Genomic DNA, 434583 nt, shown 5'->3' with positions numbered 1-434583 from the left:
TCACGCGCTATTTTAACTCTATGGGTTATGTGGTTAACTGTCATGTCAAAAGCACGGTACCTACACTTTTAAAATAAGCACTAAAATCGTATTTTTGATATGGACACAAAGTTAAAATGGTGTGTGAGGAGATGGCGAGGAGTTAAATTCGTGTTATACAACAATGACGCTATCAATACTAATTAGAAAGCGAAAAGCGTAGGTAGGTATATATATTATCTAACAAGCTTATGCTCGCGACTTCGTCCGCGTAGACAACACGAATTTCAACCCCCTATTTCACCCCGTTAGGGGTTGAATTTTCAATAATCCTTTCTTAGTGGATGCCTACGTCATAATAGCTATCTGCATGCCAAATTTCAGCCCGATCCGTCCAGTAGTTTGAACTGTGCGTTGATAGATCAGTCAGTCAGTCAGCCAATCAGTCAGTCAGTCACCTTTTCATTTTATAGGTTTTAGATTGGATAATTTTCTAAATTTTGAAAACAACAGTTCAATGACTACAGGACCTACACTTGTAGGTACTTGAAAAGATTCAACTGGATGTCCATTACCAGACTAGGTTGGTCTCAGACTAGTTTATACCTACTTGCCTAATACCTATTATTATGTAAATACCTACCTACTTCCTTTATACCATCCTGTAACCTGCAATACAGTCCGCAAATATGTACTTTGAATATAGGTTGCATACAAGGGCAAGGGGAAACCTTAAATAATATAAAAAATAAACTTCCTCCCTCCGCGCCATATCGCGGCCCGCTAGACGACCTGTAAGCAAATTTGTGAATATTATTCGCGTTTATGGGGGCGCAAGCCATTGATATCGAATGAGTAAAGATACTTAACATCATTATCATTCAGTCAAAACACAATAACGTCAAAATAAAATGGACCTAAAGAGCCCTAGATTGAAGTCAAAAATTCAATGCCACTGATTTTAATTTCGCAACGTTTCCGCTTGGAGCGCTGGCTGTACATGTGAAGACAAACTTGAGCTTTAAAACAAGGCAGTTAAGATCCAGTTTACTATAACGCGGAAGTGTGTGTTATAAGTGGAAGTGTTTTGACACTCGAATACTATCAACGTTGGTGAGACATAAAATCTCGTACCAAGCGTACAGAGCACAAAATCTCCTCCCAAAATGAGAAGGGTCTACGACGCTGCTAGACTAGTACCTATATAGTGATCTGTGACGCTGATCAAGTGCGGGTTGGCAGATTTCACACACCTTTGAGAACATTATGGAGAATGCTCAGGCTTCCTTAAAATGTTTTTCTTAATCGTTAAAGCAAAGTTATATTTAATTGCTTGAAATGCACATAACTACGAAAAGTTTATTAAAAAAAGTTTAAAAAATAGTAAAAGCTTCCAAATATGCCCAGAAATCTCGGTGAAATCCGTGTAGGAACATCATCATCATCATCATCATCATGATCAACCCATAGCCACTACAGAGCACAGGTCTCAGAGTGAGAAGGATTTTGGCCATAGTCTACCAGGCTGGCCATGTGCGGATTGGTAGACTTCACACACCTTTGAGAACATTATGGAGAACTCACAGGCATGCAGGTTTCCTCATGATAAGTGGTAGGTACATAGCTACAGCGAATCGAGAACTTCCAGTTTGGAAGTCGGTTAAAAAATTAACGGACTACGAAGCACCGCGCGCCGCATCTAATGAAACATTTATATGTATATCGCTGCCTATTTCATTGTCAAGCGTATCGTGTAACTATCTCGGTTGGTATAGATCAATGGTGCCCGTCGCCATGAATACGCAAAGGGGTGAAGCATTAAGGAACCTCAAGATTTCCATTCATGGGGTTAAGACGCTCAATGCATGGGGGCGGGGGGTTGTAATTGCCGTGAAAGCCTTGCCAAGACGGTGGACTAAAGTGGCATTGATTTTTAGAACGAGTCATGAATATAATGAAAGACTAAACGTTGTTATAACCCCTCGCACGTCACCCGCGCTCGCTCGCATCGGGTTGTCCTCCCCGATTGTCATCTTGACCTGTCGCGTTCTGTAGTTAAGTAGTATATCAACTAAAGCTGTTATACCTTATATAAAATTTATAAAAGGAAAGGGTGACTGACTGACTGATCTATCAACGCACAGCTCAAACTACTGGACGGATTGGGTTGAAATTATGAATACAGATAGGTAGCTATAATACTTATAATATGACGTAGGAATCCGCAAAGAAAGCATTTTTGAAAGTTCAACCCCTAAGAGGGTGAAATAGGGGTTAGAAGTTTGTACAGTCCACGCGGACGAAGTCGCGAGCATAAGCTAGTCTATACTTACTTAAGTATATAAAAGGAAAAGGTGACTGACTGACTAATCTGAGGTAGGTGTTACCACCTACCTCAAATTTTCCCGAAAAGCTAAAGGTGGGAAATGCATTTACCCTTCATTACATGCTTTGCGGTGAATAAGAACTTCTTCAAATCTGAACTCCTTACAGAAAATTCTGAATGCGAACCTAGGTAGGTACCTATTCCTTCTGATTGAGGTAGTAGGTATAAGAAAAAGCTTTTCCTGAACCTAAAACCTGATTTTCTTGAAAGACATTCATATAGCTCTAACTTTTAGTAGGTGCCACTGACCTCTACTAATAGGCACAAGTATGGACGCTAGACTTGTGATTGCCGATCTGTTTTGAAGCAACCTGCGAGTAGCGTCATGTCACATATTAGGACTCACCTTTACTCATGTGGTTATGTGAGCTTACTAAATGATAGGAGTGATGAAATATTAGTCAACATAGTGTCAACACAAAGACCATTTAGACGTAAAGTGACAATTTTAATCCCTAATACGTTCAGTGGGGTGCTTCGAATCACCACAAAAAGTAACTCATTTTAAATAGTTTAAATATAGGTACATATCAAAAATTGCGAACCGGCAAGATTCGAACCTACGTCTTCTGGGTTCGCACCCGACGCCTTGACCGCTAGGCCACGATTCACAGCAATGCCATTGACGAAACTTGTGATATATATATGTTCACTCAGTACCGAAACAACTGTAGTGTAGGTAAAAACATTATAAAAATATAAAACTGTCACTTTGTATGGCACACCGTACCGGTCAATCTTCTTTGTGCCTCCTTCGAGTTACTTGAGTTTAGCATGCATTGTGGTAATTTGGCATTGGTAAAAGCACGTATTTTGTTTTATTTTTTACTAGAGGATGCCCGCGACTTCATCCGCGTGGATTTATATACGCGTGTTTTTAAAATCTCGTGGGAACTCTCTCTTTTCCGGGATAAAAAGTAGCCTATGTCCTTCTCCGGGATGCAAGCTATTTCTGTACCAAATTTCATCAAAATCGGTTGACAGACAGATAGACAGACATATACACTTTCGCATTTATAATATTAGTAAGGATTCCAATATAAATTATCCCTTGACCCCATTCTCACCTAGTGGTACCTATTTAAGTGATGATGCAGTCTAAGATGGAAGAACTTGGAAAGGTACGGAAGTTTCGCTAAACCCGTATCCCTGATTGATTTCTATACGCGGCATAGTACCGGAATAATTAGTATACCTAATCGCGCTCCATCTTAGGCTGCATCACCACTTGCCATCCACGTCTGATTGCAGTCAAGCGCTAATCTATAAAAAAAAACAAGTAAACAAGAGGAATGGCACGGAACACCTTTTCCAGTGTACCTAGGTACTTGTACTTATTATGTCCATCTCAGTGGTAGGCAGTGATTTCAGCTAAAAAGGTGACGAAGCATATCTTCTAGTGTAGGTACTTGACAAATCCCGTTTAGTGCGAGTATTTAGTAGAGTTCACTTGCCCTTATGTTTATTGGAAAACTGGCGTTGTACTTCACATGGCAATGGAGGAAATGGAATAATCGAGAAGCGTCGAAGCGGCTTAGTTTTATGCATCAAAGCTCAATGGGAAAAACGGTTGATGAAAGTCATACCTACATGGTACATGCACTGGTAAATACATACCTACCAAGATGGATAGGTATTGAATAGGTTTTTATTACTTACTAGCTGGATTTAAGTTTTTAAAAATCCCGTGGGAATTTTTGATTTTCCAGGACAAAAAGTACCTATAGGCTATCCATAGTAGCCCGTCCCTGAGAAGCAATATATTTCAGTACCACATTTAAACGCATGATTCTTAAAGATCCCGTCCTCGAGTGGGTCCTCGAGTTCAAAAAGTCTTTACATGGTAGGTAGGTACCTCCGGTATAAAATTTATAACCGACAGTTTCTAAATCAATTTTTGTGATGGCCCGTACAGCATCAGTTGGGATCCAAATCTTCTATGCCACAAAGTGGCAAACTGTTAGAACTTTATAATAAGTAAGTATAACACCTAATGTACCTACACAGTTAATGCAATAAAATTTATTCTATTCTATTCTATTCTATGGAACAATGTCGCAAAGTTTCTCTACCGATTAAAAATTATTACTTATCACAGCTTATACTCAAATCGGTTCAGAAATCTCAGAGATTTCGGTGTATCAAGGTAGAAAAACACAACAGTTAAAAAGTAGCCTATGTTACTCCTTGCTTAATCTTCTACTTGTCTAAGAGTCTGAACAGAGCACAGACCTAAGTAGTTTGTGGATCAGAGTCGCAGACGGACGGACAGACGGACATGGCGAAACAAGGAACCTTCAAGTACCTATACCTAATGGTCCCTTGTATACTACGGAACCCTAAAAACACACAGTGTGTTCATTCACCCTAATACAAAAATTACATAATAAATTATCACCTCTTTTAGCGCACATGTTCGGCACATTGGGCACACGCAATGCGGCACGTTGGCACATAGGCACCTAAGCCCACAATAGAGTACATCAGGAGGTTATACAGGGTGTTCACTGTTCACTCCACTCGAGTGGAGGGCCAGGGGAGATTACGAAACAATGGATTTTTCCAAAATACATAATAATGCGTCGCGTCAAATGGCAGTTTTGTGAGCTTAGAGGTCCCCGGTCAAATGCTTTTTTAAGTTTCTTTTTTTTCGTGTTTTGTTAACCGACTTTATCAAAGGAGGTTTTCTACCTAATACCTGCCTAAATATCGACCCACCCGCGCTCGCCCTAGCGGTTAGCGCGGGGGCTGTTCGGATGTGCGGGGAGTTCCTTCCCCGATTGCCATTTCGAACTGTTGCGCAGATACCAACAGCTATATAATATATATAAGCTTTACGCTAGGAGAAGGTAGGTACGACAATTATGCTACGGGTGGAGTTTAAACCGGCGACCTTTCGGATTTCAGTCCGTTGAGCTAGAGTCATCCATAAAGTTTCGCCTGTTTCGTTACCTAGGCCTAGGATACCTGACATACTTTGAAAATTACTTTAGGTACCTATGTCCTATGTCATGCATACCTAGCTGTGTCCATATTCCAGCCTTTCTAAAACACTTTCCTACACACGAGACGCCGAGTGTCCGGCAAGATCAACAAAAAGCCCTAATTATAATCGGAGGCCAGACTGCGGAACCCTTCTGAATTTGCCTCAGTAATTGCGCCACACGGGTGGGTTTTCGAGATTTTTTTGGGTCCGCGTTCAAGTGGATTTCGCCGGTATGCCGCGCGAATTATTAAAAGTATAAAATAGAAATGTATTTTATACGTAGCTAGTAGATATGTACCTACTTGTAGGGTAGGTATAGATTGTGGTATAAATCTCTCCTGGAGGCGATCTTCCGTAAATTGAACATGCTGGCTTGGCTTTAGATATGGATACCTACGGGTTATGTCACTGTGCCTAAGTAGGTAGGTAGAGACTTTCAACTTGCCTGTACATAAGACTAAGTATTATAAGTATTACCTTGACGACGCAACTTGCGTTGACACATTGGCCCCGTGTCATATCAGGAAGACAGCATCAAGACCGGGAGCCGCAGCAGAAACAGCTGAAAACGGCAAGCGGCGCAAGTATGCCTCTCTTATAGAGAGTTACATTTTTGTGCCGTTTGCCGTGGAGACCCTGGGGCCATGGAGTCTTTAGTGCTAATTAATAACCTCAACTGGTGACAGAAGGGCTGGCTCATTTTTTGCGCAACGGATCAACCTGGCTGTCCAGCGCGGAAATGCAGCCAGTATTCTTGGCACCATTCCACGCGGTCATGATTTATATAGTAATTAGATAAGTCACATAGATATAAACTGTAAATATTTTAAATAAGTATGTTTGTAAATAAAAATTATCATATTAGTGTCATATCACATGGATTAAAAAAAAAAGAAATTTAGGTACTTATAGTAAAATTACCTATATTTTATCAAATATATGTGTACACAAAATAATAAAAACATTGTTTTGTAAGCAAAAGTACAGTGCGACAAGGTTCTCTTAGAATTGAATGACATCTAATCACAATCCAGGCACAAATTCAGCCAATCACAACAGTTGAGAGTGTAATAATGACTGATGCAGGTTTTATCTATCAATCTACAGAATCGCCTTCAAGATGCTACAAAAAGTCTCTAAGTCTAAGTCAAAGTCAAATGATTTATTCAAAATAGGTAATAAATTACTCTTTTTGATGGTCAGTTGTTAAATTTGTAAAATATAGTGGTGATAATTATTACGCAAACTTAAAACTAAAGCTACGAGGGTTCCAAACGCGCCCAGGTCTGACTCCACTAGCTCACAAAAACGGAATCGAACATTAGGTAGATAGTACCTACTACAATTACTGTTATAGATACCTCATGGTATGAGGACACCTAAAAGATAGGTAGGTAGGTACCTATTGTACTTAAATTGAGTCTTTGAAAAGAGCAACCGTTAAGTTTCTTGCTGACTCTTCTCTTCTCTGTAGGAAAGGCTCTTCTCTTCTCTTCTCTGTAATTTATTGAAATGTACTTCTACTTAGTTATATGGATATAAGAAGAAGTACATTTTAATAATTTACTTATTTAATCATCATCATCAACCGATAGACGACCACTGCTGGACAGTCTCTTGTAGGGACTTCCACGGTCTTGCGCCGCCTGAATCCAGCGGCTCCTTGCGACTCGTCTGATGTCGTCCGTCCACCTACTGGGGGGTCTTCCAACATTGCGTCTTCCGGTGCGAGGTCGCCATTATAACACCTTGGGACCTCAACGTCTGTCGGTTTTACGAACTATGTGCTCTACCCATTGCCACTTCAGCTTTGCAACCTGTTGAGCTATGTTGGTTACTCTAGTCTGATCAAGTAGAGAAACTCCGCACATAGCTCTCTCCATCGCCCGCTGAGTGACTCTGAGCTTTCTTATGAGGCCCATAGTTAGCGACCATGTCTCGGATCCATATGTCGAAACTAATTTTTTATTCATATTGTACCAAAACATAAAACTAAGATATAAGTACTTAGGTACTTAGGTACACTTTGAAAGGACAACTTTACTTACTCTTTCTATTTCTACCTACTTACAAAGAAGGGCCCAGTGGGCCCGTCTATGTCCTAGATGTATGACGACCTCCCTGGCGCAGTCGTGAGCGCTGTGGTCTTATTAGTGGGAGGTCCCGGGTTCGATTCCTGGCAGGGGTTTGGAATTTTATAATTTCTAAATTTCTGGTCTGGTCTGGTGGGAGGCTTCGGCCGTGGCTAGTTACCACCCTACCGGCAAAGCCGTGCCGCCAAGCGATTTAGCGTTCCGGTACGATGCCGTGTAGAAACCAAAGGGGTACGGGTTTAATAAAAACTGCCATATCGCTTCCAGGTTAGCCCGCTATCATCTTAGACTGCATCATCACTTACCATCAGGTGAGATTGCAGTCAAGGGCTAACTTGTATCTGAATAAAAAAAAAAAAAAAAAGATTCGAATCCGTCTCTACCCTACCCCATTGGTTGGTTATACCTATTTAGGTATAGGTAGAAGCACGTGTACGCACCTCTTACCATGTTATTACAGCTCAAGATGCTATATAATTGCCTCTTAAATATACTTACAACAACATTGCATTAACAAAACGCTACAAAAATATATCATTATCTAATCATAATCACGGTATCGCAACAAAAATCAACATCGCGCAAAAACTATTTAAAAACCGGTAGCGGTACAAAAACGCATCCAATGAATTACCTCACCCTCCACGATAAAATCTAACCAACCGCACGACAATGGCATTAGTCAACATAATACAAAAAAATAAAAGTTGCACAATAGCTTTCCAACGCTGTGGGCAAAATTGTTACTAAAGTGTAGCAACATCTGGCCAGAGGGGTGACTACTCAAAACCAAACGATACAAAACTAAACCTTTACAACACAAATATAAACTATACGCACAATAGTTACAAAGTTAAAAATTGAATGCAGTGAAAGTGTAGTAACGACATTTGTAAATCGGAAGGGCCGTGTTAACGCCATTACTGTCAAATTGTGAGCCAATCAGTGAGAAGCGATGCGGACCAATCAGTGCGCGCACTGTGCGTGCCCCGAATGCCAAATTTGGGCGGAAACTGTAACAATTTGTAAGTTTTTTACGGTTTTGAAGTGGCATGGGGCAACTAACAATTTTCGGAAGCGATTATTTGCAGGCAAATGAAGTTTCGTTATCTCTGGCGTATGTTATAATGAAAAGGGATACCGGAAGGTTCTATAAAAACTATGAAAGAGGTATTTCCCTTCATCAGTTGCTTGATGCTGATAAAAACTTTAATAAAGTTGGATAAAAGCTTATTTATAGCAGTACCTAAGCCCTTTAGTAACACCATTTTAGATCTAGGTATACCTAGCCCAGAGGTGAAATAGGTGCCTCCCTATAGGTACCTATTCAGACAATACCTAAGCATCTAACTATGGTACGCGACAGGTTGAAATGGCAATCGGGGAGGGAACGCTGAATGCCATCTCGACCTGTCGCGGACTATAGTTAGGTAGGTATCTTTCAAAATTCACATCATCATGATGATGAACCCATCGAACGGCTCGCTACTGAACACGGGTCTCCTCTCAGAGTGAGAATGATTTGGCCATAGTCCACCACGCTGGTCAAGTGCGAATTAGCAGTCTTCAGTCTTCACTCAGCTTTGGGAACATTATGGAGAACTCTCAGGCGTGCAGATTTCCTCACATGTTCTTCGCATGCATGTTTCCTTTTCCGTCCTTGTATGTTCTTCTCTTCCTTGCATGTTTTCCGTCACCCAGTTAGGTAACCTACAGTGCGACAAGGTCATAACAAGGTAGGTAAGTATAAGTACCTAGTTACCTACGTAAGTCATTAAATCTCAAAGTGTCAATGGAGCATTCAAGAAAAGTATAAGCTTAAATAAATTGACAGCCGATTAACCACGTCAAAAGCGCACCTCGAAGTTCTCAAGCACGCCACTACTCTCCACTCCATCAAAATCATTTTCCCATCGAACCGGGAATTGCTCATTCACACTCCGTCGAGTCCACTCTCTAAGCATTCAAGTCTCTGGGTCCTTGCCATCGGACACTCAAGATTACAATGAAGAAGTCAAATTCGTCTGTCAAACGGAATTTGAATTTGGAACACACACCGCGATGGCGCCGCGTGACGTCCATTATGAGTCTGTGGTGACGCTATTCTACGTCACGCGGACGCAGCATGGCGGCCGCCTCACGCTGACTTATCGCCCGCTTCCCGCCTTTTAATGCTCATTAGGACAAACGATCTACGTCACAATACAGATTTGTCTTTGATATTAGCACGGTGAAGTGCACATTCTAGATCGCGTTTATGGGAAGTGAGCTCGCTAGTGGTTCGCGAGTTTTCACGCGCCGAATGTATCGTGTGGGAATTCGCGGATATCGAGATTTGGGGAATGACTTGTTTCTAAACGAATAGCTTTGAATAGTGGGCCTACTTGATTATAGGTGCAACGCAGTTTTAAGATTAAGTAGGTATACATACACAGGCGTTCAGGAAGTCGGGGGTTCTATTCCGGGCACGCACTTCTAACTTTTCGGAGTTTAAGCTACTTATTAAGATCATTTGCTTTAACGGTGACGAAAAACGAGGAAACCTGAATGCCTGAGAGTTCTCCATCTCATCAAAGGTGTGTGAACTCTGCCATCTGCACTTCGCCAGCGTGACAGACTATGTCCTATTGGGTTTAGGCCACAGTCTGCCACGCTGGCCAAGTGCAGTTCAAGTTCAACGGACGGCTAGGTCTAAGTGCGGGAAAAGTAACCAAAGAAGAAAGAAGAAAATAACCCTTCTCATTCTAGGAGCTGAACCGTTCTCAGTAGTGGGCCGCCAACGCGTTGATCATGATGATGATGATACCCAATTAATTTCTACAAAAAATTATGCAAAAGAAAGTTTAATAAATGCATCAAAAAAACACTGTACTCGACCCACAAAACAAAATCAGTAGCAAACTTCCGTGGAGAAATTAATAACGGCCCATTTAATCGCCTACCTGGACAAAAAAATCTTAAAAATTCCCCGTTAAGTTCGTACCTCATTCATTTCTCGAGTGGCCTCCAGCCAGTACGCAGGGCCCCTAATTTCCTTTCATCTCCACAATTTAGAACCTTCGATTGTGGCGCAAAAAAAAGAAATTAAAAAACTATTGATTGAGCACAAAAAGCGCGCCACTTCAGAAGCTCTTTGTCCGCCATATTGGAAATCTGTTTGACGTTGACGGCCGTTACGCTACATGTGTAAAATTAATCTGTACTTGCGGTACATATCTATATTCTGAAATTATATAAAACAAAATCACGGTGCCATTTCCATGGTCCTGAAATGTAACTAATTGTGGATTATAACAATCCACAATTAGTTACATTTCAGGACCACAATCTTTAAACTATAACTAAACTAGCTGATGCCCGCGATTTCGTACGCGTGGATTTAGGTTTTTAAAAATCCCGCGGGAACTCATTGATTTTCCGGGATAAAATGTAGCCAATGTCACTCTCCAGGTCTTTAACTATAGGTACCCATGCAAAAAATCACGGCGATCCGTTGCTCCGTTGCGACGTGATTAAAGAACAAACCAATAAACCAACAAAACAGCAAACAAACACAAGGCATAGCAAAAAATTTTAGACCTGTCATTTTAATTTAGATAGATCTGGGTAAGATGGAAGTCAATGCCATGTCGCAATCAATATTTTAAAGAGGAATGATTTGTTTAAGTAATCAATAAACTAGAAATTACTGAACCGATTTTAATAATTCTTTCACTTTTAGAAAGCTACTTTATCCAGATTTCAGAAGTAACATAAGGCGGATCAGCTAGTGTTAAATAAGAAGGAATTATTAAAGACTATAAATAAAAGAAAAAGTAGGGTTTTATGTGGTTTAATTATTTTTTACGTTTGAATAAAAACTGGTAATTATATCAGCGTAGGAATACAATTTAATATATCAAAAAATGATACAGTGTTACACAATTTAAGTAGGTAGGTACTTATAGTATGATTTTTGATTTGTGGAATTCTGACAAATGTCAAATTAAAGAAATTGAATTGAATGTCATTTTATACATTGAATGGGTTATTAGTATCAAAAACAGGGTTACCAGCTGAAGTTTGATTTTTAACTCAAATTACCTGTTGTTTTTTTTTTTCAACATTGATATTTTAATAGTATTTTAAAGTGCTCAACTCAACAATTTAAAACAAACTTATGTTTTTCATAAATTTAATCCTTAGAATTCATAGAAATTATATTTTATTTGAATTTGTCACCTTTTTTTGTGTTAACTGTTTTATCCTGGCAACATTCAGAAACGTCAGAATCCCACGAAATGAAATATAATACGAAGTCAAATCAACTTTAGAAAAACGGCAAAGATTAAAAAGGTTATTTTATGATTAAGATCAAAATTATTAGAGTAACTTTTATTTCCATAATTTATTTCATTTTTTAAAAGTTTTTTTAACTCAAATTTTATAGGTACCTACCGTTGTTCATAGGACATCTGAAACATTGTGGTAAGCCAGTACAGTACATAAATAGGGCTCTAAACTACTGTCGTCTGTGTTAGTTTGAACTATACACAAGTGTTTAAAAAATATTAGGTATTTTACATTTTAATGTTTTTTATTAAATCTGTGTTTATTTAGGTACTTATAGTAAAATTACCTATATTTTATCAAATATATATGTACACAAAATAATAAAAACATTGTTTTGTAAGCAAAAGTACAGTGCGACAAGGTTCTCTTAGAATTGAATGACATCTAATCACAATCCAGGCACAAATTCAGCCAATCACAACAGTTGAGAGTTTAATAATGACTGATGCAGGTTTTATCTATCAATCTACAGAATCGCCTTCAAGATGCTACAAAAAGTCTTTAAGTCTAAGTCAAAGTCAAATGATTTATTCAAAATAGGTAATAAATTACTCTTTTTGATGGGCAGATGTTGGATTTGTAAGATATAGTGGTGATAATTATTACGCAAACTTAAAACTAAAGCTACGAGGGTTCCAAACGCGCCCAGGTCTGACTCCACTAGCTCACAAAAACGGAATCATCTTTTCACAATAAGGGCGTTTGTGCACGCATCCGTATTCGGTTCGTATCCGTGATTCTTCGTAGTGGCCGTCATATAAACACGTACTCATTCGATTAGTTTTTACGGAATCTGTGATTTCACAGATGAGTGCACAAACGATCTAACCCGTAACAGATGATCATTTAGTGCGAAACTAACATGTCATTTCTTAAAACTAACAATCTTTTTAAATCTTTATAACCTTTCCCTACAATTTTCCGTTTTCAATCTCACATTAATTTACGTCAATCATTTTTTTACGCGTAGAATTTTTTATATATTTTTTCTTACTTTAAAATCAACGTCAAATCAACTATATATTTGAAGTTTCCCAAGCGCGCTCTGCATACGAACATAGTTTGATTCTCATTTGAATATCATGTAGCCATGTTCCAGTATACCTATAATATGTGATGTTTCATATAATATGTGATATGAAAACGAATTTGAACGTGTCTACAAAATTACATTGAATTGAATTGAATGTGTCACTAGTATTTAAATTTGAATCAAACTACGAATATGGAGCGCGCAACGAATAAACTTCTTTATTTAAGTATCTAATTCAACGCCACGTCGAGTTACCTTGATACCTATTACTAGACCCTGAGTTAGGTCGTTGATTACCTTGACTTTGGTCCCTACCCTGGTCATTCCGTGGGTACTTGTTTTGCGAGTAACCTTGGTTGGACCCTTGATCTTGGTTGTACGATCTGAAGTTCTGACCCTGGTAGCCCTGGTTCTGATATCTGTCTTGGTTCGAACCGTATCTGCCTTGGTTGGAACCGTACCTGTCGTTAGAACCGTGCCGATCTTGGTTTGAACCGTACCTGTCGTTGTTGGAGCCGTACCTATCTTGGTTTGAGCCGTACCTGTCGGAGGATTGGTAGTTTCGGTTGTACCCTTGATTGCCCTGGCCCTGGTGGGGTACGTAGCCGCTGCGTTGCGGTCCGAAGGACTGTGATCGATCTGAAACAATATTTAAGAATATAAAACCAGAATAGATCATAGGTATACCCAGTGAATGTGATATGCAGGGTCCATTAGGGTAGGTACCTCCCCTATACAGGTAAAGTGAAGTTGATTTTTTTCTCTCGTCTATCTCATGGTATCATCATCATCAACCGATAGACGTCCACAGCTGGACATACGTCTCTTGCAGGGACTTCCACATGCATTGATTAATTTAGAACATCAGCTGCTCGATTGCCTTAGAATGACAAGCTATAATGTCGCGATCGCAATCACCTCTGATTGTTTGTATTGGCTACAATGCATTGTTGCAATAAGAACTGCACAAATTCAGCCAATCAAAACAATTGAGATTGTAATAATGTTTGATGCTGGTTTTACGAAATCGACCTATACAGGTGATTTCATAGTCAAGGGCTAGGTTGTCATACAATAGAAAACCTAATCCGTAAACATGCTCAGGAAGTAAATAAATTATTAGATAACTAGCTGATGCCCGCGACTTCGTCCGCGTGGATTCACATTGTTCAAAATCCCGCGGGAGCTCTTTGATTTTCCGGGATAAAAGTTGCCATGTGTCAATTCACAGAACGCAAGCTAGGTACCTCTGCCTTTCATGTAAATCGGTGGAACTGATAGGCCTCTAAGAATCCCGTGGGAACTGTTAGATTTTCAGGGATAAAAAGCCTATGTCCAACCCCAGGGTGTAAGCTAACTCTGTACCAAATTTCATCAAAATCGGTTAAACTGTTGGGCCGTGAAAAGCTAGCAGACAGACAGGCAGACAGACACACTTTCGCATTTATAATACTAGAGGATGCCCGCGACTTCGTCTGCGTGGATTTAGGTTTTTAAAAATCCCGTGGGAACTCTTTCATTTTCCGGGATCAAAAGTAGCCTATGTCCTTCCCCGGGAAGCAAGCTATATCTGTACCAAATTTCGTCAAAATCGGTTGAACGGATGGGCCGTGAAAGGCTAGGAGACAGACAGACAGACAGACAGACAGACAGACAGACAGACAGACAGACAGACAGACAGAAAGACAGACAGACAGACACACTTTCGCATTTATAATACTAGTATAGATTAGTACCTATGGATTTAATTGATCAAACCTCTGATCTCTCGAATTAGAGGTGGACAACTTAACCACTAGAGGCTAGACTACCGCCTCAAGTGACATAATAATTAGGTATGTGCCTATATCAGAACTATTATTTTCTCTAGTTCCTGCTCCTTTTAGCGAGTCATATGCCAATGACAGGATCGGCTTATGCCAAAACAGGGGAGAACTGAGGACTGAGGTACGCACTAAGTTTTGGCTGTAAAAGGATTAGCTCGAAACTGCGAGTGAGTCAATAGCTGGGCTATAAGCTCAGCGACGCAAACAAAGCGTGCAAACACTCGCGTCTTAGCGACACCGCGCGTCGAGTGTCTCTCGTCTCTACTTAGCTGCGGAAAATATAAATAAAGGGCACGATTTTTAAGCTGCTTCTTAAAATCTATGTAGATGTAGATATACCTAAGTCATTTATCCATACTAATTCCATACGAGTATAATAAATGTGAAAGTGTGTCCGTCTGCTAGCCTTTCACGGCCCATCCGTTCAACCCATTTTGACGAAATTTGGTACAGAGATAGCTTGAATACCGCTTGTAGGATTTTTAGAAACATAAATCCTCGCAGACGAAGTTGCGGGCAACATCTAGTAACTTTTACTTTAACGGTGAAGGAAAACATCTTGAGGAAATCTGCATGTCTGTGAGTTCTCCACAATGTCTTCAAAGATGTGTGAACTGTGAAGTCTGCCAATCCGCACTTGGCCAGCATGGTGCACTAGGTATGGCCAAACCATTTTCTTGGCGAATGGGTCGGTGATGGGTTTTTTTTTAATTTATAGACTAGCGCGCTTGGCTCCAATCAGACCTAGATAGTCTAACGAGTAGGTAGGTACGATGTTTATAGACAAACTTTTGCAATTCTGAGCTTAAAAAAGCTTTGGTGAAAAGTGTTATTTCCGCCTCCACCCTCCAGTGCAGCTCATCGGCTTAGCCACTTGAGCACGCGCACGGCAGCTTCTAATTATTGCTGTCGAATCCAGCTTGTACCAGCTCGAGTGCGGTGGCGCGTTTATTACTGCTTTTTTCATCGATATAGGTACCTAAATGTTTTTTTTTTAAATTCAGATACATGTTAGCCCTTGACTGCAATCTCACCTGGTGGTAAGTGATGATGCAGTCTACGATGATAGCGGGCTAACGTGGAAGGGGTATGGCAGTTTTTATTAAACCCATACCCCTTTGGTTTCTACACGGCATCGTACCGGAACGCTAAATCGCTTGGCGGCACGGCTTTGCCGGTAGGGTGGTAACTAGCCACGGCCGAAGCCTCCCACCAGACCAGACCAGAAATTTAAAAATTATAAAATTACAAACCCCTGCCAGGAATCGAACCCGGGACATCCCACTATTAGGACCACAGCGCTCACCACTGCGCCAGGGAGGTCGTCGAATTCGTCGTTTGTGGTAACTATGTTTCAACAAATATCGATGTCGATTTCCATCTCGACCTGTCACCAGTGGCGTGCAGGTCATAAAAGCATAAATGCACTGCTTACCCCAGTTGTTATAGCTCAATGCATATTTTTCATTATGACCTGCATGTAAACAGCCAACCTAACTAATGCCTACCCTGGCTTCGAACACTGTGCACGCCACTGCCTGTCACGTACTTATACCTACGTTCTAAATTTTACTACGAATTTGAGACTGCTATAATACCTAATTTTAATGCTCGTACCAATCTGAAATCTCTGCTTTCATCGCAGCGACGTTCACAGCAGCAAAAAAAACCACAAAGCGCAGTCTCGGCTCACATAATAGCCACCTAATGGACGCCGAGCGACACATTCACGGCGTCAAAGCGGCGCAAATAAGAGCTATGGCGGCTCGCGAGTTCGCGCCTAAATTATACTGTGTTAGGTGTACCAAGGAACGATGTAGCGCTGGTTAGGGTACCTAGGTCTTAGGCGTTTAAGTCTATCTACTCATCATCATCAACCCATCGCTGGCTGAATACAAAGCACGGGTCTCCTCTCAGAATGAGGGGCTGTGGCCATTGTCTACAGTACAAGGCAGAAAGTAATGTTCTTTTTAGGGTTCCGTACCTCAAAAGGAAAAACGGAACCCTTATAGGATCACTTTGTTGTCTGTCTGTCTGTTAGGAAACCTACAGGGTAGGTACTTCCCGTTGACCTAGAATCATGAAATTTGGCAAGTAGGTAGATCTTATAGCTGACATTTGGGGAAAAATCTGAAAACCGTGAATTTAGGGTTAGATCACACAAAAAAAAATTGTGGCCATGAACTAATAATTAGTATTTTCAACTTTCGAAGTGAGTGACTATATCAAGTGGGGTATCATATGAAAGGTCTTCACCTGTACATTCTAAAACATATTTTTATTCATTTTTATGCATCATAGTTTTTGAATTATCGTGCAAAATGTCGAAAAAATACGACTGTAGTACGGAACCCTCATTGCGCGAGCCTGACTCGCACTTGGCCGGTTTTTACTTATTTTCTTTACCTACTGTCAATTAGTACATAATCGCAAAGTTGCGATAATGCTTAGTAAAGCATTCGTCTACCAAGCGGGCTCCGGCTTGCCCCCCCTAGATCCGGGGCTGGCGGCAGGTCGAGATGCCAATCGGGGTATGAGGTGGGGGACGCCCCGCACACCCGCACAGCATCCGCGCCGCACGGTTAAACGTGGGGGCTGTGCGGGTGTGCGGGGCACCCCGATTGCCATCTCGACATATCACGCACGATACTTGCTAGAATGTATTATGTCTTTTTTTTTTCTTTTTTATTTATTCAGATACAAGTTAGCCCATGACTGCAATCTCACCTGGTGGTAAGTGATGATGCAGTCTAAGATGATAGCGGGCTAACCTGGAAGGGGTATGGCAGTTTTTATTAAACCCATACCCCTTTGGTTTCTACACGGCATCGTACCGGAACGCTAAATCGCTTGGCGGCACGGCTTTGCCGGTAGGGTGGTAACTAGCCACGGCCGAAGCCTCCCACCAGACCAGACCAGACATTTAGAAATTATAAAATTCCAAACCCCTGCCAGGAATCGAACCCGGGACCTTCCAATATTAAGACCACAGCGCTCACCACTGCGCCAGGGAGGTCGTCGTATCAATGAGCTGAAGCTATAAAAATTACTTTTAAAAAATTAAAGAGGTTCTTGTACTATCGAGGGAACATAACTTAAATAGCTAGTAAAACGCTTACTAAAAGAAACCTTGTAAACGCCTAGGTAGGTACTTAAAGAAAGCGTAATTTGAGGTTGAATATTCCATAAAATCAAACTTCAAAAAACCGGCTAAGTGCGAGTCAGACTCGCGCACTGAGGGTTCCGTACTACAGTCGTATTTTAGAATGTAGAGGTAAAGCCCTTTCATATGATACCCTACTTGGTATAGTAATCTTACTTAAAAAGTTGAAAATATTAATTATTTGTTCGAAACACTTTTTTTGGGATGTGACCAAAAATTCACGGTTTTCAGATTTTTCCCCTAATGTCTGCTATGAGACCTACCTACCTGCCGAATTTCATGATTCTAGGTTAACGGAGAGTACCTTGTAGGTTTCTTGACAGACAGACAGAGAACAAATAGTGATCCTATAAGGGTTCCGTTTTTCCTTTTGAGGTACGGAACCCTAAAACCTACTCGTAGCTACAGAAAAAAGTAGCGACAACTCTCTCTCAATTTTCTATTCAACGGAGTCCGGAGTAGTTTTGCACAAAACTGGCACGGCATAGTTCATTACTCCTTAACACGTCAACTCTATTCGCACTAGACATGCGCTAGATGTGTCTCGGAACTGAACAGAGATATGTATCTTTTTGATCCAAACTCAAAGAAATGTCACTCATTTGTATCAATAGTTGATTAGAGTGATTACCGCCGCCCATGAACATTTACAGTACCAGAGGAACCACCAACGCGTTGCCGGCCTTTCAGGAACTTGTTGGTCCGCCCCTTGAATAACCCCATGTTGTAATCTAATGGGAACACCGCCGAAGGGAGTTGATTCCACAGTTTGCATGTGCGTGGAAAGAAGGATCTGGCACAACGGACGGTCGAAATGCACCAGACACCCAGATGGTGAGAGTGGAATTGTTTGCGGTGACGTGCGATGCGGTTGTAGAAAAAGGAGGGTGGAATGAGATCAAACAACTCTTCGGAACACTCTCCATTATAGAGGTGATAGAACACGCAAAGAGAGCTTACGTCTCTGTGGTGCGCTCAAGCTTTTGAGAGTGGGTGAACATAGATTCGTAGCAAGTGAACTAGTTCGATCTTATCCTTCCTTCCCGAACTACCATGTCTAATTCGCAGCGCCTAGTTAATCTTTAAAAGGCACGTGATAATCCTGATGGTCCCCGAGTCCTCGCCATTTATAATTATGCTCTCAGCGCGAGTGCGTAACGAGGCGTCGCCATTAGGCGCCATTGTGAGTTGGCGCCCGACGTGGGGCGCAACGCGGATCTGTGTTCTCGTACTACCTTCATTAAACTTTTATGTGGCTGCTACATGAAACGTGCCGTTCTTGTACGGAAATACATAATGATCTACTTTTATATAAATACTTAAAACTAGCCGACCGCCGCGACTTTCTAGACTTCAAGACAAAATTTTGTAAAAAATTCCATTTCGTTTAAAAAAACCGGCCAAGTGCGAGTCAGCTACCCCACTTGATAAAGGTAGTTATCTTACATCGAAAATTGAAAATACCTACTAATCATTGACCACAAATTTTTTTTGTGTGATGGTTCAAAGTTCCTAAATTCATGGTTTTCAGATTTTTCCCCTTATGTCTGCTATAAGACCTACCTACCTGCCAAATTTAAAAAAAAAATTACCTACCTGCAAAACACAAAAAGTCAACGGGAAGTACCCTGTAGGTTTCTTGACAGACCGACAGACAGACAGACAACAAAGTGATCCTATAAGGGTTCCGTTTTTCCTTTTGAGGTACGGAACCTTAAAAAAATTTACTTTTTAAAATAAAACAATTTTTTCACGATTATATTTTACTGTTAAATTGAGAGGTAAAATTTCATTAACAAAAGGCAAAGGCAAAAAATCCCTCCACGAAATCAATTCCTAGCTACTGGCCTTGTCTGGAATTGAATCTTTCTCGTATGCAATTCAACCTACCAGTTTGCCACCGTCACTATCGAGAAAATGTCGGTAAAAACCATGGAAAAGCTGTAATTTCGCATACACTTTGTCCGCGCCGGCTTGGGCCCTCGAGCACGCGCCGCCGGCAAAGTCTAATTATTGCCGCCGAATCGCAGGTTTTGCGCCTCCGCCTGCTCAAGTACCGGGGATCTCTTTTATATCCCTTTTTTGGAGGAGGCCATGATACTTAAAGTTTATCACATAATGTTACAAATCTTCTTAAATATATAAAACGAAAAGGTGACTGACTGACTGATCTATCAACGCACCAAACTACTGGACGGATCGGGCTGAAATTTGGCATGCAGATAGCTATTATGACGTATACATCCGCTAAGAAAGGATTTTTGAAAGTTCAACCCCTAAGAGGGTGAAATAGGGGTTTACAATTTGTGTAGTCCACGCGGACGAAGTCGCGAGCATAAGCTAGTCAATATTATAAATGCGAAAATCACTTTTTAAGTCGGAAATTCAAATTAGGACGAGATTTTCAAAAAAAAAACTAAAACCACGGAAGAATCCGCGTGCATCATCTATTTGGTACAGATAGGTATAGCTGATGTAGGTTACTATTATCCCGGAAAATCAAAGAGTTCCCACGGGATTTATGAAACCTAAATCCACGCGGACGAAGTCGCGGGCATCAACTAGTGACAAAAACAGTCACAATATATAGGTAGAAACAGCTTAACAATACCGATAACTAGCTACCTTCGTTTTTTTAAAGAATATTAGCCATGCTAATCATGAATAATATTCCCGTTTCCCCTCCAACTAAGCATCAAGCTTGTGCTAGGAGTAGGTACGATAATAGTGCAACGGGCGGGGTTTGAACCGTCGACCTTTCGGTTTTCAGTCCACTCCTTTACCCGTTGAGCTATTGAGGCTCATTTCATTGAAACAAACCCTAACCTGAGGAACAAAGAACAATGACTTTTGAACAAGGATATACCTACCCTCGAGGTCCCCAGTTGTCACTAGGCCCTTGACAATTTCTTGGCAAGAGAAAAAATATGAAAAACAGGAGAAACAAACGAGAAACGAGCCGCCACAGCACTCGAGCGTGCTGACCAGGGCTTCTCAAACTGGGAGCTTGGAGAATAAAAACATTAAAAATTCAAATAACTTAACAAGGTTAACAGTAATAAAGGTTCTTCTACTTCTACTAAAAAAACCTTCAACCTTAATTTAAGGGATTAGTGGAATAACCCGGAGAACTACTCCTCTGTTAGTCATTGAACTACTTACTGACTGACAGGTTTTACTTTTTTTATGAATAATTTTAAACTTAAAGACTACACATACACAGATCCTAGCCGTTAAGTGGGGACCTATATACGTCATTTTGATTATGTAGCCCACCACTGCACTGGGTTGAAGGCGGAAACAAACTATCGGACGTGTTCGTAAGCCGCAGCTAACAGCCGCGACAGATAGAAGTGCACAGTCGTTTGGGACGTAACTTGCGAGATATCGGACGTCCGAGCGCTCAAGGTTACGTCCGATAGTTTGCACAGTTCAGTGTAGTATATTTTATTACCCGAATAAGTCGCGTTCGTACGCCGCGTGCGATAATTTGTTTCCGCCTTGACCCTCGTAATTTGGAAAGCCCTGAACAGGCAACAGCGGAACCTGCGATTCGCCAGAAAGAATTAGACGCTGCCACCACGCGTGCTCAAGTGTCTAAGCTCGCGTGGAGTCAAAAAATAACAGTTTTTACCTTTTCAAAAATAATTTTAAACTCAAAGACTCAAAGACAGAGATCCTAGCGGTCAAGTGTAAGATGTTAAGAACATAATATATGGCCCAAAATTTCGTTTTGGTGGCCCAGAGCTGGGTTGTGCCTCGCAATTTGGAAAGCACTGGGCAGACTTCAGACGGCAGCGAAACCCACGATTCGCCAGCAAATAATTAGACGCTGTCGCCGCTTATGTGTCTAAGGTCGCGCGGAGTGTATAGCCATCAAATAACAGTTTTTACTTTTTAAGAATAAGTTGAAAACTCAAAGACTAAAACAGAGATACTAGTTAGAGGTTACGTAGGGAACGATATGTCCCGGCATTTTGTTTACACAGGAGCCCACAGTTGGGTTAAGCCTCGCAGGTCTCCATAGTGTTCTCAAAGATTAGAGCCTCAATAGCTCAACTGGTAAAGGAGTGGACTGAAACCGAAAGGTCGACGGTTCAAACCCCGCCCGTTGCACTATTGTCGTACCTACGCCTAGCACAAGCTTCACGCTTAGTTGGAGAGGAAAGGGGAATATTAGTCATTTAACATGGCTAATATTCTTTAAAAAAAAAATTTTTTGAGAAGCACTGGGCAGACTTGAGGCGGCAGCGGAACCTGCGATTCGCCAGCAATAATTAGACGCTGTCGCCGCGCGTGCTCAAGTGTCTAAGCTCGCGCGGAGTGTATACTGTATAGTCGCCAAATAACAGTTTTCAGCTTTTTAGGAATCATTTTTTGCTCAAAAACCATACTCTCGGTATCACAGAGGTTTTCTATACAAGCCAGTCTGGATTGTAATCCTTTTTGGATCTTTTTGAAAAAAATTCTACAACTTAGCGCTATCTATAGGCACCACTTTGAAAGGTCTGCTTTACGAATTTAGCGCTATCTATAGGTACCACTTTGGAGGGTCTGCTTTACGATTTTTCGCGAGAGTTGGCCGACCTTTACTTGATTGAAAGGTGACGTCAAACGAGTCGTAGGAAAACGATGATGGCGGCGCAGCGGCGCGAGACCGTTGCGTGTGATGCCCCTACAAGAGATCTATTATGTCCAGCAGTGGACATTTATCAGTTGACTAGCTTTAAGCTCGCGACGTCGTCCGCGTGGACTACATAAAGTTCAAACCCCTATTTTATCCCCTACGGGGTTGAATTTTCAGAAATCCTTTCTTAGCGGATGCCTACGCCATAATAGCTATCTGCATGCCAAATTTAAGCTCGATCCGTCCAGTAGTTTGACCTGTGCGTTGATAGATCAGTCAGTCAGTTAGTCAGTCAGTCAGTCAGCTTTTCCGTTTATATATATAGACTTGTGATATAAGAACTACCTACCTACAAAATTTCATAATTATACATAGGTCAACGGGAAGTACTCTATAGGTTTTCTTGACAGACACGACGGACAGACAGACAGACGGACAACAAAGTAATCCTATAAGGGCTCCTTTTTTCCTTTTGAGGTACGGAATCCTAAAAAGACAAAATCATCTAAACATTACATCCAACTAAAGTTCCTGATCTGAAAAAAGTAATTAAAAATGTATAAACACAAACAAAACGTCATTCGTTTTCAATCGCAAATCCACTATTTATTTAAGTGATGTCAATCAAAAAATCAAATAAGCGTATTCAATTAAAGGAAAACCCGTAGTTTGGGGGTGTACACATAATTAGGGCACGTGCCGCCCCCTACTGGCGCAAAACACATCTTTTCACCCACAAAAATAAACTTTATTGCCATAGACATAAGACGCACGATGTTTTCCGTTTGTTCAACATTTAATTGATTCGAAGACTAAAGAGAGATTAATTGGGACTTTGGGAGTCAAGTAAGATATTTTTTTTCTTTTTCGAAATGTAAAAAGCTATGAGTCAAGGATGAGTGGTAATAAACGCATTCAAAAACTATGATACATAAAAATAAATAAAAAACTGTTTTAGAATGCACAGGTATTACTCATACTTAGAAAATTGAAAATACTAATTATTAGTTCATGACCACAATTTAATTTTTTTGTGTGTGATCTAACCCTAAATTCACGGTTTTAAATTTTTCCCCAAATATCAGCTATAACGTCTACCTACCTGCCGAATTTCATGATTCTAGGTCAACGAGAAGTACCCTGTAGGTTTCTTGACAGACAGACAGACAACAAAGTGATCCTATAAGGGTTCCGTTTTTCCTATTGAGGTACGGAACCCTAAAAATAACACTTCTGATCCACGAGTACATCAACCAAAGAGGTTAAAAGATATCTTTAGCGGATTATTTAAAAAAAAGTAAAGAGTAACTAAAATACGCATTAGCACACCTCGCCCAGCTGGATAAAAGGGCGCGATAAAAAAGAAAAATTAAAAAAAAAAAAAAAAAAAAGCTCGATACTGTAGCGTAATCCTCTCCAACCGGATAATAGGAAGCACTTGAGCCGATCGACCCGTTATTGTGAAAAAAATCGGCCCTATAGACACCGATATACTAAACCTACGATAGGTATACGAGTATAAATCAATAATAAATAATAATAAATAAATAAAATCATTTATTTCCACCAAATACAAATCATATTTTTGTTAGTATTGAGACCTTAAACTTATACGCGATAGATTTTCGCGAATCAAATATTTATCTTACAAATTCAACAAATGACAATCATGGAGTGTACAGTCACGGTAATGTTATCTATACAGTATTCCAACTTCATACAAACGGACGAAACGCGAGCTATACCTACGCGCCTCGATCTCGCGGTGCGCTCGCGGTGCAGCCAGTCGCGACTGCGCCGCAGTGACGAACGGACGGTGTTTGTTTTTTAACAATAACCGCGCGAAAGTATTTTATTTGTTTATTTATTTATTAGTATAGATATATAAAAAAAAGTATATATTTACATTCACAAAACTAAATGGAAACACAAAGTAGGCAAATGTAATTAAAATGCTGGAGGCGGGCAGCCCTATCGCATGTTAACGTACCGCGCTGCTGTTGGTATTTATTTCAAAGATACGGCCGAGTTACAATACTGTATGATAATATTACTGTGGTACAGTGGTATCTGTAATATGTGGTTTAACGTTGATACTGAATTTTAAAATTTAAATCAAGGCCTTTTAGATCTATTTTACTCTAACACTAGCTTATGCTCGCGACTTCGTCCGCGTGGACTACACAAATTTCAAACCCCTATTTTAAATTTTCAAAGATCCTTTCTTAGCGGATGCGTACGTCATAATAGCTATCTGCATGCCAAATTTCAGCCCGATCCGTCCATCAGTTTGAGCCGTGCGTTGATAGATCAGTCAGTCACCTTTTCCTTTAATATAATATTTAGACTAGCAAGAAAGGATTTTTGAAAATTCAACCTCTAAGGGGGTGAAATAGGGGTTTGAAATTTGTGTAGTCCACGCGGACGAAGTCGCGAGCATAAGCTAGTCTCTTATAACATCAGTAGGTCGATTTCGTAAAACCTGCACCATGTTGTGATTGGCTGAATTTTTGCGATTCTTGTTGCAAAAATGCATTGTAGCCAATAGTGAGCGAGCGTCGACCAATCAGAGGTGATAGCAATCGTGACATTGTATCTGTCATTCTACCCGGTAGGAAGGAACTGTAGGAACGGCGTTCCGAACCAGTGGTAAATTAAAACTACCTGACTATTCATAAGTACTTGTAAAAAGTTTACATAAATAAAAAAACATTCTATTTTATTCTACCGCAACCGAGCAGCAGAGGTGCGTGCATGTCTATGGAAATGTAGGAACATATACCTATGGTGTTCTTATATCGACGCCCATTGTGCTCGCAACCCCCGATAATTATTATTTTCGTAGTTGGCGACACTGCATCGGACAATGGCGTCCCTTCACACTTCCTGTTTGCTCTCGCGCGCTATTACACGTCAATGCCCGGAGGGACGATAGGCCAATTTGAATTTGGAATTTCGTATAATAGGTTCCATTCAGCCGGTACATTGTGTTTGTAATTTTGTTTTCTCTGTTGGCGGCAAAGGAATTTCACTATTATGCCTATGTTTGGATGTGGAATTGCATGTTCCGTCGTAACTCTGTAATTGATCTTAAAAGCAGTTTAAGCCGATGATTGCATGCTATGCGATCTTATTGATGGATCAATGAGATTACAGGAAACAAAATTTCCTTTTAAATTGATTAGTACCTGTGATAACAAACACTATCAGGAAAAAACTTTTTAAAACAATATTTTTAAAGAAATAGGAAAAGTTTGGGAAATTATAATTTTGATTGCAATTTTTAAAAGTTTTTTATTAGTTTGACACTCGTTCGTATGTCGTCGTTACATGATTCTAAGGCCGTACTTTGACTTTGCTCTGCCTTAAGTTTCAGTTAAAACGAGACAGATTTATGTCAGTGATATAACGCTGTCTCGTTTTAACAGTGTCTTAGGTCTAAGCACAGTCTAAGTGCGCTCTATAGATTCCAGCCTATGTCCTTCTTAGTAACTTTTCTAAGTAACTTCCCGTTGACTTAGAATCATGAAATTTGGCAGGTAGGTAGGTCTTATAGCAGACATAAGAGGAAAAATCTGAAAACCGTGAATTTAGGATTACATCACACAAAAAAAATTAAATTGTGGTCATGAAATAATAATTAGTATTTTTAATTTTCGAAGTAAGATAACTATATCAAGTGGGGTATCATATGAAAGACCTGTGCATTCTAAAACAGATTTTTATTTATTTTTATGCATCATAGTTTTTGAATTATATTTGATATTTAATTATATTTTATATTAGTACGGAACCCTCGGTGCGCGAGCCTGACTCGCATTTTGGCCGGTTTTTTTTACGCTGTGGCACAATGTCGTCCCGCTAATTAAAGCCAGCTTGTTTCGCGCTCAGTCAGAACAAAGGTCCGATCATCTAGACAAGGCACAGGCTCGCCCGTTAATTGGTAGCCAATGTTATAGGTCCCATTTTGAATCTTATTTTATGTGGAATAGAGTTCCAAATCGCGAGTTTGGAATACTGTTAATTTGTTTTTTAATGATGAAAGATATTAATACATTGTAAGATTTATTATCAAACGACTTATTACTCTACTTTTTCATACAATTACTTTTACAGTGCGACAAGGCTATCTTGGCGCGTGGCGAAAAATCGGAACTAACGTTGCTGTCAAGTGTCCCCTTTGTTCTTGTTTGAATATTCTAAGCCTTTGTTCTCCAACAGCGCCCCCCTGTCAATGTCATTCAAGTGACAAGAGAGTCTTGTCGCACTGTACCTCTTGAGGGACGTATGGCCACGCATATCAATCGATTGCGATTGTTAAGCAACGTTGACCCAAGTAGGTAACTGGATGGGTGACCGTATTTGGAGGTCCGAATTTGGCCTTATAGTTTCCTCCGTGCCTCAGAGAACACGTCAAGCTGTCGGTGCCGGTTATTATCACTAAAATCTGATAATAACTGTACAACCTAAGAAACGAAATCTCGTTCTCTTAGTGACTTGTATGCGGAAGGATCTGGGAACCCAACCCACTGCATTACAAACCCAAGAGACCTCCGACCATTATGTCATTAATGGAAAAGAGTCACGACCCTCAGAAATGAGGAATACGACTATAAAAACTTTTATAATGACTTTTTTTTGTATACTTTTATAATTTGATAATGAGGCCGATTCTTTGGTACACCATTTCTAAACTAAACTAAATTAACAGGTCTAAATATATTGCTCTCCTTTTCCGCAAGCAACATTATGAAAGGGATAGCAATAGATTTAGTTTAGAGATTGTGTACAACAGAATTAGCCACATTGTTTAATAACTTAATTTTGATCCTATATCTCTTAAAATATTTGCACACAATTAATTTAGTCGAATGTTAAGGGCTCTTTATATTGTATACATCCATCTTGTTTGTACCAACTTTCTTGCAAATAAATGATTACTTATTTGTTTAATTTATTTATGTCAGCTCTTAAAAAGAAATAAAGCAGTTAATAAGTGCATCCAATTTCCAATTAATTAAAAATGAGTTTGTACTCTCAAACGAATGCGCCGCGGAGCCCGAGCCGGAGTGTAGGAGAATAAATAACGTCACTAATTACAGCATCAATCGAGCGGAGGGGAGGTCGCGTGACACAATTGTACGGATGTGACGTCACACGCGCCGCAGGTTATATTTTGCCAATAAACACAATAATAAGCTGTGATATTGATATTGATATGATATTAGGTTAGTTTTTAGGAAACTTGTAACTGCCTTTCTGCAACACAGGTTTTTTCCTAGTGCAGAGGGTAGGAAACTCGTTCTCTTACCTATAATCTATATATATAAAAGGGAAAGGTGACTGACTGACTAACTGACTGACTGACTGACTGACTGATCTATCAACGCACAGCTCAAACTACTGGACGGATCGGGCTGAAATTTGGCATGCAGATAGCTATTATGACGTAGGCATCCGCTAAGAAAGGATTTTTGAAAATTCAACTCCTAAGGGGGTGAAATAGGGTTTTGAAATTTTGTAGTCCACGCGGACGAAGTCGCGAGCATAAGCTAGTTTTAGTATAATATTAGATATAATATATTAAGTCCTTAGTTTTTAAAAAACTTGTAACTGCCTTCTGCAATACAGGGTTTTCCTAGTGCAGAGGGCGGGAAACTTGTTTCTTGTGTCTAAATTCTAAATTCAAAATAAATTATTCTTATCTTCTTATCTTCTATATAAGTCCCGCAAATTGCTAATGCGCGTGGCCACCATTTTAGTGACGTCACTAGACTGAAGTTTCGAAATGATGGTATATTTTTATTTCGGCTGACGTCAAAATGATGTCATTTCGATGTTAATGAGACATGGTTCCAGCGCAATAGCAATTTGCGGGACTTAGAACCTAGTGGTTGGAACGTCCGCCTCCTGATCTAAGGTCGGGGGTTCGATCCCGAGCACGCACCTCTAATTTTTCGGAGTCATGCGCGTTTTTAAGTAATTAAAATATATCACTTGCTTTAACGCGCGCATCGACTGCTTCTATACTACTGTACGCAGGCGGTGCGCGTCGTTGGTGCGCAGAGTGCGGGACAGCCCCACCACCATTCTGCAGATGATTGCAGCCCGACTCGACTGTCCTTATCTTCGGCATTGCTGTGAAAGACATGTTCCAGTACCAATGCCGGAGAGAAGGTACTAGATATTTAATTTTATTTTTATTTATTAATTATTTTATGTATTGGTATTTTACTTTTATTAATTTTAAAGTTGTTATTATGGGTATGTTAACCTGAAATAAATCAATTTTATTTTATTATTTATTTTTTTAACGGCAAAGGAAAACTTGCCAAAAGAGCCTTGTCGCATTGTACGTACATTTCTGACTCTCGCTAAACTGGTGAGCCAGTTTGTTGGCGAGCTATCTGTACCTGGAAGCTGCCATAAGCGTTGTGTAGTACTTTATAATAACTAACCGATTTAAAAAGGAGGAGGTTCTCAATTCGTCGGAATCTTTTTTTTTTAAATATATTAGTAGGTATAATATGTGTGAATTTGTATATATTATTAACAGATAGATTAGATAATTAAAAATAATTCCGTGGCGCCACCCGAATCAGGGTTCATACTGAAAACCAGCGCTGTATGTTTTTGTACTTGTGCAAGACATATGACATTTACGCTGAGTAGGGACCTTTTTTATTTCGGGCTGTGCCACACATGACATACTTTTTTTTTTTTTTTTTTTTTATTTATCACCGACAACTTCCATACATAAAAGACCGCACATTTAAATACATACAATAAACAGTATGGTCGTCAATTACAGGTGAAACTTTGCTTATAAACTAACATGCACTAACTTACAGACTAACAGATTAAAGTATTGATTAACTTAATAACAGACAGACTTAATAACGTACAGAGTAACTTGACAGATTAACAGTAGGTAAAAATAAAATAGTTAAATATGTAAAGGAATTTAAATTTAAAGAAAAATATAGATATACCTACTTAACAAAATATAACTAACAAAATATCTACGATTAATGGTCTCCAATTTGATCACAAATAATTTTTTTTTAATCAGGCGCTTCTTCTACTTGAGGTCTTTTGACTTTACTACTCAAGTATTAGAGGCGCCGGGATAACCTAACTGGTAATGAGTGGTACAACTTTAAAAAATAAACGTTTTTCTTTCTTTACTTAGACGACCTCCCTGGCGCAGTGGTGAGCGCTGTGGTCTTTATAGTGGGAGGTCCCGGGTTCGATTCCCGGCAGGGGTTTGGAATTTTATAATTTCTAAATTTCTGGTCTGGTCTGGTGGGAGGTTTCGGCCGTGGCTAGTTACCACCCTACCGGCAAAGCCGTGCCGCCAAGCGATTTAGCGTTCCGGTACGATGCCGTGTAGAAACCAAAGGGGTATGGGTTTAATAAAAAAAACTGCCATACCCCTTCCAGGTTAGCCCGCTATCATCTTAGACTGCATCATCACTTACCACCAGGTGAGATTGCAGTCAAGGGCTAACTTGTATCTGAATTTAAAAAAAAAAAAAAAAAAAAAAAAAAAACTTACTGTGTTGCTGCTGTGGTGGCGGCACGTTGGAGTAGGAGCCCGACCGGGAGAGCTGGTGGCCCAGCATGCGGTGCCCGGCTGTCTCCAGCGACGCCACTGTGTTCGAGCGGACCATGCCTGCGTACAAGCACCAAACGATATTATTATTATTTATTTATTATTTAATTAGAACGGCCATAAAGCCAATTACACTAATTATACTACGAGTACAAACTAACATAAACATACTTACAAAAATTGTTAAAATTATAAATTTTCACAAAAGTGCCCAAGATCTGACCCATGAGGTCAGCCCATTTGTCAGCAAATATGTCACAGCGAGGGGACTCCTTCAGCAGCGCGTTGAGCGCAGCCAAAGTGCGCGGTATGGGTGACCTGGAGCGCGCTAACGTGCGACTAAACGGACTTACGAAAAATTTGGTTCGGTGGCGGAAATAGCTGTAATTAGAGGGTGCATAAACGCAGCAGAACTTGTTGTGTAGTTCAGAGCAGTCGATCACACCCCTAAGAATCTTGCAAATTGTACCAATTTGGTCGCAGTCTCTTCGGGTTTTTAACGAGTGGAAACCCAAGTGCCCTTGGAGAAATTTTGTGGGATACATAAATGGGTAATACCCATGCAATTTGAACTAGATGACGGATGAGAATAGACGGAATGGACACACTTCATCTAAACCTTCGTGGTTTTTTTTTTGCTGTGTCTAAAGTGGACTTGTTAATAATTAAAAAAAAAAAAGATGATGCTTGCGACTTCGTCCGCTTCGATTTAGATTTTTTAAAATCCCGTGGGAACTCTTTGATTTTCTGGGATCAAAAGTAACCTATGTCCTTCCCCGGGATGCAAGCTATTTCTGTACCAAATTTTATCGAAATCGGTTAAACGGTTGGGCCGTAAAAAGCTAGCAGACAGACGGACACACAGATAGACAGGCAGACACACTTTCGCATTTATAATTTTAGTATGGATATCGATTAAGATATCACCTCGATAAAAGATGGCGGCCTCAAAACAGCCGTCTGGTTTGACGGCCGCTATGGCAGAAGTGACGTTTGAGCGTTGCTTTATTAAATGAATGAAATGAAATGAATGAATGAAATGAAATGAAAATCTTTTTTATTCGTATAAACTTTTACAAGTGCTTACGAATAGTCGGATGCATCTACCACTGGTTCGGAATGCCTTTCCTGCCGAGAAGAACCAGCAAGAAACTCGGCGGTTGCTCTTTTCAAATATTTGATATAGGTACAAAATTATGCCATGTATAAAATAGTATTTGCAGTCTTGTGCGTTGCTGGAACGAGCTGCAGGTCAAATCCACGCTCTTTTATAAGTATTGATATAAGTAGCTATCAACTTAAGGCAATCCTCACCAATCTGCGGTCTCCAGTTCCTGTTCTCCTGGTGTGACAGGTTGCCGGGCTTCAGCACGCGAGCTGGCTCCGTGGCGCCGTGCAGCCTCCGCGCGGGGAAGATGAAGTCGTCCGGATACTGAGGGTCCTGGAATCGGACGCACACCACGTGGTTGCCCAGCACTGGGGCCAGGCCCACTACTGGGGATGCTAGTTGTCTGGAAATTATAGACCAGGTTAGTTTCACGGCATAGTTAGGTTGCTTTTGGGACCAAGATATTGTTGGTAAAATGGCTGAGATCTATAGAGCGCACTTTGACTTTGCTCAGACTTAAGATTGAGTTTAAACGAGACAGACTTATGTGAGAGATCCACGTCTATCTCATTTTAACTCTGTCTTAAGTCTAAGCAAAGTCAGAGTATGCTCTATAGATTTCACCCTACAGCCACCGGCCTGTCGCGCGACACGTCCTTTGATACCGTTCAAACGAAGATAGTCGGGGACCGCCACTAGTGATCTGTGGTCACTACAATTTATCTAACCATAAAGGTTATAGTGGATTTTGTATAATAAATCGAATTGTTTTTTTTGTTCTTGAGCAATCGGAGCGAATTCACAGGAAATTCACAAAAATTTATTGCGATACATATACAGCTTAGAAACATCGACATAATAAACTAGATGGCGCTGCGCAGATTTCAATCATGCTAGAAAAAATTTCCTCTACAATTTCTCGTCTCCTGGTCGTTAATAGGGTTCCGTACCGAAGGGACCCTAAAAACGATTAGGATAAGAATTTTTTTATTTAACTCACCCGCCAATGCACACGTTGTCAGCACTCAGCATCACGTCTCCCCTGACGCCCTCGGAACGGAAGGGGTATCTCTGCTCGTCCTCGATCAGTTTGCGCAGTTCCTGCCCCGCCTCCTGGTACAGCGCCAGGAGAAACTCGTAGCTCTTGTTTGAAGGAGCTACATATAGTCGGTCGTGGCCTTTGATGTTGCGGTATACTAGAGACAAAGGGCACCCGTGATTGTAAGCAGATGTTCAATTAAGGTAAAATGACAGCTACAACGTCACGATCGCAATCACCTCTGGTTGGTTGACGCTCGCTCAGGATTGGCTACAATGCATTGTTGCAACAAGGATACCATAAATTCAGCATATCACAACAATTGCTGATTGATTAATGCAAATTTTCCGGAATCGACCTAATAATGTTTGAACATTCCGTGTTGGGGACAATGTAAATAGAAACTTTCGGCTTTTATAAAATAACGATGGTATGCGCCTCACGGGCTCTACGTCTATAATGTTGAAAATATACTTACTCTCAGCTTGAGTCAATTCTTTGTAGTAAGGTTCGAGAGCTTTGAACAGTCGCGTTTCGTCCACGAAGGGCAGCAGGGCGACGCCTTGCCACGCAAACTTCTTGCCGTTTAAGTCTATTTTAAAGTCAATTGGATAGAAGTCGATTATGGGCGAAAACTGAAAAAAAGAGAAACTGCAGTTTAGAAAAGTTGCGTCATCTTTTAATTATTCTTAACCAGAAGTTTTTTTTAATAGCGATAAATCTAGCAGGCGGGGGTCACCCGATGTTGAACGGCCAACGTGTTGCCGTGGAATTTGTTGGTCCGCCCCTTGAATAACCCCATGTTGTAATCTAATGGGAACACCACCGAAGGGAGTTGATTCCATAGTTTGCATGTGCGTGGAAAAAAGGATCTGGCACATCGGGTGGTCGAAGTTGCACCAGATACCCAGGTGGTGCATACGATTTTGTCAGCGTGGATTTAGGTTTCTAATAATCCCATGCGGCGATGGGTTGATCATGGTGTAATTATTATTATTATTATTTATTTATTATTTGGGCCGTGACACTCACCGGGTCGCTCATGAGTTTGGCCCAGGGCTGTGGTACGTGCTGCGAGCTGGCGGCCGGGAACACTCCCATCAACTGTTCTAGCGGCCGGAACTGCAACAATACAAGTCCAAGTCAAAATAGGTAATAAAGTGTCCCCTTCTCGAACTTAGTGGACAGGCCCCGGATGTTGAATAAGTCGGAGACGAAGGACGCGTAGTGACAGGGGACGTACTTCTTCCAACTCGCGCAACCCTGGTAGTATTAGCGCAGCACAACGCACTTGTATTTTGTATTTATTTATTTTATTAAAGAAGAATATTTACAGTTTACAATAAATTTGGTGCATTCATAAACTTTAAATAAGTTTTTCCGTGCACCAGTGCCGTCGACAGTTGATAGGTACCTACACGTAACACATTAATTTATTAACAGATAACTAACAATTACTTAATAATATAAACTAACAACATTGAGCTAAATGTGGGTTATTTTAAACTTAATATACATTAAAAAATTATTTTAAACTTAATATACATTAAAAAATTATTTTAAACTTAATATACATTAAAAAAAAAAAAAAAAACACAATCATTTACATCTCATACACTTATCTCGTCATAATCAATAGTACCACTACTGCATACTAAATGGCGCTAACTAACAACAATCGCGAATTTCACGTAGCCAACTAGATGTCGCTGTATACAGTTTAATCTCACTAGAAAAAAAAAAGTTCCCATACTCACAGGCAACGTCCCTTTTTCGAACTTAGTCGACAGGCCCTGGATGTTGACGAAGTCGGAGGCGAAGGGCGCATAGTGGTCGGGGAAGTACCATTTCCAGCTAGCGCAGCCCTGGTAGTAGTAGCGCAGCACCCAGCACAGACCACGCACGTATCTCGTCATAACCAATAGTACCACTTCTATACACTAGATGGCACTGAACTGACACCCATATCTACTTTCACGTTGCTAACTAGATGGCGCTGTATAAAGTTTAATCTCGTTAGGAAAGTTTCCATACTCACAGGCAGTGTCCCCTTCTCGAACTTCGTGGACAGGCCCTGGATGTTGACGAAGTCGGAGGCGAAGGGCGCGTAGTGGTAGGGGAAGTACCACTTCCAGCTCGCGCAGCCCTGATAGTAGTAGCGCAGCACCCAGCACAGACCACGCACGTATTGTAGGGCTACGCGATACCTGAACAACATAAAATCATTTTTCAAAGCTACCATGTAATTTCAATTCTAGGTCAAATTCCATGATTCTAGGTCAACGGGAAGTACCCTGTAGGTTTCTTGACAGACCGACAGACAGACGGACAGACAGACAACAAAGTCACAAACAACAGTACAGACAGTAACAAATTTCTACTTACATAATTAATTATTAGGCTATTATTTATTTTTATTGTTATTTATAATTTTCGTGCTTTTTTAAACTGGTTATGCTGTGCAACCATTTAGGATTACAATAAGGACGAAACTTTGTATTATGGAATTAGGTTATAATTATTATTGTAATCTGTTTTGGATGCCAATAAATAAATTAAATTAAAGTGATCCTATAAGGGTTCCGTTTTTCCTTTTGAGGTACGGAACCCTAAAAAAAGATTTTCCTTAATTATGTGCTGTACCTGAACTCCAGATTGTCGCTGGCCACCTCGAACTTGCTCTCGTAGTAGCGCTCCTTGAACCCCTCCTCCCACAGCCGGACCTCGTCGTGTTTCTCCTCCTCGTCCTCGTCCAAGCCCGCCTCGGTCGCGGACCGCTTGCGGCCGCGGTTATCTGCTTGCTCTTGCTGTGAGCGAACCAACACTTTTCAATGATTTAAAAAAAATTGGGTATTTTCCTACTTTCGAATTTGATAAATTATATTGCTTTATTGTAAACTAGCTTATGCTCGCGACTTCATCCGCGTGGACTACAAAATTTCAAACCCCTTTTTCACCCCCTTAGGGGTTGAATTTTCAAAAATCCTTTCTTAGCGGATGCCTACGTTATAATAGCTACCTGCATGCCAAATTTCAGCCCGATCCGTCCAGTAGTTTGAGCTGTGCGTTGATAGATCAGTCAGTCAGTCAGTCAGTCAGTCAGTCACCTTTTCCTTTTATATATTTAGACTAGGATAAAAATAATGATGTACGCTTAAAACAATATTAAAATCCAACAAAGATTTACAAAGTTACAGGCATTTTAATTTTGGAGTTGGAGACCCTCCCGTCTTCTATCCCTTCTGCGCAAAACGAAAATTTGTATGAAACCCTAGGAAGCTAATATGGCATTAATAAGGTGTGACGTCAAAATGCTATATCGCTATCTCTGTCTGATTAGAAATATTTAAATGCTTATAACTTTTTTGTTATTTGATCGATTTAATTAGTTTTTTCAGTTTACGTCATTATTTTTATCCTAGTTTATAATAAAGTAATAAAAAAATTTGAGTCAAATACCCAATTAAGCAAAAAACAAAAATGTCTGTTCTAAGGAACTATGTATTATAGTACGGTTAAAATGGCAATCGGGTCTATTCAAAGATTAAACCGAGAGCTCCCTCACTCCAGTTCACTCTGCTGTGCTTACCGCAGCCACGGCTTGCATCCCAGCGAGGCGTATGTTGGCGGCTTCTTGCCGAGGATTCTCTACCGCTCGCGAGCCCGCGCCGAGACGCTGAAACAAAAATAATAGTACATTACCAGTACTGAAATAACCAACTTACGGCCGAACAATATTGGAAGGACGAGGCGAGGCGAAGTGTTTTTAAAACTAAACAAGGCGTTAATTGCTATTTTGGCCAAGACTTGTACAGTCATTATCGCGCCGGCTCACTGCAGAGCACGGGTCTCCTCTCAGAGTGAGAAGGGCTTTGGCCATAGTCTACCACGCTGGCCAAGTGCAGAATGGCAGACTTCATACACCCTTGAGAACATTATGGAGAACTCTCAGGCATGCAGGTTTCCTCACGATGTTTTCCTTCACCGTTAAAGCAAGTGATATTTAATTACTTAAAACGCACATAACTCCGCAAAAGTTAGAGGTGCGTGCCCGAGATCGAACCCCCGACCTTCGGTTAGAAGGCGGACGTTCTAACCACTAGGCTATCACAGCTTGTAGAGTACTTTTCTCTTATAAAATAAATAAATAAATAAATAATAAAATAGCCTTTATTCACTGATACACTAGTTTTACATCTTATATTACTAACTAAACGTATTACTAATTTCTTATTTCCTATTATTTAATTATCCTATCCTACATAGTTTATTCTAAAAAAAATTAGTAACACCAGCAGTTTACAGTTCAGGTTGTCCTCTTTGGACATAGGCCTCCTCTAGACTTCTCCTTTTTTTCCTATCTAATGCTAGTCCGCGCCAACCCTTTGGCAGGTCATCCTCCCATCTCCTCTGTGGCCGTCCTCTCGCTCTCTTCCCATCTCTGGGGTACCAGTAAGTGACCTCTTTGGTCCATTTATCCTTTGGGGATCTGATCATATGGCCAGCCCAACGCCATTTAAGTTTCTTGATTCTTCTTGAGACATCTGTCACACCTGTGATCTTTCTAATTTTGGTCAGTCTCCATTTGTCTTTCAGTTTGATGTGCAGCATGCTTCTCTCTATCCCTTGTTGGCATACCTTTATTTTTTGATTGTCAGACCCCACGTTTGACAGCCGTAAGTAAGTATTGGTAGGATGCACATGTTAAATACTTTACGTTTAGTTGGCATTGGGATATCTTTGTTTTTTAGTATTTCTTTCAGCGACCAGTAGCGAGCACTTTTCTCTTACTTTACTTTTATTAAAAAATCAACAATTACCTGTGGCGCAAACTGCGTCTTCTCCAGCAGCCCGAAGTTGACCTTCTGTTGCTTCTTGGCCTTCTCGCGCGCCTTGAAGCTCACTTCGTTCTGGTGCCGTCGCCGGAATATCTCGTCCTCGACTCTGCCCAGCTCGTCCATTATAACTTGAACCCGGTCTAGGTTCACGTCGCCCGAGTCTGTGATCCAGCCCTGATGGGTAAAATATTTTTTCAAAATAAGGTAGGTAAGTGCACAGTATAGTTTTAAAGAATGTTTTATCGAAATTATGGCATTAAAAAGGGAAATTCAAAATAAATTTTAAAAAGGATAAAACATCGGTCAAGTGCGAATCCGTATCATCGTACAAAAAAATGTATTTTTTAATTTTTTAAATTTGCGTTGCGACCATTTTGAAATTTGCCATCTTTTTATAACTTGTTATAGCGGCAATAGAAATACACACCCTGTGAAAATTTCAACTATCTACCTATTACAGTTCATGAGATACTGCCTGCTGACAGACAGACAGACGGATGGACAGATGGACGGACAGTGGGGGCTTAGTAATAGGGTCCTGGAAAAGGAATTGTTCAGTTTTTTTTTCAAAAATATAGGATTAAAAAGTAAATATTGGTTTTTTTTAATGTATTGTAAATAGAATACCTTTGAAGGGGAGGTTGGGCATTTGTAGCTCCTGTATTATGACGTACCTTTGTCTTGTACACACACTTCTTGTACAAGTTAACGAGGCGGTCCACAGCGCCCTCCCTGATCTCCAAGCTCGGTAGGTGAGGCAGGAAGTCGTTGCCCACGAAGAAGCACATGAACACCCAGTCGTCTAGAGCGCGCTCGAAGTCGTAGTCGAAGGGGAGGTTGGGCATTTGTAGCTCCTGTAAAATATCTCTTCTAAGTTGATCCACTTAAATCATTTTAGGGATTTAAAGCTAAAGTCAATCTCTACGATACCTAATGATATAAGTCCTGCAAATTGCTCGGACATCTAGTGAATAAATAGTAAATGTATCCACACACAAATATCACATTTACAAAAATTAAAACTAAAACTCGTCGAGCCAGTTACCTTATCCTACCCAAAACTAGAACAAATTATGGTAGAAAAACCCTTACCTATGAAGGAGCTATAGAGATATATATAGAGATAACCAAATACCTGCACACATAAAAAATGTACACTCATTCAATGCATTTAAAACTGAATTAGCTGCTCACATAATGAGTAATGCGAATCACTTCGACAAATGCATAGAATGAGTACCTAAATGGCGAATATTTGTAAATTTTATTTTTAGAATTAAGTTCTCATGTAAGTGACTTTGTCTTTATGAGAATAAACGTCTTTAAACCTAAACCTAATTGTTTAAATTTTTACCTTTTCGAGATATTCCCTCAAGACAGTCAACCGCACGAAGATGAAACTGTCCTGGTTTCCGAACGCAGGGTCGGACCGCACCAGCGACACGTCGGGCGTCGTGCCCGTGCACTCCTTCATCTCGTGACCTACCAAGGCAATGAAATATAGCCATTAGCCACTAGAATAGCTTATCGCTGGACCTGCAGCTTGTTCCAGCAACGCGCAGGACTGCAAATACTTTTTTATATATTTTATATATTTAAAGAGCAACCGCCGAGTTTCTTGCTGGTTCTTCTCGGTAGGAACGTCATTCCGAACCAGTGGTAAATTAAAACTACCTGACTATTCATAAGTACTTGTAAAAAGTTTAACAAATAAAAAACATTCTATTATACTATATATAGCTCAATTACCACTCACTCACTGATTGACATAATTGTTCTCCTAGAAAGAGATAGAAAATGATATAATAATGTATGGGAGATATGTTCAGAAGTGGGATTCGACTAGGGAAAAATTATGACATTTCAGAAAAACAAGATGGCGGCCGACCTGACTTTTGTAACTTTTTTGTTTTCCAACCGATTTTGTTACAACTTGCAACAATTGAAGATATTAGTAAACGGTTTTTAGAAAAAGTGAAAAAAATTTGAAAAACAAGATGGCGGCCGAGATTTTCAAAAAATTCCCTCCTGTAAAATTTTGTATGAAACTTTTTTTTTTCAATCACGGTTTCATATAGAAGACAAAGATTCCTTTAGGGCAACATATGGAGGGAGCTGATGATTGAGGATTTCGGAGACGGGTGAAGGGCACGCTCGAGGTATCGAAGATAGGTGGGAGGTGCTCGACCAAATGTCATTCGAAACCTCATCCAATTGCCAAAAATTTAAAAAAAAATTCAAAATTCCGAAAAAAAGATGGCCGCCATACAAATTTCATCCGCGTCCATCTCGGAGGGTATGAAAGATGGAAGAGTGGTTTCTTGGCAAGAGATTATCAGGATCCGAAGGTCTACTCGATGGATTAAAAAAAAATTCAAAATGGCGGAATTTTTTTTTTCATACAAAATTTTTTATTATTCAAAATGACGATTATAGACCTCGAGAGCTGCTTTAGCAGCTCGAGCAGCGAGCAAAATACTAGTTATACTATATATAGCTCAATTACCACTCACTCACTGATTGACATAATTGTTCTCCTAGAAAGAGACAGAAAATGATATAATAATGTATGGGAGATATGTACAGAAGTGGGATTCGAGTAGGGAAAAATTATGACATTTCAGAAAAACAAGATGGCGGCCGACCTGACTTTTGTAACTTTTTTGTTTTTCAACCGATTTTGTTTAAACTTGCAGTTATTTTAGATGTTAGCAAACGATTTTTAGAAAAAGTGAAAAAAATTGGAAAAACAAGATGGCGGCCGAGATTTTCAAAAAATTTCCTCCTGTAAAATTTTGTATGAAACTTTTTTTTTTCACTTACGGTTTCATATAGAAGACAAAGATTCCTTTGGGGCAACATATGAAGGGAGCTGATGATTGAGGATTTCGGAGGCGGGTGAAGGGCACGCTTAAGGTATTGAAGATAGGTGGGAGGTGCTCGAGCAAATGTCATTCGAAACCTCATCCAATTGCCAAAAATTTAAAAAAAAATTTAAAATTCCGAAAAAAAGATGGCCGCCATACAAATTTCATCGGCGTCCATCTCGGAGGGTATGAAAGATGGAAGAGTGGTTTCGTGGCAAGAGATGATCAGGGTCCAAAGGTCTACTCGATGGATGGAAAAAAAATTCAAAATGGCGGAATTTATTTTTTCATACAAAAATTTTTATTATTCAAAATGGCCATTATAGACCTCGAGAGCTGCTTTAGCAGCTCGAGCAGCGAGCAAAATACTAGTTATACTATATATAGCTCAATTACCACTCACTCACTGACTGACTCATTGACATAATTGTTCTCCTAGAAAGAGACAGAAAATGATATAATAATGTATGGGAGATATGTTCAGAAGTGGGATTCGAGTAGAGAAAAATTATGACATTTCAGAAAAACAAGATGGCGGCCGACCTGACTTTTGTAACTTTTTTGTTTTCCAACCGATTTTGTTTAAACTTGCAGTTATTTTAGATATTAGCAAACGATTTTTAGAAAAAGTGAAAAAAATTGGAAAAACAAGATGGCGGCCGAGATTTTCAAAAAATTCCCTCCTGTAAAATTTTGTATGAAACTTTTTTTTTTCACTTATGGTTTCATATAGAAGACAAAGATTGCTTTAGGGCAACATATGGAGGGAGCTGATGATTGAGGATTTCGGAGACGGGTGAAGGGCACGCTCGAGGTATTGAAGATAGGTGGGAGGTGCTCGACCAAATGTCATTCGAAACCTCATCCAATTGCCAAAAATTTAAAAAAAAATTCAAAATTCCGAAAAAAAGATGGCCGCCATACAAATTTCATCGGCGTCCATCTCGGAGGGTACGAAAGATGGAAGAGTGGTTTCTTGGCAAGAGATGATCAGGATCCGAAGGTCTACTCGATGGATTGAAAAAAAATTCAAAATGGCGGAATTTTTTTTTTTCATACAAAATTTTTTATTATTCAAAATGACGATTATAGACCTCGAGAGCTGCTTTAGCAGCTCGAGCAGCGAGCAAAATACTAGTTATACTATATATAGCTCAATTACCACTCACTCACTCACTCACTGACTCATTGACATAATTGTTCTCCTAGAAAGAGATAGAAAATGATATAATAATGTATGGGAGATATGTTCAGAAGTGGGATTCGAGTAGGGAAAAATTATGACATTTCAGAAAAACAAGATGGCGGCCGACCTGACTTTTGTAACTTTTTTGTTTTCCAACCGATTTTGTTACAACTTGCAACTATTGAAGATATTAGTAAACATGTTTTAGAAAAAGTGTAAAAAATTGGAAAAACAAGATGGCGGCCGAGATTTTCAAAAAATTTCCTCCTGTAAAATTTTGTATGAAACTTTTTTTTTTCAATCACGGTTTCATATAGAAGACAAAGATTCCTTTAGGGCAACATATGGAGGGAGCTGATGATTGAGGATTTCGGAGACGGGTGAAGGGCACGCTCAAGGTATTGAAGATAGGTGGGAGGTGCTCGACCAAATGTCATTCGAAACCTCATCCAATTGCCAAAAATTTGAAAAAAAATTTAAAATTCCGAAAAAAAGATGGCCGCCATACAAATTTCATCGGCGTCCATCTCGGAGGGTATCAAAGATGGAAGAGTGGTTTCTTTGCAAAAGATGATCAGGATCCAAAGGTCTACTCGATGGATTGAAAAAAAATTCAAAATGGCGGAATTTTTTTTTCATACAAAATTTTTTATTATTCAAAATGAAGATTATAGACCTCGAGAGCTGCTTTAGCAGCTCGAGCAGCGAGCAAAATACTAGTTATTATACTATATATAGCTCAATTACCACTCACTCACTGATTGACATAATTGTTCTCCTAGAAAGAGATAGAAAATGATATAATAATGTATGGGAGATATGTTCAGAAGTGGGATTCGAGTAGGGAAAAATTATGACATTTCAGAAAAACAAGATGGCGGCCGACCTGACTTTTGTAACTTTTTTGTTTTCCAACCGATTTCGTTTAAACTTGCAACAATTGAAGATATTAGTAAACGATTTTTAGAAAAAGTAAAAAAAATTGGAAAAACAAGATGGCGGCCGAGATTTTCAAAAAATTTCCTCCTGTAAAATTTTGTATGAAACTTATTTTTTTCACTTATGGTTTCATATAGAAGATAAAGATTCCTTTAGGGCAACAGATGGAGGTAGCTGATGATTGAGGATTTCGGAGACGGGTGAAGGGCACGCTCGAGGTATTGAAGATAGGTGGGAGGTGCTCGACCAAATGTCATTCGAAACCTCGTCCAATTGCCAAAAATTTGAAATTTTTTTTAAAATTCCGAAAAAAGATGGCCGCCATACAAATTTCATCGGCGTCCAGCTCGGAGGGCATGAAAGATGGAAGAGTGGTTTCTTGGCAAAAGATGATCAGGATCCGAAGGTCTATTTGATGACTTGAAAAAAAATTCAAAATGGCGGAATTTATTTTTTCCGCGGACTCACTCATTGACATAATTGTTCTCCTAGAAAGAGACAGAAAATGATATAATAATGTATGGGAGATATGTTCAGGAGTGGGATTCGAGTAGGGAAAAATTATGACATTTCAGAAAAACAAGATGGCGGCCGACCTGACTTTTGTAACTTTTTTGTTTTCCAACCGATTTTGTTTAAACTTGCAGCTCTTGCAGATATTAGCAAACGATTTTTAGAAAAAGTGAAAAAAATTGGAAAAACAAGATGGCGGCCGAGATTTTCAAAAAAATTTCTCCTGTAAAATTTTGTATGAAACTTTTTTTTTTCACTTATGGATTCATATAGAAGACAAAGATTCCTTTTGGGCAACATATGGAGAGAGCTGATGATTGAGGATTTCGGAGACGGGTGAAGGGCACGCTCGAGGTATTGAAGATAGGTGGGAGGTGCTCGACCAAATGTCATTCGAAACCTCATCCAATTGCCAAAAATTTGAAAAAAAATTCAAAATTCCGAAAAAAAGATGGCCGCCATACAAATTTCATCGGCGTCCATCTCGGAGGGTATGAAAGATGGAAGAGTGGTTTCTTGGCAAGAGATGATCAGGATCCGAAGGTCTATTCGATGACTTGAAAAAAAATTCAAAATGGCGGAATTTATTTTTTCATAGAAAATGTATGACTTTTTTAAAATTGTTCAAAGGGCCATTATAGACCTCGAGAGCTGCTTTAGCAGCTCGAGCAGCGAGCAAAATACTAGTTATTATACTATATATAGCTCAATTACCACTCACTCACTGATTGACATAATTGTTCTCCTAGAAAGAGATAGAAAATGATATAATAATGTATGGGAGATATGTTCAGAAGTGGGATTCGAGTAGGGAAAAATTATGACATTTCAGAAAAACAAGATGGCGGCCGACCTGACTTTTGTAACTTTTTTGTTTTCCAACCGATTTTGTTACAACTTGCAACTATTGAAGATATTAGTAAACAATTTTAAGAAAAAGTGTAAAAAATTGGAAAAACAAGATGGCGGCCGAGATTTTCAAAAAATTTCCTCCTGTAAAATTTTGTATGAAACTTTTTTTTTTCACTAATACTTTCGTACAGAAGACAAAGATTCCTTTAGGGCAACATATGGAGGGAGCTGATGATTGAGGATTTCGGAGACGGGTGAAGGGCACGCTCGAGGTATCGAAGATAGGTGAGAGGTGCTCGACCAAATGTCATTCGAAACCTCATCCAATTGCCAAAAATTTGATTTTTTTTTTTTAAATTCCGAAAAAAAGATGGCCGCCATACAAATTTCATCGGCGTCCATCTCGGAGGGTATGACAGATGGAAGAGTGGTTTCTTGGCAAGAGATGATCATGGTCCGAAGGTCTACTCGATGGATGGAAAAAAAAATTCAAAATGGCGGAATTTTTTTTTTCATACAAAAATTTTTATTATTCAAAATGGCGATTATAGACCTCGAGAGCTGCTTTAGCAGCTCGAGCAGCGAGCAAAATACTAGTTATACTATATATAGCTCAATTACCACTCACTCACTGATTGACATAATTGTTCTCCTAGAAAGAGATAGAAAATGATATAATAATGTATGGGAGATATGTTCAGAAGTGGGATTCGACTAGGGAAAAATTATGACATTTCAGAAAAACAAGATGGCGGCCGACCTGACTTTTGTAACTTTTTTGTTTTCCAACCGATTTTGTTACAACTTGCAACAATTGAAGATATTAGTAAACGGTTTTTAGAAAAAGTGAAAAAAATTTGAAAAACAAGATGGCGGCCGAGATTTTCAAAAAATTCCCTCCTGTAAAATTTTGTATGAAACTTTTTTTTTTCAATCACGGTTTCATATAGAAGACAAAGATTCCTTTAGGGCAACATATGGAGGGAGCTGATGATTGAGGATTTCGGAGACGGGTGAAGGGCACGCTTAGGGTATTGAAGATAGGTGGGAGGTGCTCGAGCAAATGTCATTCGAAACCTCATCCAATTGCCAAAAATTTGAAATTTTTTTTAAAATTCCGAAAAAAAGATGGCCGCCATACAAATTTCATCCGCGTCCATCTCGGAGGGTATGAAAGATGGAAGAGTGGTTTCTTGGCAAGAGATGATCAGGATCCGAAGGTCTACTCGATGGATTGAAAAAAAATTCAAAATGGCGGAATTTTTTTTTTCATACAAAATTTTTTATTATTCAAAATGACGATTATAGACCTCGAGAGCTGCTTTAGCAGCTCGAGCAGCGAGCAAAATACTAGTTATACTATATATAGCTCAATTACCACTCACTCACTGATTGACATAATTGTTCTCCTAGAAAGAGATAGAAAATGATATAATAATGTATGGGAGATATGTTCAGAAGTGGGATTCGACTAGGGAAAAATTATGACATTTCAGAAAAACAAGATGGCGGCCGACCTGACTTTTGTAACTTTTTTGTTTTCCAACCGATTTTGTTACAACTTGCAACAATTGAAGATATTAGTAAACGGTTTTTAGAAAAAGTGAAAAAAATTTGAAAAACAAGATGGCGGCCGAGATTTTCAAAAAATTCCCTCCTGTAAAATTTTGTATGAAACTTTTTTTTTTCACTTGTGGTTTCATATAGAAGACAAAGATTCCTTTAGGGCAACATATGGAGGGAGCTGATGATTGAGGATTTCGGAGACGGGTGAAGGGCACGCTTGAGGTATCGAAGATAGGTGGGAGGTGCTCGACCAAATGTCATTCGAAACCTCATCCAATTGCCAAAAATTTGGAAAAAAATTCAAAATTCCGAAAAAAAGATGGCCGCCATACAAATTTCATCCGCGTCAATCTCGGAGGGTATGAAAGATGGAAGAGTGGTTTCTTGGCAAGAGATGATCAGGATCCGAAGGTTTACTCGATGGATTGAAAAAAAATTCAAAATGGCGGAATTTTTTTTTTTCATACAAAATTTATGACTTTTTTAAAATTTTTCAAAATGGCGATTATAGACCTCGAGAGCTGCTTTAGCAGCTCGAGCAGCGAGCAAAATACTAGTTATACTATATATAGCTCAATTACCACTCACTCACTGATTGACATAATTGTTCTCCTAGAAAGAGATAGAAAATGATATAATAATGTATGGGAGATATGTTCAGAAGTGGGATTCGACTAGGGAAAAATTATGACATTTCAGAAAAACAAGATGGCGGCCGACCTGACTTTTGTAACTTTTTTGTTTTCCAACCGATTTTGTTACAACTTGCAACAATTGAAGATATTAGTAAACGGTTTTTAGAAAAAGTGAAAAAAATTTGAAAAACAAGATGGCGGCCGAGATTTTCAAAAAATTCCCTCCTGTAAAATTTTGTATGAAACTTTTTTTTTTCAATCACGGTTTCATATAGAAGACAAAGATTCCTTTAGGGCAACATATGGAGGGAGCTGATGATTGAGGATTTCGGAGACGGGTGAAGGGCACGCTTAGGGTATTGAAGATAGGTGGGAGGTGCTCGAGCAAATGTCATTCGAAACCTCATCCAATTGCCAAAAATTTGAAATTTTTTTTAAAATTCCGAAAAAAAGATGGCCGCCATACAAATTTCATCCGCGTCCATCTCGGAGGGTATGAAAGATGGAAGAGTGGTTTCTTGGCAAGAGATGATCAGGATCCGAAGGTCTACTCGATGGATTGAAAAAAAATTCAAAATGGCGGAATTTTTTTTTTCATACAAAATTTTTTATTATTCAAAATGACGATTATAGACCTCGAGAGCTGCTTTAGCAGCTCGAGCAGCGAGCAAAATACTAGTTATACTATATATAGCTCAATTACCACTCACTCACTGACTGACTCATTGACATAATTGTTCTCCTAGAAAGAGACAGAAAATGATATTATAATGTATGGGAGATATGTTCAGAAGTGGGATTCGAGTAGGGAAAAATTATGACATTTCAGAAAAACAAGATGGCGGCCGACCTGACTTTTGTAACTTTTTTGGTTTTCCAACCGATTTTGTTACAACTTGCAGCTCTTGTAGATGTTAGTAAACGATTTTTAGAAAATGTAAAAAAAATTGGAAAAACAAGATGGCGGCCGAGATTTTCAAAAAATTCCCTCCTGTAAAATTTTGTATGAAACTTTTTTTTTTCACTTATGGATTCATATAGAAGACAAAGATTCCTTTAGGGCAACATATGGAGGGAGCTGATGATTGAGGATTTCGGAGACGGGTGAAGGGCACGCTCGAGGTATCGAAGATAGGTGAGAGGTGCTCGACCAAATGTCATTCGAAACCTCATCCAATTGCCAAAAATTTGGAAAAAAAATCAAAATTCCGAAAAAAAGATGGCCGCCATACAAATTTTATCGGCGTCCATCTCGGAGGGTATGACAGATGGAAGAGTGGTTTCTTGGCAAGAGATGATCAGGGTCCGAAGGTCTACTCGTTGGATGGAAAAAAAATTCAAAATGGCGGAATTTATTTTTTCATACAAAATTTTTTATTATTCAAAATGGCCATTATAGACCTCGAGAGCTGCTTTAGCAGCTCGAGCAGCGAGCAAAATACTAGTTATACTATATATAGCTCAATTACCACTCACTCACTGATTGACATAATTGTTCTCCTAGAAAGAGACAGAAAATGATATAATAATGTATGGGAGATATGTTCAGAAGTGGGATTCGAGTAGGGAAAAATTATGACATTTCAGAAAAACAAGATGGCGGCCGACCTGACTTTTGTAACTTTTTTGTTTTCCAACCGATTTTGTTACAACTTGCAACAATTGAAGATATTAGTAAACAATTTTTAGAAAATGTGAAAAAAATTGGAAAAACAAGATGGCGGCCGAGATTTTCAAAAAATTTCCTCCTGTAAAATTTTGTATGAAACTTTTTTTTTTCACTTGTGGTTTCATATAGAAGACAATGATTCCTTAAGGGCAACATATGGAGGGAGCTGATGATTGAGGATTTCGGAGGCGGGTGAAGGGCACGCTCAAGGTATTGAAGATAGGTGGGAGGTGCTCGACCAAATGTCATTCGAAACGTCATCCAATTGCCAAAAATTTGAAAAAAAATTCAAAATTCCGAAAAAAAGATGGCCGCCATACAAATTTCATCGGCGTCCATCTCGGAGGGAATGACAGATGGAAGAGTGGTTTCTTGGCAAGAGATGATCAGGATCCGAAGGTCTACTCGATGGATGGAAAAAAAATTCAAAATGGCGGAATTTTTTTTTTCATACAAATTTTTTTTTTATTCAAAATGGCGATTATAGACCTCGAGAGCTGCTTTAGCAGCTCGAGCAGCGAGCAAAATACTAGTTCTATTCTATATAACTAGCTGACCCAGCGAACTTCGTACAGACTAACAGTCGATTCTTAATTATTTTTTTTAAATAGAGATAGCGAGCAAACGAGCAGGCGGGTCACCTGATGTTAAGAGAACCAAACATGCGTTGCCGGCCTTTTAGGAATTTGTTGGTTCGCCCCTTGAATAACCCCATGTTGTAATCTAATGGGAACACCGCCGAAGGGAGTTGATTCCACAGTTTGCATGTACATGGAAAAAGGATCTGGCACACGATAGTTGACGCCACTTGATGCTTAGCGTGACAAGACATGTTTCGACTTGCATTGTGCGGGTCTTTCTTTTGTTTTGTTTATAGTTTTGTGTGACACTGGGTAGCAATAACGTTTGTGTTTGCTGTATGAGGAGAAAAAATGTCTACAAAGAAGTTTAGATAGTAGTGCAATTTGGAATTATTTAATAGTATTTAATTGCTCCACAATCACCTAAAAATAGAATTAAATTTATGTATTAAAAATTAATAAGGTAAAAGATCCGTAAAATATCCGCCAAAAAGTAACGGATACGGACCTATTTTCTCCAGCGGATATCCACAGATACGGATATCCGGAACATCACTAATTAAAACTCACCCAACTGTCCACAAACGTCGCAAGGGCGTGGCTTGTTGGGCTTGAACTCTTCCCTGATAATGGTGAAGTTGGGCTCGTGCGTGGCCAGACCCAACATGATCAGATCGGCGTCCGCGCCGCACAGCACATGCTGCGTGTTTGGGTCGTGGTCTGGTTGCGCTGAAACAAAATAATACGGTATTTCACACCAATAAATCTAAAAATATGTATAAGCAAGATATATAAGCAATCGAAAAATGTTAATTTCAGTTCATAAAATTATATAATGAATTTAAATCAAGACAATAGAATAGAAATATTTTTATTTTATTCAAAATAAATAAACTTTTACAAATATTCAAATTGAGTGTTCTAAAATATCCATATAAAATTGGTGCAGTGTTGCCATGCTGGTATGCTGTTTCATTATTATATTTATCTAAATATATAAAAGGCTAACTGACTGACTGACTGATCTATCAACGCACAGCTCAAACAACTGGACGGATCGGGCTGAAATTCGGCATGCAGATAGCTATTATGACATAAGCATCCACTAAGAAAGGATTTTTGTAAAATCAACCCTTAAAGCGGTGAATTAGTGGGTAAATTTGTGTAGTCCATGGGGATGAAGTCGCAAGCATAAGCTAGTTTATTCAAATTTTCAAAACAAATTAAACTTAATTTTTTGGTTCCTTAAGTTTTGATATGTATTTATAACATGCATCCAATCCAATCCATCAGCCTGTTTGCGTCCACTGCTGGACATAGGCCTTTCCAAGAGCGCACCACCAAACACGGTCCTCCGCCTTCCTCATTCAACCGCTCCCCTAACATGCATGCACGCATGATTTTCTAAAAAACATTGCTAAATTACCTCTCTGCCTCCTAATATAGTCCATGATCTTATGTTCCCCCTCACCGGGTACATTAGCATCTGAGAGGATCACCTTGATTCCCTTCCACCCTGGGTCACTGTTCAACCTGCATGAAAATTAAAAGTCACAGCAGATTCACAAGATGTGTCAAATTTCAAGTCATGCAAAATTTTGTGACTTTTGGAAGCTTTTTTTGAATACTATAAATCTTCTATATATATATAAAAGGAAAAGGTGACTGACTGACTGACTGACTGACTGAATGACTGACTGACTGACTGATCTATCAACGCACAGCTCAGACTACTGGACGGATCGGGCTGAAATTTGGCATGCAGATAGGTATTATGACGTAGGCATCCGCTAAGAAAGGATTTTTGAAAATTCAACTCCTAAGGGGGTGAAATAGGGTATTGAAATTTTGTAGTACACGCGGACGAAGTGGCGAGCATAAGCTAGTAAAAACTAAAATGTTTCAATATGTGCTTTTTAAGGATTCCTCATGACTCGATAGAAAAATCTGAAAATATTTAGATTTTTCAGTTTTAATAAGAATTGGTACAGTATGCGGCTGAAGGTAATGTACATCAGCCTTTAGAATGAGATGTCTCTGTCGTTAAGACCAACAAAACGTAAAATAGATATGAGTGACAGAGACAACACTCTACAAAGCCGAAATGTCATTCTAAAGGTGATGTACATTACTTTCGGCCGCATACTGTAATTTCCTTTTTTATTATCAATGGCAATTGCTCTTTTTGCATTTTGCCATCTCTTTCTTAGTATACTGCAGTAAATAAATCTATCCTTTTCAAATTTTTGACTTGTTTCCGGCCACTTAATATTAAACAGTGCGAAAAAAATCCAGTGAGTAAAAATACCTGTCATGAATGTAGTAATGTAAGCATTTGCTCAGCCGATCCATAAAGGGTGTACCAGGTGTGATACAATTGGAGTCAAAGTGGGCTTCCTTGGGCCTCTCAGGGGGCAAATAGGCCCCTTTGGCCTGCAGCTCGGATCTGATGCGAGCCACCTCCTCAATCTTCTCCTGGGTTTCCTTAGATGCTCTGAATCTACGGGACCTTTGCTGGTTCATTTTTGCTCTGGGAGCCTGCAAAAGTATGTCAATTTTTGTAATTTAGATATGATTTATTCTAACAAGATTCTTGATCTTTTTGGAATAATACACATAATTTTTTTTAAAATATCAATAATTTATTCTTTAAATCAAAAAAATTATATCTATTGATGATCTATTTTTCTCCGAGAAAATTGGTAAATAACATTATATAAGAAAACATATACTCACTACTCCATCAATGGCCATGTACAATAGCTTCCTAGGTCTCACAATACGGAACAGCCTGTCAATGCACTCGAAGATAGCCACCATCATCTCATCCTCGTCCTTAGGCGGCGGTTTATCCTCAGGATGCGTACAGGGATGAATTATACCATTCATGTCCAAATATAGGTTGTCAAATTCTATCCCATTTGGATTCGGAAGAGACGAATCTACGTGTATAAGCTGGCCATCTACGTCGGTTGGCTAAAAAAGCATAAGAAACATGATTTTTCACTGAAACTGCAGATCCAAACACAAACATTTTTAGGTTAGGGTTAAGGTCTTTACCCTCTGTTCAATGCATTCGACAATAACACTCGGATATTTGCGGCTGAGCCAGCGAAAGAATGCTGGTACACCCATTTTAGCGAGTGTTTTATGTTAATTAATTTGTTTTAATTCAAATAAAAATATTATTTTGTCACGTATTCAACACAAACAAATCAACACAGGTGCCATTGTTGAAAGAGTGAAAGAGAAAGCGAAGTCTCAACTTCAGACTTCAGTTCAGTCCTCTTTGTCAATGGTCTATGTATTGGTAAACTTAGGCCAAGTTGAGATGAAAATCGAGAATGTGATGCGGCATTACCTGGCTTTACTGTTGACCAACATTGTAATATTATAAGATCTCTATGATGTTACATCTGTGTCCAGAGGTTGTTTGTCTGTGTGTGTCTATGGTGTTTGTTTTGAAAATTTGAACTTTTGTTGACATTTGAATTTGTGATGAAGAGCTTTTGTATCGTAAATTATTACAGAAAATTCTTGAAAAATGTGCAGATACGCAATTACTGCAGCGTGGAAAGAGGAAAAGAAAAAAATGACATCAATAAAATTCGAAATATCGGCATTTTAGCGCATATAGATGCAGGTTAGGTTAAGTTGTAATTTTTATGTAATATTTCCATTTTTCGTAATCCTAGAAATTAAATCTAGTTCAATATGTGTGGACGCCTAAATTTCTTTAAAAAGTTTAAAATCCACGTCAAGTTTTAAGTGATTTATGTTGTTTTACGACGAAATAGCAGACCGAACAAAGTGCTGTGACTTTTTAGGTAAAACTACAACGACAGAGCGTATGCTGTTTTACTCCGGCACTATTCGGTCCATGGGCGAGGTCCACCATGGCAACACAGTCACTGATTACATGGAGCAAGAGAGACAAAGGGGAATCACTATTACATGTATGTTAACTTTATAATAGCTGATGGCCCCGACTCGAACGCGTGGTTTTAGGATTTAAAAATCCCGTGGGAAATCTTCTATTTTCCGGGATAAAAAGTAGTCTATGTCACTCTTCAGGTCTTAAACGGTCCGGTCCATGCAAAAAATCATGTCGGACCATTGCGACGTGATTGATTGAAAAAAATTCTTTCACAAATTCTATTTCATTTCATTTATTTATTTGCATAGATTGGTGTACAATAGATGTTATACTTATGGGTACAGTAGCTACTAAATAAATTACTTCTTTCTTACAGCTGCAGCAGTATCATTCCCATGGCAAGGGTACCAGATCAATCTGATTGATACTCCAGGTCATATAGACTTCACTATGGAGGTGGAACAAAGTCTTGCAGTTCTGGATGGAGCTGTGGTTGTGTTAGATGGCTCTGCTGGTAAGTTGTATTAGGGATGGTGTGACAGTCGCCTTACATCCTTTTATCATCCAACCAGGTGTAGAAGCACTAACGTTTATTCATAAGTTTATGAATCCTCACATCCTTTTATCATCCAACGAAGTGTGGAAGCCCTATCATTTATTCATAAGTTTATGGATCCTTACATTTTTTTACCATTCAACCAGGTGTAGCCCAAAAGTTTATTCATAAGTTTATGAATCCTTACATTCTTTTATCATCCAACCAGGTGTAGAAGCCCAAATGTCTATTCATAAGGCTATGAATCCTTATATTCTTTTATCATCTAACCAGGTGTAGAAGTCCTAACGTTTATTCATAAGTTTATGAATCCTTTTATCATCCAACCAGGTGTAGAAGCGCAAATGTTTATTCTTAAGTTTATGAATCCTTACATTTTTTTATCATCCAACCAGGTGTAGAAGCCCTAACGTTTGTTCATAAGTTTATGAATCCTCACATCCTTTTATCATCCAACCAGGTGTAGAAGCCCTAACGTTTGTTCATAAGTTTATGAATCCTTACATTCTTTTATCATCCAACCAGGTGTAGAAGCCCAAACGTTAACAGTATGGCGTCAAGCGAATGGGTACAAAGTGCCTCGTATCTTGTACCTCAACAAAATGGATCGTAGTGACTCGGACGCCAGAGCATGCGCGCGCTCGGTGGAGGACAAACTACGCGTCACTCCATTGCTGCTGCATGAGCCTATATATCACGAGGGGAAGCTGATTGGTAAGACATTTGAAGCGAAGCTTCTTAATGAATGTTGAGATGGCCTAACGAAAATTGACTAACAAACAGAAAGCACGGTGGGATCTGACAGACACTCCCGCACTTGTGTCCCACTTTGTACCACCAAATAGATTCATAAATCGCTAGTTCCGGATGTTATTTGTATGCCACTGGACAATAAGTCACAATTAGCTACTCAATTATATTACGATCTAGCCTAATGTATGACTAATAAGTAATTTTATTTTAACCTAAACTTATAAATTATCTTATATACTAAGAAATTCACAGTGATGTGTAAACTTTATATGGGTCTACCGTCTAAACTATTATTACACATTTGTTTTGTTATAAGTTTCCATTCTGTCATTTAAAAAAGAGTGCCAACAAGCTAGTCATTATATCCTCTGTAACGTGAATGTCTGGCGGAGATAGTTTCAAAGCGATAAGGCCGCCAAATTGTACTACTATTTGTTTTTGTGTAATCTTTTACTTTTGTGTTTCTTTTTATGATGCTCTACAATCCATACTAATATTATAAATGCGAAAGTGTGTCTGTCTGTCTGTCTGCTAGCTTTTCACGGCCCAACCGTTCAAACGATTTTGATGAAATTTGGTTCAGAGATAGCTTGCATCCCGGGGAAGGACATAAGCTACTTTTTATCCCGTAAAATTAAAGAGTTCCCGTGGGATTTTAAAAAACCTAAATCCTCACAGACAAAGTCGCGGGCAACATCTACTAAAGCATATTTTTCAATTATCAATTTCAAGCTATAGCTAATCGAGATGTTACAAATTCTGTATATCTGAAACTTTAATACATGCCTGATTGTTTAGGTATTTAGCAAGTTTATTGACTAAGTTAATGGCATGGTTAAAGACTTAAAAGTTTAACTAGAACCATCCATAAACCAAAAACAGAGATTGCAGTCATGCTATTTCTAATATTATTACAGGTCTTACAGACCTGATAACATTAGAAGACATTATCTGGACGAAAGGCAGAGGACAGCATTATATAAAACGGAAACTCTCTGAAAAAACCGACGGAAAAAAAATGGGAGTCAACCTTAAACGAGCATCGAAAAATCATAGACACACTCTCCTCTCTAGACGACAAACTCGCAGACAGAATTATACAGCAGGAGTCACTGGATAATTTGGATTATACAGACATTATACAAGCTGTACGGAGATGTACAGTAAATATGAGTTTATTTCCCATTTTGTGTGGGAGTTCGTATAAGAATATTGGGGTGCAAACGTTGATAGATGGGGTTATTTCGTATTTACCCTCTCCCGTGGAAAGGAGTGGGGTTTTTAGGGGTTTTGGGTCAGATTTGTCCGCGAGGGCGTTTAAGGTGCAACACGACGACCAGAGAGGGGTGCTGACGTTTTTGAGGGTGTATAGTGGAGAGATAACTAAGGGACAGAAGATCTATAACTTGGTGAGGGACAAGAGTGAGCAGGTCAGTGTGTTTTTGTCTCTCTCACTCTACAAATCTGCCAATACATACTAATAATATAAATGCGAAAGTGTGTCTGTCTGCTAGCTTTTCACAGCTCAATAAATAAATAAATAAAATAGCCTTTATTCTCTAATACAATAGTTATACATCTTAATTCTTATATTATTAACTAACCGTATTACTAATTTCTTATTTCCTATTATTTAATTATCCTATCCTACATAATTTATTCTAAAAAATTGGTAACACCAATTTACAGATCAGGTTTGTCCTCTTTGGACATAGGCCTCCTCTAGACTTCTCCATTTTTTCCTATCTAACACCAATAGTTTATCCGATTTTAATAAAAAGCTATAATAAAAATAAAAAAAAACAAAAAAAAAAAAAGATTCCGACGAATTGAGAACCTCCTCCTTTTTTTGAAGTCGGTTAAAAAAGAAATATGTTTAGACAGGGTTACTGTACGTGGCGCTAGCGGACGAGTACCGGCCCGTGGAGAGAGTCGCCGGCGGGAACATTGCCGTCGTCAGCGCGCTCAAGGTAACCCATCTCTTTTTTTTTTTTTTTGTTCTTCTGGCTTTACACAGATTAGCCAATGTCAGGTTTGTTAAACCCATCTCTACATAGTAGTGATGTAACAAATGTCATATTTTGGACAATGCTAATATCTGCTGCCAACATTCGCGAATGCGAATGCGAATATTCAGTTTTTTTTCAAATTTGGCGCCATTTGTCTATGACTTGGCGGCAGTCCCGTTAGAACCATAGAGATATAAAGAGTTTTTTTTTTTTGTTTTTTTTAAAGGATATTAGCCATGTTAAATGACTAATATTCCCCTTTCCTCTCCAACTAAGCGTCAGGCTTGTGCTAGGAGTAGGTACGACAATAGTGCAACGGGCGGGGTTTGAACCGTCGACCTTTCGGTTTTCAGTCCACTCCTTTACCGGTTGAGCTATTGAGGCTCTAAAGTTGCCCTAATGTTCTATAGAAAATAGCGGATCGGAAACTAGCTCAAGCTTTTCGAAATTTTCATAAGTGTGTAAGAGACAACACTACATTTCAACATAACTATAAAAACAGTGTTTGGGCACAATCCGCCATTTGCTGTGCCAGCGTAAGTACTTGTTTTTCTTTTAAATAAATAACCTAATCTTTTGTTATGACAGCTGATTAGCTGATACTATGAACAAGCGCCGCCATTTTCTGTGCCAAAAAATACACGGTAAAACCGTAGGTTTTTTTTTTTTTCGTTGTCTTTTTTTTTTTTTTAATGAAAATATTACAATAAAACTTAAAGCTAGCGTTATCTAATTACTATATAAATCATGACCGCGTGGAATGGTGCCAAGAATACTGGCTGCATTTCCGCGCTGGACAGCCAGGCTGATCCGTTGCGCAAAAAATTAGGTATTTTCTCTCTATTAGTTTAAATACTCTAAGCTCTGTACGCTTAAATCTTTTAAACTATGCAACAGATTTAAATGCGTTTTCATTTCGAAAGCTTCTATACGTTTTCTGAGGTCTTCTTTGATGGCTATCATTGTTCTTCCTCGCTTATTATCCTTTCTCCAGGCAACCATGTCTGGTGACCTGATAACAACAAACCAAGCAGCAGCGAACCGCGCGAAAGAGAAACTAACTTCCTTGCTCAAAGACCCCTCCGTGTGTGAGGGGTTAGTTCACCCCAGCGCCAAGCACCGGCTGCAGACCATGGACACCGACCCCACTGCTGAGGACATTGCCGATGTGCTGCTGGGGATTGGTGAGATTTTTTTATCCAGATACAAGTTAGCCCTTGACTGTGTCTATATCAATACTTATAATAAAACTGTAACAGGTCAAATTCTGTACATTGAAGATATTTTGAAAAAATTTTTTCGAGGGCACTCTATAATCGATACTGAACCCAAAACTGTAATTTTTTTCATTTTTGTCTGTCTGTCTGTCTGTCTGTCTGTCTGTCTGTCTGTCTGTCTGTCTGTATCACGGCCGCGCATCACGCTGAAACTACTGAATGGATTCCAATGAAACTTGGTACGATTTGAGGTCATACTATGAGGAAGAATATAGGATACTTTTTATCCCGAAATTCAGCATGGTTCCCGTAGGAGAGGGGATGAAAGTTAAAATGTATACTGAGTTGTAATTCATTAACGCGTAGTCCGATTTCATTCATTCTTTTTTTGTTAGAAAGGGATATTTTAAAGATTGTTCCGTAAATATTTCAAGGTCATCGGTTTTTAACCGACTGTCAAAAAGGAGGTGGTTCTTTTTTCTACATCGATTTTTTAGAGGTTTCTGGACCGATTTGCAAAATTATTTTTTAAATCAACAAAAAAAGTTTACGTCGTGGTCACATAAAAAATTCTGGATTCAACTCCTTAATCCTGATGCTGCAGGGTTACTGCCCGCCTAGGTTATCAAGATTCAGGAAGTGTTCATAGTGAATTCATATTGTAGGTACCAAGCAACGACAACAATCCCGAAAAATCAAAGAGTTCCCGCGGGATTTTAAAAAACTTAAATCCACGCGGACGAAGTCGCAGGAATCAGCTAGTCTATGATCTATATTTCACCTGGTGGTAAGTGATGATGCAGTCGAAGATGGATGGCTAACCTGGAAGGGGTATGGCAGTTTTTATTAAATACATGCCCCTTTGGTTTCTACACGGCCTCACACTAGACCAGAGCAGAAATCTAAATATTATAAAATTCCAAACCGCTGCCAGGAAATATGGGGACGTGGCGCAGACTGGGAGCGCGCCTTTAGACTTCAAAAGCGGGCTGTCCGAATACTAGCCCACGTACCGCAAGATACCCCAACTCGGCCATATTTTAAGAAATTAGGCATATTAACCCTACCCAGCTTGCTCATTTTGCATGTGGCTATTTATGTGGCGCAACATAAAGATCAGTTTGTGAATAGGGGCAGTAAAAATCTTTTTAACCTACGGCATCCTAATCGCCTAGTAGCAACACACCACGAGCTTGAGAAAGCCTCGCGGACAGTAGTTGGAATGGGCCCCCGGTTTATAATCGGATTCCCCACGACATAAAAAATGCGCAAAACATTAAGATTTTTAAAAGAAAAGTGAAAAGCTGGCTTGTCGAGGAGTCTTTCTATAGTTATAATGAATTTCTACTTGGGAAGATCCAAGACTAAATTGTTTACTTAACATTTATTTTATTTTATGTTATATATATTTTTTTAAATCTATTCTTGAAACAAGAATATGTTATTAAATATTAAGAAAAAGAATTGAAATTATTGTAATTGACGTATAATGTGTATTTATGAATAAATGACTATGACTATGACTAGGAATCGAATCCGGGACCTCCCACTAACCACAGTGCTTAGCACTGCGCCAGAAAGGAAGGATTTCCGCTAAGAAGGGATTTTTGAAAATTCAACCCCTAAGGTGATAAAATAGGGGTTTGAAATTTGTGTAGACTATAACTAATGTAACTTACTTCTATCTTTGTTATTAACACAGGCAACACAATCCCAGAGCCCGTGTTCCTCTGCTCCATCGAGCCCCCCAGTGCGACGTACCAGAACGCGCTGGAGACAGCGCTGGAGGAGTTGCAGAGGGAGGACCCCAGTCTCAGGGTCACCACTGATGAGGACACGGGACAGATGGTGCTCGCTGGTGAGTCAGTAATTAACTGTGAAAGTACATTAATTGTATAGCCTACGGGCATAAGGTAGTCTAAATATTTTTTTAAGAATATTAGCCAAGTTAGTGGCTGACCAATATTCCCCTTTCCCCTCCAATTAAGCGTAAAGCTTGTGGTAACGGTAGGTACGACAATAGTGCAACGGGTGGGATTTGAACCGGCAACCTTTCGGTTTTCAGTCCTCTCCTTTAACCGTTGAGCTATCGAGGCTATTATCTAAATATATAAAAGGAAAAGGTGACTGACTGACTGACTGACTGACTGATCTATCAACACACAGCTCAAACTACTGGACGGATCGGGCTGAAATTTGGCATGCAGATAGCTATTATGACGTAGGCATCCGCTAAGAAAGGATTTTTGAAAATTCAACCCCTAAAGGGGTGAAACAAGGGTTTGAAATTTGTGTAGTCCACGCGGACGAAGTCGCGAGCATTAGCTAGTATATGAATAAAAGGAAAAGGTGGCTGACTGACTGATCTATCAACGCACAGCTAAACTAATGGACGGATCGGGCTGCAGATAGCTATTATGACGTAGGCATCCGCTAAGATAAGGTTATTGAAAATTCAACCCCTCAGGGAACAAAAGGGGACACTTTAGTTCCGATTTTCGCCACGCGCCAAGATAGCCTTGTCGCACTGTAGTTTAGAATAGAATAGAATAGAATAGAGAATAGAATGTTTTTTTATTCATGTAAACTTTTTAAAAGTGCTTATGAATAGTCAGGTAGTTTTAATTTACCACTGGTTCGGAATGACGTTCCTACCGAGAAGAACCAGCAAGAAACTCGGCGGTTGCTCTTTTTAATTTTTCAATTTACAATGTTATTATACCGTACTATACAAGCCATTGCAGCCCCGTGCATTGCTGGAGCGAGTCAAATCCAAGCTTTTTTATCGTTTACATAGTCTGCGACTGTATAATATGCTTTTTTTAGGAGCATACTTTTAACACATTTTAGAGATTGTAACTGTTTCCAGGTATGGGCGAGCTTCACTTAGAAATCATAAAGGAGCGAATAATCCGCGAGTACAAGATCGACGTAGAACTGGGTCCGCCTCAGATCTCCTACAAGGAGACATTAATAGGGACGGCCAAGCAAACCATGACCATCGACAGGAAGATCGGCAGCGCCAAGCAAATGGCCAAGGTGGTGATGTCCGCCAAGACTGTCAAGGGGATCGCGCAAGATAAAGTGCTAAGGTAACTTTATATTTTTGAATTATTATTTTTATTCATTATTTTGTTCAATTGTTCGGGTAGAATTTGAAGCACTTATTTAGTATTTTTTTTTTTTTTTTTTTTAATATTTATTATGGAACACAAACAGCTTTTACATTTTTACTTAGCTACTTATTTCTGGTTTGTACTTATGCCTATTAAGTGTTCACTCATTAACATTATATCTATTTAATTTTGTGCGGGAGTTAGTTAGGTTAGTAATTACATTAAATTAAATTATAATAAGTTAGATTGTTATGAAGTGGTTACAAATAAAGTATATAATTCTAATCGTGCTAAACCTACATATAATTATTTAAACTTTTTTATTTCAGCTAAAAATTTACCAAATTTGTGTTGAAAATGATCTAATTGTACATATTTCTTATTGTATATATCGCATGTCCTCACTAAAAATCTATTATGGCCATAGTTCGTCTCTTCTTCTTCTTCTCTTCGTCATCTTGTGCAGATACCGCTGTCTATCTCGTGTTGTTATATGATTTATCAAAACACGCTATGTAAATGAGTTTGTTTATTCAGGTTGGACAAAACAGCGGACAGTGCTGCCAACCTGGCGCACGTGCACCCGCGGTACATGCAGGCCATTCGACGCGGAGTGGACGCTGCGCTACTGCACGGACCCAAACTAGGGTGCCCTGTGAGTACTCCCTCTATCGTGCTGCCTCTCCCTCTCTCTCTCTCTTTTGCTCTCCCTCTCTCTCTCTTTTATATTGTCCTTCTTTACTAAGCGCGCAGTGAACGCATTTTAGAACGGAATGAGTGCTATTATTAATTATTATTATTGGCAAAGCGGCAACCTTTACACAATTTTAGCGATTGGTGTTTTTTTTATTTATTCAGGTACAAGTTAGCCCTTGACTGCAATCTCACCTGATGGTAAGTGATGATGCAGTCTAAGATGATAGCGGGCTAACCTGAAAGGGGTATGGCAGTTTTTATTAAACCCATACTCCTTTGGTTTCTACACGGCATCGTACCGGAACGCTTAATCGCTTGGCGGCACGGCTTTGCCGGTAGGGTGGTAATTAGCCACGGCCGAGGCCTCCCACCAGCCAAAGTCAAAGTAAAAATTTAGGTAGTTTAAAAAAAAATGTAACAATTGTTGACAAACAAAAAAAAGTGGCCACGGTGATAAGGACAAAGCATAATCACCGTGTCCACTGTCCGTGTGTCACCTATACCCCGTTCATTAGCATCATTCAACGCGCTTTTGGACAATAATGCTCAATGGGACCCATTTAATGATGGGTCTATAATACTGGTTCGGGAGTTACTGAAGTACGCTGAGAGCATTGCATGAATATGTCATTCAATGTTCTCAGCGTACATATTCAAAATGCTTTGATCTTTTATCGTTTTGTATTTTATGTCTTTTTTCTTGTACCTTTATTTGTATTTAAATTTATTATTAATCATCTAGTTAGTGTAAGTGGCACTGCCGTTCTAATTAGATATAAAATAAATAAAATAATAATAAATAATAATAATCATTTTGTCACGTTCCAACAAGAGCTTAAATGCATTTAGCTATGTCGCTCTAACAGTAAGTGTCACAATAGGGCTACTTTTGACAATATTGCGGTCACTGAAAATCAGCGTTAGGGCATCTGGTACCTCAGATATTTGCTCTAGAGGTTTGTGTCTGAGGGGCCCGACGTCTCAACACAAGCTGAGTGGCCTACCTGTTCGAGGTGTTGCACTGCTGTACAGGACGATATTGCCTACACCATGTACCACCTATATACCTCGAATAAACATTATTCTATTCTATTCTATTCTATTCTACTTTTAACAGTCCTCGTTCTGAGGTTTAGAACATCGGTATCATTTATTGACGTTTGTCAGTTGGTGGACGCGCAAGTGACGCTGCACTGGTTCGAAGTGGGTCGCGGCACTTCGGACTCCGTGGTCGCCGCCACCGTCACCCAGTGTCTTCGGAAGGTAGGTATGAGCCTCACACTCCCATCAATTCAAATTCAAATTCAAATTCAAATTTCTTCATTGCGAATATGGGTAAACAGTGCAGATATTACAAAACAAAAAGGTACAGCCAAATTCTGCCTCTGCCTCACCTATGGTGCTGAAACGTGGACACTAACAAACGGCCTTGTCCACAAATTCAAAGTAGCTCAGCGAGCTATGGAGAGGGCTATGTTAGGAGTTTCCTTGAGGGACAAGATCAGAAATGAGGAGATCCGCGGGAGAACCAAGGTCACTGACATAGCCCAAACTATTAGCAAGCTGAAGTGGCAGTGGACAGGTCATGCCTGTCGTAGAGGCGATGGCCGTTGGAGCCGGAAAGTCCTTGAGTGGAGACCGCGTTTAAGCAAGCGTAGTGTGGGACGCCCTCCAGCACGATGGACCGACGATATCAAGAGGCTGGCGGGAAGTGGCTGGATGAGGAAGGCTGAGGACCGGGTGTGGTGGCGCTCTTTAGGGAAGGCCTATGTCCAACAGTGGACGTCCACAGGCTGATGATGATGATGATGATGATGATGAAATTCTGCCTATTAGCATGCAATATGTTATGACTTATGATATACCGAACACCGTGTACATAGTTTTGATAAAATTGGTCAAATTAAATACTTAGTCACAAAAAAATACAAATTTAAATGATAATGTTACAAATGTCAAAAATTAAAATAAAACTAAAATTTCTCTACAAGGTAATCATTAATCGAGTAATATGTCTTTTCTAACAATAGTTTTTTCAATTTTATCTTAAAAACTAGCTTATGCTCGCGACTTCGTCCGCGTGGACTACAAAATTTCAAACCCCTATTTCACCCCCTTAGGGGTTGAATTTTCAAAAATCCTTTCTTAGCGGATGCCTACGTCATAATAGCTATCTGCATGCCAAATTTCAGCCCGATCCGTCCAGTAGTTTGAGCTGTGCGTTGATAAATCAGTCAGTCAGTCAGTCAGTCAGTCACCTTTTCCTTTTATATATATAGATAAAGGAAGTTCTCGGGTCTCAATTATATATTTGGGCAAGTGATTATACAAGAGTGGCAAAAAAACTTTTGGAGAAATGAGCGGTCAATCAACTCGATGTATTCATCTCGATAGATCACTAATCTCGATAGATCTATTAATCACTAACTCAAGTGAAATAGCTAATCTGCATTCTACAAGCACAGTAATTCATGACAGGTAGGAAACTTGTAACAAAACGTCGAAATTCCCCTACATTCATCATCAACATTATCATCATGATCAACCGATCGCCAGATGCCACTACAGAGCGCGTGTCTTAGAGTGAGAAGAGTCTTGGCCATCGTCTACCACGCTGGCCATGTGCGGATTGGTAGACTTCACACACTTTTGAGAACATTATGAAGAACTCTCAGGCATGCAGGTTTCCTCACGATGTTTTCCTTCACTGTTAGAAAAATATATAGCCTATGTCACTCAGGAATAATGGAACTTTCTACTGGTGAAAGAATTTTCAAAATCGGTTCAGTAGTTCCAGAGATTACCCCCCACAAACAAACTTACAATCTTTACCTCTTTATAATATTAGTATAGATTGAAAACTGATTTTATTTCAGGTATTTGAAGAAGCAGAATCAGTTCTTCTGGAGCCCGTGATGTTCTTAGAGCTGGTGTGTCCGGAGTCGCACTCCTCGCGGCTGCTGGCCGACCTGGCGAGGAGACGGGCCGACATACAGCATATACACTTGAGACAGAAGAATAAGGTATGTATCTTCGTTTTAGGGTTCCGTATCTCTAAAAGAAAAACGGAACCCTTATAGGATCACTTTGTTGTCTGTCCGTCTGTCGGTCTGTCAAGAAACATGCAGGGTACTTCCCGTTGACCTAGAATCATGAAATTTCTCAGGTAGGTAGGTCTTATAGCTGACATTCGGGGAAAAATCTGAAAACCGTGAATTTGTGGTTAAATCACACAAAAAAAATTAAATTGTGGTCATGAACTAATAATTAGTATTTTCAATTTTCGAAGTAAGATAACTATCATATGAAAGGTCTTCACCTGTACATTCTAAAACAGATTTTTATTTATTTTTATGCATTATAATTTTTTAATTATCGTGCAAAATGTCGAAAAAATACGACTTTATTACGGAACCCTCGTTGCGCGAGCCTGACTCGCACTTGGCCGGTTTTTTTTCATATGATATCTCCTTTCATATGATACCTCACTTGGTATGTTCTTGCAGTGGCGTGCCGGTCATAGAAGCATAAATGCACTGCTTACCCCAGTTGTAGTAGCTCAATGCAAATTTTACATTATGACCTGCCAGTAAACAGGTTCCTACCTAACTAATGCCTACCCTGGCTTCAAACCCTGTGCACGCCACTGTGTTCTTGGTATATTACTCTGAAAGTGTAAATATTAAAAATATTAAGTTCTCACGCACCATTTTAACTCTATGGGTCAACTGTTATGTCAAAAGTACGGTTCACTGTTGGTTCACCTTTAAAATAAGGGCGAAAATTTTTTTTTTTTTAAAGAATATTAGCCATGTTAAATGACTAATATTCCCCTTTCCCCTCCAACTAAGCGTAAAGCTTGTGCTAGGAGTAGGTACGACAATAGTGCAACGGGCGGGGATTGAACCGTCGACTTTTCAGTTTTCAGTCCACTCCTTTACCTGTTGAGCTATTGAGGCTCAATTTCAAAATCAAAATTGTACTTTTGATGTGAAATTTGACACATTAGTTAGATAGACATTTATGAAAGTTGGTCTAATGGATTATTACTTGGGAATTTAGGAGTTTGAAAGTTGATTAAGCGTATCCCATGTAAAATGGAAGAACGCTCTCTAAAAAATTAACAACAAATAATAAAAATTTCAGGACCGAAGTCCGTCTGTCTGATTAGTACATGTTATGTACTGATATACATATCAGCTCATACACACCTATATTTTCGCGTGATAACGACGTCTAGCGCCATCTAGTACTTGAGCGAGAATTTGAACTTTCAATTCAATTTTGTTTTTAGGGTTCCGTACCTCAAAGGAAAAAGAAACCCTTATAGGATAACTTTGTTGTCTGTCTGTCGGTCCGTCGTGTTTGTCAAGAAAACCCGTACTTCCCGTTGACCTAGAATTATCCCGGAAAATCAATGAGTTTCCACAGGATTTTTTAAAACCTGTGTGTGTTTGTCCGCTAGCTTTTTCCGGCTCACGGGTTCCGTCCACTTTGATAACCAATTTTTCGTAACCAGCTACGATATAAGATTAATTTTTCAGGCAAATTTTAATTTTTTCTCTCCGTAAGAACCATCCTCGTACTTACAAGAAATATTATTTTTTTTAAAAATTGCCAAATCGGTTCAGCTGTTCTCGAGATTTGCGATCAGCAACACATTCAGCGATTCATTTTTATGTATAGAGAAGAAGATAGATGGATCCTACAGCCTAATTTCCCACCCAAATTTTTATTTTGAACTATCCAGGTAGTCGAATGTCTAGCGCCACTGTCAGAACTGCTGGGCTACTCCTCCAGCCTGCGCTCCCTCAGCTCCGGGCTGGCCAGCTTCACGATGGAGTTCCACTCCAACAGGCAAATGTCGCCACACGACGAGGAAAAGGCCATTCGCAGTGTCACCGGGTTTTAGATTACAGATACCGCGAATAGTTAGCGATTATTCGGCATTCGAATTTGAATTGTTGAATTATTCGGCATTCGAATTCGAATAGTTGAACTAGTCGTCAAAATTATTCGACTCCGAAAAGGATACTGTATATAGTACGCGACGGGTTGAGTTGGCGATCGGGGTATGAGGCGGAGGCGACGCCCCGCATACCCGCATGTCACCCGCGCTATCTCGACGAGTCACCTGGTTTTAGATTTAACATACCGCGAATATTTTGCGATTATACGGCATTCGAATAGTTGAATTATTCGTCAAAATTAATCGACCCCAAAAAGGATACTATCTAGGTAGGTAATAGATTAGTAACAAATAACAATAACATGTCTCTAGTGATCTCAAAACTTACAAATTTTCGAATTTTTTACCAAAAAATGAATCGAATTGAATTTATTCTAAAATAGGTAGTTACCATTTTTATCAATTAATGTTGATTTGTAGGATACTATTGATACTACGATAAATTCTAAATAAATGATAATAATTTGTAATACTCAAATAAAAATATTATTTGAGTATTACTAATAATGTCTGATTGGTTTATTCTTTCTAAATCTAGTTTTTCGTTTCAAAATTTATATTTATTATAGTTATTTCGCCATTAGACGAATAATGAATGACGAATAGGTAATGAATATCGATAATAGCCGCTAACCACGGCATCTCTATTTGATACATTCCCCTGCGAAAGAGTTGTTCCATCACCAAACCTAGCAACTAATAATATACTCTTGTATATGAACTTTATTGTAAATAAATAAAATAAGTATAAAATTGTAAATGTATTTATTTGTAAATGTTAAGTTGTTGAATAATAAATATGTAATAATTACAAACTCTTTGTTTTCATTGATTTCTCTTTTACGGCATTTGTCCTGATATCGTTTTCTGAAATTATAAAAAATGTTTTATCGTTTTGTAATTTGTGTTGTGTATTTAAATCGTTAGTGTAAGTGGCACTGCCGTTCCAATCTTTAAATATATAAAAGGAAAAGGTGACTGACTGACTGACTGATCTATCAACGCACAGCTCAAACTACTGGACAGATCGGGCTAAAATTTGGCATGCAGATAGCTATTATGACGTAGGCATCCGCAAAGAAGGGATCTTTGAAAATTCAACTACTAAGGGCGTGAAATGAGGGTTTGGTGTAGTCCACGCGGATGAAGTCGCGGGAATAAGCTAGTTAGATGTAAAATAAATAATAATAATATGGTGAGAATCTCAGTCCTGAAATTATGCCAAATATTAGGCTATGGCGGTGACGTGAAATCAAAGTAAAATTAGCGAGGCCTGCCAGTGACGTCGAAGCGAAACATCGAGGATGTTTTGTTATAAGCTACTAACTGTCGTGAAGTGTGGTATTCAGTGTCGATCACCTGGAACAGGTAGTCGAGCTCGTCGAGGAGGGTCTCGTGGCGGTACTCGAGGCGCACGTCGGGCACGTTGGTGCGCGTGATGTCGTTGCCCGCCACGCCCGCGCGCGAGTACTGCGCGCCCACCCAGCGCTGCTTCATCTGAAACCCAAACATATACCTAAACCTCCAGATACGCAAAATTCTTTGGGCAAATTTCGAGGAAGCGGTACCATACCATACCACTCTGAGCTTTCTTATGAGGCCAATAGTTAGCGAACATGTCTCGCATCCAGTGGCGGATTTGTAGTCTTGGCCGCCCTAGGTCCCACTCTGCCCCAGGCCATAACCAGCTGCCCCTTTCTCAGCAGTCATCATAATCAGACTATATTATAATGAATTAACTATATTTTATTGCCAACTTTTGTCACATTACTTTTATCATAACATCAGTGAATTTTTTGCCACGATTGACAGCCCCTACCTATCCGCCCTAGGCCCGGGCCTACTGGGCCTTAGGCACATCCATATGTCACTGGCAACACGCACTGTTCAAAGACTTTGGTCTTCTAGCATTGGGCAAAGGGCAGAGAGCAGAGTGACCGACAATTACCGCCGCCCATGAACATTTGCAGCACCAGAGGTACTGCTGATGCGTTGCCGGCCTTTTAGGAATTTGTTGGTCCGCCCCTTGAATAACCCCATGTTGTAATCCAAAGGGAACACCGCCGAAGGGAGTTGGTTCCACAGTTTGTATGTACGTGGAAAAAAGGATCTGGCACAACGGGTGGTCGAAAAAGACTCTGATCAATTTGTTAGAGAAGCTGGAGGAAATATAGTCATTTTCACCTCGTGCGGGAACCCTGACATGATGACGGAGTTCCTGGCCAGCTCGCACATGTCGCACGCGCTGAGCTTCCACGCCTGCGCGGCCACGCTGTACTCCTCCATCAGAGGCTCCTGGAACCAAGGGAAATTCCTATTTGAAGATTTTGTTAGATGTTTCTTGAAAATATTTCTCCATTACTAAGTACCTACCATTACCATAACTAAGTATATTCATATTACTTAAATCCTGCTGATAAGTTCTGAATAAAAAAATGCCAACTTAATTAATAACTTCATCAAATGAATCACATGGAGCTGCTGGATTCAGGAGGCGCATGATATGAAGTTATGAATTATAGCAAAAACCTTAGTGTAATGGAACTGCAGAGGATCATCCGTGCTGAGAGTGACGCGGAGCCCCCGAGCGTGGTAGTCGGGCAGCGGGTTGCGGTGGTAGCGCAGGAACAGCGAGTTGTTGCTGAGGGGAGACATGGCGATGAAGATCTGCGTCAGGTAGTAGATGTACTGCAGTGCTGGAACCTGAAGGACGAATGAAAAGGTTAACGCTCAACTTAAGCTCAGCAGTCAGCAGAGATTAGAGTTATTTATTTTATTGAGCCGGTCAGTTCGTGTCACTTGTCATATAAGAAATTTGAGAAGATTTTTGTCATTTATTTAACTGCTTCTGCTTTTGTTGCTCAAAAAAAGTTTATTCAATAAAGTTGCTTAAAATTCAGCTTTTCATCCATGTTTTCGTCATAAAAATTTCTAAATTAGTTTATAGAATTAGACCGCTACCAGATACCTACCTTCAAGTCAAAGGCATCTCCTAGGCATGCGCAATCGATCTTAGGCTGCATCTCTGATTGCTGTCAGCCACGCATTAGTCTATAAATATAGTTTTTTTTTTTTTTAATTTATTTTACGGCCCTGGATAACAGTCCTTTAAGGCCTTTTAATATAGAAAAAGATACCTTCCGCAGCACCAGTCCGTGGGAGATGTTCTCTGCGAGCAGGAAGCCGGCGCACAGGTGCACGGGGGGGCCCGCCTCGCCGCAGTGCGGGCGCAGCACGAACGTGTTCAGGCCTTGCTCCCTACGACAGCAAAATAAGATTCCATCATGACATGCCATCCACACGCACGAAACCATTTGCGTCACCATTCCTCATACGCATGCCCTGACAGGCTGAGATGGCAATCCCGTGCCGGAGAGCGCAGGTGACGTGCGGGTGTGCGGGGCCTCTCTCCACCTCTCCACGTCTCAGCCTGTCGCAAACTATAGGCATCATTATCATCATCGTAATGACCCTTCCGATAAAAGAAGCCCTAAATCACTCTCTAATATAATAATAATAATAATAATATAATAATAATATTTAATAATAATAATAATATTTCTTTTGGCTGTTATATATATTTATCTTGTACACGGGCGTGAGAGTAGATAATATATCGAGATAATAATAATAAAAACCTTTTATTTAGCCAAATTTACAAATAGGTACAAACAGGTAGGGTGCCGTAGTCCCTGGGGAACCAAGGAGCCGACCAGTGTCCATGCTCCTTGGTTCCCCAAGACCCAGGCACCCACTTCTTACAACTAGCTTACTGTCTATCTTGGCCGAACGGGGCGCTGCCTCAGCTTATTGCTACAGTCGGTCGACTGCAGCGCTGATTTTCGGGCATGGCCCCCAGTGATATCACGGGCCGATCGGGAGCGCGAACATCCCGTGCCTATTTTATATTGACACATGCCGAGTTACTTGCTGGTGTTCTTTTGTTAGTAGGTAATGCAATTCCAACCCAATACATATATCTAGGCTTTAACGAATCAGATCTGTATCTATTTAATCTTTTCTATTGAATCTTTACATTAATATCTAATATGTCTTTCTATCATATCAGCTATCTTTCTAATATATCAGCTATCTACCAGTGAAAGTTCAGTTAAAATCTTTCCAGCCGTTTGGGAAAACATTTAAAAATTGTTTTTTTTTGTTATTAGTAAAGTACCGTATCAATATACATAGGTCGACTTTCATAATCTATGCATTTACTTAGTAAACAGCTGTTAGGTATTTATGATTACATTACAAACACACACTTACATCTTATAGGTAGGTATATTTGTATCTATTTTATTTTTATTTTTATTTATTGGACACACAAAACAGATTATGACAATAATTGATAAAGTAATACAAGCCATGAATAAAACTAGTCACTCTCCAAAAAAAAAGTGTGTACAAATGCAGTTATTAGTAATGGACGTGTACGTAGTTAGTAACGGACTCACTATTAAACAATACCTATACCTACTATAATAAAAGAACATAGAACTAAAAATTTGTTAAAAATCGAACACTAAATAAAGTACTTACGTGTTATTGTGTTAGTTATTATACAAAACAAAAACGCATTTATATAAATTATATGTAAATTATAAGAACCTAGAAAACAAAAATATATCTATTAAAAAGAAAGAAAGAAAATACATTTATTTTATTATGTATACTTCGATGTATATTTTTCTTTGTTTTTGGTGTAGGTAGGTAGGTATGATAATAATATTATTATGACTGTGTATTATATTTTAAGCTACCTGCTATTGTTGCTGATCAAGTGAAATAAAGCAATTTCATTGGCAAGCAACATTATTAGACCCGTGTAATCGGCACACGGCACATTTATATTTTATTTAGTCCACGTTTTACACTCTTCTAGCTACAAGCTAAGTGCAAAAACATTGTTTTATTTGCTAACGCGACGGTATTCTTTTCGTGACCTAACCTCGTCTCCAAAGAAAGTTTTAACCTACCTATACGACGTAACGCAGTGCCGTACCATGTCAGACGAGGAATCAGACATTAATATCTTCCAGACGATTCAATCCATGGAACTGGGCGACCAAAGGCCGAGCCATCTACTCCGGCGTATGAAGAATCTAGCACGCGACAACATACCTGATGTACTCTTACGTCACATATGGATGTACCGTTTGCCTCCAAGCGTGCGCCCCTACATCGCATTCGCCGAGTTTTATAGCAAGACCCTTGAAGAACAAGGTTTGATCGCTGACAGGATAATGGAGGTCCAAATACCAGTCAAAAAACCACAAGAGGAAACATCCACGTACGAGTATTTGCTTAAAGAACTCAAGAAGCTTTCACTAGACGTAGAAGAATTGAAGGCCAGAGAATCCTACCAGTCGTATCACCACAGAGACCGCCAACGGAGCTCTCGTTCTCGTTACCGTACGCCATCGAGATCTAATTCTCGTATCCGTTTCGTTTCACCACCGCCAGTCTGTTATTACCACCTACGTTTTGGAGAACATGCGAAGAAATGCACTCGTCCTTGCGGCTACAAGAACTAAACGGCGGAAAACTAAAACAAACTTTGAACAAGTAAGTTATGGTCATCATTGTTAACCCAATCAGTCAACCTTTAAACCATTTTCACTTCTACTCGTCTTATCACTAAACGAGATTATATTGTTATTATTATCTGCGTAAACTTTATAGAACCAGGGTATAATAGAACCTACAATGTATCTAACTTACTGTCAGTGTCAGTATAACTTGAGTGCTCAATTCAAAGCGTGTTTCTGATCAAAATCACGACGAAAACGAACACGAAACACAGTTTAAAAACTCAAGGTAAAAAATATAACATGACGGTATCACCATAAACGCCCGTAGCAGGCCAGGCAGACCAGAAGACGCCAGAAAATAAATCTTACCATACCGTTGGACAAAACAATGTACCTGGGGTACCTACATATATATACCTCAAACAATAGGAGAACTACCTAAAACTGTTAACTTTTTCATTGTCTTTGACCTGACCATAGGTTACCCATTTTGTATTTAGGTAAGTTGCACAAATATAAATTTATTTTAACTGCATTTGGGTGGTTTTTTTTTTTCGATGACTGAACCTCTTTCTCCGCCCTTAAAAACCTATCAAGACTTACTTCCTCAACTGGTTGAGTGTGACCATGTTTGCGTACATGTAGTACAGATAGTAGGCGTAAGGCGGGTTCTCTTCGTCGTCCCACTCCTCCGGCGACCTCATGTGCTCCGACAGGTTGGGGTTCTCGGGCTTGGACTCGTCGTCCACGCTGTCGAAGCCTATCACGTGCTGGAAATATCATCATCATCATCAAGTTATCGCCGGCACACTACTGGACGCCGGGTGTTCCCCCGCCTCAAACCCTCAACCTGTCACGAACTACACTTACAGTCAGAAACTTGTGCAGTTCAGGATTAGTGTGCGGATCTACAGACACCTTGAACAGCGGGTCGAACAAGTTGTTCAGGAACTCTTGGAAGTTCTTCAGGAGTTTGTTGATGCGGTAGATGTCGCTGTGAACAATGGTATTTTTACAGTATTTTTATCTGTGGTACTTTCTGTAAAATCAATCCTAAGGTATATGTCCCGCAAATTGCTATTGCGCTGGATTCATGTCTCATTAACATCGAAATGACGTCATTTTGACGTCACTAAAATGGCGGCCACGCGCATTAGCAATTTGCGGGACTTATATCTGTCACCCTGTTGGGATATGGCACACTTTAAACACCCAGTCGAAAAATTTGGATCTGGGAATCTAAAATTTTACACTGAGGTTCCCATTAAAAATTCAAAAAATCAAAGACATTTATTTCGGTAGCACAATTTTACATCAGTACCCTTATTATAAATGCGAAAGTGTGTTTGTTTGTTGATTTGTTGGTTTGTCCTTCAATCACGTCGCAACGGTGTAACGGATTGACGTGATTTTTTGCATGGATGTAGATAAAGACCTGGAGAGTGACATAGGCTACTTTTTATCCCGGAAAATTAAAGAGTTCCCACGGGATTTTTAAAAACCTAACTCCATGCGGACGAAGTCGCGGCCTCAGCTAGTAGTACCTACATAAAAATCCCTACAGATTAGTCCCTTTATTATATAGACAAGGAATAAGGTAAGATTTTTCGAAATTCCCACGAGCGCGAAGCCATGGCAGTGGCGTGCAGCTCAAAGAGGCACAAGAGCGCTGCTTACCCAAGAAATAACCCTAGTTGAAATATCTCAATGCTTATTATCCTTTATGACTTGCCAGTAAGTGGATACCTTGGATGTTTGTTCCCCAAAACGGCTGAACGGATTTGTATGAAATTTGGAATGTAGATAGATAGATTATACCCTGAATTAACACATACGCTACTTTTTATCCCGGAAAATCAAAGAGTGCCCGCGAGATTTTGAAAAATGAAAATCCACGCGGACAAAGTCGCGGGCATCAGCTAGTAAGAGATAAAGGTGAAGACTTACTACAGGCGAGGAACCTGCACAAGCCAGCGAACATGTGAGGAATGCACTTGATGGCGTATGGCCCACGACGCCAGCTTGCCCCACTCGCTCGCGTTCTTACAGTAAATGGAAATGCGCGGCTCCGCAAACGTGTACTTGTTCTCTTCGTAATCACTCATCACTTCCTGTAAGGAAGGGTTTACAAGAGAAGAAGAAGAAGAAGAAGGGTTACCGACTTACGTAAACCTATTTGAATATTTAAAAAGTTTTATTTGATTTTTTTGCTGACACCATCATCAAAGGCTTTAACTTTTCTATTTCATTTACATACGTATGGGAAAAGTGAGTGAGTAACAGGAAAACGTCGTATTGGATATCTCCACACAATTCTGACGTACACCACACCGTGAGGAAACCTGCATGCCTGAGAGCTCTCCATAATGATCTCAAAGGTGTGTGAAATCTGCCAATCGGCACGTTGGCAGCGTGGAGGACTATGGCGACTCTGAGACTACCGCTGCCATAAACATTTGCAGCACCAGAGGAACCGCCAATGCGTTGCGGACATTTCAGGAATTTGTTGCTGAAGATGGGAAGGATGTTATCATTGAAGTTCCTCTGACTAGAGAGACACTACACCTTGATAATGCAAGCGAAGTAAGTGCCGTTCATGTAGTTGTCGGTCTTCAAGAACACCTCCCTCAGTCTGCTCTCGCCGACGGGGTTGTATTTCGCGTTGAACTTGTCGAAACGATGAAACGTGTTCCGGTCCTATAAAATACGACAAGTTTTTTGCAAGATAAAATCTTACCGATGTGTCTCACTTACTTAATACTTTTAGAAAGAAAGACAAACGTTTACTTAAGTATTTCTCAAATTGTGCCACACATAACTAAGAGTTAGTTATCCCCATGTGTCCCCCACTTGAGCATTAAATTTATAAAGACAACATGCCTCAAGCAGAAGAAGAGCTCGCTTCGCTTGCTGTCGCGGCAGCAATGTAGCGGAACATTGCTGCCTAGCTCGGAATGTAATAATGTCATATAAGCTTATAGAGATTGTATGGGGACCAGTAGTGCCGCGACAGGACTGTGACAGCTGGTGACAGCACTGTTGCGGCAGCGTTGCTGCAGGCAGCGTGGTTCGGAATCATACCTTTTAGGCTGCATCATTACTTACCAGCAGGTCTAATTGCAGCCAAGCGTTAGTCTATAAATTAAAAAAACGTACGCGAATAAAGTGGTTTAAAGCACTAACGGCATGCACGTCCAGTATATCGACGTTGAGATCGTAAGCGTCGAGGTGCATCTCCTCGAACACGGACTTGAGCGTCATGGGCGCGCCGCCGCTCAGCGCGACCACGGCCTCGGGCTGCGCGCGCAGTGTGCGCTTGATGAAGCGCAGCAGGTGCTTCTGGTTCATGCTGGACGCGGCGTGGATGTGGGTGTCCACTTTCCTATGTATTTAAACTAATCTTTACAACGGCACCATACTCCGAAACACACCCTCACCACCACGCATGACATATATATATATATATATATATATATATATTATATGGTGTAACCAGAACTCTGGTGAAAACGAAGACCGGTACTGATGAATACTGATTTGATACCACAAAAAAACGCGAAAAAAATAATAATCCTATAATTTTGTAAACGTTTACGATTTATATTGCAAATAAAACATCTGACTGACGCTAGAGGTCAACGCCAAATTAATCTTTCCGAGTAGGTACATGTAAATTGTGGAACCAACTGCCTTCGTCAGTGTTTCCATTTTTTGATAAGAAGCGATTCAAGAGGCGAATTTATCGCACTTATAATTTATTATCTCTGACAGAAGTCACGTGATCCGTTGCGTCAACATCTAGTGTTGATTGTATAAATACGGGTGGTTGATGGTTTGAAAGACAGTCTGCGTTCAGACGCAGACTTATTCGACTACTAAATGCTTTGCGTTTAGGTCGCTATTTTAATTTTTTTTTTTTTTTTTTTTTTTTTTTTTTTTAATAGATATAGCGAGCAAGCGAGCAGGCGGGTCGCCTGATGTTAAGTGATTACCGCCGCCCATGAACATTTGCAGCACCAGAGGAGCCGCCGATGCGTTGCCGGCCTTTTAGGAATTTGTTGGTCCGCCCCTTGAATAACCCCATGTTATAATCTAGTGGGAACACCGCCGATGGGAGTTGGTTCCACAGTTTGCACGTGCGTGGAAAGAAGGATCTGGCGCAGCGGACGGTCGAAGTGCACCAGACACCCAGATGGTGAGGGTGAAATTCCTTACGGTGGCGCGCGGTGCGGTTGTAGAAAAAAGAGGGTGGAATGAGGTCAAAAAGCTCTTCAGAGCACTCCCCATTATACAGGCGATAGAACACGCATAGAGAGCTAACGTCTCTGCGGTGCTCCAGGCTTTCCAACGAGGCGGTTAGTTTGGGATCGTCCACAAGTCGAACAGCCCGCCTTTGGATCCGATCAAATGGAAGGAGTTGGTACTGGGGTGCTCCAGCCCAAAGGTGGGAGCAGTACTCCATGTGAGGGCGGACTTGCGCCTTATAGAGTAGGAGCCTATGCTCGGGCGCGAAGTACCGCTTTGCTCTGTTGAGCACCCCAAGCTTTTTGGAGGCTAATTTGGCCTTGCTTTCCAAATGATCGCGGAATTGAACCTCGCTCGAAATGTGGACTCCAAGGATCCCAATGCTGTTGGAAGGTGTGAGGGGAGTGCTCTGAAAGAGAAGAGGCAGTGTAAAAGGGGACTTCTTGGCGGAAAACGCGCAAACTTGTGTTTTAGTTGGGTTAAATTGCACTAGGTTTTGTGCGCCCCATTCTGACACTTTACCTAGGCAGGTTTCTATGTCAGACACAAGTTTGGCTCTACACTCCTCCAGCACTGCGCGAGAAAGCTGTGTATGTCCTTTGTACAGGGCATCACCCGTACTGTCATCCGCATAGCAATGGATGTTGTTGTGATGCAACATGTCATTGATATGCAGGATGAACAGTGTGGGCGATAGCACCGAGCCCTGAGGGACGCCAGCATTGATGGGTTTGAGTTCCGAGCAAAAACCGTCGACAGCGACCTTGATGCTGCGACCGTCAAGGAAACTGGCGACCCAATTACACAGCTTCACTGGTAGTCCGTAAGATGGTAGTTTCGATAGAAGTGCCTCATGCCAAACTCTATCAAAGGCTTTTGCAATATCAAGACTGACCGCCAGAGCCTCTCCCTTGCTGTCAATGGCTTCCGCCCAGCGGTGCGTGAGATAAATAAGAAGATCACCAGCTGATCGGCCGTGGCGAAAACCGTATTGACGATCACTGATCAGCTGGTGCTCCTCAAGATATCCCAGCAGCTGGGCGTTTATGATTTGCTCCATGACTTTGGACAGGAGGGAGGTAATCGCGATAGGTCGATAATTTGAGGGGTCCGAATGATTGCCTTTCTTCGGAATAGGGTGAACTAAGGCAGTCTTCCACGAAGATGGAACTGTGCCGGAGGAGTAAGACAGACGGAACAGACGAGTCAGGACGGGTGTCAGCTCAGGAGCACATATTTTGAGCACAACCGCAGGAATACCGTCCGGCCCACTCGCTTTATTGACGTCGAGAGAGAGGAGTGCCTTACGCACAGCTGTTTGGGTAAAGCGTATGTCACGCAGCGAGCTTTGACACCGCGGGATGGTAGGCGGTGTTCTCCCCCCGTCATCAAGCGTTGAATTGGCAGCAAATAGTGTGCCTAGAATTTCGGCTTTCTCTTTGGCGGTGTGGGCCAGTGTATCATCCGGTTTGCGCAAAGGTGGAAACGAGGAACGACAGAAGTTGCCTTGAATGGCTTTTGCCAGCGACCAGAACGCGCGGGAACCAGATGGCATTGCGACTAGTCTCTGTCCAATTCTGTCGACATGCTTGAATTTTGCCCTGGCAATGGCATTTTTGTAGGATCTAGAGGCAGCATTAAATTGTTTTTTCAGGATGGCGGTATTTGGTTCATTGTTGCGTTGTGCTGATAACCAGGATCGGTAAGAGGATTGCTTAAGGTTTGCAGCCCTCTTACAGGTCCCGTTAAACCATTTCTGTGCTCGCTCACCGGTGGGTATTAAAGAGTTGGGGATGAAGCAATCCATACCTTGGAGTATAGCGTCAGCAACGGCCACAGCACAGATGTTGGGGTCATTTACGGAAAAACAAAGCTGCCCCCATGGATATGAGGCGTAGAATTCGCGGAGACCATCCCAGTCAGCTGATTTGTAATGCCAAACTCTACGGCTACCGGTAGCACGCGTGCAAACGGATGATGGAAGTTGCACGGTGGTCTGTACCAAGCAGTGATCAGACGTCCCTAGCGGAGCATCGACACTAACTTGGTAGCCGGTAGGGTGAGTGGTGAGAAAAAGATCGAGAATAGAGGGGGTATGATCAGCGATATCGGGGATCCTAGTAGGTAGCGTAACCAGTTGGTTGAAGTCGTATGCCAGGACAAAATTATGGGCGCACCTCCCGGCGTGATCAGTGGTACGTGATCCTAGCCATTCCACATGGTGGGCATTGAAGTCCCCTAGGATCACCACCTCGGCGGAAGGAATATGCTCCTGTATATAGTCCACTGATCTTTGGACGTGGTCGAAGAGTCGGTCCGTCTCAGCGTTTCCGCTATGGGATCTGTACAGGCACGCATAGACTCGGGTTTGACCCCCGAAGTCCACGCGCAACCAAAGTAGAGATAGGCCCCCAACCTCTAGGGTGTACAGGCGTTGACCGCAAATATCCCCTCTAATATACACACACACGCCAGCGCGTGGCGAGAAGACATGTTCCAGTTTGTAGCCGGGGTAGTTTAGATACGAAGTATCGTCGGGGGGTGAGATTTGAGTTTCAGTTAGGAATAGTATAGCTGGCTTCGCCGTTTCAAGGTGATGATGAACGGCGTTTAGGTTGGAGTGCAACCCTCTAATGTTGCAAAAGTTCACACGGAATGTGGAACGAGGCGCCGCTGTATAACGATTCTTTCTGTTAATTTTTGGCATCATGTGTGTATATTAGGGGTTGATCGAAGAGGGGACCGGGTTGACGAATGTTGTAACAACGGTGGTCTCCAGGTCAAAGATGTGGAGTCAGCCGCTCCCGATCACGCAGGTAGAGTGAGTTACTGGCACGGGGGACGGAAGGGCCCCCAATCCGATCCGTTGAATGACCGGCGGGTTCCACTCCGGTCTCCCACTCCGGCACTCCGGTCATTCACCGGGCTTTTTTCGTCGGCGGCGGGGCAGCCTCCTAGGTCGGGAATCCTAGGTTCGGGCCCCCTACGGACCAACGGGCGGCCAGCGGACAACCGTTTCATCGGGTCTCCCTGGACCCCGCGCCAATATATCACGCCTACGGATACGAGAGGGCCTAATTCTCCACGACGGACCCAATGGCCACAGGAATTACACTATTCGGGGGGATGGGAGGGGGAACTGGCTCTCCAGCTCGCAGCCGGAACGCACAGGGTGCTTTGCGGCTGGTTACGACTGGAGTGTGGTCGCTAGCCAGGCGGATTCGGGATAGAATCCTACCACGAAGCAGACATACCATAGTGATTACGCTGTGCGGTATAAATACAGCGACCCATGAATGGGACTGGGAGCGTCAGAGCCTCGTTAGCTGATTGGCAGGGTGCACCACGGGCAGGTGAGGTTGACTTTGGCCACTAGGATGGAATTCGGGCCACTTACACCCCAAATTGATTGGTTGTAATAGTAATTTTGTGCCCTGGTCAGGTTGTTGCAGTTAGGTTAGTATAAAGAGTAAACCTTTCGGTAAGCCTCTAGGCGTGTGATCAACGTCTGCGCGCAAGTTTAACAAGAGAGGATATTCAAATAACCAATCAAAAAATAGCTTATAATGCCCTACCTTTCTGTCTGACTTTTAAACTCACTTCTGGTACCCTTTTACTAGGTCTGATGACTTACCTAACGTTATAAAAATCTCTGTGAGGCACAGCCTTCTGTAGCGCGAGCTCGTGGAGCTCGTTCAGCAGGACGTGCATCTTGAACTTGGACGAGAGGTAGCTCAGACGACGGTAGCAGAAGGATTTCCTACAAAACAAACCAACAGAACCGCGTTTCTTTTTCCCAAATCACACAATTTAATCAAATTGGGTAGGTGCCATTGTACACTTTTTGATTGTCAATTGTGGAATTTGTAAGATAATGATATAATGCTAGTACAACTAATTATGTACGTTAGGTGTGTGCATTTTAAGAAATTAAATATCACTTGCTTTAACGGTGAAGGAAAACATCGTGAGCAAAACTGCATGTCATAGTGCCGGGCCGGGGGGAACAGACATGCCCAGGGATTCTGTATTGCTGCATACTCTATATAGAATAACGCCACTCTACCTGAACCCAGTGGCTTCCTGCGATATGTTTTATGTCGTCTATCCATTATATGGGAGAAGGGGGAGGGGGAAGCGGCAGGGGGAAGGGGGAGAGGGGGCTGCTAACGATGCGCTTTCAGGTGTGAGTTCGCCAATCCAGCACGTTGGGAGGTTTTATTAAAGTATTCTGTGCTCTTACAAAGGTCCATCGCTGATCATGGTGGTGAGGTGAGCCATGTCCTCGACGTACTTCTCGAAGGGCAGGTGTCGGTAGGGCAGCGGCTTGTGGTCGGCGGCATCGGCCTCGCTGCGGTACACGCGCACCACGCCGCGCCGCCAGCGACACACGTATTGCCGGGCCGGGGGGAACGGACATGCCCAGGGATCCTGGATTGCTGCATGCTCTGTATAGATTATAGAATACAGGTAAAGATATAGAATTGCTATCTTAAATTTCTATAAAATTAATAATTAACATAGGTAAATCTAGTGGTTAAAGATTAAAAACATTTGCTTCCTAGTGGGAATCCGGGGTCTCATTCCAGACACGCACCTCAGCTTTTTGGAGCTATGTGTGTTTTAAGTAGGTAATTAAATATCACTTGCTTCAACAGTGTAGGAAAACATCGTGAGGAAACCTAGGTTGCTGCAGAGACATACCTGGGAGTTTTCAACTTTCTCAAGCTACACCTTTGAGTCTCAAAGGTGTGCGAAGTCTGCCAATCCGCGTAGTATATAGGTAGAATATATTATAGCCAAACCCTTCTCATTCTGAGAGGAAAACCGTGCTCCGTAGTGAACCGGATGCATGATGATGATGATGGTATAGTTATAAAGTTTATGTGAATTTATCACTGAACTTATATTTTTTATCACAATAATATGGTTAGTTTACCATTCGCACTTAAATCCTCTTGACTGTCACAGAAGCCTCTATGACCTGGGAAGATTGTTGACAGGGTTCCAGGCAGAGCAACTGTATCAAAGAGTTTTAAAAATTAATCACTGGGTTCAAATGACAGAATTTAAATCTCTCATTGAATTTAGAATGAATTCTCTCATTGAAGTAGAATCTGTAATTGTCCGACAGATAGTTGCCACAATGAGTCTGTTAAGGGTTAAATACTGAATAAAAATTATACGTATATTCGTACCAATTTTTAGGAAAAATAGGTACGAATCTACTAAAATCTACTATTTTAGACCGTAGTGTGAAATAAGCTTTACTACTAAATAAAAAATATTTATTAAGTACATTGTGTTTCTGAATTCTGCCAGCTGCTTCTGTCGACACCTCGCTGGATCTGCATATCATCTGACGAGCATGTTCTTAAGCGGATGCTCTGCTCTACGGCTGCTTCTACAAAAGGAGCAACTGTACCTTTATTTAGATGTAAGCTTTTGTCTTTTAAATCAAACTAGAAGTTTGTGACTGTATGTGACCACCTTTCGTCCGCAATTTCGTTTGTAGTAGCTACTACTTAGTTCAAATACTACCCTTTGTTGAAGCGCCTACAATTTTCTATATATTTTTTGTATCAATTGACGTTTTCATAAATTCCTTTGTTCTCTTCTTGTTAAAAAACTAACCAACGGTCTGCGCTCAATAAATCATTTACAACTGCAAGAAAAATCCTTTAAATTGTCATCCACGCATCTACACCCTTTGTACTACCTACATATTTCCTACCTACTGCAAGAACAAGCTTTACCTTTGATGGACGAGGAAATATGAGTCGTTGAAAAAAAATTGTTAACGATACCATCAAATTTCAGCACAGCACTGCTTAAGTCGATGGTGTTATCGTGCGGCCGTGCCTCCTTAGGGGGAGACTGGCGGTGCGTGATGTAGTAGGCCAGGGTTTCCGGGAACGACTGCTCTGACATCTCCATGTAGTCGCGACGGAGTGTCAGCGCGTCGATGAGATATGATGCTGAGCGCTCCAGGTCATCTAACGGCACCTACATTAAATATTTCGATCTTAGGCCAGCCGTAATAACAGAAATTTTTGTGTTAGGAAAATGCTGATGTGCGCCAGAAGGCACATACATTTTGTACCCCCCACAGAATTTTGCCGAACCGGGCGTACGCTTTTGATACTCGCAGAGTAAATGCGACAGAAAGTTTTACTGAAAGCCATTTTCTAGTAATATGCGACTCTTGTAAGTGAGGAATTCCAGGATCGTACATTTTTGACATCGTCCCATCGCTGCATGAATTATTTACTCATGCCTGATACCCTCTTTTTTAATTGTAGACTATTAACCTGAAACTTTGCATACTTAAGTAACTCTGATGACAATATAATTAGATTTACCTAATAGATATTATGGTACCACCAAGCATACATGTACATCATCAATGTACCTAGGGGAGAGGAGACCGTAGGAACTCCTCAGCCGTGAACATCAAGTCCATACAGCTTCGGCTCTTTTAACTTGTCGGGTAAGTCCTTTAGTAGGTACCTACTTAGGCAAAGTTACCTATTGCGATTGTAATTAGGGACGGAGGAGGAAAGTGGAGATAGAAAACGCGTGAATTTATAGTTTGTAAAACAAGCTAAGTATTTTGTTTCATTTAAACTTGTTTTTGGAGTATAATGACCAGATTCCTCACCCCGGTGACATGAATCCCGGCAACGGACAGGCGTTGGAAATTGACGGCGTTGTTGCCCGCATTCTCTTGCCGCCCGTACGCATCGCCCGGGCCGCGGATATGCGTGCGCGTCGCTCCGGATATGTTCTGGCGCGTCTCGCTATAAACAGAACTTAATTAAGAGGACAGAACCTGCTGACTATCTTGTAAACTGCCAACTAACCTAACATTTGACAGGTGATCCATAAGTTTCCATTTGAAGTCGCTAGCATAAGCTAGTATTAAAATAATAAACTTGGAAGTTACGCCTAACTATACCAACTGGAGGCGAACGTTAGGAGTTTCATGGACCGAATTTCGTACAGTACGAACGTCTCTGCACTCCAAGAACTCGCCATTAAAATAACGTCTTTCGGCGTTCGTACAGAGGACACATAATCATGCTGACTAATATTCCCCTTTCCCCTCAAATTAAGCGTAAAGCTTGTGCTAGGAGTAGGTACGACAATAGTGCAACGGGTGGGGTTTGAAACGGCAACCTTTCGGTTTTCAGTCCGCTCCTTTAACCGTTGAGCTATCGAGGCTCTAATACTTACTTAGTACAGCTTCAGACACGTCTCCCGGCTTAAGGCTGCCTATCCACCGGTGCGGAGTGGAGCGGAGATGTGTATAGTTCACCAATCAGAGTTTTGTCAGATGACGGAATAAAATTATCACGTTATTACCCACAATCTGGTTGGTTTGCTCAACACATCTCCACTCCGCTCCGAACCAGTGGACAGGCAGTCTAATACTCCAAGAACTCGACATTAAATAACGTCTTTCGGCGTTCGTACAGAGTCACATATTTAGTAAAGATCTTCAGACACGTCTCACGACGTAAGAGCTTGACTAAATCGAGCACTTTGCCATGCAAAACAAGGTGAAGGGCACCATACCGACCGAATTAGGTCTGCTGTGGCCCTGTGAGTGATCCAGCACGTGTACCAGGCTGTCAGCCAGCTGGAGGAAGTGGCGAATGCTCGGATGTCACTACCACTCTGCCAAGTGTAACGAACATGAAGAAGAAGGAAAACCATGAGAACTGAGTTCGAATACTTACTACCGAGACTTGGCCCATTGTTTGAGGTCTTTCTTAGAGCCGAACATTTTGTTACTTAGTTATCCATTTTTTTTGTGGTGGGAACTAAAAATTGGTCATGTCCTACCTACCTATTCATTCTTCTCAGTATTTATTTACATTTACCACAAAAACATTATGATGATCACACAGATAAGTTGTCAAATTGAAATGCAAGCTTGTCAAATACTTGCAGGCGCGCTGCCATTTTAATTGTAAACACTTTGCTCATTGAACATTACGTAGTCGCCCCACCGTCATTTTGAGACAATAAAAGTGAATGCGGCGGTACGAGGAGATTATTATTCGTGTGGCTCTTGCCGAGGGCACTTCTCAGTGGATACTATGTGTATCGTACTGTAGGTTTTATTATTATCATTGTTGTTGTGACCTAATGTGGTTTCAGTTGTTAAAGGTTCAGTACTAGGTTGTGGAAAGTGACGTGATTGTGTGAATGATGGTATAATGTGTGTTGAATAGCTGTTTATCTGGTAAGTCCTTCTTGTATCGTTCCAATTTGTATTAGACAAACGTGATTGTTGTAGTTGAAGTTAATTGAACTAAGTGTGGTGTGCTAGGTTAGCTGGTTGGTCTGGGGCCGGTATGGGGATGGTTGGAGCCGGTCGCTAGGTAGGGACTTAGCTAGTGTTAGTTAGCGATGTCTAGTCTCATAAGAGACATTTTATCATGACTCATTATTGACGGTAGGTTAATAGTTAAGGGTAGTCTGTGATATCTCTCGTAGTGTGCAAGAATAATGTTAGTATGCCCACGAAGGCTCGGTTAATCTAAAGGTTGTAATCCTGACGTATCCGGTTAACCATTACCTAAGGTTACTTTTGGTGGTTTAGTCTTCAATCTCGATCATAATAACATACTTCTGGTGGTGACGAGCCTATATACTTAAATGCCTTTATTGATGTAATATTTTTGTTGTTATGGAAAGAGGTTCCATCCAACTAATAGATATGCAAATTCTAGTCAATGAATTACGTGAATCGGCTTAGAATTAGCCTACCCCAAAAATACAGAATTTAGGCCGAGATCTATGCACTTCGACTTTGCTCAAACTTAAGATTGAGTTATAAAACGAGACAGATGTTTTTGTGAGAGATCTGAGAAATAAGTTTGTATACTCGTTTTATTAACTCGACTTAAGTCTAAGCAAAGTCAGAGTGCGCTCTATAGAGTAAGTACTTAGAACTATCATCATCATTATCGCCATCAACCCATTGCCATCAGCCCACTATTGAGCACGGGCCTCTTCCCAGAATGAGAAGGGTTTAAGCCGTAGTCCACCACGCTGGCCAAGAGCGGATTGGCAGACTTAACACACCTTTGAGAACGTTATGGAGAACTCTCAGGCATGAAGGTTTGCTCACGATGTTTTCCTTCACCATTAAAGCAAATGCCTAGGTTATAAATATTTAATTGCTTAAAATTTTAAAAGGATTAGGTAACTCTGAATAGCTAGAGGTGCATGCCCGGGATCGAACCCCGACCTCCCGAATAGAAGGCGGACGTCTTAAACCACTTAGATGTCTAGGCTGTCGCGGCTTTTTAACCAACCTCCAAAAAGGAGGATTGAGGAGTTGGATCCAGAAATTTTTATAGGACCACCACGGAAACATCCTCTGTTAATTTAAAAAAAAATTGCAAATCGGTCCAGCAACCTCGAAAAAATCGATGTAAGTACTTACATACATTTAAAAAAACCGGGCCGAATTGAGAACCACCTCCATTTTGGAAGTTGGTTAAAAATACTAATCATTTGTTCGAAACACTTTTTAATTTTTTTTTGTGATGTGACCACAAATTCACGGTTTTCAGATTTTTCCCCTAATGTCTGCTATAAGACCTGCCAAATTTCATGATTCTAGGTCAACGGGAAGTACCTTTCTTTCAACGGGAAGTTTCTTGACAGACAGACAACAAAGTGGTCCTATAACGGTTTCGTTTTTCCTTTTGAGGTACGGAACCCTAAAAATAATTGTCAAATGAGCTCGGTGGCTGTCAGAGGCAAGAGTAGATATTCCTTGCCACTTGACCCCATGGGGTGATTTCGTGATGGGACCATGCATGGTCCCATCACGAAAGGTAAATTAAATAAAAGATTTGTTAATTTCCATAATTAATTTATTTTTCAAGTCATAAGTACAAATAAATTTTGTATTGAAGACACATTAAAAACATATCTAAGAATAGTAGGTACATATAAAAGAGTCGCACTGTAAATTACAGATTGTAACGGTCGCTGTGGACCGAGTTGCCGGACGATTAGTCACTAGTCGACCGTACGTAATTGGTCTGCCTCCAATTTGTAGAACTAGGTAATACTATACAAGTGAAGGTCGCTTCAGGCTGACGATGGGCGCGTTGAAGTTGGGCGGAGGGGGAGTGACCGGGGGGGCGGGGGGTGCGGGGCAGGTCTGCAGCAGGGAGAATCCGTGGCGAGCCTGGAATGTTCACACTTGTCAGAACCCCTAGCCGCAGAATGAGGTACAGCACTCACTCTGTTAAATAATCTAAATATATAAAAGAAAAAAGGTGACTGACTGACTGACTGACTGATCTATCAACGCACAGCTCAAACTACTGGACGGAGCGAAAATGTGGCATGCAGATAGCCATCAAGACGTAGGCAACCGATAAGAAAGGATTTTTGAAAATTCAACCCCAAAGGGGGTGAAATAGGGATTTGAAATTTGTGTAGTCCACGCGGACGAAGTCGCGAGCATAAGCTAGTCCCATACAAACGGTAGAACCAAAAATCTCAGTGCAGGGCATCAACCATTTTGAGTTACCAACCAATAACGAACATGTTTTCAAAAACATTCGAAATTCAATTAGAAAACATACAGTCCGTGACAGGTGGAGATGGCAATCGGGGGGAGGCTTCGCACACCCGCGCTCGCCCGCACCGTTAGCGAAGGCGCCGTGCGGGACGTTCCCTTCCCGATTGTCATCTCGACCTGTCGCGTACAATATGCGTAGGTATTGTGGTTGGTGCCTCAAAATGGTTAGCGCCCACTCAGATTTTTGTCTCTATCACAGTATTTTGTATGGGATTACGTATAACAGAGAGGGCGCTACTTATACCAATTTCATTCCGCGGATAGGGTATACCTTACCTATCTACGTACTTATGAGAGAAGAGAGAACTGGGGCAGATTCTCTTGTAAACATTTTCTAAACTAAACTAAATTAACAGGTCTAAATCTAAGGCTATCCTTTTCCGCAAGCAACATTATGAAAGGGATTGCAATAGATATAGCCGTGCCAGTTTTAGTTTAGTTAAGAGATTGTGCACAACGGAATTAGCCACATTTGTCCATCCATAACTAACTAGCCTGCAACATCGACAATGGTACTGATTCGGTCGGACAAACATCTCTATACTAAATTGACAGCTCCAAAAGCATTGCGTTATATTAAATCTCTAAAAGTAAAGTCAGAAAGTATTTTTGAGGTGAAAAATTCTACGCGTGTTTTTCGATTTTGGGATTGCTGTTCGACCTTAGAGTTATCGTCGAAAAATTGGGATTTTATAAAAACTGGTGTTTCAAAAAGCTACGAAAGTAGGACCAAGTCCAAACTAAAAAGCTTGGTACGTCGTACCTACCTACAGTTTAGCATTATTGTTTCACTTTTATTTATTTCTTTTTAAAATGGTGTATAATCTAAATATATAAAAGGAAACGGTAACTGACTGACTGACTGACTGACTGGCTGATCTATCAACGCACAGCTTAAACTACTGGACGGATCGGGCAGAAATTTGGCATGCAGATAGCTTTTATGACGTAGGCATCCGCTAAGAAAGGATTTCTGAAAATTCAACCCCCAAGGGGGTGAAACATGGGTTTGAAATTTGTGTAGTCCACGCGGACGAAGTTGCGAGCATAAGCTAGTTCAGCATAATATGGTACCTATTTCATTTCATTTCATTATTTTTAGAAACATTCATCTTCATCATCATCATTAACCCATCGCCGCGCCGGCTTGCTATACTGAGTACGGTCTCCTCTCAGAACGAGAAGTCCACCACGCTGAGCAAGTGCGGATTGTCATACTTCACACACCATTAAGAACATTATGGAGAACTCTCAGGTATGCCGGTTTCCACTTTCCTCGCGATGTTTTCCTTTACCATTAAAGCAAGGTGATATAACGCTATAAAGTTAAAGACATTAGTTTTTTTGGCGATAACTCAAACACTATTTTTCTAGATATTACGTACCTACTTACTTACCTAGGACGGGAAAGATAAAGCAGACGGCAGACTACCGAGTATAGGTACAAACTAAGTTAAGTATAGGTACAAATTAAGTTTGTATGTACCTATTACAAACTTAAATTATTTTCAAATGTATGGAATTTTACTAACATACATTTTTTTTTAAATTGTATACTAAGGACTCTCATCTGGTAGTGGTGTGAGAACAAGACCGTTGGGGACTTGGGGTGTAGAGCCGGATGACACATGTAAGTTATTTATGTACAGCGCCATCTAGGTTAAAGTACCTAAGTAACTTAAGTGTGACTAAAATTGAAATAACTGAATTTTTCTCAAATAAGTAGGTAAGTAGGAATTTTTTGTTAGCACCTGTAATTTAGTGTAGAGAATGTGACTAATTCTGTTGTACAAAATCTGTAAACAAAATTTACCTTATTAGTTTTCCAGTACCTATACTTTTGCAACCGAATCACAATCATTACTTGAGTAGGTAGGTACCTACCTGATAGTTAAGCTAGGTAAAATAAAATAAAAATTGTTTACAAAAAGTGTAAGGTTATTTTTCTATCAAAATTGTTCAAAATTAATTTTAGTAAATGTATGTACCTACTAACTTATTAAGTATACAAGTTTTATTATAAGTAGGTAATGTGGCTAATTCCTTTGTACACAATCTCTAAACTAAACTAAAATATCACGTCTAAATCTATTGCTATCCCTTTCATAATGTTGCTTGCGGAAAAGGAAAGCACTAGATTTAGACCTGTTAATTTAGTTTAGTTTAGAGATTGTGTACTAGAGAATCGGCCCCATTGATTATTTTGTAACTTACCTAAATCCATTCCCAAAAGCACACCAAAAAGCAGGCAAAATGTTTAGAAAATTCGAAAAACACTGTAAAATTAGCTGACAAAGAGACAAATTAGACACACAAACACGTGTTTTACTGATGAAATTAGTGAAGTAGGTATAATTATTAATGATTCCACTTAATCTTTAAAATTTTATATTTTTCTTTCAACAGAATATGGTGTTCACGGAATAACTCAACATTTATTGTAAAGCATTTCGTCATAGATGAATGCTTCGCATTTTTACACTAACCATTTGAACCATTAAAATTCTGCATCCATTTTCATGCATTGAAACAACTACATACCTATACCTACGTATTACGCATTAGATTGGTCATCAAAATGAACATGTCATTTTGGCTAGGTAGGTAATTCTGTTGTACACACTCTAAACTAATCTATACCTATTATGCACCGCGGAAAAGGACGACTCTAAATTTAGCATAAGATTTAGAGATTTAGAGATAATTTATCTAGGTACAGTGGAAACGCGATTAACCGGACTAATAATTGTTGTCGTTAGGGATTCGGATAATCGAAAATCCGAATAATCGAATTTATGAAGAAAAGCGGGGGTTGTGTATATTACCTATGTAGTTCAATATGATAGTATTTTCAATTTTCAAAGTAAGATAACTAATAACTACCAAGTGGGATATCGTATGAAAGGGCATTGCCTGTACATTCTAAAACAGATTTTTATTTATTTTTATGCATAATAGCTTTTGATTTATTGTACAAAATGGCGGAAAAAAATACCCGAGTATGGAACCCTCGGTGCGCGAGTTTGACTTGCACTTGGCCGAACAATTTTCGGTCCGGATAATCACGAATCCGTATAATTGAGGGCCGGATTTCTACTGTACTAGTTTAGTTTAGAGACTGTTTACAACAGTATTAGTTAGCCACACTGGTCACCAAGTTAGGTATAAGCGAAGGCAACGCACAATTTTATGTTCAGAATGTATGAACCTTTTAATGCATAGTAGGTAGGTATCTAGGTATTTATGGTCATTTTACTGTAACATCATTGTAATACTTTTGTCAAAATTGTAGGTGGCGATAGTATTAGGATTCTTTTATTTTAAATCTGATTCGTATAATTAAATAGATACATATAAACATTTCAATCTTTTTAGCGCTTACTGATAAAGTTGCTGATATTCAAATCCAACAATTTAGGGGCATGCGAATAATGATCTATAGAGTCTAGATATGAAGTCTTAGGTACCTACCACATCAAAAACATAAGTTGATTGTTTTCCATGAGTAGACAAAAGTATTATCCATGTATACCTTATGGAGGCATGGGCGAGCCACTCCGCTTTATCTATTACCATAAAAATATATCATTCATTAGGAATACTTCGTAGAACTTAAATTAGGTAAACTCTCTATAATAAATTTCAAGGCACCGACCACTTTCTTTCGTTAGTTTGCGTTAAAATGGAATAGAGAGAGTACCCATAGAGAGAATATGCTGTATAAAAACATAATATGTATCAACAAACAGTAGAAATTGTAACATTTTTAGTACAAGTCCTGCAAATTGCTATTGCGCTTGAACCATGTCTCATTAACATCAAAATGACGTCATTTTGACGTCAGCTGAAATAAAAATATATCATCAGCTCGAAACTTCAGTCCAGTGCTGACGTCACTATAATGGCGGCCACGCGCGTTAGTAATTTGCGGGACTTATAGGATGCTACAATTTTCTAAATAAAAATTTGCTTAATTTATTTATTTATCAGTAGTGCTAATTCAGTTGTCTAAAATCTCTAAACTAAATTTACTTAGTATTGACAGCTCTAAAATTAATACCATCGTTTTCACGATGTTCAATGCGTAAAAGGATGGCACTGCGTAGGTACCTATAGTACGTACCTACCTACTTATTTTCAAATTAGTATAGAAATTGAGTTCAAGAGAATTAGCCTTGTATGCTTGTATGTTTAGCTTTACCAAGATAAACCAATCTAAATAAATATTTACGATATAGGTTCTTCATTTTAGAGAAGTTAGTTATTCATTCTTCATTTTAGAGGAGTTACTGTAGTTCAGTATTTAGAATATAGAAGTAGAATTCCAAAGACCTTGAATTTGAAATGTTGCTAAGTTCAATCGTCATAGCGGTTTTTCATGTTCCCTCATTCTTTCTTTTTAATAGAATACCTCCTATTAGAAAATTCTTTCTTTCCTTAGGAGTGTAATTTTGTGAGCATTTCAAATAGTTTGACCATCAAGCTATGTGTTTTGTCGGGAAACAACAAAATGTTACAAGTTATGTCTATTGTATATTTTATTTATAGCTAATAAGATTAAAATGAGAAAAACAGACGTATTCAGATGAGAAAATTTATTTCCAACAACATGATAATATTCACTCTTCTATTACGTAATCATTTAATATATTATACATAGTGTAAAAGTGTATAATTGATACATCGACAATATCTTATACTTACTTTGTTTAGTGTCAATTTGAAATAGGTAGGTACAATAATCTCGCAATATTTATAACATATATTAGGTACATGGTTATTTTTGTCTGTTTTTTAGTCAGTTTTGGTAAAAAATTTACAGGCAAGTACCTAAAAACAAAATTATTAGTAATATCACCTACTTATGTATTTAAATTGAAGTAAACATAAACAGCAATAGAAATTATTGTAGATTAAAAAAATAAGGTTATCGTGTATTTGAGTAGAATTCAGTAAATAAGTACGTAGGTATATCACAAAAATGGAATATAAAATAAGTATAAATAGGTATGCAACAATAAATGAAAACATTAATAAATTTCAAATATTATCAAAATTATATTATTTACATAATATGCTCAATGTTTGAGAATGATCGTCATTTACTTAGATAATTAATTGGTACATTATTAGTTAAATAAAATGACGGTGAGTATCACCTAAATGCTAAAAAATAACTTACCTAACTTACCTTATGGAGGTGTTAATCATAAACGTACAAAAAATAAAAATATTATTATAGATTCGTAAGCAAAGATTCATTAGATTTTCACATAACATGGTATAAAATAATTCGAAGCTATGAAAAGTTAAAAATACGTGAACTACAATGAACATTTAACGTGAATCTCTATAGAAATATGAAAATAGCAGCGTATACTTATTTGAAACAATTTTAAGGTGCAAACACATTACTCTGTTTAGATGTGTTGCAACTTTTTTTGCAACACATCTTGCAACACAATCTTGCAAGACGTTAAACAGATACACCAATTGGAAAGCGCCTACCTACTTTTCTTCTCTTTAGTTCCCTGTAGGCTGTAGGTCTATTTCGTATCTTATTTATATGTGATTTAGTTGAACTTGTACCCTAAGAAAAGCTATAACTGAGCTTTAGCTCTAACTGAACTACATCGGTGTTTATCACTTCAGTGATCTTAATTGCATAACATCTCGTTTGATTATAGAAGTTCGATTGTTATTTTTATGTACAAAATTAATGTCCGTAGTGTACAGCTAAAGTAACCATTGCGACACGGAAAAGGCTTGCACAGTACCACGATCAACTACTTAGTGCTAGGTAATGTGTTTGCACCTTCATATACTTATGACATGATATTTAACTACACACATCTTGAGGGGTGCTAGAAATAGCAAGATGGAACTTATATAACTTCTTTTCATTATAAGAACTTCTTAAGTAAGTTAAATGCTTGTGTCTGCAAACTTCTTGACTACACGAGCATAGACGAGTGATATTGCATAATATCATAAGAAATTCTTAAAATAAATGTTAAGGAGCTCTATTAGAGAAAAAACTACATGTTTTAAAGGCAGATCTTGGTGAGAAAATATTGTCAGTCATCTATACCTAAGTCCTACTTAGGTAACCTAGGCGCGATCACAGGGAACACTTACTACCGCAAAATGGCACTTACAATCTTACAGTCCGGATTATCACATTGAGGGAAATCTTAATAATATGAAGCCCCTTTCTTAATATTGCTGTGGTGTTTTACAACAAGCCCATTTGCACAAGGACACTAGTTAAATTTTGTAATGCGGTCACATTTTGGTATTTACGCTCTTACCAAAAAATTACAGCTTTACAAAAATCTAAATTAATTTGACTGTGCTTGTGCCTAAAACAGTAAAGTTAAAAATAAAGCATTATTACTGATGTGATTACCGATCACTTAAATTCGATATAACAATTAATTCAAAAAACTAAATTTAATTTCTTTAATATAATATAATTCGGTCGGTATAAAATCTCTAAACTTCAGTTTAGAGATTTGTGTATAACTAAATTAACATCAATTACCTAATGTTTTTCGATCCATCTACAAATTGTATCAATAATTGTATTAGTAGTACTACTATAGTATTTACTCTAGTACTTTTTTTTAAAGCTATCACGATTTAGGTGTTTGCCTTTATGTCAATTTTAGATTAAGTATATTCTTCATACCTACTTGTTGTAAAATAAAATAAGATTAAAGTGGGGAAAAGGTGAAGTTTATTTCTCCCAATACGAATTTTGGACACCTAGGCTAGGTATTCAAACAATGTCAAAAAATATTGCTTCACCTTCAATCAGTTCTAAAAAAACTATAAATGTTAACGCTCTAAGATATTTACAGCATATTTTTTTAAGAACGGGGCTCCATCCTTAACATACCTAATTGGGGCAACCTTACAAGGTGCTTTGAAAACAACAAATATGTTAAATATAAATATTAGTTATAGGATTACATTTTAGTTCACAACGTTAACATCGACTTGTTCGCATCCTTTGCCCTCGTGTTGATGCGTCTATCGCGGTGTCGACATTCCTTCCTGGAAACGGTTATTTTGATGAGAGAATGGGACAAAACATATCAACGCTTTTAATATAATATCATTTCATTTATAATATCTTTATTAAAAGTGTCGATACAACACAACTTTATTATGAGAATGTTATTGAATTGAACACACACAATATTGAATGCCACACACACACAAAGATGCCCCACAAGCTATTTTTACGTACCTAACAGACACAAAAAATGTGTTACCAAAGCAAAAAATACACAGGAACATACCCAAGATGTAATTTTTATTCGACTAACTTTATTAAACTGGAATATATTAGAACTAAACTAAATTTAGTGTATTTTTTATTGTTACAAGTGCACATATTTAGTTACAATAAACTGAAAACTTTTAGATTAATAGCCATCCGAATCGGCACCAAATTATACGATCGACAGTGAAAAATTATGTGACGTAATGTGTACCTAATAATATGACGTAATTAACCGTTGGATACTGGATAGATACACGATTTCTAACAACTTTAGGCACCAAACTTGTCAATCCCATGCAATGATGGATGAATATGTAACATAAATAGGTAGGTATAAACCGCGCCTAAGTTTTTGTAACTAAGACCCTGGTTTTTTTTTAATAGAATTTTAGTTTTCCTGTTAAGTAATTCATTGTGGGCTGTGGTCAATTCTGTTGTCATCTCTAAACTAAACTGAAATAGTTTCATTTCAGTTTAGATTAGAGATTGTGTAAGTTCTGTGTTTCCCTACCTTGAATAGGGTCTTGGACTGTAGTAATAAAATGATGGGATTTTTTGTACAGTGGTAAAACTACCGCTGTACAAAAAATCCCATCATTTTATTACTACAGTCCAAGACCCTATTGAATATATTTAGTAAAGATGGGCGTTATTGGCTATTTCTGGCAACGGTTATCCAACAGTTATTTAGTTTCAATATCGATATTGATAACCGTTGCCGAATATCGGTATCAGAGTTGTGTTTCAACTAATTTAATATGCGCAACGCGCAGCGGTTTCCGTAGTAGTAACTAAGCTAGCTGCCGTATCGATACCGTCTGTATAACTAAAATAAAATCAATTTTACTTTCATGAATATCGTGAAGTAATCACAACCTTAAGTTCATAGCAGCAAAGTTTAATTATAATGATCATTGACATAGGTCAAACTATAGTGGACGCCTGCACGAATAGTTTGCCACAGTCCAGTTAACCAAAAACATTTCACGAAGATTGATAAACTAAAGAGGACCTTATTTATATTACTCTAAGGCTAACTGTATTAAGATTGATAGATCAAAGTGTAATGGACAAGTACTTGTACAGTTAAGCCTTAGCGTAATAGAGATAAGGTCGGCTTTGGTTTATCAAGTTCTTAGTTACTAAGCCGGTAGCCAATAACCGCTCCTTCTCAGCTTTCAGTGAAAGAAAGAAAGAGAAGGCATAATTATTGCGTTTCTAGTTACCAAAAAACAAACAATGCATTGTCAGTTGCCAGTTGGCAGCGTTGCGTTGTCAGGTGGTTCCATGGTGGTTCGTCATAGCGATAACCGTTGCTAGCTACGACAATAACGCTACGGTACGCTATAGGCACGGCAGCGGTTTTCAGTTAAGTTAAGCTATAGCGGACACATGTCTAATATTTAGTGTAGAGCAGTAGTGTAATGTTGGCGTTTACCTTGAATATGTTGGTGAGCTCGTCGAGCAGCGTCTCGTAGCGGAAAGAGATGCGGATGTCGGGCACGTTGGTGCGCGTGATGTCGTTGCCCGCCACGCCCTCCTTCTGGTAGTACGGCCCCAGCCAGTACTGCTTCATCTATGAGGTTTTTTTTATATGTATGTTTCGCTGGCAATCCTCGGACATGGTTATCGGAGACTTTGTCTTAACACGGCATTTTTTTACCTTTTTCTTTTTAGATTGTCATGAAACAGGTTCTTTTCTTTTCTTTTGTACTGTGATCATGAATTTTAAGCTTATAGCCTTACGTTTTTTAACTTATTCTATCATCTATAAGGTTAAATCGTTTGATTTGAGCACATACGATTGTCTCTTTCTTGTCAGTTACTATAAAGTGTGATAGCAAACAATGGCTTACTTGTCATAGGATAAAAATATGGGTATAGTTTAAGACCTGGAGAGTGACATTATCCCGGAAAATCAAAGAGTTCCCACGGGACGCACAACAGACGGAAACGTTTAAGTGCGGAAACCAGAACAGAGCGAAGAAAGAAAGGATGAAGAGTTCCCACGGGATTTTTAAAACCTAAATCCACGCGTACGAAGGCACGGGCATCAGCTTGTAGGTAACAATAGTATGTGGTTTACCTCGTGGGGGAAGCCGGACATAAGCACGGAGTTGCGCGCCAGCTCGCACATGTCGCATGAGCTCAGCTTCCACACCTGCGCAGCGATGCTGTACTCCTCCATCAGAGGTTCCTGGCACAGAGAGAAAGCTGCAGGACATGTGACTATGGAGCCCCGACAGAACTCAGAAGCGAGGCTGTGCTCTGTCTCGCTCACTCATATAACCAAATGCCGAGTTTGTTTCACTTTTTATCATTTAGGTCCATATTCCAAACGTCCGTCCGACAAAAAACTTCATGTAAGACCGACATGTCCGACAATAAACTTTTACGAATTACGACAAAAATCAGAACCTAGGTAAATATCAGTGATTTAATAGAACAAAGAAGAAAGTTTTTTGGATTGGCAACATCGAAAAGTGAAAATAAAGTTGAAAGTGAAAATTCAAATGAAAGGGAAGTCAAAGAGGGAGTAAAAGTGGAGTGGAAAGGAACAACAAAGCAATACCTTGGTGAAGTGGAACTGCAGCGGGTCGTCGGTACTGAGAGTGATGCAGAGGCCGCGCGCGAGGAACTCTGGCAGAGGGTTGCGGTGGTAGTTGAGGAACAGCGAGTTGTTGCTGAGAGGCGACATCGCGATGGAGATCTGGGCCAGGTAGTATAAATACTGCAGAACTGGCACCTGGAAAAAGTGACAAATAATGTCACAAATCACAAATACATTAACCTGTGATACATTAATGTAATACATTAACCTGTGATACATTAACCTGTGATAGCCAAGTCGTTAGGACATCCGCCTTCTGATCGGAGGTCGAGTCAAGTCGAGGTCGAGCTATGTGCGTTTTAAGTAATTTAATATCACTTGCTTTAACGTTAAAGGAAAAGGAGGCCGGCATGCCTGAGAGTTCTCCATAATGTTCTCAAAGGTGTGTGAAGTCTACTAATCCGCACATGGCCAGCGTGGTAGACTATGGCCAAAACCCTTCTCACTCTGAGAGGAGACCCGTGCTCTGTAGTGAGCCGGCGATGGGTTGATAATGATGATGATGATTCTCTTCTGAGTTTCCTGAATTCTCTTTCTGTCTGTATTTAAAATGGTGGCAAACAGGCTGTTTTGAGGCCGCCAACTTTCATCAAGCTATTAGTACCATAGATAAAATATTGTATTTTATACTTAACTACAAAAATATGACAATAGTAAGATACCTATAATACGATTTAGCTATCATAATCTTTTAAGGTTGGCTCACAATAATCGATTTTATGATTTTCAAATGTGATCTGAAATTCTTTCTGCCTTACTATCGAAGGTGTTTTCTATGACATACTATATTTATTATACCTTTCTCAGCAGCAGTCCGTGGGAAATGTTTTCAGCGAGCATGAACCCACACACGAGATGCTGCACGGGCCCCGCCTCCCCGCAGTGAGGGCGCAGCACAAACGTGTTCAGACCTTGCTCTCTGTGGAAATTACACAAAGCAAAAATTTTGACATAGTTACGAATGATAGGGTGAGTCGAAAGCTTTTCATAAATCCATTAATGAATACCATGGTACATTTTTTTTAATCAGTAGGTACCCTTATTATGTACAAATGCAAAACTGTGTTTGTTTGTTGGTTTTGTTATTTTGTCCTTCAATCACGTTGCAAGGGAGCAACGAATTGACGTAGTTTTTTGGATGGGTATAGTGTAGAGTGACATAGGCGTTTGGTTCCAGAAAATCAAAAAGCTCCCATGGCATTTCTAAAAACCGAAATCCAAGCGGGCAAAGTTGCGGTTATCAACTAGTACATAAAATTTGCTTTTTAAAAGCAAATGTTATTGTAAAAATTAAAGTGGTAACAAAATATGTGAGTCAGTGATCTCGCATTTTTATGGTGCGCCCCAAGGTTCTCATTTTGGACCAAAATTCTTTGAAAAGCTTACTTTTAATTGAAACTAGACTACTTATCTACAAGTTTCCCATATATACATAGTCAAATGTTTGAAATTTAACAATCCACAAAAAATTCTTAACGTATGGTGACGCAGGACGCTCGACCGAAATTGGCAGCGCACGTGAGTAACATGTTTGCTTTTCACTTGACATTGTATGAGAAAGTTGAGAGGCACGATGATTTTCACTGAAATCAAGCGCGCGAAAAGGGTTTAGGAAAAGTATTTTTGAGAAAAAACTGCTGAATTTATGTTTGCAAAGTAAAGTTATTTCAACTAATGAATAAATAAACTACGTCTAATGATAAATTGTTTTAGAATTTTCATATCCCTAATCTTATTTATTTACGCCCAAAGTTGTCATTAATTTAGTGTTTAAATAGGAATCTTTTGAGCCTCGTAACTTTTAAATCAATATTTTTTTTCAATATTTTATATATCAATAAACCTAGATAATGACGAGATAAATCGATATAATTCTTAGTTTTGTGCGTACAATATTGAATATTGTTGTATTTTCCCTCCTACGTTTGTATGGAGAAAGCACCGAACTGAGCTACCTTTAATAATTGAAGTAAATTCAAAAGTCACATACTTGCGGAAGTGATTGAGTACGGTGATGTTGGCAAACATGTAGTAGAGGTAGTAGGCGTAGGGAGGATTCTCTTCATCATCCCAATCTGCTGGGATGCGGACATCCGCGTCTAACATCGGGTTCTCGGGCTTAGATTCGTCATCTACACTATCGAAGCCGATAACGTGCTGTAAATAGAGTTAAGTTTCCCTTCTCTTTCCTTTTACTGTTCAAAGGGGGTCTGCTTGGTTAATTGAAGATGCTTAGAAATTATATCTACAACTGTAACTACTAGATAAACACATCATCATCCTTGACAACTTTATCACTTTCCGTCATGTAATTGCGAATATATTAATCTATTAAAATCTATTAGAATCGCATTATCTAAATATGCTTTAGCTTTTAAGTACTAAAGCATATTTAGATTTTAGAATCGCAACACACAAACCTGCCAGTCTTGATCTTATTAGTAACTTGATTAATTTGCAGTCTACATTTATGGCATTGAAGTAAACAGGAGGATTCTTACCGTTAAGAATTTGTGAAGCTCAAGATTACTATTTGGATCGTTGGTGACTTCGAACAGCGGCTGGAAGATGTTGCTGAGGAACTCTTGGAAGTTGTTCATGATCTTGTTAGACTTGAAAATATCGCTGAAAGTGAAGATAACATTAGATAGAACAAACAAAACAATAGCCTGAGAGACTTTGAGATGAGATGAATTGATTCAACTTATTGATAAATTTTGCAAGTTTTAGGATCATACCCCTGATACGGAATAAAAAGCATAATTTTTATTTAAGGTAATAAGTAAGAAATAAATGACGTAATTAAAAAAACTAAAAACTTGCTGTCTTATATAAATATTAAGGCAATTATGCAAAGTAAAATATGGAATACTATGGAAATAATAGTAAGTATTAAAACATGACAATACTGAAATACTCACTATAGACGCGGGATCTGCAGTAACCAGCGTACGTTGTTGGAGTGCACATCGTACTGTATTGCCCATTTAGCCAACTTCGCCCACTCTCCCGGACTCTTGCCATAAATCGACAGCCTTAGTTCTGCGTTCTGATATTTGCTCTCTTCTAAATCTGATGCCACTTCCTAAAAACGTTTAAAAGGTACAGTTTACCAGTATCACATAATTCGATGATACACATCATCATTATCATCAGCTCAAATCTCATCACAACGCCGGTCGGTATTACTGGTCACGGGTTTCCTTTCAGAATAAGAAGGTCATAATCCACCACGCTGGCCAAAAGCGGATTGGCAGTCTTCACATACCTTAGCTATTATTACATGGAACTTTCAAGCATGCAAGTTTCCTCAAATGTTTTCCTTCACCGGGATCTAACTCCGGACCTCACAAAAAATTTTCACGCCACAACATAAAAAAGTTTTTTTAAATTTAAATGTTGCGATTTTAAAAAAGTAAAAGTTCTTCTCATTAAATTTCATATGGCATCCTACAAGGTGGTCTGAGTTCTCCGTTGCTATTCAATGTATATATCAATGAAGGTTACCTTAATGATCCTGGCGAAGTATTTCCCGTTCATGTAGTTGTCAGTCTTGAGGAACACCTCGCGCAAACGACTCTCTCCGATGGGGTTGTATTTTGCATTGAACTTGTCAAAGCGATGGAACGTGTTACGATCCTGGAAATAGGTAATTAAGTATAAAACTAAAGATAAATGTATTAATCATATCATATGCATGATGCATTTGAAAATATAAATAGGGCAGCTTTATTCCGTTTTTTAAAGAAGATAACACTATTATTAACCCTGTCCATTCAGGTTTTTGTAGAAAGATCTAAAATTTTTGAAATTTTGTAATATTTTAATAATAATAATAATAATAATAATAATGTTCTTTATTTCAGGCAAAATGTACCCATATTATTACAAAAGTCAATAAAATTATAAATAAAATAAAAATAATTAAAATCTACAATAAAAGTAATAACAAAAATAAGTACAATAATGTATTATTGTATAGTATTTCTATCATTATTTTAGATAATTTCTCAATCTTGTAGATAATATTGGAATAATACAAGTGAGGAAGTAAGGATTATACAAAATAATATGATTTATTTACCGCATGCACGTCTAGCATATCCACTGTAAGGTCATAAGTACTGAGGTTCATGGATTGGAACACAGCTTTCAACGTCATTGGAGTGCCTTTGTGAAGTGTCACCACCTGAAAACATTTCACAATTAAATCCAGAAAGCTTCTATTTACTAGAATGAAAGAAAGAAGAAGGGACTTACTTCATCTGCATGATTCTTTAAAGTCTTCTTGATGAAACGAAGCAAATGCTTTTGATTCATACACGAAGCTGCGTGAATGTGTGTGTCCACTTTTCTGTAAAATTTGTGAAAATAGTAGGGTATTGTTTTAAAAAACTGTGTAACACTAGCAGATTGTATTTATTGTTTTATAGAGATGCCGAGTAAGGATATAAGAATTGTAATTCTTGTAAAAAGCCTGTACGCAGAAAGCGTTTTGTTCGCGCCATAGACTTTAAACGTTGACAATTAGTTTCGATCGACATTTGACATTGACAACCAACAAGTGACATTGAAGTTTGTGTGAATGAAAAATTCGTTATTTCATGAGTCATTGTAAGACATTCGTATCAGTAAAATCATCGTGAAAAACAGACAAATTTCGTGCAAATTAAGTAGTGTGTGATTCAAACCAGTGTTTCAAAAAACGAACATTTAAACCTAAATTCAGCACGGGTAATTATAGTGTGAACACGGTCCTTCGAGCCGGATATTACAAAATTATGGATGACATCAACCAGTTGTTGGCGGTTCAAGAGGATAGGGCGTCAAAAATTAATAAAGCATGCTCGAATTTTAGGAAAACTCCGAAACAAAGATTGACTTTAGCATATTTAAACACTCGTTTAGAGTCGTTAGAAAAGACGTGGGAATTATTTACAGCCAATCACGATCGCATAGTTGCAATTGCGAGCAACGAGTTTAAGTCAGTTTCAAATTACTTTACAAAAGATATATATGAGGACATTGAAGAATCATATATAACCTATAAAAGTGAGCTACAAAGTAAGATCTCGGAGTCAACACCACAAGAGCAAGCCAACAACTCCTCGCACAACTCAGGTCAGACCAGCACAAACACAGGCAATGAGGTAAAGTTGCCCACTATTAATTTACCTACTTTTTCTGGAAAATACACAGAGTGGCCATCATTTCATGATTTGTTTACATCCTTGGTAGATAACAATAAAAATTTAGATAATGTAAAGAAACTTCACTATTTGAAATCTAGTTTATCAGGAGAGGCGGAACAACTTCTGCGCTCAGTTACTATAACTAGTGATAATTATAGTCAGGCATGGTCAACGCTTAAGAAAAGGTACAGCAACAAAAGATACATCTCTAATTCTGTATTTAAGCGACTTTTTTCTTTGAAACCCTTGACGTCAGAGTCGGCTCAGAATATTAAGTTACTTTTAGATACAACTGTTGAATGCTTGAATCTGCTTAATAACATAGGTATTCGTACAGACCACTGGGATCCTATCATGGTTTACCTCACAGTTTCAAAGTTAGACATAGAGAGTCACAAGTTGTGGGAGCTAAACAGTTCTTCGGAAAGCGAAGCCCTACCTACTTTTGACACATTAAAGCAGTTTATGGAAAGTAGATTCAGATCCTTAGAGATGATAGAGCCATCTAAGCCATCACGGCCAGAGCCTCTGAGAGTAACCAAACCTAAGAGTTTTCATACAACAGCCTCAGCTGATTCTCCCAAGTGCGCACTCTGCAATCAATCTCATCATTTATACAACTGCAAAGAGTTCTCAAAGAAGAGCATTAAGGATAGATATGAATTTGTTCGTAATGCGAATCTTTGTTTCAATTGTTTCATTCCAAACCACATGGTGGCTCGGTGCGGGAAACCAACTTCCTGCAGGATATGCTTTAAGAAGCATCATTCACTTTTACATCCAGAAAAAGAAGATTCTAGCACTCAAGAAGCTGATACAGAAGAACACACTACGCAATCAACCAGTATTTCAACAATTTCAACTCACTTTATCAATCAACCTGGTCAAGTTTTATTGGCAACAGCTTTGGTGGACATTATAGGAAGGAACAAACACACAAATGTCTACCGTGCTCTCATTGACCAAGGCTCACAGGCGTCATTTGTGACAGAGAGTCTCGTACAAGCATGCGGCTTGAAACGAGAAAGAATCAGTGGCGTCGTTTCAGGATTAAGTGAGGGCAAGCAACTCAGAACAAAATACATGGTTCAACTAGAAATACAATCAAGATACAAACCACATTTAGTTTTCCCTATCAATGCATACGTTCTCAAGACACTCACAAGCTATTTACCTTCGCAAGAAACCACAGTCTGTGACTGGCCAGACTTGGAAAATATTACACTAGCAGACCCAGGTTACAACACCCCGAACAGAATCGACCTCCTGCTAGGCGCTGAAGTTTATAGCAAGATCATAGACAACGGCTTGAAGAAGAGTCCCAATGGAGTAATTGCTCAATACACTCATCTTGGCTGGATATTGTCTGGAGACACCCATAGTGAACAACCTACAAAGAACAAACATGTGATCAGTATGCATATATGTACATGTGAGAATGACCTCTTAAGGAAATTTTGGGAAATAGAAAATGAAACACTCACCTCTAAGAGAAAACTTAGTGTTGAGGAATCTTATATAAGATGGAGCAGAGTATCAGCAGTGGATTACGAGTACATCAGTGCATTCTCTATTATTAAATACAAGAAACCAATTTTATAAATTAATTACGACTTTTTAATTTCGTGACAACCTAATAACATTAGTCAGTAGTCATAGTAACCAAAAGTCTAAATCTACTCATAAATCTATGACCTCTATGACACTCCCCCTCACGATGACCTTGGGGTCTGAGTGACTCCTATCATCTTGAGAAGCTTTAACAACTTTGGTTGTGGTAATGCCTTTGTAAAAAGGTCTGCCTCCATATTTTCTGTGTCCTTGTAACGGATGGTTACTAATTTCTTTTGAACACAATCCCGTATAAAATGTTCCTTTATACTGATATGTTTCGATCTCTTACCAGTCATTAGATTGTTGGCTAACATCTGTGCAGCCAAATTATCATTGTAGATCGGAACAGTTTGTTGAAAAACTCCAATATCTTCCAATAGATATTTCAAGTGTAAAGCTTCCTTAGTTGCTTCTGTCATCGCCATATATTCGGCTTCTGCTGTTGACAAAGCCACTACTCTTTGTTTCTTTGTTGCATAACTGATTAGGCCACCGCCATACTTAAAAATATAACCAGTATATGAACGACGGTCAACGGTACATGCCGCCCAGTCAGCGTCAGCCATGCCTGTTAATGCCATTCCTGATTTTTTATATTTGATACTTACACTCTTCGTTCCTTTTAAATAACGAATCACCCTTTTAGCAGCTTGCCAATGTGTATTATCAAAACATGTATTGTATTGGCTCAAATAACTAACAGCAAACATTATATCTGGTCTTGTGGCTACAGCGAGGTACATTAGAGATCCAATTAACATTTGGTATGGTATATTCTCCATCTCTGTTTCTCCTTTACCCTTCTCCAATTTCAGACCAGCCTCCATGGGCGTTGACACTGGCTTACATTCAGCCATGTTAAATTTATTTATTAAATTATCAATATAATTCTCCTGTGACAATGTCATTTCTCCCCCTACATGGGTGAATTGTATGCCCAGGCAATGATGGAGTGAACCCATATCTCTTAACTCAAAAACTTTTTGCAGTTTTGTTTTGACTTCTCGTAACAACATTTCTGATTTATATGCTAGTATTAAGTCATCCACATAAATGTTTGCAAATAGCTTTTCTCCTCCTTTTTCTAATATATACAAGCAAGGATCCGCTGAAGAATTCTTAAATCCGATTTCCAACAATTTCTCATGTAACTTTAAGAACCATTGTCTTCCTGCCTGTTTCAAACCATATATGGCTTTGTTTAGTTGACATATCCCATTATTTTTATATCTATCTATATCTAGCAGCATTTCTTTTGCTTTTCTAATCAACTCTTTGTCTTTTCCGTGTGTAACTATATTTTTTAAATATTTATCCAGATTTTTCGGCTTCTTCATATAAATTTGTTCATCTATATCGCCGTTTAAAAATGCAGTGCACACGTCTAGTTGGGATAATTTCATTTTATCTTCAATTGCATGTGCAATAAGTAGTCTAACAGTACTCATTTTCGCAACAGGTGCAAATGTTTCAGTGTAATCAATTCCTTCTTTCTGATTAAACCCACGCGCCACAAGTCGTGCTTTTCGTCTATCTATTTCTCCCATTGCATTGTACTTATATTTTAAAATCATTTTACTATCTATTAAGTTCTTGCTTTCGTTCCTGTGTACAACTTTCCAAGTATTATTTTTAAGATGAGATTCAATCTCGCTTATTATTGCATCTTCCCATTCATCATTGTTCTCATCTATTTCACAGAGGAATGATTGTTCAGCATCCATGTCACAATCTTGATGCCATGCTGGTGCGTTTCTCTGTCTTTTATCAGTAGAACTAGTCGGTTCGACTTCATTATCTGTACACATTTCATGATCTATTTCATCTACTTCTGTAGTTGCATCAACAAATATTTCATTATTATTCAATTCCGGTTCTGATTCATCAATTTCATGTTCTTTCAAACCTTCATTGTTTTGTACATTTTCTTTTTCAGGAAAAAATATAATTTCTATTTCATTTTTATCAACTACATCTTGTTTTCGTTCTTCTTTGTTCTCGTTTTCATAATACATTTTTTCTAGTACTTTGACATCTCTGCTAATCATTACATTGTCTGTTTTTGGGTTGAAAATCCGGTATGCCTTGTGATTTTCCGAATATCCTACAAAAATTCCAGGTGTCGCTCTGGCTTCAAATTTTCCGTTTTTCTTTCCTTTTTTAAGTACAAACGCCTTAGTTCCGAATATGTGAAAATGTCTCACAGACGGAACTCTCTTCACCCATTTTTCAAATGGAGTCGCGTTATCAATACTTGTGCAAGGACTACGGTTTGCCAAGTAGTTAGCTGTATTAATAGCTTCAGCCCAAAAAACTTCATTCATATTAGCGTCTATCAACATACATCTAGCTTTATCAAGCAATGTCCTATTTTTTCTTTCTGCTAAGCCATTCTGTTCTGGCGTGTATGGTGCGGAAAGTCTCCTTTTGATGCCATTATCTTTTAAATATTTGTCAAAATTATTGTTAATGTATTCCGTCCCATTGTCACTTTGTAAACATACTATCTTATTTTTTGTAAATCTTTCAGCCTCATTTTTGAATTCCTTAAATTTTGTTAGAGTTTCATCCTTAGTTTTCATTGTATATACTCTTGTATACCTTGAATAATCATCTGTAAATGTGATGAAGTATTTGGAACCCCCCTTCGATGGCTGTCTCATGGGACCACATACATCAGTATGCACAATTTGTAATCTTTCATTTGTTCGTTGCTCATTTTTAGATACATTAAACGGCAGTTTTGTTGCTTTGCCTTTAGCACAGACTTCACAGTCTTTAACTGTGTCACTTATATTGAATTTTAAGCCTTCCATAATTTTCTTATCAAGTGCTATTCGCATTTGTCCTTCACTAAGATGTGCTAACTTTCTATGCCATTGCTGCATATTACTTGCTTCACAGTAATTAGCTTTCTCTTCTAAGTTTTCTTTAACGTAGTATAAACCGTCTGTGTGCCTCTCTGCTTTTAACAGAATTTTATTATTTCGCATCACAGTAGCATTTTTTTGTTTAAATAAGACTGTTCCACCTTTATCAGTTATCTTTCCAACTGACATTAGGTTTGTGGTCAGCGACGGTACGTACAAGGCTTCAGTTAGTTTTAGATCTGGTATTTTATTAATGTAAAGTTTTGCTGGACCACGTCCTTCGATTTTTGCAAGACAGTTTTCTGATGCTAACCTTAACGTTTTGTTATCAGCTTTATCCATATTAATGAATCTTTCTGATTCATGACTCATATGTGACGTACAGCCGCTGTCAAGACACCACTTCTTCATTTTTTCTTTATTATCATACGTATTTAGGCATGTTTCTTCTGAGCAACATAGATTTGCATTATTTTTATTACCTTGGTCCACTTTTGACCAGCATTCATTAGCTTTATGCCCTTTCTTTTTGCATTTGAAACATTTAACAATATGTTTCTTATTTTTGCCACGTTGTCTACTATATAGCGCCTCTTGTTCAGAGTTTTGTTCACTCGTTCTAGCTATATTTTTTCTTGCTTCAGCTTCTTCTATTATCTTTATTTTCAAGTTGTCTGGATCTGGTAGATCATCCCTAGATTCTATTGCAATTCTAAAATTTTCAAAAGATTGAGGTAAGCTGTACAGCATCATTATGCTAAGTAGATCTTTGTTAATTGGTATGTCCATATCTGCTAGCTTATCGACGATATCCATAAATTTATTCAAGTGATCGACAATATTATCATCATCTTTCATCTTCCTCAATATTAACTCTTTTAATAGACTTGCTTTTCTTGCAGGACCTTTGCTATAATATATGCTTTCAAGCGTATTCCAAACATCTTTGCTTGTTTGACAATTTTTTACTTGCTTTAATTCGCTAGGTGATATTATTAGTAATAGCTCGGCTAAAGCTAATCCTTCTTTTTCTAAATATTTAGTTAACTCATCACCGTCTTGGGATGGTTTTACTATTTTATTGGAAACATATCTCCAAAGGCCAAGTTTCGACAATAGCGCTTTTGCATGGATCCTCCATGTATCGTAATTTTCACGTTTCAATGGCTCTATGTGCACGTGATGACTCATTTTTTCTCTTTTTAATCACGTTTATGGGTCCATAACCTCTTATATAAGATGGAGCAGAGTATCAGCAGTGGATTACGAGTACATCAGTGCATTCTCTATTATTAAATACAAGAAACCAATTTTATAAATTAATTACGACTTTTTAATTTCGTGACAACCTAATAACATTAGTCAGTAGTCATAGTAACCAAAAGTCTAAATCTACTCATAAATCTATGACCTCTATGACAAGGAACAAAGGTGTGAAGATATTTACCAACAAACAGTAACAAGAACTAATGATGGTAGATACAAGGTTAACCTACCTTTTAAAGAAGATATTCAGGATCCTGTTGCTGCCTGTGGAGAAACTAAACAAATGGCGATAAATAGATTCATGTCTTTGGAAAGAAAGTTATGCAAGGATTCTATTCTTAAAGAAGAATATACAAAAGTCATAAACGAATATTTGGAGCTTGGACATATGACCCTAGCCGATGGAAACAAAGAAAGGGCTATTTACTTACCTCATCGTGCAGTAGTCAGACAAGACAAGGAGACCTCTAAGGTCCGGGTCGTATTTGATGCTTCGGCTAAGGGGTCAAAGGGTTGTGCCCTTAACGATACCTTGTTGATCGGACCTACTATACAAAAAGATCTGCTGACTTTGCTTATGAAGTGGAGAAAATACAAGATTGCAATTGTTAGTGACATTGTTAAGATGTATAGACAAGTCCTGGTATCTGATGAAGATTCTGACCTACAATGTATCATATGGAGAAACCACCCCGATGAATCACTTCAGTTTTACAAATTATTAACAGTCACATTTGGTACAGCCTCGGCTCCATATTTAGCAATCCGCACATTGTTTCAAGTCGCAGAAGATGAAGGTAAAAAATACCCCCTTGCAGCTGAAATTGTTAAGAATTCATTCTACGTTGATGATCTCACAACTGGGTGTTATACTATTGAAGAAGGAAGAGAAATTTATGAACAAACAACTCAGTTGCTACGTTGCGGTGGATTCGAATTACAAAAGTGGTCTAGCAATTCAGCAGAATTTTTAGAAGCCATTAGTCAGAGCTCATACAACAATCAACAGCCATTGGCAATAAAACTAGATGACAACATGAAGATATTGGGTCTGAAATGGGACAAACAAAATGATGATTTCAAGTTTACTGTGAACCTAGGAGAACCCACAACGCCAGTGACAAAGCGTAATATTCTATCAGATGTTGCAAAGCTCTTCGATCCGTTTGGATGGCTGTCACCAACAATTGTAATTGCAAAGATGCTTATGCAAAAATTATGGTTATGTAGCTCTGACTGGGATGAAGAGGTTCCAGCTCAGATTCTTCAAGAATGGATTAATTTCAGACAACAATTAAATCATTTACAAGATGTAAAAATAAACAGATGGATTCATATTCAACGGGAAAACACACACATTGAACTCCATGGCTTCGCAGACGCTTCAATTTCAGCATATGCTGCTGTGATATATGTCAAAGTTATACACAATGGACAAGTTCGAATCTCCATGCTTGAGAGTAAGACAAAGGTTGCTCCACTCAAACAAATCTCAATTGCCAGACTGGAACTTTGTGCAGCGGTGTTACTGGCTAGACTTCTATCACGAGCAACTGAAGTTTTAGATGTGCCAAAGGAACAAGTATATGCTTATACAGATTCAATGATAGTCTTGGCCTGGATTCAATCGTTACCTATGAGATGGCAAACCTTCGTAGGTAACAGAGTTGCAGAAATTCAGACCCTTTTAGCAAATGACAGATGGAGCCATGTTACATCAGAACACAATCCAGCTGATTTGGCTTCTAGAGGAGTGTATCCAGCTGAATTGGTGGATAAAGAAATGTGGTGGAACGGACCCTCATGGTTGGCCACAGAGAAATCATCAGCCCAAAAGGTTCAAGTACCTGAAACAAAGGAAGAAGAACGGAAACAAAAGATGAAAACCTTTAATATCAGTATTGAGGAAGATCCAATTTACACAAGATTCTCTTCGCTTACCAAGATGGTTCGGGTACTTAGCTATTGCCGAAGAATGCTCCAACTGAAAGACAAAAAGGAAGTTAGAAACCAGAATACAAAATATTTGAATAATAAAGAATTACAAGCTACACTGAATAGTTTAATAAAAATAGATCAAGAGATAGATTTTGAAGAAGAAATTAAAGATTTAAAAGAAAAGCATAAAATCAAATTGCGAAGTAAATTAATAACATTATCTCCTTACCTGGATGATACTGGATTGCTACGGGTTGGAGGTCGATTGCAAGGTGCTAAAGTAGCTACAGAATTTAAGCATCCAATCATCTTATCTCAAACATCTCACATCAGTTGGTTATTAGTGATTGATACACATGCCAAGTTATTACATGGAGGATATGCGATGCTGATGAACTACTTGAGATCTCGTTATTGGATTATTGGTTTGAAACAATTGGTGAAAAAATGCGCTCGCCAATGTGTAACTTGCATTCGACACAAAGCACTAACACCACAACCCCCTATGGGAAACTTACCTGAAGTACGAGTCAACCCTGGACGACCCTTTAAATATGCTGGAGTTGATTATGCGGGTCCAATCCAGATCCGAGCAACAAAGGGTAGAGGACATAGATCATACAAAGGCTATATCTGTCTCTTCATTTGCATGAAAACAAGAGCAGTTCACCTGGAAGCAGTAACTGACCTCACCACTGCAGGGTTCCTCGCTGCTTATAGAAGATTTACATCCAGGCGAGGAAATTGCGCAGAAATCTGGAGTGACAACGGATTAAACTTTGTGGGAACGTCTAGAGAGCTCACTCTTATGTTGAATCAAGCCAAAAGTAGTTTCAGTCAGGAAGTTGCAGAGTTGTTAGCCAATGGAGGCACCACGTGGCACTTTATTCCCCCTAGGGCACCTAATTTTGGGGCAATTTGGGAGGCTGGGGTTAAATCAGTTAAAACACATTTGGCCAGAGTAGTAGGAAACTCAACTCTAACATTTGCGGAAATCACGACGTTGCTGTACCAAATAGAAGCCTGCCTGAATTCTCGCCCTCTGTGTCAAATGAGCGATCATCCCGAAGATTTGACGCCTCTTACGCCTGCTCATTTCCTGGTAGGAGAGCCGTTGTTGTTAGTACCAGAACAAAACCACAAAGAGACACACCTATCTATTCTCGATAGATGGCGCTTAGTTCAAAGAATGACTCAGCACTTCTGGAAACGCTGGTCTGCAGAGTTTTTACACACCCTTCAGCAGCGTTATAAGTGGCGTACAAAAATCGAGCCGCCGCAAATAGGAGACCTGGTGATTATAAAAGATGAGGACACACCACCAGCTACATGGCTGATGGCAAAGATTACCAAACTCAACCCTGGTCCTGACAATGTTGTGCGAGTTGCCACTGTGAAGACCAAGTCATCGACACTAACGAGGCCGCTGTCCAAGCTGGTCTTGTTACCCACGGAGAAGAATTAATAAAGAACGGAGTTCTTGGGGGCCGGCATGTTCGCGCCATAGACTTTAAACGTTGACAATTAGTTTCGATCGACATTTGACATTGACAACCAACAAGTGACATTGAAGTTTGTGTGAATGAAAAATTCGTTATTTCATGAGTCATTGTAAGACATTCGTATCAGTAAAATCATCGTGAAAAACAGACAAATTTCGTGCAAATTAAGTAGTGTGTGATTCAAACCAGTGTTTCAAAAAACGAACATTTAAACCTAAATTCAGCACGGGTAATTATAGTGTGAACACGTTTTGTGGTCCCGCGTAACGTTTGCTGCAAAAACAAAATAAGTGTGGCAGGCGTGTCATACCTCGCCCCCACCACATGCGTGTGACAGCGTATGGCACGCAATAGCCGAAACAAAAACGAACATATTTCTGAAACATCCCTTATAACATATTGTAATAGACCCTGATTGAATATCAGAATCACGCAAGGACGAGGAAGCAGTGTAGGTATATTTACCGTATATTGTAGAAGTCACGATGAGGCACGGCCTTCTGCGAGGCGAGCTCGCGGAGCTCGTTGAGAAGCACGTGCAGCTGGAACTTGGATGACAGGTACGACAGTCTTCGGTAACAGAACGATTTGCTGCAACAACAAAACCAATGTTGTCAAATTTTTCAAGGGCAAATTATAATAATACTAAAATCCCCACTAGATTTTAAAAACCTAAATCCACGCGGACGAAGTTGCGGGCATCTGCTAGTGGCAAATACATCTTAATATGTTGATGCGAAGCCAGGGCGGGTCGCTAGTTTATAATAATATGAAAAGATGAAAAGATTAGGCACAAAAACATGATCGATTATATCAAACGCTTTAGTGAAGTCAAGAGGGAATCTTTAATGCCAGGCAGGTTTCAAAACTATTATATTTTTAACTAGGTAGCTTATGCTCGCGACTTCGTCCGCGTGGACCACACAAACTTTAAACCGCCATTTTACCCCATTAGGGATTAAATTTTCAAAAATCCTTTCTTAGCGGATGCCTACGTCATAATAGCTATCTGCGTGCCAAGTTTCAGCCCCATCCGTCCAGTAGTTTGAGCTGTGTGTTGATACATCAGTCAGTCATGTTAGTCAGTCTCCTTTTCCTTTTATATATTTAGATAATTTTGTGTGATGTGTCCTACTAATTATACAATAAGTTCTAACACATGAAATTCACTCACAGTGGCCCATCCGCAATCATGTTGCACATGATGTTCATGTCCTGGATGTACTGCGTAAGGTCTACATATTCGTATGGCACCCTTTCCTCGCCCTTCTCCGTGTTGCGGTACAGGTTGAACACGCCTCGGTCCGACTTGATGGTGTAGCCCTTCGGTTCGGGCATCGGGCACTCCCATGGGTCCTTGTCTTTGAATGGAGGATGAACTATGTGATCTGAAAATGTTGGACGCTTTATTATTAAGTTGTTATGCCGGTGTATAAAAAGAGAGTTCTGGAGAGACACTGAGAGGCTTTTTCTTTTTTTAATAAAAATAGCGAGCAAATGAGCAGGCGGATCACATCACCTAATGTTAAATGATTACCGCCGCCTATGAACATTTGCAGCACTACAGGAACCGCCAATAAGGTCACACTCATGACGTATCTGACTGGTCGTGATGGGGAAGTTAATCCTTTGACCTTTAGGGAACAAATCCATAGTAAGATAGATTTCTGGAGGGACTCTGGTTATAGCTGGTTGCAATAACGATGAGACCAGCCAGATTGTCAACAGGCACAGTTGTGAACAGGCGGATTCTTTGGCCTGCAAGGACCAAGTCCACAAAAAGAGAAAGATTCTGGAGGGGCTTTGACTGTAGCTGGCCGTAACGATCAGCTCGTTATATCGTATCTGAGGATCTCACCAGCAATATGACTCTTGGGCACTTTGATGCCAGGCGTGTGGTTGGGCGGTGCGTCTGCGTCCATGCTGCGCAGGAAGCGCGTGGTGATGGTCACGAAGCTCTGCTGCGACATGTCCATGTAGCGCTTGCGGATCTCCAGCGCCTGCACCAGGTACGACGATGCCTGTTGCAGGTCTTCCAGTGGCACCTGGTGAGGTATTGGAAGTTTATAAATAAGAGCAGTCATTGAGCTGCAAAATTGTTTATTGATAAGTAGGTAATTTTTTTAGCAAAAAGGGTTGGGCCGTAAAATTTTTGATTAAGCTTTAACCCTCACCACAGATGTTCCTTGAATAATTCTAAGCATATCTAGTCCGGGAAGCTTGAAGAAATATGCGTCTGGTAAGGGAGGAGGCAGAGAAGGATGGCCGCCGCCTAACTGGCCTTTGTACTGTAGGTAGAGATACACACCCCAGAGGTGTCCTCTCCGCTGATGGCCACGCGCTGGAAGTGCGGCAGGATGACGTCCAAGTCGTCATCGTCGATGCGCAGTCTGGATGTCTCGTCGAACACCCCCGCAACTCCGCCCGCATCGCTCCCTGCGAAGGAGCGTGTGGACTGCCCACATTCTGCTGCTCTGTAAAAAGATATTTCACATGAATACTGACCACATTTTTTAATGAATATTAACCATGTTAATCATGACTAAGAAAGGGGGAATCCCCTTTTTCCTCCAGCTAAACGTAAAGCTTGTGCTAGAATTAGGTACGACAATAGACGGGTTTGAACCGCCGACCTTTTGTTTGGAATTCAGTCCGCTCCTTAACCGTTGAGCTATTGAGGCTCCAAACATTCATTCTTACCTAACTACTTTAAGACCATAAATACTTACATATTTATGGTCTTAAAATAGTAAGGTCCAAGACTGATTCTCGGCTAGGGTACTTTGGAGCAATTCCAATTGTCTCTGGTCTGGTCTGTAATCCATTGCTTATGCTGACTGCTGAGACGTCCAAAGACGCAATGTTTTCTGTTCGTTTAAAATATTTCCACAAGGTCATTATACTCATTACTGTTAGAAACAACTGATTAGTGATTGCCATAGTTTACATTTCCGTACCTAGGGAGTACGGTGATTACGAATTTCCAACATGTGCAGACAAGACCTTTTTGCCTATGCGAAGAACCTTATTGTTTAAAATGATTACATAATAACTGACGATGAAGTAAGTATGAATCAACAAAGCGATCTGCCGAGTCCTACCTTATAGAAGTAAATTTCTTGAATTCAATTTTACTCCCAAACATACCTAATCACGTACAAATACTCAAAACTTTCAAAAATACCCACCAAATCACGAAAATTACTTAAGTACCTAATTTAAAAAAACACGTAGTAAAATGTTTCAGGCGTCCAGGCTTTGAACTGAATTTAAAATGCACAAACACTCGACAGCCGACACGGTACAGCGTAGACATAAGACAGTCACAACTCAATGTAACATGGACTACGCAATCCGTATAACTGTAGACTTAAACAGGATTAGAATTAAAACATGGCTAATACGGAAAGAATGTTTGAACCCTAAGCTTAGCACATTTTTATACAGCATTGTAACACATTCAAACACATAATAGTGTTTATTTCAGATTCCCGAAAGGCTGAACGGCTTTTTGTCAATGTTACGTAGTATGCAATGATTTTGGTGCATTTTTTACAATCTGAATATTGTCAAACTATCAAAATGTCAAGAACAGGATGAGCAGGACATGTGCAACGCATGGACGACACAAGAACCCCGAAAAAGTTATTGGGTGGTAGATGCCGAGGAAGACCTAAAGAGCGGATTGACGAAGTGTAGCAAGGGTTTTAGCAGATCAGAGATGTAAAGAAGCTGCATTTGATGGAGGAATTTACTTAACCATGCCAAGGTTCACCCAGGACTGTAGTAGTAACGCTTATGATAAGTGTCTTCAAACCTGCAAATACAGGATACGCACATTATAGATTTGGTCTAATGATTGAATATCGGTCGGCCGATCGATACTCGGGATTTACGTATAAAGATATTCTAAAATGTAAGCTATTGTACTTTCTGCCATGTAACGTTCTAGCCATCTAGTGCTTGTAACAAAGGCTGTATGGGGTGGCATACTGCCAAAGACTCTGCAGACAATATTTCTAATTTATTTTCGTAGCCCGTCCGTTGGTGAAACACCGCTTTTATAAATCGAGGGGGACCATTTGTATGCCTTAATAGCTTGTCATGTTGTTAAATACAAGTTAAAATTGGCATTTGGCAGTTGTTCTAACCAGAACTGTTGATCAAGAATATGCTAACACAAAGATTATCAGAGGTCTGTGGCCGATCATTCATAGTTATTCACTTCATTCATTGTTTCTATTAAACGTCATCATAACGTCAACCGTAGTGGACACGCCAGACTTGCAACCTCAGCAGCACGATATGTCGGATAGCAATACCATATGGTCGTCATAAAATCTCACAATGCATAGCATATAAAACGTCTCACTGACGCTAGACGATAACGAATGTTGCGTAGTTAGGTGCCGCGGGGTCAATGCCATGTTGTAGGTGGGGCATTGACCCCGCGTTTTAACTAATCATTGCGGGTATTGAAAAATACTAAATCACTAAAACTACAAGTATAAGGCAAATGGTTATTGGTTTGTAACGCTATACCTAAACACAATGTTTCTAATTATTACACCCTGTACTTATACAAAACTAGCTGATGCCCGCTAATTCGTTCGTGTGGATTTAGGTTTTTAAAATCCCGGGGGAACTCTTTGATTTTCCGGGATAAAAGTAGCCTATGTCACTCTCCAGGTCTATATCCATGCAAAAAATCACGTCGATCCGTTACACCGTTGCGACGTGATTGAAGGACAAACCAACAAACAAACACACTTTCGCATTTATAATAAGGGTACTGATGTACATAAGCAAGGACAAAAGGAGCCTCATTCGTTTCTTCGTTCATATTCATTCGATGGACGATACAGCAAGCGCAAGCCGCATTGCTAGGTCATGTGGAGCACGAGCACCCCCCGTGGTACCTAAGGGTTGCGGTGTGAACTGCGAAGGTTGATCCAATTACAATGGTGACTCGTAATGCCGGCTATCTACCGAGTATGTTTCAGGATCATTTCATAATATTTACGCTGTGTTACTGTGTGAAACTAACGGAAAGGAGATGGACAGACAGGCAGAAAGACAGACAACAAATTCAAATTCAAATTCAAATTCAAATTCAAATTTCTTTATTGCGAATATGGTTAAACAGTGCAGATATTACAAAACAAAAAGGTACAGCCAAATTCTGCCTATTAGCATGCAATATATTATTGTGATGACTTATGATATACCTAACTACGTGTACATAGTTTTGATAAAATTAGTCAAATTAAATACTTAGTCACAAAAAAATACAAATTTAAATGATAATGTTACAAATGTCAAAAATTAAAATAAAACTAAAATTTCTCTACAAGGTAATCATTAATCGAGTAATATGTCTTTTCTAACAATAGTTTTTTCAATTTTATCTTAAATAAAGGAAGTTCTCGCGTCTCAATTATATATCATAACAAAGTGATCCTATAAGGGTTCCGTTTTTCTTTTTGAGGTCCGGAACCCTAAAAAGTCTCATATTGTTTTGCAGTCGTGGCATTAAGTTTGTGATAGGCATATTTCAGGCAAATTTTGTCCATCTCGTTTAAAGAGTTTATTCAAAGGAAAATTATTGAGGACTAGCTGATGATGCCCTGCTAGATTAAGCTGTGGATAGCCTAGTGGCTAGGACGTCCGCCTTATAATCGGAGGTCGGGGGTTCGATCCCGGGCACGCACCTCTAACTTTTCGGAGTTATGTGCGTTTTAATTAATTAAATATCACTCGCTTTAACTTGAAATATTTGTCTTTTTAAGTACTTACTAGGTACAGAGAACCTGCAAAATTTTGGTTTTCAACAGGACTTCTATATTTATTAAATTCATATTTAACTTTTGAAACAAAGAATTTGAACGTTGCCAAGCGGTTTTATAACAAGCCTCCGGTGACTCGCTAGCTCGTCCAATAGTAGATACTTACTTGACATTGAGCTGTCTCTGAATGAGCAGCTTCTTCTCGATCTGCTCTATGGGGAACTGGGGAACCTCGTAGGGCGCCGACAGCTCGTTGGGGAGCTCCCGTGGCGCCTCCGCCCCCACTGCACTTGTCGGAGACTCGCTACCTGTAGCCAGAAGATAAACTCTCTTAGAACTCAGGAACAGAGTTGAACAGGAATAGGAACTGTTAAAAACTAAAGGTTGGAACAGTTAAAAGTGACGACCTCCCTGGCGCAGTGGTAAGCGCTGTGGTCTTATAGGTGGGAGGTCCCGGGTTCGATTCCTGGCAGGGATTTAGAATTTTATAATTTCTAAATTTCTGGTCTGGTCTGGTGGGAGGCTTCGGCCGTGGCTAGTTACCACCCTACCGGCAAGGCCGTGCCGCCAAGCGAGTGTTTTCCTTCATCAAAATAATCTTTCATCGCATTTTTGTTAAAACCCTCAGTATAAATTTATCTCAACGAGTTATTTATTGCATGTTGTTGACCAAGTTCTCGGGCAAGGCCAATGTCAAAATAGATAATAATATAAAAACGATTATAAAATTATTATTACTGTTCACTGACGCAATTTTAAAATTATTACACGTAAAGGCGACCTAAAGAGCCGCCATTGAAACATAAATATTACGCACGTCACGTATTGAGTTATTGATCTATGTAAGTAGAGTGACCACATTCTATTATTATTAAGGAATATTAGGTAGGTAATAAAATTATTTATGAATTGACTGTTTGTTTAAATTTACTAGAGCAAGCACATTCTAAGATTATTATTAAGGAATATTAGGTAGGTATTATTTATTTTTTAATTAGCTGTTTGTTTAAATTTACTACAGTAAGAGAGAGAGATTCAGAAATATTGATGGATCGATGCACATGGATGAGCCGCTTTTTATTATTTTTCAACAAAGTTTATTTTGTGGTTGTGAAAAAGGGCCTTAATCGCTTAAAGCACCTTCATCATCATCATGATCAACCCATTGCCGGCTCACTACAGAGCACGGGTCTCCTCTCGGAGTGAGAAGGGTTTTCGGCCATAGTCTACCACGCATGTGCGGATTGGTAGACTTCACACACCTTTGAGAACATTATGGAGAACTCTCAGGCATGCAGGTTTCCTCACGATGTTTTCCTTCACCGTTAAAGCAAGTGATATTTAATTACTTAAAACGCATATAACTCCGAAAAGTTTGAGGGGCGTGCCCGGGATTGAACCCCCGAACTTCGACTAGAAGGTGGACGTCCTAACCACTAGGCTATCACGGCTTTTAAAGCACCTTAGGTGTAATCATATTAGTGCGTTGTAATAGTAATAATTTCATTGGTTTATCATACCACCAGTCTGCGCCAATGTGACGACAAAGTCGGTCTCAATGACGAAGACAACGCTCTACGAAACCGCCATCTCTTCGTAAAGGTCGATGTACCTACAAGATTTCATGCCGTAGGTACAGTAGTAATTGTGTCAAAAAACTAGACACGCGACTCAGGAACTCAAAGCATAAAGAGAGCGATAAGTAGATATTATTATTACGTCTTGGGTATAATATTTATCGTGATCCGCAATAAGCAATCCTATCAAATTGATAGCCGCGATATTATCATTCGCAGACCATTGTGACATCACATTAGGTATTTTATCAGTACCCGTAGTACAAGATTTTACGTCTCACCAAACCAAACCAAATTCGAGAGTCGAAATACTTCCGCGTTACAGTAAACTGGATCTTTTTAAAGCTCAAGTTTGTCTACACTTCTACAGCCAGCGCTCCAAGCGGAAACATTGCGAAATTAAAATCAGTGGCATTGAATATTGACTTCAATTCAAGGCTGTTTAGGTCCATTTTACTGTAACGCGGAAGTATTTCGACTCTCGAATTTGGTTTCGTTTAGTGAGACGTAAAATCTTGTACTACGGGTACTGTACCGATATCTGCAGATTCTTTAGTTTATCTAGCAAACTATGGATTGAACATTGCTCCGTTTTATATGCTATGATTAGAAATTATATAGGTACCTATGTTTAATACCTGTCTCGTACCTATTTAATAGGATAATAAAATGAATATCATGATTCAGAATCGGTGAAAAATCAGCCATAGTAGCACAATATACTTATAATATCGACTAGCTTATGCTCGCGACTTCGTCCGCGTGGACTACACAAATTTCAAACCCCTATTTTACCCCCTTAAGAGTTGAATTTTCAAAAATCCTTTCTTAGCGGACGCCTACGTCATAATAGCTATCTGCATGCCAAATTTCAGCCCGATCCGTCCAGTAGTTTGAGCTGTGCGTTGATAGATCAGTCAGTCTGTCAGTCAGTCAGTCACCTTTTCCTTTTATATATTTAGATTTCTGTTATCAAATCATCAATTTATAGACATTTATCGAAGAGTCAATCCAAAAAAAGATATTAGATCTTAAAAAAAATACTTACTTAATTCAATTTAGGAACGTAAACAGTTTACTAACTTGCACTGATAGATGTTTCACGGATATTATCTCTGAGTACTGTAGCTATACATTATATCACGCGAACGAAGTCGCAAGCAAAATATAGTACTATTTAAAATCATTGAAAGTTGATAAAAGACGAAGTAGGCCAGCGGACCCCAGCGCTAGCTTTTGTTACATCTCTGTAAAGGCCAGGTTTTTGTTGATTCCCCCATCCGTTACATTGGCAGACTCATTCCCACGATAAATTTTTATAAGTACACATAAATGTAAGTATAATATATAGGTCCCTAGACGTCCACTCCACCATAATATAATATTCCTTCTAATTTGATGGAAAAAATTAACTACATATGTAAGCTAACTTGTTTTTAGTTTATTATAAGATCCCTAATAATATTTTTTTTCTATAACATAGATTCATTCGGGCAAAGCTAGTGACAGTTAAACTAATTGATCAGAAACCGACTTCCGTTTTAGACTAATAAAAAAGGTATTTCTTAGTAAGTTTTTACGCAGTGCGTTACATTTTTTCATAGGAACGCAATGCGTCACGAATAGGGTAACCACTTCACTTTTGGGCTAAAGCCAATTCGCGCCCATTATTATAAGTTGTTAGCAATTATCCAAACATTAAATTACCATTAAACACAACGTTGAATGATAATGTGATTGTGACACTATTCGTTTACAGAGTATAAAAACATTACTATATATTTTTTCAAAGAATATTAGCCATGTCATCGCATAATAATTATATTCCCCTTTCCCTTCTAACTAAACGTAAAGTTTGTGCGAAGAGTAGGTAGGTACGACAATAGTGCAAAGGGTGGGGTTTGAAACGGCAACCTTTTGAAATTCAACTTCCGCTTCTTAACTATTAAGCTATTGAGCTTCCACTTCAACCAGCAAGAAACTCGGCGGTTGCTTCTTATAAGAAGCTTACAGTGTTTGGAGTTTCGGATGAATCGATAGACATTATGGATATAATTATAATTCACCCAAAATTATTTACGTTTTTCTTCCTGTTCTTTGTCATCATACTGCGTGTTGGAGGTAGTTCGACTCCTCACATGCCACAGGTCCTTGTCGAAACTGTACATCACTAGCTATTTTCTTAATACACAACACTCAATAACACAATTGTCATCACTAAAAAGTCTTAGTAATTTAATATACACTTATCATTCATTCTTTATAGTCTATTATTTAATTTTAATATATAATTTGTTTTAAATATACGAAATGTACCTATATTGAAAAATTAAAGTATTATATTAATAGTCAAAACACTACTATGTTCTCAATAACTTAAAGCTCTCAATTTTATCTGTGGTCCACTAAACAACTGTTTAAATCGTGTTTAATTTAATATTATTAGAATACGTTTGCATTATCTACGTAAAAGCTACACAGTTACAAAAACTGTTGTCAAAAGGGTTATCAAATGAATTCGGTGAAAATAGTAATAGTGTTCACAAACTTCGTGATAGCTAGGTGTAAATTGGCTTGTATTAAATTATTTAGGGTTGTCAGTTTGTCGCAAAATAAATTGTTTTTAGTAAAACAACGGTGTATTTTGTAGGGTGAATATGATTTGTGTAACTAAAGGACATGATGATTTATTAAATACAAAATTATTTCCGTATTCCTAGAATTTTAATTGGAATACTTGCTCGGTATACAATAATTATTAATAAATCAACGTAAATAATAATAAATCTAATAGCTACTTACCTACCTAATTCTTTTTCTCTACTACAACTTTGTTATAATACATAAGTAGGTACCTACTAAGTTTGTCCGATTGTTTGTGTGGCTTTGCAAAAATACTGTATTTTTAGATGAAACTATGACAGTACTAGAGCATAACCAACTAATCTGACTGCTACTACTAAAACTGCTCTATCTTTCATCAGAATCTAGCCAATAGAATTACTTAAGATACTGCTTGACTGAAATCGCGCTAACAAAGCCGAGAACTTACTGTTAAACTACATTGTAGTAAACACGAGTTTTCGTAAGTGTGTCGCCGTGGATACGTCACTGTCCTTAATTACAGGGCGTAGGTAGCTGTCTATTTGTCTATCGAATTTACGATCTCATTTGTCCACCTTACTGAACTGTATTGACTTTCCAATCGGATGATTATTTCGAGCTTGTGTACTCAGTGTCACGAATAGGTATAAGCCCTAGCTAATAAACCAACACAGGACCCTTAATTGCGCGGCTTTCAAATCATAATTCACTCAAATATCTACAAGCTCAGAATACAAAAAATTTTGAGTAGGTATACAAATATCTGAACAACTCTGATTTCGGTCAAATAGGTATATTTCTTAAAAATCAGTAAAGAGTGCAATTTTTAAATATCTTGAAACTCATATTTTTTCATTTTTAACCGAAAGCCTATAAATTGATTTTCATGAATAGCTATAACTTGTAACTTGGTTCAATTTTATTCCCAAATTATCCTAAATCCCTGTCAACAAAAACAGCCTAAGCCGTACCTACCTCATATTAGTTATTTCGTCCCAAAATAGGGCGAAATTTGTGCCACGTTTCATGTGAAGATACGATAGTAATATCATAGAGAATCAACGCCTTGTATTGGTTTTCGAAGCTCATCATTATTCTGAGCTTGTATGTTCACGAATGCAACAAAACTAGCTAATATAAACATGGACTGGAAATATAGTTTTGCTAACAATAATTGACAAAACTGAGTGGTTAATTTAATGCTTAAGTACTTAATAAATTTTAGGAATTTAATTTTAATATAAACAGTTCATATTTTCAAAATAATCATGATATTGTTATGAGATAAATGATATAATATCAAAATATATATTTAAATACTACAAAATAATTTGTTGTTGTTATCGTAAAAGCTAAGATTAATTATTATTAGAGTAAAATAGTTAATTTCACATTAATTGTGGGAATATGTGAGAATAATAGACTTCCAAGTTCTAACTAGTTAGAAAGGTGAAAAATATTAATTAGTCATATTAAAATCATAGGCAGCTTCTACAAATATTGGATCATAGCCTACATATTATTTGGTTGGAAGTTGTTATATTATCTTTAGATGTTATAAAATTATCATTCCTCGTGCAAAATTCAGAATCATTAAAAGAGCAGTAAGTACGAGAAGAAAAGTCCATTCATGGTTTAGAATTTATGATGAAAATCTCGGGTCATTCTATTTTAAGCTTGTTCCTCAGCCGGGTGACGCAATGTTTTATCATTCCACTGCCACCCTAGCTCGGTGCAAGGTTACATGATAAGAGAACCACTATGAAAGCTTAAAGTGATATATAACTAATTATTTATTAATAACTAGCTGATGACCTGCGACTTCGTCCACGTGGACTTAGTTTTTAACACCGACATCTATTGTAGGTAGGTACCTACGGTAAATGTCGGTGGGTTTTAATGATCCCGTCAGAATTTCTTAATTTCTGCGTCATATCACATTCCCTAAAAATTAAAAGTGACATAAGAATAAAGATTTATGCTAAGCTATCAATGCGATGTCATCTACCTACTTAGGTATATTAAGTATATTAGTAGAAATCACGTTTATCATAATCAATTTGTAGATGAGCGTAGAGTCTCATTTAGAATTACCTATCCTGGTTTTATTATTATTTTTAAGGAATTTCTAATTGGAGATCAGATTTTAAAAATAAATAACTCATTTTTATAAACATAAATGATAGATAAGTATGTACCTACTAGTATATATTTTTTTAAGAAATATGCCTATTTTATTAATTATCTGGGTTTTGAAGCTTTACATACATTTCAATTCATTTACCTACTTTCGTGTGAATATAGATTTACTTATGTGATATTATTATAAAGTTATATTAAAAAAGTTCTGTTTTCAATTTAGATTATTTTCATCAAAGGGAAACTTAATACAAATTAATCCTTAGGTATATTTAAAAAATAAATATATCAAGATATCACCACCTTTTAAGTATACCTATGTACCTCATCATATATTATATTATGTAATATGTGTGTTATATTAAATCGTTGCATAATGTAATGGAAAAATATAAGAAACGTTTTAAAATAAACATATATTTTGTGAGCACTTTACAAGCACCTTTACTAAAATAGCAAAAACCGCATCCTGCTAATGCCGTGCCTAATTACTTTGCGTGATTTCATGTGTGCCTGCAACATTAAAATATGTGCTAAACAAACACAAACACTCATTTCGTATTCAAACAGCTGTTTAGGCGCTCACAAACTATGCTTCATATACAAAATATTGGCATATGTAACACCAAAACGTGGTATATATAACATTACGTGTATACGTGGAATTATATATCGTATATAATTAAAAAATATATACAAGTCAAAATGCCACGCGACCGACGTTTTAAGGCAGGTAATTGAGGCGCAGTTATGTGCGCCTTCACGGAGGTTCGCGTAGTGACTGGAGGACTGAGGATAGACTGTACCTCAAAGCCTGTATAACCGCCCGATACCAAGTGCCCCACACGACTTGGCCCACGATAAAAATTGACCCGATGTTCGTCACGTCAACAATAGATGCAAATATCATTAGTACGCCTTCTATGCATAGCTTTCTATAGTTGGCTAGAGTTAATCGCTGTTTAATCATGCCATTTGGTTTATTACTTCAAGGTTAAAAGATAGGTATGCGCTTAGAACAATAACACCCACGATAAAAATGGCACATGATAAAAATATAAAGTTATAATTGGACTGCGTATGGCTCTACTATCTACTAAGTATCACCAAAGGAATGGTGCTCACTTACATTTTTTATATTCAAACCAGTTTATATATTACCGAGATCTGTTGGAATTTATCTATTTTCCTACTATCTATCTCTGTAGGTAGTTACCAAATTTTCTTCCGTAGCGTGTGTAAGTCCATACAATAGGCCTAATGTCCAGTAAGCGGACGTCTATACCTACTCTATAAATTGACGATGAAGATGATGATAATGATGACGTAAAAAAAAGAAGGAAAAAATTCCGTAACACAAGACAAAGATAGTGATTCAGTGTGTAACATTTTGTTTACACAATAAACAATTAGTCTACTTACAGAAGACTGCACGTGGAAATGTACTCCCATACCTACGATTGAATTATATGGGTGCGCTGATACAAATATTGATTTCTGGCTGAATGGCGATTCCTGTTATAGCTATATCAAATTTCTGAGAAGAATTGATAAAGGCTTTGCTTGCTATTAAAATATAACCATAGGTACTAGTTACTACATAGCATAGGTTATACTACATAATGTTATGTAGCTACTTATTGCAGTTTATACATAACTAGATGATGCCCAGGACTTCGTCCACGTGGATTTAGGTTTTTAACAATCCTGTGGGGACTACAATTATTGTCCGGGATAAAAAAGTAGCCTACGTTTTTCCCTGAGATGCAAGCTATCTCTGTACTAAATTTCGTCAAAATCGGTTAAACAGATGGGCCGTGAAAAGCTAACAGACAGACAGACAGGCAGACATACTTTCGCATTTATAATATAAGTATAGATAGAAGTTAATTCTCCATTAACAATTAGATTTTCATTAGAAAATGTTTAAGTAGATACAATTAAATATACCGTACTATTTATTAAGTAGGTCTATTCTTCTAATCCAAAATTTAAAATAGCTTATTAAAATAAATTTAATTAATAGATAAAAACACACTAGGAATATTCGATTATCTTTATTATTATTTCCTATTATTAATAATCCTTATTTTAATTTTAAACAAGATCGTCACCCTATCTACACGAAGAGTACCTATTGCAAAACATTGTGTAGTCTGAGTCATAATTTCGCCGACCCACACATACCTTCGATAGCTCAGTTGGTAGAGCGGTGGACTGTAGAGGTTTACCACATTGTCATCCATAGGTCGCTGGTTCAAATCCGGCTCGAAGGATATTTTTGTTTTTTTCACATTGATTTTGGAAATATCGTTGATTTCAATTAAAACAAATATACATATAGGTATAATAAACGATACAAGCAATATTTTTAGGTAGTTAGATACTAACTTCATGATCAACCTATCGCCACCGGCTTACTACAAAGCACGGGTCTCCTCTCAGAGTGAGAAGGGTTTAGCCATAGTCTACTATGCTGGCCACGTGCGGATTGATAGACTTCACACATCTTTGAGAACATTATGGAGAACTCTCAGGCATGCAGGTTTCCTCACGATGTTTTCCTTCACCGTTAGCAAATGATATTTAATTACTTAAAACGCGCATAACTCCTAAAAGTTAGAGGTGCGTGTCCGGGATCGAACCCCGACCTCCGATTAGAAGGCGGACGTCCTAACCACTAGGCTATCAGTTATCACAGCTGCCCGTAAATTGCTATTGCGCTGAAGGCATGTCTCATTAACATCGAAATGACGTCATTTTGACGTCAGCCGAAATAAAATTATAGGTAGGTACCATCAGCTCGAAACTTCAGTCTAGTACTGACGTCACTAAAATGGCGGCCACGCGCATTAGCAATTTGCGGGAATTATACTAACTTACTAATCTATTAATTTATTTAAAAAAAATTTAATCATCAACTTACGGGCATCATCAAAAAACGAGTCAGTGATGATGAGTGGTGAACGAGACCCATCCTGAACGCCTCTCGACGACATTGTACTTTATCACTTTTTAGTTTTTTTAAGTGTAGTAAACAGCTGATCTTCAAGAACTACCTACTCGTAACAATTACTTATTATAACACAACATTTAACACACTTTAACTCTTTAGGTACGTAATAATTATAGAGATTTTTCCGACTTGTTCATTAATCATGTCTACAAATGAACTAAATATTAAATGAAGTCCATTTGTAGACATGAATAATGAACAATTATTAAAGAGTAGGTATGATTAGATTTATTGTTATTATCAACTGAATTTAGTTTTTGCAACACAGTCCGCACCTCTAGAATGATTGTTCATAATTATATCCTTACATAAAAATTCACAAAATAAACCTCTACATTATAATGAACAAAAAATCAATGCAAGTTCCCGTTACAAAATTATTTATATTATTTATTTTTGTGACTAAGTATTTAATGTGATTAATTTTATCAAACTATGTACACGTTGTTAGGTATATCATAACATATTGCATGCTGATAGGCAGAATTTGGCTGCACCTTTTTGATTTAGGCACATTTCCACTGTTTACACAGATTCGCAATAAACAAATTCGTATTTGCACAATGCAAAGTCCTACCAAACAACAAACTGCTCAACTTGCAGTGAGCTGGTGTTATGAAGACTTTGATGATAAAAGCGACAGAAAGTGATTGATGGAGTTACGTCGTCTTATGGACGGATTTAAGTTTTTTTTTAAATAAAAAACTAGCTGATGCCCGCGACTTCGTCCGCGTGGAATTAGGTTTTAAAAATCCCGTGGGAAACTCTTTGATTTTCCGGGATAAAAGTAGCCTATGTCACACACTGTCCAGGTCTTTATTTATACCCATGCAATCCGTTGCACCGTTGCGACGTGACTGAAGGACAAACCAACAAACCAACAAACAAACAGACTTTAGCATTTATAATAAGGTTACTGATGGCGAGCACACGACCAGGCGGGTCATCTGATGTTAAGTGATTACCGCCGCCCATTGAACATTTGCAATACCAGAGGAACCACCAATGCGTTACCGGCTTTTCAGGAATTGGTTTAATCTGTATACATAATGGAGTAGGTCAAACTGTTGGTAAGTAGGTTTCATATCACGACGGGTTCTTGACCTGCATCTACTGGCCTATCACCTAGTAAGGGTCGGATTAGGCCTATTAGAAATAGGCGCCCTAGGCAACGCAAAGCTTGGGGCTCCTTACTCCTAGCCCCTCTTCATTTTTCAATCCAATAAAGTTAATATTTAAGAAGTTTTCCGAGATTTTGAGGTGTAATTCCCGGCAGTTTAATAGTCGCGTCTGACCTACGGTGCAAGTGACCTATTATTCCACGCTATGTACGAATGTAGCACTCACACTAATACAGATGGCGAACGCGGAGTGTGACGCGGCGCGGCGCTGGTGTGTCGCGCGCGGCCCACTGACGCCCAAAAAATGATATTGCGACGCGTCCTGCTGTTAACTTCAAGAACGACTATTTAATTGGCGCGGACTATATAAGGCGGCTTTAGCGATAAGGCCGCCTTTGCATGCTACATCTATTAGAATAAGATCCTGTATTGTGTTTTTTCAATGTTTACTTTGTGTTGTGTTTGTGTGCAAAAAAGTGTCAATAAATAAATAAAATAAAAATAAATATTAATTGAAGTTCGAAGCGTGTTATGTACCTACTTATTTCTGCAATTTTCGTTCGTTTCACGCTTATCGAAGAACTTCCTACAGACTGACTCTATCGCGATACGGCTGGAGCTGTAATGTAATCAGATGAAAGTTTCGTATCCGGCCCCAACGCCTTGCGCCTCTCAGTTTATTTCCGCTAATAAATAAAGCCGCGCACGGCTGTGATTGCCTATCGGATGTCTACGTCATAATAACTATCTGCATGCCAAAGGAGATCGCCCGTGAACGGGCCCCTCTTTTGTGGCGTCGTGTCAAAACTTAAATTAATTTTTTTTTTTAATGTGTTATTTTTTTACGATTATGTTTTTTACGATTTTTTTTCACTCTATTATTGAAAATATCCACAATTACAGTTAAAATCGTAAACATGCATTTATTTTGAAGAAGTATTAATTAAATATAACCTCAATATCAGCAATATAAAAAATAAGATATCTTTATAACCAGGGTGAATAAATAGAAATCGTTTGCAGAATATAAAGAGTTAATTATTTGTTTACAAAATAAAATTAGAACCATGGTGACATAACAATTATATTAGGGGGGGCCCAAAGCTCCTAAGAAAATGGGCAATCTCTTTTCATCCTAATCCGTCCAGTAGGTAGCTTAAGCTTTGCGTTGATGGATCAGTCATGCCCGGTGTCTGAGGTACTTTTGACGACGGTTTATCTGTTTAGTCAGCCAGTCAGCTTTTCCTTTTATATATTTAGAAGAATGCATCCTTGCATTTTATTTGCGTACTATAATTAATTTAGAGGACGTCCGTTCACAGACCGTCAACATCAAAGTCGTAATTTTTTTTTAATTTAAACGCGCAGAGTTTTGTGTAAGATTTATGCTTATGCTACAGATGCTGCGCGCTCGGGAGTCGGGATTGCAGAGAGCTATATTTAGAGGAAGGTCACGCGAATTAAGAGCAACACTTCTGTTTATTTCATCCACATCTTTTGTAGCAGCGCGCCACGTGGCCGCTCAGATATAGAATTTTGTTTGTGTATAGAAATGAAATTCACTATGCACTATGCACTAAATATAAATATTTTTAACTAGGTATCTATAATTTTAAGTCTGCTTTTTTTCTTTTTTTTTTAAACTTGAATATTATTAATTTAATATTGGGCTAGCGCATTATTACGAGACATTTATATTATTCAACTTGATAAGTAATGTTTCAATGGACACTTAATTTAGTGATGCGATAATTAGAATGATTGTAACTCAAATAGCATTGTTGCTTGGAAATAGCTGCAACGATTTGGATGAAATTTAGTCTTTAGATAATGTTTTACTTTCCAGCTTTATGATAGCTTTCATCAGTTATTACAAAATTAACTTCGAAAGATACCAAGCGAATTTCGGTTACTACAATAGGTAGGACTTTATATTGTACAAAATAATAATTATTAAGTAATCAATACCCATATTATAATTAATACGAAGGTATCTATAGTACGCGATATGTCGAGATGGCATTCGGGGTATGAAGCGGGGGGGAGACCCCGCACACCCGCACGTCACCCGTGCTGTTCCGCACCGAGCTGGCGCGGGGCTGTGCAGTGTGCAGGTTTGAAATTTGGCAGGTAGGTAGGTCTTATAGCAGACATAAGGGGAAAAATCTGAAAACCGTGAATTTGTGGTTACATCACACAAAAAAAATTAAATTGTGGTCATGAACTAATAATTAATATTTTAAATTTTCGAAGTAAGATAACTATATCAAGTTGGGTATCCATATGAAAAACAGATTTTTATTTATTTTTATGCATCGTACTTTTTAAGCTATCGTGCAAAATGTCGAAAAAATACGACTGTAGTACGGAACCCTCGGTGCGCGAGCCTGACTCGCACTTAGCCGCTTTTTTTTAGTAAGTATGCCGTTGTGTTCAATGGCTTATACCGGATGAAACGCTATAGATCGTAGTTATTCATGATTAATCTCGATCTGTTGATGTCTAGCACTCGAAGCCGAAACGTTGCCAACTGCCACCCGGGTTGATTATGAAGCATCGGAAAACTATTAATTTGTCTCTGACAGAGAGATTATGATAAATATCTAATGGTATTTTAAACTTAAGTAAAATTTCTTATTTCTTCTCTATATTTTAGGGTCATCACTACCCCTATTATAAATGCGAAAGTGAGTTTGTTGGTTTGTCTTTCAATCACGTCGCAACGGAGCAACGGATCGACGTGATTTTTCGCATGGGTATAGTCAAAGAAATGGAGAGTGACATAGGCTACTTTTTATCCTGGTAAGTCAAAGAGTTCCCACGGGATTTTTAAAAACCTAAAACCAAGCGTACGAAGTCGGTGGCATCAGCTAGTCTTTGAAAAAATTACATTTTGAACATGTCTATTTTTAACAGCCACATAGAATAGAGATCAATAGTAATAAATATGCTCGGAGTTTCTCTACAGAGGCATCAAATCAGAAATTAGGGGATCCGTAGAAGAACCAGAGTGAATGACATAAGGCCAATGTGTGGCGAAGTTGAAGTGGTAATGCGCAGGGCACATAGCTCTCTAACTTCTAAGAACCGATAGAACATGGTTGTCTTCCCAAGGCGCTAGAACGCTGTGCTTCCCTCGCACTGGAAACCGCAGCGTTTGAAGACCTCTACGAGGTGGGTGGCATAAAACGCTCAGCAGAACGGACGGTCACGGACGTCAGGGAGTCGGTCGCTTTGATTCAGGCGGTCAGCCCGTAACTTACCTAACCAACAGTGGACTCTATCGGTTGACGACAACGACAACCCACCCATCAAAACCCAGCAGTGCAAAATTATTTACCTACTTCGATGTTGTTTTACTGTTTCTTCAGATGTGAACAGGCACAAGGTAAGACGTAAGTAGGTATGCGCTGACATAAATCACCTATGTACATGTGGAAGTATTTTCAGCGATAGTGGCTGCCAACACATACGCACGCCTGCACTACGCAGCTCAAGAGTCAAAGACCTATCCATACTAATATTATAAATGCCAAAGTGTGTCTGTCTGTCTGCTAGTTTTTCATGGCTCAACCGTTCAACCGATTTTGACGAAATTTGGTACAGAGATAGTTAGCATCCTGTTAGGCTAACATGCGCACCACGATAAAATTTTGTCTACGCATTTACTCGTCTTATTTGTATGAAGAAACACGAGATAATGCGTAGACAAATTTTTTTCGCGGGGCGCATGTTAGGCCCTCTGGGGTATGCTAACTATAATATGTATGTCTATGGTAGTATTAGACATAGGCTACTTTTCATACCGGAAAAATGAGGAGATCCCACATGATTTTTAAAAACCTAAATCCTTTTTTTTTTTTTATTCATTATAGGCAAACGCTTGACCGCAATCACACCTGATGGAAAGTGATGATGCGGCCTAAGATGTGACGCGTTTACCTAGAAGATGCCTATTCACTCTTGTTTTAAAGATACCCGGGTTGTAATTGGTAGGAAACACATATCGTGGAAGAGTATTCCAAACCTTAGCCATGCGTATGAGGAATGATGACGCAAAACGTTTCGTGCGTGTAGATGGGATGTCGACGACATAAGGATGGAAACTCGCCCGACGTCTTGCGGTTCGGTGGTAAAATGGTGAAGGGGGGACAAGATCGAAAAGTTCCTGAGCACACTCTCCGAAATATATCCTATAAAACACTGATAAGCCGGTAACCTTGCGGCGGTGATCAAGACTTTGAGGTTTCGCCAGTAACGGAGAGTCTTCTCCAATGAGTGATGAGTCTCCTAGCTCGACGATCAACGGCGTCCAGAGCCGCTAGTTGGTACTTAGCGGAGCCATCATAAAGGTGACTGCAGTACTCCATGCAGGACCTTACTTGTGCTTGATACAAAGTAATCAGTTGGCGCGACGTGAAGTACTTGACCTTGTTAAGGATGCCGAGTTTTTTTGCGGCGGTCTTGGCTTTTGCTTCGATGGATTCGATGAATCCACGCGGACGAAGTCGCAGGTATCATCTAGTAGGTAATAGAGAGCTTATGCCCACGACTTCGTCCGCGTGTACTGTTCAAAGAAACCCCTATTTTAACCCCTAAAGAGTTGAATTTTCAAAAATCCTGTCTTCGCGATGTCTATGTACCCAATAATAGCTATCTGTATGCGAATATTGCATACCTATTTAGAAATTATAAAATTTCAAACCCGTGCCGGGAATCGAACCTGGGACCTCCCACTAACAAGACCACAGCGCTTACCACTGCACCAGGCAGGACAACTCTTAACTTTTCGGAGTTAAGCAGGTATGTGCGTTTTATGCAATTAAAAACATCGTGAGGAAAACCTGCATGTCTAAGAGTTCTCCGTAATGCTCTCAAAGGTGTGCGAAGTTTGCCGATGACGATGATGATGATGATGATGATGATGATGTGTAGCACTATAAACATATTTTTTATAATCTTTTAGTGTTTTACCTACACTTCAAGGCCGAGTTGGTCAAGGCATCGGGCGCGAACCCAGAAGATGCAGGTTCGATTCCTGCCGGTTACGCAATTTTTGATATGTATTTAAAACTATAAACATAACTTTCAACTATTTCTGTCATCGGCACGCAATATACACAACTATTACAGGATTTATAGTTTATAGGCGTAATTAGTAACTCCGCGCAACATCTGATAACGACGTGAGATGACGTAATACGAGTACCTATCTACCGTAGCTCACTGCAACTGAATGTATGACATAGCGGGAATTATTTCAGTCAACAAATAATTATGATGAACCGCTAACAACTGTGCAGGTTACATTAGTACATACACGCTACCAAATTAAACGGCCACATTATGAGAAATAACAAATACGACCTCCTTCAGGTCATTATTCAGGCGAAAATAGCCGGCAGAAGACCACCAGGCCGTAGAAGAACATCGTGGCTAAAGAATTTACGCCAATGGTACGGGAAGAGTACCCGATCTCTTTTCCGAGCAGCAGTATCCAAGGTGCAGATAGCTCTAATGATTGCCATTTGCCATCCTCCGATAGGAGACGGCATTTCAATAAGAATTTAATCGCGAGAACTTGCATTGAAAACTCACAAATCACGGTCATAAACTGTATATGTAGGTGATTTTTCAGCACTTTCACAGATAACACAATGATTGTTTCTTGTTCTGAAGATTATAAGACGTTGTTTCAGTAGTGTTTAGAGGCGAACTGCGCGCGGGCAGCGGTCGTCGTAAATATAAACACTGTTTCAGACTTGTGTTCAGAACAATGAAAGTTCTACGTCCTATTGGCTATTTTGTCATGTCACGACGGCACGGTGGAATCATGCCGTGAGAATTTGAGTTTGTTTACGCTCGATTATAGCGTCTTTGTAGGTACCTATAATAGGCAACGTTTTAGAGTTCCGAATCTCCAGAGAAAAAGAGAAACCCTACAGGATCATCCCACCCCATGGCTAATAATTTTTAAGTAAACGCATTTCTCAGCGGTACAAAAAGTTATCTAAGTAAGTAACTATTAAAACAATTTTTATCAGACAGGTGTAAATTATAATATTTTATCAGCTTATCAGATATTAATAGAAATGATAACGTTAGTAAGTAGGATCTAGGTAGGTACCTTCACTAGGTATTTTTTTATAATATAGAAGAAACAAGATTTATGTTTTACTAGCTGATTCCTGCGACTTCGTCCGCGTGGATTTACGTTTTTTAAAATCCCGTGGGAACTCTTTGATTTTTCGGGATTGTTGTCGTTGCTTGGTACCTACAATCTTTAAAATATCCCCTTTCTAACAAAAAAGAATGAATGAAATCGGACTACGCGTTAATGAATTACAACTCAGTATACATTTTAACGTCCGTCACCTCTCCTACGGGAACCATGCTGAATTTCGGGATAAAAAGTATCCTATATTCTTCCTCATAGTATGACCTCAAATCGTACCAAGTTTCATTGGAATCCATTCAGTAGTTTCAGCGTGATGCGCGGCCTTGATACAGACAGACAGACAGACAGACAGACAGATAGACAGACAGACAGACAAAAATGAAAAAAATTACAGTTTTGGGTTCAGTATCGATTATAGTGCCCTCGAAAAAAAATTTTCAAAATATCTTCAATGTACAGAATTTGACCTGTTACAGTTTTATTATAAGTATTGATGATGATTGATTGATTGATTTGTCCTGCATTCATCATCTATCCTGTTTGTTTCGTATCAATCAATCAATCAATCAATCAATCAGCCTGTTTGCGTCTACTGCTGGACATAGGCCTTCCCAAGAGCGCGCCACCACACACGATCCTCTGCCTTCCCGCTACCTTCTTAAGGTCGTCAGTTTTAAAAATCAGTTTTGTTTCGTATACCTAGCTATAATCTAGGTATTTTTTTTGTATAGTTTCGTATGTATTATTTATGGTCAGCTGTTCTCACAGGCCGGGATATCGATCTCTATTACCCGATTGAGAGGAAACGCTATTTCTGACCCCCCTTTCAGTTCGCGGACGTAACCTTTCATAGATAGTCGGCTTATACAAAACTAGCTGACCCGCTCCGGCTTCACTCAGGTGGAATTTAGATAATCGAGGTGGAGGTTGAATTTCCAAAAATCCTGAAACACGTTTTTCTTCATATGTGAAAGAAACCCCAAATACTAATTTTCATGCAAATAACTTGAAAAATGACGGACTTTCATACAAACTTCCATCCCTCATTTAACTCACTTAGGGGTGGAATTTCGAAAAATCCTTTCAACTACTCTTTACAAATAACATACCTACCCTCTAAATTTCATGTCTCTAGGACCAACAGTTTAGGCTGTGCGTTGATATTATATAAGTCCGTCAGTCAGTCAGTCAGGACTTTGAATTTTATATATAAAAGAAGATAACATGAGGGGACTGATACTGTAAATAAATAATGTAAGAGACTAACAAAATGTAATACCCAAAAAAGAACTGACACAAATCGGAGGATTTCCGATGATTTTAATTTAAAAAAAACATGAGGGGGACTGGGGAGGAAAGTGAGCCCTACTACGGCTTACTTCAGGAATATTCCAATAGGTCTAATACCTACCTACGTTTCAAAGGTAAAAGACCGAAAATTATCGGCACTGATTGGGATACCTAGGACAGTTAAATCAAGATACTTGGTAAGATACCTAGGTCCATATAGTACGCGACAGGTCGGCAATCGCCCCGCACACCCCTCGCGCTAACACGGAGCGGCATAGCGCGGCTGACGTGCGGATGTGCGGGGCATCCTCCCGCCTCACACCCCGATTGCCATCTCGACCTGCCGCGTACTCTAACAACAATTTTTTCGTTTGGTTTAGTTACTTACCTATACTTTAATTTGTGAGGAAACAGCACGAAAAAATGAAAGAAAATAGAAAGATTTTAAAAATTATACTTCAGCTACCGAGTACCTAACTTGAAACTAGTCCTAGATGTAATTTATTCCGATATGTTTACTAGACTGCATCCTGTATTTTTTTTTTAAAACAGCCTAGTCAAAGAATTAGGACACAAACTAACTAACTAACTACTAAGTATAACTTACTTATGGCTATCTAACATAAATAGTTAGGTACCTACCTAACTACAATGTTATGATGATAACCATTAACTACCCAACTCAAACACAAGAAAGCAAATACAATACTAACCTATTCTCTTGTTGAGATGTGGAGTGTCCCTTTCCGGCTCCTCCTCCTCAACATCCATGTCGAAGGAAAACGGGAAACTCTTGGTTGATCCTACAAAACCGGCGGCCATAACAAATCTTTTTGACACGAAAACAACCGTCCGCAATGCGATAGAAGCCGATACTAGCGCGATACAATATAGTTACCTATAGGTATGTGTTGAGTACCTACACTGGAGGGAAACGCGGCGCGGCGGCGCACGCCGGTGCCTGGGAAGGATTTTATTTACGTGAACCTTGAACGATAAAGTATGAACACATGAGTAAAGATCGTATAAACATAATAATTTACAGAGCACCGACGAACATCGACCTTTAGAAGAAGATAGCAAATTTGTAGAGCACTGTCACTGTCATTGAGACCGACAAAACGTCATATGGGTCTGGTATGAGTGAAAGAGCCGATGTACATTACTTTCGGGCGCGTACTGTAATGCGTATGAATCGTTTTATAAAGCAGCTTGTAAGTAGATACCTAGTGTTTTTTAGTTTAGTAAACAAAATAGTTAAAAATTGTAATATTTAAAAAATATTGTAACTAGTATTGCACGCCACAAAGTGGCAAACTGTTAGAACTTTATAACAAGTATAACACCTAATGTACCTACACAGTTAATGCAATAAAATTTATTCTTTTCTATTCTATTCTTGGTTCCGTGTCACACAGAGAATTCAACCTCGTAATCATCAGCATCTTCATCAGCAACAACCCAACTTATTACATTTTATACTTTGACGTAAGACTTTTTTACACCTGTATTACCTGTTATCTCCCAAAGCCACCATGATTCAAACAGACGTTCCTCACAGTGTTGGGGACAATACGCAGACAAACTTTCAGTTTTTATAAAATAACGAAGGTTTGGCACGCGCTGGCTCTTAGTCCATAATATGTCAAAAATTAATTATTTCTTTGGAACCATTAGGCCAGGTCTCTAAACACTATACAAAACACCGTATATACCTACACATTTACGATGTTTTTAGGGTTCCGTACCTCAAAGGGGACCCTTTGTTGTCTTGTCTGTATGTCCGTCTGTCCGTCATGTCTTCTGTCAAGAAAACCTAGAATCAAGTAAAGACTAAAGACCTTTCTTAATTATGATGTTGTCATGTCGATAGCTTTAGATGTCGATAGTTACTGAAATAATCGAATGTAACAGACAGACGGACAGATCGGACAGTGAAAGTTGCACCATAAAAGTTCCATTTTACCATTTTAGTACGGAACCCTGAAGATTAGTTAGAAAGTCTCATTTCTATGAATAAAACACTTTGTTAGGTGAAAAATACATGACATGTAGTCCCGCAAATTGCTAATGCGCGTGGCTGCTAATTTAGTGACGTCAGCACTAGACTGCAGTTTCGAGCTAATGGTATATATATTTATTTCGACTGACGTCAAAATGACGTCATTTCGATGTTAATGAGACATGGTTCCAGTGCAATAGCAATTTGCGGGACTTATACTGAAAAGATTTAATTAAAATAATCTTATTTTACGTCCTAATATCGTTTGTAAATTTAACTTTCGATAGTTACTAAAATAATCGAATGTGACAGACAGACAGACGGGCAGATCGGACGGTGAAAGTTGCACCATAAAAGTTCCATTTCCCTATTTTAGCATGAAGATTAATTAGGAAGTCTAATTTCTATGCATAAAACACTTTGTTAGGTGAAAAATACATGACAGATTCTGAAAAGATTAAATTAAAATGAACTAATTATACCTCCTAATATCTTTTGTAACATTTCAGTATCACTGAAAAGAGTTTGTTCTTTACTTAGTTCTTGATAATCATTGTACAACTTGCATCCAAGCTGTTTACACTTGTCGAGGCGACTTCCTTTGCCAACCCAGGCTGACTGCCATACTCCTGAGTTATTCGTCAATTTCTCAACAAATACTGCAATCACCACGGCCAGCTCGTAATTATTGCTGCAGGACAACTGTTTTACCGACTCACTCTCTATCACACCCGCCCAATGGATCGTATATTGCTTAGCTTCCTTATTCAAATATTTTTTAAAGAAATCATTAACTCTGTTCCAAGAAGCGGCCGTCTCCTCTGAATATAATGATTTAAATAAAATTTTGAATTCAGAATCAGTAAAAATAGCGAGTTGTTGCAACATATTTATGATGCCCATTCCAAAATAAGCTATGTGGGATAGTACAGCATATTTTATTATATTCTGTTTTTCAAAGTTACTTAATCTTGTAGGATGCATCAGTGAAGTTATCACCAATTTCGCAAACATTACCTGATTCCTGGTATCAGTCTCCCGGAAGGCTTTCCAACTTTTCTTCAAAAATCCTCTATGAGGAGGAGTGTAGTGATTTAGTTCTCTGAGAAAGTAGTTGTTAAAAATTCTTTTAGAGAAATACTTTGTTAGGTTATGAAAGGTTTTCGCTTTGGCTCTCATTACAAATAAAGCTGCCATCGCAAAGAAATATTTTAAAGAAATTCTGGCTGTCACATTGTGGTCCCATGCCTCAAGGAGTCTGTTACATGCAGTACAGAAGTTAGCATTTTCGACTGGACCATAAGTAGTTTCCTCTGAGGGTGTGACGTTGATTGGAGGACGTTTCGGCCTGTACCACTGTAGAGCTGTTATACTCGGTACAGGTTTAGAACTAGACGGTCTGCTAGTTGATGTGCCATTTCTCTGGTCATGGGTTTCATGTGTAGTTTCCTTATTAGAGCTAGTTTCCTCTTCATTTTCTGAGTCATGATCAGTATCAGAATTATTGTTGGTAATATCCTCTTTGTTCATATAAGCATCTACATCTGTATCTGCTTGATTATCAACCTCTTCACCGTTCGAGTTGTCATCTTCTGGATCCTTTTCAACGGCCCTCTTCTCAAACACTTTACTTAGATCATACTTTAATTTGTCATGTGGTGTTAAAAAAAATAAGTTACCGTTCTCACCATATTCTGATTCAGGCCATATAAATTCTTCGGAGCTCGAGGAGATCGGCATAATGGCTACCACAGCTAGTGTAAGGTCCCTAGCATTTAACCCTTTTTGAATCTTTCCACCCAAATAGAAATTAAGGTAACGGCTGATGATGTTCCTCTGCACCTTCAGGTCTTTGACAGCTGCCGGGAATTGGTCTTGTGAAGCTATCTTGAGACATCTGATGTCACTCCATTCTTTGATTTCCGGTGGGTGTGGATTTTTGGAATCCATCACACTTGGATAAATCTGAAATAGGTATAAAATATTTAGTTTAAACTTGCACTAAGTACCTACTTTACTTCCTTACAGTTTTCTCAGAAACCAATACAAATAGATTAAATATAAGTAGGTAAGTACATTATTAAGGATGATTTATTATCCATCGCCGGGATGTACGCTATCCCTGTACTAACTACTACTGTCCTTGCATCAAAATCGGTTAAGCAGTGGGCTGTGAAAAGTTAGTATGATAAAAGTGCACTTACATACCTGCTTATTTCAGTACCTATGTTATCACTACGTTTTATTACTTATTTATTTTAGTTCTACTGTAAATAACCATCATAATAATTCATAACAAACGGATCAAAACACTTGCAAGTTTCATGTCATTGTTTTTTAAGCTGATTTTCCGTGATTCTCTGCCTTATAAAAATTATTTTAAATCACCGACCAGCGTACGTTAGTCCATAATTTTTTTTTTTTTTTTTTTTTTTTAATTTATTTTACGGCCCTGGATAACACTCCTTTAAGGCCTTTCAAAAATTTACAAATTCTAAAATACAAAATTGCTTATAACTAAATATTATTCTAAAAATACAAAATTGCTTATAACTAATTAGTCTAACGTTTTTACACTTTATTTATAGTATTACTTATATAATTAAAAATAGACTTAAAATATGACGTTTTACACAACAAGTCCTTTACATGGCGGGGAAAATCAATTTTTTGTTTTTGTTCCATATTTATAGTGTTTAGATCACTGGCTAATATAAGTCTTTGTATGCCAAAAGCTGGACATTTGAGTATCATATGATTAACATCAGCCTCCTCATATTCACAATAGTTACATTTTTTACTGTTTAGTATTTTTATTTTATTCAGGTGTGTTGGCACCAGACAGTGACCAAATCTCAGTCTATTCATTAATGATGTAAATTTTCTAGATTCACACTTTGTTTTGAAATACCATGGTTGTATTGGTATTTCCTTTTGAATTTCCGCATACCATTTTCCTTTATTTTTATTAGTCACATCCCACACTTCACTCCACAATTTCTTTTGTCTTATTTTAATTGTATTGCATAAATCCGTAAATGGCACTTTGATGCTACTTGAACAGTCTTCATAAAAATTACTTCTTCTTGTAGCAGAATCAACCACTTCATTTCCTGTTATGCCTCTGTGGGAGGGTACCCAAACAAATTCTATATTAATTCCCCTTTGTTTTAAATTAAGTAGTACATTTTTAATTTGGAAAATAATATAAACTAATTTATAATTACTAAAATTAAAATTATTTATAGCTAAAAGAACACTTTTCGAGTCTGTTATTAAAACATAGTTATTCATTTTAAACATTAATTCTTCTTTGATATATTCCAATGCCTTGAACAGGGCAACGCATTCAGCAGTAAACACACTGCAGTCAGAGTTTAATTTATATGATCTACATTTTTTTAACTGTGAATCATAAAAAGCAGAACTTACAAAGTTCTCATTTTTAGAACCATCCGAATATATCCTATAATGATTTTTACAATTTTCTTCAATGAACAATAGGAAGTCTAAATTGGATTTAATATCAGTGATGTGTATTCTATTTTCGAGGTTTATTACATCATAGTGGCAATCATACATAGGCCAAACGTCATTCACATTTATCTTACTAGCAATACTATGCATATAAGTCATAATCATTGACATAGTAGGTCCTTTACCGGAAAGAAGTGCTTCCGCTGTAGGTTGTAGAGTTTCAATTGATGCTTCAGTAACTTTTAATAAATCCTGTGGAAGTAATAATTTGTTTACCAAGTTAGAGTTAGCGAATAGTTGCTTCAAACAAAACTTTTCAGCCAAATAAACACGTCTCACCGGCAAAGGAGGGATACATGTTTCTACTTCCATTGAATTAATAGGTGTAGACCGCATTGCTCCACTTATTATTCTCAAACCTATATTTTGAATGACATCCAATTTTTTCAACAACGATGGATTAGTTTGCATATACGCAAGACAACTATAATCAAAATGACTTCTAACCATACTATTGTACAACAAAGTCAAAACTTTGGGATCTGAACCCCAAAATGTACCAGCTAAACATCTAATAAGATTAATGCTTTTTAATGCATTTTTACAAATGTAGTTAATGTGAGTAATGTGTGTGTGTGTAGTTTTGTATCAAAAATTACTCCTAAGAACTTCTTATTTCTTACAATTGGAACATCTAAGTTATTATATTTAATGTTTACATCTACTGGTCCACCAAATACCATGCATGAACTTTTAGAGGTATTAATACTTAATTTTAAAGTGTTTTGGTAATAATTTTGCACCTGAGTCAATGCTGAATTAACATTATTTACAGCTATTTCTACATTTTTATTTACACTATATAATAACAAGTCATCTGCAAATTGTAAAATTTTTACATCCTTTGTTGTTACATATTTCTCAATTTGAGAGGTATATAAATTGTATAAAATTGGAGATAATGATGCACCTTGCATAAGGCCTTTACTTGTTGAGTTAGGTCCATGAAGTATATTATTATACTTAACATAAAACTTTCTGTTATTTAAAAAATTTGATAGCCATTTTAACATTTTTCCAGGAATGCCAATTTCATGAAGAGAAGTAATAATCTGTTTTAAATCAACATTGTCATAAGCACCTTCTATATCCAAAAATACACATACTGCAGCATCTTTTGATAACTTACAGCTTCTTAAATCCGATACAAATGATGTCAAACTCTCATTAGCACTTCTTCCTTTTCGGAAACCGTATTGGAATGTTGGTAATAATTTATTTTTTTCTGTAAAATAATCTAATCTCAGTTTCAGCATTTGTTCAAATAATTTTCCTATGCATGATGTTAGTGATATTGGTCTGTATGAATTACAATCAGATGAAGATTTATCAGGTTTTAAAATCGGTACTATACATTGGATCTTCCAACTCTCTGGAACACATTGATTATCCCATAGCCTATTAAATATATCAAGTAAAGCTAATTGACCTAATTTATGCAATTTTTTAATCATTATATATGGAATGTTATCTAAGCCGGGTGTAGAGTTTTTTCTTGATTTAAGTGCTATATTAAATTCTGCAAAAGTGAAAGGCTTTAAAAGTAACATATGCTTGTCAGAATCATTATTAAATTCGAAAACAGAGGTATTTAACGTTGTGTTATTGTTATCATGTTTAAATTTTGAAATAAAATCGGGAATCCATACATCATTTTTATGCTGTGGTGGGTTTTTAATACGTTTAAACATTTTCATATAATTCCATACTCGAGTAATAGGAGTATATCTATTGAATGTTGAACATAACTTGTACCAACTATTTTTCTTAGCATCCTTAATTATTAATTTTTTTTGTGCATCCAATTGTTTATAATTAATGTAATTTTCCATCAACCCATTTCTTTTATATAACTGTAAAGCTTCTCTCGAATTTTTAACAGCAACTTCACAGTTTTCATCCCACCAAGGAGCAGGAGTTTTAAAAAGTCTAGGACCTTCAATTTTTACATAAGGAACGAATTCTTTTCTAAGAGTATTTAAAACTTCACAGAACTTATCATACGACTGTGAAGGATCTATTTCATCAAAAGATATACCTTTAAAGTACTCCTCTGATTTTGCATAATATTTGGTCCAATCTGCTTTATGAAATAGAAATTTCTCTACTTTGTCATTGACAGAATATTTAGATGGAACTAGGCTTAATTTTGTAAAAGTTGGATAGTGGTAACTACCCAAAGGATCGTCACCTACTGACCATTCACATAGAGGTGCTAATACGGGACTCACCCCTGTCACATCAATAGCAGAGCTATTTGCATTAGGTCTTTGTACTGTAGTAGATACACCTGTGTTTAACAGGCATAGGTCATGTTCATCAAAAATTTCAAACAATGTTTTGCCTCTTGAATTTGTACAATTGCACCCAAAAGCAATATGATGCGCGTTAAAATCTCCTGAGACTATACAAGGTTTTGGTAAGCTAGCAATAATATTTTTAAGTTTATTAATTCTACAATAATTGTTATTTTTATTTTTAGGTGGACAATAAACACATAGAATCGACACGGAACCTATATTAGTTTCTAGAGAAATTGCTATGGACTGGACATCTTGATAAATTGTGTTGGCAATATTTTATATTTTAATGTATTTTTTAATAAAATGCCTACTCCACCATGTTCATTATTTGCATTTTTTTCCTACAAAATTATATCCTGAAAATCTAATAGGATTACTTGTATTTTTTTGCCAGGTCTCATTTAATAGCAAAATATCAATATTATGTTGTTCCAAAAATGTTTTAACCAAGGGTTTCTTATTGTTAATACTTTGGATATTATGCTGCACAATAGTTAGGTGAGAATCCATTATATTTTACTTAAATGTTCTAAAAATGTTTCTTTGATTTGATTAGTAGTCTTAATATTATTAGAGTTCCCTATTGTAACCAAAGTGTTTACTATGGCTCCTAAAAGCTTAGAGTTATTTACAATATCATTGTGTGAAATTTCTGTCTTTGTCTGTGTAGTTTGCTTAGGCTGTGAGTATGTAGTTTGGTTTTTTTTCATATGTCTGAGGGCTCTGAGGCTTTGGGAGTGGAGGGAAACTCGCACTACTTATTTGAACTACTTTTGAGTAGGTTTCTTTTTTGTTCCTCTCCATTCTCGCTGCCTTTACAGGACACGTTTTTGATATTGCAAGATGCGCACCCCCACAATTGCTGCACTTCAGTGTATCCGTCGTGCAGTCCTTGTAATGGTGCTCACCAGCGCACCGTGAGCATATTTGCTGATTTTTACAAATTTTCCCATAATGGTTAAATTTCATACATTTAAAACATTGCATCAAAGGAGGAACATAAGTGAAAACTTTGTATCTCCAGTTGTCCAAATAAATATACTGCGGTAGACTAGTACCGCTGAAAATTACACTGATAGTGGAGAGAGGAATTAGCTCCTCTCCCACTTTTTTCAAAAATCTCTTTACACCTATTACTTCACTTTCCGAGGAGAGTTTATTGAATAGTTCCTGATTGCTAGATTCTTTTGGAATAAACCTAACCACCCCTACCCTTTCCACAGAGGACGCCGGGATGAACGCTCGAAGTTTATAAACTGAAAGGCACTCGTGCTTCAAAAAGTCATTAGCCGCTGTCGCTTGTTTGAAGACAAGCATAATTTTAGTAGCGTTTATGCGCCTACTTTCACTTACACCTTTTACTTGTTTAAAATATTTGGATACCACTAGGGGGTTTTTGTTTCCTAGTTTGATATCTTCTGTGCTTTCTACGTATACAGGGAATTCTGAATTGGTACTAGTATCGCCGTACGCCCGGCGATACCCTGGTTTTATAAATGGTTTGTATTTTGCACCATCACTTTCAGAGGGTTTCTCCTTTTGCATTTTCTTCCTCTTTTTGCCCGCTGCTGGTTCCAAATCACAGCCGTCACTATCTGACGGCATTGTACCACAGTTTAACGAAAACTATTTACAAAATAATGTACTATTTACACTCAAAAACTATATTTTTAACAATTTTCAATTAAAAAGCGCACTTCGCGTTTCCCGCCAAAAACGCAAGTCTAGTCCATAATAATTCAATAGAAACAAAGAAACATTTTATTTCTGTCGGTGATAGAAACCTGCAACAGGAAATTAAAAGTCAAACAAATATCAAATAGGTAGGTACCTACTAAAATTCCGGGAAACCCCTGCCCAGATTTTTTTTTAAATTTATTTTACGGCCTTGGATGTCAGCGCCTGCCCCCTCCCCCAAAGAGAATATAATCACTACCTACCATAGATTATCTACTATATACTAGCTACCTACGTTTCCCTGCCCAGAAAGTACCTACCAGATACAAAGAGTATATAATCACTGGTAATCACAGACCAGAAATAAAGACGAATCCAAGACTACATTACTATGACTGCGAGTCATGTACCTTGTAATTTTGCGCACACCTTTTCCAGCGTACTTGTATAAGTTATGTCCGTTTCAATGATAGATTCAATTCCATTCGTCCAGCCAGGCGCGGAGTTTGAAATTTTGAATCTTATAGATGGTGGTCAAGTAATAGGGAACTCTTTGATTTTCCCTGATTAAAAGTAGCCTATGTGAAAGGATGTAGGTTGCAAGCTTTCGCATTTATAATTATTAGTATGGATATGCTGCAAATAAGAAATATCAATAAAATACAGTGAATTTACAGTTTTTATTTACCACATTTTAACAAGTTTATATTATGACTATGCTTATGATTATGTCTAGGTTTACTTCTTGGCCGGAGCAGCTTGTTCATCGATGGGATCTAGTTTAGGCTCCTCAAACTTGAAGGATGGGAATGAGGTCATGTCCACACCGGAGCCTCCTCCAAACTGCCGCTCCAGCTTTTCCTGCTCTGCCTTCAATTCTTTTTCAATAGCTGGGCTTGGGTCCACTAGTTTGCCGCCTCTGCAAAATATTTCTAATTATTTACTGCAATATTTTTTTACTATTTACTGCAATAATCACACTAATTATAAAGGCGAAAGTTTTTGTGAGTGTGTGTGTGTGTGAGAGAGAGAGAGTGGGAGAGAAAGTGTGTGTGTGTGTCTTTTAGATGTTGGGTCCCAAGATGCTAAAATGGCGACCTCGCACCAGAAAGCGTAACATTGGAAGATGTTCACTAGCTGGACAGACATTAGACGAATCACTGGGAGCCGCTACATTTAGGTGATGCAAGATTGTGCATATACAAGTCCCTACATGAGACTTATACCTAGTAGTGGATATAGTACTACAGCTATGAACATGTCTAGACTCTATAGTCTATAGATGAGTTCTTGCAGTAAACAGTAGGGCGATTGTCTAAAACCTGCATCAATCATTATTACAATCTCAATTGTTCTGATTGGCTGAATTTATGCTATTCTTGTTGCAACAATGCATTGTGGCCAATAGTGAGCGAGCATTAACCAATCAGAGATGATTGCTTTCGTGACATTGTAGCTGTCAAACAACCGCGGTAGGGCCGCAGATATCATAAATTAATTAATTGTTGTTTATTTATTTATTTATTTATTTATTTATTCATTTGCTTTCATGGTTACATGAAGCCCCACAACATGTTTCCACAACGTCCATCCGATTGAGTTGAAACTTTGTATAATTGTTTATGGCACTTACATGAAGTTTTCAGACATAAAACCACCAACATTCAATCTGAATGACTGACTAGTTTATCCCTTCAAATATAAAGATTTTGTTCACACACATTAATTATTACGCACAGCTAATTGAGTATTGGTACCTATATTAATAACTTACGGTTCTCTCGCATCCTTGATAGTAGACACGGTGGGAATCGAAATTTAAATCGTACTTACACACTCTTTTGTTTGTATTCCCTGATTTTGTCGAGAAACAACTGCTGGATAGGGTCAGCTACCTTCTGTGCCGCTGCCAGGTTCCTCGTGACCACGACCGATGCGCGGGCCGCTCGGAGGCCACCGAGAAGTGATGAAGTCAGCATCTGAAATTGAATTTTCTAACCTTAACCATGGCATCAGTTACATAACTCGTACAATTTAGTTCAACTGCTCCATAACATGATACATGATTCTTTTCGAAGAATGTCAGCATTGTAACGAAATGATATTTTAACTAGATCCTTCCTTACTTTTCTTTTTATTCAGAATTTACAGCTTTATCAAGATTCCCAATTTGTTCCCAAACCCAAAAACACAGATCAATAACATTAAAAAATTCTGCCACAGTGAACAAACGTAGTGATTATATACTCTTTGGACACGAATCATAGGCCAATAATATAAACATTGTTTATAATATAAACAGGTTTTTTTTAAACTGGTTTACGGCTCTGAACTCTAGCCCTTTTGAGCCTCATTGTTTACAATATTTTATCACAGATAGTTACAGATATGCAACTAGCATGGCCCCCTCAGTTCCTCTCGCTCAAGCAGAGGTAGGTACTTACTTGTGAAATGTTATTCCATGTCGATGATTATTCCTTCTATTTTACGTTCGCTTCAGCTATTGTAGCTTAGAATACTGCAACCCACCATTGTAAAATAACTTCAAAAACAAAAAACTACAAAACAAATCAATTATTTCTTTAAAATACTTGAGTCAACATAAGCTCACTTCACGTTGTTTGTCAAGATGTCACGTACATATTGAAAAACAAAAAGGAGTGGCCACGGTGATAAGGACAAAAAATAATCTTTTTGTCACGTTTTAATAAGACTACGTTACTTATTCTGAGTAAGCATACGAAAACACTCGTCCCACGCTTTGATTGTTGTTTGCTGTTTGTCGCAAGCATGTATAGCACCCATTAGGTTTGACCATTGACCTCATAGATAAGAATCTCATGAAATTCTATTCTCAATTACTCTCTATTGTAAACACCTTGTCGTCCCATATTCACACAAATAAATTATTTCATTTATTTCATGATATTCCATAAGCAACACTACAACACTCCACCCATGCTCCACCCCATGGTACCATAGTGCATTATGTACCCCTATATTCAATGTACTCTGTGTTATGTATATAGGATACTCACACAGTACCTATAGCGCTGCTAACTCCAGAATCCCACTTCAATATTTTTCATGACATTTTGGTACACATAAATAAATATTGAGTCTCAAAAAAATCGATGTACATACATAAAAAAGTTTTTTTCCATCTCCACCACCACCTCTTTTTGGAAGTCGGTTAAAAAGAGCTAGAATGTAGAGCTGGATAGCCTGTTGAACAAACAAAAACCTCTAAGTTGTCAAATGAAAAAGTCGTTAGAAAAACGTCAAATTGTGGTTAAACTAGAATTCGTAACGGAAATCACAATTTATACATCTAAATATTCTTGATTTTTACAAAAGGATTTAGTTCAGCAGAACCATTTAAATGTGTGTTAAAAAATACTAAGCATATGAGAATGTTATGTTAAAAATGTCGACGAGATCTGGGAAACGTAAGTCATGCATAGCTCTCAGATATTTTGAATTCTGTAGGTATTGTTTGTGAAAATAATTTATTTTTATTTAAACTTTAAGGAATTCACGGCTCCATCCATGAAAACGCCGTGGACAGTGTCGCGGAGGTTAAAAGTGAGAGGAAAACTCGCGGCAAGCATCAGAAGGAAAACTATAATGACGTTTCTTTAAAGAAGAAACGTAAGAACTACGTGCGTTACCCTTGCGAAGAGGATGTAGCGGCCGCGAGTAATGCGGAGAAGCTGCTTCAACGTACGCCAAGAAACACGCTCAAAGAGCAAAACGTCATAGCCACTGAATCAGAGACGTTAAATGATGATAGAACTGCTCGCCTCCTTCGTAGGACAAGGAAATCCGAACCTGCAAACAATACAGAAACTATTGACTCAAACAAAGAGATTAAAACTAAATCAAGTAAAACAAACAAAAAAATTAAGATAGTCACCAGTGAGAACACACTCGAACCAATATTACAACCAATTAAGAAAAAATCTAATAAGAAAAAGAACAAACTGAGTTCAGGATCTCTTATTGTTGAAGATATTCCTCAGACCAATAACGGTAAAACCAATTTGAGTGATATGTCTCTCGAGACATTCTACAGTGCTGCAGGCAGCCCAGTCAAAGACAATGAAATCATAGAAAATAGTAAAAAAAAACTTGATGCCCTATCAAAATCTACAAGAACTACTAGAAGTCATGGTCAAGAAAATGTAGTAGTTAACCATGAGTTTGAAGATATGCTATCAAAAGCTACTAGAAGTAAAATGCACGTAAGTTTTGTTTGATGTTGTTATGTCATTAGTCAAACTAAATTTCTAGTCCAGCTCATTAATTTTATCTTTAACTAGATGATGCCCGCAACTTTGTCTGCATGAATTTACCTTAAAATTGTATAGACACTTTAATTTTCAGGGATAAAAAGTAGTCTCCACCTTGAGGATGCAAACTATCTCTACCAAATAGAAAGTGTCTGCAACATCGTCCATGTGGATTTAGGTTTTTAATAATCCTGTGGGAACTCTTTAATTTTTAGGATAAAAATTGGCCTATGTTGTTCCATGGGGTGCAAACTAATTCTGTATGTTTCATCAAAATTGGTTGAACACGAACACGGTTGGCTATGAAACACGGTTAGACACTTTGGCATATTTTGCAATATTAGTATGGACTGTAATATAGAAAGAAGAAGAAAGAAAGAAAAACGTTTATTTTTTAAGGCTGTACCACACATTACCATTATTAGGTTAGGTTATCCCGGCGCCTCTTATACTTGAGTAGTAAAGTCATATAAGTACTTATCCATAAATTATGCAGTCATGTGTTTATGTAAAAGGATAAAATATCTTTGTGTGTATGTTGAAAGATTTAGACAAATTTATTGGTGGAAGAATCATTCAAATGGGTCTGTGCGTTCAGTATCTACTGCACCACAAAGGAATACAATTAAATAAACAAAACTTTGAAACCCTGAAGATTCTTAATGAGGTGAAAAAGTGATTCAGAGAACCCGACTATGATTTCAAAAGACCTATTCATTTGCCATACTCATGTCTGTTACCAACTTATTCGAACTACTGTAGCCATTTTAATGTGATTCACATTAAGTAAATAGGTTTAGTAAGTCCTTTGGCTGACACTACTTTTGTGAGTTGTGTGATTTTTTTTACTTGTTATTCTTTACTGCCGTAGCTCTAGAGTCGCTAATTGTTACTTAAGATTGAGTTAAAACAAGACAGATTTATGTGAGAGATATAGCTTTGTCTTGTTTTAACTAAACTTAAGTAATGATTAAGCGACTCTGAATACAGCAGTTAGTATCAAACAGTTAATGTTACTTTATATTTAAAGGCTTAGTGACCAAGCAAGATTTAATTTTTTTTTATAGAGTGTGGAAAATACAAATTTAGAAAATGCTGAGTTAAAAACAATAAAAAAGAAGAATATAAAACGTAAAAAGAAGTTGACCAATGAAAATGCAATCAACAACTCCTTGGGTAAAGCTACTAATGCTGAAGATGTCAATAATTCACCAGTAATGGGTGTTGATAACATTATCCAAGACAAACAACTTACAGACTCATTCTACAATTCACTCAGCTTTAACAACTCTTTGAAGAATTCTAGTAAGAAGAGAAGATCAAAAATAAACTCCTCAAATGATAAAATTGAAAATTTATCAACATTTGAAACTGTTTATAATGTTAACACACCTGATAAATTAATAATACTTGATACAACTAAAGAAAACAATTCAAAGAAAAACTCAACATATGATAAAATAAATGTCTCTGAGACAAACTTAAATGCTTCTTTTAACAAAGAAGTTTTTAATAGTATCTCTGTGAATCATAATGACGAAACACAAGATGTTTTTCTTAAAAGGACTAAAAAGAGTCTCAAGAAGAAGAAAACATCAACTTATGATAAAATTAATGTATCAGAAACCAATTCAAATGCTACTTTTGAGAAAGACATTTCTAATGAATGTGTGAATCAATCTGAACATTCAGAAAATGACTCAACCAATTTAAATATTACTGATAAAAACAGCATTAAAAAGGGAAGAAATTTAACTTATGATAAAATAAATGATACAGCTACTAATTTTAATGCTACTTTTGAAACAGAGATTACCAATGGCTCAGACAATCGTTCTAAAAATCTACAAGATAAATCAATTCTGAATAGTACTAACAGTAATAGAAAGACAAGAAATTCTACTTATGATAAAATAAATTTCTCAGAAACCAGTTTAAATGCTACGCTTGATGAAGAAATGTGTGAAAACCCAATGATAAATGTATCTGAAGAATCACAGAATGTTTTGACAAATGGCATGAAGAGCAGTGATAAGAAGAAAAGAAAGTCTAGTAAAAGAAAATCAACTTTTGATGAGATTGACACTTCTATCATTAATTTAGATGCTACTTACGAAAAGGATAATTCTAATCCAAAAATTCAAACAGTACACAATGAAACACAAGATAAAGAATTAAGGAAGTTGAGACAATTTTCAAAAATTTCACTAGACCAAGATGAATCATCAAACTTAAACACAACATATGACAAAAACTCCATAACTAACAGCCAACCTAACTCACGTAATAACTCTACATTTGACAAATCAGCTAAAATCAGTACAACTTTTGAAATGGTTATAAATGCCAAACTTGATGCAACTTTTGATAAGTCTGAGAACAATGGCATGAGACGCGGATCGTCCCTCATAAGCTCTGACACCACAGATAATGTGTCCTCAGATATGTCTAAAGATATTTCTCGGATTAGTGTTACCAGTGACGAGTCTATGGTGGACAATGTTGTTAATACTACACCATTTTTAATTGAAAGCAGCATGGATGACTCACGAGTCAATATTAGCTCTCATGAAGCTAAAAAAAGTACTAAACAAAATACAGAAATTGAAAATGCGGTATCACCTCCAAAACTTCAAAAAGCAAATAAAGATAATAAAGATGCTACACTTGAAGGTACAAATATAGAAATGAAATCAAAAACTCCACCAAATTGTGAAGAGAAAGGCACAGAAATGACATCTAAGACACCATTATTAAAAAGGGATGGAACTTATACAGAAATTAAGTACTCTACACCAACCAAATCTGAAGGGAGGTTTATAGAAACCAAGAAAGTGACTACGCCAAAAAGCAAAGGCACTTTTACAGAAACTAAAGTTCCTAATACACCTATACGCGAAGGCACTTATACGGAATTAAAGACTGCGATAACACCGTTAAAACGCGAAGGAACATACACAGAATTAAACCCGACAACTCCCCCACCCAAGAACAATAAAATCAACACACGAAATACAGCTAAAACACCCATAAAGTTCAATAATACTGTCGAGAATAATAACGCAACATCACCTTTAAAAAGAGAGGGTACTTTCACAAAATATTTAAATGTACCCGAGTCTCCAAAAGTAATCAATGTCAATAAAACTCCAACAAGACGTAAATCTTTACCTTCGCCTGGACGCACTCCCTTCCCTGCATTTAAAAACTCTTCAAAAGAACTAGAAAAGAGTGAAAAAAGTATTTTAAATGTGACTAGATCTGTTGAGAAGCCAAAAAGACGGTCGTCGTTAGTAGAGTATCTTCCAAGAGCGACCAAAGTAATGTTTTGCAGCCCGGTGGCTACACCCATAGTTGTGGGGCAGATGAAGGGAAAGATTATCAAGTCTAATTTGAAAGGGTCAGATAAGAGCTTCGTCTTTGATGAGAGTGGTGAGTTTACCTTTTATTTTTCTAACTACTTATTTTTAGGGCACCTCAAAAAGAAAAACGGAACCCTAATAGTGATCCTATAAGGGTTCCGTTTTTCCTGTCCGGTTTTCCTGTCTTGTTGTCTGTCTGTCTGTCGGTCTGTCAAGAGACCTACAGGGTACTTCCTGTTGACCTAGAATCATGAAATTTGGCGGGTAGGTAGATCTTCTAAATAATATCTGTCCCGGCTTTACTCACGTGTGTAGTCGACGTTAGCCCGCGTAGTCAAAACCGCGGCGCGTGCGCGAACGGACTCCCTTGAAAAAGGACCCCGTATGGGTTCGAAACTAGTCGGGCTAACGTCGACTACACACGTGAGTAAAGCCGGGACAGATAGTATTTAGAATGGAAATCACTCACGGTAGTTTAAATGCTAAAATAGGTAGATCTTGTAGCAGACATTCAGGAAAATATCTGAAAACCGTGAATTTGTGGTTACATTACACAAAAAAATTAAATTGTGGTCATGAACTAATAATTAGTATTTTTAATTTTCGAAGTAAGATAACTATATCAAGTGGGGTATCATATGAAAGGTCTTCATCTGTGCATTCTAAAAGAGGTTTTTATTTGTGCATCATAGTTTTTGAATTATCGTGCAAAATGTTGAAAAAATACGACTATAGTTCGGAAATCTCGTTGCGCGAGCCTGACTCGCGCCTGTTTATAGTAAAGTAACTTGTTTCAGCGTCGCGTAGTGCTCGGCCGCCTCGCAAGCGCTCGCACACGCAGAGCGAAGCGGAGGGCGTCGGCTCGAAGCGGAAACGCCTCACAGAGGACCAGGAGCAATCCGCCGCGCGCCTCTCGCGACCTCGCACCGCCAGCGCCTCAGGTACTATTAAAAAAACGATTTTCATCTCGTCATTAACCGAGACGTCCACTGCTGGACATAAGTCTGTAGGGACTTCCGCACGCCACGGTCTTGCGCCGCCTAAATCCAGCGGCTCCCTGCGACTCGCCTGACGTAGTCCGTCCATCTAGTGAGAGGTCTTCCAACGCTGCGCTTTCCGGTGCAAGGTCGCCATTCCAGCAACTTGGGACCCCATCGACTATCAGTTTTTCGAACCACGTGCGTACGAATTATGAGAAAATCTGCATAGCTATTTTATTATATTCCAGGAAAACTGCAAGATCCGGGCACACCATCCAAAAAAGCGTCGACATCAAACAAATCCAAGACAGGAGTCACCCCGACCAAGTCGAAGTCCGAGGGCCGGGTGCTGCGCACCAAGCTGCCCAACTTTGCGGCTCTGCACCAGAAGCGCTTTGCCAAGATGGAGTCTCTGGACGAGTGCCAGGAGAGGAAGGCCAAGCGAGCGAGGCAGCTGCTCACTCCCACTGGCTCTGTCAATCTGCTGGAGAGGATCAGCCCTAAAGGTAAGAGTTTTTTTAAACATATTCCTTAAAGGCCGGCAACGCATTGGTGATTCCTCTGATACTGCAGTCTGCAACTGTTCATGGGCGGCGGTAATCACTTAACATTAAGTGACTTGCCTGCTCGTTTGCTCGCTATGCGTATTTAAAAAAAAAAGGCTTTTCAGTGCTCTGTACCTAAAGGGTGCCAACGGAACCGTAATACTAAGTCTCTGCTGTCTGTACGTCTGTCTGTCAGCAGGTTATATCTCATGAACCATAATAGGTAAGAGTTGAAATTTTCGCATCATGTATTTCTATTGCTGCTATAACAATCCATACTAATATTAAAAATGTATCTGCCTGTCTGTCTGTTTGTCTGCTAGCTTTTCACGGCCCAACAGTATAACCAATTTTGATGAAATTTGGTATAGAGTTAGCTTACATCCTGGGGAACGACATAGGCTATTTTTTATCCCGGAAAAGAAAAGAGTTCCCACGGGATTTTTATAAACCTAAATCCACGCGGACGAAGTGGCGGGCGTGTTTAGTAAATAATAAAAAAATCAAAATGGCTGCCATGGAAATTTAAAAAAAAAATTATTTTTAAATATTTCAAAGCTATCTGCAATCAGTCATTGGATGGACTTTTATCAGATTGTTATGAGTGCATTCAGGGTTGGGAGAAAGTCACTCCGTCGAGAAACTCTTCTCATAATTCCTTCGGAAAGGGGAATATTAGTCAGCAATTAACTTGGCTAATATTTTTTTTTATCGATTGTTCTTTTTTTTACAGAAATGCAGCCTTCTACCGAAGCCCAGCCTAATCCCAAGAAAGCCGAAACACCAAAAAAATCTATCATACCCTCAGAATACAAAGGGTATACCAGATTCGGCTTCAAGCTCAACACAGAAGTCAACCCCTTCAGTGTTTCCGCCAAAACTGAAACCAAACCAAAGGAAAACCAAGAAAGTACGATAAAACCGCTCAAGCGACAAGAGACGCGACTACCTCTACCGTCGCTCGCCGGCGCGACTAAACAACGCAAAGAGGCCGCTAAGCTAACTGTCATGAGAGAAAAGTCGTTTACAGAAAGAAGAGATGTAAAGAGACAAGAGAACAGAACCATCATTAAGGGAGTACGTACAAACAGACGGTTCGACTTACAAATGAAAATGAGGAATGTTAATAATTAAGAATTTTACTAACCGCCGTACTCAGTCGCTAATCGTTTCTTAAGATTCAGTTAGAACGAGACAGATTTATGTGAGAGATATAGCTCTGTCTCGTTTTAACTAAAGTTAAGTAACGATTAAGCGACTCTGAGTACGGCTGTAAGACTTTTATTTCTTGTTTTTTGTAGAATTATTATTTTAACTAGCTGATGACGATTTCTTTGAATTTCCAGGATAAAAAGTAGCCTATGTCACTCTCCAGGTCTTAAACTATATACATGCAAAAAAATCACGTCGATCCGTAGCTCTGTTGTGACGTGATTGAAGGACAAACTAATAAACCAACAAACAAACACACTTTCGCATTTATAATATGGGTAGTGATTTTTTGTAGATTTATTATTATAATGGCTATGATACAGAGATCAAACAAAACAAGTACAGTCCATACAAAATGACTTCTCACGCGACATTTTAACTCATGGGCAACTGTCGTGTCAAAAGTACGGCTCACATTTCTCCTTCTTTTCTTCTTTATGGCGGTTTTGTAGTCTATAATATAAAAGGAATAACTGACTGACTGACTGATCTATCAAACACACAGCTCAAACTACTGGATGGATCGGACTGAAATTTAGCATGCAGATAGCTATTATGTCGCAGACATCCGCTAAGAAAGGATTTTTAAAAATTCAAGCCCTAAAGGGGTAAAATAGGGGTATGAAATTTGTAAAGTCCACACGGACGAAGTCGGGGGAACAAGCTAGTCGGCAATAATTCCGCCAATGTCAATTCAGTGGAGAAATCAACATTGTAATTTGGTTCTTTAATTCCTTTCACGAAAGACTTTCCTTTCAATCCTTTGTTAGAACCTTTAAATTATGGACTAAAATCGTAGGTACTTGACGAGACGAGGGAAAGAATATAAACAAACTGTTAATAAACTGTATACGAGAGATAAGGACAGAGATAACAATGGGGATTATGCTTACGTTAAAAATAAGATATTTCTTACTGATTATAAAATTATGGGGTTTTTCAAAATTCGTAAAATCCACATTTGCTGCTAACCCGTTTTAGGGTAGTTTGCTATAGTCCGTACAAAATGAGAACTCACGCGCCATTTTGACTTTGTCTTAACTTTATTATCTCCAATAATTGGGAATTGAATTGAACTTTATTATCTACGACATGTTATTGTCATAAGCTCCCTTACAAAACAAAAAGATTTTAGATAGCTTATAGTTATGACCATGTAATTTGTAGACAATTATGTTATTTTAGGTATGTGCCATTTCTCGATAGATAACGTATTTTTTGTATTGAAATAAAGTGATTTATTGAAATAGCTTTTTATTTTAGGACTTAGTACGTTTTGATCGTAGAGAAGTACCCATCATCATCATCAACCGATAGACGTCCACTGCTGGACATAGGTATCTTGTAGGGACTTCCACAGTCCACACGCCACGGTCTTGCGCCGCCTGAATCCAGCGGCTCCGTGCGACTCGTCTGATGTCGTCCGTCCACCTAGGTGAGGGAGTCTTCCAACACTGCGTCTTCCGGTGCGAGGTCGACATTCTTACACATTGGGACCCTAACGTGTCTATCGGTATACGAACTATGTTCGCCGTCCCATTGCCACTTCAGCTTCGCAACCCGTTGAGCTATGTCGGTCACTCTAGTTCTCCTACGGATCTGCTCATTTCTGATTTGATCACGTAGAGAAACTCCAAGCATAGCTCTCTCCATCGCCCGCTGAGTGACTCAGAGCTTTCTGAGGCCCGTAGCGACCATGTCTCTGATCCATATGTCATCACTGGCGACACAGTGCGTGTTCCAAGACTGGTCTTTTTGATGAAGAGGTTTTATGTTATAGGCATCGATGTATTATAGGATAAAAAGAAACACAAAATTGGACTACAATCAGATTTATTTATCAACATAGAAGCATGGATAAGTGAACCCTATCGTAGATTTAAATCGTTAGCCCTTACGTTAATATGTACAAAATACACTTTAAATTAACATTCGTCCTGCAAAAAATACGGTACCATATACCTATCTTACAATACTTAGTAGTTACAAAGAAAATTACTTATATTAAAAAAAAACACGCAAACGATAAAAAAATTACGCATAAGGTGGAAACATACTTGTACTGATACACGCTACTCAAACTAATGTATGACCCAACTAAAAGGTCTTCACAGAAACGCCTATCCGACTCGCTCGGCACTATTTACGGCGCATTGGACGTTATTACCTTGAATTAACAATGAAACCATAAGGTATTTGGTATTTACAACCTTTAAAGACGCATAGTGAGAAGCATTCACAAGTAATGTAACAATTTAGTAATAAACTCACTACAACTGTGTTCGAAGATGTGTCATTCATCGCTCGAATGAGCTGTTACATTACAAATTACAAGTGAATGTTTAGTCAGTACCTACGAACCTTTACAACGTCGTGTGTAAGCGCGTCGCTTACACGTTTTTCAGACGATTTTTTTACCTGTATACCTAAGAAAAATTGACATTGATCATCATTATCATCTACTTTTAGGTACTACCGTACAATACGCGACAAAAATGTACATCAATCTTTAGAAGGAGATAGCGGATTTGTAGAGCATTGTCTCGTGTCGTTGAGACCGACAAAACGTCATATACCTAGGTATGAGTGATAGAGACAACACTCTACAAAGCCAAAATGTCAGACCTTACAATGCACTGTGCATTGTAAGGTCTACATCTCCTGAGGATGCTCCGGTGTCGGGGCGAAACGTGCGTCGAGTGTGTTTTGGGATTTGTGTGGTGCTGCGTGGTGGTGGTGCGTATTGTTTGCCGAGTGGCTGATTTTCCTGCATGGTTAGCAGTGGGAGGGCGGGCGGTGCATTTCGCATGCTGCATTTTGCATCATACAGATTCGACCTGTTTCAGCGGATTACAGCAATTTAAGCTTTTGGTTCATTGTAGACCGATGTACATTAGTTTCTGCTGCGTACTGTACAAGTGTACAGTCGTCGTGCCGTATCATTGCCAGCTAATGTGAAAATGCTCATTGTCTTCGTAGAAATTACGATTTGATAAAGGTATTATGAGTAGGAACCATCCAAAAGCGTCGCGTAGCGTTTTACAAGTATGTTTCGCCCTTATTGCTCTAACGGTTTAAATCTTCGATTTCCACGAACTTTCCCCTTTTCCAACTACAATCACAGAACTTTCTATAACTTTTTTCACTAAAAGAGGACTGAGAAGTAAATAATAATGTGAAAGGGCCCTTGAAATAGAAAATATGTAAATCAGAAAAATAATAATAATTGAATTTAGCAATAATAATAAAAAAACTAATTAGGCTGTAGTTTGCCTCTCCAAAAGGATGAATAAGAATAAATTAAAAACACAAAATAACGGTATAATACCACAGACGAATGACCTGTAATAATAGGTTCATTGCCTTCAGTTTTTTCACATTTCTGCACTGACCTCTACTAATTTCAGTGCATTTTGTAAGGAATAATTTAGGAGTTCTTTTTTAATTTAGTGGCATACCAAATTTGAATTTAGGTATGTATTCTTTGAAATATTTAGGGTATATAGTGGATGAATTTGGTTTGCCGCACAGATCCTGGAAAAGTTGCCGCAGTTTTGAACTTTCCGACCCCAAAAACTGCACAGGAGGTAAAGATTTTCCTAGGCACTTGTTCTTGGTACAGGCGCTTTATTAGGAATTTTTCAACCATCGCTGCAACCACTCAATAGACTAACGAGTAAAGGAAAGAACGCACCTAAATTTGAGTGGAGCGAACAGGCAGAGGTAGCATTTAATACATTGAAGAATGCGTTGGTAACCGCACCTGTTCTTGCGGTACCGAATTTTGAAAAACCATTCAAAATACATTGTGATGCTTCTGCATATGGTGTTGGCGGTATGCTAACGCAAGAAACCGATGGTTGCGATCATCCCATTGCGTATGTCAGTAGGAGCCTAAATAAAAACGAAAGGAATTACAGCGCGACGGAACGCGAGGCTCTAGCTGTGATTTTTGCAGTGGAGAAATTTCAGGCTTATTTTGGTTCCAAGCCAGTCACAATTATCACAGACCATGCATCCCTAAAGTGGTTCTTAAATTTAGAAAATCCCTCAGGACGACTCGCCAGATGGGGTTGTAGATTATCACAGTATAATTTTGTTATCGAACATAGGAAGGGTTGTGATAATGTAGTTCCAGATACCTTGTCGAGACTCATACACGTAGATGTAGTTGGTGATCGTAATGATAACTCTAGTCAACAAGTTTTGGTAGATGACTGGTATGACAAAACATTTAATGGCTGTAAAATCAATCCAGCAAATTTTCCGAATTTTTGTATTTTGAACGATAAACTATATCGTTACAGTAAATGTAAATACCAGCTTCTCAGTGAGTTCGACTGGAAAGAGGTAGTCCACAAGAACGACATCCTTAGAATTATGCAACAAAACCATGCAGATGCAACTGCAGGTCATTTTGGTGTGTTCAAAACTCATCGCAGATTATCCCTCAGATATTTTTGGCGTGGTATGTATAAGGACGTGGTTGAGTACGTTAAGAATTGTGATACTTGCTCTGCGTATAAACACACGACATCAGCCACTCCAGGTCTGCTAGGGAAGCCTAAAGTCTGCGAGAGACCTTTTCAGGTCATTTCGGCTGATTTAGTCGGACCTTTGCCTAGGTCTAAATCAGGATTTACATTTCTTTTTGTGGTGACGTGTTGTTTTTCGAAATATACAATGTTGTTTCCGTTACGGCGTGCCACAGGTGCCGCTGTTGTTAAAGCGCTAGAGAATTTTGTATTTTTGAACCATAGTGTTCCAGAGACTGTGATTGTGGACAATGGGTCCCAATTTACAGGATCTGAATTCCGTAATCTCATTAAGCGTTATAATATTCCGAAATTACACTACACACCACTGTACACTCCGCAAGTTAACCTTGTTGAGAGGTACAATAAGGTTGTTATGACTGCTGTAGCCGCTTTTGTGAAAGATAACCACAGGTCCTGGGACGAAAACCTGTACAAGGTCCAGTTCGCCATAAACAGTGCGGTTAATGAATCCACTGGATTCTCCCCGTTCTTCCTTGTCCACGCTAGAGAACCGGTTTTAAATGGTTCCTTCTATAAGGACACGGATAAGGAGTACGAGGCCGGAATTCCAAGGGAGGAATACGCAGGAAAGTTTGGAACTTTGGAGGACATATTTGGTCAGGTTAGGAGAAATTTGTTTCAGGCTCATGCAGAGTATGCAACGCATTACAACTTAAGGCGTAGGTCTGCAAGCTATTCTGTTGGGGACATAGTGTGGAAAAAGACCTATCCACAAAGCGACGCTACAAATTTTTTCGCAGCTAAGCTGGCACCTAAGTATGAAAAGTGCAGGGTTGTCAAGGTTTTGTCACCTTTGGTTTACGAACTAGTTAGAGTAGCTGACAACCACCCAATAGGCACTTGGCATATTAAGGATATTAAGAAGTAGATATTTGCCATTACTTAGTTTGGTCTAAACTGTTTGAATATTTAAGTTATCAATATTCAATTAGGAATTTGTATGAGTGTAGTGATGTTCTGAATTAACAGTTACATTACCATGGTTCAGTTGAGGATGAATGTAGTGGATGTATGTAGGGATGAATATGTGATGATTGGAATGCTTGTGGTAGACCAACCGGTAGAGAAAGTAAAAATGCAAATATCGTACTTTGGGGATAACGAAAAGGGGGGGTTTTGTGTTTTGTTTTCGTTTTCCTTCTAGATAATGGATCATTTCTGTTATTTTTCCGATTCTGTTCCGAGATCTATTTTCTAGGAGAGTTATTTCGTTTTTTTTTCTCATATTCCGATTTTGATTCGGTTTTATTTTTCCGAATGGGATAGAGAACGGTTGCCATATCAGATGGACCCGTTCACAACCAGATTTTCCGTATTTGTTGAGTAACAAATATTACGATGGTAGTTTAAAAGAGTGAACCACCGTAGGCCTAGACGCATTCTATCAGTCAGCTGAAGAATGATGCCAAGATGTTTCCACTCAAGTGTCTTAGACACCATGAAGTTTTTTTGTATATATTCTTTTTAGAAGTTAGGGTTGTGTAGTTAAGTATAATGTATAAAACCTTACACTGTTTTCAGTATATTTATTTTGTTAGACAATTTTCCTTGTTAGTAGTAGATGTGCGTTCACGCGTAACTTCTGTGTTTTTTTTGTTTGTTTCAGGCAAATTGTTAGTAGTTGTTGGATGACGCTGAGGGCAGCGTGGTTCAACCTGTTGAACCTTTTCGTAGGAGGGGAAGTATTGTGACGTTGTAAATTTTGAACTACTAACTAGCGTTTCGCTTTTAATAAAAATCTATTTTGTTCAAAGTATGTTGGTGCCACCTAGCATCAAGGTGCAGAACTACGCGTGGGTCGATGTTCAGAGTTCATTCGAGCCACAATAGATGGCGTTTGCTTCGTTGTCAATTGTCGTAAAAATAAAACAAAATAATTAAATAAAACCATAATATCATTTGTTTATTGTTAAGTCATTAACAAAACGGTTCTTATAATATATCCTTAGGTTCCGCAAAGATTCAAAAATGAATTGGCTTCATGATCAAACTAAATGAGAGCGGCCACACTCGGGTTGCGTCTGGCAACACCGATTGGTGAGATTTAGAATTTTTCTGGAGTCAACATGTGAAGACGAATTTTTTCGTTCCAGGAAAATCTCACTCTTTTTCGCCCATGGCTTCGCCTGGGAAAATACAATTGTTATAAATTTAGTCATCCTAACGTATTTCAACGTTTCATCAATTATGGTGAGTGAAAAATCAAGTAATGTGGATTCGACAAAATGGCGGTTTGGTTAGAGAAAATCCTAATTTCATGATTTCCCTTTCAGTTCCAGTTATTTTACCTTCCCAAATAAATGAGGATAATGGGTTGTGGGTGGACTCCTGAAAACCATTGGTGGCCAGGAGTTCAATAGGTGAGTTGTGTTTGATCGGGAAAATTCCACGTGTCGAAATTTTCACACAGCACAAATTATAATCTTGTTTTTCTTTGTTGCAGGGTTTTCCGTTTTTAGTTTCCGTTTTTAGTTTTCGGTTTTCCGTTTTTTTTTTTGCTTTCGTTTTCCGTATTTATTTCTTTTGCACATACACGTTGGCAACTTAATTTCTATGGATAAGACTTGGTGAAAATCTTTGTAAGGAAACATTTCGGTTGTGAAGAATCAAGTTAAATTGAGTTTTGGATCTTGGCCGATGCCGTCCAGCTACATTGCAGTCTTCGCACCTACAAGTAAGCAAATGTTTGTATCCTGGAACAGTTTAGTGAACCTTCTTAGTGTATGTGTACAGTAAGAACCCTGTCTTTACTACTGAGCTTTTATTTTGAAACAATTTTATGAATTTTACTGTGTCATTGTCTATTCCATGCCAATGGCATCTTAAATTTAAAACATAGATTTTATGTTCTATCTACCTAAGGCATTCTAATGTATCTAAATTAAGTCTTGGCATTAAGCTAGAATAACTAAGCATTATTAGCCATCACTATGTATTAAGCGACCCCGGTAAAAGTTACATTAAAAACAATTTTGCCTAACATCTAGCAAATTTCATTTATAACACCTCATATACATTACAAGGGAGTCGACGGCTAGCTTCTATTCTTTACTAGGTAGATAGATCAAGTAAGTAAAATTATTTTTTTTTTCCTCTAATCTTTGTAAGGTGGTAGATTATTCCGTATCCGGGTATATTTCTATTCCGCCCAATTTACCACCCTTACAATCTACATAAATACTTTTAAAGGCAAGAATCATTGATGTAAAATCGCTGGCAAGAATACCTTACATAGGTTGTTAGGTATTCTTGTTTATTGAAAACATAACAACTAATTATATTACGTGCAGGTTCTAATTAAGTTAATTCGGAATCAACTTCAATGTAATCGTAGTAATATAACTCGACCTTCACTTGAATATTCGCTAAATTGGCTTACATTATTGTCTGTCGAATTTATATAGGATTATTCTTCCAAATCCTACATGTGTATTTTTATTTTCAGGCAAAGCTTCAAACAATGTTTGTAAGTATTATAAAATGTACACGTCTACGCGCGCATTCAGTGTGACTTCATTCTGTGCAGTTGGTCTCCTTCCCGCATTGTGTTTCAGTGACAATCGCAATCAATTCGCTGATCGATTGCGAAAAGTATCAATCATAGTGATAAGTAATCATAACTTACGCAATCGACCAGTGCAGCGTTTTTTTATATTTATTCACGGCCCTGGAAATCAGCCCTTTAAGGACTTTCTATTATTCTGTGGTTAAACCAATAGTAAATAATCTATGGGTTAAACTGCACCGAGACTATGACCATCAGAGGAAACTATTTTTTTTTGTCAAAAACGGTCATTAAATTCGGAATATAAGCAAGACAAGTCAGTTTGATAGATAACTGGCTCATGGTCACATTATTATTCAGCCCTCAGCCGCACATCGTCGTATCACATAAAAATAACTTGTACTATATTAAATACACCATCCAATCCTGAAGCTCTAGTGTAAGTTTCCAAGGTAACGTTTACTGTAAACGAAGTGTAAATTTTATTTAAGAGAAGTTTCTAGCGCGCTCCTCAGTGATTTTCATACAAACGTAGTTTGGTTCTCATTTGAATATGAAGCAAAGCAACTAATATCTGTATGTGGTTTGTCAGATTTCCCTTAAGATATTTAATTTCAAAGTTAGGTACACGGGTTCAAGGATTTACTATTTAATTTCAAAGTTGCACGGGTTCAAGGATCTACATACGATCTACTCTTTAATACAAGCATTTAAACCCGTGTAACTTGTAAGAGCCAAACTGCGTTTGTCTGGAGCACGCTACGAATAAACTCCTCTTAAGTATACCTACGAGCAGTCTCAGTCAAGCGGTACAAAACGTCATTTGACATTCCATTTTGACAGATTTACGTTAGTTACTCCGTTGTCACGTTTGCGTGAAAACTTATACTGCGGCCTGCGCAGACGAGGGACTTTCCGCGGAGGACATAAACGGATTACTAAGAACTGCATCGCATAACGCTAACGCACACGATGGACTTTAATAGACTAATACCTAGTACAGCGAACCACCGTCGTAATAGATGAGGGACTTGTATCCTCCTCGGAAATCTGACCCACGTCCGCGCAGGCCCTTAGGCCTCTGTTACATAATACAATACTATAAATAAAATAAATTATCTCACTCGTGTGGAAAATCCTGGTACAAGCTGGCGTGTGTAAACGGCGTCTATATAAAATATTATCTGCCTAATTAGGGTTACCGTCCATTATGCAGCATCGCGTATGTAACTAGTTCATCTGTAAACCCATATTATGCCTGTGTGACGAATCACTAGAGTCTGGCTAAATGAGACTGGAAAAGCGCATTAAATAAAAAAAAAACAGTTTGGCAGCTTTGAAATTAATGTCAGACCTGGAATAACCTGATTTGATAGAACAGAAATAAAAATAAGTAATTCTAAAATATCAAATTAGGTTATTCCAGGTCTGACATACTAATTTTGGGGCTGCCTTACTGATATTTTTTAATTTTCCGCGCTTTTTTTAGTCTCATCTTTCTTTAGCCAGACTCTCCCCATAATATCATAAAGGCGAAAGTGTGTTTGTCTAAATGTATGTCTGGCTTCATTGAGATTGATTGGTCAGTATTCAAATGAGAACCAAACTACGTTTGTTTGCAGCGCGCTACGAGTAAACCCCTCGCGTTGATTGTTTCAACCTATTGAAGACTCCGGCAGTAATTCCCCGGCCTCTATACATATAGCATCCGCCATTGTTTGGAGGGAAAGCTATATCAGTGGCCTGCAAGCCTAGACAAATCAACCTACACTGCCTTATGAGTAGACAGATAATATGCACAACCCCCGTATTACGAAACTTGTGTTTGATACATTATGATTATCGCTATCGATGTGAATGATGGCAGAGTGGAAAGTTAAACCTTCGTTAAATAAACTGTCAATTCGGCCAGTATTGGAAATGGGAAGGATTGCAATCGTCGCAATGATTGCATCTAACGAAAGTTTCGTAATATTGGGATTCTGTTTTGATTACCGAGTATACTCTGATGCTGAACAATGGACTTTTTACTTATGGGTATAGTCAACTGTTTTTATTAAACCTCGTGAAATTACAAACCCTAAAGAAAGGACAGGACAAGGCTCTATTTTCTAAAAAGTATCTTGATGTTTAAAATGCTTCTCACATAAGAACAGGCCTTTCTATAATGTGATTTTTCAAATAAATATTAAATATTTTATTCCGAAACTAACGGATTAATTCGTGCCTTCTTGGAAAAAGATTAGGTCATTTGTCTACAGACACAAGATTGCGTGGATCGTTTAATTGAGCGATCGCGACATTAAATAAAACACAAAGAACACCTACATTCATCGATATACCTAAATGACAAGATATGCCCAAGCGAACAAAATTTTTCACGGTTTTGGAAGCAAATAAATCAGCGCCACCTCTTAGATACTAATGAACGACCCGTTTGAAATCCAGACGTCAACGAGGTTGCATTGGTGCTAAAGCACCACTGAGTTGGTGCCATTTTGTTTGTTCACTGACCCTGTCCATACGAAGTAATATATAAGTCAATGCCTACAGTACAAAGCATAAACATACAATATTTTTTGTCCTTGAATAAAGATTCACAGTTCATATTGCGTTTATCGTGTTCGAAACAATAGACATTACGACATCGTTTTATATCTGGGTCCCATATTACCATAGACATTAGAATAGATATTGGAATTAGGTTAACATCGCATCTCCTATATTTGCGCGTGTTTACAGATTTTGTTCGTCCGTGGATACTGATATTATTAGATTCAAGAGTGCTCAGATTCATCATTCATCCAAGGCTCACATTCCATTAAATTGATCAAACTCTAATCAAGCCCAATTTTTGTTCAGACTTCAGGAGTACATAGATTGTAGAATTAAAATGATTGGACTATTAGTAAAATATTGGGCGCCAAGTTGGCGTCAAGTCTATGAACTTTTTTTTAAACAACGGATATTGTTAGCGCACCAAATATTTTTTACCTATATTTTTGTAATCAAAAAGGCAACGATCTCAAAAATAAATCCGTCTGAATAATTTATTATTTTTCGTCCGGAAATGTATCCAATTATGTTTACAAACATACACAGTTGACTACCCATGCTAATTCCACGTGTTTTGTGCTTCAATGTTAGTTAATTGACCACTCACTGTCGCAATTACTGACGAAGACCGCTACAATTAGTAATACTCGCTATTTATCTATTCAATTTACGCTAGGCTAGGTACTACATTTTTTGGCGATTTTACATTAGAAAACAAAACCAAGCTGTTAACAGGCTTTCTTTTTTTTAATTAAAAAAAAAAGTTAAACAATCTCAGTGCACAAAAATTCAAAAACTATGCATAGATATGTTTTTTATTTCAATAACAAAAATATCGCTTTTTTTCATTAGTGCTTAATTTTTGTTGTAGGTAGGTAGGTAGGTAGGTGTTTTCTAAATAGGTAGGATAATAGACGTAGCTAGGTTAATTCCCCATATCATATTAGGTAACTATCGAAAAAAGTGCAAGTTTTTGACTTAAAACTCATCAAGTCACAACTTGAAACATTATGTAGGGAGAAACTGAGCTTTTTAAATGCAATATTGAAATTAAACCCGAACTCTTAGTGAGTTTCCATTCAAGAAGTTCACTTGAGGACAAATTTTGGCAGTCTCCCAGCTACGCCCTCAGGACATTTCACTATACTATATTATAGTATAGGATCCCGCTATAGAACGACCTTCACCGAGCTGGTTAATGGATGAAACATATTTTATATTCAATTTATTATGTCAATAAATTTATTGCATATGGGTTGCCTAAAAAATTTCAGTCCATGATGATTCATCATCATCATCATGATCAACCCATCACCGGCTCACTACAGAGTACGGGTCTCCTCTCAGAGTGAGAAGGGTTTTGGCCATACTCTACCACGCTGGCCATGTGCGGATTGGTAGACTTCACACACCTTTGAGAACATTATGGAAAACTCTCAGGCATGCAGGTTTCCTCACGATGTTTTCCTTCATCGTTAAAGCAAGTGATATTTAATTAATTAAAACGCACATAGCTCCGAAAAGTTAGAGGTGCGTGCCCGGGATCGAACCCCCGACTTACGATTAGAAGGCGGACGTCCTAACCACTAGGCCATCACAGAATGATTAATTAATAAAAATATTTTTTTGTAATCATTTCATAAATTCCATACCAACTAACTTTTATTCATTAACGCGGTGCAAGTTACTAGTATCGATTTACCTGTTTATACCTGCCTACCCCCCTAATTAAATTATTAATTAATCATATCCTGGACTGAAATTTTTTAGGCAACCCATATATACAATATATTTATTGACATATTAAATTGAATATAAAATAAGTTTCATCCATTAACCAGCTCGGTGAAGCTCGTCTTTTATCGGGATCTTTAGACTACTTATTACAAATTCTCTTATTAATAACATCAGCAGAGGCACCTATTGAGATCAGTGGCGTGCACAGGGTTCAACGCTAGGGCAGCCATTAGCTAGGTTGCCTATTTACTACCAAGTCATACATAATATTATTATAATGCGTTCTAACTAAGAATAGAAAAAATCCACCATGTTGTCATTTGTGACGTCTTAGCTAGAAATATATTTTGAACATTGGATTTTGTAGGTCTAAGATATACATAGAGCGCACTTTGGCTTTCTCAGACTTAAGACACTTTTAAAACGAGACAACACAGTATTGTGCTATGTATTTCCCGTAAAAACTACGTGAACATCGAAATTCCAGTAATTTTCAAGTGACAGTTGACAAATAAGAGGACAATAAATGGCTTTCTTATTCTTATTTCGGACGCACTAAATAAGCATGGAGTTATTAATTATTAGAGTATGTAAGTAGATAATGGGGCCGATTCTCTTGTACGCAATCTCTAAACTAAACTAAATTAATAGGTCTAAATCTAGTGCTATCCTTTTCCGTAGACAACATTATGAAAGGGATAGCAATAGATTTAGACGTACCATTTTAGTTTAGTTTAGAGATTGTGTACAAGAAAATTAGCCACATTGTTTGACAAACTACAGTAGCCAGCAGAAAATATTGTACATCGACCTTTAGAAAGAAGTGTCGGCTTCGTAGAGTAAACATCTGACGTTTCGGCGCTCTCAATGACAGAGACAACGCTCTACGAAACCACTGTATCTTTCTAAAGGTCGATGTGTACAATATTTTCTGCAGGGTATTGTACGTCTATGAATTGCACGCCACTGATTGAGATACATATTACAATTATATATTAATTTAACCTTAATTATAGCAATACGAGAGAATTAGTACGAGCTAGTATTACATGCTAGAATCACTCCGTCATAGTTCCCAACACAAATAGAATGTGAACATCTCAACACTTACCCACTAACAACTATCTTACATATTTATTTACAAAAATTAACGTTAAACACACGTTTTCTTGACAAATAACCTTATATATAAAATATTAAAGAAATATTTAAGGGACATTTTAGCGAGAACTGGATTCTTTACTTTTGTACACTAACTTTTACATGATTGAATACAGAGAAAATAGGCACCTACATGATTTGGAGTGAGCAGTGCGCAGTGCTACATTGGCACAGGTATGTAATGTCACACACTCAAGCATAGGTACCTATTTGTCTTCACTTTTTAAAATTAGAATTTATGAGCTTTCCTTATCTGTATTACAATATCTTTGTTGAACTCATAATTCAATGCGAGCTGTAAAAGAAACATAGTCATTACGAATTTGTCTTCCAGAGAAGTAAGTATCTCTAGAAGAGAAAGATCTAAACGTTTCTACTTTCTACTGGACAAAAAATCTGCTGAAAAACCAAGATATCGTGTTCAGAATATATAAGGTAAAGCTGAAGTGGCAGTGGGTGGGCCATGAGCTGCTGAACATATAGGTATCTTGCCTGGTAGATTACACATAAGAAAATGTAGACTAAGATAGAAGACTGAAAAGTTTGTTTTTCTTTTTCTTGAAAATAATAATTACTTAAGTATATTAACTCGTACATAGTTCTCGCCAAAATAAGAGTACTTTATAATTAAGTTCAAAATAATACTCAATAAGTAGAAAAGTTTTGGCGCTTTGAGCTCACATCACACATAAAAAGTTCAAAATAGGTAATTCATAAAATATTGATTAAGAATGTGGTCATTAAAATTAAGTAATTAACACAGTGAGTCCATATCGAGTCGATAAAAAGGTTAATTGTTTGGTAATAAAATACCTAGGTACCTACCTAATTGAGTAATCATTATAAAATGACGAAAGTAAATTATTTATAATCGCTTGTAAAATTGATATCCCAAGACGATCTTAATTAAGTACATTAATATTATGTTTCCAAAATTTCATACAATATATTTCCGTCTCAAATGAAAAGACAAAGTTGCTGTGGCTTTTATCTGTAGAGCGATTTCGTACAACCTGCATCAATCATTATTATAATCTCAATTGTTGTGATTGGCTGAATTTGTGCGATTCTTGTTGCAACAATGCATTGTAGATTGTAGACAATAGTGAGCGAGCGTCAACCAATCAGAGGTGATTGCGATCGTGACATTGTAGCTGTCATTCTACCGCAATCGCGCAGCTGGGATACACAATACAAATAAATCAATACTCTTATCATTAGAATTTATGTTTATCAGTAGTTACCTACCTAGTAGATTTTCAATTCTGAGATAATAAATAGATTATATCAATTATCATATCTACTGCAATAGACTTTCATATGATAATTAATTATAACAGTACGCGGCAGAAAATAATGTAATTAAACAAGTTTACTTTGAGAGGTTTAATTTGAACAGATAAGGGTCATTGATCTTGGGTTATTGAAAAGGCTAGAACCAAAAGTCGTAAATTCAGTTAAGAGCAAAAAAAATTCTGTGAAACAAGTTTTTTGAGATCACTTTAAGATAGGTAGGTACATATTACATATACGTATTTTTAAGGCAATTTGTTGTTGAAATTAAGCCTAAATGATAAAAGCGCTTACGAGCACGAAGAAACCAATATTGTGTTTTTTCTGTTTGTGTGGAAAAAAAAAAAAAAAAAAAAAATAATAATAAAAAAAAAAAAACTTTGGTTCAAAGCCTTGGTTCAAATCAAATAAATGGGAATGCAATATGCAGTGAAGACTGCGAAGTTTGATTAGCGTATATAAGTGAAGAGTAATTTGCGTCCACCGAGTAGGTAGGTACCACCCGACAAAATGGCGGCAAGTTCAAGAACACAGCAGTTGGCAACATCACTCATTACCGGCTAAAATTACCGACTATTTCTGTTGACATGTCTGTCAACGTGTTACTTATTAATTTTATAATGAAGGGAAATTTTTAGGCGAGTGCTACATTTTTCCGAAATATTACCATTATTACATTATAAGTACATGAAGATATAGACTTGATAGCTTTATAGGTACAGATTGTTTAATTAGGAATATGCTATGATAACAGAACCAATAATTAATCTATGGATAACAGTTTCCTATGTCAGTGGGAGTATGTTTGCGATAAGTCTTGGTCTATGAAAAAAAAATTCATGTATGGGCATGGTCCCGTACTACGCGTCCAAACTAACAAAAGGAAATCGTTTTTACCGTTTTTACGATTGAAAGTTGACGCCTGGCTAGAATTTGAATCATTGATTCTTTTTTAAATATCCCAGAGAATTTGAGCAGAGAATAGAGATGAACGATTAACGTATGATAGGTAACTAGGTAGGTACTTGATGCAGTTAAATATTTTAAATTACCTACATAAGACAAAAAAACATTATTGTAAAAACGAGTAGGTAAGTACCCTAGTTACCTACATACTTGTTTCGCTAAACGAAAAAGTTACTTAACCAACACAAAGCCGATTTACGTGTTGTCGATTTCAATGTCAAGGTTATTCGAATGGAGAGCAAAATAAAGTATTCCGTGTATTCCATGCATTTCATAGCAATCCATTTCTATATACCTACCAACCAATTCATGAAAATTTATATTGCATTCACGTCATTTGCTTTTACTAAATTTTATGGCATACTGCCTTGGAAACCAATCACGAACATCTGTACAAATATTAGGATGACTCTTCAAACATGAATCAACTCTGTACTAGACTCTATAGTCTAAGCTACGAGGGTTCCAAGCGAGCTACCCTGGTTTGAGAAGAGCCCATAATAAATATTATCATGAAGTATCAAGTAAGTAGGCCAACTAGCGAAATTCCCACGGAATGCAAGAGAGGCGAGTCTAAATCCGTACAATATGGGTTACTCGTGCAGTCGTGCTCCGCGAGGGCGACCGTCCTTGCTCTCTCAATTGCATACAGTTTCATATGGGGAGAACTAAATAAGACATTGCATACTACTAGTGGCAAAGAGTCGTGCTAGCTTAGTGGTTAAGACGTCCGCCTTCCATCCGAGAGGTCGGGGGTTCCATTACTCTAAATTTTTTGAGTTATGTCCGTTTTAAGCAATCAAATAACACTTCATCATGATCAACCCATTTACCGGCCCACTATTGAGCCAGATCTCCTCTCAGAGTGAGAAGGGTTTAGGCCTTTTTCTGCCACGCTGGCCCAATGCGAATTGGCAGATTTCAACACATTTGAGAACACGGAGAACTCTCAGGCATGTAGGTTTCCTCACGATGTTTTCCTTCACCGTTAAACTAAGTGATATTTAAAAAACACTTGCTCTAACGTAAATACCACTTGCTTTAACGGTAAAGGAAAACGTCGCGAGGAAACCTGCTTGCCTGAGAGTTTTTCATAATGGTCTCAAAATAATGTGTGTGAAGTCTGCCAATGCCAATGGAACTTGGCCAGCGTGGCGCACTATGCCCTAAAGATCTAAACCTAATCTAGAGACTGCCCCTTTCTCAGTAGTGGACAGGCAATTGGTTGATCATGAATCATGATGATACTGAGCTAGTTAAAAAACGTTCGACAAAACTGCAGTTGTAGGTATCGAAATTTCTGTTTTTCTTTTAAAGTTAGTTTATCGCAGTGCATCGGCTTTAATTCTTGAACTGGGCGATCGATTGCAGTGTAACATGCAAATCTCTTTCAAACTTTCTTGGGGTACAATAAAAACGTCTAAATATATAAATATGTCAATAGAAACTTGCATTTTATTTTATTATTGGCTGACCCGCCTCGGCATCGCCAGAGCGGATTTTTTGAAAATCGGTAAGAGTGGGAATTTCCAAAAATCGTTAACATGTATGCTTCTTCATTTTTGTCCGAAAGCCTAAATCTCGTACCAATTTTATCATTGATACGCTTAACTTGACTTTCATTCCCCATTTAACAACATTGGGAGTGGGATTTCTAAAAACCATTAAATACCTACTTATTTCTTCATTTCTAACCAGCCAAAATATCAATTTAGCTTGAAAAAAATTACCGACTTTCATACAAACTTTCGTCCCCTACCCCCCCTTAAAGATGCAATTTCCGAAAATACTTTTTTCTGGTGCCTATGTCATAAAAGGAATCTACTGACAAAATTTTAAGTTTCTTATTCGAGTGGTTTAGGCTATGTGCTGATAGATCAGTCAATCAGTCAGGTCGAGTCTTTTATGTGTATAAGAATAGCTATAATTTAAAACAAAATTACTGCTAGTGGCATAACTTACGCCATTGCAGGAAAATGTTTAAAATCGATCAATCTATCTACGTTCTAAGAACCATTCAACCCGCAGTTGGCTGAAATCTTTTTTGACACAAATAATATTTAAATTCTACTCGCTCTAAAGAATTTCAAAAGGTTTTTATCTTGACTTTTTTATATTTAAGTACTCATCTTTAATTTGCTTTGTATTAATTAGCACACATAAAGTAAACCTTAAGAGGGGATCATTGGTAGTGCGCTCCATACAAACGTGGCTCTAATTTGAATAGCAACCAATGTCCAATCAACCTTAATTAAAAGGGTTGGCACATTTTTGTACGGAACTTGGCATAAGTACTTACAAGTCTGCTAGTTTAAAAAACCACGTTTCGGCGGCCAATGATAAAACACGAGTCAATTGACGGAGTAAGTGATTGCAATCAAAAAGTGATGAAATGCCGTACCGTGATAGGCTTTCTAAGATTTTGAGTTTTAAACGTAGAAAAATGAAGCATCAATAATTTGTCGTACTGTACATTAAGTTTAATTGGTAAGTATTCAATAAATGAAAAACATACTACGTTTGTATGGTGCGAGTGACGGAGAGACTGCTTTTAACATCGGGGTATGACGGTTAGATAAAATAACAGATAGGCGCCCGCTGTGACGCCTTATCGGGGCTGAAATGATGAAAACAAAACACTCTTTGTTTGTTCTTGTATTATGAGAACTCCTATAAAGCCTATACCGTCGCGTACGGATACTTTGTCCTTTCATTAGACGTCAGAAGGAATGGAAAACTTCAAACAAGGGTTGCTACATTGTCGAGGTTTAGTTATTTCGATATATTGTGGTAATGGTACTACATAATTTTTAACTACCAGCGGAGTGATTCGCTAACTCAGTGATTAATAAATATAAGCCATCAAACTCATTTGACATTGGCTGGTTCTAAATTGCTGCTTCATTAAACGATATAAAAATAATATTTCGTAGTAGTCACTCAGCGGGCGATGTCGAAGAGAGCTATGCTTGGAATTTTTCTAAGTCATCAAATCAGCAATGAGGAGATCAATAGGAGAAACGGCATAGTTCAACGGCTTGCGAACTGCGAAGGTATAGTGGCACATAGTTCGAAAAACCATCTAAGACGATGGGATCCCGAGGTGGTAGATTACAGACCTCGCACCGGAAAGCACAGCGTTGGAAATAGGTTGGAAAAGCTCCAACTAGGTGGGCAGAGACGTCAAGCGAGTTGCAGGGAGCCGATGAATTCAGGCAGCAAAAGACCATGGCGTGTTTAAGTCCCTAGAAGAGACCTATGTTTAGGAGTGTACGTCTATCGGTTGATGATGATGAATGATGATATTTTCCAATTATTGAGGCATCACACGGGTTTAAACGACTCTGGGTATACGAACTTGGCATAATTAATAATCATATTGTCCTTTGCCGCTGGGACTATTGTGAAAAGGATATCGCTTTTAGTTCTTTCATTTTAGTTTTACTAGCGACCCGCCCCGGCTTCGCATGGGTGCAGTGTAAATACTAATGTGGAGTCAGTGAGATTTCAATTTTCCTAGGGATCTCTAATTTTTTGAGACTTAAGCTATACCTATAAACTTTCCTCTTGAATCACTCTATCTATTGGTGAAAACCACATTCAAATCCGTTGCGTAGTTTAAAAGATCTACGCGTTCATACATACATACATACATACAGACAGACAGCGGGAAGCGACTTTATTTTATCTATGTAGAGATGTAAGTACAAGCGCAATTTAATTTCAATGTTTCCCATAGTACAGACTTAGAGCTAGAGCGCACCACGATGTGGTGAGTTGTGATGCGTTTTAAAATCCGTAAATTTGAATTTGAATGTATCAAAATTCCGTGCGGAATTAATTCCGCAGTGCGCGCGCTTCCATATAGTTCTATAGTTCACAGATTTTGCGGAATAAAAACTTACGGAAATTTACCGTGGTGCGCTCTAGCTCTTACAGAGTTAGTATGATATCCAATTTATAGGGTATGTATTTTTTGGCACTCGACCAATCTAATCTGATGCGAGAGTGAATCTATGAGTAGTTTGGTATTTTTACTGCGGTTTAGTTGGCAACAAAACGGACAAAATCTAAAAAAAGGAAAATTATTTTTAAGAGTTCTTTTACTAAATTTTTTCGCAACTTGGCCCGCGTGGATTTAGGTTTTTTGAACAACCCGTTGGATTTTCTTACATGCTTTAAAACCTATGTACAAGATCTGCTTCTAAACCCAGCAGTTTGAGCTGTACGTTGACATGTCAGTTAATTATTTCCTTTATATATCTATACATGTTTCTGAATCTAATTTGTTCAGAGAAGTTTATTTTTTCCCGCTTTGTGCTTCAACCACTTGTATCCAGTGTATACTAGCTTCAGAAGCTAGAGTTGCCTTTAAAAGATCACTATAGTGATAAACCCGCCTTTGCAACCTAGCACCAATTGTCTTTCTTCTTGTTTATATTCTGTGTAAGTCTGTCCTTGATTTTGTTGGAATAAAGCTTTATACTACTACTAGCTTATGTTCGCGACTTCATCCGCGTGCACTACACGAATTCCAAATCCCTATTTCACGCCCTTACCTACCTGCCAAATTTCATGATTCTAGGTCAACGGGAAGTTCTTGACAGACCGACAGACAGACAGACAGACAGTTTTTCCTTTTGAGGTACAGAACCCTAAAAAGCTATCCAATGACACTCCGCACCATGCTAAAATGATATAATACCTAAAGTATATCCCATTTTTACGATATACATAATATTTGCAACAGCAAACGATACGCGATCAATTTCCCAAATGAACTTTTCTCGTATCTGCGAGTATTAAAGTATTTTCCACGTTATCAGCTGTGACACGGAAAACACTGAAACATTGAAAACGTTCAACAATTTGCGGAGCACTTAACTGATAATTCGCTTTCGTGGCTGCTGTTTACAGTGTTTTAGTTAATTTTACGTTTCCTGCATTGATAATATAATTAAGCATAGTTACTACGAGTATAAACAAAAAAGTTACAAAAGTCACGTCAGCCGCCATCTTGTTTTTCTGAATGTCATAATTTTTCCCCACTCGTATCCCGCACCCGAACATTTCTCCGATACATGATTGTATCGTTTTCTTTCCCTTTCTAGGAGAACAATGCTACTATGCTATGAATACTATGTAGATTATCAGCTGTGACACGGAAAACACTGAAACATTGAAAACGTTCAACAATTTGCGGAGCACTTAACTGATAATTCGCTTTCGTGGCTGCTGTTTACAGTGTTTTAGTTAATTTTACGTTTCCTGCATTGATAATATAATTAAGCATAGTTACTACGAGTATAAACAAAAAAGTTACAAAAGTCACGTCAGCCGCCATCTTGTTTTTCTGAATGTCATAATTTTTCCCCACTCGTATCCCGCACCCGAACATTTCTCCGATACATGATTGTATCGTTTTCTTTCCCTTTCTAGGAGAACAATGCTACTATGCTATGAATACTATGTAGAGAGGCTCAGGAAGATGCATAACAAAACCACCTTACCTGGGTATGCTTAGATAAATATGTAAGAAACAAAGATATCAAGAATTCTAGGTCACAAGAAGTAAGCACCAAGGCTTATTATTTCTGTAACAAATAAGGTATCTACTATATTATATGTATATTACGAAGCTCCGGGCCAAACTCAAAACATCTCGACTAAATCCGAAAACATATTTCACCAAATTAATTTCACAATATGGGTCAGGTATAAAAAGGCTCAGTTTTCTTGAAGTAAGATCGCCCATTGTATTACTGTTGACATTGAAATCAATGCAATGGCGTGGGAAGAAAAAGACAAATGCACTTGAAAATGAGAGGGCAAATTCCCCCCTTTTTCTCCCGGCTTTAGAGTGGGGGGAGGGGACAGGCAGCGAAATTCCAGCTTCACAAAGAAATGTACAATGAAAAAACGCGCGTTACAATATGAGGGTGTCCATGTACGTATAAGAATAAGCTCAAAGGCTAATGATTAAAGGCTTTGCGGGTATTTCTTGTGTTATAAAAAAATTTATGTGTGTTTAACATTTTTTGTTTCATACGAAACGTTGGACTTGAAAAAAAATCTAATGGATCTTTTTAACTTTTCTCTAATGACCCATTATTATGAGTACCTAGATGTGAAGACGAAGTACCTAACAGAAGATGTAATAGATCTAGTGCCTATAAAATTTAATACCTAATGCTGAATTTAAACTTTTAATAGTTAAAATTAGTTTTGGGCGCCAATTGAATGGTTTATATCGAAAATAATAAGTGTTATCGGTAGAATATTGTGTAACGAATAACGATATAATCTAAGTATAATAAAAGAAAATGCTGACTGACTGATCTATCAACACATAGCTCAAACTACTGGACAGATTGAGTTGTTTGGCATGCAGATAGCTATTATGTTGTAGACATCCGCTGAGGGATTTTTGAAAATTTAATCATTAAAGGGGTTAAATAGAGGTTTAAAAATTGTGTGGGTCCACGCGGAGTCCCCAAATAAAATAAGGCTCATAAAAATTTAGTTGGCAGAATTAGGGCTTAAAATAACTGGGCAGGTACCTACTTAGATAATAATTGATGTTTTATGAAACAATTTACGTCCTAATAACTTTAATTAATTTATTAAAACTACCAATAAAATAACCCATCATAATCACCAACCCATCGCCGAATCACGGGTATCTCCTATGAATAAGAAAGGGGAGACAAAATAAGTAAATGCGCGACTTGAGTTTGCTTGTATTCTATTTTCGGACGGAAGTAAATTTCATACGTCATTTCCGCCGAAAATGACCGTTTCTGTGAAAAGGGCATTTTTTCAATAAATAAATAACCTATTTGAGTTATTAATAATCCGTGACTCCTAAAAACGCCTACGTAGGACCGTACTAAAGTGCATAAAGTCACGTAAAGTGGTAAATGGTGAGCCGCGCGCCGACACGGAATTATGTACTAGGTATATTGTACGCGTGGGTGGTAATGGTTGTTATTATTAATGGAATATGATCGCCGTTGCAAATGCACATATACCTTCCTACATGATTGGCTGATGTTTCTTAAAAACTATTGTTAGTTTTTTATGAATTTAAATAGCGGGCTAAGGAGCAATCAGCAGGCCGGTACCTCCCCTCCGCCCATGAATAATTGCAGCCAGTGTTGGAAAAAAGTTTAAATTTTATTAAGACAAGTCAAAACTTAAAAATAAAACATTGAAAAAATTGGGACTGTTGCGTTGGAGGTAGATAGTTAGGTACCTACTCCGATGAAAGAATACCTAGCGGCCTAGCACTTAGCAGCAATCAGACCTGGTGGCAAATGATGCTGCCTAAGATGCCAATCCACTCTTGACGTGAAGGTACCCATATTATAATTGGAGGGGAAAAATGATGCTGGAAGGGTGTTCCAAATCTTAGCGGTTCGAATTTGAAATGAGGAGGCAAATTGCTTCGTACGTATCCTTGGAATTTCGGATACGTACGGGTGCAGATCTTGGCGATGCCTTGCAGTACGATAGTAGAAAGGTGAAGGAGGAGCCATGTCGAAAAGTTCTTCGACACACTCTCCCAAATGTATCGTGTAAAATACCGATAGACAGGCAACTTTGCGCCGATGTCTCAAACTTTGAAGTGCAATACTCAGAGCCAATAATGGTGTTGCCAATTGGCAAAAAGCTATTTTATAAAACACCTTGGTAGGTAAATAATAATTCAGTCCATGATCGAAAACGGGTATGCTACATTGTGAGGCCAAATTGCTTGGCAGTACGCGTTTGCCGTGCAGGGACAATAACCTAAGGTAAGGGTTGAGATTCAACCCGCCGACCTTTCAGCTGGAAACCGGTTGTCGACCGCTGCGCTCTTCAGTCCTACTTAATTATGCGAAGCTGCTCATTCAAAAGATTCCGAGCGCGAAACTCGTTTGACATTGACACTAAAAAACCAGATTCTGCTGATGTAATTTTATGTATTATACTTCTGAGCTTAACGTAATATTATAGTCGTCAGTCGATACACCATATTATTTAACATGGCCCATAAAGCATTGTAATGTGTACTGATCCTCCTTACTCAAACATTATTAAGAGGGTTTGAACAAAAAGTTCTGGCATCACCTTGGTAGTTTTATGTGAATTGATAAAACATATTGATTTGTACTTTCGATTTTCATCAATCCATGAAATTTTTAAACTGGTGCCAGAAGAGTGATCGCGTCTTGGTAGGGTTGGACAAAAAATAGTTCACACAACGCGCACAAGTCCAAAAGTTCTTTTCTTTTATATTTCCAACTAGTTTATTACCGCGACTTCGTCCGCGTGGACTACATAAATATCCAACCCCTATTTTACCCCCTTAGGTGTTGAATTTTCAAAAGTCCTCTCTTAGCATGTATACTTCATAATAGCATGCCTCAGCCCGATCTGTCCAGTAGTTTGAGCTGTGCGTTGATAGATTAGTCAGCTTTTTCTTTTTATATATATAGACTAGCTTATGCTCGCGACTTTGTCCGCGTGGACTACATAAATTTCAAATCCCTATTTAACCCACCTAGGGGTGGAATTTGGAAAAATCCTTTCTTAGTGGGTACCTACTCTTTACAAAGAACACACCCTCCAAATTTCATATTTCTAGGACCAGCGGTTTAGGCTGTGCGTTGATATATAAGTCAGCCAGTCAGTCAGGACTTTGAATTTTATGAAGATGAAGATGAAGATTTTCTTTTACATTAGGGACTTGTTGGAGCGATATTAGTTATTAGCGTAATTGATCGCGATCGCAAACAGTTCGACTCGCGCCAGATTATCGTGTTTGTGTCACTCTCAAGCGTGTTGCGTCACTCGACCACCTATGTTTGTGTTCATATTAGTCATACGTGCTATATTATCAGGCTGCGATAGCTGAAATTGTATCGGTTTAACTAGAACGAGATTTTAGCGTTTAAACTATAGATTTTTTTTTGTTAGGGCGCCTTCAAATTTTGCCAAGTGCTGCGCGGAGGCAGCGCTGCTTTGTAAATCCATATAATTTCGATCAATGAACATTTCCCCCCTATTTTACCACCCATAAGGGGTGAATTTCCCAACCTGACTTATACAGATATTATTTAAACCTATTAACCTGAATGTCGATTGTCACGTTTCTAACTTTCTACTTTCATATAACCTTTCACCCACTTAGGGGGGGGATGTTCTCAAAACCGTTTCTTAGCTGACACCTACGTCCTAGAAGAAACCTACCTTCCAAATTCCAAGTTTGTAGGCTTTATAGTTCCTGAGATTTCGTGATTAGTCAGTGAGTGAGTGGTATTTCGCTTTTATATAGGTATTTAGAAGAAAGATAGAACGATATTTTAGCTTTTTTTTTTTTTTTTTATTCAGATACAAGTTAGCCCTTGACTGCAATCTCACCTGGTGGTAAGTGATGATGCAGTCTAAGATGATAGCGGGCTAACCTGGTAGGGGTACGGCAGTTTTTTATTAAACCCATACCCCTTTGGGTTCTACACGGCATCGTACCGGAACGCTAAATCGCTTGGCGGCACGGCTTTGCCGGTAGGGTGGTAACTAGCCACGGCCGAAGCCTCCCACCAGACCAGACCAGAAATTTAGAAATTATAAAATTACAAACCCCTGCCAGGAATCGAACCCGGGACCTCCCACTCTTAAGACCACAGCGCTCACCACTGCGCCAGGGAGGTCGTCAAAAGCTGGTTTTAGATTTTCTAATTGGATTCCAACACGGGGTTATTCAAAAGGCTCAACAATTCCTGAAAAGCCAATAAAGCATTGGCGTATCCTCTGACATGGTCATTCCTCTTCAAAATGCTTCTCAATAGAAAACTATAATATCGATTATTTTCACAGATATTGGTGATTACACAGACATTTATCGCTGGCAGACAGTGATTGTTAACCGATTGCCTTCTTTACAATTCGAAAGGAAGTAGGTAACATATAAGTCATAGGTAAAATTAGACGCAGGTATTGTAAATAATAAATGATAACAGTTATCAGTGGACGCATACCGCACCGCATGAGGCAGCTAGTTCAAATGCTTGATATAACTAGGTAGTAGGTACCTACCGTACCTGCACGATCATTTATGTTGGCGTGTACATAGATAAGAAATAAAGAAAATTCTTATAGAGAGTCTTATAGAGTAATCTGTCTCGTTTTAACTCAATCTTAAGTCTGAGCAAAGTCAAAGTGCGCTCTATAGATCTCAGCTTAAGACTCTATAATAAATAGTCTTTATTCATTTCTAATCAAAACGACAGTTACTCTAATTAAGATTCTCAAATACCTATATTATTAAGAAAAAACCCTAAGCATTTTTCTCTCTGTTCGGACGGACTAACTATTCAGTTTTATAACAACACCTTAATTTTGCTTTGTCGTTGTTGTGTAAAAAACCCACGTATTCTACGAATGGGTAAGCTGATTATTTTTTATGGATACGAGTTTTTTGCCCTAACGCATTAATAAAATAGATTAGCAAAAACAAAATTGTTTTACATTCATCGCGATGTCTTTCCAGTATTTTATTTTACTTAAAATATGTACACTAACTAACTAAAAAGCTGTGATAGCCTAGTGTTAGTACTATTACATATTCTGTGCTAGTGGTTAGGACGTCCGCCTTTTTATCGAAATTCAGGGGTTCGATTCCGGGCACGCACCTCTATCTTTTCGGAGTTACGTGCGTTTTAAGTAATTAAATATCACTTGCTTTAACGGTGAAGGAAAACATCGTAAGGAAACCTGCATGCCTGAGAGTTCTCCATAATGTTCTCAAAGTTGTGTGAAGTCTACCAATCCGCACATGGCCAGCGTGGTAGACTATGGCCAAAACCCTTCTCACTCTGAGAGGAGACCCGTGCTCTGTAGTGAGCTGGCGATGGGTTGATCATGACGATGTACACTAACTCGTGAGTCACCCTAAGTGACAATCACTGCCCAATGCGAAAGTTTGTTTGTTTGTGGGTTTGTCCTTCAATCACGCCGTAACGGAGCAACGATCGACGTGATTTTTTGCGTGGATATATTTAGACCTGGGATAGTGGTGAAGAGTGACATAGGCTACTTTTTATCCCGGAAAATCAAAGAGTTACTACGGGATTTTTAAAAACCTAAATCCACGCGGACGGAGTCGCGGGAATAATTAAAAACTCAAATCGCCGAGAAAAAAAAAGAAAGAAAGAAAATCTACCCCAATAAAATCATTAATCCTGTGCCTTCGTGTAAAATGTCTTGTTCGGGTTGTTCGCATTCATTTTATTTTTGCGAGTTTTTGCGAAAAAAGCGAAAGGTTCTTGAAAGGATCTAAGTAAGAAGAGGTCTTGAACTGTAAACCGCAACGTCGGATGAAATAACCTCTTCAGCACAATTCAAATGTCAACTTCACAGCTGGGATTTGATCTAACGTGAGAGGCAACAATCCATAAGCGTTCGTTATCATGATACATTTTGACATTACGTCTTATTAAAGTTTGATTTGAATAACATCTGCCAGAGTGAACTGCAGTTAGGAAACTCTCGGTTTGATCCCGCTATTCGATTTCGTAAAATCTGCATCAATCATTATTACAATCTCAATTGTTGTAATTGCGTTAACGGTGAAAGAAAACATCGTGAGGAAATCTGCATGCCTGAGAGTTCTCCGTAATGTTCTCTAAGGTGTGTGAAATCTACCAATCCGCACATGGCCAGCTCACCCTTCTCACTCTGAGAGGAGACCCGTCCTCTGTAGTGAGCCGGCTATGGGGTTTTTTTTTATTTATTTTTTATTCAGATACAAGTTAGCCCTTGACTGCAATCTCACCTGATGGTAAGTGATGATGCAGTCTAAGATGATAGCGGGCTAACCTGGAAGGGGTATGGCAGTTTTTATTAAACCCATACCCCTTTGGTTTCTACACGGCATCGTACCGGAACGCTAAATCGCTTGGCGGCACGGCTTTGCCGGTAGGGTGGTAACTAGCCACGGCCGAAGCCTCCCACCAGACCAGACCAGAAATTTAGAAATTATAAAATTCCAAACCCCTGCCAGGAATCGAACCCGGGACCTCACACTAATAAGACCACAGCGCTCACCACTGCGCCAGGGAGGTCGTCAAATTTCGTCGGTTGATCATGATGATGACGATTCAATTAGATAAGTGAATCTATATTAACTAGGTATTTCTTCGGTAATCATTTAAAACTCAAGGCAATGCCTATATTCAAGTAATTTACCAACTTTATAGCAAAGTATGGTGTAATGGGTAAAATAATACAATCTGCATTGTCACGGCAGAATGAATGCTGCATTGTGCGGGCGCCGAATGCAGTCACAGACTTGCGACGGCTCGCCGCTGACAATCAATCTGGTGAAGCGGCGTTTCCGAAATACTTATCCCAAAATTATTTAAATTAAGAGGCCAGAACCAAAATGATAAGATTTATGATTATTTAATGTCGGGGAAAGAAAACCTATAGAGTACTAGCTAATGCTCGCGACTTCGTCCGCGTGGACTACACAAATTTCAAACCCCTGTTTCACCGCTTTAGGGGTTGAATTTTCAAAAATCTTTTCTTAGCGGATGCCTACGTCATAATAGCTATCTGCATGCCAAATTTCAGGCCGATCCGTCCAGTAGTTTGAGCTGTGCGTTGATAGATCAGTCAGTCAGTCAGTCATTCAGTCAGTCAGTCAGTCACCTTTTCCTTTTATATATTTAGATTGATTTATCGTGCAAAATGTTTGAAAATATACCCCGAGTACGGAAGTCTGACTCGCAATTGGTTGTTTTTTAGCAAATTAAATTAATTAATATACCTATAACTATATCATTTGTTGTTTGTGTTTCATTTCAATCTTGATTTGGGGGGGAAAATTTAAGGGGGAAACTTCCAAGCCGGAAGAGCAATAATTGTGGAGTAAAAATCGTCTACAGGATTTTCCGTGTGGAACTACCTCAAGCAATAGGATCGGTCGTGGACACGAAATGGTATGAGTATGACTAACAGTGAGACGTCAACTAAACGTAAGGTCAACTGATATCGACACAGCTGCGTCATCGTGTCACAACGTGCTACAAGCTCCACCCGATACTAAACCGTAAACGTGATGGTCTAGCCAACTGAGATTCAATCTACTTACAGCCCGTTCCCACGTGTCGGCTGTCGGGCCCGGATTTTAATCGGTAGTTCGAGTGGCAGAACATTTTCTGCCACTTCTGGTGGCTGCTTTTTCCTGCGTTTAGCAGTGGGAGGGCTAGTGGCGGTGCATTTCGCACTGCATGTTGCACCATACAGATTCGTTGTTTCAGCGGATTATAGCAAATTAAGCTTTTGGTTCATTGCAGAACATTTTGACACAACCATTCAGACAATTGTTATATTTCTATTGTTTTGGTTTTGGTGTACAATAAAGAATAGAGATATAGCTTATTAATAAAAGATAATAATAGATAATAAGAAAATAAATTTTGCATGCCCACTGTATGGCGGATTGTAGCTGTAAATAAACCACTGTAACACCATCATTGTACCTGCAATCGTGCAAATAAATGATTTGATTTGATTTGAATATTTTACTTTTACTTTACTTTACTTTACAGGTGTGAATAGCTTCATATAAAATGTCCTGCCACTGGACAAGTGGGAACCGGCTCTTGGCGAAGTGGTCTTATAAGTGGAGGCCTCGGACTCGATTTCCGGGAGGGATCCAAATTGCTTTGGGAAATTATAATTTCTAAACTGTCTCCGGTGTAGTCTGGTGGGAGTTACCTCGACCCAACCTCCCAAATAGAATGGCGACGTCTTGACCACTAGGCTTCTACCGCTCATTGTTGTTATAATTGAGCCTCAATAGCTCAACCGGTAAAGGAGAGGACTGAAAATCGAAAGGTCGACGGTTCAAACCCCGCCCGTTGCACTAGTGTCGTACCTACTCCTAGCACAAGCCTGACGCTTAGTTGGAGAGGAAAAGGGAATATTAGTCATTTAACATGGCTAATTTTTTTTTTTTTTTTTAATCTTGCATTTCACGAAGGCCACTGAGTCATGCTTGTGTTTAAGTTGTATTGATATACCTAAGGTACACTAAATGTGTGCGTTTGACAGCGCTTGCTCGCGACTGATTGGTCCGACATGCACGCACACTTACGCAAAGACCATGTAAACGACGTTACCACAAGTAAAGTTCACTAGCCTTCGTGAATTGCAAGAACTGTATTAGTAAATACAGAGTTCAAATGCTGTGGCGAAATTACAGTCATTGGATTTGACAATATCAGCTATTTCCACTATTTATTTTAAACCATTTAAATAACAGTCATTATGGAAATATAACAATAACAAAACTGATAATATTAAAATTTCAATCGTGATTTAGAAGGAAATAGGCAATTTGCGGAAATAAAAATATGAATTACAGGAAATAAACAAGGCTGCAATGAGTAGTCATTTCCAGATCAAAAAATACACTGATGCTATCTTATATAATATTATAATATACATATATTAATGCTATAACAATGGTTCTGAAGGAATTATGTTATTTAAAAATTGTTGTAAAATAAAAGTTGATTTAAAATTTTAATTGCCCTTATAAAATCCACTGCAGTTTTGATTAGATGTTTTTATGAGTCTCATTTACTTTAGCTAAGCAATTAATGTTTTATTATTTGATGATAACAATGTTTTGAGATAAACAAGATAGCGTAGTGGTTAAGATTTTGTGCCTCCTGTTTTGGAGGTACAGGGTTCAATCCCATTCATGCACTTGTAACCTTTAGGATTTATATTATGTTATATCACTTGCTTTGACAGCGAAGGAAAACATTGGGTAGACGAAACCTGCATGCCTGAGAGTTCTCCATAATGTTCTCAAAGGTGTTTGAAGTCTCCCAATTCACATTTGGCCAACGTTGTCGACTATTGCTTAAGCTTCTGAGAGGCTCTCTCATTCTAAAAGAAAATTGTTGAGATATTGATAACTATATTGAGCTAATAAAGTTTTAATCTAAAATAATTGCTCTCTTATTCACATTGGTCCCTGCAGAAAAGGATGGCACTACTTTTAGACCTGTAAATTCAGTCTAGATATTTGTGACTGACTGACTGATCTATCAATGCACAGCGCAAACTACTAAACAGATTGAGCTGTTTAGTATGCTATAACAACCATTTCTGTTCCGTGATTACAACGTAGACATCTGCTAAGGAAGGATTTTTGAAAATTCAATTCCTAGGGGACTACAATAGGGGTTTGAAATTTGTATAGCCCACATGGACGAAGTCGCAGGCTAGTGACAAATAAAATAACTACTTAATATGCAAGTAATTAAGTATTACAATAACATATTTTTTTTTCTCTATTTCGGAGCTTAGTCACTAGTGACTAAGTTGCTCCATTGACTAACATTTAATGTTAGTCACATCATATTTTTTAATCCACAATAGGTAACTTTATGTCAAGGTTATCAGTATAACTCATTTGCAGTAGCTATCTAATCAATATTATAATAATTAATTAATACGGTCTGGTAGTTGAAAAGTAGTAAATACAAGCATTCCTGCTTATTTCAAATGGGCCTATATTTACCTTTTTTATGTACGTACGCTGAGTTATCACTACCCCTATTTATAGATGCGAAAGTGTGTTTTTTTGTTGGTTTGTCCTTCAATCACGTCGCAACGGAGCAACGGATCGATGTGATTTTTTTGCATGGGTATAGTTTAAGAAGTGGTGAGTGACATAGGCTACTTTTTATCCTGGAAAACAAAGAGTTTAAAACCTAAATCAACGGTACAAAGTTGCGGGCATCAGCTAGTTTAAAAATAAAAGAAAATTATTAAGTGGAGGTTAAACTAATTTAACCACAAGAATCCTAAGGAAGAATTACTTGGATAAAAAAAATTTGCTTTTAGTCCCAAAAAAATTAATAAAATTATTTTTATACCTGTAGTGCAGCAAAAAACAAATGTTCAAGATGTTCATTGAACTGTTGTGTTCTTGTTCAGAAATTAATGTCTTTAAAGCTCAAGTAAACCTAACATGCAGACTGAATAAATATCACACAGATGCGATGGTAGAATATTTCATACAACATTATCATGATAATAACAGTTTTAAGATCGTAAAACTGTGATAATATGAAGTTTTATGATTTTGATAAACACCTGGTAAAGTGAAGTCATTGATATTGGAAAAAGTTAATTATATTGAATCATTTAATGGACTCCTTATGTGCATTTAGTAATATTATTCTTAAAAAGAATCAAAGGTCTCAGATTGACCTTTAGTTAGTTCTAATGAAACCAAGATGTGGTGATGTTAAGCTCAAAACATTAAACATAATTTAAAACAACCTTAGTTTTATTTTATTTCAATAAATATGTACATGCCCTCGAGAGCCATCGGAAACTATTACAAAAATAAGTATAAAGTTTAATAAAAAACACGAACAAGTATCAGCATCAGCATCAGCACCCTAGCACCAAACTCTAACAGCTACCTGTGATGATCATGGTCACTTTCAATCGGCTGACACTGTCTCACTAGCGTGTCTGTTAGTAAGTGTGCTGCAGCAATACCAAGAATAATTGCTTTGTGATGATTGTAAGTTGGTTGCTAGGGGGCAGTTCAAGCAGAAATCAACAGATGGTAGCAGGAATGTAGTCGGTGCAATACAATGTGGACTCACTTAGTTCACACAGTTCACTTTGGTACCTTCTAAATGCATTCTCCGTGGCGCCATCACAGCGCGCCGCCGCCCGTCTACACGCTGGCCGCTCGTCCGGCCTTGGCCGCTAGCTAGAGGGCGGCCGACTCAGGCGCCATGAGCGGCGACAGCGGGCCCGCCACGCGCCGCCCGTGCTCCATCTCGAACCGCAGGTCGGGAGACGCGCGCCGCGCGCCCACCGTCCCGTCCTCCGGCAGGAACGCGGCCACTAGCAGGGCGCAGATCACCAGCAGCGCACCCAACACGAACGGCGGCCCGGGCACCAGCCGCGTGTACTTCTCCTCGTCCGGACGGTCGATGTCAGCGGCCGCGTGCTCCTCGTTGAGATCCACGTGAAACAGCGAGAATATCACTCCGAACATGGCCGGCCCCAGGCCGTTGCACAACCCGCGCACCCCCGTCACCATGCCCTGCACTACACCCTGTCTGTCCGCGCGACTGTTCACCGACACGTACGCACTGATCGCGGGGTACGTGACCGAGCCGAGCGCGGCCAGCACTCCGGCCGCCCACATCATCCACGAGCGGCTGCCGAAGCCGTACCACATGAGCTGCATCATCTCGAACAGCAACCCCAGCATGATGGTGTGCTTGGCGCCCAGCGAGCGCATCAGGAAGCCCAGCACCACTTGCACGGCGATGCTCAGCACGCCCACCAGCGCGATGAAGATCGCCACTTTCGTCATACCGAAGCCCATCACTAGTTTGAGGTACATGAATATGCACGAATACTCTCCCGCCTCCGGCAAGTACGACAAGAACACCGCCACACACAACATGAGCACCGTACGTTCCGCGCCCACTTTCCTCAACGCCGCGAACGGGTCCGCTTGCTCCCAGCTGATGTTGGCGCCCCAGCCGCTCGGCCGAACTTTCTCGGGCAGGCTCTCGGGCACGGCGACCATGATGAAGAAGACGTCGAGCACGGCGACGGCCGTGGCGGCGGCCACGACCAGCGACTCGCTGTACGTGTGCATGAGGTAGGTGCCGAGCGCGGGCGAGATCACCATGCTGGCCGCGAAGGTGGCCGACACCAGCCCGTACGCGCGCGAGCGCTCCGCCTCCGTCGTCACGTCGGCCACGTACGCGAACACGATCGAAAACGTGACGGCGAATACGCCGCTGATGCTGATCATCGCGAAGAACCACCACGTGTTGATGGTCATGAGCGGGATCGGCGCGCACGTAAAGAACACCGTCACCAGCAGGAAAAACTTGCGTCCCCACACATCCGACAGCGCGCCTATGAGCGGCGCCGACAGGAACGACAGAATGCCCTTGATGCCCATAATCAGCCCGTTCATGAGGAATGTGTGTTCGGGAAATGTGGCGTTGAGCACGGTCATGATGGGCATCGTGAGCAGGCCCCACGCGAAGAACTCCAGGAAGATCACTACCAGCGCGTGGAACACGGAAGGCTCTCCGATACCCGACATCGTCATGATCCCGTCTTTCATAACAGTTTTTCTGTTTCGTATCACCACCATTTCTACTTCGACCGTCTTCGTGGGCGTCATGAATGGACCTCACTTTTATTGTGCTTATTTAAACATATTGAATAATCCTAGAACTATGGAATATCTTCGTAAGCACTACATTTACAATTGTACATTGAAAAATCTTGATAAATCCGACAAGTACCAGCAACGTCAAAAATTCACTAAATTGAAAAATGAAAAAAAAACAACTCAATATTTGTGTTGCCACTTGCCAGTTGAAAACAAACTAAAACTTATTGTTTATGGTGCACTGAGTACTTTGGCTTTGGAAGCATTGATGATCGAGACGCTCGATAATAAATCATGGATTACACATGGATTGCCATGAGTCATACTCATGAAAAACCACTGAAAAACAGGACAAAAGTCTACATTTCCAAGTCGAAACGAAGAAATCGATTTTATTTCAATGTACCTAGTTATTACATTATTATTCTGTGGCTAAATCATAGACATAATTATGCTCATTGCTCTGTCAGTCTTAGACTAGTATATAGTAATCTGTGGTCAGTCAAGTTATCTGTGGTCAACGTCAAGTTAATGTCACTTTAATTTGATGACATTTGACAATTTGACAATCACTGCAAAAGGGGAGGCGTTTTCGTTTTTCTTAATTTCCTGTGATTTCCTAACTTTTTCCCACTGTATAATACCATTTTCTATGATAAAATTACATTAATAATCAAAAATTAAAATGGTAAGAAACAATTAGATATTCCCTGCAACAGTGAAGACTGATATTATGTTCAAAATGTGTTAATTTGTTCAGATTCGCTTCATCCTAATACAAAATCGAGCGGGCAAGACTCGATTGGCGAAGTGGTACATGAACTTCGATGATGATGAAAAACAGAAGCTGATCGAGGAAGTCCACGCCGTGGTGACCGTCCGTGACGCCAAACACACTAACTTTGTTGAGGTAAGACTTGGATATTTAGATGTAGGTAGTTAAGTACTGTAGTGTAGTGTAACGACTCAAATAGGGTAGTGTTCTTTTATTTTTCCATTCCTCTATAATCTTCCATTGACGATAAGTGTACAACGATGGGTACACCGTGAACAAGTTGGGAGTTTTATACAAATCTTGTAAATTATATATAACATAAATTCATGTTGGCTTTATTTTATGTTCTAATCTAACTTTCTAATTTTCACTCGACACCAGATCATCCTCATGAGGTGGTTTTCATGAATTCGTTTTCGTCAATTACAGAACCCTTAAAATAATCATCAGAACAATAAAAAGTAAAAGATTGAAAACTCCTAAAATTCTCAACCTTCTATAGTATTTCCACCTGCCCTACAAACAGTATAGGGGTTAGAATAGAATAGATTTTTATTTAAATTCAAATAAACTTTTGCAAGTGCTTTTGAATCGTCAAAATAATTTTTATGTTAGACTAGCTTATGCCCGCGACTTCGTCCGCATGGACTACATAAATTTCAAAGCCCTATTTCACCCACTTTGGGGTTGAATTTTCAAAAATCCTTCCTTAGCAGATGCCTACGTCATAATAGCTATCTGCATGTCAAACTTCAGTCTGATCCGTCCAGAAGTTTGAGCTGTACGTTGATAGATCATTCAGTCAGTCATCTTTTCCTTTTATATATTAAGATGTTGGTTATTGGTTTCCTGTTGTTTCAGTTCCGCAACTTCAAGATAGTGTACCGGCGGTACGCGGGGCTGTACTTCTGCATCTGCGTGGACGTGAATGACAACAACCTGTGCTACCTGGAGGCCATCCACAACTTTGTGGAGGTGCTCAACGAGTACTTCCACAACGTGTGCGAACTCGACCTAGTCTTCAATTTCTATAAGGTTAGTATTTTATTTTTATTCTGTTATTCAGATCCAAGCTAGCCCTTGACTGCAATCTCTTTAGTGTTTTGTTCTTTTCTTCTTTTTAATTTTTAGGGTTCTGTACCTCAAAATTTGGATGTATGGATTTTCCTCACGAGAGAAAAAAATAAATAAAGGTTAAAATGTAAGGATTATAGAATAAATTTAGTAAAAGTCTATCTTCGTTTCCTTCAAAATCCTTCTGGCTGCCGCTTACGTAACTAGATTATAAATATTTCTTAATTATTTTCAGGTATACACAGTAGTGGATGAGATGTTCCTGGCGGGAGAGATCCGGGAAACCTCCCAGACTAAAGTACTGAAACAGCTGCTCATGCTCAACTCCTTAGAATAAGATGCATGTTATGGGTCAATTCATACTAGCGCAGAGTCAAAACGAATCGACGCGTCAAATGCTACACAATTAAAACTAGGTTACATGAATGCGCGCGTATTCGCGTGAATTCGCGCGCGTTCGCACGCTGTTACGTGTAAGTAGTACGCGCGTAAAATCAGCGTTGGTCTTGCTCAGACTCACGAATTCCGTCGAATGCGCGGGAATTCGCGCGTCTTCTTTTTATCTCAGAAGGAATATGTGCATTACTGTGTGGAGATAAGGGTGAATTTGCTATGTTAAGTTTCAGATTAATGCTTCGATGCGCTTCGACTCTGTGCTACAGTGAATTGATCCTATATGAGTCTCATACTTGATTCTAGCCTTAAATAATTTATCTTTATAGAGTAATTTATATAATGTAATGTACGATACGAAAATAAAGTTATATTGTAGAGTAGATGAAACTAGATTATTGGTGTATTGTATACATTGGCAGTTAAAAATAATCCTGAAAATAAATGTTATAATTTAAAACATAAATATTTCAACTTTCAACTGCAAAAGTTTATCATGAATTTTTATATAAATAACGCCTTCTAAGTATATAATTAATTGTAAAAATGTAGTAAAAAGTTATGTGGTAAAAATATGTTTGCCTGTGAGCAAAATAATTTTTACAAGTGTAAAATTTTAGTAAGTTATAAGTAAATAACTTACTGTATTTTAAAAATCATTTATTATTATATTATAGTCAATACTCATTCCATTGTATATTAAATATGTTGTCACATTAAGTTTTGAGTTTTATTTTAAGTTTTAAGTCGTATTCGTTTGCTTTTTTTTCTACGCATATGCGCGATTCGTGCATATGCGTAGAAAAAAAGGGGTTGCCACAATACTAAGTGTCTGGCAATGCATGACGTGATTTCTAATACTATTCGAAAGGAAATATAAAAAAAACTTAAGGGTGTTACAACCTATATTTGTTATGGAAATAAAATATAAATAGATCCAAACTTCATAGTCGCTGATCGTTCCTCCCTGTGTTGGGGACAATACAAAAATAAACTTTCAGCTTTCATAAAATAACGAAGATCTGGCACGCGCTGGCTTTCTCTACATGTACCGTTCGTCCATCGTATTAACCAGAGTATCTAGAGTTCTGATTTTTTACAAAGATTAAAATTAAAACGTTTTAATTAATAACATAATATATTTAATAATAAATGATATGTTTGATAATAAAATCTAGTAAATATGTTACAAAGGTGTCTTAGTTTAAAAGAAAATTATGTTAATAAAAAAGTAGGTCAAAATAATGAGTATTTTTGAGATTCACAATTATAAACAAAATTGACTCTTATGACATAGTAATAAAGTTAAAAGCGAGTTTATCCCCACTCCCAGCGGTGCAGCACGGGCGGAAACATCCACAGGTCAGGGTGGCCGACGTGGGAGATGTGTGGACCCATGTCGAATTCACTCCACCTTGAAAAAAAATATTTGTGAATTCCATTAGAAAAGTTTTAGGTATCAGATCGGACTAATTAAAGTTTGTCTGTTCGTTAGCTATGCATTCGTGTATTGAGATGAAACTTTGTACAGTTGTTGTTGATACTTGCGCTAAGCTTTTGATGCTGTACCAATCACTAAAGGACGAAGGGCGGAGGACAAAAGTCCGTACATCTTTTAGTATGATGTTTTACACTTTACAGTTTTAATTAGTTCGTCATGTCCATTATGCGATACAAGTTCTTAGTGATCCATTTTTATCCTCCGCGGACAATCAAAACTTTGCCAATGAAGAAAAGGTTCTCTCTTCACGGCACAACGACTGAACCAATCTATAGTCGACGCATTTTAAACTGAGTCGTCGAGTTATATGTCTGTTTCGCTCGCACTTACCTACGACTTGTTAGTGCGAGCGAAACAGACAGATAACTCGACGACTCAGTTCAAAATGCGTCAACTATAGATGTTCAGAAGTTCTCTTTATAATGTAGATAGGAATAAAACCGGGTTTTTCCAAATCCCTATACAAACAAATTAGTCCCTATAATATAAATCTCTAAATGTGTTGCTGATCGCAAATCGAGAACAACTGAACCGATTTCGCTAATTATTCTTTTTTATAATATTCCTTGAAATATGAGGATGGTTCTTACGGAGAGAAAAATTTAAAGTATCAAAAAATCGACTGTTAGGCGGTACGAAAATGGCCGGGTCAGCTAGTTATAAATAAATAGGGTCTCACCGGAAGGGCGGTATGCCCCTGGAGATGTTATAGGTAGGACTGGCGACGGACAGGAACTGCAACGTTCGCCGGAGGGTCGCGCTCGTCACCTTCGCGTCCGTGGCGCCGTGGCTGCGGTGGCCGAGCGCGCGGAATGGATATGTACCTACGATTCATAGTCTAAACATATAAAAGGAAAAGGTGACTGACTGACTAATCTATCAACGCACAGCTCAAACTACTGGGCGGATCGGGCTGAAATTTGGCATGCAGATAGCTATTATGACGTAGGCATCCGCTAAGAAAGGATTTTTGGAAATTCAACACCTAAGAGGGTGAAATAGGGGTTTGAAATTCGTGTAGTCCACGCGGACGAAGTCGCGAGCATAAGCTAGTCAGTACCCTTATTCACAGAATATATAATAGTACTAAGCTAACGTACCTTATTATAAATGCGAAAGTGTGTTTGTTTGTTGGTTTGTCTTTCAATCATGTCGCAACCGTGCAACGGATTGACGTGATTTTTTGCATGGGTATAGATAAAGACCTGGAGAGTGACATAGGCTACTTTTTATCCCGGGAAATCAAACAGTGCCTACGAGATTTTTAAAAACCTAATTCCATGCGAAGGAAGTCGCGGGCATCAGCTAGTTGTATTATAAGCACAGACCACCACCTATAGACTCCTAATAGCCGGACACCCCCGATCGCCAAGCGGCAGTTGCTTAGCGTAAAAGTCGGCCCACGCCCGTTCGGTACCCTCATTCCGCACATGTATGTATGTATGTATGTATATACTTTATTGCACCACAGAAACACAAATGACAGGTTACAAAAAGAAATCTTTAAAAGTAGGTACAAAAAGGCTAAATAGCGATCTCTTCCAGACAACCTTAACGCTAGGGAAAAAACGAACAAATGGACAATGGGAGGTGGTGTAAAATAAACCTAAATACTAATAGGTATATAAACTAAACCATATAATAAGAATATAAAATACATATTATTAATACACTACTACATACAAATTAAATATAATAGACATACATAAGACTACATAGATGATTACGTGACTTTTGAGTCCACCAATCACAACAAATCATTCTCCCCTGTCCGCCGCCAACATTTTAAGATTTTGTTTTTCATGCAAAACCTTGTACCCCTTTAGATGTTGAATTTTCAGAATCCTTTCATAGCGGACGTCTACGTCATGGTAGCTATCTCCATGCCTTTCCGTCCAGTAGTTTGAGCTGTGCGTTGATAGATCAGTCAGTCAGTCAGTCAGCTTTTCCTTTTATATGTTTAGATATAGATTTACCATTGGCCAGGTTGAGGTCGTTTCTCGCAGCGATGGCGTTACAAGCGCTGTAGGGCGGGCGGCACTCGCAGCGCGCGAGCGGGTCGTGCTTGAAGTCGTTGTAGCGCATCGTCGTGAACATGTCGCGGACGTTGCCGATGTTAGCCTGAATGCCATCACTACATTACGACCATTGAACCATTGCGTGAACTTTCTGCATGAAACTGAGTGACCTTTTTGCACATCAACTGAGTGACCTCTTGCATAAAATTGATTGACCTTTCCGCATAAAACTGAGTGACCTTTCTGCTTAAAACTAAGGACTTTGCTAGACGAACGTTAATGATCTTTCTGTATAAAATTGAGTGTCTTTTCTGCATAAAATTGAGTGATTTTTCTGCATAATACTGAATAATTTTTTTGTATAAAACTGAGTGACTTCTCTGCATAAAATTGAATGACCTTTCTGCATAAAATGAGTAAGCTTTTTGCATAAAACTAAGTGATTTTTCTGCATAAAACTGAGTGACCTTTCTTCATAAAACTGAGTGACATTTCTATATAACTTCATCTAATAAAACTGACCTGTTTCTCTGCAAATATTTTGGCTCTAGGATTGGTGTGGTATCCGAACCAGTCCCCGAAGGTCGCTACCCGGTCATTACCGCCGCTCAGGTTGAAGATGCGAGGGAAATATGGTATATTGTATGAGGGGAAGTATGATGTCTTTTTTAAATGTTCTGTTCTGAAAACGAATATTTTTTTATGTAATTCGTATTTAAATATAGTAAATAGTAAATAATATAAAAAATCTGAATGATTAAAATAAAATTTACTAATAATAATGTCCACCCGATCGAATGTGGGCCACGGCAGTCAATCTCCACAGAGATTAGTCATCTGCGCGGGAGATATTATTATAGTGCACAAGTGTGTGCGCAAACACAAGTGCATTCTCTATTCCCATATTCTAGTCTGATGAGACGGCAAATCCAACACGACCGCAGAGAGATTAGGTGCAGGATCGCCGGCTTTACGTGCTCTCCCAGCCACATGGGAGTGACACAGTGGTAACCTAACTCCGGGCTCGTATTTTTTTAAAGAATATTAGCCAAGTTTATTATGCTGACTAAAATTCCCCTTTTCCCTCCAACTAAGCGTAAAGTCGCAGGGAGCCGCTGGATGCGGGTGGCGCAAGACCGTGGCATGTGGAAGTTTCTACAAGATACCTATGTCCAGCAGTGGACGTATATCGGTTGATGATGAAGCGTAAAGCTTGTACTAAGAATTGGTAGGACGATAGTGGTTTGAACCGGCGACCTTTCGGATTTCAGTCCACTCCATTAACCGTTGAGCTATCGAGGCTCTAAATTATATAGGTAATTGATAGAATGTCTTGATAGAAAACCCCAATATACCACTGGGAAACACGTCAAGAGCAAGTACCGGCGGGATTCGGCCCATATGACCGAGAGGTTGGTGGGGCCCTGGGAGGAGGAGGATTATTCCTAGTCTGTATACTCACAGATCGGCCGCCTCAGTATTGCCAGGTAGCTGTTCGACGACCCACAGCAGGCCGGGTTCGACGACGCCGGGGGTTTGCCCCTTGCTGGCCTTGAACTTGTTGTAGTCCACCACATACCTGAATGTTCGAGTCACGGAATTCTAATTACAGTGATATTTTTTTCCTAATTAGGTCGGAAAAAAAGGAGGTAAAAGTTTGCATGGAAGTCCGCCATTTTTCAAGTTATACCTATAAAAGTCAAGGTCAAATCATTTTTTGTTGTTTCTTGCTTAGTGGCTTTTGGTAGTGCCACCACCGCACAATTTACTTCGCCAATGTTGCGTAGATTGAAGAAAATATAAACGAGGTGGCTCGGTTTCAGAATTCTACTATTGACTTTTTCAAATACGCGGTACAAATCATTTATTCAAATTATACCATTGTACGTTGTTTGATTGTCAGTTGCTGATAGATGTAATGGTGATAATTAATTATGTAAACTTAAAACTAATGCTACGAGGGTTCTAAACGCGCCCAGGTCTGAAAAGAGCCCAAAACAAACTTGGATCCATGAAATCAAAATGTTTCAAGAAGTTATGATTGATTGGGAAGCTCGTGGTTTCATGGATTATTATCTCATTCCATTCATTATTGAGGGGCTCATATTATCGACTCCCTGGTCGGACACTGACAGTTGGCCTCGTCCACAAACTAAAAGTCGCTCAGCGAGCTATGTTGGGTATCACTCTCAGGGATAAAATCCGGAACGAGGGAATTCGCAGAAGAACAAAAGCGACCGACATAGCTCAAAGGATTAGCAAGCTGAAGTGGCAATGGGCAGGTCATGTCTGTCGCAGAACCGACGGCCGATGGGGCAGACGTGTTCTGGAGAGGAGACCGCCTACCAGTAAGCGCAGTGTAGGACGAGCTCCAGCCCGCGCTGGGCTGTTCGACTTGTGGACGATCCCAAACTAACCGGCTCGTTGGAAAGCCTGGAGCACCGCAGAGACGTTAGCTCTCTATGCGTGTTCTATCGCCTGTATAATGGGGAGTGCTCTGAAGAGCTTTTTGACCTTATTCCACCCTCTTTTTTCTACAACCGCACCGCGCGCCACCGTAAGGAATTTCACCCTCACCATCTGGGTGTCTGGTGCACTTCGACCGTCCGCTGCGCCAGATCCTTCTTTCCACGCACGTGCAAACTGTGGAACCAACTCCCATCGGCGGTGTTCCCACTAGATTATAACATGGGGTTATTCAAGGGGCGGACCAACAAATTCCTAAAAGGCCGGCAACGCATCGGCGGCTCCTCTGGTGCTGCAAATGTTCATGGGCGGCGGTAATCACTTAACATCAGGTGACCCGCCTGCTCGCTTGCTCGCTATATCTATTAAAAAAAAAAAAAAAAAAAAACCGATGACCTGAAGAAGGTGGTGGGGAGTGGATAGATGAGGAAGGCGGAGGAACGTGTTTGGTAGCCTGCTCTTGGCAAGGCCTATGTCCAGCACTTACCACTGGTTGTTGTAAGTGCCGCTGTTGTGCAGTCGGAATGTCTCCACCCACTGCTTGCCGTCGCTAGCTATACGGTTGGCCACCATCGCGCGCGCGTACTCCATTATCTACCAAATTATAATGTCATCAAGCAAAAGCATATCCATATTTCCATACTTAATATTATAATTGCGAAAATGTGTCTGTCTCTCTGTCTGTCTGTCTGCTAGCTTTTCTCGGCCCATCCGTTTAACCGATTTTGATGAAATTTGATATAGAGATAGCGTGCAGCCGAGAAAGGACATAGCCGACTTTTAATTCCGGAAAATCAAAGAGTTCCCACGGGATTTATAAAACCTAAATCCACGCGTACGAAGTCGCGGGCATCAGCTAGTAAATAATAAAGAAAGAAAGAAACCTGCTTGCGTGAGAGTTTTTGATAATTAATGTTCTCAAAGGTGTGTGAAGTCTGCCAATGTAGTAGACTAACCATTCTCATTCTGAGTGGAGACCCGTACTCAGTAGTGAGCCAGCGATGGATTGATGATGTTGACGATGATCTATCTATACTATGTTTGTATCAGTGCTATATACTCACTTGTCCGACTGGTTCAATGTATTCGTATAAGGTTCTGTTGCTGTTGCCGATAGTGGTCTCGGCGGTCACCAGCCCCGTCGATATTATGTAGAAATCGTCTGTGGACTGAATATAAACCATTAGTTACTATACCAGTAATATAATATTTTTCTGTATAAAACTAAGTGACTTTTCTGCATAAAACTGAGTGACTTTTCTGCATAAAACTGAGTGACTTTTCTGCATAAAACTGAGTGACTTATAGCATAAAACTGAGTGACTTTTCAGCATAAAACTGAGTGATTTATCGCATAAACTGAGTGACTTGTAAACTAATAAACTAAACACGCGCGTGGTTACATTTTTGAAAATTATTGACAAAAGATTTTTCTCAAACATTAAAACAACAGAATTTGATAAAAGATGGCAGCTTCAAAACAAATACTCTAAGTTCAAAACAGATGTTCGATATGGTGGCTAATTTCAACGCAAGTGACATTTGAGCTTTACTTCCGTCCGACAAAAGATCTTGGTTACTCTCAAGTCGTGCTTTAAGGCGAAATTAGTTCACAAAGGCGAAATGTATGGAAAAGTCTGGGCTGCTCGAGCGCAAATTTGTTGCACACTTTCATATCAATCGAATAAAACTGGGTTTTCTTCTAATGGTTGTGTAAAAAATGCTTATTTTGGGGAAAATTCGCGACTTTTTGTATCAAGTCAAATTGTGCGAATCGTGTTTTGGCTCTCGTAATTCACTAAAGAATATCTTTAGTTTTATAATATTTAAAAAAAACAAATTTTTATTTTTTGAGGCCAAAACTTGATTCCTTGATCATCCGAAATGTGTCTTTTGGGAGGCATATCGCCTTGTGGACATAGTTTTTATTATAAGTGTTAATTTCTCATTGGAGACTGCTTAGGTTTAAGTATTTTTATATATGTATATACTATCTATTTATCGAATTGTAACTGTTTGTCTCTATAAAATAAAAAAATTAACAGATTAGATTTATTTCAAAAGTGTTGTTACTTGAACAAAGCCAGGATAAGAGGTGAAGGCCATCTTTCGTCCCGGTATGAGCTCCTCGCTGTCAGGAGACAACTTGTAATTCAGGACATACATCTTTTGGAAACGCAGCATGGACTGGTAACTGGGATACAAAAGATAGAGGACTTTAACAAAATTAGTTGAGGCATTGGTCTATAAATTTTAGGCGTCAAAATGATTTAGGAAATATTAGAAAAAAAACTATTTTTTAATATTTTTTTAAAATTACATAATGAGATAATGAAGATCAAAGTGCGCTTTCCGCTCAAAGTTTTTGTGATGAAAGTTGGTATGAAATTCCAAGGTTACGTATCTCAAAAGGAAAAACGGAAACCTTATAGGGTCATTTTTTTGTGTCTGTCTGCCTGTCACTGACTGAATGTGACAGACTGACAGTCTGTCTGTCAAGAAACCTACAGGGTACTTTCCGTTGGCCTAGAATCATGAAATTTGGCAGGTAGGTAGGTCTTATAGCAGGCATTAGGGGAAAAATCTGAAAACCGTGAATTTCTGGTTACATCACAAAAAAATAATTAAAAAGTGTTTTGAACAAATAATTAGTATTTTCAACTTATAAAGTAAGATTACTATACCAACCTGTACATTCTAAAACGATTTTTTACTTATTTATATGCATAATATTCTTTGAATTATCGTGCAAAATGACGATCAAATACGACTGTTGCACGGAACCCTCGGTGCGCGAGCCTGACTCGCACTTGGCCGGTTTTTCAAGTCATATAAGTGAAAATTTGTATTTGGGCTTTCGGGTAAATATGAAGATATATACATAAAGCCGGATTCCAACGATCTCACCGATTTTCGAAATTCCACTAAAACGAAGCTGGGACGGTTTTGTATGGCGGGAGGCTTCGGCCGTGGCTAGTTACCACCCTACCGACAAAGCCGTGCCGCCAAGCGATTTAGCGTTCCGGTACGATGCCGTGTAGAAACCAAAGGGGTATGGGTTTAATAATAACTGCCATACTCCTTCCAAGTTAGCCCGCTTCTATCTTAAACTGCATCATTACTTACCACCAGGTGAGATTGCAGTCAATGGCTGATGGGGATTTTGATGAAATGGGTTACCTGTTCCACGTGACATGCGAGGTGTAAAGGTTGGAGAGGTCTGGCAGCAGCTTGATCAGTCCGCTGCAATGTTCGCCGAACAACAGGCCTTCGGGGGTTTCCCGCGGCATCGACAGCGCGAACGCTATGTCGTCCAGGTCACCCAGCATGTTTAGCCAACTGCGACAGAGTTAAATGTTAAGAATTAAGAGACTCGATAGTTCAACGGTTAAAGGAGCGGACTGAAAACCGAAAGGTTGCCGGTTCAAATCCCACCCGTTGCACTATTGTCGTACCTACTCCTAGCACAAGCTTTTCGCTTAGTTGGAGGGGAAAGTGGAATATTTGTCAAAAAAAGTACATTACTGTCCAGGACTGAAATAAAATAATATACGGCCAAGGCGCCATCTGCACGGACGAGAAAATAATAGAAGCGATAAAACTCATATCTAAGACCTATCTCCACAGGTTAGTTTTTATCGAATTTTGTCACACGGCGACTCTATTGCCCCTTGTCCAAGGAGATGGCGCCAAAGTAATAATGAATGATGGGAGGACGAGGTGAAGCCGAGGACTTTGCAAGTGTTTAGGTATGTAGGTATATTTAAATGATAAGAATGCTTGGGAATGAGTTGCCTTTATAGCTTTGACAGTTCAATATGCTTTTGTAAATTGGTGATAATAAAAAGAATGAGCTTCTTGTGGGCAGAGGCTGAGTTTGTTGTGGGCTTCTTCTCAGACCAGAACGAGTTTGGAACCCTCGTAGCCTTAGTTTAAAGTTTACATTAATTATCACCACTACATCATTTTCTTACAAATTCTTTAGAGAGCAAAGTCTGATTGCAGCCAAGCGTTAGTCTTTTAAAAGGACGAGACGCCAACCAAGAATGTTTCGATGCAAATTACAATCTCTGCTAATAAATGATGCGGCAACGCATTGGTGGCTCCTCTGGTACAGCAGATGTTCATGGGCGGCGGTAATCACTTAACATCAGGTGACCCGCCAGCTCGTTTGCTCATCATTTTTATTTATTAAAAAAAAACTTGATGACCAGTGTCATTTTTGCCTGCAGGACTGGAAAACAGACATATATTATGTATTTTTATACATACATAATATCGCGTACTGTGAGCCACTCATACGCATCGCTCGTCGCTTGATTGTACCCCACAGCCAAACCCTCAATTTGGATGTAGTACAGTTTCATCTGCAAACAAAATTGTAGTTGACTTGACGAAAGAATAAATTAATAAAAAAGAATTAAATCCTAGTTTTTAAAAATGCAGAGACAACCAAAAACGAATGCAAAGGTGCATTGCACCCAAGTTACAAATTATATAGGTTTCCTTATGTGACTAAAAGATGAACAAATCATAGAAACCTTCTCGGACGCCGGACTCGACGGACTCTACGTCCTTAGACCTTAGACCTTCTGGAGTTAGGTTTTTCACTCGTATTATGATTTCGTTGTCAGGTCGCGGTAACAAGGTCGTACGTGCCGCGTATAGTGCACCTCTTACGCATTTCAGCGAAAAGCTACTTTACCTTTTAAATCAGTTAAGGAAAAAACGCACCAAATTGAGAACCTCCTTCTTTTAGGAAGTCAGTTGAAAATAGACTAGCTTATGCTCGCGACTTCGTCCGCGTGGACTACAAAATTTCAAAATCCTATTTCACCCCCTTAGGAGTTGAATTTTCAAAAATCCTTTCTTAGCGGATGCCTACGTCATAATAGCTATCTGCATGCCAAATTTCAGCCCGATCCGTCCAGTAGTTTGAGCTGTGCGTTGATAGATCAGTCAGTCAGTCAGTCAGTCAGTCAGTCAGTCAGTCAGTCAGTCAGTCAGTCAGTCAGTCAGTCAGTCGCCTTTCCCTTTTATATATATAGAAGAGAAGATTATAACTTGTTTAATACTAAGTTCATCTTCTTAAGAAGTTACAACTTACCTGATACCAGTATGGGTCAGACGGGTTGTCAGCAATCATGGATGCAATGTAGTCCTCATTCTGGTCCACAAAGTCTTCAATCATGCCGCACACTTCTGTCTTATTGTAGCAATATCTACAACAAAGAGCATTCCTTCTAAAATGCTGATACACTTCTTTTTCCAGCCAGAGTAACGGCGATTACTTCCCATACAAAGATTTGAGAAGAAGCATACAAGAAGCTCAACGGGTTGCGAAGCAGAAGTGGCAATGGGCTGGGCACATAGTTCGTAAAACCGATAGACGTTAGGGTTCCAAGGTGCTGGAATTGCGACCACGCACCGGCAGACGCAGCGTTGGAAGACTCCCCACTAGGTGGACGGACGACATCAGACGATTCACAGGGAGCCGCTGGATTCAGGCGGCGCAAGACCGTGGCGTGTGGAAGTCCCTACAAGAGACCTATGTCCAGCAGTGGACGTCTATCGGTTGATGATGATGATGTTGAAACATACTTCCCTTCTTACTTATCTTCTTGAGGCCATTGGTTCAGGAAGCTGGCGGTCGGCCTACCAGCACCTTCGCCCTGTTGTGACAAAGACCACACCTTAATAATTATTGGCCATTACCCTTTGAGCACATTCTGCCAGTGCATCCAGATGAGGTCCCTCGTGAGGAAGCCCTCCAGGAAGCCGGCCGCGTACGCCTGCTTCTCATCACTGGCGCCCGGAGTAGTGTGCAGCTCTAAGTAAGCCCAGCTAGAACATGATTGATTTAACATCATTGAAGATATTAAACAAAGAAATTTTTGCTCTTCTTCTATTTGTCACTGTTTTTGGTTTAGTTTAAACTAAATTTTATAGATCAATAAACAGGTTACGCAACGGGCGCGGTGCGTTTTTATTAATCAATATAAATTATGGCGCAAACTGAAAACCAGCACTGAGCATTGTGAGCAGTGATGCTATGCTGAGTTTGCGACCTATTGTTTATTGTAGTTTTTAGTTGAGATATATTTTGTTGTAATTTTGTTCCAAGACTTACCATTTTTTCACTGTAAGGACTGTTACTAAACTGTGAGTACTTTATAAATAAATCTGTCATCCATACTAATATTATAAATGCGAAAGTGTGTCTGTCGGTCTGCTAGCTTTTCACGGCTCAACCGTTCAACTGATTTTGACGAAATTTGGTACAGAGATAGCTTACATCCTGGGGAAGGACATAGGCTACTTTTTATTCCGGAAAATTGAAGAGTTCCCACAGGATTTTTAAAAAGCTAAATCCACGCGGACGAAGTCGCGGGCATCATCTAGTATTTATATAAGATGATAATGGAACATACCCAGTCGTATTTATTTCATTGGTGTAAGTTGCTCGAGCGATGTGTACATCCGGAATTTCCGCTGATATATCTGTGACCGACACCTCGGCTTTCCCGTACGACCACGTAACGAACCCATACTTACTCTCACCCAACGTTACTACGCTAAGTAACACCAAAACACAACATTTTAATAAATATGAGCCATGCAAAAACATCACTTGAAACTTGAAAGTTAGACACGGTATTCGTTCATTTAAAGTTGGAATATATTTTAGCAAATGTAAGTAGGTATCAAAAGGTCAACATCAGCCGTCTAACAAAGAGATAAACGACTCATTTATATTAAAGCTATATAAAATAAAATAGTTCAAAGATAAGAATGATAACAACCGCGATATTTTTGTTGTTGTTTGCCTCCAAACTTCAAAGTCAGCTGTTGTTGCTGTCAAAATCCCAGCCACAGCCACAGTAAAAACCATAGACATTTTGTATAATGTACTTCTGTAGTGTCAAAAAGTAATTTTTCATAAAACGTAGTTACACTCAAATAATATATGAAGCATGTTTAATTACACAAGCTTCAAATTCTATATCATCATTTAATAGCCATAGGAATACGAATAGGTATTATAAGACATTCCTGCTTCAATAAAACTGATTAAAATGTAGGTTATCACTTATCAGTAGTAAAATATTACCTATAATTAACTAACATGATCTCAGTAAATTATACCCACCTACTGGAAAAAAGGAGTCTTCTTCTTTTTGGTAGAATGAAACAGCAAATTTTAGCATGGCCGCAGGAACTGGGAACATTCTTATTTTAATTTTTCTGTGAGCATGATTTACAAATTAAAATTAATTAGATAAGGCTAGTTTTAAGTTTTATTGTAATATTTTCATTAAAAAAAAAATTAAACTAAATATATACGTCAACATAACAATCGGCTTTTATTTCACTAAAATTTTATACAAATTATTAGCTACCAACTCTATCATATCCAAAACTACAGAACGCGGCAGAAAGTAATGTACATCGGCCTTTAGAATGACATTTCGGCTTTGTAGAGCGGTGCCTCCGTCACTCATACAATATAATATGACGTTTTGTCGGTCTCAACGACAGAGATAACGCTCTACAAATCTGCTATTTCCTTCTAAAGTCGATGTACATTACTTTCTGCCGCGTACTGTAATGAACTTTAAAAAGGTCATCCTTTGAATGTTCTAAACGCATTTGCGCTGCGCGACGCGACGCTCAAGTGCGCCTTGCTCCATACAAACTCAAATATAAATAAACTATATTTGCCGCGCCGGAAGCGCAGCGCAAATGCGTTTGGGCTTTTTAACACACTAGTTTTTAAGTCCATCTAAGAATTTCTACAAATAGGATACCGTGATTTTTGTCAATTAAGGTTTTGTACACGACAGAATTGGCGCCAATAGTCCAACCGAACCATAGACTAACAAATATTTTTTTATCAAGTTGCCGACAATTTCAACCCTATTTCCCCACATTTGTACCCTATTTCCCTCATGAGGTACGGCGTCCGTTCGTGCGCGGGCGAACTGAGCCACTCGTTGACGTTGAAGGCCACGGTGGCGTAGCTCTGCTTCTCCAGTATGTCTAGAATGAGACGGAACGGTCCGCGAAGGCGGTTGCTGTTCATTGAGAAGCAGCCTTGGTTGAAATTCATGATGCATATTCTGAAAATCAAGAAAAAAAACTGGTCGATTCGAGTCAGCGTCGCATACGATCAGTTCCGTTCCGTATCATATAGTGCGACATGGCTCTCTCGGCACTTGGTGACAGTGACAGGAGGCCGCTGTTGGAGAATATTAGGCTTAGAATATTCAAACAAGAACAAAGGGGACACTTGACGGCAACGGTCCGATTTTTGCAACGCGCCAAGATTGCCTTGTCGCACTGTACATGACTCTAAAACAACTTCGCAACTATTGCGCATAAGATCACTCCAAAACAAGTACAGTTAACTTTTAGGATCGTTTGAACGATGTGGCGATGATTTTAACCATTTTTTAATTTTTTACCAGTGTGATTTGTTGGTGTATGTCAAAAAATTCTTACACAATGGCATCCTGTGGAATGTTGAGTTGCTGGAGGGGCAGTTTCAAGTTGCTGCTGATTGCTGGCAACTCCATGGGATATCCTCCCTTTACAGCCACTAGCACATCTGAAATACAAAAAAAACTGGCACATGTACAATGTACATATCAGAAACAGAGCATGCATTATGATTCCATAGACTTGGTAATGGTATATGACGTATAATATAAGCAAAATGGTAGTTTTCTCCAAAAACTGTCTGACATCAGAATTCATAGTCAAGATAGGGGCTTCTTTAGAGGACGATTCAGACAACATGTGTCATAACATCACACAAAATCCAGTCAAGAAGGTGCTGCTGTATCTGGCGGCCACAGGATTTGATAAGGAAGTGTGAAGTGGAGGCAAACACAATAGATCGGAGACGGTCGCAGTGATTCAGGGATAGTAAGGACCTGTATAGCCCCAAAGAAGAAAGAAGAAGAAAGATCACACACAACCTTGATGCATAGCATAATGGTTGAAACAGGTCCTCTAAAAAAGCCTTGTAAGAAACCTCATATTGGTTTGCATATAGGTAGACTAGGTGCCTATTTAACAAAGTATATCGAGGTGGTAAACATCAATTTTTTTCGACTCACGATTTCAGGCCTTGTGTACAGCAGGTACTACCACTTCTATAAGTTACGCCGATGTACTTGCACGCTATTGGTTGTTGCGTACGCGCCATGTTTTGTGTATTTGCGTATTATAAATCGAATCTATCGTAGTACCTATATCGAAAATTATTCTGTTTTAAATGCGTATTTATTAAAAGAGCTTACCCGAAACAATGCCATTGGGTAGCACCACATTCTTGGCGACATACTCCGGCCCTCCCAGCCCTCTCGCCAAGTGCTCCACCAACACACCAGTCAACGAGTGAACCGGATACATGTCCTTAGCTCTCTCCAGAACATTCTCTGGCAGTTTGTAATCCTCACTGTAAAACGTTTGTACCGCCTGATACAGAGTTAGTAACTGAAGGTAATCCAAAGTGTTGTTATCCCTGGCCAAGTATTCGTCCAAAAATTCTTTAGAAAACACTCTGTTCAACAACCTATCTTCATAATGCCCAAGTGACGCCAATTCGAGGCAAAGCTTTGCCCAAGGTAACGCGGCATTAGTAGCATTGAGTACCGGATTGGCCGATATTTGCCTCCGCAACTCTACCCATTGGTCGGGTTCGGGGGTAAAATTGTTATTCGCCAAGCAGTTGATAAATCCGAAGAATATGTTTGTGCGCGCGTTCGATAATGTCTCAGGGTTTGAGGCGGCTTTTTGGCAGAGGTATTCCACTAGGGCAAGATGTGTGTGAGCCTAGAAACATTAAAAAATTTCAGAGCTTGTGAAAAGGTTATAAAAGCTACATTTTGAAGGTCGGAATTCTTCAAGCGATTTGCTTCCTAGTTTTCCTAGTTTAGATATGGAATGCCCTTCCAGCATCAGTTTTGCCGTCCACTTTTAATATAGGTACCTTCAAGTCAAGGGTGAATAGGCATCTTCTAGGCAAGCACGCTCCATCCTAGGCTGCATCATTACTTGCCACCAGGTCTGATTGCAGACAAGCACTGGTCAATAAACGTAGCACACGTTTTGTCTAAAAAAAATTTAAAGTTTATTTATTAAAATTATTAAATTTATTTAAATATTTGGTAGCTTAACTTGAATCTGGGTTTTACTAAAATGTAGGGTGTTTATAATAGTTGCAGTTGTTTATTCAAGCATGCCGGTTTCCTCCCGATGTTTTCCTACACCATCAAAGCAAGTAATAGTCAATTGCTAAAAACGCACATAACTGTAGAAAGGTAGAGGTTATATTGCATAGATAAATATACTCACAATCCTCGATAGCACTCTCGCAACAAGCAATCCCTTTTCAAAGTCAACATTATTATTGATGACGTAATTAGCGATCGCATCCATCAGCTGTTGATGATAATACTCTGGATGCTTCTCCAAAATCCTCCCTTTCAACCTCGCGGCTGTCCTCAACACATCGTCGTACGACAAATTATCTAACGAGTGAGTTAATATATCACAGCAAATGTTAAGTAATTGGACTCGAGTAGGAAAGGCTTGCTCCGTGCAGTTAACTTGGCATAACGCCCATATTATAGACTTGGCCATATGAGCATTTATCGCTTGATCGTGCAACAGTAACCCAGTCACCACATTGTTAATACAACGGTCTGGTAAATCGCGAGAGCAAGAGTAAATTAACATATCCCTCAACAGAGGTAAGTCCTGGTTGTCTAATTCTAAAGGAAGATGTATTTGGAATGCTAAAGGTAAAGCCAGCTTTAGGGCGTCTACTAAATAATTCTTTTCGTCAAATTGAGACAAAATAAAATCGACGAACATAATCTGTTGGGTGTTCAACATGTTTATATTACATCTGATCATTTGCAGCATGGTTTGGACGATTAGAGAGTCGACGGGCACTTTGAGGTAGGATAGTACTTTGACAGCCTCAACGATTTCGTTTGTCTCAAGCGCACGCGCGTGCTTCTTAAAGTTTTGACAGAGTACACTGAAAGTTGGGTTTTTTATTATTGCATTGGTGTCTTGGTTTTTGTCATACCTGAAAAGGAAAAATTTTAGATCGTCATCATCTAAAAAAAACTTTTTCTTGTTTATTGATGGCTGTGCAGGGCTTCTTCCAGATCCTGTATCACGTTGACCGATCTATTGTGTCTGTGAAGTGGCAGTAATACATACTTGCTAGTTTTCTGCAGTTCAAACAGACTCCTCAGTGCCTGCAGCATGTGTCTATGTGTCAACAGCGGCAGATTGGCTTGCACTGCGGCCAGCACTTCACCAGCGCTTGGTGCTGTCTTTATGGTCATCATAATGTTGTCTGGGGTTTTGGACCGAGTTTCTGTCACTGAAACTGGTAATGAGGTTGTAAAGTCTTCTAAAAAATACTATAACATACAAATTGAAACAAACTGAGTTTGTTGTAGGCTCTTCTCAGACCTGGGCGCGTTTGGAATCCTGGTAGATTTAGTTTTAAGTATCCGGTAAAACGACACGTAGTAGCATGCTACAAAACAGTGAGCTGTTAGCACTCTATAGAAATTGTTGCATGTAACTAATGAAAATATTTTACCACTAGAAAAGCTGGTACACCTCAATGTGTTGTTAAGCTGTCCTCCTCGTAGCACGTTGCGCCAAACGCTTTTAAGCAGCAAAGTCATGGTAACTGCAAGTTATAACCAAAATATTGAACAATTTTACGTTATCTTAAATTGATGATGATTTTGAAATTTTGATAGGTTTATAGAATTTCTTGGCTTAATTATACACATTACAAATCTATTTTACCTATTATCAAGATAAGTGAAAAATTAAATATTTACCTATAATGCTAATAATCTTCGCCGTAATTTATGTATCTCGAATTACATGTATACGTCGTAATTACTTAGCCGTATAAACTTAATAAATTAGATTATAATTATTATTATTTTAGACCAAAATAGAAATTGGGATTTGAAAATTGAAAATATTTTTATTTTTTTGATATTTGACACCCAAACCTAAGAATGTATGACAGGAATGCACTGCTGACAACTTTTAGATTTAAATTATTAAAAAGAAAATGCCATATCTACACTCTCGGTTTCCAATGGACGACTCGTCACTCGAGTCGAATAATATTTGGTCTATGGTTAATTGGACCAAATGTTTGCCCCAAATTGCATACTATTTCCGAACGAAATGACCATAATGGCTCTATAATAATCATTAATATTAGCTGTCAAATAATTGTCAATGTCAATTTATGAAAAACAAAGAAAATCCTCGAGTGGTCCTCGAGTACACGAATTTTCGGTCGATAAAATCTGCATGGAAAAGAAAGTATTATTGGAAAACTATCACAGGAGGTTACTAGCCGAAGTACAAAACTGTGAGCTAATAACAACCATGAATAAAGAAACTATAGTTAGCAGCAGACCGGATCGAGAGATTCGGAAAACTGTAGTGAGGCCGGGAGACTATACCATGGTACCATACGAGGACTCGCGTTGTAAGATCAGACTTTGCAATGTGAAGAGTGAAAACAAAGCCGGGCCGTGTGAAATTGACCCAGAATGTCGTATACTCAACTCTCCGTTTGATGGGAACGTAATAATCGGTGATATGGATTCGTATATTGACAAAGATTTCGAGTTGGTTCTGCAGCAGATGTGCTTAGGAGAAGTTTGTGACGCGCGTTTTATATACAGGAATGTGTTCGGAGATCTAATGCAAGAGATTTCCTGTAGGCTAGAGTTGGTGGATTTGACAGAGGAGCAGTTGATAAGCGACTGGAGCTGGGCGAGGTTATTCGAGTCTGCAGTGCATCATAAGGTAATCAGCACCCAAAATATAAAAGCGAAAGTGTCTTTGTTCTTCAATCACGTCACAATAGATCTACGTGATTTTTTGAGACCTGGGAGAGTGACAGAGAAACTGAAATGGAGAAAGAAAATAAAACCTGCTTTCTTTATTGGATTTGAATTGGTATTTTAATTTAATTTAATTTAAATATCTTTATTGCTTAATACTATGACAAAGAATAAAAAATACAGGATATACGTAATAACAAAGGGACATTATTATTATTATTTTATTACTAAATCATAGATGTTATATTTTATAAAAAGTATTTTTTTTATTTTTTTCAAGGAACGGGGAGTGCAACTAGTGAAGGATAAGAGGATAGTGGACGGGTTCCGAAGGTTCTCCAAGGCTCTGAAGATGTTGGTGGCCATTGAGCCCGTGGACAGGGTGAGGGTTGATGAAGAGAGAATTAAGGAGCTGCTCAATATGAGGGTGAGGATCTAGTGTTATTCCTTTTTTAGGGTTCCCTACCTCAAAAAGAAAAAAGGAACTTATAGGATCACTTTCTTTTCTGTCTCTGTCTGTCATGTCTGTCAAGAAACCTAGAGGATACTTCCCGTTGACCTAGAATTATGAAATTTGGTATAGCAGACAATTATTGGAAAAATCTAAAAACTGCAAATTTGTGGTACATTACAAAAAAAAAATTAAAATATGTTCATAAACAAGTAATTAGTATTTTCAACTTTTAAAGTAAGATTACTATACCAAGTGGGGTATAATATAAAAGGCTTTACTTGTACATTATAAAACAGATGTTTATTTATTTGTATGCATGTAATTATAGTTTTTAATTTATCTTACAAAATGTCGAAAAAATATGAGGAATAGAATAGAAATATTTTTTATTCAATTAAACTTTTACAAGTATGTACATACTTCTGAATTGTCAAATGCATCTACCACTGGTTTGGAATACCTACAGAAAGCTTAACAGGTTTCTATAACTGCACTAAACTACAATATTGCAGCTCTTGTTGTTATTTATTTTTAAAATGAATTGGTGTAACATCCCAGATGTTGTCTATTACATTGATGTTGACTATTGTCCTATCAGTACCCATATTATAAATGCAAAAATGTGTTTGTTTGTCGGTTTGTCCCATAGAGCAGAAACAAAGAGGAGTTGGCCTAAGCAACTGTGCACTGTGATTTTCAACTAGGTCCTGACGTCATCACTGTGGGCGGGGCCTTAGTTAGTATGCTGTCTGCGTTCGTCAGGTTCACATATATTGAGACTCGTATTATCGGTGTGTTTTCGCGTTTTTAAGAACAAAAGGATGAAGTGTTGTGTTTTATCGTGTCAAAGTTATTCAGACAGACGTTCTGATGCTATAAATGGTATCACATTTCATTTGTAAGTAATTTTATACGTAATTTCTACACTTATTGACATCTAGTGTGAGATAGCTGAACTATGTAGTGACATCAATATATCGATGTTAGGTCGCTAAGCGAGTAGTTTTGCTACTAACCCGCAGATGGAAAATTGAGAAGTGGGCGGCGTTCCACAACCCCTCACCCCGCAAAATGTCACTCGATATTTCATAGGGAAATCTTAATACAACATCTCCTCTTTGTTTCTGCTCTATGGTTTGTCCTTCAATTACGTCGCAATCGATTGACGTGATGTTTTGCATAGGTAAGTTACTTTTTATCCCGGAAAATCAAAGAGTTCCCATGGGATTTTTAAAAAACTAAATCCACGCGTACGAAGTCGCGGGCATCAGCTGGTATTAAATAAATAGATTGAATTTTGAATTTTCGTGAATTTTGTTTCCAGGTAAAGTTATTCAACAACATGGCCCACTGCCAACTTCAATTCGAAGAGTATGGCGCAACTCTAGACTTGTGTAGCAGGGCCTTGACCCTGGACCCGGACAATATCAAGTCCCTATACAGGCGCAGCATTGCCTATACGGGCCTCTTCATGTACGAGGAGGCCTGGGGTGATATACAGCGGGCGTTGGAGATAGACCCTATGGATAAGGCCTCCATAGCTAAGGCCAAAGAGTTGAGGCCTCACATAGAGAGGATTAATAAGGACTACTCGAATGTTATTAAGAAAATGTTTGGTTAGGTTTATTTTATTTAGCATTTTTTCAAATGTACTGTTTTTCTTTTGAGAAACTTAGGTGCAATGCCCACCTGCAGAGTGAAGAGGAGATGAGGTGCAGTGTATTTTTCAATAAACATTCAAACCAAGCTTTATTTGCACAGGGGCGCATCCTTTGAGTCTAAATGTTTTGTTTTCATTATACCAATTTCAACCAAATGTCAAGTAAATGAAGCATAGTTTATTTCTTGTAAAAAACTTGACAGTCAGTAGGCACTGCCAACAGAAGTGAATTCTGGTCCAATAATTTCTAATTTAATCTGTATATATAAAATTCAAAGTCCTGACTGACTGGCTGACTTATATATCAATGCACAGCTAAACCACTAGTCCTAGAGACATGCAATTTAGAGGTTGTGTTCTTTGTAAAAAGTAGGTATGCACTAAGAAAGGATTTTTCGAAATTCTACCCCTAAGTGGGTGAAATGGGAGTTGGAAATTTATGTAGTCCACGCGGAGGAAGTCGCGAGCATAAGCTAGTTTAATTTAATACATCTTTAATCTTTATGGCTTTATACAATGACAAAAAATAAAAATTACAGGATATGCTAAAAACAAAGGGCAACCTCTTATTTATTCCCTCTGTTTGTCTTCTCAGTATAAAATGAAGTCTACTTACTTAATTAAGTAAAATTTTATTTATTTAATTTTTCTAGAATTCTACAAAGTTGATTGATTGATTGGCATTTATTTTATTTGGTTATCAAATTGCTCATATTATATTAGGACTAAAATTAATGAACTAAAGTATGTATATGTTAATGGTGAAGACCTATATAAATTTTGAGCTTTAATGTTCTAATATTTGTTAAGTATGTATTTAATAATAATTATTATTATTTAAATGACAATATTATTAAGTCATTGCGTAGTTTGTATGAAAAAATATGTTGTGTTGTTCATATGTTTAAAAAAAAAGATATAGATATTGATTTAAAAACTAATATTATTGGTTGAAATATAATCATAATGGTAAATGGACTGGATTTTTATGTCAATGAAGGACATTTTTAGATGAATTGTACAGAGTAGGTATGTTCCTGTGAGAAATCAAGTTTATATTGAGGCTGATTCTCTTGCACACAATTTCTACTAAACTAAATTAACAGGTCTAAATCTAGTGCTATCCTTTCCAGCAAGCAACACTATGAAAGGGATAGCAATAGATTTAGACGTGTCATTTTAGTTTAGTTTAGAGATTGTGTACAACGGAATTAGCCACATTATAATAATAAGTAGGTATATTGTAGTGTGTAGTTATTAATTTAGTAATATAGTCTTCTAGAATCTTGAATACTATAAGTATGCATAATATATTGTTGAATTAAACTATACTTAATCGATTAAAAAAAAAGATGCTTCTTAAGATGAAATGTATTGTATTATATTCTATAAATGTATATCATGTAGCATATTAGCTAAATCTAGACAATTTTCGTCTGTAATTTGAAAACTTTTCATTGAGTCAGTCAATTTTAACAACATTTAAAAAAGTTTTCTTTACTATACTATACTATACCTAATTAAAACGGTTTTTCAATAGCTGTTACGTTCGTTAACAGTAAATTTTAAAACCACTATGTAGTAGTTGGTTTTAAAAATCCTACTTAATAAACTTTAATTCTGACTTGATCTATTCGTTAAAATAGTATAGAATAATAATAAATAAAATAAATAAAATAAATAAAATAATCATTTATTTGCAAGAATGTTTGTACAAGAAAGATGAAAATTACACTATAATCAGAGGCCATAACATTCTACTAAATTAATAGTGTGCAAATATTTTTGAGTACCAATTTGTAAAATAATTACTTAATAGTCAATGAAACAAAAAATTAAATTAATAGTCAAAAAACAATTATAATCAAAATACATAATAATGATTAGGTACAATTTTATAATGTCACAAAGTCAGAAATTATACCATGGTATTAATATTATCCTCGAAGAACTCATTCACCGCATAATAGCACCTATTTAACAATAGTTGAAACAGTTTTGATTTAAAAATACTTGTATTCAGTTTTTTTAAGCTTTCTGGTAACTTATTATAGATGCGTATGGCCATGCAATACACGTTTTTTTGGTATAAATTTATTCTTTGTCTTGGCACTACAAGTTTGTTTTCAAATCTATTCGACCTTGAAATTGTGTCAGCCGTACTCAAAAAATAATTTCTATGCTTATGTACAAAAACAGATGTTTCGAGTATATAGAGGCACGGGAGAGGTAATACCTTGCAACTTTTAAAAAGTGGCTTACAAGTTTGTAGGGGTTCAGCTCCACATATAGCTCTAATACATTTTTTTTGGACCCTAAAAGCTCTTAAAACATCCACGGAATTACCCCACAGGATGAGACCGTAACGTAGGAGAGAGGAAACATACCCATGATATGCGCAAAGAGCTGCTTCTTTAGATGTCACTCTTTTTAGTTTATATAAAGCGTACACAAATCGATCTAATTTTTTACATATCGTGTCTACATGAAGTTTCCAATTTAAAAATTTATCCATTATCACACCAAGGAATACAGTTTGATCTACATGTTCGATGCTTAAATTATTACACATGACTTTAGTATTTATGGGAGTACTGCTATATGTTTGAAACTGTATATATTTAGTCTTGCTAACGTTTATTGATAAATTATTTTGACTCATCCATTGAACAATATTGCCCAGACTTTCATTAATTTCCTGTTCAAAACTTTCTTTATTTTTACATTGTATTATGAGAGTCGTGTCATCAGCATATTGCACACACTTGCACTCAACAGAGTCAGGAAGGTCATTTGCGTACAAGAGGAATAATAGTGGCCCCAGTATGCTTCCTTGTGGTACACCGCATTTATTTATTTTATAGTTGGAAGTATATAATAGTTTTGTATTACCACGGATTTTGCTTATTTGTACACATTGCTGTCTATTATTTACGTAGCTAAGTAGCCATTGGTGTGCATTTCCTCGTATTCCATAATTCAGCAGTTTATTCAAAAGTATTTTGTGACTGACGAGATCAAACGCTTTTGACATATCAAGGAAAATGCATGCCACAGGGATTTTCTTGTTTAAACTCTCAGTTATTAGTTTTGTCAGGGTAAAACAAGCTAATGATGTGGAGCTGTTTTTTAAAAATCCGAATTGTTCGGGTTTCAATATTTTATGTTTGGAGACAAATTGGTATATTCTTTTGTACATAACTTTTTCGAATACTTTCGCTATGATAGGTATAAGTGTTATTGGTCTATAATTATTAGGGTCTTTTGTCGACCCTTTTTTATGTATTGGCTTTACCACTGAGTATTTAAGTCGTGTTGGAAATTCTCCTTGTAAAAAGGACAGGTTTATAATGTGACTCAGAGGACGTGATAAGTGTTTGGAACAAAGTTTGATCACTCTTGTATTTATTTCATCGTAACCTGTAGAATTTGTGTTCTTTAGCTCCATAATAGTTTTATATATTTCAGTGTCATCTGTGGGATATAGGTAAATGCTATCTTTTATATTGTTATCAATATTGTCATATGAGAGGGATGTATGAGGTGTTTTGTTAGTTAGATTTATAAAATACTCATTAAATTTTTCTGCTATTTTCTTTGCGGTAATATATTCAATACTGTCCATTTCTATACTATTTATTTCCCTATTTTTATTTTCCTTTGCTGGTACAGTATATTTCTTTATTATATTCCAAGCAGCTTTACACTTATTTTTTGAACTTATAACATATCTAGAATTGGTCATACGTTGTGCCTGTGTAATGCATTTCTTAAATAATTTATTATAATTTTTGTATTTAATCTTATTTATTTTCTTATCTGAAGAGTTCAGTCGATATGATAAATATAGAATTCTCTTACGAATGCAGCACTTCCTTATACCTCTAGTGATCCAGGCGCTAACTTTCTTATTTGCGGTAACTTTAACTTTAATTAAAGGAAAACATAGTTTATAAAATAGAGTAAGTGTGTCATGAAAGGAATCAAATGAACTATTTGTCCCAGTGCTGTCAAGTATCTCGCTAAAAGTTAATGATGCTATGCAATCACAGAATTTTTCAGTATTATCTTCACTAAGGTCGCGTTTAAATTCAAACCAATAGGAGAGTTTATTTTTGTTACTAGCATTAATGGGAGTGTCAAAAGTTATTGATTGACAGGTTTCATGATCAGATAATCCCATATAGTGCAGTTCAGCTTTTACGTCCGGTATATTACTAGCAATTATATCTATACAGGATTTTTTCCGAGTAGGTTTTAGTATATGATGGTTCAAATTGCAATTATCTAGAATCGATTGAAGTTCCTGTGTTGATGGATTTTTCGTGAGTAGGTCTATATTCCAATCGCCACATAGTATAATGCGCTTTTGTTTCTTTTTGATCAATATATTGGTCAGACTTCTAAGATTTTGGAGAAATTGGTTAACGTTCGAGTTAGGTATTCGATATATGCAGACAATAATGGCATTGATGGATGTTATTTCGGTGGCGCAATACTCAAAAAGGTATGGTATAGGTTTGACGGATAATGCTATTGGCTTATTTTCCAAATATTTTTTTAGGAGAATACAGCTTCCACCTCTTCGTTCCGAACTTCTAGAGAAAGATGCCGCTAATTTGTAGTTCTTTAGGTTCAAGTTTGATTCAGAGCCATTTTTTATAAAAGTCTCGGTTAAGCAAACTATGTCAATGTCACCAATTCTTTGTGCAAGGTAATAAGTGTAGAATATCACTACCAATGTTATAAATGCGAAAGTGTGCTTGTTTGTTGGTTTGTCCTTCAATCACGTCCCAACGGAACAACTGATCGACGTGATTTTTTGTATGGGTATAGTTTAATACCTGGAGAGTTACATAGGCTACATTTATCCCGGAAAATGAAAGAGCTCCCACGGGATTTCTTAAAACCTAAATCCACGCGTACGAAGACGCGGGCCTCAGCTAGTAATATTATTAAGTACTAGATGATGCCCGCGACTTCGTCCGCGTGGATTTAGGTTTTTAAAAATCCCATGGGAATACTTTAATTTTCTGGGATAAAAAGCAGCCTATGTCCTTCCCCGGGATGTAAGCTATCTCTGTACCAAATTTCATCATAATCGGTTTAACTGTTGGGCCGTGAAAAGCTAGCAGACAGACAACGCCCCGTACAACCGCACAGTCCCTGCGGTAACCCGGTGGGGGCGAGCGCGGGCGCCGTGCGGATGTGCGGGGCCTCCACCCCCCTCATACCCCGATTACCATCTCAACCTGTCGCGTACTATAGGTACCTGTAAAACTAGGAAATATAATTATTAAAAACTAAAAAATATAGTATAGTCCGTAAATAATGACTCCTCACGCGTCATTTTAACTCTATGGGTCAACTGTCATACTACATGGACTAAAATCGTACTTTTGACATGAAATTTGACACAGAAAGTTAAAATTGTGCGTGAGGAGTTAAATTTTACGCGTTATATATATCTGTGTATCACAATCACCGCACAATATAATATTAGCATGTAAATTGCAAGTCCTACATATAAACAAATATAAGTAGGTACAGTACGCGACCGAAAGTGATGAACATCGGCCTTTAGAATGACATCCTTATGTCGTCGACATTCCATCTACACGCACGAAACGTTTTGCGTCATCATTCCGCATACGTATGGCTAACGTTTGGAATACTCTTCCACGATATGTGTTTCCTACCAATTACAACCCGGGTATCTTTAAAACGAGAGTGAATAGGCATCTTCTAGGTAAACGCGTCCCATCTTAGGCCACATCATCACTTCCCATCAGGTGTGATTGTGGTCAAGCGTATACCTATAATGAATAAAAAAAAAAACAGGTTTGTATAGCGTTGTCTCTGTCACTTATACCCGTTATATAACGTTTTATCGGACTGAACGACCAAGACAGTCGGTGTTCTAAAAATCTGCTATCTCCTTCTAAAGATCGATGTTCATCACTTTTGGCCGCGTACTGAATATAGGACGTATAGAGGTATCAGAAGTTGTAAAAATAAGATAATGAACTTTAGGAGGAAATGTTATATTTAACACACAATAGTAGGCTATCTATTGTAGCAGTCAATCGCGGTCAAATAAATTGACCTACTGTACGGTGGCTATACTGGAATATTTCGCAAGGAGGTACCAATATACATTATTGTCATCAATGTGACTTGTAATAATAGAAAATTAAATCGTTGCATTTTTACGCACAAGTTTTATTTCTCTATAACATTTTAGCTGTGATAGCCTAGTGGTTAGGACGTCCGCCTTCTAATCGGAGGTCGGGGGTTCGATCCCGCACCTCTAACTTCGGATTTATGTGCGTTTTTAAGTAAGTAATTAAAATATCACTTGCTTTAACGGTGAAGGAAAACATCGTGAGAAGTTCTTCATAATGTTCTCAAAGGTGTGTGAAGTCTGCCAATCCGAACTTGGCCAGCGTGGTAAATTTGGCCAAAACCCTTCTCACTCTGAGAGGTGACCCGTGCTCTGTAGTGAGCTGGTGATGGGGTGATCATGATGATGATAACCTTTTGGAGTTGAAATTTTGATAGAATGTGTTTTCTATTGCCATTATAACAGCCAATACGAATTGCTATGCTCTACTTGTATGGAATAGTGACAAAAAGTCGTCAACGCACTGCACGCGATTCGTGACGGACGGGACGCACGGAATGAAAGTATTCAGCATAGAGTAGTAAATATTGACGTCAGCACTAGACTGAAGTTTCGAGATGATTTGTATTTCGGCTGACGTCAAAATGACGTCATTTCGATGTTAATGAGACATCGTTCCAGCGCAATAGCAATTTGAGGGACTTATAAGTTATAACAAAACAAAGTCTGCGACACTAAAGTCATTGACTTATATGTATATTACTTCGTATGGACAGGACCATTTAACAAACAAAATGGCACCGACTCAGTGGTGCTTTAACAACAATGCAACCTCAGTGACGTCTGGATTTCAAACGGATCTAAGAGGTGGCGCGGATTTATTTAGTTCCAAAACCGTGAAAAATTTTGTTCGCTTGACCATTATCTTGTCATTTATGCACTAAAGCAGGTTTTATTTCTCGCAAGTATGATATCATCGCGTCTGACTAGTCACAGAATTGGCGTAGTGGACTCGGACACATATGACATCATACAACCTTACGAAGCTGTACTCTGTAGCGCCTCATATTACGTTGTTTTGTTAGTTACCACGGCGCGCCCATGTGCACAAGACGCGCGAATCTCGTCTTTTTGCTCATTAACATAAAGAACACTATATATTCCGTAATCACTTTCTCTATTTTATCGTGATTTTATCAGACTGTTTATTAAAGTGAGTGTTTTGTTTGCATTTTTGTTTATCTCTTAAATAAAATGATGTAATAAATAATAGCGAGTTGTGTCAGATGGTAATGAATGATTGATTTTCAATGAATTTCTTTGATTGTCGCAATGAAACTGAGTAAATAGGTAGGTGGTAGAGATCGATCGAAGGATTTAATCAGTACCTACTTAAGTAGTTATGGACATGTTTATGGATGTTTTTAATTACGTGATAGTTATCAAAGTTAAGAGCATTGGACATTTGTTTCCTAATTATCAAGGTTACTAAAGCCATAGCAAACATTTTGTTAGTCATCATGCAACGATAAATTTTGTGTTAAGGTTCCGTATCCAAACAGTAAAACGGGACTGTATTATTAAGACTCCGCTGTCCGTCCGTCTGTCACCAGGCTGTAACTCATGAACCGTGATAGTTAGACAGTTGAAATTTTCACAGACGATGTATTTCTGTTGTCGTTATAAGAACAAATACTAAAAAAAAAAACAATAAAATACTTAAATATTTATGGGGGCTAATACCATACAATACAACCAACGTGATTTTTTTGCCGTTTTTATAGATAATGGTACGGAACCCGCCGTGCACGAGTCCAACTCGCACTTGGCCGGTTTTTTTTAATAGTTAGTTCTTAAATTTTAGCTTTAATTCTGCTGTTTTTTCTAAACACATATTTATGTGCTAGGTAGGTAGGTATGATGTATGTTTACCTACAGGTACTGATTTTGTTCTACACCTAGTTTTTTTAGTTTGTAAACGATAGCCTTCTGACCTCCACAACCCGCTGAATAGGTATTTAAAACACAGAGTAGGTACCTACCTAACCTATACATTGTGTTGTGTATTGAGATGTACCTACCTACCTAAGACGTACGGAAGTGATTGTAATATGTGTATAAGTGGACAAGTGGCCCGCCCCGGCATCGCACGGGTAGCTAATTACAATTTTCGTAGAGGTTTAAAAAAAGATAGCCTACGTCACTCAGGAATAATGTAGCTTTGAAAGAATTTTCAAAATCGGTTTTAGTAATTTCAGAGATTACAAACAAACTTACAAACTTTACCTTTTTATAATATATGTAGGTATAGGTAGGTACTTATAGATATCTGGTAGGTAGATATAACTTATACTTAACACGTTTATTTTAGTTTTAAAAAGAGTGAAATAATTTAAATCACGCATAAGTGGATAGGTATTTACCAAGTAGGTTAATGCTTATTGTATGCAATGTCATTGTGTCAAGGAATTCCGCTTTTATTGAAGCAATGTGCGTAGCAATAGGTGCACCTTACTTAATGAAAACACGACGAGATGTTTGATTCCTCAATGATCACGAGAAAACAAATAGATACCTATCCATAGTTACTTAAGTATAAATAAGTACCTATTTTTCAATAAGTAGGTACACGTAGGTAGTGAAAGCGTAAGATTTACCTAATACTCAACGGATATTCTTCTTTTTTTTTTTTTTTTTTTTTTTTAATACAATAAAACTTAAAGCTAGCCTTATCTAATTACTATATAAATCATGACCGCGTGGAATGGTGCCAAGAATACTGGCTGCATTTCCGCGCTGGACAGCCAGGCTGATCCGCTGCGCAAAAAATGAGCCAGCCCTTCTGTCACCAGTTGAGGCTATTAATCGCGGTGAAATGTCTCGTAAAAAATTTTTAGCACTAAGACTCCATGGCCCCAGGGTCTCCACGGCACAAAAATGTAACTCTCTATAAGAGAGGCATACTTGCGCCGCTTGCCGTTTTCAGCTGTTTCTGCGGATATTTACATTACAGATCTCTGCATATTCAAAAACTCTGCAAAAAAATAATTTCAACCGAAGTACTTATTCAGTTATTCCATCAATTTAAAATCTCAATTGAATACTTGAGAGAGGCGGAAAAAGGTCGTAAACTATTTAGCCAGCAACTGAAATAGGTAGGTATTCGTTTTTCCTGCATTTTATTTCTGCAACAGGGAATTTAATCAATGTTAGATACCTACCTATAGTATACGCGATATGTTGACATGGCAATCAGGGTATGAGGCGGGGGATGCCCCGCACACCCGCGCTCGCCCGCACCAAGTAAGCGCGGGAACTGGGCGATACCCCGTTTGCTTTGTCGACCTGTCGCGAACTACAGATATACTTGTAGGTATTATACCTATCAGTTTAAATAAATGCAGATAAAACATGGAAGACCTTAAATCCGGACGTGGTATACAAGTGGTGACCCCAGGGCCGGAGCACACGTTTGCCCTAGACGAGGAGGCGCTGGAGTCCCTGCTGTTACGAGACGACGTCAAGGACTGCTCGATCGTCGTCATCTCCGTAGCCGGCGCCTTCAGGAAGGGCAAGTCCTTCCTGCTGGACTTCTTCCTCCGGTATATGCACCATAAGGTTAGTAATAGCGTCATCTGTTGGTGTAGGTTTAGTACGCGACAGGTCGAGATAGCAATCGGGGTATGAGGTAAGTCGTGGAGGGACCCCCAACACCCGAGCAACGCCCGCGTTGTCCCGCACTGGGCTAGCAAGGGTGCTGTGCGGGGCGTCCCCACCCCGTTTGCTATCTCGACCTGTCGCGTACTATTCCTATCTACCATTTTGTCCTCAACCGATTTAAACGTCCGCTGCTGAATGCTGAGCATAGGTTTCTTCAAACTAAGGATTACCACACGCCACTGTCTAGCGACTAACACCACTTGAACCCTGCTACTCGTTAGATAATTTCCATCCACCTAGTGGGGGGTTTGCCAACGCTGCGATTTCCGGTGTGAGGTCGCCTTTTCGGTGACAGGAAGGTGCATGTTTCTGCCTTTACGCACAAAGGATTTTGAAAGAAGTATGCATAATATTCCTCATGATACGCCCATGGTTTTGACAGAAGTAAATATGCACATTTCTTATGTTCCTCATGATTTCTGTAGAAATATGCATGTTTCATCATCATCATGATTTTCTAACGAACTTATTCGTGACCAAGTCGACTCCCTACGAATTGGCTTGGAGTTGAACTGCCAAATCCCCAAGATTAAAGATTAGGCCGTTCTCAACCTAAGAAACTGCTGTTCTACAGAATATTATTAAAATTCTATTCGCCCAATAAGCTTACTTTAAGAAACCTGTACATTTCAGTATAATCTTGGCGGCAGCGGTGATTGGCTGGGCAGCGAGGACGAGCCGCTGCAGGGCTTCGGCTGGCGCGGGGGCTCCGAGCGCGACACCACCGGCCTGTTGCTGTGGTCACAACCCTTCAAAACTACCCTGGAAAATGGAGAGAAGGTAGCTTTTCCTTTATCTCCTCCTTTATTTATCCTCTACGCATCTTTATAAAGACATTCTCAGGAGAGATCTGCAGCATCAGGAGAGATATGGAATCTGCTAAATGGTGTTCAATCAGTCAATGAATCAGCTGTTTACGTCATAGCTTGATAGTCTGCCACATCCACCCTCGTCCCTCCACCTTCTTAAGGTCGTCAGTTCTGGTTATCCACAATGCGCTTGCTGGACGCAGTCTCCACTGCAGAACAGCGACCAGCGACTATCACTTCTGCGACGGCCACGTCTGGCGAGGACATTTGCAAGCAATGAACAAAGGCAAAGTTCATACATTGGGATGTGTGGGATTGGTTCTGTCATATCACGCTCCTCAGCACGCTGAGCGACTATTAATCCTCCGAATCCTCTTATCTTGAAACTTGTCTCAAATCCCTGTGTGCCATGTTCCAGGTAGTAATTTACCTGATGGACACGCAAGGCACGTTCGACAGCGAGTCCACGGTGCGTGACAACGCCACGGTGTTCGCGCTGTCCACCATGCTGTCGTCTGTGCAGATCTACAACCTCTCGCAGAACATCGAGGAGGACGACTTGCAGCATTTACAGGTCAGCACTCATATTTTCAAATGCAAACTATGGAGTCCCTCCCTTTGGCGGTGTTCCCACTAGCTATCGACACGGAATTATTCAACGGGCAGATAAACAAATTCCTGAAAGGCCGGCAACGCATTGGCGATTCCTCTGGTGCTGCAAAGATGTGTCTATTAAAGGGCAGTGGTAGTCACTTAACATCTGGTGACCCTACTGTTCGTTTGCTCGATATTTTTATATACTTACTTAAAAAAGTGATTCAACACGCCGTGGTTTTCGTGAGGTCTCCGCTTGATTACAATTTGGCAACCTTATCGGTATCCAGTATCGCTATCTAAAAATCCCTTCCAGGCAACCAAATGGTTTTGCTATATGTAAATCAATGGTAATAACCATAATACAGTTTATGCCTAAAAATGTATTTATAATATCTATCAGTCAGGTAGAAGAACCTTAACCTAAAGACATTAAAATACCTTAAAGAAGAATTGGTGGTTTTAAATATTCTTCATTTAACTTTCAGCTGTTCACGGACTACGGTCGTCTCGCACAAGAGACCAGCGGCGGCAAGCCATTCCAGAGGCTGCAGCTGCTGGTGCGTGACTGGAGCTTTCCCTACGAACACGCGTATGGCGTGGAGGGAGGACAGGAACTGCTCACCAAGAGACTGACGGTAAAGTTGAACGACTGACACAATGGTGTGATTGTCATCATGTTTTAGGCAGTACTTATGTGGCATTAAGTAGGTACTTATTGTATTGTGTTTAGGTATAACAATAACGTGAAGTTTTTAGCCCTGTATGATTATTGGGAACAACTCTCAGCAATATGACGCAAAAAGAGCAAAATTATAAAGCTCTACTTGTATGCTCGTTCCAGGTTCGCGAAGGTCAGCACCATGAGCTTCAGTCCTTAAGAAAGCACATCGCGAGCTGCTTCGAAGAGCTGGCGTGCTTCCTCATGCCGCACCCTGGCCTCAACGTCGCCACCAACCCTGAATTTAATGGCAAACTTTCTGGTTGGTTGAATTTGTTAAGCCATCAGCATCATCATCATGATCAACCCATTCTTTTTTTTTTAATAGATATAGCGAACAAACGAACAGGCAGGTCACCTGATGTTAAGTGATTACCGCCGCCCATGAACATTTGCAGCACCAGAGGAGCCGCCTCCCTGGAGAAAGACAGGCGTAGGTTCCTTTTTATCCCGTAAAAAGAGTTCCCACAGGATTGAAAAAAACTGGTTTCCTCTTCTTTTTTTCAGCCATAAGCCAGGATTTCAAGATAGCCCTGAAACAGTTCGTGCCCATGCTCCTCGCGCCACAGAACTTGATCCCCAAGAGGATCGGCAGCCAGCAGCTCAAGTCCAGGGACTTGTTACTCTACTTCCGTTCTTACATGAACATCTTCAATGGAACCAGCTTGCCGGAACCTAAAACTATTTTAGAGGTATCTACTTACCCACTGTTAAGTTTTATTATAGGTACATTTGTTAGTTTTTAATTGTACGGATCATTAAAATGAAACCATTGTACTTGGCGTCCAATAGACCACAGACAACTTTATTTTTCTTAAATGTCTTAAACTAACCTTTACTCCATTACCATAGATTCACTTTTATATTTAAAGGCAAAGGAAATAAATTACTTTCTATCAGTTAGGAGGTCCGCCTTCTAATCCGCCGTCGGGGGTTCGATCCCGGGCACACACCTCTAACTTTCGGAGTTAGGTATGTGCGTTTTAAGTATTTAAATATCACATGCTTTAACGGTGAAGGAAAACATTGTGAGGAAACCTGCATGCCTGAGAGTTCTCCATAATGTTCTCAAAGGTATGTGAAGTCTACCAATCCGCACATGGCCAGCGTGGTAGACTATGGCCAAAACCCTCCTCACTCTGAAAGGAGACCCGTGCTCTGTATTGAGCCGGCGCGGCGCGGCGATGGGTTGATCATGATATTGATGATTGTCACCAGGCAACAGCAGAAGCGAACAACCTCTCAGCGGTCGCTGAAGCCAAGGAAGTGTACGAGACCCTGATGGAGGAGATCGCAGGAGGCGCCAAGCCGTACCTGCAGCCACAACTCTTGGAGGAAGAGCATCGACGAGCAAGAGACAAGGCGTTGCATAGCTTCCACTCTAAGAAGAAGATGGGAGGAGACAGCTTATCGGCGACATATAGAATTAAGTTAACCAAGGTTTGTCAAGTGTTCAAGAATATCACTACCCCTATTATAAATGCGAAAGTGTGTTTGTTTGTTGGTTTGTCCTTCAATCACGTCGCAACGGAGCAATGGATTTTTGCATGGGTGTAGTCAAAGACCAGGAAAGTGACATAGTTAGGCTAGTTTTTATCTTGGAAAATTAAAAACTTCCCACGGGATTTTGAAAAAGGTAAATCCCGCGGACGAAAGCGGGCATCAGTTAGTAATAGAATACATTTTTAGAGGTTTGGACATCCGCCTCCTAATCGAAGGTCGGGGGTTCGATCTCGGGCACGCACCCCTTACTTTTCGGAGTTATGTGTGTTTTAAGTACTTAAAATATGACTTGCTTTAACGGTGAAGGAAAACATCATGAGGAAACCTGCATGCCTGAGAGTTCTCCATAATTTTCGCAAAGGTGTGTGAGGTCTGGCAATTCGCACGTGGTCAGCATGGTGGAATATGGTCTAAACCCTTTTAATACTGAGAGAAGACTCGTTCTCAGTAGTAGGCGACTAAGTCAAAGTCAAATCATTTATACCATCCTACCATTTACTCTATAGGTACATATTCTATAGGTACCTACTTTATGATAGTCAATTGTTCAATTTGTAAGATATTCCCTACCACATTCCCCTTTCAAATTAGCCCGCTTCCATCTTAGACTGCATCATCACTTACCACCAGGTGAGATTGCAGTCAAGGGCTAACATGCATCTGAATAAAAAATGTAATGGTGATAATTGATTTCATTGATGATTATGACTATATCAGCAATAATTTTATTCCATGACATGGTCGCTAACTATGGGCCTCATAAGAAAGCTCAGAGTCACTCAGCGGGCGATGGAGAGAGCTATGTGCGGAGTTTCTCTACGTGATCAATGAGGAAATGAGGAGATCCGTAGGAGAACTAGAGTAACCAACATAGCTCAACGGGTTGCGAAGCTGACGTGGAGATGGGCAGGGCACATAGTTCGTACAACCGATAGACGTTGGGGTCCCAAGGTGCTGGAATGGCGGCCTCGCACCGGAAGACGCAGCGTTGGAAGACCCCTAACTAGGTGGACGGACGACATCAGACGAGTCGCAGGGAGACGCTGGATTCAGGCGGCGCAGGACCGTGGCGTGTGGAAGTCCCTACAAAAGACCTATGTCCAGCAGTGGACGTCTATTAGTTGATGATGATGATGATGATGAATTTAATTCCAGGAGCTAGAAGAGCAATACGAGCAGTACAGACTTCACAACGAAGATAAGAACCTTCTCCGCAAGCTGGGCACGGCGGCCGTGCTGGGCGCGCTGGCTCTGGCCTGCTACCTGGTCTCCATCCTGGCGGGCGTGCTGGGGCTGCAGACCTTCGCGATGCTGGGGCAGACGGCAGCTATCGCCTGCGTGGGCATGCTGTTTGTATGGGCTTACTCTAGGTGAGACTTATTTTTAAGGTGGGAAGACACGGGTCTGCCCGCAAAATTCAAATTTAATTTGGTTTTTCGCAATTTGTAAACTAATACGACAAAGTAGGCATTCAAATTGAGCCCCTAGCAGTTTCATCTTCATAGGCTTGTATAAAAATCTTTACTTGAAAGTGTCCAGTTTAAGAAATTAGTCAAAATAATGAGTTTGACGTGAGCTACTCACAAATTAGTCATTATTTTGCAGCTATTTTGATATCCCATCCGGGTCCTTTTGGAACAGGGACTCAGTGCATATATATTATAGTTATTCCGATGTCTAATAAATGTACAAAAATAATTAATTTATTAACACATTTCTTTTTTGCAGAGCAACTGGCAACATGCGTGAACTAGGCTCGCAAATGGACCAAATAGCGGATTCTGTAAGTACATATGTGGCGGTTGCCACAATAGAAACTAGATGGCGCTGTTCAATCGATGACATAGTCCCGAACAAATGTACCGCCGACAGTACTCGCACTAACAGAGTGTTCTGCAATCTGGACTATTAAAGGAGTTTCAAGATACAACCGTCGTCGGCCCAGCTGGCGCTACCGAGCACAACCAACCGCTCGGTGGGAGATTTCCTTTTGGTACGGTCGAGCCTGTACACCGCTCCCGTACACATATATAACTAGCCACGGCCTATATCTAAGACGAGACCTGAACAAGTTTAGAAATCATGAATTCTCAAGTTGACAGAGGCGGGAATCGAACCAGGGACCTCTTACTGCTACCACTTCATTATTACAAGGCCATCTTGTGTTAGATAAAAATAAAATATATAGAAGCAAAAGGGGAATATTAAGTACCTACTTAGGTAGATACGAATTGTGCACTATAATAATATGTCCCACGCAGTTGGCTAATCTCTACGGAGATTGGCCGCCGTGGCCGAAAGGGAAACGCCCAGTCTTGGCCAAAGTTCATCCATTAATGTTATGAATACTAAAAAAAAAAACTTATTTAATTACTGAAATAAGTATTGCTCGTAACGGTTTGTGCGTAACACTCCGGCGTAATTAATAGACACTCAACTAATTCCGCTCGAAATGACAATTTTGGCAATGTAGGTATTGAAAACAAATAAAAAGGTTTACAAAAGTTCCTCCGAGTTCTATGTCCGAAACAGTGCTTGTTTCTTGATCTGTGATCTCAGTCCTAATGCCTTTCATTAATTTCATTAATGGATGCACTTTGGCCAAAAACCCTTTGACGAATGGGCGTTGCCACAGCCTTCTTTATTGTCTTACAAGGCTGTGGCGTTTCCCTTTAGTCAGGACTCAGGAGCTACGGCACTGATTCTGAGCACAACCTAATATTTTTAGAGCATTCGCATCCTCTTCTTACTAACTTAATTTAAAAAGGACAGACGCAGTTTGACAGTTTTTTTAGATGGTAAACCCCGTGATTTTAGCGCACAGTCGCGAGTCTACTGTTTAAATTTGTAGCATGCACTAAAATTTAGAGTCTTTAAATGTTAAGTTCATGTTCTGTCCCTTTTTAGTATTATTAAAAAGAAAAGGATGTAGATAGTTACTCTAAAATTAGTTTAGAGAAAGACAACGGAGTCGGTGCTATTGTATCATTATTAACGCTGCTCTATTTCCAGGTGATGGAACTGGCAGGCCAATACGCCGGTAGACAAGCAGCGGCCGTGGCTATGAGCTATAGCACCGACAAAACGAGCTACAGCACAGACAAAAAGCAATCGTAGCACCCTATACTTAAAACTCATGTTACCTTGTACGATGCCCTCCGTGTTGTCTCAATGTGCTTTACAATAATAAACTTTATTTAATTAGACATAAGGATAAGTGTATAGATAAGTTTTATACAAGACTAATAAAAGCCGACGACTTCGCCCGCGTTCCAGAATCAATACCCTTATCACAAATGCGAAAGTGTGTTTGTTTGTTGGTTTGTCCTTCAGTCACGTCGCAACGGATTGACGTGATTTGCATGGGTATAAGTAGATAAAGTCCTGGCGAGTGACATAGGCTACTTTTTATCCCGGAAAATCAAAGAGATTTTTAAAAAACCGATTTCCACGCGGACGAAGTCGCGGGCATCAGCTAGTTGTTAATAAATTGTGGGGAATTTCATAATTTTTCAAACATATTACCTACGCGGTAAGCATTTATATGTACAGTACGCGGCAGAAAGTAATGTACATCGGCCTTTAGAATGACATTTCGGCTTTCTCCCTGTCACTCATATCTATGTGACGTTTTGTCGGTCTCAACGACAGAGACAAACACGGGCGGGTCTACAAATCTGCTATCTCCTTCTAAAGGTCGATGCACATTATGTTCCACCGCGTTGTCTCTGTCGTTGAGACCGACAAAACGTCATATAGGTATGAGTGACAGAGTCAACGCTCTACAAAGCCGAAATGTCATTCTAAAGGCCGATGTACATTACTTTCTGCCGCGTACTGTATCAATTTTCACAAAATGTAAATTAATAAAAAAAATGTTTTTATATTGTGCATAAAATAAATATAAATTATTTTTTACATATAACAATACTTTTCATTTAACAATTTCAACTAATAAATAAATTAATTAATCTACATTGCTCCCACTGGGAATCGAACCCACGATCGCAGCACTATACCAGTTTAATTCAAGGCTGTGACTATACTCTCTATCAACGGGGAGAAGTTAGTATAGGGGTCTCTCTGTTACGTTATCTTATACAAACGACAAAGACAAAAACTCAGTGGGCGTTAACTATTTTGAGCTAACCACTCAAAGAAATGTTTTCAATAAACATTCGAAATTCAATTCAAATAGGTATGTGATTGGTTGGTGAATGAAAATGGTTAACGCTCAGACTTTCGTCTTTGTAATTTGTATAGGATTAAGTAACAGAGAGAGAGAGAGAGAGAGAGAGTCTCCGTGGATGAGTAGTACGCCGAGTGCACTGGCCGAGCGCCTTGGGCCAATGTGTACAAGACGCTGGGGAAGAAAATAAAAGATATCATAAACTTTTAGTAATATTTTTTTCATCTTTCAAGTCAATGTTGTCGAGATACACATGCATATTTATAAAAAAAATCATTAGTTTTTTTTCTTTAATTATCCTTTTTATAAATTTAAAACTGACTTAAATTATTAAAATGTAATAATGTAATATTAATAATTCCTGTAATGAAAACAAAGTCAAATAGAGTCGCTAATCGTTACTTAAGATTGAGTTAAAACGAGACAGATTTATGTGAGAGATATAGCTCTGTCTCGTTTTAACTCAATCTTGAGTAACGATTAAGCGACTCTGAGTGCGGCAGGAAGATAAGTAGTTAAAGGAGTTACGATCTGTAAATTAATAACTTAAGCCCTATTCACACCAGGCGTTTAACTGTCATCAATGAACAAGCGTTTATTTTTTTACTATCACAAAGTTACATAACCTCGTCTAAACTACGAATAATACAAGGCTATCATTAAGTTACAGTTACATTTACTACACAATGTGGTTCATTATATTGTAAGCAATCTCTTAAAACTAATGACAGGTCTAATTTAGCTAAATACAATGCTATGCCTTTCAGAATGCTCGCCGCAGAAAAGGATAACAATAAATTTAGACCTAAATTTAAGATTAAAGATTGAGTACAATATAATAATTTTATTAGTCTCAATATAATCAAAATTAAGAGTAAATTGCGCCGTTTTCAACACAACGTAACATTGCAACTGGCGTAAATGAGTATGTAAGCAATCTCTTAAAACTAATGACAGGTCTAATTTAGCTAAATACAATGCTATGCCTTTCAGAATGCTCGCCGCAGAAAAGGATAGCAATAAATTTTGACCTAAATTTAAGATTAAAGATTGAGTACAATATAATAATTTTATTAGTCTCAATATAATCAAAATTAAGAGTAAATTGCGCCGTTTTCAACACAACGTAACATTGCAACTGGCGTAAATGAGTAACTTAATTTTGAAACCATTTTTTTTGTAACTACATCATAAACGCAACTTCAGTGTCATGTGACTTAACTTTGAAAACTTATTTCAGAGGCTTTGTACTTAATAGCGAAATATGGTCTGTGATAGGGGAAAGACTAGCACGAAAATTGTTTACACAGGGTAGCAGTCACTGACTTCATCTAAACCTGCCTTAAATGTTTATAGTTCAAGCGTGGATGGATAGTTCATTGATGGTAGTTTAAATCAAGTGTAAACAGGGTATTATTTTTGAGTTTAGGTAAACAAGCAACGAAATTAAACTCTGAACTTTACAACAAATATAATTCAAAAGTTTTGTTCCCACCATGACAGTAATTTTGAAAAAACACACTTCTCAATTGGCACATTCAAAGGGTACGTACTAAAAAAAAGAGTATAGTTATTAGTAATGTTCGTAAAACACAGATATTTACACAATTCAATCTAGCATTTATAGAATACAGAGATGATGACAATATTAGTTGATACATACATTATTATCATAGGCTCAGAGCTAGTAATAATTTGTTTCATGTACATTCTAAAACAGATTTTTATGTATTTTTGTGTGTTTTTGATTTATCGTGCAAAATGTCAAAAAAATATGACTGTTTTACGGAACCCTCGGTGCGCGAGCCCGACTCGCACTTGGCTGGTTTTTAGTCAAGCGTAAGTTGTCAATAAAAATAAATAAAATTGACTAAATTTTTAATTCTGATCAACTCAGTTTAATGTAAGGATCAATTCGTTGTATCAAAAGAAAAAAATCGGGACATCAGAAGTTGTTTCTAAAAAAGAATGCTACTTAGGACCAAGGTTTTCAGTTTGGTCCTACGTACATACTTTTACAGAAACATCTTTTGATGTCCCGATTTTTATGTCTTTTGTATTTTTTTAATGTTTTGTATGTTTTTCCAAATATCCATCTTTTTGACGATAACTCATGTATACTATATTTTACAGCAAATCGTTTTTTAGAAAAAGGACGGCAAAACAAAATAAGTATAAGCACTTAAATAAATAATTCACTAGCTCTTAGCCTACTGATGTTTTAAGTACGTTCAACAGTGCAACTTAACAAGTGATTTAACTTTAGATTTTCACATCTTGATTCATTTCTATATTTCGAATAATATATATTTTGTGCTGATTTGTAAAATTATTATTATTATTGTACAGTGATTTTGTTTCGATAGTCGCTATTAACATGATTTTTTCACTATGGTTTTTGCATTTCATGAAGGCGACTGGCTCACGCCTGTGTTTAAGTCGTATCGCTATAAGTAAGGTACACTGAATGTGTGCGTTTGCAAGCGCTTGCTCGCGAGCGACTGATTGGTCCGACATACACGCACACTTACGCAATGCCCATGTAAACGACGTAGCGTGTAACAAGTTCACTCGCCTTCGTGAATTGCAAGAACTGTATCCACAAAGATTTAATCTATGCGTTTCTAAACATACACAAGTTATTGCTTTATTAATCTAAAAGTAAAAAAGTTTTTAAATTCGTTTAAGGTTAATAATCGATATATTATAATATAATATAATAATATAATAATTAGTGCTATCTCTTTCACAATGCACCAACGGAAAAAGACAGCTTTATTTTCAGACTTGTCAATATATTCAGTACAAAATGAGTTGTCGCGCGCCATTTTAACTTTATCTGTCAACTGTCATGTCAAAAGTACGATTCACCTTTAAAATAAGGACTAAAACCGTACTTTTGACATGACAGTTGAAACACAAAGTTAAAATGGCGCGAGAGAACTCATTTTTTACGCATTAGATAGTGTTATTATGTACTATGTACTAACAAGTCAAAAAGTTTTTACGATAAATCAGTTAAATCGTCAAGGTATGATTTTTGGTGTTAAAATCATAGATGTTAATCGTATAGCTTATTTAGCCACACACAATATTATTGTGATGTAAATAGTTATATAAGCGTGAATAATTATCAAATTCAAAATCAAGCTGTTCAGCTGCTCGATTGCCTGACACAGCTTAGCTATTGGCCAAAATTCATTGACGCAGCAAGAATGCCATAAATTCAGCCAATCACAAGGCTTGATATTATTTCATTCACAACTTTCGCAATCGACCAGCTGGAACAATTAAATGGTGACGCTATCATGCTCTCTCTCTCACTAGGTACACACAACTATAGTGAGCGAGTGAGAGAGTATGATTAGCGCCGCCATTTTTGATGCGATTTTTCATTGGCGCACGTGTTAAGTAGAAATTAATTTTAAAACAGCCAGCTGTGCTTTGCTTCTTCGCTCCTTATAGATTAATCAAGCAATATAAATTTAACCTACGATAGTATTCTACAATTAAAAATAGAATTTGTCTATGACTGTACAAGAATCTTTTCGGTCACAATATCCTACGCTAGCCATCGAGTGGCATATAGGTATACATCCATACTAATATTATAAATGCGAAAATGTGTCTGTTTGTTAGCTTTTCACGATCCATCTCTTTAAATAAGACAAGGCTACTACGACAGACAGACAGACAGACAACAAAGAGATCCTATAAGGGTTCCGTTTTTACTTTTGAGGTACGGAACCCTAAAAATCAAAGAAACCTGTAGGATTTTTAGACGAAGTCGACATCAAATGAGTCGCCGTAAGACCGTGGCGTGTGGAAATCCCTACAAGAGATCTATGTCCAGCAGTGGAATTTTGAATAAATTCTTTGAATTTCCAATTTTTGATGATGATGATGATGATGATAAAATCCACGCAAAGACGCGCATCATTCATTATGCCACTCGATGCCCTGCTCTAATATTATGACCGCAAAATTGAAAACATTCCTCCACCGTTTCCGTGAACACTCCTTTTACCATAAAATTTCTAAAAACCAACCACTAAGCTATGTTAAAATGATTAAAAAGTATTCGTCAAACGTTTTCAACTCTCACGCCTGAACACTGAGACTACTGTTAAAAATTAAGGGCACCTTATATAAGGAGCAAAAAGGTATAATTACAAATTATGAGCATCTATAAGTATAGATTGTTACGGCTATACTCACGAACGGTACGCGGCCTATAGTGATGAATATCGGCCTTTAGAATGACATTTCAGGTTTGTAGAGCGTTGTCTCGGTCACCCACATGTTGTGTCGGTTTCAACGACCGAGACAGTGCTCTATAAATATGCTATCTCCTTCCAAAGATCGATGTTCATCACTTTTGGCCGCGTACTGTATTTAGTCGACGTAAGCCCGACTAGTTTTGAACCCATCTGGGGTCCGTTTTCAGATCGCTGCGCGTCGCGGTTGAGACTCGACGTCGACTAGATACGTAGGTATAGCCGTAACAATATACTATACTTATAATGGAAAAAACAATATATATACTCATGACAGTATAAACTTATGATCAAAATACCTTTTGGGGAAATTAATTGAATACAAATTTAAACTCATTTCCAAGCAAAACTGCCTAAAACTGTAAAATTGAGTCCAAAATGAATTCGATGAAAACGGTAGAAGTACCTACAATATAGTTTTAACAGCTTTCCTTTTTTGCCCCTCCTGGATTTAATTTCGTGTAATTACACCGTAGGGAGCCGTACAAAACGTACAAAACGTAGGGAGCTGGAACACTCCCAGCGTACATTAGCCTAAGACATAAACAATTTCCGTAGATTATTTATTTGTTTTATGACGAAAATAGGATTTCTAAACCACACTTTCAGAAACCAGATTAGTCAACATGACAAAAGAATATCCTTTACAATTTATTTAAGGTGCTTTCGAATATTAAGAGTAGTTTCAACATACGGGCGTCAGAGATTTGAGAATTTTTAAATGTTCTTCCACCACACACCACACTACACAACACTGCTAAATTTTTACAGTATTAAAACCTTAAAATGTTGATAAGATGATATGTTCCTTTGCCACTTCATATAATTTATTGATTTCAACTATTATACAGGGGTTGTAACTTGTATGAAAACATTTCAGTCAGTTTCAAGTTTTTTTAATGTGGATTAGTGGAAGGTGTTACAACCCCCAGCAATGAAGATTGAAGTCTAAATATTTCTGAACGCGAATTGTTTTCATACAAAACAAACATACCACAGATGTTTAAGCATATTTTTACAGCGACATGTTTCAATACACTTTTTTACATTTATTGCCATGTTTGAGCTTTTTCTTAGTACAAATTATAATTAAAAACTTGAATAGATTTAACATTAATAATATTAATATATAGTTTTAATGAGCATATTGCATGAGTGTGATAATAAATAAATCAATGATAAGAATAGGGCACTTTGGAGCGAACAACCACAAACATTATGCTATAGTGAAAAAAAATTTGCACCAATTTCGATCACTGATAACACATTATAATAACGTACAGTACCTACTACCACTTTTAAAAGTTGCATCGGCAAAATTCGTTTGCGCAGAACAGCACAACTAACGCCGACTAAAACCGAATGTACACCAATCAAATACAGACCTTATTGCTTGACGTTAAGGTTTTAAACACGAGAACAACAGAGATTCGTGCTATTTCGGTCAGAATTCTTAAAAAACATAGCACTTAGGAAACATCCAATAGCGGACGGTTGCGCGCTATGATTGGCTGAGATATTTTCGCGCCATTCAATAATAATATTTCTGCGCAGGTACATCAGCGTAACTTAATAAAGTGGTAGTACTGTACTTCTGACCGAATTTCGGCTATGGGGGCCAGTATTAACGGAAACTAGCCAAACTACCCAGGAGATGTTATAGTGCACAAGACGTTTAAATTAACTATACTGTATTTATATTGGGTAGTCTTTAAGTTATTAGGTTTTTGACTGATAATCCATTTCATATTTTGAAATATTTTTGCAGTTTCTAATAATAGAATATTAAAATATTATTCCTAAAAGATTGTTTTTTAATGTGTGACTTATGGTTGTAATTATTACGATTGTATGTGTGTAAACAATTGCAAACATATTGACTAGTTTTAGAATTTAAATCAGCCTGCCATATTAGACTTTTCCCGAAATTTATCTTTATTTTATAACTATTATAGCTTAATAATTTGTAGCTGCTATTCTTATATTTTTTGCAAGCGTAAAACATATACTCAAAAACAATAAGACATAAACAAGGCAATATCTGTTTTATTTTATGACAGTTTCTAAGTACTTTTGAATTCAATGACATCATATTATTATTACTAAACGAATTTTTCATTCTGTGGCACTTACCATCACACCTATTATATATTTTTCTAAAGTTTATGTTCTGTGGCAAAAATAAACATCTTTCTGTATTCTTTATGCTTCTTTTGTATATTCTGTTACACATAATTTCGATACTAGGCAAGGGTGAACAACACAATTTCTTTACGCTTCTATGACACACTTCACTGATATTTGCTGAGTCACAACACTTTGCTAGACCATACACATAGCACGCACATAGGGATATGTAGAACTGTGGGTGGAAACACTTTGATTCACAACACTTGAACAAGCCACAGTGGCACAATGAGCTACAGTAAGGAGATATTTCCCAGTAGCACGAGATTGAGCAGCAGCGGTACATTGATGTGATGTTATTCCACGGTGATGAGCTACACGTTTTGCTTGAGTGACCAGATGCTTTGCAGCAATAGCAAAGTGTACTACAGGGACATATGATACCTCGGCATCCACATATGCAACAGTAAGCCGATGTTATGTCAGTGCTGCCCATGGTAGCGTCACAAAGCCACGCAGGTATGCCACGGTTGCCCTGGGAAGTGCCCACGGGGTGAGTTGTGGTGCCACGCGGGTGCGGAGCGTGAGGGCAGCATCACAAGTGCTTGTGTTTTCCATTGGCGTTGGGCGTGGAAGGCCCCATGGCTCGCTCGGCCGCCGCGGCTGCCGCGTGCTCCATACCTTTCTCTATACCAGCTTGGTACACTGGTTTCATTACCTGGAATATTAAAATATCCTATACTTTAAACGACCAATTCTTGTTTATGTATTCCCTTCGATTGAATTTGAGTTGAAAGGGTTGATTGTTGGTTCTCGGTAGGTGCATTTGACGGTTCAAAAGTACTTGTGAAAGTTATTTGAATAAAAAATATTTGTATTCTATTCTATCATTACCAGATAGAACAGAGAGACAGAAGAAATAACATTATGTAAATAACTCACGTTTTCCCATAACCAGCTCGCTGATTCATCTATAGTGACGCCTAGTTCTCTCATCTCCCCGCTGTATCTGTAAATACAACAAACAGCATGTCACAAAAAAAATGAAGATTATGTGAATGATAAAAGATCGACTTAACTTGCAGCTCGTTCCGGCAATGCGTGGAACAGAAATTACTTTTTAAACAGCATAATATTTTAAATCAAATCTTTGAAAAGAGCAACCGTGAGTTTCTTGCTGGTTCTACCTTCTTCTTGTTCTTGCTGGTGGGTACAATAGGCATTTCGTACCAATGGCAGATGCATTTGAAGATTCAAAAGCACTTGTAAAAGTTTATTAGAATAAAATATTTCTATTCTATTCTAATAAACACAATGCCTGGCATCCAATATTGTGCTCACCTGATGTATGCCCACAGTGCTAGCGTGAGAAGCGCTACGCCCATGGTGAGGTTGCAGAGGTTGGCCAGAGGGTACAATCCCACCAGGCCGAGGACCCCGCTCAGTACGTAGAAAACAAGCGCGATCGCGAACAACACGGACGGTGTGCGCGCAGCTTTGAATATGTTCTTACTCTCGTTGTGCGCGCGGAACTGTAGGAACTGGTCTTCTAGGTCCTGTGGGAGAAAAGATCACTTTTATACTAGATGAAACCCCCCGACTTTCTTTACGTGGATTAAGGTTTCTTAAAAATCCAGCGGAAACTCTTTTTATTTTCCGGGATAAATAGTAGACTATGTCACTCTTCAGTACTACAGCATGATTTTGGCGTTGGCAAAATTAAAGTTTGCCGATCTGTTGCTCTGTTGCGACGTGATTGAAGGACAAATCAACAACAAATACACTTTCGCATTTATAATATGGGCAGTGATGATGCCCATGAATATTAGTATGGATATGGATTCTGTAGCTATTAAATGTAAGTCTTAGCAAGATATGGTTTACCCTGCACAGTTATGTCGGATAAGAAACAGCAATTTGTTTCACAGAAATATTACGAGTCTCCCGCTTGTTATGAGGGTTATCAATTAGTTAATTTTAGGCAAATCCCCTGGAAATTTCAAGTATAATTTTTAAAGATGATCAAAAGGCTCGTTGGGTAAGAACCATATTTTGTAGGTATTTAATAAGTAACAAATCAAGAGATTTTTGTGTTGATGTTATTTGAGGGATCTACTCCAAGTATATATTTCAGGTAGACTTTGCAGTTGGCAACCGCGATGCACGAAACTTTGTGCTGCTCGATTGTATGTAAAGTGTCGCACGTCGCGGTCACTCGCCTCGAATCATATATTTCTATATAAAGTCTAGCACAAGTGTCGCTTATCACATGTCGGAATCGCATAGCTCAAAGTCTACTTTTACGAAGTTTCAGGATGCTCATTTCCTCACAATTTTAATTCCTCAGATTTTTGTTGAGTTTTGTGAGCAAATGATCAAATAACTCTATTTTAAGCGGATTCTAGAAAGTTCTGTACCTGTATCAGTTGCTCGCAGTAGGCGCGGCTGAAGTCGTCGCCGCCCATCTTGCGCTTGGCTCGGAAGGCATGCAGCGCCTTGTCGCGTATACGAGCGTGCTCGGCCTCCAGCAGCTGGGCTTGCAGGAAGGGCCGCGCTCCTCCGCAGATCTCCTCCATTAGCGTTGTGTACACTTCTCGCGCTTCTGCTACTGCTGTCAAATTGTTGGCTTCGGCCGTTGCCTGGGAATAAATATACTTGACTATAGTCAACAGAAGGGGAAAATTATAGACCATTTACAATGGGACAGCAATCCGACACGACCGCAGAGAGATCAGGAGCAAGAACTACTTGTTTAAGTGCTCGCCAAAACACAATCAAAACACCGTCATCTTCCTACCTCCCAGGCTAGTCTGAGAAAATTTTGACAGAAAAGCTCATAAAGCAATACCTAACTATTCTCAGCCAAACCCGGAAATCGATCCCAGGACCTCAACATCCGCAGTTGAATAAGCTAACTTCTAGACTAACGTGGTAATCAAAAACAAGTAACAGTACGCGGCTGAAAGTAATGTACATCAGCCTTTAGAATGACATTTCACGTATATAGGTCATATAGGTATGACTGTCACTCATACCTATATGACGTTTTGTCGGTCTAAACGACAGAGACAGTGCTCTACAAATTTGATATCTCCTTCTAAATGTATGTACATTACATTCGGCCGCGTACTGTATAATGAACTCACCACAAGCATACTTTTAGGTTCCGGCAATTCGTTTCCCCTGTAAATGTTCATGTAGCTCTTGAAATAGTGCAGCAGTTCCTTGGAGCGAACTCGCTGGCCGTTGATCTGCTTCGGCATTAGGTTGTGTGGCGCCAACAACATCGGCACCAACTGCTGAAGAGATCGCTTGAACTCCGGCTCGATATCTGCAGGTAGAGTGTATGAATTGAGGAGCTGGTGAACCAAATCTGCTGTCCTATCTCTAAAAAGCGTTTAAGTGCAAAAACTATTTTTTTTTTAATTTTTTTTTTTTTTCCATAATAAATCTTCGGTTGCTAAGATGTTTATTTCTACAATATGAAGTAATTATAATTGGCAATATTTTTTGTGATTTAAGAACAGCGTTTGATTAAGTCTATCAATAAAATATAAATAAAATTTATTTAAATTTACTGGCAGATGATAATAACTTAAAATTGCAATTGGTGTTACACAAGGTACTAAGTTGGCTTTAGCGTTGTAATTAGTCATAGCTTTTGGTGCACCGCAAGGTATTCTGCTAGGCCCTTAGTTTTTCTTACGTAATATGCGGTAGACTAAATGGTAAGATAGTTTCATGTCACTTTAGCACAAAATCGGGTTTGAATTACGCATCTGTTTTTCGTAAAAAGTATTAACTTTCAGCATATTTGGTAAATCAAAATTAAATTAAGAAGATATTAAGAAGAAGATAAGATCTGACCACTCACCATTAAGTCGTCCGTCGAAATCAGGGCTGGTGGCAACTTTGAGTCCAGGGTGTGGCATGAGGAAGCATGCTATCTCCGCGAAGCATGATGTGATGTGTTTGCGAAGCGATTGTAACTCTGGGTGTTGTTTGTCCGATACCTACAACAAATAAATGAGTATTTAATAAGGTTAATGGTTCTAATATTAACCTACATAAATAAAGCCTTGACTCTTGACCTACTTAACTTGATGTTTATCTAAATATATAAAAGGAAAAGGTGACTGACTGACTGATCTATCAACGCACAGCTCAAACTACTGGACGGATCGGGCTGAAATTTGGCATGCAGATAGCTATTATGACGTAGGCATCCGCTAAGAAAGGATTTTTGAAAATTCAACTCCTAAGGGGGTGAAATAGGGTTTTGAAATTTTGTAGTCCACGCGGACGAAGTCGCGAGCATAAGCTAGTCTAAATATATAAAAGGAAAAGGTGACTGACTGACTGACTGACTGATCTATCAACGCACAGCTCAAACTACTGGATGGATCGGGCTGAAATTTGACATGCAGATAGCTATTATGACGTAGGCATCCGCTAAGAAAGGATTTTTGAAAATTCAACCCTTAAGGGGGGGAAATAGGGGTTTGAAATTTGTGTAGTCCACGCGGACGAAGTCGCGAGCATAAGCTAGTTTCTATTATAAGAAGTAATTATAATTGTCATTTTTTTTTGTGATTTAAGAATTGCCTTTGATTAAGTCTATCAATAAAATATAAATTAAATTTATTTAAATTTACTGGCAGATGATAATAACCTTGATGAATTAATAGTTCTTATTTTATTTTATGAATCAATAGTTTATATTTTTTTATTGAGTATTTCAGATATCACTTTAGACAACTGACAAGTTGTCTCTCGGTCTGACAAAAGATATATATCAGAAATTTCGTCATTGATGCAATTTTTCATTCCTTTCAAAAGTTTATTTTGAAATATTTAAGATGTTACTGTGTGATGTACTGTTAACTATGAAAATATAATACTTAAAGGGATTGAATTGTCGCCACAGATGTCGCTCAGACGATAGCTAAATAGAATATAATGAAATAAAACGCACTTTTAGTCTCCTCTGTAAGATGGTCTGTCCGCCCTGGGCGCCGTAGGGCGCTTCGTAAGGAAAGCTCCAGTCCCTGACCACGAACTGTAGCCGTTGGAAAGGGGTCCGTCCACCGTCTTCGAGCGCTAAGCGGCCATATTCTGTAAATAACTGTAACACAAAATTGTTCATTACACTATAAATAATTTTATTCAAATGACATAAACCCATCTCTTGCGTAAAAAGATAGCACTAGATTTAGAACTGCCGATAGTTTAGAAATTGTGTACAACACCATTAGCCACGATGATCTAAGAATTGGAGCGAAGCAAGGTAATGTCTCAGCTCCTCTACTATAGCTACTTTATATCGATTTATCTTTGATTTGATTTAAAATATGAAGAATCCACCAAAATTGCAACTTATTATATTTCAAAGGTAAATAAAATATAACAGGTGATTAGACAAAGTACCTGTAAGTGTTGCAGATCGTCTTCCTGTATGTTCTGAGAGAGGTTGTATATCTGAACAGATGACAGCATAGTAGACAGCGCGAAAACCGTTGCACAGTCACGCACCGTCGACTCGCTGTCGAACGCGCCTTGTGTATCTAGCAGGATTATTGCTACCTAGAGACGGGGAACAATTTAAAATCACTAAATTGGATTAAATAATGATATTGGGGCCCATTCTCTTGTACACAATCTCTAAACTGAACTAAATTAACAGGTCTTAAGCTAGTGCTATCTTTTTCCGCTAGCATCATTATGAAAGGGATAGCAATAGATTTAGACGTGCCATTTTAGTTTAGTTTAGAGATTGTGCACAACGGAATTAGCCTATTTGAAAGATTTCTCGGAAGAAAAGTCCTTGCTCAGAGAAATATTGAAAGAAATAAATATTGAGAGCATCAAGGACTTAGGATAGAGTATACTCTTGAACGATTTAGAAAATATAATACGAGGGTAGAGCGATGAACAATTCAAAAAAAAATTATTTAAATAATGATTTATGGAAAAATGATGATTTTTTAATTTTGGATGATTTATCAATGTCTCATTTTGGCTTTTGGGCGCCAAAAACTTTAAACATGTTCATTTAAGTTTAAACAACTGAAATGTTTAAAAAATAACTTATGTCCGTCAAGACTCTACCGTAAGACGGTTCGGGAAGCAGATTCTACTGAGAAGAGTGGACAAGAAACTCGGCAGTTGCACTGTATGTACCTTCTCCCCGTCATCGAGAGTGGCCTTGAAGATCTCGGACCACATGAGGATGCCGGTGGTGTCGCGCTCGGAGCCGCCACGCCAGCTGAAGCCCACCAGCGGCTCGTCCTCGCTGCCCAGCCACTCGCCGCCGCCGCCGCCCGCGCCGTACTGCAATACACTCATTGAGTCAACGAATTATAAACTACCCGCAGATTTAGATTTTTTTAAATACCCAGAAACTCTAACTTTCCGGAGTAAAAAGTAGCCTATGGGCGTTTGTGCACTCATCCGTGATTTTCAGATCCGTGAAAAAAATACGAATCGATTGTATGTATTTGTATGACGGCTACTTCGAAGAATTACGGATACGAACCGAATACGGATGAGTGCACAAACGTTCGTCCGTCCGTCTCCAGAATAAAACTATATTTGTGCTTGATTGGTTTAGTACTGTAGACGTGAAAACGTGACATACAGACAGGCAGATAGACACAGAAACAGCATGTATAACATTAGAGATTGAAATATCTATGAATTACTATGGATTGTTTCGAGAATTGACTGAAGAGCCGATAGGTAAGTAGGAGCAAATTTTTTCAATCGGTTTCTTAATCTTGCACTCTTTGATAATTTTGTAACGGGATTGCGAAAATCTATTTGACTGAAGACAGAAAGGGATCGAGATAAGACAAGAGTTTAGATTCCGCTAACCTTGTGGTGCATGTACCGGAGGAAGAAGTCCAGCAGGAAGGACTTGCCCTTCCTGAAGGCACCAGCGACGGAGATGACGACCGCAGATCTGTCCTTGATGTCCTCCTGCAGCAGCAGTTCCTCGAGCGCATCTTCGTCGAGTATGAAGGAGTGGTCGGGGCCGGTGTTCACGATTTGCACGCCGTGGGGACCTGCCTTCGGCGCCGGCGCCGGTTTTTCTGTCACTGCACAAGAAAATACTTCATTGTTGGATTATTTTGATTGTTGACCTCTTATGGTGCATCCACACATGTCGCCGTGTCGGCCAGCGAGCAAAGCCAGTGCAGCCACACTTGAGTGATTACGTAAAACGTTGCAGTAGCGACTGCAACGCGACAGCAGTAGCAATCCGACAGTTCATTTGCTGTCTCTCTTCATCTTCTTATTTTGCTTTGTGGCTATTGCTGTCTCTCTCTAGCCGGACATTTGACAGCAATGATCGCGAGATATACGCCTGTCGCAAGTCTGTCGCGAGATACGTAATCACCCCCGCGCCGGTGGGATTGAATAAGGACTCACATTTCACGCTAGTAAAGCTGTCTCTTATGTGAATTTTCAAAAAAGCTGAGTTAATAACTGTAATATCTTTTTAGGGTTCCGTATTTTTGTATGAATAAAAACCCTTGTAGATTAGTCATGTCTGCCTGTCTGCACGATATGTGTTCCTATCTAGCACAATAAAAGTTCAATAACATATTATGTAATGTTATTGAATTTTGATGATTTATCATGATTTAAGACAAAGTATCAGCCCAGATCTAAGGTGCTGATGTAATTTAATCCTTTGTGTCCGTTTTCACACGCTTCTGCTTAATGAAATTGAAACTTCCTTACCCCACTGACAACTAGTCATTACATAATGTGTCTTATGGGCTTTTAAATAGGGTATAATATAAGGTTGCCTTAGTCTGTGGCAAGCAAGTCTGTATCATGTATCTTTCTCGGTAACAGGTAGGAGTGGAAGGGTTTGATACGGTCAAGAATTTTTTGTGCTACTTTTTGAGAGTGTACAATATAATTACCTATACCCCGTTCATTAGCATCATTCAACGCGCTTTTGGACAATAATGCTCAATGGGACCCATTTAATGATGGGTCTATAATACTGGTTCGGGAGTTACTGAAGTACGCTGAGAGCATTGCATGAATATGTCATTCAATGTTCTCAGCGTACATATTCAAAATTCTTTGATCTTTTATCGTTATGTATTTTATGTCTTTTTCTTGTACCTTTATTCGTATTTAAATTTATTATTAATCATCTAGTTAGTGTAAGTGGCACTGCCGTTCTAATTAGATATAAAATAAATAAATAAATAAATAATTGGTGGTAATTTTGAAGTACTCAGGACATCAAGGACTAGAAATCGAAAATTATTACTTTTATAGCAGAAGTTAACAGAGATAGCGCGCACTACAGTTTTCCGTACGTTTTTTCCCGCAAAATCTGTGAATTATAAAACTACATATACCTAAGCGCGCGCACTGCGGAATTAATTCCGCACCGGATTTTGATAGATTTAAACATTGACTTATCACTTACCAATATTATAAATGCGAAAGTGTGTTTGTTTGTTGGTTTATCCTTCAATCACGTCGCAACGGTGCAACGGATTAACGTGATTTTTTGCATGCTAATGACCTGGAGACTGACATAGGCTACTTTTGATCCCGGAAAATCAACGGGTTCCCACGGAATTTTTAAATCCACGCGGACGCAGTCGCGGGCATCAGCTAGTTATATGTAGTATAAATTCATATTTACGGGTTTTAAAACGCACCGCAATTCTAAGAGACCAAAAGTTCAAAGAGACTCACAGACTTTAGTCAATCTAATCCGCGAAAATATGGTCGCACCACAGTTAGATCGTTAAACTGTGGCCGCAAGTTGCTCAGGCCCCTGGCCCAGTATAGCGGCGGCGCTAGACGCAAGTACATACTGTATGTCATTAAAACACATTCCAAGCAGCTCAGGTACATATACCTACCGCTTATCGCTAGAACTTGTTAACGATTCTTATTGTTAACGCTTACGTCTTTAAGCCCTGCTCTCCACAGCATTGAGCTAAGCTACAAACACAAAGCTGGCAAATTCCAAATACTTTTTGATGTGAAGGTTGTTCTCGCTTCAACACGTATACACACACAGATACACAAGTCAAACTTATAACACCCCTATTTTTGGGTCAGGGGTTAAAAATAAATAAGTACGTGACAGGTCGACGTGGGAATCGGGAACGGGACGCCCCGCACACCCGCACGTGGGCACGCTCGCCCGCACCAGGTTAGCGCGGGGGCTGTGCAGTTGTGCGGGGCGTCCCCGATTGCCACGTCGACTTATCGCGTACTTATGTATACTTATTTATTTTTAACCCCTGACCCAAAAAGGGGGGTGTTATAAGTTTGTGTGTATCTGAGTATCTGTCTGAGACATCGAACCGATTTTGATTTCGTTTTTGTTCGTGGTCACGACGGACCACGACACATGCAACTGGGTCGAAATCAAGTCAAAATCTTCAAAAATTGTGGTATGTAGTACCTACCAGTTATCTATATTTATTTACTACAGAGGCCAATAAGTATGTTATTGTTATAATTTTTAGAGGGGTTTTGTGTCGATTTTTTTTAATTTTTAATTATGTACATTTTAATTGTGTATTTTATTTATACACTAGATGACTAGATGATGCCCGCGACTTCGTTCGCGTGGATTTACGTTTTTTAAAATCCCCGTGGGAACTCTTTCATTTTCCGGGATAAAAAGTAGCCTATGTCACTCTCCAGGTTTTTGACATACCCATGCAAAAAATTACGCCGATCCGTTGTTCCGTTGCGACGTGATTGCAGGACAAACCAACAAACAAACACACTTTCGCATTTATAATAGGGGTAGTGATTTAATTGTGTTTACTATACAAAGCTACGAATTTATGTTTCACGCTTGTTATCGCTCAGCTCTCTATGGTTGCGGTGCCTATATCAAATCAAATATGGATGCGAACTTTCGCTAGTGATAATGTCATTCACCCATTCGCACCTCGCGACTCGTCTCCGCGGAAACAAGAATAAATAGAAACTGACCCGGAATGTGATAGCCTAGTGGTTAGGACATCCGCCTTCTAATCGCAGGTCGGGGGATCGATCCCGGGCACCTCTAACTTTCGGAGTTATGTGCTTTTTAATTAATTAAATGTCACTTGATTTAACGGTGAAGGAAAACATCGTGAGGAAACATCAAAGGTGTGTGAAGTCTACCAATCCGCACATGGACAGCGTGGCAGACTATGGCCAAAACCCATCTCACTCTGAGACCCGTGCTCTGTAGTGAGCCAGCGATGGGTTGATCATGATGATGATGATGATGATGATGACCCGGAATGTGCTCATCCTATCTACTTGATTCACAACTCTCTGGCTCAACGCTGAGCTTCAATTAATAAAACCTCGATAGCTCAACGGTAAAAGGAGCGGACTGAAAAACCGGTTGCCGGTTCAAATCCCACCCGTTGCACTATTTTCGCGCCTACTCCAAGCACAAGCTTTGCTCTTGATTCCAGGGGAAAGGGGAATATTAGTCAGCAATTAACTTGGCTAATATTCTTTAAAAATAAAATTAATGAATCAGCCTGTTTGCGTCCACTGCTGGACATAGGAATCAGAAATGCGTGTTTAATTTCAGTAATACAGATAGACATGGTTTACATCACGTTTGTATCAATATTGAGTGTTATCGCGCGCCGTTCTAGCGCGCAACGCACGTCCCGACCTTCGCGTCTATTTCCAAGCCGTTGGAAACATAGGTAGTGTTAGTATTTCCTTTTCATCAACGACAAGTTCGCGCTTGACTGATATCTTGCAGAATGATGTCTTGAGCCGCATTTAAGGTTCTCAGGTGCTTCGTTGATGTAAGAATAAAACCACGAAATGTTTTTTTTTAAAGAATATTAGCCATTTTAAATGACTAAACATCCCCCTTTCCTCTCCAATTAAGCGTAAAGCTTGTGTTAGGAGTAGGTACGACAATAGTGCAACGGGCGGGGTTTGAACCGTTCCACCTTTCGGTATTCAGTCCACTTCTTTACCCGTTGCGCTATTAAGGCTCAAATGAAATGAGCCAGAAATGAATGTGCCAAATGAATTGTGGCACACACTGTAATTACATATTCTATGCCACTGACGTTTGGGTGATATAAAAGGCGGTCACTGAAAATCAGCGTTGGGGCGTCTGGTACCTCAGATATTTGCTATAGAGGTGTGTGTCTGAGGGGTCCGACGTCTCAACACAAGCTGAGTGGCCTACCTGTTCGAGGTGTTGCACTGCTGTACAGGACGATATTGCCTGCCCTACACCATGTACCACCCATATACCTCGAATAAACATTATTCTATTCTATAATTATGGAAAGCGAAGTATACGTGCCGACATTGCAGCGGCAATGTGCAAAAAAAAGCAAGAGATTGAAAAAGAATGTTTAACTGACTGACTGTCATACGTTATAGATGAAGTTTTGTTGGTGTTGCCAACAGTATTCAAGATGGAAACGGAGATTCTATTCAGGAACAGGAGGTCGGAGGTTTGATCCTGGGCACGCACATTTAGCTTTTCGGAGTTGTATGTTTTAAGCAATAAATAGCCTGCATGCTTAAGGGTGAGATCTATAGAGCGCACTCTGATTTAGCGCGACTAAGACAGAGTTAAAAAGAGACAGAGCTATATCTCTCACATAAATCTGTCTCGTTTTAACTCAATCTTAAGTCTGAACAAAGTCAAAGTTCGCTCTATAGATCTCAGTCTAAGAGTTCTCCATGTTGCAGAGGCCCAATCCGTTCTTGACTAGCGTGGTAGACTATGACCAAACCCTTTCTCATTCTGAAATAAGACCCGTGCTCAGTAGTGAGCCGGCGATGGGGTGATAAATGATTATAATGATGATGAATAAAATAAAACAGTCCGAGAAAGCGTTAACGAAAATCTGTCCAAGGAAACGGACAATTTAAAAAAAAAATAGAATTGCGGAGAAGAACGAGAGCGCTGCATGGCAAGAAGCGAGTAGCGGAAGTCGGTAAGACAGACACACGCACAATGTGAACACTAGACAAGACATTGGACAACTTACTATGTTTGGTCTTGCACGAAATTTGCAAGCTCAGCTTCCCCACCACTTCATCGCCTAAAATCAAAATTCTTACATACACTAATTATATTATTAACCATTTTCGTCTATCCGTCGTGTCTGTCTATTGGGTATACTTCCCGTTTTTTTTAAATTCTATGTTAAGCTGAAAATCCAATATCTTCTAAAGCATATATTTCAAAACAGACAACTAATAAATAAAAAAATAAAATAAAAATCTTTTTTATTCGAATAAACTTTTACAAGTACTTACGAATATTCGGATGCATCTACCACTGGTTCGGAATGCCTTTCCTACCGAGAAGAACCAGCAAGAAACTCGGCGGTTGCTCTTTTCAAATATTTGATATAGGTACAAGATTATGCCATGTATAAAATAGTATTTGCAGTCTTGTGCGTTGCCGGAACGAGCTGCAGGTCAAATCCACGCTCTTTTATCATTTAGATAATCTTCAATTGTGTAATATGCTTTTAATTCGGGCATGTCGTCATATAATTTTATTTTTCATTTAAATAGAGCTATCCAACAGTGTACGACTCATCTTGATTGGACATGGGTACCAAAGCGCCCATCCTCCTTTGGTAGTGAGGTAGCTCTTATAGCACAAGTAAAGGAATAAATCCGAAAACCGTGAACTTAAGGTTACATCAGAGAAAAAATTTACATATTGTGTTCATGAACAAATATGTATTGGTATTTCCAATTTTCAAAATTAGATAACTATACCAAGTGGGGTATCATGTGAAAGGGCTTTACTTGTACATTCTAAAACAGATTTTTATTTATTTTTATGCATAATAGTTTTCGATTTATCGTGCAAAATGTCGAAAAAATACGACTGTAATACGGAACCCTCGATGCCCGAGTCTGACTCGCACTTGGCCGGTTTTTAGGGTTCCGTACCTCAAAAGGCAAAACGGAACCCTTATAGGATTACTTTGTTGTCTGTCTGTCTGTCAAGAAACCTACAGGGTACTTCCCGTTGACCTAGAATCATGAAATTTGGCAGGTAGGTAGATCTTATAGCTGACATTTGGGGAAAAATCTGAAAACCGTGAATTTAGGGTTAGATCACACAAAAAAAATTAAATTGTGGTCATGAACTAATAATTAGTATTTTCAACTTTCGAAGTGAGTGACTATATCAAGTGGGGTATCATTTGAAAGGTGTTCACCTGTACATTCTAAAACATATTTTTATATATTTTTATGCATCATAGTTTTTGAATTATCGTGCAAAATGTCGAAAAAATACGACTGTAGTACGGAACCCTCATTGCGCGAGCCTGACTCGCACTTGGCCGGTTTTTTGTCATAATCATACCCAGTCTTTAAAGCCTACCTATACGTAATCGCCTCTGCACAAAGTTGTCATACCTACTATCAGATGAGATGTTAACTAAAAGGTATACCAACTAGGTCAGCTCATTGATAATTTCTCAGATTCTTAGACCATTTGAAGACTTCATAACGAAAACTGACGCAAGTGTAAAGTTAGTAGTTAAAGCTACTCAGCTCAATTAAGTATTCGTTGCTTAACAATTTAAACATCTACGATCGAAAAGATAAGATTCAAATTAGCTTACAGGAGATGTGTACGAAAAGTGAGTAATTGTATACCACTATAACCTGTTCAACACTTGGAACTAAGTAGCATCCACGGCAAGGTATTCTGGCATTTATGGTTAACACAACAAGATGCATATTCGTATGAATACATTTCGCAAGCTAAGTGCACAGTCAACTCTCGCGAACAAAATCAAAAGCTTCTAAATAGAATAGAATCGTGCAACAAGGTCGTAGGAATCATTGTGAGGCTTTATGTAACCCGCGTGATGGTTTCTAAACAAACTAACTGGTACAGTGGGCCACAGTAGGTCAAATTACGATAAATATACATAATTAATGCATTATATCACGGACGTGTATGGGTTATTTCAAAGAAACAATCGTTTATCAGACGTCATAATATGATTTTAATAGTTACCTAGTTGAATGTATTTTACCTGGGCGAGGTTAAAGACACTTAGACTAGCAAGAACTTCTTGCAAGTTATTCCGCAAATACTTGCAGAATTGTTTACACTACGAGCAATATTGTACATGTAAAATTGTGACTTGCGGCAAGTCCAGCAAGTTACAAAACTTGCGGAAGTGAGCTTGACGTGATTGTTTACACGGTAGAAATAGCGGCAATAAAAAGAATAGGAGATAGGCGAGAAAGGTCCGATTAAATCATGGAAAGTACAAGACGCAAAGAACACCATAAACAGAACCAGTGGAAAATTAAACTAGATGACGATTCAAAAGCACTCGTAAAAGTTTAACTTGAATAAAAATATATTTTCTCCCTGCGGAAAAGGATTTCGTCTTTCGGACATCGACCAGAGACCCAAGATGGAGCGCGCTTGCCTAGAAGATGCCTATTCTATTTTTCATCATTGTAATCATAATCTCTACAATTACATACTCGTAGTATAAAATAAAGTCGCTTCCCGCTGTCGGTATGTATGTTTGAACGCGTAGATCTTTTAAACTACGCGACGGATTTTAATGCGGTTTTCACCTCTAGATAGAGTGATTCAAGAGGAAGCTTTATAGGTACTGTTCAATTCTCAAAAAGTTAGAGATCCCTAGGGAAATTGAAATAATGTGAATTAGGTAAAAAATCGAAGGTAATGCGCAACAAAACGAGACGGAGGAGGGGGTATGGTATGGATTTTTGGTATAGTATGGAAGTATGGATTACGCCTCACTGACACCACATTAAAATAAATAAATAAATAAAATAAAAATCTTTTTTATTCGAATAAACTTTTACAAGTACTTACGAATAGTCGGATGCATCTACCACTGGTTCGGAATGCCTTTAGTATTTTTTTTTAATTTTTTTATTGCACCCATGCGAAGCCGGAGCGGTCGCTAGTAAATTATAAGTATAACAAGTGGGGGCGCCCTCTAGCAAAGCTAGCCAGATGGACCGGCGACGATACATATAAAGACGTAAGCGGCTGTATGAGGTAAGATAAGGACCGGGTGTGGTCAGTGGTGGCGCTCTTTGGGTCTTTGGGAAAGGTCTAGTTCAGCCCTGGACGTCCGCATGTTGATCATGATTGTATGCATACTCTTTCCAGTCCCTGTCACAATGTAAACTGCTCCGTATTGATATGGAATCAATTCGGAGCAGTATTTTTTTTTTAATATTAGCCATGTTAAATGACTAATATTCCCCTCACACAACCGCGGCGCGAATTGACTCCCTTGAAAAAGGACCCCGGATGGGTTCGAAACTAGTCCGGCTAACGTCGACTAAACACGTGAGTAAAGCCAGGACAGATATTATATATAATATTCCCCTTTCCTCTCCAACTAAGCGTCAGGCTTGTGCTAGGAGTAGGTACGACAATAGTGCAACGGGCGGGGTTTGAACCGTCGACCTTTCGGTTTTCAGTCCACTCCTTTACCGGTTGAGTTATTGAGGCTCTATTAATTTGTGAACTTCGACCGTGAAATAAAACTTATGTCACTTTCTTTCGGTCACTCGACATTTAGGTCAATTCGAAACCCCACATTGGCTTCCAACCACCTGTCGCTCGCATATCCTGCTATAATCACCACAATGTTGATGTATCATTATACGCTGGCTTCCCTCCAGCCCAGGTTATTGACACTACCACATAGTATTTGGGAGTCAGCCAGGGTTTCGTGTAATGAGTTTTTCTATATTAACTAGGTACATCAATTCGTTAGGATGTCTAGAATTATCTATGAATAGTTTTCAGCTTGATGGAATGTATAAATGGGCTGTTTGGCGATCGTCGTCAGTTAACCAAAATATTATTCTTCGTTCATGACGTCGATCATGCGTTCCTAGGACGGACGTCAGGGCTATTTCCTATTGAATAATATAGATGCCATAAATATACTATGGGCTAAACGCTAACTATGGGCCTCTTAAGAAAGTCCAGAGTCACTCAGCGGGCGATGGAGAGAGCTATGCTTGGAGTTTCTCTACGTGATCAAATCAGAAATAAGAAGATCTGTAGGAGAACTAGAGTAACCAACATAGCTCAATGGGTTGCGAAGCTGAAGTGGCAAAGGGCAGGGAACATAGTTCGTACAACCGATATACGTTGGGGTCCCAAGGTGCTGGAATGGCGACCTCGCACCGAAAGACGCAGCGTTGGAAGACCCCCCCACTAGCTGGACGGATGACATCAGACGAGTCGCAGGGAGCCGCTGGATACAGGTGGCGCAAGACCGTCGCGTGTGGAAGTCCCTACAAGAGACCTATGTCCAGCAGTGGACGTCTATTGGTTGATGATGATGATGAAATATACTATACTCTATCCACAGAGAAAAGTTACTAAACCCTGGACCTCCCACTAACAAGACCACAGCGCTTACCACTGCGTCAGGGAGATCACCGAATCTTTGTATCCATAAAAGTCAAATTGTTTAGGCGGCAGAAAAAATAGTTGGATAGTATCCAAAGTGGCGTTTAGATTGTCTTCCTGCATTCTTCTCGCACCTAATTTTAAATAGAATTCGTGGCAATTTTGGAGACGGACCGATATCGATAACCTTATCTTAGATATTTCCAATAAAGATAAGCAAAATCGGTTAAGCGCAGATCATATACCTACTGGGTTAGTGTGAGTTAACTAAAATTCGAGATCTATGCACCACTAGGTCAGCAATCAATAAACTAGTCAGTTGGAGAGCGAAAGAAGTTTGGATATCTGCTACTTATAGTCCGTACAAATTGACTCCTCACGCACCACTTTAATTATATGTCAAAGTACGGTTCACCTTTAAAACAAGGGCTAAAATCGTACTTTTAACATGTTTGACACACAAAGTTAAAATAGCGCGTGAGGAGTTAAATTTTACGCGTTATACTTACTTTATGCAAGCCATGATGTAGTATAAATTAATCATATTTGCCAGCTGCTCAACTAATCAATTTTCACACTTGACTGGGTAAAAGATATCTGGAGGATTTTTAGATTCATAACAAAACAAAATATGGTGGAATATCAACAGCAAAATGAATCTGATATATAAAATTCATTTCCAACTTCGATTTTGAGTTGAGCATGAGTTGAGACGAATTTTCGTTGAATTTGACTGACTGACTGATCTATCAACGCACAGCTCAAACTACTGGGACGGATCGGGCTGTTTTTAGGGTTCCGTACCTCAAAAGGAAAAACGGAACCCTTGTATGATCACTTTGTTGTCTGTCTGTCTGACAAGAAACCTACAGGATAATTCCCGTTGGCCTAGAATCATGAAATTTGGCAGGTAGGTATATCTTATAGCTCACATTTGGGGAAAAAATCTGAAAACCGTGAATTTTTTGGTTACATCACACAAAAAAAATTAAATTGTGGTCATGAACTAATAATTAGTATTTTCAATTTTCTAAGGTTTGATAATAATATCAAGTGGGCTATCATATGAAAGGTCTTCACCTGTGCATTCTAAAACAGATTTTTATTTATATTTATGTATCATAGTTTTTGAATTATCCTGCAAAATGTCGAAAAAATACGACTGTAGAACGGAACTCGGACTCGCACTTGGCCGGTTTTTTAAATTGTAAATATCAGTTTGAATGTTTTGCAGACGTGTGGTCAGAAAAAACCTGTACACTCGAAGGTCTGCCAGCTAAAAGAACAAAAAACGACCGCAAGGTATCGATGTACCTAACATATACCTATGTATCGAATTCGTTATGTACACAGACGTTTATACCGGTGGTTATGTACCTATAGGCAGTGGTCCGACCACGCACCGGCGAGAAAACGACTAACTATCGGCGATTTTCTCTTTCAAGAAAGGCACAATAAATGTACGTTCCGTGTAAACGAAAGAGATGCATATATCAAAAGTTGCTCTCTGACTGTTCACACTGCCGGCGACGACTCGCTTAAGTCGCTTAGTTTTGTCGCTGAGCGATGAGCTTTCAAAAATAAACTCGCTCAGCGATATTCGTTCAGCGATGCTCGCTCGCTTGAACACGTGTAACTTTGGAAGGCATACATAGAAAACTGGTAATGCATGTAAATATGTAGTTAGTTGTAATGGGCGGATATGCGTCCGTTAGCTCGACCTCTGAGACGTTACACATACCACTTGGTGTGTCGTCGGTCAGCGATAGAAAGCCATTGCTTTTTGTTAACCATCTAATCGACTTGTGCTTAATGTGATGTACTAAATATACATATAAAAGGAAAAGGTGGCTGACTGACTGACTGATCTATCAACGCACAGCTCAAACTACTGAACGGATCGGACTGAAATTCGGCATGCAGATAGCTATTATGACGTAGGCATCCGCTAAGAAAGGATTTTTATGAAATAGGGGTTTGAAATTTGTGTAGTCCACGCGGACGAAGTCGCGGGCTTGTGTGATGTAAAGGTAATAAAGTTAGACACTGTTTCATACCAGCTAAAGTCAGCTAAAGACGTGATTTTTTGCATGAGAATGGCATAGGCTACTTTTATCCCGGAAAATCAAAGAATTCCCACCGGATTTTTAATAACCTAAATCCACGCGTACGAAGTCGCGGGTATCTAGTAATTAATATGTTTTTAAGAAGTTTAAAATAGCTGCCATAAAAATTTAAGAGTTTAATTTTTTTTGGGGGGAATGGTACGGAACCCTTCGTATGCGAATCCGACTCACACTTGTCCGATCTTTAGACGTTGCGTACGAATGACGATACAAAACAATGATAGCGATTATCGCAGCATCGATCATAAGTTTCGTAATACAGAAGCAGCGATAGACCCTCTCGTTTTATCTCGCGGGTCACTGTATCTATTATCTCGACCGCTGACAGATCGCCTACAAACATACGGTACTTTATCTATATCTAGACTTAATAGCTGATGCCCGCGACTTCGCTCGCGTGGATTTAGGTTTTAAAATCCCCGTGGGAACTCTTTGATTATTCGGCCTATGTCACTCTCCAGTCTCCAGGTGTTTAACTGTACCTGTCAATCACGTCCATCCGTTGCTCCGTTGCGACGTGATTAAAGGACAAACCAATAAACAAACACACTTTCGCATTTATAATATGGGTGGTGATGGACCAAGAGCCAGCGAGTGCCAGAACTTCGTTATTTTATAATCTACACTAATATTATAAAGAGAAAAACTTTGTTTGTATGTTTGTTTGTTTGTACTGAATAGGCTCAAAAACTACTGGACCGATTTTAAAAATTCTTTCACCATTCGAAAGCTACATTATCCACGAGTAACATAGGCTATATTTTATTTTGGAAAAAATAGGGTTCCGTAAGATATTTGGGTTTTTCGGACACAAGGTGTAAAAAATCAACCAGAAAAGTTACTTATTTTGCGTACGCTGCCTAAACTATAAAAGATAGAACCATAAAATGTTCTAATTAATTGTAGATCTTATAAATATCTACAAAAAAGTCCGCGACACACTATACCCATCTATGTCGAGTGAGGCACAGCAACCATTTTTTTATTTAAAAATCTTGAATTTTTTTGGACTACATTTAAACGCGTTTATTTTACTCATGCTATTAATCCTTATCAAAATAAATGATTTCATCACTAAGAACAGTTTATGGAGATAATATTTGGTCTTTGAATGATTAAAATTGGACGTTTGGTTTGAAGTTATGGCGAAATTAAAATATTACGATTTCTGCTGCACGGCCCGTTGTATATTATATAAAGAGGTAATGTCGTTAAGTTTGTTTGTAGGGGGTAATCTTTAGAACTACTGAACCGATTTTAAAAATTCTTTCACCAGTAGAAAGCTACATTATTCCTGAGTGACATAGGCTATACGGGATCTTTAAAAACCTAAATCTACGCGGGCGAAGCCGCGGGGATCAGCTAGTATTTTATAAATGCTGAAAGTTTCTCTGCGTATTGTTCCCAACACTGGGAGGAACGATCAGCGACTATGAAGTTTGGATCATGGTGGCTTTGGGAGATAACAGGTAATAAAAGTGTAAAAAAATCATACGTCAAAGTATAAAGTCTAATTTTTTTATATTTTCTTTGGAATAGTATTAGAATGTGTGCACTGAAGCGTGTGCATTCATTTAGGACATGCTCAACTGTTTCCTCGGTGTCTGAGGAGCAGAAGCATCTGGGTGTGTTGTGGAGCTTAAACCGGTGGAGATAATGTGCAAGTTCACCGTGACCTGTGCTCTGCAGTGAGCCGGTGATGGGTTGATCATGATGATTATTTATTTATTTATTTATTTTATTTATTTTATATCTAATTAGAACGGCAGTGCCACTTACACTAACTAGATGATTAATAATAAATTTAAATACAAATAAAGGTACAAGAAAAAAGACATAAAATACAAAACGATAAAAGATCAAAGAATTTTGAATATGTACGCTGAGAACATTGAATGACATATTCATGCAATGCTCTCAGCGTACTTCAGTAACTCCCGAACCAGTATTATAGACCCATCATTAAATGGGTCCCATTGAGCATTATTGTCCAAAAGCGCGTTGAATGATGCTAATGAACGGGGTATAGGTGACATAGATCTAGCAACAGTGCGATGATGTGGGACCACGAAAAGTTTATTTTTTCGTGGACGAAGATTACTGATTCGTGGATGATGATGAACCCATCATGTTAGAACGATGTTAAACAGTTAATGGACTTTACTCAAGGCACAGTTTCATTTGACATTAATTATTAAAGTCAAAAGAGGTCATATAGATTGTTAGCTTGAAACAAAATTCCTTGGTATAATCTCATATTGAATTAAAATGATTGTTTTTGTTATAATACAAATGGCACCAAAATTGTTGTTTTTGTACAGATGACCACACATTATGACGATATAACCCAAGACCATAATTAGGCAAATGGCAAATTAACTAACTGTTCTTTGGGCCATTTATTCACCTAAAGAGGCTTGAAGAATCACTATTCACTATACCTGTTTTCTCTACATACCTAAAGAAGTCAATTTAGAAAGTATTTAACTTTACATCTATCATATAAATCACATCTATGTTCTTGAATATTTATGTATAGGATCAAAGAAAAGAACCGGCCATTGCGAGTCAGGCTCGCGCACCGAGGGATCCGTACTACAGTCGTATTTTTCGACATTTTGCATGATAAATCAAAAACTATGTTGCATAAAAATAAATAAAAATCTGTTTTAGAATCCACAAGTGAAGCCCTTTCATAATTATGATACACCACTTGATATAGTTATCTTACTTTGAAAATTGAAAACACTAATTATTAGTTCATGACCACAATTGGTTTTTTTTCTGTGATGTGACCACAAATTCACGGCTTTCGGATTTTTCCTCTTATGTCTGCTATAAGACCTACCTACCTGCCAAATTTCATGATTCTAGGTCCACGGGAAGTACCCTGTAGGTTTCTTGATAGACAGACAGACAAAAAAGTGATCCTATAAGGGTTCTGTTTTTCCTTCTATTGCTATTTTCTACTTTCAAAGTAAGATTACTATACCAAGTGGGGTATCATATGAAAGGGCTTTACTTGTACCTTCTAAAACAGATTTTTATTTATTTTTAGGCACAATAGTTTTTGATTTATCGTGCAAAATGTCGATAAAATACGATCACTATGGAACCCTCAGTGCGCGAGTCTGACTCGCACTTGGCCGGTTTTTTCATGTGGACAAAAGGAGCATGATAAAACGTAAATTTCTTCTTTTCTTATATATGGCTCTTTGAAGTATAAATGTAAGTCAATGTCAAGAGTGTTGGAAGTACTAAAACAATCACTATTACATACAAGCTTTTGCAAGGTCCCATACCTTTTGCCTTGTCCCAAGTTACAAGGTAATATCGCAAGACCTTTCAAGATGATTGATTGATAATATGTAATATTATATTTCAGCTAATAAAATATAGCCTTTATGAAACTTTATGTTGGGTTCATGAAATGTAAGAATCTTCTAAATAAAGGAAAAGGTGACTGACTGACTGACTAATCTATCAATGCACAGCTCAAACTACTGGACGGATCGGGCTGAAATTTAGCATGCAGATAGCTATTATGCTAGCCATCTGCTAAGAAAGGATTTTTGAAAATTCAACCCCTAAGGGAGTGAAATAGGAGTTTGAAATTTGTGTAGTCCACGCGGACGAAGTCGCGAGCATAAGCTAGTATGACATATTTATGTTTGAATAGCTGGTGGACAGAACCAGACTTTTCTATGAAATTAAATTTTACAGGATGGTGAAAAAACTATGACTACAATTTATTATTACATTTTCAAGATCTCTAGTACAGATTTGTTTGAAAACACACTTTCTGAGGATATTCCACCCACCCCACACCCCACTTTGAGCCCACTTTCATAGAAAATCTTAATTCTAGTTCTACATTCAATAGATGCAGTTTTCACAAATGATTATACAGATAAATCGAATCTTCACTATAGGAAGCAGTGCTAATAGTTTAACAATTCAAGTTTTAAAAAAATACTCCTTTATCGTTATGAACTACAAGTAAGTATATCCATACTAACAAATGCGCAAGTGTGTCTGTCTGTCTGATAGCCTTTCACGGCCCATCCGTTCAACCAATTTTAACGAAATTTAGTACAGCAATAGCTTGCATCCCGGGGAAGGACATAGGCTTTTTATCCAGAAAAATCAAAGAGATCCCACAGGATTTATAAAAACCTAAATCCACGCGGACGAAGTCGCGGGCTGTAGTATAAAATATTATTATCACACTTTTTTGCCTTACAAGTCGAAACAATTGATTGGATGTCAAAATGTTATTATGTTATTTATGTATAAAAATAATAAATAAAGTATTGGATAACACCCAACTTTTGTTTTGATGAGTTTTTTTCAACAAAGTGAACTTTACAGGTAGTAATAAATTATATGAGTTGATGTAGATTTAAGTTTATTTAATTATTCAAGTATTGACTTTGAACTCTAATAGTACAGTCATCCAATGTGTGTGATACTGATTATGTACAATTTAAATTTCATTTAAATTTAAAAAATGCCATCATGTACGCTTTGTCTATGCTGTATGCTATTGTTTAATTATATACAACAGATTTAAATCTTTTGTTGATGTTATCATAAAGATTAGAATTGATTTTCAAAGAAAAATTTGTAAACAAAGAACACTCAACGTTGAATTTGCGCGGCTAAAGGTGGAAATTTATACGTACTTGGAAATTTATACGTTTCTCATTGTGAAACTACGCGATATCAAATCCGTTCACTTACATATCGTCTAAAATTACAACAAAAACATTCGTTACCTGATTCAAGTGTCCTGTCGCTGCCCCCCGTCATTCTCGCTCCCGTGCCGTCAAAACGTCTCTCAACGCTTGATGCGGTGGGCACACTCGGTTCCTTGAGGGCCAGCACCGAGATCCAGGCAGCAAGTATAAAAAGAACCCATTTTTCAATGTCACAATAACACGAGGGTACCAACGACCAGCGCGCTACGCCACCGTCGTTCGCGCCACACTCATACGGAGCACGCGTTCTAAACAATAATATTTCAACAATTATTACCTTCTCCCTCATGGAAATTTATATCCCGATGTTTATGTCCCTCGGTTTCAGCCATGACCAATTTTATTTTATTTATTTCGAGATTTGACTTGACTGAACATAGCGACATGCAGTTTTTCCAACACGACGCAGATAGATTGACACACGATTGACAATTGACAACTTTGCGTGCAATTTGTTGCAAAAGACGTGTCAACGTCAATGTCACTGTCAAGTGTCAAATAATTTTTGTGGATTCTAGCCTTTTGGAACATGTAGTGTTGCCAAGTTTTAGATATTTCATCAATATATTATATGGCAAAACAAATATCACTTGGGTATTTGAACTTTGTTAAATTAATTAAGCAGATAGCCACAGTACTTGTGACGATAATTATGTAAAAAGTAAAAAGTTAACTTCAGATGCATTTCGATTGTAAAATAGTTACGCACGAAATGACGAAAATACGCCGACCCTCAACCCCTATGCTCAACCCTGTCTCTATGCCCTGTCTTGTCATTAAATGTGACGTCACGTGTGTGAAGTACCTAAGTGTTTAGATGTACATCTGTGGGCACAGAGTACTTTGTAAATATTATGTCTGTCTCTTAGATGAATGGTCTGTCTGGTCCAATATATACATATTAATCTATGGTCCAATGTCTGTGGGTGTGAATCATTTTGCAGAGGTGTCATATTTCCTTAAAAAATAAATATTGAAATTCTTTTGTAAATATTGAGAAAATAGGCTCATTGTAACTGAAAATGCAGGTAATAATAAAGTAATTTACTACGTAAAGTACTTATTTCGTTAGTTTTTCATAGCTTTAAAGTTCAATAACATTTTTAGAATCCAAATGAAGATACAGAATGGAACGACGTACTTCGCTCCAAGGGAATCTTGCCTCCCAAGGAAAAAGAGATTTCCGAAGATGAAATCGTTAATATGATCGAACAGACCATTCAGAAAAAACAAGAAGAAAGTGAGTACAGTTTTGTAGGTTATGTGCACCTGTTGCATTAATTATTTGTAGTTTCTTTTATTTCCGGTAAATTAAGGCTTATTGTTTATAGATAAGAAGTCCTTGCTACCTTACCTTACAAAATAGGTCAAAATTCTATGCATTTAATTTTATTTCAATAAAAAGTTGGGTGTGTGACCGGGATCGAACCTCCGACCTCCCGAATAGAAGGCCGACGTGTTGTCCACTGTTCTATCACCCCTTTTATGATGTACTAGCTTATGCTCGCGACTACACAAATTTCAAACCCCTATTTCACCCCCTAAGGGGTTGCATTTCTAAAAACCCTTTCTTAGCGAAAGCCTACATCATAAATCATAGTAGCTATCTGCATGCAAAATTTCAGCTCAATCCATCTAGTAGTTTGAGCTGTGCATTGATAGATCAGTCAGTGAGCCTGTCACCTTTTCCTTTTATATTTTTAGGTAATGTTACAAATATATTTTAAGCTTATTTGCTTATTTTTAGAGGATAAACAACTCTCAGAACTAGATCTTGACGGTTTGGATGAGCTAGAAGACTCGGAAGATGAGGCAGTCATAGAAGAATACAGAAGGAAACGGATAGCGGAACTAAAGAGGCTGTCAGAAAAGCCAAGATTTGGAGACGTGAGGGAGGTGTCGGGGCAGGATTACGTGCAGGAGGTGAACAAGGCTGGTGAAGGCATATGGGTTGTGATACACTTGTATAAGCAAGGGTGAGTTGACTTGCCCACTCAGTGACCTAAGATTTCACCATGAAATCTTACCGTCTTGTAAAAAACTTGCTTATGTTCGCGACTTCGCCTGCATGGACAATACAAATTTCAATCACATATTTTGAATAAATTATTTTGTTGTGGTACAGAGTTAGCTTACATCCAAGGGAAGGACATAGGCTACTTTCTATCCCGGAAAATCAAGGAGTTCCCACAGGATTCTTAAAGGCCCATCCGTTTAACCGATTTACATAAAATTTGGTACAGAGGTAGCTTCTCCTCCGTGGGTAGCTTGCCAAGAGTAACCACAGGATTTTTAAAAACATAAATCCACGTGGACATAGTCGCAGGTATCCTCTAGTCTCTATAATTATAAAAATTAATCGCTGAATGTGTTGTTGATTGCAAATTTAGAGAACAGCTGAACCGATTTTGCTAATCTTTTTTCATAATATTCCTTGAAGTACGGGGATGGTTCTTACGGAGATTTTTTTTTAATAAGTCCTGAAAAACAATCGACTGTTAGGCGATACGAAGTTCGCCAGGGCAGCTAGTTAATATTATTTATATTCATTCTTTCAGTATCCAACAATGTGCCCTAATAAACCAGCACATGGCTCAGCTGGCAGCCAAGTTTCCATACACCAAGTTCATCAAGGCCATAGCACAGACTTGCATACCAAACTTCCCTGAGAGGAACCTGCCCAGTCTGTTTGTGTACTTTGAAGGGGACATGAAGAAGCAGTTGGTAGGACCTCATGAACTGAGAGGGACTGCACTGACTTGTGATGGTAAGTTGTAATAGTCATAACATGTAGGGGGGCGTTCGTAAATGACGTAAGATGTTTAAGGGGGGGAGGGGGTCGAGTCAAATCTCATCTAATCTTACGTTGGAGAGAGGGGGGGTCTCGGCAAATATCACGCATTTTTTTTCCGATTGAAACAAAAAAAAATTATACTATTTTGGTCCATTTAATCCAGATTGTACATGCTTAAGATATTCTATTGTTAAATTTTTAATACACTTATAACTCTCAGCAATATTGATTACTAGTCTTAACTAGTCGTAAAAAAAGCACGAAGCAAAGTTTTTTTTTCTTTTTACAATAACAATCCAACGCGTTTACGTAAGAAACCCACAATTTGAAAAATCTCACGTGAGATTGGGGGATGGGGGAGGGGGTTGAATAAAATCTCACGACGTCTCCCCAGGGGGGGAGGGAGGGATCATGATGATCAACCCATCACCGGCGCACTACAGAGCACGGGTATCCTCTCAGAGTGAGAAAATATGTTCTTTTTTATTGATTACAATTACACAAGTTAGCCCTTGACTGCGATCTCACCTGACGGTAAGTGATGATGGGTCAGGGGTTATGGAAGTTTTTATTAAATCCATACTTACCCCTTAAATACACTGCAACATACCGGAACGCTAAACTGCTTGGCGGTAGGGTAGTAACTAGCTACGGCTGAATGGCTGAAGCCTCCCACCATATACCAGACCAGAGAATCAAACTCAGAACCTCTCCTTTATAAGACCAATAGCTGATACCCGCAACTTCGTCCGCATGGATTTAGATTTTTAAAAATCCCTATAGCCTATGTCACTCTCCTGATTAAAACCTAATCTATACCCATGCAAAAAATCACGTCAATCCGATGCACCGTTGCGACGTGATTGAAGGACAAACCAACAAACAAACACACTTTCGCATTTATAATAATGGTACTGATAGTGCTCACCACTACTCCAGGTATTTAGATTTTTATTAATTTTTTGTTTCAGAACTTGAATACATCCTGGGTCAAGTAGGGGCAGTAGACACCAAGATAACAGAAGACCCCAAACCCAAGATCAAAGACAAGCTGTTCACAGACCTGGGCTCCAATGACTGGTGACCATAGACCATGTCACTAATAGTTTTGTATAAGTCCCGCAAATTGCTAATGCGCGTGGCCGCCATTTTAGTGACGTCAGCACTAGACTGAAGTTGCTGATGGTATATTTTTATTTCGGCTGACGTCAGAATGACGTCATTTGGATGTTGCCGAGACATGGTTCCAGCGCAATAGCAATTTGCGGGACTTATAAAGGAAAATGAAATGTGTAATTTAAGATTGGTGTGAGTGACATTACGCTTCCGGAGTGCGGGTTCTATGCTTGTGTTGCAATATTTATTTATACCCTTACCCCCTTTGACCTTGTCCAGAAGAGGCGAATTCGTCCCGCATCGGTTCGCGCGAATTCAACGCGCGATGATTTCGCGCGTAAACGCGTAAGTAACGCGGGGCTTACGTCGACTAACCATGTTAGTACAGCGGGAAACTTGTATACGAGTATTAAAGTGTCATGCAATTACAGTTTTGTTCATTACCTTCTCAATTTTAATACACAATATATTATGTAGTCCGTAAAAATGACTCCTCACGCGCCATTTTAACTCTATGGGTGAACTGTCATGCCAAGGACTAAAATCCAAAGAATTTTTTAAAATCGTACTTTTGACATGAAATTTGACATAAGTTAAAATGGCGCGTGAGGAGTTAAATTTTACGCGTTATACATTGTCTTTTGAATGTCAAGAGAGAAATGTGTCTATTCATTCACTATACAATATTTATTAGTAAGGCTGCTAATATTATTTTACGCCGAAAGGAATGTACATCGACCTTTAGAAGGCGATAGCAGATTTGTAGAGCGTTGTTCTTGTCGTTGATACCGACAAAACGTCATATTATAGGTATGAGTGACAAGAGAACACTCCACAAAGCCGAAATGTCATTCTAAAGGCCGCTGTACATTACTTTGAGCCGCGTACTGGAACATGATGATGGCATTTCAAAGCAATATTTTGTCAATTACTATGATAATTGAAAGGCAAGAAATTGAAATCGATGAGTATTCATAGTAATGTTAACCAAAATGATTATTGAATCTTATTTTAAAGAAGAGAGAAGTATTTATTTTAATTTTGTATTATTATTGTAATGTTTAAATTATTAAATAGTTTTTACTGCATATTTTCTTGTTTCATTTTATAAAATACTAGCTTATGCTCGCGACTTCTTCCGCGTGGCCTACACAAATTTCAGCTAGATCCAGTAGTTTGAGCTGTGCGTTGATAGATCAGTCAGTCAATCACCTTTTCCTTGTATATATAAAATATTTTTTATATCAAAATAAAACTCGGTAAAGTAAAAAGAAATACCATATAATTAAAATTAATAAATATTTACAACACTTATTTTTAATTACAAAGCAATTATCTACATTTCATTTGCTTTATGGCAAATTTTTTATATTCTAGGCACTCATAGTGAGTTATTAAGGTTCCGTACATTTGTTCATGTACACATTTTAATTTTTTTTCTGTGATGTCACCACAAATTCAGTTTTCGGATTTATTCCTTCACTTGTGCTATAAGACCTACCTATCTCCCAAATATCATGATTCTGGGTCAACGGGAAGTATCCTATAGGTTTTCTTGACAGGCAGACAGACAACAAAGTGATCCTATAAGGGTTCCTTTTTTTCTTTTGAGGTATGGAACCCTAAAAACGATTTATGACCTTGGTCGCACGTTCATAACGGCCCAACTGTAGTTAAGGTGCACACTCAACAGCCCCTGTTGAGGTTGATGGTGGCCACGCACTTGGCGATGCACTGCTCGACCGGCAGCCGCGACTTCATGCCGAGCTCGAACACGCGCATCAGAATGCGAGCGGCATGCTCCTGCATGCCCACCACCAGCTCGGGCAGCTTGTCTATCACGGACTGAGCTACTTCCGGCTGGTTCGACTCCAGGCATTCCAGGATGGCTTGCAGTCCTGCCAAAAATAGGGTATATATGTGTAATACCCTAAGCGAGAGTAAATCTAACCTACAATACACAAAGCGAGAGTAAATCTAAAATCTATAAAGTACTAGCAATAATGTTAATTTCTGTTTATAATTTTATATTTCGTTTTAAAGATTTCACTGTTTTATCTTTCTACAAATACTCCAAACGCACGAAACTAGCCGCCATGATGAATTCCGACTGTGACGTCACATGGATTGTAGTTGTAATATATTTCACTAAGAAAGCACTGTTGCTTAACAATCCGTGTGACGATCGAATAAAATTTTTGTGAATTTTTGCTAGTTTTTTGATCTCCATAGGATCAAATTGAAAAGACACTTTTCAAAAAGGGCAAAATACCCTATCTGCTGTAATCCGCCAAAACAGACAAAACGCCATAATACAACGTATAGCTCGCGATATGCACTACCCACCCTCCTTATAATGACCAAGGGGTCATTCATTATTAATAATGATCGGTCAATGTGCCCGTAGTAACATATAGATTTGAGGGTGTTTTGGGGGTGATATGGTGGTGTAGGAAGACCAAGATGTTCCCCCAATAATCAGAAGCCAGGTTCCAGCACTCAATCGGTTTAATTAGCACTATTAAAACTATTACAGACTCGCGAAGTAACGTACTTGCTAATTTAAAATTACGTGCATGCGTTTTCGCGCGCTAGACAGACGTGGACACAGGGACGGTGTTGGAAGCCACTAGGCAGGCCCTCGGCCGCGGCTCGGGGCTGCGGCGGGGGCAGGCGCAAGTCGTCTGACCGGTTCCCCGATCAGCTGGCACGCGTGTGTGCGTTGCGTCAATGGCTGATAATATGCACACAGATGCCGCGCGGCAAAACTAATATTAGGTATCTAAATTAATCTAATTAAATATGTACATTTGATTTTTAAATGTGTAATGTAGCCCACAGTGTTACCACTTACCGGGGTGCAGGTCGGGAGCCGCCGGCAGCAGCTTGGCCAGCAGCGACAGCGCGCAGGTGCGCAGCGGCGCGTGCGGCGACGCGGCCAGCGGCGCCACCGCGCGCAGCAGCGCGTCGGCGGCTCGCGCGCCGCCCCACGCGCCGCCGCGCCGCACGCCCCACGCCTCCACCTCCTGATTACATTCAAATGAAATGAAATAATTTATTTGTGTGAATATGGGAAGACAAGGCGTTCACAATAGAGAGTTGCCAACATATCCAGTCAGGAAACCCTGACGTACAAATGTTTTGATAAAGTAGGCAGTACATCAGATAAGAATATAATATTGTGTCAAAGATATAAAATCAGTCAATAATATTAATAACTTAATCAAATTCATTCTAATTGTTGTGCTTAAATTCTAAAAACTCATCAACAGAATAAAATACATTTTGCGACAGCCACTTTTTTAATACATTTTTTAATTTTTTTACTGGTAGTGCAGTTACAGAATTAGGAATTGCATTATAGACTTTTACACACATGGCACTACAATTCTTTAAATACGTGGCTGTGCTGGGCGTCTTGTTTAACATCAGCCTTTCCCTATTTCTAGTTCCGCGCGGAAATACCTCCCTTGCAGTCTTGAAAAGATGCATGTTGGTTTTAACAAACATCGCTATCTCTAAGATATATATACAAGGGAGTGTGAGGATTCCCAAACTTTTAAAAATCGGTTTACACAAACACACAGGTTTTAGGAGTGCTCTTCATGATCGCTTCAAGACGAGTGTAAGAGCACGTTATTTCAATCAACATTTAGGGTCAAAACTAACTGAAAAGGCAGCGGCGAGCAGTTTCAGTTTCAAACTTTATCTCCATCGGCTGGAAAGGGTCGTACAGTCGCCAGCGGCACCGCCAGCAGCTGTCGGCGACACCGCGAGTGTCAACCTGCTAGCCTAGTGGCTAAGATGTCCGCCTCCTATTCGAGAGGTCGAGGATTTGATTCCGGACACGCACATCTAACTTTTCAGAGTTATGTACGTTTTAACCATTTAAATATCGCTTGCTTTAACAGTGAAGCAACATGAGGAACCTGCATATCTAAGGCTGAGATCTATATGATTGCACTTTGACTTTGCTCAGACTTAAGATTGAGTTAAAACGAGACACATTTATGTGAGAGATATAGCTCTGTCTTAAGTATAAGCTAAGTCAGATCGCGCTCTCTAGATTTCTAAGAGTTCTCCATAATGTCCTCGAAAGTCGCCCAATCCGCACTTGGGCAACGTGGCGGACTATGGCATAAACTCTTGTTTCTGAGAAGAGACATGTGCTCGGTAGTGGGACGGCGATGGGTTGATGATAAGAGTAGTTCACCTGTACGAGCCAGTGCAGCTCCGGCGGCGGCGCCACTCGCCTCTGCAGCGCGTGCAGCGCGTGCGGCGGCGGCGCCACCGACGCGGGCGGGCCCTCCGCCGTCATCAGCCCGCTCAGCGCCGCCTGCGACCTGCACCAACCATATAACTACGGCTACTTTCTACTAGCTACCATGTATGGAGTGTAGATACTAGGAGCACTATCTGTTAGGGGGGGGGGGGGGGGGGGGGGGGTTGTCCACTGTAAACAGTAAATAATAGTTCGAAAACCATCCGAATTGGTGCTAGCGTTAGAAATTTGTGGGGTATGAAAATGTAGCAGCTGAGTAAAGTGACCGTTCGCTATAACTTGCACCCTGACGTTATGTTGGCACCATTGCAAATTACACAATAATAAACCCTAAGCTCTAAGGAATAAAGCAAACAAATCAATGGTGCCAACATGACAGCACGGAACAAGTTATAGTAAACAGTCTGTAGATTCAATATTTTTCACAGGGGTTTGTACTCACGAGACGGTGTCCCGATGCGCAGCCAACAACGCCGTGGCTCGAGAGGGCCGGGCGGCGCGGTACCTGCGCAGCAGCGCCGCCACGCGGTGCGCGAGCGACCCGCTGCCGGCCCCGCCCTCCTTCACCATGTTCAGGAAACACTCCAGGATGTTGTGGATCTCGTCACTGGACAACAGAATACACTATTTTAGAAGTTAGGCTAATGTACCTGCGCAGAAATTTTATTTTTGAATGGCGCGAAAATATCTCAACCAATCGTAGCGCACGTCCGTCCGCTATTGGTTGTTGCCTATGCGCCATGTTTTGATGCGTGTAAAGTCTTGTCCAACCGACAAATCTTCCAGGGCAGTACACATCTACAAACTTTGCACAGCGTCTCCGCCAGCGAAGACGAGGTCCCCGATTTCTTAGGTCACCCGGACCTATCCCCAATTTCTAAGGTCATCCGGACCTAGACTCATACCACGGATCTTGTGAATTTTATTTTTATTTTTATTTTATTTAATAGGAAGCCAACGGTATACAAAGAAAACTAATTATGACGACTTATATAAACTTAGGACTATCAATGTATACTCACTTACAGGCTAACTCAACATGCTTAACTAGAACTTCTAAATAGTATAGCTTAAAGTAAGACATTGGCCACGATTCTCTAGTCTCTCTCTAAACTAAATTTAGAGTATCTGCATCCTTTTCTTTTTACTAATGCTAAAAAAGGAACGGAACATGACTTTCACATTTAAAGACTCTAAAATTTAGTGCACAATACAAATTTAAACAGTAGGTTCGCGAGTGCGTGCTAAAATCACGGGGTTTACCATCTAAAAATTAAATTTAGAAATGTCAAACTGCTTCTGTCCTTTTCATATTACAATAGTAAGAAGAGGGTGCGAATACTCTAAAATTAGGTTGTGCTTAGAATCGGTGCCATTCTTTGTGTACCTAAAATTTATAACAATTAAACTAATTACCTACTCAATAAGTTAAACATACAATAATTAATCTATCCGTTTGATAAAAACTGACCCTTACGCAAAACCTCTCTGCAAAGATGGCTTAGTACCTGACATGGTTGGCGAACAGCTCCTTATCGGGCAGTATCTCGAGCGCGGACAGCAGGTGCTGGTGGTGGTGGTGCGTGCGGCCGCGCACGCCGCGCAGCAACGCGCCCGTGAGCGGCAAGGCGCGCTCGCCCGCGCCGCGGCAGCGCGCCCACACGGCGCGCACGTTCGCCTCCGTACGCCACATCCTGGACACCACAATCCCAAAACCATTTAGTGCTATTTAGGTAGTACTGATCGGCTAACAAGAGCTGGCACGTTCACAGTACTCTCGCAAACGCAATTTTTGAAAATCTTTTGAAAAATCTTTTTTTTTATTCGTATAAACTTTTACAAGTGAGTGAAACTCGGCGGTTGCTCAAAAAAATATCATAAAACTTGGTTTTATTATACAACATGTTTTGAAAACATCGTTTTATATGATTTTCACGAAGTTGATATCTGCGCGCTGCGTGCCGCGACTTTTGAGGTCGATATCATTTCTACGCATATACAAACAATACAAATAATGTATCTCTGTAAATGTAATTAAAAATTCTTAAAAAAAGATTACTTTCATGCCTTTTACTCATGAAATAGTAACAAACATTATTATATACTATTTCACGAGGTTGTGCTCTTAATGTTTTACCAATACCCTCCAATTGTGTAAGAAAAACGTATTCATCGTAATCGTAACCGTCAACAAATTCTGCCGTTTGATTGGCTGTGAAAAAATGTAAACAGCGAATCAACCAATCAAAGGGCAGAATTTTTTGACGATAACGACGAATACGTCTTTCTTACACAATCAGGGGGCAGGTAGAGAGACAAGGGGGAACTTGGTCAGTTAAAAAACTAATTCAAAAAAATTCTAAAAATTAATTTTCATCAAATGGTTGAAAGCCTACATGTTTTCAGGTTTCAGGTTTAGGTGTCACCGACAGTCCTCTGTGCAGGGCCTGCATGGAGGTTGATGAAACACCGACGCACGTACTCCTAGAGTGCACGGGCGTAGCAGATCAACGCGAGCGCCATTTAGGTTCCCCGACCTCACACCATGAAGCCCTCGGCAACCTGGGCGGTCTGTTTGGCTTCTGGAGCGAGCTTGGATGGCTGGAGTGAAGACTTCGGCGGGGAGGGGCGATGCACGCACAACAGACGGAAACGTTTAAGTGCAGAAACCAGCCCAGAGCGAAGAAGAAGAAGCCTACATGTTGCTACTCACTTCTGCGAATGCTCCTTGGAGTGGTGCGGCGGCGCGGCGGCCAGCGTGCTCAGCAGGGAGTGCGACACGCGGTCCGTGGCGCTGGTGGAGCGGCGCGCGGCCGACATCATGTCCACGGGCGCGATGTCGTGGCACGTCGCCGGCGGACGGTCCTCGCATTCACGTAGCAGTTGCAGGATTTTTGGCACCTGTGCAGAGACAGACAAGCTTCGCATTCAGTAAAACCAGTGGTTCTTCAAGATTTTCAGCTGGCAATACAAGCTACTCTCGCGACGAACACGGAATATTCTGATGGGTGGATCGCACCGCCACCTTAGCATCAAACGTCATTGTGATGCATATAAAACTGTCCATTGCAGGACACCGTACGTTACGGCTGTACAAACAAACAGAGCCTCTTTCGCGCCGTGCGTGATAAGTCTACAAAAACAATCGAATCCCACGCTTAACACCCACAGTGGACAATTGTGTGTGCAGTGCTTATCCTATGTGTGCTGGTGATATATAGACGATCCAAGGCAAGCGGTAAGTGGTAGTTTCGTAAGCTGTAGATTTTGAGGAACTCTGAGCAACTGGCCATCCTCTTTTCGTTATTTATCATAATTCTAACAGTCCATCGATTAGCTCCCCAACACTTAGAAAACTATTTTTTTATCTTGCCCAACTTTTGTACAGAAGCAGGCGTTAATTTGCGGAAATCCATGATATACAATGAATCTGCATGTTGCACCATACAGATTCGACCTGTTTCAGTGGATTATAGCAAATTAAGCTTTTGGTTCATTGCCTAACTTTGTCAAAAGTTTGTTGTAAGCGACTCACTGACGCGGCTGGAATTCACTGTGATTTTTTTAAATTTTATCACAAGACTGTCCATAAAAAAGAAGTGTAACGAAGAAGTGTAATGTAGTGAAAACAACCTAAAGAATTGGCATACAAATTGCTTGTAAACTACAACACTAAACGCCTTAAAAGATGGCACTTACTAGAAATTGGACAAGAAATAAACACACTCGATAATTTACAACACAAAAGGGGTCAAAAATTTATAAATTTTAAATCCACACTTACGCAAAAACTGATTATAGCTAGAAAGCCGATGGAACAATAATTTGTTCCATCGGCTTTCTAGAAGCTATGGGCATTTAGAAGTAATTTCCACCATAACTTCTAAATGCCCAAACAGATTCCGATGTATGCGTTATCGTTAGAATCCTTACGTCAAATTACTGCTAAATTGTAGAAGAAGCTTCGAAGTGGCCTACGCTCTGGCTAAGAGTAAGAGTGCGTGTGGCGCAAAACAGCATAGAAGCCGCTTCTATCTCTTCCGCCGCTTCTGCTTCGCTCTCTTGTCGAAAAGTCTTACCTTCATGTATAGGAGCAGCAATAGTAACGGATGCGCCTTCGAAGCAGCCAACGCTGCGGCAAGGAGTGCGTGCGGCGCGGAACAGCATCGTAGTATCAGAGGCAGACGCGCTTCGATGCTTCTCCTCGCCGCTTCCATCCCTTCCGCCGCTTCTGCTTCGCTCGCCTCTTCAGCCACGTACTGGATGAGGACGTCCAGCTGGAAAGGAAGATTAAGATGATGGAATAATACTGGACATATTTTATGAAAAAAAGATGCGAGAATAGTAAAGGCATACTACCTTACGTGACGTGGCTCTTCTCGTGCCGGACGGCTGTACAATATGTAAAATACTGACTCTGGTCACTGACATAGCCCAAACTATTAGCAAGCTGAAGTGGCAGTGGGCAGGTCATGCCTGTCGTAGAGGCGATGGCCGTTGGAGCCGGAAAGTCCTTGAGTGGAGACCGCGTTTAAGCAAGCGTAGTGTGGGACGCCCTCCAGCACGATGGACCGACGATATAAAGAGGCTGGCGGGAAGTGGCTGGATGAGGAAGGCTGAGGACCGGGTGTGGTGGCGCTCTTTAGGGAAGGCCTATGTCCAGCAGTGGACGTCCACAGGCTGATGATGATGATGATGATATGTAGAATGTCAATATTATCTACATTAAAATATGTCGTTAAACCACGAAATAAGCTTATAATCATTTGGTTTGGGGTCACACTGACATCAGCGCACCACGGGTCGCGACGCGAACAGCACTCATTACCATATCAATATCATAATCATATCAGTCAGTTATCCAAGGACGATAAAACAAATATCAATTTTTATCAATCTATCAATCCCCCACATTTTTTGGTCCTTCGAACCGGATTCCATAAAATATGATGGACTAATCTAGGGTTATATACCCTGAAATGTTTGAGAACCCTTGATCTATACTTGCTGGCAGTCATGAGAAGGACAGATCAAGTGAGGCTGCGATGGACGTCCCCTTACATGAGTGCACAAGGCAGCCATCAGAAGCATAGCTAAGCGAGCCACAGCACTGTAATGACAAAGAAGATCTATAGCTAGTCTACCTGTGTGTGAGTGAGACGCAGCGAGTCCTCAGGCGTGTGGTGCTTGGGCGTGGCGCGGTCCCGGCCCTGCCACACGCGGGGACTGCCTATCAAGGTCTCCGCAAAGTCCAGCACTGCAGTGGCCGACCAGCCCCTGATGAGCGGAAAATTGTACACTAATTGTAGCATCAGGAGTTACTTTGCGGAGTTCTTAGCTTCCACGAGAAAACATATCTATCAAAGGAGATTGCCCATTTTCTTAGGAGCTTTGGGCCCCCCCAATATAATTGTTATGTCACCATGGTTTAAATTTTATTTTGTACACAAATAATTACCTTTTTATATTCTGCAAACGATTTCCATTTATTCACCCTGGTTATAAAGAAATCTTATTTTTTATGTTGCTGATATTGCTGGTATTTTATTAATACTTTTTCAAAATAAATGGATGTTTCCAATTCTAACTGTAATTGTGGATATTTTCAATGATAGGGTGGAAGAAAAGTCGTAATAAAACATATTATAATCGTAATTAACACATTTAAAAAAATAATAATATAAGTTTTGACACGACGACGCCACAAAAGAGGGCCCATTCGCGGGCGATCTCCTTTTCAAGATGAACGATATGTAGAAGAGAAAAATAATCTCCAAGTGATCATCATCATCATCAACCCATCACCGGCCCACTACTGAGCGCGGGTCTTCTCTCCGAATGAGAAGGGTTCACGCCTTAGTCTACCACGCTGGCCCAGTACGGATTGGCGGACGGTCACACACCTTTGTGAGCATTAATGCTGAGCTGGGGCCATTTCATCTTGTGCCAAGTGGGTGCAAGAACTAATTTTAGATTAAATTAATTATTAAATACTTCTTATTATCTACTAACTACCTACTAACCATTAATTTTAAGTTTGTTTGTGCCTACCTTAGGCATAAGATGAAAAAACTAGTTTTCTTTCTCTTTCTTTCTTACTTTCATTATGGAAAACTCTCGAGCATGCAAGTTTTCACGTTTTCCTTCACCGTTAAAGTAAGCACTCTTTAATTGCTTAAAACGCACATAACTCCGAAAAGTTAGAGGCGCGTGCCCGGGATCGAACCCCCGACCTCCCGAAAGAAGGCCGACCACTCGGCTATCACCGCTCCGCATTGTATTAAGAACTTGACTTAATAAGAGTGTTATGGGCGTAGCAGAACGACGCGAACGCCATTTGGGTTCCCCGACCTCATTCCATGAAGCCCTCGGCAACCTGGGCGGTCTACTCGGCTTCTGGAGTGAGCTTGGATGGCTGGAGTGAAGACTTCAGCGGGGAGGGGCAATGCACGCACAACAGACGGAAACGTTTAAGTGCGGAAACCAGCCCAGAGCGAAGAAGAAGAAGAAGAAGAAGAAGAGTGTTATGTTTGTGTAACGTTCACAAAAAAAGTTAGCTCGTCTACTCACCCTGGCTGCAGCAGTGCAGCAAGGCAGCCGTGCAGCGTGCGCCACGAGGCGCGGTGCGCCAGCAGCGTCACCAGCAGCGGCCGCCAGCTGCCGCCGTCGCGCACGAACATCAGCCGCATCTGAACAACAACCCAAGCGTTTAAACTACCGTGAGTGATTTCCATTATAAATACTATCTGTCCCGGCTTACTCACGTGTGTAGTCGACGTTAGCCCGACTAGTTTCGAACCCATCCGGGGTCCTTTTTCAAGGGAGTCCGTCCGCGCACGCGCCGCGGTTTTGACTGCGGGACGCACGTGCCGCTGCCCGTAGAACCCGTTGTGAGGGTGGCTGGGGTGGGGGGGGAGACAGCTGCCGTTCGTCTCCCGACATCAGATAGTATTTATAACAACCCAAGCATTACAACTAGGAAATTCGACGGCGAAAACCAATGTCTGTTTTTTTAAATAGAGATAACGAGTAAACGAGCAGGCGGGTCACCTGATGTTAAGTGATTACCGCCGCCCATGAACATTTCCAGCACCATAAGAACCGCCAATGCGTTGCCGGCCTGTTAGGAATTTGTTGGTCCGCCCCTTGAATAACCCCATGTTGTAATCTAGTGGGGACACCGCCGATGGGAGTTGGTTCCACAGTTTGCACGTGCGTGGAAAGAAGGATCTGGCACAACGGACGGTCGAAGTGCACCAGACACCCAGGTGGTGAGAGTGAAATTCTTTACGGTGGCGCGCGGTGCGGTTGTAGAAATATGAGGGTGGAATGAGATCAAAAAGCTCTTCAGAGCACTCCCCATTATAAAGGCGATAGAACACGCATAGAGAGCTAACGTCTCTGCGGTGCTCCAGGCTTTCCAACCAGCCGGTTAGTTTGAAAGAAAGAAAGAAAGAAAACTTTTATTTTGGGACTATTAGTTTGGGATCGTCCACAAGTCGAACAGCCCGCCTTTGGATCCGGTCAAATGGAAGGAGTTGGTACTGGGGTGCTCCGGCCCAAAGGTGTGAGACAGTATAGTGAGACATAAATTAACGTAGCCTCAATAGCTCAACGGGTAAAGGAGTGGACTGAAAATCGAAATATTGACGGTTCAAACCCCGCCCGTTGCACTCTTGTCGTACCTACTCTTAGCACAAGCTTGACGCTTAGTTGGAGAAGAAAGGGGAATATTAGTCATTTAACATGGCTAATATTCTTTAAAAAAAATCACCTGATTGTCTCGCGTCTCCCGCTGCAGCTCAGACAGCCAGTCCAGCAGCAGGCCGCAGCCCAGGCCGCGCACCGACAGCACGTGCGCCGGCATACTGGTATACTTCTCATCTTCCTCCACTTTCACCTGCGATAATACATTTTTACAAAAAATTATAAGTTCTAAAAAACCAATAAATTCTAAAAAGGGACAGCATAGAGAGATAGCCATCGAGCTGATTTGATTAATGGTTCTACATAGCTGCTTCAACGAGTGGCATAAAAATAATTCTTCGTAGAAAACCTGCAATGGATTAAAAATAAATGTCAAATGACCTAGGTTCACTCAGTGTTAGACACTGAGTTAGCGAATCAGTAGAGTGGTCTGAGCTTTTTGTTGCTCGTGCTCTATGAAGAGTTCACAGACTCTTATGATGAAAAATTGGAAACTTGCCGTAATTTCGTAGCAGTTCTTCTGGTTCTTATCCAGGAGTTGTGTGATGGTGTCTATGACCACCTGCGTGTCTTGCGATTCAATGATCTTGTTGCCCACCACTTCCAAAGTGCTTGGCGTTGTGGACTCGAACGCTGTGGGATAAAGACAGTGTGAATATGGCTACTAAACCAGCTGCATACTATCATACTGGCTCTACACGCTCGCCTTCACTCGGCGAGCGTGTAGAGCCAGTATAATAAAGTGTTGTAGTTTGATAGGTGGTACAGAATAAACACGGAGATCGTTATGTACACGTTTATTACTTGAAATTACAAGGATATAAGATAGTCGCTATTCAAAATTAACTACGACAAGCGCGGGAGCGGAAATTTCGCGTGGTGGCAAGCACGGGCTTCGCGTGTGATCGTTCGGAGCGCACTGGTCACTTTCCGAGCGATAGCGTTTTATTCCAACGGCCGCGCGGTCCCGTTAGGCGAGAAGCGCGCGGGGGGACGAAGAAACCGGTCTCGGACCCGGCGCGCGCGGCTTCCACAGTATTCCCCTCCTCAGACCGCTACTGCGGGCGATAGAAATCAGGAAAACGCACTCGCCTTCCCGACCTCGTCCTCTTCTCAGCCGCGACCGGTGTAGTGGAGGGGGTTGGCGACGGTTCAGGAGTAGCTTCAGCTTCTTGGGCCATGAATGCTGGTTTCAGGCGATCGATGCTCACCGTTACCTCCTTGCCTCGAACCTCCAGCTTGTAGTGCTTCGGGTGGCGCTCGATGACTCTGAACGGACCCGTGTACGGTGGCTCCAGGGGTCTTCGGACGCAATCTTGCCGCAGAAAAACGTGCGTGGAGTCCGCGAGGCTTTTAGGTACGTAAAAGGGACCTTTTTTGTACTAACTTTCTGTCGCACTCACTCTGCGAACATCAGAAGCGTACGTCCGATCCGGCAACATTCTGACCGTCTGCCGGGTCTTGAGTACAAAATCTATGAGCAAAGTGCCTTCCAGGGCACATCACATTTTTCTGTCAATTTCTGATACTATGCATACAGAGAAAGTGAGAGACGGGAGGGGCGAGGGAGAGAGAGATGAGGGGGTCCCCGAACCCCCCCCCCCCCATCTCTCTCTCCCTCTCCCTAGAGGCAGCGAAAGTGTGTGGCAGTACCTGCGACCAACCCACCACCTCCCATGGCCCCACCAACCTCGCGGTTATATGGGCCGAAACGCGGGAGGGCGCCCGTTCGGTACTTGCTCGGTGGCTCTTTCCCGGGGCGCCTTCTTGACTCCCTACAAATTCTTTCCTATCTACTTCCTTGTCCCCACTATGTCACTCTCCCCATTCTGGGGCAGACGTCACAAATACGGGAGATTCCCGTCGCCGTTCGTGGTGTCTCCTGTTACCCACATCCTCTCCTGTTGTAGCGTACCTGTATAACTAGCTCTCGCTTCCCTCCTCTGAGCTGTTCGCGTCGTCGTTGTCCTCCTCGCTTCCTTCCTCTTCTTGCTCTCCGCGTCCTCTTCTCCGTCGTCGCTGCCGCACTTCGGAGCAGCTCCTTCTCCTGTGCCACGCGTGCGCGAACTCCCGCAGTCCTCGGAAGTTCACCTCCGAGGAGACCAGGTCCCGGTAGTATACCGGGCCCACCTCCGCATGCACCATCCCATCCAGCATCTTGCGTCGGAAGTCCTCATACAGACCGCACTCCCACAGGACGTGGTGCGCATCCTCGTCACTCTCGCCACACTCACACAGACTACTCGCACATAGCCGAAATCCATGCAGGCGCCACCGGAAGCATCCATGGCCCGTGAGTAGCTGCGAGGTTTCATAGTCCGGAGATACCCAAGTCGCCTTGAGTCTCTCCGTCACCGCAGGGAAAAATCGCCGAAGATGACTGCCTCTTTCATCGCTCGCCCAGCGTTCCTGCCACAAGTACCTGCGACCAGTTGGTCCTTAGTGGCGTGAGCCGGCACGGTCGGCAGAGGAGAGTCGCTCAGCACGGCGGCGCCGGCCGCGCTCCGCAACGCGTCCGCCACGGGCCCGCGGGCGCACTTGCACTGAGACAGGAGCCCCTTCGCCACCTACGACGAGGATCAACTTAAGGTGATTATGGCAATTCTTTAGACAAATGACAACATTGCTAAGTCCCTTACCGACAGTAAAAATCTCACATATGCCGACTTCTTCCCAAAGATTGGGTATCATAAAAAGGACATCACCTCTCCCCATCGCCTCGTCAACAAAAAAAAAAGAGTGATCCAAAATAACTGAATCACTCAAAATTTTCGTTGAGCTATATTATAACAATTTTCGACATAAGTCCCGCAAATTCTAATGCGCGTGGCCGCCATTTTAGTAACGTCAGCAGTGCACTGGACCGAAGTTTCGAGCTGATGGTATGTTTTTTATTTCGGCTGACGTCGAATGACGTCATTTCGATGACAATGAGACATGGTTTCAGCGCAATAGCAATTTGCGGGACTTATACGCTAAAATTTTTCAGCTATCAATATATTAGTATTTTTTCATAGGGCACTGACCTCAGTAAAGCCCTTGGGTCTGGCGTGCGTGAGCGCGCGCAGCAAGGGTGCTGCGTATGCGGGCTGGCGCAGCAGCCCCGCCACGTTGGCGGTCAGCAGGAACGCCAGCGTGGCGCGCGTGCACGGACCCTCGCCGCCGCGGGCTTCGTCCGATATCAACTATACATAAGATAAAAAACATGTCAAAATTAAAAAAATAAAAACTAGGCCTCGTTTGCGGTAGTATGACAGCTACAATGTCACCCAATGCCACAATGACCTGTGATTGGTTGACGCTCCTCACTGTTGGCTACAATGCATTGTTGCAACAAGAATCGCACAAATTCAGCCGATCACAACAATTAAGATTGTAATAATCTAATAACGATTGATTACAAAATCGACCTGCTGGTCAAGTGCAAGTCGGACTCGCACACGAAGGGTTCCGTACCATCGCACAAGCAATAACACTTCTTTTTTTAATTTTCAAAGTAGCCCAAGTCGCCACTGTGTCCTAGGCTCTTGAAGGCGTTAATAAATCAACTCTCCCGCAACCCGCACCTATCTCGAGAGCCGTCTCATTGAATGGCGCTGCAACCCGTGCAAACTAAGGAATCAACTCCCTACGGCGGTGTTCCCTTTAGATTACAACATGGGGTTATTCAAGGGGCAGACCAACAAATTCCTGAAAGGCCGGCAACGCATTGGAGGTTCCTCTGATACTGCAATTAATGTTTACGCCCACTCGTTTGCTCGCCATTTTTATTTAAAAAAAACACCAGACACGTGTTGGTTTCCATCAAACATGATCATCATCAAGCGCGAGCCTCTTTTCTTAATATTAAAAACCTAGAAGGACCCAATTTTATGTTGAAATGAAGTAAACAGTTCTTACACCATGTAGTTGCCTGAACGCGGCATCCAGGTCTCCTCGGAACATGTCAGCGGCAGAGAACGTGGTGGCCAGCAGAGCGCCGACGGAGCCGGCGTCCAACCTCACAGGCTCGCGAGGGCTGGCCCACGGATCCTCCTCCTCCTCCGGGAGGACCTCTTCCGTGAACAGCGTATCATCTGAACCACAACATAATTAATTCTTTATTTTAAGTCAAGCTCAAACCTACATACAAACGCAAACACAAAATTGTGACATGTCTATGGACATTTTGAACATTTTTATAATATTTTGGGCTTAGTCTATTTATTTATAACCTAGAGATCTATGTCAAAATGATGTTCGCTCATTCACCGTACACTAGCATTGGAATTCATAGTCAAGGTTGGGCCTTCGTATGTGCCATATTGAACTTTAATGCATTTGCATAAAGGTTAATTATGACACATGTCGTCTGAATGGCCACCTAACGAAGCCCCCATCGTGACTATGAATTCCAGTGTAGATACATGTCACTCCTCTTCATTATTGACCAGCGCACATAAATTTGTAGATCCTATCCATCCTGTGCCTGTAATCGAGTCTCGAGTCAATTAGCAGACATTTTTTTTTATTTTATTAAAAAAGAATATTAGCCATGTTAAATGACTAATATGTTGTAATTTCTATCAAAATAAGTAATCCTGAACGTGTCTTATAAATTAATTAATGTTGTCTATGATCGATCTGCTGTACCTATCTATGGTTAAGTTAAATAAATTCATACTCTCTTCCGGTCAGTTGTCTTCCACTGAGCAAACGTGTTTCATTTTAATCTCTTTTAATTAATAGGTTATGGCCCAGTTTAAGGCCTAATCTCTCTTAAATTGTTAGTTTTTCTCAGTTAGTCAAGTGTTAGATTTCGTAGTTAAGTATTTTCATATATTTTCGTGATCTATGACTAGAGAAAAATGACGACGGCAAACTACGTTGTGAACGTTCCAAAGTTGTTAGGACGTCAGAATTACAACGAGTGGGTGTTTGCTGCAGAAAATTTCTTGATCCTTGAAGGAACGCAGCAATATATCAAGAGAGAACCTGGTGCTACGGGTACAGAAGTCACTGATGACCAGAGAGCTAAGGCAAAGTTGATTTTAACGATAGATCCGTCATTATACGTCCACGTGAAAGATGTACAAACAACTTCACAGCTGTGGAACAAGCTCAAGTCGTTATTTGATGATTCGGGTTTCACAAGAAGAATTAGTTTACTACGCAATCTCATATCTATTCGTTTAGAAAATTGCACTTCTATGACCTCATATGTAACGCAAATTGTAGAAACTGGACAAAAGTTAAGTGGAACGGGTTTCAATATCAACGATGAGTGGATCGGATCTCTTTTATTGGCAGGATTACCTGAAAAGTATGCGCCAATGATAATGGCTATCGAACATTCAGGAATGTGCATCACGACGGATTCCATAAAAACTAAATTATTGGACATGGAAGTTCCAAAGACCGAAAATGGGAACGGTTCTAAAGAAGTTGATAGTGCATTTGCTAGTTCGTACCAACATAAGAAAAAAAATAAGTCTACAGTCTATGGTTCGAACAAAAATGGCGAAAAAGCTAATAAAACGCCAGCGAATTCTTATAATAATTCTAAAATGTTAATAAAGTGCTATAAATGTAAAGAATTCGGCCATTTCCGAAATCAGTGTCCAAGTAATAACTATTATTCGAATTCGCGTAAGCAGACGAATGCATTTAGCGCTGTGTTTTTGAGCGGAGTTTTCAATAAACGTGATTGGTATGTCGACTCTGGCGCGAGCGCGCATCTCACAGCAAACAAGTCGTGGCTGAAAAATGTTTCGTATGAACCGAAAATCAGTGAAATTATGGTCGCTAACAAGGAAAGTGTTCCAGTTTTATGCACAGGAGACGTGCAAATAGTGACGAGCACAAAACATGGCGATTACGATATAACAGTGCAGGATGTTTTGTGTGTGCCTGACATAACAACTAATTTGTTGTCAGTAAGCCAATTAATAAATAAAGGAAATAGAGTGGATTTTAAAAGTGATGTTTGCTACATTCATAACAAAAATAACGAACTAGTAGCTACCGCTTCCTTACTTAATGGTGTTTACAAATTGAATTTGCCGAAAATAACCTCTATGGCCGTGTCCGCCGAAATTTGGCATCGCCGTTTAGGACACATGAATAATAGCTACTTGAATAAAATGCAGAATGCAGTTGAAGGTGTCAGTTTTGACTCGCAGACTGACATTAGCAAATCATCTTGTACAGTGTGCTGCGAGGGAAAACAATGTCGTTTACCTTTCCCAAAAGAAGGCAACAGAAGTAATGCATTATTGCACATAGTGCACACAGATGTAGCAGGCCCCATGGAAACTGCTTCGATTGGCGGTTCAAAATATTACTTATTATTTGTTGATGACTGCAGCAGAATGACATTTATTTATTTCTTGAAAAATAAAAATCAAGCTCTTAAATGTTTTAAGGAATTTAAGGCTGAAGTTGAAAATCAGTTAAATTCAAAAATAAAGATCTTACGCAGTGACAACGGCGGCGAGTTTAACAATACAGAGTTTAAAGAATTTCTTAAGGAAAATGGTATATGTCATCAACGAACAAATATTTATACGCCAGAACAAAATGGTCTGTGTGAACGAGTAAATAGGACAATTGTTGAAAAAGCTAGATGCCTGTTATTTGATGCAAAGCTGGAGAAAAAATTTTGGGCTGAAGCCGTTAACACAGCTGTATATCTGAAAAACAGATCGATTGCATCGGGGTTGGATAATAAGACTCCTTATGAGATGTGGCATGGCAAGAAACCAGACTTGAGTCATATCCGGTTATTTGGGAGCCCTGTGATGGTTCATATTCCCAAAGAACGTAGATTAAAATGGGATAAAAAGGCAAAGCAAACTATACTGGTTGGTTATGCAGAGAACGTGAAGGGATATCGTGTTTATGATCCACATAAGAACACAGTTATAGTGAGCAGAGATGTAGTTGTGATGGAGGAAAAGACAAGTATAGGATATGCAGACGAGGAGCCCACCGTCTTGATTCAGACCGAACCTAAGGACAGTGCTGAGGGGTGTACTGATTTAGTGGGGGAATCTATTCCGAATACCCCAGTATCACAGCCTGACTATTCATCAGACTCATCAGTGTATGCAGACGGAGAAGATGGTGACCTAACATTGATTGCACCAGAAAGTTCAGAGAAGACAGAAAGTCTAGAAACTAAATCTTCACACGATCCTAGTCCAATTGCAATAGAGCAAGACCAACAAAGATCCAAGAGAGACAAGAAACCAGTCCAGAGATTTGGCTACACAAGTGCCTGTGTTGGCAAGGTCAACAATAATGAATTATCGTTGAAGGAAGTCTTAAATGGACCCGAGAAGGAGCAGTGGCTAGCGGCAGTAAGGGATGAGCTGGCAAGCTTTGAGGAAAATGGTGCGTGGGAGCTAGTTAGTCCTCCAAATAATAGCAGTGTAGTGCAGTGCAAGTGGGTGTTAAAAAAGAAATATGATAGTGATAATAAAGTCCGCTATAGGGCTAGATTAGTGGCTAAAGGCTTCACACAACAACGTGGTGTGGACTATGAGGAGACATTCTCTCCTGTGGTAAGGCATACAACTTTAAGACTTTTATTTGCTTTATCTGTGCAGTTAGATTTAGATATTACACACTTGGATGTAACAACTGCTTTCCTGAACGGTTTTCTTGAGGAAACTATTTATATGGAGAAACCAGAAGGGTTTAGTTCTCCAAATGGTGATGGTAAAGTACTTAAGTTGAAGCGTGCTATTTATGGGCTTAAACAATCCTCAAGGGCATGGTACAGGAGAGTGGATGATTGCTTGATTAGTGATGGTTATAATAGATCTAAATTAGAACCATGTTTGTATGTAAAACAAAGAAATAACTTAAGAACTATTGTGGCTTTATATGTTGATGATTTTTTCATATTTTCTAATGATTTAAAGGAAACTGAACATTTAAAAAGCATTTTGTCATCACAGTTTAAGTTGAAAGACCTAGGGCAAGTAAAACAATGCCTAGGAATGAATGTAAGTATTGATAAACAAAAGGGTGTCATTTGTTTGAGTCAAGAGAGTTACATAGATCAGCTGTTACATAGATTTAACATGACTGAATGTAAAGTTAGCCCAACACCTATGGAAGAAAAGTTGTGTCTGGATAAGTCTAGTGATAAGTGTGAAAATGTTTCTTATCAGCAGCTTATTGGCAGTCTAATGTACTTATCAGTTTTGACAAGACCAGATATTACTTTTTCAGTTGGTTACTTGAGTCAATTTAATAATTGTTACACTAAGGAACATTGGTTATATGCTAAAAGAGTGTTAAAATATTTAAAGAAAACTAAAAGTTTTGGGTTAAAATATACTAAGAGTGGGAATAAAAAGTTAAAAGGATTTGTGGATGCTGATTGGGCTAGTAATCATATTGATAGGAAATCCTATACAGGCTTGTGCTTTGTTTTGTCGGGGTGTGCTATTTCATGGGAAACCAAAAAACAGAAAACTGTAGCTCTGTCAAGCACAGAAGCCGAGTACATGGGTATTACAGAAGCGTGTAGAGAAGCTTTATATCTACGTAGCTTATTGTACGATATAAATAAAGAATCATACACTGTAAACTTGTACAACGACAATCAAAGTGCTTTGAAATTATCCTCCAATAATAATATGTGTCATAAGCGTTCTAAGCACATTGATGTCCGTTACCATTTTACTAGGGAATGTATGTCAAATAAAACTGTTAACTTGTATTATTTACAGACAAATGATATGCCTGCTGATTTAATGACAAAGGCTTTAAATATTAACAAGCATTATAAGTTTATGAATGCTTTAGGTATACAGAGTGTATGAATATAGTAGGTAATAGATTGATTTTATTATCTATTTATTTTGATAGAGTGGGGGTGTTGTAATTTCTATCAAAATAAGTAATCCTGAACGTGTCTTATAAATTAATTAATGTTGTCTATGATCGATCTGCTGTACCTATCTATGGTTAAGTTAAATAAATTCATACTCTCTTCCGGTCAGTTGTCTTCCACTGAGCAAACGTGTTTCATTTTAATCTCTTTTAATTAATATAATATTCCCCTTTCCTCTCCAATTAAGCGTCAGGATTGTGCTAGGAGTAGGTACGACAATAGTGCAACGGGCGGGGTTTGAACCGTCGACCTTTCGGTTTTCAGTCCACTCCTATACCGGTTGAGCTATTATGAGGCTGTACTTCACACGCCTTTGAGAACATGATTGAGAACTCTCAGGCATGCAGGTTTCGTCACGGTATTTTCCTTCACCCTTAAAGCAAGTGTTTAACCACCGTGTTTGCTTTAGTAATTTTAATTTTTTCCTTTCGGCATACCTGGTGGATACTGAGGTCTGGATAGGCGGAGAGCAGCGGCAAAGGCGTGGCCTCCCACGGCGCCGCGAGCTCTCTGCACCAGCAGGAGTTGCGCCATGTAGCCGCGCTCCACTCCAAGTCGGTTTATAGCGCCCACGGGACACGCGTCCAGGGTTTCCAGCAACGCACTGCCAGAAAACAGGATTTTGTCCACATTAACAAGTTTTGGTACTTTATCTAAAAAGACTTATCCGGACTAGCTGACTGATTGATCTATCAACGCACAGTCTAAACCAGAGGCTTGCGCGCCGACCGCACCAGGCTCAGTCCCAGCCAGTCCGGCAACAGCACGGCCTCGTCCGGGGACTCTGACACGAAGCCTCACCTCATTGAAGACACGGGCATGCCGAAGGTCTGTATGAACAGCGACAGCTTATTGGCCAGCAAGCCCCTCAGCCCAGCTTCCACCAGAGGCTTGCGCGCCGACCGCACCAGGCTCAGTCTCAGCCAGTCCGGCAACAGCACGGCCTCGTCCGGGGACTCTGACACGAAGCCTCACCTCATTGAAGACACGGGCATGCCGAAGGTCTGTATGAACAGCGACAGCTTATTGGCCAGCAAGCCCCTCAGCCCAGCTTCCACCAGAGGCTTGCGCGCCGACCGCACCAGGCTGAGTCTCAGCCAGTCCGGCAACAGCACGGCCTCGTCCGGGGACTCTGACACGAAGCCTCACCTCATTGAAGACACGGGCATGCCGAAGGTCTGTATGAACAGCGACAGCTTGTTGGCCGGCAAGCCCCTCAGCCCAGCTTCCACCAGAGGCTTGCGCGCCGACCGCACCAGGCTCAGTCTCAGCCAGTCCGGCAACAGCACGGCCTCGTCCGGGGACTCTGACACGAAGCCTCACCTCATTGAAGACACGGGCATGCCGAAGGTCTGTATGAACAGCGACAGCTTATTGGCCAGCAAGCCCCTCAGCCCAGCTTCCACCAGAGGCTTGCGCGCCGACCGCACCAGGCTCAGTCTCAGCCAGTCCGGCAACAGCACGGCCTCGTCCGGGGACTCTGACACGAAGCCTCACCTCATTGAAGACACGGGCATGCCGAAGGTCTGTATGAACAGCGACAGCTTGTTGGCCGGCAAGCCCCTCAGCCCAGCTTCCACCAGAGGCTTGCGCGCCGACCGCACCAGGCTCAGTCTCAGCCAGTCCGGCAACAGCACGGCCTCGTCCGGGGACTCTGACACGAAGCCTCACCTCATTGAAGACACGGGCATGCCGAAGGTCTGTATGAACAGCGACAGCTTATTGGCCAGCAAGCCCCTCAGCCCAGCTTCCACCAGAGGCTTGCGCGCCGACCGCACCAGGCTCAGTCTCAGCCAGTCCGGCAACAGCACGGCCTCGTCCGGGGACTCTGACACGAAGCCTCACCTCATTGAAGACACGGGCATGCCGAAGGTCTGTATGAACAGCGACAGCTTGTTGGCCGGCAAGCCCCTCAGCCCAGCTTCCACCAGAGGCTTGCGCGCCGACCGCACCAGGCTCAGTCTCAGCCAGTCCGGCAACAGCACGGCCTCGTCCGGGGACTCTGACACGAAGCCTCACCTCATTGAAGACACGGGCATGCCGAAGGTCTGTATGAACAGCGACAGCTTATTGGCCGGCAAGCCCCTCAGCCCAGCTTCCACCAGAGGCTTGCGCGCCGACCGCACCAGGCTCAGTCTCAGCCAGTCCGGCAACAGCACGGCCTCGTCCGGGGACTCTGACACGAAGCCTCACCTCATTGAAGACACGGGCATGCCGAAGGTCTGTATGAACAGCGACAGCTTGTTGGCCGGCAAGCCCCTCAGCCCAGCTTCCACCAGAGGCTTGCGCGCCGACCGCACCAGGCTCAGTCTCAGCCAGTCCGGCAACAGCACGGCCTCGTCCGGGGACTCTGACACGAAGCCTCACCTCATTGAAGACACGGGCATGCCGAAGGTCTGTATGAACAGCGACAGCTTGTTGGCCGGCAAGCCCCTCAGCCCAGCTTCCACCAGAGGCTTGCGCGCCGACCGCACCAGGCTCAGTCTCAGCCAGTCCGGCAACAGCACGGCCTCGTCCGGGGACTCTGACACGAAGCCTCACCTCATTGAAGACACGGGCATGCCGAAGGTCTGTATGAACAGCGACAGCTTGTTGGCCGGCAAGCCCCTCAGCCCAGCTTCCACCAGAGGCTTGCGCGCCGACCGCACCAGGCTCAGTCTCAGCCAGTCCGGCAACAGCACGGCCTCGTCCGGGGACTCTGACACGAAGGCCTCAGGTGCATCACTGCCAACCCAAGTGGATTGGAGCCAGGAGTACATCTCTTGGTTTGTATCCACTGGAACAAAGGTTCTCGATCAATTTTTCAGATATTGAAAAGCAAAAAGATGGTGTGGTACGCAACCAAAAGTGAGAAGACTACTACAGGCATCAAATCGGGTAACTTGCTTTGATAATGGATGCATTTCAAGATTTTCTCAAAAGCACACTGTAGTAATCTCTTAAATCCTAATAATTCCTATTCCGCCTCTCAATATACTCCGTTAGCATTATCTCAAAGACTGACATCGGCCTTTAGAATGACATTTCATCTTTGTAGAGCGTTATCTCTGTCACTCATACCCATATGACGCTTTGTCGGTTTCAACGACCGAGCAGTGCTCTACAAATCTACTGTCTCCTTCTAAAGATCGATGTTCATCACTTTTGGCCGTTTACTGTACGCTCATGCTGTGGGACTGGAAAGTGTAGGCCCTATACAATCCTAACACTTACAGCAAGACGGTCCATAGCACAGCAGTTTGAGATGCGCGTGCGCAACTACGACGTACAAAGTGGCGCGGCGCCCGTTGGCCCACTGCAGCGTCACCTTGTCTCCTGCGTACAGCCCGCTCGCGCCCTCCGCGCCTTCTTCCAACATCTCCTGGGCTTCAGTTGGCTCGGTAGACGACAGCATCTGATAGTAAAGTTTGTATATATGTCGGAATTGATTCGGTAGTAATCGGAATGCAAACGTTGTCTAGCCACGTTGATGGAGTCTGCGCGTTAGGATACAATCTGGGTTACCAAGGAGACGTAAGAAAAACAATATGGTGAGAGAAAAGACTTATAGACGTAGAATCGTATCCCGCGTTCCTATTTAGCCAACATAATAACCCTGTAGATAAACGCCCATTGTCCGCGTGGACTACACAAATTTCCAACCCCTATTTTACCCCCTTAGGGGTTGAATTTTCAAGAATCCTTTCTTAGCTGATGCCTACGTCATAATAGCTACCTGCATGCCAAATTTCAGCCAGATCTGTCCAGTATAGTTTGAGCTATTCTTTGACAGATTAGTCAGTCAGTCAGTACTTTATCTTTTACTAGTTTATGCTCGCAACTTCGTCCGCGTGGACTACACAAATTTCAAATGCCTACGTCATAATAGCTATCTGCATGCCAAATTTCAGCCCGATCGGTCCAGTAGTTTAAGCTGTGCGTTGATAGATCAGTCAGTCAGTCAGTCAGTCAGTCAGTCAGTCACCTTTTACTTTTATATATTTAGAAGATATATGTAGATAAATTGGCTAATAATGGATTAAAGTGTTACCTGTTTGAGATGCGTGTAGAATATCGTCGTCAAGGAGTGTAACGCCTTATGTTGTCCGAGGTACTGGTCGTCGCGAGGAACCTCCTTGGCGTCCACCGGAGGCAGCACGTAGCCCATCACCGTGGTGCGCTCCATCAGCACTTGACTCAGGTCCTGCCACATTCAAACATACTAAGTAACATTTGAAAGTATAGCCTGGACAATTTAGACTGCAAGGTTACAATAATTCACACTTGGCTGAAAATTGGTAGGATTGTTCAAAACACTATTATAAATGAAATGTGAAAAGTCCTCATCGATCCGACACCTGGAAAAAAAATATTACTCGGGGTCAAAGGTCACAAAAATAGGTTTTTGCGATTTTCAGCAAAACGGTAAGTTTATCATAAAATTAGCTCAGACAAAAATTGTAGATCAGATAATTATTTACAGAAAATGTTTGCATACTTTTTTCCTAAGAGCCACTGTTTCTGAGATATTAGAGGACACACTTTACCACTTTGGAAGGGCTGTGCGTTGATAGATCAGTCAGTCAGTCACCTTTTCCTTTTATATATTTAAATTTTGAGTTTTTCATGTTGGAATATCCACTCACCAGCACGATGTCGGTGAGGTCGTGCGGCTCGGCGTGGCACGCTAGGAAGCCGAGATAAGCGGCCACGTGCTGCGGCACGCACTCCACCAGGCACGCCGCTCTCACTCGCCGCACTGCCTCGCCCCGCAGCGCCTCCCAGTGGACTAGGGACGGCAGGAGGGGCAACCAGGATCTATAGACGTATAGTACATGACAGGTCGAGATGGCAATCGGGGTATGAGGCGGAGGGACGTCCCGCACACCCACCCCGATTGTCATTTCGACCTGTCGCGTATGATAGTGCCTATCCAGTCCCAGGTAGCACATAGTGGGCGAATAAAAGCCACAAGGACGGTTTTCTGTTTGCCCCTTTCTAGTGAATTTAAAAAAAAAAAAAAAAAATGTTAGCCATGTTAAATGACTAATATTCCCCTTTCCTCTCCAACTAAGCGTCAGGCTTGTACTAGGAGTAGGTACGACAATAGTGCAACGGGCGGGGTTTGAACCGTCGACCTTTCGGTTTTCAGTCCACTCCTTTACCGGTTGAGCTATTGAGGCTCTAATGAATGGACTGATACTGTTGTTAGGCTCAAAGAAATCGTTATTTAAAATATCTATCATATCTATAATTCGTAGTACAGCACTTATAAAAACGCACATGACATGTTTACTGTAAACCCCTATTTCATTCCCTTAGCGGTTGAATTTTCAAAAATCCTTTATTAGCGGATGCCTACATCATAATAGCTATCTGCATGCCAAATTTCAACCCGAACTGTCCAGTAGTTTAAGCTCTGCGTTGACAGATCAATCAGTCAGTAAGTCAGTCACCTTTTCCTTTTATAGATTTAGATAAGTAATAAAAAAAATCAAAAAAAAAAACCGACTTCAATAACCACCAACACTAAATAGTAAAATATAATTTAATTTATTACCCAATTTATCAGATCTTTACCAAATTAAAATGGGACCACATCTGAAGTATGTCCTACAGAACAAAAAGAGTTATCAAAATCGGTTCATAATTGCCGGAGTAATCGCGTTTGTTACGCGATGCACATACAAAAAAAAAAAACACAGTCAAATTGAGAACCTCCTCCTTTTTTGAAGTCGGTTAAAAAATCAAGTAACATACTCAGGACTGACGTCTGCATTGTAATCCATGTCCGTTGCGTCATCCGTTTGCGACAGTACCAATTTCAAGCCCTGAAAATTAATCAAACAAAGGTTAAAAAAATTTAATATATGGGAAGTTTTTAATTTCAAATAAAATTCTCCTGAAGACAGAGAGATTTTTCAAACACCTACCTATTAGGCTTGGAGGCTTTCTCTGCTCTGACCTACGGCACAGTGAATTGCAGTGAGGGAACTCTCGGTTTGATCATGAATCGACGATGAACCTTAGGCCATGGCCATGACGTGAATACAAGAAAAATAGGTTTGGTTTTATTAATGTACCAAGCGTAAAATGTAGGAACATTTGACGTCTGTTAGTGACGTCGAAGCCTCGACGTTTTTTCTGTCACGAACTGTGCAAAATCACAGATATGTCCAGATTTGCAACTAGCGTGGCCCCCTCAGTCCCTCTCGCTCAAGCAGATCTTCTTACTTGTGAAATGTCATTCCTTCTATACTTCACGTTGTTTGTCAAATACTCACGTACAAATACATTTTGGCAAACAAAATAAAGTGGCCACGGTGATAAGGACAAAACATAATCATTTTGTCACGTTCTAACAAGAGCTTAAATGCATTTAGCTATCTCGCTCTAACAGTAAGTGTCACAATAGGGCTACTTCTAACAGTCATTATTCTGAGGTGCAAAATGGTACAAGTTACCCGGTTGGCAGACTGGCGGGTGTGCTTGTGCGTGTGTGCCAGTCTCTGCAGGTAGTAGTGCAACACGGCGCGCGCGCCCTCCTCGCTGTGCAGCGTGCGGCGCAGGTGCGCGCACAGCTCGCCCGCCTTGCCCGCCTCGCCCGACCCCGCGCCGCCCGCCCCGCCCGCCCCGCCCGCCCCGCCCGCCGACAGGAACTCGCACAGGCACTGCACTGGCAGCACACTGTCACAACCAAAAACGTGCTTACATGTCACATACAATTTAGAAAAAATTAGCAGTCAATCAGGATTCCATGCAGGCAGTGGCGTGCAACTCATAGAGGCATAAAAGCGCTGCTTACCCAAGAAATAGTTAACTCAGTTGAAATTTCTCAATGCTCATTATCCTGTGGCTTGCTTACCTAACTAATGCTTACCCTGGTTTTAAACCCTATGCACGCCACTGCATGCAGGCAGAAAGAAGTGAAAACTGAGACCTATGTAAAAATTTGTGACCCACGATGCGAGTGCGAACTCGCGCAGGTATCGTTCCACACGCTCGTATACTCTGTACGGATGTAGCACTCACACTAATGCAGATAGCGAACAAGGGATGCAACACGCGGTTAACCACTTTGGTTTGGCGCGGACTATACTCCGACTACCGAATGACATACTTGACAATTCCATTCTTTTTCGGAAGATATTTTTATGGCGTCATTGAACATACCTAAGCTCCAACCGATCGTGTCTTAGCAACTGGTGCAGCCAGGGCATCGCTCGCCTGGTGCCGTGTCTCTCCACGAGTTGCAAGAGCAGCGCAGGCTGGCGACACAACAGTCGCCCCAGTCGCAGCTGGCTACTGAGCGTCTGCAGCGCCTCAAGCACCCCTGCCGGCGGGCGTCTCGCAGGCCCCAGGGGTTCTAGCGTCGTCAACTATTGGCAAACAAATGGTATAACCATAGAATTTAAAATAGGTTGCCAAGACTCACAATGGAAATGGTCCACCAAACCGGATAAGTGTAAAGCTGTAACTGTAAAGCAACCTGAGCCAATAGTCAGGAAGAGTGTTCTTGAGTAGCGTCTGAGAAGTTTAATTTCAATAAAAATGGTCCTCCGAACCGGATAAATGTAAAGCTGTAAATTCACCTGAGCCAAGAGTCGAGAAGAGTGTTCTGTGACGGGCAGCTTGGCGTTGCTGGCGGCGGCGAGGTGCGTCTCCAGCTGCAGAACTACGGCTCGCTCCGCCTCCGCCCTTTCCCCTTCTGCCGTGCCGTTCCACTCGATTGATGGCTTGCTGTTCCAGGTATTAACCAATTTAAATAGACATTTTGTCATTTATTTACTTCATACATTCCCATATTATTACATAATATATTGAACAATTATTATTATATAATACTGGCTAATGCTCGCGACTTCGTCCGCGTGGAATTAGGTTTTTTAAAAACCCCGAGCGAACTCTGATTTTCCGGGATAAAAAGTAGCCTATGTCACTCTCCAGGTCTTTATCTATACCCATGCAAAAAACGACGTTCAAGGACAAATCAACAAACCAATAAACCAACAAACAAACACATTTTCGCATTCTCAAAGGTGTGTGAAGTCTACCAATCCGCATATGGCCAGCGTGGCAGACTATAAGGGGAAGGCTCACTACAGAGCACGGGTCTCAACTCGTGCTCTGTAGTGAGCCGGCGATGGGTTGATCATAATGATGATGATGACAGTCACATAGGAGAAAACCGAGGTGTGAAATGACTAAGTTCACATTGTCAGACGACACAAGCTCTATTACCTGGTGATGCAGCACTCGATCAGCGCCCGCAGCGTGGGGTAGGCGGCGGCGGCGCGCTCGGCGAAGCCCTGCGGGTTGTGCGCGGCCAGCATGGTCAGCAGCATCCAGCCGCGCCAGTACAGCGACGTTATAGCCAGCGCCGGGGCCGTGTAGCTGCACACAATACAACCACAGTACGGTACCCGGCAAGAAATATTGTACATCAACCTTTGAAAGAGATTCAAAACCGTTTCGTAGCGCGTTGTCTCAGTCGTTGAGACCGACTAAACGTCGGATAAGTGACAGAGACAACGCTCTACGAAGTCGAAACCTCTTTCTGAAAGTCGATGTACAATAATTCTTGCCGGCTATTGTATAAGGAGACACAGTAGTCCAACGCCGCCGTGGTAAATGTCCCGTCTGTCAAGAAACCTACAGGGTACTTCCCGTTGACCTAGAATCATGAAATTTGGCAGGAAGGTGGGTTCTATAGCTAGCATTAGGGGAAAAATCTGAAAAGCGTGAATTTGTGGTTACATCACACACAAAAAAATTAATTTGTGGTCATAAACTAATAATTAGTATTTTCAATTTTCGAAGTAAGATAACTATATCAAGTGGGGTATCATATGAAAGGTCTTCACCTGTGCATTCTAAAACTGATTTTTATTTATTTTTATGCATCATAGTTTTTGAGTTATCATGCAGAATGTCGAAAAAATACGACTGAATTACAGACCCTCGTTGCGCGAGCCTGACTCGCACTTGGCCGGTTTTTTTTAAAAGAATATTAGCCATGTTAAATGACTAATATTCTCTTTGCCTCTCCAACTAAGCGTCAAGCTTGTGCTAGGAGTAGGTACGACAATAGTGCAACGGGCGGGGTTTGAACTGTCGACCTTTCGGTTTTCAGTCCACTCCTTTACCCGTTGAGCTGTTGAGGCTCTTTGTCTGGAAAAATTGGATCTGAAAAAACTTTCTTCTGCCGCCTAGGTACAATAAAAGTATACAAAAATTAGAGTACACACTCACCTAGCAGGCAGAGTGATGTTGTCGGGCGGATGGAACTGACACAGCTGGAAGATGTAGTCTGCGATCTCCAGCTTGTCCACCGTCAGCGGCTGGTCCTCGGGGGGCAAGGCACAGGCTCGGCGCACCAGCTGCTCTATGAGCTCGAACACCTCCGTGGGTGACACCGGGATCTCCTTGGGACAATAAAAGTATACACAATTTTTTCACTGAACCTCGGTAATAAAAGGAAAAATATATAAAAGGAAAAGCTGACTGATCTGTCAATGCACAGCTCAAAACCACTGGACGGATCGTACTGAAATTTGCCATGCAGATTTGAAATAGAAATTATGACGCAGACATCTGCTAACAAAGGATTTTTGAAAATTCAACAAATTCAATTTTGAAATAAAAATGTACCATCAGCTCGAAACTTCAGTCTAGTGCTGACGTCACTAAAATGGCGGCCACGCGCATTAGCAATTTGCGCGACTTATACTATGCACAAGACTTACCTTCGAGAGGCCAATGAAAATGAGTCGAAGTAGAGTATTCTGTGGCAGCGGAGTCTCGGTACACAGGCGATAAGTTAGGGCTCTCTCCGACTCCGGCGGCCAGTTGTCCACTTTGCTGTACGTCTCCGCTGGCTCCACGAACATTATCTACAACAATGAAGACTAATAAACGATTCCTGTACATTAAAAAAAAATAAAGTGAGGCCCTTTGTCGGTAACTACACATTGGGGTAAGCCCTAACAGATTACCTTGTGCAGCACGTGTATAGTACGCAACAGGTCGATATGGCTATCGGGTTATGAGGCGGGGCATCCGCGACTCGATTGCCATCTCGACCTGTCGCGTATAGTCATGTCTGAAAAATACTAATTAAAAAATTAAGTGAACTGACAACCTTTGTCGGTAACTACACAGTGGGGTAAGCCATAACAGATTACCTTGTGTAGCACGTGTAGATAGTCGTGTCTCGCAGGGCGATAGACGGTTGCCGCAGTGTCGCGCAACCAGCCGAGCGCCTGCTGCTGTAGCGCAGTCAGTTGCGCGCGATAGTCGGCCGAGTGTTTGCTGTGTGCCGCTGTGACCAGGCAACACACGCAAAAGAGGTCGGCGATAGACTGGAACGCACGCTCTCGTATCTAGAAAATATGATTATTGGTGGGTGGTGGTGCAACGTTATTTGCCTATTAAAGTACACTTATTCAGTTTCGGTTAGCTCTAAGATTTTTTTTTATTACATAATATACAGATGTTCGTCAAACAAGGTTTTCTCATTCTAGGTTTAATGCTTCTACGCAACATGCAAATCAAGTGTATCTGCCAATGTATATGTATGTAGTAAGTCTGTTAATCCGCACTGAGCCAGCGAGGCAGACTATGGCTTAAACCTTTCTCATTCTGAGAGGAGACCCTCTATAGTGAGCCAGCGATGATGGGTTGATGCTGATGTTGTTACCTCTTGCGGCGGGTCCATGGGCGGCGGATGCGCGAGAGCGCACGCGAGCGGCAGCAGCGCGGCCGCGTCCGAGCGCGCGGCGCGTACGCACTCACGCGTTAGTGCGCGCAGCGGGCGCAGGTAGTCTTCCGTACGGACCATCAGTTCCTGCCACAGAAACCGATCTAACTTTATTTATTTCTCAATAGACGTTATAAGGGGAATTAGATTTGTCTTGATACACAGTCACTTAAAAAATCAAAATGGCGGATTTTATGCGCTTTGATGCGCGGGCTGAAAAAGAACCAATTAAAACCTTAGTAATGTTTTTTTTTTAATTATTCGTTTATCAGCAAACACTTGTAAAGGGAAGGACAGGTCTATTGGTGTTTGTTGGTGGTGTTTTGGTAAAAATAAATTTTAAAATAACGAATAAGGTGTATATAAAAGTAAAACCTGGTATGTATCAGCCATCGCAGCGGGCACCAGTTGCGGCTGTGCGTTGATTAGCGCTGCTAGGACGGCCATGTTGTTGGGGGAGCGCACGTTGGACAGCTCGTTGTAGATCGTGTGCGTCACCACGCTGCGCAGCAGTGCTGGACTCTCCGACACCATCTCTCTGCAACACAATCCAAACGTCACAAGCTTTCCATCCTAGGTATCACCGACACGACAGCCCTCTATGCAGAGCATGCATGTGACAGTACACCGGAACACGTACTGCTTTGCACGTACGACTTGGGTGAGATCTATAGAGCACTCTGACTTAGCTTAGGCTTAAGACAGAGTTAAAACGAGACAGAGCTATATCTCTCACATAAATCTGTCTCGTTTTAACTCAATCTTAGTCTGAGCAAAGTCAAAGTGCGCTCTATAGATCTCAGCCTAAGACATAGCTGAGTTAGCAGATACATGTGCCAAGGCATAGCTTGCCGAAGTGTAGCCAAGTTTCCAAAACACACTTTCGCACTTACATTAACGAGCTTATGCCCGCGACTTCATCCGCGTGGACTACGCAAATTTTAATCCCCTGTTTTACCCCTTTAGGAATCAATTTTTTTTTTTAAATCCTTTCTTAGCGGATGTCTACGTCATAATAGCTATCTGCATGCCAAATTTCAGCCCGAATCCGTCCAGTAGTTAGAGCTGTACGTTGATAGAACAGTCAGTCAGTCAGCTTTTCTTTTTATATATTATAGATATAGAAGTACGATATTTACCTGAGGCAGGACTGGTAAGCAGCTTGTAAGGGTTTGGTCTTCAACCGCATGCGGGCCAGTTGGGCCAACACTTCGTGGTCCCTCGCGGCGCTTGGCCCAGAAGCGGCCGCGTTGGCGCACACATGTGCCAATAGCTCTTGCGCCGCGCGCCACAACTTGCCGGAGTGCAGCCAAGCTTCCAACCTAGACGCTGCTATCATACGGATCTAGAACAATATGAAATTTAATTAAATAAGTTTCAAATTAACGTCTATTAAATGATGCCGGCGACTTCGTCCGGCCCCTTGGGAGCTTTAAAAAATAAGCTTCTTTCTAAGTCAAGGCAATCGAAAATTCGGCCACTTCTCTTAGCGTAAGTCCGACTCCGAGTCAAGAATCTAGACCCAGCAGTTTCAGCTGTCCGTTGATATGTCAGTCAGTTAGATTCCCTCAACGCAACTCACCTCAGGGAAGCCGCAAGTAGCCGAGAGTAGCTTGAGGAAGCCTTTCCCGATGGCATCGGGCGCGGCCCTGCGCTGGATTTGCTCCCTGATGGCTTCCAGCACCAGAGCCTCTACAGACTCGTAGCTGCTGGAATATCTGCAGGAACAAAAATAGTAAAAAACTTCATCCACACAAAGTACTTTTGTGCTTTTTTTGTTTTTAAATGATTTTTATTGGTTTGATTGATAGATACTAGTACAATTGCGAATCCTCAAGTTCTTAGGGCACACTACAAGGAAGAGTGGTACTATCGAACACCTCGTGGTACACGTTCGAGTGGAAGGCACAAGCCCACGTGGGCGTTCCCCAACAAGGTGGATGGGCTTCGATGGAATCCGCTCTGCAAGAAACACGCCTGTCTCCGTGCATGTAATGCCACCAACAGAAGTAGCTGGAGCGAGATCGCATACGCGGCAGTGAAGAATTCATAGCCACGACCACTCTGTCAAGAGTGAACGATTGAGAAAAAGAATTCATTAGATTTGTTGTGTGTTGGCATTTCGTCGAAATTGGTCGATTTATCGGCTTATTTGAGTTGTCCCTTTGTTAAAATTTTGTAGACACGCGTGGTTTGGATGTCAATAGACGTGTATCATTATGCGTCTAGTCTCAGGTAGGTGATGCAGTGTAAGGTGGAGCGCGCCCGCCTAGAAGGTGCCTATTCACACTTTTTTTGGAGGTAGTACATTATAGGTAGAGCCTAGAGGGGAAAACTGAAGGCAGAAGGGAATTCCATATTGTAGCACAGCCTATTAGGAACGAGGAAGCGAATCGCTTTGTATCTACGTGCCCGTGGGATTTCGACTATGTAGACGTGCAGACCCTTGTGGTGCCTCACGGTCTGATAGTAAAATGGCGAGAGGAGAACACATCTGTAGGCGTAGTATAAGATTTTACGTCTCACCAAACGTTGCTAGAATTCGAGAATCGAAACACAATAACATCAAAGTAAAATGGACCTAAAGAGCCTTGAATTGGAGTAAAAAATTCAATACCACTGATTTTAATTTCGCAATGTTTCCGCTTGGAGCGCTGGCTGTAGATGTGTAGACAAACTTGAGCTTTAAAACAAGGCTTTTAAGATCCAGTTTACTATAACGCAGAAGTGTTTCGACTCTCGAATTCTAGCAACGTTTGGTGTGACGTAAAATCTTATACTACGGGTACTGATCGAAGGACAAACCAACGAATCAACAAACACACAGACTTTTGCATTTATTACATGGGTAGAGAATAGAGATTGTAAGAAGTTCTTGTTACCTAGGAAACACGGAATATTCCAGCTCGGTATTGTCGACGTCTTCCTCAGTGCTGCCCATTAAGGGAGATCCGGATCCTGACGGGGACATTGTACCTAAAAGGAAGTGTAGCTTTTATGCGCGGTTGTAGTAAAGCTGAACGCGCACGGAATTACATATTGAAGCACTATTTTGTTGGCAAAATATTAAAAGTTATTCTTGAAAAATTTTTTTTTTATTAAAGTACAGTTTGACCTGCTCCACGGCTCTGGATTCTAGCTATTTGGAATCATCGCGGGAACTCCACACGTCGCCCTTGGCCGTTTACATTGCCTATGCACACACTCGCATTTTGGCACCAAACGACATATTTAATTTAGATACTTAATTAGGTACTGTATTTTTGTTGATAAAAAATTTATTGTGGCGAAAAACGTATACTTCTTCTTCTTCTTCTTCATTCTGGGCTGGTTTCCGCACTTAAACGTTTCCGTCTGTTGTGCGTGCATCACCCCTCCCCGCCGAAGTCTTCACTCCAGCCATCCAAGCTCACTCCAGAAGCCAAGTAGACCGCCCAGGTTGAAAACAAAACGTATACTCCGGTAGGTGCTAAATACAGTGAAAAAATTATTTTCAATGTTTCTTTCTTGCAATGAGTGACTGCTTTGAAGCCTACGTTACCTAACGTGTTGTCGCTGGGTATGAGGTGTGCGGGGGGCTGCTTGGTGGCGAACGCCGTGACGATGTTGTCGACGAGGCACTTGCACCACGCGCACTCCACCCACCAGCGCTCGTTCAGCGCGTCTTCGATGTATACCTGGAGACAGCCATTGAAATAAAGAAAAAAGTTTATTTGAGGCATTACAAAATACAGCGTGAGATAATTGTCTTGTACAGCAGTGCAACAACTCGAATAGGTAGCCTACCTATTCCAGTAGGTACCTAAGGTAGGTCACTTGGCGCATCGCGCCGCGCGGTGCGTCACGAGATTGTTAGTTGATGGAGAGGCGTTCCGAGAAACCAGCGACGGGGCCCGAGTCGGTGGTCGCGGTGTCACAGGCAATAATACAATCATATAGCGATATATGGTCTCGTTTCACGAATATCATCGCGTGCTTCGCCGCGTGTCTACATGTAACTGCGCGTGCACGACGCCGGGTGCCCCGCCGCGTGCTCCGCCAGTTAACACTCTCATACTTGGCCATAATGTTTGAATTGACAGCGCGACGCGACACGCAACACGCCGCGTCTCCAGAAAAGCTCAGACACAAACCTCTAGTGTAAACATCTGAGGTATAAGTCTCGCAAATTACTACAGCGCTGGAACCATGTCTCGAAATGTCATTAACATCGAAATGACGTCATTTTGACGTCAGCCGAAATAAAAATATACCCTCAGCTCGAAACTTCAGTCTAGTGCTGACGTCACTAAAATGGTGACCACGCGCATTAGCTATTTGCGGGACTTATACCAGATGCTCACCAGAGAGGTTGTTGCTGTACAGCATGTTACCTTTATGAAAGTGTCCGGCCAGTTGTTGCTGTCCCGGTGCCCCGCGTACAGCATGTTGCAGGCCAGCACGAACACGAGCGGGTTGCCCTTGCTCTTGAAGGCTGCCCCCTGCTCCCTCTTCAGCAACGTGCACAGTGTTTGTGTGACCGTCTCGTGGGCGAACATGTTGGGGCGGATCTTGGTCAGGTAGAGCATACTCATGCACAATATGGGGTCTGGTTTGGAGCGCTGGGACTTGAGGAGACGTATTGAGCCAGTGAGAAGGCCCAACTGTGAACAAATTAAAACATAGTGTTTGAAGGTGTAGCCTAATACAATAAAAGTGCGAGTCAGGCTCGCGCACCAAGGGTTCCGCAGTACAGTCGTATTTTTTCGACATTTTGCACGATAAATCAAAAACTATGATTCATAAAAATAAATCTGTACCCTTATTATAAATGCGAAAGTGTGTTTGTTTCTTGGTTTCTCTTTCAATCACGTCGCAACGGTGCAACGGAGTGACGTGTTCTTTTGCATGTGTATAGATAAAGACCTGAAGAGTGACATTAGGCTACTTTTTATCCTGGAAAATGAAAGAGTTTCCACAGGATTTTTAAAAACCTAATTCCACGCAAACGAAGTCGCGGGCATCAGCTAGTTTATAATAAATTCGTACGGTGCGGAGATATAACACTATGCACTTTTTAATTTTTTTTAATTTGGATGGCAACCAATTTTAAAATCCGCCATTTTGTTTTTTATTATTTGTTGTTATAGCCACCATAAAAATACACACTGAAACTATCAACTCTGCCTATTATGTTCATATGGTTCATGAGATACAGAGATTTAGCAATAGGGTCTCATTGTCACACCTTGGGTACAGAACCCTGAAAAAGACATCATTTTTAAAAAAAATTAAAGATAGCGAGCAAATCAGCAGGTGGGTCACCTGATGTTAAGTGATGAATTCTGTTGTAAAAGGAACAACAATCTACAAACCAATTTGTCCGAATTATGTGTATCCAAAGCCTGCAGCACATTGGGCACCAGGTCCACCGGGTCTACTTCCAACGAGGTGCCGGTGACGGCCTCCGCCGGCGAGCCGATGCGCGCCCGTTTGCTGGGCGGCGCGCTGCCGAACCCTGCTGGTTCACGCTTTCTTTCACCCACTCCTTATACAATTTAAAAGTTTACTGTAGTAAGAAATAAGACATGTGGAAGGAAAAAGAGCAGATCAAAACCAAAGGAAAGGTGGATAGATTGCGTGAAGAGGATATGTGTATACAAGTAAAAGGGGTAGATAAAGTTTTGGCGTATGATAGAAGAGTGGAGGAAAAAGACATGTTGTTCTGACCCTACATAGCATGGGATAGAACTAGACAAAGAAGAGTAATAAATTGGATAGTAGTGATAACCTAGTGGTTGAGTTATCAGCCTTCTATTTGGAGGGCCAGGAGTTCGATTTTCGATTTGGGCATTTCAGAGTTATTTGCATTTTAAGCGTGACAGAGTGACCATAACAAAAATATAAATGCCACCAGGTCTCTGATTTAAAAACAAATTTCAAATGGAATGCGATGTGTAGTACAAATTGTCTGAAGAATTTGGACATTCTGATCCAGCAAATTACTGGTTTAGCGTGCATGCGGTGAACATCAGAAGCAGACTCCAGCAAAGTTCTGACGGAATAGTGCCTCCTGATGCATCTCAGATATTTCTGATAGTAAATACAGCCGATAGTCTTGAATAAGTACCTACCACTTGTAGAAGGTTTATGAATATTCCTCTTTTCCGAGTCGCGGGACACCACAACAGTGGATTTACTGCCCAAAGCGAAGATGTCCTGAGGGTGCTGTGGGGCTTTGCTCTTGCCCCCGCGGCCGGTTGATGACATTTTTCCGCGCTCCATATTTTCTTGTCCACCGTTCAGTTGTTAGCACGCATGTTAGCACCTAGCATATCACGATTAGGTCAACTTTTACCTAAAAAAATATTTTAAATATATTTATGTGCAAACATACAGGCAAACGAAGCTTTCGTAGCATTTTTGTATGAAATGGATGACTGAAATGGACACAACAGCAACCACAGAGTAATAGCTCATTAATTAGGTTATTCTCTTTGACTGTAAATAAAAATTTACTGTGCGATCATAAAAAGACAGCCGCAAAGAACCCTAGTAGCACAGATACACAGATATGCAACTAGCGTGGCCCCCTCAGTCCCTCTCGCTTAAGCAGAGGTAAGTTGTGAAATGTTATTCCGTCTATTTTACGTTCGCTTCGGCTATTGTAGCCTAGTATACTGCATCCCATCATTGCACAATAACTTCAAAAACAACAAAACAAATCAATTATTTCTTTAAAATACTTGAGTCAACATAACCTTTGTTTGTCAAGATCTCACGTACAAATACATCTTGACAAACAAAAAAGTGGCCACGGTGATAAGGACAAAACTTTATCATTTTGTCACGTTCTAATAAGAGCTTAAATGTATTTAGCTATCTCGCTCTAACAGTAAGAGTCACAATAGGGCTACTTCTAAAGGTATTTTTTCTGCTACTTGTTTGGTTATGTTGGCAGTACTGTCTATCTGTCAATGTTAGTGTTATAATGTTGGTATTAAATCATGCGGTCCAATTCATATACTTTTGATTTTTCGGTTTTGTATGAAAGTCCCGTCTCTTAAAACGTAGTGATTAACTAACATACTCTCTGTTGGATGAATGTTATGTATGGAAATGTGATGGAAATATTGTCAGAGTGCGCTCTATAGATTTCACCATTTCACCATGATTTACCCATATTTTACCCGATTCCACCCATAGAGTAAAGGCAAGTTGTGTCAATAGTATTAGCTCTGTGAGCATTAATGTCACTGTTAGCCACAGACCAATCCGCTGTCAACGTCAAAAAAAAATCGTTAATCGCGTTGTATTTCCGAATTCCGATCCATCCGATTCCGCATTATTCCGCATCGTCAGCAATCGATTTCACCGTATTTTGTATTAAAAGAACATGTGTTTTATTAATTATCATAATACAATACACAGTAATTAACTTAAAGCAATGTGTAGTTTGTTACGCCTGTTACATTGTGTGTGAGTCAGCGAGGAATATAAACAATGGAACCCCCGTGTCCGTTACTGGTTGCGGTAATTTTCTTGTACATTAATTATGCTAGTACAGACCGGGGCGACTACATCGGCTGCTATAGGTTCAAAGAAGACGTGTTGAATACTCACACAGGGCAGTCTGTGGACGTATGCTTATCGGCCTGCGAACAAGTGTATTACAAGTACGCTCTAATAGGTAATGAGTCGACTTGTTTCTGTGGGAACGAGCCCGGGCAGTTTAAGCTCGAGCTAGACTCGTGTGATACGCCGTGTCCGAAGAACGAGACACAGAAATGTGGCGGAGACAACGCAGCCAGCGTGTACGACACAGAGGTGACGGCGCCAGGCCCCCCCATGTCCATACAGGTGCTGAACATCACCGAAACAACCGTGAGGCTGCGCTGGACGCCGCCGCAAGCCTTCACACGCATCACAGGGTATGTCATCAAAGCTTCCGTAGTGGAAACATATGCCACCGCAGCCCTCCTGCCAGTCGCTTGGGCAGTACCCAACACCACTCTCCAATCAGAACTGCCAAATCTTCAACCCGGTTCTGTGTACAATATAAGCGTGGCCGCAACTAATTATAAAGAAGAAGGTGCCAGCATTGGAACCGTGGTCGAAACAATCATCGGCACTCCAGATCCGAGCCCTCCCAATATAGAAATGAGAGAGAGGCACGGCGATGAGATGCTTGTCCATATTCCTGAAGCAAAAAATGTGAATGGCCCTGTCTCTATGTACAGAATCGTAGTATCCATAGAGCTCTACCAGCAGGGCATCATAATAGAAAACCTCGGCAATCACTCCTATGCAGACGAGCAAGGTCTTCCTTACTACATCACTGCAGAGCTAGACCCGGACGACATCAAGAATGACTTCATAATAGGCAACGGAAGAACTTACAATGGGTACTACAATGCTCCCCTACCTCTGACCAATGATATAGAGGTTTCACTCGGAGTTGTCAGTGAAAAAAATCATGTGAAGAAAGTCAGGTATGCTGAGTCAACAAAGAAGATAATTTTAAATATTAATGAGATTGAGGAGTACTCTCCCATGGTGGTGGCGCTCGGCGCGGGCATAGCAATAGGTGTGGTGCTGCTCTTGATAGGTGTCGGCGCGCTCATAGTCTTGAGAAAGAAGATTCACATGGTGCGGATGCAGAGATGCTCTCAATCCATGCCTTTGAGCCTGAGTGAGCCGTGCATGGAGATAGAGAACTCAGGATTCCTTCAGGAACAAGACGAAAGAGTGGATTACTATGGCAATTTGAAACGTAAACTCTGGAATATTCCTAGAGACTTGATAGAAATAGATATTTCTTGCGTAGTCGGCTTGGGAAGCTATGGAAAGTTCACTAGAGGCAAAGTCCAGCAGCACGGTGCTCAAACTCCCGGCTTAGTCCAGGTCATATCCGACAGGGACCTGGAGAAACCGGACAAGAAACTGATGCTTCAAGAACTGGACCTACTCATTAAATCTAACGAGCACGAAAACCTGATCGCCTTTATCGGTATCTGTGAGACGAGCACAACACTGTTTGTAGTTTTACAGGACACAAAAATTACCCTCAAAGAGTTACTGTTGCAGAGTAGACATAGAGATCTTCAGAACAATAAATTTTGCCTTCTGAGTGAAAGCAAAGCTGTCCAGGTTTGTGTGGACGTGGCGAGCGGGATGGAATATTTGCACACCAAAAAAATTATGCACAAAAGGTTGAGTTGCAGGAACATAGTGATTGGTGACAACGGGGTGGCTAAAGTTGCAGGATTCGGACTCTCTCACATCCGTCCTCTGCATGAGACTCCGGATTATACTCGATGGACTTCACATGAAATGTTACGACAGAGCCGATTTAATTTTAAAGCAGATGTTTGGTCGTATGGTGTGCTCGTGTGGGAGGCTTTGACTATAGGAGCGACACCGTATGCTCACACAGGGAACAAGGATGTGGCAGCCAGGGTTTTGAGGGGCATGCGTCCTTCTCAACCATCTTATGTTGCTGATGGACTCTTCCAGTTGTGCTTACAGTGTTGGCAAGTGGACCCGGATGAGAGACCCCCCTTCTCCTCCCTCCTGAATGAGCTGACTCACTTTGCGGAGGGGCCGGGGTCCAGTTGTCTCAGCTTTACTCATTACAACGGGTTCAGCTATGAACCTCACGTGCCACAGTATGAAATTGTAACATGAAGACTTACTAATAGCTGTACGATGTACTTCACTATTTCATCAGAAATACTTTTGTAAACATAAGGCCTAGTATCCACCAAAGCAGAGATCTGGGTAGCAGCACAATGAGATTATTGATAGATGACATGATAATTTTTTGTCATCTGTCAATCATTAATCTGATTGGTCTCCTTAACACATCGCTTAAGTGGATACCAGGCTTAACTTATTTATAAGAATCACATGGCACTAAAATTGATATTATTTGGAAATATAATGTAGGCAGCTAATAGAATGTAGTATATCTATTGTAGTGTAAAAAAACTTTATTTCATTGGCCTACAATGTATAGGCAATAATAATCCAAAGATTGCTTTTGACCATGTAATTTGACCTAAACGTTTTTCTGCTATGAATGACTTGTACATATATTATCATACTTAGCTTATGTCAACTGTGTTTTGCGATATGCAGTGCCCATTGTTAGGAGTTAGTCAAAAGCAACATTACTTATGTTACAGTTCTTGCATTTTACGAACGCGAGTGGTCGTGGTTCATGCTTGCCGTTTATGTCGTACCTATCGGTACTCAGACTAAGGATTAAGGAGACTTGGTATCAAAATAATAATACCTTGTTAGAACAAGGTAGGTGTATAGAAAAACTATGAAAAGTGATAAAGACAAAAACACATTTTTTGTCTTTGTCATAGTACCTCTGTGATAGTAATTTATTGCGAATATTACGAGTTTTTATTTAGTTTTCTGTTTTAAATTTAGTATTGAAGGTGTGTAGAAGCCTTTTATGTTGCATTGCTGTGTAAAAGTTGTAGCGAGCGCAAATTATGAAACATAAGCTTTCATACGTAAGTGATTTCTTTTGTTGTTTTGTCCCTTTCGGTATACGCGTCTGACAAGTCAACTTGATTCTTTGGCTGAGTATTGGTATAACTAAGGTACAGTAAATGTGTGTGTACCAAGCGCTTGCTCTTGACTGATTGGTCCGACATGCACGCACACTTACGCAATGTCCGTGTCTACGACGTATCACGTAACCACAAGTACAGTTCACTCGCCTTCGTGAATTGCAATTGTACCTTGTAAATAATGTAGGACTTAATATAGTATGTAATGTATTGGTACACCTTGACACATACTGACATATTAGATTAGCTAACATATTACATAGCTTACTCACTAGTTAATAGCTCAGATCATATTTCATATTACTGAAATGAAGACAAGACCCACAGTGTAGTTATATTGAGTAGGTATTGGTCACAGAATTTATAACATGTATAGAAGTGGTAAAAAAGCGTCAGGTTGTTTCCACGCAGCCTATAACATCAGTGCACATTTTTATTAAAACACACGGTGTGTTGCCACCAAAAAAACAAAAACAATTTAAACTAATAACTAGGTAATTTAACATTTTGACAGTTTTTGTATGAGATTTCTCAAAACTCGTTATTTAAAATAAGTAAAGTAACAGAGACGCGTGTCTCTCTGTTCCGCTTCAGAGGAAATATACCCTTCTCTGAACCATTTTCTCCTATAAGACAGGAGGCCTTCGCTCAGTAGAGAAACAATAATAGACTTGTGATGATGTAGTTTAAAGATTACGATTTTTTTCGTAATGAAATTGTAAAAAATATTTATTAACCAAAAACAGTAATAGAAAGGAGATTTCGAAATAAATTTTAAAATTTGTATCAATAGTTGCGTCTCCTTGAGAATCGCGCCCTGAAAGATGCGGTCTGAGATTCCGTCGATTGCGCAATATCTGTTAGCTATTAAAAAACATTTCGAAATTTCCTTCAAGTGTAATCAAACACTTTATGTAAATCTTATACTTATTATCTTAAAAAATAATGTCTGTCTGTTCGTTATCTATGCGTTCGTGCATCGTTCATCTGAGAGTTGATCATCTGAGAGTTGAAACTTCATACAGTTGACACTTGGGAGCTTTATCAACGTAGGTAAAGTCCGCGAGTCGTATTGCATTTGCGACGTATTATGGGGCATTATACATATAAGTAGTTGTACAAAATAAAAATAATTGAAATAGGGTTTTGAACTAACAAGTACGTAGGTATCTATTATCGCGAGCTAGTTGAACTGGCGCCAATTTTGTTGATAACCCGAATCGTAGGTAGGTACGTGTTACAAATATTAAGCGATATCTTGGCGTGCTATGAATGTATGCTAAACGACGAATACCTGCCTACTAAAGGTGCCAACGCACCTCAGCTGCGCTGCAGGGCGCGTCACTAAAATTTCAGAATACTTTTTCTGATAACTTGTTTGACAACGGTTTTTTTAAACTTAAGACTTAAATAGCTTTAATTCAACATTTTGTTGATTGAGGGTAGTTTCGACTAAATTCCATACTTTGCATGAATTGACTGCAGGCATCGATATAAATGACAAGATATGGTCAAGCGAACAAAAATTTTCACGGTTTTGAAACCAAATAAATCAGTGCCACCTCTTAGTGTTATCGCACTTATATTAATTAATTATCTCTGACAGAAGTCACGTGATGTATTGCATCACCATCTTGAGGCGATGCGCGATGGTAGGTATATGAATACGCGTGGTTTATGAATTTTAAAGCTAGTCTGCGTTCAGACCGCAGACTCATTCGACTATTAAATGCTTTGCGTTTAGGTCGCTATTTTTAATGATTGGTTGTAATGGTAAATTTGTGCCCTGATCAGGTTAATGTTGTAGTTAGGTTGGTATAAAAAGTAAAACCTCTCGGTAAGCTCTGCGCGTGTGACCAATGTCTGCGCGCAAGTTTAAAGGAGAGGACAGTCCAATAACCAATCCAAAAATAGTTTATAATGCCCTGCTTTTCTGTCTCGCTTTTAAACTCACTTCTGGTACCCTTTTATTAGATACTAATGAACCACCCGTTTGAAATCCAGATGTCACTGAGGTTGCATTGGTGCTAAAGCACCACTGAGTCGGTGCCATTTTGTTTGTTCAATAGCCCTGTCCATACGAAGTAATATGTAAGTCAATGACTGCAGGACAGTTTCTGCCAAATGCTGAACTTTAATTAAATTAAGGTCCCCCTTAAAATGTAAGATGGTTTTATATAGCGATATAAACACGACGCGCGACGGTGAATCTTATTTGAATCTCAAGAATTACATTCCTTGACATTTATTTTATACGTAGGTAGGTACTTAATTTTATATTTGTTTATTGTAATTTTATTTGTATATTTTTGTACACTGAGTGTTGTAAATGTAAATCCGTCCATATACAAACTTACCTTTGTAATTTGTATATTTTTATACGAACCTCGTTGTATTTATTACCTTGCCTTCATAGCAAACGCGACCTGCTAAATAAACACTTATTTCAAAATGTGAGATTGTTTTATTGAAATCCATGAATCTATATACTTACCTATGGATAGAGCGCTCTTAACTTATTAGTTCTTGCAATTCACGAAGGCGAGTGGACTTTACTTGTGGTTACGTCGGATACGCGGGCATTGCGTATGTGTGCGTGCATGTCCAATCAGTCGCGAGCAAGCGCTCGCAAACACATTTTGTACCTTACTTATACCGATACGACTTCAACACAAGCATGGGTCACTCGCCTTCGTGAATTGCAAGAACTGTACTCTGAAGGAAATAGCAATTGCCCGCACTAGCCCAGTGCGGGATAGCGCGGGCGCTGTGGGAGACGTCTCCCCTCCACGACTCACCTCATACCCCGATTGACATGTCAACCTGTCGTGAACTATACATAAATACTTATCGCTATCCTACTTCAATTGCCTAACAAAAGCGAGAGGTCGGAGTAGGTTAAGTCCTACTTGCTTGATTCTATTCGATTTTAATGTATAATACATTCAGTAAGGGTAGGGGGTGAAATAGAATAAAACAAAGATATAATTATTTTGCATTTATTTAATGTTAATATAATTATTATAGACAATGTTCAAGGTACCCTTTTAATTGGTTTTCGAGCTTTTAACACTAAGACATTGTAACCTTCTTATTGACCTTATCATTAGGATATTGCAAAATAACAGTAAACTAGAAAACCCTCGACGATACAACTAAACAAATAGACTTTGACTAAAATATAGCGAATCTTTAAATTCAAAACATAGCATTTCAACTTATACAATTATATATCTCGCACAGAACGTCACAGACCCGTTTACAGTAAACCGAGTTAACAAAAAATAATGAATAATAAAATATTACAAGTCCTCCATTGAATCTGTACAGCAACAAATGTATCAACATATGATATACTCGACGGTGCGAGTCACTTATAATACGCAACAAGGTACAATTCAATACAATTAGTTTAACAATCAGCTCAACACGTGTAAAGAGCGGCCGCCCGCGACTCCGCCGCCCGATGACGACTCTCCCTAGTCCCCACGAGGGACGCGTTCGGTGATGTCGGTATGCGCGAGTTGATTCCTCAGTCTTAATAAATTGATGACAATGAGCAAGGAGAAACGCAAATGAAACGAATGGCGTGCAATTATATACAGATACGAGGCGCGGGAGTCTCGGGCCGCCGTGTTGAGTCGACTTGAACGCACAGCCATGTTCCTCCGGATCGAGCCGCGTCTGTCGGCCGGCCTCGCTCGTTACGTCACTGAACAATGATACTAGCTACCTTAGCCTACGACATCGAACCTAACTTACAGCGGTGGCGACGCGCCGCGGTGTCTGACACACCCGTAACTCGGCAACGACGGTGTTGATACTAGCGATGCGCGATTCAGTCAAATAACAATCGAACCATTGCTTTTATTATTCGATAACAATTGAACAATCGAAAGTTGTGGGTCTGGGACGTTGAATAGAAAATCGATTGCAATTGCGCAACTGACTTTGATTTTCGATTTATTCGTTCCAGCACAGAAGATATAATAGTACTGGTTCCAGGCTGTACGCTCCGCATTTGTAAATTTTACAATCGAAAAATTTAACAATTATTAGTGAATTACCTAGTGATTTTTATTTGTGAATACGAATAAATCGACACTCGATTGTTTAATTGTTCAATTCATATTTGATTGTTTTTTTGCAGCAATCGCCCATCGTTAGTCGACACCGCGCCGATGTGAGCGCTGTGCGCTATTGCCAAGTTGCCCATGTGTACCAGCTCGCCGGCGGACGTCACGCGGGATGTCGGGACACTATTTATTATCTCTCCACGCGATAAAATTTTAAATTCAGATAATGTTACCGCACTAAGAATTATTTTTTTGTTATTCACGACGATATACTCTCAAATATTGTAACAACTTCAGTATAACAACGTTAACATTTTTTTTCCAGTATTTTTAATTAAAATTATCTATTTTATTACACACACCCCGATGTGTCGTTTACTCTTCGATATCAATTAATTTTAACTAACTAGTTTTCGATTGTTAACTTTTCACCTTTCGAAATGTTCTTTACATTGCCCCTACTCGCTACTCGCGAACGACTCTGTTGTCAAATCGCACACATTTTTAATTGTTTTGTTATAAATAAGTTACAACGTTAATTTGTTTAGTACTTTAAAGAGAATACAATAACACGACTAGAGATCTATTATAATTCAACAATCTTAAAATTGTGTAAAACATTCGATAATAATTTACAATAATATGATTCGGGAAGAAGTATATGGGGGAAAATTTTAGATGGAATGTCTTATATAGGTCATACTCTGAGCGCGAAACGAACAGGTATATAGTCGTCTCTGTCACACGTTCGGCGCGCAGAGTACTGATGGAAACATTGTAAAGAACAAATCAACAATGAAAGGAAGAGATGAAAGTAAAGGAGCGATGTATGCAAATGTGTCGGTAGTAATTATAATAATAGAAGTTGATAGTTGTATACCGAGAGTACCCCGCGAGCCCCGAGGGGCCGCGGCGGAGTCCGCTCGCTCAGCGCGGCAGTCATTGCGACCGGCCGCAATGCTCATCGCGACCGGTCGCAATGCCCGACACGACTTCGCAACAACTCTTGTGCAATATGAAAGAGCTACGTAACGTGAAAAGTTTTCAAACTACATAAATGTTATTTATTTATTTAGTAATCCGAATGTGCTCACAACCTACCCCGCTGATGCGACTTCGGACGATCGAGGCAGCCACACGCCTAGCGGCATTGCGTTACGATCTATGGTTACAGATAACACATTTTCTACTTTCCATTCCATTTTCACAATTCCTTATTATTTTCTTCGTTAGCTTCTTTAAAATTTTGTACTAAAGGAGATGGTCCACAAATGTAAGACCAAAAACCCAGAATCGATTGGGACAAACTGGGTACCAACAGATTCATTGTAACGCAGGAACAACCCCACCGAAAGGGCAACGCCCGAAATCAATACGAACTGCTGACAAAGTATGTATGAAGAACCATGACTACCTCGGAATTTTTACCAGTTATATCAGTAATATAATAACGATAATACCTGTTGGTACCCAGTTTTCCCTAACCAATCTATTCTGGGTTTTTGGACCCTCCTTTTATATTTCCTAAAATTATTGCAAAGGGCGTTTAAGATCTTTCGAATAACTTTAAATCAATTCAAAACCAAAAAAACTTGTACTAAGCCATGTCGATGAAATTATTGCAAAATATCTTCGGTTTTTGCATCTAGGTTACCTAAACAATAGATCGTAAAGATATGCAGTTAAAAGTATGGCCGCCTTTATTTCACATTTTGTTTCCGAATAATTGACGTATTGTCTTACACGTAGTGACTAATCGAGTTTTTTTTTTTAATAAAATTGAGCTTGTCAAATCGACTTCACAGGCAATACGCGTCAGGGGGTTCGGAACTCGCAAACTACAAACTATTGATCCGCTGTACTTGTAGTAATCTTGACGAGCTGTACATTGTAGCCAATAGCGGATCGATTGAGTTATAAAATTGCAATCGTCACTTTTATTTATTTATAGACAAGCGCTCGGCTGCGATCAGATCTTCTGGCAAGTGATGATGCAGCCTAAGATGGAGCGCGTTTGCCTAGAAGCTGCCTATTCACTCTTGACTTGAAGATACCCATATTATAATTGGAGGGGAAAACTGATGCTGGAAGGGTGTTCCAAATCTTGGCGGTTCGAATTAGAAATGTTTAGGAAATGATATTTTCAGAAGCTGCCTATTCACTATTTACTTGAAGATACATATATTACAAGTGGAAGGGAAAACAGATGCTGGAAGGGCGTGCCATATCATAGCGGTTCGAATTAGAAACACGTGTCCGTTTCGACTACGTACGGGTGCAGAATCTGACGATCACTTATAGGTTTATCATACCCATGAATTGCCTACCTTGGTCAGCTAACGTGCCCTTGTTAACCAAACAAGTAACAACCCAGTCAGTCCGTACCCGACTAAGTTATCGGCCGACCAAAAGTCTAGTTTGCGGAGGACCTCACCCCATACGCCCCGTAGGTTCACATGCTCGCGACTCTACTATTTCTTATGGACGTAGCCAGATTAGAAAGCGTTTCCCAGTATAATTGACATTAGAGATAGTTAATATAGAAATCTACAAACCTTTAAGTGCCGTTAAGTTAATGAAGAAAATTGTTGTTGTTAACGCATCAACTGTCCTTATTTTTCGAACTGAGTGCAACTATTAGTTTTCAGGATGCCTCCATTAGAGCTCTGGCCACGTCCTAGACCTATTTCCGTAAACGGAAGTAACCCGTTGTTATTAAAACTGATCGCACATTGCACAAAGTCGCACACGGAAGCAATGCATGTTTCAGTACGGTAAATTGTGAATCAATTACTACGCATCTGCACATTGCACGCTCGAAAAAAAATACGTTTTATAAGAGTGTTGCAATTTATTTAGTCAGCGTTGTGCAGTGGGAGAAATGCATTGCTTGCAACTCAAGGGTAGGCTTACCAGATCAGAATAACAGTTTTACAGTAAAAAATCAATAAATTTTCGGACATTATTTGTCTTCAACTGTCGATAACATCTTTTATCATTTAAAAAAAAAATGAAATAACAGCCATGTAAAATGACGAATATTCCCCTTTCCTCTCCAACTAAGCACCAAGCTTGTGCTAGGAGTAGGTACGACAATAGTGCAACGGGCGGGGTTTGAACCGTCGACCTTTCGGTTTTCAGTACACTTCTTTACCCGTTGATCTACTGAGGCTCTCATTATAGACAACACGACACAGGACTATAATTCTGGACGTGCTAGGAAATTTTTTATGATCTGGCAACCCTACTGGAGGGGCGCGATATGCGATCAGTTGTATAAGTTGCAATGACTCGCTCGCTGCCAATTCGCAGTCGCGAACATGTCAACCGTTAGTTTAATTGACACTAGACGATATCTGTAACTACCCCCAAATATACAATACGAGATGAGAAAGTCGAAAAACACCAGAGAGTTCGAACAGCGTACCTAATTATACATTAGAAAGATCGAATATATACTACAACTAGCTACTTGAATGGAACTACGATGCAATGGTACCTACATAACACACGTATAATAATACACAGTAACAATACCACAACAATATATCGAGATGTCGTTGGACAGTTGGTATACTTACAACAATATTTTTTTAATTATTTAATAATAATAATAATTAATTAATTTTACTATTATTTAATTATATTTTGTATTCACGGAAGTTCGAGGTCATGGCGTCTACGCGTCGCAACAAGTTAGCTAAGAATCGTCTCTCAATTCCTTATCTTATAACACTACAAATTAGTTTTTAAGCCGATCTGTACTAATATACATACTGTATACAATATACATATATATGTTTATCTCGCAACAGTTACTATTCGTTTGTACTTCAGTCGCGATAAGTAAACAACGCCACACACGCAAAGCTTCCCGCCGTGAGCGCGCTACGATCGCACCCAAACGAACTCATTTCCAAATCTATATATTTGTCCTAATTGCACCGCGTGACGCGTGACGCGTGACGCGTGACGCGTGACGCGTCGTAACGTCGGGTCGGAGTCGAACCGCGACAACAGTCGCACACCATTCGAACCTTAAAATCGTGTCACGACGAGAAAGCTTTACTCAACCAGATCCTGCAAAGTAACCTTGAATAATTTTGGCGCCCGACCGGGGGCCATGTTGGCGCCCGACCGGGGGCCACCCCTTCGGAGCACGATCAAAGTCACCGTTTTATGTCTATCTACAACGATGGCACTTCTGAGGTAAGCGAACAACTAAAAACTATTTTCCCACGCGGCTTTTCTACGCTAACTGCAACTGACCCAAGTACCTTGACAGAGTCGAACGAAAGAATCACAGCTTATTATTATTATATCGGTTCCACCGTACGGAGACGTTCCGACTACACCATGGCGCTCAAAATAAACTATCGATTCAATTAGATCGTAACTGTAAATAAGAATATTCAATATTGTCATCTCGAATAATACATAGAAATCTGCTTTAAAACCTTTAAAATATATAACTCTCTACTATTATGGACATGCATCTTTTTTATTATTAAAATTGTACTTACATTTTAAGACAAAACTTTAGACCGACGACAAATGAACGATTACGAAACGATCCTACGATACGACAATAAAATATTACAAACGTATAAAAAATAAAGATCTTTACCGCGAGAAACAGGAATGATCGATCTCTCCGCGAACATCCGACTCGCGAATATCAATTGTCAAAACGATAAAATCAAATATTATAACATTTTTGCATTGCACGTAAAACATAAAAAATTTATGACAAAGAAATAAAATTAAATACCAACTTTGGTTAATATATTATCTATCCGGCTCCCTCGCCCGGGGACCGGCTCTAAAATATTAAAATATAAATTCAAATGTAACTCTAAGTATGTCACAATACACTAACAAAGAATAACTTATCAATGGTAACATTTACAATGAAATCAACTTCGTAAATAAAAACATTACTCGGTGAACGATATAAAACATAACGTGTATGGAATAGGAATATCCGTGATAGGAGTTATCACAATCGTATTTAACCATTACATCTTATCAACGACAGGTCCGCCAGGCAGACCCGGAAACGTAAAATATAGCGACAATAATCAACACTAATATGCCGTACGTAAACCTATTATCATTACACGTAAACCTATGTACTCATTAACCTTGTAAACAGAGGCTCAGGCCTCGGTCGGTCGAACGAACAATGAACTTAACTACTCTCAGGTAACTCGCGTCGCTGACGGCTGACGGCTCGCTGCGCGGGTGCGGGTGCGGGCGCGGGCGTGGCGGTGCGGACGCTTGACTAGAACAACTAGCGGGGCGTGGCGACGCGCGCTACTGCATGAGGCCGGTGAGCGCGTTGTGGCGCGTGCGCTTCAGCTCCTCCTCCTGGATCTTCTGCTCGATGAGGTAGTGCGCGTTGCTGATGGCGGTCTGCGAGCCGCTGATGGTGACGATGCGGTTGCGCGTGCCGGGCGCGAACGTGCCCTTCTTCGAGATCTGGATGTTCGCGCCCGACATCTGCTGGATCTCCACGAGGCTGCGCCCGCCGGGGCCTACGGAACACACCATCCACTCTTGTACTGTGCTGTTGACTGTTACAAACTAAGGCTTGTTTTGTGATGACAGATTTGTTTGGTGATGACAGATTCTTGCCAGGATTTCTTACATTTTTAAAAGGTGGTGGGTACTGAATGATGGGACGATCGACATAAGATACTTGCCGTGATTTTATAAATTTTTAAAAGATGGACGACGGGACAATCGCAATACTTTTATAAGAATTGTAATAAAACAAAATTGTGGTGTTTGTATGGCGAGGACACGTACCGAAGATAGTGTTGATGATGACCTCGGTGTACCAACGTTCCTGGACAGCAGCAGCAGACTCCCCGTGACACTGGTATATACGTGTGGTTATAATATTATTATGTAAGGGAGAGGGGAGCACAAACCAAGGATGACGCCACCATGGCATAAGCGATCTCCACCTGGAGATCTGCAGCGTGGAGCTCTTGGACAACGGCAGCAAGCTCGCCGTGCGACTGGCGTGTGTGGTGTGAGGTGAGGATGAGGGGGGCACGTACCGAGGATGGCGCCGACGATGACCTCGGCGATCTCCACGTTCTTGGAGTCCTTGGCGCCCGCGTCGGCCGGCGTGGGGCTCTTGGACAGCGGCAGCAGGCTGGCGGACGGGAAGGCGGGCACGGCGCCGCCCGACAGCGAGATGGGCGCCACGGCTGGGGGGCGAAGCGCCTCGAATGCAACCTCCGCGAAACGCTCTAAGCCGCAGGCCCCGCCGCGCGCGCCGCCTGCGGAGCGTCCTCAGTCACCGCGCGCCGCCAGCGACGCGAGCCGCCCGCGGACCGCGAGCCGCGCGCCGCGAGCTTACATTAGAACGTTTCGCGCTGTTGCGGACACAATACGTTAGCGGCGCACTCGCCCGCCCGCACAGCGCCCGACTGCCCCGCCTACCCCCGCCCCGAGCCAATCCGCGCGCCCCACCGGGCCTATGCTAATGCACGTACAACATCCCCCCGCCCTAGAGCTAACTCGGAACATATCGTCGCTTTAGTTGACCCGTCCCGAACCCGATAACAGTGCTATCTAGGGAAATGCAACGAAAAATCTAATGAGATCAAAGTTTAACTAATTCTTACTCTATAAGCTGTCAATCTATAATAATAAAAAGATAATGTAACTACGAAATGAGATAAATTTTGTTAGGCTGTTCTAAAAAGTCGAAATATAAATCAATTTTTTTGATTTAGGTTATTCTACAACATTATATGCAACATTTTGAGCCGATTAGGTAAGAGGAGACGAAACAAAAGCAACTAAAACGTACACCAGCATAACCCACGTGAGAGTCAAAATTTCGTGAGTGTCGTGAATTTTGAGTTTGTCTGTCTGTATGCAAAGATATCGGCAGCGCTGTGGTGCGGTCGAAAGAAGAAAATGTAAATGTAATTCGTTGAAAAGAACAACTTAGTCTTTTGCTGTGTAATAAGGTGAACGTGGGCATATAAAGCACTTATATTACAATATTAAAAACTACTTTACAGTTAAAAATAATTGGTAACATACTACAAAACTTATAACATAAGTAAATATTGTTATTGACATTAAAATTAACGCGTTATGTATAATTTTTTGGCATGATTATTTACCCCAAAACAGCTTAAAAATTAAATGTATGTCTATTTAATGATCATTGAAATAGTTCGCAGATAAAAGACAATAAGTTGTTCGTTTCATAAGAGCCTGGAGTGAGAAGTGGACAGCTGGACACAGATGCATTAGACAACTTACAAGAACAACCAAACATTTGGTCCAACAATGGGGCCGATTCTCTGGTACACAATCTCTAAACTAAACTAAAATGACACGTCTAAATCGATTGCTATCCCTTTCATAATGTTGCTTGCGGAAAAGGATAGCACTAGATTTAAACCTGTTAATTTAGTTTAGTTGAGAGATTGTGTACAAGAGAATCGGCCCCATTACCAGCACAAGAATGTACCTAGTTATCATTTTATTTAGTTAAATATACTCTCCTTAGATTAAGAAACAAAAAACAGTAATGTTTTAACTATCCGCTTCTTACGAATTAACTAAATATAAGAGAGGTACTATCTGTTCATAATACTTACAATATTCTGAACGTTTTAAAAACGTCCTACTTTCAAAGAATAAACGTTTTTCTTGCTATCTTTCTGCTTTCTTACTATTAGAAATATAGAAATGTATTTAAGAAAACATTACTAGGTACCTAGGTATATGAGAATACGGATCTTTAATAACATTTTAACAATGTTTGTTTGTTTGGCAATTTATATTATACTTCAGTTTTAGATAAATTGTCTAATGGCCACACAAACGTGGTCCGTCCACCGCTCGAGTGTTAAAATGTATTGCCGATAGATGGTATGGTAGAAGCAATGTCTTCGTAAATTTTGGAAAAAAATTTGAAGAGAGAAAAATCAACCAATAATATAAAGCCAATCGGGTTAAAATAATCAGCAATACAAACTGTACACCTTACATAATGGCCATGCGTTTTGAAAAAATACAATCCGCTCTTGTTATAGATTATATAGACCTAAAGAGATGACACAGATTACGGAAATAATAAAAATATAATATGAGATAGATGAGTCAAGCTAGTTTATGTGTAAACTCTATCTATCTGTAATATAGTCAATGTGGGTCAACTGTCATGTCAAGAGTACGGTTCACCTAAAATAAGGACTAAAATCGTACTTTTTAACATGATAATTCAACACACAAAGTTTAAGTCAGTCAAGTGAGAAGTCATTTTTTATGCATTATATTCAGTGGCGTGCACAGTGTTTGAAGCCAGGGTAGGCATTTGTCAGGTAGGAACCTGTTTACTGGCAGGTCATAATGAAAAATATGCATTGAGCTATTACAACTGGGGTAAGCAGTGCATTTATTCCTCTATGACCTGCACGCCACTGATTATATTCATTTTTGTTGCATTTCAAATAGATAGCGTTATTAACATGTTTAAAAGAAACTATACTATTATATACAGACACAAAAGAAATTAGTAAGTACTAAGAATTTCGCGGATGTCAATGTTTAATTAATGTGAAAAGCAATGCCGAGAAATTTAGAATATCAAAAAAATTACTTTTATCCCCAATGAATTAAAAAAAAAAAACACGGTCCCTTTACTAACACATTTTGCTATAAGCTCGCATAAAAATTTAACACCAGTAGACATTATTATTATTAACACGTAGGTACAAGAAAGAAAATATCAACAAAAACATAATAAAAAATACAGATATTCCCAGAAGAGAACACATCACCATTGCGTAGAACGACCCTGGCCTTAATAATAAAGGGTATGGTTATTATTAATAGTTACACCAATTGAAGGGAACTGTGAAATATAGCTTTGATATAAGACCTTGGACACATTATTCTATTGGAATCACTTAGCGTTCTGACACGAATAGGAATAATTTGAACCGTTTATATGTATGTATAGGTGAGTATGTGACAGGCAAAATTAGCAGAATATTCAAACTTTCCAACTTGTTTTGTGCTTACAACGGGAAAACCGGCGACCTCCGGTTCCGTAGCTAAAAAGAGTTAGGTACAGTAACAGCCCTTTCACACTGCGTCATCAAACGGGATCCTGCAAAAAACTGGACTGCCGTGTGAAAGGCGCGTAAGGGTGAGATCTATAGAGCGCACTCTGACTTAGCTTACACTTAAGACAGAGTTAAAACGAGACAGAGCTATATCTCTCACATAAATCTGTCTCGTTTTACTCAATCTTAAGTCTGAGCAAAGTCAGAGTGCGTTCTATAGATCCTAGCCTAAGTGAAGCTGAAGGAAGGGGCGACGAAGCAAATCTTCTGGCATAGCCCATTAAAAATACTCTAGGATAGGGCAGACAATGTGGCTAATTCCGTTGTACACAATCTCTAAACTAAACTAAAATGGCACGTCTAAACCTATTGCTATCCCTATCATAATGTTGCTTGCGGAAAAGGATAGCACTAGATTTAGACCTTCTAATTTAGTTTAGTTTAGAGATTGTGTACAAGAGAATCGGCCCCAATATTGTGTGGAGCCGGGAGACTCCGATTTAAAACCATTTTTAACTGATATTTTTCAGTCTAAAGTATCTAATATCAAACTACTATCAAATATTTTTAGTTAAAACTACTTTTGGCTAATCTCTATAGTGAAAGTACCTTTGACTGTTTTTAAAAAGTAGTTTAGACTGTAACATGTACATTAGATTTTTCACAATATTCGGCTAATTCTGCCACTTTATGTAAGTTTCGTTACATTGAATAATGAAACTTCAATAACTTAAGGTCATCTCAAATGCTAAGTGACTCTTTTTAACGTGTTGGACCAATTTTTGAAGTGACGTCACTTATTTAAGACCCTGTAATATTTTGTGTAGTGTTGGGTTCGTGACACCGACTGTAGTCAATATGACTTGTGCACGTGTGTGCTGCTTTAGTAGTTAGTAGTTCATGCCTGTGTTGTGTGTGTGTGATTTTATACAGAAGGTCGATATGGCTAATACTAACAGGTCGGCAATCACAGGTCTAGCGTACTTGTATTGGTAGAGGTCAGTGTATGTTGGTGTCACGTTTGAAACTTGAAAATAATAAACACTATGAAAGTGTATGGCGCCATTTCCGAGTCCCACGCGTCACTTGCGTGCGTCACTCAACGCCATTTTGAGTGTTTAGTATTTTGGCGTCAGCCGCGACGCGAAAGTCTAACTTGAGGTTCTTTATGCTCTACATCCGATACGAGTCCGAGAATTCTCTATCCGAAAAAGCAATATTTACTATTTGCGATGGGTTGTGCACTAGATCCATATTTCATTTTCCGAACACGAAAATTGGTACTATTGCACAATCCCTCGGATTCGAATCGGATGCAGTGCGTAAAGAGCCAGGCTTAAATCTATAGAGGGTATCTTGACTTTGCTCAGACTTAACAGTATTTTAAGTCTAAGTCAAATTGGGCTCTATAGGTCTCAGGCTAAGAGTACTGAAGGAGCCTGTGTGCGAATCGCTGTATATGATTGTCGAGTTCCATGTAATAGCCGGGTGGGGTTTGAGTGTTGTCGTGCGGGGACATGTAGTAGCCCCGCAGGGCGTGTGTGCGCGAGTCCTCACCGAGTTGGACCTGCGCCAGCGGGCCGAACACCGCGGACGAGTCCTGCGCGGGCAGCGGGAAGTAGGCCGCCGACAGCGGCGCCGGCAGAGCCGTGGGCAGCGCCAGGCCCAGCACGCCGTGCTTAACCAGCAGGGACAGGGCCGCGCCGATCTCGGAGATGCCGCCCTCCGAGTAGCCCGCCTGACGCAAGGCCACCTGACATCACACACATTACTAACTAAAAAAAACCATAGTTGTGGTGTGTCTCGGTAGCCCTTGACCGTAAAGGTTCGTCCGCACCTGAGCGGCGCGGCGCTTCAGCGAGCTGCACGTCGCGGCACAGAGCTTCAAAATATCATTTCTATCATTTTGTATGGCGCATATCGCACTAGAGCGGCGCTGCACAGCGCTTCACCGCGCGTTGCCGCGCGGCACGGCTGGAGAGAATATTTTGAAGCGCAGCGAAGCGACGCGCAGTGCAGTGACGCTAGTGCGACATACCCAGCGGCGCGGCACGGCGCTTCGCGCTCGTACGCGAACGGGTATAAAAGTGACGCGCAAGTGACGCGAGGTGCCGCGTACTGAAGTTGTAGTGCGGTAGGCACCGTCGAGCGGCCTGAGGTGACGCGTTCTGCAGTCGGACTGAAGCGCCGCGCCGCGCCGCTCAGGTGCGGACGAACCTTAAATCGTTACCGATGGACGATTTAATCGAATAGCAATCGAATTATTCGAGTGTTATTAATAATTGTTTCAATTGTTAAATAGCACGCGGGTCTGGAGCGATCGAAAATCGAATACCATTGCGCAAAATACACTCACAACGTCAGTATTCACTTTCGACGTCGTACGATGCTGTCTTGGTTTGCATAATTCCACATACTTGCTAGTTACAGACATCGAAAGTTAATAGTGACATTGTGAGTGTATTTTGCCGGACAGCTCGTGAAGTTTCAGCGATAAGAACAAGAAAGAGGGTAGTTCGCTACTGCCCATGACAGCTCGAACTTTATCTCTCGCAGCACCGCAGTCCCGTCGTGACCACGACCCGTGATATTGGGTTGAAATATCGACAAATAAACACATCAAATTAATCGTGGTATGTACCCGTTATCTACATTAAAATATGTCGAGGAGGTTACTTTAGTACGAGCGATAGGTACTGCCAGCAGTCTGTAGATTCTGTAGGAATATTATCTCTGAAGAAAAAGATTTCTTTAGGTTGAGTCCTCTAACTCTTGGAGCTTAATCACCTCCTCTCTCACCTTGATGTGGTCGAGCGTGTGCTGCGTGAGCGGCGACTGCGGCGGCGTGCCGGGCGGCGCCAGCGACAGCGACAACGACAGCGCGCCCAGCCCCGAGCCGTTCATGAGCACGCCGCCCACGCCGCCCACCCCGCCCACGCCACCCACGCCGCCCACCGAGCCGCCGCCCACTAGCGCGTGACTCTGTACACACATACAATCAAGTTATAAGGTACTGCGAACCAAGTTCAAAACATAACCGAATTTTCGTTTTGAACAAAAAAAAAAAAAAACGTTTAATTTTTTTCTTTACTTTACTTTCCCCGAGAAAAAAACTTCAAGACGGAAAAAAATGGAGTCAAAATAGAATTGAATAGAAATTATGTTTTTTGTATTTAAAATACTAATTACTATCTGAATTCCGCAGGAAAATAAAAATAATAATAGTTGGTTTCGATCAATAAGGATTCTACAACTGAAAATCATTGGAGGCCCTATATATAAAACATGAAAAAAATTAAAGCGACACATGTTTTTAGAAAAAAAAAGACTAATCCTAACATAAACATTATTATAAACATAGGTATAAGTTATGTTAATAAAAGTTACATATATATTAAGCAATTGTAACAAGCAAAGATAGTATAAAGTATATAAAGTAGGTAATGTGCGATATGTAGATAGTGTAGTTTAGTGTTCGTCACGGGGACGCAAGTGACGTCACGCACCACTTGGACACGCCCGCGAGTGCTTCCCATCGCGCCGAGGCTTTGACATACATACAATACATATTATACGTTAAATATATATATGGGCAATACTTATGTACCTACAGTACGCGACAGAAAGTACATATACATCGACCTTTAGAAGGAGATAGCAATTTGTAGAGCATTGTCTCTGTCGTTGAGACCGACAAAACGTCATATAGGTATGAGTGACAGAGACAATGCTCTATAAAGCCGAAATGTCATTCTAAAGGCCGATGTACATTACTTTCTGCCGCGTACTGTACGTGTGAACTAAACATAGGCAAACGGTATTCGTGAAAATATAGAATAACTCTTAAATAAGTATTTGAAACAATAAGGATATAGTCAAAATATCAGTAAATGTTAGTAAATATACAAAACAAAATCAAAATTTTTAGATATCAAAAGTTCTGCTGTTAAATTCGTTTTAATTTAAATGATCAATATTCAATATTCACATTTCACTAACGTCGATAAAAATGCAGCGACGAAATACAATAAAGTCACGAGTACAAAGGACCTAAAGATTTCACGCTGGACTCGTCCGACTCACTTATTTTAAATCCCCATTTTACCTCCTTAGGGGTTGAATTTTCAAAAATCTTAGCGGACGTCTACGTCAATAACAGCTATATGCATGCCAATATTTAGCCCGATCCGTAATAGTTTGAGCTGTGCGTTGATAGATCAGTCAGCTTTTATTTTTATATACATATGTACAGATTTTAAGCTGTGATAGGATGTCCGCCTTCTAATCTGAGGTCGGGGGTTCGATCCCGGGCACGCAACTTTAACTTTTCCGAGTTATGTGCGTTTTAAGTCATTAAATATCCCTTGCTAGTTGCTTTAACGGTGAAGGAAAACATCGTGAGGAAACCTGCATGCCTGAAAATTCTCCATAATGTTCTCAAAGGTGTGTGAAGTCTACTAAGCACATGACCAGCGTGGTAGACTATGGCCAAAACCCTTCTCTCTGAGAGGAGACCCGTGCTCTGTAGTGAGCCGGCGATGGGTTGATCATGATGATGATGATATAGATTAACAAGATTTTTTTTTTTTTTTTACTCGGATACAAGTTAGCCCTTGCTTGCATTCTCACCTGGTGGTAAGTGATGATGCAGTCTAAGATGATAGCGGGCTAACCTGGAAGGGGTATGGCGGTTTTTATTAAACCCATACCCCTTTGGTTTCTACACGGCATCGTACCGGAACGCTAAATCGCTTGGCGGCACGGCTTTGCTGGTAGGGTGGTAACTAGCCACGGCCGAAGCCTCCCACCAGACCAGACCAGAAATTATAAAATTCCAAACCCCTGCCAGGAATCGAACCCGGGACCTCCCACTATTAAGACCACAGCGCTCACCACTGCGCCAGGGAGGTCGTCAAATGTTGAATAATAGGCCTATAGTTCTAGTTATCCTCTCGACTTTGTAGGCAACTAAGTGGCATTGTTATCGTCACGCGCTATAGCTGTGTGCTGAGGAGCGCGGAGTGCAGAGTGAGAGGCGACGACAGCAACTACTGGCAACTTGCCCGAGCGAGCGCTCGTCGATAGGACTCTCGTTTATAGGACCACTACAGTATCTACCATCGTGACGAAGATAGATAGTTAGGCTATTCTTAAACAAATGTTGATTTAAAATATTATAAACTAGCTGATGCCCGCGACTTCGTACGCGTGGATTTAGGTTTTTAAAAATCCCGTTGAACTCTTTGATTTTCCGGGATAAAAAGTAGCCTATGTCACTCTCCACGTCTTTAAACATATCTATGCAAAAAATCACGTCAATCCGTTGCGACGTGATTGAAGGACAAACCAACAAACAAACACACTTTCGCATTAATAATAAGGGTACTGATGCGAAAGTGTGTCTATCAGTCAGTCGGTTAGCTTTTCACGGACCATCCGTGTAACCGAATTTGCCAAGATTTGGTACAGATATATCTTGCATCCCGGAGAAGAAAATCTCATCTATTTTTATCGTTAATATTATGTTATTCTAATTCCGTATCAGCAATACGCTTAGCTTAATTTTTTACTTAACTCTTGCAAATGTGTTGTTAGTATTAAAATATTGTTAAATTTTAGTTGCCAATAAAAATAAAAATAAAAAGATTTGCGAAGCCACAAGCCAATAAATATAAACATAATGAAGCCTAATTTTATTATTAGTAGAGTATGAAAGTATGTACCTAAAATACTAGAACTAAAAAAAATTTAGATTCTACATACGAGGGACCACTACGACTAATATTTAAACAATTTAGTAGAATATTATAGATACAGTACGCGACAAAAAGTAATGTACATCGACAATTCGAAGAAGTTAGCAGATTTGTAGAGCGTTACCCCTGTCATTGAGACCGAAAAAACGTCATATAAGTGACAGAGATAACGCACTACAAAGCCGAAATCTCATTCTAAAGGCCGATATACATTACTTTCTGCCGCGTACTGTACGGCACTTACGTAGGCCTGTCCCCAAATGAAATGGGACAAGGGCAAGAAAAAGAAGAAGATCTATAATAATATTATCTATAGATATTTAACGTCAGTGAACAACCTACATATTGAATAACCAGTAATTTCTTAGTAAAATCAACCCTAAAAACTTCTTATTTGTTTCATCATACATTCCGAAATATGTAAGGTTTCCTATTAACTTTTCTAAAAAAGTTCGTAGCCTGCCAAGCCTCAACGCGTAAATAAAATTAAAAGGCTTCACAAACTTTTAACAACTACCCTCCTCAGGATTGTTTTGCTCAAATAACTCAATTCTAATATATCGACATCCAACTAAAATATACTTATATTATTTCAATACCTTTTTGGCTTTCTTCATTATTATAATAAAGAAAGCCAATTGAATTTTCTGTTAGCTTGTGGTTCAAAAGTGCTCAAAAAGCTATTTTTTCCACGCCTGTTATAAAGTACTTAGTAGTGATTAAATGAAGTCATGATAGTATATTTTAATTATTCTTATCGAGAGTTATTCATGAATGAGACCTATTTTATATAGTATATTTCTACGGCTATACTGACGTATCCAGTCGACGTTAGCCCAACTAGTTTCGAACCCATCCGGGGTCCTTTATCAAGGGGGTCAGTTCGCGCGCGTCGCGTTTAAGACTGCGCGCACTGACCCCCTTGATAAAGGACCCCGGATAGGTTCGAAACTAGTCGGGCTAACGTCGACTGGATACGTGAGTATAGCCGTAGAAATATACTACACATAATGGAAATCACTCACGATAGTTTAAACGCTAAAATTGACCAGTTTTATTATTTTTTACGGCGACGCGGCGTGCACCATGCGTCGCGTGGTGCGTTGCGTCGAGCGTGATTGCAGAAGCAAACGCTTCTACAAGAGTCAAGAACGCTATTATACTTGGCCGTCTGAGTTAACAGGCGACGTGCAACGCGCCACGGAACGTTTTCCCGATGTTCGGGGGGTAGTTGCAAGTTTGCGCGGCCGGTAGTAGAGCGTGTCCAAGCGATCACCTCGGTCACCTCAGTGGCGGGCACGGCGTAGGGCGAGCCGGTGGGGTTGTAGTTGGCCACGGGCCCCGCCACGTCCGCGTACGACACGTTGGGGCACGAGCCCGACTGCGGGTCGTCCACCACCTTCTGCAGGATCATCACGCACGCCTTTTTGTTGTTCTCCTTCTCACCTGGAATATACAGGGAAACACTTATATTTTACATACGATAATATGTACTTGGAATCCATGGAATATAATAAAATAATTTTTTTTAAGTAAATTTTTACAAGTGCTTTTCAATCGTCATAATAATTTACCACTGGTTCGGAATGCCGTCCTACCGAGAAGAACCAGTAAGAAACATATATAAGAACAATACGCACTGCGAGAATATGCAATGCCCTTCCTTTTTCCGTTTTTCCCGCTATAATATTGATACCTTTAAGAGAAGAGTGAAAAACCACCTTCTGGGCAGGCGCGCTCCACCTTACGCTGCATCATCTGTTTGATGTGATTGCAGTCAAGCACAAGCCTATATACAGGGTGCTCCAACTAATGACGCCAATAATTTTTTTTATACTAGCTTAAGCTCGCGACTTCGACCGCGTGGACTACCCAAATTAAAAACCGTATTTCACCCCCTTAGGGGTTGAATTTTCAAAAATCCTTTCTATAAGACTACCTATAAGAACTACCTATCTGCCAAATTTCATGAGGTCAACGGGAAGTACTCTATAGGTTTTCTTGACAGACACGACAGGCAGACACTACAACGAAATGATCCTATAAGGGTTACTTTTTCCTTTTGAGGTACGGAACCCCAAAAAACGGCATTTATGGGACACGAAATTATATTTTAGAATAGGTTTATCAATTTGTTTATGTTTGAAAAAGATGAATCCGATATCATTGTGGAAAATGCCAAAAGCAGGTGATACAAACATATCAGATTACAAACCGTCGCGAAAGAAGTTCAAACGATTTATTTCATTTCAAAAGCGATAGTAGTATTTTTCGTTGAAATGTCGCGCTAAATAAATGTTCATGATATTACCAGAGTGAACTAGAGAGAGTAAACAAACAAAGCCGATATCCCTGGGGTGGGGACTTTTGAGGAGATACTTTTAAGAACATTAGAAACACATATGGCAGTTACTTATTTGGAGGTTTATTTCTTACTTTTTGTTATAAATTATCTCTGGCTATAGTGAGATTGTGCCCTTGAAGCCTCCACGAGATATTTTTGTGAACTTTACAGTTTAACTTATGAAACATGAAAATGTAGATTTTCTTGATATAATTTCCGCCAAGTCTAGCAATAAGCGCAGCGGGGCCGCGACCCATTTCATCGCGTATTCACATCTGCGCTGTAATCAAAGCCCGGCTAATGGCTGGATAATGTCGACTCCATGTTTTTTATTAAAAATATATATTTTCATATAAAATACGGACTCTTTCGACCGGCAACATGTTACACAAGTATTCTTAACGTATGCGTATACGCAGTGGCGTGCAATTCATAGAGGCATAAAAGTACTGCTTACCCTAGTTGAAACGACATTTTTCTTTATGACCTGCCATTCCATAGGTATATAAGGTGTATCTAAGGCCTATCTTACTAATGCTTACCCTGGCTTCGGACTCTGTGCACGCCACTGCGTATACGGTATAAGGCCAGCGCGGGGTGATTCGCTAACTAACTCATCAATATGGCGATCAAATGAGCTTGATGCTAAATAAATAAAACAAAACAAGGACATGGAGTTCCTCGGACCAGAATTTGTTGTTATCCCACTTCTCATGCCACAGCATCAGAAGTGGGATAACTTATAAATACGTATAACTTTAAGAGCAAGAATATTGTGTTCTTTTAAATGCTGGTTATTCAATAGTCAGATATTATTATACCAGATTAACGTAGCTGATATAAAATAGGCAGATTTTTGTACAAAACTGTAACATCAGAGGAGGTGGCCAACTTTGCAAGGATGTTTGCCCCATAAGGATTATTTCGCATTTAAAAATCGCTCCTTGATAAGGTTAACAAGACGACATAAATCAACTAATCAGTGAAGTATGACTTTTTTACACGTTAATCATGATTAATATTCCTCTTTTCCCTCCAACCATCATGCTAGTGCAACGAAGAAATCCGCTATTTTAAACTTCACGCCCAAACCATTGTTTAAGCTAAAAGTTTAAGTAATTAAAATTGTGACTCCGCGATATTGTGGAGCCCTTCCGCGTCGCTTAATTACTGCGGGCGTATGTAAATGGCACATATTCTCCCAGCTCTTTAGCCCGCGGGAGTCCCGCCCGGAACTGTGCGTGGAGCCATTAACAGACAATAGATACAAACTATATAATGAGCTAGAGTGAGCAAAACTCTCGATTTGATCCTGATTCGGCTCAGAATCAGGCTCGTTAAATATTATGCTAGGGATGACGTGAAAGTGAAAAGGAAAGTGCGTTTGTTTGTTGGTTTGTTGGTTTATTGGTTTGTCCTTCATGTCGCAACGGTACAACGGATTGACGTGATCTTTTGTATGGGTATAGAATACAGATAAAGACCTGGATAGTGACATGGCTACTTTTCATCGGAAAATCGAAGAGTTCCTACGAGTTTTTTAAAAACCTTATTCCACGCGGACGAAGTCGCGGGCATCAGCTAGTTATATCATAAACCCGAAAGTTTGTATATTTGTGTGTCTGTTTGTTACTTTTTCATGCAAAAACCACTGGACGGATTTGGCTGAAATTTGGGATGGAGATAGATTTATATACCTTGGATTAACATATAGACTTTTTATCCCGTAAAAATCCATGTCTCCCGCGGCATTTTTAAAATATATATACTCGCGGACGAAGTCGTGGGCATCATCTAGTGAATAGAGAGAATCAGTGGCCCTACCGCGGTTGTTTGACAGCTACAATGTCACGATCGCAATCATCTCTGATTGGTTAATGCTCGCTCACTATTGGCCACAATGCATTGTTGCAACAAGAATCGCACAAATTCAGCCAATCAGAATAATTGAGATTGTAATAAAGATTGATGCAGGTTTTAGACAATCGCCCTGCAGGGTTCTATGTCCGCCAAACCAGTTTTTTGAAATTGTTTACAACAGAAACTTCTGCCAATTTATTACGAATAGCATTATAACTTAAGTATAAAAAAGCTTTTTAATAACAAAGATGGTTGATGGGGCATTACTCAGCCATTTCGCGTCGCTTTAATTATTTCGCGCAAATGAGAATAGGTACCTACGCGCTTTTATGGGTCACACCCGCGTTCCGCTTATTGAGAGAGGGTTTTTTGCATATTCTCGCTTTAATTTTACTATTATATTATAATCAGTACCTTTATTATAAATGCGAAAGTGTGTTTGTTTGTTGGTTTGTCCTTCAATCACGTCGCAACGGTGCAACGAATTGACGTGATTTTTCGCATGGGCAGGTATAGATAAAGACCTGGAGAGTGACATAGGCTACTTTTTATCCCGGAAAATCAAAGAGTTCCCACGGGATTTTTAAAAACCTAATTCCACGCGGACGTAGTCGCGGGCATCAGCACACAATAACAATGCGTTTGAACAAGATACACAGGCAGTTCAGTCATCAGGGGAATTTGGATCCAAGGAGGTGTAGTTCTTGCATTTCACGAAGGCGAGTGGCTCATGCTTGTGTTTAAGTCGTATCGGTATAAGTAAGGTACAGTAAATGTGTGTGTTTGCGAGCGCTTGCTCGACGCTGATTGGTCCGACATTCACGCACACTTACGCAATGCTCATGTAACCACATAAGTAACGTTCACTCGCTTTCGTGAATTGCAAGAACTACCAACTAGCAACTCACCGACTACAGTGATGCACCGCTCTTGCAGCGAGAGCTCCTTCGCCTTCTGCGAGATCTGCACGTAGCTGCCACTCTGCTCCTTGATGAGCTTGATGTAGTTGCCGCCTTTGCCGATGATCATGCCCGCCGTCGAGTTGGGCACGAGGATTTTGACCTGCAAGTAATAAAAACGACTTTCTTTTAGACGCGATTTACCCGGCAAGTATTTAGGCGGTATGGCTAGGCCACCCTAAGAGCCCTCGCCCACGGCGACTTTTTGTAGCGATGCTGTCGCGCGTTTACTAAACGCACGCCAGCATCACTACTAACGCGTGTTAGTCGCATTTGCAACGTGCTACTGCATCGCGACTGTATCGATGCAAACACGCGACTTTGTCGGATGACATCGGGGGAAGAACGGAGGGAGGGTGGCGCGTGAATAGAGAACCGAGCATCAGTGCAACATTTTTTCTCGTTTGCATCGACACAGAAGCGTGACAATATCGCGTTTGCATCGCGACTGAATCTGAGACCGTGGGCGAGGGCACACAGCTAGCGACCGCTTCGCGACTGTATCGATGCGGACGCGCGACAGCATCGCTACTGTATCTCTACAAAAAGTCGCCGTGGGCAAGGGCTCTTAGAGCTAGCGCGCACCACGATAAAGGAGATTGCCCATTTTCTTAGGAGCTTTGCGCCCCCCCAATATAATTGTTATGTCACCATGGTTTTAATTTTATTTTATACACAAATAATTACCTTTTTATATTCTGCAAACGATTTCCATTTATTCACCCTGGTTGTAAAGAAATCTTATTTTTTATGTTGCTGATATTGCTGGTATTTTATTAATACTTCTTCAAAATAAATGGATGTTTCCAATTCTAACTGTAATTGTGGATATTTTCAATGATAGGGTGAAAGAAAAGTCGTAATAAAACATATTATAATCGTAATTAACACATTTTTTTTTAAATAATTTAAGTTTTGACACGACGCCACAAAAGACGGCCCATTCGCGGGCGATCTCCTTTCCGTACGTTTTTATCCCGCAAAGTCTGTGAACTATATGGAAGCACGCGCACTGCGGAATTAATTACGCACCGGATTTTGATACATTTCAATCCAAATTTACGAATTTTAAAACGCACCGCACCGTGGTGCACGCTAGCTCTTAGCACTAGTACCACAGAGTAAGTATGGTATGTTATTACCACAGAGAATTCACTAAGCACTGCCTAAGCTTGGCTATTAGGCGTCTATAGGTGGTGGTCTGTGGTCATTACCAACTAGAGGTTTGACGAAGCCGTGTAGACAGAGGTGTGGGTGATAAGGGGTGACGAGCGCCCCGGGATCTCCACAGTAATGCCGGGACGTTTACCACGCGATCAAAGGCGACGCGCTACTGTGTCTCCTTATACTGTGCTAGTATAGTTCTTGCATTTCACGAAGGCCACTGACTCATGCTTGTGTTGAAGTCGTATATCGGTAATCGGTATACGTAAGGTACACTAAATGTGTGCGTTTGACAGCGTTTGCTCGCGACTGATTGGTCCGACATGCACGCACACTTACGCAATGACAATGTAAACGACGTTACCACAAGTAAAGTTCACTAACCTTCGTGAATTGCAAGAACTGTACCTTATATTGGGATTCGGGAAGCTCCAGATTTTACCATGTTGATTTTTGCACGTGTTTTGTAGTGTGGAGTAGAGACGGTCGCTTGAGCGGAATTTTACGAAACCAATAATAATATGCAAATGACAGTCTTCAAGCGCCAGCGGCCGTGGCGGCAAGGTCACGTGGAATAAATCACGCTCGCCGCCATTGAGTACTATTTTGAGTTATTTTTGCGGTTATTAAAAATTTAGGCGCCGCTTTGCGCTGGTACCGGTGGGTATAAAAGTTGGTGTATTTTCCTCGGTCAGGACTTTAGGCACTTATTAAGCTGCGTTGACACGATATGAGGGTGCTCCAAATGAGTATACTCGGATAGATAGTCGGACGCAACTCGTATCGTGGCAACTAGCAATCAGAGTGCACTCGAATGACGCCGCGATCGACTCCTAGTTAGCTCGAACTACGTTCAACACGAGTCCACTAGGATCTGTTTATAAAAACAAAATGGCGTCGAATGACAATAGCTCCAAAACATAATAAAATAAATTCTATTTTTTTCTATTACGGCGTAATTTTATTATTTTTTCCTCTTTTAACTGTTCTGTCAATTAAGTCTGTGTTTCTGTCAGGTAAACAGAGTGATACAAATAGGCCTAGATATGTGTAGACCGCTATCCGTGTACAGTGTAGTGTGTACACTCGTATAAAGTTAACTCGTACGAGTGCGCTCAGTCCGAGTTTCCTTGTACCGTGTCAACGCAGCTTTACGTGGTAGCTAGCTTTATGAAATTTTGAAGTTTGTATTTTTTGCGGTGTTCCATATAATAAAAACGATGGCAAAAGTTATTATCAGCAGTTTTTAGAGACCTTACTGGAATTTATTGTTTTTCCTGTTACGGTAAATCTAGATTCTAGACTACAGCGGATGTGATTGTATATTTTAAAATCATAGCTTAACTAGCAAGTTGAACAGAACATCCGTTACAGAAGCTTTGACAAAAGCTTTGAATAGGTAGGTATTATGTTAAAACCAAATCAACCATTCTGCATAATCGTAATCGTGAAACGTGATCATCTCCGGAGCTGATGTAATCCCTGTTTATTCTAAAATCGATACAAACATCGATGAGGATTATCGTAAAACCTCTTAAACGCACATGTTTGTATAATCTTCGGAATACGTTAGCATAATCGGCGGCGGGTAATAAAAGAGATGGTCTAACTTGTCTAGTTTCATCAGCGCATCGATTGGCACAGTTCAGTAATCGAAGCTCGCGCCAACGCACGATGATTACCAATGAGGGAACTAGTAATATAAGTAGGGTTGGCAATTGACATCGACACGGATTATAAAACGAACAATTTTGTATAATCATCGGAAAAAGAGATGGTCCAACTTGTCTAGTTTCATCAGCGCATCGATTGGTACAGTTCAGTAATCGAAGCTCGCACCAACGCACGATGATTACCAATGAGGGAACTAGTAATATAAGTAGGGTTGGCAATTGACATCGACACGGATTATAAAATGAACAATTTTGTATAATCATCGGAAAAAGAGATGGTCCAACTTGTCTAGTTTCATCAGCGCATCGATTGGTACAGTTCAGTAATCGAAGCTCGCACCAACGCACGATGATTACCAATGAGGGAACCAGTAATACAAGTAGGGTTGACAACTCCACGTAAGTATTTTTTTGGCGGTTTTGACGTTTTGATGCAATTGGCTAGAAGATCGAGAGACACGTCGCGCGTCGTTTCTGCCAATCAGAAACAACAAAACGTCCAATAAAAAATCGGCGACGAGTAATAAAAGAGGTGGTCTAACTTTTCTAGTTTCATCAGTGCATCGATTGGCACAGTTCATTAATCGATGCACGAACTAACGCACGATGATTACCAATGAGGGACTACCTGTAATATAAGTAGGGTTATTTATTGGCATCGACAAGGATTATCGTACAACGCAGATGTTCGTATAATTTTCGTAATACTATAGCATGCTTAATAAGTCGGGGGGGGTGTGTGTGTTTGGTTTTTTAAAAGTGATGTGATGTGAGAGGCACAGTTCATTCATCGATGCACGGATGATTACCAATAAGGGAACGAGTAATACAAGTAGGGTTGTCGACTAATGATAAATAATTAATGTTTCCTAATTCATCTAAAAAAAATCTATGTATAAGTCCATGTCAAAAGTACGGTTTAGTATACGATAAACCGTAGGTACTTTCAGTTGATACAGAGCAAATATGGCTCTTATCACTGAACAGGAGCCAGCTAGAAACTTGGTAGCAGAGTATTATCGACAAGTATGAAGTCTAGTTTAATCAGAGTGGAGTGGCAAAAGTTTAATAATTTAAAGGATCGTTTCACGCCACGTTAATGCGGCGCGGCAAAGTTCCACGAAACGTTTATATTCGCTTATTTAGGGTGGTTACAGACTACCGTGTTTTTTGCGCGTTTTACGTTCTGAAATTACTACTTACGTTTACTTAGAACGAAAACATTATTTATTATTATTTTTATTCCATAGATTTTAATGAAAAGTGAACATTTTACACCACACTTTTAGAGCGAAGCACTAGATAAAAACTGAGTCTGGTGTTTGCAATTTCCAATTTTTATTTAAAATCAAAAATTAAGTTAAAAAAAATAGTTAATGTGTAAATGTTAATGGTGACTCTAAGTTTTCAATTTTCAAATTTATCTAAAAAAAAAAGTCTATAACGGACAGTGGACATAGGTAGAAACATTTTTATGTTATGTATCAAGATTATTAGACATCCAGGGTTAAATGCATTCCGCTTTTAGTATCGATAGTAAAACCTAGATAATAATAGAGATGAATGATAGATTAGCTCGTGCCTATGCCTGCTCGTATCTGGCTGGTACTTCTTCACGGCCAAACCACCAAATCGATTTAACCGAAACTTGGCAGTGAGTTCAATTCAAATTCTAAAATATAAATAAAACTCATGTTTTTATTATGACGAAACGGAGAGTTATTGTTATTAATTGGGTTGTTTATTAGATAACACAAAATTTTTATCTGACTTTTGTCCGAGTGGACTTAGGTTTTCAAGCATCTTATAGAAAACTAGCTTATGCTCGCGACTTCATCCTCGTGGACTACATAAATTTCAACCCCCTATTTTACTCCTTTACGGGTTGAATTTTTAAAAATCCCTTCTTAGCGGATGCCTACGTCATAATAGCTATCTGCATGCCAAATTTTAGCCCAATCCGTCCAGTAGTTTGATAGATCAGTCAGACAGTCAGTCACCTTTTCCTTTTAGATACCTACTCAGATATTTATTTTTCCGGGATAAAAAGTATGTTTTACGTATTGTGAGTTGAATGAAATGAATTTGTTTATTTCATGTAGAACAGTATGTACCACTTGATATGTGAAGACTCTACCACAGACCACCGGCGCGGCGGTTGATTTATTATTATTTATTATTTTTACTTCCACAAAAAAAAGATCACAATGTTGGTTTCTTTGTGCTCGTAAGCGCTTGGCGGCTTGTCTGAGCACTGCACATTTCTGATACCCGACAGTACTATGCCCCTAACAAAAGTTTCCACTCAATCGGATGAACAATGCGCGAATGCAGGTAAAGAACAGACAAACAAACAAACATTAATAATTATATAATAATTTAATTAAGTACCTACTGATAATTTAAAAAATACAAGCTTTGTGCGGGTGACAGCCCTAGCCCCGCAGCGCACAGCTAAATATGGCGTGTTTGTGAACACGTGTCGGTAACAATCAAATAATTGTTTGTTGCGTAACGCCACCGCGCCCGTCGCCCGTCGCCCGTCGCAGCGCCGCTCAATGAATCGTTTGTGAAATTATAATTGCTTCTGAAACCGGGAAACCGGGAACGCTATTCGGTTTTCTCGGACATAATATTATGTTAGTATATTATGTATAGTCCGCGACAGGTCGAGATGGCTATCGGGGAGGGGACACTACATACATCCGCACAGCCTCCGAGCTAATCCGGCGCGGGCGAGCGCGGGTGACGTGCGTGGCCTCTCCCCGCCTCATACCCCGATTGCCATCTAGACCTGTCGCGTTCTATACCTATTCGGAATGTTTCTAGTACCGTTTATCGATTTCAAAGCTATAATGATGGCGTCAGCAAATAGGCAATCAAATATCTACGATTTATACCGAAGGTTTCCATTTAGAACTAGAAGCAAATGCCAATAATGAAAATCGATATTATTATCTAAGTACTCATAAATAAACACGGGCCCCCCGAATAGCCCCCGATCCCGGCAGGAGGAAGAGCCTTAATCACTAGGCTATCATCGCTCTGCTAGAATAAATATTATGATAATCTTCGTTTGTTTAGTAGTAGGTCGTAGGTACTGTAGTTACCATTATTCAGGCAGGTGTTAAAATAGCCTTCGATATGTAGGACATCAAGCGTGTACTGTACTCTACCGACGACGGCACTGTACGTACTTACAACAAAAAAAAAAAAAAAAAAACTGTACGTGAACATAATTGCTCGTTACATTTAAGGTACGGACAGACGTGCTCATTACTAGCACGAAAGCATGCTTTTATTGAGCAAGTGCTCATTAGTAGCACGTGTGTCATGTAATGAGCATGCTTATTTATAGCATGCTCATAAATCAACCGACGTTTGATTTTCGAGCATGCTACCTGAGGCGCGGGTAGAAGGGGGCGTGCTCCGAGCGCGTCTGAACAGGGTTTGCTTATTAGCATGTACTCAGTACAACATACAACATATAACTCTACAGTTTATTTAAGCATGCTTATTGCTGGCAAATGTGAACAGTTGCATGAGCATGCTAACAAGCTAGCATAAAAGCACGCTTTTTTTGAGCACGTCTGTCCGTACCTTTAGTTTAGTGCCACGTTATACATTTGACGCGTTTTGAATACGGGCGAGGTTGTGAGCAATTAGCTCGATCATTTGTCGCATACAGGGGACTATGTGACCAATAATAATTTGTTTAAAGAAATTTGTACCAAGATGGTTCTTGTCATTCTATCAGGCCCCATATTGCTTGGGTATATGGAGTACTGGGGCATAGTAAACGACAGCTAGGGAACTAGAAGGTTAAAAAAGGAAAAAATTAAAATATGTTCATGCACAAACTTCAACTTTCAAAGTAAGATACCAAGTGGGGTATCATATTATGACACGCGTCGTTTGAATCGTCCCTTTTCCTGACTATGAATTCCAGTGCTAGTAGTAATTAGTAAACGGTCTTGTAGTTGATATTATGACCACTTCCCTAAAAGCTTACCCTCAAATATTATTATACTAATTATTGTCTGACAATAAATAACTATGTCTAATCGAAAATGTCACTGCACTGTAATTAATTTAGTTGAGTCGAGATTTATGATCGTGTCGATAAAACAATATAATAGGTATGTGAGTACAATTATGATTTTGTATTTGTGGCAAATATTATGACTGAATCCTCGAGGGAATGCAATAGGTTATTATGTTGCTGATAAACATTGACATACCTGATATTGTAAATATGTACATTTTTTTTTTGTTTAATGGCTACGTTCTGATCCGAGACATGGTCGCCAACTATGGTCATAAGAAAGCTCCGAGTCACTCAGCGGGCGATGGAGAGAGCTATGTGCGGAGTTTCTCTACGTGATCAAATCAGAAATGAGGAGATCCGTAGGATAATTAGAGTAACCGACATAGCTCAACGGGTTGCGAAGCTGAAGTGGCAATGGGCATGGCACATAGTTCGTACAACCGATAGACGTTGGGGTCCCAAGGTGCTAGAAACGCGACCTCATACCGGAAAACTCAGCGATGCAAAACCACCCACCAAGTGAACAAGACGACATCAAACGAGTTCCAGGGAGTTGCTGGATTCAGCCGACGCAAGACCGTGTGGAAGTCCCTACAAGAGACCTATGTCTTGCTATTTACCACCCTCGGGGTGCCAGCCAGACAAGCTCCCAGTGTGCCTGGGTGCTGCTGGTCCCTTTTCGATGCATCCGAGGGGAAGAGCAGTATTCGGGCCGGTGTGCCCCAGTAACATGGCTAATAATTTCTCTTTGGGGATATTGTTGGCTATGGCTAATGACCTGGCAGGGGGTGGTTTCTCCACGTGTCCCTTTGACTGGCAGAGGGCACCGTGGACAAGGCCAGTAATGGGACGCGGGCGACGTGACCTTGTCGCCCGTTGGGTCCGGGGAGAGAGGGGACCGACAAGCGGTTCGAGACCTCGTGAGTAGGTCCTCGGTGGAGGGTCCGCCTCGGCGGATGTCGCTGGCTAAGTCGCGGTTGATTGCTTCGGTGTTCCCGTGACCTTTCCCAGCGATAAAAAAAGGTATTTCCGGCTCTAGCTCCAACCACAGCCACAGCCACGCATCCTGAGAACTTTGATCTTCAGCAGTTCTCTCTCTCTCAGACTACTCTTTCCTCGGTGAGGGTGTACACTGTGTCCATGCCCTGTTGGATTCGGGTTCACGACGACGCGGACGCTGTGTTGCTTTGTCTCGGTTCGCTTATGGCTCCTTGGGAGCGTCGAACGTCTATCTCACAACGGTGACTCACAATCGTATAGTTTTGACTTTAAAGTTATATTCTCCACACTAGGTACTGACGTCATTGGTGGTAAGTTTTTACTCGAATACATTTTCTTGTAAGTAAATAGGCAGCCATTATTATGTGCATTTATTTGTGCGCGACCTTGCCGGCTCGCGGAACATAGTACTATTTCAGACGGTTAGATAAGCATTATTTAAGTTATTGCTTAAATTAACAATTCACGAGAACCTTGTTGTATTTACTTTGGTTGTATAGAAGGAAGGATTACTACGTGGAATTCTGTTGAATCTCTTCTGAATGTTTTCGTGAATAATTCAGTGAAGTAACGCGAAACGAACAGTCCGATCCAACCAATGGCTGCATCGATGAATGGATGGGATATTTTTTAATTAACGGCTTTGCCTCATCTCATCACCGCGATAAGGCCGCCTTTTGTATCTTCCTTCTGTCTGTGTTTTTTATTCTTTAATGTAATCCTTCTTGTGGTTGTGCAAATAAAGTGTATTTATTATTATTATTATTATCACCATCAACTCATCGCCGGCTCACTATTGAGTACCGGTCTCCTCTCAGAATGAGAAGGGTTTGACCATAAGTCCACCACGTTGTTCAAGTGTGGATTGGCAGACTTCACACACCTTTGAGAACATTATGAAGAACTCTCAGGCATGCATGTTTCCTCACGATTTCCTTCACAATTAAAGCAAGTGATGTTTAATTGCTAAAAATTCATTTCACACCCAGCGAAACAGTTAGGTTAGCGGGTACACACGTAGTAAAATAAAGTGCGTCAAAAATGACGAGCTCTGATTTGAGTCAACAGTTTGGTTTAACGCGCCCCGCGAGACGGGGTGTGAATATTAAACGCAGAGTCACTTCGGTTCAGTAATGGTGCAGTAGGCCGACCGAAACGGCGCAGGTCAATGTTGCTCAACTTTACGACTGGGCTGTTAAATCCTTTAGCCGTAAACGTTATGGCGTTATTCCTATTGAACATGTTTATTTCAAACAGTTTAACAAATGGTTGCGATTTTTTTTTTACTATCAATGACGTAACCCTTTAGGAACCCATTAAAATTAACCCCACACGTATGTCATAAAGACCTGCCTCCAGCTCGCTTGACTGATGACCCCAAGAAGGTGCCGTAGATGAGAAAAGCGAAGAATCGTATTTGATGATTTCGTACCTACTCTCCAATATGCCAAGGAGTGGACGCATACAGGCTGATGGATCAGATTAGATGAATAGGCATAGTACCTGCTTATCTCTGTCCTGTGGCATCTTGGCGTCCACGCCCTCCGGGAAGGGCTTCACCAGCTCCGGCTTCTCCTTGATCTTCTCCATGATGAAGTCCAGCACCACCATGATGCCCTCCACCGAGCCGGTTATGAGGCACGCCCTCTCGGTTGTACCTGCACACAAACACGCACCATCAACATAACCTTCCAAAATATCAAAGTGCTTTTCAGTCGCTAAATAAGAGATGATCTATGCCAACACGTGGCGGGCACGAGCCGTGCCACGTACGAGGTGTTGTCGAGGTACGGATTCAAAACATCACGAACATTTTATATGAAGCAGATTATGCTTCACCGTGTGGGGTCCGTGCACACACACGGCACAAACACGGCACGGTGAAGCGTAAACTGGTTCATACAAACGGCCCGCGCCTGCCGCGTGTCGGCATAAATCATCCCTAACGTTTAACTGACGAGTTACGTCAATTTTTTGTATCGCAAATCTGCAAATGTGGCTACAGTACGCGGCAGAAAGTAAAGTAAAAGTTGCCGTTAAAGCAAGTGATATTTAATTACTTAAAACGGACATAGATAGCTCCGGAAACTTGAGGGGTGCGTGCCCGGGATCGAACGCCCGACCTCCCGAATAGAAGTCGACGTCTTAACTACTAGGCTATCATCCGCTTCATCAAACTTTTATGCTTCTCACTTCTCAAATAAAACAGGCAAGGAGCCAGAAGCAGTCACTGTTATTTCAAGTGAATGAAACATGAACAAAAGCCGTTCAAGTTTTAATACAATGCCCAAGTGACTCTAAAAAGTAGAAACACAACAGAGGGACAATTAGTGTTTAAGAATAGAGTCGCAGTGTTGGTATTAAAACCTCATTGTACGCAACCCGGTGCCATTATGCCCCAAATGAATGAGTGTGAGTGAATGCCGCAGTTTTCCGCTCATTGCTGAACGTTACCCCGGGGAACGAGATCCTGGGAACAATGGCTAAGTCACTTTCGCCTACTTCTCATTATGAAGCCGTTTGTTTCGTTAGCCGAGTACGCTGCGTCGTCGCTGCCCTAGTCGCTAGTGGCGTGTGGTGGCCTTTTGATGAAATAACATTTTGAAATATGTATTATAATAAATTCCGTTTATTTAAAATGCACTGCAAACAACACAGTACACAGAGTTTTCTTTATCGTGTACAGGTGTAAAAGAGAATAAAGAAAACTCCGAAACCACAGATACAGATTTTTGTTTGTAGAAGTGTCTATAAAATTCCATTCAGCTTGATTAGTTAATATTCAGAACCCAATTGAGAACCAAAACAGAGATGATACTGTAGCCGACTCGGCCACTTTACACACGTTTATAATATATATTGAAAGCCAATATTTATATTTATACAGTATGTTATAATATACACAAATATTTATAATATATTTTGTAATATCATGTACAAACAAAAGATTATTTTCAAAGAATTAACATAAAACGATAAATTGTATTTTTATTCCAATTATTATGACAACAAAAGGGTGTTATCTGTATTCTACTATGCTAGCTGAATATATACGGATACATAACAATATGGTTTCGTACAAAGCTCGCTATCATGCTGAAGCCGAGTCGGCAGCAATGCACGAATGTAAGTACAAACGAAGTGTGTATTCGGCCTATATGTCTCTTCGCCAGACCCTTTTAACAGAATTAGACTTTGTATAGCGCAAAGCTTTGCCACTTTCGTGTCTGTGAATATCTCCCACAGCACTCCCTCTAAATGCACTCTAACTATTCTTCTTGTGATTTTTCAATAGGAGCCACGCTTCTTTGTTTATCTAAAGCCACGATGTTCCGTCCCAGAAAGAGAAGTGTTATTAGATTCCGTACCTCAAAAGGAAAAACGGAACCCTTATTGGATCACTTTGTTATCAGTCTGTCTGTCTGTCAAGAAACCCAGAGGGAAAAATCTGAAAACCGTGGATTTGTGGTTAGATCACACAAAAATAAATAAATTGTGGTCATGAACTAATAATTAGTATTTTCAATTTTCTAAGTAAGTAACTATATCAAGTTATTTTTTTTCTTGTGAAACCACAAATTTACGGTTTTTAGATTTTTTCCCCTCATATCTATAGAGAATAGAATAGAATAATGTTTATTCGAGGTATATAGGTGGTACATGGTGTAGGCAATATCGTCCTGTACAGCAGTGCAACACCTCGAACAGGTAGGCCACTCAGCTTGTGTTGAGACGTCGGGCCCCTCAGACACAAACCTCTAGAGCAAATATCTGAGGTACCAGATGCCCCAACGCTGATTTTCAGTGACCGCCTTTTAAATATTACCTAAACGTCAGTGGCATAGAATACATAAAGTTGGCGAGTAAATGGATAAATAAAATGAAAAGTGTTTACAGTTTTTAAATTTATAGTGATATAGGACATAAAAGAAGAAATAAGAAATAATACATTGAAATAGATGTTGTAAATTGTAAGAATAGGAAAATTGTACGATAGTTTTTTTTTTTTGTAAGTATAATAAAGAAAAAATAAAATAAAATAAAATAGCTCGCAAGGTGTGGATGAGAAAGTAAAGTTTGGTAAGATAAATAAATTAAATAAATTTTGACTAAATCTGTAACTTTTGAATATTTAAAAGATGTTTTTTGAATTTTACTTTAAAAGCGCCAGAAGTCTGAAGGTTTCTATAAGGTGGAGGAAGGTTATTCCAACATTTCGTTGCATTATACTTATCTGCTATAACACCTACCTTCCTACCAAATTTCATGATTTTAGGTCAACGGGAACTACCCTATAGGTTTCTTGACAGACAGACAGACAACAAAGTGATCCTATAGGTCCCGTTTTCCTTTTGAGGTACAGAACCCTAAAAAGTGTTATTTCTTGTACCATGGTAGTCATGGTACGGAACCCTTCGTGTGCGAGTCCGAATCGCACTTGACGGTTGGTTATTCTTATTAAATTAATGAGCCTCAAAATCTATGATTTTTTGACATTTTGCAACATTATAATCAAGCAAAATACCAGTAGCCAGTGGCGTGCAATTCATAGAGGCATAAAAGTACTGCTTACCCTAGTTGAAATGAGCAGTGCTCATTTTTCTTTATGACCTGCCATTTAGCAGGTCTCTATAAGGTGTATCTAAGGCCTATCATACTAATGCTTACCCTGGCTTCAAAATCTGTGCACGCCACTGCCAGTAGCGTTAGTGATTCCATCTTCAGCGGTCAAGCAAGTCGCAAGAACCTGTCCACATTACGCAACACACGTATCTGCACATATCACACGGACCGGTTCTGCTCCCTTGACCTTGCGTCCCCGCTGCGCCAATACCACACTTGTGTGAGATAATTTTAGCGCACATTTTCGCTTGGAACCGGGTCATTAACATTTGGTGTTAGTCCAATGTTACTGTAATTAGGAGCAGTGGGCCAGAGACCAAGTTCTCGTACATTGACAACGTTACGTGTGACAAATTCTTCAGTAGATTTTTTTTGCGAATTCCTAACCTATGGTACTGTATTTTAAACGACGTGTTCAGTCTACAATCTACATATCTTCTAAATATATAAAAGGATTGACTGACTGACTGATCTATCAACGCACAGCTCTAACTTAACATCAGGTGACCCGCCTGCTCGTTTGCTCGCTATATCTATTTAAAAAAAAAAACTACTGGACGGTTCGGGCTGAATTTTGGCATGCAGATAGCTATTAAGACGTAGGCATCCGCTAAGAAAGGATTTTTGAAAATTCAACCCCTAAGGATGTAAGGGTGTATTCTTATTTGACATATTTCATTACCAGACACATTTTTACCTTATTTTTAAAATATGTACGAGTAATATTATCAGAACTCGATGCTAGATATAACATAACATATTGCATGCTAATAGGCAGAATTTGGCTGTACCTTTTTGTTTTTGTAACATCTCAACTGTTTACCCATATTCGCAATAAAGAAATTTGTATTTGTATTTGTAAAATAGGGGGTTGAAATTTGTGTAGTCCACGCGAAAGAAGCCGCAGGCATTTTAGTCATCATCATGATCAACCTATTGCTGGCTCACTGCAGAGCACGGGGCTCCTCTCAGAATGAGAAGAGTTTTGGCCATAGTCTACCACGCTGGCCACGTGCGGGTTGGCAGCCGTCACACACCTTTGAGAACATTAGGATTTTGGAACGATAGGGAGGAGTAGGAGGTACTTACTTTTCGAACATCCTATTCGAACTCTTATAAATCTTTGAATCTACTAAAAGTACGATCACGATGTTTATATTGGTAATATCACGTGAACTCATAGAAGCGTAAAAAGGCATATTCAAAACATGCACTGCATTTATCGCACTGCACACTTTACATCATAACACCTGAAGTATGACGTGGGTCGGCAGTGGAATTACAGAAATAGCGCACGTTGGATCAAACATTCGATAGCAACGTTCGACTCATAAACAGCTTTCAACATTACCCGTAGTACAAGATTTTACGTCTCACCAAACCAAACCAAATTCGAGAGTCGAAATACTTCCGCGTTACAGTAAACTGGATCTTAAACACCTTGTTTTAAAGCTCAAGTTTGTCTACACTTCTACAGCCAGCGCTCGAAGCGGAAACATTGCGAAATTAAAATCAGCGGCATTGAATATTTGACTTCAATTCAAGGTTGTTTAGGTCCATTTTACTGTAACGCGGAAGTATTTCGACTCTCGAATTTGGTTTGGTTTGGTGAGACGTAAAATCTTGTACTACGGGTACAGTAGATCCAAACATTTGATCCAACATGTGGTCACGATCACCTGAGTGTAATGCGGCTGAATTACGAAGCTATGTGTGACGGTGAAGAGAACGTGGTAGTAGTTGCTCTGTAACTAGTTCACGTTATAGCGCATAGTTAGAGGCAAGGCCACGAGTGATTAGAAGCCTTATCCAATTACGCGCACCGGTGGGTTATTGTGGCACTTAGTATTGCAGCTCCACAGTGTACAGAAATGGCACAAAGACGTAAACATTACCTAAATACCTAGTTTGAGTTCCATGGAAAGGAAATCATTAAGTGCGTCAGGTTTCGGTGCTCTGTTTGAATATTCTATCGCCTCTATAATAGAGTGCTCTGAAGAGTTGTTTGATCTCATTCCACCCTCCTTTTTCTAAAACCGCACCGCACGCCACCGCCTATGCTCCAAGGTGAAAGCTATCTGTAGGGTAGGTATACCAAATAGGTGACGCCCCCAATTTCATCCACGTGGAGCTTTTTTGGGTTTCGTGCCCAAAGGGTTTAAAAACGGGACCCTATTACTAAGACTCCGCTGTCCGTCCATCTGTCACCAGGCTATATCTCATAAACCGTGATAGTTAGACAGTTGAAATTTTCACATATGATATATTGTTGTTGCCGCTATAACAACAAATACTAAAAAAACTGACCAAAATAAATATTTAAGGGGATTCCCACAACAAAATGGTTTATTTTTGCAGTTTTTATAGACAATACTACGAAACCCTTCCCGTGCGAATCCGACTCGCATTTGGCTGGTTTTTTTTTATAAAATCTAAAGAGGAAAATGCTAGAAATCCATTAACATTTAAACACGTCAATTTATCGTCGGTGCATTAGCGCCCAACGTCAGCGCTAATGTACAAGAAGACAGGTTTAAAATATGACGTTTGAATTTTTGCAGCGCCTCTCCGCCCTAGACTTGGCTGGCTCCCTACCCTTGACCCAAAAATAACAAAACATTCGTCATGACACGCTAACACAGAATAGCTCGTTTCTTTTCTTCCGTCAAGTGCCCTGCAGTCCACTTGACACCTATCGTGGAAGGTATAGAGGTGCTTTTGGCATACCTACTCGATGTGGGTGCGAAATTTTGCACTTACGTAATGATCGTTTTGACTTCTGTCATCTAAAATGTCAAAGGAACGTGGCGTCGCAAATTACTTTGTCTCAAAACTGAAATAACTCGGGCCTTGATTCTAGATTTCGATTAAGTTTAGGATGAGGATCAAATTCGTCTTTAATTAATTTTAAATGCTATCTGAAATTGCTTCCTTTACGGATAATTCTTCCGCGATCTAATCATTCATGTTTCAGAGATATTTATGGCTTCCATTCCCGATTTAGGACATTTTTGATTAATTATTTTATTCCGAAGCGTCTTTGGATCCTTCGTCTCTCGTATCACGTCAATTTAATGATTAAAATTCTGGTTATATACTTACATCGCGTACGATTCCAAATACGGCATACCTACACAAGTTTATAATTTTTTATGACTTCTTCAGATCGTTATTCTACAATGAAATCTTATGTAAATTGATGTTCCATCCTTAATAGGTATAAAAAATGTTTTTACCTATGTCCGAGACTATGAAACCATCCAACAGATGTGCGCTACACCAGTTTCATTAGAAAGGCAATAATGCGAAGATAGTTTTTGAGTTTGTTTTTGGCGTAGTAGCTAGCACACGCCGGATATCTGCTAGTTGATCTATACTAATATTATAAAGAGGTAATGTCGTTAAGTTTGTTTGGAGGGGGTAATCTCTGGAACTACTGAACCGATTTTGAAAATTCTTCCACTAATAGAAAGCTACATTATTCCTGAGAGGCTATATTATATACACGCGGGCGAAGCCGCGTGGATCAGCTAGTTTTTAATAAAAATGGCGAGCAAACGAGCAGGCGGGTCAGTCTTCTTTTTATCCCGTAAAATCAAAGAATTCTCACGGGATTTCAACAAAACTAAATCCACGGGGACGAATTCACGGACATCATCTATTATGCTATAACACAAGTGCGATCTACCGATGACGCCCCCTCAAGGCCCACTAGCGAACAGTAGGTATCTGCCCATATACTGAGCTGTGATGTCATCGCAACGAAAATAAAAGTTGTAGAACATCGCCGACCTTCGACGATATTATACTGTTAGGTATAACACTTATAATAATAGAAAGCCGAGGATGAATCTTGAATATTAAGGTAGGATTCTATCGTCAGAAAGAATAACGATGAATTTCTTATAGTTTTATTAATCACTGTTACCACTTTGGATGTTGGTATAGGAATAAATCGGTGTGTCGTAAGACTAACTATTATAACTCAAAATAAACGAAGCGAATGCAGGCAACATTCGTTCTATAGCCTACCTTCACATCAATCCATTCCTACACTCACAAAATATAGATAAATTAACACTGTCAAGTCAATATTTAGAATCTACCTACAACTGTGTACATTATTTTATACTAGGTACCTGCATTTATTTATAATATCTAACAATAATTTGTACCAGTTGTAGCGTAAATGGACATGTAAATAGCTGGAGCCTTGACTGTATTCAAAAAACAAGCATGGCTAATATTGAGGAAAATAATTATACAATACTAGCTTATGCTCGCGACTTCGTCCGCGTGGACTACTCAAATTTCAAACCCCGATTTCACCCCCTTAGGGGTTGAATTTTCAAAAATCCTTTCTTAGCGGATGCCTACGCTACGTCATAATAGCTATCTGCATGCCAAATTTCAGCCCGATCCGTCCAGTAGTTTGAGCTGTGCGTTGATAGATCAGTCAGTCAGTCAGTCAGTCACCTTTTCCTTTTATATATTTAGATGAATATTATTTTAGATCTCACAACTGATTCCTGCTAACATCAAGTATTTAACTATGTTTTGCTTGCGTGTTTCATTAACCTTCTATATCCTAACGCTGTTTTAGTGCAATTTAAGGAACTGCTATTAAATAATTGTTAAATTTGTAATTCGTTGTATTAAACTTTCGGTTGATTAATTGTCGATGAATCTTCAATTCAATTAAGATGTCACCAGCAAACAATCATCCAAAGCCATGAATGAAAAGTTTTCCAAGGAATAATTCGATACCTGCCACGAAGGTTGAAGCGCCCCGAAACAGCAATTCATCCGTGAGAATACTAGTGATTATCTACGACATATGTCATTAACTACCATACAAAACAAAAAGCAGTGGCCCTACTGCGGTTGTTTGACAGCTACAATGTCACGATCGCAATCATCTCTGATTGGTTAATGCTCGCTCACTATTGGCCACAATGCATTGTTGCAACAAGAATCGCACAAATTCAGCCAATCAGAACAATTGAGATTGTAATAATGATTGATGCAGGTTTTAGACAATCGCCCTACAGTTGTCATGAATAAATATCCACTCTATCTCAAGCTGCTATTGATATTAAAATATCCACTCTATCTCAAGCTGCTATTGATATCAAAATATCCACTCTATCTCAAGCTGCTATTGATATCAAAATATCCACTCTATCTCAAGCTGCTATTGATATCAAAATCGTTTCTTCATGGCGACATTTATGACAGATCGGTATCTTATAGATATCTACACAGCATTTAAATGCTTATGAATTCATATATTTATTTAATTATGTTCATTATTATTTATATTTTATACGAAGGCGTATCTGCTTTTAACTGATTACGAATAACGTCACCGTCCGTGAATGTTGCACGCCATTTTGGTCATTATAACTTTGGATTACAGACAATAATCGCGTGTACATAATATATTATCGGACTGGTACATCTGTCGTTATAGCCTGGTGGCACGTTTTGGGTCATCGTAGTTTAGTTTGTTGCCAAATTTTGTGTGCTAATAGTTTTGAAACAAATGCTCAAATACCATTCACGTCATTAGAATGTTGATAAGCTTCATTAAAAACTGGCGAACTTTTCGTACGACTGGTATGGATGTCGGCCACATAAGTATGGGATTCCACCACACAGGTAATTCCGGCCACATAAGGATTCCGTACCCTAAAACACACTTTAGTTACCTAAAAAGCTAGTAAAAAAATCACATTGCATCGTAGTTCGGTCACCGCGCATGAGTCGTCCCGCTGATGTAATCGCAGTCATACTATGGTTATACGCGCGAACACAATATAAGGCACGCCACAAACTTTCATTTCCTTTATTGGAACTATCGGCGGATCTCACTTCTTACTATCGGAGGCAGACGTGCCTGTAAACGAAATTATGGCTTTGAAACTGACTATAAATGCTTCCTAAAAGGAGCAATTTTTGTATAAGACTTCCGTGTAAACTTTTAAAACAAAATATCATTGAGTATTATTGAAGCGAAGCTTCTTAATACACCTTTCTGACCGCTAACGGTTACCGAGAACTAAAACTAGAAATGAGTCGGCGAGCAAAGAGGCACAGAAAGAAGCTGTGTAGTTGAGATAGTTTTGACGCTGGGATGGCTTGGATTTCTCGCACTGGTCGCTCGTCCTAGACATACAGATCGCCATAAACTAGTAAAATTATAGATTTTTATGCTGTCTATGTCTGTTTCCTTTTTTTTTGCAATGGTTGTAATCAAAAATGGCAAGTGGTGATGCAAAGGATGCAAGTGAGCTTTCACTGTTGACGTTCTACGAATTTTCAGTTTTGAAATATGACATTTTTCTACCGTTCCTTTAGCCTGTAATATAGCTCTATTTATTTTATAGTTAGGACTTAGGTGCACTTTGATCCTTTCGTAGAGTGTGAAAGCAGTATTGTGTTTGGTAACCGGTGTGTCTCCAGTGTGTCTTCTTATTGGATTCCAAGTTTGCTTGTTAGTTTACAAAGCAAATATTTGCAAGTCGACACCATTCTCTATTTGTCTACATTGCAATAGGTTTTTAAAAACTTCCATGCTTATTTTTGATTCACTTCAGCTTCGCAACCCATTTAGCTATGTCGCTTACTCTGGTAGACTAAGGATCTGCGCATTTATGATTTGATCACGTAGAAAAAATCCAAGCATAGATCTTTCCAGCGCCCGCTGAGTGAATCTATACTTTCTTATGAGGCCCATAGTAAAGATAGACTTGCTTTCATGCCTGAGTAACAGAACAACGATGAGGTCTAGGTCGGAGAGCGCTTGCCTAGAAGATACCTATTCACTCTTGCCCTGATGATATTTAAGTTAAAACAAAAGTTGTTGGTTCAAGCCCTACCTAGTTTCGCGTGAAACCGCATTAGCACTAATATCACGTTAATTTATTAATCCTCATCGGTGTACGGGAATGGATAACCCAATTTCCCGTAATTTCCGCGCCAGTCGGCAGGATGCCGCGGTCGCCGTCATTAAAATAATGAAACGTGTTCCGTCATTACCATTTTACGTGTGATTACTCCGCGTGGCGTTAATCAGGTACAACTGAACGTACTTACGAGTGTTTACGTAACACTTGCAATTTTACATCTTTGTAATTGCTATACATACATAATACAGCCGGTGTTATACTTTTGTTTTTCGTGCTTATCTAGCGAGTCGCGTGACGCTTCGGACGTCCATCGTTAAGGTCTGCACCCCTAATTATTTTTACATAGGCTAAAGCTTGGTGCATCGGACATCAGACCTGCTGGTAAGTGATGATGCTGCCCAGGTTGGAGCGAGCTTGCTTAGAAGATGCCTATAATGTTATCATCGCATTTGTAGTTGCCGCTTTTGAAATGAAAGTCACGTGATCTGTTGCGGGGCAGCCATCTTGAGTCGATTGTATAAATACGGGTGGTTGATGGTTTTTAAAGCTAGTCTCGTTCCGACTCGAGACTCGACCGACTATTAAATGCTTTTTGTGTTTAGGTCGCCATTTCGATTGAGTGGTTGCAATAGCAATTATTGTGCCCTAATCAAGTTAATATTGCAGTTAGGTTATTACAAAAGGTAAAGCTCTCGATAAGCCTCTGCGCGTCGTGATTAATATTTAACTTCACTTCTGGTATGTTTATAATATTCACTCTTGACTTAAAAATACCATATTAAAAGTGGATATAAAATAAGTATCATAGACGAAATTTCACAGGCTCGTTCAGCGATTAGGTTATTTGTTTCTTATAGCACTGCCAGAAAAGGTAAATTGCCCTTCCGGCTTTCACCGCCATTTACAATATTGGGACCTCAGGCGCGCTCTACCTTAGGCTGTATCATCACCTACTATTTGGTGGGATTGCAGTCAAGCGCATGCCTACTTAGTTTAAATACAAAAGTATAGGGGATGCCCTGATTCTGTACCGTTGCGCATGTGATTCCATAGGCAAATAGTATTCTTTTGATGAGCGAGGCTCAAACAATACGGGATTGTGTAAGTTTAAAGCAATTTAGAAGTTCTTTGTTCAGTTATACCGATTTTATCGGCGATGACATCACCGTGCCTAATAAATTCAAAAACTTACGCAGTTTTATATGAACCAAAAAAATGATATTACATCTAACGAAGCAAGCGATTGTTGAAAATATGAGGGCCTTGACACGCCCTGATGCGTTACAACCAACTTAGTTCGCATAACTAAGGAACGACAAAAAATATTTTAGCTGTATTATACACATCTTTAAAAAAAAAAAAAATTTAGAGGTAGGCTTATTTATTTATTTATTTATTATACACATCTTACACCCGGCTGTACTCACGTGTTTAGTCGACGACGTTAGCCCGACTAGTTTCGAACCCATCCGGGGTCCTTTTTCAAGGAGTCAGTTCGCGCACGCGTCGCGGTTGAGACTCAACACGTAAGTACAGCCGGGTGTAAGATGTCTAATATGGAAATCACTCACGATTATTTTAGCGGTCTTTGGACTATGGACTATTTATTCTAGTAACGAAGTATAGGTAAGTAGTGTTCTAGTAGTAGATAGCGATGATAGCCTAGTGGTTAGGACGTCCGCCTCCTAATCGTTTCTATCCCGGGCACGCTCTAACTTTTCAGAAATAAATATCGCTTGCTATAACGGTAAAAAAACATCGTGAAGAAACTTGCATGCCTGAGAGTTGGACTTGGCCAGCGGGGCAGATTATGGCTAATCATTTCTCATTCTGAAAGGAGACCCGTGCTCAGTTATTGACTGTATCGAAACATTAATTAATTTTCTGCAAATATCTTGGCATACATAGTCATATTGCAGAGACGTAATATTCTCGTATAGGCTCCGCAGAATGGCAAAGCAGGCTTGTTGTCTTTGTCCCGAGGCGGCTAAGTAGGCGCAGCAAAGTGGCTCAGGCCTGACACATCTGGGTCAGGCTGAAATATACCTACTCTATGAAATACCGCCCTGGCAAAAATCTGAGAAGGCTAGATTTATGTATACCGAGGAAGATAAATAAAGCAATGTTAGCAAAAAATCAAATTATAGCGTTTCAAAAATAAACTAAAAATTCCTGAAAGGCCGGCAACGCATTGGTGGTTCCTCTGGTACCTACTGCAAATGTTCATGGGCGGCGGTTATCATCAGATTATGAAGAGGAAAAAAAATTAAGTTAAACAAATCATATTTCGAAAAACCGATAGACGTTGGAGTGCTGCAATGGCGGCCTCGCACCGAAAAGTCCTAGGGAGCAGCTGGATTTAGGCGGAGACCGTGGCGTGTGGAAGTCCCTACAAGAGATCTATGCCCAGCAGTGGACGTCTATCGGTTAAAGATGATGACTAAATTAAAACCAATTTCATGACGTTTTTAGAAAAATTATTTTTTTGCATAGAGTACATTGTGCCGACCCCACGTAGCATGGGATAAGGTAAGAAAGAAGAAAAAGATAAGAGTACACAATAGAAAAAACTACAGAAAAAATAATTCGCGTGTTTTTTTTCAAATACAAATAGCGACCGAACGAACAGGCGGATGTAAACGATGTAAACTAAAAACAATATCCTCATCTAAAAAATAGTATCAAACAATTTTCTATTGGATTTCACCATAGATTAATAAAATATGACGTCTATCAGCCTAATCACGTAAATCTACAAAGCGAAGACGAGCGCTTTATTCCAGCCCACGCAGCCTCTCTACTGAGGCTTGCGGTTTTTAACGAGATATAACCGGAATTAAAACTCTGACGTCTAAAAATTGTTGGAATTCACGCGAATTTTAACGCAAAAACTGATCAAAGTCAGTCTAGTCCTAGTGGCAGTTAATTTACATTTCAAGTTTGAGAGGAGTTTGTTTGTAGTGCGCTGCAAACAAACGTATTTTAGCTATCAATCGAGCTCAATGAAATTTTGTTCGCACGTTTTAGGAACTAATATCTGTCTGTGGTTTGCCAGATTCTCTTCTTCTTCGTAGCACTCTTGACAGTGCGGTCGTGGTCATCACGAAGCAACGTGTTTGAGGGCAGATGTTATACGCTTCACGAGCATTCGCCATTTCTCCCTATTGGCCGACAGCCTGGTAAAAGTACCGCAAATTGCTAATGCGCGTGGCCGGCATTTTAGTGACGTCAGCAATAGACTGAAGTTTCGTATAGTTTTAATTTCGGCTGACGTCATTTCGATGTTAATGAGACATGGTTCCAGCGCAATAGCAATTTTCGGGACTTATATACTCGTGCAAAGGACCGCCCAAAGCTAATTTAAGTCGGTCGGCCGTCGGATATGGATTGTTTTTCTCCCGCGGATATCCACGGATACGGATATCCGGAACCGCTACACTCATTAAGTACAACAAGCCTGAGCGGTTATCGTAAAATAGAACTTCCCTCCTTTGAGTCGGGTAAAAAGATAATAGCACTCACCAGGATAGAAGTCGTGCGACTTGGACATCTTGACCCTGGCGCCGGTGTCCTTCTGTAGCTGCGCGATGGTCTCGCCGCCCTTGCCGATGATGGCGCCGGCCACCATGGACGGCACCAGCACCTTGAAGTGGTACGTCGGCTCCACGGCTGGCGAACACAATGCACTATTTACTACGTGAAGTGTGCTTACCATACGAAGGAATACAGCTTAGCAAATATACAGTTGGGTTTGTAATACCGAGTACTATAGCACGTCTCGCAAAGTTAAGGGAGACTGCTGTGGGTGGCGGCCGAAGCGATTGATTGCGCGCGGCATTCGCGGAAAGAAATTCACGGAAGTCTACTTTTACACTGGAATTCAGTCAAGATAAGGGCTTCTTATCTTCGGATTAAAGTTCGACGTGTACATTATCCAGGAGAGCATACACGGGCGGGTTTTGAGAGCAATACTAACATGCCAAACTGTATGATTGCTAAACTGTGCGAAATATTGTGTCTTCAAATATATTAAAAGGACTTTAGAGAAGAAAGAATTAAGAAATACCATCGGCAAATCAGTTACCTATCGTGTATTCATATTGATTTTCGTATTTCATGGATAAAGTACTCTATTGCCGTACGAAACTGGAAAAGGCTAGGATTGACATCAAATGTGGCGTATGTTGTAAATAAATGAGCAGATTCATCGAAGCAGACCTTCGCATGCCACTAAGGGTCAAGGCCCGACCCTTAGCGGAATAGCCATTTTATAAGCGTCTACATAATGTATCAAACTACACCCAACTTGGCAGTTTAGTTAGGATCATAACAGATTGTACGGACTCAACCGTTATCTGTCATGGCCCTAAGTAAACTGCTAAGTCGGGAGTAGTTCAATACATTGATGTACAGTGGGGTAAGATGATCTGATTGTTCAAGTCTGAATGCTGAAGTCAGTATGCTGATGTCAGTGACGCGTATGAATAGTATTTACGAACAACGTTCGGATTGCTAACGACAAGCTGATAGCTGTCCGATTTTCAAAATTCAAACTAATATTATAAATGCGAAAGAGTGTCTGTCGGTCTGCCTGTCTGCCTGTCTGCTAGCTTTTCACGGCCCATCCGTTCAACCGATTTTGACCGGAGGACACACTTTTTATCCCGGATAATCAGAGAGTTCCCACGGGATTTTTAAAAACCTAAATCCACGCGGACCTAGTGACGGGCATCATCTAGTTAAGAATAATTTAAAGAATTACAAAAACGATTGCCCTGCCACATTTTAAATTAAATTAAATTGATTTTTGTTTTTTTTTTTTTCAACGTATCGGCACTTCCCTAGGTCTTGAACTTCTTATGGCTATTGAGCAGCTGAACTCGATCAAGTCTGCAGAACGCGCAGCCTTTATAGGTATTTAGTTAACCAATAATAATTAACTAAACGAATATAAATGACTATATTTTCAAGATAGTTAATAAAGGTTTGAAGACACAGTATTCCTTATGATAATAAAGATAGCTCATGGAGAAGAGATGTCTGATATAACAGGCCTTCTTCTTGGGCCTTATTCGCTGAGACAATCGAAATATGAGGACGCATTTATGACCGCGTGTATGAAATGTAGGTATGTAGGTATTTCCAAAAATGGAATCCGAGTGGAGAAGGGTCAGCTAATCAGCTACGCATTTATGACTAGCTGATTAGCTGACCCTTCTTCACTCAGATTCCATTTTTTGAAAATACCTACCTACATACTTTTTAGTGGAGATCTACATAATTGAGAATACATACTGTTACTAAAGAAGACCGCCCAGCCTTGGGCCTAGTCTGTAAGGTCTAAAAAGATTCTAGACCCGGCGACTGAAATTGCACGTTGACAATATGTCAGTCAACCAGTTTATCCTTTTATATGTATAGTGGTATCGTCTCAATGTTTCGTATATCGCAGAGAATAAGGCCCAAAAATGTTCGTAAACCCGTAACAGTGGCATATAAAGCGATTATAATGCGTACATTTTGAGAAAGGAATCGCCATATTTACTCTATATGTCTACTGTTATATCAAAAGTAGGATTTACCTTTAGATTAAGGACTTAAGTCCGTGGACATAATCGTATGGTCCTTACAAAATGAGTTCCCTCGGATCGTTTTAACTGTCATGTCAAAAGTACGGTTCACCTTTAAAATAAGGACTAAAATCGTGCTTTTAAGATGACAGTTGACACAAAGTTAAAATGGCGAGTGAGAACTCAATTATCCCTACGTTTGACATGACAGTTGACATGACAGAGCAAGTATGGCGAGTCTATTATCAAAACGCATGCAATATATTTATAACGATGTTTACTTCATAAAGCTTATAATAGTGAATAATCTCTGAACAGTGGAGTGCACGCTTAAAGTGTTATATTATGTTTTTATGTATATTATGTATATTTTGTTAACCACACCTTGTGCTGATGTCAGTCGCTTGGTGCAGTTCATGACCAGTAGTGTGACTAGTCGACCAACTAGTTGATAATTGAATTGTTAGTGTATATAGAGGTTGATACGAGTTAGCTTTTGATATAATGATAACAATTGGATTTTCGATGATAATTACTAATTACCTACATGGTAATAGATTTGATTTAGATAGTCAAGGTTTAAAGGTTGATAAACTAAACTGAAAAAGGAAAGAACGCAGAAATAGAGAAAGCTACTTTTTACTACACATCGAACAGCTTTAGTTAGTGCCACTTGAATACACATCCATGTACATAATTATAGTGATGCTGTTACCATAACAGCATCACTATAATTGGGTATTTTACTACTTTTGAATTTGATAAATATTATTACTTTATTATAAACAAGGATAAAAATAATGACGTACACTGACAAAAATATTAAAATCCAACAAAGATTTACAAAGTTACAGGCATTTTAATTTTGGAGCGGGAGGGTCTTATATCCCTTTCTCGCAAAACGAAAATTTGTAGGAAACCGCGCGAAGCTACTATGGCATTAGTCAAAATGACGTCATAATTCGATATCGCTATCTCTGTCTAATCAGAAATATTTAAATGCTTTTTTTTATTTTTTCAGTTTTCGTCATTATTTTTATCCTAGTTTATAATAAAGTAATAAAAAAATTGGAGTCAAATACCCAATTACTAACTGATCATAGTGTTGAAAACTAGGTCTAAAGCCTTGTACAGATCTAGGAGCTGCAAGCTTTGAACCGCTCATGGAAGGCCTGGCCTGCAGCTGATCACATCATAACAAAACATAGAATAACAGATCGGCTGAACGGTTCTAAGTCCACAAAAGTTTGAGTGTTCATACTTTATACGTGTCGTACATAGCTATTATATGATAATAAACAATTGACAGTGAATTACACAGTTAACTTGATTCGTGAGCAGAATTGAAGGCTACAATTACAGCAAGCAGACTCATTTACATAAATTATCATGCACAATTGAACGATCAGTAGTGTAAATATGAAACACTTCACACCGATACACTGATGGATGGGTACTAGAAGGCGACGTAAGAGATACTTTTATCACACCCTCGACACTCCGTATAAGCGAACTGATTTAATTACCTATTACTGCTACCGGAACACGAGCCTGTCCGCACACGATTTACGTGTGTGGGTAACGGTAGAGCTGAGGTCTGAGGGAGAATCTAGCGGGACAAGCACAACGTTTATACGTAAGCAACAGAACTGTTTTCCGATCGCGTGACAAGATGAGACTCGAGTAACGAAATGAAGAGATATAAGGTATAAGGGCGCTTGGAAATGATAGAAATGACAGGCTAAATAAAGAAATATAAGAAAGAGCGTCTATTTCTTATTCACCAAAAAACACAAGAAATGTCAAATGAAGAATTTATATAATACGAGAATAGCATTTAAAATATCCTCAAAAAGCACAAATTTACAAATTGTTGACCTATCGACCATCATACAAAAGCAAATAAAATCAAAAAGTATTATGATAAGACAACAGTCAAGAATTTAAAATAACAAACTGACCTATCAACCAACGTAGCTAGTACCTATATAAAACGAAATGATCACAAAATAATTAATTATGATAATTTATTGCATGAATAAAATTGTCTTGCTTCAAACCGGCTACAAGGGCATTTCGAACCAGTTTTATTTATTCTCTTAGAGACAATAGTGATGTACATTACGATTGAGACATTCCTAATTGTGTCAAAATAGAACATATCATTATCCGAGACTAGTTAAAGAGTTTAGAGCAGCATTTGAGGTTATTATTGGTTTCACTTTTATTAATGCAAATCGTCGGTTTACTGCAAGAACTACAGTTTACAACAACTACGAACTCGTGAATATATATATCGTCAAGACTACTCAGTTCATAGTTGTTGTAAAGCGCATTTGATTTTTTTGCAAATAATGATTTCTTGCAGTGAACCGATGAAATATTCTAATTTGGATGAATTCACATCATAACAAAACAAAAAGCTATGATAACTAATCAAATCAGCAAAACAAGTATTTTATTGCTGTTTTTGTAATAGTTGGTTTCGTTCATCATTCGTCCTTCTTCGGCGTCTTCGTCATTCTTTCACTAGTGGTTAACTAAAAGTTTTAATGAAAGACGATGAAACAACTTCCATCCCAATGGTCAAGGAAACAATTCCATATATTATAATTAAGGATAAAAAAGGATATTACAAAAATATGTTTAAAACGAACGTAATTTTACTGTTTAGGACCAGGCTGAGTCACATTTGTTAAAGTGTACTGATTCTTTCACAATCAATAAAATCTTAGAATGTGCGAGAGAAAAGGAAACTCAGGTAGCCACAGCGCCTTAAAAGATATCATCGTACACGTACAGTGGACATAATTTGGCTCATTGTAGATACGCAAGCCAGCCCGTAATTTAGCCAAAGAACTAATTTCAACGTAGACATCCAGTAAATGATTACGACTGTCTGTCTCATTTATCACGAGGCTTTGATTAATCTCCCGACACAACCGAAATGTACTTCAGACATTGAGTGTTAATTAATTTTCTGAAGTAAATTTTGTTCCCATTCCCTAATAGAGAGACACAGAGAGAGCCAGCGCGTGCCAACCCTTCGTTATTTTATAAAAGCTGAAAATTTATCTGCGTATTGTCCCCAAAACAGGGAGGAACGAACAGCGACTATGAAGTTTGGATCATTGCTCAATCTAATTTATTCATATTTTCTTCGAAAAATCACTTCATACATTTCCGGACACTATGTAGTAGCAACCCCTTGCCAGATGCCAGATTTTTCGAAGAAAATATCAAAAAATTAAACTATGCTTTGGCGTAAGATTTTTTACACCTTTATTACCCGTTATCTCCCAAAGTCACCATGAATGATTGAAGGCATAATAAAAAGCAAATCTGAAATAACATTCAAAAATTTTATAATAGAAGTCCCATATTATTAATACGAAAGTGTGTTTGTTTGTTAGTTTGGCCTTCTTCTTCTTATTTTGCTTTGAGGCTAGTTTGGCCTTCAATCACACCGCAACGGAGCCACGGTTTGCAAAAAATTTGCAAATCTGTCAAGAAACCTCGAAAAGATCATAACCGCAAAATCCGTTGCGTAGTTTATCAGATCTAAGCGTACATAAGGACAGACAGCGGGAAGCGACTTTGTTTTATACTATGTAGAGATATGATAGTTTTAATTTGGAAATATCTAGATTGAAGTAGAGGCTAACCAAACTATCGTAAATTGTTATGGCAGCTCGTGTAGAGTGGGCTACCGCACGTTCGGTAGCATAATACCAGCGTCGGCCAATAGAGCAAAGCCCACGTCAAAGCCTTTGTGCTGAATTCCCGTATAGTTTTTGATCGTTCATTTTTATCAGCCACTATCGGGCTCATGAGATATGAGGTCGTGTAAAGCTGAACGCACATCTTTTCACAGTCCGCACCATACGCAACGGTTTTGTTCAATGCTTAGTGTCCGACTGAACCTTCAGCTTCGGTCAAAACTTCGGCCCATTTTGGCGAAGCCGATGGTAACCAGTAAATTGAAATTATTTCGCAGTGAGCATTATTTACGACAAATAAATACAAAAAGCCAACATAAACTTTAAAAAAAATATGTACATACAGTAGCCGGCAAGAAATATTTTGTACATCCACCCGTAGAATGAGATTTCGGCTTTGTAGAGCGTTGTCTCTATAACTCATACCTATGTGACGTTTTTTCGGTCTCAACGACAGTGACAACACTCTACAAACCCGCTATCTCTTTCTAAAGGTCGATGTACCATATTTTCAGCCGCGTACTGTACATAATTTTACTCACTTTTGGCCAATCTTGAAATGCAACTGACAACTGACATCAGCGTAGAAATTTAGGCCTAAAAAGCTCTAGTTTTACATTCGTAGCGGTTTCGTTACGCAGGAATCCTATAGGAAATCAAAGTGGTGTAAGGCTTTCAGAAAAAGATTGCAGGCAGCACGTATGGTACAGAGTGCAGACAAATGTGTGATCAACTTTATCACCCAGTATCAGGCTGGCACTAGATATGGTGCTGTGAAGTGGTACATTTGAATATATTCGGCATGTTATTCCAAACCCCCGCTGTTTACCCGCCGCGCGCCGCCAATACGGATGAGAGAAAAAGTAAATATTTCTGTTTGCGTTGTAAATTAAGAGTAGAGCCTAGCGTTTTGGAAAAGCTGTTTGGCTTTTTACGGACTTTTTGTTTGGAAAAATATTACGCGTGAATTACTCGTATTTTATAACGCTGGATTTGCTTAAATCACTACCCATATTATAAATGCGAAAGAGTGTTGATTTGTTGGTTTGTCCTTCAATCACGTTGCAACAGAACAACGGTTCGACGTGATTTTTGCATGGGTAATGGGTATAGTTAAAGACCTAGAGAGCGGTATGGGGTACTTTTTATCCCGGCAAATAAAAGAGTTCCCGCGGGATTTAAAAAAACCTAAATCCAAGCGGTCGTCCGTCACGGGCATTAGCTATTAAATGAATATGGAAATGTGAAAATGACACACTTAACGACAATGTTGGCAATATTAGTAAATTAAATAACAATGTTGGTAATATAAGTTGCCAGTAAAACCCGAAGTTCAAAATTGTTGATCAAATAAACGACTCTACTGTGACGAAATAGAGGTGCAAGCTGCCTAATGAAAAGAAAGTAAGAGGGTAGTTCGCTACTGCCCTTGACAGCTCGAACTTCATTGCTCGCAGCACCGCAGTCCCGTCGTGACCACGACCCGTGCAATTGGATTAAAATATCAACAAATAAAAACATCAAATTAATCGTGGTATGTACCCGTTATCTACAATAAAATAAACTTACCCTGCCTGACCCCCACTTTTTTGGATGTAACTAACATCCGTCAGATCGATTTTGTTCGTGTAAAATGTAACCTATGTCACCCGAACCATAACAACAAATCAACTGACACCTCATTCATCAAAATCGGCCCAGTAGTTTAGCCGCTACAGTGGAACACACATGGATACAAACATACGTACAAACATACACTGCCAAAATCTTAACCCTTCCTTTTGGATTTGCCGTAGTTGGGTAAAAATTGAATCAATCGACACGAAACGTAGGTCAAAGTCGGTTCACTAGAGCCCGACATAGGGCTTGACCTGAATTTCACGCCGGCCCGACCAAAGGGCAAAAGGTAAGTACAGTTTTAGGTGATCGCGTTAGGTGTATTACCCTTGAGGTAGGTAACCGTACCAGCAAGATTCGTTCACATCGATCGTATCGCAGAAATGCTAATGACGCTGAGGTCCGTCAGGCGTCAGAGATGTGACCTCGGTTCACACCATTTTAAGATCGTGTCCTATGCCACTCATAGTTCACTCTGCCACGGATGCTACTCACATTCTCAGTTCTGAAAAATGCTCTTCTTACGGCCGTCCTCCTTCTCCTTTAAATTTCAGATAAGCTCAGGATTATTGAAGCTATTAGAAGAAGAGAGAAAGAAAAACTGTCTGTTATCCGAAACACTCGACCCTGAATGGTTGCACAACTCAGTGTCCCTGCATTTTATGCGCAAACACACATAGAGCAGGATGCCGATTTTCACAAATACCAAATATATTTAAAACTACACAGAAGAAAATAAACAAAGTCTTATTTAAAAAACACGACTACCCTGCCAAACAAACTAAAAAGTAAAAGATTTCACATTGAATTTTTGTCAAAAAATTTGTAGCCACTCGGGATGAAGTAAGGATTCTAACAATACCCCCTACATCCGAATCTGTTAAGGCATTTAGAAGTTACTAGCGGATACCCGGCGTGTGCTCTAAAACTATCTTCTATCATTATTGCTTTTCTAATGAAGCCAGTTTGGGGCACATCGGATGGTTTCAAAGTCTATAACGGACTCAAGTAGAAACATTTTTTGTGTTTTTTTAAAAGTTATGGTAGAATAAAAAACTCACGGAACCCTGAAAATACGAGACTCGATTTTTAGGCAGTCGTGTAAAAAGAATCCTTAACAACAAAATATAAGCCGAACCTGTCGAGTGTTGACCCAATATATATAATAAGTAAAATGTGAGAGACACTACGTCACACACAAGGTCACGCATCGCCAACACGATTGATTTGCAACTAATACCGACAAATCCGTTTTACCTACTTTGCGCCCAGCGGCTAGCCTCATCCCGCGCCTCTGAAACCCTTGCAATAAATAGTTGAGCTAAAGAGAAGCCGTAGTTGGAACTAAGTCGGATAGGCGTGGGTGACCCAGTAAGATGTAGTGCCAATACTTCTAATAGCCATCGATAATATTTACGTTCACAGTAAAACAATTCCACCCTCACCACCTGGGTGTCTGGTGCACTTCGACCGCCCGTTGTGCCAGATCCTTCTTTCCACGCACATGCAAACTGTGGAATCAACTCCCTTCGGTGTTCCCATTAGATTACAACATGGTGTTATTCAAGGACCAACAAATTCCTGAAAGGCCGGCAATGCATTGGTGGTTCCTCTGGTACAGCAAATGTTCATGGGCGGCGCTAATCACTTAACATGGGGTGACCCGCCTGCTCGTTTGCTCGCCAGTTTTATTTAAAAAAAAACATTTTATGCATTCGATTACACTTAGCGCTAGACGAAAATCTTACCTGATGGTAAGTTATGAGGCAGCAGTGTAAATGTTAAGTTATGACGCAGCAGTCTAGCACTGACTGACACTGACAGCGCGCGCTAATCTGGCATGGTATGACAGCTGTTTAAACTACATCGAGTTCTCATCGTTATCGTATTAGAACATAAATTCGTTTGGCATATTTGCCGGCACCATGGTAGCCAGACCAGACCAGACAACGACCAGACGTCTATAAACTGGCATCACGTAAAAATGCTGAAATTATGGCAATTTTGGACATAGTTCTAAGCTGGAAATCCGGGTCATAGCTGACAATCAGCGTCCTGCATTTATGTACAGCTCAGCATAATGTCCTGCAAGACATTATGCTGAGCTGTACACCCATTTGGGGTGGTGCCACAGATGAAAATGTTACATTTTGTATGCTTTGTTTTCATTTTCTTTCTTTGTAACCATGATACAAGTACAACTGCCCCCTAATTGTGTAAGAATAACCATTTCATGATAATCGCAATCGTCAAGAAATTCTGCCCTTTGATTGGCTGTGAAGAAATGTAAACACCAATCAAAGGGCAGAATTTCTTGACGATTGCGATAGCGATAAAATGGTTATTCTTACACAATCGGGGGGCTGATTCACCAAAGATTTCACAGACTAGTAAATATCACGAAGCTTCGAAACTGCTGTTGGTAGGTATGTTTATTGTTTAACCATTATCAATCACCCTCCATCATTTTTATCATCTAGCCAATCGCCCGAAGCTATGACCCGACCAAATCCCATCTCTACTTACCTAAGGATTTCACTCAGATACATTGCAGCTATTGTAAATGTAATGTAGGGCAATATGTCATTCATAAAACTAAAATATCTACCTCGTACAACAATGACCTCGACTTATTGTTGATGTACATGTAGATCATTAGGAACAATTAGCCTTTGAAACCATTGCAATTATGGAAACAAAAGAGTAGCCTCGGCAATTGTAACTATATAGCCATTGTTGACCCAATAAAAAGTGAATATGGGGCAGTACGTCAAAACAAAACACAACATATTAAAGAACCTATATCAGGTAGAACCATTATTGAGCTGTGATTATTCATATTATAATAGAGGAGCCTCGGCAATTGTAAATAGAACAATAAGTACGTAGTTAACATGACGTGGTACGATAGAAAACATAGCAACTATCGAGAGAACAGAAATGTGAGCTATTGTAAATAGTGACAAGTCAAATAGCCATATTGACCTAATAAAAACTAAATAGGGAACAGCACGTCATGTAATGTTGCCAATGTAGACGAGATATTAAAACCGAAGTAGGTATTGTTATTGCAAAACAAGATGTTAGTTGTTTTTCAACAATTGTTGGAGTTTAATAGCCATTATATAGCATGTTTGATATGTAGGTAGTAGTACTTAATAGTTAGTGCCATAGATTCTTTCGTTGTCTCTGCTACTTGACAAACGTTCAAACGGTCCTTCGAGTTCACACAAGTTTTTCACGAGTTCATTGCCACCATCAGTAAGTTCTCATAATATCTCCCCCGGGTATTACGCTACGATGTGTAGATGCGCCCAAAAACATGTTTTTTTTGGGCGCATCTACACATCGGCCCTAACCTCAGCTTGCCGGGATGTAACGGACATTATCTAACACCTTGTAGACAGGTCTAAGTAATAAAAAAACATGGTGCATTCGTCATGTAGTAATAGGCTACTTGACATTTTTTTTAAGTTGGTCTTAAATGGTTAATATTTGTCCTATTATATCAAAAAAATTAACACTATATTTTTTTGCGCCCTAAAAACCGTAAAACTTTAATTTAAAAAAATATTTTTCTTAGACAGGTGAAAACACTGTCGGCCATGTTTGGCCGATAGATTATCTGTGCTCTGACGTCATGCATTTGTAAACAACAGTATAACCACAGGGTTATACTGTTGTTGTTGTTGTTTGTAAACAACAGTATAACCACAGGGTTATACTGTTGTTTACAAATGCATGACGTCAGAGCACAGATAATCTATCGGCCAAACATGGCCGACAGTGTTTTCACCTGTCTAAGAAAAATATTTTTTTTAATTAAAGTTTTACGGTTTTTAGGGCGCAAAAAAATATAGTGTTAATTTTTTTGATATAATAGGACAAATATTAACCATTTAAGACCAACTTAAAAAAAATGTCAAGTAGCCTATTGGATCAGTACACCCACGCTTCATAAATATAAACAACCTAACAACAAATTAGCGACATTAAAACCGAAGTTTAGTTATAACAAGATGTTAGCAACTGTAAATAGTGTAATAAGTCTAATAGCTATTATTGACCTAATAAAAAGTGAATATGGGCCAGTAGGTACGTCACGTCACGACGCTGAAGTAGACGAGGATACAATGCCACCTACGTCCCCAACAATTGAGTCGCATCCCACTGCCGCCGCGACTCATTTGACCTCATTCCTAGCGGAGCGTGTCCTCCACCTGCCACTTGGTACAGCTACACCGTTCTTAGGTACGTTGTACTATCGTAGAAAATTGGCGATATTTTCATTAAAAATAATTTTAGCTAACTATACTATATCATTTTTATCAAATGATATTAAAAACGCAGTTTTATTGTAACAAAATGTCAGCAAAGCAACTGTATGTAAATAGTGTAATAAGTTCAATAGCTATAGTTGACCTAATAAAAACTGAATATGAGTGTACAAGGCTTTTGGCCACCAAGGAGGAGTGGGGAATACTCGTGAGGCGCCCCCAAAGACGTCACTTCGTGATGACCACAACCACTCTGCCAAGAGTGTTGTGTACGCATGGCGTAGCAGGCCGAGGCGACTATGGCATGATGAATTAGATTTTACAGTTAGGTGTCCCGATAAAGCACAGAATGGTGAAAAATCGTAGGGAGACCTTTGCCCAGTAGTGGGCCAGGCCAATTTAGATTAGACTATAACACCAAGCCACTTGAACCATTAAAGCAATTTAAAAAAGATTAAAACTTATAACATTATGATCTCACGATTAGTTATGACACCGGCATTCGATGAGCTCATGACGAAAGACCTCAAGTTCAAACTATGGCATGAGCATGACCGACAATTCGTGACAAGATTGTTTATTTAAGTCATAAAACATTACCTTGAACGTTGGCTGGTATCACGAACATAGTAAAAACGTTACAATAAATTCTCACAACAGATGTAATTAATGTTTTCGGTAAGCAATCGCTTGTAGTTACAATCTTGTTTTTAAATTAATTCGTACCAAAAAATTTTATAGGTACCGCAAATTGCTAATGCACGTGGCCGCCATATTAGTGACGTCAGCACTAGACTGAAGTTACGAGCTGATGGTATATTTTAATTAAATATGCGTCAAAGAGACATGGTTCCAGCGCAATAGCAATTTGCTGGACTTATAGCAGTTAAAAGAAAAGATGAACTGAACAGGGAACCACTTATCTCTACCAGAGATCTCTACCAGTGACCCTCGTCAGTGGGAGAGGTTGTAAAGGAAGAATAAGACCTACACAACAAAGATAGGTGGGACTTATTGCAAATAACGACGTTGTCAAGTAACCTATCAATGGATTACGGATAGATTATATTAATTTCGGCCATACATTCATTTGGCGTAGTGACGAATGTCCGGTCAGTTATAATGTCGGACACGTGGAAAATTTAGTTCACGCCATTTCACTTATTATATTTTTATCTGTTAAAATACTCTAGATAATAATTTATTTATCAATGTTTGGGAAGGCCGTAAGATACGGGCTTTCATAGTTCAGGGGTCAGGATTCCTATCTAATGTACTGAACTGAGGTTTTTATAATATTTTTACTTACACTTCAAGGCTAAATAATTTCTAAATACATAATCAAACATTGCGGAACCTGTTGAATGAAATGAACTCAGGTTCTCTAATAAAGTTTTTCTGATTTATAATTTTGCATCAAGATTCAATGACAATATTGGAAGTATTTTCTTTGATCGTTCCCCAGTGTGTTCGTAGCACGATTCGGCAGGCAATTTAGTAGTTATTGCAGTCGCCTGTTGTCATATCGATGCATCGATCGCTTGCAGCCAACAATTTATGCGAAAGGATTGAATAATTGATGCATGGACAACGGGCAATACAGAATGAGTATTTTTAGATAGAGACGATAGAACACTTATGAAGAGTTAAAACTCCTTGAATTTGTGGGATTTACAAAACAACTGCTCGATTGCGGATTTTTCGCATGAAGCATTATAGGATAGCTGTAGATTTAGACCTGTCATTTTAGTTTAGTTTAGAGATTGTGTAGAGCAGAATTAGGCACAATAACAGGAAATATATTTAGCTATCGTCAGGATAGTAAGTAATTCCATTCATTAAAATCGTTGACTGTTACAGAAATAAAAATCTTCAGCTGAAGAGTTATGCATACCAGGAACAATCTAGTACGCACAGTCAAAACTGAAATACATAGTTTATTAAACTCTTCTAGTAGAACAGATTTTTATCGTGATTATCATGAATGAATTAACAACAGATAACTCAACTACCTAGTACCTAGTTATTTAAAAAAATAGATCGAGGTCAAGACTTCAAGTCATGTAAAAAAGATTGTAGGAAAGAAAGAGGCGATATTGTCTTGATGTCTCCAGGGCCCGGCGCGGCCACAAAGCCGAGGGCCCTCCACGATGAAAGGTGTAGTCGATGCTCTTGACTTTGACGACCCATTTGCGGCACTGCTCAGTACAGTGTGCCTACTCGTTACATGTATAACATGTACCTGTTACGTCACTGCTGCGCTTCTTGATGCGACATTCACGAGTGCTTTGTGGAACAAAGCGCTTTAATGGGTTTATAGTTTTATAATACTTAAAGAGCTATATTACATGGTTATTTATGTATAGCTCAACTACTGGGTTTTGTTGTTTCTTTGTTTTAAATCTTTATTGCACACAAATAAAAAATACAAAGAAGAGAAAATAACAGACTAGGAATAGAACTTCACTGCATGCAAAGGGGTCTATGAAATTTTGCCCCTCGATGATACAAGGTGTAGTCGATGCTTTTGACTTTGACGACCCATTTGCGGCACTGCTCAGTACAGTGTGCCTACTTGTTACATGTATAACATGTACCTATTACGTCACTGCTGCGCTAATGCGCATGTTGATTCTTGATGCGACATTAATAAAGAGCTCTTATCATCATCATTTATTTATTTATTTATGATCAACTCATCGCCAGCTTACTACTGAACACGGATCTCCTTTTATGTTTTAGGCCATAGTCTGCCACGTTGCCCCAGTGCAGATTGACAGTCAATAAAGAGCTCTGTTTGATAAGATTTTAGGTACGCTAAAAAAAATAAACCGTAATTTTGATAATAGACAAAAAAGCATGTGAACGTAACGCATGATTTATACAAATAGATGAAGGATAAACAATAATAAACATTATATCTCCCACAAGCGCCCAGTCCTACACGATATGAATATAATATGAATCATAGCCTGCTGAGCTCTGCGGATACTGATTATTCAGTGTAAATTAATATTACAATAGCAATTATATTGTAATTTCCGATTATTAAGCACCACGTTAATGACGATTTAATCGAGGAAAATGATTGTTACTATAACTTTAGGTATAAAAATAAATATTTTATCATATTACAAAGATGATGATGCTCGTATAAAGATGTATGATCTCACCACAAAGTCTAAAACAAGGTTTCAATTAACGTTAAAGTTTAAACACATATAGTCCACTACCGGTTGTGATGGCAATCGAGGTATAAGGCGCGGGGACGCCTCGCACACCCGCACGTATCCCGCTCGCCCGCAACGGGTTAGCGCGGGGGTTGTGCGGCTGTGCGGGAAGTTCCCTCCCCGATTGCTATTTTGACCTGTCGCGTACGTTTCTATAAGCTAAATGGGTTAAACGTTTGTTTAAAAACATAACATTCTTATTTATATTTTTTTAGGGCATGTCTCTGGGACTAATATTCTTCTTTAACTAAGAGTGAAGCCCTTAAGAGTGGGTACAACAATAATTTAGCGGGAGTGGTTTAAATAGAACCACCAGTTGTTATGATGAAATATTATTAGAAATGATTTTAAGATTGATATGGAGGCACGATCTGATGGAAGAAGTATGGCAGTTATTATGGTGCATATCTTGACCCATACCTCATGTTGGTTTGCACACAGCATTACAGCTTAGGGAGAGTCGTAACTAGCCGCGACCGAAGCCTCCCACCAGAATAACCAGACCTGAACCAAATTAGAAAATATCATTTCCTAAACATTTCTAATTCGAACCGCCAAGATTTGGAACACCCTTCCAGCATCAGTTTTCCCCTCCGATTATAATATATCTTCAAGTCAAGAGTGAATAGGCAGCTTCTAGGCAAGTGCGCTCCATCTTAGGCTGCATCATCACTTGCCACCAGGTCTGATTGCAGCCAAGCGCTAGTCTATAAAATAAAATAAAACAGGCTAAAACTTGAAATCGACACCAGAATCTTATGTTTTGCAAGGTATGGGCACTATTGCTGACAGAATCTAAAGTCACAATTTAATTTAACCCTTCTATTATAGTACATTATGAGACTATTACCAGACAATCTCCTCAATGCCTCTGTAAAGTGGGTAGTCTTATAACTTTTGATAACAGTCATGTAACGAACACAGAATAAACGGATTGTGTGAATATTCTCTGCGTCTAATTTGCTTCCCTTCACCCTCAGCACATTACAGCCTCCTTCAGGTCACTTGAGATTAGCGAAGTGTATTGTGCTGAGTTAGCAATGGAAAAAGCCATAAATCAAAGAAAAGAAGAAGATAATAGTTGATGGCTCCCCTTCCAGCTAAGCCTGAAGCTTATGTTAAGTGCAAGTATATACAACAATCTTTAAGAGTGCCAACCATAGTTGAAAAGGTATACATTTTCGACATTTCAGATCTTGACTCTCATATTCACAATCATTACTGATCAATGATCATGTTACATTAATCAGTCTAGTTGTTGTCTTATCGTAGTTTTGTCGTAGTCTAGTTGTTGTCTTGTCGTGGTCTGGTCGTTGCCGTGTCATAGTCTTGTCGGTGCCAAGTTGTTGTCTTGTTGTGGTCTGGTCGTTGCCGTGTCGTAGTCTTGTCATCTTCTTGTCGTTGCCTTGTCGTGGTCTTGTCGTTGCCGTGTCGTAGTCTTTACGTTGCCGTGTCGTGGTCTGGTCATTGCCGTGTCGTAGTATATTCGTTGTCTGGTCGTTGCCGTGTCATAGCCTTGTCGTTGCCGTGTCGTTGTCTTGTCATCTTCTTGTCGTGGTCTGGTCGTTGCCGTGTCGTAGTCTTGTCGTTGCCGTGTCGTAGTCTAATCGTTGTCTTGTTGTTGCCGTGTTGTTGTCTTGTCGTCGTCGTGTCCGTGTCGTCATCTTGTCGTTGCCGTGTCGTAGTCTACTATAACATCCAAAGTTTTAAAATGGAACGTTTAACTTAGTTTGCGGTGCGGGACAGCAATTTTGAAATTCTGAAGTGAAATTCTCGAAGTGAGATTGAAAATAATATGTTCTCGAGCAGCTAGACCAAACAAAACCCATTCTCTCCCTTAATTGCTGAGTTATATTGTCCCTGAGTGTACCATTTCTCGAGTTTTTCAAACGTATACATATAAAATTCACATATTATCACAAACAAGGAGAAGTGGAAACTCAAAAAGACATCTTAATGAAAATTCATTTTTATGAATATTGGTCTCAGTGAATATTGATCTCAGTCCACTCTAAAAACATTTTAGACTTCGGTAACAAAAATATACAGTTTTTAAGTAAAACATTTAGTAGGTATTATATTTTTAGTATGGCGATAAAAACTCGATCGTAATGATCAGCTGATTCACAAAACAATACAAGATAAACACAATCTATCTTATGATACAATCTGTTGGCTGAAAATAAAGAAATGGCTATTCAATGTTTCAACAATGAAATAACGCAGAAATAAAGCTACTCGTTTATACAACCAATTTTCTGTACTAAGGGCAGGTACGCATTGGACAAATAATTAAGTAAATAACTAAATTATTTCTGTAAGTGAACGCACATTTAATAACTTAGGTGGGCAGTCACCCTGCAGCATCAGGATTGAGGAGTTGGATCCAGAATTTTTTATGGGACCACCTCGGAAAATACCTCTGTTGATTTAAAAAAAATGCAAATCGGTCCAGAAACCTCGAAAAAATCGACGTACATACATAAAAAAACGAAGGAATATTTTTGGAATTCGGTTAAAAAAAGATAGATCTCGCGCGATAAAATGTCAAAATTCGTCAATTAGAGTAGGTATATTCAGCAGCCTAAATGTACATTTGCAGCACGAATAGATACCATCAATTCAGCCAATCAAAACTATTTCGATTAAGTATCATAATACACTTAAGTAACCACTTTTGTACTAGTTCCTCCTAACATTTGCTTTTTTTTATTCCATTATTTATTTTTATTAAGTTAGCCCCAAACTGCAATCTCACCTGGTGGTAAGTGATGATGCAGTCTAAGATGGAAGCGGGCTAACCTGGAAGGGGTATGACAGTTTTTGTTAAACCCACACCCCTTTGGTTTTTACACGGCATCGTACCGAAACGCTATATCGCTTGGCGGCACAGTTTTGCCGGACCAGAAATTTAGAAATAGTAAAATAAAAATAAAATAAAAATCTTTTTTATTCAAATAAAATTTTACAAGCACTTTCGAATAATCGGATGCATCTACCACTGTTTCGGAATGCCTTTCCTACCGAGAAGAACCAGCAAAAAACTCGGCGGTAAAATTTCCAACCCCTACCGGGAATCGAACCGGGACATCCCACTAATAAGCCAAAAGCACTTACCACTGAGCCAGGTCGTCGTTGCTTCCGACCAAATTACCACGTGTGTGTTGAAATGATCGATTTACACAATGTAGCTACATGACTTAGCTAATAGACACTCGTGTACTTCACAAGTGTACATACTAGGTAGGTACTCACTAAAAGTTTCCGCTCTCAACTAAATTGAATTATCCATCTTCAAGACTCGTAACTCTGTTGCCAACTGAGTTGGAGACTGTCGATCAATATCCATCTATATATTATATATATCTATATATATAAAATTCAAAGTCCTGACTGACTGACATATATATCAACGCACAGCCTAAACCGCTGGTCCTAAAGACGTAAAAAGTAGGTATCCACTAAGAAAGGATTTTTCGAGGTGGGTTAAATGGGGGATGGAAGTTTGTATGAAAGTCCGTCATTTTTCAAGTTATTTGCATGAAAATTGGTATTTGAGTTTTCTGTCACAAATGAAGAAATACGTGTTTCAGGATTTTTGGAAAATTCGCCCATAAGGGTGGTAAAATAGGGGATGAAAGTTTGTATGGGACAGTTTTAATTATTGATATTAATTACTTGAAATTTGAAAAGTAGATTTTTTTCTTGAGGTTAGGTGTCAGCTAAGAAACTATGAAAAAATCTCCCCCCCCCCCAAAGGGATGAAATGGGGGTTGGAAGGTTATATGTGTTATTCGGTGTTTTGTTTCTGAATAAAAAATGTCATTTGTTTCCTGTAGGCCACGCGGGCGAAGCCGCGAGCAGAAGCTAGTATATTATAAATGCGAAAGTGTGTCTGTCTGTCTGTCTGCTAGCTTTACCTTCTAAAGGTGTAGGTACATTACTTTCTGCCGCGTACTGTAGGTAAATTTTGTGGTGAGGAGAGCCCTCAGTCTGATCTTGACCAGTTATGTTAGGCCAAGTTTGGTATCATTTTCGAATTAATCCGGGCTGTTAAATTCATTTGAATCCATAGTTTAATGGTGAAGACAAACATCGTGAGGAAGAAACCTGCATGTTTGAGAGTTTTACTATCGCACGGTTTCAATGTAGGTAACATCTGTACGAACCTTTATCACTGCAATGACAAAAACACTCGCAGACACGTCATGGTATCATTGCCAGAGAGAACTATCCACTGTTTCGGACGGAGACAATTTTTTAGACGCGATATAACGTGACGCAAATTATATTTATTTCCCCAGGTTCCTGCCAAATCAATAAAACTGAGGTCGTTGATCGTTCGCCCGACATTAGTCCACCAAGCTAATTACTTATAGATTTCCGAATATCTGAATACTTGTCACTGTCAACTGGTAGGTGCATACCGTACGAGCTGAACGCAACACATCTATACGTCTTATCTAAATATATAAAAGGAAAAGGTGACTGACTGACTGATCTATCAACGCACAGCTCAAACTACTGGACGGATCGAGCTGAAATTTGGCATACAGATAGCTATTATGACGGAGGCATCCGCTAAGAAAGGATTTTTGAAAATTCAACTCCTAAGGGGGTGAAATAGGGGTTTGAAATTTGTGTAGTCCACGCGGACGAAGTCGCGAGCATAAGCTAGTTAATACTATAAAGAGGAGCAGTTTGTTTTTCAAAATTATTTCACCAGTAGAAAGCTACATTTTTATTCCTGAGTAACATAGGCTATATTTAACTATCAAAAAATTGTAGTAAGCTACCCGTGCGAGGGTCGCTATTTAGGGTTCCGTACCTTAAAAGGAAAAACGGAACCCTTATAAGATCAATTTGTTGTCTGTCTGTCGGGCTGTCAAGAAACCTACAGGGTACTTTCCGTTGACCTAGAATCATGAAATGTGGCAGGTAGGTAGGTCTTATAGCAGACATTCGGGGAAAAATCTGAAAACCGTGAATTTGTGGTTACATCACACAAAATAAATTAAATTGTGGTCATGAACTAATATTAGTATTTTCAATTTTTGAAGTAAGATAACTATATCAAGTGGGGTATCATATGAAAGGGCTTTACTTGTAGATTCTAAAACAGATTTTTATTTATTTTTAGGTATATAATAGTTTTTGATTTACCTATGGTGCAAAATATCGATAAAATACGATTGTTTTTTTTTTTTTTATTCAGATACAAGTTAGCCCTTGACTGCAATCTCACCTGGTGGTAAGTGATGATGCAGTCTAAGATGATAGCGGGCTAACCTGGAAGGGGTATTATGGCAGTTTTTATTAAACCCATAACCCCTTTGGTTTCTACACGGCATCGTACCGGAACGCTAAATCGCTTGGCGGCACGGCTTTGCCGATAGGGTGGTAACTAGCCACGGCACACCCACCAGACCAGACCAGAAATTTAGAAATTATAAAATTCCAAACCCCTGCCAGGAATCGAACCCGGGACCTCCCACTATTAAGACCACAGCGCTCACCACTGCGCCAGGGAGGTCGTCAGATTGTAGTACGGAACCCTCAGTGCGCGAGCCTGACTCGCACTTGGTCGGTTTTTATTTCAGCGAATTCCTGCCAAATCAATAAAGAAGCGCAAAAAACACATTATACGGTCACTCGCCCGGCGGATTAGCTCTCAGCTATCTCTATCTGTATCGGTAAGCTTTCAGCATTTTCATATTTTCATTCTCATTTCGCGAGTAACGTTTTCCCGGCCGGATAAACTAGAAAATAGGCGAGGGCCAATAAAGGCTGACTTATATTGTTCAATCACGGACGTTTTGCTTTCAGCAGAATAGATAATAGTGAACTTTCTAGCTTAACAGATGTAGCATTTCGTTTTGTTTCAGATTGACTAGAATCTAGAATCTATAAGAGTATCATAAATGGACCAATAACAAACTGTTGGTTAATTAGTTCGGGGTTAAGTGGGAACCATATCCATAGCCATATCATGCTAGAAATGGTTCTGAAAAAACTAGCATCTACTTCGGGACGTTAACGGTCGAAATTAATAATAATCATTCTATCTGCAATCTGTCGATGACTTGCGTTCTTTTTTTTTTTCCAAAAAATTATACATTTTTGTCAAGTGATAACGTTGCTAAGTAACTTATCGGCAGATTATCTGTCGATAATAATATGTAATCTGTTATTAATTTTAGCCCTAAGACATCGGAGGTAATATAATAAATTATACGAACGATCTAAGGATATAATATATTGTGTCATAGTATAATATATTGTGTCATAGTATAATTAAGGTTTCGGGGTCAAATATAAACAAAGCGATGAGCTCCCTGGCGCAGTGGTAAGCGCTGTGGTCTTATTAGTGGGAGGTCCCGGGTTCGATTCCTGGCAGGGATTTGGAATTTTATAATTTCTAAATTTCTGGTCTGGTCTGGTGGGAGGCCTCGGCCGTGGCTAGTTACCACCCTACCGGCAAAGCCGTGCCGCCAAGCGATTTAGCGTTCCGGTACGATGCCGTGTAGAAACCAAAGGCGTATGGGTTAAATAAAAACTGCCATACTCCTTCCAGGTTAGCCCGCTCCCACCTTAGACTGCATCGTCACTTACCATCAGGTGAGATTGCAGTCAAGGGCTAACTTGTATCTGAATTTAAAAAAAGCAACATTTAAATTTTGGAGTCAACTTTCCAAAGACCGTTAGCTTTATAATAAAAACTAGTATTTTGCTCGCTGCTCGAGCTGCTAAAGCAGCTCTCGAGGTCTATAATCGTCATTTTGAATAATAAAAAATTTTGTATGAAAAAAAAAATTCCGCCATTTTGAATTTTTTTTTAATCCATCGAGTAGACCTTCGGATCCTGATCATCTCTTGCCAACAAACCACTCTTCCATCTTTCATACCCTCCGAGATGGACGCGGATGAAATTTGTATGGCGGCCATCTTTTTTTCGGAATTTTAAATTTTTTTTCAAATTTTTGGCAATTGGATGAGGTTTCGAATGACATTTGCTCGAGCACCTCCCACCTATCTTCAATACCTTAAGCGTGCCCTTCACCCGCCTCCGAAATCCTCAATCATCAGCTCCCTTCATATGTTGCCCCAAAGGAATCTTTGTCTTCTATATGAAACCGTAAGTGAAAAAAAAAAGTTTCATACAAAATTTTACAGGAGGAAATTTTTTGAAAATCTCGGCCGCCATCTTGTTTTTCCAAATTTTTTCACTTTTTCTAAAAATCGTTTGCTAACATCTAAAATAACTGCAAGTTTAAACAAAATCGGTTGAAAAATAAAAAAGTTACAAAAGTCAGGTCGGCCGCCATCTTGTTTTTCTGAAATGTCATAATTTTTCCCTACTCGAATCCCACTTCTGAACATATCTCCCATACATTATTATATCATTTTCTGTCTCTTTCTAGGAGAACAATTATGTCAATGAGTGAGTGAGTGAGTGAGTGAGTGAGTGGTAATTGAGCTATATATAGTATAATAGCAGATGCATCTGAATCGAATACTGGCTGCGTGTTAAAATCTAGATTAGAATAATAAACAGATATCGCTTAAACACAAGACATTCTAGGTCATCTAAAACTTTAAAAGCTCAAATAATTTTAAATACATAATATCAAAAATTGCGTAACCGGCAGGAATCGAACCTGCATCTTCTGGGTTCGCGCCCGATGCCTTGACCACTCGGCCACGGTTTCGCTTACTGCCAGTGATGAAATTAGTGATATGTATATTGTATATGCACTCAGTACTGAAGCGACTGTTTATTTAAAATTATTTGGTAATTTCCTTGAAGTGTAGGTAGAAACACTATCATAAATTTATACAATTTATAAAAAACTTTAAAATCGGTGCGAAGTGACGATTAAAAATAATTAAATAAATAAGTATACACATACCTACAACAAATATTTGTATGTAAATAATAATCATTAATCTGTATTTAATATGTAATCTAATTTAATTTTGTTAATTAGCTTTAGGAAATGTATGATATGTTTATGCATGCTGTGGTTGCCTATAATAAGCTTGTCATTTTGTTTATGTATTTTAAATAGTTAAAATTGTTTTTGTGAATGACTAAGCTGTTGGTAAACCCAATAAAGAAAAGAAAAGAAAAGAAAAGAAAAGAAAAGAAAATAAAATAAAATAAAATAAAATAAAATAAAATAAAATAAAATAAAAGCTCGTTTGAAACCAAGAGCTAAGGCACTTGGTTTTACTAAATGGTTTACCTACAGTTTATATTGCACGCCTACGTAAAATGTTTGTTTGTACTTTAGGATTACTTAAGAGAAGTGACCCTAGCGCGGACCCCAACTATTCCCATACAAAAGTAAAGTGGGTAAAACTATTAATTAAACTTTTTAGGTTTTTTAAAGTGCTAATGATTGCACGCTTTTGTATCCAAAAATAAGTTATTAAAGGCATAATTAAAGCAATTAGTTTCAACTACTACAAGTAGTTATGTACATTAGAAGTCAGTAGGGCGTCACGCACAGTAGGTCCCACAATGTGGTTAGTATGAGATTTTACACTTTACCAACGTTTATAGAATTCGAACGGCATAACGTCATAGTAAAATGGACCTGAAAGTCCTGAAGAGATTTAAAGTCAAAAATTCAGCATTACCGATTATAATTTCGCAAGGTTTGCGCTTCAAGCTCAAGCTGTAGATGTAATAGATGTGCTTAAGCTTTAAACCGGTCAGTTAAGAGCCATTTTACTTTGATATTTTTGTTTCGTCACTCGAATTCTATCAACGTTATACTAAGGCTAGAGGTATTGATCGCGTTTTCGCTATTTCGAACCGAACGCGGCTATTTCGGACTATTTTCTCACGCCTCTACGTACCTCATAGCTTCCAAATTAAATTGGTTATTTATTAGTTAATTCCAGTAAGTTTCACAATATTCAGAGATTTTCAAAGTAGCATTTCTTTTAACAAGTCTTCATTAAAAATTTAAAAAAAACATGACTGCCTCGCCAAGAAATAAAGTAAAAAGACTTTTTCACATTTGAAAATGCCTATACAGCCGCCATATAATTTTTTTTTCAAAAAAGATTTTAACAAAAATCTGTTCAGGTATTTAGAAGTTCTGGTGGAATAAAGAAACTCACATACATCATCATCATCAACATCAACCGATAGACGTCCACTGCTGGAATAGGTCTCTTGTAGGAGCTTCCACACGCCACGGTCTTGCGCCGCCGCCATCCAGCGGCTCCCTGTGACTCTTCTGATGTCGTCCGTCCCTCTATGGGGGGGTCTTCCAACGCTGCGTCTTCCGGTGCGAGGTCGCCATTCCATTCGACAGGACGCCATTGGAATGGCGAGTGGCGACCTCACATACACACGTCTAGTAAAATAACTGTTTTTAACTTTCCCTGTGGCAAAAAACGTGGTATTTCTTTTATCCAAACTAGACTAAGAACCATTAATCATGGCATCTGATAAGGTCGGACGGAACCTTTTTCCAGCCACGTTTTTCCACCACACTGTTAACAGAAAATCAGTCTAATCTCGCTGTATTACAATCAAGGTCTTCTAATTAAACGATTCTACTGTTCCTTGATTCAAATGCCACGCTTTTCAGACTATTATTGCTGGAGCTACTCTTAGTCCTATCAAAAGATTTACCTACGTGTATTTGGAGAAGAATTTGTAGGCAATGAACCAAAAGCTTAATTTGCTTTTGGTTCATTGTATATTATCATGGACTTCCGCAAAATAACGCCTGCTTCTATAGTACATAATTTGTAGGCATCTAAAGTTATTTCATATAAGGCATTTGAATTAGGTATGTATTAATTTAAAGTTATCACACGACTTTTTATGTTTGTAAAAGATTTTTTTTATTTGATGTTTATATTTACCCCAATATTTGAATATTTTCACTTTTGCGGTAGGTAAATGTTTACGTTGTTAAATGTGCTGTATTTTACTATTTAAAGGGAGAAATGTTAACTAAAAACAGCAGGAATGTGAAGCAGAGAAGCTAATTATTTCGACAGTTTTACGAGTGTGTGAAAATTAGATTGTTTTTCCGAAAAGTCATGAAAAATAAATCATAGTAACGTTCCGTTCCACTATCCTATAAATTAGCCCCAGATACCTATATTGCTTTTGTTATAAGTGTAAAAATGCCTTGCCTATCTACTTCATTAATTAATTGAAACTATTTATAAGCACAATGTAGCGAGTTCCGCTAGCGTTTTTAGAATTTAGATAGGCAGGCCGATAACCCGCGGCGACACCGCGTGGTGAGTGATCGCCTCGTGCGCCAAACTAACTACCTCATTGATAAAAAATAATAATGTTCTCGCAACTGGTACTGTTCCAGTTATTCATTACTTCCAAAACATTATATTTTTATTCAATGACAAGATTTTATAATATAAACTTTTTATATATTTTGTATATAAAAAGTTTATATTATAAAATCTTGTAATATAAAGTATATATTATAAAATTCTAAGGGTTCCGTACCTCAAAAGGAAAAAAGGAACCCTTATAGGATCACTTTGTTGTCGAAAGGGGTCGTCAAGTTTGTAATTTTACATTGTTTTTAACCCGTAACACAGTGTAGTGAGAGGCTTGACTTGGTCAGCATAAGTGGGTGCGCGAGACCCGGGCCCCGTGCCAACTGCGCTGCACTGCGACATGATGCAGGTTACGGGTTCAATCGATATCGGCATAGCCTTCACACGGCTACATAATCAGGGCTTCGGCCAACTATGTAATTGTACAGTGTAACCCGTAACACAGTGTAGTGAGAGGCTTGACTTGGTCAGCATAAGTGGGTGCGCGAGGCCCGGGCCTCGTGCCAACTGCGCTGCACTGCGACATGATGCAGGTTACGGGTTCAATCGATATCGGCATAGCCTCCACACGGCTATATAATCAGGGTTTCAGCTAGCTATGTAATTGTACAGTGTAACCCGTAACACAGTGTAGTGAGAGGCTTGACTTGGTCAGCATAAGTGGGTGCGCGAGGCCCGGGCCCCGTGCCAACTGCGCTGCACTGCGACATGATGCAGGTTACGGGTTCAATCGATATCGGCATAGCCTCCAGCCTGTTTCCTGCCACGTACAACCTTTAATACAGTTCTTGCAATTCACGAAGGCCATTGAATTTTACTTGTGGTAACGTCGTTTACATGGTCATTGCGTAAGTGTGCGTGCATGTCGGAACAATCAGTCGCGAGCAAACGCTGTCAAACGCACACATTTAGTGTACCTTACGTATACCGATACGACTTGGTACACGATGTTTTCCTTCACCGTGCAAGCAAGTGATACCCCCAACCTCCTACCTCCGATTAGAAGACGAACGTCCTAACCACTAGGCTATCACAGCTTTTTTATCTTTATTATCTTGTGATCGTAATTTTTAAATTTCCGTTGTAACAGCATCACTGAATTCGCTTGTCGATTTGATTTTCTTTTTTGTATCTATTCAAACTAATGAATTTCGAGCAAGAGATTCAAATGATTTCTTTTTAATTTTGTATCAACTATATCGTACCACTTGTTACGATTCTAAAATGTGTAGGTACCTAGGCTTACTTGTTTTATGTACCTAAATCATCATATTGTATTGTTGGTTCCAATAAAATTACAATTTCACGCTTTGACGATAACATAAAATAACAAATCGTATATCAAGTTTTCATGTTAAGTTCTATGTTATATTTATGGTGAATAAAATAATATTTTATTAATTCCTCCATTTATTCATTTAATCGCTAGTCCGGCTGTTTTAGTGCACATAATACATCAAGACAAGCAGTTTTTACGGAAACCTCGCGAAACCGTCATATCTAATCTGATAATCCGGCGGTGAGGCGACGTTGGTCAAGATCGGGCGGGCGTTCGGGCGGGCGCTCGGGCGGCGGCGGTCAGCACGTGTGGGGTACGGGAGACCGCACTGCGACATGTTGCGGGTTATACTCGTTATTATAGTAAACGACAGGTCGAGATGGCAATCGGGGAGGGAACGCCCCGCACACCTCCACATACCCCAATTGGCATCTCAAGTTCACCTCTTGCGGTCTATAGGTGCAATACCACTTTGTGACCAACCCACCTTAGTAGCTTTTACTATGATATACTAGATACGATATTTATTACATGTAATCTGTTCGGTCCAACTTATACCGTTGAGCTTTTAAAGCTTCAAGATTTCCTCAGCAGGGGCTTTATAGAAGCTTTATGAAAGTCCTTGAGGGGAACAGGGAAACAAACAAGCAAATCTGAACAATTCATCAAAGTCGCAAACAAAACCCTTGGAAAGCTCAACACTCGTAAACTTCGAAGAAGCAAAAATTGTTGCACAAAGGATTGCTCGGAAAATAATTGGAATAGTCTAAAAGAAGTTCCCACTTCTGAAGGACACGTTTCAAAGGTCTCGAGCTGTGAACAAAGGCCGCTTTTTTCTTACACCTACAATTTAAAGAGAATCGTTAATTTCTACTGATCCAAAGAGACTTACTAAAAGGCGTACTGATGTATTCAGGACATTATCATAGTTTCAATCATTAAATTATATCCCAGTGATCCCACCCTACAAAGAAAAACCGGCCAAGTGCGAGGCAGACTCGTGCATCGAGGGTTCCGTATTACACAGTCGTATTTTTTTCGTCATTTTGCACGATAAATCAAAGACTATATGCATAAAAATAAATACAAATCTGTTTTACCCCAATTGGTATAATTATCTTACTTTGAAAATTAAAAATACTAATTATTTGTTCATGAACATATTTTAATTTTTTTATGATATAACCACAAATTCACGGTTTTCGGATTTTTCTCTTTACTTGTGCTATAAGACCTGCCTATCAAATTTCATGATTCTAGGTCAACTGGAAGCACCCTATAGGTTTTCTTGACAGACAAAACGAACAGACGGACAGACAGACAGATAGACCGACAAATAAGTGATCCTATAAGGGTTCCTTTTTTCCTTTTGACCCTACTGATTGACCCTACTGAACCCCCATAAAATTAGATAGTTTTACACGAATAATTCGTCTTCGTACGCAACAATTATTGTTGCTTACGAAGACGAACGCAAAGACAAAGTACGCGGAAGAAGTCGTGGAAATAAGCTAGTTATTAATATAATAGTATAATAGGTTAATTATATACCTATTGCCTGAATGTAAATCGCCAGAGAGTGCCATCTTTATAGGGGATTTCCATAATACCTAAATCACGCGGACGAAGTCGAAGCTTTAATAAAATTGTTACGTGATTTGAATAAAACCTAGACTAGCATAAACCGGAGGTAATCCGGCCCGTGAGCAAACCCCTCATTTCAATATAATCCTGCGAGATAAACTTGTATAAAAGTAAACAACAAAAAATACTAAAAAAAAATATTTAATATCACGCGTCCCCTAAATCTTCTAAAGGATTGAACTGACCCTAACTATACAAAAATATAAAGAACAAGAGGGCTGGCTCATTTTTTTGCGCAACGGATCAGCCTGGCTGTCCAGCGCGGACACGCAGCTTGGCACCATTCCACGCGGGCATGATTTAAAAAAAATATGTTTTTTAGAACAAGAATGAATAGGCATTTTCTAGGTAAACGCGTCCCAACATCACTTTCCAATTTCCATCAGCTGTGATAGTGGTCAAGCATTTACCTATATATAATGATTTTTTTTAAAAGATAATCATAATAAATGTATACCTAAATACAGTTCACTAATACTGAGGTTTTAAATTATTTCTCCTCTCAGGATGAAAAGGGTTTAGGCTATTGACCTCCATGCTGCCGAAGTGCCGATTGGTAGGCTTTACACACCTTTGACAACAACTTTCAGGCATGCAAGTTTAATGTTTTCCTGTTGAGTTGCGGTGCGTTTTAAAATCCGTAAATTTGAATTCAAATCTTTGAAAATCCGGGGGTTCGATCCCGGGCCTCTAACTCAATTTCAATTTCAATTTCAATTTTATTTATTGCATTTCCATAACTCATTACATCATAATTAAGCATGTATAAGGTATTATGGATACCCAGTTTGGGTGTCGCAATTTGGTCCTTAGACCTTGGTAGGGAGACCGATATTATTATTTATTTTTATGTTCGTCGTTTAGGAAATCATTTACGGCATAGTAGCCCTTTTCTAATAAAAAGTTTTTTTAATATTTTGTTGAATTTATTTTCATTGTTTATGTTACGAATTTTGTCTGGTAAATTATTATATATCTTTATAGACATTACGTAGGGACTCGAGGTATGCAGTACTAATTTTGATTGCGGAAGGTTTAATTTATTTGCATGTCTTTCGGGAAATCGACGGGATTTGATTTCTTTTTTTGTGTATAAGTGTATATTTCTTTTTACAAATTTGCATATTTCGAGGATATATATGGAAGGTAGGGTAAGAATTTTTAATTTTTTGAAATGAGGTGAACATGAGTCTATAATTTTTATATTGACTAGTATGCGTATGCACTTTTTTTGTAGTATAAACAGATCATGGGCATTTGTGCTGTTTCCCCAGAGAATAACACCGTATCTCAAAAATGCGTAGCCATAAGCGTAATACGCGGCTAGTGCGGTTTTTAAGTTGGTAGTTCTTTTTAGTTCTCTGAGTCCATATATAAATTTAGATAGCTTTGTTTTTGTTTTTTCGATATGGCTCTTCCAATTTAAATTGCTGTCAATTTCAATGCCTAAAAATGTTAGCCTGTCAGTACATTCGATGTCCGTGTCATTAAAAGTATATTTAATATTTAATGATTCCTTTTGGTACGGTCGAAATTGGATTATTTTTGTTTTATTATAATTTATTTCTAATTTATGGTCATTCATCCAGTCAGTAATGTCACTTAATAGTCTAGTAATTTTTTCATTAAAATTATAATTTTTGTTATAATTTTACTCTTCCTTAACCTAAAAGTTTAGGCGAAAGTTCGCCACGCTGGCCCAGTGCGGATTGGCAGGCTTCACATACCATTGAGAACATTATGGAGAACTCTAAGGCATGCAGGTTTCCTCTCGATGTTTTCCATCACCGTCAAAACAAGTGTACACAGCTTTTTAAAAAAATGATTATCCGACTACTATAGTTATTATGAATTTAAATCGTAAAACTTTAAAAGCGCTTAACCTCGAAACGAAAATACAATAAGCGTTTTCCATTTCGCCATTATACTACAAGTCTAAATTCGTTTTGACCTCAAAATGATGAGGACCATAAAAACTCTAGTGGATGCTGTTCAACGGATGGCCATTCTGTTGAATTTTTAAATTCCGCTCCAGAAGGTAACGTTGTCTTTTGTTAGCTTGCACTAAATCAGTGGGGTCGGGGAGATTATTTGCTGGGACACAAAAGATTTGCAGTTTTGTCAAGAGATTGGTGTTTATGCTACATTTCATTTGGTGAAATTATGACTTTTCTTCACAGTGATTTAACAGGTGATTTTTCATTGAGAGTGATTTTTCAATTTGCCCTTAATTACAAACGTATGCTACAATAATTTCAACAAGGAATTTCAACGATGAATTTTCACGGATATGTCACTCTCCAGGTCACTAACTATACCCATGCAAAAAATCACGTCAATCCGTTGCTCCGTTGCGACGTGATTGAAGGACAACCCAACAAACTAACAAACAAACACACTTTCACAATTATAATATGGGTAGTGATTTTTTCACATGCTGCCTGTGAAATGATCCATCTCTAGTTGTGTGAGGTCACGGCATTATGCTCGAATCATAACCAGGTCATGTTGGTTTGGGAACTCAAGTTTTGTGTGCGACCTCGTGGTTTGGCTAATAGCTATAGTTTAGAAAAGTCTGAATTTAAGGTCGCTTGATGGAAAGCCTTCAAAGACTAGTTTCAGACGAGTCACAAGGAGCCGCTGGGTTAAGGCGGCGCAAGACCGTGGCGTATGGAAGTCACTACAAGAGAACGTCCAGCAATGGACGTCTATCAGTTGCTGATGATGATAATGATAGGAATTTTTATTCATGTGGCAGTAGATAGTCTAGAATAACAAATAAAGTTTCCTATGTTTCCAACCCTGTACGATTTCCTCCACAAGATGCAAGACGAATCACTTACGTAAGGTAACACACAAATCAAGTAGATGGTAGTGTAACTTCTTGGAAATAAGGTCACCTATGACATATTTTTCAAGCTAGCGCACAAATAGCACACAGCACCGAACTAGGTCATACGCGATTGCGTTCGGGAACGATAACGGGGGACGAATGTACTTACTATCAGACCGTTATCGTAACGGTGGACTTGTCGCTAGAAACACCCAGTCATCTTCAGCGACAGTACATGACGTTTGTTTAATGAGTAACGGGTACATCTAGAGAAAGGGGCTGCGATCCGGGCGGTGGAGCCTACCAGTCTACCGATTCGCTAGCAGTGTCTAAAGGTTCGCACCTGAGCGGCGCGGCGCGGCGCTTCAGCGAGCTGCACGTCGCGGCACAGAGCGTCAAAATATCATTTCTATCATTTTGTATGGCGCATATCGCACTAGAGCGGCGCTGCACAGCGCTTCACCGCGCGTTGCCGCGCGGCACGGCTGGAGAGAATATTTTGAAGCGCAGCGAAGCGACGCGCAGTGCAGTGACGCTAGTGCGACATACCCAGCGGCGCGGCACGGCGCTTCGCGCTCGTACGCGAACGGGTATAAAAGTGACGCGCAAGTGACGCGAGGTGCCGCGTACTGAAGTTGTAGTGCGGTAGGCACCGTCGAGCGGCCTGAGGTGACGCGTTCTGCAGTCGGACTGAAGCGCCGCGCCGCGCCGCTCAGGTGCGTACGAACCTTAACACTGAATGAAAGCCATCGAGCTCATTTGACATTTATTTTTAACTAGCTGATGCCCGCGACTTCGTACGCGTGGATTTAGGTTTTTAAAAATCCTGTGGGAACTCTTCAATTTTCCGGGATAAAAAGTAGCCGCCTATGTCCTTCCCCGGGATGCAAACTATCGCTGTACCATTACGCTGTAAAATTCGTCAAAATCGGTTGGACGCATGGGCCGTGAAAGGCTAGCAGACAGACAGACAGACGGACAGACAGACACACTTTCGCATTTATAATATTAGTATGGACTAGCTTATTCCAGCGACTTCGTCCCTGTGGACTACAGAAATTTCAAACCCCTATTTCACCACCTTAGGGGTTGAATTTTCAAAAATCCTTTCTAAGCGGATGCCTACGTCATAATAGCTATAATGCATGCCAAATTTTAGCCCGATCCGTCCAGTAGTTTCAGCTGTACGTTGATAGATCAGTCGAGTACAAGGTAGAAGATTTACTAGATGGTTCCCGCGATTAAGCATGGATTTAGGTGTTTCGAAAATTCCAAAGGAACTCTTTGGTTTTCCGAGATAAAAGTAGCCTATATTGTTCGTCTCCGAGATGCAAGCTATCTTTGTACCGAATTTCGTAAAAATTCGTTCCACGGATGGGCCGTAAAAATGTTGTTACCTTTTCACGGCCCATCACGTTCTACAGACAGATCGTTTTTAACCGACTTTTGTAATATTAGTATCGATGTACGGATGAGATTCTCAAATAAATTCGCTATTATAATCCGTTGAAATGGATTTAGGAACGTTTCAGCGAATTAAACTTTTGGTTTCTTGTATGTATATCATGGACTTCCGCAAAGTACCTAACGCCTGCTTCTATACCTAAAACAGTAGGTAACGCCTGCTTCTTAGTCTTAGAATTTAGAATAAGGTTGGTTGTCATTAATGTTGCCTCATCTATGAAAGATCACCAAAATTCTCTAAACTGCTCTTGTTTCTACTTTCTAGGCGATGAAGGGACACTGCTGCCTGCTGTAGTAACGAGTTAGGTAATGTACACCCGATATACATCTGCATTGCACCAAACCATAGATGCGGTATTGCAATCAGCTCATTTTGGCAGAAACTCGTATACACGTAAACTTTGCAAATGACCCTGGATTCTTAGGCCACTTCATCACTTCCCATCAGGTGTGATCGTGGTCAAGCGTGCGCCTATAATGAATATAAAAAAAACAATAACCTAACCTCCAATATTGGTGGTTATAACTTGAACAATTACGGACTTTCATCCCCTACGTAAACCCGTTGGAGTTGGAGTTTCCAAGAATCCTAAGACACGTATTTCTTTATTTTTAACAATGACATTGATTTTTAACTAAAAGCCCGTGTGTGCTAAAGTGTGCTTGTAGAGAAATGTTTTTGATTTAAAGTCTAGCTTTGTAGTTTAATAAAATTGACATAGTTACCTCAAACAGATTAATTACAATCATAATTTAGCATACATTCATTATAATTTCATCTTTAGACAAAGATAATTTCGAAATCCCCCTCATCTCTCATTACCTGTAAGGGAATCATTAACGAGTTCCGACTCCTCTTAAAAATTAGGTCAGCTTGACATATTTTCCAAAGAGGGGTTGGTTGCTGGCACGAATGGCTCGCATCAGCAAAAGTGGGGCATGCATCATTGCATTTATGCGCAGCATCTTATTAATCAGACACGTAGATTGTTTGTTAATAACACTAGAATTCATAGTCAAGATGGGGGTTTCTTTAGGGGACCATTCAGGTCTGTCATATTCAACCTTTATACTATGGGATTCAGGTTGAATTTAATGACACATTTCATCATTATTATAAAATAGGAATAGGAAACAAAACACAATTTGTGTTTCCTACCAATTACAACCCGGGTATCTTTAAAACAAGAGTGAAGAGGCATCTAGGTAAACGCATCCCATCTTAGGCCACATCATCACTTTCCATCAGGTGTGATTGTGGTCAAGCGTTTGCCTATAATGAATTAAAAAAAACCGGCCAAGTGCGAGTCAGGCTCGCGCAACGAAGGTACAGTCGTATTTTTTCGACATTTTGCACGATAATTCAAAAACTATGATGCATAAAAATAAATAAAAGTATGTTTTAGAATGCACAGGTGAAGACCTTTCATATGATACCCCACTTGATATAGTTATCTTACTTCGAAAATTGAAAATACTAATTATTAGTTCATGACCACAATTTAATTTTTTTGTGTGATGTAACCACAAATTCACGGTTTTTAGATTTTTCCCCGAATATCAGCAATAAGACCTACCTACCTGCCAAATTTCATGATTCTAGGTCAACGGGAAGTACCCTGTAGGTTTCTTGACAGACCGACAGACAGACAGACAGACAACAAAGTAATCCTATAAGGGTTCCGTTTTTCTTTTTGAGGTACGGAATCCAAAAAACCAGCAAAGCAAACGTAAGCAAATTCAAATTGAGTTTATTCCCAAACACTGTGGGCAGGCCATAACAGGTCACCGTAATATTAAGTAAACAGGTTATAGGGTTCAAGAGCCTAAACTAACAGACCTCTCGAATGGGGTGAGCGCCGACCACTCGTTACGAGGGTTGTTGGAGTATCCTCCGAGCTAATATTCCACGGTTACCTTTATTTCATTAGTGTTTACAGTTTACACCGTTCAGTTTAATTGGTTCAAGTCTGTGATGATTGCTGGTAAAATGGAGCTTCTCTAATGGGCATCAATAACTTCGGGTGTGAGCATTTCCTGGTTGTTTTAGCGTTTAAACTATCGTCAGTGATTTCCATTATACCTCAGCCACCCTCACAACGGGCTCTACGGGCAGCGGCACGCGCAGCTCGCAGTCACATCCGCAACGCGTGCGCGAACTGACTCCCTTGAAAAAGGACCCCGGATAGGCTCGAAACCAGTCGGGCTAACGTTATAAGCTAGTAATAAATTTAGCGATATAATTCCTGCTAGCCAACTACCACGGGCTGTGAAGCTCTATTCTTAATCTTTTCTCTTCTTCTTTGTATCCTTTTATTTGTGTCCAAATAAACCCTTGAATAACCCCTAGTTCAAATCTAGTGGAAACGCCATCGAATCTGCAGTATTGTGACAAGATTGGGACATGCAGGCTACATATTATGGATAGCACCAGCCTAAAATGAAGATGTATCTGAATTCTAATGGGTACATCACATCATACATGTGATTTTATCAGATACTAGCTGATACGACTTCGTGTCTGCGTGGAATTAGGTTTTTTAAAAATCCCGTTGGAACTCTTTGATTTTCCGGAATAAAAAGTAGCCTATATCACTCTCCAGGTCTTTATCTATACTGATGCAAAAAATCACGTCAATCCGTTGCACCGTTGCGACGTGATTGAAAGACAACTTACTTTTTATTCCCGAAAATCAAAGAGTTCCCACGGGATTTTTAAAAACCTAACTCCACACGGACGAAGTCGCGGGCATCAGCCAGTGAAAAATAAATCACCTACTGTGTGGTAAGTCCGCATCATATGATTAGCTGCGTGCCAAAAGGCATGTACTCGCGTACTCGTATTAATATTTATGGCACTGCACGTACTATGACGTAGTCGCCTACTATTCCACGCGTCCACGAGCACATCTGCAGTACACGTCAGCAGCCAACACACGAGCGTTCATCCAATAAGATTATATTCATGGAAAATGCTAAGTGTGCCGAGGAATTACGAAGACGCAAAAGTTTTAAGACCAAATCTTATACAACGGTTTAAACCTATCCTTAACTCAATAATACACTCTGTTTGTCCGTTTTGGACCTTTTAATATGTCCCTTCCAATATTTCACTGCCGCTCCAAATGCCCATTCAAAAGCTGGATACCTAATCGCTTTCAGATTCGAGGTACAGAATCAAAAAAGATACATTTGTATCACATCACAGTAGGTAAGTGTTTTTTCCATGGACTCTTCTTCCTTGAGCTGTGAAAATTGTGATTGGCACACTTTCGCATTTAAACAAGCTTGAATATGGATTACGAGTATTATCCAATACGATTTCCGAATTCTTTTGCCAAAGATTTATCTGAGGCGTGTTGCCAAATATGTCAGAGATCACAAACTGCACCTTGGAAAATAAAAATTTTAGTTGCCAAAATTTTGGTGAAACAATACCAGATAATCCTATATCTGGAAGTAAATCTAGCGAAACCTATTGTGCAACCGACAGCGGACCCATAAAAGCGAAAGTAAGTTAGGCACAACCGATTGTAACTACTCACGTAGAATTTAAATTAGCTTTTTGCGGTACACGAGTGTTGCCTCGTGTTTTTAGCATAGCACAGCCGTTTCAACTAGCTTATCCAACTTGAGGACAGAGCCATGACAGCTTATGGACTAAGAGCCAGCGCGTGCCTGACCTTCGTTATTTAATGAAAGCTGAAAGTTTCTTTATTGTCCCCGACACTGGGAGGAACGTTTGTTTGGATCATGGTGGCTTTAGGAGATAACAGGTAATAAAGGTGTTAAAAATCTTACGTCGTCTTAAACTTTGGAATTAGATCGAAGTTCAATCCATATCTGTTGATTTGTCTGTTTTGGTGGATTATAGCGAATTAAGCTTGCATTTACATTTCAGTAAAATAATTGTACTTAAATATAGTATAGAAGCAGTATTTAAGTACAATATCCTTATAGAATTTTGATTTACAGATATCGAGGCCGAATGACTCAAAGAACACTGGGGAACAATTTCTTGTGACGGTTGGAAGAAGACGTGTTGTCGTCTATGTACAGGTTGGGCTATTGGCCTGACGCAGTTCGACGAACATGTTTTTATGGTGACTCCAAAAGTGTACCCAACGTACTGACCATTTTTACTTTTATTTTTTTCTTATTTACGTAGATTTCGTTGTGCGGTTGGAATGAATTACGGTCATGTCACGTACAGCATGTAGTGGGAGACTAAAAGAATTTTAGAAAAGTCTTATCTCGGTGAAACCAGAAGTAGGTCACAAGTTTTTTCATGCTTTAAATAGTTTCTTTTTTTAAAGCGCCGTCGTGCTATTAATGACGTCTATACATAAATATTATTAGTAGGACCTAGGGCGGAAAAATACTTTGTTTAAGTCGGACCAAGCGACAGTCCACGAGGAGTCACTTAAGTCAAGTTGCACAATAGGGAGCTGGGTTAGGTTATGGTTAGGTATGCTTACACTTTGGTTCAATAAAAGCAAAATGGGTTGCACAAGTCAGGATTTGTTGACTGCAACAAAATTTTACCTTTAATCATTACCTTACCTCAGCTTTAATTGATGAATATTCTTGGAAGTATGAATAGGTACCTTTGATGAATAATCATTGAAATATGAATCTGCACTCCACTTTGTTTTAGCGAGTCTTTAACCGTTTGTCACCTAATTGGACTAGTTTGAAATAGTTTGATTTGATTTAACAGGTCATCGGGTTCGTAGTCGTTTAGATAAAGCTTTTTTATGTATAATATCAGGCCTGATTTCCGATTTTTCTATGGCCAAATAAACTTTAACTGACGAATGATTCCATAATAATTCTGCCGTTTTGACAGATTTCCAATACAGAAACTGTCAACCATCAACATTCCCCAATAACACATTATTGTGAAGCGATTGAATAGGCTACTTGACAATTTTTTTAAGTTGGTCTTAAATGGTTAATATTTGTCCTATTATATCAAAAAAATTAACACTATATTTTTTTGCGCCCTAAAAACCGTAAAACTTTAATTTAAAAAAATATTTTTCTTAGACAGGTGAAAACACTGTCGGCCATGTTTGGCCGATAGATTATCTGTGCTCTGACGTCATGCATTTGTAAACAACAGCATAACCACAGAGTACATTATATATACTGAGCATAACCTACCAAAGTTTAATAAACATGACTTCTATACTAGTTTACATGAAAAATATAGTAATTATCGTTATTGTATCATCCGAGAATGTAAAAAACGCATCGATAAAGACCACAGGAAAGTTGTGGATTAGAGTGCCCAGTGAAATAAATATACGTAACACGCAAAGACTTGCTTAAAGGGATCCTATATTATGACTAACGACTTCAACCCAAATTTATTTTTGCAAAGATCACTTTGTTGTAAGTCTTACTTAATAACTTATTCAATTTATAAAGAGAAAACGATATTTTTTTACGTTTACTATGAGTTTTTAACCATTTGCAAACATATTAGAATTAGCGTGGACTTCATAAATTTCAAACCTCCATTTAACCCACTCAGGGGTGGAATTTCAAAAAATCCTTTCCTAGTGGATACCTTCTCTTTACCTACAAAGAACACACTCACCAAATTTCATGTATCTAGGACCAGCTGTTTAGATGTTTAGGCTGTGCGTTGATATATAAGTTAGTCAGGACTCTAAATTTTATATATATGGATACTACGTTAGTCCCCGCGTGACATAGGAATGACATTTCTTTGTTTACATATTTAATGACGTCACATCATGGCTGACAGCGTTTTCTGCGTTTCAAATAAAAATAAAAATTGTATTTTTTTAAATTGGATTTATATATCCATCCTGCGTTTTTAATAATTGTTATTGATATATTTCGTTGTTTTAAGCAAAATACTATAATAAATAATCATTTATTGGACGAAATTAGATATGAGTCAAGTAGCCTATTGGATTTACTCATTCAAAAAATTTTTTACGTGGTCTACCAAAACCATAAATAACCTCAAAACCCGGACATTAAAAACAGAGATACGCTCTATTTAGATAAGGGAAATATTTTTGTTGGAAAATTGTTTAAAACGGACAAAATTTACGGATTCGAGCAAAGTATTTTTAAGCGAGACCTTCTTGTTTGTACTAATTATATCCCTCTCTACCAAAATACCATCTCTAGCTTTCGCAATTATAGGAGCGCTAACATACTGGGAAACCATGGCGATCTCGCCGCGCCGGCTACGTAACCAAACAATTCGTACTGAAATATAATATGACAGGTAACTCACTGGGCTACGGTCTGGTGGCGGTCGCCAAAAAGCCAAGTCGCCAGTATTTTGTGACGCGCCGCGTCGCTACGACGGTACCGATGGCGCTTCGGCCGTTGTCGGCGGTAGCCGAGCTTGGGCGAAGGGGGGCGCGCTGGCGTGTGGGACGTCAGTCTGATCGAGCGCACGTGACAGTTTGTTTATTCCGTTAAGAAATTATTGTAATGATTTGTATAAGTACAGAGTGTGACACAATTAATTATTGTAAATACAGAGATTCTCCTGTAATACAGTGTGTGACTTAATATTCAGAAGTGGTATTATGTAAATAGGACCCAAAAATGAAGTGATCAACGGATAACAAAGAAAGTGAAGAAAATAATTGAGAAGTTTTTCTAGACTACCTACGTTTGATCCTGACAATAATGTAACGTGAATAGAACGCGGAAAACTGGCTGAATACAATTCATTAAATGGAAAGACTACGAAAAATAGTGATAATACAAACTCCCTTGGCGGGCCAATCACCGTTATGGTTTAATCGTTTAGTTGAGTGATTTTACTCGAAGAAATGAAAGTCTTTGTGTGTGAAGGTGTTTCCTAGAAGTTCTAAATACGCTGATATGTTCAAATAGTTAGATGCTAGAAAGAAGGGTTTATTACTAGATTTACAAGAAATAGATAACGGCAGATACAATGTTAAAAGGAATTTGCCGGTGATTCTGTACCAGCCATGGGTCAAAACAGTTTAATCGACAGATTAACAGATATGACACTGCAGCCGTAGTGACACACTTAAGGCCTCCAGCTGATGTGAACATACTTTAGGTCAATCTGTAATTATTTCAAAGGGAATTCTGAAATACAAATAATGATGGTGTGTGTACGACACTAAAGTTTTAAATCTTGTCAAGTATTTTGCTGTACCGGCAACTTTATGAACTGGAACAACTGGCGACCTCAGAGTTTATTAACATGGACAATAGGATGTATTATGGCAGAAAGGCGAATTAATTACACGTGCTGTACTATGTAAACTGGCGAAGACAAGACAGCAGGGGTCGAGGGTGACGAGTTGAGTCCTTTTCGGGCCGAGAAAACTAAGGTGCGTAACTTTTTATTTCATTTAATCTGTCTGTTGGCCTTGAGCTTCTGTTTTCTGTATCTGAATTATCTGTCTGTTCAGATTCTGACTAATCTGAAATTCTGTTCGGAATTCGGATGCTGATCCGATACCGATACTGATGCGATACCGGATCTTATCAGATATCACTCTGATCTGATACTGATTCTGATGTGATACCAGATATTATTCGATATCGTTCTGACCTGATACTGATTCTGATGCGATACTGGTTATTATCCGATATCGTTCTGACCTGGTACTGATTCTGATTTCTGATGCAATACCGGATATTATCCGATATCGTTCTGACCTGATACTGATTCTGATGCGATACTGGTCATTATCCGATATCCTGCTGACCTGATACTGATTCTGATGCAATACCGGATATTATCCGATATCGTTCTGACCTGATACTGATTCTGATGCGATACTGGTTATTATCCGATATCGTTTTGACCTGGTACTGATTCTGATTTCTGATGCAATACCGGATATTATCCGATATCGTTCTGACCTGATACTGATTCTGATGCGATACTGGTCATTATCCGATATCCTGCTGACCTGATACTGATTCTGATGCAATACCGGATATTATCCGATATCGTTCTGACCTGATGCTGATTCTGGTGCAATACCGAGTGTTATCCGATGTCGTTCTGACCTGATACTGATTCTGATATGATACCGCATATTATCCGATATCATTCTAATCTGATACTAATTCTGATGCAATACTGGATATTATCCGATATCCTTCCGACCTATTCTGACTAATTCTGATGCTATGCCGATCCAGATCCGATACCGATTCTGTTCTGATACTGATAACTACCTGATACCGACACTGATGCGATACTGGATTTAATCCTATATCATTCTGATCTAATATTGACTCTTGATAATATATCGCTCCTGATCCAATACCGATTCTGATCTGATACTGATTCCTATACGATACCGATACTGATGTGATACTGGATATAATCCGACATCGTTCTGATCTGATGCTGACTATGACACGATACAAATCCTGATCCAATACCAAATCTGATCTGAAACTGATTCCTATCCGATACCGATACTGATGCGATATCGATACTAATGCGATACTGGATACAATCAGATATCGTTAAGATCTGATACTGACTATGATGCAATACCGATACAGTTTCGACACCGATTCTGATCTGATACTGATTCAGATGCGATACCGATCCTGATCCGATATCGATTCTTATCTGATGCCGATTTTATCCGGAACCAATCCTCATACCAACCGGTTCTAATCTTTTCCCTCTCCTGTTCTGTCACCTCAGATTCCGATTCTGATTCCAATTCTGTTTCTGATGCTGATTTTATTTATTCTTTATTTATTTGCATTCATGTTTTACATCATAAAATATATAATATTACAATATTACAACATGAAGCCCCGTCAGGACATTGCAAAATATAACATTTGTACATTTATTTTATCTGATTCTGCCTCAGACACGAAACACATATTTATGAAACTGAAACTAATCGCTTTCAACTTCGACTCATGCTATTTATTATGCTGTTTAGTTACATTCTGTTTTATGAACTGTGTATTACGTGTACCTATTGTCTGAAAATTTTAGATTCTGATTCTGATACCATGATGCTGTAGATTTTATTTTCTATCTCATTTTGAACCTTATTTGGTATTTTTTTGAACTGATTTTACCAGAACAGACTGCAGAACATTTCAAAAAACAATTTTCTACTTCATAGAGAAATACGTATTTAAATAAATATAATATGACCTAGCACTAGAACAGATGGTTGCATACCTTCGAGCTCGCAAGGTTGTAAATCAGAATTCTCCGAATTCAAAATTGGTGAATAAGCATGACAGAATCAGTGTAGACTATGAATTGCTTCTGGAATATGGAGATTGTTTCGCGGCTGACACGAAAGATCTTGGACCAAATAATTTATCCAAAATGAAAAGTGAATTGACTTCTTCGACACCAGTCTTTCGCAAAACATATAGGCTTGCTAAGACCGAACTGCATATAGTGCGGGCTAAGGTTAAGGTTCTGTGAATAATAAGATCAGGAATAATTAATGTATTGTAGTTAAACTTTTCCTCACCGGTTATCTTAGTTAAGAAGAAGAAAAGAAAATATATATATTCCACGAGCGCAGTTATTCAACTCAAACTCAAATCCTTTATTCAAATTGAGTATTATTGTAGTTAACAGACTTTGTGATTGTCAATTGCTGAATTTGCAATACAATGGTGTAGTGGTGGATTACATGAACTTAAAACTAAAGCTGGGAGGGTTCCAAACGCGCCTAGGTCTAAGAAGAGCCCACAGGAAACTCAGCCAGCATGTATCAGCTGTATGCTGCGAATGCAATTATATGTGCCGTACTAAACATTCCATTGATTTGTTATTTCTAAATTGTATTGTATTATATTTGATGATGAATTTAGTTATGAGTGCCACGATGGAACTATGTATGTTGTTTGACAACCTTGGCTAAGAATGCCACAATGAAATTGAATCTTAAGATTTTGATATTGAGTTTAAGATTTTGCTATGGAGTTTAAGATTTTTTTTAATATTGAGGGTAAAGAGCTGAAATTTTGTACTGGAACTGGTTTTGGCATTGTATAATCTTAAGTATGAAACAGAAATACATACGATTACGAATGCGAGTGAAATTGGTATTGTAAGTATTCTCTTACAAAGATAACCCAGGTGTAGACTTATTAAAACGCTTCAGAATCTACATAATTGGAGTCACATTTCTGACATAATATCAAAGACATAACTGATTGTTTAGCTGTGCCAAACGAGACTTAGTACTAAGAATTGTACGTTAGTGGTTCCAGATTCAGGATTATGTTATGGAGGTGGATCTTAGGCTAGAAACTAGTATAAAATATATCGATGCACTACATCGGAATCCAATTTCTAGGATCTCAGCTGTGATAATGCTGAAGACTGATTTCTGTTAGCCCAGCTCCAAGATGGAAAACTTCAGTCCATCTATAATCAAATTTGAACTGAAAAAACATTAATGTCGTTATTTTGTCAGAGATTTGCATGTGTCAGAGAGACGCATTTAAGGGAATACATTAAATAGTGAACGATTTGCCGTGCCTAAGGATGCTCGATGGTGATTCAGATGAAGATGTTTCATGATGCCGCCGTAGGTCGTGTTGGGCTAAGACTGCTAAGAGATACTATACATACTACTGTTAGATAAGACCGACCACTGTTTTTACCGCATGACAAGTATTATAAAGATAATATGTGAGTGCCTGTTTAAAGTAGTTGTTTGAGAAAGAGAAGTTATGGTAAAACGTTTAGCAGAATATACCCATATAACTGAATAATATCTCCAACCAAAGGCTTTCTGTATCCAATCGATATTTTAAAGCTTTCTGTACAACGCATAGGATTCATCACACGTTATTGCTGCTCCACGGGCCAACGATCAAGCTGAACGACTAAACAGGAGGCCATTAGATGCGATAAGAGCTAGTGCTCAGGAACCAACATTATGGGACAGCGCAGCTCCTGAATTAGTTATCTGAATCAATCAAACAGTTTAAGATACGACAAAAATTCACGCCATATTATGAGTTCATGTTCACCCAAAAGGAGAATTTAGTTCCGGAAATGAGAAACTCTGCAGAAGACAGCACCTCAAAAAGGAACAGTGCGAGTAAAATATGAGGAAGCAACAGCTGTATATAAGGACTAAATGTAATGAAGACAGGAAAGAAGCAGGAAAGGAAGGAAACAATAGAGAATATGATTTGTGGCATAATCATTCCGCTAATTCCGATACTGGGGTCAATCACAAGATAGATCAAATTTATGTTACGACATACAAAGTAACGCAGGTTAGGTAATTCTAGGATGATCGATATCAATTTCAGAGTGTAAAAGGAATGAAAGGCTACAACATGTTTGTAGCGGTAGCTGCTTCTGATACATTACTGTCATGCAAAAGCAAAGATTCTGATAGTGAAGCAGACATTGTAGATACCTACGCAAGATCTTATAGATCTTCTGGAAATTTGGATATCTGACTTTCAGTCTGATCTGGTCAAATCTATTCAATTATATAATAATTTAAGCATTGTATTCTCCACTAATACACGTTGTGAATACCCTGGTGGTATTCACTTTGCAGGATGGCCGATGTGACGCGCCGCGTCGCTACGACGGTACCGATGGCGCTTCGGCCGTTGTCGGCGGTAGCCGAGCTTGGGCGAAGGGGGGCGCGCTGGCGTGTGGGACGTCAGTCTGATCGAGCGCACGTGACAGTTTGTTTATTCCGTTAAGAAATTATTGTAATGATTTGTATAAGTACAGAGTGTGACACAATTAATTATTGTAAATACAGAGATTCTCCTGTAATACAGTGTGTGACTTAATAATTTCGTATACAAGTAAGGTAAGTTACGCATCCCTCAGTCAGCAAATGATCGCCAAGACGGAAGCCCGCGTGTTTGTGTTCGCTACTGTTGTATTGTTGTGTTATAAGTCGCGCAAATTGCTAACGCGCGTGGCAGCCATTTCAGTGACGTCAGCACTAGACTGATGAAGTTTCGAGCTGATGGTATATTTTTTTTTCGACTGACGTCAAAATGACGTCATTTCGATGTCAATGAGACATGGTTCCAGCGCAATAGCAATTTGCGGGACTTATACTTATTCATCAAAACCTCATTTCGCTACGGTAGGTAGCAAGAGGCAGCTTTGGCTGCGTAGCCAGCGACGTCGCCACGGCGCGGCGTCTCAGTATATCAGGGTTCTAATGAAGCACAGAGAAACTTTTGGAAGACGAAGAAGCTTTCGCTACGAGGTCGAGTGTCGAGTTCCCAGAGCAAAATCAACAAACTTTGTTTCCTCACAAAATATCTTTGTAACAGACTCAATTTAAGTAGTTGAAAACAACTAACTGCCGAAATTTATAATTGATTTATGGAAAATGGAATTTGATCAAACGTACCTTTTTGTTTTCTTTTAATTATAACTAGCGACCCGCCCCGGCTTCGCATGGGTGCAATCTAGATACTAATGTGGTGTCATTGAGGTGTATTTGCCTCGGAAACTCTCAAGAACTCTTGAGAACTAAACTATAGCTATAAACCTTCCTCTTGAATCACTCTATCTATTGGTAAAAACCGCATTAAAATCCGTTTCGTAGTTTAAAAGATCTACGCGTTCATACATACAGACAGCGGGAAGCGACTTTATTTTATACTATGTAGAGATATACAGACAACGTTTTAAATATAAACTTATATACTTACTTTGATCAAGCCGAATATTAATTAATCAAACAAGTCGTTAGTAACTTGGTTAGTAATTACTTATTACAAAAAATTAACAATAATACTGGCCTACCAAAAAACATACTAAAAAGACTATTTCATATTTGAAAATGGTGACATATTAGTTTTTTCTTAAAATTTATAGTTAGTGTCCCTGACGTTGTGATATTCGACACAAATCAGTTCAGACATTTAGAAGTTATGGTGGAATAATGAAACACACATATATACACCCTGAAAACTTCAAACTCCATTTTATGGGCAGTTGTGTAACAATTTACATTTTGTAATTTTTGTAATTTTTTTGCTAAAAGAAAATCCATATCCATACCTACTAATATTATAAATGCGAAAGTGTGTCCGTCTGTCTGTCTGTCTGTGTGCTAGCTTTTCACGGCCCATCCGTTAAACCGATTTTGACGAAATTTGGTACAGAGATAGCTTGCATCCCTGGAAAGGACATAGGCTACTTTTTAACCCGGAAAATCATCAGAGTTCCCACGGGAATTTCAAAAATCGAAACTCAAGCGGACGAAGTCGCGGGCATCACCTAGTACACTATAAATGCTTCACGATTTTCTAGACCCACGGGTAAGAAATACCTAACCATATTAGGAGCAATAATCTTCCTAACACTGGTTTAAATAAACAAGTCTATCCAATCCAAGCTGCGAGCTCTAACAAGTATCGGCGCAGCATCAAAGTAATATTTCCCGATAAGCTGCAATACCACCTCAAAAGCTCACCGACTCGATATCGCAAAAAAACCGGTCAAGTGCGAGTCTGACTCGCACACGAAGGGCTCCGTACCATCGTACAAGATATACCTACCTATCTTTTTATGTAGAACGATGACAAGTCAATGACGGACTCCGCCATCTATACATATGTTATTCAGTTAAGTTAATTTTTAGTGATGGAACCACAAATTCATAATTTTCGGATTTTTCTTTTACTTATTTGATTCTAAGTCAACGGAAGTACCAAGGATGTACCCTATAGGCACGGTATTGTTATCTATATGATAATATAACCGTGCTACAGGCTTTCTTGACAGACAGACAGACAGACAACAAAGTGATCCTATAAAGGTTTGTTTTTTCCTTTTGAGTTAGGGAATCCTAAAAACCTACAAATCCCGACTCCAATACCCATTCTGAGGCCTAAAAACATCCTAAAACTAGTGCATTGAGCTCTTGATCTAATTGGACGGTTTGTGGCGCACCTCTTTGCCGGCTCAACTTGTTTGCGCAAAAAGATCGCTGTTTTCTTTTTGCTATGCCCGTCGGTTTTATTAGGATTTTTATTTCTGAATAGGGTTGAAATTCTTAGAAATTTTCCACAATAGAAATAAATAGCAAAATTATAATATTATAAAAATTATTGTTGTTATAAAAAGTAGGTTGCCTTTTATACCCATCCAAAAATCACGCCGATCCGTTTTTCCGTTGCAGCGAAGGACTTTTGAAGGCGATTGAAGGACAAACCAATAAACAGACACAGTTCGCTATTATAATACCTCCCTGGCGCAGGGGTAAGCGCTGTGGTTTTGTAGTAGGAGGTCCCGGGTTCGTTCCCGGCAGGGGTTTGGAATTTTATAATTTCTAAAATTCTGGTCTGGTCTGCTGGGAGGATTCGGCCGTGGCTAGTTACCACCCTACCGGCAAAGCCGTGCCGCCAAGCGATTTAGCGTTCCGATGCCGTGTAGAATCCAAAGGGGTATGGGTTTAATTAAAACTGCCATACCTACCCCTTCCAAGTTAGCCCGCATCCATTGCATCATCCCGTACCACTAGGTGAGATTGCAGTCAAGGGCTAACTTGTATCGGAATTTTTAAAAAAAAACCTAAAATTTATAGGTAGTGAGAAGTGATATCAGATATGGGTAACTAGTGATGGCGGGGCGGTCTGTCCGCAACGATATAGAAGGTAGCACACGCATTATCCGTGCCGTTCGTGTAAACGCTGTATATGTGTGTAAGACGATAACATAATATTATGCACGTCACACCTGTCATGTTATTGCATATCACGCGTGTAATTTGTCAAGCTAAGCCCTTCTGCTGAAGGCTTTGAGACTAATAGACGAACAGACGCAATGGCGTTACAATTACAAGTAGGCTGGCAAATCGATCCTGTCCTAATTTAAATAGTTATAAATATTATAGTTATAGATTTTCTACTAACAAATAATTTTAAGTTCGTGTAATTACTAACACCAATATTAATAATTACTAACAATTAGGTTTAAGTTTCGTGTAATTACTAACACCAATATGATCCTTGTTGGTCGAAATAAAAACATTTTATTTATTTATTTTATTTATTTAAAACTCTTAAAAGTTTTGTCTTATAAAAAACTCAAAAAAGGGTAAAATACCCTATTGAAAGATAAACCAAGACGCAGGTTCATATCCTGCCGGTTCAGCAATTTTTGATATTATGTACGGTAGGATACATAATGTACCTTCAATTTAATTTCAATTTATTGCAATTCCATAAACTATGTACAGGGTAGGATTACGGATACCCAGTTTGGGTGTCGCAATTTGGTTTGAACAGTAGGTGACAACAGTGATATTATGTAGCTATTTAAAAATAATTTAGAAGCCCTGTTTGTGTCAACCATGAAAGCATTTCGCGGAACACGTTTTAGTACCGTGTCCTGCGGCATGATAAATCACAATCCTTTGCCATATTTCAAGGGAACAATTTTTCACATTGTTGTAATGTGCGTGCGTGAAAAAGAAATTACCGTAGGCACTTGACACGCGAAACGTAACTCATATCAAAAAGCTTTTTAATTTAGTTATTTTCTTTTTAATGTCAACAAAATTTCAGTGGTTGAAATAACTCCAAGAGATTCCTAAAAATGTTTTTCTCTTTTGAACCGTGAAATATTTAGGTAGTACATACTTATACCTACTTACTTTTGTAACGATGCAGAATATAAGTATTAAAAAGTAATTTAAAAAGTTTTCAAAAAACCCGACAGCGGTTTTTTGTCAGCCCGCACATACAAAATCGGCCATTTTGTTTTTTAAGAATTTTGTGACAGTCGCATTTAGGCTACAGACTGCAGACTGCAGCAGTTCAACTTTTACCGGTGCTGGCAATAGTAGACTTTCATCATCAGCATCAGCCTGGACATCCACTGTTGGACATAGGCCTTCGCTAAAAAGCGCCACCACACCCGGTCCTCAGCCTTCCTCATCCAGCCACTTTATATCGTCGGTCCATCGTGCTGGAGGGCGTCCCACACTACGCTTGCTTAAACGCGGTCTTAGTAAATAGTAGACTTTACCCTACACAAATTAATTATTCATCGCAATGATTGTGCTCTATTGTCACAATTCCATTGATAATGCACATTTATTAACACGCCAGCGTACAGAAAAGCGCATGTAACAAAATGTGACGTAGAAAAGAGCTCCTTATAACTTCCACTCAAGGTTGGAATTAGTTTAAAGCTATTTAAGTAAGGATTGATTGAAAGTAGAGGCGGAGTATGTATGAAGCGTCGATGTATTGCAATTTACAAAATGATTAGTTACCTACCTACGTAGAATAAATACGTAACGTTAGGTAATCGACAACCTAACGATTTTCCTTTCAGAAACAATTGTTTTTATATACAGTAATGATAATTTGTTTTAAGACAAACAGACAAAGAAGTGATCCTATAATGGTTTCTTTTTACTTTTGAGGTACAGAACCCTAAAAAGTAAGCTAAAGTGTTAGAAGAATAGCTACAACAGGACAATGAAACTGGCCCCTATTGCACTTGGCAAATAAAATATATCTTTAGAAAGAAATCAAGATATATCTAAAAAAAAATCGATTAAATACACTAATTAACAGTTTATAAAAAAATATCCATACTAATATTATAAATGCGAAAGTGTGTCTGTCTGTCTGTCTATCTGCTAGCTTTTCACGGCGCAACCGTGCAACCGATTTCGATGAAATTTGGTACAGAGTTAGCTTATATCCCGGGGAAGGACATAGGCTTCTTTTCATCCCGGAAAAATGATGAGTTCCCACGGGATTTTTAAAAACCTAAATCCACGCGTACGAAGTCGCGGGCATCAGCTAGTAACAGAATATTTTATAAATAGTCCAAAACTAGAGTTTGAATCTGCAACCTTTCGGGCTGCATTATTTTTATAGCAGTTTTAATTGTTCGTTAGAAACAGTTTCTTTTCCATACATTAGGAACACTAAACTTGCGGTTTTTGCTCTTTGATGCAAGTACAGTAGCTAGTTAATTCAAATTCATTTCAACACCTGCCATAAGCTACAAACGTTGTCAAGGAAACCTGTTATGAATAACTAATAAATATAATAAAATATTGACGAGCGCGCAGCTGTGGTCAGCCTTATAAGGGGGATTTTGTGAGGTTTTGCTTCGTGATACATACATTACATATATAGTCGAATTTTTAATTAAACAAAATTTTTTGACGTTTCCAGTGCTACCAGATTTTTATAAAAAATAAATAATGCGCGGAGCAAAAAAATTGCCAACTGAGTAGGTTCAGTAGCTACGGGTAACGTTAGAAGGTGTCTAGTATTGTGAGTCGATGGGTTCAATGATATACAATTATGAAAAAACTCAAACACCTGCTGTGAATTGTTTAATAACATCTAAGATCACCTAATTACTCAATATAATATATATTTACGTAAATCATATCCTAATGCACTATTACACCAATCTTACCTTCCTCTACGTACCTACTAATTTTATTTTAGTAGGTAATTATTTAATAGTTTTATAATGCTTCCTTCTTACTCAGCTTGTGTGAGCAGTGAGCTCAATGTAAAATAGAGAAGCATAAACTGGTTCACTGACTCATTCGCATGACGTAACTGAACCACATACATCACTATCATCTTTAGTATGGTATAAATATAATACCTACTATTAACCCATATTTTGAATCAAAACTACTTTTGACCAATGACGTTGGTCAAAAATTTAAACTGCAACATAATATTATAATATTATATGTAGCTAATAAGTTTATGTTAATATTTATCAGTACATAGCGTACATAATAAGAACCGTTATCTAAAGATATCTTTTGCATTATAAAGCAATTTGCGATAGCATCTTATCGCCGCATAACAATAGCGAGATATCTTAACACTGTGCTTCCTACATACAGCATATAAACACTCATATTAGTATCATAATATAATGTATATTATTATCAACCGTACTTCTAAATTATAAGAATTGGTTTTTTTTTTTAATTTATAGACTAACGCTTGGCTGCAATCAGACCTGGTGGCAAGTGATGATGCAGCCTAAGATGGAGCGCGCTTGTCTAGAAGATGCCTATTCACTCTTGGCTTCAAGGTATCCATATTATAATAGGAGTGGAAAGCTGATGCTGGAATCATACGGGTGCAGACTTGGCGATACCTTGCGGTGCGATAGTAGAAAGTTCTTCGGCACACTCTCCGAAATATATCCTGTAAAATAGCGACAGACAGGCAACTTTGCGCCGATGTTCTAAACTCTTTTTTATTTTATTTTATTCAGATACAAGTTAGCCCTTGACTGCAATCTCACCTGGTGGTAAGTGACGATGCTGTCTAAGATGAAAGCGGGCTAACCTGGAAGGGGTATGGCAGTTTTTAATAAACCCATGCCCCTTTGGTTTCTACACGGCATCGTACCGGAACGCTAAAGGTTCGTACGCACCTGAGCGGCGCGGCGCGGCGCTTCAGTCCGACTGCAGAACGCGTCACCTCAGGCCGCTCGACGGTGCCTACCGCACTACAACTTCAGTACGCGGCACCTCGCGTCACTTGCGCGTCACTTTTATACCCGTTCGCGTACGAGCGCGAAGCGCCGCGCCGCGCCGCTGGGTATGTCGCACTAGCGTCACTGCACTGCGCGTCGCTTCGCTGCGCTTCAAAATATTCTCTCCAACCGTGCCGCGCGGCAACGCGCGGTGAAGCGCTGTGCAGCGCCGCTCTAGTGCGATATGCGCCATACAAAATGATAGAAATGATATTTTGAAGCTCTGTGCCGCGACGTGCAGCTCGCTGAAGCGCCGCGCCGCGCCGCTCAGGTGCGTACGAACCTTAAATCTCTTGGCGGCACGGCTTTGCCGGTAGGGTGGTAACTAGCCACGGCCGAAGCCTCCCACCAGACAACTTTGAAGTGGTTGTAACTGTAATATGTTACGAGAAGATATTTGGGCAAAGGAACATTCATTTTGGTTCTTTGCGAGTTGCGACATAACCTTCCTATTTGAGAGCTAGAAATTATTGATTTCTGCCGGGGATCGAATTCGAGACCTCTCATAATAATTATTCCACTGCGCCAGAGCGGTTGCCAAGTTGTTAGACGGCTCAAAACAATCACCATTTTTTGGCCTTAATGTTACTTTAAGTTTATTGGAAAAACTAGCCTGTGGGCGAAGTCAAGTAGGTATTCTACTCGCTTGTGACCTATTTAGGGAGCAGTGGTCTAGAATCTAGATACCGCAACTTGTTACTAACAGCTTAGTAGGTACCTACTCGCAGCTCCAACTTTTGCAACGTAAAAAGTTTTCGTAACGAAATACCTAACGACTTGGGAACACAAATCTTAATGCTTTTAATGTGTTAAGTTCTTAGCTTATACTTTGCTCTTATCTACGAGAAACATTTTTTAAACTGTCACTTAATTTAATTAACTAACTAGCTGATGCCCGCGACTTCGTACGCGTGGATTTAGGTTTTTTTTAAATCTCGTGGGAAAAATTTGATTTTTCGAGATAAAAGGTAACCTTTGTCACAGGTCTTAAACTATACCCATGTAAAAGGTAACGTCAATCCGTTGCTCCGTTGCGACGTGATTGGAGGGTAGTGAATAGTGATTCAGAAACATTCTGAAAAGAGCAACCGCCGAGTTTCTCCATTCTTGCTGATTATTCTCGGTATGAACGGCACTCCGAAGTCCGAACCAGTGGTCAGGCATGCAGGTTTCCTCACGATGTTTTCCTTCACCGTTAAAGCAAGTGATATTTAATTAATTAAAACGCACATAACTCGGAAAAGTTAGAGGTGCGTGCCCGGGATCGAACCCCCCACCTCCGATTAGAAGGCGGACGTCCTAACCACTGGGCTATCACAGCCTCACAGTATGCTAGTAAATAATTTGTGTTCGCATTTACTCGTGTTATCTCCATGAATTAACACGAGAAAATGCATACACAAATTTTTTTCGGGGGGCGTATGTTAGGCCATCTGGTCTTTAACTTTATTCATGGCGACCTCGCATCGGAAAGCGCAGCAATAAAAGACCTCCAATAGGTGGGGACAGACGATATCAAACGAGTCGCAGGGAAACGTTTCCATATTCAAGCATACCGAAGTCCCTACAAGATACCTATGTCCAGCAGTGGACGTCTATCCACTGCTGGACATAGGATGATGGTACGTATAGAGACAGCTTGCATCCCGGAAACGGACGGGCAGGATTACAACACGCGGCAGAAAATAATGTACATCGACCTTTAGAAGGAGATAGCGGATTTGTAGAGCATAATCTCTGTCTGCTAGCTTTTCAAAGTCCAGCCGTTTATCCAGTTTTGCCGAAGTGTGGTAGTGATAGCTTGCATCTCGAGGAAGGATCTAGGCTATTTTTGTCCCGAAATGTCAGTTCTCATGGCATTCTTTAAGAAACCTAAATTCACTACCTAGATAGTCGTGGGTATCATCTATTATGGTACAGTACGTGGCCGAAAGTAATGTACATCGACCTTTAGAAGGAGATAGCGGATTTGAGCATATATCCACGCAGACAAAATCGCGGATAAGATCTAGTTCTAAATGAATGAATTAATTAGCAAGTACTTACTTTAACGAAAATATTCCGCTAACTCGTGAAATAAATAAACAAGGCATGTTTTCCTTATTTCCACGACCCTGAGTTCAAACACTCCTCTAAGCGCTTTCTATGTAAATAGATTGATTAAGTCTCTGTTGTTCAGCCTGATGTAATCATATCCGAGCTTCCTTTTATGTTTTCTTTATCAACAACTAGCGACCCGCCCCAGCTTCGCACGGGTAGCTTATTACAATTTTCGTAGGGATCTCTAATTTTTAGGGTTCCGTACCTCAAAAGGAAAAATGAAACCCTTATAGGATCACTTTGTCATCTGTCTGTCAAGAAACCTACAGGGTACTTCCCGTTAACCTAGAATCATGAAATTTGGCAGGTAGGTATAGGTTAGATTTTATACTTTGATTTTTTACACCTTTATCTTATTACCTGTTATCTCCCAAAGCCACCATGATCCAAACAGACGTTACTGAAATTTTCAGCTTTTATAAAATAACGAAGGTCTGGCACGTGCTGGCTCTTAGTCCATAATATTATTATCCTCACATGACTCTCGAAACTGGTTTTTCAAATCACCTACAGTGTGATGTTTAAGTCAATAGCACAAAATTACAAAATGAACTGTTTTGTAATTGGACACTAATTGTCCGCCGTTTGTTTTTGTTTTACGCTATTATAAAATCGTTAACAAGTTTTAACGAGTAGGTATACGTTTAACGATCGAATACGAGACTACAATTAGGAACACCTTCCTAATCTTACTAGCTGATGCCCACGACTTCGTTCGCGTAGAATTAGGTTTTTAGGGTTCCGTACCTCAAAAGGAAAAACGGAACCCTTATAGGATCACTTATGTTGTCTGTCAAGAAACCTACAGGGTACTTCCCGTTGACCTAGAAACATGAAATTTGGCAGGTAAGTAGGTCTTATAGTAGAAATTTGGGGAAAAAATCTGAAAACCGTGAATTTAGGCTTACATCACACAAAAAAATTAAATTGTGGTCATGAACTAATAATTAGTATTTTCAATTTTCTAAGTAAGATACTATATCAAGTGGGGTATCATATGAAAGAGCTTCACTTGTGTATTCTAAAACAGATTTTTATTTATTTTTATGTATCATAGTTTTTGAATTATCGTGCAATATGCCGAAAAAATACGACTGTGTACGAAACCCTCGTTGCGCGAGCGTGCACTTGGCCGGTTTTTTTAAAAAATCCCGTGGGAACTCTTTGATTTTCCGGGATAAAAAGTAGCCTATGTCACTCTCCATGTCTTTATCTATACCCATGCAAAAAATCACGACAATCCGTTGCACCGTTGCGACGTGATTGAAGGACAAACCAACAAACAAACACACTTTCGCATTTATAATAAGGGTACTGATTACGCATCGACGCTTATAACAGAAATACAAGTCTAGCAGTTAATTTTGGTAAGAACTAAGAATCTAACATAACTATTACCATTTTTAGGGTTCCGTACCCAAAGGGTAAAACGGGACCCTATTATTAAGACTCCGCCGTCCGTCCGTCTGTCTGACAATAAAAATATTTATTTGAACGTGATTTTTTTTGCCGTTTTTATAGATAACTAGAGGGTGCCCGCGACTTCGTCCGCGTGGATTTAGGTTTTTAAAAATCCCGTGGGAACTCTTTGATTTTCCGGGATAAAAAGTAACTTAACTCCTACCCCGGGATGCAAGCTATCTCCGTACCAAATTTCGTCAAAATCGGTGGAACGGTGGGCCGTGAAAAGCTAGCAGATAGACAGACAGACACACTTTCGCATTTATAATATTAGTATGGAGTATGGATTTTTCAACTTTCATGATGCAGATTGTACTGATATTGCCTTAGTAGCTAAAATCTGCAAAGTATATTTTATAGAGGAAATGATGGATTTAAATAATAGGCTGTTAAAAGTGGGTACATAGCGTTTATCTTATCAGCTGAGCATTATGTTTTATAGCTGTGCCTGCTGAGATAAACGTTCAATATGTTCAACAGAATTTATGTCAATATTATGAAACAAGCTTCATTTAAAGTACAGGTCGAGATGGCAATCGGGGAGGAAACGAGCCGCACACCCCGCACAGTCTCCGCATTAACCCGATGCGCGGGCGAGTGCGGGGTGGCGTGCGGGTGTGCGGGGCGTCACCCCACCTCATACTCCGATTGACATCTCGACTTGTCGCTTTCCATATACCTTACTCTATCGAGATTTATAAGTTCTATTTGAAGATTGACTATACATTACAATATATGAGAACTGGATTGCATTTTTCCTTTTTTTTAACCCAAAAGAAAAATAAGCAACTTTAGTAGGTACCATAAGTGTTCAGTTTTTTTTTAATACAGATACAAGTTAGCCCTTGACTGCAATTGGGGAAATCCAATCTAAGATAATATGCCAGAACCAGTTAGCCTATACAAACATTTTACTGCCTATATTTTAGCTTTTTGATTTAGTATTCAAACTATAGGTTGACACATTTTTAATCGAATTTATAATTTATAAGCAGTTTCTAATAAATTTTCTTATTCTTATTAGAAAACATTCTGTTTACTAATTAGGAAAATATTACACTTACTTACTATGTCTAAAATAAGTGTGTGTTGTAGTTGTAACTTTAAAAACTAAAAATTAAATCAGCAAGAAAGACTATGGGTGATATCTATAGAGCGCACTCTGACTTTGCTAAGACTTAAGACAGAGTTAAAACGAGACAGATGTATATCTGTTACATAAATCTGTCTCGTTTTAACTCAATCTTAAGTCTGAGCAAAGTCAAAGTGCGCTCTACAGATCTCATCCCAAGGATTAACTACTTAGTTATCATTACTTAATCATTACCTATTTGTAAAATCATAGATGATTTGATTTGTAACTATAGTTCTATGCGTAGCGAAAACAAATCAACCAACTCATTTTACGCCAATAAAATACAAAATTACAACCAATAAAATACCAGATAAGTCCTTGTATTTCAATGCAAACATCATATAATGACCCAATCCACAAATTGACACCACATCCATCCATCAACCTTGGAATTATTCACCGTAATGACGAGGAAATACCAACTCTATGTTTTAGGTAATTAAAGTTAAAACAACATTAGCAGACCTTAGAATAACTATACCGACAATGACCTTGCGTCATCAGCTTTGCCACCTTCACACACATTTGAATCAAGCTCTGTAGGTATTTACTCAATAATTAACATGTTAACTCTAATATTTCTTACAAATTTTAAAGGGGCGTACATATGGCTACATATTTTTCCAATAAATAATTTCTCATAAGACTAAAGTACAAAATCTAGATAAGCTTATCACTTTTTTAAGCATACATGAGGAGATTTATAAACTGGACACACTTATAAAATGCTACTGGAATCAATACTATGCAAAATTTCCATACAAAATTGTTGTAGTTTCTAGAAATTTATGGTGTCAGGTATTAACAGTGTTTCTGTGATTTCACTTAAACACATCACATAGAGTCTGATCTTGTGCCATTTCACTTAAGTTTTAGGTGTTTCAGAAATATTTCCTGATAGATTGGAACAATATGCAGTCAGCTGGTGCCCATACAAATGATACATTACGTGCCAATCTAATACCTAAATACTGTGTGACATTAATAAAAAGTCAATGGATAGTTTATGCAAACAATGTTAATCTCCGATAGGTTAGTTGAGAGATGACTGTCAAATAATAATAAAAGCAAATAAAAGCGATCAGATATGAAATAAAATTTCAAGAAGAGAGTATTGCGAATGATCCTAGGATAGTAAATGTTGGAGATCTGTACATTGAGGTGATGGACACACCGACGATGCAACGACTAAGCCATGAGTGGGTCGATGTGAGGCTACCTACAGGCTCACGACATCGAGGCATGTTTACTGTGCAATGACTGACGGTCAACGCTAACGTCTACGCTGGCTCATCGCTGATCGCTCACTGGGCCCCCCAACAACGGGGCACCGACAACTCGAGCTGCGATCTATTGCATACACGTTACACCGGACACCGTAAAGACTAGTGTTGACTTGGATGAGTTAACTAGTGGATTTGATGGAGCTGGGCTCGGGGCTCGTGGGCAGTGAGCGTCAGCGCGGGATGAGCGTGTGCGTGAGCGCGCGTGAGGCATGCGCGCCACCAAAAACCACAAAGCCGATGAGGAGCGAACTTAATACTTTCTGACGACTCACCGAAATGAGACGTTATATTGCCGTGACCGTTTGCCAGTGGCAAGGCCGTCACCAAGTCTTGAACTAAAAAACAACGACTCACTTTTAACATTGCATTCATTAGTTACAACTTACACAATAGGTACATAAAGGGAGGCGTTCTTATCGACGCCACTGATAACTGGGAACCTCAATTTTTATGTTAATATATCGTAGATTACGCTATTTTAGTCGTGGCACAATGCAATTGCTACGTTTTGTGGCACATACGCTCGTATTGACCATTTTTTTACATTATTTCTACACATTTAACTCATAATTGCTTTATTATTGTAATTAAATAGGTCAAACTGATAACAGCGACATTCTGATAAGAATCTTGTTGGACCGTAGAGCTGCGATTAGCAGGTCGCCGCGCTATGTCAATGTTAACTTCACTTGCCAAATACGCAATCAAAACAGTGGGTCATGTATAAAGCGAGTACTCACCCGAGCTGAAGTGTGACCTCTTGACGTCCCCATTTTCCGAGTCGCCGTCCAGGGGTCGTTTTCTAGAGTCCGTGATTTCCGGACTGGGGCAAGTATCCATTCCTGTGTCAGCGGCCATGTTGAATTTCAGGGCAATACTAAAAACTTCTCTAGCATAATTCCCATTACGTAATTACTTTAGAATGCGTATAAAGATGCGGCACTGTACATTATTAATATATCATCAAATACACTTAACACTTAAACAACTAAAACGAGTGAAATTTAAATTTTGAATGGTCTAATTACTAAAATATAAGAAGAGACACTATATTTATTACGTCTAAATGTGAACGTTTGTCGATACTGCTCTGCGGTTGTTGTGTATGGCGCACAGCCAGAGTGAACTTATCCGCAGATGCCCACGCAGTGACGCAGGTTATGTTGGTACGCCTGCGTTTTGACAGCTACCAGCTGATTACAGTAGTGATGTGCTAGCAAGTTTATTTTATTAAGAGTTAAGACACCTAGCGGTTCTTAATATTATTATTTCGAAACATTTGTTTTTATTTTAGTAACAGCAAAATATCTTTATTCCGCATACATTGGTATGATTTGGATACTTTTATATATAAAGATTAAATTAAATTAAATAACAGTTAGTCATATTTTACTTTCTTAAACATATGTTACATATACGCCCAATCCTTGTAACAGGTCGTAATTTTTGAAGCACGCTTGTACTTGTGTCAAAAGTTGCGTAAATTCTGCACCAATATTTATGTATGTATTTATTTATTTTTTCGATTTAGACTTTTTTTTAATCTTTATTTTTAGCCAGGGCTTTATCACTTAGACATTAAAAACGCTTACGAAAGTCAGATCTGCATAGCAGGTACATACAATAATAAAATGGGTGTACAATATATGTGTAGGTATTACCTATATTCTAAATATGGCATAGAATATAGATAATACACATGCGTATAGTGACAACTATTTTAAGTGCGGAAACCAGCCCAGAGCGAAGAAGTGACAACTATGCGCATGTGTCGCACACAAGCGTATGAATTTTTCTACATTTTTAGAATGACGTGAGCTTTTCCTATCTGGAGATTTATATCTTCGTGTATGCCGAAAGGTGCCAACGGGATTCTATTACTAAGCCTCTGTGGCCGTCCGTCTGTCTGTGTATCAATATACTGTATTTCATGAACCATACGTCTTAATAGGTACCTATAGAGTTAAAATTTCATAGAGTTTGTATTTCTACTGCTACTATAAGAACAAATAACAAAAATTACAAAATGGCCACCATGCAAATAACTTCTTATTATTATAAATGCGAAAGTGTGTTTGTTGATTTATTGGTTTGTTTGTCCTTTAATCACGTCGCAACGGTGCAACGGATTGACGTGATTTTTGTTACCACGGGATTTTTTAAAACCCTAATTCCACATGGACGTAGTCGCGAGGATAAGCTAGTAAAAAAAAAAGTACATAGTGTAAACAGTAAAATGTAAAAGAACTTAGTTGTGTCTTGTACGATGGCACGGCACCCTTCATGTGTGAGTCGACTTATACTTGACCGGTTTTTACTTATCTATCACAATCTGCTTCCGCGAGATGGGGTGGGTGGGTACCTATGCGCGGGTGACGAGCGGGTGTGTGGGGCATCCCCGCCTCATACCCAGATTGTCATCTCGACCTGTCGCGTACTATAGGTAGGTAGTGGAAATCGGTTGGTATTTTCATATTTTTCAATTTAATTGTAAGATTTTTTAATCCCTTTAAGATGAAAGATGAGAGAACATTGGTTAGCCTTATTTTTTTATTTCATCTACGGCTTTTTATCAATACATATATCACACGATTTAATATTAATGCTACGTTTTAATAATAATGTTTTATTTGCGGTTACATCACTAGTACTAAAACAAAAAGCGCAAGGTCGTTTGGCGCTCGACCAATCACCAATTGCGATCAACTTCACCGTAGTTAAACTAGTTTTTGCGCCAATCCAACTTTTTGCAGTTTTAAAGCTGGATAATTATACGAAAAAAAACCACGATTCACGTAATTATGTATTATTTAACATGCATAAGTATTATTGAAAAACTTTAGTTCCTTTTTTAGGCAACAAATTAAGAACCGATTGCTTCACGAATAATTATTTTTGTTCATATAGTTATATTACGGTTTCCAAACGTTTTATATATATTTTAAACTCTTTTTCATCGGTAGCTATTCGGTAGCGCAAGTCGGTTATTTTTTATGTTCGGTGATTGGTAGATCGCCGATACTTGGTAGAGGAACTTTGAACTTTACTGTTGAAAGCTCAAAAAGTTTTATTTTAATTCAAAATTTGGCGCCTCAACATCTTCCCCGCCTACAATATCTAGGCACAGGCACGAGGCTAAAATCTAGGTCAAGGCTGGATGTTATATCTATCTTGCTCGCACGCAAATAGCGCAAGCCGCAGTGTGCACAATAGATAGAAAAGTAAGTAATAAATGGGCCATACATTCTACTAGGTAGTTACCGACTTCTAAATTACTTTTAATTGATGTGGGGTATTAAAAAAAAACCGGCCAAGTGCGAGTCAGGCCCGCGCACCGAGGGTTCCGTATTACAGTCGTATTTTTTCGACATTTTGCACAATAAATCAAAAACTGTTATGCAAAAATTTAGAATTTACATAAAGCACTTTCATAATATGATAACCCACTGGTATCTTACTTTGAAAATTGAAAAAACTAATTATTTGTTCATAAACACATTTCAATTTTTTTTTGTGATGTAACCACAATTTCACGGTTTTCCGATTTATTCATTTACTTGTGCTATAAGACCTACCTACCAAATTTCATGATTGTAGGTCAACGGGAAGTACCCTATGGGTTTTCTTGACAGACACGACGGACAAACGGACATACTGATCATCTAAGAGTGCCTTTTTGCTAAAAAGGATCACTCTGTCGGTCTATAATGAGAACAAAAGTGAGAAGAGTATAATAGATGCTATCAAGATGTGATGCTGGAGAAGAATGTTGAGAATGAATATCTTGGACCGAATTTCGTAAAAAGTCCACTCTCAAAGAACTCGACATCAAACAGCGTCTATCATCTGTACCTAATCGAGATGGCAATCGGAGTGGGGACGCCTCGCACGCCCGCATAGCCCGCCCGCTAACCCAGTGCGGGATAACGCGGGTGTGCGGGGCGTCCCCCCGCCACATACCTCGATTGCTATCTAGACCTGTCGCGTACGTACTGTGCGACAAGGCTCTTTTGGCACTTTAATGACATTGACAGGGGGGCGCTGTTGGAGAACAAAGGCTTAGACTATTCAAACAAGAACAAAGGGGACACTTGACGGCAACGTTCCGATTTTGGCCACGCGCCACCTACCTACCTACTATAAATTATCACCGCTTGTTTCAACCTATGGGTATGAATTTAAATAAAACACAAGTTCCATATAAAATATGTATATATTATTTCGATTAGTACAAAATGGAGGTCCTACCTACTTGCTTATCACCGTCGCAATTAGACAACTCATCAGTTGTGGAACAGTGGATGATGAACAGCTTTCATCACTTTAAGCGATGAAAGTTCATTGAAATATTCTTCTTCTTCTTTCTTGCTAAAACTTTAAAAATCATCCAAACCGACGCAATGACGCATATTAAACACTAGCTTATGCTCGCGACTTCGTCCGCGTGGACTACATAAATTTCAAACCCCTATTTCACCCCCTTAGGGCTTGAATTTTCCAAAATCCTTTCTTAACGAATGCCTACGTCATAATAGCTATCTGCATGCCAAGTTTCCGCTCGATCCGTCCAGTAGTTTGAGCTGTGCGTTGATAGATCAGTCAGTCAATAGAATAGAATAGAATGTTTTTTTATTCATGTAAACTTTTTACAAGTGCTTATGAATAGTCAGGTAGTTTTAATTGACCACTGGTTCGGAATGCCGTTCCTACCAATCCTTTTATATATTTAGTTGAATTTTGTTTCATTTCATGATCTATGTAAAATAAGAATCATAGATCATAAGTATTGATTTCTAAATAATAAACATAGGTTCAGTACCCAGCAGAAACTATAGCACATCGAACTTTAGAAAGAGATAACGCTCTCTGTCGTTGAGACTGACGAAACGTCACATAGGAATGAGTGAGAGAGACGACGCTCTACAAAGCAGAAATCTCTTTGTAAAGTTCGATGTGCAATATTTGCTGCCGGTATCTGTACTTACCTACATAATTATAAAAAGATCAATTTGTTAAGTAATTAAGCACTTAAGTATTAATTTAGATACGTTATTTTTGAATAAATGCCTGATTCAGATGGTTCATTATTTAATGAATAATTAGGAATATATACATTTTATCAAAAGATTCGTTCAAACTAAAATAAGTATTTACAGAACCCACGCGATTTTAATTACCAATAACAAACATTTTAATATCTTCATTCCACATCCATCTTTAAAGAATCAGTGCCCTTATTATAAATGCGAAAGTGTTTGTTTGTTGGTTTGTCCTTCAATCACGTCACAACGGTGCAATGGATTGAGGTGATTTTTTGCATGGGTAAAGATAAAAACCCTGGAGAGTGACATAGGCTACTTTTTATCCCGGAAAATCAAAGAGTTCCCACGGGATTTTTAAAAAACCTAATTCCACGTGTATGAAGTCGCAGGCATCAGCTAGTTTACAATATAAGGCATGGATTGGATTGTCACACAGATTTCCTCAAAGTTTGTCCAAATTCAGGGGTTACATGAAAACATCACTTCACACTCTTGTTCTACGGCTCGTAATGCTATCGCGCTGACGTCACAGGCAACACAGCACTGGAGGGCACTAGGTGGTAAGTGAGCCACCACGACAGCAGCGGCTGTGTGATCGCCACGAACAGCAGGAAGTACACCCGTCGCTTGGTCCCACTGTTGGACGACTTGGTCCAGCTTTCTGCATATGGGTTAGGGGCCGCGTAACCACCATAGCTAGGCTGCTCGGGCGCCTGTGTGGCGCCTGATAGGAGCTGCAGTCGAAGAGTTTTTACCTGAAAACAACGTAGAATTTTTTAAAATCTAAACATATAAAAGGCAAATGTGACTGATTGACTGATCTATCAACGCACAGCTCAAACTACTGGACGGATCGGGCTGAAATTTGGCATGCAGATAGCTATTATGACGTAGGCATCCGCTAAGAAAGGATTTTTGAAAATTCAATCCCTAAGGGGGTGAAATAGGCGTTTGAAATTTGAGTAGTCCACGCGGACAAAGTCGCGAGCATAAGCTAGCCTATTCTAATGTTGTACTAACGGGTATGTGCAATAATGGGTTGTGAAGCTGAAATGACAATGGGTAGGGCACATAGTTCGTAAAACCGATATACGTTGGGGTCCCAAGGTGCTGGAATGGCGACCTCGCACCGGAAGACGCAGCGTTTGAAGACAAGAATAGATGGACGGACGACATCAGACCAATCACAGGGAGCCGCTGGATTCAGGCGGCGCAAGACCGTGGCGTGTGGAAGTCCCTATAAGAGACCTATGTCCAGCAGTGGACGTCTATCGGTTGATGATGATGATGATGATTCTAATGTTGTAAATGGTGGTAACCTAAGCCTAGTGGTTAAAACGTCGCGTCAGCGTCCTATTCGGGAGGTCGGAGGTTCGATCCCGGGAATGTACCTGTAAGTTTTCAGAGTTGTCTGCATTTTAAGCAATTAAATATCACTTGCTCTAACGGTGAAGGGAAACATCATGAGGCTGCTTGCCTGAGAGTTCTCCATAATGTTCTCAAAGGTGTGCTAAGTCGGCCAATCCCCGGCTGAGCTTGTTGTGGGCTCTTCTCAGACCTGGGCGCGTTTGGAACCCTCGTAGCTTTATCATCATCTTACAAATGCAACAACTGATCATCAAAAGTGTAATTTATTACCTTTTTTGAATAAAACATTTGATTTGATTTGAATCTGCAATGGACCAGCCTGGTGGATTGTGGCCTAAATTCTTCTCATCCTGAGATATCCGTGCTTAGCGGACCGGCGGTGGGTAAAACTGGCCTTTTAAGTAAGATTGGCCTAAACCTAATTTTAAACACATTTTAAGAGGGTAGCTGTGCTCAGGGGCTAGTGATGGGATGCAATGATGATGATGGCAATCAGTAATCACTCACCAGGAAGTAGGACAGGCCGAAGCTGCACACCACCAGGCAGCAGTAGTAGCCCATGGGGCCCAGCGTCAGAGCCCCGAGCAGGCTGAAGATCATCACAGTGTACTTGTAGCCCGAGAACGCGAGCAGGTCCAGGGTCTTGAGCGCGGTGGTGGTGTTTGTGATGTACAGAGTCACGAGGTACAGAACCATCTCGAAGATTATGTATGCGAGGGCACTTGATGCTTGTATGCTGATCTGTTCTGGAGAGAATCGGTGCTGGAGACCTGGAATATTATTATATGTCTTCACTATCCATACTAATCCAATACTAATATTATGAATGCGAAAGTGTGTCTGTCTGTCTGCTAGCCTTTCACGGCCCATCCGTTCAACCGATTTTAACGAAATTTGCAACAGAGATAGCTTGCATCCCGGGGAAGGACATAGGCTACTTTTTATCCCGGAAAATCAAAGAGTTCCCACAGGATTCTTAATAAAACTTAATTCCGACATCAGCAAATATTGAGGACCTCTTGCTATTAAAATTAAATAGAATAGAATATTTTTTTTCAAATATGTTTTACAAGTGCTTTTGAATCGTCAACTAGTTTAATTTACCACTGGTTCGTGAAAGTTACTAGGTATGTGAAAAAAATAAATATTGCTTACCCAGCATGAACCCAGCTAGCAGTACGTAGGTGACGTAGCCCATGGACGGGATGTAGAGGTCGGGCGCGTTGACGTCGTAGCGCGGCGCCACCGGGTTCTCCTGGTCGTACTTCACCATCCACTCCTGCAGCAAACACACCGTCACATACACATACATGTGATTGCAGTAAAGGGCTTAACTTGTATTCTTAAAATATATAAAAGGATTGACTGTATTACGTTAAATAATATGATATTTAATCGGAGAACGTGTTTATTGAGCTGAGTAGCATGACAGTAAAACAATATCATTTTTCATCTTATCCACTTGTATTATCTTTTTATTATAAAAAAGTAAACAAATGATGTAGTTAGGTTTTTATACATGACAGACTGACTGACTGATCTATCAACGCACAGCTCAAACTAATGGACGGACCGGGCTGAATTCTGTCATGCATATAGCTATTATGACGTAGGCATCCGCTAAGAAAGGATTTTTGAAAAATCAACCCCAAAGGGGGTGAATTAGGGGTTTGAAATTTGTGTAGTCCACGCGGACGAAGTAAGCGAGCATAAGCTAGTGGTATTTATTTATTTTATGAATGTGAAAATTTGGATGTGTGTTACTGCTTCAAGCCACAGATAACTATATCAGGTGGGGTATCACTTGTACATTCTAAAAGAGATTTTTATTTATTTTTATGCATCATAGTTTTTGAATTATTGTGCAAAATGCCGAAAAAATACGACTGTCGTACGGAACCCTCGGACGGTGTCCGTGTACGGACCCTGACTTGCACATTTTATTTATTGTAAGATAGGCTTGTGATGGGTGACAGTCATGCCTGAGAAACAGCAATTATGAGGTCTTGTTTGGAGCGCGCTTGCCTCTAAGGTGGCCCACCTTATGTCTATATGGGAACAGGATGAGCAGCAACTTGCTCAGCACATATTTGGTGTCCACCGCGAAGTAGTAGCGCAGCCGCGACACCGGCACGAACTTGTCCAGCTCCCTCTTCACCACTTCCCGACCCTGGGCGGCCAGCTGGTTGCCGTACTGCATCGCCATATCCTGAAAACATACAATCACTATCCATATTACAAAGGCGAAAGTGTGTTTGTTGGTGGACATAGTTGAAGAACTGGAGAGTGACATAAAATAAACAAATAGCCATTTATTTCCAAAATAATTGGTTACAATTATTGTGTAAGTAGGTACATTATTAGTTACATTATTATTTACTGTCTAGTTTGTGGCATCTTTGGAGAGTGACATAGACTACTTTAATTCAATTCAAATCTCTTTATTGTGAACTAGCTGATCCCCGCGGCTTCGCCCGCGTGGATTTAGGTTTTTAAAGATCCCGTACAACCTATGTCACTCAGGAATAATGTAGCTTTCTACTGGTGAAAGAATTTTTAAAATCGGTTCAGTAGTTCCAAAGATTACCCCCTACAAACAAACTTAACGACATTACCTCTTTATATAATAATATAGATATGGGTACAACAATAGAATAGAATAATTCGTACAACCGATAGACGTTGGGGTCCCAAGGTGCTGGAATGGCGACCTCGCAGCAGAAGACGCAGCGTTGGAAGACCCCCCACTAGGTGGACGGAAGTGGACGTCTATTGGGTGATAATGATGAATATGGGTAAACAGTGGAGACGTTACAAAAACAAAAAGGTGCAGCCAAATTCTGCCTCTCTAAATATTTAGAAAATCAATCATCTGTTTTTTTCAAAATTTGATAAAGAGACAGCTAATCTATCTATCTCCATCTCTGGGATCGCATCCCAGAGATGGAGATAGATGGGCTAAAGACAAAGATAAACTAAAGACTTTATATCCCAAGAAATCAAAACTTTGAAAACCTAAATCATGAAAAATGATATCTCACTTGTACAATAGGCTGCTGAAGCATGGAGCCAATGTTGGCTGGAGAGGCCATCGGAGACTGGCTGAAGCCACCCATGTAGCCAAAATCTGTACAACAATAAATACTTATTTATACACTTAATATCTCCATACAAACAGAATAATACAGAAATACAAGGTTCTTTATTGTTGGTAATTGACAAAAAAATTCCAGCAAGGTCAGCAGGAGCATAAGATCCACCAATCTGGATTCCATGTGAGGGTTGGCAGACCCTGAATAGGCTGGATTGTATGGAGAAGCCCGACTAAACTAGGGTATGGAATAGGGAGCTCCCATTGCTGTCACATTAATGACCATGTACTTACTTCCAGAAGTGACAAGAGGGGCAAAGTCCTGAGCTCCATCCAACTGGACCTCTTGTAAGTGGGTGGAGGAACCTGAGAGTAGGCAGGGTTGGATGCACAGGCTGGGCTGAACTAGGGTGCAGAAGAGGCTCCCATTGCTCAAAGTCCTGAGCTCCATCCAACTGGACCTCTTGTAAGTGGGTGGAGGAACCTGAGAGTAGGCGGGGTTGGATGCACAGGCTGGGCTGAACTAGGGTGCAGAAGAGGCTCCCATTGCTCAAAGTCCTGAGCTCCATCCAACTGGACCTCTTGTAAGTGGGTGGAGGAACCTGAGAGTAGGCGGGGTTGGATGCACAGGCTGGGCTGAACTAGGGTGCAGAAGAGGCTCCCATTGCTCAAAGTCCTGAGCTCCATCCAACTGGACCTCTTGTAAGTGGGTGGAGGAACCTGAGAGTAGGCGGGGTTGGATGCACAGGCTGGGCTGAACTAGGGTGCAGAAGAGGCTCCCATTGCTCAAAGTCCTGAGCTCCATCCAACTGGACCTCTTGTAAGTGGGTGGAGGAACCTGAGAGTAGGCGGGGTTGGATGCACAGGCTGGGCTGAACTAGGGTGCAGAAGAGGCTCCCATTGCTCAAAGTCCTGAGCTCCATCCAACTGGACCTCTTGTAAGTGGGTGGAGGAACCAGAGAATAGGCGGGGTTGGATGCACAGGCTGGGCTGAACTAGGGTGCAGAAGAGGCTCCCATTGCTCAAAGTCCTGAGCTCCATCCAACTGGACCTCTTGTAAGTGGGTGGAGGAACCTGAGAGTAGGCGGGGTTGGATGCACAGGCTGGGCTGAACTAGGGTGCAGAAGAGGCTCCCATTGCTCAAAGTCCTGAGCTCCATCCAACTGGACCTCCTGTAAGTGGGTGGAGGAACCTGAGAGTAAGCTGGGTTGGATGCAAAGGCTGGGCTGAACTAGGGTGCAGAAGAGGCTCACATTGATGAGTACTTACTTTTACCGGTCAGAAGGGGCAAAGTCCTGAGCTCCATCCAACTAGATTCCCTGTTAGTAAGGGGACCCTGAGAGTAGACTGAACGAGGGTACAGGAGAGGAGACTGCCATTGCTGTCACATCACTATGTACTTACTTCCAGCAGGGTCAGGGGCAGCAAAGTTTTGAGCTCCATCCAACTGGATCCCCTGTGAGTAAGGTGGTGGTGGACCCTGGGTAAATGCTGGGTTGTACGCAGCTGCCGGGCTGAATGAGGGTGCAGGAGAGGGGGTTCCCATTGCTGTCACATCGCTGACACGCTTGGGTTTGCGAGGCCCGCCCGCACCCACTGGAGAAGTTTTTAGACAATTTTAGTAAGAATGAGAAATACATCTTATTACAATCTTGCGACCACTCAGAGTTTCGATTGACGAAAATATAATCTTTTATATTCCCTTTTCCATGGGAATCTCAAAAAATCTGGCCTTATTCCTTGTCTACATTATAAAGGGAACCTCTGTACCCAATTTCAGCTTTCTTGGTCCTTAGGGCTTGGGCCATTAATGATTTCAGTCAGTGAGTCAGGACTTGTTAAATATATTTAGATTAGGTATGAAATGTGTAGATTTTTGTTGTGCTAGGCTCGGAGAATAACTCTTCAATTAAAATTATATGGAGATATCAAAGTTAAAGCATTTTGTAGCTGAAGGGTTGATGCAATGAAGAACCAGCTACATATAATGATGTTTATTTTACACTTTACAATTGATACGTTATGTACAATACAGACTGGCTCGCGAGCCTTATATAATACAGTGGTAGAAGATGTTGACGTGACGAGCGGATGATAGGGAATGTGGAATCTTGTAACCTGCGTGACCAGGAGGATTCTCCACAGCGTTCCAAATTTGAATGTAGTTGTGTGGCAGCTGCGAAGTTTTCTTAATAGCTGCCAGCCAAGTAACGGTAGAGGTTTCACCTCTACAATTTATTCAAAATGGGTACCATTGTACACTTTTTGATTGCCAATTGTTGAATTTGTAACTAATGATGTAATGGTGATAATTAACTATGTGAACTTAAAACGAAATCTATGAGGATTCCAAACATGCCCAGTCTAGTCTAGAGTCTAGACTCTAGAGGCCCACAACAATCTCAGCCAGATATTCTTTTTACTATCAGCATTCACTCACATCTAAAACACAATGTTACCTATTCCATAAGATTTGAAATGAGCAATTCTGAACTGCAGTGATAGATTCACTTGACAATTCAAAAACACTTGTATATTTATTTGAATATCATGGACGGTATTTATAGGTTGATGTTAAATATAATTACAAAAAAAATAAAAACCGACTTCGTTACACAAACACTAAAAATTGAAAAATAATTTAATTTATTACCGAATATATTCTGTATACAAGAGTTAATATAGTTCCATAATAATACTTTTTGGTGCCGGTGCCAATTAGCTTTAGCTGCGCGAATCGTCTAGACTTCATATTTTTATGGGACTCCTCATTGGCACCGACCCCAAAAAATATTATTATGGAACTATATTAACTCTTGTATACATAATATATTCGGTAATAAATTAAATTATTTTTCAATTTTTAGTGTTTGTGTAACGAAGTCGGTTTTTATTTTTTTTGTAAAAAATTTTTATTTCACAATTTTTAGTGGCCCCATGGAATTATGCTATGACTGCTTAAAAATCTACTGTTTACTAAGCTATTACACTGATCGCGAGCAATTTACTCTTATCCGTTGAGGAGTTCCAGTATCTATCTTCGAAGATGTTCATCAGATCTTCACCAAATTGAAATGGGACCAACTTTGAAGTATACCCTTTCAAACAAAAAAAGAATTTTCAAAATCGGTCCAGGCGTTTTCGAGTAATCGGGGAACATACATAAAAAAAAAAAAAAAAAAAAAAAAAAAAAGATTCCGACGAATTGAGAACCTCCTCCTTTTTTTGAAGTCGGTTAAAAATATCTTTCTATTCTATTCTGATTCTCCCACACATTAGGTAAAATAACTTGGGGTACTTAGTCTTCAAGATTGTGTTTAAGTACTTTAGTCACTTATATTATTTATGACTGTTTCTGCCTGGTGAAACTAGGGGTGACAGGGTAACCAAAAACAATCATAAAATCTACTTAAAGAATATCAAATAAAAAATAAAAAACTGAGAGCAGTTTTTATAGTTAAAAGTTATTGTTCTATATGTGGCCTTCCAAAGCCGGTAGTTGATATGTGATAGCTCTTCATAAAAGGAAGCGTATTTCTAAACATACGCAAAACTTGCAAGGCGAAAATGAACTGATTCATGTGACTAGACTATACCAAATTATATCGTGATTTTTGCGAACTCACCGTTTCTTGAAGCATTGAAATTCATGTTCCTGTTTTAGATTAGGTCAACAACGATGCACCGACATAATAAAAGTTTCATTAACTTAATTTATTTTTCGATTAAACGACCGAGAAACACATCATCAACGTCCAAGCAACTTCTCGGATTTTTGACATCACTTGACATGTGACAATGGCATTGACATGACAGCACTACGCAGTAAACTGCCAAAATGCATAGAGATAGAGATATCATAGAGTAATCATTCATCTAAGTAGAGATATATACCTACTCTAAGCCAAAATGTTGTAGATTGTCTACGGGCGAACCGTAATTTTTGAGGGGTAGGTAGGTACCTACCCATTCCTTCCTACCATTCCTACACAGAGTACTTTTTACATATATTCCTACTTCAATTCAAGTGACATTCAAAAAATAGAATTATTATTTATCTTTAGTACTATCGTTTGTGTAATTTTTAATAAAAATCACAATTTTTTAATTTTATTGTTGTTTAGATTAGTTTCAATTGTGAACAAATTTGTAAAGAACTTACCTAAATTTGATAACATCATTGGTTTCACCAAAGAAGATAATTACACAAAAATCGAGTGGTATCTTTTGTTGTGTTGATTTGCCGATGGTTATCATTAACTTCGCTTAACATTTGCGTTAAAATGGCTTTAACAAACGTGTTACTTTTAAGCCAAATCGCAGGCTACGTAATAGGTCTCATCCTCTCGCTATGCATCATTGTGCCGATGGGTATGCATCAAGATGAATTCAAGTGAGTTACTTACCTATTATAGTCTTCAAGCCTACAGTGATGCATCTTTTAGACAAGTGCGCTCCAACCTGGACCTCATCATTGTCAAGATTCAAGCAAGTCATGATTGTCAAGCGCAAGCCTATCTTGCAATAAAAATAATTGTTAGGGTTCCGTACGTCAACAGGAATTCTTATAGGATCACCTTGTTGTCTGTCTGTCAAGAAAACCTATAGAGTACTTCCCATTGACCTAGAATCATGAAATTTGGCAGGTAGGTAGGTCTGAGTCTGTGGTAACAGTACAAAAAAAATGTGTTCATGAACTAATAATTAGTATTTTCAACTTTTAAAGTTAAGATTAATACAATACACCAAGTGGGGTATCATATGAAAGGCAAAGGTGGGAACTCTTTGATTTTCCAGGATAAAAAGTAACCTATGCACCTTTCCAGGTCTTTAACCATCGCTGATTGGTTACTCTGTTGCGGTGTGATTGAAGGAAATACCAATAAACCAACAAACAAACACACTTTGCATTTATAATATGGGTAATGATATCTACAGTTAAAAAAAATATTTGTCTCCAGAGGGCACTGCCTGCTGTTCTCCAAGGGTGTGTGGCAGGAGGAGGACGGGCAGCTGCTGGTGTCCTGGGCCTCCAGCTCCTACTGCAACTACGTCATAGCGGTGGGCGTGCTCATGTTCCTGGTCTGCTTCCTGCAGATATACAGGTCAGATTCCCTAGCTAGAGTATGTTTGGAATCATAATAGCTGACATATGACATAGCATGCAGATAGTCAAAAGTCAAATGTTTTATTCAAAATAGGTAATAAATAAATAATAGGTTTATTTAAAATAAAATAGAGCCTCAATAGCTCAACCGGTAAAGGAGTGGACTGAAAACCGAAAGGTTGACGGTTCAAACCCTGCACCTTTGTCGTACCTACTCCTAGCACAAGCCTGACGCTTAGTTGGTGAGGAAAGGGGAATATTAGTCATTTAACATGGCTAATATTCTTTTTTTTTTTTTATTACACTTTTTGATGGTCGGTTGTTGCATTTGTAAGATGATGATAATATAGTGGTGATCATTTTTACGCGAACTTAAAACTAAAGCTATGCAGGTTCCAAACGCGCCCAGGCGGCCCAGGTCTGAGAATAGATATTATGAGGCATGTGTTAAGAAAGGATGTTTGAAAATTCAACCCAGTGGTTTAAAATTTGTGTAGTCCACGCAGACGAAGTTGTGGGCATAAACTAGTTATAATTTACCCATTATATTGATTATTCCATTTTTTTGTTCTAAATCTGTTCTAAATTCTAATACTAAGCCAGATATGGATTTATCTCTTCATTATCTATGTCTAACAGTAAACAACATGGTCAAATTACATTTGTTTGGTTGGATTTTGTGCCTAAGTCAACTATATTAAAAACTAGCTGCCCTGACGAACTTCGTTCCGCCTAACAGTCGATTCAAATTTTTAAAATTTTTCTCTCTGTAAGAACCATCCTTGTACTTCAAGGAATATTATAAAAAAAGAATTAGGAAAATTGGTTCAGCTGTTCTCGAGATTTGCGATGAGTAACACATTTAGTGATTCATTTTTATATTATAGATTTATATTTAATAAGTGTGGAATCATACTTTACTTAATAATAATTTTAAATGTTTCAAGTTTAAAAATTTTTGCTAAGACACAGGTAGCCCTAAAGTAGCCCCATTTTTCTTTGATTTTACGCCATCATAGCATCATAGCAGTTGATGCAGGATCAAACTGAGAGTTCCCTCATTCTAGTACACTCTGACATAGTTCGAAAAACTGATAGACGTTAGGGCCGCAAGGTGCTAGAATGGCGACCTCGCACCGGAAAGCGCAGCGTTGGAAGACCCTCCACTACTGGGGAACAAAACGACACCAAACGAGTTGCAAGCAGCGCAAGACCGTGGCGTTTGGAAGTCTCTACAAGAGAACTATCGGTTGATGATGATGATGATCCCTCTACTGGCTCTTTGTTTGTCCACAGACTGTCAATGTTCATGTATCGCGGCATAGACAGCTCCTTCCTGTCAGCCTTCATTGAGGCTGTCGGCTGCGCGGTGCTGTGCGCGCTCGCGGTGTCGGCCGCCTCCATGGTGACCCTGGGCTTCATGACCTGGTGCCAGAACATCGTGGAACGATTCCCAAGGTACAGTAGTTGCTTTTCATACTGGTTATATGGTTTAGGGCAGGTTGGACTGGCATTGTGGACCCAGTATGAATGAATACAATAGAATTTTTTTGTCTATACTTCTATACTAATAATATAAAGAGGTAAAGTTTGTAAGTTTGTAGGAAGTAATCTCTGGAATTACTGAACCGATGTTGAAAATTCTTTCACCAGTAGAAAGCTACATCATTCCTGAGTGACACAGACTATATTTTATTTTCAAAAGAAATTGAGATCGCTAGTTTCAAATAAACTTTTACAAGCACTTTCGAGTTGTAAAATGCATGTATCTATCACTGGTACGGAATGCCTTTTAAACCAACCGCTTGCTCAGCCAACAAGAGGAAGAGCCAACAAGAAACTCGGCGGGTGCTCTGTTCAACGATTCGATTTACAATATTAATATGCATGCAGTGATTGCAGTCCCGCGCATTTCTTGAGCGAGCTGCAAGTGAAATCCACGCTCTTTTACTCTTTAAAATATTTTGATGTTCCTCCAGCTGTGAAGATGCGACAGGTCAGGATATAGACAAGAAAGACAAGATATCCACACACGGGTTCTACATTGAGCTGGGCACTGCACAGGTAAGTCCAAACTGATTTTTACATATTTACCACTTTTTTAAATCGTTTAATTTTTTCGTTACATTTTTTCATTAAACGAAGATTTTTTTTTTCTGAAATAAAAAATCTTATATTCGTCATCAGATGCAAGTTAGCTCTGTGATTTTAGCTGATATCGGTTGAGTAGTTGAGGCTTTTTAAATTTATCAATTATCATTCAACTGCATCATTTAGTATAGACAGGTAGGTAAAGAGACGGAAAATTGACGTTATTTAACGTTAGAACTTTGTCTTAAAAAGGAGCTTTATAAACGATTTATGTGAAGCAATGCACCAATTCCGCATATTTGTGCGAAATTAAAGATCAATACAGACAAATGCAGGGCATTTGAACTGCAAGCAAATTGCAAAATTGCAAGGTACCGTATGGTTTTACCGTAATTTTGACATTCCTGCATCGCAATCGATCGCAATGCGATCGACTGCGCAGTCCATATATTGTATAAGGAACCGTATTTTTACGGGTCGTCTGGATAAAATGACTTGGTTGTTCAATTGATATTTTCTTTTAGAATATTTTTCATAATTTGTTACCTCATTTTAATTCCCGCTGGCACAATTTTCGCCGACATGCTGATTTCAACGACTTCGTCAAACTACCCAAATCGACCCGTGAAAACGCGGCTTATGCAATCGTGGTGCAGTTTACAGTACTGGCAGTTGGCTTGCAGTCCAAATGCAGACTGAATGCTTGTGCTGATGATGTTAACGGTGGTGGTTTGCGCAGTTTGGCGCGTGGGGCGCGTTCGCGACGTGGGTGGGGCTCGCAGTGTTCGCGGTGCTCAAGGTGTGCCGCTACCACCAGCTGCAGAACATCCAGGTGTCCATGTACCGCGAGCGGCAGCGCCTGGTGCGCGAGGGGGGCTCCACGCCGCCCCTGCTGGCGCACCCGAACTGAACCCACAACTGATGCTGATGCTAAGGGGTACTCCATCTATCCCACCCGTGCTACCGCACATGACTGTTGTTATTCATCGTCTTTAACAGGCAGCTGGTTTCTGCTTTTTTTATATTCAGATACAAGTTAGCCCTTGACTGCTATCTCACCGGGTGGTAAGTGATGATGCAGTCTAAGATCCCCATGCCCGTATGGTTGTAGGTGTTATCACACCCATCGCATTACCGTCGATTGTAAAATAATAAGATCAGCTGAAATTCTTACTACATCAAATGTATATTTATCGAATAGCTCGAGTCTCGCGTGGCGTTTTATCGATATTCTAACGATCGACGCGATGCTAACTCAGTGATATCAGCACTAAATTATAGCCATCAAACTCATTTGAGATTGGTTGGTTCTACATTGCTGCTTCAATGAGCGATATAAAAGTAATATTTTATAGCAAACCTTCAATGGATTAAAAATACCTAAATATCAAATGAGCTAGTAGGCTTTCATTCAGTAATGATCACTGAGTTAGCGAACCACTATGTTCAGATAACTTTCTCTCAAGCTAAGTTAATCGATTTATTATTTTCTTTATTTGGCAACTTTCAAAATTAATATTTTTTATTCGAGGCTTTAATAACCGTTTCTATATACCTCTTCAAGTTATCATCGAGTTATTGTTATCTAACAGTGTAAAATGATGTAAATTTAATGTAAAATGTGGAGTGAGTCTTAAAAATAAGTTAGAAGATTTACTTCAATTTTTTTGTATCAAGATAAACCCTGATATTAGGTTAGTTCAGAGTTATTTAGAGATAACATTAGATTTAAGTACCTATGTACCTATAACTTATTCTAATAGAACTTTAGACATGTCACATTTCTTCACAAATATAATTGCTGGTCTCATAAATAAAACTTGTTATTTTGGACTAAGCAGATTTCATAAATTATTATGAAGTCTTTCAAACTAGTCTTCAAGGAAAAAGACAACAATTTTTATTTATATTGTTAACCTTTTATTTTTAATAATTTTTAATTTAATATGTTTAACTTTGATATGTTTCTGAAATCATATTTTTCCCATCATGGCGTATTTCTACAACAGTTTTTAAATTAAGTACTAACACTACAATGGGCAAGGCCTGAAATAATCAGATTTTTATTGTATAGAAATTAAAATTAATTTTTAATTGTTAATTGTGATATTTTAGAGAATAATTTGTACAAAAACGATATATTTTCTACTTTATAATGGAGTTCACATTAGGTATGTTTGTTTAAATTAATTTTACAGATCCTTTTGATAGATTTTTGATTATAAAAATATATTTAAATTCAGGATTCTTAAAATATTTCATGTACATCTATTTATAGTTTTCGTCACGAAACGGGGTATACTTAAGTTGTTCTTAGTTTGCTTAAGATAAATCTCAGAAACCTCGGAGAAGCGCATAAGCGACGCGATTTGCTCGGCGCTTTAGATTTTAGCCCTCTGGAGTTAGGTTGTCTCTCGTTTCATCGATTTTAGGAGGTTGTCCTTGTCAGTTCGCGGTAACAAGGTCGTGTGGGCCGCGTTATAATGCGTCCCTTACGAATTTCAGCGACAAGCTACGTGTTTACCTTTTAAGCAAACTAAGAGAAACTAAGGTATAGTAATTGCACTCTGTTTCAAAATTCGTGAGGCGTATTGCACGCCTGTTCTGTGTTAATAAGGATCTCGTACTGATGATAATTTTAAGATTTTTTATTTATCATAATATATTTTGTACCTACTATCGGCAATGCAATATTATTTATTATGTAATTCAAGATACTAAATTAACAAAAATAAAATTTCAGATATAGTCTGGAAGTACCTAATGGTTTTTTCTTAATGAGTAAATCATGTTTCTATCAAGAACTTTAAGAAGGTCATTTTGTGACGTTGTAAATTTTGAACTACTAATTGGCGTCTCGCTTTTAATTAAAATCTATTTTGTTCAAAGTATGTTGGTGCCAACCTAGCATCAAGGTGCAGAACTACGCGTGGGTCGATTGTTCAGAGTTCATTCGAGCCACAATAGATGGCGTTTGCTTCGTTGTCAATTGTCGTAAAAATAAAACAAAATAATTAAATAAAACCATAATATCATTTGTTTATTGTTAAGTCATTAACAAAACGGTTCTTATAATATATCCTTAGGTTCCGCAAATATTCAAAAATGAATTGGCTTTATGATCAAACTAAATGAGAGCGGCCACACTCGGGTTGCGTCAGGCAACACCGATTGGTGAGATTTAGAATTTTCTCTGGAGTCAACATGTGAAGACGAATTTTTTTCGTTCCAGGAAAATCTCACTCTTTTTCGCCCATGGCTTCGCCTGGGAAAATACAATAGTTATAAAGTTAGTCATCCTAACGTATTTCAATGTTTCATCAATTATGGTGAGTGAAAAATCAAGTAATGTGGATTCGACAAAATGGCGGTTTGGTTAGAGAAAATCCTAATTTCATGATTTTCCCTTTCAGTTCCAGTTATTTTTACCTTCCCAAATAAATGAGGATAATGGGTTGTGGGTGGACTTCTGAAAACCATTGGTGGCCAGGAGTTCAATAGGTGAGTTGTGTTTGATCGGGAAAATTCCACGTGTCGAAATTTTCACACAGCACAAATTATAATCTTGTTTTTCTTTGTTACAGGGTTTACGTTTCCGTTTCCGTTTTCCGTTTGCGTTTCCGTTTTTTTTGCTTTCGTTTTCCGTATTTATTTCTTTTGCACATTCACGTTGGCAACTTAATTCTATGGATAAGACTTGGTGAAAATCTTTGTAATGAAACATTTCGGTTGTGAAGAATCAAATAAATTGAGTTTTGGATCTTGGCCGATGCCGTCCAGCTACATTGCAGTCTTCGCACCTACAAGTAAGCAAATGTTTGTATCCTGGAACAGTTTAGTGAACCTTCTTAGTGTATGTGTACAGTAAGAACCCTGTCTTTACTACTGAGCTTTTATTTTGAAACAATTTTATGAATTTTACTGTGTCATTGTCTATTCCATGCCAATGGCATCTTAAATTTAAAATATAGATCTTATGTACTATCTACCTAAGTCATTCTAATGTATCTAAATTAAGTCTTGGCATTAAGCTAGAATAACTAAGCATTATTAGCCATCATTCTGTATTAAGCGACCCCGGTAAAAGTTACATTAAAAACAATTTTGCCTAACATCTAGCAAATTTCATTTATAACACCTCATATGCATTACAAGGGAGTCGACGGCTAGCTTCTATTCTTTACTAGGTAGATAGATCAAGTAAAGTAAATTAAAATTATTTTTTTTTTCCTCTAATCTTTGTAAGGTGGTAGATTATTCCGTATCCGGGTATATTTCTATTCCGCCCAATTTATCACCCTTACAAATGGCGCCCGAACGTTTTTTTATATAGTTATTTCAGTATATTTTGAGAAATTTTGTGAATTTTATGAAATGTACTCCGCTGATTGTACAATTTTCTAAGTAGTGACACATTGCAAAGAGCACTAAGCTGTTTTTATGGTTAACTAACTAAATAATAACTAATAGTTAGAAATTTTGTTTGATAGTTTAAGTAATTTTCTGAGTATAGTCCAACATTGGTTTTTTTTTCTTATTTAATTAACACATTATAAATGGTGCTTATGCCGTTCAATTATGTTATTTGACTTACCTTGGAGGTGTATAAGTGAATGTTTGCCTTCAGTTTAGTAATAAACATTGCTTAACTGAGTTGTTGTTGGGTATTGCTTTCAATAGTAAGTACATCTTATGTTTGAAAATTCCGGTAACTTAGTATAATTAAAGTTTTGAAACGCTATGTGCTGTTAACTAGTTACACACATACATTTATAAATACTAAGAGTTACAACTTGTGAAACTAAATATATAAACTATATTCAGAGATTACATTAAGTTCAAGTATGAAGTTATGAACAATTTTTTTTTGTCAGTGACTTGATACTTCATTATTTTGTTGAAATTTTGTTTAGAGCTGTGTTAAGGTTATGATAAAGCTACTTCACACACAAAACATGTTAAGTTTAAGTGAATGCTGGTAGTTTAAAGTGACATTTACAAACAGATTTTGTTGTATTTTAGGTTATGTGTTAAAAGTGTAAAGTAACAGTCATCAAACCATTGCACAATCTCTTTGTTTTTTTTGAAAGATAATATGCTAGTGAGAGTTCATTGCAACTTTGTTGCCTGTTTACTTTTGTAATTGTAAAGGTTGTAACACACTGTGTACTCATAAAGGTGATACTGCACCTTACAATCATTTATTCAATTTTGGGAAGTTTTATTTTGTTATATTTTGTTTACTATAGTAATAATATGTGCTTGTATTATTAACAATATTTTGGAATAGGAACATAATTGATAAAATAGTTAGGATAGACTTAAGAATATTGTTTTTGTTGTGTATTTTGCTTGTGTATATTTAATAGTTTAAATAACTTCTTTTGTGTTTGTGTTTAACCAATTTGTATAAGGCTAAACATAGACAGTTACACAAGCTCGATATTTTGTTAAATGTGTTTTGACTTAACACAATGGAACAGACTTTTGCCCAGTTTCATTCACTTTTGAAGGACGAATTGTGTTATGAGGTATCCATTCGTTCCGAAACTCCAGCACCTACAGTGCTAGGTTTAAAGAAACAGTTAAAACAATTAATTCAGGAAATTCCTTCTGAATCAATTTTAGAGACAGATTTCTCTTCTGAAAGTGAGTTAGGGGTTATTACTAAAAAACTTCAAGACTTAGAAGATTTATTAAAAAAGTGTTCTGACACTAAAGATAGACATGCCCTCTGTAGGTCTAAAGCTTTAGCTTCACATTTGTACTTTAGAATTTTAAGAATACAGTGTTCCGAACTCAGCTTAATAAGTAGGAAGAGTGAATTACATACAAAGTTGCAGAGTTTGATTTCCAGATTAGATGCTGACAATGAGTCGTCTCACGACGAATCACTGGATTCCGAGAGTACCGCCGTTGACTGCACTGGTGATAAAAATGTTGCCAAGTGGAAGTTACATTTCAACGGACAGGGTGATCCGCGCAGTTTCATCGAACGCGTTGAGGAATATAAAAGATCTTATGGCGTTTCAGATGGAAAATTATTTGTTTCTGCATTTCATCTTTTTACAGGCCGAGCATTGTTATGGTACAGAGGCAACAAATGTCAAGTTTCGTCTTGGTCAGAATTGAAAACTTTATTTTTAGAGGAATTTGATGCAGTAGATTATGACTACAGGTTGCTAGGTGAAATTCGAGCAAGAACACAAGGCTCTGAAGAACCTGTGTCTATCTATTTCGCTGTAATGTTTTGCATGTTTTCAAGGTTGTCAACACCAATTTCCGAAGAACAAAAGTTACAAATTTTATTACATAATATTCGCCCTTTTTACTCAGAACAATTAGCTCTTGTTGACATTAAGTCTGTCGCAATGTTGAAGGAAAAGTGTCGCAAACTAGAGGCTGCGAGGCAGCGTTCCGCCTTATTTTCTGAGCCTACTAACAGTAAGGCAACTTTAAGTTCAGAGTTTGCTTACAAACAAGTGACAAAACAGATAAACACACTTTCAGTCACACCTGCACCTAAGGTTGATACAAGTAAAGGCACTGATTTTACGAAAACAAATAAACAACTATGTTACAAGTGCGGCAAGGGTAACCATTCCTTTAAATTTTGCAGGACAGTTCCGAAATTTATTAGATGTTTTTCGTGTGGACGTCAGAACTTTACAGTAAAGACATGTCCAAGTTGTAGTAAAAAGGCGATTAGTAAACCCGCTCCGGACAAAAATTCAAAAAACTAATTAGTAAGAACTGTGCAGAGACACAAGTAAAGAACTTGGTCATTAACAACAAAACATCCCTTTTACCTGACACAGTTCTGTATTCAGTGGATAAACGAGACTTTAGGCCATATTTAAAGGTTTTTGTTGACGGTTTTGAGATTACAGGTTTACTAGATTCCGGTGCTTGCGCGTCAATTTTGGGTAACCAGGCGCACAAGGTTTTTTTGAGATTCGGTTATAAATTGCATAGCAGTATTGATACCACATTTTCAGTGGCAAATGGAGACAAACTTGATTGCATGGGTTATATGTTTATTCCGATTACTTATAATTCCGTAACTCACATAATAAAATTTTTTGTAGTACCCTCTATAATAGCGGATGTTATTTTTGGTTGTGACTTTTGGAAAACATTTCAGTTAGCCCCTGGCATTTTTGATAATTTAGAATTAATTAAGGCACCTTCTCAATTTTACAATATTTGTGCGATTGATAATGAACAAATTCATACCATCACTTCTTTTGAAAACTTATCATCTCAACAGAAAGAATTAGCCCAATCTGTAGTAAATAAATTTTTAGATATTTCTTCAGCGAAAATTGGATTGGGTAGAACAAAATTAATTGAACATGTTATTGACACCGGTGATGCCTTGCCAATAAAAATAAAACAATATCCACTTTCTCCCGAAAAGAAGGAAGCTTTAAGTAAAGAGTTAGATAGGATGCTGGAAATGGACGTAGTTACTCCGAGTGAAAGCCCTTGGAATAACCCAGCAATTTTAGTGAAAAAGGCAAATGGAGACTGGAGATTTTGCCTAGATTGCAGGAAATTAAATTCAGTGACAAAGGGGGATTCATACTCAATACCGTACATTCCACAAATTCTAGATAGCTTGAAAGAGGCAAGGTTTTTATCATCGATTGATTTAAGTTCAAGTTTCTGGCAAATTCCGTTAGCTAACGACTCTCAGGAAAAAACCAGTTTTACAGTTCCTGGTAGAGGGTTATTCAAATTTAAAGTCATGCCGTTTGGCCTATGCGGTGCACCAGCACGACAGCAGAGGTTAATGGACCAGTTATTTAATCAAAATTTTTGTAGTGATATTGAAAATGGAATAGTATTTTGTTATATAGATGATATTGTTATTTGTTCTGCTGATTTTGAAACCCATTTAATTTTATTAAACAGAGTTCTGGATAAACTAAAAATGGCTCAACTATCCATAAATTTTGATAAATGTAATTTTTTTCGAAACTCTTTGAAATATTTAGGGTATATAGTGGATGAATTTGGTTTACGCACAGATCCTGGAAAAGTTGCCGCAGTTTTGAACTTTCCGACCCCAAAAACTGCACAGGAGGTAAAGATTTTCCTAGGCACTTGTTCTTGGTACAGGCGCTTTATTAGGAATTTTTCAACCATCGCTGCACCACTCAATAGACTAACGAGTAAAGGAAAGAACGCACCTAAATTTGAGTGGAGCGAACAGGCAGAGGTAGCATTTAATACATTGAAGAATGCGTTGGTAACCGCACCTGTTCTTGCGGTACCGAATTTTGAAAAACCATTCAAAATACATTGTGATGCTTCTGCATATGGTGTTGGCGGTATGCTAACGCAAGAAACCGATGGTTGCGATCATCCCATTGCGTATGTCAGTAGGAGCCTAAATAAAAACGAAAGGAATTACAGCGCGACGGAACGCGAGGCTCTAGCTGTGATTTTTGCAGTGGAGAAATTTCAGGCTTATTTTGGTTCCAAGCCAGTCACAATTATCACAGACCATGCATCCCTAAAGTGGTTCTTAAATTTAGAAAATCCCTCAGGACGACTCGCCAGATGGGGTTGTAGATTATCACAGTATAATTTTGTTATCGAACATAGGAAGGGTTGTGATAATGTAGTTCCGGATACCTTGTCGAGACTCATACACGTAGATGTAGTTGGTGATCGTAATGATAACTCTAGTCAACAAGTTTTGGTAGATGACTGGTATGACAAAACATTTAATGGCTGTAAAATCAATCCAGCAAATTTTCCGAATTTTAGTATTTTGAACGATAAACTATATCGTTACAGTAAATGTAAATACCAGCTTCTCAGTGAGTTCGACTGGAAAGAGGTAGTCCACAAGAACGACATCCTTAGAATTATGCAACAAAACCATGCAGATGCAACTGCAGGTCATTTTGGTGTGTTCAAAACTCATCGCAGATTATCCCTCAGATATTTTTGGCGTGGTATGTATAAGGACGTGGTTGAGTACGTTAAGAATTGTGATACTTGCTCTGCGTATAAACACACGACATCAGCCACTCCAGGTCTGCTTGGGAAGCCTAAAGTCTGCGAGAGACCTTTTCAGGTCATTTCGGCTGATTTAGTCGGACCTTTGCCTAGGTCTAAATCAGGATTTACATTTCTTTTTGTGGTGACGTGTTGTTTTTCGAAATATACAATGTTGTTTCCGTTACGGCGTGCCACAGGTGCCGCTGTTGTTAAAGCGCTAGAGAATTTTGTATTTTTGAACCATAGTGTTCCAGAGACTGTGATTGTGGACAATGGGTCCCAATTTACAGGATCTGAATTCCGTAATCTCATTAAGCGTTATAATATTCCGAAATTACACTACACACCACTGTACACTCCGCAAGTTAACCTTGTTGAGAGGTACAATAAGGTTGTTATGACTGCTGTAGCCGCTTTTGTGAAAGATAACCACAGGTCCTGGGACGAAAACCTGTACAAGGTCCAGTTCGCCATAAACAGTGCGGTTAATGAATCCACTGGATTCTCCCCGTTCTTCCTTGTCCACGCTAGAGAACCGGTCTTAAATGGTTCCTTCTATAAGGACACGGATAAGGAGTACGAGGCCGGAATTCCAAGGGAGGAATACGCAGGAAAGTTTGGATCTTTGGAGGACATATTTGGTCAGGTTAGGAGAAATTTGTTTCAGGCTCATGCAGAGTATGCAACGCATTACAACTTAAGGCGTAGGTCTGCAAGCTATTCTGTTGGGGATATAGTGTGGAAAAAGACCTATCCACAAAGCGACGCTACAAATTTTTTCACAGC

The 434583-nt window shown here is 39.4% G+C and overlaps 18 protein-coding genes, 1 non-coding gene and 1 pseudogene across 47 annotated transcripts; 8 read left to right on the top strand and 12 right to left on the bottom strand.

Annotated features, from left to right (window-relative positions):
• Positions 1 to 11260: 11260 nt before the first annotated feature.
• Rat1 (5'-3' exoribonuclease 2 Rat1) lies at positions 11261 to 51086 on the bottom strand. Of its 2 annotated transcripts, XM_069504588.1 has the most exons (18): positions 50894 to 51086; positions 50570 to 50809; positions 50142 to 50371; positions 49260 to 49366; positions 48404 to 48562; positions 38380 to 38507; positions 37700 to 37879; positions 37008 to 37199; positions 35777 to 35863; positions 34831 to 34994; positions 34226 to 34394; positions 33220 to 33309; positions 32666 to 32822; positions 32149 to 32344; positions 31355 to 31551; positions 29984 to 30100; positions 13310 to 13448; positions 11261 to 13270 (listed from the first exon to the last, which is right to left on the bottom strand). In XM_069504588.1, the coding sequence occupies exons 1-18, from the start codon at positions 50966 to 50968 to the stop codon at positions 13045 to 13047; spliced, it is 2853 nt and encodes a 950-aa protein (XP_069360689.1). In that variant the 5' UTR covers positions 50969 to 51086; the 3' UTR covers positions 11261 to 13044. The 2 variants fall into 2 exon arrangements, with proteins under 2 accessions (XP_069360689.1, XP_034833965.1); XM_034978074.2 differs by having other exon boundaries at positions 11261 to 13448.
• A 200-nt stretch (positions 51087 to 51286) lies between these two features.
• Positions 51287 to 65797, top strand: mRRF2 (mitochondrial ribosome recycling factor 2). The gene is given in 14 exon segments (XM_034978082.2): positions 51287 to 51476; positions 51661 to 51789; positions 52087 to 52224; positions 52792 to 52980; positions 53937 to 54049; positions 54051 to 54449; positions 54900 to 54989; positions 56023 to 56212; positions 57948 to 58103; positions 59115 to 59337; positions 59899 to 60016; positions 61225 to 61320; positions 62934 to 63080; positions 64808 to 65797. Coding segments are annotated over 14 exon segments (2295 nt in total). The 5' UTR covers positions 51287 to 51331; the 3' UTR covers positions 64970 to 65797.
• On the bottom strand, positions 65775 to 82601 carry LOC117990623 (AMP deaminase 2-like). 2 transcript variants are annotated; one of them, XM_034978083.2, is made up of 17 exons: positions 82551 to 82601; positions 81470 to 81608; positions 80616 to 80814; positions 80108 to 80212; positions 79748 to 79828; positions 79052 to 79256; positions 78443 to 78568; positions 73747 to 73945; positions 73129 to 73260; positions 72511 to 72674; positions 71434 to 71557; positions 71167 to 71333; positions 68164 to 68284; positions 67556 to 67729; positions 67211 to 67321; positions 66386 to 66523; positions 65775 to 65893 (listed from the first exon to the last, which is right to left on the bottom strand). In XM_034978083.2, the coding sequence occupies exons 1-17, from the start codon at positions 82595 to 82597 to the stop codon at positions 65867 to 65869; spliced, it is 2259 nt and encodes a 752-aa protein (XP_034833974.1). In that variant the 5' UTR covers positions 82598 to 82601; the 3' UTR covers positions 65775 to 65866. The 2 variants fall into 2 exon arrangements, with proteins under 2 accessions (XP_034833974.1, XP_069360702.1); XM_069504601.1 differs by lacking the exon at positions 78443 to 78568.
• Positions 82602 to 84700: 2099 nt separating this feature from the next.
• LOC117990620 (AMP deaminase 2-like) lies at positions 84701 to 134302 on the bottom strand. 9 transcript variants are annotated; one of them, XR_011237802.1, is made up of 18 exons: positions 134132 to 134302; positions 115660 to 115801; positions 112016 to 112181; positions 111566 to 111752; positions 110882 to 111095; positions 110173 to 110298; positions 99586 to 99679; positions 99410 to 99514; positions 98833 to 98964; positions 98247 to 98410; positions 97827 to 97950; positions 97316 to 97482; positions 96124 to 96244; positions 95287 to 95460; positions 94801 to 94911; positions 94153 to 94290; positions 88895 to 88989; positions 84701 to 85024 (listed from the first exon to the last, which is right to left on the bottom strand). XR_011237802.1 is itself a non-coding variant. In XM_069504597.1 (18 exons), the coding sequence occupies exons 2-18, from the start codon at positions 124810 to 124812 to the stop codon at positions 84905 to 84907; spliced, it is 2358 nt and encodes a 785-aa protein (XP_069360698.1). In that variant the 5' UTR covers positions 124813 to 124914; positions 131545 to 131668; the 3' UTR covers positions 84702 to 84904. The 9 variants fall into 9 exon arrangements, 8 of the variants coding, with proteins under 8 accessions (XP_069360698.1, XP_034833969.1, XP_034833968.1 ...); XM_069504597.1 differs by lacking the exons at positions 88895 to 88989; positions 134132 to 134302 and adding exons at positions 124740 to 124914; positions 131545 to 131668 and having other exon boundaries at positions 84702 to 85024; XM_034978078.2 differs by lacking the exons at positions 88895 to 88989; positions 134132 to 134302 and adding exons at positions 124740 to 124868; positions 131549 to 131647 and having other exon boundaries at positions 84702 to 85024.
• TRNAY-GUA (transfer RNA tyrosine (anticodon GUA)) lies at positions 124000 to 124089 on the top strand. Its single transcript is given in 2 exon segments — positions 124000 to 124036; positions 124054 to 124089. It is a non-coding gene; the product is annotated as a tRNA-Tyr (tRNA).
• A 1141-nt stretch (positions 134303 to 135443) lies between the features above and the next one.
• LOC117990793 (uncharacterized) lies at positions 135444 to 143173 on the bottom strand. Of its 3 annotated transcripts, none has more exons than XM_069504617.1 (2): positions 143019 to 143173; positions 135444 to 137385 (listed from the first exon to the last, which is right to left on the bottom strand). In XM_069504617.1, the coding sequence occupies exon 2, from the start codon at positions 137368 to 137370 to the stop codon at positions 135883 to 135885; it is 1488 nt and encodes a 495-aa protein (XP_069360718.1). In that variant the 5' UTR covers positions 137371 to 137385; positions 143019 to 143173; the 3' UTR covers positions 135444 to 135882. The 3 variants fall into 3 exon arrangements, with proteins under 3 accessions (XP_069360718.1, XP_069360719.1, XP_034834175.1); XM_069504618.1 differs by lacking the exon at positions 143019 to 143173 and adding an exon at positions 137625 to 137819; XM_034978284.2 differs by lacking the exon at positions 143019 to 143173 and adding an exon at positions 137629 to 137819.
• Positions 143174 to 143598: 425 nt separating this feature from the next.
• On the bottom strand, positions 143599 to 145222 carry ATPsynCF6 (ATP synthase, coupling factor 6). The gene is made up of 3 exons (XM_034978116.2): positions 145064 to 145222; positions 144771 to 144916; positions 143599 to 143856 (listed from the first exon to the last, which is right to left on the bottom strand). Exons 2-3 carry the CDS (start codon positions 144914 to 144916, stop codon positions 143676 to 143678), a joined length of 327 nt encoding a protein of 108 aa, XP_034834007.1. The 5' UTR covers positions 145064 to 145222; the 3' UTR covers positions 143599 to 143675.
• Positions 145223 to 146146: 924 nt separating this feature from the next.
• On the top strand, positions 146147 to 388896 carry LOC117990791 (uncharacterized protein DDB_G0287625-like). 2 transcript variants are annotated; one of them, XR_011237801.1, is made up of 7 exons: positions 146147 to 146386; positions 146469 to 147181; positions 148297 to 150661; positions 151389 to 151532; positions 151820 to 152077; positions 152850 to 154491; positions 388477 to 388896. XR_011237801.1 is itself a non-coding variant. In XM_034978283.2 (6 exons), exons 1-6 carry the CDS (start codon positions 146356 to 146358, stop codon positions 153248 to 153250), a joined length of 3912 nt encoding a protein of 1303 aa, XP_034834174.1. In that variant the 5' UTR covers positions 146147 to 146355; the 3' UTR covers positions 153251 to 154575. The 2 variants fall into 2 exon arrangements, 1 of the variants encoding a protein (XP_034834174.1); XM_034978283.2 differs by lacking the exon at positions 388477 to 388896 and having other exon boundaries at positions 152850 to 154575.
• Positions 185283 to 187526, bottom strand: LOC117990634 (hippocampus abundant transcript 1 protein). The gene has a single exon (XM_034978105.2). The coding sequence runs from the start codon at positions 187347 to 187349 to the stop codon at positions 185904 to 185906; it is 1446 nt and encodes a 481-aa protein (XP_034833996.1). The 5' UTR covers positions 187350 to 187526; the 3' UTR covers positions 185283 to 185903.
• AP-2sigma (adaptor protein complex 2, sigma subunit) lies at positions 187869 to 190302 on the top strand. Of its 2 annotated transcripts, XM_069504488.1 has the most exons (5): positions 187869 to 188028; positions 188101 to 188250; positions 188977 to 189150; positions 189425 to 189538; positions 189866 to 190302. In XM_069504488.1, the coding sequence occupies exons 1-4, from the start codon at positions 188026 to 188028 to the stop codon at positions 189524 to 189526; spliced, it is 429 nt and encodes a 142-aa protein (XP_069360589.1). In that variant the 5' UTR covers positions 187869 to 188025; the 3' UTR covers positions 189527 to 189538; positions 189866 to 190302. The 2 variants fall into 2 exon arrangements, with proteins under 2 accessions (XP_069360589.1, XP_069360588.1); XM_069504487.1 differs by having other exon boundaries at positions 189425 to 190302.
• On the bottom strand, positions 190688 to 202418 carry LOC117990630 (putative phospholipase B-like 2). The gene is made up of 13 exons (XM_034978093.2): positions 201999 to 202418; positions 201283 to 201411; positions 200675 to 200789; positions 199840 to 199934; positions 198748 to 198906; positions 197641 to 197761; positions 196632 to 196736; positions 196055 to 196161; positions 194564 to 194680; positions 193624 to 193783; positions 193060 to 193204; positions 191763 to 191907; positions 190688 to 190996 (listed from the first exon to the last, which is right to left on the bottom strand). The coding sequence occupies exons 1-13, from the start codon at positions 202193 to 202195 to the stop codon at positions 190900 to 190902; spliced, it is 1692 nt and encodes a 563-aa protein (XP_034833984.1). The 5' UTR covers positions 202196 to 202418; the 3' UTR covers positions 190688 to 190899.
• Positions 202909 to 207646, bottom strand: LOC117990626 (FAST kinase domain-containing protein 2, mitochondrial-like). Of its 2 annotated transcripts, none has more exons than XM_069504486.1 (7): positions 207450 to 207646; positions 207200 to 207292; positions 206809 to 206974; positions 205930 to 206671; positions 204873 to 205407; positions 204070 to 204175; positions 202909 to 203687 (listed from the first exon to the last, which is right to left on the bottom strand). In XM_069504486.1, the coding sequence occupies exons 2-7, from the start codon at positions 207285 to 207287 to the stop codon at positions 203462 to 203464; spliced, it is 1863 nt and encodes a 620-aa protein (XP_069360587.1). In that variant the 5' UTR covers positions 207288 to 207292; positions 207450 to 207646; the 3' UTR covers positions 202909 to 203461. The 2 variants fall into 2 exon arrangements, with proteins under 2 accessions (XP_069360587.1, XP_034833978.1); XM_034978087.2 differs by having other exon boundaries at positions 206809 to 206980; positions 207450 to 207645.
• Positions 207885 to 232033, top strand: LOC117990632 (atlastin-like; annotated as a pseudogene).
• atl (atlastin GTPase) lies at positions 230308 to 258405 on the bottom strand. Of its 5 annotated transcripts, XM_034978089.2 has the most exons (13): positions 258267 to 258405; positions 258008 to 258101; positions 246689 to 246742; positions 241533 to 241756; positions 240840 to 240989; positions 240087 to 240242; positions 239635 to 239784; positions 238534 to 238672; positions 237806 to 237990; positions 237077 to 237298; positions 236001 to 236215; positions 235602 to 235668; positions 230308 to 235377 (listed from the first exon to the last, which is right to left on the bottom strand). In XM_034978089.2, the coding sequence occupies exons 1-13, from the start codon at positions 258276 to 258278 to the stop codon at positions 235255 to 235257; spliced, it is 1791 nt and encodes a 596-aa protein (XP_034833980.1). In that variant the 5' UTR covers positions 258279 to 258405; the 3' UTR covers positions 230308 to 235254. The 5 variants fall into 5 exon arrangements, with proteins under 5 accessions (XP_034833980.1, XP_034833982.1, XP_034833979.1 ...); XM_034978091.2 differs by lacking the exon at positions 246689 to 246742; XM_034978088.2 differs by lacking the exon at positions 258008 to 258101.
• Positions 258885 to 262989, top strand: viaf (viral IAP-associated factor). The gene is made up of 5 exons (XM_069504485.1): positions 258885 to 259017; positions 259097 to 259229; positions 259737 to 259965; positions 260548 to 260756; positions 261755 to 262989. Exons 1-5 carry the CDS (start codon positions 259012 to 259014, stop codon positions 261865 to 261867), a joined length of 690 nt encoding a protein of 229 aa, XP_069360586.1. The 5' UTR covers positions 258885 to 259011; the 3' UTR covers positions 261868 to 262989.
• On the bottom strand, positions 263163 to 299914 carry IntS1 (integrator complex subunit 1). Its single transcript, XM_034978282.2, has 36 exons — positions 299627 to 299914; positions 298868 to 299040; positions 297887 to 298156; positions 297055 to 297190; positions 296396 to 296489; positions 295096 to 295231; positions 294653 to 294858; positions 293889 to 294051; positions 293454 to 293600; positions 292939 to 293136; positions 292501 to 292647; positions 292007 to 292179; positions 290996 to 291148; positions 290347 to 290494; positions 289928 to 290133; positions 289219 to 289441; positions 288515 to 288585; positions 287401 to 287572; positions 286806 to 286958; positions 285989 to 286169; positions 285317 to 285551; positions 283213 to 283379; positions 277789 to 277964; positions 276915 to 277073; positions 276311 to 276455; positions 274388 to 274521; positions 273956 to 274081; positions 272752 to 272870; positions 271326 to 271458; positions 270261 to 270458; positions 268895 to 269082; positions 267690 to 267875; positions 266624 to 266788; positions 266113 to 266242; positions 264754 to 264925; positions 263163 to 263797 (listed from the first exon to the last, which is right to left on the bottom strand). The coding sequence occupies exons 1-36, from the start codon at positions 299775 to 299777 to the stop codon at positions 263586 to 263588; spliced, it is 5946 nt and encodes a 1981-aa protein (XP_034834173.1). The 5' UTR covers positions 299778 to 299914; the 3' UTR covers positions 263163 to 263585.
• On the top strand, positions 300798 to 306533 carry Wsck (tyrosine-protein kinase Wsck). Its single transcript, XM_034978085.2, has one exon. It carries the CDS (start codon positions 300996 to 300998, stop codon positions 303177 to 303179), a length of 2184 nt encoding a protein of 727 aa, XP_034833976.1. The 5' UTR covers positions 300798 to 300995; the 3' UTR covers positions 303180 to 306533.
• ps (RNA-binding protein Nova-1-like protein passilla) lies at positions 307067 to 409235 on the bottom strand. 9 transcript variants are annotated; one of them, XM_069504604.1, is made up of 10 exons: positions 408824 to 409235; positions 408356 to 408418; positions 351124 to 351270; positions 337571 to 337725; positions 328133 to 328286; positions 324297 to 324466; positions 320052 to 320246; positions 318822 to 319017; positions 314226 to 314450; positions 307067 to 313694 (listed from the first exon to the last, which is right to left on the bottom strand). In XM_069504604.1, exons 1-10 carry the CDS (start codon positions 408939 to 408941, stop codon positions 313474 to 313476), a joined length of 1644 nt encoding a protein of 547 aa, XP_069360705.1. In that variant the 5' UTR covers positions 408942 to 409235; the 3' UTR covers positions 307067 to 313473. The 9 variants fall into 9 exon arrangements, with proteins under 9 accessions (XP_069360705.1, XP_069360708.1, XP_034833985.1 ...); XM_069504607.1 differs by having other exon boundaries at positions 314226 to 314378; XM_034978094.2 differs by having other exon boundaries at positions 320064 to 320246.
• Positions 400325 to 421364, bottom strand: Yif1 (Yip1d-interacting factor 1). 2 transcript variants are annotated; one of them, XR_011237804.1, is made up of 8 exons: positions 421211 to 421364; positions 418989 to 419180; positions 417535 to 417620; positions 416535 to 416702; positions 415649 to 415772; positions 415001 to 415263; positions 413489 to 413880; positions 400325 to 400345 (listed from the first exon to the last, which is right to left on the bottom strand). XR_011237804.1 is itself a non-coding variant. In XM_034978106.2 (7 exons), the coding sequence occupies exons 1-7, from the start codon at positions 421233 to 421235 to the stop codon at positions 413638 to 413640; spliced, it is 1101 nt and encodes a 366-aa protein (XP_034833997.1). In that variant the 5' UTR covers positions 421236 to 421364; the 3' UTR covers positions 412278 to 413637. The 2 variants fall into 2 exon arrangements, 1 of the variants encoding a protein (XP_034833997.1); XM_034978106.2 differs by lacking the exon at positions 400325 to 400345 and having other exon boundaries at positions 412278 to 413880.
• Positions 421365 to 421589: 225 nt separating this feature from the next.
• On the top strand, positions 421590 to 427546 carry LOC117990641 (transmembrane protein 179). The gene is made up of 5 exons (XM_034978113.2): positions 421590 to 421977; positions 422546 to 422689; positions 423988 to 424149; positions 424671 to 424755; positions 425522 to 427546. The coding sequence occupies exons 1-5, from the start codon at positions 421868 to 421870 to the stop codon at positions 425690 to 425692; spliced, it is 672 nt and encodes a 223-aa protein (XP_034834004.1). The 5' UTR covers positions 421590 to 421867; the 3' UTR covers positions 425693 to 427546.
• The last annotated feature ends 7037 nt before the right edge of the window (positions 427547 to 434583 follow it).

Source organism: Maniola hyperantus, chromosome 18 (genome assembly GCF_902806685.2).
Source record: "Maniola hyperantus chromosome 18, iAphHyp1.2, whole genome shotgun sequence".
Lineage (NCBI taxonomy): Eukaryota > Metazoa > Arthropoda > Insecta > Lepidoptera > Nymphalidae > Maniola > Maniola hyperantus.
This window is presented reverse-complemented; position numbering and strand designations above follow the sequence as displayed.

What these genes read in the sequence shown, in the direction of transcription:
- Rat1 (XM_034978074.2), bottom strand. Translation starts at nt 50,968, where the DNA reads ATGGGTGTACCAGCATTCTTTCGCTGGCTCAGCCGCAAATATCCGAGT. An exon ending in CATTACTACATTCATGACAG is followed by an intron (nt 49,367 to 50,141) that starts GTATTTTTACTC and finishes ATTTTCATGCAG; the next exon opens with GTTGAACAGTGACCCAGGGT. An exon ending in TCGAGAAGGGGACACTGCCT is followed by an intron (nt 33,310 to 34,225) that starts GTGAGTATGGAA and finishes GTATTGTTGCAG; the next exon opens with TTCCGGCCGCTAGAACAGTT.
- LOC117990623 (XM_034978083.2), bottom strand. Translation starts at nt 82,597, where the DNA reads ATGTTCGGCTCTAAGAAAGACCTCAAACAATGGGCCAAGTCTCGGTA. An exon ending in AGAGGATTTAAGTGCGAATG is followed by an intron (nt 79,257 to 79,747) that starts GTAAACTAACCA and finishes TAATCTATACAG; the next exon opens with AGCATGCAGCAATCCAGGAT. An exon ending in ATATACTGGACGTGCATGCC is followed by an intron (nt 73,261 to 73,746) that starts GTTAGTGCTTTA and finishes CGTATTTTATAG; the next exon opens with GACCGGAACACGTTTCATCG.
- LOC117990620 (XM_034978076.2), bottom strand. Translation starts at nt 134,240, where the DNA reads ATGGCCGCCGGTTTTGTAGGATCAACCAAGAGTTTCCCGTTTTCCTTC. An exon ending in CGTGACTTCTACAATATACG is followed by an intron (nt 99,680 to 110,172) that starts GTAAATATACCT and finishes CAAATTTTACAG; the next exon opens with AAAAGTGGACACACACATTC. An exon ending in AGCTCACCAACATATTCAAG is followed by an intron (nt 85,025 to 94,152) that starts GTAAACGCCAAC and finishes TGAACATTCCAG; the next exon opens with GCTCGCCACGGATTCTCCCT.
- LOC117990793 (XM_069504617.1), bottom strand. Translation starts at nt 137,370, where the DNA reads ATGGATTCCAAAAATCCACACCCACCGGAAATCAAAGAATGGAGTGAC.
- ATPsynCF6 (XM_034978116.2), bottom strand. Translation starts at nt 144,916, where the DNA reads ATGCTGACTTCATCACTTCTCGGTGGCCTCCGAGCGGCCCGCGCATCG. An exon ending in GAATACAAACAAAAGAGTGT is followed by an intron (nt 143,857 to 144,770) that starts GTAAGTACGATT and finishes AATATTTTGCAG; the next exon opens with AGGCGGCAAACTAGTGGACC.
- LOC117990791 (XM_034978283.2), top strand. Translation starts at nt 146,356, where the DNA reads ATGTTAAAAATGTCGACGAGATCTGGGAAAC. An exon ending in CTTCGTCTTTGATGAGAGTG is followed by an intron (nt 150,662 to 151,388) that starts GTGAGTTTACCT and finishes AACTTGTTTCAG; the next exon opens with CGTCGCGTAGTGCTCGGCCG. An exon ending in TCGCACCGCCAGCGCCTCAG is followed by an intron (nt 151,533 to 151,819) that starts GTACTATTAAAA and finishes ATTATATTCCAG; the next exon opens with GAAAACTGCAAGATCCGGGC.
- LOC117990634 (XM_034978105.2), bottom strand. Translation starts at nt 187,349, where the DNA reads ATGACGCCCACGAAGACGGTCGAAGTAGAAATGGTGGTGATACGAAAC.
- AP-2sigma (XM_069504488.1), top strand. An exon ending in AACACACTAACTTTGTTGAG is followed by an intron (nt 188,251 to 188,976) that starts GTAAGACTTGGA and finishes CTGTTGTTTCAG; the next exon opens with TTCCGCAACTTCAAGATAGT. An exon ending in TAGTCTTCAATTTCTATAAG is followed by an intron (nt 189,151 to 189,424) that starts GTTAGTATTTTA and finishes AATTATTTTCAG; the next exon opens with GTATACACAGTAGTGGATGA.
- LOC117990630 (XM_034978093.2), bottom strand. Translation starts at nt 202,195, where the DNA reads ATGTTTTTGCATGGCTCATATTTATTAAAATGTTGTGTTTTGGTGTTA. An exon ending in ACATTGAACCAGTCGGACAA is followed by an intron (nt 196,162 to 196,631) that starts GTGAGTATATAG and finishes ATAATTTGGTAG; the next exon opens with ATAATGGAGTACGCGCGCGC. An exon ending in AAATATTTGCAGAGAAACAG is followed by an intron (nt 193,205 to 193,623) that starts GTCAGTTTTATT and finishes GATGGCATTCAG; the next exon opens with GCTAACATCGGCAACGTCCG.
- LOC117990626 (XM_034978087.2), bottom strand. Translation starts at nt 207,287, where the DNA reads ATGACTTTGCTGCTTAAAAGCGTTTGGCGCAACGTGCTACGAGGAGGA. An exon ending in ACCCAATGGCATTGTTTCGG is followed by an intron (nt 204,176 to 204,872) that starts GTAAGCTCTTTT and finishes TTTGTATTTCAG; the next exon opens with ATGTGCTAGTGGCTGTAAAG. An exon ending in ATTCCACAGGATGCCATTGT is followed by an intron (nt 203,688 to 204,069) that starts GTAAGAATTTTT and finishes CTTGATTTTCAG; the next exon opens with AATATGCATCATGAATTTCA.
- atl (XM_034978088.2), bottom strand. Translation starts at nt 258,375, where the DNA reads ATGTCGCTATGTTCAGTCAAGTCAAATCTCGAAATAAATAAAATAAAA. An exon ending in TCCGGTACATGCACCACAAG is followed by an intron (nt 240,990 to 241,532) that starts GTTAGCGGAATC and finishes AGTGTATTGCAG; the next exon opens with TACGGCGCGGGCGGCGGCGG. An exon ending in ACGATCTGCAACACTTACAG is followed by an intron (nt 239,785 to 240,086) that starts GTACTTTGTCTA and finishes TTTGTGTTACAG; the next exon opens with TTATTTACAGAATATGGCCG.
- viaf (XM_069504485.1), top strand. An exon ending in TCAGAAAAAACAAGAAGAAA is followed by an intron (nt 259,230 to 259,736) that starts GTGAGTACAGTT and finishes GCTTATTTTTAG; the next exon opens with AGGATAAACAACTCTCAGAA. An exon ending in ATACACTTGTATAAGCAAGG is followed by an intron (nt 259,966 to 260,547) that starts GTGAGTTGACTT and finishes TCATTCTTTCAG; the next exon opens with TATCCAACAATGTGCCCTAA.
- IntS1 (XM_034978282.2), bottom strand. Translation starts at nt 299,777, where the DNA reads ATGGAGCGCGGAAAAATGTCATCAACCGGCCGCGGGGGCAAGAGCAAA. An exon ending in CTACTTGCGGCTTCCCTGAG is followed by an intron (nt 294,859 to 295,095) that starts GTGAGTTGCGTT and finishes ATATTGTTCTAG; the next exon opens with ATCCGTATGATAGCAGCGTC. An exon ending in CTGTTCGCCAACCATGTCAG is followed by an intron (nt 266,789 to 267,689) that starts GTACTAAGCCAT and finishes TCTGTTGTCCAG; the next exon opens with TGACGAGATCCACAACATCC.
- Wsck (XM_034978085.2), top strand. Translation starts at nt 300,996, where the DNA reads ATGGAACCCCCGTGTCCGTTACTGGTTGCGGTAATTTTCTTGTACATT.
- ps (XM_069504604.1), bottom strand. Translation starts at nt 408,941, where the DNA reads ATGGCCGCTGACACAGGAATGGATACTTGCCCCAGTCCGGAAATCACG. An exon ending in ACATCAAGGTGAGAGAGGAG is followed by an intron (nt 319,018 to 320,051) that starts GTGATTAAGCTC and finishes GTGTGATGTCAG; the next exon opens with GTGGCCTTGCGTCAGGCGGG. An exon ending in CATCGTCGGCGCCATCCTCG is followed by an intron (nt 313,695 to 314,225) that starts GTACGTGCCCCC and finishes TGTGTTCCGTAG; the next exon opens with GCCCCGGCGGGCGCAGCCTC.
- Yif1 (XM_034978106.2), bottom strand. Translation starts at nt 421,235, where the DNA reads ATGAATTTCAATGCTTCAAGAAACG. An exon ending in GCTAGCTGGGTTCATGCTGG is followed by an intron (nt 415,264 to 415,648) that starts GTAAGCAATATT and finishes ATAATATTCCAG; the next exon opens with GTCTCCAGCACCGATTCTCT. An exon ending in TCGGCCTGTCCTACTTCCTG is followed by an intron (nt 413,881 to 415,000) that starts GTGAGTGATTAC and finishes CGTTGTTTTCAG; the next exon opens with GTAAAAACTCTTCGACTGCA.
- LOC117990641 (XM_034978113.2), top strand. Translation starts at nt 421,868, where the DNA reads ATGGCTTTAACAAACGTGTTACTTTTAAGCCAAATCGCAGGCTACGTA. An exon ending in TGCTTCCTGCAGATATACAG is followed by an intron (nt 422,690 to 423,987) that starts GTCAGATTCCCT and finishes GTTTGTCCACAG; the next exon opens with ACTGTCAATGTTCATGTATC. An exon ending in ATCGTGGAACGATTCCCAAG is followed by an intron (nt 424,150 to 424,670) that starts GTACAGTAGTTG and finishes ATGTTCCTCCAG; the next exon opens with CTGTGAAGATGCGACAGGTC.